General features: G+C 42.3%; 2 protein-coding genes across 5 annotated transcripts; both read right to left on the bottom strand.

Moving 5' to 3' along the window:
- Window positions 1–39,242: 39,242 nt before the first annotated feature.
- On the bottom strand, window positions 39,243–171,163 carry mdfi (MyoD family inhibitor). The gene is made up of 5 exons (XM_034166928.1): window positions 170,704–171,163; window positions 158,821–159,022; window positions 88,518–88,652; window positions 50,154–50,525; window positions 39,243–40,458 (listed from the first exon to the last, which is right to left on the bottom strand). The coding sequence occupies exons 2-5, from the start codon at window positions 158,969–158,971 to the stop codon at window positions 40,205–40,207; spliced, it is 912 nt and encodes a 303-aa protein (XP_034022819.1). The 5' UTR covers window positions 158,972–159,022; window positions 170,704–171,163; the 3' UTR covers window positions 39,243–40,204.
- Window positions 171,164–229,940: 58,777 nt separating this feature from the next.
- foxp4 (forkhead box P4) lies at window positions 229,941–501,291 on the bottom strand. 4 transcript variants are annotated; one of them, XM_034166924.1, is made up of 18 exons: window positions 500,647–501,291; window positions 429,282–429,461; window positions 372,502–372,591; window positions 337,933–338,055; window positions 326,289–326,426; window positions 315,477–315,615; window positions 295,568–295,769; window positions 294,332–294,430; window positions 292,991–293,089; window positions 272,628–272,715; window positions 267,692–267,775; window positions 257,877–258,189; window positions 254,392–254,468; window positions 254,173–254,274; window positions 244,634–244,755; window positions 243,982–244,048; window positions 238,345–238,517; window positions 229,941–235,036 (listed from the first exon to the last, which is right to left on the bottom strand). In XM_034166924.1, exons 2-18 carry the CDS (start codon window positions 429,450–429,452, stop codon window positions 234,889–234,891), a joined length of 2,235 nt encoding a protein of 744 aa, XP_034022815.1. In that variant the 5' UTR covers window positions 429,453–429,461; window positions 500,647–501,291; the 3' UTR covers window positions 229,941–234,888. The 4 variants fall into 4 exon arrangements, with proteins under 4 accessions (XP_034022815.1, XP_034022814.1, XP_034022817.1 ...); XM_034166923.1 differs by having other exon boundaries at window positions 229,941–235,039; window positions 500,647–501,290; XM_034166926.1 differs by having other exon boundaries at window positions 257,877–258,102; window positions 500,647–501,289.
- Window positions 501,292–576,716: the final 75,425 nt, after the last annotated feature.

Below are 576,716 nucleotides of genomic sequence, written 5' to 3'. Positions count from 1 at the left end.
CTTGGGGTGGTCTGGTTCACACTAACCTACTCCAAACACATATCAGATGGACAGAAAATCCCTCACATGCAGATGGCGATGTGTTCTCCACCCATTGTCAGTGCACACTGTGCACAGGTCCAATGCCCCGCTGCTGCTACTGCTGCTTCCGTGAGACCGAAGCAGAAACAAACATCTCAGTCCTGCCAACTGTGTGTGTGTGTGTGTGTGTGTGTGTGTGTGTGTGTGTGTGTGTGTGTGTGTGTGTGTGTGTGTGTGTGTGTGTGTGTGTGTGTGTGTGTGTGTGTGTGTGTGTGTGTGTATTCCATGGGAGCCCACGGGGCTGTGGTTCTCTCAGTCGTCCTGCAGCGGCAGTAATTCGATACAGTACACACCACATTTTTGCTGCTTATCCAGGCTTGTCCGCTTGCCACAACTTTGGTTCACTTCAACTTGTTCTAAAAGTGCACCATGCACCGTTAAAGACAGCATGTCTAATGAACACAGGGTGCCATATTATGAAAGATGGTTCTCTGCCTTTTAATATAGATGATTTGTTGCTGCAGTCTTGTTTTTGATTTGGTATTTTAATGGGTTCAAATTGCATTTTAATGCAGACAGCATGTTTTTCTTAGTGATTCAAATATGATCTGAACACCATAAATGTACTCTGCAACCTTTTCTCCAAAGGTGAGACTGTGTGTATACACCCGCCCCTCCCTCCCCCCCCCCCCCTCTCTCTCTCTCTCTCTCTCTCTCTCTCTCTCTCTCTCTCTCTCTCTCTCTCTCTCTCTCTCTCTCTCTCTCTCTCATGTAGGAAGAAAAGATGTTTCTTTGTACAGACTCACTGGCACAACTTCTTCTCTGACTCACACAGCTGCTCTAGTCGAGCCGTCCTCCCTCTGATTCACAGCCAGTACTGCTATTACACATTTATAGTTATTTACTGCCTCTTTCATTCCATCTGTCTGTGTTTCTCCAAGAATTGCAGCTATTTGTTGCTGTGTTGAGAACTGTTTTACTTCTGACTTTCAAGTACGAAAAAAAAAGTGAGACTGGGCTGTGTATTTTGCTCTTCATAATGCGCCACACATTTTCAATGGGCGACAGGTCTGGACTGCAGGCAGTCCAGTCTAGTACCCGCACTCTTTTACTATGAAGCCACGCTGTTGTAACATGTGCAGAATGTGGCTTGGCATTGTCTTGCTGAAATAAGCAGGGACGTCCCTGAAAAAGACGTTGCTTGAATGGCAGCACATGTTGCTCCAAAACCTGGATGTACCTTTCAGCATTGATGGTGCCATTACAGATGTGTAAGCTGCCCATGCCATGGGCACTGACCCACCCCCATACCATCACAGATGCTGGCTTTTGAACTTAGTGCTGGTAACAGTTTGGATGGTCTTTTTCCTCTTTTGTCTGGAGGACATGATGTCCATCCTTTACACAGTGATGTCGGTTTTTAATGCAGTGCCGCCTGAGGGACCGAACGTCACAGCCATTCAATGTTGGTTTTCGGCCTTGACGCTTACGTGTAAAAAGTTCTCCAGATTCTCTGAATCTTCTGATTATGGACTGTAGATGATGGAATCTGTAAATTCCTTGCAATTGAACATTGAGAAACATTGCTCTTAAACTGTTGGACTATTTTTTCATGCAGTTGTTCACAAAGTGGTGATCCTCACCCCATCTTTGCTTGTGAATAGCTGAGACTTTTGGGGATGCTCCTTTTTACCCAATCATGAGTGTCCTCAGTTCCCAAAAACTTATTGAGTGTTGTTAGAAGGAAAGGTGATGTAACACAGTGGTAAACATGTCACTGTCCCAGTTTTTTTTAAATGTATTGCAGGCATCATTTCAAAATGAGCAAGTATTTGGACAAAAACAATAAAGTTTATCAGTTTGAACATTAAATATCTTGTCTTTGTGGTGTATTCAATTAAATATAGGTTGAAGAGGATTTGCAAATCATTGTATTCTGATTTTATTTACATTTCACACAATGTCCCAACTTCATTGGAATTGGGGTTGTATATTTCCAGAGTAGAGGTCTTTGAACTGCACATACACTGACCGCTGCACTCACTTCACAAATAACACAATCTGTATTTTTTTAATATATATTTTTACTTTCCATTGTAGCGTGGAATCACCAAAATAACTTGCTGCCCAATTAACATTCGAGCGGACATTATTTATTGCAAGCGAAACTGTCAAAATAATAAAAAGCCATCTATAGCAACTCAATATGAACAATATGCAACAAATACTCCATGCAGACCATGCACAAACCTCTGTGGTGTTTTTTGCCTGCCCGATGAGCAGAGCTGTGTGCCTCAGCATGGAGTGTCCCTTTGAGCCATTCATCCGCTTGAATCGCAGTCTGTCCTGCGGAGGAGTCGTGCAGGCCTAGGTGTGCTAATCTCCCCCCACTGCACATCATTGCACACGATCAATGCCCACTCAGGTCAGTGAAATCGCTCTGCCACAAAACAGAAAACCTGCATTATATTTTTCCCAGGCTCACTGACCTTGCATGCATGTGCGTGTGCGCGCACATGCAGCGAAATTTAGCCTGCAGTAAAAATCAAAAGCACGTGCGCACACGTAGTGGCTTATTATGAAAACACACACACACTGAGCGGTCATTTTCTCGTGTTGGCACTTCTACTCACACACGCACGTGAAGTCAGTGACCCTGGGAAAAAGCGGCGACCACACGGATGGACACATATGGCGCGAGTCCGGTCCATATGTTGGTTGTTCTTTGATGTCCAGTACAGGTCCTGTGCAAAGGGAGGAACACAACGCTCCGGTCTGTGTTTGCCATCCAGACATTTGGAGATCGGGCAGTCTGCAGTGCCTTTTATGGCCATCTCACAGCAGTCTGTGTCATCTTCATATTCTTTGGATGTGATCTGGCAGGTGTGGAAGAGGCAGTCTGTCTGCGTTCTGACACGGCTGACCACACCTCTTTTCCTCCCAACTGCATCGGATTATGGTAATATTTGCCGTGTCGGGCATGGCTCCTCCACATTCTTGCTATGTGTGACGGGGGCTTAAGAGTTCCACAATAATGCCTTTTGAATGCCATATGTAAATAAATTTAGACTCACAGCAAAAATTCTACATGTCCACAATTCTATGAATGGCAACATTTAATAAATAGGAAATATATTCTTCAGCCTTTTTGGTGGCATTTAAAAAAATAGTGCTAAACCAAGACCTTTTAACCTGTGATCTTGAGGTCAAGGTCATCCATTTTCAAACTTTTCGGGCCTTGACCTGAAATACTTTTCCTGTAAGTTTCATAACCCTAGGCCAGTCCATTTCAGAATAATCACACCCACCTACACTGCTGGGGTGACAACAACACCGCTTCAGCCCACTATAGGCTGAGCTGTATACAGTACAGTCAAATTTTAATTTGCACAGTTAATTAATCAATTTATTTATTTTTACATTGACTGAAAATAAGAGTTTGGAATAGAAAATTTCAGTAGCACCTGCAAAAATCTTTCATCACAATAGTGTATATAAAAAGAGATCTTTCACACAGGTATGACACCGTGTCCCTGCACACTGGACATGCTTATATTATGACACAAAATAAATCCATTCACACAATTTCAGAACTAAAACTGAATGGTTTGAACTTTAAAGGGAAATATTTTGTATGGGCTATGTTTGTGTGCTGCTGAGTGAAAAAAGAACTTTTAATCTTGACTTCTGACTTCTTTTGTTTGTGCCTGCCATTGTCTAACCGTTACACCGTCAGCTACCAAACATTAGATTTGCAGTTACTCCCCCAAAAATATGTGGCCAAAACATTGATGAGAGATTTCAAAGGCTCCAACATGTGACATTGTAACAGTGGTGGCTTTAGAAGTATTTAACAATAAGCCCGATAGATGTACAGACACACCTGAAGGTGAGACGGTTGTCTTCTCATACAATAGTCACATCACCAACATATCAGGCATATTGTATGAGTCCTGTGTGTGTTGTGCCAATCCTTTGACCCAATATTAATAATAAATGGAGTATTTCCTTCTCTCTGTCTCTTTCTGCCTTCATTGGAGGAGGGGAGAGCTCTGTTTGGTGTGAACCAAGGGCGAGTGGCTTGTCATGTCAGGGGTATTAATTTATGATTTCTATCCCAGCTTCTGACCTCATCACCTCCATTAAGAATGCAGCCTTTGTAATTTCATGGTTAATATTCAATAGCACACATTCCCCCAGTGCCTGCTTTGTGCATGCAAAATTTCTGCAGGGGCTGTGCATCATTTTGAGTTTGTTGGATAGGTGTGTTTGTGTACGTGTGTGCGAGTTTGAGTGTGTACTTAAAAGGAAATGAGGGTCAACAACAGCACGGCTTTCTGCAAAATGGTTATAGATGTCCAGAGATGTTCTCTGTACTCCCACCGAGGAGCTTCAGTCGCCTGTGTGTATGACCTGAGATGTTTCGGCCATCCCCAGTCTCACACACACACACACATGCACACACGAACAAGCACACAAATGTCAAGACTGAGACGTACATATAAAGTAATACTAGGTGAACCCCCTCATGGCCAAATACTGAAACCTTTTATTGCTGGACTCTGCTAGCAGTGCAATAAAACAAAGACTGGTCAATGTCACACAGCAGACAGACAGCACACATAACTGCATACACACAGACACACAATAAACAGAATTACATTGTTGAAGATGCCAAGTTGTAATGTATAAAGACAAAGAAGATCCCTACAAACAGTAAAATCTGTGTATGGCTCCATGTTCCAACTTTGTCAAACTTAATAGCATCAATAAATAAATAAATAAACAACACATTATAACCTCTTCTGCATGACACTTTTCTCTGTTTTCCTTCTGTGCCTTTCTGTAAAAAGATACATAATCCAGTAGAGCTGTGGAGATGCTCCCAAATGTTACTGTTAACATTGTTAAATAATATAGTGCATCCACAAAGAGAGATAGGAGAGGGGAGAACCTTCCAAAAGGACAACTATCTCTGCAACAATCCACCAATCAGGCCTGTTATCGGGTGTGATAGTCAGAGATGGCTGGACACAAATGCAGGAGTCGAATAAGTAGCTCTGTGTAAAAAATTAGCTAACTGAAACAGCAAACAGGGTCCGGTACACAAGAAGGCAGTCCAACAAGAGCAAAAGTACAAAAGGCATCAGGCTTAGGCGTAGTCAGGTACACAAGCAGGTGGTCATAAACATGAGAGGCAACAGGTCGAGGAAATAAAAAACAGTGCTGGAGAGAAGGCACAAGGCGCATCAATCTGGCAAGGGAACAGAGCAAACTGTGAACCTTAAATGCACCCAGGTGATGAGCTGCAGATTGGGAACAGGTGTACGTGGAAAGCACCAGAATGAGGGTGTGGCCAGAGAGTGTGAAATGCCCACCACCAAGAACCAGGAGACAGACAAGAGAGAAAGGGACAGACAGACCCAAGCAGGAAAAAAAACAGCAAGAGAATAAACATACAGGAAAACAACTGAACAGAGAAAAATAACAAAGCATAGAATAAGATAAAAACAACATGACAAAAACTCGTATCCTGACACCTGTATGGGGGAGTGGCCAGATAGAAGCCACTCCTTAGTAAAAGACACATGGCAGCCCACCTGGAGTTGCCAAAAGGCACATGAAGGACTCTCAGACCACGAGAAACAAAAATTTTGTGGTTGGATGAGACAAAGATTGAACTCTTTGGTGTGAATGCCATGTGCCATGTTTGGTGGAAACCAAGCGCTGCACATCACTTAGCCAACACCATCCCTACAGTGAAGCATGGTGGTGGCAGCATCATGCTGCGGGGATGGTTTTCAGTGGCAGGAACATGGAGACTAGTCAGGGTTGAGGGAATGAACAAAGACATCTTGGATGAAAACCTGCTCTTGATCTCCCCATCCAACCTGATAGAGCTTGAGAGGTGCTGTAAAGAGGAATGGGCAAAACTGCCCAAAGATAGGTGTCCCAAGCTTGTGGTGTCATATTCGATAAGACTTGAGTTTGTAATTGCTGTCAAAGGTGCATCAACAAAGTATTGAGCAAAGGGCATTAATACTTATGTACACATGATTTTTTTTGTTTGTTTTTTATTTTAATTGGCACATTCTAAAGAAACAATAGGCTGCTTTTCTTTGCTGACAACCTGTGTCCAGGCCACATTCCTCTGTCATGTCAGATAGAGTCTGAGTGCTGGAGATCACTTCTCAGTTTGTCAACATTATTCATTTTGCAGTCAATTTCATTGAGGCATATCTTATTTCATGTACTAAGAGTAACCATTTTATATTTTATTTAGCCAACAAACAGTTTTACCCAGGTGATTTCACTGATAAACTCATTCCACCTGTTCAAAGGGATTTTAATCAGTGAAATCACCTGCTGAAGTCAGTGGCTGCAAGGAAAACCTGCACCTTCTCAGCCCTTTCTGGAATAGTTTGCACACCACTGGTTTAGGGAAAATCCACACTTTGTGTGCGCTGTGGTGTGTGATCACAGTGCAGTGTCGGAGGTTACAAATTGGCCGATTTTTAATTATGACTCAGGAATTCTTATGCTTGTCTTTACCAAGGGACTGGAAGTACAGAAGCACATTGTACGGAAGTGATTACACACACACACACACACACACACACACACACACACACACACACACACACACACACACACACACACACACACACACACACACACACACACACACACAAATTAAATAAATAAAAATAAATATAGCCTGATATCATAATTACGAGATCCTGATGTCGTAATTATGAAATCTTTTCTCATAATTACGAGATCAGCGGTCAAATTTTTTATCCAGTGAATGCAATAAGCTTCTGTAACGTTTTCTATTTGTCACTAAAAAAACACTCATTTTAATAATTGCCTGTCATTTTAAGAAGGGCAGAAGTATTTCTGATGAAAATCCTTCATGAATGGTCATTTGGTTGTAGGCTAAACACCAGTTACAATGACAATTTACTGTACTAAACTCACAATGTCCGCAATGTCACAGAACTGGGATTAGCACCCACCAACAACAACAACAACAAAAAAACATTTCATCTGGGAATAACAACAAACAGGGTATAACGTCAGGAAGAAAAAGAATTTATTTCTCCCAAAGAAAAGGCTTGTTGCTTTACAAAGACTATACAAAGCACATAAATGTAGCGTACAGTTGTCATAACTAGCAGTTTCCACATTCCCAAGGTGCGTCTGTTGGGTATTTTCTCCTCCAAACATTCTTAAAACCTTTGATAAGACAAACAGAGTCAAGAAACACCAGTGAGACAGAAAGTCAAATTAATCACGCGCGGAGTGCAGCCAGGCTGTACACCAAGGCTACACTAAAGTCTGGCCTGTTCTCCCGCTCTTTTTATTAGAGAGGCCCTCATTATATCATAAAACTTGTCCTAAGGGGGGGGGGGGGGGGGGGGGGGGACAACGAGAGACAAGTTTCTTCCCGTAACATAAACACATACGTCAATAAGTGCAGCTGTAAGGAAAAACAGTTTCTTTCTTTTACTCTTATCGTCGGAGGTCAGCACATCTCGTTCGTCTGTTGCAGTTATCAGCTGTTGTGCATCTGCCTGGAGTGTCCTGGTCTTCACACTAAGCATCACATCACAACAGTCAAAACAACCTTCAGGTCTATTACTCCCAGTTCATGACTGACCCCGTCATGCTTCACTCCCAGTCGTTAGCGGCTACAAAAACAAGTTGTATAATAATAATAAGTACATCCAGCTCTTCATTCCCAGTTCAGATTTACCCCAGCATGCTAAAACAAGGTTGAATAACACGTACATTCTCAGGGTTAGTGCAAACAGCACAACACCGTTCTCATGAGAAAGAAGACAAAGGTCCAAATGTTTAACAGTGATAACATATATATATATATATATATAAAATCCTTAACAGCGTCTTTCCTCCATTTGCCACAGGTGTATTTTCGGCAGTGTACACAACGTTCAGTGCTTCTGTTATTATTGCAGAGTATGTGCACCTGGCACTGTGTCTTTTTCTTCTGAGAAACTCATCTCACAACGCTGCTGTTTGCACTCACCCCCTAGTGTCTTTTCCTGTAAATGTCTGTTTTGGAGTTCCTCGGCGAGCTCCAGCATGAACATTTGCTGACTTTCTTTTGATCCTGTACATGCTGTGTATAAAACATGTGCATTTGTGGCAGCCATGTCCAACAAGTTGTAAAACACAGACATGGGCCATCTCCGCACGGAGTAGTTGCGTAATTTCTGGTCCATGATATCAACACCGCATTTGAAATGGTTGTAATCAACAACAGTGTTTAGTTTTTGTTTTTGGGTGTCCACAATTTCCACTTTCTGATGCATGGTTCTCAGAAGACAGACAGATTTTTTTTTTTTTTTTTGCGTACAATGTCAGCAAGGCACTTCCAGATGTGAATACCTGTGCTGAGTACAACTGGCGGTCTGAGCTTTCCTTTGCAGTTGCTGGTAGCTCCCAACGATTTTTGTTGATGGTGCCAAGCAGAGTTGTTTTTTTTTGTTGAAGAAGCCTGTTAGCCAGACAGAGAGGTGAAGAAATTGTCCATAGTTACAGTCATTCCCTGGTCCATAAATAGTTCCATCAACTTCAAAACAACATTCTCTGACAGCCTCTCTCCCGCCGGACAAGTGGGATGTTTTCCCAGTGATGGCATTACACATGTATTTCGTGTCCAGATCTGCTGCAATCCAAAACTTGATTCCAAAATTGTCAGACTTGGATGGAATGTACTGCAGAAAGGGACAACGAACCTTTGATGGAAATGACTGCTCATCCACGGTAACATGCTGCCCTGGACTGTAGGACGACACACATTTCTGAACAAGCCGCTGCCACATGTCAGAAATTGCTGCAAATTTGTCCATTTATAAGCGTTCCTTGTGGGTGTCCAAAGCGAAGGTACTGCTTTATTTCAAGAAAGCGGTTACAGGGCATTATGGCGTTGATATCTGGGCTGCCGGATCTATTGGGCCACATGAATCGCATGGCACCAACGTAGCCCTTGGCAGCCCTTCTGAAAAGGATTGCAAGGAATGCCATCAGCTCATAGATGCTCACCTGCCAGCTGGGGTTTGTTCTATGGCCCTCCTTGACTGTGCAGTCTCTGATGGTCAACAACATACTGATATCCACCAAACACAGGAAGCTTTAAAGGCAAGTCGTGATTTTGCATTTTGATTTTGTTGGCCCTCCAGATCCACTGAATGCTGTCCGAGCCAGCTGAGGTGGCTCGGGCATCTGTTTCAAATGCCCCCTGGACGCCTCGCTGGAGAGGTGTTCCGGGCACGTCCCATTGGCTTCGTGCCAGGGCCTCCCGGACGGTTCTCTCCACGTCCCAGGTGAGGGTGGCCACGATAGCGGACTCCGGGATGATGGGTTCCGGTGGATCCGACAACTCCGTTTTGACTTCGTCTTCATATACCCGGGACAAGGCATCCGATCTCTGATTTTTGGTCCCGGGACGGTAGGTGATCCGGAAGTCAAAACGGCCGAAGAACAGTGACCAGCGGGCTTGCCTGGGATTCAGCCGCTTGGCGGTCCTGATATACTCCAGGTTCCAGTGGTCAGTGAAAACCGTGAATGGCACGGTCGTTCCCTCCAACAGATGTCTCCACTCTTCAAGAGCCTCTTTCACCGCAAGGAGTTCTCGATTGCCGACGTCATAGTTCCGTTCGGCCGGGGTCAACCTGCGGGAAAAATAGGCACACGGGTGAAGGACCTTATCGGTCTTCCCGCTCTGGGAGAGCACAGCTCCTATCCCTGAGTCCGAGGCGTCCACTTCAACCACCAACTGGCGACTAGGATCGGGCTGCACAAGAACAGGTGCAGACGAGAAGCGCCGTTTCAACTCCTTGAACGCGGCATCGCAACGATCCGACCAGGTGAAGGGGACTTTTGGTGAGGTCAGGGCTGTCAGGGGGCTAGCTACCTGACTATAGCCCTTAATGAACCTCCTGTAGAAATTAGCAAAGCCGAGGAACTGTTGCAGCTTCCTACGGCTAGTGGGTTGGGGCCAGTCTCTCACCGCCGCAACCTTGGCCGGATCAGGAGCGACGGAGTTAGGGGAAATGATAAACCCCAGGAAGGTCAAAGAAGTGCGGTGAAACTCGCACTTCTCGCCCTTCACAAACAGCCGGTTCTCCAACAACCGCTGCAGGACCTGACGTACATGCCGGACATGAGTCTCAGGATCTGGAGAAAAGATGAGTATATCGTCCAGATATACGAAGACGAATCGGTGCAGGAAGTCCCGCAAGATGTCATTAACTAATGCTTGGAACGTCGCGGGAGCGTTTGTAAGACCGAACGGCATGACCAGGTACTCAAAGTGACCTAACGGGGTGTTAAATGCCGTCTTCCACTCGTCTCCCTTCCGGATCCGAACCAGGTGATACGCATTTCTAAGATCAAGCTTGGTGAATATCTTGGCTCCATGCAGGGGTGTGAACACAGAATCCAACAAGGGTAAGGGGTATCGGTTACGAACCGTGATTTCGTTCAGCCCCCTGTAATCAATGCATGGACGTAGTCCGCCATCTTTTTTCCCCACAAAAAAGAAACCCGCACCCATCGGGGAGGTGGAATTCCGGATCAACCCGGCAGCCAAAGAGTCCCGGATGTAGGTCTCCATTGATTCGCGCTCAGGTCGTGAGAGGTTGTACAGCCTGCTGGACGGAAACTCAACGCCTGGAACCAAATCAATGGCACAATCATACGGGCGGTGCGGGGGAAGGGTGAGCGCCAGATCCTTGCGAAACACCTCCGCAAGGTCATGGTACTGCACCGGCACCGTCCCTAGATTGGGCAGGGCTCTGACCTCCTCCCTGGCCTGGGAACCGGGAGGAACCGAGGAACCTAAACATACCTGATGGCAGGTCTCGCTCCACTGAACCACTACCCTGGACGGCCAATCGATCCAGGGATGGTGTTTCAACATCCAAGGGAACCCTAGAATCACACGGGAGGTGGTCGGAGTTACAAAAAACTCGATCTCCTCCCGGTGATTTCCCGACACCACCAGGGTTACTGGTGGTGTCTTGTGAGTGATTGGAGGGAGTAGGGAGCCATCTAGTGCCCGCACCTGCACAGGCGAGGTAAGCGCCACCAGAGGGAGCCCTATCTCCCTAGCCCATTTGCTGTCTAGCAAATTCCCTTCAGAGCCCGTGTCCACCAGTGCTGGGGCCTTCAGGGTTAAATCCTCATAAAGGATTGTAACTGGGAGTCGTGTGGCGATGTGGGTGTGTCCCACGTGAATGTCTTGGCCCACCCCTAGCCCAGTTTCTAGGGGCGGGCGTTGGTGTTTAACCGCTCGGGGCAGTCTCTTAGCTGATGCTCTATCGAGCCACAAACAAAACACGCTCCGCGGGCCAGCCTCCTCTGTCTATCTGATGCCCTAAATGTGGCCCTGCTCGTGTCCATAGCTTCGTCAGCAGGGGGAGCTGTGACCACACATGGCGCGGGGGCCGTGGAGCGTGGGGAGGGCGGAACGCGATCGGAACCGGAAGGGAGAGGGACGGCGCGTGCCCGGCCACGCCCTTCGTCTCGTTCCCGACGGCGTTCTTCTAACCGATTGTCTAATCGTATGACGAGATCGATAAGCCCGTCTAAATCCCGCGGTTCGTCCTTAGCCACCAGGTGCTCCTTTAGAACCAATGACAGTCCGTTTACAAAGGCGGCGCGGAGGGCAGTGCTATTCCAGCCGGACCTCGCAGCCGCGATGCGGAAGTCGACTGCATAGGCAGCTGCGCTCCGGCGCCCCTGTCTCATTGACAGCAGCACGGCTGAAGCGGTCTCTCCTCTATTTGGGTGATCGAACACTGTTCTGAACTCCCTCACAAACCCATCATATGTCTGAAGGAGCCGTGAATTTTGCTCCCAGAGCGCTGTAGCCCAAGCGCGTGCCTCACCACGAAGCAGATTTATCACATAAGCTACTTTGCTAGCATCAGTCGCGTACATGACGGGACTCATCCAAACTCACATGCCATCCTGGAATACAACGGACACTGGACATTGTTGAGATATTTTTGTTGGCCTTCTATGGCTGCAGACTTCAGAGCTTTGTTCCCAGACAGCAAATGGATCCGGGCTGGATGTAGTCCAACATGCTGTACAAATCTTGAAAACAGATCTGGTCCAGACAATTTTTGCACCCTGGCCCAGATCCGGCACAGCTCCACTTTACAGTTCTGGAACAGATCCGGACCAGATCTGAACCAGATCCACAAAAGTCCAACCGTTTACAGCCCATATCTGGCACTGACCTGGGACAGATGTGGTCCGCATCACGGCACCGTGGCAGGAACATGGGGTTAGGATAACGATAAGCAATTTTACCTGCACTCGAATAGAAACTATCCATTAGTAGTTATAAACTCAGGGCTGTGAAAACTCTGTGAATCCGCAGGATGCGCGGATTTCATCATGGGGAGGGGGAGTGTTAGTGTGTACTCTGTAATCGTGATCATCACTGACGTTTTTAAAATGTTTATTGCAAAGCGTTTTTTTTTTTTCTTTACGACAAGCAAGTTTTTTTTAAGTCCACGGACACTGATCTGTGTGTTACAGATACAAAATGGTTGGTCTTTTGCATATCTGGTTCAGATCTGGTTCGGATCTGTTCCAGAACTGTAAAGTGGAGCTGTGACGGATTGGGGCCAGGGTTCAAAAATTGTCTGGACCAGATCTGTTTTCAGGAATGCTACCAGATGTTGGACTACATCCGGCCTGGATCCATTTGCTGTCCAGGTTTTATATGTTTTGGTTTTGCCAGGAGTAAGTCAACTCATCAACACACCACTGATCTCCTCCATCCTCGTTACTGGTCTTCCACCTCCAATGGACACACCATGATTCTTACCATCACCAACCGATTCTCCAAGGCTGCACACTTTGTCCCCCTCTCCAAGCTCCCCACGGTCAGAGAGACTGCTGACCTCCTAGTCCACCATGTCTTTCATCTTCATGGCATCCCGCTGGACATTGTCTGAGACTGTGTCCCCCAGTTCACATCTCAGGTCTGGAATGTATTTTGTTTGGCCTTGGGGGCCATGGACAGCTTGTCTTCTGGATTCCACCCCAAGTCCAATGGCCAGGCATTACAGGTCAACCAGGAGCTGGAGTCTGTACTCCGCTGCACCACTGCCAGGTACCCTTTGGCTTGGAGTGACCATCTGCCCTGGGTAGAGTACACCCACAACTCCCAGGTGCGCATAGCCATGGGACTGACCCCCTTCGAGTGTTCCCTGGGCTACCAACCACCGTTATTCCCAGACCAAGAAGAGGAATTGGCTGTGCCACCTCTCAAAGTGCACCTCCAGCACTGCTGCAGGTTCTGGCCTGCCGTCGCCGGTTCTGGGTCCTGGGATCCCGGGACGGGGCTCGTCACCATGAAAACTTCCATCAGAGGTTGGCCCACTCCACTGCCCCAAGGAGTAGGTGTAGCTGTTGTCAGTCAACAATCCGCTGCAGGCAGAGTCCTGCAAGCTGGCTCTGTGGTTTCTGGGACCCATTGTGGTGGACCGGATCATGAATCCTGTGACGGTCCGCCTAAACGTCCAGAGGTCACTATGTAGCCATCCAGTATTCCATGTCTCACCTGTGGCTAGTCTTTTGTGACCTCTGGCCAAGCCCCTCCTCCCGCCTGGCTTGTGGATGGCCATCTAGCCTGGACTGTACGATGCCTCCTGGATGTGTGCCATCAGGGTTAGGGCTTCCAGTATTTGGTGGACTAGGAGGGTTTGAGATATACTTTATTGATCTCACAGTGGAGAAATTATGTTTACACTCCAGTGACCTCAGACAGCAGTTAGTCCACAATTATTACTTGTTTATCATAAGAATGGCACACATCAGAATTAAAGACAGCACATACACATTGTTTATGTGCACTAAATTTGAAGAAGTCCGTTATCCGAATTGAGGCAAGTGGGTGAAGGTCACGCAGCAACCCTGAGTCGCGCCACCGTCAGCTTGGGGGGAGAACGGGGACCTGCCGCAGCTAAAACTGCGCTGCTCCCACAGAAGGGAAGGGAAGATGTGAGCAGAAGCCGGAGTGGGGGAGTGTGTGTGATGGGGGTAGGGGGGGTGGGGAGAGGGAGTGGAGCATGCTTCAGTCCTGTGAAACAGTTTATTGTCTTTGTGAGTTGAGATAAGAAACAGGCAAATGTTCACCAAGGCCGAAGACATTCCTCTGGAGGAAAACAGCCGGGCAATTTGTCCTTCAGGCTGATAAGCCTACCGTGTTGTGGTTTGAGCAGTGAAAAACACTTTTTACAGCTTCACTTGAACAACCAAATCCCAATTATGAATTAAGAATATTCCCCGGCCTCCGAAATCTTCATCTTCATCTGCAAGGCGTGCATCTGCTCCAAGATGTCATCCAATTTGCATCTGAGTTCAAGAGTCATCACAGTCGGAGAATGCATTGCCTTGCCCAACTCGTTAATCATGACGGACAAGCAAGGGGCTGTGGTTCTTGATGCTGCCGTCTTGCCAATTTTCCAGTAGATCAGGGCAGCACATAAGCCAGAAAGTACCAGCCCTGCTACCATAAGACCAAATATGAATAAATCCTCGACGTCCTCCACAGAGAATGGTGCAAAGCATGCAAACATGCCTCCAGTGTCCCTGCCTCCTGGTCTCCACCTCATTCACATCATCAGCAACATTTCAATAAATTTACCTTTTTTCTCTTTAAACCTGCCTCATTGCATTTTAAGTCTGTTTTCAGTTCCAGGTGTGTCTTACAACACGTGTGCACATCAGCAGGTCCTGCATCTGCGAAGGCTTCGCTCGACATTCGTGAGAATGCCATTTGGCATTCGCAACCCAATCTCATCCCATCTTTGCCACAAGTCCATGTGAAATATGGCTCACATTCGGTCGACATATGCTGATCATTGTTTGTACTACTTCAGTGAGATAAGACACGTTAAAAAATAAAACGAGTCAACTTAAAAATGTATTGCAATGAGCTTTGAAAGTTTTTTATGATTTCTCAACTTCAGGCCTGACCCAGTGAACACAAGAAGTAATTTCCATGTTGATTTTTGGTTGAAAACTGGGTGATATATGCCTGAACGTCTTTTCACCCACTTTTAAACCAGCGAAAATACGACTATATTAACATGTCACAAAATGCAAATTTATTTCATTAAATGGGTGATTCATTCAGATGAAGCTTTAAACAGAGCTAATACAGATTATTGTGGTGAAATTTCTCTAGTTTGAAAGTTGTCTTTGATATAAAATGCCATAAATGTATAGCTGTGTCTGTATTTAGCTGTGTTTGTAACAGAAGCCTCCAGAACTCTCTAATATGAACAGATTTAGGAATTGTTTTCAAATAGGATGTTACATTTATTGTGATAATGCGCATGCGCGCACACTTCTGGAGTTTATATTTTTGTTCAGTGGTTGTAGGGTCCTAGCTATGAACATTGTAACAAAGACTGTTGGGGAAAGTGTAGGAGCACGGACCCACAATAGGGGGCGCAAACGAACGGACAATGGATAAAGCCAAATACAACACTTTACTGTTGTGAAAATGCACAACAACAACAACAGATTACAATAGTGAGTCAAATACAAGATGTCATGTGGGCAGGCTCGAAGATAGGAGACATCAGTCCGAAGTCGAACCGGAACCACACGATTTCCTCCGCCACCGAACCCCGGGAATACTGGAGCCGCCAAGTCCCGAACTCCCAGGTGGCCACTGCCTCCGCGTGTCGGATCTGGTACTGCTGGCGAGGAGCAAACACAGAAGTGGGTGCGTGTGCACCCAGCAATACGTACGGTGGAAAACCACCTCCTCCTCTCGTCGAATAAAGAGTTCACAAAAAACGCTCAAGCAACAAAGGGTTATTATCTCACAACGAGCTGAGGTACGTTACCTTCAAGGTAGAACGATATCTCGGCAAAGAGGTGGAGATGTCGTCTGGCTGATATACCAATGCTGATCCTGTTGAGTGGTGACAGCTGTCAAGGATGATGAGCGTCAGCTGTCACCCTGGCTGCTCCTGTTAGGCGGCAGCGCCCTCTGGTGCCTGGAGCCCGCACTCCAGGCAGGGCGCCCTCTGGTGGTGGTGGGCCAGCAGTACCTCTTCTTCAGTGGCCCACACAACAGGACCCCCCCCCTCAACGGGCGCCTCCTGGCGCCCGACCAGGCTTGTCCGGGTGGCGGCGGTAGAAGTCGGCCAGGAGGGCCGGGTCCAGGATGAAGCTCTTCTTCACCCAGGAGCGTTCTTCGGGGCCGTACCCCTCCCAGTCCACCAGATACTGGAAGCCCCGGCCCATCCGTCGGACATCCAAGAGCCGGTGCACAGTCCAAGCCGGCTCGCCATCGATGATCCGGGCAGGAGGTGGTGCCGGACCCGGAGTACAGAGGGGTGAGGTGTGATGTGGTTTGATTCGTGACACGTGAAAGACGGGATGGATCCGCAGCGAGGCCGGAAGCTGCAGCCTCACTGCGGCTGGACTGATGACCTTGAGAATTTTGAAGGGTCCTATGTATCGTTCCTGGAGTTTAGGGGAGTCCACTTGCAGGGGTATGTCCTTGGTAGACAACCACACTTCCTGCCCTGGACGATACGTAGGGGCCGGGGTCCGCCGTCGGTCTGCATGGGCCTTTGTCCTCCTCCGGGCCTTCAGCAAAGCAGAACGGGCGGCTCGCCACACCCGACGGCACTTCCGCAGGTGGGCCTGGACCGAGGGCACACCGACCTCTCCCTCAACCACCGGAAACAACGGGGGCTGATACCCTAGGCACACCTCAAAAGGGGAGAGGCCGGTGGCTGACGACACTTGGCTGTTGTGGGCATACTCGATCCAGGCCAGATGGGTACTCCAGGCCGCCGGGTGCGCGGCTGTCACGCATCTCTTGGTTGGCCCATTCTGCTTGCCCGTTGGTTTGGGGATGATACCCGGAAGAGAGACTGACCGTGGCCCCCAGTTCCCGGCAGAAGCTCCTCCAGCCATGCGAGGAGAACTGGGGGCCGCGATCGGAGATGATGTCTGTTGGAATCCCATGCAGCCGGACGACGTGGTGGACCAGGAGGTCCGCTGTCTCCTGGGCCGTTGGGAGTTTCGGGAGGGCCACGAAGTGGGCCGCCTTGGAGAATCGGTCCACTATCGTGAGGATGACGGTGTTGCCCTGGGACGGCGGGAGGCCCGTGACAAAATCCAGGTGAGGGTGGCCACGATAGCGGACTCCGGGATGATGGGTTCCGGTGGATCCGACAACTCCGTTTTGACTTCGTCTTCATATACCCGGGACAAGGCATCCGATCTCTGATTTTTGGTCCCGGGACGGTAGGTGATCCGGAAGTCAAAACGGCCAAAGAACAGTGACCAGCGGGCTTGCCTGGGATTCAGCCGCTTGGCGGTCCTGACATACTCCAGGTTCCGGTGGTCAGTGAAAACCGTGAATGGCACGGTCGTTCCCTCCAACAAATGTCTCCACTCTTCAAGAGCCTCTTTCACCGCAAGGAGTTCTCGATTGCCAACGTCATAGTTCCATTCGGCCGGGGTCAACCTGCGGGAAAAATAGGCACACGGGTGAAGGACCTTATCGGTCTTCCCGCTCTGGGAGAGCACAGCTCCTATCCCTGAGTCCGAGGCGTCCACTTCAACCACCAACTGGCGACTAGGATCGGGCTGCACAAGAACAGGTGCAGACGAGAAGCGCCGTTTCAACTCCTTGAACGCGGCATCGCAACGATCCGACCAGGTGAAGGGGACTTTTGGTGAGGTCAGGGCTGTCAGGGGGCTAGCTACCTGACTATAGCCCTTAATGAACCTCCTGTAGAAATTAGCAAAGCCGAGGAACTGTTGCAGCTTCCTACGGCTAGTGGGTTGGGGCCAGTCTCTCACCGCCGCAACCTTGGCCGGATCAGGAGCGACGGAGTTAGGGGAAATGATAAACCCCAGGAAGGACAAAGAAGTGCGGTGAAACTCGCACTTCTCGCCCTTCACAAACAGCCGGTTCTCCAACAACCGCTGCAGGACCTGACGTACATGCCGGACATGAGTCTCAGGATCTGGAGAAAAGATGAGTATATCGTCCAGATATACGAAGACGAATCGGTGCAGGAAGTCCCGCAAGATGTCATTAACTAATGCTTGGAACGTCGCGGGAGCGTTTGTAAGACCGAACGGCATGACCAGGTACTCAAAGTGACCTAACGGGGTGTTAAATGCCGTCTTCCACTCGTCTCCCTTCCGGATCCGAACCAGGTGATACGCATTTCTAAGATCAAGCTTGGTGAATATCTTGGCTCCATGCAGGGGTGTGAACACAGAATCCAACAAGGGTAAGGGGTATCGGTTACGAACCGTGATTTCGTTCAGCCCCCTGTAATCAATGCATGGACGTAGTCCGCCATCTCTTTTCCCCACAAAAAAGAAACCCGCACCCATCGGGGAGGTGGAATTCCAGATCAACCCGGCAGCCAAAGAGTCCCGGATGTAGGTCTCCATTGATTCGCGCTCAGGTCGTGAGAGGTTGTACAGCCTGCTGGACGGAAACTCAACGCCTGGAACCAAATCAATGGCACAATCATACGGGCGGTGCGGGGGAAGGGTGAGCGCCAGATCCTTGCGAAACACCTCCGCAAGGTCATGGTACTGCACCGGCACCGTCCCTAGATTGGGCGGGGCTCTGACCTCCTCCCTGGCCTGGGAACCGGGAGGAACCGAGGAACCTAAACATACCCAATGGCAGGTCTCGCTCCACTGAACCACTACCCCGGACGGCCAATCGATCCGGGGATTGTGTTTCAACATCCAAGGGAACCCTAGAATCACACGGGAGGTGGTCGGAGTTACAAAAAACTCGATCTCCTCCCGGTGATTTCCCGACACCACCAGGGTTACTGGTGGTGTCTTGTGAGTGATTGGAGGGAGTAGGGAGCCATCTAGTGCCCGCACCTGCACAGGCGAGGTAAGCGCCACCAGAGGGAGCCCTATCTCCCTAGCCCATTTGCTGTCTAGCAAATTCCCTTCAGAGCCCGTGTCCACCAGTGCTGGGGCCTTCAGGGTTAAATCCTCATAAAGGATTGTAACTGGGAGTCGTGTGGCGATGTGGGTGTGTCCCACGTGAATGTCTTGGCCCACCCCTAGCCCAGTTTCTAGGGGCGGGCGTTGGTGTTTAACCGCTCGGGGCAGTCTCTTAGCTGATGCTCTATCGAGCCACAAACAAAACACGCTCCGCGGGCCAGCCTCCTCTGTCTATCTGATGCCCTAAATGTGGCCCTGGTCGTGTCCATAGCTTCGTCAGCAGGGGGAGCTGTGACCACACATGGCGCGGGGGCCGTGGAGCGTGGGGAGGGCGGAACGCGATCGGAACCGGAAGGGAGAGGGACGGCGCGTGCCCGGCCACGCCCTTCGTCTCGTTCCCGACGGCGTTCTTCTAACCGATTGTCTAATCGTATGACGAGATCGATAAGCCCGTCTAAATCCCGCGGTTCGTCCTTAGCCACCAGGTGCTCCTTTAGAACCAATGACAGTCCGTTTACAAAGGCGGCGTGGAGGGCAGTGCTATTCCAGCCGGACCTCGCAGCCGCGATGCGGAAGTCGACTGCATAGGCAGCTGCGCTCCGGCGCCCCTGTCTCATTGACAGCAGCACGGCTGAAGCGGTCTCTCCTCTATTTGGGTGATCGAACACTGTTCTGAACTCCCTCACAAACCCATCATATGTCTGAAGGAGCCGTGAATTTTGCTCCCAGAGCGCTGTAGCCCAAGCGCGTGCCTCACCACGAAGCAGATTTATCACATAAGCTACTTTGCTAGCATCAGTCGCGTACATGACGGGACGCTGTGCGAAGATGAGCGAACACTGCATAAGGAAATCCGCGCACGTCTCCACACAGCCTCCGTACGGCTCTGGAGGGCTTATGTATGCTTCCGGGGAAGGTGGGAGGGGTCGTTGAACGACCAGTGGAACGTCACTGTTACGCACAGGGTCGACGGGAGGGAGAGCCGCAGCGGTGCCCGCGCTTCCACCTGCGCGGCGAGAGCCTCCACCCTGCGGTTCAGGAGGACGTTCTGCTCGGTCATCAAATCCAACCGAGTCGTGAAAGCGGTGAGGATCCGCTGCAACTCACCGATCACCCCTCCTGCGGACGCCTGCGCGCCCTGTTCTTCCATTGGCCGTTCAACAGCCGGTTGACGCCCCTCAGGATCCATGACGCTGGCCGAGATATCCTGTTGGGGAAAGTATAGGAGCACGGACCCACAACAGGGGGCGCAAACGAACGGACAATGGATAAAGCCAAATACAACACTTTACTGTTGTGAAAATGCACAACAACAACAACAGATTACAATAGTGAGTCAAATACAAGATGTCATGTGGGCAGGCTCGAAGATAGGAGACATCAGTCCGAAGTCGAACCGGAACCACACGATTTCCTCCGCCACCGAACCCCGGGAATACTGGAACCGCCAAGTCCCGAACTCCCAGGTGGCCACTGCCTCCGCGTGTCGGATCTGGTACTGCTGGCGAGGAGCAAACACAGTTAGAAGTGGGTGCGTGTGCACCCAGCAATACGTACGGTGGAAAAACCACCTCCTCCTCTCGTCGAATAAAGAGTTCACAAAAAACGCTCAAGCAACAAAGGGTTATTATCTCACAACCAGCTGAGGTACGTTACCTTCAAGGTAGAACGATATCTCGGCAAAGAGGTGGAGATGTCGTCTGGCTGATATACCAATGCTGATCCTGTTGAGTGGTGACAGCTGTCAAGGATGATGAGCGTCAGCTGTCACCCTGGCTGCTCCTGTTAGGCGGCAGCGCCCTCTGGTGCCTGGAGCCCGCACTCCAGGCAGGGCGCCCTCTGGTGGTGGTGGGCCAGCAGTACCTCCTCTTCAGCGGCCCACACAACAAAAGACAACTGCAACGTGAATGAGAAGAAGAAATGTGAGCCTTTATGATAATGATAATCGGTAAGTACTTCTACTCCTGTATTTCAATAAAACAAACCAGAAATGAGGCTTCTGGTCTGCCAAGCTAAAGCTTTCATGCTAAGGCTGACTAAGTGTAAATTAGTAATCAAAAATACCCACAAAACTATTTTCACCACACATTTGTGTGTGTTGTTTGATCATGAGTGAAACTGTCTTCATAACTGGCTGTTTGTGCAGCCTGTAATGTTTCATTTTTAGGTCATTTCACACTGTAAGTGCTGCACTGGAAGCTAACTGAGGTGCTAACATTGCCACAATGCAGAAAACTATAATTAAATGTGTGTTTTTTTACTTTATTAGTTTTTTTAACCTGTTGTATTTATTTCTGTTACTGAGAACCACAGTGCAAATAAGTCATTTGTTTCTGAGTTATCCTTTGTCAAATTGTATGTACATGTAATATTGCCAAATAAATACATGCAAATGTACAGTATTTACTTTACAAATGTTTGTACTTAATCTGTATGTTACATTATAATTAAAGACTGCAGTTATGTTGAAAACTCTCAATCTTTCATGCAAGTATAATTTTTTAGTTTTTGTTTTATTTACAGTGTCCAATACAGTGTAGTTTGTTCATATTAAAGGTGTTATGTCCAACATTCAGTCCCTCTAGATGTCAATATTTGCTTATAAATATATAAAGGAGTAATATTGTTTGGAGCACAGCATGAAGAGAAGTGTGTTTGTCTGATCCACACCAAGCAAACTCTGGCTTTTGGATGTTGTGATTTGTCTGCCGTATGTGCAGAAGCTGGCAAAATGTGTTATTTATAGTTATTTACTTCCCCAGAGGTGATTCTATGAAAATTTCTGGACATCAAAAGAATGGTAAAGCCAGCAGTTGTTCCAAAGAGAAAATTAAATACCATCGATGAACTAAAGACTGCAGGACAGAGGATCTCTTCCAATCATTTTCTAAACCCACGTATTCCAGTTCTGGGTTGTGAGGTGCTGGAGCCTATCCCAGTGGTTCACAGGATGCACATCCATTTTTATATAAAATAAATAGATAAATAATATACTGGGTAGGCCAAAAACAACACATCACTTTCATTTTGCTCTGGGATCGTTATTGGTAGGCCAAGAGAAATTTGTCACATACTATCCTAAAGCAGAGACCTGGAAGATTTTTTTGAGGTATTTTTCTTAATTTCAAAGTCTTATTTAATGAATTACCACCACTTTAGCCTACAAGACGTGCTCAATGTGGGCACCACAACTTAGGCCAACCAGATCTGCCTTTATTAATATAGACCGTTCTCTCAGTTCTGAACTTCTTCACAATTCTCCAAACAGTTGATCTGTCAGGGACCTTCCCTACATTGAAATGATTACAATATGTCCATCACGTTTTAAGGACTGACTTCGTCTCAAGGTAGAATTCCACCAGTTTCCCTCTTTGTTCTGCGGTAAGTGGCATAGTGGTTCAAACCACTTGTAACATGCATCAATCAAATTCCCTGGATCTCTTCTTTAATGCCTGAAAGAGAAGAAATGTTTCTTTTAAATATGAAATTTTAGGAATTATCCATATGTGTTGCATTTTTTTTTTTTTTTGGCCCTCCTTATACATAAACCACAAAATATACATCATATTTTAAATCAGTTCGTCTGGACTGTGCATGGTACAAGGTGTGCGGAAGTGGTGGTGTCATTCTTTTTTCTTTGGTTGCATATTGTTGTATGCATGTACAGTGCATCCAGAAAGTATTCACAGTGCTTCAGTTTTTCCACATTTTGTTATGTTACAGCCTTATTCCAAAAAGGGGTACTCACAACACCCCATAATGACAAGATGAAAAAAATATATTTTTTTTAATTTTTGAAAATTTATTAAAAGCATTAAAACTAAGAAATAACAGGCATGTAAGTATTCACATCCTTTGCTCAATATTTTATTGATGCACCTTTGGCATCAATTACAGCCTTAAGTCTTCTTGAATATGATGCCACAAGCTTGGTGCACCTATCTTTGGGCAGTTTTGCCCATTCCTCTTTGCAGCACCTCTCAAGCTCCATCAGGTTGGATGGGGAGTGTCAGTGCACAGCCATTTTCAGATCTCTCCAGGGATGTTTAATGGAATTCAGGTCTGGGCTCTGGCTGGGCCACTCAAGGACATTCACAGAGTTGTCCTGAAGTCACTCCTTTGATATCTTGGTTGTGTGCTTATGGTCATTGTCCTACTGAAAGATACTGTTATGTGTCGACGCGGGTTGAGGAGCGGACCTGCGTCAGACGGAACCCAGCGCTAAAAATAACCAGAAAGCGGTTCCAAATAACAAAAACAATTTATTTATTTCACCCGGTGGTGCACAACAAAGTGTAAAAACCAAAATAACGTCCTTCTGGTGGAGTGAAGGCTGGCACGCTCTCCAGCGCCCAAAAGGATCGAAGCCCGGCGCTCCTGGACCCGCTACCACCGCCAAACACCCCCCAGGTGGACACGACAAACCGACTCTCTGCGAAGCATAGAAGAGGTGAGGTAAGTCAGCAGTTACAACTAATATCCTTCAAAAGACACACACTATCAGCAACACATTCAGGTCTGTATTTTAAGCTTTATGCAAATGAGCAGCTTCTCACAACAGGTGGAGGATCACTTGTCCGCACGCCACAGCAGTGAGAAGCAAGCTGCACAATTCTCATCACAATTCAAGTATACTGCGTAACAAAATACCAAGTTACTATCAACAATTAGTCAAACACTTAATCACCTCTGATGTGTGCTGACAGCATGTGTCCCTCACCCTTCCTGCTTCACGGGCTCGATGTGTCAAACCCAGGCGTGGTCCTCAGCGTCTCACAAACGAACATCACAAGGTCGAGTTCCCGGCAGTTCTGCTTGAATCACACATGACTTAAATGCAGAACGCCATCCAATTGTCAGTCTTTAAGGCTGCACGTGAGCACCATTCACAGGTGCTGCACATGATGTTGATGAGGGTGAAGGACTCTTCAGCCAGCACCTTCTCCACAGACAAATCAGTTTTCATGCCACCTGGAGAGCAAAGAAAAGAAAAGAACACCAAAATGTCCAGCCACACCCCCCAACACACAACAGATGAACCATCGCCCCAGTCTGAGGTCAGTAGCGCTCTGGAGCAGGTTTTCATCCAGGATGTCTCTGTAAATAAATGGTAAATGGACTGCATTTATATAGTGCTTTTCCATCTGCATCAGATGCTCACTAATGCCTCACATTCACCCCGATGTGAGGGTGCTGTCATACAAGGCGCTTACTACACACCAGGAGCAATAGTGGATTAAAGACCTTGCCCAAGGGCCCTGAGTGATTTTCCAGTCAGGCTAGGATTTGAACTGAGGATCTTCTGGTCTCAAGCCCAACGCCGTAACCAGGCAATGTACATTGTACATTGCTGCATTCATCTTTAACTCAATCCTGACTAGTCTCCCAGTTCCTGCCACTGAAAAACATCCCACAGCATGATGCTGCCACCACCATGCTTCACTGTTTCCTCCAAACATGATGCCTGGCATTCACGCCAAAGAGTTCAATCTTTTTTCATCAGACCTTGACTTTGTTTCTCATGGTCTGAGAGTCCTTCAGGTGGCTTTTGGCAAACTCCAGGCTGGCTGCCATATGCCTTTTACAAATGAGTTCTAGAGGTCTGGAACAGAAATGACGTAGCTCCAAATTAGAGGTGTGGCACCTTGCGTGGCATGATGCTATCATGGAGTATAAGTATGCACTATTGACTACAAAGTGGGCCTACTATTCTGATTTGATCAATAAAAACAACCACAACTCAAAATTTTTGTTTGACACGGTAGCATTTCTTATTCATGGATGGCCACCTGTTAGTCATTCTCTGTTTGTAGCTCAGGACTTCTTGGATTTTTTTGAGAAGAAAATAGAACACATTAGATTGAGCATATCTCAGCATGCCTTGCCTCAGACACTGCACCCTGTTATGGAGGTGGGTGTTATCACTGAGGTGACACTTAGATTTACAGAATTTGATACTATTTCACTAGATGTGCTGGCGAAGCTCGTGACATCTACAAAAAGCACAAACTGCTTATTTGATCCAATACAAACAAAGCTGTTTTAAGGACCTATGGCCCGTTCTTGGGCCGACTGTGCTGGCAGTTGTTAATCTTTCATTAACCTCTGGTTTTGCTCCTAGGTGTTTTAAATCTGCAGTGATTAAACCATTGCTTAAGAAATCTAGTCTTGACCCTGGTGTATTGAATAATTATAGGCTGATATCAAATCTGTCATTCTGCTATAAAATTCTGGATAAAGTAGTTTCACAGCAGCTTGTGGAGAATTATCTTTTTGAGCTACTGCAGTCTGCTTTTAGAAAACATCACTCCACAGAGACAGCGCTTGCTAGAGTAATGAATGATTTTCTGTGCGCAATGGATTCGGACACCACTATGGTTTTGGTGCTTTTAGATATTAGTGCTGCGTTTGATACTGTGGATCATCATGTTTTATAACTACTTGATAGGCTGGAAAACTATTTTGGGATTACTGGAAGTGTCCTTGCTTGGTTGACGTCATACCTGTCCAGTCTTTCTCATTGTGTTGTGTATAATAACACTACCTCTGGCCTTGGTGACATGAAATTTGGGGTTCCACAGGGGTCTGTGTTAGGCCCCTTGCTTTTCTCCCTTTATATAGTGTCCCTTGGGCATATTCTGTGGCATTATGGGATTGCCTTTCATTGCTATGCTGATGATACTCAATTGTACATGCTGATAACTGTTGGTAATCTTACCCATATAAAATCCTTAGAAGATTGCCTTGTATCAGTGAGTATCATTTGTTGTCTAGTAACTTCCTACTCTTAAACTCTTGATAAGACTGAAATGATGGTTCTTGGTCCAGCCAGACATCGGCATCAATTTGACCAGCTGGTACTTAGTTTGGATTCGTGGGTTATACATCATATGGACAAAGTGAGGAATCTTGGGGTACACTTTGATCCGACATTGTCCTTTGAGCTCCACATTAGAGATATTATGAGGACTGCCTTCTTCCATCTGCGAAACATAGCGAAGATTCGTCCCATCCTGTCTATGGCTGATGCTGAGACTCTGATACATGTATTTATCTCTTCTAGATTGGATTATTGCAATGCTTTATTTTCTGGCCTGCCACAGTCTAGCATTCGGGGACTTCAATTGGTACAGAATGCTGCCAGACGTTTGACACAAAGTAGAAGGTTTGACCACATTACACCCATTCTGCCAGATCGGTTTTTAAAGTCCTGTTGCTGGTCAATTGTTCATGGACTTGCTCCTCCTGGCGGACTTGGTCAAGCCCTATGTATCAGCGCGGCCCTTGCATTCACAAGGCACAGGACTTCAGTGTGTTCCAAGGGTGAATAAAAAGTCTGTGGGGTTTAGAGCCTTCTCTTACCGTGGCCCTGCGCTCTGGAACGATCTACCTGCAGCTATAAGGCGGTCCGACACAGTGGAGACATTTAAATCAAGATTGAAGACCCACTTTTTTTTAGACTGTCTTATCATTAGTTTATTATATTTATGTTTGCTTTGTAATTTCTTTTTATTCTACTATGTTTTACCTTTTTACTGTGCCTTTTTTGATTTCAATTCACTTTGTGCTGCTATGAATTGTGTGTTGTGTGAAGCGCCTTGGGGTGACTCTGTCGTGAGATGGCGCTATATACATTAATGAAATTGAATTGAAATTGAATTGAATTGAAAATTGAATTGAGTTGTTTCCATCTGGCCACTCTACCATACATGCCTGATTGGTGGATTACTGCAGAGATGGTTGTCCTTGTAGAAGGTTGTCCTCTCTCCACAGAGGAATGCTGGAGCTCTGACAGAGTGATCATCAAGTTCTTGGTCACCTCTCTGACTCTTCTCTCCCGATCGCTCAGTTTAGTTGGGCGGACAGCTCTAGGAAGAGTTCTGGTTTAGCCGAACATCTTCCATTTATGGATGATGGAGGCCACTGTGCTCATTGGGACCTTCAAAGCAGTGAAAATGTTCCCGGACCCTTTCCTAGATTTGTGCCTCAAGAAGACAATTCTGTCTCAGAGGTCTACAGACAATTCCTTTGACTTTATGCTTGGTTTGTACTCTGACATGCACTGCCAACTGTGGGACCTTATATGTAGACAAGTGTGTGCCTTTCCAGATCATGTCCAATCAACTGAATTTCCCCCAGGTGGACTCCAATGAAGTTGTACAAGCACCTCAAGGATGATCCGTGGAAACAGGATGCACCTGAACTCAATTTTGAGCTTTATTGCAAAGAGTGTGAATACTTAGCTTTGTAAATTTAAATAAATTTGCAAAAAAAAAAACAACAAAAACAAAAAATCCAAAAACTTTTTTTCACATTGTCATTGTGGATTATTGTGTGTAGAATCTTGAGGAACAAATGAATTTCATCCATTCTGAAAGAGGGCTGTAACATAAAAAAAAATTAAAATGAAGAGCTGTGTATACTTTCTGGATGCACTTTAAGGCTTTCAAATAATGCATAATTTTCCAAAAATGGTTACAAATGAACCTCAATGTAAATGTATATTTTTCATCAACTGCTCACAGTTTTTGACAGACTGTGGTGAATATACACTCAATTTTAAAAAGCTTTACTCTTATATTGAAAAAAAAAATAAAATTTAAAAACCCCCAACATGCCCTCTTAATTAAAATCAATTCTTTGTCTTACATTGATGCTTTTATTGAACTTTTTTTAATTGGAAAAGCTTATTTCTCAACATTATTTTGATTGGCATGACAATCAATTTCATACCTGTTCTATAAATTACAGTAATTATAATATAATCAGAAATATTTATTTACAAATTACAATGTCACAATTAATGTGCACGCATACACATTTGAAATTCAAATGTATGTGGAGATGTTGTATTGATGTCATAATTATTTAGAGGTTTTGAAGAAAAGCAGTTGTCTTAAGAATTTGGTGTGTAGCTTTGCCAAAAACAAGTAGCACTGCTTATTTTTTTTTATATATTGCAACTGTTGTTGATCTCATTTCTCAGTATTTCAATGAAAAGATTTAAGATTCAAGAAAAGTCTTCCCAATTGGGGCAATTCAAAGACATTATTCATGTTGTATTTAAATTGTTGCTTAAATACATGTATTATATAGCCTGTATGGTCTTTTTTTTCTTTTTTTTGTCCTTTTGTAAACTATTATGATTATATATGTGATATTTGATGGTGGTGTAGTTGCCTCTCAATAACCATAATGATGTTTCAAAATCTATTTTGTTTTGTGTGTTGCTATTTTTTTTTAACAAAAAAAAATGTTATAGTCATTAAGTAAGACTTACAAATGGGAGGATTTTAATTTTGAACAGATGTTTCAAAATGGTTATGGTGAAAATACGTTGAAATACGTCGGTCGGCACCTGGGTAATAATATAGCACCTTCAACTGCACCACAGACTAAAACAGTTAAATGTGGTCTATTAAACATTAGATCTCTCTCTTCTAAGTCCCTGTTAGTAAATGATATAATAATGGATCAACATATTGATTTATTCTGCCTTACAGAAACCTGGTTACAGCAGGATGAATATGTTAGTTTAAATGAGTCAACACCCCCGAGTCACACTAACTGCCAGAATGCTCGTAGCACGGGCCGAGGTGGAGGATTAGCAGTAATCTTCCACTCCAGCTTATTAATTAATCAAAAACCCAGACAGAGCTTTAATTCATTTGAAAGCTTGTCTCTTAGTCTTGTCCATCCAAATTGGAAGTCCCAAAAAACAGTTTTATTTGTTGTTATCTATCGTCCTCCTGGTCATTACTGTGAGTTTCTCTGTGAATTTTCGGACCTTTTGTCTTAGTGCTTAGCTCAGATAAGATAATTATAGTGGGCGATTTTAACATCCACACAGATGCTGAGAATGACAGCCTCAACACTGCATTTAATCTACTGTTAGACTCGATTGGCTTTGCTCAAAATGTAAATGAGTCCACCCACCACTTTAATCATACCTTAGATCTTGTTCTGACTTATGGTATGGAAATTGAAGACTTAACAATATTCCCTGAAAACCCCCTTCTGTCTGATCATTTCTTAATAACATTTACATTTACTCTGATGGACTACCCAGTAGTGGGGAATAAGTTTCATTACAGTAGAAGTCTTTCAGAAAGTGCTGTAACTAGGTTTAAGGATATGATTCCTTCTTTATGTTCTCCAATGCCATATACCAACACAGGGCAGAGTAGCTACCTAAACTCTGTGAGTGAGATAGATTATCTCGTCAATAGTTTTATATCCTCATTGAAGACAACTTTGGATGCTGTAGCTCCTCTGAAAAAGAGAGCCTTAAATCAGTAATGCCTGACTCCATGGTATAACTCACAAACTCGCAGCTTAAAGCAGATAACCCGTAAGTTGGAGAGGAAATGGCGTCTCACTAATTTAGAAGATCTTCACTTAGCCTGGAAAAAGAGTCTGTTGCTCTATAAAAAAGCCCTCCGTAAAGCTAGGACATCTTACTACTCATCACTAATTGAAGAAAATAAGAACAACCCCAGGTTTCTTTTCAGCACTGTAGCCAGGCTGACAAAGAGTCAGAGCTCTATTGAGCCGAGTATTCCTTTAACTAGTAATGACTTCATGACTTTCTTTGCTAATAAAATTTTAACTATTAGAGAAAAAATTACTCATAACCATCCCAAAGACATATTGTTCTCTTTGGCTGCTTTCAGTGATGCCGGCATTTGGTTAGACTCTTTCTCTCCGATTGTTCCGTCTGAGTCATTTTCATTAGTTACTTCCTCCAAACCATCAACATGTCTATTAGACCCCATTCCTACCAGGCTGCTCAAGGAAGCCCTACCATTAATTAATGCTTCGATCTTAAATATGATCAATCTGTCTTTACTAGTTGGCTATGTACCACAGGCTTTTAAGGTGGCAGTAATTAAACCATTACCTAAAAAGCCATCACTTGACCCAGCTTTCTTAGCTAATTATAGGCCAATCTCCAACCTTCCTTTTCTCTCAAAAATTCTTGAAAGGGTAGTTGTAAAACAGCTAACTGATCATCTGCAGAGGAATGGTCTATTTGAAGAGTTTCAGTCAGGGTTTAGAATTCATCATAGTACAGAAACAGCATTAGTGAAGGTTACAAATGATCTTCTTATGGCCTCAGACAGTGGACTCATTTCTGTGCTTGTTCTGTTAGACCTCAGTGCTGCTTTTGATACTGTTGACCATAAAATTTTATTACAGAGATTAGAGCATGCCATAGGTATTAAAGGCACTGCGCTGCGGTGGTTTGAATCATATTTATCTAATAGATTACAATTTGTTCATGTAATGATTTGAATGTGAAGCGCCGTGGGGCAGCTGTTTGTTGTGATTTGGTGCTATATAAATGAAATTGATTTGATTTGGGTGCTTCTAGCGGACCATGAGGCATCTCAGCAGGGGAAAACAGGTAACCATCCAAATAAGGATGGGACTCTGCTGACCCCAACTGAGAATGTAATCTACCACTGGAAGGAACACTGTAAGGAACTCCTGCATCAGACTGAAGTGCCCTCTATAGTTGGGACAGAGCTGGAAGCTGATGGAGGATTATCATCAATTTTTCTGGTGAAAGTCACCGAGGTAGTCAAACACATCTGCAGTGGCAAGGCCCCAGGGGTTGATAAGATCCATCCAGAAATGCTGAAGGCTCTGGGTCTGGAGGGACTGTCTTGGCATGTATCGTCAACATTGCATTGAGGTCTGGGACAGTGCCTAAGGAGTGGCAAACTGGGGTTGTGGTACCCATTTTTAAAAAAGGGACCGAAGAGTGTGTGCCAATTACAGGGGCATCACACTACTCAACCTCTCTGGTAAAGTCTACTCCAGGGTGCTGGAAAGGAGGGTTTGGCCGAGGAAAGGAGGGTTCGGCCGATAGTCGAACCTCGGATGAAGAGGAACAATGTGGGTTCCATCCTGGTTGTAGAACAACCGACAAGCTCCTCATTTTCACAAGGACCTTGGAGGGTGCCTGGAAGTATGGCCATCCAGTCTACATGTTTTTTGTGGACTTGGAGAAGGCATATGATTGGGTACCCCGGGAGATACTGTGGGAGTATGTAGTGAGGGGGTCCCTTCTCAGGGCCATCCACAAAGCAAGAGCTGTGTTCAGGTTCTCGGCAGTAAGTCAGACTTGTTTATGGTGGGGGTTGGCCTCTGTCAGGGCTGTGCCTTGTCACCAATCCTGTTTTTGATATTCATGGACCCTGGGTGCCTCCCTAGGGAGGTGTTCCAGGCAAAAAAAAGCTTTTCAACCTACCATCCCTGGTTCTCAAGACCAGGCACCTAAGTGGCTCTACTCTACTCTTTTCTACTCTCCTATTTTACTCTTCCTTTTTAGATATACCTTTATATACTAGCATAGTTCCACCTTAGAATTGGAGTATAATATACAAGATATACCTTACTGAATTTTCATGTCCATCTGGGAGGAGACTCCAGAGAAGACCCAGGACTAGGTGGAGAGATTATATCTCCACACTGGCCTGGAAATGCCTCAGGATCCCACAGTCAGAGGTGGCCAATGTGGTCCAGGAAAAGGAAGTCTGGGGTCCCCTGCTGGAGCTGTTGCCCCCGCAACCCGATCCTGGATAAGCGGTTGAAGATGAGTGATTGATGTTAAAACTGGTTAAAAAATGAAGGTCTATTCAGCGTCTGTTTATACACATTAAATACAGATTCACATTTAAGATAAGACTTTATTGATCTCACAGTGGAGAAATTCCCTGTGAGATCAATAAAGTCTTATCTTATCTTAAATGCGAATGTGCATTTAGACCACTATTGAACCACTATTGAACAAACGAATGAACAAACAAACAAAAAACTGCAGTCGTACAACAAATGTGCACATCGGGGAGATGATGCTATCAGTTATAAAATCATATTGCAAATTTTATAGTTTTTCTTAATTTATTTAATTATTTATTTATTTATTCATTTATTTTAGTGTTAGTTTTTGCTGATAAGAACCACTGCACAACCTTGTTAACAGACTTGGTGACTGTACAGTTCAAATAATATTTGTACTGTTAAAATGTAATAAGCCATAAATAAGATAATCGTACATTCCTGGAGTTCACACTGTTTATTCAGTATGACAGAGGTTTTAATGTGACATCCAGGACATCAATGCAAAAAAAAAAAAGAAAAAAGAAAATACATCAAATGGGGTAGTGTAAACAAAATGACATTATAATGGATTACAGTCCAGGTAACAATTCAGTTGGGCTAGCATTACTTGGTCACTAGCAGAAATCACTTGTCCCGTATCAGTCAATATCAAAATTTCATCTGAAAATAAGGTTATAAAAGCTAGACAAGTCATCAATCTCTGTTATCACACATATAAAAAATACTGAGTATGGAAAACATCAAATTTTCAAATTATTTCCAAATCATAGAAATATCAAAGTGTAAGAGCAGTGTTCATGTGGGGATGCTCCACTTCCAGACACTTTGTGTTTTCTCTGCCTCCAGACTGACCAACTGCCTTCATTCCTCACATACTGCAATGGACATCTTAGTCCACAATATGTTACAGTATATGCATGTATTATGTAATTCATTAACAAATTTCTGTCAAATTAAATTTCCATAAAGAGGTAACTGCAGCTCAGCAGAGGTATTAACTCTACTGACGACACTTCTAAGCAAGGGTTTTGTGTTAGTAATACTTAGTATTTTCATCTTTTAAGTATTCTGAAGCACTTAAAATGTACATATGTTTAAGTGCATTCAAAATGCATTGTACAAATGAAGTTGCATTAGTGATGTCTTGTTGCTATTGTCCAAGATACTGTACTGTAAAGATAAAAACAAGCAGAAAAAAAAAATCTGTCAATCTGTTTTGATTTTTTTTCTAGAACTTTTTTAAGTTCAAGCTTGTTTGTCTTACTGGAGTGAATAATACCTTGTGATAAGCCACGCAATGCACCAAAACCACTTATTATTCACTTTACACTAGTGAGGAAATGAATGAACCAATTAAACCAATGACACAACTTATTTGTTGTTTGTTTACTTGTTGGCAACACTCTCACAATGTAGGAATTCACTGTAAAAAAAAGAATAGTTGAGAATACTTCAAATTTGCAGGCAACAGTCTGCACTAAGACTTTTATGTTGTGCTGATGATGAAATATATGTTATAGTATATAGTTCATTATCGGCACAACATAAAAGTCTTAGTGCAGACTGTTGCCTGCAAATTTGAAGTATTCTCAAGAATTCTTTTTACAGTGTTGTGGCAAAAGATGCTAAGGTGTTTTTACATGTCTATGGTGAGCACACATACTCGTACACTTACAATGCAACATGTTTGGATATATTCACTCTCCTGACTACATTTGGTAGAATGCTCTGGTTTTTGTTGTACAAAGTTCCATTTTCATCTGTTGAACTCATATAGCTCAGCCTGTATGTTTCTGATTTGCTTTAGATACTCTGTAGAAATCCATTAGAAGTTATTCCATTCTTTGTGCAATTTGATAAACAAAATGTTGGCTAGTTCTGCTTTTAACACATTGCTTCAGTCATCATATTACATACATAATCTAGGCTGGAGACAGAGAACACATCCCCGGATGAAGTTTCACCATCAGATTCTGTACTTGGAATATGATGTACATGAATCCAAATAAATGACACATTATCCCTTTCAAGTAAAGCCTTTCTGCATGGAGTCCAGTTCTCTCTTCATAAATCTTTCAGCACTTTAAAAATTACACAGTTTCCAGAGTGTTCCAGGATTTTTTTTTCATTGGAGTGTCAAAATTGTTGTCATCTAATATTAACAAACCTGAAGCATCATCATATGTTATAGTCAACAAAATTCTAAATGTAATACTTTTGTTTTCACTCCCATTTTTCAAGACTTGAAGGAATAGATATAACGTATAGTCTTATTGACGATATGTTCAATGGATGAATTCCAAATAATGTGCCTGTTCCTCTTTGGTCTCAACAGGTTGCTTACAGCCGTAGTGTATATTCATAATCAACAGTGTTACATTTTAGCCCTTAAAATAGGGTTTAATCAGCCACAGCCACATTAGCGCTGCAAAAACCCTTCCACGTACAAGTCAGTCTAAGTGTAGAATGTAACATTCAGTAAGCTCAAATGCTTTTGTAATTCAAAGAAAGAAAAAGTTAAAGGATTGCACAAACAATATTTGTTCAGAGAGTTGAAAGATTTGTATCAAGTTATTTTAAAATGCACAAAGATCTAGGTGACATCTCAAGAGGTATTGGGTTGAAAGAGAAATGCGTCTGAGCATATGAGAGAGCCTGTTATCAAAAGCGTACCATTCGTACTTGAAGCATATGGATCTAACTTAGCAGAATGTTGTGAGATTCCCACTCCAGGAATTAAATTATATGTTGAGCAATGCCTGCTTTACAGAGAGCCCGGCAAAACCTGATAACACAGAAATGTGATTTTCACATTAGAGGAGAAATGCAAATATCAGCTAAAATCTACAACACAAGGATTAATAGGGATTTGCTAAAAGTGAGGACTCTACTGGAAAATTCAGGCCTTGAACTAACCTAAGGCCGTTTGTTCACATAGCAAGAACAACAAAATAAAAAGTGTTCAACAAGAGATGATGCCTCCCAATGCTATATCAGTACTCTACCAGCTCAGAGTGATCAGAGAAGGAAGAATTCACTGAATTTAGCCAAAAGTCGTCATTTAAATGTTAAATTAAACAAAGTGGCTATCACTGAGCAAGAAGATACTTTTGATTCTCTCTCTTCACGTTACAGTTCAGAATGTGTCATCAAACATTTTCTCTCTTGTGTCCATCACCTATACCTCATTTTCACCAAGATAGATCCAACTCTGGTCTGGGTTCATAAACTAATTTCAGGGGCACTGAAGAGGGGAGAATAAGGAGAAGGATTCTAGGGGCCCATGATTGACAGGGGCCCAGAGAGGCCGCTAATACAATTATAATACTGACAAAATAATATGACACTCAGTAATAAACTTACAATAACACAAAAATTTTATTTACAATGTATTGCTAACACTAAGGTTATTTGTTTTGGAAATACTTCTCAAGGCCCACCCCTGTCTCTGTTTACGTAAAATGGTTCAGTCCACCTGCTCCATCAGACAGCTGCAGAGCCTAACTTTTCAGAGACAGTGAGTGGAGCAAGAGATGGCAGGATGCCTCAGAACTCAGGGAGCAAAAAAGAAAAGAAAAAAATCTCAGACAGGAGAAAGAAGTGACCATATGTCACCCAGTGACAAATGGTCACAGAGCCCATGGCACAGAGCCCAACTAAGCATGCAGTCACAAAGTTCTTCTGTTGTGGCTGTTGAGGAATAAACTGGAGCGATCTGAATTGTTCAGCAGTTGGATGAATATGGGTGTGTGTGGAGACAATTCACCTGATTCACAACGTGACAGAACTTAACAATGCGCTGTTATAAGTGATAGCACGCAACAACGCAGAACATTATTCTTGACCATGCGTAATGGTTCCTGATAATTCTCCAGCAACATGTGCCATTAATCGTAATGCGTGGTAACAGGTTGGAACAGTTCCTGAGGACACCTGACGCCTCTGCCCCGAATCATCACATTCGTGATCAGCGGCCAAGAATGTATACTTCATGGTATTTGTGATTTGTGACGTGCCGTTGTTATGTGTAAACGCAGCATAACTGCCGTGTTTTTCTTTTCAGAAATATGGGAACGATAATATCGCTAAAATGTAGTTTTATTTAAAACAGTACCAAATTTTTCCACCAACTCGGTGGCTGGCTATGGGAGAGGGCCCAGTAAGATTTCTTTTCATGGGGCCCAAAGTCCATGGCGGTACCCCTACCTAATTTTAATGAATTCTGCGGATTTTGACCAAAATAACAACTTGTGCATGATCCCAAAAGCTTTGATCTCCTCAGAAATCACTCATCACAAGAACTGAAATATGATGATGTCATAGAAATGTTGTAAAATGGGTATGTACTTTTTTCTAAGCCAGCATGAAAAAACAGAATGAGTCGACAGATTCTAGACAAACAGTGACAGAGAAGTCAAACTGCATTCAGGGGTCTGTAGAGGAGCCTTTCTTTGGACATTTGGACATTACCAGAGTGGTATTAGCATGAGAAAAAAAAAAAAACTAACAACACACGGAAATAGCAAACAAACCAATAAGGGTGTGATATATGAGAACCTTGACACAATAATAATAAACCTCCAAAAAGACCTTACTGTAGAGCGATGCCTTATCAAGCAGTGTGTGGGATGTTGACTGCCAAATTTACAAGCTGGGGTCATGTATTTTGCTTTCTGCAATATCAAACTCTACAGAAAGGCAGCAGATTCTCGGTCCATGTGTGTTATGGTTTGTTCGTAGCATTGTTCATGACTTCTAATCCCATGTTATCACATTTGTTAGTAACTTGTGCATGTAACTGTGCATGATTCTTTGTAGGGTGACTAACTGAGGGGTTGGTAGGTTCAATCCCTTAATGCGGTTTAGAGACAAAGTGTACTTGATGTTACCTGTCTGACTTGGTGATTAAATGGTTTTATAGTGGAAATGTGGGCTTGAACCTCAAGTGGCACTAGGGTTTCATGAACATTGAACCAGAATTGTTTTTTATAGTGGAAATGAGCTACAAGTGATGGCTACACCTTTAATTGGACCATCTCAAGGTTTAAGCTTTTACTTCTGCATTGCTGCACATGCTGAAGAGATTTATGGCAAATCAAATGACACACTTTTTGATATTTTGTCATGCACCCCTCCCAACTTTCAACAGTGGGTCATCTCAGCTACAAGTTTTAAAAAGCTGATTTATTACATTTATACATTTGAGCTGGAAAAAATAACGGAGCAGATGAGGAGCTTGATGTTTACATCAAACATTGAGAAATGCTTATGAATTTCAGTACAGAGAAAATGCAAGTAATTTCTTTGCTTTAAGGATATATCACCACCCTGGGAGAGTTAATGCTTTCCTATGGTGAGCTAATGAAGAGAAAATTATTTCCACTTAGGCTTCTCTGCTACTTTTTTGGGCACTATATATGTCACAATCCCCAGTAAGGACTCAGCTGAATGGTATGCTCCATGTGTCAACTCGTGCAAATATTCTTTCCACTGTACGAATGGAAAACATTCATTAATTGTTTTACATGACACATAAATAGATCTGCGTCATTTTATTTATTTCCTTGATATTTTACATTAAATTAGAGAAGCCTTTCTTCACGGAGCAGGAAAATGAAAGAAGTGGGTCCCAGCAGCTCACTCTGCTCAAGCAACTCGCTGACACACCGCTGAGCGAGAGCTGCTGATGAACTTTTAGTGGCGTGTGTGGAAATTCACATCTGCTTTCTTAAATCCAGTGAAAATGAACAACAACAACTTGTCCAATTCTTCACCTGACACTGCTAAAGATGTCCCCCTGAATACTGCAGCTTCTGGATTTAGCTTCCTTTTCCATTTGTACAAAAAGCGAACGGGTGTGAAATCGGGTCAAACGTATTGCAGATAAATGCACTGTAAACAGTACAAAAATGCACATTGGTGACATCATTCATACAGTGCGTCAAATAATGAGTGTCACGTGATATACAATTCACTAGCCAAATTCTGAGGATATATTTAGGTGTCATAGGATAAAAAAATAATCAACTATTTTAACAGTAGAATGTCTTTTGAACTCTTTCAGACAGCTGCATTTTGATCAGAGCCTGACCCAGTGTAAAGTACAGATACAGTGAAGAACCTGTTTATGTACGATGAAACTGTAAAGTCTGCTAATAATTTATCAAAATATAAAGGAATAAAGATGTATCTACAGTGGAGGATATGAACAAAAACACTGAAGCAAGTGATGCGTCGCTAAAGTTATGCTGGTTAGTTAGCTAGAATCAGGGTTAAAAATAGGCTTGTATTAGCAAAGTGTATTTTGTTATATTTTGACATGCAAAGATATCAATTTGTTAAAGCAAGTATCAATGTGTTCCACTTCACCCGTACGTTTTGCTTGAAAACTCCATCAGAGCTAATATCCTGGCAGTTAGCCTGAGGGTTATGCTCTGCACAGCAGTGAACATCATCTGAGATGCAGAAGATTCACAACTTCTGAGTCAGTCTTTTACCTCTCAGTTTATGAAAACCTTCACTGCTATCGTGAAGAAGACAAAACGCAACTGCAGACGGCTATGAGCTAGCTCACCGGCTGGCATCACCTGCCTGTGGGCATTCTTTCAGGGAAAATAAATGTTCAGACTTGAATAGAAACGTTTATGTATTTTTCAGTTTCTCTGAAATGCAGCTCAGTTAATTTATTTCAAATTAATTGCTTCACTGAGTTTATTTTATATAAATAAGAGGAAATATATATATATATATATATATATATATATATGTAAGGATTAAACAATGAGAAGCTTTGCGGAGTAACACCACTCCGCTTCGCATCGTGGTGTTTTAGACTCCGCGTCGTGCATTCAAACCATATAATGCACAGCTTCGAGTTGTTTAATCCGCTTATACCATGGTCCCACACAGTGAGCTAACACACAAATATTTATTTAAGTTAACAGAACTTGATAAAAATGTGAGTATTTGGGACTATTTTATGCCAGTCTCAAGATATTTTGTCTCCGATGCGCTTACCGTGTCTGCGGGCTCGTGCCGCAGCGGGCCACTCACATCGCCCCCCTCTCTGCTGTGTGGAGCTGTGACCAACTGGCAACAGGTCCAGAAACTACGCTCGCTGTTTTGATGCAGAGCGCTCCGACAGCCCGCAAGGATAGAACCGTTCTCTTCTTCTTTCCTGTCTTCAATTTTGTCCAGTTCGTCCGATGTTAAATCTTTAAGCTGTTACTTTTGCTGTTCTTCTCATCTGCTCTCCTCCTCTTTCCATTCCTCAAATGTTTTATTTTGGCCAAAAATATTAAAATTCACTTGGAAATCCATGTTTTATCGCGTTTCTCTCATTCACCTGTCAAAACACAGCTGATCTGCGCCAACTGATTTGCGCGTTGTTATGGTGATGACCAGAGCGGAGTGATTATAACAGTGACTTAACTCGCCGAACTATGTGTGCGTATACACGAAAATAATGCATGCCAGTTAGACATGGAATTCTCACTGACCATGGTATAAATACATATATATATATATATATATATATATATATATATTGTTAGCACAATCCTAAAACAGGGCAACAAGGACAAAGATTAGTATTTGATTGAGATTATCTGATTAATTGTTACACAACTACCTGATTAGCTGATGAACTGTCAGTTGTAACAAATGTTAGATTAAATGATTATCTAAATAATTAGATGCAGTAAGGGTTTCAGTACGCTGTCTGAATTGATGATGACGTGCAGCAGCACAGAAGTAAAAATCTAAGATGCATAATATCAAAGGAAGATATTGCCACAAGCCACCTTTGATGCTTTACATATTTATAACATTGTAGTACAATGAAATAAGGACAAAGACAGTGATGGATTAAACATCCATGTGTTAAGCAGAAGTGACCACATGTGATCAAACTGGAAGACTTTCACCTTGACAAGGACAGAAGGGCAGAGTACTGAGATCTGAGCACCCATTTTTCCATTACGCTGCTGCTCTTATCTATAGAAGCATTAAATCCAGTTAAATGGAGCCATTTTCTCATTTGCCTTTGGAGGTCACTTTTCATGCTTGGAGAACTCCAGTCATTCAGACGACACAAGGGGCTCCATTGTAATAATCAGCTCATTCAGTGAGTGTCCAGAGGCCCAACCGTCACAGCCTGGCAGACACCACCGAACCACAGCTGGAGCTCACTCTGCATCACACTCTGCATCACACTGCTTAGCTGCTTAACCATGCACCAACGGAACTGACAATGCAGGAGAGGCAACTGGCCCATCTTCTGAGCAAAAAAGGAATGAAGAATTCACCAGTGACTGCTCTCAGCAATAGGTTGCTATTTTTGATCGACAAACCCTGTTAAAAACATTGGAGATACTGACGAATCAACAAATAGGGCAGCCAGGAAATGGTGAATCACAGAGCCCAAGCGTGGGTAGGCTAGGCACAGTGCCTCGCAGCTTCAAGAGGACGCTAGCCAGACATGTTCCTATGGGAATGCGTAGCGAACATCTATTTCGCCGTCGTGGTGGTGGCTAAAGCCTTAGGAGGAGAAGCAAAGGCTGCAGCACTCCATACAGATCTCCAGGCAGTCTGCAGACTCGCAGCAGGCGTCGATGATGCCGCAGTCCATGTCACAGGGCAGGTCGCAGTCGCCGCACTCCTCCGACACACAGCAGCAACAGAAACATGAGTCGTCGCCCGCACAGGAGCCGCAGGTGGCACAATCCAGCACGATGTTACAGAGCGTTAAGAACTCACAGAAGAGGCAGGCCAGGATACAGTGAACGCAGCAGTCTAGAGAGGAAGAGGAGATCAATCTGTTAGAAGCAGCTTGTCAGCTAAAATGGGCTAGATAGCAGTCATGGGCTGTGTTTTAGAGGGATACTGGTTACTGCGCACATGAAAAAAAACATTTTTTTCACTGCAATACTTAACAACGTTTGGTTTTCTTTTTCATAACTTTTAAAGCAGGACTTACTGTGCCTGACTTGGTAAGATGCATGTTGTTTTTGGACTGCTGCACCCTGAGTATCACGCTTAATACTCCTTTCACACTAGTATGAGGTTGATTTCAATTATGTGAATGTCAGCGTGTCTGCAAAACATCGACTCCACTGCAAATTATCCTCATTTGTTCCATCCATTTGGGCAGTAGAGAAAAAGCCCTGTCAGCGTCACTGTGTTCACATTAGGTACATATTCACAGTGTATTCCTGACCTGGACATATTTTTTGGTGAGACAGCAGCATAAATGTAAAGGACCACAAACACAGTAGAGAGTACAGTCATCAAGCTGAAGAACAAGATGTATGATTTATTATATAACAGCTGAGTGGATCCTTGTCATTTGATTGGTGGCTTGTATGTCACGTGACATGGATTATTCGTAGCATTTGCCATTGTGTTTCATTGACCGTGCAATAGTTCTTTTTTAGCGTGCAATTTTGGTGCCATATGAAATGTGCTATTGCACACCCTGATCATGGTGCATGCTCACACTACAGGGCCCGGTGTTTAGCTAAACATAGCGGAGTTTGTTTTGCTGATGGACAACGATATGAAGGACTGACGCTGCTAATTCTTCTAACACACACACACACACACAAAAACAAATCCACCACGCCATAAGCCGTCCGGAGGCATGAAGAGCTGTTAGGATGAAGTTAGGATGAAAAGCTGGCCAAATTTCTGATGTGAATTTTCGCTGGAGTGAAGAAAGCAGACGGCAGTCTGTACACAAAGTCAGTGGACGGCGTCACGGACTAGTGAGAACAATTTGGGACTCATATTTAAAGTTAGTGTTAGACTGTTAAGCACCAGTGAGGAACACCAAAATGTAAGTCCCTTTTCTAATGTTTATAAATTAATAAAATATCAAATGACAAGGATCTATTTTCACCATTAGTGTAACTGTGGCTGCAGAAAACTTAACAGGTTTATATATACAGATATTAGATAAACTAATACTTTAATCTCATCAGTCTTATCTATTCATATTTGCTGTATTGGTTTGCATTTTTACCATAAATTCGAAGAGTTCTATCTGACAGAATGGTGTCTTCTTGTTCAGACTCTGTTAAAAGGGTTTCTGGATGTTAATCAATTTAAAATGCTCAAAGGTTCTACTGCAGTAAATCGTGTGGCACACAACCTGCAATGTCGCAAGCCGGTGTTCTGTCAAGATGAGGTGCGCCGACAGATAAGTCTGTCGAGCGGAGGTGCGCCGTCAAGATGAGGTGCCTCGCGTAACTGCACATGCATGCACTGAAAAAATTACTTGATGAAGTTCGCTTATTTTGATGGGCAAGTAAATGTATAAAGTAAATGTATAAAAGAAGACCGTAGAGCATGTCCATAACTAATGTAAGCGCTAATCAATGTAGCAGGCGATGCTACAAGTTTACAAAGCCACATGCTGAGTAAAATAAAGCCTTTTAAGAGAAAGGGTCTGTGCTGATCGTCTGAAACGGACTTGTGCATTTAAAGTGAAGTAGTGTGTTTCTATATATATTTTTTAAAAACGTCGTTTGCTCCACTGGCTGTTCACCTCCGCAGATGAAGCGCACTTCTTCGTGGTGGGTAGAGGAAAAAAAAAAAACAAAAAACAAAATGCGCATGCGCAGTTGCACATCGAGCGAGTTGCATCATCTCCACATGTGCAATTGCGCGACGCACCTCATCTCGACAGGTGACGTCTTCAAATCTGGGGTAGAGTGATGTGCGCATGCGCATGCATGCGCAGTAGCACGACGCACCTCATCTCGACGTTCACCTCATCTCGACGGGACACCGGCTCCCCAAGCAAATGTTTGGACTGGTTGTGTAGTCTTGATTTTGGTGTCAAACTATTCCCAACAACAATTATTCCGTCCTGCATTACATCACCATGATTTAAATTTTGTTAAGTTTATGTCTTAAATGGAAACCAGTTTGCTGACCGGTTACTGAAAAACTATCAATTGGCAAACATTGAAACTTGGGCTCCCGGAGTGATTTAAACATCAGTGGTTACCAGGGATGGGTATTGATAAGATTTTATCGATATCGATGCCATTATCGATTCTGCTTATCAGTCCGATTCCTTATCTATTCCCTTATCGATACCTTGTGAATTTTGTACTAAAAATAGGCTTTATAGGTTTTCTATGTATTTCATTGAGTCTTAAAGTAAATAAATATGAAATTGCTCACTGTATCCTTGATCTCTGGACATAAATAAAAATAAACAAAACTGTGTTTTGCTTTGAAGTTATTAATTCAGACTGGATTCTATCATTCTAACTTGACTCGGCAGAGAGCCGCGCACCGTTTGGAGCTGTGTGAACAGAACGGAGGACGATTCTCGTTTCTTTCTCACAACAAGACAGGAGTCCCAGTTAGTAACTTTAATCCGCACAAAAGTGACTCACGATTGACATTCAGGGATGAACGTGGTGAAAAACAAAAAAAAGCTGAAACCCAAAATTACCCCCCAACACCACCTGCACGAAAATGTTTCAATTCTAGAAGCTCTGAAATGCAATCTGGGACTATTCCAGACAATAAACTGCAGTGAGTGCAGCATCCGTTTAGTGAGAAAAAAACCCAACTTTCCTTATTCAAATTCATTCCAGTAGTATTCTGCTCTTACTAGGATGCAGCAGTTTTCTAGTTTGGCAGATAGTTCTGGAGGAAATCACTGAAGAAATTAACACATTGAAAATATGGTTTGACTGAAATAAACTGTCATTAAACTTAAATAAGACAGGGATGAAATGGAGGTGTAAGAGTCACTAGGTGTTCACAGGAAGCACTTATTTATTTCTGTATGTATTTATTTATTTATGTTCATTGTTAGTTGCTTTTATATTTTCTGTTGTGTTTCTGTTCAGGTTTTTGTCTCTTTCTCTAAAATTGTATATAATAAGTATATATTGTATATAATAATCATTAGATTATTAATATATAAACAATTTAAGAAATATTACAATTTGAAAACCAATGCACCCGAATGCGATGACAGCTGCAACTGCTTAATGCTAACTTTTAACATTGAAAATGCCAAAGACATGCTAACACATTAGCATTGCTCCCATTTTTAAGTTATAAAATACGAGGTCTATTAGAAAAGTGTCCGACCTTATTATTTTTTTCAAAAACTATATGGATTTGAATCACGTGTGATTGCATCAGACAAGCTTGAACCCTCATGCGCATGCGTGAGTTTTTTCACGCCTGTCGGTTGCGTCATTCGCCTGTGGGCAGGCTTTGAGTGAGCACTGGTCCACCCCTCCCATTGGAATTCCTTTGTCTGAGAACTTCCTGAGAGACTGGCGCATTGCTTGATCAAAATTTTTTCAGAAACTGTAAGGCACATCCAATGGACACCATTTGAGAAATTCAGATGGTTTTCGGTGAAAATTTTAACGGCTGATGAGAGATTAAGGAGTGTTACTATCGCTTTAAGGATAGCCCACGGCGCTGGATGGCGTGCCGCGCCCCGAGCCGCCGTCATCAGCCTGTTTCAAGCTGAGAACTTCCAAATTTAAGCCTCTGTTGACCCAGGATGTCGTGAGAGAGCAGAGACGTTTCAGAAGAGGTCGGGATCAGCAGTTTATCCGGACATTCCACTGTTAAAGGAGATTTTGTAATGAAAGACGTGCGGACGGATTCGCGCGTCGGCACCCAGCCGCTCATGGCACGGCGCCACAGCAAAACACCTCCGTTGGAAGTCTCACAGGACAAGTTTGAACATGCCCAGCTGTTAAACAATTTCTCGGATACTCACTCAACTGAAAGCCATCAAAAACCGCCTGAATCTTACGAATGGTTATCAACACGGAGGTGTTTTTCTGTTGATTACGGACCCGCTGCAGGGTCTGTAATCAGTGTAGAGAAATTATCATTTTCCTGACAAACACTCCCCAAAACAACGGCCACTCTGAAGGACCAATAACAGAATCGTTAAGCACAAAGCTTATTGATGTCGGTGGATCGAATCATTTCTTAACGATACCCGAAAGGAACCGGTTCTCGATACCCATCCGTAGTGGTTACTAAAATACAGTAAGGAAGGTTTGCATTGAGGTCAAAAGTTCAAAATTTGTATATTTTTCATGGAAAAGGTTTAATTGTTACAAACACAAACTCATGGTGTCTGATTAATGCAATGTACAAATCTACTGTCTATCTTCAGTGGTAAATGAAGTCTGAGTAGCCAGTGAATTTTGGAGTTTTTGTCCAGTACCATGGCAACACTTCTGTTTTTGACAGTGTCCCATTAGAGCCTACATATATACAGCAGGTAAAACAAGTATTGCACATGTCACCATTTTTCTTAGTAAATATATTTCTGAAGGTGCTATAGACATGAAATTTTCACTCGATGTCGGTAACAACCCAAGCAATCCACACATACAAAGAAATCAAACCATTGATGTCCACACATTAAGTTATGTGTTATAAAATGGAAGGATACAGGGAAAAAGTATTGAACATGCTTACTTTTATTTATTTACTACTTTGTACAAAAGTCTTTGTTGGCAATGACAGCTTCAGCCTGTATGGAGAAACGAGTAGAATGCATTGCTCAGATGTGATTTTGGCTCATTCTTTCACACAAATAGTCTTCACATCTTGTTCCTCTTGATTCTTGAAATCATGGACCTCTTCTATGAACTTTGCTCTTTAGTTCTTTCCATAGATTTGAATTGGATTGAAGTCAGCTTTATTTTCATGCTCTGAAACCTATTGAGAGTTTCCTTGGCTGTGTTTGGGATCACTGTCTTGCTGAAATGTCCATCCTCATTTCATCTTCACCATTCTGTTAGATAGCAGCAGATTTCTTTTTTTTTTTTTATCAAGAATGTCTTGATACATTTTTCCATTGATGAATAGAGAATGTTTGCCAGTGTCGTATGCTGAAAAACAGCCCCATACCATGATGTTCTCACCTCCAAACTTCACTGTTGGTATGGTGTTTTTGGGGTGATGTGCAGTGCCAAACATAGTGTGTATTATGGCATCCAAAGAGTTCAATTTTAGTCTCATCTGACCCAACTAGTATATTCTCCTACTATTTTACAGGCTTGTCTGAATGTTGCACAGCAAATTTAAATGAGCTTCAACATGTTTTTTCTTCAGCAGTAGAGTCTTGTGTGGTGAACATGCAACTAGGCAATGGCAGTTGAGTGCATTATGAGAGCTCTTTGCTTTTGCCCATCATGAGATGAGTTTCTTGTGTGACACCTTGGAAATGAGACACCTTTTTATCCATTAGTTCACATGGAACCAGCTGATATTAATTTGCACTGACAAGGGACAGGTTTGCTTTTTAATTACCGACAGATTTCAGCTGGTGTCTTTGCTTTCCATGCCCTTTTGCAGCCCACTTTCTTATTTTTCCCTGTGTTATTTCACATAATTACATGTACCTTAATTTATGAGCATCTATGGTTTGATTTCTTTGTATGTGTGGATTACTTTGGTTATTCCCAACATCTGGTGAAAATTTCACATCAATTGTACCTTTAGAAATACATTTACTGAGAAAATGTGTCCAATAGTTATTTTACAAACTGTATACAGTAGTGTTCAGAATAATAGTAGTGCTATGTGACTAAAAAGATTAATCCAGGTTTTGAGTATATTTCTTATTGTTACATGGGAAACAAGGTACCAGTAGATTCAGTAGATTCTCACAAATCCAACAAGACCAAGCATTCCTGATATGCACACTCTTAAGGCTATGAAATTGGGCTATTAGTAAAAAAAAAAGTAGAAAAGGGGTTGTTCACAATAATAGTAGTGTGGCATTCAGTCAGTGAGTTCATCAATTTTGTCTAACAAACAGGTGTGAATCACGTGTCCCCTATTTAAGGATGAAGCCAGCACCTGTTGAACATGCTTTTCTCTTGGAAAGCCTGAGGAAAATGGGACGTTCAAGACATTGTTCAGAAGAACAGCGTAGTTTGATTAAAAAGTTGATTGGAGAGGGGAAAACTTATACGCAGGTGCAAAAAATTATAGGCTGTTCATCTACAATGATCTCCAGTGCTTTACAATGGACAAAAAAAAACAGAGACGCGTGGAAGAAAATGGAAAACAACCATCAAAATGGATAAAAGAATAGCCAGAATGGCAAAGGCTCACCCATTGATCAGCTCTAGGATGATCAAAGACAGTCTAGAGTTAGCTGTAAGTGCTGTGACAGTTAGAAGACGCCTGTGCGAAGCTAATTTATTTGCAAGAATCCCCCGCAAAGTCCCTCTGTTAAATAAAAGACATGTGCAGAAGAGGTTACAATTTGCCAAAGAACACATCAACTGGCCTAAAGAGAAATGGAGGAAAATTGTTCTTTTTGGGTCCAAGGGCTGCAGACAGTTTGTGAGACGACCCCCAAACTCCGAATTCAAGCCACAGTTCACAGTGAAGACAGTGAAGCATCATGATATGGGCATGTTTCTCCTACTATGGTGTTGGGGCTATATATTGCATACCAGGTATCATGGATCAGTTTGGATATGTCAAAATACTTGAAGAGGTCATGTTGCCTTATGCTGAAGAGGACATGCCCTTGAAATGGGTGTTTCAACAAGATAATGACCCCAAGCACACTAGTAAACGAGCAAAATCTTGGTTCCAAACCAACAAAATGAATGCCTCGCAGATGTGAAGAAATCATGAAAAACTGATTATACAACTAAATACTAGTTTAGTGATTCACAGGATTACTAAAAAAGCAGTTTGAATATAATAGTTTTGAGTTTGTAGTGTCAACAGCAGATGCTACTATTATTGTGAACACCCTCTTTTCTACTTTCTTTTTTTTTTACTAATAGCCCAATTTCATAGCCTTAAGAGTGTGCATATAATGAATGCTTGGTCTTGTTGGATTTGTGAGAATCTACTGAATCTACTGGTATCTTGTTTCCCATGTAACAATAAGAAATATACTCAAAACCTGGATTAATCTTTTTAGTCAAATAGCACTACTATTATTGTGAACACTACCGTACCTTACAAATATCTCTGAATCTGAATCAAATGAAATAGCTACATGTATGAGCCTCACATAAAGCCACACAACGTACATATGTAAAGATATTTTGTTTGGTAGTAGATATGGCACTGAGTAGCACATTCCTCTAATGTGTTGTTTGCACACATACTGATTTTCTAAAGTGGCAGGGCTACACTACGCTGATCTGCAGTTAAAATCTGTATTTGTCATACCAGTGGTGCTGTGCTGTGAATCAACTAATATATAGAGAATATCAGCAATATCCTATTGCTGATATGCTATTTTATTATTATTATTATTATTATTATTATCATTAAATCCATAAAATCTGAATTCGATGGGATTAATCAGTTCATTCTCAGTTTAAGTGATAATTTGTAAATTAAATTTTGTATTTAATGATTTATAAATTCAGACAGTGGGTTGCCATTTATATTAATTTTGTTGTGGACATTACAAATAGTTAATGGTCTTTTATGAATGTATCTCACATGAATTTCACTTTCAATTTGTTTTCATTTATATAGCGCCAAATCAAAACAAAGTTGCCTCAAGGTGCTTCACACAAGTAAGGTCTAACCTTGTCAACCCCCAGAGCAAGAACACAGGCGACAGTGGCAAGGAAAAACTCCCTCTGAGGAACAAACGTCAAGCAGACCAGACTCACAGGGGTGACCCTCTGCTTGGGCCATGCTACAGACACAATTTACAAAACAATTCACATAACAAATGTACAGGGAATGTTGCCAATGCACAGGACAGGAGGGTTTCAGACACAAAAACCACACCCGCACTTCAAACAGAGAGAAAGAAACAGATTCAGGCCTCCGAAAGACAATGCAGTGTAATTTGTCAGCATTAAGCAACAAGGAAAACAAAAGAGATACTAAGGTGATCACTGATCACTAGCCCTAAGCTTCACTAAAAGACCCAGAATTTAGATAAAGTTGAGGCCGCGGCACACTCCGTTTCCTAATAAAATGAATTAAAAAACTAAAAAGCATAGTAGTATACTATGCCAGCATGCTAGCCATACGAAAAGGAAAACAATTGTGTCTTAAGTCTGGACTTGAAAGTCTCTACAGAATCTGACTGTTTTATTAATGCAGGGAGATCATTCCACAGAACAGGGGCACGATAAGAGAAAGCTCTGTGACCTGCAGACTTTTTATTCACCCTAGGGACAAAGTAGTCCGGCATCCTGAGAACGCAAAGCCTGGGAGGGTTTAATTAGGTCAGCTAGGTAGGGAGGTGCCAGTCCGTGAACAATTTTATAGGTTAGTAACAGAACCTTAAAATCTGATCTTACAGGGACAGGAAGCCAGTGAAGGGATGCTGAAATTGGTGTAATGTGGGCTAACTTTCTGCTTTGTGTTAAATGTCTGGCAGCAGCATTTTGAACCAATTGGAGACCCCTAATGCTGGACTGCAGTAAACCAGAAAATAGAACATTGTTGCAGTCCAGTCGAGAAGAAACATATGCATGAATCAGGGTCTCAGCATCAGCCATAGACAGGATGGGACGAATCTTTGCTGTATTTCATAGGTGAAAGAAAGCACTCCTCGTAATATCTCTAATGTGGAGGTCAAAGGACAATGTAGGATCAAAAATTACCCCAGGGTTCCTCACTTTGTCAGTGTGATGTATGACACACGAGCCTAGGCTAAGCATTAGCTGATCAAATTGACACCGATGTCTCACTAGACAAAGAACCATCATTTCAGTCTTATCAGAGTTTAAAAGTAGGAAGTTGCTAGACATCCAGCTTCTCATTGATGCAAGGCAATCTTCTAAGGATTTTCTGTGGATGAGATTACCAGCAGTTATCGGCATGTATAACTGAGTATCATCAGCATAGCAGTGAAAAGTAACCCCAAAACACTGCAAAATGTGCCCAAGGGGTCCTATATAAAGGGAGAAAAGCAGGGCGCCTAAGACAGACCCCTGTGGAACCCCAAATTTCATGTCACTAAGGTTAGAGGTAGTGTTATTGTACAAAACACAGAATGACTTGTGAGGTATGGCGTCAACCATGCAAGGGCACTCCCAGTAATCTCAAAATGATTCTCCAGCCTATCGAGTAGAATATGATGATCCATGGTATCAAACATAGCACTAGAACCACAGTGGTGTCTGAATTCATTGCAAGCAGAAGACCATTCACCACTTTAGCGAGAGCCATCTCTGTGGAATGATATTTTCTAAAAGCAGACTGCAGTGGCTTAAAAAGATTATTCTCAGTAAGGTGGTCAACAAGCTGCTGTGTAACCACTTTTTCCAGAATTTTAGTGCAAAATGATCGATTTGTCTACTGTGGGTTTTGGGAATCCGTGCCAAAGTTAAGCAGAACCTTTATTCTGAACAGTCAATCATAAGAAAGTTTTGATGCTGAACCTCGATATGGATCCAGTGTGTCCCATTGTCTCTGACCCTCTGTGAGTTTCTGTGTCTTATCATCCTGTGTCTCTGTGGGTTTTTGTATCTTACCATCCTGGGCCTCTGTAGGGATCTGGGAGCTGTTGCTCTTGGAGCTGCTTTTGCTCCTCTTGCTGCTTTGGGAATTAATGGAGGGGTTGGAATGCAGTTTCTTGGTGTGTTTGGGTCCTGCTGAAGAGGATGAAGATGTGGACGAGCCCCCTCTCGGGAGGGATCCCAGCTTAGGATGCTCACGAGGACCTCCATTCCTCACCCCGTTGGACTGGACTCCATGTGTGTGAGGTGTGTGCGTGTGATGCGGACAGTGTGTGTGAGTGCTGTGTGTGTGCGTATGATGCTTGGCTCCGTTGCGGTGTTGGTTGCTGGGCTGTGTCCGACATGGATGCGTGTGGTGGCTGGGCATGGATCTGGCTGATGGCTGAGCTGTGGGAGGACACAATTACACACATTTACAATCAGCTGAAAGCAATAAACATTTTTTTAAATTTATTTACTTTATTTTAGTAGTACATTAAATTTTGTTTATGGTTAGTCTGATTTTACAAACGGTTGTCCCTATCATTGTTTTTACATGATACAGATACATTACCACACAATCCTGGTTGCATATGGACACCTCTGATTTTGAAAAACAAACTTTGAAATATGTTTAGTAATAAATGCAAATGAACCATTTTTATAGACTCAGAATAACTGACAAAATGTCAAAATTGACAACAACAGAAATCCCTTCATATGACCCCAGTTTGGTCAAAAAGTAGGTATTTATTGGTACCCTTTAATCAGTTTACAGTAAATCATTACTTTTGCAGGTGTTTTCTTTAGATAAGACGGGGATAGAAACATGAACATTGTCAAGTCACTGTATACTTTGATGCTCAGTTACATTATCAAGATATTGAAAAATTTAAATTCTTATATTATAATGCTATCATCTGTCTAGTCTCCTGAAATCCAGAAATATAAAAGTGTTGCATCTGGCAGAATCTCTGCAAATTGTTGCTTTTTTGCATTAAATAATTGTCTTGGGTGAAAACAACATAAACTGTCAGAAACATTTTTTACATTTTCTATTTGTTTTATAGAATATCTGTTGCAGTGGACATTCCAAGCTAGTATAACTGAATAATGCTGTTGAAATAAAGCTGTGAAACTCTTGTCCTTTACAGAGGACAAAAATGCATTGCTGGGTCTCAAGAGGCCAGAGTAGGCAGTTCTCAAAAACAGCAAGTGTCCCAGAAGGTAAGGAGTGAGGGAATCTACCAAGATACCCATGTATTTTGCATGTTTGCATGTGGTGATGCTGTGGTTTGCACCGCATTATTATCTATTGTAATTTGTTTTGGAACCACCTGTCCTTCTACAGGCTGCACCTTTGAAACAGGGTCACGTGTTTTAGCTGACAATATAGTTTTGACAATTAAAACTACTCCAGGAACAAGCTGACCATCTGTCACTTCCGCCAACCCATCTTCACATGTCTCCCAGTGATTCTCAGGGTACAGTACCAACATCAATTACAATTAATCCACAATAGACCTTCAGAGAGCTGAGGCAGACATATTTGACCAAGACTGATATGCCTGCTGCCTTGTTAGGACAACAGTGCATTCTTCCTCCAAACTAAAAACTATACAATTTTTTAAAAAGCTGAACTGAAAATTACCCCCAAAATAGCCATTTATGTAAGACCATACAGTGTTGTACCATGTGTGATAAACTCCCAAACTATAATATGTAGCCCTAAAAACTATATATATTCTGAATCATGACATGGGGAACAAACTGGTACCATTTTTTAAAAAGTTGAACTGAAAATTACCCCCAAAATAGGCATTTATGTAAGACCATATAGTGTTGTACCATGTGCTTTTCATGCTGCCACTTCTGTCTGTCTTTCTGTCTGTCCGGGATAAACTCACAAACTATAATATGTAGCCCTAAAAACTAAACATATTCTGAATCGTCATGACATGGGGAACAAACTGGTACCATTTTTTAAAAAGTTGAACTGAAAATTACCCCCAAAATAGCTGGCTGTAGGTATGACCAGGCAGATTCAAATTTCCAGACCTGTATATGTGTTGGCCATCTCTGTTTATTTAATCCCTTTCTACAGCACACTCAGCACAGCACAGCCACAGCACACTCAGCAAAACAACACCATGCTTAGGCTGAGGCTATGGGTATGACCAGGCAGATTCAAATTTCCAGCCCTGTATATGTGTTAGCTACTTTATGTTCTCAACTGTTAAGCACCTGACTGTCCTGTACAACCCAGTTTGCCTTCCTGTCTGAATACATTCATTTTATGTCTGTAAAATTGCAATGTAAAAATAGCAAAATACACCATTACCTAAATTTTGATTCATTGATATTTACATTTACTGTTATCTACCCTTTGTGTGTAATTTTGTTATAAATCTGACTGCAAAACAAAGTCTGCATGAAGGACTTCAAATGTGTTTGACTTTTAACCAAGTATTTCCACTTAGTTTGGGGAGTCCACCTCTTATACAAGGTCTGTTAGAAAAGTATCGTACCTTTTTATTTTTTTCAAAAACTATATGGATTTGATTCATATGTTTTTACGTCAGCCAAGCTTGAACCTTCGTGCGCATGCGTGAGTTTTTCCATGCCTGTCGGTTGCGTCATTCGCCTGTGGGCAGGCTTTGAGTGAGCACTGCTCCACCCCTCTCGTCGTTGTTTCATTGCGAGGAAATGGCGGAATGATTTGGGCTTTTTTTCCATCAGAATTTTTTCTGAAACTGTTAGAGACAGGCAGCTGGAAACCATTTGAAAAATTTATCTGGCTTTCAGTGAAAATTTTACGGGCTTCACAGAGAATAAGGAGTGTTACTACAGCTTTAAGGACGGCCCACAATGGCGCACGGTGCGCCGCGCTCCGAGCTGCCATCGAGAGGCAGGAACCACCACATCATTTCTAAACGGATTGCTGTGTGGAGCCGGGACTGCCGTGTGCAATTTCTCTGGTTATCACAAGAGCTGGACATCAGCCATTTTCCGGCAGATTTCACTTTTAACAAGAGATTTTGTCATGGAAAGCCGTGCGGAGGCTTCGCGCGTCACGACCGATTCGCTGATGAAGCGAGACAAAGGAACACCTCCGTTTCGGAGTGTTAGAGGACAAGTTGGGACATGCCTATCTCGGCTTTCAGTGCTTACCAGTCGAGTGAGTATAAGAGAAATTGTGGAGAGCTGGGCTTGTCCTCTGGCACTCCGAAACAGAGGTGATCTATATGTTGACGTGACTGAGGTAATTTGGAGTGCAGGGGGTGTGCCTAAAAGCCTTTTAAGACTCTGTGGTGGCATCAACGATCTTTAGAGAAGTCTGCTGGGTCAGTGGTAGATCAACAGCAGACAAGAAGAGACTGGACAAAATGATATGAAAGTCAAGTTTGGTCCTGGGATGCCCTTTGCCCCAGTGCAGGTGGTGGGTGAGAGGAGAATGGTAGTCAACCTACACAGCAAAATTACCAGTGTTAAATTAACACTGACAGTGTACATATGGTCCCACACTGGGTCAGTCTGAATTTAACACTGGTGATTTTTGCAAAATTTACTGTGTACTATCTCTGTAGGAGAACCAGTCTTCCCAATGCAAGACACCATCACATCACTGGCGCTTTGGGATTCACCCAAAGCATCTGAAGGAGAGGTAATGCAGGTTCTTCCTTCTTGCCGCTGTTAGACTGTCCAGTCTACACTGGTCTAAGTGTATCTAATTAGTTATGTCTATTCCAGGTAAACAAACTGTGTTTTGTTGAATCTGCTTCAGTGTGTACACACTGGACTTGTTCTATCCACTGCATACATGGCATTTGTGTCCTGCTTCCAACATACACAGTATTTCTCTTGCCATATTTCTATTTACCATACTGAGGTATTTGTGTTTGCTTTCAATTTGTACATTTTACCTGGCCCTGCTGTTGCACAATTCTATTGCTACTGCTGTTGTGACACTGCAAATTCCTCTGTGTGGGACTAACAAAGGAACATCTTATCTCATCTTGTCTTTTTTTACTCACGGTGATCACAGCACCTCCGATATGGATCACTACGTTGATTTGCCACGTTTTATCAGTTCTTGAACCAGGAACTTTTGCTTGCACCAGCGTGCTTAACATTAATACAAAAACATGCTTTTGGAGGGCGGTATGCATTTTCAGAGGCCTGATGTTCATGCTCAGTTGCCCAAAATGACCGATATTCGCCCAAGGGGGAATATCGGTCATTTTGGGCGACTGGCTATGAATGCAGGCTATGAACAACAACAGCATGTTATTTGCATTATTACCACTTATTGAGATACACAACACATAATGCGTACATAAAAAGTTGGCTCACTTTAACTTTTGTCTTGTCGGCTGGCGTGCGCTGCTCTCTAAATTTGCTAGTGCGTCCTCGTCAAGCTGGCTGCTCTGGCTGCTATTCTTTGTAGGATTATCCATGAGAAAATCATCCATATTGGGACCAACATGTACTTCTCATCTTTTTATCTTTTCCTCTGCGGACAGTTCTTGGGCTGCGCGCTATGATGTAATTTGTTTACGCACAGCGGGCGGGTATGCCAATACTTGTTCGCTACTGCGGGCAGGTATAGCCAGGTATCGTCGATGTAAATCTACGCTACCGGCCTAGCAACACCTCGGTAAAGTGATAATAATAATAATACAATAACATACTTTTGGAGGGCGGTATGCATTTTCAGAGGCCCGACGTTCATGACCAGTCGCCCAAAATGACAGATATTTGCCCGAATTAGACAAGGGCGAATATCTGTCATTACCGGCGATGGCATGGATGGAGGGACTCAGAAAATGCATACCGCATGACAACAGCATGTTATTTGCATTATTATGACTTACTGAGATACATAACACGTAACGCGTACATAAAAAGTTGGCTCACTTTAACTTTTGTTGTGTCGGCTGGCGCGCGCTGTTCTCCAAATTCGGGAGTGCGTCCTCATCAAACTGGCTGCTTTAGCTGCTGTTCTTTGTCATACTATCCATGAGAAAATCATCCGGAATATCCATATTGGGACCAACACACACTTCTCACCTTTTTATCTTTTCCTCTGCGGACAGTTCTTGGGCTGCACTCTATGACGTCATTTGTTTACGCACAGCGGGCGGGTATAGCCAGGTAGCGTCGACGTAAATCTATGATACCAGCCTAGCAATCTCAGTTTGACTTTAGATCAGGTTATTGGTGGTTTGTGGTTAAAATGCTTTCTGCTGCCCTGTGATAGCATTGCTCAAGCATTGCAACCGACCACACCTCATTTTAAAATCTACCCACCCATGGGCAAACAGATAAGCACAAGTAGTTTTGCTACTTATACAGCATGGGTGCTGGGTGTGAACATGACAGCTGTGTCATTGCAAACTAACAATGCTGCTCTGCACAGGTATAAGATAGAAGAACCGTTATTGTCCTCTTTTAGATTACTCACTGTTCTGTGTGTTAACATATCACTTAATCAATGCATAGGTAGTACAAAGCTGGAGGTCAGGCAGCATTGTCCACTCACACATTAACACATGCATGCATGGAGAAGTATGCGCACATATTTGCACAAAGCTGCACAAAAAACTGTCTAAAACTGTGAAAATTACAGGGAATGCTGTGGTGAAAGAGAGAACAAAGTTGAATAAATGCTCCTTGTGTGTACTTGGCCCAGGAGGATGAAAGGGTGTGATTTCTAAACACGACTCAGCAGCGGCAGTTAAATATAACAACAAATAAAGACTGTGGGATTATCATGATGAGACTGGGAAACCACATTGTCTGCGTGCATGTTGAAACTCAGATTTGCCCACTGGGGGCGCTGCAGGCTTTTAGTGCAGCATGTGTATGCACGTGCATGACTGTGCACAATCATGTGGAGCTCTGTCTGGCTGTGGGTGAACGTGAGTCACCATCAGCTGAATTCGGCAGCACACTACACCTCCCCTTCCTCTCCAGGAGTCTCTGTGCTACCCTGTACTTACACACCTCCCTCTCAGACCAGAGAACTGCTGTTCATCTGTCTCTCTCTCTCCCTCTCCCTCTCTTCTTATCCTCTGCCTCGATGACTCATCAGGAGAGCTGTGAACTGCTGTGTTTGTCTCTGGTCCAGCTGGTTTATCCCACTCACTGTACACTCTTCTGTCAATACAGGTTAAAATGCTGAAAGTTGGACAGGACTCTCAACTTGAAGGTCTGGAAAAATCAACTTTTTAAAACAAATGTGGCTTGAAAATACAAAAGTCGTTCGATGAGATGGCAAATGCATCTGCCATCTTTTGGAAATGTACTGAGCTGCTTATGAATGTTCATGCTGTTTGAAATATTTGGCTCATTTCTTTTTGTTATCTACAATTCAACTATTGAAAGTGAGGAAAGTAAATGCTGACCTAACGTGGCATATTTATTTCTCCAGCAAGCTCATACAGATCACTGGGTGTCGTAAAACAGACATTCTACTCCAATTACATTTTTTCCACGAATCTGATTGGTTAATTGTGTGAGAGCGCAGACTGTATAATATCTTATATACGTATAATTTTTGCAACAACGCTGGCAAAAGTTGTATTACTCTGCGCCCTGAGCGGTGTTCTGACAAGATGTGATTACTGTTGAATGTCATTCCTGCCCTCCGCGCGCGTGTGCGTGCATGCGCAGTATTGTCAGACACGGAGTGATGCACAGTTCTTCAGAACACCAGATGTGCGCGAAGCTAGCTGTTAGCACTGTTAGCTCAGAGTGAGAAAAAGTAGCGTGCTGCCGCCGAAATGGGTAAATTTAAGCTACTGTACGAAAGTATTGATGTGGATTCTGATACAGAATTACTGTTTCACGTTTGATGGATTTTCACATTTGATGGATTACTCTGCCCCCTGGCTGTTTTTGGATTCAACTTACCGCTGCTTCACGGTAAGTCAAATTACCTACAGAAAATAAACTGTGCAAACGATGGAAATTGATTACAATGTGAATAACCCCCTTGTGTCTGATGATGTGTGGACGTTCATGCTGTTATACAGTCTAACATATCCATCCAAAACTACTTTTCTACCGTGTCGCCAGTAAACTTGGTAAAACAGTATGTTCAACCGTATAACCCAGCATGAACATCTGCCCATCATCAGACACAACAGGGTTATTCCCTAATTAACATTGAAACTGAGACTGAGGTGTCTATGAATAGAATAGAATAGAATAGAATAGAATAGGTCTTTATTGTCATTGTAATATATATAACGAAATTTTAAAATGCTCTCCGGTCGGTGCAACATCCCTATGTATATAAATATATAAAAACTATTTAAAAACTTAAATTACTAGTTAAAATACATACATACATACTACATACATACATACACACATACCAGTATGCAAAACAACAAAACAAACAATTTTGTCAGGCAGCAAAAAAACAACCTGTTTTAAAGTATGTTGCTTTAAATGGAAAGGAGCTGCAGCTCATCTTAACAGTTAATTAAGTGTTTATTAACGGTGTTCATGTTAATTAATGCAGCAATAAATATATTAACCTTCTGGGGTCCGAGGGCATTTTTGGACAGTTCACTCGCCTGGCATAAATGTTTTATTATTGCTGTTAACAGCTCTTCCTGCATCCCACAATCAAGTTTTACATCTCTTTTTTCAGGACAACCTGTACTTTCAGAAAATATATGCAATAGTTGTGTTTTATAAGTGTAATAAAGGTTTACGAGGTCTGTCCATAAAGTATCGTACCTTTTCTTTTTTTTTTAAACTATATGGATTTGATTCATGTGTTTTCACGTCAGACAAGCTTGAACCCTCATGCGCATGCGTGAGTTTTTCCACGCCTGTCGGTGACGTCATTCGCCTGTGAGCACGCCTTGTGGAAGGAGTGGCCCCGCCCCGTCGTCGGATTTTCATTGTCTGGAAATGGCGGAATGATTTGTGGGTTTTTTCCATCAGAATTTTTTCAGAAGCTGTTAGAGACTGGCACCTGGAAACCATTTGAAAAATTTATCTGGCTTTCGGTGAAAATTTTACGGGCTTCACAGAGAATAAGGACTATTACTACAGCTTTAAGGACGGCCCACAATGGCGCTCGGCGCTCCGAGCCGCGACAACAGGCACGAACCACCAGATTATTTCTAAATGGATGGCTGTGTGGAGCTGGGACCGTCGTGTGCACTTAATAAGACACGCCTAATCTGTCAGATTTCTTTATTCTTAAGATGTATTTCTTTATTTATTTTATTGTGACAAACGAATGGAGACGACAAAACCTGATTGAAGCACAGGTGAAGGGAATGACAACACTACAGTTGTACTTATCAATTTCATTGTCTAAAACGATCACACCACATAAAGTTAAGCTCAGCGCTGCTCTGGTTCCAGGCTCTGGAGAAAAAGGCGCGCAGCGCTTTCTTTGCAGTCAGCGCTGTGACCACGGATCGTGCTCGATAGACCAGCAATCCCGCAAAAGTGGGATTTGTATTGATTATTATGTAGTATAATCAGGAAAGTGTTATTTATGTAACATATGCATTGATTTGTATGATGGCACTGTTTGTCAGGCCGATCATTTTCATTTTTATGTGGATTCCAGTGCTGGTTCATTTTGGCGTATAATTTACACCACCTCTCGACCTGGTGTATATTTTCTGTGCAGCGTACGCCAACGACCACATTGATAAATGCCAAGTGGCGCAGCCGTTTTGGCGTACACCCCATATACGCTCAAATATCGCCGTACGCACGTTGATACATGAGCCCATTGTCCTGCTGACAGACAAACTAACTCACTCACTCACTCACTCACTCACTCACTCACTCACTCACTCACTCACTCACTCACTCACTCACTCACTCACTTTTCTCCAATTTTGCTGTCCAAGCCGTACACTGTTACCAGCTCAGGAAACAAATCTCAGTGTTATTCTCTAAGTAACAACCTACGATTGTCACTCTTTCCTCATAGCTGAAAAAGAGCGCAAGCAGCTAAACGTTTTTGAACATGCAGATCCTGCTGTGACATCACAGGCAGCAGGGGGTTCATTACATTACCGACAAGGACCATTCATATGGGCCAAATTAAAGCGCACACACTGCGTGTTCACAGCTCTCACTAGATATTGCTCTCCGGCTGCTTCATGCTTAGGTGCTAGACACATACTACAGAAATGATGTCATCACTGATGTCATCACTGCCAGACTGAACATATGGGCTGTGGACTTGTCTGATTCTGCTTCTGTTTCCTGACTCTCTCACACGCATACACACATAAAGGCACAGACACAGATGTCACACAGCCATGATCTCACCACAGAACTGACTCACTTTGAATTCATAATGTCTTCACTTTCAAGACAAAGTCGGAGAAACAGATGATTGATTCATCAGCTGAAGCTGACTCAGACCATCAACACTGTGCTTATGCTGATGGTAGCTGCGAATGACACCCAAAAATCAGCTGATGCAGACAACAAGGCAAAACACACAGGACAGAAGAACTCTGACATGCCTAATATCCTTCCAGTGGCTTACAGCCTATAATTATGATGTTGTTGTGTGGGCCGCCAGAAGAGGAGGTACTGCTGGCCCACCACCAGAGGGCGCCCTGCCTGAAGTGCGGGCTTCAGGAACTGACTTTCTTATGCAGTGTTCGCTCGTCTTTGCACAACGTCCCGTCATGTACGCGTCTGATGCTAGTAAAGTAGCTTATGTGGTTAATTTGCTTCGAGGAGAGGCACGCGCTTGGGCTACGGCGCTTTGGGAGCAAAGTTCACGGCTCCTTCATACGTACACTGGGTTTGTGAGGGAGTTCAGAACCGTGTTTGACCACCCTAACAAGGGAGAGACCGCTTCAACTGTGCTGCTGTCAATGAGACAGGGACGCCGGAGCACAGCCGCTTATGCAGTCGACTTCCGCATTGCGGCTGCGAGGTCCGGCTGGAATGACGCTGCGCTCCGTGCCGCCTTCGTAAACGGACTGTCGTCGGTCCTGAAGGAGCACCTGGTGGCTAAGGACGAACCGCGGGAATTAGATGGGCTTATCGACCTCGTTATACAGTTAGACAACCGGTTGGAGGAACGCCGTCGGGAGCGAGATGAAGGACGTGGCCGGGTACGCGCCATCCCTCTCCCTTCCGGGTTCGAAAAGGGTCCACCCTCCCCACGCTCCACAGCCGCAGCGCTCCGTGGGGCAACAGCTCCCCCTGCTGATGTTGCTAGGGAAACGCACAGGGCCAAAATGAGAACAGATGACAGAATGAGGAGGCTGGTCCGCGGGGAGTGTTTCATCTGCAGCTCAAAAGAGCACATACAGAAAAACTGCCCCAAACGGCCACAACGACAACACCCGCCCTTAGAAACTGGGCTAAGGGGGGGGTCATAACATTCACGTGGGACACACACATATTGCCACACGACTCCCAGTTACAATTCTGAGCGGGGATTTAACCCTTCAAGCCCCAGCACTGGTGGACACGGGGTCAGAAGGGAATCTGCTAGACAGCAGATGGGCAAGGGAGGTAGGGCTCCCTCTGGTGGTGCTTCCTTCGCCATTGCAGGTGCGGGCACTAGATGGCACCCTTCTCCCTTTAATCACGCACAAGACACAACCTGTAACTCTGGTGGTGTCTGGAAATCATCGGAAGGAGATCGAGTTTTTTGTGACTCCTTCTACCTCCCGCGTGATTTTGGGTTTCCCGTGGATGTTGAAACACAATCCCAGGATTGATTGGCCGTCTGGGGTAGTGGTTCAGTGGAGCAAAACCTGCCATCGGGTGTGTTTAGGATCCTCGGTTCCTCCTGGTTTACATGCTAAGGAGGAGGTCAAAGTCCCTCCCAATCTGACGGCGGTGCCAGTTGAGTACCACGATCTTGCTGACGTCTTCAGCAAGGATCTGGCACTCACCCTTCCTCTGCACCGTCCGTACGATTGTGCCATTGATTTGGTTCCAGGCGTTGAGTTCCCATCCAGCAGGCTGTACAACCTCTCACGACCTGAGCGCGAATCAATGGAGACCTACATCCGGGACTCATTAGCTGCCGGGCTGATCCGGAACTCCACCTCCCCGATGGGTGCAGGTTTCTTTTTTGTGGGCAAGAAAGATGGCGGACTCCGTCCATGCATTGATTACAGGGGGCTGAATGAGATCACGGTTCGCAACCGATACCCGTTGCCGTTGTTAGATTCCATGTTCACCCCCCTGCATGGAGCCAAAATCTTTACTAAGCTGGATCTTAGGAATACGTATCACCTGGTTCGGATCCGGAAGGGAGACGAATGGAAGACGGCATTCAACACCCCGTTAGGTCACTTTGAGTACCTGGTCATGCCGTTCGGCCTCACCAACGCCCCCGCGACGTTCCAAGCCTTGGTTAACGACGTCTTGCGGGACTTCCTGCACTGGTTCGTCTTCGTATATCTGGACGATATACTCATCTTTTCTCCGGATCCTGAGACCCATGTCCAGCATGTACGTCAGGTCCTGCAGCGGTTGTTGGAGAACCGGCTGTTTGTGAAGGGCGAGAAGTGTGAGTTTCACCGCACCTCTTTGTCCTTCCTGGGGTTTATCATCTCCTCCAACTCCGTCGCCCCGGATCCGGCCAAGGTCGCGGCGGTGAGAGACTGGCCCCAACCTACGAGCCGTAGGAAGCTGCAACAGTTCCTCGGTTTTGCAAATTTCTACAGGAGGTTCATTAAGGGCTATAGTCAGGTAGTTAGCCCCCTGACAGCCCTGACCTCACCAAAGATTCCCTTCACCTGGTCGGATCGGTGCAATGCCGCGTTCAGGGAGTTGAAATAGCGCTTCTCGTCTGCACCAGTTCTGGTGCAGCCCGATCCCAGTCGCCAGTTTGTGGTTGAAGTGGACGCCTCTGACTCAGGGATAGGAGCCGTGCTATCCCAGAGCGGAGAGAACGATAAGGTTCTTCACCCGTGTGCCTATTTTTCCCGCAGGTTGACCCCAGCAGAACGGAACTACGATGTGGGCAATTGAGAACTCCTAGCGGTGAAAAAGGCTCTTGAGGAGTGGAGACATCTGTTGGAGGGAGCGTCAGTGCCATTCACGGTTTTTACTGACCACCGGAACCTGGAGTATATCAGGACCGCCAGGCGGCTGAACCCCAGGCAAGCCCGCTAGTCACTGTTCTTCGGCCGTTTTGACTTCCGGATCACCTACCGCCCCGGGACCAAGAACCAGAGGTCGGATGCCTTGTCCCGGGTGCATGAAAATGAAGTCAAAACCGAGCTGTCGGATCCACCGGAACCCATCGTACCGGAGTCCGCTATCTTGGCCACCCTCACCTGGGACGTGGAGAAGACCGTCCGGGAGGCCCTGGCACGGAGCCCAGACCCCGGAACAGGGCCAAAGAACAAACTGTACATCCCACCAGAGGCCAGAGCTGCGGTCTTGGACTTCTGTCACGGGTCCAAGCTCTCCTGCCACCCAGGGGTGCGTAGGACCGTGGCAGTGGTCCGGCAGCGCTTCTGGTGGGCATCCCTGGAGGCTGACATCCGGGCATACATCCAGGCCTGCACCACCTGCGCCAGGGGCAAGGCGGACCACCAAAAGGCACAGGGACTCCTTCAGCCGCTTCCTGTGCCTCATCACCCCTGGTCCCACATTGGTCTGGATTTCGTCACGGGCCTCCCGCCGTCCCGGGGGCACACCACCATCCTCACGATAGTGGACCGGTTCTCCAAGGCGGCCCACTTCGTGGCCCTCCCGAAGCTCCCGTCGGCCCAGGAGACAGTGGATCTCCTGGTCCACCATGTCGCACGTCTGCATGGGATACCAACAGACATTGTCTCAGATCGTGGTCCCCAGTTTTCCTCACAGGTTTGAAGGAGTTTCTGCCGAGAGCTGGGGGCCACCGTGAGCCTCTCGTCTGGGTATCACCCACAGACCAACGGACAGGCTGAACGGGCTAACCAAGAGCTGGAGCAGGCCCTGCGCTGTACTACATCCGCACACCCGATGGCTTGGAGTGAACACCTGGCCTGGATCGAGTATGCGCATAACAGCCAAGTGTCCTCTGCCACCGGCCTCTCCCCATTCGAAGTGTGTCTGGGGTACCAGCCCCCTTTGTTTCCTGTGGTGGAGGGAGAGGTCGGTGTGCCCTCGGTCCAGACCCACCTGCGGAGATGCCGTCGGGTGTGGCGCACCGCCCGTTCGGCCTTGTTGAGGGCCCGGACGAGGGCGAAGACCCATGCAGACCGTCGACGGTCCCCGGCCCCCGCATATCAGCCCGGGCAGGAGGTGTGGCTATCTACGAGGGACATCCCCCTCCGGGTCGAGTCCCCCAAACTCCAGGACAGGTACATTGGGCCTTATAAAATCCTCAAGGTCCTCAGTCCCGCCGCAGTGAGGCTCCAACTCCCGGCCTCACTGCGGATCCATCCGGTGTTTCATGTGTCAAGACTGAAACCGCATCACACCTCACCCCTCTGTACACCTGGCCCGGCGCCGCCTCCTGCCTGTATCATCGACGGGGAGCTGGCTTGGACTGTGCGCCGGCTCCTGGACGTCTGTCGAATGGGCCGGGGTTTCCAGTATTTGGTGGACTGGGAGGGGTATGGACCCGAAGAACGCTCCTGGGTGAAGAGGAGCTTCATCCTGGACCCGGCCCTCCTGGCCGATTTTTACCGTCGCCACCCGGACAAGCCTGGTCGGGCGCCAGGAGGCACCCGTTGAGGGGGGGGTCCTGTTGTGTGGGCCGCCAGAAGAGGAGGTACTGCTGGCCCACCACCAGAGGGCGCCCTGCCTGAAGTGCGGGCTTCAGGTACGAGAGGGCGCTGCCGCCCCACAAGAGCGGCCGAGGTGACAGCTGTCACCCATCCGCTATGACAGCTGTCACCAATCATCTACGCCTCACCCCTGATAAAAGCAGGACGACACCTCCACCACGTCGCCGAGATATCGTCCTATCAAGGAGGTAATTTTCTCAGCTGTTTTGACTGTGCTGTACGCACAAGTTTTCTCTTTTTTGAGTGTTGTAGGAGTTCCTGTCTACTACTGCCAGCTGGGAGCTGAGTTTGTGGTTAATGGAGGAGTGACGTCTTCACCTCTCACTCCAAACCGGGTAAGTAGTACTTTTCAGGCTCTTCACGAACTGTGTTTTTCTGGTGTTAAGGTGGAGGTGTTTTCCCACCTGACGTGCTGACTGTTTTTGCTCTTCGCCAGCAGTACCAGATCCGACACGCGGAGACGGTGGCCACCTGGGGAAACGCGGGACTTGGCGGCTCCAGTATTCTCCTGGTTCGGTGGTGGAGGAAATTGTGTGGTTCCGGTTCTTCTCCAGACGGACGTCTCCTATCGTTGAGCCTGCCCACACGACACCTTGATTGATTGACTTTGTATTCATTCTGAAATCTGCTGTGTGTAGTTGTGGCATTCACAACAGTAAAGTGTTCATATTTGACTTCTTCCATTGTCCGTTCCTTTGCGCCCCCTGTTGTGGGTCCGTGTCACTACACTTTCACAACAGATGTCCCTCCATGACATCATACTTGTCTGGTCAACACCCACCATACTGTGCAAATGTAACACCATTTATTGATAAAACAATAAGTATACAATCCAAACCTAAAGTGTCTGTCATAATGCATCCTTACAATGATTTGATATGAGTTATTTCATTCAAGATCGCACTGGCATCATGTAAAAAATACTAATAATATAAAATGACATATAAATTACACATAAATTAGCATAAAATGCAAATCTACCATCTTGAATTATGGATAATACATGACAGCGCTTCTACTTGTTTCCAGTGTGGTCCATTGTTTCATGTTTTAAAAACAAAAACAAAATCCTCTTAGTTATTTCAGAAAGTAAAAATTTAATATCTTGATTCATTATACGAGGTCTGTCCAAAAAGTAACGGACCTTTTTATTTTTTCAAAAACTATATGGATTTGAATCACGTGTGCTTGCATCAGCCAAGCTTGAACCTTCGTGCGCATGTGTGAGTTTTTTCCACGCCTGTCGGTTGCGTCATTCGCCTGTGGGCAGGCTTTGAGTGAGCACTGGTCCACCCCCCTCGTCGGATTTCTTTTGTCAGGGAAATAAATGGCAGAACGACTGCCGCTTTGCTCCATGAAATTTTTTTCAGAAACTGTTAGAGACAGCCAGTTGGAAACCATTCGAAAGATTCAGATGAATTTCGGTGAAGATTCTGTCGGCGTCACGCAGATTAAGGACTGTTAAAACCTTTTTAAAGACGGCCCACAACAGCGGAGGGAGCGCGGTGCACCGAGCGGACATCGACAGGCTGGAACGACCAGATCATTTCTAAACTGAAAGCTGTGTTCATCCGGGACATCGTGTGACTACCACAGAAATGGCAAGAGAGCTGGACATAGCACTTTTGCGGCACATTCCACTGTTACAGGAGATTTTGTAATGAAAGACGTGCGGAGGATTTTGCGCGTCGGCACGGAGCCGCTCATGGCGCACAACAAAAAAACACCTCCGTGTTCAAATCCCCACCTGACTGGAAAATCACTAAGGGCCCTTGGGCAAGGCCTTTAATCCCCTATTGCTCCCGGGTGTAGTGAGCGCCTTGTATGGCAGCACCCTGACATCGGGGTGAATGTGAGGCATAATTGTAAAGTGCTTTGAGCGTCTGATGCAGATGGAAAAGCACTATATAAATGCAGTCCATTTACCATTTATCCACAGTCCATGATTGCTTTTCCTTAGCCCATTGTAACCTTGTTTTTTTCTGTTCTGTTTCTGAATGATCTTCTGGACTCAAGCCCAACACCTTAACCACTAGACCATCACCTTCCCTTACTAAAGTCGTATTCAGTGATAAATCTCGAATCTGCATTGGGCAAGGTGATGATGCTGGAACTTTTGTTTGGTGCCATTCCAATGAGATTTATAAAGATGACTGCCTGAAGAGAACATGTAAATTTCCACAGTCATTGATGATATGGGGCTGCATGTCAGGTAAAGGCACTGGGGAGATGGCTGTCATTACATCATCAATAAATGCACAAGTTTACGTTGATATTTTGGACACTTTTCTTATCCCATCAATTGAAAGGATGTTTGGGGATGATGAAATCATTTTTCAAGATGATAATGCATCTTGCCATAGAGCAAAAACTGTGAAAACATTCCTTGCAAAAAGACACATAGGGTCAATGTCATGGCCTGCAAATAGTCCGGATCTTAATCCAATTGAAAATCTTTGGTGGAAGTTGAAGAAAATGGTCCATGACAAGGCTCCAACCTGCAAAGCTGATCTGGCAACAGCAATCAGAGAAAGTTGGAGCCAGATTGATGAAGAGTACTGTTTGTCACTCATTAAGTCCATGCCTCAGAGACTGCAAGCTGTTATAAAAGCCAGAGGTGGTGCAACAAAATACTAGTGATGTGTTGGAGCCTTCTTTTGTTTTTCATGATTCCATAATTTTTTCCTCAGAATTGAGTGATTCCATATTTTTTTCCCTCTGCTTGGTCTAAAAAAGTAACTGTTGCTGACTGCCACAATTGTTTTCCTGATTTCTTATAGTGTTTCTTAAAGCCAGAAAGTAGTAGTTTTGTAGTAGTTTTGTGTCATGTCTGTGATCTGCTTTTTTTCTACAAAATTAAACAACTGAATGAACATCCTCCGAGGCCGGTGATTCCATAATTTTTGCCAGGGGTTGTACAGTGGTCCCTCGTTTATCGCGGGAGTTATGTTCTAAAAATAACCCGCGATAAGCGAAATCCGCGAAGTACTCAGCGCTACTTTTTGCAATTATTATAGATGTTTTAAGGCTGTAAAACCCCTCACTACACACTTTATACACTTTTCTCAAAAAGGCATTAACATTTTCTCACTTTTTTCTCCTGTGTAAACACTCTCTTTTTTCTTCTGAGTGAGAAGATTATAAACAGACACATGCAAAACACAATGCGCGTGCTCTCCCTTCGCTCACTGCCTCCGGAGGTACGGATGTGAGACCCGCAAAGAATCCAAATCCTCTCTCGGTAGCCACGGAGCTCTGCGGCTGCGGTCAACATCCGCATCAAAACAGCGAGCGTAGTCTCTGGACCTGTTGCCAGATTTGGCGCAGCTCAGCACAGCAGAGAGGAGGGCGGTGTGAGTGGCTCGCTGAGGCAGTGAGAGCAATCGTGGTGATGCTGACCGGTGTCACGACTGGCCCGCCTGATAAGGATGCAGAACAAAATGCGCTGTTAAAAAAAAAAAGCATGCAAAATTGCACAAAAAAAAATCCGCAAAACTGTAAGTCCGCAAAAGGTGAACCGCGTTATAGCGAGGGACCACTGTATTGCTATGTGCAATGTCTGTTGCATGCATTCATCTTGTGAACTAGATGTGAACATTGCACAATCAAACCGAAAGCACCGTGTGTCACTGCGACTCAATGCATCTCAGAGCTGCAGAGCAGCATGCACATCTGGACGGGGTGTTATATCCATAATTTCTTGTTTAACCTATATTTAACCAGGTTAGTCCCATTGAGGTCGAGACCTCTTCTGCAAGGGAGACCTGGACAATTATAAAGTTTGTAATTCACCTAACCTGCATGTCTTTCAATGTGGGAGGAAACCGGAGTACCCAGAGGAAACTCACGCAAACATGGGGAGAACATGCAAACTCCACACATAAAGGCCACAGGTGGGAATCAAACCCATGACCTTTTTGCTGTATGGCAACAAGGTCATGGATCAAGGTCAGCAACAACATTCATTAAGTCACCGTGCTGCCCAAACCTTATATTACAGATGCACTGTAATTCTTTCTCATGGGTTAGATAATGTATGTGAAATATTATGATCATCATAGCTGTAACACCATGAGCAGATGCACCATGCTGCTGCCCGACAGTGAGTCAATGCATTTCAGAGGCTTGGCGCGGCACAGTGCAGCTGAACGGCATGTCACAGCTGCAATACACATATTATGACATGTACACCATCAAACTCTTTAGAAGGAATGACGTTCGAACTGTACTACCAAGTCATTACAATATAAATAAAACAGAAAATCACCTGGAACAGCTCCAGATGCGCCTCACAGCGCAGGGAAACAACAGCCCGGCTGCAGCCTGTGATAAAATCCCTGTCATCCTGGGAGTGCCATGAGATGGTTACATCAGCCAAGTGCTGACAGCACATGCCTCATCCGCCATGAAATATATATCCCATATGATGCGCGCAATGTGCACCACCCAGCTGGGCAGCGGGACGCCCCACTGCATGTCAGGGCACGTAACACGCAGTCCAGACAGTACGTCATGTGAGGCATTAACTGATTGACCTAATAACCTGGAGAGAGGAAAGGCCCGAGGCTGACTCATCTGACTGCCCCACTGCACATGCGTGAGCTCATATCATCTGATTGCTGTGCTTACATGCACAACAGTACTGCAATGATCCGAGGTACCTGGTTTACATGACAAGAAGGGTACGTCTTGACAAACACAGCAGAAGACAGCACTTGGCCCCCCACTCCTCTCCGCTTGCTTGCCTTCCAACCAGACTTAAAGTAGCAATCAAACTGCACCCGTATGGCATTCAACGTGCATTCTTCTACTGGAATCTGACAGCATTTTAGGTTTTAGGTTTAGGCTAAATGGTCGTACATCATTTGTACACAGCTGTCCGAATGTCTGTCTCTCTGGACTGTGCCTCAAAGTTTGGCTTTTTTCACATTCCAGCTGATTCAGCTTGATTCCTGCTCATTCGTGCTAAGTGTGACAGGGCCCTTATCTTCTCCCTGGAGGTACCTATGATGTCAAGCATCTACTCTGTGTTGTTTGAATTTTGTTCACATGACCAATCACTGCATCCTCATTATTTTACTAATATCTGGAGAAAACAGTGCACAAATCAAATCAATTCATTTCATCCGCAGTATCTATGTTGTAAGTATCAAGTGTGTTCACTGAATGATCACAAGAATGTGTTGACCTCCAAGAAGCAAGCAGCACAACAGACACACATATGTGTATATACATCCACACAAAACTGTCACAATCCATCTACATACATACAAGAACTGGATAAGCGTTAGGTCCGAGCAGTTTAGCAAGTGGTTTAAACATATGTGATTGTGCAAGTTACAGACAGAGGAAGGTAGGCAGCACATGGAAAGAGAGGCAGTGAGAAATTGCGTGCACCGTAGCACATTTCACCCAATTCCTACCATAGTTGCATAACTCTTTGCACAGCATATGGTGCTGGTGTCGTTAATAGATTTTAATGGGGTATATATATAAAAAAAAGGTGTGTGCGCATGTGTGTGTTTGTGTATATGAGAGAGAGAGAGAGAGACTCTGTCTTCCAGCCTGGGCCTGAAAACAGCCATGCACGGTGGACAGGTAAAGTGACAAACAGACTGAGTCAGTAAACATTTCCACACCTTGGTGCGTATCCATTTCCTGATTGCAATGCTGCTTATTCAGTTACCACAAGTTGGATATTACCACGACGCAAGTTTGTGTGCTTGCACATGTGGAAGCACCGACTCGAGGAAGAACTCTTTCTTGTTTTCTAACACATGCTCACATATCACTCTTCTCCCTGCTTTTCGTCTTTTTTTCTCAAATGACAGGAAAGATATATGTATATAGTGCAGTTTAAAGGCTTGCTGTGACTTTATGTTCCTGGCCAAGTGTCCACATGACTTATTATCTCATGAGTTATTATGGAGAAGTTCTGTCCTCTGAGTGTGTGAATGACATTGTAGAACCTGTGGGAGAAATAAGTTGAGATTCTTACTTCTTTCAAAATGGAATAAAATCAAGAAAAATATATGTGGTGGCGTAATGACATGGCATACTTGTGTAACCTTTGGCTCAGATATAGACAGTTGGAGAAAGTCCTCGAATGCACATTAAAGAGACTGAGAGAGAGTGAAAGGCTCCACGAGAAAGCAATCTGTCTCTGAGATGTTGAGACCGTTGGCCTTTTGCTATATGGGAGGGAAATGGGCGGTGGCAGATGGTGATATGATCATGGGGGCTGCTATGAATGGACACCTGGAGATTTCAGGAAGTAGCTGTTGTAAATGAGACACTTTCAGCTCTGCTACTGTAATTGTCGTCCATTAGGCTGCTCCCGTTGGGCCTCATGTATCAAAGTTGCGCACTTGTGGTGTAAATTTACGGTGTAAATTTGAAGTACACCAAAGTTGCCGTGACATGTATCAAGCAGTGCGCACCTGCCCATTTCTGGCGTACGCCTGACGTGACCTTGATAAATGCGGCGGGTGAAAACAATCGTAATTATAATAAACACGCCCATAAATATTCAGACTCCGCTTCAGACACAGCCTCATTTTATGACATGGAAGCCAGGAAGATGGCAAAGTAAAAGAACTCCACCAATCACGACGCGTGCCAATAGAGCGTCAAAAGCGGCCGTCGTATCAATTGTTTTGTAGTATAATCAAAAAAGTGTTACAGTGGTCCCTCGTTTATCACGGGAGTTACGTTCTAAAAAATAGCCCGTAATACGCGAAACCGCGATGTAGTCAGCGTTATTTTTTACAATTATTATAGACGTTTTAAAGCTGTAAAACCCCTCACTACACACTTTATACACTTTCTCAGTCAGGCATGAACATTTTCTCACTTTTCTCTCGTGTGTAAACACTCTCAAAGTTCAAACCTGAGTAGAAAAATAAGACCAACCTGTTTTCATGCCCAAACATTTGTTTGAGAAATAAAAATAGAACGTTTTCCTATAAATAATTATGATGGCTTTTAGAACTAACAAATTTAATTTTAACGATCAATGTACGAGGTTGGACACATAAGAAATTATTAATAGTGACTGACCAGTATTTCACAGATCGCGCCTCTTCCTCCTGATGCCGTGCCTTTTTCCACTGAGTCACACCTCGCTGCAGGTGTCTTTGTCCGAGTGAAGGACACAGTTATGGGTAGTTGTTGGCGCTCTTTTTTCTTCTGGGCGAGAAGATTCTTATAAACAGACACGCAGAACACAGAACACTGTAAAAAAAAAGGTATGCAAAATTGGACTAAAGAATCCGCGAAACTGCGAGGCCGCAAAAGGTGAACCGCATTATAGCAAGGGACCACTGTATTCTCTTTTCACGTCAATAATTCTTGACATGTGGATATTTGCTCGCTCAATTAATAAGACACCTAATTTTTCAGATTTCTTTATTTTTAAAATGTATTTCTTTATTTATTTTATTGTGACAAACGAATGGAGACGACTAAACCTGACTGCAGCACGGGCGAAGGGAATGACAACACTGCAGTTGTAATTATCAATTTCATTGTCTAAAACGGTCACACCACATAAAGTTAAGCTCAGCGCTGCTCTGGCTCCAGGCTCGAAGTCTGGAGAAAAAGGCGAGCAGCGCTTTCTTTGCAGTCAGCGCTGTGGCCACGGATCATGCTCAAGACCAACAATCCCGCAAAAGCGGGATTTGTATTGATTATTATGTAGTATAATCAAGAAAGTATTATTTATTTAATATATGCATTGATTTGTATGATGGCACCGTTTATCATGTTGATCATTTTCATTTTTATGTGGATTCCAGCGCTGGTTCATTTTGGTGTATAATTTACACCACCTCTCGACCTGGTGTATATTTTCAGCGCAGCATACGCCAACGACCACATTGATAAATGCCAAGTAGCGCAGCCATTTTGTACACCCCATATACGCTCATATATCGCCATACGCAACGTTGATACATGAGGCCCATTTTGTGTTCAGGGTTGCCACAGCGGATACAGCCAGATCCACATTGGTAGTTGGCACAAGTTTTACGCCGGATGCCCTTCCTGACGCAACTCCAGTTTTACATGGAGAAACACACACAGCCACTGGTGTTCCAAAGAGGTCTCCCATCCAAGTATTAACCAGGTCCCGCACTGCTGATCTTCTGAGATCTGACGGGATCAGGCTGAGACAGAGCAGATCAGCTGCAGCAGTAGCTCTGCTACTGTAATTACCAGATATAAATTCCATTGCTGGGAAACTACGTGACACAACAACGCAAACTGTTGGGGGTAATCAAAATCTGCATCACAGATGGAATAAATAATGAAATTCAATTGATCAAATCAAACTATTTTATTTACAGTATGCGGATGGCCAAGATTCCCATAACAACTACAGATAAAGTGGAGGCTGATAAAAAAAAAAAAAAACAGAAAAAGAAAAAGCAGAACTCATAGAGCCACTTAAGAGAGTGCAACCACTCATGCGGACAACCAATCCATCTCCATCTGTGGAAAGTAAACATCTACATGCTGCAGCCAGGTGAGATATGTGTGTCCTTGGCCTGCTCCATGTGCTGAGGTCCTCTCAACACTGAGGCTCTCATGTGCTGGATCATGTCTAGAAAAATACGCCACATGGGTAAAATGTTGTAGCTGATGTTCCCTCACAATGCAGGTCATACTCCTCATCCTAGTGTCCCTACATAACCAGTCATTTGACACAAAGTCATTCCAGTGGTACCCAAGAACTCGTGACTCCATATGGTCTTCCCAAGCATTTCCTGATCTGGCCAAAAGACCAAGAGATATGAGTCACTGCCAAGATAGGTGACGTTCAACACTTCTGCTGCATGTAGATTAGGGATGGGTATTGTTAAGATTTTATTGATATCGATACGATTATTGATTTCGCTTATCGATCCGATTCCTTATTGATTCCCTTATCGATACGTCTTGTGAATTTTTTGTGTACTAAAAGTAGGCCTTACAGGTTTTCTGTGTCAGTGCGTCAAAGAGCGTTTTCTTATCATGCACCCACTCTGTGGAACGGTCTTCCTGTGACCGTGAGGCAGTCAGAGTCCGTGGACATTTTTAAGTCAAGACTTAAAACCTATTTTTATTCTCTTCCTTATGAATAGTTTTTTATTTTTATCTGTTTTTATTCTTTTACTTCTGTTTTTAATTATGTATTTGAATTTTTTAATTTTTATTAATTTATTTTAATTTTTTATGTTGAACTGTTCTGTGTAAGGCACCTTGAGATGGCTTTTGTTGTGATTTGGTGCTTTATAAGCTGATTAAATTGAAATTGAACAACATTTGATTGAGTCTTAAAGTAAATAAATATGGAATTGGTGACTGGATCCTTAAATTGTGGACATAATAAACTCTACATGGTGGATCCTTGATCTCTGAACAAAAACAGAAATTTAATCTGTAGTTTTTGTCAAAGGCATTTCCTTTCAGACCTGTGAGCTGAGCTCTTGCAGCCGGATGTGCTGCATGGTTACAGGATGTCTCATTTTGGGAGGAAAAAACGTTTTAGTCGATTGTAGTTTATTGTCTGTATTGCAATGTTTGTAAAGAGGTGTCTTTTTATTTAAAGCGGCGATTCGTTTAGAAGTTATTAATTCTGACTGGACTCTGTCTTGGCAGAAAACCGCGCAGCATTTGGATTTGTGCCAACAGAACGGAGGACGATTCTCGTTTCTTGACTGCAACAAGTCCTAGTTAGTGACTTTAATACACACAAAAGTGACGTGATATTTTAATGGCTTTGAGAGGGGTTAAGAAGCGAACTTACCGCTTCTGAAGAGCAGCGAATCAAAGAACCAACGATCCAGTCCAGTCGAAGATTCAAGCTTCTCTACTATGGAAACCACCTGGACAACTGAGAGCCTACACAGAATCATTCTTCTCTAGAAGAGTCAAGACAGAAGTCAGACTACCAGAGCAAGAAATTTAGATGAGGAAGCTTCTGCGATTAGAAGCGAAACGTCCTTGTGTCAAGCAACCCAGTCCAGTCGAAGATTCAAGCTTCTCTACTATGAGCCAGTGGATCGAAGTAGTGCTTCATTGATTCACGCTTCAAACTGGAGCCACTGCAAAGTCTGCAATCAACATAGAGGAATGATAATTTTCCCAACAAACACCCTCAAAAACAACGGCTGCGCTGAAGGACCAATAAGGGAATCGTTAAGCAAAAAGGCTATTGATATTGGTGGATCAATTCATTTCTTAACAATACTTGAAAGGAACTGGTTCCTGATACCCAACCCTAATGTAAATACACTTCTGATGGCCAATTCTACAAAGTCACTGAAAGCCTTTATCTTAGTCTTGATCCAGGATAATTGTAAGCCCAGACACTCAATTCCTCACTCAACTTCTAAAGTACTACACAGTTAGGGTACCACTGATTTCACAAAGGTCACAGCGTCAACTGTGAAGTCAAGGGTGTTGACCTCCAAAACATGAATCTGCTGCAAACTGTGAATTATCCGCAAACCATTAATGAAAATTTACATAAACCATGAATATCCATGAATAGTTAATAATTTTGCTGCAAACTGTGAATAAAATATCCCACAAAATGTGAACGCAAGTCTCACAAAACATAAGTTGCAAAACATGAATATCATGAATATATTTTCTTTCAGTTTACAGATTTCAGCTTATGGATCAGTTACTTGATCACTACACCCGGTGAGGTGGGGAGGTGAGAACTGAGCGGGCTCTCGCTTCTGGTGTCAAGCCCCGGCCCCTTTGGGGGTGACCCGCTCCAGGGACAGTGAAGGGTGGGGAGTTGACACGCACTGACAATGTCAGTGTTCTCAAATAGGTTGCACAATGTTCATGACTAGTTCACAAAATGAATGCATGCCAGAAGTTTTGAACATTTCAAAATTTGCACACTGGCACACAGCCACACACAGTTTATGACAAGTTTACTCATTGGCATGCCAGATTTTGTGCCTCTGTGTCAAGGTAAATGCGTGCGTGAGCCGAGAGGTGGCATGAAGCTCCGTGGTGCAATAAAAGTGAGAGGCGCACAGTCATAAGCCCACAAATGGTAGCTTTGCACCATTGGCTCCTCAGCCAAGCACATACACCAAATCTTGAAGAAATTCACATTCTGCAACATTATGTTTTACAAGACCTGCGTTCACGTGTCGGGAGATATTTTTTCAGTATTTACATTTTGCAATTCACGGATAATTCACAATTTGCAGTTGATTCACATTTTAGGGGTTAACAAGATCTGTAAACCTTTCCTAACCAACAAAGGCACCTAACCTCCTGGTTTCCACAACACTAAAGAGGTCGAGGCTTGATTTCAGGTTTTTCATCATCTGCATCTGAGGTCCCGTGACTGAAAGAATGAGGTAGTGGATACAAGTAATGGAAATGACATTCCTCCATCAGGTATCTGGGCTTACACTCAGACACATGGCGAAAAATTTAAAAATCCAGGAGGGCCTCAGAGTAGAGCCACTGCTTCTTTGCAACAAAAGTTGGCAGCTGAGGTGGTTCGGGAATCTGGTGAAGACGACCCGTAGTTGTCTCCCGAGGCAGGCCTTCTAGGCACATCCAACTGGGAGGAGGCTCTGGGAAGAGCCATGACATACTGGAGGAATGATGTTTCCCAGCTGGCTTCGAATGGCTTTGGATCCCCAATGTTTCAATTACAATCAGGTCTGTAAGTAGTTGGACAGTGATACGATATTTGGAATTTTACCTTTGTATACCACGACAGCAGAGCTCAAATAAAACAATCAAAATGTGCTTGCAGTGTATACTTTAAAGGATTTAACAAAAATATTGCATTAACCTCTAAGGAATTAGTCATTTCTATACACAGTTTGAACATTTTGAGAGGCCTGAAGTTCTAAACATAGGAAGAAGTAAGACCTATACAGGGCTTGAGGCACATCTGGGCAGTACTTACCCCAGATACCATAGTGTGAAGAAGATGTGAGTCTGTGACTGCAAGTACAAAACTCAGTTTCAATTCCACGTCTGTGCTTCACACTTATCTTTTTGCATCCTCGGACAAAACACTTTATCTGAATTGTCCCAGTATACCCAGCTGTAAATGTGGTACTGTCTGTCCCATGAAGGGCCCAGTCAGCATTTTTATATTGAAAATATTTTCAAATGAAATGATTTTTATTAGTCGATTAGTCGGGTATTAGTCATCTAAATGTGACACTGAATGAATTAAGCCAATTTTGAATCTTCATGGTGAAACTCAAATGTGACATTTATTTTAACAAATATAAGCACACATACAAAAAAAAAAAAAAACAGCATTAACATGAAGACAAAACATGCATTCATTTACTACAACCCCTGGCAAAAATTATGGAATCACCGGCCTCGGAGGATGTTCATTCAGTTGTTTAATTTTGTAGAAAAAAAGCAGATCACAGACATGACACAAAACTAAAGTTATTTCAAATGGCAACTTTCTGGCTTTAAGAAACACTATAAGAAATCAGGAAAAAAAATTGTGGCAGTCAGTAACGGTTACTTTTTTAGACCAAGCAGAGGGAAAAAAATATGGAATCACTCAATTCTGAGGAAAAAATTATGGAATCATGAAAAACAAAAGAACGCTCCAACACATCACTAGTATTTTGTTGCACCACCTCTGGCTTTTGTAACAGCTTGCAGTCTCTGAGGCATGGACTTAATGAGTGACAAACAGTACTCTTCATCAATCTGGCTCCAACTTTCTCTGATTGCTGTTGCCAGATCAGCTTTGCAGGTTGGAGCCTTGTCATGGACCATTTTCTTCAACTTCCACCAAAGATTTTCAGTTGGATTAAGATCTGAACTATTTGCAGGCCATGACATTGACCCTATGTGTCTTTTTGCAAGGAATGTTTTCACAGTTTTTGCTCTATGGCAAGATGCATTATCATCTTGAAAAATGATTTCATCATCCCCAAACATCCTTTCAATTGATGGGATAAGAAAAGTGTCCAAAATATCAAAGTAAACTTGTGCATTTATTGATGATGTAATGACAGCCATCTCCCCAGTGCCTTTACCTGACATGCAGCCCCATATCATCAATGACTGTGGAAATTTACATGTTCTCTTCAGGCAGTCATCTTTATAAATCTCATTGGAACGGCACCAAACAAAGGTTCCAGCATCATCACCTTGCCCAATGCAGATTCGAGATTCATCACTGAATATGACTTTCATCCAGTCATCCACAGTCCACGATTGCTTTTCCTTAGCCCATTGTAACCTTGTTTTTTTCTGTTTAGGTGTTAATGATGGCTTTCGTTTAGCTTTTCTGTATGTAAATCCCATTTCCTTTAGGCGGTTTCTTACAGTTCAGTCACAGACGTTGACTCCAGTTTCCTCCCATTCGTTCCTCATTTGTTTTGTTGTGCATTTTCAATTTTTGAGACATATTGCTTTAGGTTTTCTGTCTTGACGCTTTGATGTCTTCCTTGGTCTACCAGTATGTTTGCCTTTAACAACCTTCCCATGTTGTTTGTATTTGGTCCAGACTTTAGACACAGCTGACTGTGAACAACCAACATATTTTGCAACATTGCGTGATGATTTACCCTCTTTTAAGAGTTTGATAATCCTCTCCTTTGTTTCAATTGACATCTCTCGTGTTGGAGCCATGATTCATGTCAGTCCACTTGGTGCAACAGCTCTCCAAGGTGTGATCACTCCTTTTTAGATGCAGACTAACAAGCAGATCTGATTTGATGCAGGTGTTAGTTTTGGGGATGAAAATTTACAGGGTGATTCCATAATTTTTTCCTCAGAATTGAGTGAGTCCATATTTTTTTTCCCTCTGCTTGGTCTAAAAAAGTAACCGTTACTGACTGCTACAATTTTTTTCCTGATTTCTTATAGTGTTTCTTAAAGCCAGAAAGTTGCCATTTGAAATTACTTTAGTTTTGTGTCATGTCTGTGATCTGCTTTTTTTCTACAAAATTAAACAGCTGAATGAACATCCTCCGAGGCCGGTGATTCCATAATTATTGCCAGGGGTTGTAGGCATAGACTACTCATTTGAGCTGATTAATTCACACTTTCTTGACTGAGTGAAGGCAGCAGCTCCAGCAGGTCTATGCTTTTAAGGGTTATATTAACTTACTAAATGACTTTCAGCTAATAAAAATAAAAAATAAAAATAAAACTAGTCGACTAATAAAAAATAATTGACCAGTCAGATGTTAGCCAATCGTAGTTGGCAATTACGACTAGTTGTCACATTCCTAGTATTTTTCAACCAGTATAATGACTAAATTATAGCAAATCATTATTTTGAAGCCTAGCTAGCAAGGCATGTCCATATTTATCATTTAAAAGCTGGCAATGAAAACCTTGTTGAAAATAAGTCTATACATGAACATTTATTTAGACGTTGAATAAACTTTCACTTTTAAATCAGTTTTCAATGTATTTTCACCATAACCATTTTTTAAATGTCAAGTTCAAGTTTCTTTGTTTATCTGAATATGTGTATAGTACACAAGACAAGACAAAACAATATCATTACTACATAAAGAAAGTACATATTCAAAAAGGAATGGGAAGAAGTACGGACTTATTAGTCCCATCCCTTTGTCTATTCCATGTTAAAATACTCCCTTTTGGAAGGCTTAATTAATGACCCTAACAATATTTGTTAAAACCGCCAACGCATAAATTACACTTTGAAGGATTGTTCTGGCTGTTGAGAGACACCACCGTCAAATATATTTTATTTTTTTTTTAAACTATATGGATTTCATTCATATGTTTCTACGTCAGACATGCTTGAACTCTCATGCGCATGCGTGAGTTTTTTCACGCCTGTCGGTGACGTCATTCGCCTGTGAGCACGCCTTGTGGAAGGAGTGGTCCCGCCCCCTCGTCGGATTTTCATTGTCTGGAATTGGCGGAATGAAAAGGACTTTTTTTCCATCAGAATTTTTTCAGAAGCTGTTAGAGACTGGCACCTGGAAACCATTCGAAAAATTTATCTGGCTTTCGGTGAAAATTTTACGGGCTTCACAGAGAATAAGGACTTTAACTACAGCTTTAAGGACCCCTTTAAGGACGGTCGTTGTGCCGCGCTCCGAGCTGCGACGTCGCGGCACAAACCACTGGATCATTTCTAAGCTGATTGCTCTGTGGATACGAGACCGTCGTGTGCTCTTTCTCTGGTTATCACAAGAGCTGGACATCAGCCATTTTCCGGCAGATTTCACTTTTAACAAGAGATTTTGTCATGGAAAGCCGTGCGGAGGCTTCGCGCGTCACGACCGATTCGCTGATGAAGCGAGACAAAGGAACACCTCCATTTTGGAGTGTTAGAGGACAAGTTTGGACATGCCTATCTCGGCTTTCAGTGCTTACCAGTCGAGTGAGTATAAGAGAACTTGTGGAGAGCTGGACATGTCCCAACTTGTGCCGCGACGTCGCAGCTCGGAGCGCGGCGCACCGACCGTCCTTAAAGGGGTCCTTAAAGCTGTAGTTAAAGTCCTTATTCTCTGTGAAGCCCGTAAAATTTTCACCGAAAGCCAGATAAATTTTTCGAATGGTTTCCAGGTGCCAGTCTCTAACAGCTTCTGAAAAAATTCTGATGGAAAAAAGTCCTTTTCATTCCGCCATTTCCAGACAATGAAAATCTGACGAGGGGGCGGGACCACTCCTTCCACAAGGCGTGCTCACAGGCGAATGACGTCACCGACAGGCGTGGAAAAACTCACGCATGCGCACAAGGGTTCAAGCATGTCTGATGTAAAAACATATGAATGAAATCCATATAGTTTTTGAAAAAAATAAAAAGGACCATTACTTTATGGACAGACCTTGTGTGTATATATATATATATATATATATATATATATATATATATATATATATATATATATATATATATATATATCATAATAGGTTACAAAAAGACCAGATATAACACAACACACACAACATGCACACAACATGCATAAAAATGCATAAACATGTTCATTAGCAGGAATTAAGTAATTACTCTACTAAGTATAATTAAGTTGTATTGTAATTTGTAAATAAAGATTTCATTGATTATACCATAATTAGTGTAATTTATAGTGCAGGTTTTAAATAGACTGCCATGAACATCAGACAAAAAAATGTTGATAAATGGGCTTTTTCAACATATAGTCAGTTCAATTAAAGAATCAAGTTAGGACAAACAATTGATTTTAATTAACAGGGCATATTGTTTCTTTTACTGTTTTTTTTTTTTTTTTTTGCGATATAAAAGTAAAGCTTATCAATATTGAGCGTATACTGACCACACCATGGTTTGTCAAGAACTGTCAGCAGTAGAGGTACAATTAGGGAATAACCCTGTTGTGTCTGATGATTTGTGGATGTTCCTGCTGGAATTTATGGTCGCAAATTGAGTTTTAAAAAGTTTTAAAAAGAGTTTTGAGTAAAAAGGATATTTGTGACCGTAATCCAGCATGAACGTCCGCAAATCATCAGACACAACAGGGTTATTCCCATTCTAATCCAATTCCATCGTTTGCACGGTTGATTTTTCTGTAAGTAATTCGGTCGCGAATCGTTGTGAAAGGGTGTGGTTGGCTCATCAAAGACTGCCGTAGCAACAGCGTCTTCATGCCAAACTGGAAATTCTGTGAACAGACCCACAGATTTCTCCATCTCGTCAGCTGCATTGAGTTAAATCCACAGTAAATCCATCAATCAATCCAGTTAAATCCATTAAATCCACTTATCTCAGCGTCTTCGCTGCACCAGTTTCCATCGCTCTCAGCTGACAGCGCCATTACTGACACCTGCGCAGCAATGCTGTCGGGGTGCGGAGTTATACATCAAATGTGAAACGGTCAAATATTTTGTCACCGTCTACTGTATATTTTATTGTCTGAAATCTCACACGATTAACCAATCAGATTTGCGGAACAAATGTATTTGGATTAGAACAGAAAAATTACTCCAAGGTTCATTTGCAGCCATTTTGGGAAAAATTATACATGTTGTGATACAACCCCAATTCCAATGAAGTTGGGACGTTGTGTAAAATGTGAATAAAAAGAGAACACAATGATTTGCAAATCATCTTCAACCTATATTCAGTTGAATACACCACAAAGACAAGATATTTAATCTTCAAACTGATAAACTTTATTGTTTTTGTGCAAATATTTGCTCATTTTAAAATGGATACCTGCAACACGTTTCAAAAAAGCTGGGACAATGGTATATTTACGACGGTGTTACATCACCTTTCCTTCTAACAACACTCAATAAGCGTTTGGGAACTGAGGACACAAACTGTGAGTGTCATGATAGTGAGCATCCCCAAAAGGCTCAGCTGTTTACAGGCAAAGATGGGGTGAGGATCACCACTTTGTGAACAACTGCGTGAAAAAAAGTCTGACAGTTTCAGAACAATGTTTCTCCACGTTCAATCGCAAGGAATTTAGGGATTCCATCATCTACAGTCCATAATATAATCAGAAGATTCAGTGAATCTAGAGAACTTTCTCCATGTAAGTGCCAAGGCCAAAAGCCAACATTAAATGCCCGTGACCTTCGATCCCTCAGGCGGTACTGCACTAGAAACCGACATTATTGTGTAAAGGATCTTATCACGTAGGCTCTGGAACACTTCAGAAAACCATTGTCAGTTAACACAGTTTGTCGCTACATCTAAAAAGTGCAAGTTAAAACTCTACCATGCAAAGCGAAAGCCATACACAAACAACATCCAGAAACGCCGCCACCTTCTCTGGGTCTGAGCTCATTAGAAGTTGACAGATGCAAAGTGGAAACGTGTGCTGTGGTCTGATGAATCCACATTTCAAATTGTTTTTGGAAATCATGGATGTTGTGTCCTCCTGACAAAAGAGGAAAAAGACCATCCAGATTGTTACAAGTGCAAAGTTCAAAAGCCAGCATCTGTGATGGCACCATCAATGCTGAAAGGTACATCCAGGTTTTGGAACAACACATGCTGCCATCCAAGCAACGTCTTTTTCAGGGACGTCCCTGCTTATTTCAGCAAGACAATGCCAAGCCACATTCTGCACATGTTCCAACAGCATGGCTTCAGAGTAAAAAAGTGCGGGTACTAGACTGGCCTGACTGCAGTTCAGTCCTGTCGCCCATTGAATATGACAACGGAGACCCCGGACTGTTGAACAACGTACATCAAGCAAGAATGGGAAAGAATTCCACCTACAAAGCTTCATTAGTGTCCTCAGTTCCCAAACGCTTATTGAGTATTGTTAGAACGAAAAGTGATGTAACACAGTGGTAAACATACCACTGTCCCAGCTTTTTTGAAACGTGTTGCAGGCATCCATTTCAAAATGAGCAAATATTTGCACAAAAACAATAAAGTTTATCAGTTTGAACATTAAATATCTTGTCTTTGTGGTGTATTCAATTGAATATAGGTTGAAGACGATTTGCAAATCATTGTATTCTGTTTTTATTCACATTTTACACAACGTCCCAACTTCAATGGAATTGGGGTTGTACGATACATGGCCTGTACAGGACTTACTTACAAGAAGGCACATGAGAGACTCAAGTCACGGTTTGATGTGTTTTCTTGTATGAAAATCCTTGTCCATACCATCCTTTTTTACGCTGTATATTTGGTGATAAAAAAAATTGCAGAATGTGCAGTTTCTCCAGTAAGGGCCCCTTCACACATAGTGCAAAGTTTGGACAAAGTGCACACTTAATGCACATGACACAGGAATTGTGTGCAAACGGTGTAATGTCGTTCCTGCCTCCAACACCTCGTACACCTGTTGCTATAGCTATTTGCGCACATAAGCTCCTGAAAGACAGACTGTGTACTGTGCAATCCCATCACACTCTCGCGGCAGGGGTCGGGCAAATTCCAGGTGACAAACACGAACATCTAACACCGCTTGCATGGCACTTAGAAAATGTGTGGCCAGTCACACTCTTGGCACAACAACAGACTACAGACAATCCTTGTCATACTGCTGTGAAATTTGTCTTAGTTCCCCATGAGTGTGACTTTGCAAACGCACACATGTGGGTGTGTGTTCTCCACTCACGGGAGGAGTGGCTTCCGACAGAAGCAGCTGTGGTGATCTGTCATTCTGGACATTCCAGCTGGACAACACCTACTGTGTTTGGACAGTCATGGACTAAGAACTGTCCACTGTGAGGTGTGTGTGTCTGATTGCTGTATTTATATGGACATAAATAAAAACATATATCGCCGTGGTGGCGACAAGCTGCAGCAAGCCAGCGCACACATGGAGCAGACACTGACAGCCCCCGAGGTTGAAACGGATCAGAACACGCAGCGGGTGATCTGACTGTCACATCACCTGCGCCATCCACAAGACACGCATGTCAGGCAGAACAAACGTGCGGCCGACTGGAAATGACTAGTATGCTAGTATGCAAATCTGACGGGTACTGATCCAAAAAGTACAGTGTCCACATGAAATCATCAGCACTCCTTGATAAAGTTTATATCTTACATTATTACAGTGGGGTAAAAAAGTATTCAGTACAGGGGTCAAAATACATTTTTTAACCTACTTGCATTGGTGCTGGTAACAAAAAAAATTACTTGCACCAAAAAAAGGTTACTTGCACAACAAAAAGTCAGTCTTATATCAACCTTAAAACTCCTCCTCTGATGTGTCAGACTCTTCCTCTCTGGGGAGAGTTTGCTGCTGCTGCTGTTCTCCCCTCAATTTTTTTTTTCACGTGCGCATGCGAACGAAATGTCCGTGAAGATTATTTTATTTATTAACTACACAGATGTATAATAAAACAAATGGTTACTGGTTTATAAGACAATTATGACAGAGTTTCAGGGGAGAGAGAGCGACAACTACGGAGCCCTGGAAGTGTCATCACAAAATGTTTTGCATGTGGAGAGAATGTGCGCACGTTTTATGATATTGTGCGCACGTTTTAAGCATCGTTTGAGTAAAAAAAGGGCACGATCTACTTAAACGTGGCCACAATTTGTAAAATGTGCACTCAAAATTGTCTTGACACATAAATGTTGGCTATTAGCCAACAAACCAGGAGCCAGTTTATGATAGACAGACATGATACGTGGTGTGTCCATAAAGTAACGGTCCTTTTTATTTTTTTTTTTAAACTATATGGATTTCATTCATATGTTTTTACGTCAGACATGCTTGAACCCTCGTGCGCATGCGTGAGTTTTTCCACGCCTGTCGGTGACGTCATTCGCCTGTGAGCACGCCTTGTGGAAGGAGTGGTCCCGCCCCCTCGTCGGATTTTCATTGTCTGGAAATGGCAGAATGAAAAGGACTTTTTTTCCATCAGAATTTTTTCAGAAGCTGTTAGAGACTGGCACCTGGAAACCATTCGAAAAATTTATCTGGCTTTCTGTGAAAATTTTACGGGCCTCACAGAGAATAAGGACTTTAACTACAGCTTTAAGGACCCCTTTAAGGACGGTTGGTGCGCCGCGCTCCGAGCTGCGACGTCGCGGCACAAACCACTGGATCATTTCTAAGCCGATGGCTCTGTGGATACGAGACCGTCGTATGCTCTTTCTCTGGTTATCACAAGAGCTGGACATCAGCCATTTTCCGGCAGATTTCACTTTTAACGAGAGATTTTGTCATGGAAAGCCGTGCGGAGGCTTCGCGCGTCACGACCGATTCGCTGATGAAGCGAGACAAAGGAACACCTCCGTTTCGGAGTGTTAGAGGACAAGTTTGGACATGCCTATCTCGGCTTTCAGTGCTTACCAGTCGAGTGAGTATAATAGAACTTGTGGAGAGCTGGACATGTCCCAACTTGTCCTCTAACACTCCGAAACGGAGGTGTTCCTTTGTCTGGCTGATGTCCAGCTCTTGTGATAATCAGAGAAAGAGCACACGACGGTCTCGTATCCACAGAGCCATCAGCTTAGAAATGATCCAGTGGTTTGTGCCGCGACATCGCAGCTCGGAGCGCGGCGCACCGACCGTCCTTAAAGGGGTCCTTAAAGCTGTAGTTAAAGTCCTTATTCTCTATGAAGCCCGTAAAATTTTCACAGAAAGCCAGAGAAATTTTTCGAATGGTTTCCAGGTGCCTGTCTCTAACGGCTTCTGAAAAAATTCTGATGGAAAAAAGTCCTTTTCATTCCGCCATTTCCAGACAATGAAAATCCGACGAGGGGGCGGGACCACTCCTTCCACAAGGCGTGCTCACAGGCGAATGACGTCACCGACAGGCGTGGAAAAACTCACGCATGCGCACGAGGGTTCAAGCATGTCTGACGTGAAAACATATGAATGAAATCCATATAGTTTTAAAAAAAAATAAAAAGGACCGTTACTTTATGGACACACCACGTATACCCTGACCAGATCCATAAGAAAAGGATCTGGTCAGGGTACAGCATCATGGTTTGGGTGCACAAGGACATACAGAGAACTCCAGCTGCCCAGCATGGCATCATCTGGAGTTTAAGCACATTAAAAAGGATGCTGATGGCGAAGCGTCTCCCCGTCGTGAGGATGACAATTTAGGTCATATTATGGAGTTAATTTTGAACAAAAGGAAAACGTGCGCACGTTTTATTAAATTGAGGGCTCAATTAAAGGAAAATGTCCGCACGAATTATCACGGCCAGGAAAATGTGCGCACGTTTTATTAATCTGAGAGCACGTTTTATTAATTAGTGGGCTCAATTAAAGGAAAACGTGCGCACAAATTATCATGGCCAGAAAAAAATGTCACTTTAAGTGACCTTTCCCGGGTTCTGTAATGGAACCACAGCGGCAACCGTTTTTTTTTTCCATGTGCGTGCGCGAACTAATCGTCCGTGAAGATAATTTTATTAACTACACAGATGTATAATAAAACAAATGGTGACAGGTTTATAACACAATGATGACAGAGTTTGAGGGCAGAGACAGAGGAACAGCCAGCCAGTTGTTTTCTTTTCTTTGTTTACATGTGCGCTCGAACACAACACATAGAGCACAGCAACTCGCTCCATGTGTGAGTCATAAAATGCAGGGAAGACGAAGACAACACACTGGAAATTGTTTTTTTCCTTATTTATTCCTTTATTGGTTCATTTTACTGGTGCTTATAGTTGATAAAACTTGGATAAATTTACTTGCACCAGTGCAAGTGCAGTATAAAATTACGTGCACCGCTCGAATAATACGTGCACAAACTAGCACATGCACGTACTATTTCGAGCCCTGCAACAATTATGGTGGAAAATAAGCATTTGGTCAATAACAAAATTTCAACTCAATACTTTGTAACATAATCTTTGTTGGCAATGACAGAGGTCAAACGTTTCCTGTAAGTCACCAGGTTTGCACACACTGTAGCTGGTATTTTGGCCTATTCCTCCATGCAGATCTCCTCTAAAGCAGTGATGTTTTGGGGCTGTCACTGGGCAACATGGACTTTCAACTCCCTCCACAAATTTTCTATGGGGTTGAGGTCTGGAGACTGGCCTGGCCATTCCAGGACCTTGAAATGCTTTTTACGCAGCTACTCCTTCCTTGCCCGAGCGGTGTGTTTGGGATCATTGTCATGCTGGAAGACCCAGCCATGTTGCATCTTCAATGCTCTCACTGATGGAAGGACGCTTTGGCTTAAAATCTCACGATACATGGCCCCATTCATTCTTCCCTTAACATGGATCAGTCGTCCTGTCCCCTTTTCAGAAAAACAGCCCCAAAGCATGATGTTTCCACCGCCATGCTTCACAGTAGGTATGGTGTTCTTGGGATGCAACTCAGCAGTCTTCTTTCTCCTAACATGACTAGTTGAGTTTTTACTAAAAGGTTCTATTTTGGTTTCATCTGACCACATGATATTCTCCCAATCCTCTTCTGGATCATCCATATGCTCTCTGGCAAACTTCAGACGGGCCTGGACACGTACTGGCTTAAGCAGGGGGACACGCCTGTCACTGCAGGATTTGAGTCCCTCTCTGCATAGTGTGTAGCCTTTGTTACTTTGGTCCCAGCTCTCTACAGGTCATTCATCAGGTCCTCCATGTAGTTCTGGGATTTTTGTTCACCGTTCTCATGATCATTTTGACCCCACGGGATGATATCTTGGGTGGAGCCCCAGATCAAGGGAGATTATCAATGGTCTTGTATGTCTTCCATTTTCCTACAATTGCTCCCACAGTTGATTTATTCACACCAACCTGCTTGACTATTGTAGATTCACTCTTCCCAGCCTGGTGCAGGTCTACAATTTTCTTCCTGGTGTCCTTTGACAGCTCTTTGGTCTTGGCCATGGTTGAGTTTGTTGTCTGACTGTTTGAGGCTGTGGACAGGTGTTTTTTATACAGATAAGGAGTTCTAACAGGTGCCATTAATACAGGTAACAGGTGGAGGACAGAAGAGCTTTTTAAAGAAGAATTTACAGGTCTGTGAGAGCCAGAAATCTTGCTTGTTTGGGGGTGACCAAATACTTTCCACCACAATTTACAAATAAATTCTTTAAAAATCCTACAATGTGATTTTCTGGATTTTTTCCTCATTTTGTCTCTGGTAATTGAAGTGTACCTATGATGAAAATTACAGACCTCTCTCATCTTTCTAAGTACGAGAATTTGCACAATCAGTGACTGACTAAATACTTTTTTGCCCCACTGTATATATTAAAGGCAGCAGAGCAACAGAAACGTTTCAGCCCTCAGACGTCCCTCATCTAGATGAGTGGGGGTGACCCTGATAACGCACATGCCAGGTCACGTTCCAAGACTGACACACAGCTGTTACTCATCAAGTGAACAAGGGGGAGAAATAAAATAAATGCAATTGGAAAAAAAAAATCATTCTAAATATACCAGACACGGCCAAATGCCAAATGGAAAATTCAGGTGTGCGCATGTGTTATCACTTCATCACACTGTAAAACAGTTCATATAAACATTTGTCAAAACACTTTAAACACACAAATCACACCTTGAAAACCTTTTATTAAAATAAAAATAAATAGCAATAAATGCTCCTTATCACAGCTTAACACATCTAACAGATCACTGACCCATTACAACTCTGCTTTGCCAGAAGGCACATGGGAGATTCTGGCTGGGCTGTGTGACTGGGCAGACATCAAGCAAAAAGGAATTTAATACAGATCTTCAACTAAATTTAATTAATTTTTTCTCCTGTGAAAACACAATCTTTCATCCCAGTCCCAGTCAAAATTGTGAACAATCCATCTTAAACAAAAATGAAGATGTCTGAAAGCAGAACCTCCATGGAGGAGGAAAGAAAGCAGATAGAGAAAAACAACACAGTACGTATGATACAAAGAAGCAAAAGAACCAGGGAGGAAAAGTGTTTGATTTCAAGTGTGATGATTTGGACTTTATTGAGTTGAGAAATTAGAACTCACTGCAATTCACTGAAAATGTGTGTATTTGTTTTTCTGACAATCACCTGACCCCCTTAAAAAAAAGGGAGTGTAAGTGTGGTTGTTAAAGGTCAGGACAGTGTGACTCAGCAGTGATCGGTAATAAAACACTGCACTCTACGTGTGTGTGTGTGTGTGTGTGTGTGTGTGTGTGTGTGTGTGTGTGTGTGTGTGTGTGTGTGTGTGTGTGTGTGTGTGTGTGTGTGTGTGTGTGTGTGTGTGTATGTGAGAGAGAAAGAATGGGGTTCTGTTTACTCACATGTGATACTCTTGCTGGGCGATGCAATCCCCATGTGCTTGAGACTGCTCCTGGTGTTGTCCCCGTCATCCTCCACTGATCCTTCTGGGGTGCCTTTAATCCTCAATATGAGGGGTTCAGTATAGATGGTTACATCTAGAAACACACAGAGACACATTACAGCTGTGGAATTACACTGTTATACAGGCAAAACTTGAAAAGTCCTCATCAAGTTTTTTTGTCCCCAGCCCCAATATCGAATATGTGCTGATACAATGTCTCAATCAGACAGTTGTGTTTTCCTATATATTACACTTGCACAGCACTGCAAGCACATCAAAGCTACAGTGTGTAGGATTTAGTGTCATCTGGTATCAATTTTATTTACCTTCATGTTTTCGCTTTTGTAGAATTGTGAGCCTGCACTAGCAGCCAGCAGACAGTGTATAGAGAATCAATCATTTCTATTCCATTTATTTTTTCTTTTAGTCTTCTGCCTACATTGCTAAATGCAAACGATGGGAATAAGTACGAGGTCTCTTAGAAAACTATCCTACTTTTTTATTTCTTTAAAAAACTATATGGATTTGAATGACGTGCAATTACACAAATCATGCTTGAACCCTCGTGCTCATGCGTGAGTTTTTTCACGCGTGTCGGTGACGTCATTTCCCTGTGGGCAGGCCTTGAGTGAGATGTGGTCCCGCCCTCTCGGCTGAATTCCTTTGTTTCACACGCTGCTCGAGACGGCGCACGTTGCTTTATCAAAAATTTTTCTGGACCTGTGAGGAATATCCGAGTGGACACTATTGGAGAAATTAAGCTGGTTTTCAGTGAAAAGTTTAACGGCTGATGAGAGATTATGGGGTGTTTCTGTCGCTGTAAGGACTTCCCACGGAGCGGGACATCCTGCAGCGCTTCCAGGCGCCGTCGTCGGCCTGTTTCGACCTGAAAACATCCTAATTTAAGGCTTAATTCACCCAGGACGTCGTGAGAGAACAGAGAAGATTCAGAAGAGGCCGGCATGTGGACTTTATGCGGACATTCCACTGTTTAAGGACATTTTTTAATGAAAGACGTGCACGCAAATTCGTCACGGAAACGACTCGGCGAATGTGTGTGCGCCGCGACAGGAAAAACACCTCCGTGTTGAAAACCATTTGTAAAATTCAGGCGGCTTTTGATGGCTTTCAACAAGTGAGTAACTGAGAAATTGTTTAACAGCTTGGGCATGTTCCAACTTGCCCGTTAAGGTTTCCAACGGAGGTGTTTTTCCTGTCGCGACCCCCCGCGGTCAAGTCCGGCCCGACATGCAACTCTGCCCGCACATTCTTTCATTACAAATTGTCCGTTAACAATGGAATGTCTGAATAAACTCCTCATGCTGACTTCTTCTGAAAGTTCTCTGTTCTCTGACGACTTCCTGGGTCAACAGAGCCTGAAATGTGGAAGTTTTCAACTTGAAACGGTGAGACGCTGCCGCCTCGAAGCGCAGATCACCGTCAGGCACCGTGGGCCGTCCTTAAAGCGACACTACCAGACCAAAATCTCTCATCAGCCGTTAAAATTTTTACAGAAAACCAGCTGAATTTATCGAATGGTGTCCACTCAGTTGTGCCTTACAGTTTTGAAAAAATTTTGATCAAACAAAGCAGCAGTCTCTGAGCCATTCCTAAACAATGAAAAAATTGAGGAGAGGGTGGGCGACTCCTCACTCAAAGACTGCCCACAGGCGAATGATGTAACCGACAGGCGTGAAAAAACTCTTGCATGCCCACGAGGGTTTCAAGCATGTCTGATGTAAACACACGTGATTCAAATCCATATGGTTTTTGAAAAAAATAATAAGGTCGGATACTTTTCTAATAGACCTCGTATATCCCTTTTGGGTTACTGTACTGACATGGAGGTGCAACACAGCAGTCTTCATGAAGGGGTCTGCTCCCTAAAGGGCCCATTCCAAGTTCATGAAACCAAGTCCATTTGTTGCTGAAGTGAACTGTACTCTAATGAGCAAATGGTCATGAATGCTATATTCAGTTTCTGCAAATAAACACCTTCATATAATGGCTGAGTAGATCTCTGTCATTTGATTGGTAGGTTGTATGTCATGTGACATGGATTATTCATACCATTTGCCATTTTGTTCCATTTACCGTGCAATAGTGCTTTTTAGTGTGCAGTTTTGGTTCTATATGACATATGCTATTGCACAACCTGACCGCCGTATCCACTCACACTACCGCGGACGGCGTTTAGCTAAACATGGCGGAGCTTGTTTTACTGACAGACGATGATCTGAATGAGCTAAGTGCTAATTCTTCTAACACACACACACACACACAAAGCAAACACACACACACACACACACACAAAGCAAACACATCCATTACACTGTAAGCATATGGAGGCATGAAGAGCTGTTTGGATGAAGAGCTGTACAAATTTCTAACACAATTTTTCGCTGGACTGAGGAAAGCAGACAGCAGTCGATACACAAACAGACTACATCATCAGAATTGTTTTTAAAATATCTAACGGTGTTTGCAAGTTGACTGAGAAGAATTTTGGACTCTTAAAGTTCGTGTTAGACTATTGACATCAAAGCACCAGTGACACACACCAAAATGTAAGTCCCTTTTCTGTTGTTTATAATTTTTTTTTTTTTTTTACCCCGTCATATATAGTAATGGTAAGTGCCACACTGGCAGAACCATTTATGAACATTAATACGCATATATGCAATTTATTCTTGCAAGACAGAAGGTATGTAGTGCATAAGTGAATGTGGTGTGTGTGTGACCCCCATCTGCCCTTCCAGATCAGCCTACAACATCCTACTCAAAGCCAACCGACAACTTCTATCGGGAAGGGCCGACCACCAAAACGACACAATGACAGACAAGAACGAGAGACAAGTGGTGAAGACAATAACTGTGACGTGAGACACCGAGGAGACGGGGCCCCAACTATACAACATACCATGACAAACAACCACACATGAACAAACAGTGACAGCAACAGTCTGTTGTCTAATTAGTGAGCATCCATACCCTAATCCAGAACACCGTAGTGTTAATTATCTTAAGATCACCCAAAAACCGAATTGTGGTGACGGCCACAAACACGCAACCATCCACACAGAGACCCAGATCACAGCTAAATATCTGATCACTACTGTGGCTGGTGTGTTGGGCCAAGACAAGAGTACAGAACCTTACCATATAACACAAACCACTCCGGCATGTCAGAAGCCACGCAACCGGCCGCGGGCGACAACGGACGTGGGTCCAGGACGCAGGGCCCTGGGGGAGCCAGGAGAAAAGGGGCAGTGGAAGGGCACGGGGACCAGGAAAGGCAGCAACCGTAGCCACCAGGCAGCACAGCAAACCAACAGGGGAGCGGCCCGACGGCGCCGGAAGGCACCCCCGACAACACCACCCCCACCCCCCCACAGGGTCACAGGGAGCCGCCTCAAACCCTAGGGAAGCACACAGAGCGCTGGCATGGGGGGAGCGCTGGCACCAATAGGGGGAGCCTCAGAGCCATGCCACCTGGGCCACGGCCCCCAAGGGCGGGAGTAAGCCGCGGCAAAGATGGAGAGCAAAGGAGCCACCGTAACCAAATCCAAAGCACAAGGTAGGGACCACCGAGCCACACAAGGGCCGGGCCCAGCCCCCCGACAAGAGGCGAGGCCCGACCCTGGGGCAAGGAAGAGCACAATGGCCCCCGACAGCCAGGCCCCCCAGCACAGCGAGCAGTGCCCCCCAAGCCCCCCCACCAAAGCCCATGACCAGGAGACTGCCCGAGTGAGACCCATCCCGCGGAGACCATGACCCCCCATCCCCCCGGCAGCCGCCGGCCCCCCAGTGCCAGCACCCGCGCCCCATCGCCACCACCCTGCCCCACAGCAGGCCGCAGGACCCTGGGCCTCACAGGCCCAGAGCAGGGCCAGGGGACCACACCAGAACCGGTGAGGCAGACCCCCTACCCCAGAGCCCCAGACATCCACAGCCACCCGGGGCCAACACCACATGCCACACTCACCCTACCTACCAACCCCACCATAGGTGTTACAATTAATCTCCCTTGCTGTGTACGACCCCCACAGTGTGCAAAGATAAAGTGTTGCATTAAAAGCAGAGCGAGAGACGGCAGGTGGCAGACTGCTGTTGTTTATAAATTAATAAAATATCAAATCATAAGGTTCTGTTTTAGCCATTATATAAAACAAATAATGAAAGTTTTTTCATTCATTCAATGGAACGAGTATTTAATTAATGGAATGTCCCATCTTCACCTCATGAAATATTCATACCACTGAACCCATAAACATTCATTATTTGTATACTAAATCATACAGAATGTAGCTTTAAAGTCAATTCAATCTATGTGCTTGAAAACTGTATTGCAATGCCATGCATTAAGGAAAAAAACTGCCTTCAGTGAAAGCTGATCCTTAATGTTTTTGTTTATTTGATCATTTACATTTACAAAATAATAAAGTAAATGAACTGAATTTTTTATGGCTCTTACTGACTCCATCTAGTGTAACACTGTAATAGTAAAACCAGAACCCAGGGTAATATTGATCGAGTGACATTGATTAAAGACTGACAGCTGTGTTTTACTTGTCAGAATCCATTCATCCTCACAGTTACAATTACTATTATTATTATTTTTAATATTATTATTGTGTGCAGAAATGTCTTTAAAATATGTCTTTTAAAGTGGTCCTTTATCCCAAAAAGTGGGGAGAAGGGCCATATTTTAGCGATTGCCCTTCCCACTACAGGTTTGTACAGTACCTGTTCGTATGAGGAAAGCACAGATGAGAAAAACTCATGTATTCATGTGGAAACTACTACCTGACTGACTGGTAAAAAGGATATAATATGCACCATCTGTCAAAAACAGACTTGCATATTTGAAGTGAAGTAGAGTGTAAAAACCTTTGTCTATATGCATCCTGCGAGGTTGTGATTGCATTAGAAAAAACTACAAAACAGGAAACAGAATAATCACCAACCCTGCTGCAATCCGTTTTCAATTTCAATTTATTTTCATTTATATAGTGCCAAATCACAACAAGGTTGCCTCAAGGCTCTTCACACAAGTAAGGTCTAACCTTACCAATGCCCAGAGCAACAGTGGTGAGGAAAAACTCCCTCTGAGGAAGAAACCTCAAGCAGACCAGAGTCAAAGGGGTGACCCTCTGCTTGGGCCATGCTACAGACACAAATTACAAAATAATTCACAAAACAAACATACAGGAACTGTTGCAGGTGCACAGGACAGTTTCAGGAACAATCATTGATCCATCTGCAAGATCCATGGTCATCCTTGAGTGCACCACTCACCATCTGGGTCAACTGGATCGTCTGGGTCATCACAATAATTGGGAACAAAATTTTGGACTGTTCAAAATTCCGATTCAGATAGAAATCATCAAGCACCCAACCGGGTCACTGGCAAGCTTGTGGCAACTTAACCGGACCATCTACAACATCCTGGGAATGCTGTAACAAGCCAACAGCATTAGACTTGTACAAACACTGTTGCAGATCTGTACCCGATCTGTTATCCTAAAGCTCATTCCAGCAGTGCAGCAAGCAGGCGGTGAAATAGTCCATCCCGTGAATTAGTGTCACCAGTGGCAAGGTGACTGCCAACTTCAGCTTCTCCCCTTTCTGCAGCCGCTGGCTTCACGATTTCTATCTGGAGCTCACCTAGAAACTGTACATGTGAACACTCAGCTTAAGTATGCTTTTAAAACATGTACCATGGCACAGCTGCTAAGCGAGCAGAAAGCACTGGCACAGTGGCACGGTGCTTATGACGCGGAGAGATATGGAACGCATACTGACCTGTGTCTGTTGTTTAATGTATCTAATAAGAATGAATTAAAAAAATGCCGTGATCGAACCTGATTCCAATAGCCTCAGGAGAGCCATGACCACATTATTTTAGGTTTACATGAAAATCATTTAATATGCAGTTCTTGTTCACAAATGAGCAGCTGCCTTTTGTGATTTTCAGATATCATGAACAAGTCATTTTTACCACTTACAGTAAACATCCTCTTGTCATTTCTCATCCACCAGCACTTCATTAATTTAAATGGAGCAGTTCTGCTGACTTCAACAAAGCAGAAGATTTTGACTGTGTGTGTGTGTGTGTGTGTGTCGATGCTGCGTCCTGAACTTGCATCTGGAAGCAGTTAAATCCAACCCCTTGGGACTGTTTATGGGTCTATGTGCGCTCTTGTGAAACCTGAAATCTGTGTAGGATGAAGTGACTGTGGGGGTGTGTCTTTTTTCATGTGAGCAAGAGGATGCACACATACCAACATGGACAGTAAATTTATGTTGAGGTGTTTTATGTGTTCATAGGGTCCACGCAGTCTTCTAATGAAGCTGCTATTATGAGCACAAATATTCACACTGCACCAAGGTCTTCAAAGCAGGGCAGAATTGGGCCTCTGAGAGGTGCAGACTCATTCCTGGGCAAATGGGAGCCAGCTGGGTTTGATAAACACGCACACACAAACCAAACCACGTCCTGTGCGTGGACTCAACACTTCCCGGCTATGTTTATTTACTCTATCCACTTTCGCTCACTTCTCTATCTGTTCTCTCTTTCCTGTCCCCAGCCTCTCCCACTCTGCGTCTCTAGTTCACATTCCACCTCGACTCTTCCAAATAAATGCCTTCACGTATTTGGCATAACTCTGTGGATGAATTCTAGCTCATGCAGCTAAACATACAAATGCAAAGTTATCTGAGCTGCAAGGTGACGTTAAAAGACGGAGAAAGATTGATGACCTGGGATAAACAAAGAAGAAAGAAATGAAAGTCAAAAAGACAAGAAAAAAAAGATTTCTGTACAAATTAAACTGGTTTCAAAGGGGGCACAGGTTGAACCACATTGACCCTGTGGTCAGTGGATGACCCATACTACCAACTCAGCTATAGCTGTCCCTGTTAAAGACCATCAATATCAATGCATTCTCATGAAGCAGTTCGTATGACATCTAACGAAAAGTTATGCCATGCATAATTCCACAAATATGCATGTGCATAGTTCAGAAGCTAAGTTTAGGGTTTGAGTTTTGGTCACATAAATACAGCCTACAAGGCTAATGATTGAGTTATATTTGAATTACTGTGCATCACTTTTAATTATGAGCACTGGGTGAAAACAGCCTGGGAATATATATTGTGTTTTTCATAAGTAGCTTAGCCCTCTGGGGTCCACAGACATGCCACAAATTAACATGAATAAAGGTGGATTTTAACAAAATATAGGCTTGTTTTTCTGCTCTGTGTAAGCCTGATCCCGTCAGATCTCAGAAGCTAAGCAGAGCAGGATCTGCTTAGTACTTGGATGGGAGACCTCTTTGGAACACCAGCGGCTGTGTGTGTTTCTCCAGGTGAAACTGGAGTTGCGTCAGGAAGGGCATCCGGCGTAAAACTTGTGCCAGTTACCAATGCGGATCTGGCTGTGTCCGCTGTGGCAACCCCGAACAAAAAAACCGGGAGCAGCCGAATGAACAACAACATATGAAGAATGTCAAATCACACATTTCGCATTTTCAGCTACACAACCTTTTGCACAGTGTTCTAGACAGATGTATCTTTCACATTCAGAAAGCTGAGATTGTTTCAAACACTTTTGTAGATAACACATAAGCATTATACTATTCGTTTCCCATAATCTCCTTGGCAGCCTCCTGCTCTTCCCAGAATGCACCGCGGCGCCAGCAGAGTTCCAGCGTCTCACAGCGCATGTAAACAATGGCTAGCGAAGACGTGGATGGCATTGATCCAGCGAGTTCACGGACGATTATGATGATGACACATTCTCCCAAGTTGAGAGGGTTATTTGGAGGAGGTGTAGCACCTGTGATGAACTTCTGCTGTGCCCCAATGTTGTCTTGTTGTCCGTACTTAACAAGGTGTGTTTACTTTGTGCCCTGAACTGGAACTCTGCTGAAACTGACCTCTTGCATGAGTTGCACGGACCGCGAGACAGCACGACATGCACAACTGTAAAACAGCGAATATGCAAGTACTTTAAAAGGGGAATTACTGAAGGTATGGTAAAGTGACCAAGATGTACAGCATACCTCATCAGAAAAACTTTTACATGTTTATTCTTTCGCCTCCCCATGTAGGGGTGGGACGAAACATCCTGTCTTCATGGAAAGGGTGATATTCCATCAGGATAGTAGAGGACAAATCTATAATTTGTCCTCATTATTGTGATCCATTTGTCATTGTTTCTGGTGGCTAATCATAGGAGAAATAGTGTGACAAAAGGTAAACATGGGCCTGGAAAGGGGGCGTGGGTGGTGTGGGAATGTAACTGGGGTTCTGATGTTGCTGCACAGCTGGCCATTCAACAGGTGGAAGGCTGAAGTGTTGCAGTTGCAAAGTAACACTCTTTCCATTTTTATGTCTACCAAGGGAGATTAAATCTTTTTTTTTTTACAGTTCAAGAGTCTCACTGATTAAGTCTGCTCTGGTCTGGCAGTTGCAAATATATATAATGTTAAATAGCTTTCTGATTATACAGGCTTTTTGTTACAAGTAAAACTTTTATATCACTAGTTTATAGACATAAAAGTTTGTTATTTACCATATTTTAATAAGGTAATGTAAGGCAAGGAATGGAAGTATCTGGGTTGTTCTGGATCAAGACTAAGACCCCCATCACACATAGGCCGATTGAGGCTGAATGGCGTCAGATTGACACATCCACCCACAGTTGGGAAGTGTTGAGGTGTGGTCTGAAGACAGATGGACAGCAGTCTCAGAGTAGTCTGCAAAACACTCTTGGAGGCATTGAGATCGTACACCCATTTGATGGCGGTCGATGTGCAGTTTGTGCGCCATCTGATCGCAATCTACATATTCTGACGGCGTCATAACAGCATTTGAAACGATCTGATCGTGCTTGATTGAACTCTGAGATGGATCGGTCACGGCAAAGCCTGCTAGCATGTCCTGCTTGTACTACGTATGTCCACCTCCACTGGACCCTGGCCACGGAGGACAAAGGAAATATTGATATGTAGTAACATGTATGTGGCACACATTCATCATGTGCAGTGCATGTGAACAGCGTGCATTGAAACCAAAAGCACCGTGTGCCACTACAGGTCAATGCGTCGCACAGCGCATGGATTGCTTTCTACCTGGATAGTGTTTTGACCTGTTTTTCAAATCCAGCTCATCCTCATTGTTCATTGTTGGAACCGCTTTCTGGTTATTTTTAGCGCTGGGTTCTGTCTGACGCAGGTCCGCTCCTCAACTCGCGTCGACACATAACAGTAGTTCCCGGCCATTCCATAATGGACCCAGCGGCAGAGGCGGTTCCTTTTGCCGAAAAAGTTCAAGAACACTTGGAGAAAATATGGGAGCAATTACAGCATCTCGCAAACCAAATTAAACAAAAGACGCCCGTGTTACGGAGCTTGCAGTGCAAGCCATTCCGCTTCCTGCTGCTCCAGCTGCGGCATCATCGATACTAGTGCAGATAACTCCGTCACCCAGAGATTCGGCGTCCGAACCGATTGTTTGTCGTCCGGAGCCTTGTGTGGTGATGCAATGTTTTCTGGTTTCTGCTCAGTCAGGTTGGAGCGCCGCAGCTTTACGAGGAATGTTTGTAGATGGGTTAAATGAGTCATTAAAAGACGGGCTGGCGGTCCGTGACGAGCCAAACGATTTAGATGAGCTAATATCGTTGGTGATTCGTCTAGATGATCGGATGAAGGAGCGTGGACGCGAGAGAGGACGCCCATTAGAGCGGGTTTTTTCGTCTCAGGGCTTTCCCCGACACAGATCTGGGCCGCCTCTTCTTCGCCCCACTGACGCTCCTCCGACGGGACCTCTGGCTCCTCCTGTTGACGAGCCCATGCAGCTCGGACGAGCAGAGATTACTGTATTGCCCCGACATATAAACGTCAAGAAAAATAATGGTGACGTATCTCCAGGTGTTCTGGGACAGGCAAAATAACACACATAAAAAAAAAAAAAAAAAGCACGAGTAAATGTTTTGTTTTCTTTAAATAGGGGTTATAATTGTATGGGGAGTCAGAGGCGTATCTGGTGGAGTGATTGTTAGGCGGTTAGAAGTCCGCCTGGGCTCACTTAATTGTTAATTTTTTATGTGTTTTTAGGTATTTTCTGTTTGGGTTGTTGGGTCGTTTTATTTTGTTGTTTTTTATTTCTCTACATCCCTAACCCCAACCTCACTTGCCCCAAGACCGTTTGTCTTGTGGGTTGTGGGGTGGTGCAAGTTGGTCACGCTGAGCATTCTCAGAAGACCTCTGCACCTGGGGGGGGGGGGGGGGGGGGGGGGTGTTAGAGGCGTTTTTCTTGGTTTGGTTAGGGCCCGGTTCCACTCCAGCCTCGGTGAGCCTATGTACCGTTCGTCATTGGTGTTGCCGGGGTGTGGTGCAGCGGAGACTTACCTCAGTCGGAGGGGTGGGCCGATCTGTTGCCGTTCGCCATTTCGGTAGTTCCACCCCTCCCAAGAGGCTGGGGTATGGTCGAGTTGGGGCACCGGACGTATTTCCGGTTCTCTGCTGCGCCTTGGGGTTGGAGCTGGGTTAGTTTTTTCCTGTTCCCTTCCCCGGCTTAATGTTTTGAGCCGTTCGCCAAAATTGAGCCGCCGAGGGGCTCTGGGAGGGACCTGGGGTCTTTCGGGGTGCCGGGGAGGGTAACAGGGTTTACGGTCGTTTTATATCCCCCCGGGGTTGTTTTTGTAGTCCTCCGGGGGTTGATTTATGATTTTTGTTCTGTTTCCTTCCGGGTTCCACCTCCAGGGTTGATGGGACGGTCCTCTGGGGGGGAATTGGCTTGGGGCCAACTAGCCAAGTGTGACCGGGTCTGGGGTTCCGGGGTTGTGGGGAGGGTTCCTCCTGGGGTTGATGGTACGGTCCTCTGGGGGGCGCCGTTTGCTCCATATACACCTGGGGACCTTTGTGGGATTATGGTTCTGGCTGTTCCTCCTGGAACTGGCGATGAAGGCCTTCTGGGGGGGGGGGGGGGGGTTGGGCTCTGCAGGTCATTCTGGGGGGTTGTTTGTTATTTTTCTTTTATGCATTTACGTTTGTATTGTGTTTGTGGGGCTGTGTTGGGTTTTGGGAGTTTGGGAGTTTTTCTTTTCTTCCCGGGGTTTGATGGGACGGTCCCCTGAGGTTTTGGGTGGGTTTTATGTTTTTTTCTGTGTTGAATTATACTGGGGAATGTTTTGGGGCTTTTGTTGATGCCAGCCGGCCTTCCAGATGCGGTGCCTGTCCTGCTGTCTGTGGTGGACCTTGGGAGCGTGGTGCTGTCTGCTTCCTGACGTGGACCCCGGAGGGAGGTGCTGTTCTCGGGCCTGGTCTGTTCGGTCGCCGGGAGGCTTCCCGTTGATGGGGGGGTACTGTTGTGTGTTGGGGGGTGTGGCTGGATATTTTGGTGTTCTTTTCTTTTCTTTGCTCTTCAGGTGGCATGGAAACTGATTTGTTTGTGGAGAAGGTGCTGGCTGAAGAGTCCTCACCCTCATCAACATCATGTGTAGCACCTGTGACTGGTGCTCACATGCAACCTTAAAGACTTTCAGCTGAAGCAGATAATTGGATGGCGTTCTGCATTTAAGTCATGTGTGATTCAAGCAGAACTGCCGGGAACTCGACCTTGTGATGTTTGTTTGTGAGACGCTGAGGACCGCGCCTGGGTTTGACACATCGAGCCCGTGAAGCAAGGAAGGGTGAGGACACTTGCTGTCAGCACACATTAAAGGTGATTAAGTGTTCGACTAATTGTTGATAGTAACTTGGTGTTTTGTTACGCAGTATACTGGAATTGTGATGAGAATTGTGCAGTTTGCTTCTCACTGCTGTGGCGTGCAGGATAAGTGATCCTCCACTTGTTGTGAGAAGCTGCTCATTTGCATAAAGTTAAAAAATACAGACCTGAATGTGTTGCTGATAGCGTGTGTCTTTTGAAAGATATTGTTGTAACTGCTGACTTACCTCACCTCTTCTTTGCTTCACAGAGAGTCAGTTTGTCGTGTCCACCTGGGGGGTGTTTGTCTGGTGGTAGTGGGTCCAGGAACGCCGGGCGTCTATCCTTTTGGGCGCTGAAGAGCGTGCCAACAGTCACTCCACCAGAAGGACGTTGTTTTAGTTTTGTACACATTATTATGCACAGGTGAAAAATAAATAGTTTCTGTTGTTGGAACCGCTTTCTGGTTATTTTTAGCGCTGGGTTCTGTCTGACGCAGGTCCGCTCCTCAACTCGCGTTGACACATAACACTACACACTCGTCCAAACTCAATCTGGGCTTGACTTGACTTAATAAGGTAATATACAAACACATACAATTTGGGAAAATTTTATTCTAACAAAACCATCTTGATAATGTTGTGATAACTGCTTTCACAGATTAAAACTGCAAACATCGAATGGCTGAAGAAGTACCGTTGTGGCCAGATATTTCATCTTGGGCATGAATGTCATGATAATTTTGGGTTTTTAATGATGTCCTTGAACTGTTCTTTTACCGGAGTGGAGTAATTGTCTAAAGTGTACGTAAACCTCTGACCACAACTGTACCTTTGGCCTAACCTTGATAAAGAGGAACAGTGTCCATAATGTCCAAAATGTGTGGCTATTCGCACTCTTGGCACGACAACAGTCTGCTGGCAGTGAAAATTGTCTAAATTCCTCACGAGTGTGGATTTGGTGTGCGCGCTGAACTGACAGGAGGTGTGTCGTCCCACTGAGGCAGCTGTGGAGAAATGTCAATGTGGCTATCCCAGCTGAACAACATGTACTGTGTTTGGACAGACATGGACCAACAACTGCCCACTGTGATGCATGTGTGTTTGTTTGCTGTCATCACATGGACTTAAATAAAAACATATATCGCTGTGGCGATATATGCTGTGGGCTACAGCATGCACGCGCTCCCTTGCTGCAGCCCATTGATAGGCTACCCCCAGGCTGAAACGGACCGTCAGATCAGAACACGCAGCAGGTGATTTGATTTTCACGTCACCGACGTGAACTCTGTTCCATATGACGTGGTATCAGTTCTGGCACGCCGTCCACAAGACGCGTGTTTGGCAGGACACGTGCACAGGCTGGCTGGACACGCGTTAGCTGATGTAGACATGAGAAGAGCGACCTGCTTCTCATTCATGTCATTTCATGACTGCATGTCTGTGACCATGGGTCATCTGCAGAGGAACACATGGATCATACTTGTATTGCCCGCTTGATAAGAGGGATTCAATATAAAATGCTGTGTTTTTTATGGTGTATGGTTTCATTTTTTTTTTCAAATACATCCATCTCTTTGTTGATTTCAGGCATTTTCCCCACACTGTTTACAGGCCAGTGACGGTAGCTCAGTGGTAACGTTTCGGGCTGGCAATCAGTAATGTGCAGGTACGAATCCCGTGGGTGGTATGTATTTATTTATTTATTTATTCCACATCAGCGGCACGATGTGGTTCCACAGGTACCAGCTGGTTTTTATTTTTTATTTATCCCACATCAGCGGCGTGATGTGGTGCACCTCACATTGTGTTCCTGCTAAAAAGACACTGTCGCATGCATGAACACTCACACCAGGATCGTGCACGCTGTTAGAGAAACGATTGCCCGTCGGCATGATGTTCTGTGGTGTGCTATTCGAGCTGTTTCGTGCTGTTTTGCAGTATTCGACCAAACTTCGCACTATGTGTGAAGGGGCCTTTAGTACCGTAGCACGTTAAAGTTGGAAGAGATGTAAACAAGATCTTAAGGGATGGGAATAAGTCAAGTGCACATCTTGGGCCGTGTGGTGCATTATGGGTACGCTAAATTTTTCGGTTACCAATCCACATTCAAAGATGGCGGAAAGCAGCGAGGAGTGCTTTGATTTGGACCATTTCATCCGCTGGAAAGTTTACAATTTAAAGCATTTTTGTAAGCACCGCGGATTGCCTGTTAAAACCAGGTCTGCATACGGCAGTAGACTGAAATGGAAAGAAGAGCTGGCTGCCCTTGCATATGCTGCAATCGTGTTTTCAGCCACCTTTCAAGCCTATAAATTCAGTTTGAGCATTTGAAAACAGCACAATGCGCACCTGTCATTATTGTATGTGTTGCTTAATGCTTAAAGCCTTTGAAACAATCACTGTAAGCCTTAACTTTCACAGTCCGCTAACGCTACCGTACACGAAATTCAGTGGTGGCGGTGTGTGTTTGGGAGCTGGCATTTTTGGCCCGTTTGACCCACGCATGCGCAGATGCATTGCGCACTTCGCTTATTGTTTCCTGCTCTTCCACTGTATTAAACATTGGCACATACATACAAACCACATACACACACCTGTATCAACACACAAAATCCATGCACTCATACACTAGTGCTAACTCTATATATGCAGCATCAGCTCTGTAGTATGGTGGCTTAGTTAGCACTGTTGCCTCATAGTAAGAAGATCCTGGGACTGCATGTTCTCCCCATGTCTATATGGGTTTCCTCCCACTATAAAAAACATACATGTTTATGGTCTGCTCCTTTCTTTTCCCCTGATCAAGGCAGCATCTTTACATTTGGAGTTGGTCCCCGGGTGCTGGACTGTGGCTGCCCACTACTCCTACTGGTTGGATTGTGTCTAACTGCAATTAGGATGGGGTTAAATGCAGAAGACAAATTCTGTTGTATGTATTCATTCATGTATAATAACAATAAAGACCTTTCTCTACTCCTCTCTGCAACTCTGCATTTGTCTCTTGCATTTTTATGGGCCAAGCTGTCATGTTGGATCCATTAGTCTCAATCAGCTTCAGATATGAAAGCCACGTTAAGAACTGTTGCCATCCACACTGCCAAATGTCTACTTTGTATAACCATCTAAAAAAGTATGTCATTGACATGCAGTTATGTGTTTACAACCCCTGGCAAAAATTATGTAATAACCACAAGTAGAGGACATTCACCCAGATCTCTTGCTTTCCAGCACATAAACAAATCACAGAAATAACACAAAACATTTCTGGTTCAAAAGCTGAACATTCTGGTTTCATGAAACATACAGTACCTCAAGCAAATTACATTTAATTATTTTAATTAATGGCATATTGTTTTCCAGATCAAGTAGAGAGAGTGAGAGACAGAGACAGAGGGAGAAATATGAAATCATGTTGAGGAAAAAAATTACAGGATCATCGACAAAAGATAAAACTCACAATTAGTACATGTTGCTTCTCCTCAGGCTTTTATGAAGGCCTGAAATCTTTGAGGCATGGACTTCACTAATGAAAAGCAATAATGAAAAACATGTACAGTAAATTTCTCCAAGATGGTTCTGGGAATATTTGCTGGCAGACCACCCAGACAGACAACTGGTCCATCCTCAGCTCCTGACAGTAGTCATGTACCTCCAGCAACCAAATATAAAGTGTGCATTCCCTTGGTCTTCTCCAGTTGCTGGGGCCTTCAACACTGATGCAATACCAGTGATACCCTCATAATCAGCTCCATAAACAAAGGTTCATTTGAGACAAAGTTTAACAGTACCCAATGATCCTCTGAAGAGACCTAGTTCCAAAGACATATAGTCATTGCCTTAGGCCACTAGTTAGTCTGCAAGTCTCACAACCACACATCAATACAAAAAGCCCCAAGCTGTTACAGACCTTTGTTCTCCTGCAAAGGTATTAGCATTGCCACACCCTCTGTTCAGGGGCCTCAGGACTCCAAAAGCTCTTCCCAGGCATATCTCTTGAATGCCACTGTCAAGATGACAGGTTCTCCATGACTTCAAAATTTTCACTCCATACTGATGCATTTCAGATGCTTGAGTCCAACAAGTCAATGGAATCTTGGATCTAAGTCTTGATTCATGATAATCACACTTTGGTGAAACTGTGACTCCTCACTCAGCTTCTCAAGTGCTGCAATCAGGGAATTTACTGATTCTACAAAGCTCACAGCATAGTCCATGAAGTCCAGCATTGTCCATGGAGTTAAGGTCAGTAAACCTTTCCTCACAAACTGTGCAGGAACCAGAACACATCTCAAACAAAGGCCAGAATTCACTAAGGACAGGTCAGTGACTCTGCTCCAACTCCACACTCATTCCCACCATATATTGGATTGGGAACTGAACTGTTTAATGGCCTTCAGCTGATAATTCTTTCTAAAAGAAAGGTTTAATACAACAAGATAACTCCTCCCAGATGGACGTGCCTGGAACACCTCCCTAGGAAGGCACCCAGTGGTCATCCTTACCAGATGTCAGAACCACCTCAGCTCCCTCCTTCCAACGTGAAGGAGCAGTGGCTCTACTCCGAACTTCTCACGGATGACTGAGCTTCTTACCTTATCTCTAAGGGAAACACCAGTCACCCTCCTGAGGAAGGCCATTTCAGTTGCTTGTACCGACGGCCTAGTTCTTTCGTTCATGACCCAACCATCATGACCATAGCTGAGAGTAGGAATGAAGACTGACCAGTAGATCAAGAGCTTCACCTTTTGGCTCAGCTCCCTTTTCGTCACAACAGTACGGTAGAGCGAATGCAATATGGTCCCTGCTGCACCGATTCTCCGGCCAATCTCACTCTCCATTCTCCACTCATTCATGAAGATGTCCCTGAGGTACTTGAACTTCTTCACTTGGGGCAAGACCGCATTCCCTACCCGGAATAGGCAATCCATTGGTTTCCTGCTGAGAACCATGGCCTCAGATTTAGAGGTGCTAATACTCATCCCTTACTGCCGATCACCCGAACACAGCTCTCACTTTGTGAGTACAGAGATTGGATGACCCTAAGAAAGGACCCCCTCACTCCATACTCCCGCAGCACCTCCCACAGTATCTCCTGGGGTACCCAATCATACACCTTCTCCAAGTCCACAAAACACATGTAGACTGGATGGGCATATTCCCAGGCACCCTTCAGGATCTTTGTGAGAGTGAAGACCTGGTTGGTTGTTCTATGGTCAGGACGGAACCCGCATTCTTCCTCTTTAATCAGAGGTTCGAAAATCAGCCACACCCTCCTTTCCAGCACCCTGGAGCAGACTTTGTCAGGGAGGCTGAGTAGTGTGGTGCTCCTGTAATTGGCACACTCTCTCTGGTCCCCTTTTTCTAAATATGGGGACCACCACCCCAGTTTGACACTCCTTAGGTACTATCCAAGACCTACACGCAATGCTTTGTATTTTTATCTGACCCAAATCTGAGTTGCCAGTTGTAATGCAGGTTAAGCTGAGTCAACTTAAAGTAGACCTGCATTGAAATAAATGTGGTCAGATTTCAGAAAGAAATAGCTGATATGTATTTATAAGACCCTTGTGAATGCAGTAAAGTAAATCTTTAAGCCCAAATTTGTAATTCAGCGGAGAAATCTTTGTTTAAAAATGACAAATTTGCAGCTAAAATTTAGCCCTCTGTGAAAACAGTTTGTACAACCGTATCATTTCCATGACGTCAGGGACAAGACGACGCGCTTGCGCCTTCAGTCCGATCCCGCATTGAAATTGATTTTATCTGTTAGTAATGTTACTTATACACGTCCTGGTTTCAACATCCAAAAGTAAGCTGCAATGAATGTGAGATACAGATCTGTGTGCTCAGATCAGCAACGACATCGACAGCGGGCGCCGTTCTTCCTCTCCCGCTCTCTGACTCCGCTATTAAGTCTGCGGGCTCGTTAATGAGCTCGTTAACCGCCGACGCTGGCCACTCACACCGCCCGTGTCTGCTTTGCAGCTTGTGCCAGATTCAGCGCACAACACCGGCATCACCTCTCTGTCTACTGAATGGAGCTGCAGCACACTTGGCACAAGTCCTGAGATTACGCTCGCTGTTTTAATGCGAAGCGGCCGGTACACCTGTTGCTGCAAGGACAGACTTCTTGCGGCAAAATCCACAGCACCGCACGTCTCGGCAATCAGAGCCCCAGAGTGACTGGGATTCTTTGCGGGTCTCGCCTCCATATCCCGCGATGGTACCGGAGGGGAAAGACAGTAGATTTTCATTGCGACACCACTCAATCAAACGGGTGTATGAAAAAGTCCCCCAAAATAATTTTCAAGCACAAATAAAAGAAATGTGTACTCACCAAACGTGCCGCAAGACAATATGAAGTTTTAAAAAAAGTAGATCCTTCCGTATAAGACAAGAAAAAGGTGCAGATGCAAACTGATGTAAATCCACAAATTAGAATTGGCGCAATGCATGCTGGGAGAGGGTCTTGTCCGTGACGTCTCGGCAGCGTCCATGATGAGAGGGACAATTTGCGGAGGGCTAAATGTTAGCTGTAAATTTGTCATTTTCAAATGAAGATTTCTCCGTTGAATGACAGATCTGGGCTTGCAGATTTACTTTACTACATTCAGAAGGATTTCATGTGTAAATGCAAGTCATTTTTTGTTCAAAAAATCTGATGGCATTTTTTTCAATGCAGGTCTACTTTAACCTCTTCTGTGTAAACTCAAAGGCTTACTGAGAACAAGTCAGCACACTATCAGGCCTGAAGTTGAGATAACTTAAAAACCTTTCACAGCTCATTACATTACATTTTTAAGTTGACTCAACTATTTATTTTTAGTGTTTGACGTTTTTCCCTTACCTTTTTTTTCTGAAACGTCTAAAAATAGTCACAGTTACTCTGTCTAATATAGCACTTGACAGCATGTAAACCAACCACAAGAATGTTTAGAATTTTGTAGGAATCTTATTATTTGTCGCAGTGCAGCCACCACAAATAGGGTGCATTCACATAGCGCACATTTAAGTCATGTCAATCATCTCCTGGCAGAAAATATCTGAGCTGTGTTTGGTGATGGTGAAATAAAAGTACACAATACTGTGAAAAAGCCACACATTTTATTTGTAAAGATGTTTGACACCAAATGTCCTCCTGCCAAAGTCTAAAGGTGCACTGACATAAGCATGCCTGTGGCTCACGCAATAGCACGAACTGTGTCGTGACGATCCCACCTGCTGTGTTCACAGCTGGATGCCGGCTGACACGTGCTCTATACTGGACGCTGTGTATATAAAGTTATTATTTTGTGGCAGATTAATCAGTTTTTTCTGCAAATTGGCCATTGAAAATGGCTCTAATCACTTCCTGAATCACAGAGGAGGCTGCAGCTGGAGCCGTTCATCTGCGCGTGCATGCGCGCACCTAAGAAGCTGCAGAAAGCATTTTAAGGTCATCATTTGTCATGTTTACCTTGTCATTGCTTGGTAAAACAGTTGCGTGCACTTTCCTTCTTGTGTGCAGCTCTTAAACTATGTTTATAACAGATTTAACTTCTTGTTATAATTCTTCAGACAAGCTGCACTCTGAGGCGATCCGCTGACGTCGCTCTGTTCCCTTCTTGTTTACTCCACTTGACGAGCTGCACGTCGTGTTGGAGATTAGATTGCACCATATAGCATGACATTTGTGCGTGAAAGAGTTCTTGAACATTTCAAAATTCTCTGTGTACAATAGCACGCACCAGCGCCCCTCTGGTGTCCTGTCTGCACCAGTTAAAGATGAGTTTACTCTCCAGCACGACACATCATGACCTGTGTGAAGCAAAGGCATGCTCATGTCAGTGCACCTTAACAGTGACCATGAATAACAGTCAGGTGTTAACATTCAACACGTACCAATCAAAATCACTGCACGGACACTTCAGTGGGATTTCAGGACGGCTTACAAACGTTCGATGAGGAGAATAATGTGTGTTTCAGTTGACTTATTGATAGTAGATGTGTTTATGTTGAAACTGCTGTCCTGATTGGTTTTGGATGTGGGTTTTTGGCAGACAGCAGCCCTCTGTTCTTACAACTACATACAGTTTCTCAATCTTTTACTGGTAAGTAGTTCCAGACCGCACAGGCTTAATTTCACCCCTGGGCCCAGTTTCATAAAGCAGGCTAATGTTTTAGTGTATTAAACTTACTTAGTTGACTACGGTTAGTCACCCAACATTATCGGTCTAATCACTGTTTCAAATCAATGGCTAAACATGTAGATTAGCCGTCTTACATTAGTTGATGATTTTCATAGGTACAGCGGCCTCCAATGCGCGAGAGTTTTGTTTACTTCCGGGTTGGTGGTTGTCGTAAACTATCCAGCCTTTGTTTCTTAAATGGCTTTATTAACATTTACCAACACATATGAACTGTCAAACGACATGCTTAGTTCTTAGGCTAGCAGTTCTTCTTCTACAATTGTCAAACCTTTTTGTGCACACAATGCTGCTCAGTATAACAGCGACACCCAGTGACTAATGTGAGAACTGTCACAAACACATGACAGTCATCTGCTGCAACCACAGCCAAAAGCAGAGGAAGCGCTCCATTTGAAGGAATACGAGTGACATGGGGTGCTCTTGAGTGTTACATCAAGTGGTGGTATATGATAGCAGTCATTTTAAGAGGTAAGACACTCAAGTTTTGTCGACTAAAATAAGATTAGCCTTCTCTGTACCAGACTAAAAACTTTAGTTGGGTAACGCAAAAGTTTAGCCGATGAAGCACTTTGTGCAGCGACTAATGTCAAAGGATTAAATGGACTGCATTTATATAGCGCTTTTCCATCTGCATCAGATGCTCAAAGTGCTTTACAATTATGTTTCACATTCACCCATTCACACTCACACACAAGGTGCTGCCATGCAAGGTACTCACTACACACCAGGAGCAACTGGGGGATTAAGGACCTTGCCCAAGGGCCCTTAATGATTTTCCAGTCAGGCTGAAAAGCCCAACACTTAACCACTAGACCATCACCTCCCCTAATTAGTCGATTAAGTGAGTTTAGTTGGCTAAACAAGATTTAGACTGCTTTATGAAACCAGGCCTTGAACATCATGCAGATAGCTTGCTGCTGTCTATGTTTTCAGTAATTGATTGAATATTTCATTACCTTGAAGCAGGTTAATTTGAAAATCCTACATAAATGACATGTCATAATTCAATGATTACAATGATCTTGTTTCACGCTACAGTTTCAACTGTTATATGATAACATCTTGATGATGATGATAACATATTCTGTAATTAATCCAAGTAGTGAAGAGGCCGCAGTCTGATCCATTCTGTGCGAAAGAGAAAGGCTCTGAATAAGCGCCAATGGGTGACACCTTTAGTGTGGCAGAAAGCGATAGGTTAGAAGTATTGGGGACTTCTTTACTCGTATGTCAGGCTGTTACTTTGTTTTCAGTGGAGTCCAATCCCAATCCAATTTGATATACAGAGAGAATCTAAAAAACCCCAAACCAAAACAAAACAAAAAAAAAAAAACTAGAAAATCACACTGTATGATTTGAAGCTGTTGCCCCCGCGACCCGAATCCAGAAAAGCGGTTGAAGATAAGTGAGTGAGTAATTTTTAAACAATTAATTTGCATTTTATTGCATGAAATAAGTGTGTGTGTGTTGTAATTTCGGCTACTCCTGTTGTGGGTAAGGGTCACTACAGCGGATACAGCCAGATCCGCATTGGTATTTGGCACAAGTTTTATATATATACGAGGTCTGTCCATAAAGTATAGGTCCTTTTTATTTTTTTCAAAAACTATATGGATTTCATTCATATGTTTTTACGTCAGACATGCTTGAACCCTCGTGCGCATGCGTGAGTTTTTCCACGCCTGTCGGTGACGTCATTCGCCTGTGAGCACTCCTTGTGGGAGGAGTCATCCAGCCCCTCGTCAGAATTCCTTTGTCTGAGAAGTTGCTGAGAGACTGGCGCTTTGTTTGATCAAAATTTTTTCTAAACCTGTGAGACACATCGAAGTGGACACGGTTCGAAAAATTAAGCTGGTTTTCAGTGAAAATTTTAACGGCTGATGAGAGATTTTGAGGTGATACTGTCGCTTTAAGGACTTCCCACGGTGCGAGACATCGTGCAGCGCTCTCAGGCGCCGTTATCAGCCTGTTAAAAGCTGAAAACCTCCACATTTCAGGCTCTATTGATCCAGGACGTCGTGAGAGAACAGAGAAGTTTCAGAAGAAGTCGGTTTCAGCATTTTATCCGGATATTCCACTGTTAAAGGAGATTTTTTTTAATGAAAGACGTGCGGACGGGTCCGCGCGTCGGGAAAAACACCTCCGTGTTGATAACCATTTGTAAAATCCAGGCAGCTTTTGATGGCTTTCAGTGGAGTGAGTATATGAGAAATTGTTTAACAGCTGGACATGTTCCAACTTGTCCTTAAGGCTTCCAACAGAGGTGTTTTTCCTGTGCCGCCGCACCGCGTCGGTTGCGTCCTGACGCGCGGACCCGTCCGCACGTCTTTCATTAAAAAAATCTCCTTTAACAGTGGAATATCCGGATAAAATGCTGAAACCGACTTCTTCTGAAACTTCTCTGTTCTCTCACGACGTCCTGGATCAATAGAGCCTGAAATGTGGAGGTTTTCAGCTTTTAACAGGCTGACGACGGCGCCTGGGAGCGCTGCACGACGTCTCGCTCCGTGGGAAGTCCTTAAAGCGACAGTATCACCTCAAAATCTCTCATCAGCCGTTAAAATTTTCACTGAAAACCAGCTTAATTTTTCGAACCGTGTCCACTTCGATGTGTCTCACAGGTTTAGAAAAAAGTTTGATCAAACAAAGCGCCAGTCTCTCAGCAACTTCTCAGACAAAGGAATTCCGACGAGGGGCTGGACGACTCCTCCCACAAGGAGTGCTCACAGGCGAATGACGTCACCGACAGGCGTGGAAAAACTCACGCATGCGCACGAGGGTTCAAGCATGTCTGACGTAAAAACATATGAATGAAATCCGTATAGTTTTTGAAAAAAATAAAAAGGACCTATACTTTATGGACAGCCCTCGTATATATATCTGCATGTTGAACTGGCACAAATCAAATTTTACGCTGGATGCCCTTCCTGACGCAACTCCACATTACATGGAGAAATGTGGTATATATATATATATATATATATATATATATATATATATATATATATATATATATATATATATATATATATATATTCAATGTCCAGCAGAGGACATGGTGCCAAATCATCACCAACTGTGGAAACTTCACATTGAACTCCAAGCAGCTTGGATTTTGTGTCTTTCCACTCATCCTCCAGACTCTGGCACTTTGATTTCCAAATGAAATGATAAGTTTACTTTCATCTAAAAAGAGGATTTTGGATTACGGAGCAGTGGTCCAGTTTTTCTCCTTAGCCTAGGTCAGACATTTCTGACATTGTCTCTGGTTCAGGAGTAGTTTGGCACCACAAATACAACACTTGTAGCCCATTTCTTGGACACATCTGTGCATGTTGCATCTTGATACACTGACTCCAGCCTCACTCCACTCCTTCTGAAGCTCCTCCAAGTTCTGGAATCAGCTTTGCTTGACAATCTTCTCAAGGCTGTGGTCATCCCTGCTGCTTGTGCATATTTTTCGACCACAATTTTATTATCCAGTCAACTCCATGACTATGTTTTAATCTAGAATTCTGTGAACAGCCAGAGAATTCAGCAATGGCTGCCTGTGGTTTAACCTCCTTGTGGATGGTGTCCGTGAGTGTCTTCTGGACAACTGTCAGTTCAACAGTCTTCCCCATGCTTGTGGATGTGTGTATTGAAGCAAGTCTGAGAAATGCCTGGCATTCATATTGCATAAATAGTGAATTGAAATAATCAAATATTTTATATAATATAGTTTAATAGTTGAGTTGATATGTATCTTCTATTTTTTTTTTTTTTTTTTTTTTGAGCTGGAGACTGTAATTATCAAAATTAAATAAATCACTTTGGCAGTATGACTGGTAAAGGGAGACAGTTGGCTGACACAATGGAGATGAAAAAGGTAGACATACTGTGTGTTCAAGAGACCAAGTGGCATGAAAGTAAGATCAGGAGCATAGGTGGTAGGTTCAAGTTGTTGTTTCATGGTGTGGATGGGAAGAGAAATGGTGTTGGGTCATTTTAAAGGAAGAGTGTGTTAAAAGTGTGTTGGAGGTTAAGTAAGTGCCTGACAGGGTGATGTGTGAATTTAGAAACTGAAGGGCTGATGATGAATGTCATCAGTGCATATGCTCTACAGGTAGCTTGTAAGATGAAGGAGAAAGAAGATTTCTGAAGTGAGTTAAATGAGGTGGTGGAGAGTGTATCCAAACATGAAAGAGTGGTGATTACAGCAGACTTCAATGGGCATGCTGATGAAGGGAACAGGTGATGAGGACAAAATGGGAAGACATGGTATCAAGGACAGGAATGTGGAGAAGGCAGTTGGTCCAGATGGCATCCCAGTGGAGGCATAGAAATGTTTGGGAGAGATGGTAGTGAAGTTTCTAACCAGACTGTTTAATAAAATCTTACAAAATGAGAGGACGCCTGAGGAGTGGAGAAGAAATGTGCTGCTTCCAATTTTTAAAAACAAGGGTGATGTGCAGAACTGCAGTAACTGTAGTGTCATGATCCAGCCCTGTTGGGCCCAGCTGTTATTTTGAAGTCTTTTTTTCACGTTTGTACTCTGAGCCTTTTGTATTTTTTTTAATCATGCCATGTATCATAGTCATGCTTCAGCTGGTCTTGTTTCTTGTTCTTGTCAGGTTTTCATGTTATCATTGGTTTTGTTTTTGTCAATTAACCTTGTATTTGTTCACTCTTGGTCACTTAGTTCCTCCAGTCTTAGTTTGATTCTGTTTACTTCATTTCTTGTATTATGCTTTGGTCACCAGTTCAGTTTTCTTTTGAGCATCTTGTATTCATAGCTTAGTTCTGTTTATCACATTTTTGTATTATGCTTTAGTCACAGGTTTTGGTTATTGTTTATCTTCTAGTGTTTCTTCTGATTATGTTCTGTTTGTCACTTATTGCTCATCTGTTAGTTCTTTTTATTTATTGCACTATTCTGTAGTCACCAGTTTTATCTGCAGTTCTCATGTAGTTTTTCTTTTGTACTTATTATATCTTGGTTTGCTTTTAGTTCCAATGATGCTTGCTCTGTCCTGGTCCCCTAGTACCATATTCTGTTAAAGCTCTGTTCTCACGTCGTCCTCATTTGTGTTCACTCATTACACCAACCATTGTGTCTTTGTCTCACACTTTTTCTGTCTGCTTTGTATTTAGTTCACTCCCACTCTTGCACTTGCTAACGTGTCTTTGTCTCTTTCATCACTTCACTCTGTGTCTTCCTGCCTTCACTCTCTTGCACTTGCCTTTGTCCTCCCTGGTCACGCCCCCTTCCAGAACCTTCACCGACACCTGTGTCTTGTTGCACTAATTACATCACCAGTTATATAAGCCCTCACAGTCTCACAGTCCCTCACTCGATTGTCGAATGTATTTCACTTTCCAGCTCTCACGTCCTGCCTTGTTTTGCTTGTTGATCTGCCTGCCGGTATTTGACCTTGTTTTGCCTTTGACCACGTTTTTTGTCTCTGCCAACATGATTGCCAACATGCCGTGTATTTTGACCTCAGCCTGTTTATTTGACCAAGCCTCAGCCTTACGTCTGTCTGTACCTTTGCTTCACTGCTGGACCATCTGTGTACCGAATCTCTGCCTGTTACTATCATTAAACCTTATTCTAACTGCATCTGCTGTGAGAGTTCGCATTTGTGTCCACTCGATTTGTGCCACGCCCTGACATGTAGAGCAGAGGTCTCAAGCCGATTCCAGAAAGAGCCAAGAGGGTGCAGGGTTTCTTTGCAACCACCCACTCCACCAGGTGATTTCACTGATGAACTGATTCCACCTGCTCAAAGTGATGTTAATCAGTGAAATCACCTGATGGAGTGGGTGGTTGTGTCATGATCCAGCCCTGTAGGGCCATCTATCATAGGTATGGTCTCGTATCCATGTTTGTATTCTGAGCCTTCTGTATTTTATCCATGTCTTGTCATGCTCATGTTATCATTGGTTTTGTTTCTATTCATCCTTGTATTTCACTCTTGGTCACTTAGTCACTCCAGTCTTAGTTTAGTTCTCTTTATTCCATTTTTGTATTATGCTTTAGTCACAGGTTTTTGTTATTATTTACCGTCAATTATCTCTTTTTATTTATTGCACTATTCTGTAGGCACTGGATGTGTTTATTCACTGTTCTATCTTGCTTTGTCACTTTGATTCTTTGTTACTTTTCATACTGTAGCCATTGTTCAGTTCTGTTCTAGCTTTGTTCAGTGTCCACATTTCATTGCGTTTGCATTCATTTGCGTTTGTACTTATTATATTTTGGTCCGTTTTTAGTTCTCATGTTCATGCTCTGTCCTGGTCCAGTTCATAGTTGCTTTGGATTCTGTTTTTGGGTTTTGAATCATGTGTTCCCACTCCACATCACTGCACCTGCCATTGTCTGTTTGTGTCTCACTTTGTTTCTGTCTGCTGTGTGTTTTCAGCCACTCCCGCTTTTGCACCTGCTCACGTGTCTTTGTCTTTCTTCACTCCAATCTGTGTTTCCCTTCCTTCGCTATCTTGCACAGTGCTTAATCTTTATCTTCCCCGGTCACGCCCCCTTCCAGAGCATTCTGCACACTTGTTCCTTATTCCATGCCCTAATTAGTCAGCCACTATTTAAACCCTCACAGTCTCACCAGATTGTTGAATGTATTTCACTTTCCAGCCCTCACGTCCTGTCTTGTTTTGCCTTTTGATCAGCCTACCGGTATCTGACCTTGTTTTATCCTCGACCACGTCTTTGTCTCTGTCTCTGATTACCACCACGCCGTGTATTTTGACCTTAGCCTGTCTGTTTGACCAAGCCTCAGTCTTACGCCTGTCTGTACTTTGCCTTTGCTGCTGGACCACCTGTGTACTGAATCCCTGACTGTTTCTACAGTTAAACCTAATTCTAACTGCGCCTGCTGTGAGAGTTTTGCATTTGTGTCCACCCGGTTCGCGCCACGCCCTGATAGGTTGCAAAGAAATCCTGCACCATCTTGCCCCTTTCTGGTATCAGTTTGAGACCTCTGCTATAGAGGCATAAAGTTGATCAGTCACAGCATGAATTTATAGGAAGGAGTAGTTGAAGCTAGGCTGCACAGTTTAATTTATAAGCTTCCCATGTTGTTTGCACATTTTAGTAACAGCTGACTTGGAACTTCCAGCATCTTTTGCCACACTCAGTGCTGGATGGGGGACTTTTATAATCCTTTCCGTTGTTTCAATTGACAATTCTCATATTGGAATCATGTTTCCTTTTAATTAGCTGAGCCCAGCAGCTTTTTAAGGCCTATCAGCACTTTCATTTAACTGCAGACTAATTTGTATCTTCACACTTTAATTGATTCCATATTTTTCCTTTACTTGATCTGGAAAATAATATTCATCTGTTTCATCACGTATTATGCACTGTAAAGCATTTACTGTACTTTGCAAAAAATCTTAAACAAACAGCTACTTCCTTATACGTACCAGTGGTTTTGGGGATTTTTTTTTCTTCAGTGATAATGTCAACAGTTAAACATTTTTTACATGAGAAAACATACCAGATGTAGGCTCTGCTGTACCTTGTGGGAAACTGTAGTTGAAATTTACTGACTTCTTTTTGAGAAAATCATTCTTTGTGTCATTCCACTATGAAGCTATTTTACCACTGATCTAACAGAGGTGTTTTATCATGCACAGTTTCTCCAATCACTGGCTCCAAAAGCCGACAACTCTGAAGGAGTTCTCATAGGTGTCTTGGTGGCTTCCCTCACTTGTCTCCTTGCAAGGTCACTCTGTTTGAGAGCTGTCTACTCCTGACAGATTTACCATACACTACCATGCTGTTTGCATTTCTTCATGATTGATGTAAATACAGTCCATCCAAAACATATTCTGTGACTTGAAAGTGTTTATGTATCTATCCCCGACTTATTTAAAGAAAACTGGCTGCAAAAGTGATGATTTGTATTAACAATAATCCTTAAATTTAATCCCCCTTTACGGGATGCCAGTCCATTGCACACTACTTTCCCAGCCAAAGACAGTATCCATTTTCAACTGGGGTGAATTGGGACAAATCAGATGAAGTGTTTTACCCAAGGACACTTCTGCAGACCTGGAATGAAATCCCGCTCTACAGGTCTATAGTGCAGGGGAAGTTGTAAACTCATTCACTTCAAACTATGGTATTCGAGGATACACAGTGGCTTGATGGACCTTGAGGTATGTACAGGTCTCTTCTTCTTTTTCTTCTTCTTTTTCATATCATAATCACTCCTTGTCCTTCATCTTCTCCGTCATCATCCTCTTCTCCTTTTATTTAATTTGCTAATTTGCTTTAAGACCTCTGAAAAAGGAGGATCAGTGTTATTTGGTCTCGATGTCTACATGGCACTTCTTCATCTTCTTTGAATTAAAGTCTCCACTTAAATCACAGCTTGATTGTTGCTTTTCATTTCTGCTGTGGTGGGATACCAAAGGAAAATTACTAAAATTGTCTTGCTGTCCAAATACTTATGGACCTGACCTTGTGTTGCGATCTGTTTACATGCTTGACAAAAGGCAAAAAAGAGTGTCTATACTCTAGGAAAGAGTGCTGGAGATGTGCACTCCAGGTGTCCAATAAATATCTGCACAACAACTGCACATTCCTGCAAAGCCTATGTTCAAACATGTGGTCAGCTGAATCCGTCCAACGCTGCAGGACAATTCTTATGTGGAGTCCTGCTGCCAATGGACAACCATGGGTTAAACGTCTTGTGACTCAGTCAAAGCTTTTCCTCTGTAAACGTCCTCAACCACGATTGTTGGAGCTAAACACATCCTCGCCAAACCCGTAGTGCCATCCAAGCAGGCCTTCAACCAATTTTGTGCTGGCACAGGCATCAAACCACCAAACCGCCTGACCTCAGACCCGTTTCTGTGATCTGAGAACGATGAGCCTCTAATTCAAATCAGACCAGAGCAATCAAGAGCCACTGAGGAGATCTGGCTGTGTGTTTACACGTGTGGGTGAGGATGTGCATTTATTTGCGCGTGCTTCACCATAGATGTGTGGGTGAGTGTTTTCATGTGTGTGTGTGTGTTTGTAGTTTGTAGTTTTGTATATGTACACGTGTCAGTAGCCCACGAGGACCAATCCTGAGGAATTTCTGTCATCTAGTAAACACAACAAACCAAAAACACATGGATCACATGGTGTCATGATTAGCACGAAAACCATGTAAATACACACACACACAAAGAGGTTATATGAGCAGGTAAATGATGTGACATCCTGAGCCACCTGAGGGACGTGCAGCCTGCGACTTCCTCTGAGGAGGAGTGATCTTTCCCACAGACCAGAGTGTTGATCGGACTTTCTTACCTTCTGACATTCAAAATGACTTCAACTTCAACAGCTAGTGTTCCGTCACTAGCACATGGTTGTACTCTGCATACAAGAGGAAGTCTCTGAAGCTGCTTTTACATATTAGTGGTTAACTGGTGCTGAAAAGCAGGAGTTCCTTTAATGGAACGTAGAAAGCTGCTGGTGGCAAATCGGCAGCTTCTAGGAGACAGAGGTCAGTGATCAACACTGGAAGTTGCTCGGACTCGGCGCCACGAGGGGGCGTTTGGGGGCGACACCCCCTCATGTCATCAATCCCGCCCCCTCGGATGTGAGAGTTATCAAAAAAAATAAATAAATAAAAAAGAAAGAAAAAGAAATACTGGAAAATATAGCAAAATATTAGTTATTCAATATTATTATCACTTTACCGGGGCGATGCTGGGCCGGTATCGTAGATTTACATCGATGGTACCTGGCTATACCCACCCGCTATGTGTAAACAAATGACATCATAGCGCTTGCAGCCCAAGAACTGTCCACGGGGGGGGGAACTGTCCGCAGAGGAAAAGATGAAAATGCGAGAAGGTGTGTTTTGGTCCAATATGGATATTACGGATGATTTTCTCATGGATAGTACGACAATGAACAGCAGCTAAAGCAGCCAGCTTGATGAGGACGCACTGGCTAAATTGGAGAGCAGCGTGCGCCAGCTAGCCAAGAGCCGACATGACAAAAGTTAAGTGAGCCAACTATTTATGTACGCGTTACGGGTTGTGTTTCTCAGAAAAAAGTGATAATAATGCAAATAAATACGAGGTCTATTAGATAATAAACCGACACTTTTATTTTTTTTTAACTATATGATTTTGACTGACGTGCGATTACACCAATCATGCTTGAACCCTCGTGCGCATGCGTGAGTTTTTTCACGCGTGTCGGTGACGTAATTTCCCTGTGGGCAGGCCTTGAGTGAGATGTGGTCCCACCCTCTCGGCTGAATTCCTTTGTTTCACACGCTGCTCGAGATGGCGCGCATTGCTTTATCAAAATTTTTTCTGGACCTGTGAGGAATATCCGAGTGGACACTATTCGAGAAATTAAGCTGGTTTTCGGTGAAAAGTTTAACGGCTGATGAGAGATTATGGGGTGTTTCTGTCGGTGTAAGGACTTCCCACGGAGCGGGACGTCGTGCAGCGCTTCCAGGCGCCGTTGTCGGCCTGTTTCGACCTGAAAACATCCTAATTTAAGGCTTAATTCACCCAGGACGTCGTGAGAGAACAGAGAAGATTCGGAAGAGGCCGGCATGAGGATTTTATGCGGACATTCCACTGTTTAAGGACATTTTTTAATGAAAGACGTGTGCACAAATTCGCCGAGTCGTTTCCATGACGATTTGGCAAATCTGTGTGCGCCGCGACAGGAAAAACACCTCCGTGTTGAAAACCATTTGTAAAATTCAGGCGGATTTTGATGGCTTTCAACAAGTGAGTAACTGAGAAATTGTTTAACAGCTTGGGCATGTTCCAACTTGCCCGTTAAGGTTTCCAACGGAGGTGTTTTTCCTGTTGCGACCCCCCGCGGTCGGGTCCGGCCCGACATGCGACTCTGCCTGCACGTTCTTTCATTACAAAATGTCCGTTAACAATGGAATGTCCGATTAAACTCCTCATGCCGACTTCTTCTGAAAGTTCTCTGTTCTCTGACGACTTACTGGGTCAACAGAGCCTGAAATGTGGAAGTTTTCAACTTGAAACGGCGAGACGCTGCCGCCTCGAAGTGCAGATCGCCGTCAGGCGCCGTGGGCCGTCCTTAAAGCGACACTACCAGACCAAAATCTCTCATCAGCCGTTAAAATTTTTACCGAAAACCAGCTGAATTTATCGAATGGTGTCCACTCAGTTGTGCCTTACAGTTTTGAAAAAATTTTGATCAAACAAAGCAGCAGTCTCTGAGCCATTCCTAAACAATGAAAAAATCGACGAGAGGATGGTCGACTCCTCACTCAAAGACTGCCCACAGGCGAATGACGTAACCGACAGGCGTGAAAAAACTCTCGCATGCCCACGAGGGTTCAAGCATGTCTGATGTAATCACACGTGATTCAAATCCATATGGTTTTTGAAAAAAAATAATAAGGTCGGATACTTTTCTAATAGACCTCGTACATGATGTTGTCGTGCTGTATGCATTTTCTTAGTCCCTCCGTTCACGGCCAGTCGCACGCAATGACAGATATTAAAGTTATGTATTGTTGTAAATATATGTACATGAAAGGTTTATCTTTGACCCGTTGTGTGACTGTCGTGCCCAGTTGCGCTGTGTTTGCGCTTGTGATGGAGGGCTGTATGTGGGGTTAATCTACTGTCTCGTGTTGTTTCTCAGATCAATTGTTGGTTTGGTTTTGTGGTATGCAGGAGATCACTTGACCGAGGGTCTATACGTTCAAATAATAATTAAAAAAATACTGTCAACACTCTTTACTCTTAGTCAGTCAGTCTCTTACAACGGTGTAGCCTAAATACACAAGCTTTCTAGGAGCGCACCCAATTCATTACGCATGCTAAGAGGCAGGAACCCTCCGGTGCGCGCTTTTTTTTGGGGGGGGGCGACCCCGCCCCCTGTGATCAACTCATCGCCCCCTTAATATTTTTTTTCTGGCGCCGGGCCTGAAATTGCTGCATTCTTCTTCTTCTTCAGTTCGTTAAATACTGGAAACACACATTTCCTTTAAATATTTCTTGGCTGACAAAGGTGACATATCCTAACCCCTAAACAAGAAGTCTTTGGGGGCCTTTTGCACCGCTGATGACTAAAGGAGTGTATATATCCTGTTTTACATCCGAAAACAGAAAATAATTCCAAGATAACAAAAACACACACACACAGTGAGTGAGAGAGAGAGATGCTTGGAGTGAAGTTTGTGCAAAACTAAACGTTACGTTATGCATTTTCTGAGATGGGATAGTGACCACTCAAGTCCATAAGTATTTGGATAATGATGGTGGTTGTTTTTTTTATAGAATTACAGTGAACAAAAATATAAATGCAGCACTTTTGTTTTTGCTCCAATTTTTCATGATCTGAACTTGAAGATCTAAAATATTTTCTACACACACAAATACTGTTCACCAATCTGTCTAAATCTGTGTTAAGCCTGGATCACATGGCAGGATTTTAAAATTATCTTTAGGTTTCCAAAACCTGAGAGGCCACACACGTGAAGATAAAAAATCATGGATCTAACATGTTTGGTCGTACAGTGTGTGGTGTTCAGCCACACGGTAAGGACAACAACACCACACACAAACAGATTTCACACACGAACATTCCCAGCTCAGACAGGAAATCTCGCAAAATCTCTCAAGATTAAACTTCAGAGTAAACAAACATACTATGTGGACTATTTAAAACAGAGGGGAAAAAAACAATACAAAAAGAAAAAGAAAAGGTATTCTTTAAAGGAGTGGAGACAGCACGACCACCGGACTTTCTGGTAAGTCAGAACAGCTGTTTTGATTTTATTTTCCACACCTTACGTCCGTCACCTCTCTTTCTGATTGGCTGCAAGTCACATTCAGCAGGCTGTGTGCTTGTTTGTGGTCTGAGGACACAACACACGCTGCAATATTGAGCCAAAATAATCCAACATATTGAATATCCCCGATTTGGATGGATGAATGGATGGATGAGATTTATTGTCAATTGTCATTACGAGTGCAACAACGAGATTACGTCCACACTCAAATTCCACAGACAAGATACAGCAATTAATCCACAATTATTACTTGTTTACTGTAATAATGGCACACATCAGAATTAAAGACAACACATATACATTTGACATTGTTTATGTGCATTAAACTTGAAACAGTCCGTTTTCCAAATTGAGGCGATGTGAGTGTGTGGTTGTTGCGCCGGCGCTAGCTTGGGGGGAACGGGGGCCTAACGCAGTTAAAACTGCACATCCCCCGGAGGGGGAATGGAGTGGTGTGAGCGGGGGCCGGGATGGGGTGGTGGATGGGGACAGGAGGGGGGTAGGGACGATGTGGAGCATGCTTCAGTCTCTTGTTCTCGTGTGAGTCAGTTGTTTTTCTGTCCGTGTGAGAGTTCGAGAAGATAACGGGCAGCCGAATGTTCACCAAAGCCGTAGACATTCTTCTGGAGGAAAACAATGGGGCATTTTATCCTTCAGAGGCTGATAAGTCTGCCATGTTTGTGGTTGAGCAGTGAAAACACATTTACAGCTTCACATGAACAAACCAGATCCCAAATTATGAATATTCCCCGGTCTCTGAAATCTTCATCTTCAACTGCAAGGTGCGCATTTGCTCCGAGATGTTATCCAGTTTGTGTCTGAGTTCAAGGGTGAACGCAGTCTGAGAATGCATCACCTTGCCCAACTCATTAATCATGATGGACAGGTGAGGGGTCGTGGTTCTGCTGGCAGCCATCTTGCCAATTTTCCGGTAGGTTAGGGCAGCACATAAGCCAATGAGTACCAGCCCTCCTACTATGAAACCAAATATAAATACAGTGAGGAAAATAAGTATTTGAACATCCTGCGATTTTGCAAGTTCTCCCACTTAGAAATCATGGAGGGGTCTGAAATTGTCATCTTAGGTGCATGTCCACTGCAGGAGACATAATCTAAAAAAAAAAATCCGGAAATCACAATGTATGATTTTTAATCATTTATTTGTATGTTACTGCTGCAAATAAGTATTTGAACACCTGTGAAAATCAATGTTAATATTTGGTACAGTAGCCTTTGTTTGACATTACAGAGGTCAAACGTTTCCCTTTTTCACCAGGTATGCACACACTGCAGCAGGGATTTTGATCCACTCCTCAATACAGATCTTCTCTAGATCTTTCAGGTTTTGAATTTCAGCTCCCTCCAAAGATTTTCTATTGAGTTCAGGTCTGCAGACTGGCCAGGCTACTCCAGGACCTTGAAATGCTTCTTACGGAGCCCCTCCTTAGTTGCCCTGGCTGTGTGTTTGGGGTCATTGTCATGCTGGAAGACCCAGCCATGACCCATCTTCAATGCTCTTACTTTGGGAAGGAGGTTGTTTGCCAAAAATACATGACCCCATCCATCTTCCCTTCAATATGGTGTAGCCATCCTGTCCCCTTTGCAGACGAGCACCCCCAGAGTATGATGTTTCCACCCCCATGCTTCACGTTTGGGATGGTTTTCTTGGGGTTGTTCTCATCCTCTAAACATGGTAAGTGTAGTTGATTCCAAAAAGCTCTATTCTGGTCTCATCTGACCACATGACCTTCTCCCATACCTCCTCTGGATCATCCAGATGGTCACTGGTGAACTTCAGATGGGCCTGGACATGTGCTGGCTTGAGCAAGGGGACCTTGCTGCCCTGCAGGATTTTAAACCATGACAGCATCATGTGTTACTAATGTAATCTTTGTGACTGTGGTCCCAGCTCTCTTCAGGTCATTGACCAGGTCCTCCTCTGTAGTTGTGAGCTTTCTCAGAAGCATCCTTACCCCACAAAGTGAGCTCTTGCATGGAATCCCAGACCGAGGGAGATTGACAGTCATCTTGTGTTTCTTCCACTTTCTAATAAATAATCATAACATCTTCATCATCTTCTACCAAGTTGCTTGCCTGTTGTCCTGTAATCCATCCCAGCCTTGTGCAGGTCTACAGTTTTGTCCCTGGTGTCCTTAGACAGCTCTTTGGTCTTGGCTATGGTGGACAGGTTGGAGTGTGATTGATTGAGTGTGTGAACAGGTGTCTTTTATACAGGTAACAAGTTCAAACAGGTGCAATTAATACAGGTAAAGAGTACATTGTGATTTCCGGATTTGTTTTTTTTTAGATTATGTCTCTCACAGTGGACATGCACCTAAGATGAAAATTTCAGACCCCTCCATGATTTCTAAGTGGGAGAACTTCACTGTAAATCCTCAACGTCCTCCACAGAGAATGAAGCAAAGCATGCAACTCACCACGTCTCCCAGGCGTCGAGGACATAGCCCGCAGGGTAAGTTCCATCAGGGCACGCAGGGTCCCCCGGCCCTGATCTTCTGTAGAAAAAATGGTGTCTATAGCATTCAGAGACCAGTTGATCAATTCCATGGTTAATCCAATATAGTTTGAAAAATTCACAGTCTGGTGAAGTAGGAACTTTGAAGGTTGGAGCAGAGATAAGGGAGAGAGAAGGAGATGCGTCCGCCCTCGCCGGAGTCCCAAGCTGTATCAGAAACTGCATGCTCGTTGTCCTCATCGGGGTCTCGACCTGAAGTTCGTTGTCGTAACTGACTTGAGTGGGCAAATGCTCACATTCGGTGGCTTCTGGCTGCTGATCAATATGCGAAGATGTCTTTCAATTTCAATTTATTTTCATTTTTATAGCACCAAATCACAACAAAGTTGCCTCAAGGCGCTTCACACAAGTAAGGTCTAACCTTACCAAGACCCAGAGCAACAGTGGTAAGGAAAAACTCCTTCTGAGGAAGAAACCTCAAGAAGACCAGACTCATTGGGGTGACCCTCTGCTTGGGCCATGCTACCGACACAAATTCCAAAACAATTCACAAAAATGAATATATAGGAAATGTTGCTGGTGCACAGGACAGGAGGGTTTCAGAAACAGACACCACACCCATCTCTCGATGGAGCCACACCTCAAACACAGAGAAAAAAATTTTATTATCACACATCAAAAGACAATAAATACAGGATAATTTGTCAGCATTAAGCAAAAAGAAGAACAAAAGAAATACTAAGGTTGTCGCTGGCCACGAGCCCTAAGCTTCACTAAAAGACACAGAATTTAGATAAAGTTGAGGCCGTGGCCCGCTCTGTTTCCTAATAAAATGAATTTAAAAGAGTAAAAAGCATAGTAACATACTATGCCAGTATGCTAGCCATACCAAAGAGAAAATAAGTGCGTCGTAAGTCTGGACTTGAAAGTCTCTATAGAATCTGACTCATGGAGTTGGTTTCCAGGAGCCAGACTGTGGTTGCCCACTGCTCCTGTGTTGCTCTGCATGAGGCAAATGGTGCCCCCCCCCCCCCCCCCCCCCCAAGACCCCACAATAAAGCAAAACTGCACATTTCAGAGTGGCCTTTCATTGTGGCCAGCCTAAGGCACAGCTGTGCAACAATCATGCTGTTGTAAACAATATTTGAGAGAAATAGTTTTTTTGTATATAGAGAAAAGGTTTCTTTGAGTTCAGCTCATGAAAAATGGGTGTGAAAACTAACGTGTTGCATTTATATTTTTGTTCAGTATAGGTTTGTGTACATCATTACAATGGAGTTGAAATGAAAGTGTTCAAAGGGTTTAACTGAAATTTGTATGAACCATTTAGGAATTACCTCCATTTGCAGGAGTTCATAGTCAAGGGATTGTCGCGGTGGACTTATGACTAGATCCTCACTTCACATCCCCATCAGGGTTGGAAATCACTAAGGGCCTTTGGGCAAGGTCCTTAATCTGTAGGTTGCTCCCAGTGTGCAGTTGAGTGCCTTGCATGTCAGCACCCTGACATCGATGTGTTTGTGAATGTGAGGCATCACTGTAAAGTGCCTTGACTGTGAAAGCACTTTATAAATGCTGTCCATTTACTATTTGTAGACAGTGCCTCAACATCCGAGGCTATAAGTAACTGGACAAACTAAATATACAGTTTATTAAATACAAATCATCACTTTATAGTTTTTTTTCTGTTGATAAGTCATGAGTCGGATATATCATTTTCCAAGTCACTGAATATTTTCTCAACTTTATTTACATCAATCATTAAGAAATACAAACAGTATGGTACTGCATCATAAATCAGTCTGGAGTAGTTAGTTCTCCAAAACTGAGTGATCATGCAAGAAAGAGACTGAGGGAAGCCACCCAGATATCAATGACAACTCTGAAACAGATTGGTTTCTGTGGGTGGTGACTGGAGAAGATTTCAATTGTCTTAAAAAAAACACTGAAATTTGTCAGAAGTCACATGAGAGACTCAAGCCTGTATTTGATTTGATCTCTTGTTTTAAAATCTTTCTATAACTGTAATACTTAGTATATTTCATGAAATTGGGGAAGTGTGTAGTTGTATAATAATTATTATAATTCCTAAATGGTTCATGTGATATTTTTGTTAAACCCCTTGAATAAATGCTAACAATCTCCACTACAAACATATCTTGACTGTTTCAAATGAGCTCCATTGTGATGGTATACAAAAGCAAAACTACAAAAATTGTGTCACTGTCTAACTACTTAGGGCCTTGACCACAGCTGTGTCCCAATTCACCGTCTGAATACTTCTAAGGGCTGAGTTTCACAAAACACTTCTGCTTTCAGCCCATCATAGACACTGAAGGCCAAACAAACCTTTATGAAATGAGACTGTGAGGCCCATGGAACATTTTGTTATTGTGTCATTAGTTTTCCTGCCCCCCACCCACCCCCAGCCTATCAACCTTGAGAGCTGCACAAGCCAAGATTGTAGTGGGACTATCCTGTACGTACTTTAGTAATCATTTTCAGTACTTATTTATACTTTACTTATTTGCTCTTGTACATACGGAGCATAAAACTGTCCATTTTCCTTTTTAAAATTTAACAACCATTTCATCTTGAAAAATATGAAAATAACTAAATAAACTAGACCACCGCACTTGTAGAGCCACAAACCTCTAGTTTGTATTGACATGGAGGAGCAGCCTGGCACTGGATCAAATCCAGATCAAATATCTTTCGATGGGATTGCTCGTCTGCACCTCACTATCAAACATGAGTGACAGAAGCACTGTTATTGAGATATAATAAAAAAATATAGATCAAAAGGGCTTCTCAATGTTAAAATCAAGTATCTGCTAATTCTGCAATACGGCTCAGATGTGGATCAAACTTAGTCTATTCACTGAGAGTGCCAGTTTGCATCTCTTTGTCACAAATCAGAGTTATTGAAGCATTTTTGATTGATATAATGCAAAATGTACACCAAAAAGGTTTTTCAATATTAAATTCAAATGTCCACAAAATCCACAGTCCAGATTAGATCCGGATCAAACTTTGCCAGGCAATAGTGAGTGCCAGTCTACACCTTATTTTCAAATATGAGAGTGATTGGGGCCACATTTGATTAAGATATAATGTAAAATATCACACTAAATGGGGGTTGTTCAATGTTAAATTTAAATGGCCACACAATCTATATCCAGATCAAACTTTGGTCAGTCAATAAAGGATAGCATCCTAGATAACATTCTCAAATATGAAAGAAATTCAGTCTTTTTGACAGAGTTATGAATTTTGGAAAATTTGTTCAAAGTTAAAGGATAGGGATTTGTCCAGTTTTCCAAGATTTTTCCTGACTTTTTACCTATGATCTTGAAAACTGAATCAGTTCTTGCCTATCAGGATATGAATCCTCTGTAAAGAAAAAAAAAATTAATCATTATATATGAAAAATTATGGGTTACACGTTGTTCACAAACAAACAAACAAACAGGGGTGAAAACATAACCTACACCCAACTTCATTGGTGGAGGTAAAAAATAATATTGCACAATGACTCATGGGATTGTTTGGGCTGCAAAGGATAACCCTGTTGTATTCTTCATTTTCAGGGTAAAGAAGGCTGCACATGTTGGCTGTTTTACAAGAAGCCTTTGAAATGGGACAGCCTAGTCACGCCACTATGACGTAAGCATCCAACGACTGCAGCCACTGAATCATGCAGCCTTTAAGTTACCATCTCTTGTAGCTTAATATGCTTGGCTAGTGTTGTGTACTGTTACTACAGAAACATCCAGTCATGGCTGCTGACACACTGCTGTCAGTTCCATGGTTAGACATTGATAAGGACTCCTTAACACATACAAATTTGGGCAAAAGAAGCAGAAACCAGCCAAAAAAAGAGCAAAAAGCAAAAAAAAAACGTATTGGCATATTGGCGAACAGCAACAAATTCCACCTGCTGTCGGGAGGGACACACAACTTGCTAAAACAATTATAACAAAAAATCCGTGTCTGCTACGTTTCATCTGTGTGGAATTTAATAAACGCAAACCGAATTTCATACATATTATACATATTACTCTGGAACAAAGAGGACAAACTGTTGTAAAGAACAATAATCAAGACGTTAAAGAGCAAACTTCACTTTCCCCCCGAACGACATGAAGGAAGCGAGCGTAGCTCACAGCAGCTCCCACTGAAAATAACGGACAGACAGCCTGTGATTCTCGCATGTTTACATAAAACAAACGCAGTAACAACGTCTATAAACCCAGAGAATATATTCACAAGAGTTTTAGGCACAATATAAAAATAGTTTTATGTTGCGATGTTAATTGTGTTGTCCGTGTGCAGCGGTTAAAGTGAAGCGTGATCAGAGCGTATCAATGCAGTTCTCAATGTTACTGAGATCTCGCAGCGCAGCGACCTCTCCGAAGTTCTGCAGGATTTGAAACCTGAAAAGCCTCAATGGGAACTCTCCCTACCCACCCAAGTGGCTCAAGAATATGGACAGCATGTATATAAGTGACATTTACACAATCAGGGGTAGTAAACAACATATACAAGAAATATAATTACTACATACTATTATAGGAGTTAGCTCCTGAAACCTAAGTGTTCATACAGGATATAGATTGTAGTATACATCTACCTAGTCTGTAGACTTGTAAAACTAAATTATAGCTAGTAGGCTAAGCTATAAATTTGGTTATGTTATAGAAACAGGAGCTATGATGTAATATTTTTTAGGTTTCTGTTCAAAGTTCACCCTGCTAGCTAGGTTATGGATTGCTACTATCCGCCCTTTCCATGTTTCAAATCCCGCAAAACTTCAGAGAGGTCGCTGCGCTGCGAGATCTCAGTAACATTGAGAACTGCATTGAGACCCTCTGATCGGGCTGCACTTTAACCGCTGCACACAGAGAACACCATTAACATCGCAACATAAAACTATTTTTATATTGTGCCTAAAACTCTCATGAATATATTCTCTAGGCTTATAAACGTTGTTATTGCATTTGTTTTATGTAAACATGCGAGAATCACAGGCTGTCTCTCCGTTATTTTCAGTGGGAGCTGCTGTGAGCTACGCTCGCTTCCTGTTCATGTCATTCTGGGGGAAAGTGAAGTTTGCTCTTTAACGTCTTGATTATTGTCTTTACACACTGTTTGTCCTCTTTGTTCCAGACTAATATATATAATATGTTTGAAATTCGGTTTGCATTTATTAATTCCACACAGATTAAACGTAGCAGACACGGATTATTTGTTATAATTGTTTTAGCAAGTTTTCAGGGTATCATGCAGCAGTCTCTTATTAACGTGATGAAAAGCATAAAAAATACATTTTTGTAGTATAATATTCATTTACAATTGTCATCATGTGGATTCTCTATGTTGTTTTGACTGCAACTACTCTCTGGCGTGCAAGGGATTATGGGATACATGAAAACCCTGGATAGGAAGATAAATTCAATACTCTACATGCTTTCTAATAGAAACCCCAAACTTAGATACTATCTGATGATATCCATTAAAAAACCCTTTAAACTGAAGAACCATTAAAAATCTACATCATGTAAAATAAAAGTGTGTATCTCGAAAGTAGGCTAACTATAGCCAGATGAGCTACCATTAATTTAGCCGTCATTAATTTATTAATTAGCCTGGCGTACCTTGCTAGCCAACAAAGCTAAACATAACATATAACAACATATAACGCATATAACGCACGATTGACATGTGACACACCCACCTTCCTATTGCACCAACGCACACACATAGATGTGCTCACGGCTCCAGTCTGTGATGCAACTGAGCTGGCCACGCAGATTTTTCTGTGAGGCTGTCAGTCAGGTTGTGACATGACGGACAGACCGTGGACGTTGTGATTATGTGTCACGTGACGTGCCTGACCAATTAGCTGTCGCTCTGGTGCAGTGACACGTAGCCGGGCTGGGATCTTATTTTCATCTCTGTTGTGGTGGTGCAGGTTTGCAATATGCCATGGTGTTCCACAGCTGTCAGCTGTGCAATTATGGACATGACAGCCATCCAGCTGTGCACGCTTTGCTGACCGCAATCACACTGCACTGTAGCCACTGTCTGCAACCTCAGCCGTACCTCAACTATAGGCTCCTGGGGTGGGTGATGACACAAGCCATCTGTGTTGCAGGGAGGGGGGACACACCACACACTCACATACCATTTTTTGGGGTGGTGGGGCACATGCACACTTGCATGCCATTTGTGAATGTGTGTGGAGGGGGCAACGGCACACTCACAATTGTGTTGCTTGGTAACACACTCTTAGGGCACTTAGAAACTGTGGCTGTTCGCACAGCCAGCTCAAAAGTGGTTGCCTGCTCTCTGTTTTCGTGCTGGCAGTGCGAATGGCCCCACCTTTTCCCAGTGCCCTACGAGTGGTGTTAGATGTTCGTGGTTGGCACCTGGACTCCAGCCAACTCCGGCCGAGAGTGAGTCGAATGGGCATTTGTCCGGCATTTAATGGCATTCGGCTGCTGGTGTGAAGGCTCCCTCGATGGCGTCGTTCGGCCACAGTTCGACATGGCTAATGATTTTGTACAGCTGCTCGGCCGCGGCATGATATGTCAAACCTGTGTATGACATGCCGTTCAAATGCTGTGAACATGATCAGATGGCACTGCAACCTCACCGCAGTTCGAATGGGTTTCCAGTGCTAGCGGCAGACAAATATAGAGTATATATGAATGCGGCGACTGCTGTACGAGGAGTTCATGTGCAGCTCCGATTTCCCACGAGTGCCATTTGACTCCTCCTTTGTGCACCATTCTGCCTCAATTGTGTTATGTGTGAAGGGGCCTTAACAGCTGTTTTCTTAAGTACAAATATGAAAAATGCAGCTTTAGGTGTAAATAACCCTATGGGAGAGGTAGACATCCCTTTCTCCAGAAAAAGTCAGAACTAAACTTAAAATGACTGCATACCAAAAATGATCCTAAACTGTGTGTATGTGGTTTCCACAGGCAGTTCAAATGTTAATGTTATATTGTTCTTCAAATAATGTAAAGCTACAGTTGTCAGGGTGGGGTTGTACCCTATTATCATCCGCCTCCCTGGATTTGATCCTTTTGTCTGAAGTTGCAGATTGCAGCTTTTGTGTTGTATAGATGACTCGTCTACCTCCAGGCTACTTGAACCTGCATCTTGTTTGAGCTTGATTTTCTCTCAGTGGAACCTCTGTAATCTTATTTTCAGCTCATATAAAACGCTAAAAACAGACGTGTTTTGAGGCGTGCTCCTCCGTTTAATTTTTTTACACTGATTTTTAGACAGTTGTAGATATACACCTAGGGTTAGGGTTAGAGTTATATCTTATCAACAGGTTCCACCCAGTCGTGCCATTTAGACAGCAACATCGTACCCCTGTCTCCATGACCATGACAAAACATGGGTCATGAACTATAGTTCAGTCAGAGACACTTGGATGAACTTACTGAGCATTAACGTTTAAATTAGAAATTTTCAAGGAAATGGCTCTGCTCTGTGATGGATCTATTCCAAGAGTCTCCTAAGAGACCCAAAAACTGTATTTGCCCGAGGTGAACAACCTATCATGCAAACTGCCCTGCTAAAGCTTAAATTACACATGGAGGAAGTTTTTTAGAGGTGGAGCTTCAGTGGATACCACTGCAGTGTTTGAAACCAGAACGGAATGTATACACACAATAAATACAATACTAAAACAATCATAATAATAATAATCATAATAATAATGAGTAGTAGTAGTAGCACAAGGGTGGCCTTCCATTGCCAGATTTTATGGCCTTGCTTGCTGTCCACATTCCAAAAAGGAGATAATCGAGCCTGCTACACTAAAAAAAATACTCATTGGATGAACTCAATTCTGTTATGTGCAGGATTTCTATCTAATGAATATATGTAGCCTCAACTAAAAAAAAAAGCACATCCATAGAAAATAATTTTATTCAATTTAGTTGGGACTACATATATTTATTAGATGGAAATCCAATCCAATGAGTCAGTTTTTTGAGTGACACTAAAACTCTGTTGTATCTTTCATTTAAGTAAATTTTTGTCAGTAGCATTTATTTTAAATAATGGCACAAATGACATTCTAATGTCCATTCTGCGACTTCAGTCCTCTCCTGAATTAACAAGACTTGATTTCAGAAAAGCCTTTCCTAGTTCTTTGGTTACAATAACAGAAAATTTCATACACTGCAGTTCACTGCAGTGTATGAAAAAGATGGAGCAAACATATATTTATCAAATAAGTCAATAAAGTGAAATATGTAACAGTGAAAACAGTATCATGTATTGGCAATCTACTGGATACCATGAAGAAATAATCTCTGCATGCTGCGTAAAAAATAAAGGTGCATGCACATTCAATCTTTAACTACAGAGATATGAACTGAGAAAACTGGAAAAAAAGAGATGAAAAACTGAGACAATACAGCAGAAAGTCTCTCGGCAGAAATAATGACTGGAACTTATTGTAACCTCACACCAATACTGGGCTTCTGTCCAGGATGTCAGATACCCAAACTATACAGCACACAATAACAGTATTGTGCCTTTTACACACTTCACTCAAACACACACAACCATACATGCACACACATGCCAACCTTTAACAGGAAACAAGAATGACGATCAATGCTCACACACACACACACACACACACACACACACACACACACACACACACACACACGCTCGAAGACACACAGTCCACATTGCGGCTGTGAGAATGTAGTGCTGGAATATGTCCAAAATAAGAGATTATAGCATTTCAGAGAATGAAGCAATGAAAGCTCATTAAAGACAAAAGCTGTCTGCTGTTAACAGGCTTAAGGGGAGTTTAATTGTGATAATTTGTCTCAGTGATTCCTCTGGCTGCTGGGAAAATTGTTTCTTTGCTATAATAAAGCATGGAGCACAGAAAGCCTGAACCTACTAGATTCTGTTAACAGTGAGACCAGAACCACAATTCCACAGAAAGAAATACACACAGATGATATGGGAGGTCACAAACATTTATAGGTGGTCAGGGATAGATCAGAGTGGATGAATGTCACAAACAGCAGAGACATATCTCAATATAATGTAATGTTACAGCTATAAATGTGCAGACATCTCAAAGGTGCTGGGTACTAGGGGTGTCACAGATCACAAAAGCCACAAATCTGATAACTTTTCCATCAGCAAATACATAAATACTCATTATTTTCCAGAGCTGTGGAGTGTCAGCCACCTCATCTGCACACTTGTTTTGAGTAGCTCACTCGGTTCAGTGAGCTCAAGACTGTACAGGAAAGAGACGACCGATACTTCGTCCTCAACTCCTTTCATTTTTGAATGATTCTTTCTCTGTATGGATCTAGCCTGCTGTGTGACATGTTGACATGCCCAGCTCTCCACAATTTCTCAGATACTCACTCAAATAAAAAGACACCGAAAGCCATCTGAATCTTCTGAATGGTGGAAGACATGTCCCATGAGACTTCCAACACGGACTTGCTTTTGTTCTCCGCCATTGCGGCTTCGTCCCGACATGCAAATTTCGCTGCACGTCTTTCATTACAAAATCTCCTTTAACAGTGGAATGTGCCTAAAAATGGCTATGCCCACCTCTTCCGCAATTTCTCTGGGTCACACGACGTCCCGGATCAACACAGCCTTCACTTTGGAAATGATCTGGTCATTTCAGCCTGTCGATGGCCGCTCAGAGCGCGGCGCGCCCTCAGCCGCTGTGGGCTGTCTTTAATCCGGTTGTAATGCTCCTTAATCCTTGTGACACCCATAGAATCTTCACCGAAAGCCATCTGAATTTTCCGAATGGTTTCCACTTGGCTGTCTCTCACAGTTTCTGAAAAAATTTGATGCAGCGCTGCTGCAATCGTTCAGACATTTTCCTGACAATGAAAATCCGACGAGGGGGGAGGACCAGTGCTCACTCAAAGCCTGCCCACAGGTGAATGACGCAACCGACAGGCGTGAAAAAACTCACGCATGCGTACGAAGGTTCAAGCTTGGCTGATGCAAGCGCACATGATTCAAATCCATATAGTTTTTGCAAAAAATAAAAAGGTCCATTACTTTTCTAACAGACCTCGTATATACATCATTCTGGGTAGTACTGTAGCGCTTAAAGTTTCATAAATAAAATATAAACAGGTCCAAACAATATGTATGACATGCATGACAGAACAGTCAGCTGTGCTTCAGACCGTTCTTACTGTCACGTCATACTGACACCAGCTGTCAATACAGTGCCTGAGACAGTGCCAGTCAGGATGTGGACCGAATGCAAGTCAAGCTGAGAGAGCGAGAGAGAGAGAGAGAGAGAGAGAGAGAGAGAGAGATATCACCAGAATCAACAGTTTCTCAAATGTTTGCGAGGTGGTGAAGGAAAAAAAAGAAAAAACGTTCATTTTTGCAGTTTAAATATGCTGTAAAAATGCCTCAAATTGCTCCGGGTTTATTTTGGTCTGTGAGAAACTAAATTAGACACAAGCCTCGAGGCCTAAAAAGAGACAAGTGGGCAAATGACTACAATCTATGCACTGGAATGAAAAGAGAGACAGAGAGAGAGAGACAAAGAGAGAGACAGAGAGAGAGAGATGCAGAGTTCAGAGACAAAGGCAGAGAGGTGTGCCAAAAACACACACACACACGAAAGATGAGAGAAGTTAGCATGCGGTGGTGAGCGACTCCAAGATAAATAGACTGTCTCACTGCATCTTCATGCCTCACTGAAGGCAACACACTAACAGTGGCACACGCACCGTTCTGTCAACGTGAACGGCTAATTGATGGTCTTGTAATGACTGAGCAGAGGTTCAAAGACTTCCACCCAGTTGACAGACTGCTGTCCCACTTTGAACTGACTGAAGGGGTCAGCGTGCCAAAACCTTCTCTGGAGTCATCTCCTATATTGTGATTGGCTCGTCTCTGGAGTCACAGGGTCCATTCTTACACACTGCACAAAAGAGCGTACAGTACAGCTCATTTTTCATTCCTAGTTCCAACTGCCACGTCATTTTGACACTCATCATCCATGTTAATAATAATAATAATAAATTTTATTCATAAAGTGCCTTACATTTGACAAATCTCAAGGCGCTACCATAAAAATACAACAAAATAAAACACAGCAGAAGGGGGAAAAACAATTAAGAAAAAGCTTTTAAGAACAGGCAAGTCTTTAAGTGTTTTTTAAAAGTTTCAGCTGACTGTGGCAGTCTTAGATGGTAGGGAAGATCATTCCACAGTCGGGGCGCAGCCGTCTGGAAGGCCCTATCCCCCATAGTGCGAAGTTTGGCCTTTGAAAGCTGGAGTTGGTGTTATGTGTCGGACGCAGCTCGGAGAACCGACCAGCGTTTGAAGGACCCAGTATGAAATAAGCAGAGCACGGTACAAAGGCTAACTGAATTTAATACATAACAGTGAAAATGTAATAACAGAAAGGTGCGGCCTGGCGTGGTGCGCTCCCAGCAGCGCTAACGGTCCGGAGCCAGAAGCTGTTTCGGACCCAAGGACCCCGCCGACACCCCCCAGGTGGCCGCAACAACCGAGTCTGTGAAAGAAGGAACCATTATGTGAGTCCACACTCTACACACAGAACACTTAAAGGTGTACAAACAGCAAACACTTCCTGGCTTGATTACTGATCAGCTTCCCAACCTGCAGGCATGGAACATCCCGTTCACAAAACTCCACCGCAGTGGAAGCTGATACATGACTAACATACAGCTCAATACAATAAGGTGTGAGGGACACCACATTTACTGACTGTATAACTGTTAGTCACAAAATCCAACGTACCTCAGGAAGTGTGCTGACGAGCGTGAGACCTCACCCCCTCCTCTTTCACAGACCGTGCATCAAACCTGGACATTCTCAGCGTCCGCTGCTGATGAGATGGCTCCCAAGACGACGATCTCACCCGTCTGGTCACAAGGTCGAGTCTCTGGCAAATACACACTGTGCACTCCAGTCTTAAATGCCAACATGCTCCAATCCATCCAGATGCACCTCAGCTGTGAGTCCTGACGAGTCGCAGGTGATCAGGGTGAGGTCCTGACAGCCTCAGCAACACAGCCACTCAGTCCCAAATGCACGCCACCTGGGAGGAAAACAAAAAGACAAACAAAACCGGCAGCCAGGCCCCCCCAGCCATATAACAGTTGGTGACTGTCAGCAGAGCGAAGATGATGCGATGGATTGTAGGGACTGATCAGATCTTTGAGGTACATCGGTGCGCTGCCATAGACACACTGATAGGTCAGGAGACAGATCTTATATTCAATCCTGAACCTAACAGGGAACCAGTGGAGGTTTTTAAGGATGGGTGTGATGTAGGTGGACTTCCGCACCCCCATCAGTATCCTAGCAGCGCAGTTCTGAATATACTACAGTCTCTGCAGGCTGCTGCCAAGTATCCTGATGAGGAGTGCATTGCAATAGTCCAGCCTGGAGGAGACAAAAGCATGGACCAATTTCTCAGCATCGGGTGGGGAAAGGGAGGGACAGAGCGTGGCAATCTTCCGGAGATGACAGAATGCAGTTTTGCAGAGGTGCTGGATGTGGATGTCAAATGATAGGCGGGGATCAAACTGTACCGCAAGGTTAGTGACAGAGGAATTGAGGGGAATGTTGTGGCCGGCAAATGAAAAACAGTCAGAGGAAAAGACTGAAGTTGGTGAGGGGTCCCAATGAGCAGACCTTCGGTTTTGTTCCTGTTAAGCTGAAGAAAATTGTCATTCATCCATGCCCCCCTCTCCTCCAGGCAGGCCATAAGAGCAGTTATTGAAAGTGAGGGTGATGTAGGGTCCAACCTGACATAGAGCTGAGTATCATCAGCATAGCAATGAAAGGCAACTCCATGCCTGCTGATGATGTGGCCCAGGGGGAGCATGTAGATGGAGAATTGTGTCTGACCGAGGACTGACCCTTGAGGTACTCCACAGGTGACAGCGTGGGCCCTCCCCCAGAGCCACATACTCAGCTCGATCAGTCGGACCGAAACCACTGGAGTGCTGTGTGGGAGATGCCAATGAAATATTGCAAACGGTGGAGGAGAATGGAATGGTCCACAGTGTCGAAGGCGGCTGAGAGGTCCAAGAGTAATAAGAGAGATGGAGAGCCCTGGTCAGAGGCCATCCGCAAATCATTGGTGACCCTGACCAGGGCTGCCTCTGTGCAGTGCGAAACCCTGACTGGAATATTTCATAAACACTGTGAGAGTGTAGGTGATTGTGAATTTGGGTGGCAACAGTTTTTTCTATGATTTTTTAAAGAAATGGGAGATTGGAAATGGGCCGGTAACTAAATAGAATATCAGTGTATATGTTAGTTAAATACTGATGCTGATCTGTGCATCCATGGGTGCGTCGGTTCAAAGTGAGGTGTGTGGTGTCGGTGCATTACTGTCATGAGGCAGAACTAAGCAGTTGCCCCATAAACCATTAACGGCCTGGTCTAAAGTTGAGCGTAGAGCTTTTATGCTATGTATATTATGCATTATATAACAGCTGAGTGGATTCTTGTCATTTGATTGGTGCTTTGTATGTCACATGAAATGGATTAATTCATCCCATTTGTGTTGCATTGCATTTAGACTGCAGCTTGGTTCCATTTAGAGTGCAAATTTGGTTCCATATGTTTGGTACCATTGCACTCTGCACACACACGCACGTGTGCACACACACGTTCTCGTGCACGCGCGCACACGTGCTCGTGCACGCACATGTATGCGCACGGAATCATGCACGCGCGCATGTCCTCGTACACACGCATGTACGCCTGCCCACATGTGCTCGTGCACGCACATGCACGCGCACCCACGCATGTGCGTCCGTGCACACGCACACACAAAACAAATCCACTGTGTTTTCTTGAGGCTGTTGGCAGGAAGTTGGAATGAAAAGCTGGACTAATTTCTGATGTGATTTTTTTTCACTGCACTGAGGATATGCACAGTATTTTTTTGGTAGTACATGCACGCACAAGCGCGGACCAGGTTGCGTGTGTGTGCAGGGGACAACGACTCTACCGAGACATAATTTGATTGAGCTAACTGACGCTGCTAATTCTTGTAAGACACACACACACACACACAGATACACACACACAAAACAAATCCACTTTGTTGTCTGGAGGCTGTTAGCAGGAAGAAAGAAGAAAAGCTGGACTCATTTCTGATGTGATTTTTTTTTTTCGCTGCACTTAGGACATACACAGTCGAACAACCCGGTTGCGTGTGTGCGCGCGCACGCGGGGGAATATGACACGATAATTTGATTGAGCTAACTGACACTGCTAATTCTTGTAACATACACACATAAAATCCACTCCGCTGTAAGTCGTCTGGATGCAAGAAGACCTGTTCACATGAAACGCTGACGTGATTTTTGGCTGGACTGAGGAACTACACAAAGTCTTTTTTATGGAAGTCCGAAGTCAGTGCACAGCATCACTGGACTACACGTCACAATTTGGACTTTAGCAGCAGTGGAACACCAAAATGTAAGTCCCTTTTCTGTTGTTTATAAATTAATAAAATATCAAATGACAAGGATCTATTTTAGCCATTATGTAATACAAATAATGAATGTTTTTTACATTCTTTCAATGGAACAAATATTTAATTCAGTGAAAGCTGAAACATACCATTCAACTCGGCTTCATCTCGTTGAATGGTATGTTCCAGCTTTCACCTCATGAAATATTCATACCATTAAACTCATAAACATTCATTATTTCTATAATATTCAGCTATGTCATACATAGACATGTTCATGCATGTACAATGTATACACAGCACATTAAATTGCAATAAACTGATTTGCACATTAAAATTAAACATGAAGTAAAAATAAAAACTAATGTAAATTACAAAAAACTCACTCATCTTCAACCACTTATGCGGGATCGGGTCATGGGGTCAACAGCTCCAGCAGGGGAACCAAAACTTCCCTCTCCCGTGACACATTGACCATCTCTGACTGGGGGATCCCGTGGCATTCCCAGGCCAGTGTGGAAATATAATCTCTTCACCTAGTCCTGGGTCTTCCCCGGGGTCTCCTCCCAGATGGATGTGCCTGGAACACCTCCCTAGGGAGGCACCAAAGGGGCATCCTTTCCAGATGTCCGAACCACCTCAGCTGGTTCCTTTCAATGTGAAGGAGCGGTGGCTCTACTTAGAGATCCTCATTCATGGATGACCGAAATTCTCACCCCATCTCTGAGGGAGACACCAGCCACCCTCCTTAGGAAACCCATTATGGCCACTTGAACCACGATCTAGTTCTTTTGGCCATGATCCAACCCTTATGACCATAGGTGAGAGTAGAAACGAAGACTGACTAGGAAATCGAGAGCTTTGCCTTTTGGCTCAGCTCCCTTTTCATCACAAAAGTAAGGTAGAGTGAGTGCAACACCATCCCTGCTGCACCAATTCTCCAGCCAATCTCGCGCTCCATTGTCCCCTCACTTGTGAACAAGACCCCAAGGTACTTGAACTCCTTCACTTGGGGCAAGACCTCATTCCCTACCCGGAGTAGGCAATCCATCGGTTTCCTGTTGAGAACCATGGCCTCAGATTTAGACGTACTGATCCTCATCCCAGCTGCTTCACACTCACCTGCAAAACGATCCAGTGAGTATTGGAGATCACAGGCTGACAAAGCCAACAGGACCACATCATCTGCAAAAAGCAGCGATGAGACCCTGAGCCCACCAAAGTGGAAACCCTCTACCCCCCAACTACGCCTCCATATCCTATCCACGAATATCACAAACACGATTGGTGACAAGGCGCAGCCGTGCCTGAGGCCCACCTCCACCGGAAACAAGTCCGACTTACTGCCGAGCACCGGAATACAGCTTTCGCTTTGTGCATACAGAGATTGGATGACCCTGAGAAGGGACCCCCTCACACCATACTCCCACAGCACCTCCCACAATATCTCCCGGGGTACTGTATCATACACCTTCACCCAATTCCCCTCCAGGATACTTGTGAGAGTGAAGAGCTGGTCAGTTGTTCCATAGCCAGGACGGAAACCACTTTGTTCTTCTTCAATCCAAGGTTCGACCAAATTACAAAACATTAGTAGGCTAACTCTGGTTTGTATCATATTTTTGTGCTGCTTTTTATCCTCCTCAACTAGAGAAAATCAAGTGATACGTGTTTTACAGATGGCTACCCATTTTGTTGAGGTATCGTGCAAATAGTCTCTAGTTTGTCCAAAAAGGAGACTAGGAAGTTGCACATGGTGAATACTGATTTTTACCCAAGGCCAAAATATGGCCGTCAGGTATTGCAAAGACCTTGCATCCGTCCGTCTGTCTGTACTCAGCTTAAGTCCAGTTCTATTACTTCCAGGGTCTTCAAATTCACAGGGAACATTCTTAGAACACAAACCTTGGGTAAGTTCAAAAGATGGGTAACCTTGACCCATTTTAAGAGGTCAAAAGGTTACATGCTGTTTCCTATTGTTATGCACATATGGCCGACAGCATGACTTATGTAAATCTGCTTGGTTTTTTGTGTGTGTGGGGGGGGGGGGGGGTATTGGTAACATAGCCAATCAAGGTAGAGAGGCACACACAGTCGTCCATGCATGATCCCACACAACCCAGAGTTCAGGGTTTATTTCTGTGATACATTAGGATACATCAAAAACTGCAATTATCAAGAGTTGCACAAAGACATTTACTCTGAAAGAAACAAACATTATGTTAACTATTTAAACATGGCCAACTTTTACAATTAATAATATACAGTAAAATTTGTATATTATGGATTCAGGTGGACCAGCAAATTTTGTCTGTTTTAATCAAAATCTACTTTATGTATAAAATGGACAATATCCGTTATATGTAAAAAACGGACAGGAGGTGCCTAACGATCTACAGTATGGGGAATCCCCAGCTCCAATTAGGCTTATGTATTTCCTTAATTAAATGCCTGTGTCAGGGTCTGGATTTTTGCTTTATGTTTATTCTGTTATTTTGCTTGGTTAGTTTTTTCTGCATGTTAGTTATCTTGCTGGTCTCTTTCCTGCTTGGGTTTTCTTTGTCCCTATCTCTGTTGTCTTCCTCTTGGTGCTTGGTGGTGGGTGTTTCACTCTGTCTGGCCACACCCTTGTTCTGGTGCTTTCCTCCCACACCTGTTCCTAATTTACAGCTCAACACCTAGGGGTATTTAAGGTTCACAGGTTCCACTAGTCCTTCGCCAGATCGATGTGCCTTGTGTCTCTTTCCAGCTCTGTTCGCGTGTTTTCTAGTCCTGCTTACCTTGTCGTTTTTGATCACCTGCCTGTGTACCTGACTCTGCCTCTGCCTGATGATTTTGATACTGCTGCTTGTTTTGGACTGCCTCAACGTATACCAACTTCTACTTGATAACTCACTAAACCTTTCTGAAGTACAGAGCTGTTTGTCTGAGTCTTGCATTTGTGTCCATACAACCATTCCTGACCATCGAACCTGATAGATTGATATGGCCAGCCATGGACGCAACAGACTCAGACGCATTTCGGCAAGCGGTACACCACCACAGTTGGCAGGTAGTGCTTCAAGAGGATCACCTTACCACGCTTAGCTCCAGAGTTAGCGAGCTGGCTAAATGGCAGGACCTTTGTTCATGTCCTCTGTAAGCACTTAAATGCAGCAACTCTTGTCCAAGTGGGATCATCAAGCCAGCCCGGCTACGGCTACCTGCACCTCTCTTCTGGGTTCATCAGCGGCCACACTGACTTCCGTACCCATACCTGGGTTTTGCAATCAGCTGTTTTGACCTGAATGATTCTCTGGAGAAATGGGTGACGTCAGACCCTTCATCACGCAGTGTGAGTTACACTTTGAACTTTTGTCATCATTGTTTCTGTCCAAAAAGATGAAGATATAACATTCATGATAACTCACCTGACTGGTCAAGGAGCAACATGGACCACGATGGAGTGGAGTCTTCAGTCTGCTTCCTACATGTCCCTTAGTGCCTTCACAACAGCTCTGCAGCAGTGTTCCAGCATACATCCCCAGGGTGCAAAGCTGCGCACTCATTGAGGAGGCTGAAGCAGGGCAGCCGCCACATCGAAGACTATGCTATAGATTTCCGGATTTTGGCAGTGAAGAGTGAGTGGAACCAAGCAGTGCTCCTCGATGTGTTCTTCTAGGGGTTAGCTGAGAACATCCAGGATCAACCCATCGCTGTAGAACTCCCCTAAGATATAGACCATTGACTGGCGGAGCGTCCTCGTCATGAAATTCATCATCCCACTTGCCGATCTGCCAAGCCGCCGACCCGCTCTTCAGCCTCCAGCCACTCCCTCTCCCACTCTTCCCCTCACAACATGAAGGAGCCGATGCAGTTGGCAGAACATGCCTCTCGGCGGAGGAGTGACAGCGGCTCCGAGAGGAAGGATTGTGTTTTTACTGTGGACAGTTGGGTCACATGATCTCCGGTTGTCCGGTCAGGGGCATCATCGCGTGGCACAGGAGTGAATTGCGGGTGATTCAAAATTCTATTTCTCCCTCTTCAACTCAAAATACAATTCCTGCTAATTTAATATCCAACCATTCATCCATTTCAGTATCTGCATTTGTCAACTCAAGCTCAGACGCTAATTTATTGTTGTCTTCTCTCACCAGGACCCTCCTGCTTAAACTGTTTCAGCTCTCGCACCCTCTGTTCTGCATGCAGATGGTCATGAACTAGGATAAATAACCCACCGCACTTAGTCTGTTCGCATGATTATAGCTGGTAACAATTCTGAGTCCATTAGCTTTCATGTCTTTAATAGGTCAGATAATTCACGGGGACCAGAGTGTAAAAATAACTATCTTCTAAAACCAGAACCTTCTCCACCAAGTTCTAACCCAGACTTAGCTGGGGTACCTCCTTGTTACTATGATCTGGCTCCCCTCCATCCATCCATCCATGCATCCATTTTCTTCCGCTTTATCCGGAGTCGGGTCGTGGGGGCAGCAGCTCAAGCAAAGCCACCCAGACCTCCCAATCCACACACACCTCCCCCAGCTCCTCCGTAGGACCCCCAAGGCGTTCCCAACCCAGCCGAGAGATGTAGTCCCTCCAGCGTGTCCTGGGTCTTCCCCGGGGCCTCCTCCCAATGGGACGTGCCCGGAACACCTCTCCAGCGAGGCGTCCAGGGGGCATCCGGAAAAGATGCCCCCTGGATGCCGCCACACTGTGACTACGATTGTGCCATCGAGCTTCTCTCAGGGCCTAGTCCCCCTCGGGGGAAGCTGTTTTCTCTATTAGCACCTGAATGCACAGCAATGCACGAGTATATTCAGGAGTCTCTCACTGCCGGTTTAATTCATCCATCCTCCTCACCCGCACGGGTGGGGTTCTTCTTTGTCGAAAAGAAAGATTAGTCACTGTGTCTGTGTATCGACTTGAGGTCTTAATGACATTACCATTAAGTACCATTATTCCCTGTCCCTCTTATCCTCAGCATTCAAGTTACTCCAGGATGCCAATGTTTTTATGAAACTCGACTTGCACAATGCCATTTAGTTAGGATAAAACAAGGGGATGAGTGGAAAACTGCTTTCAACACACTGACCAGGCACTATGAATATCTAATCATGGCATTTGGTCTCACAAACGCACCGGCCGTTTTCCAGAATTTAGTTAATGATTTACTACGCAGATTCTTGAATGAGTGTGTTTTCATCTACCTGGATGATATACTGTTTTTTCTCCCAATCTTACATCTGACATGTCTGTGCTGTTTTGCAGACATTATTACATAATGATCTGTATGTAAAAGCTGAAAAATGGGAGTTCCATCAATCCACCATATCATTTTTGGGGTTTGTCCTCTGTGAAATAAAAATGGACCCTGTCAAGACAGCGGCCGTGTGTGAATGGGCAGTTCCTGGCAAGTGCAAGGAGATCCAGAGGTTTTTGGGATTTGCCAGTTTCTACCGCAAATTTATTTGCAACTTTAGTACCATTGCAGCTCTGCAACATTTGCTTACATCATAACTTCAGCCATTCAAATGGACCCCGGAGTGTGATGAAGCCTTCCAGGTCCTCAAGCATCACTTTACTACAGCCCCCGTGTTGTTCCTCCCTGACCCAGCTCAGCAGTTTGTGGTGGAAGTTGATGCATCTGTTGTGGTGGTCGGCGCCTTCTTGTCTCAAATCAATCCCTCGGACAAGCGGCTGCATCATGTACGTTCCTGTCCAGAAAACTTACCGCAGCCGAACAAAATTATAGCACTGGTGACCGCGAACTGCTGGCTATTAAGGTGGCCTTGGAGGAGTGGTGCCACTGGTTGGAGGAGGCACAAATACCCTTCCTGGTTTGTACTGACCATAAGAATTTTGCGTATCTGCAAACTGCTAAACGTTTAAATGCCAGACAAGCCAGGTGGGTTATTTTCTTTAGCCATTTTGATTTTGTTCTTTCATACCGACCCAGGTTGAAGAACGGTAAATCAGACACGTTATCATGACAAGGGGATCCGGGAGATGTGCCCTCCGACCCCGGTATGATTCTACCAGATTCCTGTTTTGTGTCAGCTATAACCTGGGAGATAGAATCTAGAATTAGGTCCACTTTGGGTAACGAGCCCCCTCCTCCCGGGATGCATACTCTGCGAACCATCTCCTAGAGTGCATTGGTGACATTAAGGCATGGTTGTCCATAAATTTTCTACACCTGAATGATAAAAAGACTGAGGTGTTGCTGTTTGGACCTAGTGACACTTCCAAAATCAATGTTGATCTGAGTCCCATGAGTCAGTATTTGACACAGACAGCAATAAACCTTTGTGTAAAACTCGACAGTGATCTTAAATTCAATGCTCAGATTAGGTCAGTAGTCAAGTCTAGTTTCTATCAACTTAGACAACTGGCCAAGGTGAAGCGATTTCTTTCACGGCATCATTTTGAGATTTTAATCCATGCTTTTATCACTAATCGCCTGGACTATTGCAATGCACTTTATATTGGGCTGAATCAGACACTGCTTACTCGCCTACAGATGGTGCAAAATGCTGCTGCTCGACTTTTGGCTGGTGTTAGAAGGTGCGAGCACATTACACCGGTTTTGGCCTCACTTCATTGGCTCCCAGTTCATTTTAGAATTGATTTTAAAATTCTTTTATTTGTTTTTAAATGTCTTCATAGCTTTGCCCCGCTACACCCCTAGCAAAAATTATGGAATCACCGGCCTCGGAGGATGTTCATTCAGTTGTTTAATTTTGTAGAAAAAAGCAGATCACAGACATGACACAAAACTAAAGTAATTTCAAATGGCAACTTTCTGGCTTTAAGAAACACTATAAGAAATCAAGAAAAAAAAATTGTGGCAGTCAGTCATGGTTACTTTTTTAGACCAAGCAGAGGGAAAAAAATATGGACTCACTCAATTCTGAGGAATAAATTATGGAATCACCCTGTAAATTTTCATCCCGAAAACTAACACCTGCATCAAATCAGATCTGCTCGTTAGTCTGCATCTAAAAAGGAGTGATCACACCTTGGAGAGCTGTTGCACCAAGTGGACTGACATGAATCATGGCTCCAACACGAGAGATGTCAACTGAAACAAAGGAGAGGATTATCAAACTCTTAAAAGAGGGTAAATCATCACGCAGTGTTGCAAAAGATGTTGGTTGTTCACAGTCAGCTGTGTCTAAACTCTGGACCAAATACAAACAACATGGGAAGGTTGTTAAAGGCAAACATACTGGTAGACCAAGGAAGACATCAAAGCATCAAGACAGAAAACTTAAAGCAATATGTCTCAAAAATCGAAAATGCACAACAAAACAAATGAGGAACGAATGGGAGGAAACTGGAGTCAACGTCTGTGACCGAACTGTAAGAAACCGCCTAAAGGAAATGGGATTTACATACAGAAAAGCTAAACGAAAGCCATCATTAACACCTAAACAGAAAAAAAACAAGGTTACAATGGGCTAAGGAAAAGCAATCGTGGACTGTGGATGACTGGATGAAAGTCATATTCAGTGATGAATCTCGAATCTGCATTGGGCAAGGTGATGATGCTGGAACTTTTGTTTGGTGCCATTCCAATAAGATTTATAAAGATGAATGCCTGAAGAGAACATGTAAATTTCCACAGTCATTGATGAGATGGGGCTGCATGTCAGGTAAAGGCACTGGGGAGATGGCTGTCATTACATCATCAATAAATGCACAAGTTTACGTTGATATTTTGGACACTTTTCTTATCCCATCAATTGAAAAGATGTTTAGGGATGATGAAATCATTTTTCAAGATGATAATGCATCTTGCCATAAAGCAAAAACTGTGAAAACATTCCTTGCAAAAAGACACAAAGGGTCAATGTCATGGCCTGCAAATAGTCCGGATCTTAATCCAGTTGAAAATCTTTGGTGGAAGTTGAAGAAAATGGTCCATGACAAGGCTCCAACCTGCAAAGTTGATCTGGCAACAGCAATCAGAGAAAGTTGGAGCCAGATTGATGAAGAGTACTGTTTGTCAGTCATTAAGTCCATGCCTCAGAGACTGCAAGCTGTTATAAAAGCCAGAGGTGGTGCAACAAAATACTAGTGATGTGTTGGAGCGTTCTTTTGTTTTTCATGATTCCATAATTTTTTCCTCAGAATCGAGTGATTCCATATTTTTTCCCCTCTGATGGTCTAAAAAAGTAACCGTTACTGACTGTCACAATTTTTTTTTCCTGATTTCTTATAGTGTTTCTTAAAGCCAGAAAGTTGCCATTTGAAATGACTTTAGTTTTGTGTCATGTCTGTGATCTGCTTTTTTTCTACAAAATTAAACAACTGAATGAACATCCTCCGAGGCCGGTGATTCCATAATTTTTGCCAGGGGTTGTATATCTGTCTGACCTGCTCCATTTATATGTCCCTTCATGCTCACTCAGGTCAGCTGATTTGTCACTGCTGATTATCCCAAGGTCAAAGAGGAAGCGTAGAGGTGACCAAGCTTTTTCAGTCGTTGCCCCATGACTGTGGAATGATCTTCCTTTGCACATTAGGCAGGCTGATTCTCTCTCTGCTTTTAAATCTTCTCTTAAAACACATTTCTTCTCTTTGGCTTTTAACACAGTTTGACACGGTTTTTTTAGTGTTTCTGCTTTTAACTGTGGTTTATTTATTTATTTATTTTTAACTTGCCTGTTCTTGTTGTGTACAGCGCTTTGGTTGTTGGTATTCATTTTAAAGTGCTTTATAAATAAATTGAGATTGAGACTGAGATGCCCCTGTGAGTGGGAAAGTCATTAAGTGGGGTCACAACAGTCGTTTTGCTTGTCACCCGGGAATAAAAAAAACAATCTACGTGCTTCAACAAAGGTTTTGGTGGCCTGTGCCATGCACAAATCCGCCAATCGGGCTCCAGTTGGTCTTCTGTAACCTTTACCTGTCCCTACACACCTATGGTCGCACTTATCAATTGACTTTGTAATCGGTCTGTCGCCCTCTAAGGGCAACACTGTTATTTTGACTATTGTGGATAGGCTGTTGAAGATGGTTCATTCTGTTGCTGTAACGAAGCTCCCCTCTGCCAAAGAAGTAATGTTGAAGTAATGTTGTCTCATGTTTTAGGCTGCACGGGTTTCCCCAAGATATCGTGTCAGATTTGGGACCTCAATTTGTTTCAAATTTTTGGAGGGAATTCTGCCACTTTCTCAGGGTCACCTACAGTCTCACCTCCGGCTATCAACCTCAAGCTAACGGTCAAACTGAACGATTAAACAAAGAGCTGGAAAATGGTCTCTGGATCCTGGCTTTGTAGCAACCCGCTTCCTTGTCAACTCAGTTATCTTGGATTGAACTTAACAGCATAACAATTTACCTACCTCTTCGACGGGGTACTCTCCATTCCACGTGGTATATGGTCACCAACCATCCCTGTTTTTTTCTGCCATCTCACACTCTTCTGTCCCCGCAGCTCTTGGTCTCATGATCCGGTGCGGACGAACCTGGGAGCGGGCTAGAAGAGCTCTGCTTCGTTCCCCCACAACTTATAAAGCTGCAGCCAATCTGAAACAATCCACGGCACCTCCCTGTGTCATTGGACAGATGTTGTGGCTCTCCACATGCCACCTGCCATTGCAAGGAATGCCCAGGAAACTTGCTCCCAGGTTTGTTGGCCCATTTTCATTAATCCTGTTTCTCTCTGTCTCCGTCTTCCGAGGTCTATGTGTATCCACCCCACATTCCTCATCAGTCATGTGAAACCTGTCCATTCCAGCCCTTTGTGTCCGGCTGTTAACCCCACCATCCGCCCGGTGTGTGGATGGTGGGCTGGTCTTTACGGTGCGGTGTCTACTGGACTCTCTCTGGCGGGGTTGTGGTGTGCAGTATCTGGTGGACTGGGAGGGTTATGGGCCCAAGGAGCGATCATGGATTCCCTCCCGCTTTACTCTGGATCCATCCCTCATCCAGGACTTTCATTCGTCTCATCAACGAGGCAATAATCTGTGATGCTTTGAAATGACTGATGCGCAGTGAACGCATCAGCTAGCAGCTCCTGTAGCCACAGCGCTCTGATCACTTCCTCTGTCTTTTATGATGAAATAATGCTGAATTTATGTGGAAATGATTGTTGTACCAAAGCTTTAGATATCTACCGCTGAGACAGATGATGACTGGAGTGCAGTTTTAATCAGAAACAAGGTGTTAATCCATGAACTGTGACTAATGACGCATGCGTAGTGAAGGCAGGGTGGACTGATTTTTACTGGAGACTGTTCGGTCGGCAACACTGGTAAATATGGTGTTTATTACATGGAAAACCATACAAAAGCATTGGGACTTTGCTTTGGTCCAGTGAATGCGAATATCTGGTTTATGATGGCGGTTTAGGCGAGCTTTACTGTATGTATTTGTATATTCAATACTGTGTACAAGGATGCAGCGGCCAATCAAGTCCTCCTGTCAAGTCCAATATATTAACGCCAAGGTTTCAAACTCACAAAATACAGACGCTATCATCACCCAATAAATTTTCTTTTCACCTTGATAAATCGTGTTGCATGTGCAATCTTTACCGATTTGCATGTTTCCTCCCACAATTTTGCGCACTGGGCCAAACAAACCCCAAACTGCATATTCCTGAAGGCAAATGTGCTTAATGGACAATTTAGGCTACTTTACACATGTGCCACATGCTATCATTGTTGTGCACTGTTAGTAACTCAGCATACAGATGTATTTACAAGTGTAATGGTGTTTGCACACATTTTTCCACCCGGAAACCTTTTGTAAATCAGGCCCCCATTCTGTGAAGACAGTAACAGAAGATGGACACACACAAAATACTTCTGCTAGACACTGCAACCAGTCAACTGTCTATTCCTTTGTTCAGTCTTGGATGAACAAGTTCTTTTAGTAGTTGGTCACAGTCTTACATGTGTGTTCTGCGACATGGTACTGTTTTGATTTTAAATTGCATCAAGTTGTGTGGTACAGTACCATATGCATTGTGATGATCAAGCCATGATTTGCTGACCGTTATGATCTATGTAGTTGGAACATTCCAGACAGTGATTCATTGTGCTCAGTAGTTATTTTCATGGCAATACATTATATGTCACTGAGCAATGCTCAGTGATATTGCTGATAGTGTTCTTCACACTTATTTTTTTTTCTTCTTTAACAGATGAGAATTATTGCTCCTATCCTCCAGCTCAAGGATAAGACAGCTGATCTCCAACTGTGGTTTTTGAACATTTTTTTGTTAACCAAATATAATTTGTTGGTTCCAGGAGAACTTATGCTGCATCTTTTTGCAAGATAAGTATCAAATTCTTTAAGTGTGGATGATTTACTATTGAATGCTTTGGTTGGTTTCGGTGTCTCCTTCACTGGGTGGTAATTATGGTCATTTACTGTTATTCAAATTTTCCTTGAAGTCATTTTCAGGTGATGACATTCTGAATGAATGGTTGACGGTTCCTACTGTTGTCAAAATGTTTCTGGGCAAACTAAGACAATTTTTTTAGATTTTTTGTTCTTTCAGCCTCAGTTTGCAGATCTTGTTATCAAATACAGACCTTACAACCATACAGTAAAACCAAAACTATCATGTCTCTAAAGATTCTGAGCTTTTCCTTCAAAGCTTTTCCCAGTCATCTCTTTATCTCAAAGCTCGAAATCCCAAATCAATGAATGAAGGTAAATGAACCTCTACAAGTTTGACTCTCGCCACATGCAGACAAACTGCTGATGACTGAGTCCAGCAATGGATCTTAGCTTTGATTCAGGACTGCTTCAACCCCAGGCACTGATCCCTCACTCAGCTTCTCTAGTACTGCAACCCAGACATCTTTTGAGATGCACACAAATCAATGCAGAGGTGCCAGTCTAAAGTTTAAAGCAGTGGGCTCCTCATTTCAAATCCCTGTCAACTTGGAAAATCTTTAAGGTCCCTTGGTCGGTGTGAATGTGAGGCATCATTATAAAGCAGTTTGTGCTTCTGCTTCAGAAGGAACAGCACTACAGAAATGCAGTTCATTTATCACAGCACTATTTGCAAAGTTTGAATGGGAACATTTGAATGAAACATATCTTTAGCTGACTTTAAGTAACATTACCACAATGTTCTGGGAACCAAAAAGAAACTTTCCTTAAAAATGTTCCCAGTTAGGCCTAACATTCTCAAAACGTTTGCACTAAAGTTACTATCAAACATTCTGGAAACCAAAAAAAAAAACCTTTCCTCTGAAACATTCCGAGAAATTTGCAGCTAACTTTCTTTTGGGAACTTTATTTTGTTAGCTGGTTAGGGACCCTATTTTTTACCTCCGCCAAGGAGGTTATGTTTTCGGTCGAGTTTGTTTGTTTGTTTGTTTGTCTGTCTGTCTGTTTGTCAGCAGGATAACTCAAAACGTTTTGAACGGATTTTGATGAAATTTTGTGGAGTGGTTGGAAATGACAAGAGGAACAAGTGATTAAATTTTAGTGGTGATCCGGATCACGATCAGGATCCAGGAATTTTTTAAAGGATTCTTCACCATTTCGGGATAGGGGGAATTTTGACATTCTAGTTTCTAACTCCACAAAAACAAGGCAGAAAGGCTTTAAAAAAATTAGGGTGTAACATAGTCAAATGTTCTATCAAACAACAAAGCTTGGTGATGATCAGATCCGGATTCCGGATCTGGTGATCCAGAATATGCAAAAATATAGGGAAAATAGAAAATGTGTCAGTGTGAGGTGACAAATGAAGCTAGAGATGCACAACTAACACCAAATTGTAGCTGAATCTGTACTGATTCAGTAAGGTGTCATCAGATTTGCTTCAAATGTTATGGAGCTAGATCCAGAAGAAAACCACCATTACCGCAAAATCATTTTTATACAATAACTTTTGAACTAATAAAGACATAAAAGTGATTCCAAGTTCTAGTGGTATGTTTTGTTTTCATGGTCAAGGATGTCAAATATAAAGGCAAGAAAAGTGTATGTATCATAGTTTTAGTTGTAACACTGAATTGTTGAATAGATCACTGTGCCAAGGAGGGAATCTCTTTAGGGTCAGTGACCCTATGGCCTTGTTAGTAAACAATGTCAAATACAACACACTGCAAAGAGGAAATCCCTCATGACAAACTATACAGGGCTGGGGAGCACAATGAATTTATTAGATGAAGGTGTTATATGGCTGGGGGGGGCCTGGCTGCCGGTTTGTTTCTGTTTTTTGGTTTTCCTCACAGGTGGCGTGCATTTGGGACTGAGTGGCTGTGTTGCTGAGGCTGTCAGGACCTCACCCTGATCACCTGCGACTCGTCAGGACTCACAGCTGTGGTGCATCTGGATGGAGTGGAACATGTTGGCATTTAAGACTGGAGTGCACAGTGTGTATTTGCCAGAGACTCGACCTTGTGACCAGACGGGTGAGATCGTCGTCTCGGGAGCCATCTCATCGACAGCGGATGCTGAGAACGTCCAGGTTTGATGCACAGTCTGTGAAAGAGGAGGGGGTGAGGTCTCACGCTCGTCAGCACACTTCCTGAGGTACGTTAGATTTTGTGACTAACAGTTATACAGTCAGTAAATGTGGTGTCCCTCACACCTTATTGTATTGAGCTGTTTGTTAGTCATGTATCAGCTTCCACTGCAGTGGAGTTTTGTGAACTGGATGTTCCATGCCTGCAGGTTGGGAAGCTGATCAGTAATCAAGCCAGGAAGTGTTTGCTGTTTGTACACCTTTAAGTGTTCTGTGTGTAGAGTGTGGACTCACATAATGGTTCCTTCTTTCACAGACTCGGTTGTTGCGGCCACCTGGGGGGTGTCGGCGGGGTCCTTGGGTCCGAAACAGCTTCTGGCTCCGGACCGTTAGCGCTGCTGGGAGCGCACCACGCCAGGCCGCACCTTTTTGTTATTATCACTGTTATGTATTAAATTCAGTTAGCCTTTGTACCGTGCTCTGCTTATTTCATACTGGGTCCTTCAAACGCTGGTCGGTTCTCCGAGCTGCGTCCGACACATAACAGTAGTCTCTGGCCAAACATCACGGACCCAGCGGTAGCAGAGACGGTAACGCGCCGGGAAGGCGGCAGCAGACGTTCAGTGGTTATCCGGATCAGTTGCGGGGCTCTCCGCCCGGAAGGTGCGTGTTTGAGACCCATTACTGGATACTGATTTGTGCTCTCTTGCAGCCGTGTTCCTGTGTTGTGCCTTATCCGTGGGTCGTGGTGGAGTGTGACTGGCGACAGCTTCGCGTCACACTCCGACCGGATAAGAGGTGTAAACGGGAGCTGCAAGAGTGCGTTTGTAATGGGTTCACGCGCACGGCGGAGCTCTGTTAGCACGGGTCGCTGGGCTTCCTGTGTTACAGTCGTAGCCCCGTTTCCCCGGACAAAGGTAACTACTGCGTCTGTTGTATCAGCTCCGGCGTTATTTAGTTGAGCACATTTTGGTTGTGTGTTGCACACAGCTGCGCACATAAGAGCAGCTCGTTTGTTTTTTCTGTCGCCAAAGGGGTTTTTTCATTTTTTGCACTCTGGCTCCCCCTTGTGGTGACTGAATCACGTTACCGTCAAGCTCTTGAGTAGGAACAGGTGTGTTCCATTTGGTTGAGCTTGACGGTATAACTCACTGATTTGTTTTGCGTTAGTTCATTTTGTGTGGGTGTTTTTTGAGTTGGTTTTTGTGTGGGATTTTATTTTTTGTTGTCCACTATTTGTCTGGGGTTGTGACCCTGCAGCCTGTTTGACAAAGAACAAAAAAAAAAAAGAACAAAAAAAAAAAGGACCCAAACGACTGTGTGTTGGTCTGTTTGTTTTTTCTTTTATTTCTTTTTGTTTCACATCCCCAGGGTTAGATGGAACGGTCCCCTGGGGGTGATGGGGTGGTACTTGGGTTGTTTTTTCTCTTTGTTTTTTGTTATGCCCTCTCTTCTCCTCTGACTCCAGCCGGGTGTGCCGTAGTGTCGGCATTGCTGGAGGGGTGCAGTTAGGTTGTGCTGTGCGTTTCCCAGGTAGCCTCTGCACCCGGGAGGGGAGGGGGGGGTTTGGGGTGTCTTTTTGTTTCCCCCCCCCAGTTTCCGCCCTCAGGGTTTGACTGTGGTGTCCTCTGGGGGGGAAAGGGCGTTGGGTCCATCTAGCCGTGGACGGCCGAGGCTGGGTCCATTGGTCATGAGGGGAGGCGTCTCCTGGGGTTGACGAGTGGTCCTCTGGGAGGCGCTGGTAGTCCCCGTGGGTGACGTTGGATCCCAGAGGGACCTCGGCCATGGTTATTACTCCTGGAGCTGGCGGGTGGCCCTCTGGGGGGTGTTGGTCCCTACGTGTTGTTTGGGGGGAGGAGGGGGGGTATTTTGGCATTTTTGTTTGTGAGCTCGAGTTTGGGTTTTTCTTTTCTCCCCTTCCCTGGGGTTTGATGGAACGGTCCTCTGGGGGGGGGGGAGGGGGGGTATTTTGGCATTTGTGTTTGTGAGCTCAAGTTTGGGTTTTTCTTTTCTCCCCTTCCCTAGGGTTTGATGGAACGGTCCTCTGGGGGGGGGGGGTTTAGTATTTTTGTTTGTAGGCTTGGGTTTGGGTTGTTTTTCCTTTCTCCCCTTCCCTGGGGTTTGATGGGACGGTCCCCTGGGGAGGGGGGGGTGTTTTGCTTTATGACTAATCACACGTTTGGATAAAGGCTGACCGCACAGGTGTAAGATCTCCTGGCCACACCTGTGCTAAGAGACTGTCGGAGACAGGGGCAAAGATGCAGCCAGTTCAACCAGTCTGTTGGAGGATGAACGCAGACGCGGTTTCCAGCCATGGTCCCTGGAGGGGGGTGTTTCTCCTGGGCCAGGTGTGTGTGGTCGCCGGGAGGCTTCCCGTGAGGGTGGGGTACTGTTATATGGCTGGGGGGGGCCTGGCTGCCGGTTTGTTTCTGTTTTTTGGTTTTCCTCACAGGTGGCGTGCATTTGGGACTGAGTGGCTGTGTTGCTGAGGCTGTCAGGACCTCACCCTGATCACCTGCGACTCGTCAGGACTCACAGCTGTGGTGCATCTGGATGGAGTGGAACATGTTGGCATTTAAGACTGGAGTGCACAGTGTGTATTTGCCAGAGACTCGACCTTGTGACCAGACGGGTGAGATCGTCGTCTCGGGAGCCATCTCATCGACAGCGGATGCTGAGAACATCCAGGTTTGATGCACAGTCTGTGAAAGAGGAGGGGGTGAGGTCTCACGCTCGTCAGCACACTTCCTGAGGTACGTTAGATTTTGTGACTAACAGTTATACAGTCAGTAAATGTGGTGTCCCTCACACCTTATTGTATTGAGCTGTTTGTTAGTCATGTATCAGCTTCCACTGCAGTGGAGTTTTGTGAACTGGATGTTCCATGCCTGCAGGTTGGGAAGCTGATCAGTAATCAAGCCAGGAAGTGTTTGCTGTTTGTACACCTTTAAGTGTTCTGTGTGTAGAGTGTGGACTCACATAATGGTTCCTTCTTTCACAGACTCGGTTGTTGCGGCCACCTGGGGGGTGTCGGCGGGGTCCTTGGGTCCGAAACAGCTTCTGGCTCCGGACCGTTAGCGCTGCTGGGAGCGCACCACGCCAGGCCGCACCTTTTTGTTATTATCACTGTTATGTATTAAATTCAGTTAGCCTTTGTACCGTGCTCTGCTTATTTCATACTGGGTCCTTCAAACGCTGGTCGGTTCTCCGAGCTGCGTCCGACACATAACAGAAGGACTATCATTTGGCATTATTATATTTTAGTTATATTTAGTAATGGGGGGCGGCGGCGATGATGACACACTCCACAAGCCATTTGTGTGTGTGTGTGTGTGTGTGTGTGTGTGTGTGTGTGGGGTGGGGTTCGGCACAGTCACACCCATGTGTGTTGCTTGGTAACTCACACTCATGTTGCATTTAGACAATTTTCACAGACAGCTCATATGTGGTCATCTGCACTCCACTATTGTGCTGGGAGTGTGAATAGCCCCGCCTTTTCTAAGTGTCCAGCGAGTGGTGTTGGATATTCATGTGTGGCACCTGGAATTTGGCCGACACCTGCTGAGAGGGGGTTGAATGGGCACACGCAGGACATTCACTGTCTTTCGGCCGCTGGTGTGCACGAATGGCTGTGGCGACAGCTGTATGAGGCGTTTGAGGTGGCTCTGATTTTTCATGAGTGGCATGCAATTCCTCCTTCGTGTGCCAGTCTTCTTCAATCGTGTTATGTGTGAAGGGGCCTTTAAAAATGTTCCAAGAACTTTACAGCTAATGTTCTGATAACATTTGACAAACATTCTTCTAATGTTTTGGGAACTTTATTTTGTTAGCTGGGAAGGTCAGTGAATGTTTCCTCAATAAAAAGTGCATCCAGGTCACTCCATGACCTTATGTCAGTCTAAGTACAAAAAAATGTAGATGTCCATAGTGTGTGCTTTCATATTATGTTGCTCAAGATTACCGTTGGCCTGTAGCTATCTTCACTGTGTGGAGAGACATGCCAAAGCATTCTACAATTTTTGTATGTGTAACCACTGAGTTAATAACTTTCAGAGGTATCATCTTAGAACATTGTCTTGGAACAATCAGCTCTCATAAGATATCCATATGCATTTATAGTGCAGTTAAAGCTAAACTTGATCTATACATTTTGTTGTGTTTGATCTACGCATTTTGTGATGTGCTGTGCATGAGTTCTTGACTATGTGTTTGACCATTTATGCCTGTTGTGTTGTCCTAAGGCTGTGGACTCTGCAGGCAGAGATGGGGGGGTTGAAGTGCTGAAAGCAGAGCCTTGTTGCCCTCAGTAGTGGTAGCCTAAACAAACCTCACCTCCCCACCCAGGCTCACCTACCTATGGTCTACACACACCCACACATTAGACGAGTCTGCCAGACAAGCAGTCTAACTTTAGTGGGAGAAGCCACAGTTGTACTTTTGGTTGGCTCCCTAAAGAAGCAAGCAAAGGTAAAGTCAGCACAGCTATGAGGACATGTTCAGACGCATACCTCCTGTTAATAATCCTAAAACTCATCACTGTGGTATTATCATTAAAGTGGATGCTGTACTGGCACTTGTCAATGAAAACCACAATGTACCAGAGAACAGAGATGAATCTCTGGAGATTCTCTGTTGTATCAAATTTAATACATTGCTCATGATAGACTAAGTTGAGACTTGCAAACGTCAAGCAACAAAGATTTTTGTGGCAGGTTATCATGGCAACAAGTCAGTTAAATCACTGCACACTTCCCCAACAGTGAACCACACCTATCTTAATTACCCCAAAGGACCCACACTTTGATTTGCAGTGTTTTTTGGGGGAAACATGTTCAGCTGATCCTGGATGACTCATTCAGGAACACTACTGCTCTGATCTGTCCATGTCCTCGGTGAACCTTACCATGACCAATCACACACGGAAATGAATCAAGGGTTCTTTCTCAAATTCCCAGGAGCCACATCTCTGACTATTAGTTTCCCACAGCACTGCACGGACACAGACCCCTCACAGCACACACAGATCAATTCACAGCCTTCTCAACGTGCATCTGTTGTCTCGGTCAGTGCACTTCTACGATGACTAACTATAACTCATGTCAGAGGCAAAATGTAACAATGCAGCCATCCTCTTGCTACTGAAAAAAATGCATTTTAACATCTCCTTTATAACAACGTTTCTTCATACCTATGTTCAAACATGACAAGACTTTCAAAAAATATTTTCAATGATCATCAAAGTAGGCAACAGGCTGGAATTTATATATAATGTTCAAGATGACTTGGAAATGGACACCAGTTCTCTTGTATCGTCAGAGGATATAGTTAACTATTTTATTAAAAGGGAGCAGGTCAGATCATATCTGGAATCAAATGCATCCACCGTGCCATAGAATCACCTTGAGTCCTGGATGGCAACCACCCTGGCACAAAAAAAATAAAAACAATCGTTCACTCCCACCTCTCAAGAGTAACCATCTATCTTCTGCAGCCAGCCTTCTCCATCTTCTGGGGTCCTCAAAGCTGAGGCACCTATGTGCTGGATCATGCACAGAGAAAATCACCACATGGCCAAAATGTCATAACTCATGTTCTCTCATAAATGCTAGTGCCACTCCGCATCTTAGTCTCTCTAAGTAACCGTTTGTTTGACACAATATTATTCCAGTGGTACCCAAGGAACCCCTGAAGACACCTAGAAAAAAAGCCATCTAGTCATCACCTTAGTCACTGTTCGTTATGTATTCATCCTGCAGAAGGGGGACGAATTATACAGTCTGATTGCCACAGGTAGGAAAGACCTCCTGTGGGATTCTGTGGTGCACCTCGGTGGTCTCAGTCTACAGCTGAAGGTGCTCTGACAGGGCGTCAGTGTGGCATGCAGGGGGTGGGAGGTGTTGTCCAGGATGCTGAGCAGTTTCCTCAGCATCCTCCTCTCTGACACCTCCACCACAAACTGCAGTTCAACCCCCAGGACAGAAAAGATAATCTTAACACATTGTTGAATGATGTAAGTTCACAGTTTTTGCAAAATCTCACAGACTTAACTGTGACTGATTGATGACATAAAATCAGCGGGCGGCACGGGCCCCTCCTGCTGCAGCCCTCACCCACTTTGCCTCAATTTGAATGACGGACTGCTTCAAGTTTAGAGCACATAAATAATGTCAGATGTATATGTGTTGTCTTTAATTTTGATGTGTGCCATTATTACGGTAAACAAGTAATAATTGTGGATTAATTGCTGTATTTTGTCTGAGGTAATTGGAGTGTAAATGTAATTACCCTTTTAGGGATCAATAAAGTCTGAAATTTGAAATAAAATCGTCTGAGTCACCACATACATTAAACACAATCATTTTGCTTTGATTTACAATACACCTTCTAAACCCACCTAGACTGACTGCAAATTACTAAGACTAAAACTTGAAACACAACAGCAACTTGAGAATATTTTCAAATCGGGCATCAACCAAAGTAAACTTTCACAATAGTGAACAAAAGTGTTTCATCCTTGTCTTTTTCCTTGAAATGAAAATCCGCCGAGCGCACAACACACGTCCCACACAAAGGCTGCTTACCTGGAAATGATGCAATCGACATGCGTGAAAAGGTTCACACATACGCACGAAGGTTCAAGGTTTTCTCATGCAAGCACACGTGATTCAAATCCATCAGGTTTTTGCAAAAAATAAAAAGGTCCAATACTTTTCTAACAGACCTCATAGATTAATCTCGACAACTGCTTTCTTTCTCACTGTTCTTGCACTCATATCCAAAGTTGGGTAGGATTACTTTGAAAGAATACATGTGGATTACATGTATGTATGTACATAGATTTGGATTACTTGTAATCTGATTACTTTTGGATTACATTTCAAAGTAATCCTACCCAACCCTGCTCATATCCATGATAACACACACACACAAAAACCAACAACAACACTAAAAGAGGTTTAACAGAATTCAGTGTTATTAACTGAACCATGACATGTTCAAACCCATTACATCAATACACTCAGACTGTCCTGTTCTTTTTGACTTGTTGGCACATAGAGAAACACAAAGTGGAGTTTGGAGAACAGTTTGTGCAGGCGTGATTTTTTCTTTTTTTTTTTTTGCTTCCACCTTTATCTTACCTGGATTGAGACAGGAATTTGGGTTGGAGGAGCTGTTCGGCCTCTCTGTGTTGGATGGTGTGTGAGGGCTGGTTTGTAGAGCTGAGAGAACTGGGTCCCCTTCATCAGGTGGCTCTGGGGAGCTGGCAACGGCACTCCTCTCCTCATCCATGGGAGTAAGCTCGACTCTTGTGGGAAAAGGTCGAGGGCTCGAAAGGTGAGCCTGAAGCAAGGAGAAGAAGAACAAAATGATTGAAAGATGGAAAATTTCTCTTGGTTTTACAAATGGAGGAATAATACAGAGTGTAGTCAGGCCCAATGTGAACCAGCTAAAACTATTCAGCTTGAAACTTAGTAAAGCATGAGGCAACAGTGAGCACAACAACAAAATATGTTTCACAGACACCATTTAAAAGTATGTATGGAAGAAGAACAATGAACTAAAATTCATTAAGTGGGTTCATTTTTTTGCAGCACACTTTGAACAAAAATTTACCCATGTCCTTGTTTTAGCAGTAACCACAAGGGGGTGACAGTGATATCACTCATCTTCACCCGCTTACTTCATTTAAGGGTCACGGGGTGGGGGTGGGGGGCTATCACAGCAGTCAAAGGGCGTGAGGCAGGGTACACCCTGGACAGGACGCCCGTCTGTCACAGGGCCACATATAGACAAACAAACACATTCACACCTGCACGCACACCTACGGACAATTTAAAGTTTATAATCCACCTAATCTGCATGTCTTTGGATGTGGGAGGAAGCCGGAGGAAACTCACGCAAACACAGGGAGAACATGCAAACTCCACATAGAAAGGCCCCAGGTGGGGATCAAACCTTCTAGCTGTAAGGCAACAGTGCTAACCACTAATCCACTGTTCTGCCTGTGACAGTGATATCCTCCTTGGAAATGACTGTTTTCATTCAAATAAAAAAGAACAAAAATAGCATTTTTGTGTTTTAATCTGCTGAATAATGTATACTTGATAGAAAAATCACTACCTTTCGTAATAATTTTAAAATTGTTCAGTCCTGCTTTCTGCATCATTTCCTTACTTTCTGGTGACATTTTTGTGAATGAGTAGCTGATAAAAAAAAATACAGACTCATTCATTCACTTTTTGTAATCAATTATTCCAAAAAGTATTTATAGTGTTTTCCTGGAGCAGACTCGTGGATAGCTGCATTGGACTGATTAGACCTTTGAGAGAATTCAGAATTTTCAGCTTTATAGTATGAAAGTCATGATAATGCATTTTTTTTTTTTTTTAGCAGACTTTGTTAAATTCTTCCAGCACAGGGACTGATAAAGATTTTTACAGATTACTACACACTTGTGGATTTACCTACTTCTGTGTCATTAGTCTATCTATCTATCTATCTATCTATCTATCTATCTATCTATCTATCTATCTATCTATCTATCTATCTATCTATCTATCTATCTATCTATCTATCTATCTATCTATCTATCTATCTATCTATCTATCTATCTATCTATCTATCTATCTATCTATCTATCTATCTATCTATCTCTCTCTCTCTCTCTCTCTCTCTATATATATATATATATATATATACATACTCCAATAACAGTTGAATTTACACTATGTTGAGTTGATTTAGCCCTGTGGTAGAGTATATTTAACTCTGTTTAAACTGGAACTAAATGTTTTCCCAGCAGAGTAAATTTTACTCAGCAGAATTTCCTCTGCACCTGGGATAAATTCAGTTGATTGGACATGATTTGGAAAGGCACACACCTGTCTACATACAAAGTCCCACATTTGATAGTGCATGTCAGAGCACAAACCAAGTATGTTCTATTGTGTTTTCTCAATGGCCCTCAAAATTTCACACCGACCGTAGCAAGGTATCTTACCTTACCAGTTTTCTCCGGAGGGAGATGCTATCTTGGATTACTGCTGTGTGGAAGTGCTAGTCCCCAATCCCCACATCATATGTGGGGATCAATGTTTGTAGGGACCTATGTAAGGTCTCTAACCACCCTATCAGGGGTCACATTCACCAGGGAGCCTGAGGTGTCGCGGAGTACTCGGTCAACTTCAGCATTCAAGCTGTGGAGGCCAGCTGGGATTATCCATGAGGATCCAGGACAAGCTGGCAGCTATGGAGGATGCACAGTTGCTGGACAAATTAATCATGCTGTGCATCTGTCTTGATAATCAGTTGCAGGAGCAGAGCAGACAACAAGCCCAGAGGAGTCAGCCATGTTGGTCCTCCCTCTCATTGGTCATGTAGGTCGCCTCTCCCTCCACCGGACGGGCACACTCCTTCATCCTCTCCCGGTCCTTCATCACCCCTGGTCGCACATCAGTATGGATTTCATCACTGAACTTCCACCTTCACAAGTGCACATGGTTATCCTCACTATCATCGACCGGTCCTCCAAGATGGCACACTTCATCCCCCTCATCAAGCTTTCCATGGCCCGGGAAACAGCAGACCTCCTAGTTCACCAAGTCTTCTGTCTGCATGGCACTGCTGGACATAGTGTTGGATTGTGGTCCCCAGTACACATCCCACATATGGAAAGCCTTCTGCTCAGCATTGGGGGCCACGGTCAGCATGTCATCTGGATTCCACCTCCAATCAAACAGCCAGGCCAATCAAGAACTGGAATCGGCACTTCACTGTACCACCACTTGGGACCATACGGCCTGGTATGAACACGTGCCATGGACTGAGTATGCCCATAACTCACAGATATGCATGGCCATGAGGCTTATCCCATTTGAAAGTTCCCTTGGGTATCAGCCACCACTTTTCCCAGAGCAGGAAGAGCAACTGGCCATGCTATCTGTTCAGGCGCACCTCAGGCACTGCTTCAGGGTCTGGAAGGCTGCCCTGTCGGTATCCAGGGATTGGGCTTGTCACTATGTAGACTGTCATTGGGTCCCAGCCCACTCTAGCATCCCGGGGAGGAGGTGTGGTCATCAGGTGTAAGATTCTGTTGCAGGCGGTGTCTCAAAAACTGGCTCCTTGATTCCTATGCCCCTTCATGATCAACGTGGATGGCCAAGCCTGTGGCTGCCCACCTTTGACTTCCGAGGTCCCTTTGGATCCATCCGGTCTTCCACATCCCCTGCCTGCAGCCGGTCCAGACCAGTCCTCTCTGCCCTCCGGCTGAGCGTCCTCCTCCCGTCCGGGTTGTGGATGGCCATCCGGCCTGGACTGTGCGGCACCTCCTGAACATGCGCCATCAGGGTCAGGGCTTCCAGTATCTGGTGGAATGGGAGGGTTATGGGCCACTACCTCATTTTAGATCCTGTACTTGTCCTGGATTTCCATTGGGCCCATTCTGACAGGATGAATGGGTTGCCCGGGGCTCCCATTGAGGAGGAGGTCCTGTTGTGATCTGGGGAAACAGTCTGGGGTCATTGGATATTCTCCCCCTCCCTTCTGTGTCTTCCTGCCAGCGGAGCAGATTGACTACACCTGCAGCTGCAACACACCTGTGGCAATTAATGTCATCCTATTTAAGTCTGGGCTGAACTACAGGATGCCACCAGATCTTTCTGTCCCTAGAAATGGTAACCTGGCCTCCTCATGCTTTATTCAAATCCCCAGTGTTTCCAAGTAACTACCTGGTGTATTTGCAGAACCACTCACTTTGTATTTTTTCTTCTCTTTCGCAGTCCGCAGCCACCACCCTGCTCCGCTGGCCCACCTGGCTGTCTACACCTAGAACCTGTCCACCAGTGATGCCGATACTCTAATCTGACCACTTTTTTCAGTAATGAGTAATCTAACGCGTTAATCTTTCCAAATCAGTACTCAGATTAAAGTTACTTCTCCAAGTCACTGTGCATTACTATTATTTTTGCATTGCAGGTCGATCGCAGCATTAACAACTTGGCACGTGGGCAGGGGGTCGGGGTTCAACTGAACTGCCCACTTTCAGGGAGCTGCAAGCTTTTCACCCGCGGTTTTGCGTTGCAACTTCGAGTTAAAAAAACAGTCGTCATGTCTCAAAGCGCGGTGATGACAGCGCACCTGCACTGAGCTTTACAAAGACATTTTTATGCTGTTTTTCCCCTTTATTTTAAACTCTGATGGGCTCTGTGTGTCCCCGCAAAAAACTGCTGATCTGCAACACTTTTTTCCACTCAAATGCACCTCAACTCTCTTTCTGAGGATGACATTACATAAAAAAACGTTGATAAAACTTTCTTACCTGTCAATCTGGTCGTATTTTCTGTATGAGTAAACGTTATCCATTCTTTGTGTTCAAGCGCCAAAGCAGGGGTGAATCAAAAATGGAAAGGGAGCGTGAGGCGGGGCAGGGACGCGGCTCCCCACAACACCCCTAGATTAAAGGTTCACTTTTAAAGCCTTTTTTTACTACTACTACTAATACTACTTATAATAATAATAATTTCAACAACTAAAATGTTTAGAGAGAATTTAAATGTTAGAAAAATGTTTGGAAAGAATGTAATAGTTACATTTATAAACAATGTAGGTTAGAAATTGCAAGTTTTACCGTTGCAGTACTGTCAACAGTTAAATGTGAGGTCAAGAAAGAGGTCTTTATTTTATTTTTTAGAAAACAAATATTTCTATTCATTGAAGTTAAGAAAGGCTGACTATAAAGTGAGTATTGGCAAAACAGGTTATTTTCATGTGGAGCTGGCGGGGGGGGGGGGGGGTTGTCAGCAGCTGCTGAAAGTAACTAATAAAGTAACTAGTAATCTAACTTATTTACTTGTAAAATGGAGTAATCAGTAAAGTAACTAAGTTACTTTTTCAAGGAGTAATCAGTAATTGGGTTACTTTTTCAAAGTAACTGTGGCAACACTGCCGTCCACCTGTGGCTCCACCTTTCTGTTCTACACTCTGTCTGCACCATTTGCACATTTGTTCAATAAATTGTTTCCGTTGGTGTTTTCCACTTTAACCTGCTTCACTGCATTTGAGTCTGTCTCCAGTTCCTGGTTGCCACAACACTTCTACTTTGAAGGTGCCAATGAGCAGAGTGACCTCCATCATCCATAAATAGAAGAGTAAGTAAGTAAGTTAGATTTATTTATATAGCACCTTTCAAGATAGAAATCACAAAGTGCTTCACATAAGAACAAAGAAATTAAAAGCAGCAGAAACATAGAATCATAAAACTAGGTAAAAGCCAGCCTATACAAAAGGGTCTTTAGCTTCACTTTAAATGTTTCAACAGAGTCCACGAAGCGTAGGTCCAAAGGCAGTGCATTCCACATTTTAGGTGCCACCACCTCGAAAGCACAGTCTCCCCTGGTCTTCAGTCTTGTCCAAGGCACAACCAATAGGCCCAGGTCCGAAGACCTCAGAGACCTGCTTGTCACATATGGATGTAATAGCTCGGTGATATAAGATGGCATTTGACCACGCAGAGCTCTAAAAGTCAGTACTAGAATTTTAAAGAAGACATTCGGTTCTACCACGACTCTTCCTAGAGCTGGCCGCATGTCTAAACTAAGCGATCGGGGGAGAAGGGCCTTAGTCAGGGAGGTGATCAAGAACCCGATGGTCTCTCTGTCAGAGCTCCAGCATTCCTCTGTACCCTATATGCTTGATTTCCACATCATCATAGAACATTCATCTGTGTTTAGGTTATGGTAAAGGTTAATATTAAGGCTGTGGTTAGGGTCAAACTTAGTTCGGTCAAGAAAATAAAAGGGGGAGGGGGAGCTGGAGCAGAGGTGGATTAGCCATTAAGAGTACCGGGATTTTTCCTAGTGGGCCGATCAATCAATCAATCAATCAATTTTTTTTTATATAGCGCCAAATCACAACAAACAGTTGCCCCAAGGCGCTTTATATTGTAAGGCAAGGCCATACAATAATTATGTAAAACCCCAACGGTCAAAACGACCCCCTGTGAGCAAGCACTTGGCTACAGTGGGAAGGAAAAACTCCCTTTTAACAGGAAGAAACCTCCAGCAGAACCAGGCTCAGGGAGGGGCAGTCTTCTGCTGGGACTGGTTGGGGCTGAGGGAGAGAACCGGGAAAAAGACATGCTGTGGAGGGGAGCAGAGATCGATCACTAATGATTAAATGCAGAGTGGTGCATACAGAGCAAAAAGAGAAAGAAACAGTGCATCATGGGAACCCCCCAGCAGTCTACGTCTATAGCAGCATAACTAAGGGATGGTTCGGGGTCACCTGATCCAGCCCTAACTATAAGCTTTAGCAAAAAGGAAAGTTTTAAGCCTAATCTTAAAAGTAGAGAGGGTGTCTGTCTCCCTGATCTGAATTGGGAGCTGGTTCCACAGGAGAGGAGCCTGAAAGCTGAAGGCTCTGCCTCCCATTCTACTCTTACAAACCCTAGGAACTACAAGTAAGCCTGCAGTCTGAGAGCGAAGCGCTCTATTGGGGTGATATGGTACTACGAGGTCCCTAAGATAAGATGGGACCTGATTATTCAAAACCTTATAAGTAAGAAGAAGAATTTTAAATTATATTCTAGAATTAACAGGAAGCCAATGAAGAGAGGCCAATAAATGGGACAATGGCTGCCTGGTTTATTGTTATTATTTTTTTTATGTTAACTGTTCCGGCCCAAGGAGAGACATGCACGGCCCACAGAGCTCAACTACAGCCTTCAGATACATCATAGGCCCAGTGGCTTCTCTGTCAAAAAAAAAAAACTGACCCAAATATAGCCCTGATGGGCTACAGAAGGCCAGAGTCCCACTCACGCATGTTCTAGACTCCACCCCCTCATCCAACCATGGTGACAGCAAGAGAAAAAAAAACAACACAACCGAACACGGAAAGCAAAGTGAGTCACAAAATGGAGAAGAAACGTAAATACACCACAAAGACAAGATATATAATGTTCAAACTGATACACTTGATTGTTTTTGTGCAAATATTTGCTTATTTTGAAATGGATGCCTGCAACACATTTCAAAAAAGCTGGGACAGTGGTGTGTTTACCGCTGTGTTACATCACCTTTCCTTCTAACACTCAATAACTGTTTAGGAACTGAGGACGCTAACTGTGAGTGTCATGATTGGATATAAAAGGAGCATCCCCAAAAAGCTCAGCCATTCACAAGCAAAGATGGGGCGAGGATCATCACTTTGAACAATTGCATGAAAAAAATAGTCCAACGGTTTAAGAACAATGTTTCTCAACCTTCAACTGCAAGGAATTTAGGGTTTCCATCATCTACAGTCCATAATATAATCAAAAGGTTATAAAACATGAATGAGTGAAGCTCGTCAGCATCTTACCATGTCATTTAGGTCCTTCAGATTTAGATTAGAGTAAATGCTTCAGGGGAGCATGAGCATGGTAAAAACCTTTCAGTTTCTGGAGGAGCTCCCCCCCAGATCCCCCACCTTTTTAAGCATTTTTCTTTTTTTGCCTTTCAGCTGACCCCTCCCCCCCAATTACAGCCCTCTCAACTCCCTGCCACTTTAAGCATTTTTTTTAATGTAGATGTAAATTAACATTCAAAGTTTTCAGCTAGTTGACAGTAGGGCTGTACAAAGTGGCCAAATTATTGTATCTCAATATTATCATATCAATATGATATATGATATGACTATGATATGACACAAACTGCAGCAACAGTGAAAATTAAACAATAATACCACACTCATTTTACACTCATCATAAGGTTAGGATAAAATAATAAAGTAAATAATAATCGGTTTTATTGCCAGTTTTCTTCAGACAAGTCAGGGGATGGAAACATGAACATTTCCAAGTCACTGAATATGTCTTGGACTTTATTTACATCGATTATGAAGAAATACAAAAGTTTCTTTCACCAAAACATCAAATCTAGGCTTTCATCTCAAATGTTCTTTCTGTGAAATTGTATCTGAACTTTCAGGTCTTCTTTTTAAGAAAATCCTCCTCTACACCACTTCATCAGGAAGCTGGATTTTATATTTTTAATTAATTTATATCCATTTGTACAGGTTTGCTTTCAGTTTGAGTTAAGAATTGTATTTGAATGTATTTGAAATGGAATAAACAAATTTATTATATAGCATGGGATTTTGTCAACTTCTGATTGGCTCATTCACCACTTTCTGAGCTGTACCACATGCCGAGTTGACCGCTGGTGGAGCCGAGTACACCTCACGTGCAGCGTAGCGCAAGGCAATCGAGCGACGCCTTCTATCGATAACGACCAATCAGATAACGCGATACAACGCCTACTTTGGCTATCAGTTTGTTGAAAAGATTCTACATGATGTCTGTGCATTATTTCACAAAGACTATTAATTATTAAGCCCCTTTCACACGAGCCCGCTTCAAGTTGCATCGTGCGTTGTCATGCTGCACGGTTTGGACACCTCATCAAAAGTCTATAATTGTATATAAAATGTGTGAAATACCAAGTGTTCCAATACTTTAAGGGCAAATGATAAACAGTGAGGAGCAGCATCTTACATCTCATATGTAGTGCAGCAGATAAGAGAATATTTAGAGTGCAATCCTGCAAATGGTGATACAAGCATCAAATTATGCACAAATAATACACAGACATGAACTCTAAAAAAAACTGATTGAATTTTCAATAGGCAGCCAGGTAGGGGTCAATTGAAGAATTACACAGGGGTCAAAATTAAAAGATGCTCCAATCATATAGCAAACTACACCACATTATCTGCCTGATCATAAACATCCCAAAAAGGTATAGTTTGGACAATCTGTGACTGAATGTAATGGAGTTATGAGGGAAAAGCAGCAAGAATGGTGACAAAGGTCAGTTTCAGTTTGTACAGGGGTCAAAGGTTAAAGTTGCTCCAATTTTGGTAAAAAATTATGCAAGTTATCGGTTGAGGTCATCAGGTTTTAAAAAGTAACAGTTTGCATCATGTGTCATGCTTAGTTCATGTTACAGGGTAACATATGTCACATGTCACAGAATCCAATGGACACTGACCTTGTTTGACCTTTACTTTGGAAACCAAGCATTCAGCACTGTCAAAACTATTCCATTTATTAATCCTATCAACCAATAATGTGCATCACTTTTTACCAAAATTAGAGCAACTCTTTTGACACCTGTGCAAACTGAAAGTAACCTTTGTCACCATTCTTGCCGTTTTTACTCCAAAACTCCATAACATTCAGTCATAGATAGCCCAAACTATACCTTTTTAGAATCTTTATAATCCGACAAGTAACGTGATGTAGTTTTCAACTTGACTGGAGCATTTTTAAATTTTGACCGCTGTGTAATTCTTCAATTGACACCTGAACACCTGTTTGGAACATTCCACAGGTGAACTGGTTAATTGGAAACAGCTGAGTGTCATGATTGGGTATAAAAGGAGCATCCCCAAAAGGCTCAGCCATTCACAAGCAAAGATGGGGTGAGGATCACCACTTTATTAACAACTGTGTGAAAAAATAGTCCTACAGTTTAAGAACAATGTTTCTCAATGTTCAATTGCAAGGAGTTTATGGATTCCATCATCTACAGTCCATAATATAATCAGAAGATTCAGAGAATCTGGAGAACTTTCTACACGTAAGCGGCAAGTCCAAAAACCAACACTGAATGCCCGTGACTTTCGATCCCTCTGGTGGCACCGCATTAAACTCTGACATCATTGTATAAAGGATCTTACTGCATGGGCTCAGGAACACTTCAGGAAACCATTGTCAATTAACACAGTTCGTCGCTACGTCTACAAGTGCAAGTTAAAACTCTACCATGCAAAGCGAAAGCCATACATCAACAACATCCAGAAACGCTGCCACCTTCTCTGGGCCGGAGCTCATTTGAAATGGACAGACGCAAAGTGGAAAAGTGTGCTGTGGTCTGATGAGTCCACATTTGAAATTGTTTTTGGAAATCATGGATGTTGTGTCGTCTGGACAAAAGAGGAAAAAGACCATGCAGATTGTTACCAGTGCAAAGCTCAAAAGCCAGCATCTGTGATGGTATGGGGGTGTGTTAGTGACCATGGCATGGGCAACTTGCACATCTGTGATGGCACCATCAATACTGAAAGGTACATCCAGGTTTTGGAGCAACACATGCTGCCAACAGCGTGGCTTCGTTAGTAAAAGAGTGCAGGTACTAGACTGGCCTGCCTGCAGTCCAGACCTGTTGCCCATTGAAAATGTGTGGCACAGAGGTGGGACGAAATCACCAGCAAATCACTCTCAAGTTATGAATCAGCAAGTCACAAGTCTCAAGTAAAGTCTCAAGTCAAGTCTCAAGTCACCAATTGGTGCAAGCTGACTTGAGACTTGAGTTGAGACTTTTTCAAACTTTGAAAAAAGTTATAGTCACTCATGTCCATTAATTAAACTAATTCAAAAATGAATTGTTGTCATAACCACTCATTTCCTTTAAATGCATTTAAAGTTTGGGGGCATTTAAGTATTGGTGATGTATTTCCAGTGCATTACATTCACTCATTTTAATTGAGTTTATGTAACGGAGGCCAGCAGGTGTCGCTGTGCATATGTAGTTAGTAAATCTCACTCCCAACAGCTCAAAAGAATTCTCTGGTCACAAGGCAAGAGTCCTGGGTTTTAGCTTTCTGGTTAGAGAGTCCAACTTCCATACCGGAGATCGTATGGGCAGAGTCATAACAACACAATGCAGAGTCAACAAGTAAACCAAAGAACGCATCAAAAAAATCTAATCCAAAATGTAAAATAAATTTTTCAGGCAGAAATTTATTTGTCACTTTTTTTTTATTGAAAAACATAAACTAGATTTACATAAGTTTAATTAACTATAAATTGTTAAGTAACTAAAACTTTAACAATTACATTTTTCAAAATGATTTCATTTAAGTTGGCAAACTCAAATGGTTTAAGGCAATCGGTTTCCTCAAATGGTTTGAGTTCAACTAACTCATTGAGTTTTACAGTGCACCAAAACTGGATGGAGGTTCCAATTTTACACCTGTTTGTCTATCTTCCAGTTATCAGTCGGATACCAAGTGCCAAAAAACAATGACAAATTGTGCATAACAGAAATAACCAATGTTTTTTGAAAATTATCTGAAAAAGAATTCAGAAATCAAACAAAAAAAATCCAAAACACACACACACAAAAAAGATTCAAGTGCATGAACTAAATGTATACTCTTGACATTTGATCACATCTAATTTAGCTTATGAAAAGCCACTTCTAATTTTTCCAAGGTACAATTTTGTGAAAATTAAAAACAGTGTTGGCGGAGGTTTGCACCCTATGAGAGCAGTGCTGCTTTTTACTTGAGTAAAAAAAAGTCATAATTTTGAGTTAATAAAAATTGCTTATATCTTACATTATTGATATTTTTCTGAACCAATCAGAAACAGCGACCAATTAGAATGTTTCATTATTTCATTCGTTCTTCAATGTGGAACAAAACAACAGAAAACAACTATATTTTTGTTTCAATATTTGTTTCCACACCGACTGATTCGCATTAGTTAGTAATTAATCAGGCGTTTGAACGTGTGTCACGCGCCCGCGTGTGTCTGGCGCGCGCTCTCTTCCAAAGCAAACAGCTGGACAGCTGTTCGCGCGCTCCCGCGAGCTGCTTCCAGATAGTTATGACAACGTTTAGGTTGATTGTTAAAAAAACAAAACAAAAACAAATCTTCTGTTCAACCATGGTTGTCGCGTTCGTTTATTTATTTGTTTTTACTCAAAAGTGCACGTCGTTGACAAAGGCGTGTCCTTTTGAAATGGTGAAAACTTTGAGGATGTGAAGAAGAAAATAAAAGTGCCAAACGTCGAACTGAAACAAAGTTGTCACACTTGCATGTTTTTAATCGATGTCGATTAATCGAAAGAGAACTTTCGATCAGACCGAAAATGAGGAGAGCGTGCTGTGTTTACCTTCCTGGCGTGTCCGTGCATGTTCACGCGGAGCTGGATTTCCACGGCACTATAATAAGAAGAGAAATAATAAACTCTCACCTTGTCTGTGGCAGAGACACGGCGCTGCACACTTTCGGCTAATTCATTATTTGAGCGCTCCAGGTGGACTTCTCTCCCCGAGGACCTTCCACGTCCTCTCGATCCGGATCCCGAATCTTAAAAACTCCAGCTCTCCCTGTGGCTCATCGAAGTGCTCCAAACTCTCGATTTAAAGCATTGTTTTCCATCAGAGATGTTTCTCTCCGCCTCCTAAAAGCTGCTTTCTCCGGCTGGACCCGTCCTCCAGCGGCAGACCAGATGTGGAGAAGTTTGTCTGTGCAGCTGCTCGCTGCGAACCTCAGCTGCAGCGCCGCAACTTTGTTCGGAAAAGTCCAAGAACGAACGGACAGCACCTTCCCAGACTTGTAAGTGTTGAGAAAGTTCGCTGCGGACCTGTGCACTCGGTCTGTCCTCCCACGGCGCCGGAGTCAGGCTGGTGTTGGACAGGAAACCAGAGTCAGCAGTGATTGTGCTTCCTCCAGGACAGACACGGAGCAGGGCTGAACTACTGTCATATAATCAGTCCTTAACCCGAAGCAGACACAGACACAGAGACACAAACAGACACAGCACATAGAGACAGACACAGAAACAGAGACACAAACAGACACAGAGAGACAGAGACAGCACACAGAGACAGAGCAAAGACACAGAGCAGAGACACAGAGACAGACACAGCACATAGAGACAGAAACAGACACAGAGACAGATACAGCACATAGAGACAGAAACAGAGCACAGAAACAGACACAGAGACAGACACAGCACATAGAGACAGAAACAGAGCACAGACACAGAAACAGACACAGCACATAGAGACAGCACACAGAGACAGACACAGAAACAGAGACACATACAGAGCACAGACACAGAAACAGACACACATACAGACACAGAGACAGAAAGAGACACAGAAACAGAGCACAGATGCAGAGACAGCACACAGACACAGCACATAGAGACAGACACAGCCAACAGATAGACACAGCACACAGACAGACACAGCACATAGAGACAGCACAGAGAGATAGACACAGCACACAGAGACAGACACAGCACACGGAGACAGACACAGCACATAGAGATAGACACAGCACACAGAGACAGACACAGCACATAGAGAGACACAGCGCATAGAGACAGACAAAGCACACAGAGACAGACACAGCACATAGAGACAGCACACAGAGATAGACACAGCACACAGAGACAGACACAGCGCATAGAGACAGACAAAGCACACAGGGACAGACAGCACATAGAGACAGACACAGCATACAGAGACAGACACAGCACATAGAGACAGCACACAGAGACAGACACAGCACACAGACAGAGACAGCACACAGACACAGCACATAGAGACAGACACAGCACACAGACAGACACAGAGACAGACACAGCACACAGAGACAGACACAGCACATAGAGACAGACACAGCACATAGAGACAACACACAGAGACAGACACAGCACACAGAGACAGACACAGCACATAGACACAGAGACAGCACACAGAGACAGACACAGCACATAGAGACAGACACAGCACACAGACAGACACAGCACAGAGACAGACACAGCACATAGAGACAGACACAGCACACAGACACAGCACAGAGACAGACACAGCACACAGAGACAGACACAGAAACAGACACAAACAGACACAGAGAGACAGAGACAGCACACAGAGACAGAGCAAAGACACAGAGCAGAGACACAGAGACAGACACAGCACATAGAGACAGAAACAGAGCACAGACACAGAAACAGACACAGAGACAGATACAGCACATAGAGACAGCACACAGAGACAGACACAGAAACAGAGACAGACACAGAGACAGACACAGAAACACATACAGAGCATAGACACAGAAACAGGCACACATACAGACACAGAGACAGAAAGAGACACAGAAACAGAGCACAGATGCAGAGACAGCACACAGACACAGCACATAGAGACAGACACAGCCAACAGACAGACACAGAGACAGACACAGCACACAGACAGACACAGCACATAGAGACAGCACAGAGAGATAGACACAGCACACAGAGACAGCACACGGAGACAGACACAGCACATAGAGATAGACACAGCACACGGAGACAGACACAGCACATAGAGACAGACACAGCGCATAGAGACAGACAAAGCACACAGAGACAGACACAGCACATAGAGACAGCACACAGAGATAGACACAGCACACAGAGCCAGACACAGCGCATAGAGACAGACAAAGCACACAGGGACAGACACAGCACATAGAGACAGACACAGCATACAGAGACAGACACAGCACACAGAGACAGACACAGCACACAGACACAGAGACAGCACACAGAGACAGACACAGCACATAGAGACAGACACAGCACACAGACAGACACAGAGACAGACACAGCACAGAGACAGACACAGCACATAGAGACAGACACAGCACACAGACAGACACAGCACATAGAGACAGACACAGCACACAGAGACAGCACACACAGACAGACACAGCACACAGAGACAGACACAGCACATAGACACAGAGACAGCACACAGAGACAGACACAGCACATAGAGACAGACACAGCACACAGACAGACACAGCACACAGAGACAGCACACAGACACAGCACATAGAGACAGACACAGCACACAGAGACAGACACAGCACAGAGACAGCACACAGAGACAGACACAGCACACAGAGACAGACACAGCACATAGACACAGAGACAGCACACAGAGACAGACACAGCACATAGAGACAGACACAGCACACAGACAGACACAGCACAGAGACAGACAGCACACAGACAGAGACAGCACACAGACACAGCACATAGAGACACACAGCACAGAGACAGACACAGCAAATAGACACAGAGACAGCACACAGAGACAGACACAGCACACAGAGACAGACACAGCACATAGACACAGAGACAGCACACAGAGACCGACACAGCACATAGACACAGACACAGCACACAGAGACAGCACACAGAGACAGACACAGCACATAGATCGAGAGCACAGACACAGAAAGAGACACAGAAACAGAGCACAGATGCAGAGACAGCACACAGACACAGCACATAGAGACAGACACTGCACACAGAGACAGACACAGCACATAGACACAGAAACAGCACACAGAGACAGACACAGCACACAGAGACAGACACAGCACACAGACAGACACAGCACATAGAGACAGACACAGCACATAGACACAGCACAGAGAGACAGCACAGAGAGATAGACACAGCACACAGAGACAGACACAGCACACAGCACATAGAGACAGCACACAGAGACAGACACAGCACATAGAGACAGACACAGCACACAGAGACAGACACAGCACACGGAGACAGACACAGCACATAGAGATAGACACAGCACACGGAGACAGACACAGCACATAGAGACAGCACACAGAGACAGACACAGCACACAGACACAGAGACAGACACAGCACATAGAGACAGACACAGCGCATAGAGACAGACAAAGCACACAGAGACAGACACAGCACATAGAGACAGCACACAGAGATAGACACAGCACATAGAGACAGCACACAGAGATAGACACAGCGCATAGAGACAGTACACAGAGACAGACACAGCACATAGACACAGCACACGGAGACAGACACCGATTGGAATTGAAATGCATCCAAAGTCAAACTTGTCTGAGATCCTAGTGGGGGAGCATATTCACCAAGTTTTTGTAAAGCTAACACCATTAAAACTGACCCGCGCTCACACTGAGTCCAGCAGGTCCTCGACTTGTTCTATCGTCAGCGTCGCAGATTTTAAATAAAGGCAGCGAGTGCACAGTGCACCACTGTTACTGTGAGAGTTATTATTAAAGATGATCCAAAATGCTTCATCCTGATGTGTAAAAGAAAATCAATTTGCATTGAGGTCAGCTGTCCTCATTTCATCAAAAGGTTTCATAAAAACGTGAACAAACCAAACTGATAGAGCTAAAGAAGAAAGAACATGAGGAGGTAGCACACGGAGACAGACACAGCACACGGAGACAGACACAGCACATAGAGATAGACACAGCACACGGAGACAGACACAGCACATAGAGATAGACACAGCACACGGAGACAGACACAGCACATAGAGATAGACACAGCACACGGAGACAGACACAGCACATAGAGATAGACACAGCACACGGAGACAGACACAGCACATAGAGATAGACACAGCACACAGAGACAGACACAGCACACAGAGACAGACACAGCACACAGACACAGAGACAGCACACAGAGACAGACACAGCACATAGAGACAGACACAGCGCATAGAGACAGACAAAGCACACAGAGACAGACACAGCACATAGAGACAGCACACAGAGATAGACACAGCACATAGAGACAGCACACAGAGATAGACACAGCGCATAGAGACAGTACACAGAGACAGACACAGCACATAGAGACAGACACAGCACATAGACACAGCACACGGAGACAGACACCGATTGGAATTGAAATGCATCCAAAGTCAAACTTGTCTGAGATCCTAGTGGGGGAGCATATTCACCAAGTTTTTGTAAAGCTAACACCATTAAAACTGACCCGCGCTCACACTGAGTCCAGCAGGTCCTCGACTTGTTCTATCGTCAGCGTCGCAGATTTTAAATAAAGGCAGCGAGTGCACAGTGCACCACTGTTACTGTGAGAGTTATTATTAAAGATGATCCAAAATGCTTCATCCTGATGTGTAAAAGAAAATCAATTTGCATTGAGGTCAGCTGTCCTCATTTCATCAAAAGGTTTCATAAAAACGTGAACAAACCAAACTGATAGAGCTAAAGAAGAAAGAACATGAGGAGGTAGCACACGGAGACAGACACAGCACACGGAGACAGACACAGCACATAGAGATAGACACAGCACACAGAGACAGACACAGCACATAGAGACAGACACAGCGCATAGAGACAGACAAAGCACACAGAGACAGACACAGCACATAGAGACAGTACACAGAGATAGACACAGCACATAGAGACAGCACACAGAGATAGACACAGCACATAGAGACAGACACAGCACATAGACACAGACACAGCACACAGAGACAGACACAGCACACGGAGACAGACACAGCACACAGAGATAGACACAGCAAACAGAGACAGACACAGCACATAGAGACAGACACAGCACATAGAGACAGACAAAGCACACAGAGACAGACACAGCACATAGAGACAGCACACAGAGATAGACACAGCACATAGAGACAGCACACAGAGATAGACACAGCACACAGAGACAGCACACAGACACAGCACACAGACAGACACAGCACACAGAGACAGCACAGACAGACCGCATAGACAGACACAGAGACAGACACGGCACAGACACAGAGCCAGTACAGACAGACACAACACACAGACAGACGCAGCACAGAGCACAGCACTAACACAGAAACACCACAGACAGACACAGCACAGACACAGACAGACACAGAACTGACACAGCACAGGCAGACAGCACTGACACAGAAACACCACAGACAGACACAGCACAGGCACAGAACTGACACAGCACAGACACAGCCCTCAGCACAAACTAAAAGTGCAACTAACACATGTCGTGTCACGGTCAAGCTGTTTACAGTCAGAGCCCAGCAGTACGTGAGGACACAATAATCATTTATGTGTCATAACTTTGGGGAGAAAAAAAAATCCCTGAAAGTGACAAAGTGACAAGTGACAAAGTTTTTTTTAATTCGGCACACAAAATATTCAAATAGAAAAAAATGAACAATTCCACAAACAAACACAGACAAAACTAGTGAGTCCGAAAGGGTGTGGGCTGAAGCAAAGCTTATTAGCGCCCACCCCTGCTAGTACAAGTCCAACAATTCTAATCAGTCATATTTACATAAATATAAATTCACTACTACATGTTGACACACAGACATACACATCAATATACTATTCACTTATAATTATATTTATATAGTACCAGATCATAAGAAAGTCGAATCAAGGCACTTTACGCCAGTAAGGGTCACATTCACATATTAGTGCTTTAAATGATATACAATACCTATCAGCCTGTTATTATTATTGTTGTTACTGCAATCAGTAATTCATATTGCACTTCTTTTTTAATACCTTTTCCTGCTTATATTTCCTGAACGTTTTCATTCCAAGTCACTTTGTCCTCCACCTCTGTCCTGTCACACCCAACACCTTCTCAGCTGTATCCTTCACCACATCCGCAGCAGTTTTCCAGCTGTCCAAAATCACAAATCTGCTCCAAACTACCTTTATGTTCAGTTCAAATAACCATGTACAGCATGAACACTAGGTCTATTGCCCTCCTTGATTATCCCCTCGGTCAGGTCCTTTGGGGCAAATTCTTTCTCTGGTTCATGATAAATGTTTATGCAAGTTTGCAATGAATGAATTACATGAATCTGAACAAATAAAGTTGATCTAATATTTTTCATATAAGAAATACCATATTGATTCCATCCTGTTGTTTTTATTGTTAATCTTAATACCTTTTTACTTTATCTGTGATTTATATTGGGCCACAATGGAAACAAGTCACCTTTTTGTGTTACCCTGTATATTAATGTATTTTTTTACATTTTTATACAAATCAAATCAAAAGTTAACCTCAAGACAATAATAATAATAATAATAATAATAATAATAATAATAATAATAATAATAATAATAATCCAAAAAGGATTATTATTCAGATTTATTATTATTAAGATTTTGAATGTGACTCTGTTATTGAAAGTTCCCAGAGGTTGCAGCTGCTGCAATGCACTGCACATTTTTACACTCTTAGAAATGAAACATACCCTCTTAGGCATAAAATGTTGAATTTAACTGATAAAGTTAAGGTAACTTTTCCCCATAACATTGTTAGTTAAGTGCAAAACAACATTGTCATTGACATTAATTAAATGAAATGAAACATTATTACTTACATCCCAATATTGTGTTGCACTTAATTGACAAAGTTATGTGGAAAAAGTTACCTTAACTTTATCAATTAAATTCAACATTTTATTTCTTAGAGTGTAATAATTTATTTATGCTTTGTTTTTGAATCTTTTTCATATATTACACTACTTTTCTTTTACTTAAAGACTTTGATAAACTCATTTGTAGAGCCAAAACAGTTGTATTTTCAGAAAAGAGTTGAAGAATTTTCTAAAAATGCTTTTCATTTTTTCAGGTTTAAAAACAAATCATGCCCATAGACAGTGGTGTAGACAAATATGTGTCACATATGCTGAAAGCTGTGATTTTTCTGAACATTTTGATATCCCACACATGGGTTTTATACTTAAAACAAAAGTGCCTCTAAAGGGGAACTATTTAGTGTATGGTAACATTGAGAAAATACCCCTGGACCCCAGAGTGTTAATATACTGTACTAACCCACCATATACTAGAACAATTTCTCCTCCCATCTACACCATGATACAACAGTCTGAACCCACCTTCAATGATTCTGGCCTGACTTCCTTTCCACTCAGTCTCTTGAACACACAGTACTATGTCTACCATTCTCATCTCCATCACATCAGCCAACTCTTTCCCTTTACCAATCAACTTGCCAATATTCAAAGTCTTTGCTCTCACTTCTACACTTAGAACTTTCCTCCTCACCTGCTGCCTTTAGAGACTTGTAGACCATAGACGTGAAAAAAAGATGAGAGGAGAGATTGACTTATTTTGTGCAACATTCTTTGTGCGCTGTGGTGTGTTTGAGGAATTGTAAATAGAATCCCTTTGTCTTCTCTTTAAATAAGTTCACACCAGGGCGTTGCTTGTGGGGATCCACGGGTTCTAGATTGGGTAGTGTTAATAAAATAGGTCGGTGACATTTTTCAAGGAACTCAGCCACATGGGGTGTGCAGCCAGTATGCTCTGAGTGCCGGTCCCAAGCCCAGATAAATGAGTAGCGTTGCGTCAGGAAGGGCATCTGGGGTAAAACAAGCCAACCCAACCATGCAGACTAAAAATCAAATTTCCATGCCAGATCGGTCGAGGCCCGGGTTAACAACGACCTCCACCGGTGCTATTGCCAAACAGGGTGTTGGCGGAAATTGGGCTACTGCTGGGTGAAGAAGAAGATTAAAATGTGTCCAAAGACACTGGGAGAAGAGGAAAACCACAAGGGTGGAAGTGGGAGTCAGAATTTGAATGTTGGCAGTATGACTGGTAAAGGGAGAGAGCTGGCTGATATGATGGAGAAGAGAATGGCAGACATACTGTGTGTGCAAGAGACCAAGTGGAAGGGACGTAAGAGCAGGAGCATCAGCATACTGTATGTGCAAAATTTTGCACTTTTTTGGACTGTCAGTCATGGGGTATGCAAAATTTACAGGTTTATTCAAGACCAGTCCATTTGTGAAAAGGTAAACAAACCTGAGATTTCACATTCACAACACAATTGACACCAAATTAATGGGTTGCTCATTCCATGATTTTTGCATGTTTTTTGAGTCATCCTGCTAACAGACCAATACACAAACATCTGTGATCACATAACTAACAACACAGGTAATTATTTTTTATCATAAGCTATAAATAAAACAAACCAGTGCATGTACATGATGAGTTGTTTTGTTGCTTTTGTTCTTATACTGTGCTGTTGCTGTTTATATGTTCTTGTGACTCACTGTGGGAATTTTCTCCATTCATTCTTGCTGATGTGCACCAGGGTATTAAACTTCCAATTGCTGGTACAAGACCAAGCTGGAAAGTCTTTTTGCTACTGATGATTCATGATTCACTGCAGTGCACTCGCAACCAATTACAAGAAACCCTGTGAAACACACCTGCTCATGACCCCCACAAACCCCCTTTAATGTACAATGCCAGTAACCACTGCTGGTCATTACCCAAGGCAATCAAATATGGCCATCAGATGTTGCAAAGGCTTTCCATCCATCCATCCATCTGTCTGTCTGTCTGTCTGTCCTCAGCATAAGTCCAGTCCTATTACTGCCAGAGTCTTCAAATTCACAGAGAACATTCTTGGGACACAGACCTTGGACAAGTTCAAACATAGCTAACCTTGACATATTCTAAGAGGTATTTTAAGAGGTTTAAAACTCACATTCAGTTTCATATTTTTATGGCATGAATGAATCATCCAAATCTGTTGTGTTTTGTTTTTATGGGTGGGGGTGACAGCCAATCAGAGTAGAGCAGCACGTGATGTCACTGGCTGGTCTCTCTCTGGTGTTTCAAAGCTGCTTTGTTTATGTGTAAATATAACATGTTTCTCATAGACATCTCGCGGACGTCAGGGACACTCGCCGTGAACGATCCCGCTGCGACGGTTTCGTGCACGCTCGTGCACGAAACCGTTGCAGCGGGAACACTGTGAGCAGCTAGTTCATGTGTAACCACATCGCCCAGCTGCTGTGAAAAAAAAAATACATGCCACCCACTGGATTCGAACTTGCAATTTACAAAAGCTCTGATTGCCAGCCAGAAACTTTATCACTGAGCTACCATCACATTTTTCCACTATAAAAAGGTGCGGAAAAATGCCTGAAATCAACAAGGAGATGTATGTTTTAAAAAAAAAAATAAGACCACAAACCACAATAAACACCACATTTTATTGAATCCCTCTTACAAAACAAGTCTGTTCCTCTCTAGATGACCCATGGTCACAGACATACAGTCATGAAATGACATGAATGGAGCAGTGTGCTTTTATCATGTTCACATCTACTGGCCTGGTGTGTCCAGCCGGCCCCACGTGCATGTCCAGCCCGACATGCATGCCCTATTGACGGCGCGCTGCAGGACAGACACCACATCATGTGGAACAGAGCTAATGTGGGTGATGTGACTTTCAGATGCGTGTTATGATCTGATGGTCCATTCCACCTGGGGCAGCCTGTCAATGTGCGAGCCCTGCGCTCACTGCAGCCCATCGCAACAGCGATGGGACCACAGTCACAAAGATTACATTAGTAACACATGATGCTGTCATGGTTTAAAATCCTGCAGGGCAGCAAGGTCCCCCTGCTCAAGCCAGCATATGTCCAGGCTCATTTAAAGTTCACCAGTGACCATCTGGATGATCCAGAGGAGGCATGGGAGAAGGTCATGTGGTCAGATGAGACCAGAATAGAGCTTTTTGGAATCAACTCCACTTACCATGTTTAGAGGATGAGAACAACCCCAAGAAAACCATCCCAACCATGAAGCATGGGGGTGGAAACATCATACTCTGGGGGTGCTCTTCTGCAAAGGGGACAGGACGACTGTACCGTATTAAAGGGAGGATGGATGGGGTCATGTATTGCAAGACTTTGGCAAACAACCTCCTTCCCTCAGTAAGAGCATTGAAGATGGGGCATGGCTGGGTCTTCCAGCATGACAATGACCCCAAACACACAGCCAGGGCAACTAAGGAGGGGCTCCAGACCAGTCTCCAGACCTGAACTCAATAGAAAATCTTTGGAGGGAGCTGAAACTCCAAACCTGAAAGAGCTAGAGAAGATCTGTATGGAGGAGTGGACCAAAATCCCTGCTGCAGTGTGTGAAAACCTGGTGAAAAACTACAGGAAACGTTTGACCTCTGTAATTGTAAACAAAGGCTACTGTACCAAATATTAACATTGATTTTCACAGGTGTTCAAATACTTATTTGCAGCAGTAACACATAAATAAATTATAAAAAAAAAAATCATACATTATGATTTACGTATTTTTTTTTTTGTTTTTTTTTAGAATATTTCTCTCACAGTAATCTCTCATAGTAATTTAAATAAGTGCCTATGTGGCCTCAGTTTTCTTCAGTGCTGATGTACGTTTGTGCATGTTTGTCTGTGCATGATCCGGCACATACGTGCCTGAGTGTTGAGGACCCCAGTGGCTGCAGAGGTTTCTTCCTCAATATCATCAGAGGAAGTTTTTCCTTACCGCTGTCACCTGTGTGCTTGCTCTAGGGGTTAAGGTTAGACCTTACTTGTGTGAAGCACCTTGAGGCAGCTTTGTTGTGATTTGGTGCTACATAAATAAAATAAAATAAATTGAATTGAAGGTCAAGGGTACGCCTCCTTTCAAGAGATGGGAATGGGCCGGTTGTCTGCCTGGGTGGTTCCCACCCAGGACCCAAAGTGGTTCCATGGTATCATGAATGCAGCAAAGCATGGCACCCGCGCATGCTCTGCACTTGATTTGTTTTCTGTGACAGCAACGATAAGCATCAGAAAATTGTTGGACCACACACTTTATGTTTGGGCTACATTCAGGCTTTACTGGCTCAGTGTCCATTGGGATTGACTCTAGCTCCCGATATGACTCAGGAAAGATCGCAGCTGACTGTTCGAGGCATTCACATGACCAGAAACTAGATTCATGTCAGATCTCAGACCACATATTGAAGGTTACGTTCACATTCACACATTCAGCTAAACTTACTTAACTTTTTTTGTGTGTCTTGGTTTTTAACAAGCACATGACAGATTTTTATTCATGAATTTTTTTGTAATATGAACATGCCAAAAAGAGCTTTTCCCCTCCCAGACCATTGCTACATTCACATTACTGACTGAAATAACCTAAAACTGTCTTTTTGTTTGTTTGTTTTTTGTCAGATTTGATTCTTTGTTTCTGGACATTTCACATGCATGTTTATAACTACAGCCTTGTTTACATTACTACTCAAAAGCCAATTATTAGCATAATCAGATTGGATCTAATTTGACTTTTTTTGTCAGTCTGGACAGCAAAATACCACATGAGATCTGATTTTTCTAAAGAGGATTCAAACCACATGTGGTTTGAAATGTAATTCCAGTTACACTTTTGCAAATCTGTTTCAATCTGAATGTCTAGGTTGCTCAAATTGGATTTCAAAGTGCCCTCTGAGTCACGCATAGCACTACACAAACAACAATGATGTAGTTCTTGAGAGATGGAAGTTTGTTCGAGACACCTTAATCTGTGAAGTCTGAGTAAATGGAAAAAAGTGGAAGAAAACAGTCAAAATGTCAAAATCTCGATCTCTCTCTCTCTCTCTCTCTCTCTCTCTCCCTCTCTCTCTCTCTCTCTCTCTCTCTCTATATATATATATATGTGTGTGTGTGTGTGTGTGTGTGTGTGTGTGTGTGTGTGTGTGTGTGTGTGTGTGTGTGTGTGTGTGTGTGTGTGTGTGTGTACTAGCGCTGGGCTCTTTTCTTCTTCACTTGGGTTTGTTTTTAATAGAATGCAGTGGGCCTCAGACCTGGGGTCTATAGTTGCACCCTATGCATTGCTGGCATTGTATCTGAGGGCTTTCTTCAAGATGGTGACCGTTCCCTTAATTGCTGAGAACTGCACCAAGGAAGACCTGGCCAAGCGGGCAGCAGCATGGTTACTTTAAAAAAATAATAAACAGCAAACAGCAGAATAAAAAATATTAAAACTTGGTCGCATAAATCACTTGCACACAGATGAGGCAGACGGCAATGAGCACGGGGCAGCACGGCGGCTTAGTGGTTAGCAGTGGTGCCTCACAGCAAGAAGGTGGTGGGATTGCTTCCCTCTGTCTGTGTGGGTTTCTTCCCACAATCAATAAACATGCTTAGTAGGGTCTTCTCATTTGTCTGCCCCTGACCAAGGCAGACTCTCTGGAGTTGATCTCCGGGCGCTGGGTTGTGGCTGCTCACTGCTCCTAGTGGTTGGATGTAATTACTATGGGTTAAATGCAGAGTACCAATTTTGTTGTATGTATGTATATAACACTCACTCATATTCAACCGCTTCTCCGGGATCAGGTCACGGGGGTAACATCTCCAGCAGGGGACCCCAGACTTCCCTCTCCCGTGCCACGTTAACCATCGCTGACTGTGGGATCCTGAGGCGTTCCCAGGCCAGTGTGGAGATATAATCTGGCCACCTAGTCCTGGGTCTTCCCTGGGGTCTCCTCCCAGATGGACATGCCTGGAACACCTCCCTAGGGAGGCACCCAGGGGGCATCCTTACCAGATGCCCGAACCACCTCAGCTGGCTACTTTCAAGGTGAAGAAGCAGTGGCTCTACTCCAAGCTCCCCATGTATGACCGAACTTCTCACCCTATCTCTAAGGGAGACACCAGCCACCCTCCTAAGGAAGCCCATTTCAGCTGCTTGTACCCGCAATCTAGTTCTTTTGGTCATGACCCAACCCTTATGACCATAGGTGAGAGTAGGAACGAAGATTGACCAGTAGATTGAGAGCTTCGCCTTTTGGGTCAGCTCCCTTTTCGTCACAACAGTACGGTAGAGCGAATGCAATACCGCCCCTGCTGCGCCAATTCTCCGGCCAATCTCACGCTCCATTGTCCCCCCACTTGTGAACAAGACCCCGAGGTACTTGAACTCCTTCACTTGGGGCAAGACCACATTCCATACCCGGAGTAGGCAATCCATCGGTTTCCTGCTGAGAACCATGGCCTCAGATTTAGAGGTGCTGATCCTCATCCCAGCCGCTTCACACTTGGCTGTGAACTGATCCAGTGAGTGTTGGAGGTCACCGGCCGATGAAGCCAATAGGACCACAACATCTGCAAAAAGCAGTGATAAGATCCTGAGCCCACCAAACCGGAAACCCTCCTCCCCCGACTGCGCCTCAATATCCTGTCCATGAATATCACAAACAGGATTGGTGACAAGCTCTGGCTCCTTCCCCCACAGTGAGGTAATGTTCCATACCTCCAGAGTTAGCCCTTGCTGCTCGGGTCTGGTCCACCAAGGCCTTCGACTTTCATTGCCACCCATGGGACAGCACACCCGGCATCAGCGGTTCATCCTGTGGGTGGTTAGCACATAGGGTGGAGATGGAAGGTCCATGTTGCCTTTTTGGGCTGTGCCCGACTGTGCACACAAACCTCTCCATCATGATACGGTGATGGTTCCCGAAGAGGTATGCATATATGCACAATGACAATAAAGGCTCTATTCTATTCTTCTACTTTTGCCTTTTCACCAAGCCAAAACAACATGTGAGCTTCTTCCACGAAGGGATGCTGAAGCTTAGAATATTAGCGGACCAAGCGCATTGAAATTAAGGGAGACTGTGTTGAAAAATATTGCAAGAACAAGCTTTCTCCTGTTCCGAGGAGGCAAAGAACTTTTTGAAGTACCCTTATAAGTTATGTTAAATTAAAATTCTGGGCTTCTTTCAGCTAATCCACATAATTTACTAAATGTATTTTACTTAATATCCTCACATCAGCTGAACATGATACTGCACAATTATAGTGCATAATCAACAATGGAAAAACCTGCATGAATAAACAAATATAAGTGTCAAAAGACCCTGAAGATTGTTGACTTTACACACTGTATGATAGTGCTGCAGTTACACTAAAGTGAGTTTGGACAAGATTCAGTTCCTCTGTGTAATTTAATGCTGAACAATGGGAGTGAAGAAATTTTCTTGTCATCAGTTTCCTGAAAATCTTGTGATCTCTATCCTTCAACTTCTGTGCATGCCTACTGTCACGATCCTCCGCTGTTTATGTTATTCAGTGTTTTGCACGCAGGGTCGTGTAGCACCAGGAGCGTTCCAGTTTCTGCAGGCTGCTTGCTGTCAAGGTCAGCAGGGTTATTTTTGGACTGATATAATGCACTGAGCAGATGAATATGACAGCGTCCTTCCACATTCCACACATGATTATCAGAGTCCAATTCTGAAGCACACATACTCTGTAAACGATGAGCGTAAATTAAATCTGAAAGTGCATTGTAAAGTTTTCTCTGATATTCAACTGTAAATTGTCAGTTTCTGTGTGGTGCAGATGCACAGAAAGGTCAGCTGCCATTTTTATTAATACTGCTGTGTCTGTGTCTGCTTTATATCCAGTTAGTTTTACCTTCAGGTTGTTTTTTTTTAATCTTATTAATCTTTTCGGTTTGCTTTATAGTTAGTTTTTATGTTCAGTTGGCTTTAAATGATGTTGCCTTTAAATTCAAATTTTTTTGCATTTTGTTTTCTTCTGTTTAACAACTATATTCTGCAAGTTTTACCTTCTGTTAGCTGTTCATGATCATTTAGATTACATTTGCTTCTGTTCAGGTTTCCAATTAACTTGATGCTCAGCTTCATATTCAGTTAGTTTTTTTTTTTATGTTCTTTCAGCTTTTCAATCACTGTACAGTAAGAATATTGTGGGTTTTACTTCATTCAGTTACATCTTAGGTTTTAATTCTAATTAAGTCTAGGAGAATGCACTGCTGCTGTGCTTCACTAAAGCCACACCACCACCAACCGCTCAGGGTCCTGGTTGACAACCACCCAGGCAGACAACCAGTCTATCCCAACATTTCTAAAATAACCATCTATCTGTCACAGCCAGGTGACACGCAGGTGCCCCCTTGGTGTTCTCCAGTTACTGTGTCCTCAACATTTAGGCACATTTTGACATAATCTAAATGTCAACGTTGACACTCCCTCAGAGTGCAAGTGATACTCCTCATCTTAGTCTCCGTTGGTTTGCGCTCCATTAATACAAAGTCATTCCAGTGGTACACAAGGATCCAACAAAAGGACCTGGTACCAAAGACATCCAGTCGCCCCTTAGGTCACTGGTTAATGTCCAAGTCTCACAACCATACAGTAAGACAGGCAGCACCAGAATCCCAAAAACATGGACCTTTGCTGTCCTACGAACATACCAACATCACCACACACCTCTGTCCAGTGACTCTGGGTGTGGTTCTTGCATCCAGAACTGCAGGTGGTCCTTCAGCCCACAGATAATCCTATTTTCAGTGTTGTCGGCTGGATTAGTACTTCAACCACCATAAAATCACATTGCAAAACCAACATCGGAAAAAGGAAGCTTCTTGCTTTCACTCTACTTGACAACACTGTTGCTGCCTTCCATCAGAGGGTAGCGCACTATGAAGGGGATGGGGTAAAGCTGTTTGGAGCCTTATCTCCTGACAAACCGCAGGAGAGCACCAAGGGTCTTGTCTTTGGAGGATGGGGGTTGGTGCGGTGCTGAGGGGTTGTCAGTGGCACAGTGACACCTATGACAAAACCTGAGGCAGTTCATGCAGATGTGCACCTGGAACAATATTTCACACTTTTGGATGACACCTTTATTCATGCCATGAATGAAAGGTGGTGGTGGGGTTTGTTTCTTTGTTTGTTTTAGATGTATACACACAGTGATTCAATTTCTGTATATGTTATATTTTTAAAAAGTACTCCAATTCCTCCTTACACTAGTCAGTGTTGCACATAATCACAGTAAAAACAACATACATGAGTGAGAGAATAACAAACAGAAAATTGAGTTACTGCAGCTTTCAACAAAAAGTATGTTAAGAAATAAACTGTCAAGGTTTTTGGAATTAAATCTGTGCACACACAAAACCTTTTCTGTACAATTAACATGAACAATTGAACAGTGTGACTGGTGTACATGCGACAGTTACTGCTGCTTTATACAAATACTATAAGCTTGACACATAGGTTACATATCCTATGCTCACGAAAATCACTGAACCAAGGTGAATTTGGGTGTCATGAAAAGGAGTTTCCAACTAAAAATTGGGGAAGTCACTGTGGTGGTGGCAGCATCATGCTGTGGGGATGTTTTTTTCAACAGCAGGAACTGGGAGACTAGTCAGGATTGAGGGAAAGATGAATGCAGCAATGTACAGAGACATCCTGGATGAGCGGACTTGACCTCAGACTGGGGCAACGGTTCATCTTTCATCAGGACAATGACCCTAAACACACAGCCAAGATATATATAGTGGCTTCAGTCAGAACAACTCTGTGAATGTCCTTGAGTTACTCAGCCAGAGCCAAGACTGGAATCTGATTGAACATCTCTGGAGAGATCTGAAAATGGCTGTGCACCGACACGCCACATCCAACCTGATGGAACGTGAGAGGTGCTGCAAAGAGGAATGAACAAAACTGCCCAAAGATAGGTGCAACTAGCTTTTGGCATCATATTCAAGAAGAGTTGAGGCTGTAACTGCTGCCAAAGGTGACAAATGACGTCATAGCATGCACAGCCCAAGAACTGTCCGCAGAGGAAAAGATGAAAAGGCGAGAACTGAGCGTCTGGGCACCAGTAGATGGCAGTGTTCTATTTATTTTGACACTAGTTATATCAAACGGTTGTCTAATTACAACTTGGCTTTGTTTTGCAAGTGCCTTTTTTTTTACAAATAAAAATTTCATATTTTACAACAGCACATTTATATGTAAACACCAACACACACCTCACATTAACGTGTTGGTTTTTACATAGAATGAATGAGTCAACCAATCAGTGTTAGCGGCGGCACATTTTACCCATAATCCCTTTGGCATCTGTCTGTGTTTGTTACAAAACTTCAGAATTAGTGCATTATTTAAAATGAAAAGATATATGTTATATTTTTAATAAGAAAAATAACTGGTGCAACACAGAAATAGGTGCTGAAAATTTTAATAAGGTGCTGAAAACAGAAAAATGTACAGAGGGACTAACGTTTCGACGTGAAAATCACATCTTCCTCAGAGTCCTGAGGAAGATGTGATTTACTTAGTGCTTTACAGAAGCACGGAGAGCTCTTTCTTGTTCAACAATGTTACATTTTAACTTTATACAAATGACAGAAATGATATATATATATATATATATATATATATATATATATATATATATATATATAGGCAGCATGGTGGCTTAGTGGTTAGCAGTGTTGCCTCACAGCGAGAAGGTCATGGGTTCAATTCCCACCTGCAGCCTTTCTGTGTGGAGTTTGCATGTTCTCCCTGTGTTTGCGTGGGTTTCCTCCGGGTGCTCCAGGTTCCTCCCACATCCAAAGACATGCGGGTTAGGTGGATTGGAATCTTTAAAATTGTCCATAGGTATGCGAGTGGGTGTGAATGTGTTTGTTTGTCTGTTTGTGGCCCTGTGACAGCCTGACGTCCTGTCCTGGGTGTACCCTGCCTCATGCTCTATGACTGCTGGGATAGGCTCCAGTCCTTAATTGGACTAAGCAGTTGAAGATATGTGTGTGTGTGTATATATATATATATATATATATATATATATATATATATTATATATATACGAGGTCTATTAGAAAAGTATCCGACCTTATTATTTTTTTCAAAAACCATATGGATTTGAATCACGTGTGATTACATCAGACATGCTTGAACCCTCGTGGGCATGCAAGAGTTTTTTTCACGCCTGTCGGTTACGTCATTCGCCTGTGGGCAGCCTTTGAGTGAGGAGTGGCCCACCCTCTCGTCGAGTTTTTCATTGTTTAGGAATGGCTCAGAGACTGCTGCTTTGTTTGATAAAAATTTTTTCAAAACTGTAAGGCACAACTGAGTGGACACCATTCGATAAATTCAGCTGGTTTTCAGTAAAAATTTTAACGGCTGATGAGAGATTTTGGTCTGGTAGTGTCACTTTAAGGACGGCCCACGGTGCCTGATGGCGATCTGCGCTTCGAGGCGGCAGCGTCTCGCCGTTTCAAGTTGAAAACTTCCACATTTCAGGCTCTGTTGACCCAGGAAGTCGTCAGAGAACAGAGAACTTTCAGAAGAAGTCTGCATGAGGAGTTTATTCGGACATTCCATTGTTAACGGACATTTTGTAATGAAAGAACATGCAGGCAGAGTCGCATGTCGGGCCGGACCCGACCGCGGGGGGTCGTGACAGGAAAAACACCTCCGTTGGAAACCTTAAAGGGCAAGTTGGAACATGCCCAAGCTGTTAAACAATTTCTCAGTTACTCACTTGTTGAAAGCCATCAAAAGCCACCTGAATTTTACAAATGGTTTTCAACACGGAGGTGTTTTTCCTGTCGCGGCGCACGCACGTCTTTCATTAAAAAATGTCCTTAAACAGTGGAATGTCCACATAAAGTCCTCATGCCGGCCTCTTCTGAATCTTCTCTGTTCTCTCACGACGTCCTGGGTGAATTCAAATCCATATAGTTTTTTAAAAAATAAAAAGGTAGGATACTTTTCTGATAGACCTCATATATACGAGGTCTGTTAGCAAACTATCCGACCTTTTTATTTTTTTAAAAAAGTATATGGATTTGAATCGTGCGCTTGCATCAGCCAAGCTTGGTTGCGTCATTCGCCTGTGGGCAGGCTTTGAGTGAGCACTGGTCCACCCCCCTCGTCGGATTTTCCGCCCCTGTGGGCCGTCTTTAATCCGGTTGTAATGATCCTTAATCTGTGTGACGTCCAGAGTATCCTCACCGAAAGCCGTCTGAATCTTCCGAATGGTTTCCACCTGGCTGTCTCTCACAGTTTCTGGAAAAATTTGATTCAGCGCTGCTCCAATCGCTCAGCCATTTCCCTGACAAGGAAGGCATGTGTATATATATATATATATATATATATATATATATATATATATATATATATATATATATATATATATATATATATATATATACGAGGTCTATTAGATAAGAAACCGACACTTTTATTTTTTTTAACTATATGGATTTGAATGACGTGCGATTACACCAATCATGCTTGAACCCTCGTGCGCATGTGTGAGTTTTTTCACGCGTGTCGGTGACGTCATTTCCCTGTGGGCAGGCCTTGAGTGAGATGTGGTTCAGCCCTCTCGGCTGAATTCCTTTGTTTCACACGCTGCTCGAGACGGCGAGCGTTGCTTTATCAAAATTTTTTCTGGACCTGTGAGGAATATCCGAGTGGACACTATTCGAGAAATTAAGCTGGTTTTTGGTGAAAAGTTTAACGGCTGATGAGAGATTATGGGGTGTTTCTGTTGGTGTAAGGACTTCCCACGGAGCGGGACATCGCACAGCGCTTCCAGGCGCCGTCGTCGGCCTGTTTCGACCTGAAAACATCCTAATTTAAGGCTTAATTCACCCAGGACGTCGTGAGAGAACAGAGAAGATTCAGAAGAGGCCGGCATAAGGACTTTATGTGGACATTCCACTGTTTAAGGACATTTTTTAATGAAAGACGTGCGCGCAAATTCGCCGAGTCGTCACGGAAACGACTCGGCGAATCTGTGTGCGCCGCGACAGGAAAAACACCTCCGTGTTGAAAACCATTTGTAAAATTCAGGCGGCTTTTGATGGCTTTCAACAAGTGAGTAACTGAGAAATTGTTTAACAGCTTGGGCATGTTCCAACTTGTCCGCTAAGGTTTCCAACGGAGGTGTTTTTCCTGTCGCGACGCCCCGCGGTCGGGTCCGGCCTGACATGCGACTCTGCCCGCACGTTCTTTCATTACAAAATGTCCGTTAACAATGGAATGTCCGAATAAACTCCTCATGCCGACTTTTTCTCGAAGCACAGATCGCCGTCAGGCGCCGTGGGCCGTCCTTACAGTGACACTACCAGACCAAAATCTCTCATCAGCCGTTAAAATTTTTACCGAAAACCAGCTGAATTTATCGAATGGTGTCCACTCAGTTGTGCCTTACAGTTTTGAAAAAAGTTTGATCAAACAAAGCAGCAGTCTCTTGTTGGGAAGGTGTCGTAGCACGGACCCACAACAGGGGGCGCAAATGAACGGACAATGAATAAGCCAAAAAGGTAACAATTTAATGTTGTGATAATACACAACGAAACGTACTGTAATCTGCACAGTCAATTTAACACCAGGTGACGTGTGGGCAGGCTCAAAGATAGAAGACCCCCGACGAGAGAGAAGCCGCGTCCCACACGGCTTCCACCACCAACGGTCTGAAGAACACCGGAGCCGACCAAGTCCCGAGTCCCCAGGTGGCCTCTGTCTTCGGCTGTCGACCCTGGTACTGCTGGCAGAAAGCAGAAATATGATGAGTGAGTGTGAGTCCGCACACTCAGTAAATCCACAGTCAGAGAGGGAGGAAGCACCTCCACCTCCAATCACACACTCGTGCAGCTCCTGTTTGAGCACTTATCTGGGTGGGAGGTGTTGCGAAGCCGTCGCTGAACACCTCAAACGCCACCTCCACAGACGAGTCTCACCGACAGGAAAACGGCTGCAAAGAAGAGTTTAGTCAGATACACAGTCTTAAGTTCACAGAGAAATTACCTTGGTAATGGTAGTCGATTTCTCGGCGGGGAGGTGGAGTTGCAGTCCAGCTTTTATGGTGGTGATGATGAACGAGTGACAGCTGGTGCAGAGGATGAGTGACAGCTGTCACTTCTTCTGGGTCTGGCGCCCTCTCATGCTTGGAGCCCGCACTCCAAGCAGGGCGCCCTCTGGTGGTGGTGGGCCAGCAGTACCTCCTCTTCAGCGGCCCACACAACAGGACCCCCCCCTCAACAGGCGCCTCCTGGCGCCCGACCAGGCTTGTCCGGGTGTCTTGAGTAGAACTCGGCCAGGAGGGCCGGGTCCAGGATGAAGCTCCTCTTCACCCAGGAGCGTTCTTCAGGTCCATACCCCTCCCAGTCCACCAGGTATTGGAACCCCCGGCCCTTACGACGGATGTCCAGGAGCCTGCGGACCGTCCAAGCAGGCTCCCCGTCGATGAGCCGGGCAGGAGGCGGCGTAGGTCCAGGTGCACAGAGGGGCGAGGTGCGGTATGGCTTGACGCGGGACACGTGGAATACAGGGTGGATCCGCAGTGAAGCCGGGAGTCGGAGCTTCACTGCGGCCGGGTTGATGATCTTGAGGATTTGAAATGGTCCAATGTATCTGTCCTTTAACTTAGGGGAGTCCACACAAAGGGGAATGTCCTTTGTTGAAAGCCACACCTCCTGCCCGGGCCGGTACGTGGGGGCCGGGGAACGCCGGCGGTCCGCATGGGTCTTAGCCCTCGTCCGGGCCTGTAATAGGGCAGAGCGGGCGGTCCGCCACACCCGGCCGGTAGCAGACGAAACTTGGCTGTTGTGGGCATACTCGATCCAGGCCAGATGGTGTCTCCAGGCCGCCGGATGCGCGGAGGTGACACACCGAAGGGCCTGCTCCAACTCCTGGTTGGCCCGCTCTGCCTGGCCGTTGGTCTGGGGGTGGTACCCGGACGAGAGACTCACGGTGGCCCCCAGCTCCTTGCAGAAACTCTTCCACACCTGTGAAGAGAACTGGGGACCACGATCTGATACAACGTCCGATGGTATCCCATGCAGCCGCATGACGTGGTGGACCAGGAGGTCTGCCGTCTCCTGGGCCGTCGGGAGCTTCGGGAGGGCCACGAAGTGGGCCGCCTTGGAGAACCGGTCCACTATCGTGAGAATCACGGTGTTGCCCTGGGACGGCGGGAGGCCTGTGATGAAATCCAGGCCGATGTGAGACCAGGGGCAATGAGGCACTGGCAGGGGTTGGAGGAGGCCCGTCGTCCTCCGATGGTCTGCCTTGCCCCTGGCGCAGATGGTACAGGCCTGGACGTAGTCCCAGACGTCGGTTTCCAGGGACGCCCACCAGAAGCGCTGCTGGACTACTGCCACGGTCCTACGCACTCCGGGATGACAGGACAGCTTGGACCCGTGACAGAAGTCCAATACGGCAGCTCTAGCCTCTGGTGGGACGTACAGTCTGTTCTTGGGGCCAGTCCCCGGGTCCGGGCTCTCCACGTCCCAGGTGAGGGTGGCCACGACAGTGGACTTGGGGATGATGGTCTCGGTGGGGTTCGACAGCCCCGCTTTGGCTTCTTCTTCGTGCACCCGGGACAATGCATCTGGTTTTTGGTTCTTGGTCCCGGGGCGATACGTGATCTGGAAGTCAAAGCGCCCGAAGAACAGAGACCAGCGGGCTTGCCTGGGGTTCAGCCGCTTGGCGGTCCGGATGTACTCCAGGTTCCGATGGTCCGTGAAAACCGTGAAGGGCAACGATGCCCCCTCCAGCAGGTGTCTCCACTCTTCAAGAGCCTCCTTCACCGCAAGAAGTTCCCGATTGCCGACGTCATAGTTCCGTTCTGCGGGGGTCAACCTCCGGGAATAAAAGGCACAAGGATGGAGAACTTTATCAGCCTCCACGTTCTGGGACAGCACGGCTCCTATCCCTGAGTCAGAGGTGTCCACTTCTACTATGTACTGGCGATCAGGATCAGGCTGCACCAGAACTGGTGCAGTCGAGAACCGGCGTTTCAACTCCTGGAACACGGCTTTGCACCGATCCGACCAGGCGAAGGGGACCTTGGTGGAGGTCAGGGCAGTCAGGGGGCTAACTACCTGACTGTAACCTTTAATGAACCTCCTGTAGAAATTTGCAAAGCCTAGGAACTGCTGTAGTTTCCTGCGGCTTGTTGGTTGGGGCCAATCTCTCACCGCTGCAACCTTAGCCGGATCAGGGGCGACGGAGTTGGAGGAGATGATGAACCCCAGGAAGGACAAAGAAGTGCGGTGGAACTCACACTTCTCGCCCTTCACAAACAGCCGGTTCTCCAACAACCGCTGTAGGACCTGACGTACATGCTGGACATGGGTCTCAAGGTCCGGGGAAAAGATGAGTATATCGTCCAGATATACGAAGACGAACCGATGCAGGAAGTCCCGCAAGACGTCATTTACCAAAGCTTGGAACGTCGCGGGGGTGTTAGTGAGGCCGAACGGCATGACCAGGTACTCAAAATGACCTAACGGGGTGTTGAATGCCGTCTTCCATTCGTCTCCCTTCCGGATCCGAACCAGGTGGTACGCATTTCTAAGATCCAATTTAGTGAAAATTTGGGCTCCATGCAGGGGCGTGAACACTGAATCCAACAGAGGTAATGGGTATCGGTTGCGAACCGTGATCTTGTTCAGCCCTCTGTAATCAATGCATGGACGGAGTCCGCCGTCTTTTTTACCCACAAAAAAGAAACCAGCACCCATCGGGGAGGTGGAGTTCCGGATCAGCCCGGCAGCTAAGGAGTCCCGGATGTAGGTCTCCATTGATTCGCGTTCCGGACGTGAGAGGTTGTACAACCTACTGGACGGGTACTCAGCGCCCGGGACCAAATCGATGGCACAATCATACGGTCGGTGCGGGGGAAGAGTGAGCGCCAGATCTTTGCTGAAAACGTCCGCAAGATCATGGTACTCCTTTGGCACCGCCGATAGATTGGGGGGGACTTTGACCTCCTCATTAGCCGTAGTGCCGGGAGGGACCGAGGATCCTAAACACTCCCGGTGGCAGGTTTCGCTCCACTGCGTGACAACCCCGGACGGCCAATCTATCCGGGGATTGTGCTTCACCATCCATGGAAAGCCCAAAATCACTCAGGAGGTAGATGGTGTTACATGGAACACCATCTCCTCCCTGTGATTCCCAGACACAACCAAAGTCACTGGTTGTGTCTGATGTGTGATTAATGGAAGCAGGGTGCCATCTAGTGCTCGCACCTGCAATGGTGCCGGCAGAGCCACCAGAGGGAGCCCTACTTCCTTTACCCATCTGCTGTCCAGCAGATTCCCTTCAGACCCCGTGTCTACCAGTGCTGGGGCGTGAAGGGTTAAATCCCCACAAAGGATTGTTACTGGGATTCGTGCAGATTTGCGGGGTTTTCCCGCGTGCGTGTTATGGCCCACCCTTAGCCCAGTTTCTAAGGACGGGCGTTGTAGTTTGACCGTTTTAGGGCAGTCCTTCTGCATGTGCTCGCAAGAGCCGCAGACAAAACACTCCCCGCGGGCCAGCCTCCTTTGTCTGATATTTGATTTTAATTTGGCCCTGCTCGTGTCCATAGCCTCCTCAGCAGGGGAAGCTGTAGCCACACGGAGCTCTCTGGCAGTGAAGCGTGGGGACGACGTCACCTTGTCGGAACCGGAAGGGGGAGGGTCGGCTCGTGCCCGGTCACGCCCCCCGGCCTGCTCCCGACGATGCTTGTTTAAATGGTTGTCTAAGCGTATAACTAAATCGACAAGCCCGTCAAAATCCCACGGTTCCTCCTTAGCCAGTAGGTGCTCCTTAAGGACCGGGGACAGTCCATTTACAAAGGCGGCGCGGAGCGCAACGTTATTCCAGCCGGACCTCGCTGCCGCGATGCGGAAGTCGACTGCATACTCGGCTGCGCTACGGTGCCCCTGTCTCATCGACAGCAGCACATTCGAAGCGGTCTCGCCTCTGTTGGGATGATCAAACACTTGTTTGAACTCCCGTACAAAACCCAGTATAAGACGTTAGGAGCCGTGAATTCTGCTCCCAAAGCGCTGTAGCCCATGCGTGTGCCTCTCCTCGAAGCAAATTAATAACATAAGCCACCCGGCTAGCGTCTGATGCGTACATGACAGGGCGCTGTGAAAAGACGAGCGAACACTGCATGAGGAAGTCCGCGCACGTCTCGACACAGCCCCCGTACGGTTCCGGAGGGCTTATGTATGCTTCAGGGGACGGTGGGGGGGTTCGTTGAACGACCAGTGGAACGTCTGATACAGGCCCAGGACCAGCCAGAGGAGTGGCTGCAGCAGTGCCCTGATCGCGCGCTTCCACCCTGGCGGTGAGAGCCTCCACCCTCCGATTAAGGAGGACACTCTGCTCGGTCACTAAATCTAACCGAGCCGTGAAGGCGGTTAAGATCTGCTGCAGCTCACTCAACACGCCTCCCGCTGACGCCTGCGCTCCTGGCTCTTCCATTGGCCGTTCAAGCTCGGGTTGACGCCCCTCGGAATCCATGACGATGGCCGAGAAATCCTGTTGGGAAGGTGTCGTAGCACGGACCCACAACAGGGGGCGCAAATGAACGGACAATGAATAAGCCAAAAAGGTAACAATTTAATGTTGTGATGATACACAATGAAACGTACTGTAATCTGCACAGTCAATTTAACACCAGGTGACGTGTGGGCAGGCTCAAAGATAGAAGACCCCTGACGAGAGAGAAGCCGCGTCCCACACGGCTTCCACCACCAACGGTCTGAAGAACACCGGAGCCGCCAAGTCCCGAGTCCCCAGGTGGCCTCTGTCTTCGGCTGTCGACCCTGGTACTGCTGGCAGAAAGCAGAAATATGATGAGTGAGTGTGAGTCCGCACACTCAGTAAATCCACAGTCAGAGAGGGAGGAAGCACCTCCACCTCCAATCACACACTCGTGCAGCTCCTGTTTGAGCACTTATCTGGGTGGGAGGTGTTGCGAAGCCGTCGCTGAACACCTCAAACGCCACCTCCACAGACGAGTCTCACCGACAGGAAAACGGCTGCAAAGAAGAGTTTAGTCAGATACACAGTCTTAAGTTCACAGAGAAATTACCTTGGTAATGGTAGTCGATTTCTCGGCGGGGAGGTGGAGTTGCAGTCCGGCTTTTATGGTGGTGATGATGAACGAGTGACAGCTGGTGCAGAGGATGAGTGACAGCTGTCACTTCTTCTGGGTCTGGCGCTCTTTCGTGCTTGGAGCCCGCACTCCAAACAGGGCGCCCTCTGGTGGTGGTGGGCCAGCAGTACCTCCTCTTCAGCGGCCCACACAACAGTCTCTGAGCCAATCCTAAACAATGAAAAAATCGATGAGAGGGTGGGCCACTCCTCACTCAAAGACTGCCCACAGGCGAATGACGTAACCGACAGGTGTGAAAAAACTCTTGCATGCCCACGAGGGTTCAAGCAGGTCTGATGTAATCACACGTGATTCAAATCCATATGGTTTTTGAAAAAAATAATAAGGTCGGATACTTTTCTAATAACTTTTCTTTTGTGCTTAGCTCAGATAAGATAATTATAGTGGGCGATTTTAACATCCACACAGATGCTGAGAATGACAGCCTCAACACTGCATTTAATCTATTATTAGACTCTATTGGCTTTGCTCAAAAAGTAAATGAGTCCACCCACCACTTTAATCATATCTTAGATCTTGTTCTGACTTATGGTATGGAAATAGAAGACTTAACAGTATTCCCTGATAACTCCCTTCTGTCTGATCATTTCTTAATAACATTTACATTTACTCTGATGGACTACCCAGCAGTGGGGAATAAGTTTCATTACACTAGAAGTCTTTCAGAAAGCGCTGTAACTAGGTTTAAGGATATGATTCCTTCTTTATGTTCTCTAATGCCATATACCAACACAGTGCAGAGTAGCTACCTAAACTCTGTAAGGGAGATAGAGTATCTCGTCAATAGTTTTACATCCTCATTGAAGACAACTTTGGATGCTGTAGCTCCTCTGAAAAAGAGAGCTTTAAATCAGAAGTGTCTGACTCCGTGGTATAACTCACAAACTCGTAGCTTAAAGCAGATAACCCGTAAGTTGGAGAGGAAATGGCGTCTCACTAATTTAGAAGATCTTCACTTAGCCTGGAAAAAGAGTCTGTTGCTCTATAAAAAAGCCCTTCGTAAAGCTAGGACATCTTTCTACTCATCACTAATTGAAGAAAATAAGAACAACCCCAGGTTTCTTTTCAGCACTGTAGCCAGGCTGACAAAGAGTCAGAGCTCTATTGAGCTGAGTATTCCATTAACTTTAACTAGTAATGACTTCATGACTTTCTTTGCTAACAAAATTTTAACTATTAGAGAAAAAATTACTCATAACCATCCCAAAGACGTATCGTTATCTTTGGCTGCTTTCAGTGATGCCGGTATTTGGTTAGACTCTTTCTCTCCGATTGTTCTGTCTGAGTTATTCTCATTAGTTACTTCATCCAAACCATCAACATGTTTATTAGACCCCATTCCTACCAGGCTGCTCAAGGAAGCCCTACCATTATTTAATGCTTCGATCTTAAATATGATCAATCTATCTTTGTTAGTTGGCTATGTACCACAGGCTTTTAAGGTGGCAGTAATTAAACCATTACTTAAAAAGCCATCACTTGACCCAGCTATCTTAGCTAATTATAGGCCAATCTCCAACCTTCCTTTTCTCTCAAAATTCTTGAAAGGGTAGTTGTAAAACAGCTAACTGATCATCTGCAGAGGAATGGTCTATTTGAAGAGTTTCAGTCAGGTTTTAGAATTCATCATAGTACAGAAACAGCATTAGTGAAGGTTACAAATGATCTTCTTATGGCCTCGGACAGTGGACTCATCTCTGTGCTTGTTCTGTTAGATCTCAGTGCTGCTTTTGATACTGTTGACCATAAAATTTTATTACAGAGATTAGAGCATGCCATAGGTATTAAAGGCACTCCCTGCGGTGGTTTGAATCATATTTGTCTAATAGATTACAATTTGTTCATGTAAATGGGGAATCTTCTTCACAGACTAAAGTTAATTATGGAGTTCCACAAGGTTCTGTGCTAGGACCAATTTTATTCACTTTATACATGCTTCCCTTAGGCAGTATTATTAGACGGTATTGCTTAAATTTCATTGTTACGCAGATGATACCCAGCTTTATCTATCCATGAAGCCAGAGGACACACACCAATTAGCTAAACTGCAGGATTGTCTTACAGACATAAAGACATGGATGACCTCTAATTTCCTGCTTTTAAACTCAGATAAAACTGAAGTTATTGTACTTGGCCCCACAAATCTTAGAAACATGGTGTCTAACCAGATCCTTACTCTGGATGGCATTACCCTGACCTCTAGTAATACTGTGAGAAATCTTGGAGTCATTTTTGATCAGGATATGTCATTCAAAGTGCATATTAAACAAATATGTAGGACTGCTTTTTTGCATTTACGCAATATCTCTAAAATCAGAAAGGTCTTGTCTCAGAGTGATGCTGAAAAACTAATTCATGCATTTATTTCCTCTAGGCTGGACTATTGTAATTCATTATTATCAGGTTGTCCTAAAAGTTCCCTAAAAAGCCTTCAGTTAATTCAAAATGCTGCAGCTAGAGTACTGACGGGGACTAGAAGGAGAGAGCATATCTCACCCATATTGGCCTCTCTTCATTGGCTTCCTGTTAATTCTAGAATAGAATTTAAAATTCTTCTTCTTACTTATAAGGTTTTGAATAATCAGGTCCCATCTTATCTTAGGGACCTCGTAGTACCATATTACCCCAATAGAGCGCTTCGCTCTCAGACTGCAGGCTTACTTGTAGTTCCTAGGGTTTGTAAGAGTAGAATGGGAGGCAGAGCCTTCAGCTTTCAGGCTCCTCTCCTGTGGAACCAGCTCCCAATTCAGATCAGGGAGACAGACACCCTCTCTACTTTTAAGATTAGGCTTAAAACTTTCCTTTTTGCTAAAGCTTATAGTTAGGGCTGGATCAGGTGACCCTGAACCATCCCTTAGTTATGCTGCTATAGACGTAGACTGCTGGGGGGTTCCCATGATGCACTGTTTCTTTTTCTTTTTGCTCTGTATGCACCACTCTGCATTTAATCATTAGTGATCGATCTCTGCTCCCCTCCACAGCATGTCTTTTTCCTGGTTCTCTCCCTCAGCCCCAACCAGTCCCAGCAGAAGACTGCCCCTCCCTGAGCCTGGTTCTGCTGGAGGTTTCTTCCTGTTAAAAGGGAGTTTTTCCTTCCCACTGTAGCCAAGTGCTTGCTCACAGGGGGTCGTTTTGACCGTTGGGGTTTTACATAATTATTGTATGGCCTTGCCTTACAATATAAAGCGCCTTGGGGCAACTGTTTGTTGTGATTTGGCGCTATATAAAAAAAAATTGATTGATTGATTGATTAATAGACCTCATATATATATATATATATATATATATATATATATATATATATATACACGAGGTCTGTTAGAAAACTATCCCACCTTTTTATTTTTTTTAAAAACCTGATGGATTTGAATCACGTGTGCTTGCATGAGCCAACCTTGAACCTTCGTGCGCATGCGTGATTTTTTTTCACGCCTGTCGGTTGCGTCATTTGCTTGTAAGCAGCCTTTGTGTGAGGATGGGTGGAGTCGCTTGTCGTTTTTTCTTTGCAAGAAAATGGCGGAACGACTGGAGCAGCGCGACTTCATCAAATTTTGCCACAAACTGGGCGACAGCCAGGTGGAAACCATTCGGATTATTCAGACGGCTTTCGGTGACGATCCTCTGGGCATCACACAGATTAAGGAGCGGTACAACCGGTTTAAAGACGTCTGCACAATGGTGGAGGGCGCGCCGTGCTCCGATCGACATCAACACGCTGAAACGACCGGATCATTTCCAAAGTGAACGCTGTGGTGATGCGGGACCGTCGTGTGACTATCCAAGAAATTGCGGAAAGAGGTGGACATCAGCACTTTTTCGGCACATTCCACTGTGAAAGAAGATTTTGCCATGAAAAGAGTGGCGGTGAAATTCTTCAGCACGAAGCTGACGGCGCAGCAACAGTGCCTCCGTGGTGAAGCCTCACAGGACATGCCCTGTCATGTCCAGCGGATAGTCACACGACTGAAAAGCCACCGAAAGCCGTCTGAATCTTCCGAATGGTTGACGAGCTGGGCATGTTACAATGTACTATTCTTACTTTTCTAACAGACCTCGTATTTATATATAGCCACCACAGTATAGTACAACATAGTATAACCTGGTCACAGTTGTTGCTGAGAGTTGTATTGCAATATGACACTCTGCATATGAGATATTTCTGCTTCATTCTCAGTACAAGTTTTTTCATCTGGCCAGTCATGCCAAGCATAAAACAATGGCACCATTCTCACAGCATCCAGACCTGTTCTTTGTTTGGCTTAGGCCTCTGAAGCTTTAGAGGCTTTTCACTCCTCTAAGAGCCAGCGGAGAAAGAGCAGGTTGTCTTTTCTCGCTGTGTCTGAGACTTTGAGGAGTTTTAAGGTGCAGATCAGCTCTACTGCTCCAGGATTTCTGACCAGATTGCATGAGATGCCACATCCAGGCCTGAGCCGGCATCAAATCAGCAGACGGCCATGTGGGAGGAGCGGACGGAGGGATCGAGAGACTGAGAGAGTCCAGACAGATGCACTGAGAGCGTACGCAAGCTTAACGTGTGCTTGTGTGGAGCTGTTCACAGGGAAGTGAGACTTGAGCCACATGCACAGAGGACATCTGCCGAGAACGTCTTAAAGTATTATTCTGAACTTTAGATGTTGATTGTTTCAGTAGTTTTGAAAAGTCTGTTGTGACTGGCAGTGAGAGAGAGAAGGAGACACAGAAAAGAGAGGAGGGAGAAAATGTGGTTCCAATCACTCACAAAGATGCTTTTGTTCTGTAACTGGGGCCTTCTCTCTCTCTCTCTCTCTCTCTCTCTCTCTCTCTCTCTCTCTCTCTCTCTCTCTCTCTCTCTCTCTCTCTCTCTCTCTCTCTCTCTCTCCCTGCCTTGAGGTGATTGCCACACATGGAGTGCTCAAGCTTCATCCACTTTCTCAATGTGAAGAGATTTTAGAGGAAATATATGATTTATCTCAGGATAGTTCTGCATAAACAGATCTGCAGCAGAAAAACACGAGGAGCCCTGAGCCCGGAGACACAGTGTACCTCTGCTCAGACCCACAGTGCCTAAAAGCAAACAAACAAACAAACAAAAACACAGCCTATTGATCTGCTATTTCAGATCATTTTCACGGGTGTTTGTAAAATTTTGTTCATTACAAATGTACTTTCTTGCAAATGTTATACATACACAGTGTTGCCATAGTTACTTTGAAAAGTTACTTTATTAGTTACTTTTTACAGTTACTTCATTAGCAGCCTACAGACAACTTGTCGGGATCTGCTGAATGTAACTAGCAATCTAACTTGGTTATTTTTAAGATTGAGTTCTCAGAAAAGTAACTATTAGTTGCTTTGCTGATTACTTAATGTTAAGAGTAATCAAGTTACCTTACTAATTTGTAGTAATGTAATTGGTTACTTATTTGTAACATTACTTACTTATTGTCGGCAGCTGCTAATGAAGTAACTAAAGCTGCCAATGAAGTAACTGTATAAAGTAACTAAAAAAGTAACTAATATGAGTGAATCATCATGCAGCGGCGCAAAGCTCACTCATGGTACAAGGCATCCTAAACAGCAAGTGGCAAAATTCAAATCCACAGTAAAACAGGAAATGTTCAAATGTCAAACACTTCGTGGATTGTCAGATGAGATCCCATGGGATCTCGCGGGAACTCAGTGGCAAGCTCACACTCACACAGGTAGTGGCAAATTCTTAGTCACAGTGAAACAGGAAATGTCCAATGTTGAACACTTCTTGGCATGGGTGGAGCTAGAGTGGAGGCCAGGGTTTCACGGGACTCCCCTGAAATCTGACTGGACACAAATGATTGACATGTCACGGCACCACACGTCTGGTTGAAAAAGCTGCATTTTGAAGTCAGTGAGTCACATCGACTGCTAGGTTCCTCTTGTCCAGTAGTTTGTGCTGTGTACCACAAAAAGTTCTAATCCATCTTAGTAGAAGAAGAAAAATGTTTGCTTCAGATTTGAACTGAACACGTAGTTTGAACTATGGACTTCTAATCACACCAAACTAATATTGGTGAGTAAATGACCATATTTTATGCCAGAAATGAGGTCCAGGTTGTTAAAAGCAGCATTTCTCCTTTAATTCATGTTGCCAGGGGGTCTGGGGGGTCAGAGTCCCCAGAAGCTGAAAGGTTTTTTCTGTGCTAATGCTCCCCTGAAGCATTTACTCAAAATAAAGTCTGAAGAACCTAAATGACATGGTGAGATGCTAACGAACTTCACTCATTCATGTCCGCGACATATGCATATTACAGTCACTTTTCAAAATAACTGTGGCAACACTGCAAACAAATATATCACTAATTAACACTAAATAAATAAACAAATAAGTAAATTATTGTTTTTTTAACACCGGTAAGAGAAATGATTACAGAAAGGGCAGTTTTGTGAATTTCTAATTTTACAACCTCAGAGCAGACAAAACCTCACAGTAATAAGCATTAACTAACATTTTCTTTAAGAGTTAGCTCGTGGTAATCATCTGCTATTGCTTGTTTTGGCAATGCTGATCTGGCAACTTGCTCCCAGCAGACTGCTGGATTGAATGACGCTCTTCTAATTAATACAAGGTCGTAATTATTCCTCTTATTTCTTTTTAACACTTCTTTTAGTTTTTAAGTGCAACTGCTGTGAATTTTATTTAACTATTTTTCTCCTGTGTGAATCTTAGGAATGATTAGCGTTCCCGTTAGTGGTTAGTTTGTGCTAGCTTGGCTACATGCTTTGATTTTCTGGTGCACAAATCGCTTTACCCTTTGCATTATAATCTTGTGAGATGTTGGCAGAGAGAGTGGCTCTTTTAGAGAGCCATGTCTGTAAGCTAGAGCAGCTTCTTAGTTCTGTGGAGTTTGATATTATGGGCATTCCACATAAGATTAGCACTCGAAAACCCAGCCTTTTCTCCCACCTCCTATTCTGACTGGAGGGTGCCAAATGGCACTGCTGGGGTAATTTACAACTCATTAGGCCACCTTTTCTTATGTACCTTTCATATGTAAGTGTAGCTATTCGATCGGAATGTGGCAGTACCAGAGTGACTGGCAGTTTGAGCTTTCTGCTCAAGCTTGCATTCTGACTTTGAGAAAGTCAGAAAAGTCCCTGTTATGCATGCATACAAATGAAAAAAAAAAGACCAAAAAATTGAACATTGAATTGAAATTGAATTGAAGCTTCTGCACCACTTTTTAAAACCCTTGTATTATGTTGCGGGTCAATTTGACCCATTTCAATTTTTGTGTTGGCCAAATTGCAGGTTATCATCACTTTTTTTTCCAATGAAATTGTATTACTTTTCCTCATCTAGGGTCGTGAACTGCTGTGTAAAATCTGAACACTTTGATGTGTTGTGGAGTATCTGCACAGAGTTTGTATACAAAGATGATGTTGCAGGTCATTTTGACCCAGACACAAAGTGGCTGTTCAAATCCAAAATAAACACGTCTCTTTGATCTACTTTATGTTGATTGCCTCTGAATAGCCATTCAGAACCAGGTGTGGTGGAAGAGGGACTTTCTCTCCCCTGTTCTTGTCAATGTTTCCATGCCCTTTCTTTGAGAAATACACCAAAAATGAGCTCCAGACAATTTACATCTGAAGAAGTTTTGTCACAGCTTATGAACTGGGATAGTGATGCAGAGGAAGAGATTTCAGAGACGGAGGATCCTTCAGAGCCAGAGGACAATGCTATTGATGATCTAGATTGTCAATTTTCCCACGATGAGGAGGATTCAGAGGATGAGTCTGCCAGTGTCCCTTCACCAGATGAAAACCAAGAAATGCAACAATCGTCATCCACACAGGGGACATGGACATCTAAAGACGGTGAAATAAAATGGTCAACGTCACCACACCAAAGTCAAAGTAGATTGTCATCTTCTAATGTCATCAAAATGACTCCTGGTCCGACAAGATTTGCTGTAACAAGAATTGATGATATTGAATCAGCATTTCAGCTCTTCATTTTTTTTTCTTTTTATATAGCGCCAAATCACAACAAACAGTTGCCCCAAGGCGCTTTATATTGTAAGGCAAGGCCATACAATAATTATGTAAAACCCCAACGGTCAAAAACGACCCCCTGTGAGCAAGCACTTGGCTACAGTGGGAAGGAAAAACTCCCTTTTAACAGGAAGAAACCTCCAGCAGAACCAGGCTCAGGGAGGGGCAGTCTTCTGCTGGGACTGGTTGGGGCTGAGGGAGAGAACCAGGAAAAAGACATGCTGTGGAGGGGAGCAGAGATCGATCACTAATGATTAAATGCAGAGTGGTGCATACAGAGCAAAAAGAGAAAGAAACAGTGCATCATGGGAACCCCCCAGCAGTCTATGTCTATAGCAGCATAACTAAGGGATGGTTCAGGGTCACCTGATCCAGCCCTAACTATAAGCTTTAGCAAAAAGGAAAGTTTTAAGCCTAATCTTAAAAGTAGAGAGGGTGTCTGTCTCCCTGATCTGAATTGGGAGCTGGTTCCACAGGAGAGGAGCCTGAAAGCTGAAGGCTCTGCCTCCCATTCTACTCTTACAAACCCTAGGAACTACAAGTAAGCCTGCAGTCTGAGAGTGAAGCGCTCTATTGGGGTGATATGGTACTACGAGGTCCCTAAGATAAGATGGGACCTGATTATTCAAAACCTTATAAGTAAGAAGAAGAATTTTAAATTCTATTCTAGAATTAACAGGAAGCCAATGAAGAGAGGCCAATATGGGTGAGATATGCTCTCTCCTTCTAGTCCCCGTCAGTACTCTAGCTGCAGCATTTTGAATTAACTGAAGGCTTTTTAGGGAACTTTTAGGACAACCTGATAATAATGAATTACAATAGTCCAGCCTAGAGGAAATAAATGCATGAATTAGTTTTTCAGCATCACTCTGAGACAAGACCTTTCTGATTTTAGAGATATTGCGTAAATGCAAAAAAGCAGTCCTACATATTTGTTTAATATGCGCTTTGAATGACATATCCTGATCAAAAATGACTCCAAGATTTCTCACAGTATTACTAGAGGTCAGGGTAATGCCATCCACAGTAAGGATCTGGTTAGACACCATGTTTCTAAGATTTGTGGGGCCAAGTACAATAACTTCAGTTTTATCTGAGTTTAAAAGCAGGAAATTAGAGGTCATCCATGTCTTTATGTCTGTAAGACAATCCTGCAGTTTAGCTAATTGGTGTGTGTCCTCTGGCTTCATGGATAGATAAAGCTGGGTATCATCTGCGTAACAATGAAAATTTAAGCAATGCCGTCTAATAATACTGCCTAAGGGAAGCATGTATAAAGTGAATAAAATTGGTCCTAGCACAGAACCTTGTGGAACTCCATAATTAACTTTAGTCTGTGAAGAAGATTCCCCATTTACATGAACAAATTGTAATCTATTAGACAAATATGATTCAAACCACCGCAGCGCAGTGCCTTTAATACCTATGGCATGCTCTAATCTCTGTAATAAAATTTTATGGTCAACAGTATCAAAAGCAGCACTGAGGTCTAACAGAACAAGCACAGAGATGAGTCCACTGTCCGAGGCCATAAGAAGATCATTTGTAACCTTCACTAATGCTGTTTCTGTACTATGATGAATTCTAAAACCTGACTGAAACTCTTCAAATAGACCTCTTCATATCCCCACCCATAGAGAAGATAATCCTCAACATGACGAACTTGGAGGGGAGGCATGTTTTTCAAGAGAAATGGAAGCCACTGGATCCTGGAGAGCTTTGTCTGCTGCAGTGTCCCATTTGAATATTTCCCTAGGAACCGGTTTTTCCTGTTTCAGTCTCTGTCTGTAGGCAGGAAGGAGGAGGACCATGTTGTGGTCCGACTTGCCTAGAGCGGGGCATAGGAGGGGTTTGTAGCTGTCCTTAAAGGGTGTATAGAAGTGGTCTAGGGTCTGATCTCCCCTGGTGGCCATAGTAATATGCTGATAGTATTTGGGCAATACTTTTTTCATGTTTGTTTGATTAAAGTCTCCCAAAACAATGAAAGCAGCATCGGGGTGTATGTTTTCAAGTTCATTTATAATCCCATACAGCTCGTCCAGGGCTTGGGTTTTAATAGACTCGGATGTAGTAGGTGGAATATACACAACACTTAGTATCACTGAGCTGAATTCTCTGGGCAGATAAAAGGGCCTTACTTTAATGGTGAGTAACTCTAGGACTGGTATACAATGAGACGCTAGGATATGAACGTCTGTGGCCCACGAGGAGTTAATCATAAAGCACACACCCCCTCCGCCCAGCTTGCCTGAGTTTTTGGTCCAGTCCAGCCGATGAATGGTGAGGTTATCTGGTGTTAACAAGCCGTCAGGCACGTCCGGCTCCAGCCAGGTCTCGTTAAAGGCGTAAACACAACAGCTTCTAATGTCCCATTTACAGCTAATCCGTGCACGTAAATCGTCCATTTTATTCCTGAAAGACTGCACGTTGGCGAGGAGGATAGAGGGAAGCGGAGGTTTATTAAGTCTCTGTCGAGTTCTGCACAGAATACCGGCTCTTTTTCCTCTCCGTGTCTTTTTCTTTGTGCCGCAGCGTCATGAAGAACAAAGAAACACGAGCATGTTTAGGACCAGGGGCAGCACGTCTGCTGTGCCGTCCTTGAAGAACGGCTCCTCTCCCGCTGAGGAACGTAAATCCAAAAGTGTTGTATGGTCATACTCGAAGCGGAGTGTCTCATGCGGTAAATTGCAAGTGCAAAAGGTAAAATAAGACAAAAAAATGAACAAAAAGAGTGCGAATTGAACGGAGCTCCCCATTAGTGCTGCTGTCTTTCGGCGCAGCTTGAAGTCTGCGTACAATGCCTATGTGCTGTGGATTGAGATCATCCAGCAGTGGAATGCCGGCAAACTGTACAGATGTTGACTTTTCCTGGAAGAATTAGGCAAAGCACTCGTCACTCCCAAGATCCAGAACTGGGCCAGGCCAGCTCTATTCCCAGCAGCTGCAGCTTTTATTGTAAAGGTCCAGGGAAGGGTGATGTTAAATGTATTCCTGGGGCCAGGGCGCCCGACATTGCCGCTCACCTTAGGGTGCTGATGGTGCAAAGGGGCAGACAGCCAAAGGAACATATAAACACATAGTTATTCACGTCGGCACCAATGATTTTAAGATGAAGCACTTGAGGTCACAAAAATGGACATAGAGAGGACTTGTGACCTCACCAGAAAGATGTGTCTGCATTAATTAATAGTCTCTGTTCCCCTCTCCTCCCAGAGTAATGATGAGGCATTTAGCAGGCTGACATCGTTAAATGGCTGGTGCAGTTTTGTAGGCAGCAAGACTTTAGTTTTATTGATAATTGACCTTCTTTTTGGGGTCGCCATGGCTTGCTGATGCTGGACGGCCTTCACCCTACCGGGAAAGGCGTCGCCATCTTGTCTGCGAACATAGACAGAGCTCTACAGACAGGGTAACATTATGGCTTTACAGCAGGCCATGGAGCAGGTGATTAGAGACCCTGCAAGGCTTACGAGTAATGTGGACATGGAATCCATTAGCTTTGTGGGAAAATTAGCAGAGAAACTCCATTATGGTGATAGTGTAGTTTATGTTGCATGGAGGGAAATTCATCAAGTTGAGGCTGTGGCCTGTTTCCACGGACATGTCACACAAGGAGCATAGAGGGAGATGTTTTGGGAACCTGATACCATTACTATATTGGATAACCTTAAAATTGAGGATGCGCCACTGGCTATTCCTGTTACGTCAAATATTTTGTGTCTGCTACCTGCAACCCGCATGGAACATCTTCAACATAAACTTGATTTTAGGCATCTTATATATGCTACTCTAGAACCACCCCCAAATCCAAACAGTCTTATCGTCAACCCCACTGAGGCCATTAGTTTGCGTCTCATTAGCATAAGATCACTGTCCTAAAAACCACTGTTGATAAACAATTTAATTATGGAACACCACTTAGATATGATTGGTTTATGTGAAACCTGGCTTAAACCTATTGCTGTCCTCCCCTTAAATGAGGCCTGCCCACCGGCGTACACATTTAGTCATGTTCCTTGTGATGTGAAGCAAGGTGGGGGTGTTACTCTAATTTATAAATCTGGGTTTAGTTTACTTGCTGTTGAGGGTCTAAAATATAATTCCTTTGAACATCTGACTCTCTGCTCTATATATATGTATATGTATATGTGTGTGTATATATATAGCCAGGGTCAGAAGGATAAGAAAAGAAATCGATCGTGCTATTTTGCCCACAGGCCCATACAATGAATTCTTAGATGAATTTGGTGAGTTTCTCTCTAACCTGGCTACCTGTGTGGAGCCTTCTGATACCCTCTGCAAATCATTTATGGACATTGTGGATACATCAGGATTCCAGCAATGCATTCATGGTTTGACACACATTAATGGAAATACCCTGGATTTGGTCCCCGTGCCTCTTGTGTCGGTGGTCTCCGATCACTCACTTACTCACTTATAGTCTCATTTCCATGTTTACTGGAACAAGAACCTTATTTATCATTGTGGCAACACACCAACTCTTCAATTACAACTGAACTTGGACCCAGACTGCCTGACATCTTCGGAAAATGACATTTCAGTGGATAGTCCTGTGGACAGTTTAAACTCAGTGCTCAAAACCGCGCTCGACATGATCTCTCCACCTATATTAAAACCATACCCCCCAAAACACAGTCACCTTGGTTCAGTGATTACGTACATGGCCTCAAGCATAAGGATAGAGGTCTTGAATGAAAATGGCGTTGTTCAAAACTGGAAGTATTCCACCTCGTGTGGAGCGATGCTATTCTAGACTATAAGCATGCACTACTGGCTAGAAAGTGGGCCTATTACTCTGATTTGATCAACAAAACAAGCATAATTCAAAGTTACTGTTTGACATGGACAGTGATGGGCACAGCTAACCAAAAAGTAAACTTTGATAACAGCTAATCAGCTAACTGAAAAGTTATCTTTTATAAAGCTAATCTGATAAACCACCCAAAAAATTATCGGAAGCTACAGCTAACCGATAATTTTCAGTATCGCTTCTACACTTACAACTACTAACAAACTGATTTTGAGTTTTAACACCACAGTCGCTTCTGGTGCCATCAAAGGCAACCACAGACCCAAACAATGAGTAAGCTGTTCTGTCTTTAAGCACCCTGCCCACTGCTGGGAGCTCCTGTTTATTACATAACTTGCAACAGTGAAGCTCAACTCTCTACTCAGTAGGAGTGTGGCTGTGAGGCGGAGGTCTTAGAAAATAAAGCAGTGCTGACTTATGGTTTTGATTAATAAATAAAATGAATACCAATAGAATAACTCCATTAATGTCATTTCTGTCATTTGTACAAAGTTAAAATAAAACATATATCTTTTAATTTTAAATAATGCAAACATTTTTTTTTTTTTTTTTTTTAAAAAGGTGCTGCTTGGGACTCCGACGAGGGCGGTCGCACGTCCTCCACTCTCCCTTATCTCTGTTCTCTGCCTTTAACCCTCAAGTCCCTACTTCAACAGACTGTGAATTTCTCAAATTATATTGGATTCTGGATCTATTGGACTACTATTGGGTTAACCATGGAATTGATCAGCTGGTCTCTGAACGCTATTGACACCATTTTTTCTACAAGAAGGTCAGGACCGGGGGATCCTACCTGACCAGATGGAACATATCCTGCGGGCTTTGTCCTCGACTCCTGGGGGTCTTAGCGTGTTGCATTCTTGGCGCCTTTCTCCGTTGAGGACATCGAGGATTTATTCATTTTTGGTCTCATGGTAGCAGGGCTGGTACTTTTTGGCTTTTGTGCTGCCCTGATCTACCGGAAAATTGGCAAGACGGCGGCATCAAGGACCACGGCCCCTCGCTTGTCTGTCATGATTAACGAGGTTGGCAAGGCAGTGCATTCTCAGACTGCATTGACTCTTGAACTCAGATGCAAATTGGATGACACCTTGGAGCTGATGCGTGCCTTGCAGTTGAAGCTGAAGGTTTATTAGGCCGGTGAATATTCTTAATTCATAATTGGGATTTGGTTGTTCAAGTGGAACTGTTAAAAGTGTTTTTCACTGCTCAGCCACAACACTCCAGGCTTATCTAGCCTCAAGGACAAATTGCCCAATGTTTACCTCCAGAGGAAATGTTCTCAGGCTCTGGTGAGATTATTCGGCTCCTTCTTATCTTAACCCACAAAGACAATACACTGACAGACTTACACATGGACAAGACTGAAGCATGCTCCATATTTTTTTCCCTTTACCTCCCTTCCTGCTCCCCCATCACTTTACCCCATCCCGGCCACCGCTCACGCCACCTCTCCCCCCTCCGGGGGCTGCGTGGTTTTTAAGCTGCAGCAGGTCCCCGTTCCCCCCAGTTGCAGCGGCCTTCACCCACTTTACCTCAATTTGGATGATGGACTGCTTCACGTTTAGTACACATAAACAATGTCAAATGTATATGTGTTGTCTTTAATTTTGATGTGTGCCATTATTATGGTAAACAAGTAATAATTGTGGATTAATTGCTGTATCTTGTCTGAGGTCATTGGAGTGTAAACGTAATTGCCCTTTTTTGGGATCAATAAAGTTGTCTGAAGTCTGCACTGATTCTGAAGTTTTGTAACAAACACAGACAGATGCCAAAGGGATTATCGGTAAATGAGCCTCCGCTAACACTGATTGGTTGACTCATTCATTCTATGTAAAAACCAACAAATTAATGTGAGGTGTGTGTATTGGTGTTTACATATAAATGTGCTTTTGTAATATATGCCTTTTTTTATTTGTAAAAAAAAAGCCATTTGCAAAAAGCCAAAAAGACAAGTTGTTATTTGACAACCGTCTGATATAACCCGGGTCAGAATAAATAGAACATTGCCATCTACTGGCATCCAGACTCTCATACTGCCATGAACACTACAGGCCAGTAGATGGCAGTAGAGACCGTGAAAACTTGCCAAAACAAAATTACAGATCATCTGTGTCTGCTACATTTAAGATGCGTGGAATTTAATAAACGCAAACTGAATTTCAGACATCTTATATATATTACTCTGGAACAAAGACGACAGACAGTGTTCGACATAAGCAAGATGTTAAAGAGCAAAAAGGAATTGATTGCAATGATTCCAACTGAAAATAATGGAGAAGCAACCAAGGCTGCTTCTGGCATTTTTACATAAAACAAACACAATATCTATGAACCCAGAGAATATATTCACAAGAGTTCTAGGCACAATATACAAAGTGTTTAATGCTGTTGTCCGTGTGGAGCCTGATCAAAGCGTCTGAAATGCATTTCTTCTGTCCTGAATGTACTGAGATTACCCATAATGCACCTGGACACAGCATGTCCACACTAAAACCTTCAAAATTAGTGCATTACTTTAAGCATATATCTGATATTTTCACTTTATAAAACTACAGACGTGACGTTAATTTAAATAACTTGTCTGGAATTAGTTTGGTTAAAATTTTAACCATAAGTTAAAACTTTATGCCTCTGGATGACTTGGGTGATATTGCCAGAATATCAGTATGGGGTCAAAAGAAATGAGCTTTATATATATATATATATATATATATATATATATATATATATATATATATATATATATATATATATATATATATATATATATATATATATATATATATATATATGCACCTAAGATGAAAATTTCAGACCCCTCCATGATTTCTAAGTGGGAGAACTTGCAAAATCGTTGGATGTTCAAATACTTATTTTCCTCACTGTGTGTGTGTGTATATATATATATATATATATATATATATATATATATATATGAACAGTTCTCTTTTGCCTGCAGAGGATAGAGCGGTTTCTTCTGGAACCTGCTCTCCTCTGTTTGCAGAGAATAGCACTGCAGATCTACTACAGAACATTTAACAGGTAGGTGCTCAACTGATTTTAGATTTAATAAGTGTTTGTAACTGTTAAGCTTTGTTCACCACACCTGCAATATTATGTTAACATTCTAAAAATTATCGGACCAAACTTACCTGAAGATAATTGGTACGATGACGGTTTTCAAAGTTGTCTGAAAAGCTAATCTGGTAATGAAAACATAAGCTTTGATAAATAACGGTTAGCAGATTAGCTCAACTGTGCCCACCACTGGACATGGACAACCACCTGTGAGTCACTCTCTTTTTACAGCCCAAGATTTCTTAGATTACTTTGAGAAGAAAATAGATATTAGGTTAATTATATCCCAGCATGCCTTAATCCAGCCACTATACCCTTTTATCAAGGTGGGTGCCATCACTGATATCTATATTGCCTAGATTTAACAAATTTGATAGTATGTCACTGGGCATGCTGACAAAACTTGTAACTTCTGCTAAACGTACGATCTGCGTATTTGATCCTATACCAACAAAAACTGTTTTCGGACCTGTGTCCTACTATTGGGCCTACTATGTCATTAACCTCTGGATCTGCTCCTAATTGGTACAAAATCTGCGGTGATTAAACCATTACTTAATGAATCTAATGGTGACCCAACCCTAGGGTGTTGAAAAATTATAGGCCGATATCAAATCTATCAGTTTGTTCTGAAATTCTAGATCAAGTGGTTTCACAGCAGCTTGTGGACCACCTTACTGAGAATAATCTCTTTGAGCCACTGCCGTCTGCATTTAGAACATGTCATTCCACAGAGACAGCTCTCACTGAATTGGTAAATGACATTCTGCTTGCAATGAATTCTGACACCTCAACGGCTTTGGTGCTGTTAGATCTTAGTGCTACGTTTGATATGGTGGATCATCCTATTCTACTTGATAGGTTGGAGAATCTTTTTGGGATTACTAGGAAAGTCCTTACATGGTTGATATACCTAACCAGTCGTTCTTCACTGTGTCTTGTATAACAACACTACCTCTACCCTTGGTGACATGATATATGGGGTCCCACAGGGGTCTGTGTTAGGCCCCCTGCTTTTCTCCCTTTATATAGCACCCCTTGGGCACATATTGTGGTGTTTTGGGATTACATTTCATTGCTGTGCTGATGATACTCAGTTGTACATGCTGATAACTGCTGTAATCTCATACATATAAAATCCTGAGAGGATTGCCTTGCGTCAGTCTTGTCACTCGGATAAGACCGAAATCATGGTTCTTGGTCCAGAGTGGTTCTGCTCTTTTTCTCTTTGTCCGAGGTACAAATGACCTGAGGTGGGTACTTCATGCTTCAGTCTTCATGTGAAAGGCATCGGTGACTACTGACTGTGGTGCTGACACCTGTGCGGCTACACCCATGAGTGCAAATGAAGGCCAACTATGGCAGTTGCAAATCGGACTATGCTCGAAGACTGGATATGAGTAAGGACTGCAAGGAGTGAGTAAGGAGTCTGGACTGCTTAAGGTTTCTTCCTCAAAATGATCAGAGTGAGTTTTTCCTTATCACTGTCACCTGTGCACGTGCTCTATTGGTAAGGTTAGATCTTACTCGTGTGAAGCACCTTGAGGCAGCTTTGTTGTGATTTGGCGCTATATCCTCCTGACTACCAGGACACCCCCCCCCCCCCCCCCCCCCCACACACACACACACACACACACACATACATATACATATATATATATTGTTAGCAGAGGGTAGTTATGGCGCAGCGTTCAACGGAAAAAACATGAAACACAGCATTCACTTTCTCTTTGTGTCGCACCCTGAGAAGTGGCACGTCCACACTTTATTAGATTCACGTGTGTCAAATTAGACATGTCACATGAACAGCAAGCCGTGTGATTGGCTGCACAACAAGCCAACAGAAAACTGGATTACAATGATAAATGTGAGCACCAAAATACAAATGTCAACACCCCCACTTGCTCACATTTGAATGAATCTCTTTTCATGGATTTGACATAAACAGTTCATACACCAAACATAAACATTTCATATTTTTTCAACTTCAGCTTCGTTGCTGGTTTGGTCAGTATATCTGCAACCATATCGTTAGTCGAACAATATTCCAGGCTAATTCTGCCTTCATTTACCACAGATCTCACAAAATGATATTTAATGTCTACATGTTTACACATTTGTCTATACACAGGATTTTTGGCTAAGGCTATGGCACTCTGATTGTCTTCATAGACCTTAGATACATATTTGACACCATCAGTGTTAAATAACAACTGTTCCAAATGCAAGCATTCCTGTATAGTAGCAGCTAAAGCCATGTATTCTGCTTCACACGTGGATAATGCTACAGTAGGCTGTCTTTTTGTCTTCCATGCGACTAAAGGACCATTTTCATTCAAGCTAATGCAGTATCCTGTAGTACCTCGCCGATCTGTTACATCAGCAGCCCAATTTGCATCGCTATATGCATGTATCATATTCTCTTTAGCACATTTCTTAAAGCATAGTGTTTTGTTTTGTGTTCCTTTCAAATACCTGAAAACATGCTTTACTGTATTCCACTGTTGTACAGTTGGAGTGGAAAAATACTGTGCTAGCTTACTCACAACAAAGCTTAAATCTGGCCTTGTACATGTTGCCAAGTAGATTAAACTACCTACTGCCGCTCTGTACATTGTAACATCACTCATAACCTCAGCATTGTCAGTGTAGTTAAGTTTTTGCTCACAAGGAGTAGCTCTTGGCTTACAATTTTGCATACCAAACCTGTCTAATATTTTTTCAACATATTTGCATTGTGACATTTTAATACAGTCAACGTCTTGTTCAAAATCAATACCAAGAAAATGTGTTAGTTGTCCTAAATCTTTCATCTTAAATTTTAACGTGAGCATCTCTTTCACATCTTTGAGAGTATTCTCATCACTGGCAGCAATAATCAGATCATCAACCCATATGATTATAAACACCTTTTTAGTGTCAGTAACATTTGTGTATACACAATGATCTGCAGGGTTTTGAACAAACTTGTTTTCACATAGATATTCATGTAACATTTTGTTCCAGTTTCTGCCAGACTGTTTAAGTCCGTATAAAGATTTTTCCAGTCTATACACAAGTCTTTCATCTTTCTGAGATTTCACCTCATAACCTTCTGGTTGTTCCATAGAGAGTTCACACTCTATTGGCGCATATAAATATGTGGTTTTTACATCCATCTGGTGAACAATCAAATTTTCTTGTGCCACTTTTTGCAATAACACTCTTATGCTTGTCATGTTAGCAGTTGGTGAAAAGGTTTCATCATAGTTCACACCTTTCTTTTGACTGTAACCTTTGGCAACATATCTCACCTTATATTTGTCTGATCCATCATTATTCTTTTTCATCGCATAGACCCATCGCATAACCTGTTAGCAGAGGGTAGGTTTGTCAGGGTAAAGGTCATATTTTCTTTTAATGAATGCATTTCCTCATCCATTGCTGCAATCCATTCTTTTGCGTTCACTGATGTTACAGCTTCTTCATAAGTTTGGGGCACATTACTCATCAGTCTATAACAACAGTCAATGTTAGTTAAGTCCTCATCAATCCCACAAACATAGTCATCTAGATAAGCTGGTCTTTTTCTCTCTCTGACAGGATATCGCCCCTGTTCAGGTTCATCTTTTTGTGTGGCTAATACACACCACTGGGTCATCTCCTGTGGGCAGGAGTGCTTTCTGAATTCACATCTGGCACATTGTTTGCTCTGGGCTTAGTTCCAACTACAAAATCATCATCATCATCATCCAGAGTCACATTTGTCTCAGTTTTCATTTGAGATACAAATTCCACTAGTCTGTGTTTCTGTATTTTCTTGCTGCTAGGATAGTATACCATGTAGGCTGGACTGTTCTTATCATATCCAACGAAAAATACCTTTCTCACACCTTAAGTCCAATTTTCCTTTATCCTGTTTGTAAGTGTAACACACACTTCCAAACTTCTGCATTCTTGACACGTTTGGCTGTCTACCCGTTAACATGAAGTAGGGTGTCTGCTTAGTGCGGTTGTTGAAATACCTATTTCGCACTACAGTGGCTGTCTGGACTGTCCACAACATCTTTGGTAGTCCACTTTCTATTAACATACACCTAGCCATGCCAAATAGAGTCCTCCAATTTCGTTCGGCAGTGCCATTCTGGTGTGGAGAGTATGGAGCAGAGGTTTCATGTCTGATGCGATTTTTACTCAGTAATGCTTGGTACTCTCTTCCTGTAAACTCTGTACCATTGTCTGACCAGATACATTTAATCTTCCCATATGGAGCCATGTCAGCAATGAACTTTTCGGTAGCTTGTGGTGTGTCACTTTTGTTTCTCAAGAATACATAAAGACAGCACTAGAATAATCGTCTGTAAAAGATAATGCATATTATGACCATCTCTGGACATTGGGTCTATAGGTCCTGCTAAGTCTGTATGGACCATTACCAGAGGTGCTTTTGCTCTTGCATCTGGCCCTCTGTTCCTAGTTTGAACAAACGTCCCCTGTATGCAGACTTCACATAGTGGCATAGGTTCATCTCTTCTCTTAATTTTCATGCCACAAACCACATTTTCCAATTTCAGTATATCTCCATAATTGCAATGGCCTAAGATCTCGTGCCAACTCTGCAAGTCATAGCTTTTCTTACACCTGTCATCACACTCATTGTCTATTGTGTGTAAGTAATATAGTTTATCATGTACGTGTATGGGGAATCTCGTACCATCTCTGTGTAGAAGAACATTCTTCCCCTCTCTGACGATCACAGTGGCTCCGCTTGAGGTAGCTGCTTTCACAGAGAAAATGTCCTGCGGATATGTGGGGATAAACAGTGCGTTCTTCAGCACTGCCTGAAGATGTTGCCCTCTGCTGTCGACCAAACACACCTCTGCATCCCCTCGCTGTTTAGCGACCCTGGTGCACCTGGAACCATCTGCCAATTCCATGCAATGCGTCCCGGCCTGGAAACCTCCGAAACTTCCCGATGTCTGTGATGATGTGCGACGTTGCACCAGCATCCACCATCAGGCCTTTCCATTTGACGTTGTCCTCCCGCGTCTCAGCGTCGCTCACTCGAAAAGCGTATTCTTTGTCATCACCCGTCTCCTTGGCCACTTTCCGTACGTTGTCCTGCTGCTTTCTCTGCCTGCAGGCCCTGCTGCTGTGTGTGGTACTCTTACAGTAACTGCACCACTCCTTTCTCTGACATGTTTTTGCTATGTGACCTCGCGTCCCACACATGTAACACACCATGTCAGTACTCGCCCCAGAATCGTTTGCACTTCTAGGTGCGTATTTTGTACCGAATTGCGCTTTTACTTTCATTACATTGTCCTCAGATACACTCGACCACATATTTTCACTGTCCTCATAACTTCTAAGTTTGGTTTTGAACTCTGCAAAAGTCAGTTTATCAGCATCATTGCTCTGAGTAATATGTATAGCAAACAGTTTGAATGTCTCTGGTAGCCCTTTTAGAACCATTGCTATCAATAGTCCATCACTCAGAACCTCACCTGCACCTCTTAGAGCGGTTATTGCAGTTTCAGCTCTTATGACATATTCAGTGACTGACTCACTTGATGACTTTTGCAGTGAAGTCAGCTCAGTATACAGGCTGATTATTCTGGGCTTTCCTTTGCCGACGTAATATGTACGCAGGATCTTCATCGCTGCTCGTCTGTCGTCCGCTGCCTCCCGCATAATGAGCAACAAACTCTTATCGTCCAGGAACTGTATGAGCTCCGCATAGGCCTCGGCATTTTTCGCCTCGTCCTCATCCACCACATCGTCGGAGGGCTCCGATAAAATAGTCTTTTTCAAGCCTTGCAAACAAAGGTGGCCCAAAAACTGTCTCCCATAATTCATAATTTTTCTCATCTCCATAAAAAAGAAGTCGTGACCAGCGGCTGCTTGTTGCTGCTTCCTTCTCTCTTCTGCTCATGTTAGCAGGCCTACTTACTGAAGCTCGGGTGCACGCAGTAATCGTCGTGACATTCACCTGTCCGCTTTCCATCAAAACTGCGTCATGATTCTGATTCTGGGCCCATAACCTGTTAGCAGAGGGTAGTTATGGTGCAGCGTTCAACAGAAAAACATGAAACACAGCATTCACTTTCTCTTCGTGTCGCGCCCTGAGAAGTGGCACGTCCATACTTTATTAGATTCACGTGTGTCAAATTAGACACGTCACATGAACAGCAAGCCGTGTGATTGGCTGCACAACAAGCCAACAGAAAACTGGATTACAATGATAAATGTGAGCACCAAAATACAAACGTCAACACACACATATATATATATATATGTTCTGATAGTCAGGAGGATATAAATGAAGTGAAATAAATAAATAAAATCATATATTGCTGGTGTTTCGTTTCTTTATAAATGAATAAATTTAGAAATTTACATGAACACCATTCATAAATGTTCACGACAGTGAATTCTTCATACGATGTTAGTTCGTCCTTATTACTATGTTTAGTCATGTACTGTACTCTTATTTTAAAGTACTACCTTTTAGTTTTATGAGCAATCATTCCAATAATTATTTTTGTCTATGCACAAAAATAAATATACGAGTAATTCTATCTGTTATGTTTTATATATGGAGAAAATGAATGCAAAATGGTATACACAAACACTTCACGCTCTCTCTGTTATTACAAGACCACTGAGGGGACATGAGGTGGCACATAAATGGGCAAGTAATTGAGGGGGCACATAATTCTTTTGGAGTTATTGACTACAGTGAAAAAAATTGCTCAGTTTGCAATGTTAAACAAACACAAACAGTAATTTAATGGAGAAAAATTTGTAGCTGGATCATCAAAAATGTTTTAATTTTTCATCTTATCTTTATTTCTTACATAAATAAAATAATTTCTTTAATTCGGTATAATGCTGCTAACAAAAGGACAAATAATAAACTGAGAGAACTGTCCTCAGTGGACTTGTGCGCTTGTTTTCTGATGCATTGTCACGCCATTTCAGTAGGCACTCAAAGCAGCACCTACACCGTACACACTTGGAGTCATGCAAATTCATTCTTTGTCATTTGGCTTCAGTGACATTTAATCAATTTTGTCCTTTCAAGGTCATCCAAAGTCAAAGGTGACATATGACTTCATATTAGGGTTTAATAGTAGTCATAGGTGTGTTTTCCTGGAAATAGCCAATTTAAAGATCCCCCATAGATAAGCGTTTGGCCAAAAACTGGCCTTGACTTTTAACAGATTTTCCTCAAGATCAATTACTTTGTCCTTTTTTGGTGTTATGCCATCAAAAGCCCAGTTTGCTTGACTAGTGTGAGCACTCTGGGAGGTGGCCTCTTTGTGTGTGCCTGGCCTGCCTTGAGAAGGTGGTCTGGTGTGCGGTGCAGCTGGCCTTGGCCATGGATGCATGTTGTTGGATCATGAACAACGCCGGAGCACAGATCTCAGACATCACTAATATGACTGTTTAATTTAAGGATTACTAATGATATCATTATTACTACTATACAGTCTTCATTCGACAACGTTTGGTTAAAAATGGGTCTGGTTTCTTATTGATGAAGGTGAATCTTGGTTAGCAAGCTGCAAGATATTTTTTTATTAATCTCAACAAGCAAGAAGCCTAGATGGATCACCAGAGGGAGTTTTTCCTTACCACTGTCACCTATGTGCTTACTCAGGGGGTTGGTAAGGTTAGGCCTTACCCATGAAGTGCCCTGAGTGACTTTGTTGTGATTTGGCACTATATTGTTGTGTGCTGGGGTGTTTGGCTGGCTTGGTTTTTGTTTTCTGTTTCTCCCACCAGGTGGTATGCATTCAGGACTGAGTGGCTGAGCATTAGGACCTCACCCTGAACACCTGAGGCTTGTTTTCACGTGCAGGTCATCAGGACTCACAGCTGTGGTGTATTTTGTCTTGATCAGAGATTGCTGCATTTAAACCTTGAATGCACAGTGTGTGATTGCCAGAGACTCGACCTTCTGAGCAGACGTGTGAGATCGACGTCAGGAGAACAATCTCACCATCACGGACGCAGAGACCGCTCCAGGTTTGACGCCACAGTCTGTGAAGGAGGATTGGGTGAGGTCTCACACTCTTCAGCACACTTCCTGAGGTAATTTGGTTTTGGTGACTTTTATGAAGTAATGACAGTGGATTTGGTGTCCCTCACACCTTGTGTTAGTGAGCTGTCACGTTATGCTAATTGTCTAATCAGCTTCTGCTGCAGTGGAGATTTCAACTGAGTTGTTCCGTGCCTGCAGGGTGAGAAGCTGATGTATAGATTTAAGCCAGGAAGTGTTTGCTGATTGCGTGCACCTTTGAGTTGTGTCTCTCTGTGTGGAGTTGGACTCACCTCCATGTTTTCTTTCTTCACAGACTTGGTTTGTCGCGGCCACCTGGGGGGTGTCGGCGGGGTCCCTGGGTCCGAACTGCTGTGGCTCTGGACCATTTGCGCTGTTGAGAGCGCGCCGTGTTTCCACCTCACCAGACCGCGGACGTTTTAGTTGTTTAGCACTTCACCCACTGTTATGTTTATTAAATTCTGTTACCTTTTGAACCGTGCTCTGCTTATTTTATGCTGGGTCCTTTCAAACGCTGGGTCGGTGCTCCGACCGCGTCCGAAACATAACATATATAAATAAATTGAATTGAATTTGACTTTGGAGGCGATTTGACAAAGGTCAAGGAAAACATGGTCCGGTTTTATTTATTTATTTATTTATTGTAAATCTCACAAGCAAGAAGCTTAGAGGAATCAAACTTGGTGGGAATATTACTTGGATTAATATCTAAGGGCCTTTACATTTTGGTGTTGTTTGGTCAAAGTCAATGAAAACATTTTTATTGTATGTCTCAACAACCAGGAAGTCTAGTTGGATGATCCACAGGATTTATTTTGGTTTTGGGATGGTTTGGTCAAAGGTCGAGGTCAGGGAAAAAATTGTCTGAAAACTCTGATCCGACCTGAACGCCCCAGGGTCCTGGAGATGTACAGGTCCTGAAGAGATGGAAGGTTGCAGCCAGTCATCTTCTCAGCAGAGCGTACAATGCGCTGTAGTCTCTGTATGTCCCTGGTGGTGGCTCCAGCATACCAAGTTGTTTTAGTGTATCTCAACAAACAAGAAGCCTAGGTGGAACTAATGTAGTGGGAATATTAATTGGGTCAACATGTAGAGATGATTAGATCTTGGAGTAGTTTGGTAAAGGTCAAAGTCTATGGTAACATGATCTGTTTTTTTTTTTGTTTTTGTTTTTTTTTACATTTTTGCAAATTTATTTATAAAAAACAAAACAAAACAAAAAAACAAACAAACTAAGAAACCACATAAGTACATAAGTATTCACAGCCTTTCCCATGAAGCTCAAAATTGAGCTCAGGTGCATCCTGTTTCCACTGATTATCTTTGAGATGTTTCTACAGCTTAATTGGAGTCAACCTGGGGTAAATTCAGTTGATTGGACATGATTTGGAAAGACACACACCTGTCTACATACCTATCCCACAGTTGACAGTGCATGTCAGTGCACAAACCAACCATGAAGTCAAAGGAATTGTCTGTAGACCTCCGAGACAGGATTGTCTTGAGGCATAAGTCTGGGGAAGGGTACAGAAACATTTCTGCTGCTTTGAAGGTCCCAGTGAGCACAGTGGCCTCCATCATCTGTAAATGGAAGAAGTTCAGATCCACCAGGACTCTTCCAAGAGCTGGATGCCCAACTAAACTGAGCAGTCAGGGGAGAAGAACCTTAGTCAGGGAGGTGACCAAGAACCTGATGGTCACTCTGTCAGAGCTCCATCATTCCTCTGTAGAGAGAGGAGAACCATCCAGAAGAACAACCATATCTGCAGCAATCCATCAGTCAGGACTGTACAGTAGAATGGCCAGATGAGAGCCACTCCTTAGTAAAAGGCAAATGGAAACCCACCTGGAGTTGGCACCTGAAAAGACTCTCAGACCATGAAAAACAAAATTCTTTGATCTGATGAGAGAAAGATTGAACTCTGGCATGAATGCCAGGCATCATGTTTGGAGGAAACCAGGCACTATCCCAACAGTGAAGCATGGTGCTGGCAGCATTATGCTGTGGGGATGTTTTTCAGCAGCAGGAACTGGGAGACTAGTCAGGATTGAGGGAAAGATGAATGCAGTAATGTACAGAGACATCCTGGATGAAAACCTACTCCAGAGCACTCTTGACTTCAGACTGGGGTGACGGTTGATCTTTCTTTCTTAGGACAATGACCCTAAGCACACAGCCAAGATATCAAAGGAGTGGCTTCAGGACAACTCTGTGAATGTCCTTGAGTGGCCCAGCCAGAGTCCAGACTTGAATCTGATTGAACATCTCTGGAGAGATCTGAAAATGACTGTGTATCTCTCAAGCTCCCCATCCAACCTGGTGGAGCTTGAGAGATGCTGCAAAGAAGAATGGACAAAACTGCCCAAAGATAGGTGGCATCATATTCAAGAAACCTAAGGCTGTAATTGCTGCCAATGGTGCATCAACAAAGTATTGAGCAAAGGGTGTGAATACTTATGTACACGCAATTTATTTTTTTATTTTGAATAAATTTGCAAAAAATTCAAAAAACGTTTTTTCATGTTGTCATTATTGTTGGGAAAGTGTAAGTACACGGACCCACAACAGGGGGCGCAAATGAACGGACAATAGAATAGGTCAAATAACAACACTTTACTGTTGCGAACGTGCACAACAAACACAACAGATTCCACAATAGATCAAAGGTCAAATTACAAGGTGTCGTGTGGGCAGGCTCGAAGATAGGAGACGCCTGTCCAAAGCAGAACCGGAACCACACGATTTCCTCCGCCACCAGACCCCGGGAATACTGGAGCCGCCAAGTCCCGAACTCCCAGGTGGCCACTGCCTCCGCGTGTCGGACCTGGTACTGCTGGCGAGGAACAAAAACACAATTAAACGTGGGTGCGTCTGCACCCAGCAATCTGCACGGCAGGGAAGCTACCTCCACCTCTCGTTGGAGAAAAAGTCTGTTATCACTCACAAAAATCACAACAAAAAGGCTTTCTATCAAGCAGTCAGGCTGAGGATATTACCTTTCAGGTAGAACGATATCTCGGCAAAGAGGTGGAGATGACGTCTTGCTGATATACCGATGCAGATCAGATGAGTGGTGACAGCTGTCACAGGTGATGAGTGTCAGCTGTCACCCCGGCTGCTCCTGTGAGGCGGCAGCGCCCTCTGGTGCCTGGAGCCCGCACTCCAGGCAGGGTGCCCTCTGGTGGTGGTGGGCCAGCAGTACCTCCTCTTCAGCAGCCCACACAACAATTATGGGGTGTTGTGAGCAGAATTTTGAGAGGGGAAAATTAATTTACTCCATTTTGGAATAAGGCTGTAACTTAACAAAATATGGAAAAGTTAAGTGCTATGAATACTTTCCAGATGCGCCGTATATAGTGGTTATCCAGTAACTGTCCCACAGAACCAGCTCCCTGCACACACTCCACAGAGTCACAGCATGAAAATTGATAAGCAATGTATATCTAAACCAGTCTGAACCGATTTGGTTGGAGATAATGTGAAGGTGTGCAGCAGCAGACACACTGCACATTATGTCGTCTTGAGCAACTCCATGTAGACTTTGGATGGTGGCCCATTCTCGTTTAGCCGCAGCGATGGAGGATGACAGAGAGTGAAAGGGGAGGAGATGTAGTGAGATGTCAGTGCATTTACTTACTGACTCATAGGGTCTGCCTGGACCTCAGTGTTCTCTACAACCACACAAACACATACACGACAAGGACTGATGTTCACACTGCTCACGCTGCACGTGCATGCACTGAACAAATCAAAAGTCCCACGAGCATGGTGCGAGAGTCAAGTGCAGGATTTCCAAGACACTGCAGTGAGGCCAACAATAACATCTTTGTGTGCAATTCTGCACCCTGGCTCACCTTGCAGTGTCAACTTTAAAATTTAATATTCATTATGGGTGCACATTTGTGCATGTGTGTATGTGTGCATGCCGTGTGTGCTCTCTGCTTATGGCAGCTTCACTCCCAAAACCAAATATCACAGAGATTTAAGCGCAGAGAGTGAGTTTCCTCCCTGCTGACTCACTGAGAAGTTCACTAAAAAGCACAAGATTTAACAAAGTCTCAACTTTCCAAAAGCATGCTGCCATTTTCCATCTTTTGTCCCAGTGGCAACACATCCGCCTTGCAGAGTTCAGCTTTAAAGATAAGCTGTAGGGCAAATCTATGAGGGGAAAACATGACAGGAAAAGCAGACGTGGGTGAAGAATAAGAAGAAGAGGAATGAGGAGGAGATGATTTTTTTTTTTTTAAGTGACTGCAGGCACCTGCACCACATGCTGCACTCAGGTTTGTTTTGCTCTCTCTGGCCCACCCTGTTGGCCGGATCACGTCAGTGGTGTAAAGATATTTGTGACATGCTGCTTGTGTTGTCTGGTTTGTTTACTCCTCCTGGTGGCCACTCTCTGTATAGCAGCACATGTTGACCCCTGAAGGCCAGAGGTCGACAAAGTGAACTCCTAAAGCTGACAAAACTTAAACTTTGCCCTGTCTAACTGGGTTCACATGTCAGAGATCATTTATGAGCACCCGCTGCCCGGATAACAACAGTAATACTTTAAATTTAATATTTAGTGGATGGCAGATATTGTTCTATGTGAAGATTTATAAAACAAAAGCCAGAACAAAAAAGATAAATAAATAAATAAAAGTCTTGGCAAAGGTCTTTAGAAGACAACAGCCTAATAAACAAATACTCACTGCAATTTATTGGGGAATACGTGTATATCAGCAATATAAATAACTGCCTATTAATAACTGTCCTCAGAAAGTTAACATATAAAAATGTGACAGTAACTCAGTTAGCATGAGGAATAACTATTAAAACTATACAAAAGGCCATGAAAAATATGGATTTTGTGTTTGGATAAAACTTTTCCTGCAAATTTCTTATTGAAAAATAATTCTGAGCAGAGATAAATGCTTGTTCACTGACTTGAAGCTGACAGCATGTTTTTTATTCAACTATACAAAAGACCATGAAAAATATGGATTTTGTGTTTGGATAAAACTTTTCCTGCAAATTTCTTATTGAAAAAGAATTTTGAGCAGAGATAAATGCTTGTTCACTGACTTGAAGTTGACAGCATTTTTTTTTAATTCATTTATTAGTTTTAATGTTTGTTTTCTCCCTGTTAATTTAGATTTAGATTGGTGGATTATTTTGCCTGTCACCTTGATAAGACAAGACACGACACAACATGACACGAAAAGACAAGATACGATAAGACAAGATAAGATACGATATTTCTTTATTAGTTTTGCATGAGAAACTTTGCATCCACATGCCGATAACTGCTGGTAGTCTCATCCACGTAAAATCCTTAGAAGATTGCCTTGCATCAGTGAAAAGCTGGATGTCTTTTAGACTACTGCAATGTTCTATTTTCTGGTTTACCGCAGTCCAGCATTAGGGGTCTCCAATTGGTTCAAAATGCTGCTGCCCAACTTTTGACATGAAGCAGAAAGTTTGACCACATTACATCCATTTTAACATCTCTTCACTGGCTTCCTGTCCCAGTGAGATCAGATTTTAAGGTTCTGCTACTAGCCTATAAAATTGTTCTCGGACTGGCACCTCCCTACCTAGCTGATCTAATTAAACCCTACGTACCAGCCCAGGCTTTGCGTTCTCAGGGTGCAGGACTACTTTGTACACCTAGGGTGAATAAAAAGTATGCGGGTCATAGAGCTTTCTCTTATCGTGCCCCTGTTCTGTGTAATGATCTCCCTGCGTCAATAAAAGTCCGATTCTGTAGAGACTTTCAAGTCCAGACTTAAAACACACTTATTTTCCCTTTCGTATGGCTAGCATACTGGCATAGTATAGTACTATGCTTTTTACTCTTTTGAATTCATTTTATTAGGAAACAGAGCGGGCCGCAGCCTCAACTTTATCTAAATTCTGGGTCTTTTAGTGAAGCTTAGGGTTCGTGGCCGGCGATCACCTTGGTATTTCTTTTGTTTTTCTTGTTGGTTAATGCTGACAGATTACACTGTATTTGTTGTCTTTCTGATGCCTGATTCTGTTTTTTTTCTTTTCTCTCTGTTTGAGGTGCAGCTCCATCCAGAGATGGGTGTGGCATCTGTTCCGGAAACCCTCCTGTCCTGTGCACCGACATTTCCTGTGTGTTTGTTTTGTAAATTGTTTTGTAAATTGTGTCTGTAGCATGGCCCAAGCAGAGGGTCACCCCTTTGAATCTGGTCTGCTTGAGGTTTCTTCCTCAGAGGGAGTTTTTCCTTACCACTGTTGCTCTGGGGGTTACTAAGGTTAGACCTTTCTTGTGTGAAGCGCCTTGAGGCAACTTTGTTGTGATTTGGCGCTATATAAATGAAAATAAATTGAAAATTGAAATTGGAAACAAGGTGATAGAAGCATTCCTCAGAGATTTTACATCACCACACAGTTGTTACATGACCATCAGCCTGAATTATTGATCCAAGACATGTTTCATGTTGATTACACCAGATTCTGACACATCATTTTTCCAGTATTCCACTGGACACATTTGGTGAGCCCATGCCCACTGTAGCCTCAGCTTCCTCTTCTTAGCTAACAGGAGTGGCACCTGGTGTAGTTTTCTGCCGTGGTTTGTTTTCAGTGATACTCTTCTGTAGACCTTGGTGATAAGCAGAGGTTAGTTACCTTTGCCTTTCATTCAGCTCAAACCAGCCTGGCTAAATTTCTCTGACGTCTGCCATCAACACAGATGACGGGGGGCAGGTAATTCAGTGGCACTTCATCCACATTGCCTTGGTCCACCCATAAATGAGTACTAGCATGGGGAATAACCCACAGTGTACTGGAGACCTGTCCAGGAGGAACTGGGCAGCATAGTCTCGTTTGACGGTGGGAGATAAAGGGGTTAAATGAAAGAGCACATGATGCAATAACCCTACTTCCGGGGACAGCTCCATTATCATTATTCACATTAAATCTCATTAAAACGTACCGACACAACCTTTCCCATTTGCCTTGTCTTCCCTTCTCCACTGGGAACTGAAAAAACTGCAGTACACCATTTTTCTGTGTGAAGTGATGCTGTGTTTGTGTTGCGCAATGGCAGGCTGTCCCCAGGAAGTGGTCAAATCTCGCAATAACACACGAGGGTTCAAGTCTCACAAGGGTAACCAATTGTAGACTCTCCTCTATTTCACACAATGAAATATTTTGATGCTCAGGTTAAATATCAGCAGATCCTCTTGAGGATTCTGTGTGAGTCATTCAAGTCCAGATTAAAAACTCATGTTTTTCCTTTCATGTGGTTAGTGTTGAATCATTGTTCCTCTCCTCTTCAATTGTTTTATTAAAAATGGAGCAGGTCTCAGTCTCATTATATCAAAAATTTAGTGCTTGTTATTGAAGCAAAGGATTAGCTGCCAGCGACCACATTACAACTCTCTCTGCTGCTCTGTTGATTTATTGCTAGTGAAGCGAATGCCCTAGGTGCTGAAAGTTCAGCCAGATTGATTCTGCTGTTTTTCCTCTCTGACTGTCTGGTTGAGGTGTGACCTGCACCATATGATGGATGGTTGATTCAACCCACTGCGTTCCACAACAACAACCAGATTTGGCACTTCCAGTGGCAAGGATAGATATGGGACTGACCTTGGAGTTGCACCATTATGCACTTTTTTGTAACTGCTTGCAACTTTGTAACGGTTAGAGTGGCCTAAGCAGTGGGTCAGTCCTCTGAGTCTGGTCTGCTTGAGGTTTCATCTTCAAAAACACAAGAGGGTGTTCTTCCTTATCACTGTCACCTGTGTGCTTGCTCAGGGAGGTGGGTAAGGTTAGACTTTACCCGTGTGAAGTGCCTTGGGGCTGTTTTGTTGTGATTTGGTTGTATATAAATAAAATGAATAGGGCAGTGCAGTCTCATTTGAACCCCTACGTGATATCATGGGATTTGGCCACTTCTGGGGACAGCCGACACGAACACGGCAGAGAATCCTCAGGCGGAGTGTGGGAGTTTCAGCACAAACCATTCAGCCCAGCTCGGTAAACTTTAAAGCATACTCGCTGTCACCTAGCGGATATGCCGGTTTAAAAATGTTTCCACTGAAACCCCCATCCTCCAAATGTTTGTGCTGACAATCCCACACTCCTCATAAACAGTATCAATTCTAACAAGAAAATGGTGTACTGTTTTTGTTTTCGGCTGCAATCACCGAGGCAGTTGTGAAAAGTGCAGTTTTTCGATTCCCAGTGGAGAGGGGAAGACGAGGCAAATGTGAGAGGTCGTGTTGGTAAGTGTTAGCCAACACAGCTAACCAGAGTAGCCATGCTCTCTCGCCTGCACAATTGCTTTGACACATTTGAGCTCCAGATCATAACGTCATATGTCCACTTTCCACCGCATCGTCATTTTTTCTTTGCATTTTTCACTGTTTTCTTGTAATTTGCTCAAAATCTCAGAAAGTGTCGTGTTTCTGTCTGCGGAAGTAGATAAATTATGTCATACGCGTCATATTTAGCCCCGCCCTCAAACGAGACTGCGCTGCCCAATTTGAGAATGCCTTGACTTTCTGCCACAATAACTGATTAGATATTTGCTTTAATGAGTAGCTGAATGAGTGTACCTAATGAAATAGCCAATGACGGTTCATAAAAGATGTCTTAAAACATTACAGTCAGAAATGCAACATAGACACTAAGTTGAAGCATCCTGAAAAAAACATTCATGTCTCTAAGAAATGGTCTGTTTTTGTGTCTGTTGCACAAACTAACCCTCAGAGGGCATGTCACATAGAACAAGTTGGGGTCAGGTTCAAATATGGATTTCTGTAACATAGCAAGTCCTGTTGGCTGCTCCTTTGTTTTGGGGTTGTCATTTCACAGAAATATCTGAATTTTGCTTCAAGCAGGGTAGTTTTTAGGTGCAGTCACAGAACTGTGCCTTTGAAGGTGTATAATACCAGTGTAACTGTTGAACTTTGAAACACAAAGATTTTGAAAATTATATTCCCTTTCAAGGAATGTTTAAACTATTATGAGCTCAAGAACAGATTTAAAATTTATAAATTTATAAATCAAGAACAAACAAGCTCACAACATGAGACAGTGTAATAAGTATTTTATTGCATTTTATAATGCCATTGTCAATAATTAGTACAGATTACATGCAACTAGACCTACTGTACAGTTTTTTTTATTGTCTGCGTGGACAGACACAAGATTTAGGTTACAAATACACAGATATATGTGTGTGTTTTATACAGCATGAAGGAAAGGGCAGTGACTGGCATTACATGGCTACCTGGGGAGGAGGGGCAGAGGGCGGGGCTTCGCTGTCCATCTAAAGCCGCCGCCTGGTCCCTGTCCCTCTGTCTCAGGTTACAAATTCAAATAAAACAGAACAAAACCAAAAGATAAAGAGAGGTAAACAGGTAAACTGAAATGAAGAAACAATTATGGAGTCACTGCTGAAAATGTACACACATTCCTAAGGTTTAACCAGAGGAGAGCTGAAGTGGTCGATCTGTCGGATTCTGGCTGTCTACGTGATAATACCGTCAGGCACTGCTCCACTTTGAGACTACCTCCCCGCCTTCACATGACACCTCAGAACTGTCCAACCACCAATCAGGATTTTGGGGGCCCTGTGTCCACTGAGTCAAACACCAGATATGAGGACATAATCTGCTTGAGATCAAACAGCTAAAGGTGATCAGTGAAGTCGATAAAGAGTTTTGGAGTTAGCTTGCTTTTTGTTTGGTTATGATTGTGGCATGGTTTGGTTACAATTTGGTTAAAGTTCAGAGGGCTTGGGCTAAGCAATGGCTGCTTGCAACGCCTTTGGTAGTCAGTGGATGAGCTGTATCTCAGAGACACATTCCACATTTTGGTGCAAGACAAGGATGATCAAAAATGCATCCATGATGATCTGTGATGTTCCTCTGTGGGACTGGGAGACGGGGTTTGTGACTGGTCACTAAATGTCAGGTGTGTGACTCAGTAACAGGCCCTACAGTGCCCGTGGGTGATTGACAGCTTGGCAGGTTGGAGTTCAGCACAGGATGACAGGGTTAGGGGTCACAGAGGGCTAGAACACAGATTGGCACCTGAAAGGACCAACTACTAATACCTTTCTAGAGTGTTTTTTAAAGCAAGAGATGGGCTACATATTCTTATTCCTCATTTTCTTTTTTGGATATTTTGGTCCTGTCTTTGAGAAAAGTCCTTCTGAGGTATCAATACATAATGAAATAACATTTTAGTTTGTTTTCTTCTTTCCTTAAAAATGCATAAATGCAGTACAGAGACAAATAGGTATCAAAATAGACCTAGCTAAGATAAATATACAAACAGGTGTTACCTAAACCACAGATCTAACGTATATCTTTTAGATTTTTTTGAAATAATACACTTAAAAAAAAATCAGCGTCCCAGACGTTTTGTGACGAAAACTAGAAAGAAATTGGAAACCAATAAACAAAATGGTTAAACCAAGATACCTGCAGTACTTAATATGATAAATACATATATTTCAGCATTAGCAGTACAGTATAGGAATCAGAGCAGAAAGCTTTACAATAGCTAAACAGGTGTGGAAAAAAGTGGGGGAAAAAAATGAAAAACAATGCCCTGGGTGATAAGTCTAGCATTAATATACAAGAATACATCATGTTATGGCAAGCTGGAGAAAGAACACACGTGTTACTCTGTGACCTGTGAACAATCTATGTCTTTATAAAACAGCTTTGTTTACAGATGTACCTTAAAGCACAAGTCAGAGATCAACTATGCAGCAGTTCCTCTTGGTTACGAGCAGTAGTGATGGACGGCCTGTTAGTAGAAGGGGCCGTCGCTCTGTGTGGGTCTTTGGATATCTGAGTTGTAAGCTGTGGCCCTGCTTCTACTATTCCACAAGGCCATTTACATAGCTCAGTGTTAACCGGGATCAGGACTTACACGGCTGATAGGAAACGTTTTTCTCGATGTGGTTTGAGGAGAGGTAGACTTATTTCATTCCAGGAAAAGTGAAACGCCTCTATGATTTTTGGCCTCGAGCAGGTGTGTTAGGGTATCCAGATCACCAAATATCTTCCTTTAAAAATTTTTTTTTAAATTTATTTATTTTTTGTCAGTCATACAGTAAGTGTAAGAAGAATTTTGGCATTGTTATTAGGGAATGGAAAAAAGTAAAAATGTTATGGAGAGGTCATTCTCCTGTTGGCTATGCTTTGAACCATTTTGAAAAGGAGGTAGTGTTATTTTTGGTTTATATCTCATTTCAAGGCTTCTGCCTGCCACTTTGTATTAGAAATGTCACAGGAAACACAGTAAAATGTTCCTGTCCTTAAATAAGAAAATCATCTGACGTGCAAGAGAGAGTTTGACAAAAATGTGAAAATATGAATCCAACTTTAATTACATGATGTCCCTTGTTTGTTTTCCTTTTCCAAGTGATATATAATCTGCATATACCTATATATAGACATATATCTAAATATATGTATATATGTGTGTGTGTGTGAGACCTGTTTCCATTTTGTTGTAATCATTCAATATTTGGAATAAGTCAGCCCCCTGTCTAAAAATGTTACTTCTTTTCATTTCCTCTACTTGCAAATACAACACACAGATCAAGAAGGCATGTTTGTGTTAAAGCGCCTTTTCTTGTTTTTTTCAAGTGACTTAAAATGTATTATGACAGCACCAGAAAAAGTAGAGAGCCAAAACCTTCCTTGTCATTCAGCCCCCCTCTCTCTCTCTCTCGCTCCGTTTTTTTCTGCTGGCGTCTCAGGTAGCAAAAGTACATTTTGTGTTGAAATGCCTGGTTTTAGGCCTGCTTATATTCGGGCCAGTCCTTAGGTTGTGTTTGGAACACAGTTTAGCCTGAGTGTGGGAGACACGGTTCCACCTCTAAGTGCTTTTTCTTTTTCTCGCTAACTCTCTTTTTGTTTTCAGGGGAACTGTGCGAGCTTTTTAAGTACTATTTTTTATTTATTTATTTACTTTTTTGGCCTCATACCTAAGGTGAGTCATTCAGAACCGCTTGTCACATAAAAGCTTTGCCGTCTCCAAATTTGAGTTTGCTTGACAAACTTTGGTTTTCGGAATGGTCAGCACTGTTACATATCATTCCAACACAATACATATATGAATACAATAATAAGAATTCAAACTCCTGGTTTGTTGTCTTTTGGCCATTTCTTTAAGAAAAGAAAAAAAAAACAATAAAGGGAAGGGGACAAAATAAAGTACAGGGTTTTTGGTTTTCTACATACTTCTTTGGTTACCTGTAACAAAAATAAAAATGGGAATAAGATAATAGATTAACATAAGTGTTAAATTTGGTATGGCACTGTTGAGAGAAATCATGCTTATGATCACAGAAAAAAAAAAAACCAATAAATCTCACATGCTTTTCATTGAACATAAACTCACACAGTGAATTGCAGATCGCTTTGACACAGTAACTATTACACCCATAGAGCTTTGAACCCACGCCGAGCAGAGTTGCCACTTTTGGTGTCCCACAGAAAGAATTCCTGCTTTTTCTTCTTTAACAATTTGGACACAGTTCCAGGTGGAACTTATGTGGGATGAGGTATTCTCTGACTGCAGTAATAATAATATATATATTTTTAAAGCATTACTGGTATTTCTCAACTAAAAACACAACCAAAGTAAATGAAACGGAACTTTAAAAAAGTTAAATAATCTTGTCTGGATACCGGCAAATCTAAGTGCTATTTCCAATTTCTTCTTGTTTTTTTTTTTTGCCTGCTACACTTGGGAGAAAAAGGGTAAGGAATGGGAGTCGGGATGGTTACACTTCGGGACAATACTGCGCTTTCTTTTTGCCAATACTCATTTGGAATGGTGTGAACAAACAGAGTAAAATCAAATTACAATACAAAACAATACAGCATTCTTAGAAAAGGTACTTTGAAACTGAACGCCACCATAGAAATATTGATCATCAAAAATGAACAAAGATAATAACAAATTAAAAAAAAAGAAATGACAAAGCTACCACACTTTTTTCTTGTGATATATTTCATAATAATCAACAGTTTTCTTTTTAATTTTTTAAAATCACAATATTTCTCTTGGTGCTCCCTCCCTCATTTTTCTCTATGGTTCTTCTCTTTCCTTAACGTTTTCCGAGCTTGTCGCTCCATCCGCAGGTGGAACAGAGAAGAGCAGCACCGAAATGGTCCTGCAGTCTTGTTGTCTTCGGAGGTGGGAAGAAACAGACTCCTGTTTTTTCTTTCTTTGTCGCAAAAAGTTTTAAAGATGTCCAACACTAAGTGTCTTGTGGTGGTGGTGGTGGGCTGCAGAAGTATGGGCAGGGCCACGTCCGCTCTGCAGGGGGGGGGGGGCGCACTGCTGGAGGTGAAAGCACTCTTCCTTCGTTCCTTCCTCCATCTTTAGTTCCACAGCAAAGCGAAGAAGTTTCTTTCCAAATGAAAGAAAATGAAAAAAGCAAGTGACTGACTTAAAGGGTGGAGTCCTGACGACTGCTCCAAATCTATATACACGGACTGTGCGTTTCGTGCACCTGTGTGGCTGCAGAGTGTCGGGTGAGGAAGGGGAGGGGACAGTGTCTAAGCCTCGACGGGCTGTTTCTAGCACGGCTTAGGAGGACGACATGTGTGTGTGCACATATCTGTTTGTGTGTATATGTGTGTAGGTGCATGCGTGCACGTATGCAATGAGTGGTATTACACCTTTGAGCCACATGTTTGAAATGAAACACATGGGAGTAAAGCAGTGCTCCACAGTCTCAATTTTGCATCTGGAAAAAAGAAAAAAAAAGAAAGAAAAAAGAAAAAAAAAGGAGGTCATATAACCCTGTTTGGAATTTGTCTATGCCGTCCTTGGTTTGTTGCATTTTTGTAAAAACTATAAAAAAAGAAAAGAAAAAACAAACATTCTCTTTTCCTCGTCTCTTTCTTTTTGCTTTTGCAGCTATCTTTTCCTCTTCGCGCTGACGACAGGGCTTGGGATTGATTTTTGCTAAGTCCCGCCCCTCTGACCCAACCTGGGTGTGTCCTACTCCAGCTCCTCTGTGGGAAGCTCCTCCTCCAGGTCACGTTCGTCGCTCGGTAACGGCAGGCTGTGTGTGACACCGGTCAGGAGGGATATGGGCAGGCTCTCCTCCTCCACCTCAGTGGGCTCCTCCTTCACGTGCACCGGGTGGCTGCTGCAGACAGCAGACTGTCGTTAGTCACACCTACTCATCTCTACACCGCAATATTCGCATCAAACTATCGATTTTCCTAACTTGATTATCTGGATCCATCTGAAGTCAGATAATTCACAGGAAATTATACAAGATTTTTTGTGCTGCATTTTAATTGCGATTGCTTCATTATTTGCTAAAGTTTTAAAGATTCATCTACTACTCCACTACAGTGATACTCACTGGCATATGGTGTATAAAAATCTGTGCAACAGCTGTATGTAAGTAATGGTAATAATGTAGGATTGCAGAAATCATGAAATGGTAATAATCGGCTGCACTTACTGAAAGTCGTTACCTTTATAGCAGTGGATTATCCGAGTAAATGCATCATTTATTCTGCAAAAAGCCATTACTGAGGGTTTAAATATGTCTTTGCAATTAACGTAACAGCCAATGAAATAGTTTTCAGTTTTAATGGTGTTATATTGTGCAAAATCAGTTTTTCCTCTGCATTTTACAGTTAAATATGAACAAAATCATGAAATTCCCACAATTAATATTACTGTGCATGTAGAAACTATAAGCAAAAATTCTCTTCCATGATGTCCTGCAAAGTATTAAGCATCTTAAAATGGTGATAACAATATAGTTTTTTACATTTATGTATGTATTAGTGGATAAAAAGAAAATCTGAATTGCGCAAACATTCCTTTTCCAATAAAAATTACGTGATTTTTTTTCCCGTTTTGTTGTGAAATTTAACTATTATAAAAATAAAAGTAACACCAACAAAAAAGTGGAGGTATACTGCCTGGTACAGAGCATCACAAATTTAATGACAATTACTTAAACAAATACTATGATTGGAGACATCTGGTTAAATACAGCCCAGTATTCTTTCAAATTGCTCACTGCTAATAACAGTTTAAATTGCTCCTCCTCCACAAAAAAGATTCATGTGTTTTGTACATTTTCTTTTTCTTAAATAAATATTAGTCAGTTAACAGGTTTTCATCATTTGCTGAAGTTTTAGCCAGGGTACATGCGCTGAAAACGTTTGCATACAGCTCACGGAAAAGAAAACTAAACAACAAAAACAAAACCTTTAATATAACTGGATGATTTCATCCAGTCGTTGAAACATTTGCATTTTTGGAAAAAACTTTGTAATTATTCTCATGTGTACATTAAATATTTCAGTTCTAGGACTTACACATATCATTATGGTAGTGACACTGTCCACTGAATCCTGTCCTAAAATTATTATGGGTACTCCTGATTTTTATCCTGCATGCTGGCTGTGCAAGGTATTGTAATCAGTCTTGTGTGTGTGTGTGTGTGTGTGTGAACAAAATAGCTTTTGTATCAAGAGTGTATTTAAACAAAATGAATAACAAAAAATGAAAACAAACCAAAAAAAAAAACAAACAAAACAAAACACAACTTTCACAGGAAGAAACAAACAAAAAAAATTCTTACAAAAGAAAGAAAGACAGAAAGATAAAAGATTAAATTTCAGCTACAGTTTCTAGAAGGGACATGTGAGACTGGAGGCTAGATTTGATGTGTTTTCTTCTATTTTAAAATGTCTACTATAAAGCTCTGACTGGTGATACAACAGACAAACACTACACTATGCTCTGACCAAGTACGAAGCCACTGCTGTAAAACTGACATTTAAAAGCTGGACCAAAGTTTGGATGTGATCGCCAGAACAAAGGCGAGGCATTTTTTAAAATGTTAGTTTTAGATTAATGGCCTCCTCCGTGGTGGACAGATTTTTGGGTCTTGTGATGGAGTACTCATTTAAAGGTAGATTTCTTCCTGATGCATCCAACTTCATCAATTTCTTAGGCTGGAGGACCTTTTGAACATAGGTTTGTTCATTTTCGGGGGTTAATTTGACCCTCATTCCTCAATGATGTGAAGTTTGTTTGGTCAGAAGCTTCATATATTTTTTTTTTTATTATAGTCTGTGCAGTTTTTTTGTGGTACCAGAAATCTGTTGATGTCTCCTCAGGAGTACACTTAAGGATAGCTAAAATTTTGCTCTGGAAGCCTCGGTTTAATTCTTTAGCTTTATTTTACTGCTCCTGAATTTAAGAAAGCACTGGTTCTATTTAAATACAGCAAGATATGCAGGATTAATCCTGAATTATCCCAATTAGTCATTCAGAAGCTTTTAAAAGTAATTCCACCAATTTCTGTTTTCATCATGCTATTTTGTTTGTAAAGAAAACTGGCTGTAAAAGTAATGATTTACAGCATATTAATCAAAGTGTCTCAATATTATGAAAGTATAATGCCAAATTTATGCTAGTTTTTGTCTGATACTTTTTTCTTTGATAATACTGGTCTGCATATTTTAGATGTTGTCTGCTTTAGATATAAAATGTGCTAATTATTATGGATTTTGGTGAGCTGAATTCAAATATGACAATAAAAATAGGTAATTGGCTACTTTTTCCAAGATATTTAAGTTTTTACATTTGATGTCTACATAATTATATTGTGTTGATATTAGAGGTTTCATGATAAATAATAAACATGGACATTTTCATGTTTCTCGAATTGTTTTGATAACATTTCACCTATTTTCATTCTGTAACACTTTAAAAATAAAAAAAAGGGTAACCCATAGTAGCATAGTAATAACATATTTTAAAAACTAGAGCCAAACATTAGTAAATTTTGACTATTTTTATTTTTTGGCTGTTGACCAGTGAAACTTAACTATTTATTGATTTCCAAAATTGATTAATTTGCATTTGTTTCTAAACATATTTTAAAACCTGTCTTTAAAACTTAAATCACGTTGAACAGGAGTACTGTTCGAAGTTCTACATCAGTAAAATAAAGTAGATTGAATTCTCTGGTGTGTCTTGTTCTACACATGCTGTATATTAATGACAGCATCTCCTTCATCACTTGAATGCAGAAATAGTAAGACCCTTCGGCTGCTCTCTTGGTTTAACTTGGGGTCGCCACAGCAGATCAACGGTGGATCTCCATGTTGATCTGGCGCACGTTTTACACCGGATGTCCTTCCTAACGCAACTCCACTTTACATGAAGAGACGTGGCAGTGTTGAGGTTTGAACTGGCAACCTTCTGCAATGAACCCAAGCGCACTAACCACTTGGCCAAAACACTTGAATGCAGAGATTTATAATCTAATCAATACATTATATAATACTGTGGTGTTGGTATAATGTAGTCACACTATGATGACAGCAGATGTGATGGGATACAGTTACAGCCTATTCACTCATCTTCACAAGGACGTGCACACATCTTTGAGAGTGTGCTTATGTGCATGTGTACCTGTATTGTTGGGGGCTGAGCGTGGGGCTGCAGCTGCCGTTGCTGTTGACCTGCTCCACGGTGGAACTGACATCATCGTGGCCCACATGTAGCATGTTGAGGCTGGCCGCAGAGGGAGGGGTCACCAGGGGAGGGCTGTTCAGGAGGGACAGACTGCTCTCTGCCAGTGCCGCCTACACACACACACACACACACACACACACACACACACACACACACACACACACACACACACACACACACACACACACACACATGTTCATTAGGAAGCTTCTTGCTGCCTTAATTTCACCCACACACAAGCTTGCACAGTAAGCAGCCGTCACTGTTCCTATAAATATGATGCATCAAATGAGAAGCACGTGGTGAGAGTTAATTGCACAACCTTCAAAAGTGGTGTAAGAAAATCTGAAATACCAAACACCACCTGAACAAAGGTATCTGCAGTCAAACAGACACGCTATCACTGCGGGATAGTGACACAAATTATATATTATTACTATATAAGAATTTAGATTTTGAGAATCATCACAGAGCATGTTTGGATCCCAGTAAGCATGAGAAACCACTAGGGGGCACTTATACACAGCTCTATTTCCATCATAGTGAATGTGCCAGCACCAACGTCTAAACAGGAACGCTCAGAGACCGAAGCACAAATCAGCTTAAACACAAACACATTGAAACATCAATGACTGCTGAACAGAAAACAAGCAAACCAACAGGGGCAGCTTGTGTCACGGCTGCGAGCGCTCAACTCAAGGTGTTTGTACACGAGACAGGTTGGACGCTGCTGAACCAACAGAGGCTCACCCCCACCTCTCCTCTCACAAAGGGGTGAGGAAAAAGTATAAAGAGGGGATTTCTGATTGGCTCAGAGACGGATTTTCTAGGACAGGCGATAATTTTATGCGGTAACCTTAATTGACAACTACTTGACGCTATAAATCATCTCAGTCACCCATTTGGGTGAGTGGAAGTGGGTATGTGTGCGAGTGTGTGTGTCTGTGTGCATAGTTGGGGTGGGACGTGTGTGAACGTGAGGTGGGAGGTGAGAGTGTGGGAGGAGGGTGTCGTTAGGGAATCTGCTAATTATAAAAGGGAATTGATATTAGTGCCCTTGATTGCGATTGGCTGCCGTGTGTGAGTGTGTTTGTGCATATGAGAGAGAGAAGCGAGAAGCCGCTTTCATATGTGCACTCTCGTCAGGGAATATTCCTGCTCTTGAGGGGATGGATGTGTCAGTGTAGGAGGGGGCCCTATCTTGACAATGGATGGTGGTGTACAGTCTATGGCATACAGAGTGAGTCCATTTGGGATGACTCCACCCACACATTACTATTTACACAGCATGAGATCTCAGCACATTCTGAGTTGTTGGGTGCAAAGAGGTGAAAGTCACTTAATTATTCATGGGCTTGTGGGCACAAAATAAAATCAACCAATCAGAGTGGCATCTAACACTTACTATAAGACACAAGTGTGTCAAGTGTTTGCATGTTGCAGTTAAGAGGGCGCACGGAGGACTGAGAGGTTTTCTGGTGAGGGCATGAATTTATGCACTCAACATACTCTTGCAGAATTAGCAAGCAAAAGAGACAATAATAGTGTCAGTCCATTTGGGGTGAGCCAAAAGGCAAGGCTTTCAATTTATCAGTTGATTTATGCTTCTATCCTCACCCGTGGTCATGAATAGTGGCCAATGCTTGAAAGAAAAAAGGCCTGAGGTACAAGCAGCAGAAATGAGGGTCCTCTATAGGGTATCTGACCTTACACTCAGGGTAAAAAGCTTGAATATCCAGGAAGGACTTGGAGTCGACCCACAAATCTTTTGTATCTAAATGAGCCAACTGACGTGGTTTGGACATCTGATGAAGATGCCCCATAGTCATCTCCCTAGAGAGGTCTTCCAGGCACATCCATCTGAGAGGAGGCCCTGGTGAAGATTCAGGACATGCCAGAAGGATTATATTTCTCAGCTGCCTTGGAAACATCTCAGGATCCCCAGAAAGTGTTAGAGGACTTGGCCAAGGAAGGGGAAGTGTGGGATGAGTTGTTGGTCTGCTGCCACTGTGACCCAGACACTGATAAGCAGCAGATAATCAATAAAAAAATGAAGAGATATAATGTGAAAAGATGCTATGATGGTTGGATTAAAATGTACCAGACAACTGTGTCCTTTAACAACATTTACATCTGCTATGTGTGAAGTGTATTCACTGACCATGTGCATGTCTGTGCATGTAAGGTGCTCTTTCAACCTTTGAAATTCAGCTCAGCAGCTCAGGTTAGTGAGTGTTCAGTCTGTCTTTAACAGGATACTTTTTGCCATGCAAGCTCTACAATTGCACTTTGGTATATTTAGTGAACTTTCTTTTTCTTTTAAAGTGTGTGTGATGAGTGTTTGTAAAGTTTTTTTACCTCCACCAACAAATTTGGAGGAGGTTATGTTTTCGCCCGTTTGTCTGTTTGTTTGTGAACAGCCTGAAGCCCACAATTTTTCATATATCATTATGACATTTTTACCGAAGGTTCATATCCTGATAGGCAAGAACTGATTCAATTTTCAAAATCATAGGTCAAAGGGCAAAGTCAGGAAATTTCTTTGAAAAGTGGAAAAAAATCCCTATTTTTAACATTGAACAAATATTAAACAATTCATAACTCTGTCAAAAAAGATAATTTTCTTTCATATTTGAGAGTGTTCTCTAGGATGGTATCCGTTATCGACTGACAAAGTTTGATCCAGATCGGATCCAGATTACAGATTTTGTGGCCATTTAAATTTAAAATTGAAAACCCAATTTAAAGTACACTCAACAAAAATATAAATGCAACACTTTTGGTTTTGCTCCCATTTTGTATGAGATGAACTCAAAGATCTAAAACTTTTTCCACATACACAATATCACCATTTCCCTCAAATATTGTTCACAAACCAGTCTAAATCTGTGATAGTGAGCACTTCTCCTTTGCTGAGATAATCCATCCCACCTCACAGGTGTGCCATATCAAGATGCTGATTAGACACCATGATTAGTGCACAGGTGTGCCTTAGACTGCCCACAATAAAAGGCCACTCTGAAAGGTGCAGTTTTATCACACAGCACAATGCCACAGATGTCGCAAGATTTGAGGGAGCGTGCAATTGGCATGCTGACAGCAGGAATGTCAACCAGAGCTGTTGCTTGTGTATTGAATGTTCATTTCTCTACCATAAGCCGTCTCCAAAGGCGTTTCAGAGAATTTGGCAGTACATCCAACCAGCCTCACAACCACAGACCACGTGTAACCACACCAGCCCAGGACCTCCACATCCAGCATGTTCACCTCCAAGATCGTCTGAGACCAGTCACTTGGACAGCTGCTGAAACAATCGGTTTGCATAACCAAAGAATTTCTGCACAAACTGTCAGAAACCGTCTCAGGGAAGCTCATCTGCATGCTCGTCATCCTCATCGGGGTCTCGACCTGACGCCAGTTCGTTGTCGTAACCGACTTGAGTGGGCAAATGCTCACATTCGCTGGCGTTTGGCACGTTGGAGAGGTGTTCTCTTCACGGATGAATCCCGGTTCACACTGTCCAGGGCAGATGGCAGGCAGCGTGTGTGGCGTCGTGTGGGTGAGCGGTTTTCTGATGTCAATGTTGTGGATCGAGTGGCCCATGGTGGCGGTGGGGTTATGGTATGGGCAGGCGTCTGTTATGGACGAAGAACACAGGTGCATTTTATTGATGGCATTTTGAATGCACAGAGATACCGTGACGAGATCCTGAGGCCCGTTGTTGTGCCATACATCCAAGAACATCACCTCATGTTGCAGCAGGATAATGCACGGCCCCATGTTGCAAGGATCTGTACACAATTCTTGGAAGCTGAAAATGTCCCAGTTCTTGCATGGCCGGCATACTCACCGGACATGTCACCCATTGAGCATGTTTGGGATGCTCTGGACCGGCGTATACGACAGCGTGTACCAGTTCCTGCCAATATCCAGCAACTTTGCACAGCCATTGAAGAGGAGTGGACCAACATTCCACAGGCCACAATTGACAACCTGATCAACACTATGCGAAGGAGATGTGTTGCACTGCATGAGGCAAATGGTGGTCACACCAGATACTGACTGGTATCCCCCCCCAATAAAACAAAACTGCACCTTTCAGAGTGGCCTTTTATTGTGGACAGTCTAAGGCACACCTGTGCACTAATCATGATGTCTAATCAGCATCTTGATATGGCACACCTGTGAGGTGGGATGGATTATCTCAGCAAAGGAGAAGTGCTCACTATCACAGATTTAGACTGGTTTGTGAACAATATTTGAGGGAAATGGTGATATTGTGTATGTGGAAAAAGTTTTAGATCTTTGAGTTCATCTCATACAAAATGGGAGCAAAACCAAAAGTGTTGCGTTTATATTTTTGTTGAGTGTATATTTTACATTATATCTTAATCAAACATGCCCTAATCACTCTCATATTTGAAAGTGAGAGGCAGACTGGCCCTCACTATCACCTGAAAAAATTTTGTCTGGATGTGATGCCAGATTGTGTATTTTGTGGACATTTGAATTTAATATTGAAAAGCCCATTTGGTGTCCATTTTCCATTATATCTCAGTTAAAAGTGCCTCAATCACTCTGATTTTTCTGTTATGAAGTTACCTACACTGCCAAAATTGGATGGGATGTTCCAATTTTATGCCTGTTTGTCTTCCAGTTATCAGTCAGAAACCAAGTGAGAAAAAGCAGTGACAAATTGTGCTTAGCAGAGATAACCAATGTTCTGTGAAATTATCTGAAAAAGAATTCAGAAACTGAAGAAGTTGAACCCCCCCCCCCAAAAAAAAACCCTGAAAATGCCACAAAAAATCTTTGATTCAAGTGCATGAACTAAATACATTCTCCTGGCATTTGATCACATCTAATTTTGCTTATGAAAAGTCACTTCTAACAAGACTTTGACTTAAACACTTTTTCCAAGGTGAAAATTTTGTGAAATTGTCAACTAATGTTGGCGGACGTTTGTGCTCTATGAGTGCGTTGCTCTAGTTTTTTTTTTTTTTTTTTATGAAAGCATGGGACCTGAGACCCACTGTTGCTGGATTCCATAGGGTGAAGGGATGAGAGCCTACAACACCCCTTGGATAGGACGTTGGTTACTTTTAATGCCAAGGCTGGTCCCCATTTACAGATGGGGGATTGAGTCAATATGATGATGATATGTCTCGTACCAGTACACAGACAGTGACTCAGAGGTGAAGCCAGGTCTTCATGTTAGTAGCCCAACTTATCCCACTTACCATTTTCATTTGAGATTATATTTAAAGGTCCAAGCCTCATGTGAAAACTGAATTTGCAATAATTAAATTAAAGCGACAAAAAACAACAGCAACAACATAAAGATTAGAGCTTGAAAGCACTTTAATGTGTGCTGAAAGTTACTATATTTTTCTGATGTAATTTACATTGATTTATGTAGTTGTAACAGATCCCATGTGCTGTTGAAATTGGGTTTATTTCATTTTGGAGAAGAAGTTGTATAATCCAAAACAGAGCATGCATGAGCAAACTCCCACACAGTCCATGGACCTAATACGTTGTGCTTGTCACAAAATATACCCCAAAAAGGCTTACCTGGTAGCTGGCATTTAGGGATCCAAAGCCCAGGCCTGAAATCATGTTTTTCACCAGAGTGGGACTTCTGCACCGCGAGAGAGAGAGAGAGAGAGAGAGAGAGAGAGAGAGAGAGAGAGAGAGAGAGAGAGAGAGAGAGAGAGAGAGAGAGAGAGAAAATCCCATTAAGCACTCACTGTGACAAATCACAAATCAGTTTGTTACAAGCAGACACACACACAGAGACTGTAAACAGGTGCTAAAACACACACACATGTACAGTACGTGTGTAATATCCGTGCGTGCAAGTGTTTGTGTAATTACTGCTGCTTTCTCTGGCGGTTGCAGAGAACATCTGTTTGCACATGCTAACGAGGCTTTTTGCTCTCCTGCAACGCACACAGCTGCTTACTAATGGTGTCAACAAACAGGGAAACACCTACACAACAGACACCACAAGCTCACAGTCACTCTTTCTTTTGTTTATTTGATGGCTGCATATTGAAATAATAGAGGTTCAGTTTCAGCGATCACAGTTCCAGCAGCCATAAAACCCACACTCATATTCAGATGAAAAAAATAGCAAAAAACAAAAAACATGTAAAATGTATGTATGTGCCTGTGGATGTGTGTGTGTGTGTGTGTGTGTGTGTGTGCGTGCGTGCGGACTTACCCGGTCATCTTTGGTGGTCTCCGCTTTTGGTATTCAATTTCGTCCACAGTCCACACGGCCCCCTTCACGTTCTCAACGCGAACAAAACACTTATGTAGACTTAAGTTGTGGCGCACAGCATTCTGGGAAAAGCAGAGCGAGCAGTGCTTTAATGCGACTGAAACCCTATAAACCATGTCCTCTACCTTTGAATAATTTTGATTATTTCCATTCAGCAAACTGAGTTTTGTCAGATCACTCTTTTGCCTTCCGTAAAGCAATCATTACAAGAATTGTCAAAAAGCATAAGAGTTTCCTGAAACGTGATTCCAAAATGTACCAGTTCCTAAGTTCTTATAATATTTCACGCATTCCATGAAATCCAACAAGAGAGGAACATGAACAAAAAATGGACAGCTTCTTATTTTGTGCCCACCACTAGGGCTGCAACTAATGATTTTGTAATCAATAAATCTATGGATTATTTTGTTGATTGACCAATTAATCTAAGGATTATTTTTTTATTAGTCTGTTAATTATTTTCTGATTATTCAATTATCCTTTGGTTAATTTACCAGTAAATTATAACCATAAATTTTTGCCAACAACTTTCAAGCTTGAATTCACGTATTCTAGCTTAAATAGTATGCACATTTTTTTTATTCTCAGTATATACAAGATTTAGCAAAATGCCACAAAATGAAAAAGACGGTCATTGGAAAAATATGGAAGAAAATCTTGCACGAGCTTTGCATCATCCTGAGACACAAAAAGACAGACACTGTTATTTTATTTAGTGGTTTCTGACACACACACACACACACACACACATTTTTTTCCTTACAAATTTTAATGTCAACTTCCATTAATTTTCATCATCCTAAAAGTATTCAAATATTTTTAGACTCATACTGCATATGAAGGCTAATGTATGAATCCTTCCAAATCAGATTTACAGAAAAGCTACAAAGGCTGTAAGATAGCACTGACAACACCTTTCTGTGTCTCTTCCTGTGTCGACTCACATAACTGACTTGCATATTTTACATAAGGAAACATTTGTTCCACAAGTTCCATAGTAATTCAAATTTTGTGATATGACAAAACAGGGAAGTGGTCAAAGAGACAGCAAGGGCACAAAATCTCTGGATGCTCTTGCTTCAGTTTTGCCCCATCTTAAAAGGTGTAATCCTTCAGTTTTTAAAGAGGTACAATTGGTAGATTTTTGTTTTAAATCTTCCTTTTACAGTTGAATATAATAATATTGCTTTTAAAGTGGTACAATTCCATGAATGTGCGAAAACTGGGTCTGAAACAACTTATATTATACTTCTGTGACATGCCATGCATCAAGAAAGTATTCACGGCGCATCACTTTTTCCACTTGTTGCTATGTTACAGCCTTATTCCAAAATGGAGTAAATTAATTTTTTCCCTCAACATTCTACTCACAACACTCCATAATGACAACATGATTTTTTTTTTTTTTTTTGCAAATTTCTTAAAAATAAAAAACTAAGGGCCCCTTCACACATAACACGATTGAGGCAGAATGGTGCACAAAGGAGGAGTCAAATGGCACTCATGGGAAATCGCAGCTGCACTCAAACGCCTCGTACAGCAGTCGCCACATTCATTTGGGCACAGCACATGCACTTTATGTTCACATGCCGTTCGTGCTAGAAACCCATTTGAATGGCGGGCAAGATGATGTCGCACTTCCATCTGATCGTATTTGCAGCATTTGAACGGCATGTCTTACACAGGTTGGACATATCGTGCTGCAGCCGAGCAGCTGCACGAAATCATCGGCCATGTCGAACTGTGGATGAGTGATGTGATCGGGGCAGCCTTCACACCAGCGGCCAAAAGTCGTCTGATGCCGTGCAAATGGCCATTTGATCGATTCTCGGCTGGAGTCCAGGTCCCACCCACAAGCATCCAACACTGTTCACGGGGCACTTAGAAAACGCGGGGCCATTCGCGCTGCCAGCACGAGAGTAGAGTGCAGGTGACCGCTTTCAACCTGGCTGTGTGAATGGCCCCACATGTTCTAAGTGCCCCACAAGTGTGCCGTTACCAAGAAACACACGTCATGCAAGCCCCCCCGCAACATGTGGTGTGTGAGTATGCCCCCCCACGCCATGCTCCAATATTGTCAGGTGCGGCTGAGGTGGCTGGAGTTCGATCGCTGTCCAGAGCAGCGTGCATCTGGACGGGTATAATATTCAGCTGGAACAGCTGAACACTGTGTACTTGCAACTCAGCTGGAGGACAATCCTGACTAGTCTCCCAGTTCCTGCAGCTGAAAAACTTCCCCACAGCATGATGCTGCCACCACCGTGCTTCACTGTAGGGATGGTTTCTGGTTTCCTCCAAACACGGCGCCTTACATTCACTCCACAGAAGTACACAGAAGTCACGGTTCGGTACAAGTTCAGGTTTTACATAGCTTTAAACAGTGGGCAGCATGAGAGCTGCCTATTGACACCAACACTAAAATAAAGTGTAAATGTAAACTTTATTTTTTCATTAAACATTTAGAAATTAGATTCCATCCCTTATCATTTACGTTGGAATGAATTTACTGTGCATCGCACGGTTTTGTTTTTGATTTTTGTGTCTCGCAACGTGTGGAGCCAGACTGCCTTCAAAAGCTGACTGAGCTCATACGGTGACAGTGACCCAACACAAACGCGTATCAGTACGCTTTCACTTTTACTTTGAAGTTTCTGAAGAAAAGGGGAAATTAACCAATTTCTTTAATTCTTCAAAAGTTTCTGGATTAAACAATCCCATCACTGGCTGCAACTGGCTGGTTTCCTCTGTTCGACTTCGACACAGCAGGCTTTGGAGGGAAAGTCTGGTGACATGAGATGAAATGTGATTTATGGAAACAAATACACACGTGTCTATAATCATACTGTGCAGCGTTGTACCATGCATTCTGCATGCAGTTCTGCACGCTGAACCATCAAGGTGCGAACCACACGGTTCAATACAAATAAATGTATTGTGACACTCCTAGTTGTGGCTATCTGCAATATGTCTGTGTTGATGCTTGCATTACGTGACTGTGTAGCAGACACATAATCAAATCAAATTCTTCCACATTATGTTTTTGTTCTCTGTGTTTGATTTCTCAATTGACAAGACTTATTTAGATGCAACCGCCTGTTGTAGTTGTTAGTGTTGCCTTAAAATGGAAGTGTTGTGTCCTCACTTGTCCACTGTATCAAACGCTTGATTGCTAATAATGTATTGTGACTAAAGTTGTTAAAAGTGAATTTATCATGGTTGTAAGACTGACAGATGCTATTTTTGCTGACTTAGCTATCTTGATGTATACTGTAAGTGTACTCAAGATGTGTTCAGTACAAACAACGCTTTGTTTTGTTTTTTGGTGTTTTGTATATTTACTCCTGACCCGAGTAAAATCTTAAAATAGCGCAGTTTTTTTTTAACCCATGAGTTCTTAAATGAAAACTATGGCTCCGTGCACACCGTGCTAATATGCAGCAGCAGTTCTCCAGTCGTATTATTTTATCTGAGAATTATCAGTCATCATCAGCACTCACACATCCACAAGCACTCAGACAGGCACACCGCTATCACTCTACCTCCCCCCCTCACCCCCACCAACTCACCCACCCCCACCTCCGGGACAGGCCTCCCTTTTCATCTGCTATTTGTAGTTTGTTCATGCCCAATTTCATTACCAATTTTAATTCGTCTATAATTAAATCCTGCATATTCTCTCTGACACGCTGTTCTAAGCCGTGAGGGAGGGATAGGCCAGGCGTGCATCACTCTTCGCCCAAATTGCACAGGCAGATACACACGCACATATAAACACACACGTAATTACACAAACCATAATCAGCGCAGGAACCCTTTCTCCCCCGCATCCCCTCAACCCCCGAGCTGTGATGCTAAGTTTTGTAAATGAGTCTGACCCCAATCTCCGCCTGCCACCCTGACAGTGGAAACACACATACGCAACCGCACAAAGACACACAGCAGACACACGCGCTACAGCGGCACTATTTGCATTCGTCTCCGTGATGAAAGCCTAATTCTCCCAGTTAAAACATTAGCAGTCATTTACAGTGGGTCACAGCACATGTGTCACTCATCTCCACTCCCCCAGGCTGAAAGGGGCAAAAAAAAAAAAGAAAGCATGCTGTATATTGTCTCCTCCTGAAAAATACAAATCAAAGCTCAACAATTGGTTTCTCTCAGGTATTTCTGGAAGCATTTTTAAAACAGATATTTTCTTTTTCACCCACCTTTTTTTTTAACTTAGCTGATAGAGTGAGCTGATCAATAACTAAAGGTTTGGTGGGTTTGATTGACACTGACAATGAACTTGGAATGTGGCAAATATAGATGCAAAGAATGGCAATGTAAGTGTATGATTTTTTTCAGTTAATGCTATTCTGGAAGTCTCAATCATCCAGCCCTCCTTTCAAACCACATTCGATCAAAAGAGGTCAAACATGTTTTTGGAGTTTGAGGAAGTGGTGGCAGAGCCTTTAATTTCTTAATCTGAACACCAGGCACTGAGAGATCCCACATTATCTTTGCAACATGGCAAACCTGGAAAAGAAGGTTATTTTAGCCATAGAAGAAGCAAGAATTCTTCATTATATATATATATCTATCTATGTGTGTATGTGGTTCGCATAGACTGTCTTCAGTTTTTGGATATGGCTTGTGCATAGCACGACGATGTGCATCCTTTATTATGAAATTTTTTGGAATTAATTTTCAAAACCTTTATTTTGATATTAAACCTTTATTTTGACGTTGTAACATTAGTACTTCTAAGATGGCGCTCTCTGTCCTGCAAAACCAACGTTTGTATATGGATTTCTGTCAAAATTAGTTTCCATGTTCCGTTTATTTCGTCATATAAAACCGCTAATGTAAAAAAATATAAATATGTATTTTATGACTTTATTTTGACATGAAATGCACTCATAAAATGTGACCTTGTGGTTAAAAACAAGTGCACCCTTTCTTCTTCTGTGGCGTTTAACGGCAGCCGGCATCCGTATTGTTACATTGCTGCCACCTGCTGCATCAGTCTGTTATAGCAGTACTAAATCCTCTCGATGAGTCCAGTGTCTTTCAAGTATTTAAAAAGCCAAAACTTCCCCCTCTCACTTCACATTATGGCTAAAATACTTCCCATAGAAACTTCTTTCAGGCCTTACAACTAATTTCCTTCAGTTTTTACTCTTTAATGAATAAACCGTTCAAAAATGATGAGATGTAGTTTGTAAAATAAAATATTTTAATGGAAAATTAAAGCACTGTGCTAAATACTGTACAGGTATATTCAGTGGTTATGATTTTTATTATTTATACTGCAACTGGTGGCATTTGAAAGTGCTGCATTCTGGTGATGGCATTTAACAATATTTTATTTCGAATTCAATCTGGTGGTGGTATTTGGCATTATTATGCAGTATTGATCTGGTGATGGTCTTTTTTAATTACATTTTTTAGCTCCCAATTTTCTATAGAAATGCTATCTTCACACAAGGACTGCACTAGTCATTTAAAAAGAAAACACCTTATATGCCTACAGTTATTACTGAAGAAGACAAATGTCACACAACTGGGTCACAGTGGGCTCTGGTGGCCACAATCAAAAGGTGTATAATCAGTTTGCTGCAATAATTCTTTCTTATTTGAGTCTTGATTGTGCAATCAAACAGTAATTTTTTATTCTAGTTTTTTATCGTTTATGTTTTGCCCTACAAAACACACACACACACACACACACACACACACACACACACACACACACACACACACACACACACACACACACACACACACACACACACACACACACGCACACACTCGCACACACACACACTCACACACACTTAAACCTAAACAAAAACAAGTAAACACTATAACTGAAGGGATGAATGGAGAAATGTGATTTTATAATCTTGTAATTGGTGTGGAAAGCTCCCTGACACCAGAGTGAAGCAGAATCACACATCAACACTTTATCAGCTTTTAAAAAAGTGTCTTTTTGATTCTTGGTGACATTTAACCAACAAAGTGATTTGCACGAGCTGTTGGCAAGAACACCAAGTTCAATGAATGCATTAAAAAAACAGACATCTTTCTTTTAGCACTTCAATCAATCAGTGCAGCCCTTTGAGCCAACACACAGCGCTCATTTCCCCGCTGATCTCAATCATCTATTTCTCCTCTCATCCCTTCCTGATTCCCTCTCTCTCCGTTTGTCTGATCAATGACTCCCTCCCTCTGACACTGCTGCTCTCCTCATGAAATATAACAGTGCATTAAAGGACATACATCTCTCTGGCCTGATTTGACTCACTGATCGGTTATATAAATACATGCGGCCGCGCCCAAGATGTATTTAGAGGTCTGAGCGGCACAGGAAGCAGACACCAGACATTAATAGTTAAAATTCATAAAAGTCAGATGAGGAGGTAAAGATATCCCTGCCTGCCCCATCTCTTAACGCCTCTCTCCTTCCTCCATCCTTCCATCATTCCTTCATGTTTCAGGGCTATTAGAAGGAGGTGGAGGGGTTTGTCTGCACCCGTCCTCTCCCTGCCGCGCACCTTCTCTCACTTCCACTTTCTCTGGAGGAACTGACACTCAAATTAGTGCCACGTTTCTGCAGAAATGGGTCAGCACCTACAACGGCAGGCTCAGGCCAGATGTGCGTTTTTGTGAGTTTGTGCATGTGTGTGATAGCGAGCAGTGTGCGTTGATGTCTCTGTAATGAGGCTGTGTGACGGCTATAATGTGGGTAAAGTGACGGAGACTCACCGAGTGTGGTGCCGGAGGTAAGAGAATCGTTTGGGGCTGACAGGGAGAGCAACTGACCGACCCAATGGTGGCGAGTGAGAGAGCGAGAACGGGAGAGAGCAGCGGAAAAGTGTCTCACAGAGGACAGAAACAACTATTAGCTGTCAAATCAGTCATATCTTTAAGGGCGCTGCAAAGTCAGCTTCTAAAAGTGTCTGCCGGTGACGTGCGAGCGTATGTATCATTTGGAGTGTTAATGGGAAATTAAGTCCTTCAAAGTCTGTCCCTTTAGTTGGTGTGGTCCAGTGCTCAGTGCTTCAGGTGATCGTGCAAAAATGAGCTGCTGCTCTTCTCATTTATTAGCGTGCACACAGCTCTTTTACATCGCAATACTTTTTATTATTTTATGTTTTTTTTATTTTATTTTAATTTGTGGTTAAACCCATCAATACCCAGAGACAGGGTTTAAGATTTTAAATGTGTTTAAAAAAGAACCCCATTAATATATTTATTTAAACAGTTTGATGCAACACTTGAAAATCAATAAAATGTTATTAGTCTACATCTTGTAATGGGTTTAACATGTAAAACAACACCCAAAATCAAGTGGAAATGTGTAAAAATCAATCAAAATACAAAGAAAGAACATGTCATTTGAGAATTTAGATCCTCTTTTGGTCATCATATTCTTATCAGTGCCTACACGTTGTTGATGAGTCACACTGAATGTTGAGTTTGTTTGGATGCTCCAAGTCAATTCTAAGATGTGTCGGCACAATAAGTTTCATTTTTAGGACTGTAAATTTGAACTAATGCCACTTTAATATCGCTGCTAATGATGGTGTTCTCTTTTAAAACATCTTTATTCTTTTATTTAAATGTCGCAACTCTTTTATTAAGTAAGTCTTTAATCTGTGATTGCCTGAGAGAAAGACAAATGAAGTTTCATTGGACTTTGGTACAATGCCAATAAAGATTTCAATTCAATCATCAGATGGCACCTTTTAATCCATTCCAGTTCATCCTGTTCAATTCGGGATAATTAAGTCTCATTTTGTTCAACAAATTTAATGCGGGTGGTTTGACTGATTGAAATAAATGTTCTAATCATAATCATTGTCATTATTTAAAGGCACAGGTCTTTGTCATGTTGACAATCTGTATCACAGAAAAAGAAACTCTTTGAATTGAAGGAATTTCTGCATGTGTATTTTATTGAGAAGCTCCATCAGCCCATTTTGCTACAAAACTAATACCAGTGGATGCGGTTGATCTTTGTTTGTTTCATCTTGTGATTTTTGCCTGAATATAATTCAGTCTGTCAGCTTTGACCTCATAGTTTAGCTAATTATCTGATAAAAACAGTCAAATCACAATACCCTAGGCATGTGGAGATTAATCGATACGAATCGGTATCTAGATACAAACGTGTGTGATGCGAGTGTATCGGTTCATTCAGTGTGCATCGATTCAATTGATGGGCAAAATCGTGACGCATCGCTCGCTGCATGCTTGCATCAATTTTTTCCGAGGCATATTGAACGCACCATCACTGCTTCGTGTTGTCTTTTGAACACGGGGGTGACAGTTCAACTTTTATGCATTTGTATAAAATCCTGTTTAATGTTGCCATTCTGAGGCATCACATGTTGCTTGATGAAAGAAAGAATAAATGTAAAGGGCTTTTTTCCGCATGAGGCTGCAAAATAAAATACGAACAAAGGGGAAAAAAGGTTCTGAATTCACTGTAAAAATGTAATTTTCATGCAGGTAGTTAGAACATGTTTCCAGGCAGACTAAGATATCAAGCTGTCAAAATGTTCTGTGAATTTATCTGTTTTTATATTACACCATCATAATCCATTCTTCTCAACATGGAGTGCAGCTCATTGTCATTGGAGACTTGAAACAATGATGGGTGTAAAAAACAAAACAATTAATAAAGCGTGCTGCTTTGTAAAATCTGATGATGATTATTCTGAAATTGTGGGAAAACATGGAAAAGGACCGGAGATGTATTGCTTCATGTTTCTGAGCAGTTGAATTTTAAATTTAACTTATCAAAAATAAATAAATAATAAATAAGTGAGTAAGTAAGTAAATAAAAGTCTCTTAAAACTGGATCAAAAGTGCGCAGAGAGCACAGCACTACCACAACTGCATGTCAAAGTATGTAGGGAAAATATTAGATCAGCTTTTTAATTTAATTTAACCATGTTACAGCCATTGAGATTGAGATCTCCTTTACAAAGGAGACCTGGACAGTTGTCTAGTTTCCAATACACCTAACCTGCATGTCTTTAAATGTGAGAGGAAACCAGACTAGCCAGAGGAAACCCACGCAAACACGGGGAGAAAATGCAAAGAAACACAGAAAGGCCACAGGTGGGAATCGACCCCATGACCTTTTTGCCTTGAGGCAACAGTGCTAACCACAAATCCGCGATGCTGCCCTCATTTTTAAATAGGCAAGTTCACTAAAAGTAAAATATCTGAGTCCAATTCCATAACATTAGTCACTTTCTTATGTATGAGCATGGGGCCGGAAATTTGACCTTGACCGTTGACCCATCATAACCAAAGTCAAATCACTTCTTCCCATCCATAGGTCCAATGTACGTGCCAAGTTAGAGTAAAAGTGGGTTAGGCATGATTGAGATCAAGGCATTCACAAGAGTGTATGCCTCTGACAGCGTCAATAATTATTCATGTTTTTTTAGTTCACGTTTATGTGTGTGACGTTCCCTTACCTTCCATGTGGCTGTGTTTCTCCTGAAGTAGGCAAACTTTCTTGTAAACCAGTTGTAGATCTCATTGAGTGTCAGCTGTCTGTCTGGAGATTCCAGAATAGCCTGAGGGCAAGGAGAGAGAGAGAGAGAAAATCCCATTAAGAGAGAACCAAATTCAGACAGCAAAAGAGATGGAGAGAAGAAAAGGACAAACATGATGATGTCACAGGAAAGACTTACGTGACGTATAAGAGAGGCATAGGTGAAAGGAGGCCTGACATCAGCGTTCTTGTAGAACTCACAGTTCTGAGCCAGTTCTGTAAAATAAAAAGTACACAACAATGCAATGAATAATGTGAAACAAATACAAAAAATTCCCAATTTAGCTGTTCGTTAAACAACAATACAAACTCAATTTTTCTACCACAATGCCACATCTACAATGAGAAAGAACATAAAAATCTATGAGAGATTTGCCTCCTGTGCATTACTAAACTGCATTTGTTCCTTAGGGCCTTATTTTGACTGTGGGTACAGAAGGAGCAAATACGTTTCCAAGGTCTAACTGCTATCAAGAGGGCGAGAGTGTAAACAAGGGTGCAGGGTGTACATGGAACAGAGAAAGTCACCTAAATAATCACAGATGAGCTGTGTGCTGCCATAAAATTAGCCAGTCAGAGTGTCACATGTCATTCCCTTTGTCAGGCTCATAGTGCTGTGGTATTAAACAGACACAGTTCAGAAACTTTCTGGTGATAAAGTGGATCTGCAAAGTGCGCACACATGGAGCAAGTACAACCCCTGGCAAAAATTATGGAATCACCGGCCTCGGAGGATGTTCATTCAGTTGTTTAATTTTGTAGAAAAAAAGCATATCACAGACATGACACAAAACTAAAGTCATTTCAAATGGCAACTTTCTGGCTTTAAGAAACACTATAAGAAATCAGGAAAAAAAATTGTGGCAGTCAGTAACGGTTACTTTTTTAGACCAAGCAGAGGGGAAAAAAATATGGAATCACTAAATTCTGAGGAAAAAATTATGGAATCATGAAAAACAAAAGAACGCTCCAACACATCACTAGTATTTTGTTGCACCACCTCTGGCTTTTATAACAGCTTGCAGTCTCTGAGGCATGGACTTAATGAGTGACAAACAGTACTCTTCATCAATCTGGCTCCAACTTTCTCTGATTGCTGTTGCCAGATCAGCTTTGCAGGTTGGAGCCTTGTCATGGACCATTTTCTTCAACTTCCACCAAAGATTTTCAATTGGATTAAGATCCGGACTATTTGCAGGCCATGACATTGACCCTATGTGTCTTTTTGCAAGGAATGTTTTCACAGTTTTTGCTCTATGGCAAGATGCATTATCATCTTGAAAAATGATTTCATCATCCCCACACATCCTTTCAATTGATGGGATAAGAAAAGTGTCCAAAATATCAACGTAAACTTGTGCATTTATTGATGATGTAATGACAGCCATCTCCCCAGTGCCTTTACCTTACATGCAGCCCCATATCATCAATGACTGTGGAAATTTACATGTTCTCTTCAGGCAGTCATCTTTATAAATCTCATTGGAACGGCACCAAACAAAAGTTCCAGCATCATCACCTTGCCCAATGCAGATTCGAGATTCATCACTGAATATGACTTTCATCCAGTCATCCACAGTCCACGATTGGTTTTCCTTAGCCCATTGTAACCTTGTTTTTTTCTGTTTAGGTGTTAATGATGGCTTTTGTTTAGCTTTTCTGTATGTAAATCCCATTTCCTTTAGGCGGTTTCTTACAGTTCGGTCACAGATGTTGACTCCAGTTTCCTCCCATTTGTTCCTCATTTGTTTTGTTGTGCAGTTTTGATTTTTCAGACATATTACTTTAAGTTTTCTGTCTTGACGCTTTGATGTCTTCCTTGGTCTACCAGTATGTTTGCCTTTAACAACCTTCCCATGTTGTTTGTATTTGGTCCAGAGTTTAGACACAGCTGACTGTGAACAACCAACATCTTTTGCAACATTGCATGATGATTTAGCCTCTTTTAAGAGTTTGATAATCCTCTCCTTTGTGTCAATTGACATCTCTCGTGTTGGAGCCATGATTCATGTCAGTCCACTTGGTGCAACAGCTCTCCAAGGTGTGATCACTCCTTTTTAGATGCAGACTAACGAGCAGATCTGATTTGATGCAGGTGTTAGTTTTGGGGATGAAAATTTACAGGGTGATTCCATAATTTATTCCTCAGAATTGAGTGAGTCTATATTTTTTTCCCTCTGCTTGGTCTAAAAAAGTAACCATTACTGCCACAATTTTTTTTCTTGATTTCTTATAGTGTTTCTTAAAGCCACAAAATTGCCATTTGAAAATTACTTTAGTTTTGTGTCATGTCTGTAATCTGCTTTTTTCCTACAAAATAAAACAACTGAATGAACATCCTCCGAGGCCGGTGATTCAATAATTTTTGCCAGGGGTTGTAGAAGTTCCACAAAATAATGGGAGTTCATTGCTCACCAACATTCCTCTTTTACATTGTGTTGTGCTCTTACACACATGAACAGAGTGCATTGTTCTTTTTCTAAGACTGAAGTGAGTGATTATTGTTTGTAACATGCTTTGTATCAAAGCCCAGGTTGTTGCTACATTTTCATTTCAAACCATGTTAAATCTGAACTAAGCAGACACAAGTGTTCCAGTGAGGAAACAGACCTGCTAATAAGTGCACACACAGCATGCAAAATTCCACACAACAATGAAAGTGCATTGCCTCACTGAGCTAAGTCACAGTGCTCACTTGCAGCACTGCTTAATGTAAGGTAAAAACTGTTCTCTTTTATACTATGTTAAACTACACTCTTGCTGTGCACAGTGTGCACACATTGTGGGCCTGCCATGTGATGCTTTTTGACCTCTGTGTTCTTTAAATAGCAGAAACAGACTGCACGGGACTTTAGACCAGGAAAAGCCTGGTCTAAAGTCAAACGCTTTTCTGATGTCTGATGTATCATCTGATGTGAACTCTATGCCTGACTGCACCTCAGTGTTAGACTAACATGCCCACATGAGCACAAGTGGATTTGTGATATTAAAGACATGAGTGCCAAGCGTAAAAAACATAAACACATTGGGAGAAATTAGCAAAAATGTTTATGTTGCGTTGTGTGCAGCTTTGTCGGGTGGAAGATAGGGTCCTTAATGACTGATGTAAATTAATTCAAAGACATATTCAATGATATGGAAATGTTCATGTATCTTTCCACTGACTTGTCTGAAGAAATTTGACTGTAAACTTAAGGACTGAGTTATTTTATACTAAAGAGAGCACATATTTACACATTCATTCCATTATATTGGGTTTGGTATTTTGATTTAATTTACATCATGTTGTAGAGATTTGTTTAACTGCAAATTTAAAGTGCACAATTTTAGAATTTATAACACAGAGAAGCCTCAATTGTTTCTAAAAAAATTATGTCATAAGAAATTTAAAATGTGTAATATCTCATTGGTGCACAAAATCCTTAATGCCACTGTTTTAAAAACTGCTCAAACTGTGTTGTTCCAGTTTATGAATTTTATCTGCACAGTGGGTACAGACCTGAAAGAGATATGTGAAGCATTCTATGTCACCAGATACTAAATTCTACACAATTAATTGAAATACTTTGATGTGAGGAGTTGTAAGGAGTGGAGGTAACTAATGGTGTGTGTTGTAACTGTTACCTGAGGCGATGGGGGTGCAGTACTTGTCAGAGTTGCGTCTTCGTATGGGCCCAACTGCATGCGTGTGGGAGTGGGAGTGTGGGTGCAGGCTAGAGGAGCTGATAACTGAGGGTCCCTGGCGCAACGGTGTGATGGGGGTGGCAGCCGAGGTGGGTGGGTGGGGAAGACCCTCTGGGTAGGCGTCACTGTCCCGCTTTAACAGAGAGCCACTGGAAGCCAGGTTTAGCTGTAGAGAGAAGCCAGGCTGAGCAGGGTGGTTCCCTGAATTAAAGTATAATCCTTCTCTGTTCCACTCCATCATGAAGCTGTGTAACTGGTGAGGCAATAGACAAAAGTTGTACTGTGGACAATTTCTCCAATCACAGCCACAGAAGCCTATAATTCCTTCAGAGTTGTCATGGGTGTTTTGGTGGCATCCCTCACTATTCTCCTTCTTGCACAGTCACTGTTTTTGAGAACTGTCTATTCCAGAAAGATTTACCAGAGTACCATACCGTACAATACTGTTTGACTGATGTAAATGAAATCCAAGACATCCAAGTAGGTCGAGTCAGGTCAACTGGATTTGTTGTTTCTTGAAGATATAATACTCTTCATCCAACAAAGTTGCATTAGTTCAAAAAAGTAAACAAGTCCTGTTGACACTACTCAACCTACATACTTAGATACTATGACCTGGATGACTGAGAATCTCCACAGTCAAGTCCAAGACATAGTCATTGGCTTGTAAATGTTCATGTGTCCATTCCCTGAATTGTTTGTCCAGTTACAGCTTCTGAAAATTGGAGCACCATACGTATCTATGTCAGGATTTGGTTTATGTTTGTGTCTGATTTTAGCTGTGGTTAGCACTGTTGCCTCACAGCGAGGAGGTCATGGGTTCGATTCCCACCTGCAGCCTTTCTGTGTGGCGTTTGCGTGTTCTCCCCGTGTTTGCTTGGGTTCTCACCGGGTGCTCCAGCTTCCTCCCACATCCAAAGACACGCAGGTTAGGTGGACTGGATACTTTAAATTGCCCATAGGTGTGCGTGCGGGTGTGGCTGTGTTTGTCTGTTTATATGCGGCCCTGCAACAGACTGGGGTCCTGTCCAGGGTGTATCCCGCCTCATGCTCTATGACTGCTAGGATAGGGTCCAGCACCCTGCAACCCTGAATTGGAATAAGTGGTTGAAGATGAGTGAGTGAGTGTTCTGTGGGTGTTTATTCTCTTGTTGGTCTCTATCCTACTTGGGTTTTCTCTGTCCCTATCTCTATTTTCTGTCTCTTGGTGCTTGGTGGTGCATGTGTCACTCTGTCTGGTCACACCCTTGTTCTGGTGCTTTCCTCACACCTGTTCCTAATCTGCAGCTCATCACCTGAGTGTATATAAGCTCCACTGGATGCACTTGCCTATCGCCAGAGTGATGCACCTTGTGCCTTCTCTCCAGCTCTGTTTCATGTTTTCTCATCCTGCCAGTCTCATCATGTTTTTGGATCACCTGCCTGTTTGTTTGACCACGCCCTTGCCTGATGATTTTTGTACTGTTGCTTCTCTTGGACTGCCTTACTGTGTACAGACCCAAGTTAAGTTCTTTATTAAACTATTTTACTCTACAGAGCTGTGTTTTTGAGTCGTGCAGTTGTGTCCAGCCATTCTGTCCACCATGCTTGATACTCTAATTCCGAAATGGTTAATTAGATATTTTTGTTCAACCTCTCAAAATAATTAAATAAAATGGATGGATGGATGAAGTTCCCAGCGCTCTTAATTATGAACACTTTTTTTTCTCCACAGCTGAATATTATAATACAAAGTGGCTGTTCACACATAGCTGTAATAATAATTCCAAATTCTATTTGTATGCAGCACAAAAATGTTAGCGGTTATACTAAGGGTTAGGGGTTATGGTTAAGGTTAGGAGTTACAACCCCAATTCCAATGAAGTTGGGACGTTGTGTAAAATGTAACTAATAACACGATACATTGATTTACAAATCATCTTCAACCTATATTCAACTGAATACACCACAAAGACGAGATATTTAATGTTCAAACTGATACATTTTATTGTTTTTGTGCAAATATTTGCTCATTTTGAAATGGATGCCTGCAACATGTTTCAAAAAAGCTGGGACAGTGGTATGTTTACCACTGTGTTACATCACCTTTCCTTCTAACAACACTCAAGCATTTGGGAACTGAGGACGCTAATTGTGAGTGTCATGACTGGGTATAAAAGGAGCATCCCAAAAGTCTCAGCCATTCACAAGCAAAGATTGGGCGAGATCACCACTTTGTGAACAACTGCGTGAAAAAATAGTCCAACAGTTTAAGAACAATGTTTTAGGGATTCCATCATCTACAGTCCATAATATAATAAGTCTTTTTCAAGAACGTCCCTGCTTATTTCAGCAAGCCAATGCCAAGCCACATTCTGCACGTTACAACAGCATGGCTTCGTAGTAAAAGAGTGCGGGTACTAGACTGGCCTACCTGCAGTCCAGACCTGTCACCCACTGAAAATGTGTGGCGCATTATGAAGAGCAAAATACAACAACGGACACTGGACTGTTGAACAACTGAAGTCGTACATCAAGCAAGAATGGGAAAGAATTCCACCTACAAAGCTTCAACAATTAGTGTCCTCAGTTCCCAAACGCTTATTGAGTGTTGTTAGAAGGAAAGGAAAGGTTCCAGAAATTGGACTCTCTACTGAACTGCCTTGAGAAAATAAAACAATGGCTCGGTGCAAATTCGCTCCAGTTAAATTCGGATAAAACCGAGGTGCTGGTGACTGCCCCCGATGATGTCATTCCAGGGATTAAACCGGATTTAGGTCTTTTGAGCTCATCTGCAAAATCTAGCCTGAGAAACCTAGGTGTTATCTTTGATAAAGAAATGTCATTTGAGCATCATTCCAAGCAGCTAACCAAAAACTGTTTCTACCAGCTGAGGAAGATTTCCAAACTCAGATCAGTTGTTTCAAATCTTGAGTTGATTATTCATACCTTTGTATCTTCTCATTTGGACTACTGCAACAGTTTGTTTTCCTGTCTGAACAAAAAGGAGCTGTCCCGTCTGCAGCAGGTCCAAAATTCTGCAGCAAGGCTGCTGTCTCCCTCAAGCACAAGGACTCATATCTCTCCTATTTTAAAGTCTCTTCATTGGCTCCCAGTGTCGTTGTGTTTCCATTTTAAGATCCTAGTGTTGACTTTTAGAGCTTTGCATGGCCAAGCTCCCTCCTACATTAGAGACCTGTTATGTCCCTACACTCCCGCTCGGAGCCTGAGGTCAGTGGATCAGAACCTTCTGAGGGTCCATCGTACCCACTTTAAGACCCGAGGAGATCGCTCTTTCCAGGCCGTTGCACCAAGGCTCTGGAATGATCTCCCTTTGTCTCTTCGTTCGCTGGACTCTGTCGATGTTTTTAAGAGCAAACTTAAAACCCTTCTGTTTCTCCAGGCATTCAATCCTTAGTAGTGAGAGGGCTGTTTTATGACCACTGTGTGTGTCTTAGAGTTATTTTATTGTGATGTACATTGTCTTTTATTCTCAGAATTTTTGATCTATGTGTGTCTTTTGTGAAGCACCTTGTGACTTTCCTTGTCTGTGAAAGGTGCTATATAAATAAACATTACTTACTTACTTACTTCTGTTTTTATTTACATTTTACACAACGTCCCGACTTCATTGGAATTGGGGTTGTAAACTTAGGGTTCAGGTTCTCCACTGGTACTACATTGTTTGGAGTATCGGTTGCATCGCACCTGTCCAACAACACCTCTTTCAGAGAAAAACTATATAAATCACACCAGTGTAGAAGCTGCACCAGAGTACAAGTCACATTTATCACTTCACAAGAAGTAAAATGAATTTAATGGGCACATTATTGAATAGACAATCATGCTATTGTGTGGGACAACTCTGTTTCATGATCAGATGAAAGACTGGATATTATTTGCATTTATGTACAGTGTGGAGTCTGCTGTTCGGGAGTATTCCGGTTCTTCTTTCAATTATTGACAATGGATTATCGCACGTGGATTGTACGATTTGATCACATTAACACAGTGCTGTTTGGGAAAACTCTACCTCGGTTGTGGAGTTCATTGTATGTGAAACATTTCCAAAAGTGGATGACTGACATCCAACAGCTCACCGTGGCATTTAGCTGTTACTGTTTAAGTTCTGTTTCTCCGCTGTGCATGGCACCACCGTGCAGGGACAGATGTCCATTTACTCAGTCATTTGTGTCATTTGGCAGGATGTTTTGCTGCTTCCTGTTTCATATTTGCTTGAAGTGAGCAAGACTGTTCATTGTATTTTATCTCTGGAGTCCGATGATCTCCAAAGACATGAGGAAAAGGTCAAAGTAATGACAATATCATGATCACTCATATAACCAAGGCTTTAGGTATGTACCAACTCTGTTTGAAATGCATGCTGAATGTAACTGAGCCCTCTAATGAAGTTTCTCTCTCTCTCTCTCTCTCTCTCGCTTCTTTAAAAAAAGGTAGTTTAATCATGGAGGAAAAAGATGGAAAAATGGAGGGAATTGTGATTTTTCAGAATCTAAATCACACCAGATTATAAATTGTAGGACCTCTTGAATTTGTAAAAAAACAGTGACTTATGGTGAAGTTGAAATACAAACTCTGGGGTGATTGTGATTGCGTTAGCTGGCCCCAGACTGTGGAACAAGTTACTTCCTGATTTATGCACTATTCCTGACCTGGCACTTTTTAAATCAAATCTAAAGACTTATTTATTTAAACTGGCTTTTAATACCTGGTGGTGCTTTGACATGTTTTGTTTTTATGTGCCGTTTTAAAGTTATTGTATGTTTGTTTTATTTTTGTGAATCTGATTTTACTGTAAAATACTTTGGACACTGTCTGGCTGCTGTAATGGACTTCATAAATAAAAGTTGATTGATTGATATGCTCCAGAAAATATGGAATGTATGATGCTATGCCTCACTGCACAGTGTGAGATGTTAGGGACAACAGATGGAAATTAGCCGATGGCTATAATTTGGCTTGTTTACTTTCACTGTATGGCGATGTACATGAGTGTGCACTGTTCCTTCTCAAATAAATAAATAATAATAATTATTATTATGTTGTGATAGCGCGTTGGATTTTCGAGGCAAGGGCATGGGTTTGAATCCTGATCATGTGAAAGATTTTTTGTTTTTTCCTACTTCAGTTGTTAAATGACTGCAGTAAAGTAAGAAAGATTTCAGACGCAACATTTCAAACAGTATTACGGCTTGAAAACAAGTAAAGTTGCACACTGTTGGCTACATACAGATAGCCACTCCCATCATAATAAAATCAGCGCCTCCTCATTTAGTGCGTGAGTAGAAATGAAAAGAAACCGTGCTGCTGGATCATTTTCCAGACAAATACAAATGCTAAAACATCGGAGTACACAAACTTTATAATACAACACAGAATATGTTTTCTTTTATTGCTTTGTGGTTATCAGTGGAGGCAAAACACAGAAAGTATCTCAAGCTGAGAGGAAGAAATATGAATGCTGGAAGTTATTTGACTCCAGTCCCGGAACAATGTGTGCATGTGCAAGATTAACACATTCAATCACGACAAAACATCTTTAACAGAGCTGTTGATGCTTCTGTTGAGTGTAACCCAGGAATTCCTGTGAATTTGTGAATTATCTGAATGCAACCTCCTCTTTCCTCGTGCAGAACCGCACACGCTCGCGGAGTCTCAACATATATTTATACACACACACACACACATACACACACACACACACACACACACACACACACACACACACACACACACACACACACACACACACACACACACACACACACACACACACACACACCACTGGCTGCAATTAGCCTTGGGCTTACAAAAACAAAACCACACGACAGCACATTTGTAAGAAAAGGAGCACACACACGCGCGTGCGCGCTCTGCGGTGGCAAAGTCTTCACGGACCAATACGGCCCAATTAGGCAGAGCCATGTGCATCCACGTACGTATGCACACACACACATGCACATGCACACACACAGCGAACAGAACCAACACTTCCAGTCTCTCTGGGACAGTCGTTGTAAGGTTGCTAGTTGGTAGTTTAGGACTAATTAAAATAGTGTGAGAGTGTGTGTGTGTGTATATATAAAATATGTGACTTTGCCCCCTCTCTGTACCATTTAAGTTGACTGTAGGGGGCGGGGCTGTTTAACAGGTACTTCATTAACGCTGCAACCCTGCCACATCACCACGGCAACAGTCTAACCCTGTTAATTGAGGACAAGCTTTGTTTCCATTCCTGACGCTCCTCCTTTGCCCCTCCTCCTCCAATCCCTGACCCCGAGGCTCATCTCCAGTGGCGACAGAACCCGCCTCATTCTGATTTCCCATTACATGTTAATGGCAGCTGATCCCCCAGTGAACAACACATCATCCACGCACACAACGGCACACACTGACACGCCGTTGTACCCATTTATATCCCTTCAAATTAAGACACTCCACCTCTAATTGACAATTAATTTCAACATCTTCATATTTTAATAAGACTGCTCGTCAATCAGAATAATGAAATATTCATTAGATACCTAATAACAACCTCACCAACACATGCCCACATTCTCACACACACACACACACACACACACACACACACACACACACACACACACACACACACACACACACACACACACACACACACACACACACACACACACACACACACACACACACCCCAAGATCAAGTTTCCCTTCATTTTGTTCATCACCCACTAAAAACAGTGAGCGTGAGGAGAAGCTTCTTTTCTTCTCTCGTTATAAAAAGCTGAGATATTGTTTTCAAATTGAGCATCGAAGACGTGTGAAACAGTGAAAATATGTGTCTAAAACTGTATTAATGACACACTAGCTCTTGGTGGTCAACAGAGGGCGCAGAAAGCCAAAGAACTAAAGAAACTAAAGAAACTGTAATGGTTGTTGATGAATGATGGTGAAAAGCTGAAGCTGATGGTCTTGTTAACAAATTTTAGCTGCCATTGTGTACTCAGTGGCAACTGCACTTGTTTGTTTTAGGTGGGTTTTTTTTTTTTGGTTGTTCTTTTTGGTTGTTTTTTTTTTAATTGATGGGACTGCCGGTAAAGTGTAAAGTTTGAAGTGTAAATATATACTTCAAAGTCAATTTTAAGTGCAAAACTACTGTTAATTCAAAAATCAAAAGACAGAACCAGCACTGGCAATTGTTGGTTTAATTACCCTTCTGACATGACACAAATGGCAATTTGGAAAATTTGAGGAAAAACAAATAAAACTATAACACAAAACAACACAAGGAACACAGAGCAGAGATTTGTCTTATTTCGGTGCCACTATTCTGTCAATTTATTTAAAGTGTTGAATGTTTGAATTCTTCCATTTCTCAAGTTCATCAGGTTCCTGAAGATGTTTGACAAGGAAACAAACCAATTAAATGATGTTAGCATAACAAAACAAAGTACTGTAATGGCAAAAATAAATATATCTTGTTATGTTAGTGGTGTGAACTTGTTTAATTAGTGGCATGAGCTTGTGGAACTACGATTCTGCCATACTGGTGCAGTTGAGGAGTTTCAGCAAACAGGACTTAATAATGTCAACTACTGACAATGGTTTAAAACGAACACATTTATATATGGTAACTGAAATTCCTAAGTGGCTTGTCCTAAACAAACAACTTTTACTTGGATTAATGTTTGCTGGCATTTTTTTTAAATTTACCTTTATTTAACCAGGTTCGTCCCATTGAGATCGAGACCTCTTTTGCAAGGGAGACCTGGACAATTAGAAAGTTTCCAATTCACCTAACCTGTATATCTTCATATGTGGGAGGAAACCAGAGCACGCAGAGGAAACCTACGCAAACACAGGGAGAACATGCAAACTCCACACAGAAAGGCCACAGGTGGGACTCGATCCCATGATCTTCTTGCTGTGAGGCAACAGTGCTAACCACTAATCCACCATGCTCCCCAATATGGCTGATTTAAAAGTTAATTTTGAGATTAAAACATAATCAAATATAACACAAAGCTAAAATACCCTCCGTCGTATGAGCATTGTGTTCTTTATAATTTGCTGTTGTTTAATTATTAAGATCCTATTGTCTTCGTACAATTTGTACATGTTCAATAAATCCCCTCTATCAATCAATTAATTAAAAACAATATTTACGTTTTAACGGCATCTGCGTGAGCTTTTGACAAGAGTGGAAGTTGTGAAAATCAAGGAATATTTGTAGATCACCCTCTGCGCATTTGCAGGTATTAATGAGACAAATTCAACTCCAGCGAAAGTTAGCTTTGAGTTAGCGGAAGTTAGCGTGCATGCTGATCTCCACAAAATGTCTTATAAATCTTCACAGAGGGTTTATTAGGTTCCAAAAGCAGAATTTTCAGTTTTAGAAGTGTTTATTTCTCACTAGCATTTACATAACATATGAGAAAGGTGTTATTTCTCACCAAAAAATGAAGTGAAGTTAGCAGCTAGTGACAAAAGAAAGTGATGTCACCACACTAACATCTGCAAAATATTTTGTAAATCCTTCCAGAGGTGTTATCATGTTAGAAAACAGTGTTTTCCATTGTAGAAGTGTTTATTTCTCACTAGCGTTTACATAATATATGAGAAAGGTGTTACATTTAATAAAAAACGTAGCAAATTTAGCAGGAAGGGACATCACTATGCTAACATCCGCGACATCGTACCATAAAAATAGGAACAGAATGTGGCTTTTTAACCTCTTAAAATAGGTCAAGGTTAGCCATTGTTGAACTTGTCCAAGGTCTGTGTCCCAAGAATGTTTCCTGTGATTTTGAAGACTCTGACAGTGATAGAACTGGACTTATGCTTAGCAAAGACAGATGGACAAAAAGCCTTCACAATACCTGATGGCCATATTTGATGGCCTTGGGTAAAAATCTCAATTAATATGTCCTTGTGAGGCATAAAACTGTTTTAGCATGCCTTTCACAAAATACTCTTACCTTACTTCATGTAGTAGCCACAATGGGACAGTACTATGTTTGGCATTATGCACAATGAACAGAGAACTACTTCCAGTCACCATTCCAGTTGCAATGAAAGGTTGAAAGTCTTGATTTACAAGTAAGACATTTCAATTGGAAAGCCCCTGAAGTCAAAATTCCAACTTGTCATCTTGTTCAAACAGCACATACCCCAACTTCACAATCCAAGATGGCTGCTCTGAGCATCAACTCTTAGGGAAAGCTGTGTGTGTGTTTTCTTTTTTTCTTAACCATTTTCTTAACCACTTCTGTCTTTTTTATGTCCAATTTGAAAAATTATACAGGCAGGACTGTCCTACTGCTGTTTTTGGACATGTTGCGATGGTGTTTTTAGGCATGAAATACGTCACAATATGCTATTTATCAAATGATGTTGCTAACAACTGGATACACCACGCTACAAACCAAGCAGTAAATTAAAATGCCAATCTACCTTTCTGTGCCATCTGTTCTCTTCCATGAGGTCTCTTTAGCAGACAACATATTTGTTTCGTAGCCCTCTAAAAAGCAACCACAACAAGGCTTTCTTGACAGAGCATGGCTTATAGTGTTGTGTAGAAACTGGAACACATTTGGTGTGACGTGATTCTCAGTCTCAACTTACATCTTCAAAATCAACTGGAACTTGGCATGAAAACCGTCACTGCTTAAATACCCAGAACGAACAGTGAATGTACAAATAAAATTTTGAAAAGTAAGTGCCAATTTGCTGCTGGGGTTATGGTGACACCGGGTGGTGGTTATGGGTGTACTTACAGGTTGGTTAAAAGGTTTTGGCTCTGAAGGGCGCATGTGCAGGTGGGCCATCATGGCCTGAAGTCGTTCACTCTCTTTTGCCAGCTAAAAAAAACAGATGGACATCACCAAGAAGTCTAACATATTTGATTCATGCATGGACATAATGAGATATTGACACAAAATTACAGTTACACCTCAAGCAGAGAGATAAACAGACAAGTCATCCATACCTCCACCTGAAGAATCCCACTATGCTGCAGACACATTGGTCTCTATTTGGCACGATTTACAGTATTTGAAATTTTGCTGCTTGTGTGCGTGCATGTGCATGCCTGCGTAGCCTGCAGAAACCATGCATGATTACTACCGCCCATAAACATACTCTCACAAGACAGCAAAGTGTGCAAACGTGAGGCATTTAAAGACAGTGCTGGAGTTTGTGTCTGCGGACTGCTGAGGGATGAAGTGACACGTCAGGGAGGCAGAGTGACGCCCGTCCTGATGTGATGTGACATCAGCTGCCTCTCCGTCACTTTGTGTTCCCTGGTGGTGGCTTCAGGAGCTCCGCTAAACGCTGTTTACCACCACCACAAAACACAACGTTAACCCTAATGTCAAGCAGCACACGCACACACAAATGTGCTGATTTGACTGGATTAGTCAGGAAAGTGTGTCAACATGTGTGTGCAGAGCCAGGCTTTTTGTTTTCCCTGTGTTCAGAACTTTTTTTATATGCAGTTTGGGGACAACTGCTTCCCTTTGTCCACAATGTGTTGGTATTTGCCTGCGTTGGAGCATTCAGATGTTTCAAGAGTGTCACTCCTCACAGTCACCGACTGGGTGACTGTGAGGAGGAAGCGTAGTCCTAAACAGAAGCCCCGTGTACACCGCCAACCCGTTCACATTTCTAACCGTTTTTCCCCACTTGACGACACACCTGCCGAGGATCAAACTCTGGTTATTGGCGACTCTGTTTTGAGAAATGTGAAGTTAGCGACACCAGCAACCATAGTCAATTGTCTTCCGGGGGCCAGAGCAGGCGACATTGAAGGAAATTTGAAACTGCTGGCTAAGGCTAAGCGTAAATTTGGTAAGATTGTAATTCACGTCGGCAGTAATGACACCCGGTTACGCCAATCGGAGGTCACTAAAATTAACATTGAATCGGTGTGTAACTTTGCAAAAACAATGTCGGACTCTGTAGTTTTCTCTGGGCCCCTCCCCAATCGGACCGGGAGTGACATGTTTAGCCGCATGTTCTCCTTGAATTGCTGGCTGTCTGAGTGGTGTCCAAAAAATGAGGTGGGCTTCATAGATAATTGGCAAAGCTTCTGGGGAAAACCTGGTCTTGTTAGGAGAGACGGCATCCATCCCACTTTGGATGGAGCAGCTCTCATTTCTAGAAATCTGGCCAATTTTCTTAAATCCTCCAAACCGTGACTACCCAGGGTTGGGACCAGGAAGCAGAGCTGTAGTCTTACACACCTCTCTGCAGCTTCTCTCCCCCTGCCATCCCCTCATTACCCCATCCCCGTAGAGACGGTGCCTGCTCCCAGACCACCAATAACCAGCAAAAATCTATTTAAGCATAAAAATTAAAAAAGAAAAAAATATATAGCACCTTCAACTGCACCACAGACTAAAACAGTTAAATGTGGTCTATTAAACATTAGGTCTCTCTCTTCTAAGTCCCTGTTGGTAAATGATATAATAATTGATCAACATATTGATTTATTCTGCCTTACAGAAACCTGGTTACAGCAGGATGAATATGTTAGTTTAAATGAGTCAACACCCCCGAGTCACACTAACTGCCAGAATGCTTGTAGCACGGGCCGAGGCGGAGGATTAGCAGCAATCTTCCATTCCAGCTTATTAATTAATCAAAAACCCAGACAGAGCTTTAATTCATTTGAAAGCTTGACTCTTAGTCTTGTCCATCCAAATTGGAAGTCCCAAAAAGCAGTTTTATTTGTTATTATCTATCGTCCACCTGGTCGTTACTGTGAGTTTCTCTGTGAATTTTCAGACCTTTTGTCTGACTTAGTGCTTAGCTCAGATAAGATAATTATAGTGGGCGATTTTAACATCCACACAGATGCTGAGAATGACAGCCTCAACACTGCATTTAATCTATTATTAGACTCAATTGGCTTTGCTCAAAATGTAAATGAGTCCACCCACCACTTTAATCATATCTTAGATCTTGTTCTGACTTATGGTATGGAAATTGAAGACTTAACAGTATTCCCTGAAAACTCCCTTCTGTCTGATCATTTCTTAATAACATTTACATTTACTCTGATGGACTACCCAGCAGTGGGGAATAAATTTCATTGCACTAGAAGTCTTTCAGAAAGCACTGTAACTAGGTTTAAGGATATGATTTCTTCTTTATGTTCTCTAATGCCATATACCAACACAGTGCACAGTAGCTACCTAAACTCTGTAAGTGAGATAGAGTATCTCGTCAATAGTTTTACATCCTCATTGAAGACAACTTTGGATGCTGTAGCTCCTCTGAAAAAGAGAGCTTTAAATCAGAAGTGCCTGACTCCGTGGTATAACTCACAAACTTGCAGCTTAAAGCAGATAACCCGTAAGTTGGAGAGGAAATGGCGTCTCACTAATTTAGAAGATCTTCACTTAGCCTGGAAAAAGAGTCTGTTGCTCTATAAAAAAGCCCTCCGTAAAGCTAGGACATCTTACTACTCATCACTAATTGAGTAAAATAAGAACAACCCCAGGTTTCTTTTCAGCACTGTAGCCAGGCTGACAAAGAGTCAGAGCTCTATTGAGCCGAGTATTCCTTTAACTTTAACTAGTAATGACTTCATGAATTTCTTTGCTAATACAATTTTAACTATTAGAGAAAAAATTACTCATAACCATCCCAAAGATGTATCGTTGTCTTTGGCTGCTTTCAGTGATGCCGGTATTTGGTTAGACTCTTTCTCTCCGATTGTTCTGTCTGAGTTATTTTCATTAGTTACTTCATCCAAACCATCAACATGTCTATTAGACCCCATTCCTACCAGGCTGCTCAAGGAAGCCCTACCATTATTTAATGCTTCGATCTTAAATATGATCAATCTATCTTTATTAGTTGGCTATGTACCACAGGCTTTTAAGGTGGCAGTAATTAAACCATTACTTAAAAAGCCATCACTTGACCCAGCTATCTTAGCTAATTATAGGCCAAACTCCAACCTTCCTTTTCTCTCAAAAATTCTTGAAAGGGTAGTTGTAAAACAGCTAACTGATCATCTGCAGAGGAATGGTCTATTTGATTAGTTTCAGTCAGGTTTTAGAATTCATCATAGTGCAGAAACAGCATTAGTGAAGGTTACAAATGATCTTCTTATGGCCTCAGACAGTGGACTCATCTCTGTGCTTGTTCTGTTAGACCTCAGTGCTGCTTTTGATACTGTTGACCATAAAATTTTATTACAGAGATTAGAGCATGCCATAGGTATTAAAGGCACTGCGCTGCAGTGGTTTGAATCATATTTATCTAATAAATTACAATTTGTTCATGTAAATGGGGAATCTTCTTCACAGACTAAGGTTAATTATGGAGTTCCACAAGGTTCTGTGCTAGGACCAATTTTATTCACTTTATGCATTTTTGATCAGGATATGTCATTCAATGCGCATATTAAACAAATACGTAGGACTGCTTTTTGCATTTGTGCAATATCTCTAAAATTAGAAAGGTCTTGTCTCAGAGTGATGCTGAAAAACTAATCCATGCATTTATTTCCTCTAGGCTGGACTACTGTAATTCATTATTATCAGGTTGTCCTAAAAGTTCCCTGAAAAGCCTTCAGTTAATTCAAAATGCTGCAGCTAGAGTACTAACGGGGACTAGAAGGAGAGAGCATATCTCACCCATATTGGCCTCTCTTCATTGGCTTCCTGTTAATTCTAGAATAGAATTTAAAATTCTTCTTCTTACTTATAAGGTTTTGAATAATCAGGTCCCATCTTATCTTAGGGACCTCTTAGTACCATATCACCCCAATAGAGCGCTTCGCTCTCAGACTGCAGGCTTACTTGTAGTTCCTAGGGTTTGTAAGAGTAGAATGGGAGGCAGAGCCTTCAGCTTTCAGGCTCCTCTCCTGTGGAACCAACTCCCAATTCAGATCAGGGAGACAGACACCCTCTCTACTTTTAAGATTAGGCTTAAAACTTTCCTTTTTGCTAAAGCTTATAGTTAGGGCTGGATCAGGTGACCCTGAACCATCCCTTAGTTATGCTGCTATAGACTTAGACTGCTGGGGGGTTCCCATGATGCACTGAGTGTTTCTTTCTCTTTTTGCTCTGTATGCACCACTCTGCATTTAATCATTAGTGATTGATCTCTGCTCCCCTCCACAGCATGTCTTTTTCCTGGTTCTCTCCCTCAGCCCCAACCAGTCCTAGCAGAAGACTGCCCCTCCCTGAGCCTGGTTCTGCTGGAGGTTTCTTCCTGTTAAAAGGGAGTTTTTCCTTCCCACTGTCGCCAAGTGCTTGCTCACAGGGGGTCGTTTTGACCGTTGGGGTTTTTACGTAATTATTGTATGGCCTTGCCTTACAATATAAAGCACCTTGGGGCAACTGTTTGTTGTGATTTGGCGCTATATAAATAAAATTGATTGATTTTGTGCAGAAACCTCTTTCAGAAGAAGAGCGCCAATGCTGCTCGTCCCCCCACTTCCTAGCCTGTGTGTCTCTCTTTCCTTTTCTCTCTCTCCTCCCCTCTTTCTCTTACTAGTGACCAGAGCAGCATTATAATTGGAGCTGTGATGGCAGCTTCCCTGCCGACTTCTCCTTTTAAATTACAAGCTCCACTGCTCTCCATAAACTCTGCCCTGCCTCAGACAAGTTACTGCTATTGACAGGCTGAAGAAGTCTCCATGACTTTCTTTGTGAGAGACTGAAAGTTAAGCATGTGTGAGTGTCTCTGACCCACCTGTATCTCCAGCTGCTGAACGACCTGCATCTGGACTCTGCACTGAGCGGTGCTGCGGTCGTCTAGCGCGTGTTCATTGTTCAAGTGCCTGGATGGAGGAGAGGCAACACACAGTCAGAAATGAACTATTTCTTGTTACATGAAAACTCATCAGCCTCAGTTTATTCCACTTTCAGGGTCTCCCATTGGTCCATATTTAGACTTGTTTTCTTTTCTTTTTTTTACGTTACCATTGGTGACTATTTTACCAATGACCAGGTTGACTTTCACATATACGCTGGTGACACACAACATTCGATTTCATTTGTACCAGTGGATGATGTTGGTCCTACTGCAACACATTCTCACTCTCAACTCATCACATTTTTATGATTGTTCAGTTCCCTTTTCCATCACTATCTGACGTGTTAGGTAGCCCCATTGCGTCATTTAATGAAAGGCAGGGAGCCTTCTTTGGCAGCAGCGTAATTTGTCTCTGGCAGTGCGAATTACTATCTGCTTCACTTCTGCATCATCATGTAATATTCATCTACAGTGCATCCAGAAAATATTCACAGCACTTCAATTTTTCCTTAATTTATGTTACAGCCTTATTGCAAAATAGGGGACAGGATCTCATGGGGACAGGAAGCCAGTGAAGAGATGCCAAAATGGGTGTAATGTGGTCAAAGTTTCTGCTTCCTGTCTGGCAGCAGGATTTTGAACCAATTGGAGACCCCCAATGCTGGACTGCGGTAAACCAGAAAATAGGACATTGCAGTTTTCCAATCGTGAAGAGACAAACGCATGACTCAGGGCCTCAATATCAGCCATAGACAGGATGGGACAAATCTTTGCTATACAGTGGTCCCTCGTTTATCGCGGGAGTTACGTTCTAAAAATAATCCGCGATAAGCGAAATCTGCGAAGTAGTCAGCGCTATTTTTTGCAATTATTATAGATGTTTTAAGGCTGTAAAACCCCTCACTACACACATTATACACTTTTCTCAAACAGGCATTAACATTTTCTCACTTTTCTCTCCTGTGTAAACACTCTCTTTTTTCTTCAGGGCGAGATTATAAAAAGACACACGCAGAACTCTCCCTTTGCTCACTGCCTCCGGAGGTACGGATGCGGGACCCACAAAGAATCCAAATCCTCTCTCGGTGGCCACAGAGCTCTGCGGCTGCGGTCAACATCCGCATCAAAACAGCGAGCGTAGTCTCTGGACCTGTTGCCAGATTTGGTCAGGGGGGCAGTGTGAGTGGCCAGCTGCTGCATTTACCGAGCCCGCAGACACAGTAAGCGCATCGGAGGCAGTGAGAGCAATCGCGGTGATGTCGACCGGTGCTGCGACCGGCCCGCCTGATAAGGACGCAGAACACAATGCGCTGTTAAAAAAAAAAAGCATGCAAAATTGCACTAAAAAAAATCTGCGAAACTGCGAGGCCGCGAAAGGTGAACCGCGTTATAGCGAGGGACCACTGTATTTCGCAGGTGGAAGAAAGCAGTCCTCATAATATTTCTAATGTGGAGGTCAAAGGACAACGTAGGATCAAAAATTACCCAAAGGTTCCTCACTTTGTCAGTGTGATGTATGACACACGAGCCTAGACTAAGTGTGAGCTGGTCAAATTGATGCCGATGTCTCACTGGACCAAGAGTTAATTTTTTTCCCTCAAATTTCTACTCACAACACCCCATAATGGCAACATGAATTTTTTTTGCAAATTTATTAACAACAACAACAAAAAAAACCCCCTTAAGAAATCACATGTACATAAGTATTCACACCCTTTGTTCAATACTTTGTTGACGCACCTTTGGCAGCAATTACAACCTCTAGTCTTGTTGAATATGATGCCACAAGCTTGGTGCACCTATCTTTGGGCAGTTTTGCCCATACTCTTTGCAGCACCTCTCAAGCTCCATCATGTTGTAGATGGTGAGCACTGGTGCACCGCCATTTTCAGATTTCTCCAGAAATGTTCAGTCAGATTCAGGTCTGAGCTCTGGCTGGGCCACTTAAGGACATTCCTTGTCCTGAAGCCACTTTTTTGATATCTTGGCTGTGTGCTTAGGGTCACTGTCCTGCTGAAAGATGAACTGTCGTCCCAGTCTGAGGTCAAGAGTGCTCTGGAGCAGGTTTTCATCCAGAATGTCTCTATACATTGCTGCGTTCATCTTTCCCTCAATCCTGACTAGTCTTACAATTCCTGCCGCTGAAAAACATCCCCACAGCATGATGCTGCCACCACCATGCTTCACTGTAGGGATGGTGCCTGGTTTCCTCTGAACATGACACCTGGCATTCACACCAAAGAGTTCAATCTTTGTCTCATCAGACCAGAGAATTTTGTTTTTCATGGTCTGAGAGTCCTTCACGTGCCTTTTGGCAAACTCCAGGCAGGCTGTCATGTGTCTTTTACTTCCATCTGGCCACTCTACCATATAGGCCTGATTGGTGGATTGCTGCAGAGATGGTTGTCCTTCTGGAAGGTTCTCCTCTCTCCAGAGGAATGCTGGAGCTCTGACAGAGTGACCATTGGGTTCTTGGTCACCTCCCTGACTAAGGCCCTTCTCCCCTGATCGCTCAGTTTAGATGGACGGCCAGCTCTAGGAAGAGTCCTTGCGGATCTGAACTTCTTCCAATTATGGATGATGGAGGCCACTGTGCTCATTGGGTCCTTCAAAGCAGCAGAAATGTTTTTGTACCCTTCCCCAGATTTGGGCCTAGAGACAATCCTGTCTCAGAGGTCTACAGACAATTCCTTTGACTTCATGCTTAGTTTGTGATCTGACATGCCCTGTCAACTGTGAGTGGGACCTTATACAACCTCTGTCAAAAATTATGGAATCACCGGCCTCGGAGGATGTTTATTCAGTTGTTTAATTTTGTAGAAAAAAAGCAGATCACAGACATGACACAAAACTAAAGTCATTTCAAATGGCAACTTTCTGGCTTTAAGAAACACTATAAGAAATCAAGAAAAAAAATTGTGGCAGTCAGTAACGGTTACTTTTTTAGACCACGCAAAGGGAAAAAAATATGGAATCACTCAATTCTGAGGAAAAAATTATGGAATCACCCTGTAAATTTTCATCCCCAAAACTAACACCTGCATCAAATCAGATCTGCTCGTTAGTCTGCATCTAAAAAGGAGTGATCACACCTTGGAGAGCTGTTGCACCAAGTGGACTGACATGAATCATGGCTCCAACACGAGAGATGTCAATTGAAACAAAGGAGAGGATTATCAAACTCTTAAAAGAGGGTAAATCATCACGCAATGTTGCAAAAGATGTTGGTTTTTCACAGTCAGCTGTGTCTAAACTCTGGACCAAATACAAACAACATGGGAAGGTTGTTAAAGGCAAACATACTGGTAGACCAAGGAACACATCAAAGCGTCAAGACAGAAAACTTAAAGCAATATGTCTCAAAAATTGAAAATGCACAACAAAACAAATGAGGAACGAATGGGAGGAAACTGGAGTCAACGTCTGTGACCGAACTGTAAGAAACCACCTAAAGGAAATGGGATTTACATACAGAAAAACTAAACGAAAGCCATCATTAACACCTAAACAGAAAAAAACAAGGTTACAATGGGCTAAGGAAAAGCTATCGTGGACTGTGGATGACTGGATGAAAGTCATATTCAGTGATGAATCTCGAATCTGCATTGGGCAAGGTGATGATGCTGGAACTTTTGTTTGGTGCCGTTCCAATGAGATTTATAAAGATGACTGCCTGAAGAGAACATGTAAATTTCCACAGTCATTGATGATATGGGGCTGCATGTCAGGTAAAGGCACTGGGGAGATGGCTGTCATTACATCATCAATAAATGCACAAGTTTACATTGATATTTTGGACACTTTTCTTATCCCATCAATTAAAAGGATGTTAGATGATAATGCATCTTGCCATAGAGCAAAAACTGTGAAAACATTCCTTGCAAAAAGACACATAGGGTCAATGTCATGGCCTGCAAATAGTCCGGATCTTAATCCAATTGAAAATCTTTGGTGGAAGTTGAAGGAAATGGTCGATGACAAGGCTCCAACCTGCAAAGCTGATCTGGCAACAGCAATCAGAGAAAGTTGGAGCCACATTCAATCAATCAATCAATCAATTTTTTTTATATAGCACCAAATCACAACAAACAGTTGCCCCAAGGCGCTTTATATTGTAAGGCAAGGCCATACAATAATTATGTAAAACCCCAACGGTCAAAACGACCCCCTGTGAGCAAGCACTTGGCTACAGTGGGAAGGAAAAACTCCCTTTTAACAGGAAGAAACCTCCAGCAGAACCAGGCTCAGGGAGGGGCAGTCTTCTGCTGGGACTGGTTGGGGCTGAGGGAGAGAACCAGGAAAAAGACATGCTGTGGAGGGGAGCAGAGATCGATCACTAATGATTAAATGCAGAGTGGTGCATACAGAGCAAAAAGAGAAAGAAACAGTGCATCATGGGAAAGAAGAGTAGTGTTTGTCACTCATTAAGTCCATGCCCCAGAGACTGTAAGCTGTTATAAAAGCCAGAGGTGGTGCAACAAAATACTAGTGATGTGTTGGAGCGTTCTTTTGTTTTTCATGATTCCATAATTTTTTCCTCAGAATTGAGTGATTCCATATTTTTTCCCTCTGCTTGGTCTAAAAAAGTAACCGTTACTGACTGCCACAATTTTTTTTCCTGATTTCTTATAATGTTTCTTAAAGCCAGAAAGTTGCCATTTGAAATGACTTTAGTTTTGTGTCATGTCTGTGATCTGCTTTTTTTCTACAAAATGAAACAACTGAATGAACATCCTCCGAGGCCGGTGATTCCATAAGTTTTGCCAGGGGTTGTATGTAGACAGGTGTGTGCCTTTCCAAATCATGTTCAATCAACTGAATATAACCTAGGTGGACTCCAATTAAGTTGTACAAACATCTCAAGGATGATCAGTTTTGAGCTTCATGTCAAAAGCCAGGAATACGTATGCACATGTGATTTCTTACATTTTATTTTTAATAAATTTACAAAAATCTAAAAAAAAAAATTCACAGTCCTTATGGGGTATTGTGTGTAGAATTTTGAGACAAAATTTTTTTTTTTTTCCTGTTTTGGAGTAAGGCTGTAATATAACAAAATGTGGAAAAAAATATATTTTAATACTTTCTGGATGCACTGTATGTTTTGGTTTTGGTTATGGTCACAGTTAAGGTTAGGCTTAGCATTTCCCTGCACATCACGTAGTGATGCAACGGTACTGAACTTGTTACATATTTGTGATGAGTTGATCACATTAATGTCTGACAAAACCGGAATACTGTCTGTTCGACCAAAGAAATAACATTTCCTTGGTTTGCTCTTTGACTCTTGTCACATTTGTCTCATATCTTGAATGACAGCAGACCAGCTTAATGTTATCATCTCAGAAACTTTGCCTGTGCACAGCTACTCGCCACCTGTTTTAGAGGCCCTTCACTTGTTTTAAAGGCCCTTCACTTGTTTTAAAGGCCCTTCTCCGGCTCTCTGAACATTTCTGAATCAGTTTTAAAAACTGCACCTTGCTTACAACTCTCCCAATTAATTAGCACCACATTTCTTATTTTCTGGTCCTACATTTAGGTCACTCAGATCTGTCTACTAATTATTAACTTATGGCACTGTTGGCTTCTGTCTCTGGAACATCCTTTCAATGGAAATCAGGGCATCTGAATCACTTGATACCGTCAAATGTACTTTTAAAGAGATACTTTTTCAGCTTTTTCTTTGGGGGTTCTGGCTTGCTGCTTTATACATTTGTTGTTGTTTTTTTTACTTGTTGCTTTTAATTTTTACAGTTGATCTTGTTCCCATGACTATTCGACAGGAATTTCAGCTCATTACTTCAGCTTAAGTCTTGAAATGATTGTGGGGTATTTTATTTTTTGTTTAATGTAAATGTCGTGATACATGTCATTTATGTCATTGTAAATTTGTCATGGGCTTTTTTTTACTCATGTGAAGTACTTTAAGTCACACTCACGTGAATTGTGCCATACAAATAGTTGTTTATTCTTTTTCTTCTTCTTCTTTTAATTATTATATTTAAAAATAGTCATTAATCTGCAATAATAGCAAATGGTAAATAAGCAATAAAATCAATAAGATAAAAAGATATGCAGACAGGTGCATCCTTCCTGTCCAGGAAAGAATGACCTGCTTTTGTACCACTGTGTGTGTAAAATCTGATTCCGACCACTTTAAATAACTTTGTTGGCTAATTTATGTTTCTGTTCGAAGTACATTCCATACATATGCTGCCGTTATCTATGTCTGACATAAAAATATCAATCATATTATTCCTGAGAAAATGAGTTTGCATGTCAGCACTGCGATAAACTGCCAATCTGTCCAGGGCTGTACCCTGCCTCTTACCCAGTGGCTGCTGGGATAGGTTCCAGCCCCACCATTGACCCTTAATTTGACAAACGGTTACAGAAAATGAATGAAGGAATGAATCAATGAATTATCCTGGAGAAGCCAGGTACAGAGTTAAAAATGTGTTGATGCATGCCACCTCACATCTACACTCCACAGAAAGATGTTACTGAATTCATAGCGAGAGACATTTCTAAATATTCACACAGGAGTCAGCAAACACATACTGAAACTTAAACTACCGGCTGGACAAGTTTGTACACATTAAATAGACGCCACGCAAATAATGAAATGGGAGGAGATGCAAAAATTAAAACAACGATAAACCTGTGGTACGTTCTGGCTCAGACTGAGGTGTAGCTGGGTGCCAAATATAGAGGAGGTCTGTCCAAGAGAGAAAAATAGGGTTTGACCCTCAACAACTTCAAAGTTTTTGGTAGAATAGTGCTGACAATTAAATACAGACTGAGCAATAATGAGGAAAAGTTTTGCTGCAAATTTGGCAGAGATGCCTGAATTTAGAGCTAAGTGGGATTCCAGAAACCTTTGCGAGACACACACACACACGCACACGCATGAGCGCGCGCACACACACACACACACACACGCACGCACACACACACACACACACACACACACACACACACACACACACACACACACACACACACACACACACACACCATCTGCTATAGAGATGTGTCAATATCCATATTAAATTAATGAAAGCATCTATCTCGAAAGAATCTATCTATTTAGCTAGACAGATTTCATTTTCATATCCACTTATTCCAATTAAGGGTCACGGTGGAGCTGGATCCTATCCTTGCAGTCATTGGCTGAGAGGTAAGGTATACCCAGGCTGCCAGTCTATCGCAGAGTCATCAAAAATTGATTATTGTAATACATTGTTTTCTAAACTGCCACATACCACTACCAAAAGTCTTTAATGGTTTTGAATCCTGTTGCGAGAGTTCTGACCGGGAAGAGAAAATTTGATCATATTTCCTTGATACAGCATCACTTTATTCACTTATTCACAAGTTTTATTGTTAACATATACAATTTTAAACAGACTAGCACCATCCAACCTGGCAGATCTTGTACGACCTTATGTATCGGGCCATGCTCAGTGTGTTCAGAATGCAGGACTGTTATGTGTTCCAAAGGTAACGAAAAAGTCAGCAGGCCAACACATTTCTCATATTTTGCACGTTTTATGGAACAGGCTCCCGGCACAGATGAGAAAGTCTGATTCAAACCTTTTATGACAAGACTGAAAACGTCTGTTCTTGAGTTCTTAACCTATAGATAATAATATATAAATGTCAGCAAGTTGGATCGGGTAGTCAAATAAGGAAGATTCTGTTCAATGAAATTTCTGGGTTTGGCCATTTTAAACAGAGTGGTTGAGGTTACGATAATTATATATACAAGGTCTATTAGAAAAGTATCCGACCTTATTATTTTTTTCAAAAACCATAAAAATAAAAAATAATAGACCTCTAATAGACCTCGAACTTTTAGTTTTGGTTTAAATATTTCTGGTTAGCCTATTATTTCTGAAAATTCCGTAGGTATATCTTATATATTATATTCCAATTCTAAGGTGGAACTATGCTAGTATACTAAGGTATATCTAAATATCTAAAAAGGAAGAGTAAAATAGAAGAGTAGAAAAGAGTAGAGTAGAGCCACTAAGGTGCCTGGTCTTGAGAACCAGGGATGGTAGGTTGAAAAGCTTTTTTATCGCATGGGAACTCTCCCTACCCACCCAAGTGGCTCAAGAAAAAAGGATATATATATATATATATATATATATATATATATATATATATATATATATATATATATATATATAAAATAAATAATAAGACATAAGATGCATGTGATTTGATACGGATCACAGATTTTGTGGCCATTTAAGTTTATTACTGAAAACCCCTTTTAATGTATATTTTACATTATATCTTAATTAAACATGCCCAAATCAATCTCATATTTGAAAAGTGAGGTGCAGATTGGCACTCACTATCACCTAACAAAGTTTGAGCTGGATATATCTCAATCAAAAGTGCCTCAATCACTCTCATTTGTGACAATGAGGTGCAAACTGGCACTCTCAATGAAGAGACTAAGTTTGATCCACATCTGATCCGTATTGGGGATTTAGCGAATATTTGAGTTTAACACTGAAAAGCCCTTTTGATCTATATTTTGTATATTTTACCTTATGAAAAGCAGAACTAACAGGACTCTGACCTAGAATTTTTTTCCAAGGTAAAAATTTGTGGAATTGGAAAATGGTGTTGGCGGAGGTCTGTGCTCATAGAGCGCAGACCGGTGCTCTAGTTATTATTACAAAGCAGATACTTCATCCTTGTCTATCTGTCGATCTCAACGTGTGTGTGTTTTTTTTTAAGTGTGTCTTGAAATGATGTTGTTTGTCAGGTGTTTTTTCTCTTTCTTTTTCATTTCCAAAGTCTAGTTCTGGTGGCCACCAAGGCCACCGCTGCTTGTCTTCAAACTACAGAATCACTGTTCAGACATTATAAAATCAGTCAGTCTGACTGAGAAAGAACAAACCCTCAGCACTGTGACTTTCATTTAAAGTGAGTTTGGGATTGTTGCAGCTGTGTAAAAGTAAATCATAATCTTGGAAGTTTATTTTGTCTAGTGAAGGACACCGCAGCTGTGTCTTGTGTGTGTATACTTCATTTGTGCTCAGTGAGCCATGATCCAAGAAAACCACCTGGTTATGAGCTCATGTGTTATCACACAAAGCCTTATCATAAGACGCTCTTCAGGCTAAACTACACTCCACTTATTAATGCCCGCGTGCACGTGAATGTGTGAATGGTAGCGCTGTTTGTTTGCTCCGATGAGGGCGGACCCGAGACCTTCTGATCTCTCCTGCTGCACCCCTCCCTGTCTCCCTTCCGCCGTCCTTTTCTTGCCACTCTGTCATCACCAAGGTTATTCACAGGTTGCCCCCCCCCCCCCCCTCGCTTGGCTAACCGTACAGGTACACCAGTGTGATTTTCTGTGGCATAAACTTCTTTAAAGTCTTCATGAAGCTGCTTTCTCTGAGATGTTTATTGTGAAACCTGTGTGCATCTGGTGAAAGCACAAAGTTGGGCAATCTCAGAGTACAAATGAAACAATAACAATGATGTCATGGCATGGCTAATCCCGCCAGATAGACGGCTCAGCACAAGTGCATGATAATAATAACAAAAAACATGATCTCACTCCTCTCTCTCGTTTCTCAGCTCTAGCCACTCTCCCATTCCCACTCGTTCTACCCCTACAACTCCCCAAATGCCGATGATTCGCACTCATTCCAACCAAATCTGACCCCCCACCGCCGCATAGCTGGGCCATAAACAGTAGCTGTTTTTTTTCCCGATGTGTCCCGACAATGAGGCTCTGTTTATTCCTCTGAGTGCTGGCAGACAAGGCTTTAACCCACATTACACCCAGCTCCGCCGACCACAGCCAGAGTATTATACCCGGACGGGGAGGAGGAGGGCGGTGAAGAAGAAAGACTGAAAAAGTGGAGTGTCTCCCTCCTCTGTTCTTCTCCTCCAGCCTTTTCCCTCCTGGGGCGATGACTAAGGCTGGCTGGAAGGCAGCGCTCTGTCGGACTGATGCTCCTATCTGTCACTGGCTCTTTTTTCATCTCATTCTCTCTCTCTCTCTCTCTCTCCTTCCGTCTGCCCTGGAGCTATGTGAAACCAGACACCAAACAACAGCTTTCCTTTCCAAACTTTCCCAGCGTTCCCGCGGCTTTGATCCCACTGTCCGATGCCATCACGTTCACGGCGTACACTTCTGTGATTATGTGTGCAAGGACGCATTTCATCACTGCGGCTTATTAACATGTCTGTGTTCAAATAAGAGATGGTCGCAGTTTGTTAATGAGTTTGTTTAGGTGATCGTGAGCAGCTTCAGCAGCCTTCGGTAGCAGCTATGGTGGGGTGGAAAAGTACACTTCAGTGCACGTAACAGTGTAGGAGACAGCTGAGTGTGAAGGCCAACTGCTGCACTTTATCCTCCAGTGATTCCAAACTTTTGCAAAATTGCAGCAAAGCACATGAAGTGGAAAGAGAGGAAGAAAGTAGGAAGATCAGACTTTTTGATGTTATTATTCAACCGAAAGCTTTGATCACAGCTCCAGTAAGTCCCTTCGGCTGCTTCCTTGTTTGCACTCGGGGTCACAGCAAATCCGAGGTGGATCTGCATGTTGATTTTGATATATTGATTTTGAATTTGTGGTATTCAGAAACAATAAATACCATCGTTACCTTTTCCAATGAAGTATAAACCTTAAAAAATGTGTCAAATGACAATGTTTCTGTGTAGGCTCTCAGTTGTCCAGGTGGTTTCTATAGTAGAGAAGCTTGAATCTTCGACTGGACTGGGTTGCTTGACGCGAGGACGTTTCGCTTCAAATCGCAGAAGCTTCCTCAGCTAAAATTCTTGCTCTGGAAGTCTGACTTCTGTCTGACTCTTGTAGAGAAGAATAAAACAGAAGCCAACAAAAGCTGGAGTTTTAAACCTAACCAGACCCCTCCTACTGAGAGGCAGACTGCTAGGTGTTAAGTGTGCTAACTAGAGCACAATAGTTGCTAATTAGAGCTATTGTTTAGTCACTAGCCTAGAGAAGAATAAAACAGAAGCCAACAAAAGCTGGAGTTTTAAACCTAACCAGACCCCGCCTACTAAGAGGCAGACTGCTAGGTGTTAGGTGTGCTAACTAGAGCACAATAGTTGCTAATTAGAGCTATTGTTTAGTCACTAGCCTATAGCAGTCTGCCTCTCAGTAGGAGGGGTCTGGTTAGGTTTAAAACTCCAGCTTTTGTTGGCTTCTGTTTTATTCTTCTCTACAAGAGTCAGACAGAAGTCAGACTTCCAGAGCAAGAATTTTAGCTGAGGAAGCTTCTGCGATTTGAAGCGAAACGTCCTTGCGTCAAGCAACCCAGTCCAGTCGATTCAAGCTTCTCTACTATCAAATGACACTGCTGTGAAACATTTAAAATAAAATTACTTTATTAATTAAATAAGGATTAATTTATGACAAAATACTATTAGATAAACACAAATGTCAACTGTCACATCTGTAATATTTATACTTTATAGGTGATACACACACACAGAGCCAGTGAGCTTGTGAGTGAGTGAGGGATAATACAACCCCAATTCCAATGAAGTTGGGACATTGTGTAAAATGTAAATAAAAACAGAATACAATGATCCTCTTCAACCTATATTAAATTGAACACACCACAAAGACAAGATATTTAATGTTCAAACTGATAAACTTTATTGTTGTGCAAATATTTGCTCATTTTGAAATGGATGCTGCAACACATTTCAAAAAAAGATGGGACAGTGGTATGTTTACCACTGTGTTACATCACCTTTCCTTCTAACAACACTCAATAAGCGTTTGGGAACTGAGGACACTAACTGTTGGAGCTTTGTAGGTGGAATTCTTTCCCATTCTTGCTTGATGTACGACTTCAGTTGTTGAACAGTCCAGGGTCTTCGTTGTATTTTGCGTTTCATAATGCGCCACACATTTTCAATGGGCGACAGGTCTGGACTGCAGGCAGGCCAGTCTAGTACCCGCACTGTTTTACTACGAAGCCACGCTGTTGTAACACGTGCAGAATGTGGCTTGGCATTGTCTTGCTGAAATAAGGAGGGACGTCCCTGAACAAGATGTTGCTTGGATGGCAGCATGTGTTGCTCCAAAACCTGGATGTACCTTTCAGCATTGATGGTGCCATCACAGATGTGTAAGTTGCCCATGCCATGGACACTAACACACCCCCATACCATCACAGATGCTGGCTTTTGAACTTTGCACTGGTAACAATCTGGATGGTCTTTTTCCTCTTTTGTCCAGAGGATACGACGTCCATGATTTCCAAAAACAATTTGAAATGTGGACTCATCAGACCACAGCACACTTTTCCACTTTGCGTCTGTCCATTTCAAATGAGCTCGGGCCCAGCATCGGCAACATTTCTGGATGTTGTTGATGTATGGTTTGTGCTTTGCATGGTAGAGTTTTAACTTGCACTTGTAAATGTAGCGACAAACTGTGTTAACTGACAATGGTTTTCCGAAGTGTTTCTGAACCCATGCAGTAAGATCCTTTACACAGTGATGTCAGTTTTTAATGATCTGAGGGATCAAAGGTCATGGGCATTCAATGTTAATTTTTGGCCTTGCTGCTTACATGTAGAAAGTTTTTGAGATTCTCTGAATCGTCTGATTATATTATGGACTGTAGATGATGGAATCCCTATATTCCTTGCAACTGAACATTGAGAAACACTGTTCTTCAACTGTTGGACTATTTTTTCATGCAGTTGTTCACAAAGTGGTGATCCTTACCCCATCTTTGCTTGTGAACGGCTGAGCCTTTTGGGGATGCTCCTTTTATACCCAATCATGATACTCACCTGTTTCCAATTAACCTGTTCACCTGTGGAATGTTCCAAACAGGTGTTCTTTGAGGATTCATCAACTTTCCCAGTCTTTTGTTGCCCCGTCCCAGCTTTTTTGAAATGTGTTGCAGGGATCCATTTCAAAATGAGAAAATATTTGCACAAAAACAAAAAATTGGGGTTGTAAAAAAGAAAAAGCTGATTGAGGGAAAGTCACTGAATTCTTTGGAAAGTGGAGCAATAACACAGAAAATGAGTGTGGGGGTGGAACATGTACTAATGCGCGTGCGTGTGTGTGTGTGTGTGTGTGTGTGTGTGTAATCATACTCATGTCTCAAAGGGAGTGTGATGTAACTGACTGTAAATGATGAATTGGTTAAGTAATGGATAACACCTGTGATCTAATGACAGTCCACATTTAGAAGACTCACTGAAGCTTCCTTTCTCCCTTCTTATTTCCTTCTGAGTCAGAGAATATTCTAAACGTGTTGGCCGGAAAAAAAACCCTAGAAATAAAAAAATGATTTTTACTTTTGTCTTTCTTGGAGTTTCAAATCTGACTTAAGACAAAACTGGAAGCAATGCTGATGACCCCACAGTTCTGCAGCCATACTGTATACCTATGGTTTTGTGATATTTTTAAAAGAGGCCATATTAGACAAAACCTGATTTTATCGGGTTTTTTATCTGGTTGGCCTCTACTGGTGGTTGGCTCTCACTGCGGTATTGTGTCACTTCCTGTTCCGGAGCACAGCGGTGTTTTGCTGTATCTGTTAGCTGTTTAATCTGCGCAGTTAGATTGATCTAGTTAACTAGATAACGATTTGTTTCACAGTGTAATCTTTACGTGCCTTAACTAAAGCACTCCCTCTGCTGAATCACCTCTAAATTATTTACACATTATTCACTTTGTGTGTTTTTAGGAATCCGCTAGCTTAGCGCAGCTACTAGCTCTTAGCCGATTTAGCATGGCGGCTTCTCCTGTCTCTCCTGCACTTTTCTGCTCTGGGTGTGAAATGTTTAGTTATTCCTCGGCCTCCTTTAGCAGAAATGGTACTTGTAATAAGTGTAGCTTATTCGTAGCTTTGGAGGCCAGGCTGGGTGAATTGGAGACTCGGCTCCACACCGTGGAAAATTCTACAGCTAGCCAGGCCCCTGTAGTCGGTGCGGACCAAGGTAGCTTAGCTGCCGTTAGTTCCCTTCCAGCAGATCCTGAGCAGCTGGGAAAGCAGGCCGACTGGGTGACTGTGAGGAGGAAGCGTAGCCCTAAACAGAAGCCCTGTGTACACCGCCAACCCGTTCACATTTCTAACCGTTTTTCCCCACTCGGCGACACACCCGCCGAGGATCAAACTCTGGTTATTGGCGACTCTGTTTTGAGAAATGTGAAGTTAGCGACACCGGCAACCATAGTCAATTGTCTTCCGGGGGCCAGAGCAGGCGACACTGAAGGAAATTTTAAACTGCTGGCTAAGGCTAAGCGTAAATTTGGTAAGATTGTAATTCACGTCAGCAGTAATGACACCCGGTTACGCCAATCGGAGGTCACTAAAATTAACATTGAATCGGTGTGTAACTTTGCAAAAACAATGTCGGACTATGTAGTTTTCTCTGGGCCCCTCCCCAATCGGACCGGGAGTGACATGTTTAGCCGCATGTTCTCCTTGAATTGCTGGCTGTCTGAGTGGTGTCCAAAACATGAGGTGGGCTTCATAGACAATTGGCAAAGCTTCTGGGGAAAACCTGGTCTTGTTAGGAGAGACGACATCCATCCTACTTTGGATGGAGCAGCTCTCATTTCTAGAAATCTGGCCAATTTTCTTAAATCCTCCAAACCGTGACTATCCAGGGTTGGGACCAGCAAGCAGAGTTGTAGTCTTACACACCTCTCTGCAGCTTCTCTCCCCCTGCCATCCCCTCATTACCCCATCCCCGTAGAGACGGTGACTGCTCCCAGACCACCAATAACCAGTAAAAATCTATTTAAGCATAAAAATTCAAAAAGAAAAAAATAATATAGCACCTTCAACTGCACCACAGACTAAAACAGTTAAATGTGATCTATTAAACATTAGGTCTCTCTCTTCTAAGTCCCTGTTAGTAAATGATATAATAATTGATCAACATACTGATTTATTCTGCCTTACAGAAACCTGGTTACAGCAGGATGAATATGTTAGTTTAAATGAGTCAACACCCCCGAGTCACACTAACTGCCAGAATGCTCGTAGCACGGGCCGAGGCGGAGGATTAGCAGCAATCTTCCATTCCATCTTATTAATTAATCAAAAACCCAGACAGAGCTTTAATTCATTTGAAAGCTTGACTCTTAGTCTTGTCCATCCAAATTGGAAGTCCCAAAAACCAGTTTTATTTGTTATTATCTATCGTCCACCTGGTCGTTACTGTGAGTTTCTCTGTGAATATTCAGACCTTTTGTCTGACTTAGTGCTTAGCTCAGATAAGATAATTATAGTGGGTGATTTTAACATCCACACAGATGCTGAGAATGACAGCCTCAACACTGCATTTAATCTATTATTAGACTCAACTGGCTTTGCTCAAAATGTAAATGAGTCCACCCACCACTTTAATCATATCTTAGATCTTGTTCTGACTTATGGTATGGAAATTGAAGACTTAACAGTATTCCCTGAAAACTCCCTTCTGTCTGATCATTTCTTAATAACATTTACATTTACTCTGATGGACTACCCAGCAGTGGGGAATAAGTTTCATTACACTAGAAGTCTTTCAGAAAGCGCTGTAACTAGGTTTAAGGATATGATTCCTTCTTTATGTTCTCTAATGCCATATACCAACACAGTGCAGAGTAGCTACCTAAACTCTGTAAGTGAGATAGAGTATCTCGTCAATAGTTTTACATCCTCATTGAAGACAACTTTGGATGCTGTAGCTCCTCTGAAAAAGAGAGCTTTAAATCAGAAGTGCCCGACTCCATGGTATAACTCACAAACTCGCAGCTTAAAGCAGATAACCCGTAAGTTGGAGAGGAAATGGCGTCTCACTAATTTAGAAGATCTTCACTTAGCCTGGAAAAAGAGTCTGTTGCTCTATAAAAAAGCCTTCCGTAAAGCTAGGACATCTTACTACTCATCACTAATTGAAGAAAATAAGAACAACCCCAGGTTTCTTTTCAGCACTGTAGCCAGGCTGACAAAGAGTCAGAGCTCTATTGAGCCGAGTATTCCTTTAACTTTAACTAGTAATGACTTCATGACTTTCTTTGCTAATAAAATTTTAACTATTAGAGAAAAAATTACTCATAACCATCCCAAAGACGTATCGTTATCTTTGGCTGCTTTCAGTGATGCTGGTATTTGGTTAGACTCTTTCTCTCCGATTGTTCTGTCTGAGTTATTTTCATTAGTTACTTCCTCCAAACCATCAACATGTCTATTAGACCCCATTCCTACCAGGCTGCTCAAGGAAGCCCTACCATTAATTAATGCTTCGATCTTAAATATGATCAATCTATCTTTATTAGTTGGCTATGTACCACAGGCTTTTAAGGTGGTAGTAATTAAACCATTACTTAAAAAGCCATCACTTGACCCAGCTATCTTAGCTAATTATAGGCCAATCTCCAACCTTCCTTTTCTCTCAAAAATTCTTGAAAGGGTAGTTGTAAAACAGCTAACTGATCATCTGCAGAGGAATGGTCTATTTGAAGAGTTTCAGTCAGGTTTTAGAATTCATCATAGTACAGAAACAGCATTAGTGAAGGTTACAAATGTTTCCCTTAGGCAGTATTATTAGATGGCATTGCTTAAATTTTCATTGTTACGCAGATGATACCCAGCTTTATCTATCCATGAAGCCAGAGGACACACACCAATTAGCTAAACTGCAGGATTGTCTTACAGACATAAAGACATGGATGACCTCTAATTTACTGCTTTTAAACTCAGATAAAACTGAAGTTATTGTACTTGGCCCCACAAATCTTAGAAACATGGTGTCTAACCAGATCCTTACTCTGGATGGCATTACCCTGACCTCTAGTAATACTGTGAGAAATCTTGGAGTCATTTTTGATCAGGATATGTCATTCAATGCGTATATTAAACAAATACGTAGGACTGCTTTTTGCATTTGTGTAATATCTCTAAAATTAGAAAGGTCTTGTCTCAGAGTGATGCTGAAAAACTAATCCATGCATTTATTTCCTCTAGGCTGGACTACTGTAATTCATTATTATCAGGTTGTCCTAAAAGTTCCCTGAAAAGCCTGCAGTTAATTCAAAATGCTGCAGCTAGAGTGCTAACAGGGACTAGAAGGAGAGAGCATACGAGGGCTGTCAATAAAGTAACGGTCCTTTTTATTTTTTTCAAAAACTATATGGATTTCATCCATATGTTTTTACGTCAGACATGCTTGAACCCTCGTGCACATGCGTGAGTTTTTCCACGCCTGTCGGTGACGTCATTCGCCTGTGAGCACTCCTTGTGGGAGGAGTCGTCCAGCCCCTCGTCGGAATTCCTTTATCTGAGAAGTTGCTGAGAGACTGGCGCGTTGTTTGATCAAAATTTTTTCTAAACCTGTGAGACACATCGAAGTGGACACGGTTCGAAAAATTAAGCTGGTTTTCAGTGAAAATTTTAACGGCTGATGAGAGATTTTGAGGTGATTCTGTCGCTTTAAGGACTTCCCACGGTGCGAGACGTCGCTCAGCGCTCTCAGCCGCCGTCGTCAGCCTGTTCAAGCTGAAAACCTCCACATTTCAGGTTCTATTGATCCAGGACGTCGTGAGAGAACAGAGAAGTTTCAGAAGAAGTCGGTTTCAGCATTTTATCCGGATATTCCACTGTTAAAGGAGATTTTTTTAATGAAAGACGTGCGGACGGGTCCGCGCGTCGGGACGCAGCCGCCGCGACGCTCCGCCACAGGAAAAACACCTCTGTTGAAAGCCTTAAGGACAACTTGGAACATGTCCTGCCTGTTAAACAATTTCTCATATACTCACTCCACTGAAAGCCATCAAAAGCCGCCTGGATTTTACAAATGGTTATCAACACGGAGGTGTTTTTCCTGTGCCGCCGCACCGCGTCGGCTGCGTCCCGACGCGCGGATCCGTCCGCACGTCTTTCATTAAAAAAATCTCCTTTAACAGTGGAATATCCGGATAAAATGCTGAAACCGACTTCTTCTGAAACTTCTCTGTTCTCTCACGACGTCCTGGATCAATAGAGCCTGAAATGTGGAGGTTTTCAGCTTGAACAGGCTGACAACGCCGCCTGAGAGCGCTGAGCGACGTCTCGCACCGTGGGAAGTCCTTAAAGCGACAGAATCACCTCAAAATCTCTCATCAGCCGTTAAAATTTTCACTGAAAACCAGCTTAATTTTTCAAACCGTGTCCACTTCGATGTGTCTCAGAGGTTTAGAAAAAATTTTGATCAAACAACGCGCCGGTCTCTCAGCAACTTCTCAGACAAAGGAATTCCGACGAGGGGCTGGACGACTCCTCCCACAAGGAGTGCTCACAGGCGAATGACGTCACCGACAGGCGTGGAAAAACTCACGCATGCGCACGAGGGTTCAAGCATGTCTGACGTAAAAACATATGAATGAAATCCATATAGTTTTTGAAAAAAATAAAAAGGGCCCTTACTTTATTGACAGCCCTCGTATCTCACCCATATTGGCCTCTCTTCATTGGCTTCCTGTTAATTCTAGAATAGAATTTAAAATTCTTCTTCTTACTTATAAGGTTTTGAATAATCAGGTCCCATCTTATCTTAGGGACCTCATAGTACCATATCACCCCAATAGAGCGCTTCGCTCTCAGACTGCAGACTTACTTGTAGTTCCTAGGGTTTGTAAGAGTAGAATGGGAGGCAGAGCCTTCAGCTTTCAGGCTCCTCTCCTGTGGAACCAGCTCCCAATTCAGATCAGGGAGACAGACACCCTCTCTACTTTTAAGATTAGGCTTAAAACTTTCCTTTTTGCTAAAGCTTATAGTTAGGGCTGGATCAGGTGACCCTGAACCATCCCTTAGTTATGCTGCTAGACTTAGACTGCTGGGGGGTTCCCATGATGCACTGAGTGTTTCTTTCTCTTTTTGCTCTGTATGCACCACTCTGCATTTAATCATTAGTGATTGATCTCTGCTCCCCTCCACAGCATGTCTTTTTCCTGGTTCTCTCCCTCAGCCCCAACCAGTCCTAGCAGAAGACTGCCCCTCCCTGAGCCTGGTTCTGCTGGAGGTTTCTTCCTGTTAAAAGGGAGTTTTTCCTTCCCACTGTTGCCAAGTGCTTGCTCACAGGGGGTCGTTTTGACCGTTGGGGTTTTTCCGTAATTATTGTATGGCCTTGCCTTACAATATAAGGCGCCTTGGGGCAACTGTTTGTTGTGATTTGGCGCTATAGAAATAAAATTGATTTGATTTGAATTGATTTGATCTGCTCCACTTTGTAGTTAAATATACGTAGCTCTTGGACATCCAAAAACATCCACAATTCTGCTTCTGTGACTGTATAGGCACTTATTCGATGAAGGTCCGTATCTAAATTCATGTTTGCTCTGTAAGACATGCCTCCTGAGTCAACATACCCACATGGTCTGTTGGAGAGAAACACAAAAATATGCCATTTCTGTGAAAGTATCTGAGGGCTACTTTTAGCAGCAAACTAATATAACTTCTACAGACAAATGGTGGCTAAAATGGTTTACAGTATGACCCATTTATATAAAGAATCTGGATCTAGGTAACAGAATTGTTTGTGCGTCCCCTTACAATCAAGAAGGTTTTGGGTTTGAATCAGCTATCTGAATGCATTGTGCATGTTACTTGTTGTTGTGTGGATTTCCTCTGCCCACAGTCCAAAGATTAAAGATAGGACTTCACACTATGTGGGAATAGTTGAGTGTCTGCAACTGACTAACATATTGTCCATATTTAAACCAATAATCTTCCAATGTGCACTGCAATAAACTGCAACTCCCACTAGTCATAAGCACAATAAGTGGATACAGAGGATGGAGGGATGGACGGGCGGCAGATGATGAGAGCAGATATCAGGCTTAAATTTATTAGATACACAACTTTCACCTAAAAATGATCAGATATTTGTTTTTTGACCTTTGAAATTTGCTGAATTGGCTTCTTGTTATATTTCAGTGACTGGTCAGCAAACTGTTCCATTGGAAGATAAATGGAACACAATATCATAATTCAGAAGGGACTTTTTTAAATGCTGGGAATAATTTGATGTAAAAATCAAGACTATACAAAAATCTACTTGGGGATTGGCTTACAACCTAGTGGGCCGCAGAATTTACAGGAAAAAAAACTGCTTGGTTAATTTGATCTGTCATTTACATTATTAAATATGTGCACACCTTGTCATGTGCATCCAACTAAACTACTTCAATTTCATCATCACTATCCTGCACTAATCTGATCACAGATCTGACTGAGGTTTTGCAACAGTTGCACCCAACCTACATGTCATGCATGATGTTTGTGTTGCATTTGACTCACTTGATGAACTGTCCCATATCCTCACACAGTGCTTCACAGCCGGGCCACTTACACTCTCCATGCCCGTAGAGAGGATGGGAGCCAGCATGCTCTTCATGACTGTGGGAAGAGAAAGAACAGGGGAAAAACAATGGGGAAAGAATGAAACACACAAGCAATCTGGCAAATACCTTCTCTGAATAATAAAAAGCAAAATCATCACATGCCACACGCTGATGTCTGCGCAAACAAGCTGTAGCACCAACAGCATCGATGCAGCCATCTGAGTTTAGTTAGCAAGCATTAGTGGGCACCGTTCTCAAAGCCAAGTGCAGAGAAAAGAGGATAGATCAGAGTGGGGTCAGTTACAGAAGCCAGTCAAATAGCAGAATTGGTCCAACAACCTCAGAGGCACATGGTTAAGTCCATGCACTGTCTACGTGTCATTTGTGTGTGTGTGTGTATGTGTTTGCGTGTATGTGTGTGCATGCAGCATTAGTATAGATGTTCTTATGTTTCAGAAGCTGACACACAGTCGGCACAAGATCAACCAGCCATGAATGATTGGAGGCGGCTTCAGTCATGTGCTGGTTGTTCTTTTGCGGTGAGAGAAAACGTTCATATGTGCATGCACGTGTATGTTTCCGTGTATATCTGTGCATGTTTATTAGCGTGCATACATAACAGTGTGTGTGTATTTGAGGAGGACTAGCCCAGTTCTGGTTTGGGCCCAGAGTAAAATAACTGTAGTGCATGTGTGTGGGGCAGGTCCAGTAGCAGATGTGGTTCAGACCTGGACCTTCGCCGACGAGTGCTGTCTCCACATATATTTACACGGCTGTGTATGTGTGTTTAGAAGTGTGCACATATGTGTGCGTGTGTATGTCAACTGGAATGGGAATTCTCTCAAATCAACATCAGAAGGTTGTTTAACCAAAACCATTTGTCTCACAGATGGAACCATGTCTCTTCCCCTGTTTCTGCCTTTGCTCATCCAGATCACATGTGCAGGCTGAGAGTGAAGCAGTGCATGCCTGTCTGCTTGTGTGCACTGTGTGTCACGTGCATGTGAGTGCTGGCTGTGGTTAAGTCAACTCAGAAGCAGCTCAGACAGCAGACTTGACAAACTGCTGGCAACCACATTTTCCTCCACATCAACCATGTGTTAGTTTAACAGGCTAAAAAACTAATGTCGCCCCCTCCCTAAGCTGCTAATAGCTAACTGCTAACTCTCCTCAATAAATGGAAGTGTAAATTCAGTGACGCACCACGAAAGGACACCTCAAACACTTTGGACTGAGTCTGTTGATTTTAGGTTGATTATTCAGGTTGAATATGTAAATGTGTGTATGTGTTACTCACTGGCTGCTGGGGGGTTGGTTGCCTTTGGGGTAAAGGGAGACTTGGTCATCTCCGCTGTCTGCCTTGGTGAAGGAGGATATCCACTCAAACAGTCTGGCTCTTAAAGATGGAGACAAGCCCATGAACAGGAGAAATAGCTATGGGACAACACAGTCTTGCTATGTGAACCCAAGTACATGCAATCCCTTTACTTTATTATGATGGCAAAGCCACACATTTCAAAATGTCCCAGGATTCAAACCGTGAGCTTCAAGGAAGAATGGTGCTTAACTGATTGCTAATGGTGATGGAATCTCCCATAACAGAGTTGAGGACATTTCTATAATGGTTCTGTTCTCTCATTAAAAAATATACCAGAATCTTCATGTCATTGGGGGGGAAAAAAAAACAAAACAAAAATACAAAAATCAGCAATATGAAGTTAATTTCATTGAACATTTTCTGTCTGGGTCGATCTACATCTTACTGACCCCTTCAAAGAATGTCTGGACTATTTGGTCTGTATGGAAGTTGACTGCCTCAGTTTTCTGGGATGCAAGGGGCATTACACCTGCAAGCGAGATTACTACAGCAGCGTACTGAGTCAGCGACAGTGCATGTGGCTATCAAGAACAATCAGCCAGGAAAGCTGATGAAGGGGTCATTTTCATCAGGGTACTGCCCCAGCTCACAAGTCACAGGTTGCCAAGTCATGTGTTGCTGTGATTTCCAGTTAGCTGACCAGCCACTATTCTCTTCTGAATTATCCCTTTCTGTCTTCCATGTGTTTCCAAATAGGACTTTGTTGTGAAGAGGTTCAAGAATGATAATGGCATCATATCTACTGCTGAAGACTTGTCTGATGTTCTGGTTAATACTGGTTAAAACATGTATCACAAGACAAACCTGACATTGCAGTGCCACTGGAAGACATTTGTAAACCTCAAATGGGACTATTTTTGCAAAATACATCACACTCATCTGACAAGGGCATCATGGCTTGCCTATACAGTTTCCAGACAACCCTCATGAATGTGCAGAGAAAGAGGTAGTCTTAAAATCTAAAATACTTTATAGGAAGAGCATGTAGAGTAATTGAAAATGACACCAAGGACAGATACACTGTCACATTATTGCTATGATAGATGTGATAATTCATGCAAAGGAAGATATACATGCATGTTTGGCAATGTCTCCATCTGATAAATGTATTACAGGATTTGCATGTTCCAAAAGACATTCTAAGAAGTACCATACCTGTCTCTCTTTGGGGTGTGGCTCTGTCCATTGGGCAAGCTGTGCATGGGGATGTGAGCGCTAGCAGCTTTGGGGAAGGATGAGGTAGAGTTGGAGCTGTTGGTGCTCAAGTCCAGGCCCTCGGCCTGTTTCAGGGCCTCCTCACTGTTTGGCACGCCTGACACCTCCTTCCACAGTTGCTGGAGGTCTGACGGACACATTGCTACAGAAAAGACAATATATCTTACCTCATATAGCTAGTAGTAATTCCATGACAGGATGCAAATGTAGAATATTTCAGTTAAAGAAACAGAGTTGCACTTTTTTTCTGAAATATGTTTTTGTTATCTTGACAGCTGAAAAGATCAATTTCCTTTTTGTGTCTGCAGCAGTGTTTGACTGAAAGCACAGCGAGGCATTAGCTTGTGGTATAACAGGAAATGTCTCCAAAATGACTTTATTTTCCACACTAGATCTTATTAAATAATCTTCAAATACACCTAACCAACCACACACAACATGACCACATTATAGGCAAGATGGGGTATGAGAGGAGATTAAAAAAAATTAATGAATACCAGAAAAAATGTCCGAAAGTGAAGTTATATTTTTAAATTAAGATAACTAATATTGCTTGTGTTCACAGATTGCAATGCAACTGTCAATCTCAGTATTTGAAAAAGATGGCGCCACATTTTTATGTTCTCTTTAGCTCTGTTTTCTTATTTCTGTCTTAAATCCAAAATGAGCAAGAGATGCCTAATAAATGTGCCATGCATGCATGTGCACGGTACACACACAAACATACACACATACAAAGAACCCTCGAGGCAATCCAAATATTATGTCTGCTTTGTCTGCATTCTTCCATGATCCCGCCAAAACAAAAGTTCTCACTCTGGAGGAATGAGGTTACGTGTGTGTGTGCGCGCGCGTGTGTGTGCTTCTCAAGAAATAAGACCAATCTGTGGACATGCCCAGATACAACAGGTTAAATTAAAATTTAAATGGGTCAAACTGTTGTGTGGGCCGCTGAAGAGGAGGTACTGCTGGCCCACCACCACCAGAGGGCGCCCTGTCTGGAGTGCGGGCTCCAGGCACCAGAGGGCGCTGCTGCCTCACAGGAGCAGCCAGGGTGACAGCTGTCACCCATCACCTGAGACGAGACAGCTGATATCCATCAACAGGGAGGTATATCAGCAGGACGGCATCTCTACCTCATTGCCGAGATATCGCTCTACCAAGGAGGTAACGAACTCAGCCAGTTACTCTATTCTAAGAGTTAATACTTTTTGCTTGTGCTTAAGGTCAGCTGAAGACAGTGTTGGACGTGACTAGATAAGTACTCACCTTCCAATCCTTCAGTGTTGTTTTTGAGAAGAGGTAGAGGTGGTGTTTCCACCCTGTGTGTTGCTGGGTGCAGCCGCACACACACCTGACTGTTTCTGTTCCTTGCCAGCAGTACCGGATCCGACGAGCGGAGGCAGTGGCCACCTGGGGTTCGGGACTTGGCGGCTCCAGTATCCCCAGGGTTCGGTGGCAGAGGAAATCGGGTGGTTCCGGTTCGACTCGGACAGACGTCTCCTATCGTCGAGCCTGCCCACACGACACCTTTGGAATTCGGTTACTGCTGTATTTGTAATCTGTTGTGTTTGTTGTGTGAGTTCACAACAGTAAAACTTTGTGATTTGACTTTCTCCATTGTCCGTTCATTTGCGCCCCCTGTTGTGGGTCCGTGTTCCTACACTTTCCCAACAGGATATCTCGGCCAACGTCATGGATCCCGAGGGGCGTCAACCGGCTGTTGAACGGCCAATGGAAGAACAGGACGCGCAGGCGTCCGCAGGAGGGGTAATCGGTGAGTTGCAGCGGATCCTCACCGCTTTCACGACTCGGTTAGATTTAATGACCGAGCAGAATGTCCTCCTGAACCGCAGGGTGGAGGCTCTCGCCGCGCAGGTGGAAGCACGCCCTCCGGGCGCCGCTGCGGCTCTCCCTCCCGTAGACCCTGTGCGTAACATTGACGTTCCACTGGTCGTTCAACGACCCCTCCGACCTTCCCCGGAAGCATACATAAGCCCCCCAGAGCCGTACGGAGCCTGTGTGGAGACGTGCGCGGATTTCCTTATGCAGTGTTCGCTCGTCTTCGCACAGCGTCCAGTTATGTACGTGACTGATGCTAGCAAGGTAGCTTATGTAATAAACCTGCTTCGCAGCGAGGTACGCACTTGGGCTACAGCGCTCTGGGAGCAAAGGTCACGGCTCCTTCAGACATATGATGGGTTTGTGAGGGAGTTCAGAACCGTGTTCGATCACCCCAATAGAGGAGAAACCGCTTCAACTGTGCTACTGTCGATGAGACAGGGGCGTCGGAGCGCAGCTGCCTATGCAGTCGACTTCCGCATCGCGGCTGCGAGGTCCGGCTGGAATAGCGCTGCCCTCCGCGCCGCCTTTGTAAACGGACTGTCATTGGTTCTTAAGGAGCACCTGGTGGCTAAGGACGAACCGCGGGATTTAGATGGGCTCATCGATCTTGTCATACGGTTAGACAACCGGTTAGAAGAACGTTGGCGGGAACGAGACGAAGGGCGTGGCCGGGCACGCGCCGTCCCTCTCCCTTCCGGTTCCGACCGCGCTCCGCCTTCCCCACGCTCCACGGCCCCTGCGCTCCGTGGGGCCACAGCTCCCCCTACTGACGAAGCTATGGACACGAGTAGGGCAACATTTAGGGCACCAGACGCACAGAGGAGACGGGCCCACGGAGCCTGTTTTGTTTGTGGTGCGATAGAGCACCATATGAGGGACTGCCCCGAGCGGTTCAACTCCAACGCCCCGCCCCTAGAGACTGGGCTAGGGGTGGGCCGAGACATTCACGTGGGACACACCCACATTGCCACACGACTCCCAGTCACGATCCTTTATGAGGACTCAACCCTGAAGGCCCCAGCACTGGTGGACACGGGCTCTGAGGGGAATCTGTTGGACAGCAGATGGGCCAGGGAGATAGGGCTCCCTCTGGTGGCGCTTACCTCGCCTGTACAGGTTCGGGCACTAGATGGCTCCCTACTCCCTCCGATCACGCATAAGACACCACCTGTAACTCTGGTGGTGTCAGGAAATCACCGGGAGGTGATCGAGTTTTTTGTGACTCAGGCCACCTCCCGTGTGGTTTTAGGATTTCCCTGGATGTTGAAGCACAATCCCCGGATTGATTGGCCGTCTGGGGTAGTGGTTCAGTGGAGCGAGACCTGCCATCGGGTGTGTCTAGGTTCCTCGGTTCCTCCCGGCTCCCGAGCTAAGGAGGAGGTCAGAGTCCCGCCCAATCTGGGGACGGTGCCGGTGGAGTACCACGACCTTGTCGACGTGTTCAGCAAGGATCTGGCTCTCACTCTTCCCCCCCACCATCCGTATGATTGTGCCATTGATTTGGTTCCGGGCAGTGAGTTCCCGTCCAGTAGGCTGTACAACCTCTCACGGCCTGAGCGCGAATCAATGGAGACCTACATCCGGGACTCGTTAGCTGCCGGGTTGATCCGGAATTCCACCTCCCCGATGGGCGCAGGTTTCTTTTTTGTGGGCAAAAAAGATGGCGGACTTCGTCCATGCATTGATTATAGGGGGTTGAACGAGATCACGGTTCGCAACCGATACCCGTTGCCCCTGTTGGATTCAGTGTTCACACCCCTGCATGGAGCCCAGATTTTCACCAAGCTCGACCTTAGAAATGCGTACCACCTGGTTCGGATCCGGAAGGGAGACGAGTGGAAGACGGCATTTAACACCCCCTTAGGTCACTTTGAGTACCTGGTCATGCCGTTCCGTCTCACAAACGCTCCCGCGACTTTCCAAGCGTTGGTTAACGATGTCTTGCGGGATTTCCTGCACCGGTTCGTCTTCGTATACCTAGACGATATACTCATCTTTTCTCCGGACCCTGAGACTCATGTCCAGCATGTACGTCAGGTCCTGCAGCGGTTGTTGGAGAACCGGCTGTTTGTGAAGGGCGAGAAGTGTGAGTTCCACCGCACGTCTTTGTCCTTCTTGGGGTTCATCATCTCCTCCAACTCCGTCGCTCCTGATCCGGCCAAGGTTGCGGCGGTGAGAGACTGGCCCCAACCCACAAGCCGTAGGAAGTTGCAACAGTTCCTAGGCTTTGCTAATTTCTACAGGAGGTTCATTAAGGGCTACAGTCAGGTAGTTAGCCCCCTGACAGCCCTGACCTCACCAAAAGTCCCCTTCACCTGGTCGGATCGTTGCGAAGCCGCGTTCAAGGAGTTGAAACGGCGCTTCTCGTCTGCACCTGTTCTGGTGCAGCCCGATCCTAGTCGCCAGTTAGTGGTTGAAGTGGACGCCTCGGACTCAGGGATAGGAGCCGTGCTGTCCCAGAGCGGGAAGACCGATAAGGTCCTTCACCCGTGTGCCTATTTTTCCCGCAGGTTGACCCCAGCCGAACGGAACTATGACGTCGGCAATCGAGAGCTCCTTGCGGTGAAAGAGGCCCTTGAGGAGTGGAGACATCTGTTGGAGGGAACGTCCGTGCCATTCACGGTTTTCACTGACCACCGGAACCTGGAGTATATCAGGACCACCAAGCGGCTGAATCCCAGGCAAGCCCGCTGGTCACTGTTCTTCGGCCGTTTTGACTTCCGGATCACCTACCGTCCCGGGACCAAAAACCAGAGATCGGATGCCTTGTCCCGGGTACATGAAGATGAGGTCAAAACGGAGTCGTCGGATCCCCCGGATCCCATCATCCCGGAGTCCGCTATCGTGGCCGCCCTCACCTGGGACGTGGAGAAGACCGTCCGGGAGGCCCTGACACGAGACCCAGACCCCGGAACCGGACCGAAGAACAAACTCTACGTCCCACCAGAAGCCAGGGCTGCAGTTCTGGACTTCTGTCACGGTTCTAAGCTCTCCTGTCATCCTGGGGTGCGAAGAACCGTGGCAGTCGTCCGGCAGCGCTTCTGGTGGGCGTCCCTGGAGGCCGACGTCCGGGGTTACATCCAGGCCTGTACCACCTGCGCCAGGGGCAAGGCCGACCACCGCAAGACATCGGGATTGCTACAGCCGCTGCCCGTGCCTCATCGCCCCTGGTCTCACATCGGCCTGGATTTTGTCACGGGCCTCCCGCCGTCCCAGGGAAACACCGTCGTCCTCACGATAGTGGACCGATTCTCCAAGGCGGCCCATTTCGTGGCCCTCCCGAAGCTACCAACGGCCCAGGAGACAGCAGACCTCCTGGTCCACCACGTCGTCCATCTGCATGGGATACCATCAGACATCGTCTCCGATCGCGGTCCCCAGTTCTCCTCGCACGTCTGGAGGAGCTTCTGCAGGGAACTGGGGGCCACGGTCAGTCTCTCGTCCGGGTATCACCCCCAGACCAACGGGCAAGCAGAACGGGCCAACCAAGAGATGGAGCAGACCCTACGTTGTGTGACAGCCGCGCACCCGACGGCCTGGAGTACCCACCTGGCCTGGATCGAGTACGCCCACAACAGTCAAGTATCATCAGCCACCGGCCTCTCCCCTTTTGAGGTGTGTTTGGGGTATCAGCCCCCGTTATTCCCGGTGGTCGAGGGAGAGGTCGGTGTGCCCTCGGTCCAGGCCCACCTACGGAAGTGCCGTCGGGTGTGGCGTGCCACCTGTTCTGCTTTGTTAAAGGCCCGGACAAGGGCGAAGAACCATGCAGACCGGCGGCGGACCCCGGCTCCTACGTATCGTCCTGGGCAGGAAGTGTGGTTGTCCACCAAGGACATTCCCCTACAAGTGGACTCCCCAAAACTACAGGAACGATACATTGGTCCGTTTAAAATTCTCAAGGTCATCAATCCCGCCGCAGTGAGGTTTCAGCTTCCGGCCTCACTGCGGATTCATCCAGTGTTCCATGTTTCCAGAATCAAACCTCATCACACCTCACCCCTCTGCACTCCGGGTCCGGCACCGCCTCCTGCCCGGATCATCGACGGCGAGCCGGCTTGGACTGTACGCCGGCCCCTGGACGTCCCTCGGATGGGCAGGGGTTTGCAGTATCTGGTGGACTGGGAAGGGTACGGCCACGAAGAGCGCTCCTGGGTGAAGAGGAGCTTCATCCTGGACCCGGCCCTCCTGGCCGACTTCTACCGTCGCCACCCGGACAAGCCTGGTCGTGCGCCAGGAGGCGCCCGTTGAGGGGGGGGTCCTGTTGTGTGGGCCGCTGAAGAGGAGGTACTGCTGGCCCACCACCACCAGAGGGCGCCCTGTCTGGAGTGCGGGCTCCAGGCACCAGAGGGCGCTGCCGCCTCACAGGAGCAGCCAGGGTGACAGCTGTCACCCATCACCTGAGACGAGACAGCTGATATCCATCAACAGGGAGGTATATCAGCAGGACGGCATCTCTACCTCATTGCCGAGATATCGCTCTACCAAGGAGGTAACGAACTCAGCCAGTTACTCTATTCTAAGAGTTAATACTTTTTGCTTGTGCTTAAGGTCAGCTGAAGACAGTGTTGGACGTGACTAGATAAGTACTCACCTTCCAATCCTTCAGTGTTGTTTTTGAGAAGAGGTAGAGGTGGTGTTTCCACCCTGTGTGTTGCTGGGTGCAGCCGCACCCACACCTGACTGTTTCTGTTCCTTGCCAGCAGTACCGGATCCGACGAGCGGAGGCAGTGGCCACCTGGGGTTCGGGACTTGGCGGCTCCAGTATCCCCGGGGTTCGGTGGCAGAGGAAATCGGGTGGTTCCGGTTCGACTCGGACAGACGTCTCCTATCGTCGAGCCTGCCCACACGACACCTTTGGAATTCGGTTACTGCTGTATTTGTAATCTGTTGTGTTTGTTGTGTGAGTTCACAACAGTAAAACTTTGTGATTTGACTTTCTCCATTGTCCGTTCATTTGCGCCCCCTGTTGTGGGTCCGTGTTCCTACACTTTTCCAACACAAACATTGAGAAAAGCTTTCTCAATGATCTTCTTATGGTCTCAGACAGTGGACTCATCTCTGTGCTTGTCCTGTTAGATCTCAGTGCTGCTTTTGATACTATTGACCATAAAATTTTATTACAGAGATTAGAGCATGCCATAGGTATTAAAGGCACTGCGCTGCGGTGGTTTGAATCATATTTATCTAATAGATTACAATTTGTTCATGTAAATGGGGAGTCTTCTTCACAGACTAAAGTTAATTATGGAGTTCCACAAGGTTCTGTGCTAGGACCAATTTTATTCACTTTATACATGCTTCCCTTAGGCAGTATTATTAGACGGTATTGCTTAAATTTTCATTGTTACACAGATGATACCCAGCTTTATCTATCCATGAAGCCAGAGGACACACACCAATTAGCTAAACTGCAGGATTGTCTTACAGACAAAAAGACATGGATGACCTCTAATTTCCTGCTTTTAAACTCAGATAAAACTGAAGTTATTGTACTTGGCCCCACAACCAGATCCTTACTCTGGATGGCATTACCCTGACCTCTAGTAATACTGTGAGAAATCTTGGAGTCATTTTTGATCAGGATATGTCATTCAAAGCGCATATTAAACAAATATGTAGGACTGCTTTTTTTGCATTTACGCAATATCTCTAAAATCAGAAAGGTCTTGTCTCAGAGTGATGCTGAAAAACTAATTCATGCATTTATTTCCTCTAGGCTGGACTATTGTAATTCATTATTATCAGGTTTTCCTAAAAGTTCCCTGAAAAGCCTTCAGTTAATTCAAAATGCTGCAGCTAGAGTACTGACATGGACTAGAAGGAGAGAGCATATTTCACCCATATTGGCCTCTCTTCATTGGCTTCCTGTTAATTCTAGAATAGAATTTAAAATTCTTCTTCTTACTTATAAGGTTTTGAATAATCAGGTCCCATCTTATCTTAGGGACCTCATAGTAAATATCGCTCTCAGACTGCAGGCTTACTTGTAGTTCCTAGGGTTTGTAAGAGTAGAATGGGAGGCAGAGCCTTCAGCTTTCAGGCTCCTCTCCTGTGGAACCAGCTCCCAATTCAGATCAGGGAGACAGACACCCTCTCTACTTTTAAGATTAGGCTTAAAACTTTCCTTTTTGCTAAAGCTTATAGTTAGGGCTGGATCAGGTGACCCTGAACCATCCCTTAGTTATGCTGCTATAGACGTAGACTGCTGGGGGGTTCCCATGATGCACTGTTTCTTTCTCTTTTTGCTCTGTATGCACCACTCTGCATTTAATCATTAGTGATCGATCTCTGCTCCCCTCCACAGCATGTCTTTTTCCTGGTTCTCTCCCTCAGCCCCAACCAGTCCCAGCAGAAGACTGCCCCTCCCTGAGCCTGGTTCTGCTGGAGGTTTCTTCCTGTTAAAAGGGAGTTTTTCCTTCCCACTGTAGCCAAGTGCTTGCTCACAGGGGGTCGTTTTGACCGTTGGGGTTTTACATAATTATTGTATGGCCTTGCCTTACAATATAAAGCGCCTTGGGGCAACTGTTTGTTGTGATTTGGCGCTATATAAAAAAATTGATTGATTGAATTGATTGAATGTTTCACAAGTATCACAAGACAATGTTTTTCTCATACAGCTTTACTCTCAATTTACCGATTGATCTACGTTCCGACCCTCACCTATGGTCATGAGATTTGGCTCATGACCAAAAGAACAAAATCGCGAGTACAAGCGGCTGAGATGAGTTTCCTCCACAGGGTGGCTGGGCGCTCCCTTAGAGATAGGGTGAGGAGCTCGGTCACTCGGGAGGAGCTCGGAGTTGAGCCGCTGCTCCTCCACGTCGAAAGGAGCCAGCTGAGGTGGCTTGGGCATTTTTTCCGGATGCCTCCTGGACGCCTCACTGGAGAGGTGTTCCGGGGAAGACCCAGGACACGCTGGAGGGACTATGTCTCGCAGCTGGCTTGGGAATGCCTTGGGGTTCCCCCGGAGAAGCTGGGGGAGGTGTGTGTGGATCGAGAGGTCTGAGCGGCTTTGCTTGAGCTGCTGCCCCCGCGACCCGACCTCGGATGAAGCGGAAGAAAATGGATGGATGGACATTGAGAAAAAAACAAAATCAAATGAGAAATGTTAAATAATTTGTCCAGGTATAGCTGTTAACACCAACAACAAAACTTTGGGGAGAACTCACCACACTTTATCAGGCTGCAGTCTTAAAAAAATTGATGCCAGGACTGATCCCTCAATGAAAAAATTCTGACTTTACACACAATCAGGTCAAATATGTGAATTGCACCATTCTGAGCTTTTCAACACAAGAACTGCAGGCACAGTTCATAAGGTCACCCTGTACCTGCTCCTGTTCTCATGTACTTTGACATTTCTGTAAAATTTTCAGGACAAATGATAATCCAATTAGAACTGGGTAGAAAGTAGACTGAAGCATTTTTTGTCAACATGGAAAAGAATTGTTCACTTCAGGCATCCGTTCCACTTCTAACTGTGTCTCAACCTTTTTGTCTCTTTGATTTGTCATTGATACACACATGCAGGGAAAAAAAATGAGAAAAAGACTAAATGAATAAGAGATGGAGAGGAAAAGAAAAAGAAATAAATTTTAAAAACCCATAGCGTGTCGCCTCCTACCACCCACCGGACACAACGGTCCTGTGAGGCGAAGCAGCAGTGTGTGTGTGTGTGTGTGTGTGTGTGTGTGTGTGTGTGTGTGTGTGTGTGTGTGTGTGTGTGTGTGTGTGTGGCATGGGTGGTCAGAGGAATGCTCTGGCTCACGCCTGGGTGAGCCGTCACAATGGACCACCTCTTTCAAACTGCAGGGAAATTCCACTCAGAGAGAGAGAGAGAGAGAGAGAGGGAGAGGGAGAGAGAGAGAGAGAGAGAGAGAGAGAGAGAGAGAGAGAGAGAGAGAGAGAGAGAGAGAGAGAGAGAGAGAGAGAAAAGAAAGCAAGAGCAAGTGTTTGAAACTGAAAAAATTTCTCTATCAAAACTTTTTTCATTTGTTACCACTGGGAAGAAGGACATGTTTTTGAAGCGTTTGAAGGTTTGTTACCGCTGCCAAAAGAAAAGGTTTTCACCACTGTTTGTCCCTCTCCTCATTAGTTTCATTAGTAGAATATCTCAACAATGCACAGACAGTGATTTCCTGGTGAGGTGAGTTCTGGGTTACTATGGAGTTCAACAGATTTTGAGCAAGCTGCTCCGCCACGAAGTTGGGAGGAGGTTATTTTTTTACCTGTTTGTTTGTTTGTTTGCCTGTTCACAATTTTTCATATATGATTATGACATTTTTACAGAGGATTCATATCCTGATAGGCAAGAACTGATTCAATTTTCAAGGTCATAGGTCAAAAGTCAAAGTCAGGAAAAGTCTTAGAAAATTTGAAATATCCCAATCCTTTCACACTGATCAAATTTTCAAAAATTCACAACTCTGTCAAAAAGATAAAATTTCTTGCATATTTGAGAGTGTTATGTTATGTAGGGGCAGCACGGTGGCTTAGTGGTTAGCGCTGTTGCCTCACAGCAAGAAGGTCGTGGGTTCAATTCCCGTGGCCTTTCTGTGTGGAGTTTGCATGTTCTCCAAGTGTTTGCGTGGGTTTCCTCCGGGCACTACGGTTTCCTCCCACATCCAAAGACATGTGGGTTAGGTGGATTGGAATCTTTAAAAATTGTCCGTAGGTGTGTGTGTGTGTGTGTGTGTGTGTGTGTGTGTGTGTGTGTTTGTTTGTCTATTTGTGGCCCTGCAACAGACTGGCGTCCTGTCCTGGGTGTACCCCGCCTCGCGCTCTATGACTGCTGGGATAGGCTCCAGCCCCCCGACGACCCTTAATTGGACTAAGTGGTAGAAGATGAATGAATGAATGAATGAATGTTATGTAGGATTGTATGACTAAAGCAAGATGGCGGCATGCATGGATGCAGCGGCCCTGTGCTCCTCATTTCAGTGCTTTGTATGAAAGTGTATGTTAATATTGTTTGTTGTGACATCTATATTCTGTCGGGCGATCAATATCTACAGCCGGCACCAACGTCTTAAGATTGGTTTTAGTAACGAAAAGAAGCCTTACAACAGTGTTTTCTCCATTTCCATGACATCCTGGCAGACATAGCGAGGAGTCCCAGCTCCCCATGGATCGCCATCCCCAAAAGCAGGCGACAGAGACGGCGAAGGGAGAGGAAGCAAAAGCGAGGATGCAGGGCCGGCGTGCTAGAGAGACTACGAAGGCAGCCGGCTGAACCACCGGTTCCAAGTGCTTTCCTCACCAATGCCAGATCCTTAGTCAAATAAATTAATGAACTGAGGCTACAGGTGGCGACTAACAACATCGTCAAGAACAGCTGCATTCTCATGATTCTCAGAATCCTGGCTCCACTCATCGATTCCAGATTCCATCATCAAGCTAACAAGCTATATGGTACAGTGCCAGGATAGGACCAACGACTCCGGGAAGAGCAGAGGTGGGGAGCTGTGTCTGTACGTAAACATCAACATGTGTACAATCACAGTGAGTGTGGATAGTCACTGCTCCCTGCACTGGAGTATGTGAGTATGTGACTGTTAAATGCAGACCCATATACGTATCTTCCCAGATAGTTTGTCATGGTCCTGATTACTGTTGTTTATATAGCACCAGATGCTAATGCTAGCACAGTTAAAGGACTTCTACACCGTAGCATTAGTACTCAGCTAGCCAAGCACCCTGATACCGTGCATATTGTCGCAAGGGACTTTAACTATGCGGATAGTACAACACTGCTCCCAAAATTCCACCATGACATGAAGTGTGCTAGCAGAGGAGCCAACACATTGGATAAAGTGTTTACAAACATCAAGCAGGGCTACAGGGCTAAACCATTACTGGTCCTATGGTTGGTGATGTATCACTGGCAGAGGAGCTTAACCACTACTTTGCTCGGTTCAAGGTAGAAATGCAGGACCCACTCCAGAAAGCGACATGAGGTGCATGAGGTGAGGGGCACACTGTGATCTGCCAACTCATGGAAGGCAGCTGGACCCGAAGGCATCTCAAGATGTGTGTTGAAGGACTGCACAGAACAACTGGCTGGGGTCCTCACTAGGATATTTAACCAGTCTCTATGCCAATCTATTGTCCCGCCCTGTCTGAAATCCTCCATCATAGTCCCTCTCCCCAAAAAACAGACCATCGACAGTCTCAATGACTACAGACCAGTAGCATTGACCTCTGTGGTGATGATGTGTTTCAAGAAGCTCATGAGGAACCACATCATGACATTTATTCCCCCCCATTTGACCCAAACCAGTTTGCCTACAGAGCTAATAGGTCTACAGAGGATGCTGTGATAGCTGCCCTCCACATTGTCTTGTCCAATCTGGAGCAGTGGTGGAGCTATGTACAGATGCTCTTCATAGACTTTAGCTCTGCTGTTAACACCATCCTCCCCCACAGACTGGTGTCCAAGCTGTCAGACATTGGACTCCCACACTCTATTTGCATCTGGATTAAGGACTTTCTCACAGAGTGCAGAGTAAGACCCACCTCTCCACAGCCATCAGCCTCAGCACCACCTCACCACAGGGCTGTGTGCTGAGCTCCCTCCTCTACACCCTGTACACCCATGACTGCACCCCTGTCCACCACAGCAACACCATCATCTGGTCTGCTGATGACACCACAGTAGTGGGGCTCATTTCTGGGGAGGAAGAGTCCGCATACAAGGATGAGGTGGAGTGAGTGGCAGTGTGGTGTTGAAACAACAACCTGTTCCTGAACACATCGAAGGCTAAGGAGCTCGTTATAGACTTCAGGAAAAAGGAACACAAAATCCGGTGATTACACATCAATGAGGCTTGTGTGGAGAAGGTCTCTGACTTCCTATTTCTGGGTTAAACATCAGCGATGATCTGACCTGGGGACTGTACACTGCAGTGCTGGTGAAGAAGGCCCAGAAAAGCCTCTACTTGCTGAGGGTTCTCAGGAAGAACAAGATCTCAGAGAAACTTCTGGTGTCCTTCTATCACTGCATAGTAGACAGAGTCCTAACCTACTGTCTCTGTGCATGGTTCTCTAGCTGCCCAACTGCACAGAGGAAAGAGCTCCAGAGGTCATACGTGCTGGCCAGAGGCCATCTCCTCTGACTTGAAGAGCTGCACAGCTCCCATCATCTCAAAAGTGCTGTGAGGATCCTTCAGGACCCCTCATACCCCGGACATGGACTGTTTGAACATCTGCCTCTCGGCAGAGGCTACAGATCCATAAAGTCAAGGACAAACAGAAATAGAAACAGATCAGCCACTACATCACAAAATGCTGCTAGGTAATGTACCACGTGCAATAAATCATTACCATGTGCAACATATGCAATATTTTCTGTTGTTGTTGTCCTTTCAGCTGTTTTTTTTTTGGGGGGGGGGGGGGTTTCACCACAGTGGAGCCATACAGATCTACATTGGTAATTGGCACAAGTTTATCCTAGATGCCCTTCCTGACGCAACTGCAGGTTGATCTGGTGAAACACACACAGCCAGTTGTGTTCCAAAGAGGTCTCCCATCCAAGTACTAACCAGATGTTGCACTGCTTAGCTTCTGAGATCTTAAGGGATCAGGCTAACACAGAGCAGACCGGCAGCTATGTGCAATATTTTCTGTAACGTGCAATATTTTCTGACAAATATTCAACTGAATGATTGCATGACTGTATGACTGATGGTAGTCTAGGTTTTCATTCCCCCTTTTTATATAGGCCCTTTACCTACCTATTTATATTTTTTACATACTTGCACTGTAAAGACAGCACCCTAATTTTGTTGTACAATGTAACATTGTTACAATGACAAAAAATATTTTTTGATATCTGATTTTCTTATTTCTGATTCTTATTTCTGTTAGACCTCAGTGTAGCTTTTGATACTGTTGACCATAAAATTTTATTACAGAGATTAGAGCATGCCATAGGTATTAAAGGCACTGCGCTGCAGTGGTTTGAATCATATTTATCTAATAGATTACAATTTGTTCATGTAAATGGGGAGTCTTCTTCACAGACTAAGGTTAATTATGGAGTTCCACAAGGTTCTGTGCTAGAACCAATTTTATTCACTTTATACATGCTTCCATTAGGCAGTGTTATTAGAAAGCATTGCTTAAATTTTCATTGTTATGCAGATGATACCCAGCCTTATCTATCCATGAAGCCAGAGGACACACACCAATTTGTTAAACTGCAGGAATGTCTTTCAGACATAAAGACATGGATGACCTCTAATTTCCTGCTTTTAAATTCAGATAAAACTGAAGTTATTGTACTTGGCCCCACAAATCTTAGAAACATGGCGTCTAACCAGATCCTTACTCTGGATGGCATTACCCTGACCTCCAGTAATACTGTGAGAAATCTTGGAGTCATTTTTGATCAGGATATGTCCTTCAATGCGCATATTAAGCAAATATGTAGGACTGCTTTTTTGCATTTGCGCAATATCTCTAAAATTAGAAACGTCTTGTCTCAGAGTGATGCTGAAAAGCTAATTCATGCATTTATTTCCTCTAGGATGGACTACTGTAATTCATTGTTATCAGGTTGTCCTAAAAGTTCCCTGAAAAGCCTTCAGTTAATTCAAAATGCTGCAGCTAGAGTACTGACAGGGACTAGAAGGAGAGAGCATATTTCACCCATATTGGCTTCTCTTCATTGGCTCCCTGTTAATTCCAGAATAGAATTTAAAATTCTTCTTCTTACTTATAAGGTTTTGAATAATCAGGTCCCATCTTATCTTAGGGACCTCTTAGTACCATAACACCCCAATAGAGCGCTTCGCTCTCAGACTGCAGGCTTACTTGTACTTCCTAGGGTTTGTAAGAGTAGAATGGGAGGCAGAGCCTTCAGCTTTCAGGCTCTTCTCCTGTGGAACCAGCTCCCAATTCGGATTAGGGAGACAGACACCCTCTCTACTTTTAAGATTAAGCTTAAAACTTTCCTTTTTGAAAAAGCTTATAGTTAGGGCTGGATCAGGTGACCCTGAACCATCCCTTAGTTATGCTGCTATAGACTTAGACTGCTGGGAGGTTTCCCATGATGCACCCAGTGTTTCTTTTTATTCACCTCTTTTTGCTCTGTATGCACCACTCTGCATTTAATCATTAGTGATTGATCTCTGCTCTCTTCCACAGCATGTCTTTTTCCTGATTCTCTCCCCTCAGCCCCAACCAGTCCCAGCAGAAGACTGCCCCTCCCTGAGCATGGTTCTACTGGAGGTTTCTTCCTGTTAAAAGGGAGTTTTTCCTTCCTACTGTCGCCAAGTGCTTGCTCATAGGGGGTCATTTTGACCGTTGGGGTTTTACTGTAATTAATGTATGGCTTTTGCCTTACAATATAAAGCACCTTGGGGCAACTGTTTGTTGTGATTTGGTGCTATATAAATAAAATTGATTTGATTTGATTATTGACTAACAAAGTTTGCTCTGGATCCGATCCATATGACAGATTTTGTGGCCAACTGCATTTCATGTATAATTTACATTATATCTTAATCAAATGTGCCCTAATCATTCTCATATTTGAAAGTGAGGTGCAGACTGGCACTCACTAGGTGACATTTGCTGTTTCGTATGCCTATGTATTTTGGGTCAAGGATGAACGTATGATGAACATATATATATATATATATATATAGTTAGTGTTATTTACATTCATTATTAAGCTCCTATTGTCTTACTTCCAATTTGTAAATGTTCAATAAAGCCCCTCTATCAATCAATAATAAACAATATTTACGTTAATGAGCTTTTGACAAGAGCAGAAGTTAGCTTTGAGTTAGCGGACGTTAGTGTTCGTGCTGACGTCTACAATATGTCTAGAGGTGTTATCAGGTTACAAAAACAGCGTTTTCAGTTTTAGAAGTGTATATGTCTTGCTAGCTTTTACAGAATATATGAGAAGTATGTTATATAAACATAAATTAAGCACTTTTAGAGAGATCAGCCACTGACATCACAGTGCCGCTCTACTCTGAGTGACTGTCACTTCTGCCACCACTTAAAAAAAAGGAACAGACTGAAACAGAATGTGACGTTTTAACCTCTTAAAATAACAGGTTAGCCATCTTTGAACTTGTCCAAGGTCTGTGTCCCAAGAAGGTTCAGTGTAATTTGAAGACTCTGCCAGCAACAGGACTGGATTTATGCTGAGCACGGACAAACGGACGGACAGACAGACAGACACAAAGTCTTTGCAAGTCTTTGCCATATTTGATGGCCTCGGGTAAAATGCAAAGTGGATGTCCACATGTCATCTGGCTATGGCAAATAAATGGGTAATTTCAGGCAGTGGGGTTGAACCGATTGTCTGCCTGGGTGGTTGCCAACCAGGACCCAAGTCAGTCTCGCAATGTGTTTAATGTGGGAACACACATCAGCATGCTCCCAGACCTGACCTGATCTGAAACACTGACTTAGACAATATGTGTTTCCATGGATTCCACCTGGAAACAATACAAGTACAACAAATCATATTGCATGTTTGACAGAAAGATAAAGGAAAATCACTCTGGAATATATATACACTCAACAAAAATATAAACGCAACACTTTTGGTTTTGCTCCCATTTTGTATGAGATGAACTCAAAGATCTAAAACTTTTTCCACATACACAATTTCACCACTTCCCTCAAATATTGTTCACAAACCAGTCTAAATTTGTGATAGTGAGCACTTCTCCTTTGCTGAGATAATCCATCCCACCTCACAGGTGTGCCATATCAAGATGCTGATTAGACACCATGATTAGTGCACAGGTGTGCCTTAGACTGTCCACAATAAAAGGCCACTCTGAAAGGTGCAGTTTTGTTTTATTGGGGGGGGGATACCAGTCAGTATCTGGTGTGACCACCATTTGCCTCATGCAGTGCAACACATCTCCTTCGCATAGAGTTGATCAGGTTGTCAATTGTGGCCTGTGGAATGTTGGTCCACTCCTCTTCAATGGCTGTGCGAAGTTGCTGGATATTGGCAGGAACTGGTACACGCTGTCGTATACGCCGGTCCAGAGCATCCCAAACATGCTCAATGGGTGACATGTCCGGTGAGTATGCCGGCCATGCAAGAACTGGGACATTTTCAGCTTCCAAGAATTGTGTACAGATCCTTGCAACATGGGGCTGTGCATTATCCTGCTGCAACATGAGGTGATGTTCTTGGATGTATGGCACAACAATGGGCCTCAGGATCTCGTCACGGTATATCTGTGCATTTAAAATGCCATCAATAAAATGCACCTGTGTTCTTCGTCCATAACAGACGCCTGCCCATACCATAACCCCACCGCCACCATGGGCCGGCCACTCGATCCACAACATTGACATCAGAAAACCGCTCACCCACACGACGCCGTCTGCCATCTGCCCTGAACGGTGTGAACCGGGATTCATCCGTGAAGAGAACACCTCTCCAACATGCCAAACGCCAGCGAATGTGAGCATTTGCCCACTCAAGTCGGTTACGACGACGAACTGGAGTCAGGTCGAGACCCCGATGAGGACGACGAGCATGCAGATGAGCTTCCCTGAGACGGTTTCTGACAGTTTGTGCAGAAATTCTTTGGTTATGCAAACCAATTGTTTCAGCAGCTGTCCGAGTGGCTGGTCTCAGACGATCTTGGAGGTGAACATGCTGGATGTGGAGATCCTGGGCCGGTGTGGTTACACGTGGTCTGTGGTTGTGAGGTTGGTTGGATGTACTGCCATATTCTCTGAAAAGCCTTTGGAGACGGCTTATGGTAGAGAAATGAACATTCAATACATGAGCAACAGCTCTGGTTGACATTCCTGCTGTCAGCATGCCAATTGCACGCTCCCTCAAATCTTGCGACATCTGTGGCATTGTGCTGTTTGATAAAACTGCACCTTTCAGAGTGGCCTTTTATTGTGGGCAGTCTAAGGCACACCTGTGCACTAATCATGGTGTCTAATCAGCATCTTGATATGGCACACCTGTGAGGTGGGATGGATTATCTCAGCAAAGGAGAAGTGCTCACTATCACAGATTTAGACTGGTTTGTGAACAATATTTGAGGGAAATGGTGATATTGTGTATGTGGAAAAAGTTTTAGATCTTTGAGTTCATCTCATACAAAATGGGAGCAAAACCAAAAGTGTTGCGTTTATATTTTTGTTGAGTATATATATAAGTCATCTTTTCATTGTTGGCCATTTAATGTAAGAATAATCCTCAGCAGAGATATACGATACCTCTCATTGAGTGTACTTCTTTTTAATACTTGTACTTTTTGCATTTTTAATACTTACATACTTAACACTCTGTTTTAACTAAGCTGATAATTTCATATCAACCCTTACACTATCTAGCAGGGAATGAGGGTCCCTTCAAGTTAGAAGAAGGGCTTTTATTGTCAACAAGCACAAAATTTATAACTGATGTCTATTTGTGTAATTACAATAGATGACTTCAATGTGTTCATTTTCTCTTCTTAATCATTGATGGTTAGCAAGGTAACATTTAATACATTACACCACCACCTGGACTAAGGTGGTGTTGTATTCTTGGTTTGGAGACTCATCCCCTCCACCCATCAGAAGGTAGAAAAATCAAGTATTTAAAGTACAATAAACGCCTGAGCTTCTTTGTGGACAACTGTTTTAATACTAGTAAGGTAGAGCAAATGCTTATATATTTGAATTGCATATACTCCACTGACCTTACCTTTCCAACTACAAAAAGACAGTCCCACTTGACAACCAGTTAAACCTGCCTTCAAAACATCAAACTAATTTACTGTATTTTTTGGAGTATAAATTGTAGTTTTTTTACGAGCTTGGGAGACCCTTGGAACTTATATCCCAAGTACTTACTTCTTCTTTCTGATGCTTCATTCTGTTTTTTCTCTCTGTTTAAGGTGCAGCTCCATCCAGAGATGGGTGTGGTATTTGTTCTGGAGACCCTCCTGTCCTGTGCAACAAAAGCTTGTCCTGTATATTCGTTTTGTGAACTGTTCTGTAATTTATGTCTGTATCATGGCCCAAGCAGAGGGTCACCCCTTTGAGTCTGGTCTGCTTGAGGTTTCTTCCTCAGAGGGAGTTTTTCCTTACCACTGCTGCTCTGGGGGTTAGTAAGGTTAGACCTTACTTTTGTGAAGCACCTTGAGGCAACTCTGTTGTGATTTGGTGCTATATAAATGAAAATATATTGAAACTGAAAAACTGAAATTGAAAATTATATTTCGGTGTGACTTATACTCTGGAAAATGGTACTTAATTAGAGAACAAGCATGGAATATGTATGTGTGAATAGATGTGAATATGCAAGAATGCGAGAAAGCGAGTAACAGACAGAGAGAGAGAAGGAAACTGGTCTGTTTGGTCAACACAGTCAGCTCTTTGGCGATTTATATCGCTACAACCAGGATCCCAAAGCATGTCTTGTGTGTGAGTGACTAGTGCACGCATGTATGTTAGACATTGCTGTGCACACTGAGGGCGGGTCAGTCAACAGTCAACATCTATTGTTCATAAACCCTACTGACAAAATGAAGGAGCTGTGGAAGTTAAAAAAGGAAAGAGAAAAAAAAAACAACTCAGTGTGCACAGTAATAGTGAAACACTGATGTCTTCTTAGGTCTGGCTAATGTCAAGCAGACACACACACACACACACACACACACACACACACACACACACACACACACACACACACACACACACACACACACACACACACACACACACACACACTGGTGCAGGCGTACATACACTTCCAAGTAGGGGGCTTAGTGGCATATTTTACCTATTATCCAAATGAGTACCTTCCACAAACCCACCAATCAGGCTTCCTTTTATCTTTTATAGGCTGATTAACTTAACAGGCTTCACATGCAGCATTGAGCACTGGCCTGGTAATGCATGTGCACTTTTGACCATGTGTTGCCAGCATGTGTCTGTGTGAGTGGCTGAAAACCACTATGCACTTGCTTAATTTCTGTGCAGCACTGAACGTGTGTATGGTGCACGCTGGTACCTTGCTGTAGAGACTGCATGGCGGCGGTGGGCTGCAGAGGCACCAGGCCTTGTCTCTGAAGGTTGAGGATGTGCTGCTGCTGAAGTTGCTGCATCTGGATCAGCTGTTGCTGGAAGGCCAGCTGCTTACTGCCTAACTGCTATTAGCCAGAAAACAGACCATAGGAAACGTTAGTGAGTTGCATAAATGTTACTTCCCTTCCATGCAGTGCTCTCTGCTGCACGGTTTCGTCACCTTCTTATCAAATATTTTTTTCATTTTTTAAGAATGCAATTCAGAAAATTCTGTCTTTTATGGAAGAAAGCCCCGTTGACAAAAGAATACACTTTTGAAATAGAAGATAATTTGTCCAAGTTCATGGTATAATGAAGGTATGTCTGAAAATGTATTTAAATTTGCAAGGAGTCTAATGGAACACTTGTAGTGCAGTTTTTAAAGAGTTTTGCACAAATAAATATAGTACTATGCAGTAAGTTGCAGCAATTAAAAACAGTGCTTTCCCCCACTTTGGAAGCTACATCTAAAGATGCATTAAAGGCACTGAAGAAGCAGTATGGCTGCATAGATGCAAGAATGATGTTTGTACAATTTTAGAAAAGTCAATGGTTTTGTGTATTTTTGAAATGTCACAAAAATAGTACATAATATAAGCATGTCCACTGAAATGCTGTCTGGGCCACACAGATGAGGAAGGAGTTTTGTAATGCCAAAATGAAGCTGCAGTTCTGTATTTTAATTTGTTGACTGTTACAGGTTTGCCTGTTAACCTTGAAGTTAGAGAAGAGACACAGGCAGGCAAAAGTCAGATTTCATCTCAAAAAAACCTTTGCAACCACAAGATATTTAATCTCAAATGCACCAACACCAGGATTGTATAATCCACTCTGTTGCAATGAATTCTGCAGGTCTGATCATTGTACTGTATAAACGTACCACCATTTAACTTAGTGGTTGTACAGGTTTTGAGTTATGTCGGAGTCTGATTAATTGGAAAACAGGCACACATTTTCCATATCAAAGACACCCAAAGTAAATAATTTCTCTTGGCTTGCCCCTTTTTTCTCGGGGTTCCCTGATAAAATTGATGTGAGAACACAGATATGTCAAATTAAATGTCCCTCTTAAGTTAACCCTGTCTGTCCAAAAACAGATTTTGCATGTTGCCAGGAAATAAATGATTTCTTGCTGAGTACATTGTGCAACCTTGAATAACTACTACTTAAATTGGATATGGCAACACGGTGGCTTAGTGGCTATCGCTGTTGCCTCACAGCAAGAAGGTCATAGGATCAATTCCCCCCTGTGACTTTTCTGTGTGGAGTTTGTGTGTTCGCCCCGTGGTTGTCTCCGGGTGCTCCGGCTTCCTCCCGCATCCAAAAGACATGCAGGTTAGGTTGATTGGAAACTTTAAATTGTCCATAGATGGTTGTGAATGTTTGTTTGTTTATGTCTATATATGTCCCTGTGACAGACTGGCATCCTGTCCAGGGTGTACACCACCTCACGCCATATGACTGCTGGGGTGGGCTCCAGCCCCCCCGTGACCCTTAATTGAAGTAAGCGGTTGAAGATGAGTGTGTGAATGAATTAGATATAATAAAAGGATGATGCAAAGTTTGACTATATAAGCATTACTGGAAAAACAAACAAACAAAAACACAGGGAGGAATACACTATGAGACCTGAACAGAGAAAATTAAGAGCTGCACTGAAATGGGAAGAGCCCAAGACCCCGAGGATGATGAGAAGGAGGTTAAGGGGAAAGCGTGAGAGACTTCTTGGCACGTGGCGATAATGCTGGTCTGTGTTACCGTGATAAATGTCTCTTTTCCTGCTCTCCCGGTCTGGATCAGACCTGGCATGAGCCGCACTGTTTGAAGTCCCCCCTGAGCAGCCCTCCTGAGAGATGGACTTTATCTCTCACAGATAACTCACGGTGAGGAAAAATAAATAAATACAACTTGAACTGTTCATTGTGTGTGTGTGTGTGTGTGTGTGGCATCTTGGAACCCTTTGAACAGAGAAGAACTCACAGGAAGGGCAGCTGGGTCACTTCCTTTCAGTCTGGGGACAATGAGTGTGATGGCAGTTTGTATGTTGTAGCAACGGAGGCATGACAACAATTGTTTTTAAAAAGGGAAAATAACAACAACAACAAAAAAGCATTTTACATGTTGTGGTTTAGTGGGACTCTGCATATTGTGCAGAAATTGTGAGAAAACAGAATTACAATAGACATAGAACCATCTAAAGTAAAACACACATGGAAGTTTTGTGACAGATTATAGAGATGACTATTGAAGAGATTAAGAAAAATATATATATTTTTAGTTTATTATTATTATTATTATTATTATTATGTAATCAAAGAAGCACTTTTTAAATCCATACTAGGGCTGCATCTACAGAATATTTTTGAAATGGAGTATTCTAGCTATTATTTAATCGATTAGTTGAGTAATCGGATCAAAAGCGCGAAAGTTTGAAATTAACACACGAAACATCGCGCCAATGGGCAGGCGTGCACAAACCCGGTGCAAGAGTTCATGCACATGCCGTTGTCTTTTGAGCAGGAACAGTGCCAAGTGCAGCACATGGCACCGCATTTGTGGAAGAAATAAAAACCAGCTGGTACATGTGGAACCACATCGCGCCGCTTATGTGGAATAAATAACTAAATAAAAATCAGCCGGTACCCGTGAAACCACATCGCGCCACTTATGTGGTATAAATAAAAAATAACAACCAGCTGGTACCTGTGGATCCACACTACCCTGCTTATGTGGTATAAATAAAATAATAAATACCAGCCAGTACCTGTGGAACCACATCGCGCCACTTATGTGGTATAAATAAAAAATAACAACCAGCTGGTACCTGTGGAACCACATTGCCCTGCTTATGTGGTATAAATAAAATAATAAATACCAGCCGGTACCTGTGGAACCACATCGCGCCGCTTATGTGGTTTAAATAAAAAATAAAAACCAGGCGGTACCTGTGAAACCACATCGCCGCACTTATGTCATATAAATAAAAAAATAACAAGCAGCCGGTACCTGTGGAACCACATTGCCCCGCTTATGTGGTATAAATAACAAAATAAAAACCAGCCGGTACCTGTGGAACCACATTGCGCTGCTTATGTGGTATAAATATAAAATAAAAAACAGCCGGTACCTGTGGAACCACATCGCGCTGCTTATGTGGTATAAATATAAAACAACAACCAGCTGGTAAAACCAGCCGGTACCTGTGGAACCACATCGCGGCACCTACGTCCTATAAATAAAAAAATAACAAGCAGCCAGTACCTGTGGAACCACATTGCCCTGCTTATGTGGTATAAATAACAAAATAAAAACCAGCCGGTACCTGTGGAACCACATCGCTCTGCTTATGTGGTATAAATATAAAATAAAAACCAGGCGGTACCTGTGAAACCACATTGCGGCACTTATGTCGTATAAATAAAAAAATAACAACCAGCTGGTACCTGTGGAACCACATCATGCTGCTTATGTGGTATAAATATAAAATAAAAACCAGCCGGTACCTGTGGAACCACATCGCGCTGCTTATGTGGTATAAATATAAAACAACAACCAGCTGGTAAAACCAGCCGGTACCTGTGGAACCACATCGCGGCACCTACGTCCTATAAATAAAAAAATAACAAGCAGCCAGTACCTGTGGAACCACATTGCCCTGCTTATGTGGTATAAATAACAAAATAAAAACCAGCCGGTACCTGTGGAACCACATCGCGGCACCTACGTCCTATAAATAAAAAAATAACAAGCAGCCAGTACCTGTGGAACCACATTGCCCTGCTTATGTGGTATAAATAACAAAATAAAAACCAGCCGGTACCTGTGGAACCACATCGCTCTGCTTATGTGGTATAAATATAAAATAAAAACCAGGCGGTACCTGTGAAACCACATTGCGGTACTTATGTCGTATAAATAAAAAAATAACAACCAGCTGGTACCTGTGGAACCACATCATGCTGCTTATGTGGTATAAATATAAAATAACAACCAGCTGGTACCTGTGGAACCACATCGCGGCACTTACGTCGTATAAATAAAAAATAACAACCAGTCGGTACCTGTGGAACCACATTGCCCCGCTTATGTGGTATAAATAACAAAATAACAACCAGCTGGTACTTGTAGAACCACATCGCGCCACTTATGTGGAATAATTACAAAAAAAAGAGAGGAAAAACAGACCACCCACTGGATGCAAACTCGCATCTTTCAAGAACTCTGGATTACCAGTCAGAGACTTTACCACTGAGCTATGGAGCTGTTCTGTGACAGCTGCAGTAAGCTGCCTCATATCAGGAAGGACATGGAAGTATTAAAAAAAAAAAAAGAAAATCACACACCATATAAAAGCACCGCATTTATCAAGCGAGCAATACAAATATGATCCATCTGTTCCTCTGGTGATGACCCATGGTCACAAACATACAGTCATGAAATGACATGAGAAGCAGTGTGCTCTGATCATGTCCACATCTACTGGTCAGGTGCGTCCAGTCGGCTGCACGTGTTCTGCCTGACACGCGTGTCTTGCGGACGGCGTGCCACAGCACAGACACCGCGTCATGTGGAACAGACCTCACATGGATGACGTGACGGTCAAATCGCTCGCTGCGTGTTCTGATCTGACGGTCCGTTTCAACCTCGGGGGCTGTCAGTGTCCACTCCATGCACGCGTTCGCTTGCTGCAGCTTGTCGCCACCACGGCAATATATGTTTTTATTTATGTCCATGTAAATGCAGCAAACAGACACACGCTCCTCACAGTGGACAGTTGTTAGTCTATAACTGTCCAAACACAGTAAGTGTTGTGTAGCTGGAATGTCCAGAATGACAGATCACCACAGCTGCTTCTGTCGGAAACCATGCCTCCCATGAGTGGAGCACACACACCCACGTGTCAGTGTGTGTGTGTTTGCAAAGTCACACTCGTGGGGAATTTCACAGCAGTATGACAGTGATTGTCTGCAGTCTCTTGTCGTGCCAAGAGTGCGACTGGCCACACAATTTTCTAAGTGCAATGCGAGCGGTGTTAGGTGTTCGTGCCTGTCACCTGGAATTTGGCTGGCACTTGCTGCGAGAGAGTGCGATAGGTTCACACAGCGCACACTCTGTCTTTCAGGTGCTTGTGTGCGTAAATAGTTGTAGCAATAGGTGTACGAGGCGCCGGCGACAGGGATGACATTACAAGGTTTGCACATGATTCCTGCATCATGCACAATAAGTGTGCACTTCATCCAAACTTTGCATGATGTGTGAAGGGGCCCCAAGCAATGGCACAATGTCGCCGCGCCATCATGCAGATTGCCAATTGTAGTATGTCCCTTTCTGTTTCCTGGGTAATTTTTTTTTTTTTTTACATCTTTACAGGTTTTTGATCTTTTCCAGTGTCAGGAGCTCAGCATTCCCCTGACACCGGGCCATAAGCGCAGGTGGGTCGGTGTAATCCTCAGTCAGTCAAGCTGCACGTGAACATGAGCACAGCCTGTGAAAAACTGGACTCTGGAGTGCAGCCTTTCCACAAAAGCAACATTGATGAATCTGCTTTGCATCCTGTCGATGAAAACTCTGATCAAATTTGAATAAAGGCAGTTTTTCAATAAACTTGATTCACTTAAAGTATAAGTAGTGGAGAGCAGCCACTGGACCAAACCATGCATTTTTAAAAATAGACAACCACACTGCTTTGCTTTAAATGTGCAGTCAGTCTATTTCAGATGATCAGCGTGACCCTCTTTCTCTTAAAAGGCTTTGTTTTACTCTGTGTGTCCCACTGGAAAGTTGTTTCTGAAAGCTTTTTCTGTAATTAGTGTCTGTAGCATGGCCCAAGCAGAGGGTCACCCCTTTGAGTCTGGTTTGCTTGAGGTTTCTTCCTCTGAGGGAGTTTTTCCTTACTACTGCTGCTCTGGGGGTTAGTAAGGCTCTATATAAATGAAAATAAATTGAAATTGAACTGAAATTGTGCTAAATTGATTCGATGTTACACGGCTCATGTGCATGCTCTAGTTTTTTCTGTTTTTTTCTGGGGACGTTACAGAGCTTGGCATATGTACTACAATGTTAATCGGAGCTTCGATGCACAGAATTTGCCTCGAACATTTTTTGGAATAGAATTACTCCCGTTACTCGACTAATCGTTTCAGCCCTAATCCATATGATGTTAGTCCAATTTTTTTTAACTGCAAAACAAACAAACAACAACAAAAATTCCATTAAAATTCACCAAGACATCCAATTACTTTATTTTATTTTTTGTTCTCTTTTTGGAAAACAGTTCATCATAAAAACAAGATAAGGATTCAACATTCTATTAGCTTCTTCTTGTTTTCCTTCTTCTTCTTTGTTTAAATAAACTCCATATTAGAATTTAAAGAAACACAAGGTAGGATGTAAATTAGTACAACAGAATTTGCTAAAAAAAAAAAAAAAAAAAAAAAGGTTTTGTTGGTTGCTCTGGAAAAACACTACAAATCTGTGGACACATTTCGTGATCTACAGTCTCACCTGATTCTGTGTTTATAAACTGTAAAATGGTGGAATACCTAGGTTTTTAATAATGCAAACAAATTTTTAAGTGGAAAGCATTTTGGAGAAGATGTGCTGACATGTTTGTTACTGTTTTACTTCTTCTTAGCCAAAACTGCTTTGGTGTGGGATGTGGGGTTGGAGAAATGTAGAAATCATGAAGAATTTTGTAATGTTTGCGAATGTACTTGAAAATTAAAAAAGAGAAAGCCTGAACAATCGATAAAACAAACCTGAAGAGCATTTATATATTGTTTCAATTGTACACATTTTCATGTTATGTACTGTTATGTTGTTGTAACAATTGTCTGCAACATTCTATACAAATTACCATTATTATTATTATTATTATTATTATTATTTGGGATGTGAGCATGCAGTAATCACATGTCACCACAGCTGCTGTGCAGTCATAGTGTCTGGTACCGACTCACACTGCACAATGTGTTGTTATTAAGTAAACTCCATCACAGGAATGTGTGTCATTAAACAGATGGACCCTTTGAACTCAAACACATGGTCACATTGTCATTCGTTGCAATGAATGATCCGGCATGATGAAAGAGTCCTGACTGTATTTTATATCTCCTCTCCCATCTCTGTCCTGCCCTCCTGTTGTCCGGTCCTCCTCTTCCACTTGTCTGCCCATTTCATTTCTTCGTCTGCTCAACCCCCCGTGTCTCATTCTCCCCTGAGATATGACCACAGTTCCTTCATAGACACAGTGCGAGCGTGCCTGTGTTCTGTTTACATTAGCTGTGGCTGAGTGGCCAAAGCTAGCGCAGTAACAGGCTGTCAATGTGATTTATGAGCACATCACACACTGTCTGAGCCTGCCAGTCACACAGACACACACACACATACAGGCGTCTCTTCTGATGGTCAGAGTCACTTCATTAAGCCGACTCCTGACCGATCCCAAATGCACCAGAGACACTCGCATACATGCTTTTTCCCCCCTTCAATGCATCACTTTCACTCAGACAAAAAAGTGTAGTAGAACTGCAGAAAAGAGAGATGAGAGCTAAAAGTCACAGTAAGTCACACAAACAAAAAGTAAATGTGACTTTGCTACGGAATGCAAGGATAAGCATCGGCACTGCTGGGCTCAGGACCTATGTAGGACTTAATTATTATCCGAACCTGAACAGTTATTTTGTTTAAAAGAAAATCCCACATTTCCCTGAGCCATAAATGAAAACAATCACCTGGGTGTCTTACTACATGCTCAAATTTGTCTGTTTCTCAACATTTGATATAAACACTGAGCGCCTCCATATGCTGCATTATTTTGTAATTGTTCATCGTGTCCCCAAACCACAGTACTATATTCCACCAGTTGGCTTGATGGTGCTAAAAGATGGCGGGGACGCATATCAGCACATCAAAAAAACCTTAATTACCTCCGCCAAGGAGGTAATGTTTTCGGTCAAGTTTGTTTGTTTGTCTGTCTGTTTGTCAGCAGGATAACTCAAAAGGTTTTGAACGGATTTTGATGAAATTTTGTGGAGTGGTTGGAAATGACAAGAGGAATAAGTGATTAAATTTTAGTGGTGATCCGGATAACAATCCGGATCCAGGAATTTTTTAAATGATTCTTAACCATTGTGGGATAGGGGGAATTTTGACATTCTAGTTTCTAACTCCACAAAAACAAGGCAGAAAGGCTTGAAAAAAATTAGGGTGTAACATAGTCAAATGTTCTATCAAACAACAAAGTTTGATGATGATCGGATCCGGATTCCGGATCTGGTGATCCAGAATATGCAAAAATATAGGGAAAATAGAAAATGTGTCAGTGTGAGGTGGCAAATGAAGCTAGAGATGCACAACTAACACCAAACTGTAGCTGAATCTGTACTGATTCAGTAAGGTGTCATCAGATTTGATGTAGCTTCAAATGTTATGGAGCTAGATCCAGAAGAAAACCGCCATTACCGAAAAATCGTTTTTATACAATAACTTTTGAACTAATAAAGACATAAAAGTGATTCCAAGTTCTAGTGTTATGTTTTCATGGTCAAGGATGTCAAATATAAAGGAAAGAAAAGTTTATGTATCATAGTTTTGGTTGTAACACTGAATTGTTGAATAGATCACTGTGCCAAGGAGGGAATCTCTTTAGGGTCGGTCTTGTGTAGCACATGCAACACTTAAAAAAATAGTTCTATTTCAGAATTTACTGTTATTTATTTAGAGAAGTGTTTCATAAATGTTAAAAAATTCATATATTTGCAGTTTAGTTGAATAATAAATAGAATTTTGTTCCATCTTATTTGTTTTTGTCTATAAGCACATGCAATATCAATATCAGTGCTCAGATGACAGTAGCTTCTGGGAAAGGTGCAAGTTGCAATAAACTGCTATGCTAAGCGTGAAGGATACATGCTATCCAGTCACAGCTGATGAAACTTTTTTACTAGCAAACATCATTGTTAGACATTTTTAATAATTCCACGGCGTGTAGATGTTATGGCGTCAGTGACCCCATGGCCTTGGCGGAGGTTTGCACTCTCCGAGTGCTTTTAGTTAACCATAATTCTATCCTCCGACTTTGCTGTAAGTGAACAAGCAGAAGTATAGAAGGAAAAACAAACAACCTTCATGACCGCTGAGGTGTTTGCAGAAGGCAGGGAAGGAACAACTTGAATAAGAAGGAACAGCTGATAGAGATTACATGACAAGGGGTGTGTTTGATATATGTGTGGGGTGTGACATACACTGAAAAAAGCTGGTTTAATTTACTTGATTTAAATGCGTACATAGCTGTTCAGAATGTGTCCAAATAAGAGTTTTCTTCTGTATCCCAAATATATACAGAGAAAAAGTATGTCAGTTGGACACATTCTGATCAACCATACACACAAGTTAAAACAAGTTCATTCAAAAAACTTTTTAATTCATTTTTTTTTTCAGTGTATGATTATGTTGGCTGCCTGAATCAGTGTTTGCTTGCAGCCTCTCAGATGTATGAAACTGCTACATTTGTTGGCGTGGATCATTGAGCTCAATGCATCACAACACAGAAACATGGAGGCTTGCAAACACGAGAAGGATGAAAACCATCATCTGTTTCAGGATCTGACAGCACCTGCTTGACCAGGAGACACTGGGGAGTTGAATAAAGAAGAGTTTTTGGTTGTGACTGAAGGCTCGCAGCGAGTGAAAAACACTGACTGTTTGAAAACAGTCTTTGTCATATCAGCTGTATACAACTCCGTAGGGAGGCATATTTCCGCAAGTGTATGTGTTTGTGCAGTGAACCATCACATATCAGCCCTCTCCCTCTCTGCATGTATGTGTAGATGTGTGACCAGCGTTTGCACTTGTCTCGTTGTTGCAAGACAACAAACCTGAAAAGTGGGACAACGGCTGCGAGAAGGGAGAAAGGGAAAGCGATTCAGACACCCTCTCAACATGCGAGTCAACCACAACTGGTTTGCTTTGGTCATGGTTGAGTTGCTTGACCGCTGTCGTGAGGAGTGGGCTGTTGGGGTGGGGGGTTGGGTGCCACTGCTGGGGATTGAGGGAGAGGAAGGGGGAGAAATCTAGGATGTGTCTCTTCATGCGTTTATCAGAAAAGTCTTGTGAGACCCGTGTACTGAAGTGTCTCTGCAGCGTGGCCCTCTCCGTATTCAGTTGGTGAATGAGCATTCCTGCTACTGATACAAAAACATCTCCCTCACACGCACACACAAAAAGTCACACAGACACCCTCTCGTATACACGCGCAGGCAAGTTATGAGAGTAATCTTGTCTGATCGATCGGAATCCTCTTTGTTGTGCCTCGGCGTGATCCGGGTTCATCCTCCGTTATCCCTCTGTATACCACAGGTGTAGTTAAAGCTGGAACACGGTGCATCTGTGCGAGTGTGTTCATGTATGTTACCGCCAGCGAGAAAGAGAAAGTGAGAGCCAGGGAGGCTCGTGGCGCCGGCGGGGTTAATTGACAATTAATAGAGTGGCAGACCGCCTCCTACAGAGAGATTTCACCTCAGGCTTAAAGCCAGAGGCATGCAAATGAATACTTCAGGATGATGTTTGATTTAGTCCAGAACTGCATCACATGGCAGTGTGCTGAAAAAATGGAAATCGAAATTTATAACTCCCTTTAGTGAGACATGCCTGTATATATATATAGTCTGGTAAATGTGAGGATGAGAGCAAAGAAAACCTGTGTTTATAGATGTGTTGTAATTGTACTTGAGCTACGTGAGCGCATACAGACGTTCACCTCTTTCGCTGCTTGCTTGCCAGCCTGCTGCTGCTGCTGCTGCTGCTGCTGTTGCTGTTGCTGTTGCTGCTGCTGCTGCTGCTGAGTAAGAAGCTGGAGATGCAACTGCTCCTGTTGCTTCTTGTAATACTCCTGTAACTAGAGACGGGCACAGAAAAGAGGAGGTGGAAGGGAGCAATAAGAGGTGAGTTAACACAACACTTCTGGAATTGAACTCAACAATACGACAATGAAGTAACGAGTAAAGAGTGTGATTTCAGTTCATGGCTGGGTGCGCATGCTGCAGATTTATCAACAAGCAAAGGCAAATGTTGCAGAGTACAGTTGCATTCTCACTTTCATGGATATACATTCCAGTAGGTCACAGCCTATAACTGAGACAAACAGGCGTGCAAAGAGCGCAGTCTGATCTAGTGTGCTGTTTACTCGCCCAATGCACCTAACGTGCACCATGTGATTTGTGCAAAAGCAGCCATATTACGCCTGTAGTATAATGTGGGTGCTTTGGGAAAACCTCTCAGTGATGTCACAGTGTGCACAACAATGTTACAGGTTGGACAGAAATGCAAAGGATAATAAAATTATTTCAAAGCTTGAGAACATGAAAATCCTGCTACAGTTAAAACTTGGAAAATCCTGGTTCATTACGTTCATACACCATTGCTGACCCTCTAAGGTTTTCCGAGGTATAGGCAAGGTTTCAAACTGTCGTCTTCTGTGATGCATATCTGTGAATGAGGCTTGATTATGTTGTGACAAGCTCGTTCTTGCGCTCGGTATGCTGCACTACAGATCTGAACCACCGCAGAACTATCACTGCCACTGTACATTTCTTCTGCTTTAGGCTCATTGATAACATGAGCCACGTCATTCACTTGACCATATTAATGACTGATTTGGGATTTAAAATTATTTTCACATCAAACCAGACAGTTGCAGTTGAAAGCTGACATTTCCCCATACAGGTTTGTTTACATGAGTCTCACCATTTGTCATGGATTTGTTGTTGCACAATTTGAGAAATTCTGACATGTATGCTATAATCATGAGCTTCGCCTTCATTGTGACCACAGTCACTGTCCTACTTAATACTGATTTTCTGCAATCAAAAAATAGAACTTTGAATGCTGTGCATTTTTGCAGTGGGACTTTCCTCCACTTTCCTCCACACGATTCTCCTGCACAAAAAATTGAAGACCCTGCAAAATGTGTTTTATCGTGGTAATGTCAGCACAGCTTCACAAGGTAACTGTGTGAGCTGTGGACGCTACTTATATAATACAAACATAATTCACACACAGTATAAAATCCCACTATAACACTTCATTGGCAGGTATAAAGCAAAAAAATATTATTACAGCTGCACAGACAAACTGTATCATGGCAATTTAAAGTAGAGGTTCAGGAAAAATAGCAGAGAATGGAATGCACAAATCAGCAGTGACAAACTCAATACAGTGTAAGCAAACCTCAAATGTCAAATGATGTCTTTTTTGACATAACTAAACATTGCCATGTGTTAACTTTCACTGCCAAAGCAACCTCCTCAGGTTTGGCTTGCTTATTTTGTTGTGTGGAGTTTATCAAGCTCGGGAGAAGCAAAAGAGCGCAAAGTATTTAAAATGTTCCCCACTGCAACATTCTGAACAGCAGGTGGCAGTCGAGAGAAAATATTGCATCAAAAAGCCTAATGTCCACTTGCACATAAAGGGTTGCTCTTGCACTTATATGGTTACTCCCACTTTAAGCGTGGTATCATCCTAGACTTGATTGTCCAGTCCCTCATTTCTAACTTCACTCTCTATTATATAATTATGAAGCGACGATGGAGTCACTGAATCTAGAAACTGAACAACAGGTGGTGATTGGCTGAGAATGCCCAAGTTATCATCATGGCCTAGTTGTCACACAAGTAGGGCAACAACACAGGAGAAAAAAGCAAGACTTTTTCAAACACCCAGCCTAGTCTCAAGAAAAATTAATACGTACGAAAACATAATGCACAAAAATGAATGTTTTTGTGCATTATGTTTTCGTACGTATTAATTTATTTATTTTCATTCATATAGCACCAAATCACAACAAGGTTGCCTCAAGGTGCTTCACACAAGTAAGGTCTAATCTTTCCAACCGCCAGAGCAACAATGGTAAGGAAAAACTCCCTCTGAGGAAGAAACCTCAAGCAGACCAGACTCAAAGGAGTTTTACAATAGAATTCATACATATCCTGCATTTTTTTTTTTTTTTTTTTGCCAGGAGGCGGTGGTGATGGCACCAACAAAAACACAGCTGATGATCAGAACAAAAATAAAATCCAGTAAGTCATCATTCCCACCCCATTTACACCGAGTGCACAACAAGAGTTGCAATCAAAAAAAACATTAGCTGCAATCGAAGAACAGCCCCTGCTCGCTGTCACTCTCAGACTCCCACTGGGGTTGCAGGCTGGTCACAATGGGGTCACCATGGTCAGAAAAAAGATCCCTCTTGGTCGCTATCACTCTCCATCGCTCCCCCTCGGTCTCCAACAGGTGTGCGAGTGTACTGAACTGTTTAAAACACTCGCACAAGTTGTGCGACCAGTTAACAGACACATGGGTCTCATAATAGGTCTTGATAAACTTTCACATCTCAACTCACTCTCAACCTGATCCTATGGGTCATAACAGATACTCAATTAACTCTGCATGGGGTTGCATCAATGATTGCAGATATTAACATATTGTTTACTCGCACAATTCAGTCGCAATGCAAGCTTGGTGTAAACGCAAATGACAGATCCCAACAGAGACCAGTTGAGACTTGTGAGAGCTGACAAAATATCACAATCTATATATGTATGGTATATGTGTCAGTTGTCTGTCTGACTTCTGTATTGGAGGTCTCATTACCTGGGGACAGGACTAGTATCATATGTATCATACAGCACTTGATATGTTCTTCCACAGTGAAAATGGATGGGTGGAAGCAGATGATACATCCTATAGTGTATGACGACGCTATGTAATGATGTAACAACATAGGAACTGACATCACAGTGCCGTCCTGTTCACTGATCAAAACATAATGTAAATTAACATTAAGTAATTAATTAATTAATGCTAATTACCTAACGAATTAATTAATTAATTAGGTAATTAATTAATTAACCCTATAGATTATTTTATAATTCTCTGCTGTCCCAACATGTTAGTCTGTTTGACCATTTGATAGAAAGGCAAAAGTGAGCCCAGAGCCACCATCATGACATGAACATGAAAATGATCACACAACACAAAAAACCTGCATTAATCTCTTATGTTCAATCCTGTCCATTTTCTGGTTTACTGTATATTTGGGATTGAATCTATCAGGGAGTCTGTGTTACATTTAAGCAGTGGTGTAGTCTACGTGGAACGCAGGTAGACGCCGTCTACTCACCTAAAATGACCGGGAATTTCCGTCTACCAACTTCAAATTGCCCCGGGGAACGTGACGGTGTAAATACAATAAGCGCTTATTGACTGTAATTTTATTTTCTCCCTTTAAAAGACAGCCATCAGGCGTCCATCACTGCAGAGTGCATCGTATGTCCCACCCCCGCTCGCTCTGCTAGATAAGAGTTTTAATTGGCTCATAGACAGATGGGGGCGGGGCTACCAGCTAATCAGCGCGAAAGCCGCACACAAACAAGAAGAATGCTGGAGAAAGTATCGATGGTGATTATTACCCGAAAAAAATGAAAAGAAAACAGACCTCGGTTTTAGATTTTTTTTTTTTCCGAAAACGTTCACCTGCTGCTTCAGGGCCGATTGATGAAGTCTGCACCCTGAGTGGAGGAGATAAACCTGGTGCTGTCTGCATTGCTGGTAAGTGGGCTAGCCTACGACAGCTAGTTTTTTATTTGTTCACTAAGCTAATGGGCCTTTCACACTGAATACATCAGATGCGTCAAAAAACGGTCTAAAAAGCATTATTTTCAATGAGACGCGTTGCTTTTTAGATGCTGACGGGAGCGCGCATTACCACTTGTCGGCAGGCTGACGTGGACAAAGTTCAAGCCAATCCAACTTTCTGAGCTGTGACGTACCTTTGCGTTGTCCAATAGGAACGACGCATCGGGCCAAAACACGGAAGACTAGTGGCAGAAACCACTGATCTGTAAAAAATGGATCGGTGTAGAAATAAACCACTGATCTGTACAAAACAAACGTGTCACAGGACTGCTCATTTATGGAGCAGTTTTCTGAAGAAAAATCCTTGGAAATGTTTTTTGTTGTTGTTTGTTACCTCAGAATTTCTGATTACTGTTAAAAAAAGTTTAGAACACTTGTAATTAAAATAGCTAAATAAATCAATAAATGGTTCTTTAGAAACCTTTCATCTGTAAATTAAAACCACCTGTTTTTTCAGATTACATAATTTCTTGTTTAACATAAGGAACCTCGGACATTTATTTTTAGACAAAATAACATGGAAATTTGTACATTTTTATAAAGTCTGGCAAATTATTTATATCTCATTTCAACCAGAAAAACAGACACTGTAAATAAATACAAATGTTTATTATAACTGCAACAGGAAATAATTTAACAATGACTGCTGTGATTGTAAAGTAGGAATTCTGTGACATAAACCTCTTGATGAATTTTTTTAATGGTCATTTCAACTTGTAATTTTGACAAAATATGTAATTGCCTTTTAATGTTGTTATCAGGACAGAGTCATTTCTAAAATATGAATTTGAGCACAATAAGTGGAGAGCTTCTACTTGAGCAAATGTCTTTTGACTTTGATTCGTGGACATTTTTAATGATCCGTTCATTTATTGTTAAAATATAAAATGAAACAGCTTTTTAAAAAATAATAGAGTTTTGCCGGTAATCTACAGATGTCTCTTGAGCTTGAGTCCCGTTGGCTGTTGGATAGTGTAGTTTTAAAATGACTGGAACTGGTAAGTCGCATACTCTCAGTAGTTGCATGGTTGTCTTAGTTAGTTAGTTGGTTGTCTTCATACTATACTTTTGTGCCACTGATTTGGCCTACAATGTTTTTGTCATGGGTTGAAAAGGTTTCTGCAAAGTCAAGCATCTACCATATTTTCATTGTTGTATGTGAATTTTCTGGGAGCTAGCTTCTGTCCCGGCTTCTGTCCTTCAGCCTAGCTGCTGTTTTAATGGAACTTAACGTATACTAATACTAGCTTGTTTATACTGGGTAGGTTTCCTTATGGACCACAAAGCCTACAGGTTCCAGTCCCCCGTCTGGACCTGATGATGGACTGTCAACTTTAACAGAGATTGTGGTAGGAGGCGTGAGGCTCTGCAGCCAGTGCATGCTCATGTAGACCGGTGTGTTCTGTTTTGTTTTTGTTTATGCATCTAAACTGTCCACAAACAACGTGGGGCCATGCGGATTATATGAAGGGTGAATCTTGCAGCTGCTGAATTTGACAGTACAGGCTCATATCCAATACTAAATAGAGGGAGGAAAAGTGAACTCTTGCAATATACTTAGTTGGGAGGCAATAATCTGCTCCTTATTATTGTTAAGAGAACTTTTCTTTCTTAATAACAAGGAGTCACAGTCACTTTTTTTTTTTGAGTGACTGTGACTTAAAGTTGTCTTATTTACTGTTAAACAATACACAGTAGCTTGCATATGATACTTTTGGCTGGATTTAAACATTGTTTATTCCTAGTTTATGACCTAATTAAATTTCTTTGTTAAATTAGGTTTTCAGATGCCAAAAAATAAATGTATTTGATCTTTGTATTTTTTAATCACTCTTTTAGATTTACTGTTGTATACTGTATTTTGCAATTGGTGCAAATTACTTACTTACATTCTGACACATTTCTCACATTTATAGTGGCAAATATATAATATAAATGATCAGATGGAAAGTATAGATCTATTTGTTGTTATGGTGTTAAAAATGTTAATAACCAGGGGCGCAATGCACGAGGTTGATGAGGGACAAAAAACACAGTCTACCCACTTCAAAAATGTAGACTACACCACTGCATTTAAGGTCAGGTTCGGGCAGGATTTTTACCATTCCAATGATTTCTCATTCACAACTTTACATAGCTTTATATGTCTTGCATGATTACAAAGACTATATTCAAAACACGTAGGAACAGATTAATACAGAAATCCTTCTGGAAAAGGTAAATAAAAGAGAAAATCACGTCTTCGACAATGTCCTCATTTGCTGAATTGATTTTTTATATATAAATTAAAGCAGACTAGAGTGGTGCCTGTGGGGATCCACGGGCTCTAGATTGGGTATTGTTTATAAAATAGGTAGCTGACATTTTTCAAGAGTGGTAATAAATTGTACAAAGTTTCTATAATGAGTTGGAATGGTTTCTGAGTCCAGAATGTTTTTAGAATGTTAGACCTCAACAGTTTTTCAAGAAGAACTCAACCCTTATACAACCCCTGACAATAATTATGGAATCATCGGCCTCGGAGGATGTTCATTCAGTTGTTTAATTTTGTAGAAAAAAGCAGATCACAGACATGACACAAAACTAAAGTCATTTCAAATGGCAACTTTCTGGCTTTAAGAAACACTATAAGAAATTAAGAAAAAAAAATTGTGGCAGTCAGTAACGGTTACTTTTTTAGACCATGCAGAGGAAAAAAAAATATGGACTCACTCAATTCTGAGGAATAAATTATGGAATCACCCTGTAAATTTTCATCCCGAAAACTAACACCTGCATCAAATCAGATCTGCTCGTTAGTCTGCATCTAAAAAGGAGTGATCACACCTTGGAGAGGTGTTGCACCAAGTGGACTGACATGATTCATGGCTCCAACACAAGAGATGTCAATTGAAAAAAGGAGAGGATTATCAAACTCTTAAAAGAGGGTAAATCATCACGCAATGTTGCAAAAGATGTTGGTTGTTCACAGTCAGCTGTGTCTAAACTCTGGACCAAATACAAACAACATGGGAAGGTTGTTAAAGGCAAACATACTGGTAGACCAAGGAAGACATCAAAGCGTCAAGACAGAAAACTTAAAGCAATATGTCTCAAAAATCGAAAATGCACAACAAAACAAATGAGGAACGAATGGGAGGAAACTGGAGTCAACGTCTGTGACCGAACTGTAAGAAACCGCCTAAAGGAAATGGGATTTACATACAGAAAAGCTAAACGAAAGCCATCATTAACACTTAAACAGAAAAAAACAAGGCTACAATGGGCACAATGGGTTACAATGGAAAAGCAATCGTGGACTGTGGATGACTGGATGAAAGTCATATTCAGTGATGAATCTCGAATCTGCATTGGGCAAGGTGATGATGCTGGAACATTTGTTTGCTGCCGTTCCAATGAGATTTATGAAGATGACTGCATGAAGAGAACATGTAAATTTCCACAGTCATTGATGATATGGGGCTGCATGTCAGGTAAAGGCACTGGGGAGATGGCTGTCATTACATCATCAATAAATGCACAAGTTTACGTTGATATTTTGGACACTTTTCTTAGCCCATCAACTGAAAGGATGTTTGGGGATGATGAAATCATTTTTCAAGATGATAATGCATCTTGCCATAGAGCAAAAACTGTGAAAACATTCCTTGCAAAAAGACACATAGGGTCAATGAGACTGCAAGCTGTTATAAAAGCCAGAGGTGGTGCAACAAAATACTAGTGATGTTTTGGAGCGCTCTTTTGTTTTTCATGATTCCATAATTTTTTCCTCAGAATTGAGTGATTCCATATTTTTTTCCCTCTGCTTGGTCTAAAAAAGTAACCGTTACTGACTGCCACAATTTTTTTTTCCTGATTTCTTATAGTGTTTCTTAAAGCCAGAAAGTTGCCATTTGAAATGACTTTAGTTTTGTGTCATGTCTGTGATCTGCTTTTTTTCTACAAAATTAAATAACTGAATGAGCATCCTCCAAGGCCGGTGATTCCATAATTTTTGCCAGGGGTTGTATTTCCGGTTAATGATGTACAACCCCAATTCCAACTGGGACTGCAAGCAGTCATATATGGGCCCTCGTGTCTGTGCCACCTCCTCCCCGGGCCAGTGCGATTTCTGTTCAGGGGCCGACCCTCTTCACACAGTTCAAGCTTCAAGCAAATCAGTCAATGCATGAAGGAGTTATGACATGTTGATGGATCTTCCACTGGGGGCGCTCAGAGCACAAACAGAGGGGTCAGGTGTGTTCACAGGCTGACCCTCATCACACAGTTGAAGTTTCAAGTAAATCAGTCAAGGCATGATGGAGTTATGCCAAATTGATGGTTCATCCTCTAGGGGGCACTCAGAACACAAACAGAGGGGTCAGGTGTGTTCAGAGGCCAACCCTCATCACACATGTAAAGTTTCAAGTCAATTAGGCAAAGGAAGGAAGTACTTATCATGACTGGATGTTCCATGGTAAAGGTTCAAAATGGCGGCGCCATAGCGGCCACACCCTTCAACATAGAGAAAAGCTTTTGATAACTTTTGATCAGTATCGTCTCTGCATGATCTGAAAGAAATTTGAAGTGCTTTGGACAAAATCCCTAGGAGGAGTTCATTCAAATACAATGTGTGGAAATCACGCCAAACTAACATGAGCCACAATAACATGTAAAACCCCAAAACCCTGAACTACCACAGTGCATTGCAGCACAATATCCATTGTTTACTGGTTAGCTAAAATTCCTAATTTCTCCAAAAATGTTTGTTCTATCAACTTTCTGTTTTCACAGCGTTCACCCTTGACCAAAATACATAAGCATACCAAATGGAAAATATCAGCTCTCCGCAGTTTCTCCATGATCAAAGCCAAACACACATATGTACACATGCACGCAGAGGCCACTTGGCTATTATAACATAGATACTTTTTGGAATGAGGTTAAATGACTCCTTAAAAACCCATTTCACAATTCAACTATTATTTTACAGTAAAATACCAGTGTGAGTAATCGCATGAATCTTCTATAAAATGTCAGAAAACAGTGCACATGCAGTTTTAGTAAATACAGTGTGCACTACCTTAGGGACCTGTGTAAAGGGGGTGAGCACAGATGTAAATGATTAATTTTGGGATACTTTAGTGTCACATAATAATGCTTCCTCAGAGCTCTTCAGTATGACTAAATGCCTCAAAAGGTGACCTTCAGTGTCCATATAGTGACACTTTGGGGCAAACACTTTCTGCACTGCCACAAGTGCTTGCCAAGCATTTGTGAATGTTGCTAAAGATGTTATTATACCTGGCTAGGCTTGGCTAGGCTATTTGTGCCACCCAACAACTCAGCACACTTTAGCAACAAATCCTCCCAAGCGGGCACACCATTCGGGAAAAGTAGAAAAATGTCTTTTTTTTTTATCCTGGCAAAAAGTCCACGCTGAACTCAGCTAGGTATAAGAGCTGCTTAAAACTATCCAAAGCCTTCAGCTTCATCTGACCCAAACAGCAGTGAAAGAAGTGTTAATACTTCCTATTTTTCAAAGAAAGTAAAATACAACTATAAGAATGTTGAAAACCACCTTTGCATACATTTGCACACTGACACCAAGCAGCTCTGACAAATTGCTGATGCATCTGTTATTATTTTCACACTTGCTCTGAGTATTGTGGCTGTGTCTTGCATAACCCGAGCTCTGTAATCACTCTTGATACTCTGCAGAATAAATTTGACTGTAGCTGTTATGTTTATCACTGAAGCCTGGCTAATTTATGGAAACACACAAACTTACAGAAACACACAGTTTCCTCTGACCGATCGCAGCTCGTCTTATTTGTTTGAATTACTAATCATTAATTTACTAAAGGAAGCTCCATTAAGATCACAATCTTGTTGAGAGAAACACATGTTGAACAGGAAGCGTCACACTGACCACAGATCCTCTCTGGAGAATGGAGCCTACGTGTGTCCGTCTGCAGTTTGTCTTTGTTTCATGCTGCATCAAATGTTCAAAGAGGCTTTTCAGGACAGAATGACTTCACACTGAAGCAGTTGCTACAGTCTCTCATCTGTCTGACCCCACAACGAGCAGACTGCGCACCGCTGCCCGCGCAAAGTAATGGCCTCACTCGTTTTTTGCAAAAGCGTTTTGCATTTCCACTTTCAATCTTATCACAGCCGTAGGTTTTGCATAATTCACTGCGGTTTTTTTTTGTATGACGTTGTTCCTCCTTGTCCTTAATTTATTTTAAACACGAGATTCATTCCTTTTTGCTACTTTTTTGTCCCGTCTGGTTTTTTCTCTGTTTTATCACTCCTTAGGCGGAGTTAATCTCTCTTTTCCACGTCGCTAGACCTGATCGCCTCCTCATCAAGCAGACAAATGCATATGCAAGTACATACACACACACACACACACACACACACACACACACACACACACACACACACACACACACACACACACACACACACACACACACACACACACACACACTCGGCTGCAAAGCAGCGAGTTGGGGAAATAATTAAGAGATAATTAAGGTCTTTTTAATGATTTGATTCAGTGGCTCTGTGCATTAAGAGCATGTGTAAGTGAGGCGCTCACCTCTCCAGCCTATTACCGTGACCTTGACTTTAGTGAACACAGAAGGAAAGAAAGGCAGAGCAGCTGTAGCATTAAGTAAAAGGTTAGAAGATACTTAAAGGTTAGTGTGCGCGCACGCATGCAAACAAACCCACACACGCAAATGTGTGTCCATGCTGCGCTGCAGTGGGCCGTAAACCTTACTTTCACAATGCTGTATTGCCATGGGGATATGAAATTTAATGCTTCAGTGAGTGATATGTGAGTGTTTGCGTAAAAGTGCCTGATTTGCAGATATTCACACTGTGGTTAATTAAGTGGGAGAGCAATGTTAAACTCAGTGGTTTTAATAGCTGGAGTAAAAGCTGGGTGTGCGTCTTATCAACCCCCTTTTCTCCTTGTCTCAATTTTCCTCGTTAGAGAGAGAGAGAGAGAGAGAGAGAGAGAGAGAGAGAGAGAGAGAGAGAGAGAGAGAGAGAGAGAGACGGGGGGGGGGGGGGACGAGCTGGTGAAGAGGTTCTTAGACGTCTGTTTCCAGAAAGCCAACACATTTCACATTTCCATTACGATACATGTTGTCAGATCTTCCAACTGCAATTTTTACATGCCTAAAGCTACCGTTTCCTTATTAAATCTAGCGTCTGCTCTGTGTGTTTTCTAGCTGTCCCCGATGCTGCAATTACTCGTCTATCTCTGCGTGGTTAATAGCCCTCTTCACAGCATTTACAAGGTTAGGTGTGTGTTTTGCATGTGTAGGTAGGAGGTCACTGAGTGGCGTGGCCCAATATTTGACAGATCTGCTGCAGCTCGAGAGTGTTTATTGTTTTGTGTCGACATGGCAACCGCTCTATCACCTGCCTGGCATCATCGTGGTCCTGAATCACTATGATTCACCGGGTGATTCTAAAATGCTTACAAATGTGTGTGTTTGCCTGCAAGCAGGAGCATGCACGCTCTCCGAGCAACGAGGAGGCACTCCAAATGACAATGTGCATACAAGTGGATTTGTGGACGTGTTTATCTTCAAAGATCTCCGAGCATTCAATAAAACATAATCACGCCCAGTGTGTGTCAGCACCTACTAAAACAGACGCATTCAAACACGCCAGCCTGAGACTGCCTTGGAGCAGTGTGTGTTTGTTACCTGCTGTAGCATCAGCGCCTGCTGTTGCTGCAGAAGGGCCTGGAGCTGAGGGGGAGACAGGATCTGCTGCATCTGCTGAGGAGTGATCATCTGTGGGTTCATCATAGCCATGGACACAGGCACCTGGAGACACAGTAGACACAGACACACATAAACTTTACATTCTGACAACACTTAAATAGTACAACTGTAACTTGCAGATTTAAAAAGTTTGTTTTGTTTATAATTTGCTTGAAAAGGCTTCAAAGCATGACTGTAGCTGCAGCTGAAGGCTCAGTTCTAAGCAAATTATAAGGGTCACTCAGAGTGCACCGTATGCAAATTCACACTCACTCACTCATCTTCAACCACTTACTCCAATAAAGGGTCACCGGGGGGCTGGAGCCTATCCTAGCAGTCATAGGGCGTGAGGCGGGATATAGCCTGAACAGGACGCCAGTCTGTTACAGGGCCACATATTGACAAAAAACACATTCGCACCTATGGTCAATTTAAAGTTTCCAATCCACCTAACCTGCATAACGTTGGATGTGGATGTGAAAAAAGAACCGATTTAAAAAAAAAAGCATTACAATTGGTCAAACCTGAATTAATTAAGTTGTATGAACTTAAGTTTGTAAGTTAGATCAAAATCTATTGAATGAATTAAATTGTATGAACTTAAGTTTGTCTTAAGTTCAGTGCGGGAGGAAGCCGGAGCACCCGGAGGGAACCCACGTAAACACGGGGAGAACTCCACATAGAAAAGTCACAGATGGGAATCAACCCCATGACCTTCTTGATGTGAGGCAACAATACTAACCACTAAGCCACCGTGCTATTTTGCAAATTAATTTGTTGTGATTAATATATACTACAATATATAGTTTAATAGATGTTATAAGTTTAATGCATGCTGGCTCAAAATAGATTGAGTAAAACAAGGTCAAACCCAAGGTCACTGTTCATGTGACAAATATAAAGGTGATGTATGACTTCATATAAGTGATTAATGGGAATCACAGGAGTGTCTTTAAATAATTCCTCAAAATATCAACACTAAATTTTTCCCATGTACAAGCAGTGAGACAAAACTTTGACCTCGACCTTCAATTGATTTTTTTTTTTTCCTAAATCAAATCACTTTGCTCTTGGTGGACTGTCAGTTGTTTCACCAACTTTGGTCCAAATCAGATCAAAACTGTTTTCACTTAAAGTACTTTGTTCTCACTCACACACAGTGTACATGTGAACACACACACACACACACACACACACACACACACACACACACACACACACACACACACACACGCACACACACATATACACACACACGCACACACACACAAACACACAACAGAAACCCTGCCCTGTGTGGGTGTACATAACCTGAATGCAGACACAGAAGGTGTAATGTTCAGTTGTAGTGGCACACAGGTTCGGGGGAAGACACGGATCAGAGTTACATAATCAAAAAAAAAAATGCAACTCATCAAAAAATAAAAGTGCATTACACATACATTCAGTGAAAGTTGGGAATACGATGAGGATTTTCCCACAGTGGAGTTCTGTTGGGCTCTTTTCTTTTCTGGGGTCTTGCTTTAGCTTGTTGACAGCTTGATGAATTGCTCATTCCATCTTCATTAATCGTTTAATCTTTGGTACGTAGTGCTTGTAAACAGATAAAACCACATACACTTCTCCACTTTCAGAAAAGGAAAAATTCTGATCTAAAGCTGAGCTGTCAACTTCTAAGAGCTGTGTGGACCTCCAATGGGAAAACACACCATGTTCCACCCTCCATCCTAAGTGAAAGGCATGGTGGAGGCAGCACTGTGGTGTGGGGAAGCATCTCAGACAGCTTACCAGCACAGAGGGCCACATAAATGCAGTGAATTATGCTGTTGTGGCACAAAACCAGAAGATGCACAAACAAAATACTGTGTGAATAATTTTGTTTTTTATATTTTAAAATAGATTATTAGATTCAGTAGATACTAAAATAGATTGTTTTGTCGACATCTGTTTTCACATTGAAAGTATAGGTCTTGAGTAAGTGTCTGCACCATGTACCAACCAGCTGAATGTACAGTAGAACAAGAGGAAGATCTTTTGTTTGCATGGCGCCTTTTCACATGTGAAGTCGCAGAGTGCTTTACAGAGTTAAGTATGTATAAATGTAACCTCCTCCCATCCTCCAGATTGGTTTTGTGTATTGTTTATAAATCTTTAAAAACTTGCAATAAAAATAAAGTAATAATAATAAAAAAGAAATTACAGGTGTTAAATTTTTAAATTGTAAAAAATAAAACCCAATAATAATAATAATTATAATACAAATCTGGAATTTTTAACTTATAAAACAATAAAAAAAGAACTAAATGCCCAACAGGTGAAAATTATTTATAGGCCGTGTAGTAGTTTTATTACTTCTTTTCCCTCTGTTTAGATGCAAATGGCACTGAAATTCTAACATATGGAACATAATCAGATTGTTAAATTGCAATACTTGGATGAGGCTACAAATCCCAGTTTTTATCAGGTGATTACCAAGTATATCAGAACATTTGTTGGTGCAACATGTGTAAAATGTGGAATTGTCAATTAGGGCTAGGTGAAAAAAAGATTAAACACCAGACAAACGCACCAATGCAACATCGCGTGCACATGGGAATATGATGCACTTATTGTAATGACAATAAATCATCATCATCATCATCTTGTTGACACTTTGTGCAACTAGAATGGTGCTGTTTAAAATAAAATAAAAAGCTATTTTCTGTGACAACAGGCAGAGATAAAGGGCCAGATATGTAATCTCCGTATGAAATTATATATATATATATATATATATATATATATATATATATATATATATATATAAAACATTCTTATCTGCTAACTATAAACACATGATTAAGATGGCTGTGATTCTCTTTCCACACAGTCAAGCCTGGCTAAGAAGAAAGGAACAACAAAGTGGCTATCTGATGTGATGTCTATCGCCACAGATAGCGCTGCAGGCAGACAGACAGAGAGACTTGATGTTGGGTGCAGATGCGTCGTGCAAGCACTCATAAACACACATGAACATGCACACTTTGTACACAGAGATGGGTACAGATGCTAATCTGATAATAAACAGACAGCCAAAGTGAAGACGTAATAATATCTGCGTAAATAAAAATTCGATGCATGCATAAATGTAGACGTGTACAGAAAAAGTCACAATGCAGGACAAATGCTTTTGAAATAATATTATGGTTGAGAAATCAATAAGAAAAGGGAGTCTGGGAGGTGAAGTGTTTACAGCCTTTGCTACACATCATTAAAACATGCTGTCTACTCAATAGACAGATTCCTGTGTGTTAAAAGTGACGGCTGTTTTACAGAGACATACGTGGGTGAGTTATTGTCCCTGAAACTGACCATTTATCTGTATTCCCTGCACTGTGAAACAACAATCTCTCCCAGTTAAATCCTATGACTCTGTGCATGAGGAGTGCCAGAAAGTGCAGTCTGTCTCCTCAGCTCCTGAGGGGATTAAATGTAGTGAGTGTGACGGGAAAATATCATGAAGGAGATCCGGTAAAGCAAGAAGGTGGAGCAGAGCAGCCAGAGGTCTGGCAGACGAAAGCAGAAAAGCAGCACCTTGTGTGTGCTGTAGGTGCAGAATCCTGTGCTACTGTACCAGTGGTTATTGTGTGTCTGAAGCAGCTCACACCTGCCTGAGTATACACCTTGGGTGAGTTCCCCAAGCAGCTCTCATCTGGCTACGTTTGGTGCAGAGGTTTGCAAAAGAAGCACATCGGTTGGAAACAGTCAGGAGAAAGTTTTTTTTTTTTTTTTTTTTTTTTTTTTTTAACTAAATCTTGGTCATACTTCCAGCCACCTTAGTTGACTTGTGCTCAGCTCGAGAGAGCTCAACAGAAGGCTCGACGTGGTTCAGCTTAACTCTGGGGTATATCTCATACTCAGCTTGGGTGAGCAGAAGGTATCTCTATCCATGCAGAGCATGAAAGCTGGATGCTGAGTTGTGTTGTGCTCATACCAATCCACCCAAGCAGAGCGGGAGTTAAGCCAAAGCAGCTGGGAGTATGACCAAGCTCCTGAAAATCGGGACATGTTCAAGTCCCACACATATTTCACCAACTTTTTCCAACTTGTGATGAGCATTTGGCTTTTGTGTGTACACACCATTTAAAAATGAGGCCTCCAATCAGGTTGATGAATTTTTAAGTAAAATACAGAAACCTTAATTGCCTCAGCCTACCCCTTTACTGCTCCAAAGCCCAGATAAATTAGGATGGTTTAACATCAAAATGAGTATCTGGCTGTCACAACAACCCCAGCACAACAATCTCACAAAGAAATGGTAAAAACTGACCAGTAAATGCAAAGAAACATGACTTCCCAGCTTGTGCAAATGGATTCACACCATCTGAACCCTCAAAGTGCTGCCCTGCATCAGTTCTTTATAATCTAAAAAGTAGGAAAGCAGGTGCTTTTGAATGCAGAATGCATGCAGTTTCTGACTCAAAGTCACCTGCACCAGTTAGCATCAGCTAATTAGTCAAGTCTGGGAGCATGTGCTGGTGCCTCCCTTGCAACATCCACAACACCTCCTGGATGACAACCACTCAGGCAACTTGTCCATCCCCATATCTCTAAAACAGTCATCTTTCTGTCACAGCCAGGTGAAATATGGGCATCTCCTTGGCCTTCTCCAGCCGCTGGGGTCCTCAATACTCAGGCATCTATGTGCTGCATCATGCAGAGAAACACACCACATGGCCAAAATTTATAAGCTGGTACTTCCTCATAATGCAAGTGATACTCCTCATCTTAGTGTCCTCATATAACCATTTGCTTGATACAAAGTGATTCCAACAGTACCCAAGGATCCTCCAAGAGACCTGATACCAAAGACATCTGATCTCCAGCTTAGGTCACTGGTTAGCATCTAAGTCTCACAATCATGCAGTCAAAGAGGATGCACAAGGACCCTAAAGATTTGGACATTCGTTCTGCTGTAACGATATATTTTGCTAATTAGCATCAACATGAAATCCGAATGAAGTAAATCAATGCTGTTGTTGTTTTTGGTTGGTAAGGATCACAGCTCAGCAACTCAAATAGCAGAAATAGCAGAACTGTGATTTTTTTTTCTCCCTCGTGCAATATAATATTCCTCTCCTACGGAACTTTCTTTATATTTGCAGTTAGTGTCGTACATCTTTGCACATTCCTCTTATTTCGTATTTTGTATATTGTGTACAGTTTTTTGCTTTCCTTCATTCTCATTATTCTATTCTGTTTTATTTCAACTCTATCATTTATTTATCATAAACCACTGCACTGAAAAGAGAGCTGCTACTTTTTTAATCTCGTTATACTTTGTACTGCGTACACTGTAAAATGACAGTAAAAGGATTCTGATTCTGATTCAAATCATCTGAGCTGTAAGTGTGCAAATAAATGTACGTGTGTGCATGTGTGTTAGCTGAGAGAAGACAGAGTCACAGCGGGGTGAGTTGGGCACAGGGTGGCATTGTGGCAGAGGAGGCAGCAGGGTAGCTAGTAAGGTGTGGGTGGAGATGGCTGCCGCTTGGCGTCATGCCAGCTTGCCCCCGCCGTGGGGCTTTGTCACGCTAAGCTTCCAAATGAAAAGCTGTAATTAATTGCTCTTGTGCATCCTATTCTTCCTGCCTGACAACTCATACATTCTATTTTATACACACCGCCACTGACATTTTTAAGTCACAGGCATAATAATTACTGGAGTTATAGCACCTTTCTGCGTGTTGGCTGACGCGCTGACGAGAGAGCCAAACGTGTGTGCAAGTGCATGTGCCGCACTGTATGTGTGCGCATGTGGGGGTGTTGCCTTCGTGCGTGCACACGCATGCGTACGTGCGCACACATATGCACGTGTTTGAGGCTGAATGTTGAGTAGTTAAGGTTTGACGCTATTAATTGCCCCTATAATCTAATATCACAAAGCGTGGTGATTATGGAGCATGCGTTGCCACCGCCATACAACACCGCCAGCCTGAGAGAGTGCCGGCGCAAAACAAAAGCCTCACCATTAGCGATTTGACGGGCCAGGACAAAAGCGCCTCACAATGCGGAATTATATTTTCATTCGGCTTTGTCTCTGCCGGTGAATGATTTCTCCCCTTTCATTGGACTGTGAATAGGGAGAGTCTGAAAGGCCGGGCAATTTGAAGTCAGCCATTTATTAAATGCATTTAATTTTTTTCCCCCTGCTGTCGTCCTTTCTTTTTCATGTTGCATGTTAATTTAAAAGAGAGATGTGGTAGATTAGTGAGAGAGAGGTGAAGCTGGGGTGGGGGGTAGCTGGAAAAGGAGAGAGGAGGGATAATATTTAAATGGAAGATAGGAAGGGAGGGATGGAGGAATGAAGGAAATTGTGGTTAAAAAGTGAATCAGAAAACAACCCTGCCCAGCCTTTGAAGAAAACGTTGGCTCCGGCCTGTGGCGAAAACTGCAACGTCAACATCATCATTCAATGAGAGTCTGATGACCGCTAATGAAGATTTCAAAACCTACGCTGCTCCCCTCATCATTAACGAAGGGAGAAACGTGAAAGAATCTGTTGCAAGGGGGCGCGCATTTATGTACAGGGAGACACGCAAACTGCTGAAGTGTCGCCAGTTGACAGAGGTCAACTCCATCCGTGAAAAAGAGGGAGCTGGGGGAGGTGAGGAGAAGCTGGAGACAGCTCTGTCGTTTACAGAGTGTGGAGGAGTAATTAGAGGGGTTGTTTGAAGAGGGAGTTTAACTGATTAACAAAGGAAGAGAAGGAGCGAGGGAGTGCCAGAAAGATGGGAAGGAGAAGGAGGAGAAAGGCATGGAGTCCCAGAAGGGTGAGGAGAAAGGAAGAGGGGTATGTAACTTGCATTTCAATGAGGCTACATCCCGCTCTCCTCTCCTCCCTTGATGACTTTTCATTCTAACAAGGAGGGAAGCCCCACTTTCCATTTCAGATGAAACCTCGGGAACAGAAGGAGGAAGTGAACTGAAATTAAACTGTGTTTATATCGAGACCAGTTGGTTACATGCTGCAACGTCAACAGGACTTCACACCTGCTGCGTGGTGTTTTTGTTTTTTTTTGTACATGAACCCACAGAATTCCATTTACAATAAGGTAAATTTGGGTGACAAATTAACAAACATGGAAATTAAAAGAATAAGAGTCAGATGAGCCCTCTAGCACGTTTGATGCAGATAAAACTACTTATTCAGTCATTTTACCCCATACTGGCTCAAAATCTGCAGCACTTGTCTGTGTGTATGTGTTTGATGGTGGTGAGTGGTGAGAAGAAAGGAGGCCATAATCAGAATCTAAACAGGCTCTCAGTCTAAATGATGCAGGCTCTGCCTCTGGGTCTGTGGGGACATGGAGGAGAGAGGGATAATTGAAAAAATGACAAGGAGAAACCAGAGAAAGCCTGACACAGACCTCCTCCCCTCCTCCTAAGCCCCCCTCTCCTGGTAGGAGCAAACCCCAGTGCTGTTTATCCTTGTCACAAAGCATTACCACCTCACCCTGGAAGAAGTGCCGGCCGCTCTGCTTTGCTCGCTTGTCTCACGGATACTAATGGCCAGGTGTCTACACATACACTGACACTGTCTTATTACTTACCCAAATTCCTACAATCATGCTTATAGTTGACATCTTCAGAATGTGTTATCAATAATATAACAATCATAAAGCTATATATATATATATATATATATATATATATATATATATATATATATATATATATATATATATATATATACAACCTCTGGCAAAAATTATGGAATCACCGGCCTTCAGTTGTTTAATTTTGTAGAAAAAAGCAGATCACAGACATGACACAAAACTAAAGTCATTTCAAATGGCAACTTTCTGGCTTTAAGAAACACTATAAGAAATCAAGAAAAAAAGATTGTGGCAGTCAGTAACGGTTATTTTTTTAGACCAAGCAGAGGAAAAAAATATGGAATCACTCAATTCTGAGGAAAAAATTATAGAATCACCCTGTAAATTTTCATCCCCCAAATTAACACCTGCATCAAATCAGCTCTGCTCATTGACATTGACCCTATGCCATGACATTGACCCTATGTGTCTTTTTGCAAGGAATGTTTTTGCAGTTTTTGCTCTATGGCAAGATGCATTATCATCTTGAAAAATGATTTCATCATCCCCAAACATCCTTTAAATTGTCCAAAATATCAACGTAAACTTGTGCATTTATTGATAATGTAATGACAGCCATCTCCCCAGTGCCTTTACCTGACATGCAGCCCCATATCATCAATGACTGTGGAAATTTACATGTTCTCTTCAGGCAGTCATCTTTATAAATCTCATTGGAAAGGCACCAAACAAAAGTTCCAGCATCATCACCTTGCCCAATGCAGATTCGAGATTCATCACTGAATATGACTTTCATCCAGTCATCCACAGTGCACAATTGCTTTTCCTTAGCCCATTGTAACCTTGTTTTTTTCTGTTTAGGTGTTAATGATGCCTTTCGTTTAGCTTTTCTGTATGTAAATCCCATTTCCTTTAGGCGGTTTCTTACAGTTCGGTCACAGACGTTGACTCTAGTTTCCTCCCATTCGTTCCTCATTTGTTTTGTTGTACATTTTTCGATTTTTGAGACATATTGCTTTAAGTTTTCTGTCTTGATGCTTTGATGTCTTCCTTGGTCTACCAGTATGTTTGCCTTTAACGACCTTCCCATGTTGTTTGTATTTGGTCCAGAGTTTAGACACAGCTGACTGTGAACAACCAACATCTTTTGCAACATTGCGTGATGATTTACTCTCTTTTAAGAGTTTGATAATCCTCTCCTTTGTTTCAATTGACATCTCTCGCGTTGGAGCCATGATTCATGTCAGTCCACTTGGTGCAACAGCTCTCCAAGGTGTGTTCACTCCTTTTTAGATGCAGACTAACGAGCAGATCTGATATGATGCAGGTGTTAGTTTTGGGGATGAAAATTTACAGGGTGATTCCATAATTTTTTCCTCAGAATTGAGTGATTCCATATTTTTTTCCTCTGCTTGGTCTAAAAAAGTAACCATTACTGACTGCCACAATCTTTTTTTCTTGATTTCTTATAGTGTTTCTTAAAGCCAGAAAGTTGCCATTTGAAATGACTTTAGTTTTGTGTCACGTCTGTGATGCTTTTTTTCTACAAAATTAAACAACTGAATGAACATCCTCCGAGGCCGGTGATTCTATAATTTTTGCCAGGAGTTGTATATACACAGTGGTGGGCACAGATAACCAAAAAATTAACTTCGATAACAGATAATCAGATAACTGAAAAGTTATCTTTGATAAAGATAAACCGATAAACCACCCAAAAATGTATTGGAAGTTACAGATAATCGATAACCGATAAATTCCAGTATTGGCTCTGGTACATTTGCAATTACTAAGAAGCTGAAATTGACTTTTAACACGATCGCTTTTGAAAGCATCAAAAGCGAAAAAAGACCCAAAGAATGAGACAGTATTTCCATATTTGACCATGCTGCCCCCTATAGGAAGCTGCACAGAAGAATCCTGAGAGCACCCACAAAATGAGCTCTCTACTAATCATAATGCTCCGGTCAGGCAGAGGTCTTGAAAAATAAAGTCATACTAACTTATGGTTTTGTGAAAATACTGATAGAATAACTCCATTAATGTCAATTCTGTCATTTGTACAAAGTTAAAATATAACATATATCTTTTAATCAGGGCCGGCCCAAGCCTTTATTGGGCCTTAAGCAGAATTTCATTTGGGGGCCCCCCTACCATCACCTCAGCACCAGATGCCTCATTATTCCATAGGCTACACTGTTATGTGTGTAACGTACCCACAATCATTAGCATTATTTGTAATTATCTTACATCATACAGGTGTCATTCTTGTTTTTAACCTTAAAGGGGTAGCAAACTCATAAATATGTTTTAATTAACTTCTACATACAGCGTGATGTATAAGTATGGCTCATTAATTTAACTATTTGAAAGTAACATCAGCAGGCAGGAGACTGCATTTATAGTAAACACGTTAAATAGTTTAATTTCTTTCAGATGTGCAATGGTGTGCAAAATGTTCAATATCCAAATACAAAATAGAATCAAATGACATTCACATTATCTTACAGAAAAATAAAGTTGTAATCAAAATTAAATACTTAAATAATAAATACAATACTTAAATAATCTCCAAAATGAACATAGAAATCCACAACATAACAGCAATGTGTGTGCATAGCAATGTACAAACATTGCACTGGGGGCTATTGCTTTAACTTTGGCCTGCAAACCATTGAGAGCTGAGCTACTTTTCCACACCTTTTGCACCAAATTAACCTGAGGAGTTGATCTGCCCTGCTGTTTAACTCTTTTTCTTCGTAAGGAAGACTATCAAATGGCTTCGCCAAAATCCGGTCCACAACATTCAAATTGTCTGCCATTATGTGCAGCTTGCTACCTAGCTAGCTCGCTAGCTGGGACTGGCGCGAGGCTAGTAGTGAAGTGTGTCCACCTGTGAGTGCTTTGTAGTGATGTTAAGCTCGAGTCAGTCTGCTCGACACAGCATCGAGCTTTTTGAACCAGAAGTGTCAGTGAACAGCGTTTCGAGCACGCCCCCATCACGTGACCACTGCAAGCGAGGCCTCGTTACGTCACACAAAGTCTCCGGTTCAACTCAAAACAGAATGAAAATGCTCCCACAGATGTTTACACCAAAAGATCGCTGATTCGCTCATTTCACTGTCAATCAAAAAGGGATTCAGCCTCAGACAGATCATCCAATCATCATGCAGAAGCTGAGCGTCCGGGCCAGCCGAGGCCAGCCCACTGCCCCATAGACCCCCAGACACGCTGAGCATCCGATGGGCGGGACAAAGCCCAGCATTTATCCAATGACTCATCTCGTTTCGCTGCACTCTTTGTGTCGCTATTGAACTCTGTCTGTGGACGCTCAGCGTCCACACTGTTTAAAGCACTGTGAAGCTGCAGTCTTAGAGCAATCGCCTCTGACTTTAAGACACCTAAAGCACTTTACACTAAACGAACGGAGCATTTCGCAAATAATGACAACAAAAATTGTAATATTGAACATGCAAACCTACCTTTGTCTTGTTTTTTCTCGTCTTCCAACTTCTTCTTTTTTCTTTTCTCCGCTCCAGAGGGATAATTTCTTTTCTGAGACATGACTTGCACTCACTTCATTCCTCACGATTAGTCATCGACCACCTGACCCAAGCGGTGCATCTAAATTTGCCCAACGGTGGCAGCAGCCAACAGGAGGCATCAATTAACCTAGTATTGGTATTTTGTCAAAATGAATTTATTTTTTTCGGGTGTAAAACAATTTTGTTTAAATGATTCAATATTATTTTATTTTCATGTATATATTTACTTTTTTATCACAACGTCTCGGTGCTCTCGGGGCCCCCTGGTGGCGTGGAGGCCCTAAGCGACCGCGTAGTTGGCGTATGCCTTGGGCCGGCTCTGCTTTTAATGTTGAATAATGCACTAATTCTGAGGTTTTGTAACAAACACAGACTGCAAAGCATTCTGGGTAAAAGTGCCTCTGCTAAACACTGATTGGTTCAGTCATTCATGTAAACCAACATGTTAATGTGACGTGTGTCGTGTGTTGGTTTAAAGATAAATGTGCTTTTGTAAAATATTCCATTTTTATTTGTAAAAACAGGCATTTTTACGGAGCCCTGGAAGTGTCATCGCAAAATGTTTTGCATGTGGAGACAATGTGTGCGCATGTGTTTTATGATGTTGTAAAATGTGCACTCAATATTAGTAAGTAAGTAAGTAAATTTATTTATATAGTGCCTTTCACAGACATAAGTCACAAAGCACTTCACAGGTTAAAATGCAATAATAAAAACATAGATAAAACAAAGGACAAGGTTAACAACTGGTCAGTTCTGAAAAGCCTTATCTTGACACATAAATGTTGGCTTTACACTGTGCATGTTTTGGCCATTTTTCAGATGATTTTTCATTCGTGCGAGAATTTTTTGGACGGAGTTTCAGGTTAATCGCGCGTCCTGCATCGTGTAGTGGAGTAACAAGCTTTAACATCTCACGACCACCTCCTGCTGCTGGAGAGCTACAAAGCATCCAACCGCAGAGCTGTCTTGTAATGTTTTTTTGTTGTTGTTTTGTTTTTAAACTTAATTTGTAAAAAAAAAGAAAAAAAAAAAGCCATTTGCAAAGCCAAAAAGTTGATTTGACCACCATCTGATATACCGGGTCAAAATAAATAGAACACTGCCATCTACTGGTGCCCAGACGCTTAGTACTTAGGGTGAATACTGTCATGAACACTACTGGCCAGTACATGGCAGTAGCGGCCTTGAAAACTTGCCAAACAAAATTCCAGATAATCCGTCTGCTACATTTAAGATGTGTGGAATTTAAACGCAAATACAATAACGTCTATAAACCCAGAGAATATATTCAGGAGAGTTTTAGGCACTAGAGTTTAATGCTGTTGTCCGTGGAGCCTGAACAGAGTGTCTGAAATGCATTTGTCCTGTCGTGAACGTCTGAGATTACCCTATGCTACCCATAATGCATTGCTGCCAGGCACAGCATGTGCTCACAAAACCTTAAGAATTAGCACATTACTTTAAAACGAAAACATATATCTGATATTTTCACTTTATAAAACTTCAGACACGACTATTTTAAATAACTTGTCCAAAATGAGCAGGTTAAAATTTGAACCATAAGTTAAAAATGTATGCCTCTGGATGACTTGGGTGATATTGCGGTTATATCAGTATGGTGTTAAAGGAAATTTTTTTTTTTTTTTGGGTCACCAGTTCTCCTTTGCCTACAGAGGATAGAGTAGTTTTTTCTGAAAACAGCTCTCTTCTGTTTGCAGAGGGTAGAACAATATACTTATTAGGAAACTTTTAACAGGTAGGTCTCAACTGCTTTTAACTTTTAAAAATGCTTTTCACTGTTCAGCTTGGTTTACTAAGTTATCGGTCTAAAAGTTATCGGTCGGCAATTCATCGGAAGATAATTAGTCCGATGATGGTTTTTAAAGTTATCTAAAAAGATAATCCGATAATGAAAACATTATCTTCGATAATTATCTGTTATCGGATTATCGGAAGTGTGCCCACCACTGTGTGTGTGTGTGTATATATATATATATATATATATATACAGTGAGGAAAATAAGTATTTGAACACCCTGTGGTTTTGCAAGTTCTCCCACTTAGAAATCATGGAGGGGTCTGAAATTTTCATCTTGGGTGCATGTCCATTGTGAGAGACATAATCTAAAAAAAAAAAATCCGGAAATCACAATGTATAATTTTTTTTATAATTTATTTGTATGTTACTGCTGCAAATAAGTATTTGATCACCTATCAACCAGCAAGAATTCTGGCTCTTAGAGACCTGTTAATTTTTCTTAAAGAAGCCCTCTTATTCTGCACTCTTTACCTGTATTAATTGCACCTGTTTGAACTTGTTACCTGTATAAAAGGCATCTGTTCACACACTCAATCAATCACACTCCAACCTGCCCACCATAGCCAAGACCAAAGAGCTGTCTAAGGACACCAGGGACAAAACTGTAGACCTGCACAAGGCTGGAATGGACTACAGGACAACAGGCAAGCAGCTTGGTAGAAGACAACAACTGTTATGATTATTTATTAGAAAGTGGAAGAAAGACAAGATGACTGTCAATCTCCCTCAGTCTGGGATTCCATGCAAGATCTCACTTTGTGGGGTAAGGATCATTCTGAGAAAGCTCAGAACTACACAGGAGGACCTGGTCAATGACCTGAAGAGAGCTGGGACCACAGTCACAAAGACTACATTAGTAACACATGATGCTGTCATGGTTTAAAATCCTGCAGGGCAGCAAGGTCCCCCTGCTCAAGCCAGCACATGTCCAGGCCACATATGAAGTTCACCAGTGACCATCTGGATGATCCAGAGGAGGCAAGGGAGAAGGTCATGTGGTCAGATGAGACCAGAATAAAGCTTTTTGGAATCAACTCCACTTACCATGTTTAGAGGATGAGAAAAACCCCAAGAAAACCATCCCAACCGTGAAGCATGGGGGTGGAAACATCATACTCTGGGGGTGCTCTTCTGCAAAGGGGACAGGACAATTGCACCGTATTGAAGAGAGGATGGATGGGGTCATGTATTGCGAGATTTTGACAAACAATCTCCTTCCCTCAGTAACAGCATTGAAGATGGGTCATGGCTGGGTCTTCCAGCATGACAATACTTATTTTAATACTTATTTTCCTCAGGGAAAAAAAAAAAAAAAAAAAAAAAATATATATATATATATATATATATATATACTCAACAAAAATATAAACGCAACACTTTTGGTTTTGCTCCCATTTTGTATGAGATGAACTCAAAGATCTAAATCTTTTTCCACATACACAATATCACCATTTCCCTCAAATATTGTTCACAAACCAGTCTAAATCTGTGATAGAGAGCACTTCTCCTTTGCTGAGATAATCCATCCCACCTCACAGGTGTGCCATACCAAGATGCTGATTAGACACCATGATTAGTGCACAGGTGTGCCTTAGACTGTCCACAATAAAAGGCCACTAAAAGGTGCACTTTTATCACACAGCACAATGCCACAGATGTCGCAAGATTTGAGGGAGCGTGCAATTGGCATGCTGACAGCAGGAATGTCAACCAGAGCTGTTGCTCGTGTATTGAATGTTCATTTCTCTACCATAAGCCGTCTCCAAAGGCATTTCAGAGAATTTGGCAGTACATCCAACCAGCCTCACAACCGCAGACCACACCAGCCCAGGACCTTCACATCCAGCATGTTCACCTCCAAGATCGTCTGAGACCAGCCACTCGGACAGCTGCTGAAACAATCGGTTTGCATAACCAAAGAATTTCTGCACAAACTGTCAGAAACCGTCTCAGGGAAGCTCATCTGCATGCTCGTCGTCCTCATCGGGGTCTCGACCTGACGCCAGTTCGTCGTTGTAACCGACTTGAGTGGGCAAATGCTCACATTCGCTGGCGTTTGGCACGTTGGAGAGGTGTTCTCTTCACAGATGAATCCCGGTTCACACTGTCCAGGGCAGATGGCAGACAGCGTGTGTGCCGTCGTGTGGGTGAGCGGTTTTCTGATGTCAGTGTTGTGGATCGAGTGGCCCATGGTGGCGGTGGGGTTATGGTATGGGCAGGCATCTGTTATGGATGAAGAACACAGGTGCATTTTATTGATGCCATTTTGAATGCACAGAGATACCGTGACGAGATCCTGAGGCCCATTGTTGTGCCATACATCCAAGAACATCACCTCATGTTGCAGCAGGATAATGCACGGCCCCATGTTGCAAGGATCTGTACGCAATTCTTGGAAGCTGAAAATGTCCCAGTTCTTGCATGGCCGGCATACTCACTGGACATGTAACCCACTGAGCATGTTTGGGATGCTCTGGACCGGCGTATACGACAGCGTGTACCAGTTCCTGCCAATATCCAGCAACTTCGCACAGCCATTGAAGACGAGTGGACCAACATTCGACAGGCCACAACTGACAACCTGATCAACTCTATGCAAAGGAGATGTGTTGCACTGCATGAGGCAAATGGTGGTCACACCAGATACTGACTGGTATCCCCCCCCAATAAAACAAAACTGCACCTTTCAGAGTGGCCTTTTATTGTGGACAGTCTAAGGCACACCTGTGCACTAATCATGATGTCTAATCAGCATCTTGATATGGCACACCTGTGAGGTGGGATGGATTATCTCAGCAAAGGAGAAGTGCTCACTATCACAGATTAAGACAGATCTGTCAACAGTATTCGAAAGAAATAGGTCTTTTGTGCATATAGAAAATGTTTTAGATCTTTGAGTTCATCTCATACAAAATGGGAGCAAAACCAAAAGTGTTGCGTTTATATTTTTGTTGAGTGTATATATATATATATATATATATTGTTCATTTATTGTTATTTACATTAATTATTAAGATACTATTATCTTACGTACAATTTGTACATGGTCAATACAGCACCTCTATCAATCAATCAATCATAAACAATATTTATGTTTTAACTGGCTGCATGTGCATGTGCACATACATGAGCTTCGATTACGTCAGCAAGATTACGTCAAAACTACTGCACGGAATTTGATAAAATTTTCACCACAGACAGATATTAGGCCATGGAAGACTCCATTAAATGTTGGAGGAGATCTGATCCAGATTCTGGATCAAGTTTCACTTTATATAGGCTTTGAAAGATTACATGAAAACTACTTCACGGATTCTCACCAAATTTGCACTACAGATCCATATTAGGCCATGCAAGATGCCACTGAATTTTGGAGGTGATCCGGATCTGGATTGCCGGACATCAGAAGTCTCTGTTTGCTCTTGTTTATACTTATAAATATTATGTCTATACATGGAGGTTAAAACTGTCATTTTGTTTATTTTTTAAAATTTACCAACCACTGTGGGGGAAAAAAAAATGCACATTGACTCTTGGGACTGTTTGGGCCATGAAAGATACACCTGTTTTATTGTCTGTTTTTTTTTGTAGAAGTAAATCAGGTTCCACGGAGTCTTCTGGTCACGGCACTATGATGTACGCAGTCGATGAATGCAGCACTTGAACAATACATCCTCTGAATGTTAGCTTTGTCTTCAATTAGGTTTGTGTTCTACTTGTTTCATATTGAGACAAATTTAGACTCAGCTATCCATCAGTTAGCTTTATATTATGTTGGCTTCATCCTCAGTTAGTTTTACATTCTGTTTGCTGTATATAAAGTCAGATTTGAAATCAGGTAGCTTTTTAGTTAGCTTCACTGTATAAGCATTTAATCCAGTTTGAAACCATGAGTGATGGCGACTCGTGTGATGCAAAATGTATTATTCATATTTGTTTGCAGCAAGATGAAGAGAAGTCAGTGCTCCTCAATCTGATATAACTGTCTTGAATTTAACATACAGATGTTTGGACCAACAGCACTCTTGGTACAAATCATCCATTTCAAAAGTTAAAACGAAGGGTGGTTGAGAGCACAGAGAAACCAGCCCACTGGGCTTGTACATATAGGAACCTGTAGCATGAAAAAGAATTAGAATTCACAGCTTTCCTCTGACGGGAAGGCACTCCATCACAGGTCACTCCCCAGCTGAGGCCCATACCCATTTACTGCTGGGTGGACTGGGACAAAGCAAATGAAATGTCTTCTCCAAGAACACAGAGGTACTTAAAAAAAGGGTTCAATGCAGGAATTCCTTGGCTCATTTGAAAAGTAAAATGTGATTCTCATCATGAAATCCAATGTCAAGTAGCATACACACAAAAACCCCAAAACAAGACTTTTGTTTCTGGTCAGTGTACAGTGTCCATGTGGCTGTCTTAGGTCAGAACAATGTCAACAGAGGGCCCCAAATGCGAGTTTGAGACCTCTGCTCTAACTGCAGCATGTGAGCCTGTGGGAAAGAAAATGTATCCGTACTTATATTCACGGTTTTCTTTGATCTGTCTGCCTGTGTTTTCTGGTGTTGCCATTGGTACACGCTGATGGCTTTCTCTTCATTCAGCCTGGCCAATGACCAGTGTTCAGAGGAACATTTCTCACATGTTTCACACAAAAGGCACTGATAGGAAAAATACGTTTATCCATATGTATGATCCTGCTCTGCAGCTGTATAGAATGCAGCGACGAGCGAGATATAAACAACTTTCAGACTGATATGGTGATTGTGTCTGCAGCTGCTCTGACAACATCATCACGGGTCAGTCAACCTATGTTGATCCTATCAACAAATGGTTCACTGGGAATTGATTCAGGGAAGTAGCCCTGAGAACGTTCTCTTTTTCAGGTAGGTCCGGTTCACAATCACATATTCATATATCGAAGCTTCCAAGCACAACCATAGTGTGATATGTTGGCCAGTGAGTAGCGCCACTGGAACCACTGAGGATTAAAGGCCTTGCTCCACCTTAGTCATAGCAGTGAAGGAACCTGAGACACAGTGGTTTAGCGGAACTACAGTAGAGGTGAGTTTGAGTGCACTTCCATTTTCCTAACTCATCCCCTAATTGTACATTCAGTACACATTGTAATTATATAGATGTCATAGCAGAGTACAAATGTCCTTTCTTCACATACAAACACCTGTTCCGCTCTTTGGTGGTTGTTAGTATTTTACAGCACTGCAAAAATAATATATTATTATTCCCTGTGATTAGTAGGGCATGCACAAAATTACTGGAGTCACTAAGTCCCTGATTGAGTGGATCCACAAAACATCTGTAAAAAATAATATACATTGCTACATAGTTCAGGCTGAAATCTGCATTCCAACAGATACAGCTGAGGACCAGTGAACCTTATCTTTTGGGGCCATGTTGGCATCTCTCAACAAATTTGAAGTTATTATTTTACAGTGCATCCAGAAAGTATTCACAGTGCTGCACTTTTTCTTGAAATGCTGTGTGTACTTTCTGGATGCACCATAGGTATTTGTGGCAGGTATTTATGACAGGCAGGTATTTGTGACAGGCAATTTGTGGAGTCAGGACAAGCTGATGTGAAAGGAAACATGGGTTTTATCATCATTGACCACTCTGATCTGACTACGTCCAACACGTGTTCAAAGCAGACAAATGCATATTAACTGCACCGTGCTCCTTCTTGGTGCATTTGATCCAGGAAGAATTCACCTTATTCATGTTAATTTATTTATTCCTCGCCTATCACCACTATCAAAACTTTCTTCTTTTGGTCCCTGCAGGTAAACCGCTTGCCTTTGTCAATGAAAAAGAAGAGAACACTGGTCAGATACATGGAGAGAGACAGAAGGGAAGAAAGAAGAGAAGCAGAAGAGCTAAGGAGAAAAAAGTTTCCCTGAAAGAAAAAGAGGGGATGCCTACTGTGCTGTGAGCATTGTTTAGAAATCAAGCCCAGGCCTCCATTGATAGTAAAAAAGGGCCCCATTGCACATGGTAAGCACCTCTCCTCTAACTAATCTGCAGCAGAGCCAGGGGCCACATTACTCTGGGGAGCCAATGATGAGTGAAACCAGGTGGGTTTGAAGATGTTTATACCCTCACCTGCATTCAAACAGAAAAGAATGACTAACTGCTGAGTGATGTTTGTGCCTTTAATAAACATAATTTAAAAATGTCCCAGAAAAGATGCACGTGTCAGGGCGAGATCTAAATTTTATTGCAACATTTCAGCTATGTCTTATTAGCTTTTCCATCACAATTATTTTAAAATTAAAGCCCCTTCACACCGGGCCAACGCAGAGTTGCGTAATATGGCGTACCGATTACACCGAGCTTATGCAGGCCAATGTGACAATAAGCTGAGGGACACAAAGGGGTCTGCGAAATGGACGCAAAGAATTAAACACATTTCATTTTTTTCATGGACATTAGTTGTAGAGCACTGGACGCAGTGCTCTATGCAAGTATATGCAACACTCTGTTAGTAAGTCCCTTCGGCTGCTCCCTTGTTTGCACTCGGAGTCGCCACAGCAAATCCAAGGTGGATCTGCATGTTGAATTGGCACAGGTTTTACACCGGATGCCCTTCCTAACGCAACTCCACATTACATGGAGAAATGTGGCAGGGGTGGGATTTGAACCCGGAGCCTTCTGAACTGAAACCAAGCGCATTAACCACTTGGCCACCACCCCTGCTATATGCAACACTCTGTTACTGTATGTAAATCTACGCAATACTGCGCTACTGTACACCATGCCTCCGCAATTGTACGCTACCCTGCGCCAGTCCGGCAACAAATCCTTTTAGGGTTTTTATCAGTACATACCTGCATTGCTAGATTTTATTCATCCCGCTGGACTCTGCTGAACTTTGCTGGCAGTGACGCTTAAAAACCACAGAAGAAGAAGGGGTGGGCCAAAGCTTCCCCCCTGAGTGCAACATAAGCAGTCATTCCTGTGTAATAGATACGTAGCACAACGCAACTCTATGCAGGCCCGGTCTGAAAGGGGCTTAAATTGAAAGTGTGCAGCCTAAGCATGCTAGTCCATCGCAAGTTACTTCCCCCCACTTAAAGCAGGTACCCATTTACAGCTCGATGGACTGAGAGAATGCAGATGAAGTGTCTTGTCCAAGGACACAGACAGGGGGCTTGAGGCACAAACTGTAGTCACACCATAGTATGTAGTATATTGGTAGTCCAACTCCTATCCACCAAACCCACCTGCTCTGAATATCTCATGTCATGTACTGAAAGAACAGATCCACGTCTTGTATGTACATTAGATTACATATCTTGATATAAATTATGATACAGGCTGATTCTGCAAAGAGGAATTGCTCAATATGATGCTAAAAACACTAAATCGCTATGTTACATACGTATTAAAAGCAACTGAATAACCAGATCAGAACACTCCCTAAAATGAGTCAACTTTTCCTTGAAATAAAATCTATATGTAATTTTTTCAATTATCTTTTTCACAATCCGATTAAGAAATGTCAGTGACAAAATAACATCTGTCCTTTACTAAGCGTAATACGAGCGAAGCAACGGGCAGCAACGAAGATCGCTCATGGTCCAGGAAGTCCCAAACAGGAAGTGCCAAATTTAGAGTCCACAGTGAGACAGGAAATGTCAAATGTTGATCACTTCCTAGATCGACACTTCCTGGATTGACAGATGAGATCTTGTGGAATCTCGCAGGAACTCAGTGGCAAGTTCACTATGAAACAGAAAATGTCAAATTTTGAGTCCACAGTGAAACAGGAAATGCCAAATGTTGAACACTTGGGTGTAGCTGGGTTGCACTTCCCTGAACTCTAACTGGACACCCCAGGTGCCACCTGGATGATTGACAGGTCACGGCACCACAGATCTGGTTGAAAAGACCCATTTTGAAATTGGTGACATATATTGACTGCTAGGCCCCTCCTGTACAGTAGTTGGTGTTGTGTTCCACAAAAAGTTCTAATCCCCCATAGTAGAAGAAAAATGTTTGAGCCAGTTTTGAATCTGAACACATCGTCTGAACCACAGATTCCTAGTTATATTGGTGAGTAAACAGCCATTTTCTAATGTCTAAAATTATCTTCCTAAAAACTCAAAATAATAGCAAATCTCTACAACTTGGTATAAATTTAATTAAAAATATAAAATACAGCTTCCTGGTGGAGTGGTGTAGAGGAGGTTTTTCTTAAAAAGAACACCTGAAAGTTCAGCTAATTTGGCCATATTGTGCAGCCCTACTGTAAAGTAGCTTGAAAAGTTTACATCAACATAAAAAAGTGGCAGGGGGTTAAGAGAGGTGTAGTTGGGGGGATTAGGGTTAGATTTTTAGCCATGCATGTGCTCCTCAGAAGTATTTACTGAAAATAAAGTGTGATGGACTTACTTGGTGAGGACTCTTTTTCAGGCATGTAAGATGCAAATAAAGGAAATGTTTAAAATGTTGGCAAGTAAGAGAGCTGTAGTTGGGATAGATTTTTGCCATGCTTAAGGTGCCCTGACACTTGCACGACTTTGATCTGCGCACTTGCACGCACTTCGTCCGATCCCACCCGCTGTGTTCCCAGCTGGATGCCGTGCTTTGTTCCACTCTATGCCCCGCATTGTGCGCTGGATGCTGCGTATATGAAATAAATAATGAATTTTTAGCGGCTTAATCATTTTTTCACAGAGTTGGCTGTTAAAAACGCCTTTAATCACTTCCAGAATCACAGAGGACCGCTCCAGCAGCAACTTTTTTTCTTTCCTCTCTCGTGCGCTGAATGAGGTGGAGAAAGCTTTTGAAACCATCTAAAAAGGTAATTATTTGTCATGTTTGTATTGTAATAGCTTGGTAAAACAGTTGCATGCTAATCCCTTCGTGTGAGCAGATGTAAAACTATGTTTATGATTTTAATAATTTTTAATAATTAATTAATAATAATTAATTTTAACATCTCTGTATAATTATTCAGATGAGCTGTGCTCTAATGCAGTGCGCTGACGCGATCACTCGCACTCATACGCAGTGTTTTTGAATTGTTTGCGTAATGTTCACGTGAAGTTCATGTAATTAATGGGTGATGGAGATTTTGAACATTTCAAAATTTTCGGTTTACAATGAGTTTGAGACGACTTTACTCTCGTGCATGGCAGAGTGCGTGCAAGTGTGTGGATCAAAGTCGTGCAAGTGTCAGGGCACCTTAAGCATGGCAAAAATCTACCCCAACTACAGCCTTTATGCTCCCAGCATATTTACTGAAAATAAAGTGTAACGGACCTAAATGAGATACTTTTTCCAGGCATGTGCGAATGCAAGTAAAGAAAATGCTTAAAGTGGCAGGGGGTTAAGAGGGCCGCAGTGGAGGAGTCTGGGGGGCAAAACCCCCAGACGCATAAGATTTTTGCCATGCTTATGCTCCCAGCATATTTACTGAAAATAAAGTGTGATGGACGTAAATGAGATGGTGAAGACTTTTTCCAGGCATGTGAGAATGCAATAATGAAAATGCTTAAAGTGGCAGGGGGGTAAGAGGACCATAGTTGGGAGCTCTGGGGGCGAAGATTTTTAGTCATGCTAATGCTCTCCAGAAGCATTTGCTGAAAAAAAGTAAATGACATGGTGAGATGCTGAAGAGCATGTCCGTGACATATACATATTAGATGATACCAGATAGTATATTTGTTGTAGAACTGGAGGGGAGCATGGTGATGGAAGTGGTTAGTACAGTTTTGTCTCTTTGACAATGCCCCCAGTTTAAGGCCATCTGTGCCCCATTGACTTTGAACGTGTTGAGTTGTGTCAGGGAGAGCATCCGGTGTATAAGTTCTGCCAAATGAAAATGTGGCTCTATGCCAGTGTCGCAGACTGAAAAGTCAACCCCTAAATATTGGTGTGCCCTGCCTCCACTGCGTATGTGTCATTTCGGAGCTCAGCCGCTCGTCTAAGAGAGTCTCTTCACCCAAAGCGATCAAAGGGAATAATGTGATTTTTAACCATCAGATGACAAAATAAAACCTCTTAAATCATTCTAAAGTCAGTTTTAAGCAGAAACAAGGTCGTTTTAAGCAAATGAAACAAAACAAAACTGACAATTTCATCATGTTGTGTAATTTCAAGTTGAATTTACTTGATGCATTGTACGTATTATACACAGGTGTGAGTTTAGTTGTTAAATGTGAAGGATGGTGGTTGTCACTGGATAATGCATGAATGTAAGGACAGCTGAATGAAGGCGTATTGAAAAGAGAAGTGTGCAGCTAAGAACAGGGCTTTGGGCTCTCAGGCCTTTTGATGGTGAGCTGGGACTTGTTCTGCACTCTGCAGGGACCTCTCTGACAGACGCCATGGACACACGGACACACACACACACACAATAATAGTATACACATGCGGATGCACATAATGCACATAGCTCTCCCTGACAAGGTTCAGACAAATGAAAAAAAAAACTTCAGAAAGGACAGTGAAAGACCAGCAAGTTCAAGTGGAAAATCCCCCCCACTCCTCTTTCACCTTCCCCTCCACTCCTCCCTCCCTTCTCGTTCCCTCAGCCATCTAACGCCCCAGTGCTTCAGAATAAAAATGACAACACGTTTCCAGAAACACACACACAGACATGCACACTCTCCGAGCACTTCATTGGGAAGTGTGAGAGGCCGTTATCGACCATATTTCATTACTGATTTCACTCATGTTTCAAATCACAAAATAAGAGTTTCACAGTTCAGTGGCTAGACCCAAACCCTCCTCTCCACCCCGCTGTCCACCCTTCTGCCCAGAGCCAAAGCCATTTCACTAGCTGCCCAAACTCCTCCTGTTCACCCTTCACAAACTGTCAGGACTCCGTGCACCCCCAGCATCCCCCAATTCCCTCGGCATCAAATAAGAGAAACTGCCAACTAAGGACTTTCATTGAGTGGACAAAAGGAGAGCTTTGGAAAAACACTTGGAAATAAAAGAGAATGAGAGAAACGCCGACTCTGGGGGGGCAAACTCTCATCTTCAGACATACTTTTCTTGATTAGTTAAAAGACTTCAAGCAGCACAATCTTTTCTATTTAGTAGTTAATGTGACAGTTTGTGCCAGTGGAAAACAATCTACAAATATAAAGAAAAATATAAAACTAATGAAACCACAATGATATGAGTGGGTTTCTTTCTTTCGACTCTCCTCTCTCCTTCCATCCCACTGTGCTGGTGCCAGCCCTCCTCAGACAGCCAAAATCAGCTAATTAACATACCTCTAATGAGTCTTTTCATTTTTTCCTAATTAAACAAGCTTCTCAATAATACATGAAAACAGGGCGATGCGCTATTCAATTACATACATATGGGCCAAAGCCAAGCATGTGTGCTAATCTGTGTGTGTGCATGCCAAGTGGCACTGTGTTAAGTGTGCCAACCGTGCATATGCCAAGTGGGTGTATATACGTCTGCTTGTGCCCAGCAAGCACATGGGCGCGTGCCAAATGTGTTCATTGTAGAGAACGTGTGGCAGGTCATGAACGCGTGCTATGTATCATGCTTGGTAATCCGCCAATTGCCACTTTGTCTGCCAACTGGGTGCCCCCACATTCTCTCAGTCACACTCATGGCACTACCAATTATGGTAACTGTGGCACTTGTGTTCAATACCCACACAGAGACATTATGTGCTAGAAAGGACACATTGAAGGCAAAATCACTGAGACAGAGACAACATGTGTCATTACTATATATCCAGGAAAGACTGACTAAGCATGCTCTACTACACTTTCTGATTTCAGTGGCAAGTTACACCTGTTTCATTCAACCACCTGCCTTGTTTAAAGGACAAGCAAAAGTATGTTTCTGGCTTCCAGGATTTTTTTTTAAATAGCTCAATTAGAGGCAGATGGCGTCAAGACTGAAGTCTGGAGGCATACGTTGGTGTTGCGTGTCAACCATGACACAAGCTCTGGTTCCTGAATGGCAATCACCCAGGCATGAAACTGTTGCATTCCCACCTCTCAAAAGTAACCCTCTATCTGCCACAGCCAGGTGAAGCGTGGGTGTCCCCATGGGCTTCTCCAGCCGCTGCTTTCCTTAAGAGACAAGCCACGTGGCTGAAATGTCAAAGCAGACACTAACTCACAATGCAAGGCTTGTATTTTTGGTATTATTTAACATGAATTCTGTTTACCTATTTTCGCTGTGCCTCAGATCCTCCATGCCTGAGCCACTGGATTCCTAGTTGCCATCAGCCTTGCTTCAGACTTCAGCTGCCTGTTTGATTCACTCATATTTTACTCCTCTGCCTGCCCTGCGCAGCTGTTCTTGTCCTCCACTGCTGGACCATTCCAGCCGAGCCTGTCTACATCTCACCTAAATAAACTGTAAAAATAGTTCTGTCTTCAGGTTGTGTCTGCATTCTGCACCCTATCTGTCAAGTCCAGGGTCAACCATAACATACAGATCTTAAAGGCTAAGGACCCAGAACAATGAATGCCATTGTGAAGATGTGTGAATGCCTCAACACTTTTGTTGCACACAGATACACCTCTGACGGCAATGTCCAAGGAGACACTAAAAGGCAGGCGTAAAAATGATATCATGGTACATCTAATGCACAAATGGTAATGGTATATATCATGATATATTCATTTTTTCTAGAAAATTTTAAACACAACCCCATACCTGTTGCTTGTTGCTTGACTTGTTGCTGATTATCGTCTGGAAAGGCTTTTTCATGTTTGGTCCAGAGTGCACAGCATCCATTCCTTCCCAAAAAGATCTGGAATACTGATTCATCTGGAAACAATACACACTGCCACTGTGTGATGGTCCAATCCAGATATCCCAAGAAGCCACTGCAGCTTCTGGACAAGGTTAACATAATGCTTTTTTGGACAGAAAATGTTCAAGTTTCATTTGTGAATGCAACTCCATATTGTAGTGATTGACAAATATTGCCCAAAGTAATCCCTTGGCCCAGTGGTTATATCAACTACTAATGTAATTATTATTTCACGGGTGTGTTTTGGACATAACATGAAATAAACTAGTTCATTATATGGCTACATGCGCCCTGATTGGCTGATTTCCGGACTGATATTTTTCCATATCAGACCATTACCATGAAAATTGGTCCGGATTGGGTATCAGATTTGCGAATTTGTTTACAATTTTCACCGGGTAAAATAAAACAAAACTAAACACAGCAAAATGGAGGAATTAACAGCAAACAAGCTTGAAGTGGGTGTGCAAAATGAAATGCAACAAGATGAAAACAGAGCTCCGAACAGTCAAGAACAGATTGAAAACTTTCTTACAAACGAGAAAGCTTAAAACACGATTAAAAAACCAAGTCGGACATAAACATATTCCATAAATATCTAAACAGCATCAGAAAAAACACAGAGATTGAAAGCTTGCCAGCTAGTGACCTTGACCACCTGTTAAGCAAGTTCTTCATGGAGGTGAAGAAAGTGAACAGGTCTACAGGACTACGAGCCCAACACCATCAGCAGCTTTCATATTTGGGTGATACCGTACGTTTGTGTGTTTATATGTATAATAGCCATATAATAAACAAATTATTAACCTCGCTTGCTCGGTCTGTACGGAAATATCAGACCTCTGTGTTTTTTGCATACTGTCAACACCTCGGTCTGATAATCCTTTAGTATCATCTATGATCACCATTAAGACACATGGTGTGCTGGCAACTCACACAGTGCTATTTAGACAGCAGACCAAAATAAGATTTTCTGGTACGTTTACGGGTCTGTGCCAACATGTCAAAGTATACCAGCAGAGGGCAGCCACCAAAGCTCCCTGGGATGAAGCAGTGATGCAGTAAGGATTTGAATTTTTTCATTCGTGTTGACCTTTATTTTGCTGAAGCCTTATTTTCAACACCAATTAATTGTGTTTACAAGCAGAGAGTTGTGATCCTGGCTATGTAAAATGTATCTGAATATTATGCCATAAAAATAATAGACCCATTTTTTTTTGGTCTACAATCATTTTCTGCTGCCAAAACATAGGGATGCACCAATACTGTGTATGACAACACATCATTTTCAGACAATACAACCACGGCTGCATAGACAAAAGTAAGTAAATGAGATATGTAAAGAATGTAGGCACTGTGCTGGGTTTAGAGTTTGCATTAGTTTTGAAACAAGCAATAAGACTTGTACTATTCTACGCTACTTTCCGAGAAGGCCCCATTGATATTTGAATGTAAAAGGAAGATAAAAATTTTTTCTAGCAACTTTCTGGCAACTTTAAATATAGTGTGTGCGTGTGTGTGTCACGCATTAATTTCTAGTGTCATATTAAAACGTGTTTTCATCAACTGTATCGTCAGTTTTGCTGCACAGTCAAGTTCTCCTGCAATTACTCATCTGTGTATTTGAGCTTTAGTCAAGTTTTCCTTGAATGTGAACATCTGACAGTGCAACACACGCATGCACGTACGCATGCATGCACATGCACTCTCTCTCTCTCTCTCTCACACACACACACACGCACACAGATTGGACTGATATCATTTCATGCAGCCAGCTAAATACAGAGACCATCTCAGAACAACCAATCAAAAAGCAGATACAATCTCTGAATTTCTTTTGCTCTCAGCTCAGATCCTCCCCTCTATTATAAATAAAGAAAGTGAATGAAGAGGAAAAAATGATGAGGAAAGGGTGTGTTGGAGGCAGTGGGGGGGGGGGGGGTCTGCCTAGACCAAGGTTTCTCCAGAAAAGTCGACATAAAAAAAAGTCTTGGTGCAATCCCTGTCTGGCTATGTCATTCTCCCTCAGAGGGAAGGGGGAAAAAAAAAATCAAATTATCAAGCTCCTAAAGATGTCATTATTGACTGGGGCTCATTTGCATGTGTGAGAGCGCCCTGCAGGAAACAACCTGAGGACGGCCATTTTGTGCCTGATGTCAGCCTCGATGGCGTTCCACAGTTGCTCACCAGTACCTTGAGAAACGCCCACATTAAATGTTTTCACTCAGTTACTTGTTGATTCAAAAAATGGTCCTAAATGTGGACATGCATACACATATAACAGGTGGCATAGATATTACTATGAATGGTGTCTGTTTTTTTCTGGTGTTGTGTGTGTGTGTGTGGGGGGGGGGGGGGGGGGGTCGTTGCATGTGAGCTGACATCCTAGACAACAGAGATGTAGTCTGAATGCCCTGGAGACAACAGAGTTGCTCGTCAGGCCAAGCACCGACAAACAAGACAGAGATGGAGTGAGTGTGTGGATGTGAGAGAGAAAGTGGGACGATAGTGGAAGGCAGTATACGACACACATGACGTTTGGCAACATTTACATGCAGCTGACTTCATACACTACTCTGCCATTAATGTCATTGATGAGACGAGAATCCCATCTGTCCCGACACATCAGCACCAAACTCTCACATTAAATGGCATCAGGAAATTTCAGTTCCCTCCACATGCTCTCCCGCTCTCCCAAGACCACTCAGCCTTTTCCATGATTCTAAATGTTAGACTTGGAATAATTCAATTTCATTCAATTTGCCAAGTCTCACTCATTCGTTAAGAAATAGATGTAGACCTGAATCTTCCATGCATTTACAAATTCCAGATACCATCCATTCATTCATTTTGAAAACCTGCTTATTCCAGTTAAGGGTCAAGAGAGGGGGCTGGAGGCAGGGTACACCCTGGACAGGCCGCTAAATTCCACATACATTACATCAAATTAATAAAGTGTGGACGTAAACTGTTATATGCAGGTGGATTGATTGATAGTGTTGACTTAACTAAAGGAGTCATATTGTGTGAAATTATTTCATTACCTTTTACAGCTTCATGTTAGGGTTGGATCCACCCAGTCTCACAATTGTTTTTGGGGTTTTTTTGTGCTCCTGGCACAAAATGAGTCACATTTTCATGACAGGGTATTTTTTTATCTCACTTTTACTAACCAAACCCCCCCCCCAACCCTAACCAAATGTGTGTGGCTTTGCAAAAAGCCACACACATTGGGCCTCATGCATCAATGTTGCGCACTTAAGGCGTAAATTTATGGCGTAAACTTGAAATACACCAAAGTCACCGTGACATGTATCAAGCAGTGCGCACCTGCCCATTTCTGGCGTACGCCTGACGTGATCTTGATAAATGCGGCGGGTGTAAACGATCGTAATTATAATAAACACGCCCATAAATATTCAGACTCCGCTTCAGACACACCCTCATTTTACGACATGGAAGTCGGGAAGACGGCAATGAAAAAGAACTCCACCAATCACAACGCGTGCCAATAGAGCGTCAAAAGCGGCTGTCGTATCAATTGTTTTGTAGTATACAATCAATAAAGTGTTACAGTGGTCCCTCATTAATCGCTGGAGTTACGTTCTAAAAAATAGCCCGAAATACGCAAAACCGCGACGTAGTCAGCGTTATTTTTTACAATTATTATAGACGTTTTAAGGCTGTAAAACCCCTCACTACACAGTTTATACACTTTCTCAATCAGGCATGAACATTTTCTCACTTTTCTCTCGTCTGTAAACACTCTCAAAGTTCAAACCTTAGTAGGAAAATAATACCAAACTGTTTTCAGGCCCAAACATTTGTTTGAGAAATAAAAATAGAACGTTTTCCTATAAATAATTATGATGGCATTTAGAACTAACGAATTAATTTTAACGATCAACGAAGGAGGTCGGACACATAAGAAATTATTAATAGTGACTGACCAGTATTTCACAGATCGCTCCTCTGCGTCCTGGCGCTGCGCCTTTTCCCACTCACACCTGGCTGCAGCAGGTGTGTGTGTCCGTGTGACAAACACAGTTATGAGTAGTTGTTGGTGCCCTTTTCTCTTCTGGGCAACAAGATTCTTATAAACAGATACGCAGAACACAGAACACTGTAAAAAAAAGAAAGCATGCAAAATTGGACTAAATACTCCGCGAGACTCCGAGGCCACGACAGGTGAACGGCGTTATAGCGAGGGACCACTGTATTCTCTTTTCACATGTCAATAATTCTTGACATGTGGATATTTGCTCGCTCAATTAATAAGACACGCCTAATCTGTCAGATTTCTTTATTTTTTAAGTGTATTTCTGTATTTATTTTATTGTGACAACCGAATGGAGACGACAAAACCTGGCTGCAGTACGGGCGAATTAAGGGAATGACGAAACTACAGTTGTTATTATCAATTTCACTGTCTAAAACGATCACACCACATGAAGTTAAGCTCAGCGCTGCTCTGGCTCCAGGCTCGAAGTCTGGAGAAAAAGGCGAGCAGCGCTTTCCTTCCTGTCAGTGCTGTGACCACGGATCATGCTCCATAACACTCCCGCAAAGGCGGGATTTGTATTGATTATTATATAGTATAATCAGGAAAGTGTTATTTATGTAACATATGCATTGATTTGTATAATGGCACAATGGGCCTCATGTATCAACGTTGCGTACGACGATATTTGAGCGTATATGGGGTGTACGCCAAAACGGCTGCGCTACTTGGCATTTATCAATGTGGTCGTTGGCGTACGCTGCGCTGAAAATATACACCAAGTCGAGAGGTGGTGTAAATTATACACCAAAATGAACCAGCGCTGGAATCCACATAAAAATGAAGATGATCAACATGATAAACAGTGCCATCATACAAATCAATGCATATGTTACATAAATAACACTTTCTTGATTATACTACATAATAATCAATACAAATCCCGCTGTTGCAGGATTGTTATGGAGCACGATCTGTGGTCACAGCGCTGACAGGAAGGAAAGCGCTGCTCGCCTTTTTCTCCAGACTTCGAGCCTGGAGCCAGAGCAGCGCTGAGCTTAACTTCATGTGGTGTGATCGTTTTAGACAATGGAATTGATAATAACAACTGTAGTTCCGTAATTCCCTTAATTCGCCCGTGCTGCAACCAGGTTTTGTCATCTCCATTCGGTTGTCACAATAAAATAAATACAGAAATACATTTAAAAAATAAAGAAATCTGACAGATTAGGCGTGTCTTATTAATTGAGCAAGCAAATATCCACGTCAAGAATTACTGACGTGAAAAGAGAATACAGTGGTCCCTCGCTATAACGCCGTTCACCTGTCGTGGCCTTGGAGTCTCGCGGAGTATTTAGTCCAATTTTGCATGCCTTTTTTTTTTTACAGTGTTCTGTGTTCTGCGTATCTGTTTATAAGAATCTTGTTGCCCAGAAGAAAAAAGAGCGCCAACAACTACTCATAACTGTGTTTGTCACACGGAAACAAGCACCTGCTGCAGCCAGGTGTGAGTGGAAAAAGGCGCAGCGCCAGGACGCAGAGGCCCGATCTGTGACATACTGGTCAGTCACTATTAATAATTTCTTATGTGTCCGACCTCGTTCGTTGATCGTTAAAATTAATTCGTTAGTTCTAAATGCCATCATAATTATTTATAGGAAAACGTTCTATTTTTATTTCTCAAACAAATGTTTGGGCCTGAAAACAGTTTGGTATTATTTTCCTACTAAGGTTTGAACTTTGAGAGTGTTTACACATGAGAGAAAAGTGAGAAAATGTTCATGCCTGATTGAGAAAGTGTATAAACTGTGTAGTGAGGGGTTTTACAGCTTTAAAACGTCTATAATAATTGTAAAAAATAACGCTGACTAACGTCGCGGTTCCGCGTATTACGGGCTATTTTTTAGAACGTAACTCCAGCGATTAATGAGGGACCACTGTAACACTTTATTGATTATATATTACAAAACAATTGATACGACGGCTGCTTTTGACGCTCTATTGGCACGCGTCGTGATTGGTGGAGTTCTTTTTCATTGCTGTCTTTCCGGCTTCTATGTCGTAAAATGAGGGTGTGTCTGAAGCGGAGTCTGAATATTTATGGGCGTGTTTATTATAATTACGATCGTTTCCACCCACCGCATTTATCAAGATCACGTCAGGCGTATGCCAGAAATGGGCAGGTGCGCACTGCTTGATACATGTCAAGGCGATTTTGGTGTATTTCAAGTTTACGCCGTAAATTTACGCCACAAGTGCGCAACATTGATACATGAGGCCCATTTGGTGTATGTGTCTTGAACGTGTGTGCATGTGTCGCATCTCCCCACTTCCATAAAATGCTTATATGTATGTACAGATCTGATCACATGGGGGCTGGACAGCGAGGTCTGACTGCACACAGCATGGGGAGGGGCCTGTCAGCTGATCACAGCACACTGACAGTTGGATGACGGCTCAGTGTACACATTACAAACACAGAAACCACTGCCAGGACAGGTATATAAATAATTACGGCAATACCTACATACTCAATTACATAACAAGTAACGAAAATGAATGACCACATAACACAAAGTGTCACGTTGGTCTGGGCGCTGAACAACGGGGGGTTCTCTCACAGCCGCGGCTGTAAAGATCTCTGCTCCTGGATGTCCCAGCTTGAGACCAAGTTCTGAGTTTGGAAGGACATGAAGTTACAACATTCCTCCATGAGGCACGTCTCTGACTGCTGTCCTCACGTGGAAATATATAAAACATCTTTCACCTTTGTGCTGGACTGCAGTGGCCGGACACAGCGCACCTCATCCATGTCCTTGTTGATTTCAGGCATTTGTCTGCACCGATTACAGGCCAGAGATGGTAGCTCAGTGGTAAAGTTTCTGGCTGGCGATCAGAGCTTTTGGAAAGTGGAAGTTCGACTCCCATGGGTGGCATGTATTTTTTTTATTTTTTTTTGGCCAACTGGTTAATGCCCTTGGTTTCAGTTCAGAAGGCTCCAGGTTCAAATCCCACCTCTGCCACATTTCTCCATGTAATGTGGAGTTGCGTCAGGGCATCCGGGGTAAAACCTGTGCCAATTCAACGTGCAGATCCACCTTGGATTTGCTGTGGCGACCCCGAGTGCAAACAAGGGAGCAGCCGAAGGGACTTACTTATTTTCACAGCAGCTGCATGATGTGTAACCACATCGCGCAGCTGATCGCACTATGTTCCTGCATGCACGAACTGTCACAGCGGCATCATGCAGGCCTGCCTGTCGCCACGATGTTTTCGTGATTCGCTCATACAAGGTGTTCTGCTGAGTTGCCGAGTTGTACTTTTTCCTACTATGTGTGAAGAGGCCCAAAGGCACACCAGTCAGCAAAATTCAGGACAAGTCATTGTTTCAGAGTTGGAACTTAGTCAGACTACCGACTAGCCTCTGCTCAACCCATGCTGAGCTCCTGCTCAGCTCAGGACCACACGAGGCAAACCTGGTCATACCCTGGCACATCTCTGTGCCAGGGCATGACACAATCTTTTTCGATATCTTGAATGATTTTTTTTTTCCCTGCTCACTGTGAAAAACTGACTAATTTGGCAAATAGTGAATAGTGTCATGACAAGAAGGAATCAACTAAAACAATGAAATTGCTGATTTGGCACATAAAATGAGTGAGACCATGAAGGACAAAAAAAGAGACCATTTTGTTAATAAAATTTCTTCTTGTCCCATTAGTTACTTTGCAGTTACATCATGTGACACTGTGACACCAGCAAATTTTTTCTTGAAATATTAAAATAAATAACAATAGAACACCAATATTTCTAACACTACATTTTGTAACAGCAACTAAAACATTAACCTTGAATTTTGTTTTGTGTCTTTCTCCAACAGATTAAGTGGCCAAGTAGGTAGTGTGCTTGGTTTCAGTGCAGAAGGTTGCTGGTTCAAATCCCACCCCTGCCACATTTCTCCATGTAATGTGGAGTTGCATCAGGAAAGGCATCGGGTGTAAAAGTTGTGCCAATTAAACATGCAGATCCACCTCGGATTTGCTGTGGCAACCCCAAGTGCAAAAAAAGGGAGCAGCCGAAGGGACTTACTAACAGTGGCAGCTCATTACATAAAAGCCAAAACTACAAATCGTTGTCTGTTATGTGGATAGCCTGCATCCACTGCATGAGTGGCTTTAAAAATCAATCATAGAACAAACGAAATTCAAGCCCATCTTCCCATCTGAGTCACACTGTACATCTGTCTCTTTCTCTTGCATCTTTTTCTGGCTCAGCTGTTTGTCATGTGGCATGTTAATGAGAAGAGCAGCTCACTTCCCTGCATGCTCACTGCTGCTCTAGTGGACCCATGACACCTCTTTAACCGTATGAAACACAGCTACAAATCACACATCTGAATACAAAGAGCAGGTCACATAATGGTAAAGAAGTAAAAAAAAAAAGTTATCAGCACATGTTGATGGTCGAGTGTGTGCATTTCCGCCCCCCAGTTTTCGGCTATCCTACACTTCAGGTAACCCCTAGTATTCCTACGGTGGAATTTAACTCTGAAAAGAGCGGGATACTCAATCACTACAAAGACCTCATTCACACACAGACACACACTCACACATGCTAGAGCGAGAGAGACACAGAAAGAAAAAAATGGCCTTTATCATACTGCGCAGTTGACGTGGCAGGTTGATGAAGGCAGAGCTGCAGCTGCCAGATGCTTAATAATATACAGATTGTGACGAAGCAATGCTTAGTTTGTATGTGTGTGTGTTGGTGTGCGCTCTGACCTGCACGGGGCTCTGTTTGACCTCGTTGCTGCTGGGAGAATTGAGTCCAGAGGCCTGCTGGAGGAGGAACTGTCGAGCTGCTTGAAGTGCCTACAAGACAGACGTAAAGCTTCAGATGCTCATAGAGCACAAAAACACAACCACAAACAAAAAACACTTCATTCACATCTAAGTTTAAAGAATAAATGCTTGCTTAATTTAAGAAACACAGGTGCAGAATCCTGTCCTTTTCAAGGAACAATCCTGCATTCATGGCTGCATCTTCTTTAATTACAGAGTGTAAAGTATCATTCACCTGTTTTGTAGGATTGATTTTTTGTTATGATGCAACATGCATTATGAGGATATACAGACAAAACACTGATGTGCATATTTAAATTTCGCCTGAAGAAGGGGTGGGCGATGCACAAGCATGGCCAATGTCATGTACATCGGAATGCCAATTTCAATAAAATGTCTATTTTCATCACAATTAAAAAACATATCATACATAACTGACCTAATTGTGTCCATTTTTTTGTCCTTTTCTCATTCATTAAATTTGTTCTTTGCAATTTAATATAATTTCAGGTGGGCGTTTAACCAACTTTCTTCAAACGTCTTCAACTTTCTTGGGCTGATGCTTGGCCCTGTGCTGCCTGGCCACCAAGATACATATGACAACTCTGAAGGCAACTTATTCTCACAAGAAACTCACAGTAAAATGTATAGGAAACTGGACACAAATTTAGACAAATTCATAAGTACTGTTGTGGAAATTTATACACATCTCACACATATTTTCTACTCAAGGCGGTGATGACATCAACAAGAAGATGGTGATCATCTGAGTAACAATACGCCATCCTTTTACTTACATCTTTTTATTTTAACCCTAACCCAAACCCTAATCTTACCCAAAACTGAAATGGTCATTTCTGAAAGTTAAATGCAAAACATGTATTGCGTATGAACATGGCAATTCAGTTTAACATCCATCCATTTCCTGTACCCGCTTACTCCAATTGGGGGTCCCGGGGGGGGGGGGGCCTAGAGCCTATTCCAGCAGTTACAGGGCTTGAGGCAGGGTTCACCCTGGACAGAACATCAGTCTGTCACAGGGCCACATATAAACAAACAAACACAGTCACATCTACAGACTATTTAAAGTTTCCAATTCACACAACTAGCATGTCTTTGGATGTGGGAGCAAGCCGGAGCACCTGGAGGGAGCTCACACAAACACAGTGTGAACATGCAAACTCCACACAGAAAATCCACAGGTGAGCATCGATCCCATGACCTTCTTGCTGTGAGGCAACAGTGCTAACCACTAAGTCCCCGCACTGCCAAAGTCATATTAACATGCACTATATACGAAGCTTGATTAACTTATCATATCATACAAAACAAATCATGAGAATAGGTATGTGAGGTTGATTTAGACTTCTGCTGATGAGACTAGATTCTGATTGGAGCTTAAATTTGACATCTTCATTTGAAGAAAGTGTTTCTCTGCTCCATTCCACCATGTTTAAAGTGTAGGTGACACGATATGTAATGTTTTTTGAGTATTTAAGACTAAGATTAAACAACAGTTTGAAATTTAGCCTTTCCTGGTGTGCAGTTAGTGAAGAGAAAAATATTCAGATTTTGAACTGCGCACCACTAAAAGCATGGCAAGCTTCCTGGCAAGTCTCGACATGGGTGAAGAAGGCGGAAGTGATATCAGCGCCAGTGTCGCAGACCAAACGGTCCGCCCCTAATAACTGGTCCACCGTGCCTCCACTGCGCATGCATCATTTCGGAGCTGACCCCTCGTCTAAGTCAGAGTCTCTTCACCCAAGGTGATCAAATGGATTAATGGGATTATTAACCATCAGAAGACAAGGTAAAACCTCTTAAATCATTCTAAAGTCAGTTTTAAGCAGAAACGAGGCGATATTCGGTGATGCTTTGAAATGACCGACGTGCAGTGAATGCATCAGCTAGCAGCTCATGTAAACACGGCACTCTGATCGCTTCCTCCATCTTTTATGATGAAATAATGCTGAATTTATGTGGAAATGATTGTTGTACAAAAGCTTCACATATCTGAGATAGATGATGAATGGAGGGCAGTTTTAAGCAGAAACAAGGTGACAATCCATGAACTGCGGCTAATGACGCATGCGCAGCGAAGGGGTCAGAATGGTTAATTCTCGCTGGCAGAATCCTTTTAATTGGCAGGTGGAACACTTATATTGACAAGCGGGCACACACGGTGTCTGCAGCTTCTTCACTCGACACAGAGGCAAAACTGAGTATTTACACATTATTTTTTGCATAATTTCATAGCGTGCAGACTGAGACATTATGATCATATGAGGGACTTGGAGTCTTTTAACTTGCAACGGTGGAACAAGAGGATCCATTCGTAGCAGAGACTCGACCCATCAGCCGCAGACGCAATTAACTGATTACACCTGTAGTTGACCGTGCCGCTCCTGGATCGGTACAGCAGAGACTTGACCCATCATGGACTTTTCTTCAGCCAGGACAATGAATTTTATTATTTTCAGACATTTCCATCAGACTAAAGATGATGTCACTGAAACAGACAGGTAAGACTATATTATTTACTCCTTGTGTGAATGTTTTTAATATTTAATAATAACGTGTTACGCTGCTAATGGCCCAGTCACAAGGCATACGATGATTCCTGAACAAAGGGAAAAAGTAAAAAAGTCACAATTCGTTGAGAAAAGGTGGATGAAAGAGCTTTATCACCAAATAGCCTACGAAGCAAGAGCGCAAAAGAGATGAAAGAGGAACTAAATGAAACCGAAGCTAACACTGATCTCAACGCTTTAAATGAAACGCGCCTGGAGCCACAACTGGACCATGGTGTGTCTACATCTCTGAGTTCCAGGACTCTGCGCTGGGATGGAGCTCATAGCGCCTGAGTCCTGGAGAAACTGCAAACAGAAGCTGTGGAGATCTGTGTGCACGTCGGTGGACCTACCTGCTCTGGTTCCTCTTCCAGAACAAAAGAGGGATCATCTCCATCATCAGAATCCTCACTGTTTAACGACACACTGTGCGCATCATCTTGCTCCAATAAAAAAAAAAAACCTCTGATGTGCTATGGTCACTGCTGTATCACTGTATTACGTTACTAAGCTCTCTCTCTCTCTCTCTCTCTATATATATATATATATATATATATTTATAACAGAAAACTGTCAAAAGGGGGAATAAATATAAGTGTAAAGAGGACTGAATATATCAGAGCAGTAAATTGATCAGTCCGTGTAAACGCGCATTGACTCCCCATGTGCGGTTATTCCACCAGCTACAGCTGATCCACAACGTGAATTCTGCCTTCCAGAACAGCTGTGTATATAATCATTTGAATCATCTACCTGTTGCCACATGTACATAAGGGCTGGATTGTCATTCCTACAATCATATTGTTATATTTAATAAAAAATAATAAGCGCACGCAGGAACTGCTGCTGTCGCTGGTGCTGTGTTCAAGTACCGTCAGAAATTACACAACCTTTTTGTTGTTTCAAATTCAGCAGTTGCTTGTGGCAAAATAATTAATTGTATCCACACAAAAGATTAATTCTGGTCTATATAAGGTGGCTGAGCCCAGTGAAGCTGACCACCCCCCCCCCCCCACCCAGATTAAAAAAATCCAAGTAAACAGGTTGAGTTTGCCCTTTAATTTCTGATGGTACATGAACACAGTGTCAGCAGATACAAAAACGTTACAAAAATTATGCAAACGATAAAAAACTTCAAGAACAACAGCAAAACAAAATACTGAGGAACTGAGGTTTTCGTTGCCCTTCGTCAAATTTTTGAACAGTTTAAAAATCCTGATGAAGCGCCAGCTGCAGGAACGAAGATGCACGACGGTTAAACGATGCCAACGAAAGTCCAGATTTCTTGTTTCATTTGGGCTTCGTTGCCCTTCGTTAAGTGCCGTGTGACTGGGCCATAACATACAGTACACTAACTGTATTCAAGAAGGAAACAATATTTATTTATAAAAGCTTATATTTTCAATCCCTTGTAACATTTTTTGTACCTGTGTCTCAGAAAAAAATCATAAATAAAAAATCCACACTTCCTCATCACTTTTTTCTGATGTCACAGATAGTAAAATTATTTTTTTAATCAGTTGATTACGACCAAAGAGCTGGCAAAAAAAGGTTGTAAGATCACTGTCCTCAAAATCATTGTTGATTAATGACTTAATTATTGATCTTCACTTAGATATGATTGGGTTATGTGAAACCTGGCTTAAACCTACAGCTGTCCTCCCCTTAAATGAGGCCTGCCCACCAGCATATACATTTAGTCACGTCCCTCGTGATGCGAAGCAAGGCGGGGGTGTTGCTCTTATTTATAAATCTAGGTTTAGCTTATTAGCGGTTGGGGGTCACAAATATAACTCATTTGAGCATCTGATTCTCCGCTCCGCTCAGGATATTACGCATTGCCAAGGTCAGAAGAATAAAAATCAGCCGTATTACTTTGTCACTGTATATAGGCCTCCTGGCCCATATTCTGAATTCTTAGATGAATTTGGTGCGTTCATTTCTAACTTGTCAACGAGAGCAGATAACATTCTGATCATTGGTGACTTTAACGTTCATATAAATAAGCCTTCTTATCCCCTCAGCAAATCATTTATGGAAATTGTGGATGCATTAGGATTTCGGCAATGCATTCAGGATTCGACGCACATTAGTGGAAATACCCTGGATCTGGTTCTCGCACGTGGTATTGCTGTCACGAATATTGACATCATGCCTCTTACATCAGTGGTCTCTGATCACTCACTTATTAAGTTTACAGTTTCACTGCCATGTTTAGTGGAATAACAACCTTATTTATCATTACGGCGATCAACTCCTCAGCTAAGACTGAACTAGAAGCTAGATTGCCTGATGTCTTAGCCTCACTTTTGACAAATACCCAGTCAGTAGACAGACTTGTGGATAGTTTAAACTCAGTGCTCAAAACGACACTCGACATGATTGCACCACCTGTGTTGAAACCGCGCTCCCCCAAATCGCAGTCACCTTGGTTCAATGATTACCTGCGTGACCTCAGGCATAAAGCAAGAGGTCTAGAACGGAAACGGCGTCGTTCAAAATTAGAAGTATTCCACCTTGCATGGCGTGATGCTATTTTACGAGGTCTGTCCAAAAAGTAACGGACCTTTTTATTTTTTTCAAAAACTATATGGATTTGAATCACGTGTGATTGCATCAGCCAAGCTTGAACCTTTGTGCGCATGCGTGACTTTTTTCACACCTGTCGGTTGCGTCATTTGCTTGTGGGCAGGCTTTGAGTGAGCACTGGTCCACCCCCCTCGTCGGATTTCTTTTGTCTGGGAACTGGCTGAGAAACTGCTGCTTTGCTCCATGAAATTTTTTTCAGAAACTGTTAGAGACAGCCAGTTGGAAACCATTTGAAAGATTCAGATGGATTTCGGTGAACACAGGACATGTTGTGGCATGTCCAGCTGTTACACAATTTCTCGGATACTCACTCGACTGAAAGCCATTGAAAGCCGTCTGAATCTTCTGAATGGTTTCCAACACGGAGGAGTTTTTTTTGTTGCGCGCCATGAACAGTTCCGTGCCGACGCGCGAAATCCTCCACACGTCTTTCATTACAAAATCTCCTGTAACAGTGGAATGTGCCGCAAAAGTGCTATGTCCAGCTCTCTTGCCATTTCTGTGGTAGTCACACGATGTCCCGTCTTTAAAAAGGTTTTAACAGTCCTTAATCCGTGTGACGCCGACAGAATCTTCACCGATATCCATCTGAATCTTTCAAATGGTTTCCAACTGGCTGTCTCTAACAGTTTCTGAAAAAAATTTCATGGAGCAAAGCGGCAGTCGCTCAGCCAGTTCCCACACAAAAGAAAGCTGACAAGGGGGGTGGACCAGTGCTCACTCAAAGCCTGCCCACAGGCGAATGACGCCACCGACAGGCGTGAAAAAACTCACGCATGCGCATGAAGGTTCAAGCTTGGCTGATGCAATCACACGTGATTCAAATCCATATAGTTGTTGAAAAAAATAAAAAGGTCCGTTACTTTTTGGACAGACCTCGTAGACTATAAGCATGCATTACTGGCTACAAAGCAGACCTATTACTCTGATTTGATCAACAAAAACAAGCATAACAAAGTTCTTGTTCAACACGGTGGCAACACTTATTCATGGACAACCACCTGCAGTTCGCTCTCCTTTTACAGCACATGATTTCCTGGATTACTTTGAGAAGAAAATAGATGACATTAGGTTGAACATATAACAGCATGCCTTAACACAGCCACTACACCCTGCTATTGAGGTGGGCGCCACTACTGAGGTATTACCTAGATTTACAGAATTTGATGGTATCTCTCTAGACATGCTGACGAAACTCGTAACGTCAACAAAAAGCACAACCTGTTTATTTGATCCTATACCAACAAAACTGTTTAAGGACCTGTGGCCCACTCTTGGGCTGATTGTGCTGGAAATTATTAATCTTTCTTTAACTTCTGGATTTGTTCCTAAACGTTTCAAATATGCAGTGATTAAACCATTACTTAAGAAACCTAATCTTGACCCTAGTGTATTGAAAAACTATCGGCCGATATCAAATCTATCATTTTGCTCTAAAATTCTGGAAAAAGTGGTGTCACAGCAGCTTGTAGACTATTTTACTGAGAATAATCTCTTTGAGCCGCTGCAGTCTGCTTTTAGAAAATATCATTCCACAGAAACGGCTCTCACTAAAGTGGTGAATGATCTTCTGCTTACAATGGATTCAAGCATCACTACGGTTCCGTTGCTGTTAGATCTCAGTGCTGCATTTGATACAGTGGATCATCATATTCTACTAGATAGGCTGGAAAATCATTTTGGGATTACTGGGAGTGCCCTTGCATGGCTGACATCATACTTGACCAGTAGTTCGCACTGTGTTTTGTACAGTAACACTACCTCTAACCTTAGTGACATGACATTTGGGGCTCCTCAGTGGTCTGTCTTAGGCCACCTGCTTTTCTCCCTTTATATAGCACCCCTTGGGCACATATTGCGGCATTTTGGGATTACCTTTCAATGCTATGCAGATGATACTCAGTTATATATGCCGATAACTGCTGGTAATCTCGTTCACATAAAATCCTTAGAAGATTGCCTTGCATCAGTGAGAAGTTGGATGTCTAGAAACTTCCTACTTTTAAACTCTGAAAAGACTGAAATGATGGTTCTTGGTCCAGTGAGACATCGGCATCAATTTGACCAGTTAACACTCAGCCTAGGCTCGTGTGTCATACATCACACTGACAAAGTGAGGAACCTTGGGGTAATTTTTGATCCTTCGTTGTCCTTTGGTCTCCATATTAGAATTATTACTAGGACTGCTTTCTTCCACCTGCGAAATATAGCGAAGATTCGTCCCATCCTGTCTGTGGCTGATGCTGAGACCCTGATCCATGCGTTCATCTCTTCTAGATTGGACTACTGCAATGTTCTATTTTCTGGTTTACCGCAGTCTAGAATTAGGGGTCTCCAATTGGTTCAGAATGCTGCAACCAGACTTTTGACACGAAGCAGAAAGTTTGACCACATTACACCCATTTTGGCGTCTCCTCACTGGCTTCCTGTCCCAGTGAGATCAGATTTTAAGGTTCTGCTACTAACCTATAAAATTATTCATGGACTGGCACCTCCCTACCTAGCTGACCTAATTAAATCTTATGTACCGGCCTGGGCTTTACGTTCTCTGGGTGCTGGATTACTTTGTGTCCATAGGGTGAATAAGAAGTCTGCGGGTCACAGAGCTTTCTCTTATCGTGCCCCTGTTCTGTGGAATGATCTCCCTGCGTCAATAAAACAATCAGATTCTGTGGAGACTTTCAAGTCCAGACTTAAGACGCACTTCTTTTCCCTTTCATGTGGCTAGCATATTGGTACAGTTTTGTTTTACGCTTGTCAGGGCTTGAGTTTTGTTCTTTTGTGTTATCAGGTTTTTGGTTTATTTATTCTTTTGTTGGGATTTTTCTGCTTGGGTCTGTCTGTCTCTGTTTCTCTTACTGGTTCTTGGTAATGGGTGTTTCTCTTTCTCTCTCTGGCCACACCCTGCTTCTGGTGCTTTCCATGTGCACCTGTTCCTGATTTGCTGATTGCCACCTGGGGTTTTATAAGCTCACTGGGTGGTATTGTTCTCCGCCAGTTTGTCGTGCCTTGTGCCTGCATTCCAGCTCTGTACCTGTGTTCTTGTTCCTGCCTGCTTCATAGTGTGTACCTGACCTCCTGCCTGTTGTTTTGACCACGCCATTTTGCCTGATGATTTCTGTACTGCTGCTTTTGTTGGACTGCCTGCTCGTGTACCGACCTCTGCATTTTCCTTTAGTAAAGACCACTAACAAACAGAGCTGTCTGCAGGAGCTGTGCATTTGTGTCCTACCATCCCCGTGCATCCCGCCTGTCAATGCTTTTTACTCTTTTAATTAAAGTTATTAGTAATTGGAGCGGGCCGCGGCCTCAACTTTACCTAAATTCTGGGTCTTTTAGTGAAGCTTAGGGCTAGTGGCCGGCGATCACCTTAGTATTTCTTCTGTTTTTCTTGTTGATTAATGCTGGCAAATTATACAGTATTTTTTTGTCTTTCTGATGCCTGATTCTGTTTTTTCTCTGTTTAAGGTGCAACTCCATCCAAAGATGGGAGTTGTGTTTGTGTTAGCGACCCTCCTGTCCTGTGCACCAACAGCAATTCTTGTATATTCTTCCGTGAATTGTTCTGTGAATTATTTCTGTAATTATGTTTGTAGCATGGCCCAAGCAGAGGGTCACCCCTTTGAATCTGGTCTGCTTGAGGTTTCTTCCTCAGAGGGAGTTTTTCCTTACCACTGTTGCTCTGGGGGTTGGTAAGGTTAGACCTTACCTGTGTGAAGCGCCTTGAGGCAACTCTGTTGTGATTTGGTGCTATATAAAGGAAATAAATTGAAATTGAAATTGAAATCTACATGCTGAAATCGCTTGCATTATTTATTTATTTTATAATCACCATTCTGTGTTCTGAACTCTGCCAATATCATCACTGTTGTCAGACTGAAGGCTTTCCTCCAAGGTTTTTGGTCTAAATAAGGCTCAAAACCATAAGGCTGTGTCCCCTACAGCTTCTTCAAAAACACAGACTGGACTTTAAAAAAAAAGCTCCACACTAGAAAAAAATCGTCCGAAAATAGCTCAACCTCTGCTGTGTTTACAACTGATTTGCGCTTGAATCAGCAGGTCCCATTCTCGTGATGACGTAGCAACAATATGTCTGCGGCTGAGGGCTGAAATATAGGGCAGGCTTCAAACAGCTGTTCTTTATCCTTCACATGTTTATATATGCATATATACTATATATATATATATATATATATATATATATATATATATATATATATATATATATATATATATATTTTTTTTTTTTTTTCAATTTCTACCTCATTTTCTTATTTTATTGTATTGTTACAAGTATTATTATTGCTTATCCTTGTACACGCTGTTTGATGCACATCTTCCTCCACTCGCACCCATCTTGTGTGTCTTTTTAAGAGCTGACGTAACATGTGAATTTCTCCACTGTGAGATCAGTAAAGTCTTATACAAAATTGATTCATCTGTACTTATTTATCAACATACAGTATTTTGCATCTTGTAAGCACTTAAAATTTAGGAGTGCCAATACCTCTGACCAGAATTTTAAACACAGGTTTTTACACCATAAAGTGCGTATCACGAGCAAATAAAATGTTAAATGAACCTGGTGAAACGTAGGCGTTCCCTTGGTCTTCTCCTGCTACTGGGATCCTCAACACTCAGGGACCTGCATGCTGGATCATGCACAGAGAAACGGGCCACATGGCCAAAATGTCAGAGCTGATGCTCCCTCACACTGCAAGTGATGCGTGCCATCTTTGTCTCTCTTATGCCCCTTTTTCCAAAGAGTAAATCAGGGCGCGCTTTGAGGCATCATAGTTAATTCTTGATCCATCTTTTGTCAATCTTGAACAAACATGGTATACACCACGTAATGCCATCATAGGCACCAGTACTGAAATCGGGGTGAAATTTTTGAGCTGTTCAAAAATTTCATCCTGATTCGCCAAATCAGCATCATTATGTGGTCACTTACGGGGTGTTCCTAGTCTTAACAGTTTCAATCATGTTCAAACATCTTTTAGCAGTAGTGCTAGTGAGCACAGCTTGAAACCTGTTACGTCCGCCAAGGACATAGTAAAATCATCAGCGTGTATTTATTTATTTATTTATGTTTCTGTCTGTTAGCAGGATTACGTCAAAGCTGCTGCACAGATTTTGAAGAAATTTTTATAACAGATATATATTAGGCCATGAAAGAGTCCATTAAATTTTGGAGGTGATCCGGATCTGGATTCTGGATCAAGATTACCCGTTATATAGGCTTTGAAGGATTACATCAAAAGTACTTCAAGGATTTTCACCAAATTTGCACCACAGATTGATATTAGGGCATGGAAGTAGGGCTGAAACGATTAGTCGAGTAACTCAAATAATTCGATTACAAAAAATGTTGGAGTCAAATTCTGTGCCTCGAAGCTCCATTTAATGTTGTAGTACATATGCCAGGCCTGTGTTTGACGCTGTAATGTCCCCGGAAAAAACAGAAGAAGACTACAGCATGTGCATAAGCCGTGTAAGAGCTAATCAATGTAGCACCAAAAGCTACAGCTTTCCAATGCAACACACAGAGTAAAAATAAAGCCTTTTAAGAGAAAGAGGGTCATGCTGATCATGTGAAATAGACTGACTGTGGTTTGCTTTAAATACACAGTGCGCATTTAAAGTGAACAGCAGTCAGTTGTTTAAACGGCACTCGCCTTTGCAGACGTACAGCTGGACGCACTGCTGCCTCGTCAGGGCTCGTAACATCAGATCTTAAAGTTCAGAGTCTGCTGTATGCCCCCCCCAGCCAAAAAATGGCAGTACTCACAAATGCACTTAAACATCCCTTGTTTATTGTTTCAGTATTCTAAAGAGGCAGCGAGACAAAGGGAAAGAGAGCGCTTCATGTACCGTTTGGAGAACGAAGCGCATTTCTGAAAATAAATAAAAAGTACTTCATTTAGTCATATGTGGAGTCAGTTTAGTTAAATTGTTGGAATCGGTTTGGGTCAGTTTGGATAAATCGTTGCACCGCTGTGCTCACGTTCAGGTGCAGCCTGAATGACTGAGAATTACACCGGCCGCGTGTGCTTATGGTCCGGTGTCAGGGGAGTGCTGAATAATTACTATGGGTGTCGGAAAAAATTGATTCACGTCCAAATCGCGATTCTTATTTATTACAATTCTGAATCGATCCAAAATGTCCAAGAATCGATTTTTAAAAAGCATTTTTAAAACATTTTCTTGCTTCATCGCTGCGTGTACTGTTTGTCAGGCAACGGCTTCCATACTACAGCGTCCCCGCGAGGGAGGGGGGTACGGCGTGCTTCAAACACTCGTGAGCTTCAGAATTCAGTGGCTGTAGCTTAGCATGGCAGACGAAAAGCTAATTCAGCCAGCACCATCTCTGCTGAAGGCAAATGTTTGGGCGCATTTTGGATTTTATTATTTGCTGCGTAAGAAGGAGCTTGACATGACTTATGCAGTGTGCAAAATCTGCAAAATGAAATTCAAGTACTTTGGAAACACTTCAAATCCGCAAGCCCACATGCTACGCTATCACCTGGAGCTAAAAGAGGGGAGCAGCGGTATCTGCCGACGACTGACCAGCGCTTCGCTAAACTGCCAGCCAACTCTGAAAAAAGCAAAGCAGATAAGTAAATTTACATCTAGAATCACTTGATTCACCTTGTAAAGCTGCATTTTCTTAAACATAAACATTTTAAGTAATATAACTATTTCTCAGAGCTCTTTGAATCAAAAATCAATTCTGAATCAAATCGTCACCCCAAGAATCGGAATCAAATTGAATCGTGAGTTGTTGAACGATTCACATCCCTAATAATTACCTAGTAAAACAGAAAGGGATACACTAAATGTGACAATCTGCGTGATGGCAAAGCGACATTGTGTCATTGCTTAGGGAGAGCCCTTGACTATTGACGTTTAAAAATGCAAAAGTACTTTTTATTTGATTACTCGATTAATCCCCAGAATAATCAATAAAATACTCGATTACTAAAATAATCAATAGCTGCAGCCCTACATGGAAGACTCCACAAAATTTTGGATGTGATCCGGATCCTGGCTCAGGATTTCACTTTATAGGCTTTTAAGGATTATGTCAAAACTACTGCACGGATTTAGATGAAATTTTCACCACAGATAGATATTAGACAAGGGAAGACTCCATTAAATTTTGGAGTGGATCAGGATCAATATGCAGGTTCTGCAGCAAAAACATATAATATCACAATGTAAAACCAAGATCAGGAAGACACAATTTTGTTTTAGCTTGTGAATTACATATCAGATTGCAACATATTGATCAGTTGGACCATTCTGGATCAATATGCAGTTATTGCATTGTGTCGTGGAATCCAGATCCAGATGAAGTCCAGGTCATGATATAAATCACATATCCTTTATTTTGAGTCTTCATCAACCCTTACCGGATGTCAGAAATCTGTAAGTGCTCTTGTTTGATTGTGCTTCATCAGGGTGGAAATTTGAAGCAAAAGCAGCATTTGTTGCAGGCAGGTGCAACTTTACTGTTGTTTTCGAGCAGGTTGCCAGGTCTGCACTTTATAAGCCAGCCTGATAGGAAGCATGCTGAAGTAAGCCGTTTCATCCAGGTTTTGCATTTTTTCTGGATCGTGGGGGACCATAATAGTTTGGTGCCCTGTGGAACAGGGGTGTTAGTAACCGCTCATTTGATACAAAGTCATTTCAGTGGTACCGAAGGATCCTTCAGGGACACCTAGTACCAAAGACATCCAGTTGTTGCCTTAGGTCACTGGCTAGCATCCAATGACCCTAAGGACATTGACCTTGGTTCACCTGCAAAGATACTGGTATTGCCAAACACCTCTGTCCATTGACCTCATGGCTCCATAAATTATTTCCAATTGCCTCTTAATCTCAAAGGCCAAGGACCCAGTGACATGTATGAAGTCATGATATGAAATAATCTAAAGTCAAAAAACAAAAAATTCCTCAGCTATGTGAAGTTCCTGGAAGCTCATTGAAAATAACAACTCATCATTCATACATAATATAAACTATAAACTGTCTCATGCCTGTCATTATTTATTGGACTGAGTACAATTTATAAAAGTGGATTATATCTACAATACAAGAAACATATTTGATCTGATCATACTCATCAAAAAACATGTAGCAGTCTGCAAAAGCAGTCTGCAAAAAGCCACTTCTGTCTGTATTGTGAACGTAGCCTTTATCTTTCATTTATTCTGTGCTACTGTCTCTCTGAGGAAGGTGAGAAGTGGGTTTTCTACATCCTGAGAGGCAGAAGTGTGTCAGCAGATATACATGTGTGTCAGTTGGGCTGTGTTTGTGTGTCAGAGTGATGTAAGAGCCATTTGCCCTGATGCGCCCTGAAAAACTGTGACTAACCACCACCCACACGCATTCCTCTGCCTCCCATTTCTCCCACTCCTGCCCTCCAGTGCTGTCCACTCAAACCAGTGACATGTCTCTCGCCATCTCCATTTCTTCACTTTGCCCTTGAGTATTTCCAATCATCATTCTGAATATTCTACCTCAGCCAGCCCTCCCACTCCTCCTCCACAGATCTCCTTTGATTTCAACACATTTTCATCCTCAGAGGTCCACATAGCAACATGTCTGACATCACAGTTAGGCTTCTGTGTCTGCTTAGCGCCGCTGGGACCTCCATCTCCATGAAGACATGAAGGGGATTTCCTTGTCTGTGAATGGTTCAGCTGGCCCAAAAGAGTCAAAACTCTGAATTTCAATAATGGAAAGAGAGCGCGGAACAACCAACATGTCTAATAATGTTCCAGCTCCAACAGTTTGACAGCTGTGTTGTGTACTGACTGTCTAGGTCCATTGGGAACATGATTCATTTTGTTTCATTATGATCCCACATGAGTCAATAACAATGAAATAAAAGATCATAAGTATGCCAAATTTTCCAAGTGTATCTGCCTGTGTCCTCCTTTAATATGACCCTTTTCACTTAGTTTGGCCCTACCCCTCAAACACATGGGGGATTTTCTGATGTCACTTGATAATGCTTGTAAAAAGGTACTTAAATGAAATGTGCTGGCAACTTAAAGATTTCTGTTTTGCTTCAGGAACATCTGAATGAAAAATGTTCTTGTTCTTTTGTAATGTTTAGTGCAGTGACAATCAAAACATTTTTTTATTTTTGCCCCTTTTCAAGGTCAGAAATTAGTAATACCTCCTTTCCCAAAATAATATAATATTTATTCAACATTAGTACTATTATGGGGACAAAATCAATAGACAATAACCTATTTTAATTTTTAAATCATAAAACTATTCTCAAATTCTCCAAAAAAAAAACATTCAGACCAATAATCTGTGAAGCACATTAGATGATGTCTTAGTTGTATAAATTTTACTGATTTTAGCTTTGACTAGCTTCAACAATCAGATTAAGATGGATTCAGCAATTAGCTGTTTTTGACAATATTCCCCCCAATATTCTGTGCTAATGTTGCAACAGCTGTGCATTTGGGCATGTCTGAGAAGTGCAAAGGGAAATGTTCTCCTGCATCTCTGCAAACCAGTGACATACAAGTATAACGTGACGATTGGATGCCACTGGTACAACGTCTCTTCAGAGGAAACCTGGTATAGCTGGAAGGACTTTGTCTAAAACAAACAGCTGCTTTGGAAAACTCAGAGGAGGTGTATCATTTTCAAAGTAAGAAAATGTCAGCTACTACATTTTGGGGGTGTGGTCTTTTTCTGTGATTTCACCTGGTTACAGCAGACTCATGTCTACGCTGAAAAGATGGGGATGGACCGCTTTTATGACTGAGTGGTTACCATCCAGGACACACATATTTGACCTGTCTGTACAAATGCAGAAAAATTCTTTTTTTGTCACTATGTTGATGTTTTGGGGTGGCTGTGAGGTGTTACCATCATCCCCTTTCATTTCTGCCCCTCTGTACTCCTCAAAACAGTGGATTTTTTCTCTGTGAAATGTTCCCCATTGCAGTTGTTCCTGCGTTGTTTTGCTGAGACGCAAAAGACTCCAACTTTCTATGATGAAGACAAATCAGTCCCTGAGGGATGGGCAATTTTTGTTGGAACATCTGAACTGTTCGGAAAACAAAACAAGAAAACACCCATCTGAAAACATGAGCCGCCCTGCACTTACTGTAAGCGTGCAAGTCACACAACATGCACACAAACACAAGCACACTCATGACAGCAGGTCACAGAGGGGAGACAGCAGGATGCACATTTGCTTCCTCTGACTCAAAGGGGAAAGGTTCCTTAGTAAATATTGATTTATGAAAGTCTTTGTCTATGTGTGTGCGTGTGTGTGCGTGTGTGTGTGTGTGTGTGTGGACACACCACAAATTAACGGCCAAAATGTGGGATGTTATTTGTTGTGGAAGTTCTTGCTCAACCAGAAATCTGCACCATTTCACAACTACGGAGCCCCACAGCACACACTGACTGTACGCTGTCTATATATTTAACAGACTGTCAAATTAGAAGCTTTTCTACATTAAGAAATGTTTAATCACACAAGCAGAGAGGGAGATTAGAGCGAGTCAGAGAGGTTCTGTGTGCAGTTGCAGTGATGAAAACCATCTGGATCAAGCACACTTGCTACTTTTGCTGAGACCGCAATTAAAACACACATGCACACACACACACACACACACACACACACACATGTATTTTTAACACTTGAAGAAAAATCCTGGAAACCCCCTCCCATCTACTGGTTTGACCCCAGCATTAGAACCCGCACGCGCATGCACGCACACACACACACACACACACACACACACACACACACACACACACACACACACACACACACACACACACACACACACACACACACACAGAGAGAGAGTCAAAAAGAAAAAGCACAACCACCCAGTTTGTTGGCATGTGGTGTGAATTACTCGTTGAACACCCTGTCGGCGCACGTTTGTGTGTGTTTGTGACTGTGCGTGCATGTGTGTTGGCAGGAGTTGGAGAAGCATGTCTGGCAACAATAAGGGACAATTCCACCCAAATTACCACCCTGATTACCACTATATTAAAGAGCCATTTATGGCTTTCATAAACGCTACAACCAAGCAGAGGTGATGCCTGTCTCCTCTGCTCAGCTTGCATTCATGGACATGTGTGTGTGTGTTTTACAAAGCATGTGATTTTTCTAGATATTAAACCATTGTGTGTATTGTGTATTTAAATATCAGTGTTTATTTAAACATGCCACACCTTCAAATTAGCTGCTATGTGGCATTTTACTGTGTGCCTTTTATACCACATTTATGCAAAATACAGTACACAACAAAAGTGAGTATGCCCCTGGGCAAAATCCCCAAAATTGACAAGCAGAACATTTCCACTTGTGAAAAATCTAAACCAAATACTTCAGAAAGATTGTATTGAAAATACAGGCTCCAAAGTAGAAACTCAATGCCACAAAAGTCTGTATAACACATTAAAATCATTACTTTTACAGCCTGGTTTGTAGACAATTTGTTATACATTGAACAGTAATAAACAGAAACAATATGGCTATGTATGTAATTTTGTTTAGAGCAGGGTAATGTTAGGAAAAAAGTTCATCAATGTCAATGTCTCCAAGACTATTATTAGTTGAACAACAGCAACAACAACAATGAGGCAACAACAACCGTCCCTTGTCTTGCTGGTATACCAGAGAGACAAGGGAAGGGAGATATGTTTTTCAGATTCCAAAGAGGGTGTTGCAGATAAGTTTAGAAAACAAGATTGAACTGACTGTAAGGAGACCATTAAAAAATATGACGATTTAAATACAGACTCTGCTTCCTTTGGAAAACACTATGGCATAATTGATGGTTCTCTGAGGTATTTCCATTTGGGCATTTTTGTCATTTATTATGTCAGTGTGCAAAAATGCTGAAACTGTGTGTCACCACATGCACTACATTATGAAACTACCTTGAGTCCTGGATCACAACCACCCAGGCAGACAACTGGTCCATCCCCCCATATGTAGCCATCAATTTTTCACAGCCAAGTGATAGATATGTGACATGTCCTCACAATGCAAGTGATGCTCCTCATCTGAGGCTCCCTAAATAACTGACATCTGACATAAAGCCATTTTACGTGTACCCAAGGATCCTCTTAAAAGACCTCGCAGTGCCAAAGTAAACAAATCATTGCCTTAGGTCAGTGATTTCCTTCCAGATCTCACAACCATAGAGTAAGACAGGAAGAAGACCTTCATTTTACCGGTCAGGTATTGGCATCACCAACTACCTCAGTCTGGGGATCTCATGATAACATAAGCTATTCCCAGCCATCTCTCAAACTCAAAGGTAGAGGACCCAATGACATACAGTTTTCCTTTATTTTCCTGAAATATTTTACAGTTTGTGACTCTGTGTGCTGGTACCACATGTTGCCGCATTACTGAGGCACCTGCGTGCTGGAGCAGCTATTCTTTCAACATTGGTTAAATTGTATTTATCGTTACTAACAACTACTACCTTACCTAAGAACATCACAAAGGATATTTCCTCAGTGCACTTCATAGATGGCAATGCTAGGCCTGACTGGGACCACAACTGTTACCTCACCCCGACCACAAAAATCTGTGATGACCTTCAGCATCTTTGGTGGTGAAAAGACTTTCTCCCCTACATGCAGTTTATTTCCTGCTGCCATGTTTCTTGTGTCTGTCTTATGAAACTGAAAGGGCATTTTTACTTCCTCCAAGAAGGCAATGTTTTCATCAACATTTGCCTGTTAATCAGGATAACTCAAAAACTAATGAAAGAATTTCAATGAAAATTAGTGAGGAGATAGATAACATTCCAGGAAATAAGTGATTCCATTTTAGTTAGGGTTAGTGATCAGGATTGTGATCTGGGATATATTCTGGATCCAGAAGAATGATTGGCACAGAGCAACATTTACCTCAAAAGGATGTGGGAGCATGTTGATGAAATTTGGTGAGAGATAGATAATGTCCTAGAAAATCAGGGATTTTATTTTGAATTAGAACTGGATCTCTAAGTACCTTCTAGACTAAAGTGTGATACCTTTATTTAAGAAGAAAGGCTGCATTTGTTATTTCCTGGGAAAATGTGATGTGTAGGTTCTAGATTAAATCAGACACTGAGGGATTAAATTCAAGTTTAACTGATGTTTAAATTCAGGTCCATGGAGTCCACAAGGGAGGAAAACTGAGACATGAAACTCATGTGCATTCTCAGTTCCAATAGTGCAGCAGATAAGAAAATATTTAGAGCAGAATCCTGCAAATGGTGATACAAGCATCAAATTCGGCACAAATACTCCTTAGACATTTACTGTTTTGAAATACCTGAATTTTCAATAGGCAGCCAGCTAGGTGTCAACTGAAGAATTACACAGGGGTCAAACTTTTAAAATGCTCCAATCATGTTGAAAACTATACCACATTATTTGTCTGATTCATAACGATTCCAAATATTTGCACAAAAACAAAAAAGTCTATCAGTTTCAATATTAAATATCTTGTCTTTGTGGTGTATTCAATTGAATATAGGTTGAAGAGGATTCGCAAATTATTGTATTCTGTTTTTATTTTCATTTCACACAACGTCCCAACTTCAATGGAATTGGGGTTGTAGAATCCAATGGACGTTGAGCTTGTTTGACCTTTACTTTGAGACCAAGTATTCAACACTGTCAAAACTATTTCATTTATTCATCCTATCAGCTCAACCAATAATTTGCATCACTTTTTACCAAAATTGGGTAAACTTTAACTTTTGACCCCTGTACAAAGTCAAACTGACCTTTGTCACCATTCTTGCTGTTTTACCCCATAACTCCATAATATTCAGTCATAGATAGTCCAAACTATACCTTTTTGGAATCGTTATGATCAAGCAAATAATGTGGTATAGTTTTCAATATGATTAGAGCATCTTTTAATTTTGATCCCTATGCAATTCTTCAGTTGACCCCTACCTGCCTGGCGAATGAAAATTCACGTGGCTAATCGGTTATTTCAAAAGAGTAATGTCTAAGGTGTATTTGTGCCAAATTTGATGCTTGTATCACCATTTGCAGGATTGTTTCAGTTATCTGCTACACTACAAGCCTTATTTTGCGTAAACCACGTGGGCCCGTATTCACAAAGCATCCAAAGGCCAAAAGTAGCTCTTAGTGATGCCATTCTAAGAAAAATCATAGAATTCCTCAAAATCTAAGACATTTCATAGAATTTTCCCTTGGTAAGATAAAAGTTATACACAAAGCATCTTAGGGCTTAAGAGAGCTCCTAAGGTGCAAAACTGTTAAGAGGAGGGAGGAGAACTTTTAAGAAGCCTAAGAGTGTCTTAAAGAGACAAGATGGCGGAAAGCCACAGAAGATGGAGAGATATTCTCCGTATGTTGAATGACAGTGATTTAGTAACACGCTACCGACTTGATCGCACAGAGATAATGCTTGTGGTTGTCCTCATCAGGAATGAGCTTACATTTCTCACCCAGCGTAGTAACGTAGTAATGGCTGAGATGAAGGTCATCACAACACTGTGATACCTGGCTACAGGAAAAATGTAATTTGCATGTAAATTCTATAACATTCATACAATTATTAATTCAAAGTAAGCGATGTCAGCAGCCACAGCCTAAACTCACCTGTTTGAGAAGAACTTGGCTTGTGTGCTGCAATCTCTGCTCTCTCTTTGGACTGCAGCACGTACCAGCACTTGTCACACTCATCACTTGTGTGCAATTACCATCATGGAAAGTAAACTTAAAAATAAGATAATCAATATAATATTCGGCATGTGAATGAGGTACGTTCAAACATTTTGAAACTGTGTAATAATTTATTTAATTTTGCTGAGTTTCATCATCATGATATTAAATTATTTTCATGATTTCACATTTCTTAACACAGTCCAGGTTAAATCATCAGTTGATTTTACTGTCCATTCATAACAGAGCGCAGAGCGCATTTGTTTTTTTCTCTTTCCTTTTTTATGACAACCAATCACAGCTCTTAGAAGACTGCGTCATACCCAGCAATGGGGTCAACCAAACCAGTCCCGTCGCCAGATCTCAGTCTTAAGGGGGGCTTGTGAAATCCACCAGGTGGGCACCACTATTAACAGCTTATTTTTACTATTCATGCAGCCCTAATCCCTCACAATAATCATCACATTAACCATGACCGGACCAGCGCTCTCTCTCTCATTCACTCACTCACTCACACACACACACACACACACACACACACACACACACACACACACACACACACAAACAAACGCGCGCGCATGTTCGCGCACACACACACACACACACACACACACACACAAACAAACACGCGCGCATGTTCGCACGCACACACATACACACACACAAGTACAAATAACGTATTAGATCACACGCAGCATCTCGAACTAAACAAACAAAAAAACACCACGGCAGGTGCATTTCAAAGCAACCAACAGAGGGGTACCTACCAACTGCCAACACACACACACACACACCGCCACCACCACCACCAACTGAGTGTGCACATGATGTATTAGATGACAACCAGCATCTCAAACTAAAAAAAAAAAAAAAAACACCACGGCGGGTGCATTTCAAAGCAACCAACAGAGGGGTAGCAGTAGCAATAGTACCCACACACACACACACACACACACCAGTGGTGGGTGCTGGTCTTTCAAGGAGGGGAAGCTCAATTTCGGCCTACATCATAAAATGTGTCGGTTTATTTATACGTAAATTCTACCCTCCGTTCCTTTTCAAGAAACAGTACATTTTATTTCTTACAGCACTTCCAGTCAGCCAGCTCACTTTGTCATACCAGGACAGCTGAAAAGACCTGTTACTTTTCCCCACCTTTTGCACCCAAATTAATCTGAGGAGTTGAACAGCCCTGCTGTTTAACTCTAAGTTTTTCTTCGTAAGGAAGACTATCAAATGGCTTCGCCAAAATCCGGTCCACAACATTCAAATTGTCTGCCATTATATGCAGCTTGCTACCTAGCTAGCTCGCTAGCTGGGACTGGCGCGAGGCTAGTGTGACGTTTGTCCGCCTGTGAGTGCTTTGTGACGGTGGAGGAGCTCAGCAGCACCCGCTGCTCGGTAGGGACAGAAACTGCGATACAAGTCAGAAAGAGTGATAGAAGTCAGTCTCCAAACACAAGCAGCTACAAAAAAAACCCCACCAGAAACAGAAGCTCGATTTGTCGCTAGTCATTTTTAACAAAGAAAATGCCACTAAGAGGATTAGGAAAGTCTCCGGTTCAACTCAGAACAGAATGAAAATCAAAAAATGCTCCCACAGATGTTTACACCAAAAGATCGCTGATTCGCTCATTTCACTGTCAATCAAAAAGGGATTCAGCCTCAGACAGATCATCCAATCATCATGCAGAAGCTGAGCGTCCGGGCCAGCCCACTGGCCCGCAGACCCCCAGAGACGCTGAGCGTCCGATGGGCTGGACAAAGCCCAGCATTTATCCAATGACTCGTCTCGTTTCACTGCACTCTTTGCTTCGCTATTGAAATCTGTGGATGCTCAGCGTCCACACTGTTTAAAGCACTGTGAAGCTGCGGGTTTGAGTGAGAGAAAAGCCGCGTTGTTACCAGTGATAAGAAGCTGATTCGGAAAACAAAAGTTGAGCGCGTTGTAGCGCATATTTAGTCAATGACGTACACACAACAGTATATATTTGATCACTAATTTTAAGACATTTTAGGGGAAGCTGAGCTTCCCCTGCAGTCTTAGCAATCGCCTCTGACACACACACACACACACAAACACACACACACAATAAAAATTTGGACCTACTTTGAGTAGAGTGCCAGCGCTGTCCTCTCTTTCGTCCACCCTGTGTCCGTACAGGATCCACGGAGGTAGAAATGGGTCTAGGGTTTTCTTTGTCAACGACATCATGTGTTGGTTTATCCGAAGTTACCGATGTTGGGGTTTTAAACCAGTTACGTATACCCATATTTAGGAAAGCACAAAAACTAGCTGCTGTCTGCTGGCAAAAACTCACACTTCATTTCCCCCCATAAACACAGTAACTGACTGTTGCTGGGCAACACTGACGTGATTACATACGTAGACAAACTTTCCAACAAACTCACACGGTTTTAATATATTTAATGTCTTAGTGATTATGCAACACTGGCCGTTTTAACCCAAAGCAAGTACAATAAAATGGAATTAGGATTTTATTTATCTATTTATTTATTTGAGATCTGTGACTGTGATCTGGCTTGGGTGAGCAGGCCCAAGCATATCAGTGGGCGGGCACTGCCCCCTAGGGCCCGCCCATAGCGACGGGTGTGAACCAAACCTCCTCACAAAGATAAACATTTCTGTCCCCTCCTTGCTCAGAGTTGCTCTCAGACACTTCCTGTATCACTCTTAGCATAAAGATTCCTAGCAAGGAATCTTTATGCTAAGTCTGGAGGTCTCTGAGAGGACTCCGACACGCTTTGTGAATACGGGCCCTGGAATGTAACCTCTATTCAGCTACATTGTAAATTCTCTATCAGCACAATGCATGAGTGATGTTCTAATTACTAGTTTCCAGCCATTTTGAATAGTTATATACTGTGTGATTATCTTCAAGTAAGTAAGTCCCTTCGGCTGCTCCCTTGTTTGCACTCGGGGTCGCCACAGCAAATCCAAGGTGGATCTGCATGTTGAATTGGCACAGGTTTTACGCCGGATGCCCTTCCTGACGCAACTCCACATTACATGGAGAAATGTGGCAGGGGTGGGATTTGAACCCAGAACATTCCGAATTGAAACCAAGCGCATTAACCACTTGGCCACCACCCCTGCAGTGTGATTATCTTCAAGTGATGGTTCTAAATGAATATTCATGATAAATGCTAGAAAGCATTGCGTTCATAGATTTCATCGATTCATGGGTCATCATATCAAGAAACAAACAGGTCAGAAATGTTGTAAGGTCCTACTTGTCAGCACCACATTTACAGAAAAGCTTAATTTCGTCTTTTCAAACATTACACCATGGAGTCAAAGTGAGGCCATGAAGTGGATGTATGAAAGGAAGCTGAACCCTCAGAGCACACAAAGCAATGAGAGACAAACTCATATCTACTTTGTCAATAGGCACTCCTTGTCTTTGACCCATCTCTTTCATTTCTCCTCTCCACACTCACTCTCTGCCCTTTTCTCTCTGTGACCTGGGTGAGCTGGACCATTGTAAAGCATACACCCTCTCCACTCACTGCCACCTCCTTGCAGACTCTCCAAACCCCAGCTCCCCGCTCCCCCTGTGGCATTCTTCAGGGCGCACTGCACTTTTAAAGAAAATATGAGGGAGGCCTGAGAGGGAGGCCCAACAACAGAGCCTTTGTGCTACCGCAGAGCGTGCACGCATAAACACACACACACACACACACACACACACACACACACACACACACACACACACAAACACACACACACGTATACACACATCAGTGTCGTCAGACAGGTTTCATTAGAGCGAGCGAGGGAGGGAGGAGGAGGAGAAAGGGGAAGGAGGGGTGAGGAGGTCATTGCTCAGCTTGGAGGCCCAAGAGCACAGCATATGTGTGTGCTTGCGTGCGTGTGTGTGCGTGTCTAAACTCAGTGTGTGAATTCTTCTGACTTGTCATTGCTCCCCCTTTGTAAATCATCGCCTCTGACACAGCCTTTAATAACAGTGCATTTTTTAATTCAGCGGGGTCACGCTCTCGGAGTAAAGGCTAGTTTCTCTCCTTAACTGGATTTTGTAAAAAACAAAGCTGAAAAATATTTCCTTGAAACACGGAGGGATGGCGGGTCAGTCACAGGAACAAGTCAAAGAATATCAATACAATATATGTACGGTAGTGTTAACAGGATTGAGCAATTAAATAACTCAAACAATAAAAATCCGTCTAACTTATTGTTTTATATTAATTTATATATATTGGCAGCACGCTGGCTTAGTGGTTATCACTGTTGCCTCAGAGAAAGAAGGTCATGGGGTCGATTCACACCTGTGGCATTTCTATGTGGAGCTTGCATGTTTTCCCCGTGTTTGTGTGGCTTTCCTCGGGGTGCATCGGTTTCCTCCCACATTTCAAGACATGCAGGTTAGGTGAAATGGAAACTTCATAATTGCCCAGGTCTCCCTTGCAAAAGAGATCTTGATCTCAATAGGACTAATGTGATTAAATTAAAATAAATGTTTTTGACCACACTGAACAATATAGGAAAAGAGACCAGATCACCTATAAAAACTTTTTAAACTGCTTATACAGTTTTAATCCTCTGATCTTCTGTCTGTCTCACTGCTTTGTATGTTAACAATAATCTTACTTTATGTAAAAAAAGATTAAATACACTGTACCCATAACTCAGAGCTAACATTAACAGTATTAGCAATTAGCTAGCTAAAAATGGTGTCAGTGTCTGCATTTTAAATTTTAAGTAAATACAACTTTTTGAACATAGTGGATTTGAATGGTCCTTAGATACAAGGATTATATTGCCAGTTTGTTCTGTTCATGTTTTGATACTTATGTTGCTGCATAAAAATGAACTTAAGTCTGACCTGACTTCAGGCTAACCACTGAAAGAACGAACATATCTAATTTAACACCAAGTTTCTGTACTTCAATCTGACTCGATTAAGTAAGCCTCTGAGCCCTAATGAGGCACCTCCGCGTCATGACCAAGTTTTCCTCATGTTTATATTAACTCTTTGAGTGCCAGCCATTTTCAAAGGTCAGAACATCCCAGTGCCAGGATTTCTTCAGCATTTGAGTGTTTTTTCAAGACCCATAGAAAATTGAGTTCTATGTCCATGTCAACAACAACATACCACAAGAAAAGAAAAGAGAAGAAAAGAAATTGGCTCGATGACGCGTCTTTGGCGCGGGGCGTTACTATCGGAAAAGACATGTTTTAGAGTCAATGGCATCAAGTGAGTTAATAAATGAGCAAAGGAATGTCACAGAGATCTCATTTAACCACTTCTTGAAAGTACATTTTCATCCAAGAGGGTGCAGCTTGTTTGGAGACATTCCCTCAAACTCACCCAATCCTAGAGGCTGGAGAAGGTCACATGACCAAAGTTTCTCTGCCCGCGTGAAGTGCTGCGTGACGCAGTGTGTTAGTCCGACTTACTCCGTGACACAATACAGAAAAACACCCACAGTAACTCAAAAAAATATATATATTTTTGAACATTCCAAGCTAGATTGTTTTTTTCAGGACAACCTGTACTTTCAAAATATATATGCTATAGTTGTGTTTTATAAGTGTAACAAAGGTTTACAATCAGAAATAAGAAAGGAAAAAGTAAAGCATAAATAATTTTCCACACACATTTATTGAAAACACACAGCAAACTATAATAAACTAGTAACACATCACTCCTAAAACAATCTTTGGTGTGTCATGAGAGGTGAATCTGCCCTATGATTGAATTTTGGAAAACCATGTGACAGTGAACCAATTCCGACTGGACACTCACATTGCTCACGTCATCATACAGCTTCTATGAGGAGTACAAAGATGGTGGACAGTGGCTCGAAGGTCCGCGGAGTTAACTTTTCAGCAAAAAAGTACATTTCTATCTCATATCATTAAAAAGTCATTTATAATTTGGTAAAGCTTGGTCTCAGCCGTCGTATACAACGGCGTCGGCCCCAGATGCTTAAACCCTTAGATCTTCAGCAAATGTATTTATAAAGAGAAACTGCATGAATTGCACAAGTTTTTTTTTATTTTCTAATAAGTTTATTCAATGAGGAGAAACAAATGCTAAATTATTGTTGTGTCGTAACTTCATTTTTGTTCAGCCTTTGTGACCCGTCTTCATGAAGTCAGATGCAAAAATGCTGAAATTAGCCCTATCCTGCAATGATAAAGAATCCTTAAAAAATTACTGGATTCGGATCGTGTTCCGGATCATTACCAAAATTTAATGACTTCTAAGTTAGGCCAACATACACCCCTGGTAAAAATTTCATTGAAATCCTTTGAGGATTTTTTGAGTAATCTTGCTAACAAACCAACCAACCAACCAACCAACCAACCAACAAACAAACAAACGGACGCGACCAAAAACAACCTCCTTGGCAGAGGTAAAAATTTGCAGCCTTATCTGGAAGTGCTTATCAAGTGTGTGGCAGAGAGAGAGAGAGAGAGAAAAAAAAAGCTACTCTGCACTTTTTGGGGACACAAAATTGTTAACATGTCTTGAGGAAGGACTCCCTTCTTCTGTGAGAACATAAACTGAGTCTTCAAGTACATTTTGACATTAGGTTCTGAGGTTAAGATTATGTTTTGGTTGGGTCAAGTGTTGGAGTACAGCTGAAGTTAGTGTAAGGGTTTACAAAGGTTATAGCTAGAGTAAAAAGTTAGAGAGTCAGTGTAGCTCAGTGTAAGGTCCCCTGAAACATATGAAAAATCTATGTGTGTGCGTGCATGTGTGTGTGTGTGTGTGTGTGCACAAGTGCCTGGCTCAGGTTGCTAAAGCAAACAGGTCTGTGTGTGTGTGATGAATCTCTAATCCACCCAGTGTGTTTGGGTGAAACTGAGAGAGAACGCTGGTACACGCAAAGAAATCTAAACACAGAGATGTAGAGAGAGAGAGAGAGAGAGAGAGAGAGAGAGAGAGAGAGAGAGACAGGTGGGTACCATATGTTGGAGTAATCCGTCAGCACTGACTGACTGAGCTCCATTGTTGACGGCCGAAACGAAACAAACCCGTCCCCCTCTCCTCTCACCTCCTCATCCCCCCCGTAGATAAACAGTCCCCGGGGCAGACAGTGGGCTGTCCTTGAGGGAGAAGGAGGAGGAGGAGGGAAAGCAGGAAGGGCAAGAGGAGGCAGGTGGTATCAGATTTCTTTGCTTTTAGACCAAGAAGTCATGTCGTGTGTGTGTGTGTGCGCGCGCACACACACACACACACACACACAAATGACACTGAGAATGGGGCTCACTGTTTCATCAGGCCAGACTAAGCAAGTGATTTAGATTTTTCAGCAGCGACGGTAACAGCATCGCTCTACGGTGCCAAACAAGTATCCCGTCTGTCTCGCTCCATTCTTTGATCCTATATTCTTTCCCAAGAGAACTATGGAGTGAGGGATGGATAGAGCCGCAGTGAAGATGTAGAAAAGATCTCGTCACACTCAGCTGCTTCTCTGCAGGCTTGTACGCTTTCTGATTTTGGATCAGTGGAGACTGGCTGCAGTACAGGATCTTTTTTTTGAACACTTGCTACTCTCACCCTCTTTTTCTCTCTCCCCTCTCTGGAGTGCTGTCATTGAAGCTGAAAGCCAAACTAAAGCTGTGTGGATGTTTTCGTCCTCATGGGTTGACCCCGTTATCCCTCGTATCCTTGTGAATTTCACCTCTTCACTTTGGCAGCAGTAACACCTCCGCTCGGTCGACCTCCCCCACTCTCACAGACTTTAACTCACTCTCTCAGTCTGGCTCGGTCTTTGCTGCTACTTTAGTTTTCTGACTCTGACTCTTCTTTGTGCGCTGGGAGGAAGTAATATGAAATGAAACAAGACCGACCAGATGTAATGCCACCTACAAAGTACTTAAATTTGTCCAAAACGGCTTTTATACCATGATCCCACCTGTGTTTGGTGGACTGGATGCTATTTACTCTCACACGCTACGCGACATTTGCTTACTGAAAAGGTGACAGTTAGAGGGATTGCTGTATGGCTCAGGGGCATATGTGAGTGAAGGCTCGGTTACAGCCGCAATGGAATCTCACATATAACATGAATCACTGTCAGTCACCACAAAAACCAGATCGCTTTCCCAGATCACTCATACTTTCTTTCTCTCTGTTGCTATCACTCGATCTGGCTCTCTCTCCCTCTCTGTATAAAGCATAATTTAGAAAACTTTTGCTGGCAGCCCTCCAAGTATTCTGTCTTTCGTGTGCCCCCCCGACACAAATCTGTTGCCCATACTGCTATTCACCACAATAAATTCTGAGGGCAGATACGGGCCAGACAAAGGCCTAAAATAGATTCAGGCCTACTCTTGAAAAGCAAGTCTCATGAATCCAGCTGCTGGCCTTATGAGGAGACCCTCACCAAACCTGGACTTCAGACAAAGGTCTATTTGGAGTTCGTTCGTTTGGTTGCCAACCGGGGAATATCTGAAACAACACAGGAGTGATGCAAAACAATCACTAACTCTTGTTCAAAGAATGAGACAGACATAAGACAAGCAGATTAAAAACCTTCAATTAATTTGTTTATTTCAAGGAGTTTGTGAATGAGTTTGTTCAACAAAGATGGACAAAAACCAAAAATTACAAGCCACTTTGATGATTGACTGGCAAAAGAGTTAAGTTTTGTACCTTGTTCTTCTTCCATTGTCCAACATGAATACTGAGTCAACTAATTCCACTTAAATAATGATCTGCAAGATCCAACTTTCTAAAAGGTGCCAGAAACAGAAGCGTTGTCAGCTATGGTAATAGCTGACAAGGACAAAATTCTGCCACAATTCAGATCTCAGTAACCAGAGGTCAAACAGAGATGATGTGGGGTTTAAATTACTAGGACCTGGGTGCTTCTGTCAGTGAGGAATAGCATACTGATCCTAACTTCACAGATGAACCAATGGATGCCTGATTGTAGCACTTGAGAAAAAGAGTGAGGAGTCAGAGTGTCTTGGTTTGCATTTGTTCTGGATCAAGACTAAGATCCAGGCTTTCAAAGAGTTCTGGGACTTGGTCATCAGATGTGTGAACGTACTGAACTTTCTAAGAGACTAAGTTATCTTGTCAGAGGCATTATTAATAGTAACTCTGGGTCCTCATTTTTTGTGATTAATATGACACACAGGAAGCGCTTATGGAGATATGAGGTCACTGGAGACAGGTGTTTTCTAACTACAAGGTTGTGAGATTTCAGTGTTGACCAGCCACTAAAGCTGATGACTGAATGCCTTTGGTACTACATATCTTCAGAGAATCCTTGGATACCATTGGAGTGACTGTGTCAAACAAAGGATTACTTTTACATAGATGAGTATTGTTTGCATTGTGAGGGAACATCAGCTACCACATTTTGACCATGTGATGTGTTTCCCTGGGCATGATCCAGCATGCAGGTGCTTCAGTGCTGAGAACCTTAACTGAAAAAAGCCAAGGGGATGCCTGTGTTTCACATGGCTGTGGCATATAGACAGTCCCTTTGGCGTAGTGCATAGCTGAGTGCTTTGAATTTCACCTGCACAATGATTTGAAAACTTTCTGTCAACCCAAACAGCAAATGGGGACCTGGCTTTCTTTAGAGTTGGGGAAGATGAAGGAAGCAAAGGGAGAGGAAAGAGGCACCACCCTTCATATGTCGTGCCCTAAAAACGGTGGGACTCTAACATCGACCACCCCTGCAGCCATCAGGCTAAGGGATCACCTGATGTTACCCTTTAAAGCAATGGAGATGGACTGGTTGTCTGACTGGGTGTTTGCCATCTAGGCCATAAGGCAGTTCTGAAATGTGATGCTGTGTGTCACCATCATATGCTGTTAGACCTAAGTGATGCAGACTTTTTTCTTTCTTGCTTGGATCAAGGCCAGTTCTGGAAGGTTAGGTCTGTTTACATTTTCAACTAGATTAATGATCAAGTTAAACATTTTTGTCTGGAAAATGACTCGAAATTCTGCTTTCAACCTTGACATCAAATCACTACTACTAATAACTACTAAGCCTGAAAAGCATATTTAGTAGTAGTAGTAGTAGTAGTGGTAGTCAGTAACCTCAAGACTATCTGACACACAAAGCAAATTCCTGAAAAGGACAAATGATTTCTGTTTTCATCTTTGGTCATAATGAAAAAGAACTGTTACTTTATTTCAGAAATAGTTCAGGAAAATTGCTCCACTGACAAGACAAACTTAACAGAATATAAAGAATATAGTGCAGTAATGCAGAAGGAAAATAGTTTTAAATGTTTGGAATAATCCCTGTGACCCTAAATTGTAGTAAGCAGGTATACAAAATGGATACATGGATGGTGCTCGGAATAATTTGATATCAAAATCATAACATGCTCAAAAAGCTGATTGGGTTTAGAAGACTGGGCACCATAGGTAAACTCAGACTTATTTGGGTTGAGTTTCAGAACAGGTTTGCAGTCCAGCACCTTTCAAAATCCCAGCATTAAAGTGCAGACGCTGTATGTGGTCATCATGAAAAAACACATGAACTATGAATTCCAAGGCACACAAATGAGCTGTCACAGACACAGCCAAATCCTTGTCAACATAAACACAGGCCAAAAAGAGTCTGCAACCAAATATTACATCAGCTGATTTCAGAGAACAACTGATTTTCCACAAATTCTAATTGAAATTTGAACACAAACATGAAATTGTTTTCCAGCACAAAGAGACCACCAACAGCTTCTTTGTTGCAGAAAGAAATGATGGAATCTGAACACTGCAAACAACATAATGAAAAACAATGAATGAGCACATCAACCATGGCCTAATTTGTTGATGCAATTGTCAGTAATGAGTTGACTTCAGACACTACTATACATTTTGAATCTTCAAAGGCAAATGCTGTTTTAGTTTAATTTTGCTGTGGAAAACAGCAGTACAAAACGAAATGGAAGACATATTTCAGGCAGATCGGGAGTTTTTAATGGGTAAACATATAGGGGTAAGGGGCCGCCTGACCCAAAGCCTGCTAAAGCCGCTCAATTTCATGGTGGGTTACAAATAAACTCTGCTTTGCCAAACCTTCACCCCTTCCCTCTGAGTCTTCCTCACGTACGCCTTCTCTTTTTCTGGTTTTAATCAGGCCTTTCCTGCTTCACTCACCAGCTTTCCTGCCATTTGTTTTCGCTCATGGCAACGTCCACTTCAAACCATTTGTCCACTAATATAACCGAGGTTGAACAGCATTGAATACCTCAGTGTGTTTTGACCACTGCTGAATGGGAATTATCTGGGACACCTTTAGAAACACCAGCCAGCCGCAATTCCGTCGAGCTATTTAATGTAATGTTTCCGCAATATAAAGGCACCGTTAAAGGGCTGAGGTTTTAAAACGGCTGAAGCAAGCTACTCTGGGCCCAGACTGACCATTAAAGAGAGGAAAGACCGTGTTCAAGAGCCAACACAATAAAACCTCACAAACTCCAAAAGAACTTCAAAATATGTTGTAATGTTTGAAAACCCTGGGTGATTTTAGATTTTTTTTTAATATCCTAATTTTCCTATTTTTCATAAAAGAGACCTGTTCTAAACTCTGGGGACCCTGCTGTTTTCCAGATGGTTCTCTTCACTTCTAAACTGTTTTGCGAAATGAGACTCTGTCCCGGCTTCTATTGATTCAAACGCGAAAAAGCGTGGTCATAAAGACGAGTTGACGGAATACCCAGGACTGCTTTAGATCATGAGACAACTCACCATCTTATGCACACATCTCAGACAGACACACACACGCGCACACACACACACACACACACACACACACACACACACACACACACACACACACACACACACACACACACACACACACACACACACACACACACACACAAAGAGTGTAGCACTTCTTGAGGAGATGCTCAGTTAAGTGAAGGGAAAGGGGCATCGAGAGATCAAGAGGTATGCAATTAAAGCAGATGATGAGGTGAGCAGAGAGAGACAGCCACATTTTATTTCAGGCAGCTAATTGATGGCAAATAGCTCTACAGCAGTTTCCTTTAAACACACACAAATGCACGTCATGCATTATATACACACATGCAGTTTCCCTGTGGTTTTCAACACAGCTTTTTTGGCAAGAGAGGAAGGTCTCATTCCAGACAGACCCAGCCCACAGCGGAAAACACACCCACGAATACACACACACACACACACACACACACACACACACACACACACACACACACACACACACACACACACACACACACACACACACACACACACACACACACACACACACAGACCATACCTTGTCTAGTTCTCATCTTGTTTAAAGTAGGCCAGATAAGAGGTTTGGTCATGCTCCCACAGCGACAAAGCCACTTAGATATTATGTCTTGGGATATTTCCAGAATTTCTGCTTCTTCCCCACAAGTACCACTCCTGAGAGGGGAGACTGTGCACGGCCAATCCATAATGAGGACAGCACTAGCCTGGCAACCAGGCCTCACATATGGAAAGTGTTTAAATGTTTTTATTAATAACCCCCCAAAAATTAAACTAATAACAGATGCAAAACACAGCCAAGAGTGAGTAGACAGTGAAAATATATACGTACACAAACAGACGCCGTCTACCATATGCACACACACACACACACACACACACACACACACACACACACACACACACACACACACACACACACACACACCAAATGTACACACTCAGACACTTATTGGTTAAATAGAAAAACACACTATGAGTAAGTGGCCTGTAAAAGTATTAGCCTGCCTGCCTGCTTCAGTGGAAATAAAATGCTTTCATGTTTTTGGTTCAGAGGGTTTTTACACCTGGCTGCGGCTGGAGAGATTTAGATGGACACGCCCTCACACCCACCCTTGCCACACACACACAAAGACGTACATGCAAACACCGGATGTAGGCGGAGCCAACAAAGGCTGGCACAAGAAGTTAAACTTCTGAACATGCACAAAATCTTTAACTTCCCCAAATGAGAAGCAGAGGTGGGGTGTGTCCCAAAAGAGGAAATGGGAAAGTGTGTGTGTGTGTGTAAGTGTGCACATACTGGACTGTACATGATTTAGTGCACAGCAATCCAATCCTGATATGAAAAGCCATATAAAAAAAGAACTTTAGGCTGTGTAGAAATGTGAAATTCAATGCCAAGAAATTCAATATGAGTTTGGCACTTTCACTTAATATAGATGCACTTCTGACTGCTGAGTCCAGAAAGTCATTGAAAGCTTGGATGTTTGCTTCATTCAGCTTCCCTAGTTTTGCATTCAGGACATACACTGATTCCTCAAAGATCACAGTATCATCGATAAAGTTGAGATCAGTAAACCTTTCCCTCCCAACAAAGGTAACTTAGCTGCAGGGCTCCACAACCCTACCCAATACCCACTCTTTGCAAGCACTGGATGGAGTAGGTGCCCTGGCGAACACTGGTATTTACTGGGTAGAAGAGGTCAGAGAAAACTCCTGTGACAGACCAAATGGTAATATCAGGGAAAAAGATGTCTGTGAAGAATCATGTCTTGCAGAAATTAAACATGAGAAGTGACCCTACATCATGAAAGGAATTTCCTTGAGAAGCACTGTGGATGGCAAAAATGTAACCAAACCATTGCCTAAACTGTAACCACAATAGGTGCAGTCTGTGGTATCGTTGATGGTCAAGAGCCTTTCTCCTGCACAGGTTGCTTCCTTGCTGTTTTGGTTCTTATGTACATCTTGTTAAAATAAAGGACTTTTTGTACAGTGTGGCAGGTATGCATTTCAGAACATAAGTCACATTTGTCATCTACAGGCAAAAATCAGGTGAGCATTCTCTAACAAGTCAAAGGCCATAAGACATTGTCAGAAAACCTTTGTCAATAAAAAAAGACTGGTTCAACAGAGATTTGAACTTGGGTTACTGGATTCCTGAGCTTTAACAACTACACCACAGAAATGCTGTCTCAGAAGAAGACATTCAAGCCTGAAGCAGGCATAAGATGTGACGAAGGAAATATGAATGTGTTCTGTACCAGTTCTCAGGCTTAGTGTCCATAATCCGTAGGATTACTCACAGCAAAAACAATCACAAACCTGTCTAATAAGATTTTCAGTGTCATGTCTGAATGTCACTGTCATTTGTTTCCATGTTGATTGCGATACTCAGAGCAGTGGTTATTCAAGAGCTATTGTTTCAGTGGACAAGTCATAAATGGGGTGATGCCCATTTCCTAACATTCACCAAATTCACCAAATCCCCATTTACTGCAGAGAAGGAATCAAGAGTTTTCTAGTGAGGCTGTAGGTTCAAGTCAGAAGCAGTGTGCTCTGATTATGTCCACATCTATTGATCAGGTGCGTTCAGTTGGCCGCGCACGTGTTCTGCCCGACCGTCTTGTGGACGGCGCACCACAGCACAAACACTGTGTCATGTGGAACAGAGCTCACGTGGGTGACATGACGGTCAGATTGCCCGCTGCGTGTTCTAATTTGACGGTCTGTTTCAACCTGGGGGGCTGTCAGTGGCCGCTCTGTGCACACGCTCACTTGCTGCAGCTTGTTTCCACCACAGTGATATATGTTTTTATTTATGTCCACTTAAATACAGCAATCAGACACACGCGCCTCACAGTGGACAATTGTTAATCCATAACTGTCCAAACACAGTAGGTGTTGTCCAGCTGGAATGTCCAGAATGACAGATCACCCCAGCTGGTTCTGTCAGAAGCCACACCTCCCGCGAGTGCAGTGCACACACCCAGGTGTTAGTTTGTGTGTTTGCAAAGTCACACTAGTGGGGAACTTAGACAAAATTTCACAGCAGTACGACAGTGGTCGTCTGCAGTCTCTTGTCGTGCCAAGAGTGTGACTTGTCCACACATTTTCTAAGTGCCATGCGAGCGGTGTTTGGTGTTCATGCGTGTCACCTGGAATTTGGCCGGCACCTGCCACGAGAGGGTGCGATGGGTTCACACAGTGCACACTCTGTCTTTCAGGCACTTGTGTGCGCAAATAGTTGTAGCAACAGGTGTACGAGGCGTTGGCAACAGGGACGACATTACACGGTTTGCACATGATTCCACCATCATGCGCACTAAGTGTGCACTTTCTCTAAACTTTGCACTATGTGTGAAGGGGCCCTTAACACTGTTGCCTGTGTGCTTGCCCTGGGAGTTGGTAAGGTTAGACCTTACTTGTGTGAAGCGCCTTGAGGCAACTTTGTTGCGATTTGGCGCTATATAAATGAAATAAATTATTGACTGGACACAGTACACTGTGAAGACAGTGAAGCAAGGTGGAGCAAGCATCATGATATGAGGAAATTTCTCATACTATGGTGTCTGGCCTGTTTATTACATACGGGATCATGGATCAGTTTGAACACATCAAAGTATTTGAAAAGGTCGTGTCGCCTTATGCTGAAGAAGAAATGCCCTTGAAAAGGGTGTTTCAACTACCCCAAAGACACCAGCAAGTGAGCAGCATCTTGGTTCCAGACCAACAAGATTAATATTATGGCGTGGCCAGCCCAATCCCGGGGCCTTACTCCAACAGAAAACTTGTGAGGTGACATGAAAAATGCTGTGCAAAACCAAGAAATATAGAGGAATTGTGGAATGTAGTCCAATCATCCTGGGCTGGAATACCTGTTCACAGGTGCCAGAAGATGGCATTGGCGTGTATGAAAATAAAAGTTATTATAAAGATTTTCAGCTTTACTCAGTGCAATTATTTTGAAAACAACTGTAAATTCAGGAATAATGTCAATTTTAATGCTGTGTGAGATGAATCAACACAGAATTGTGTTGTGTATTTTATGCTTGAATAGATTTGGTTGTTTGTTGTCTTGCTCATGGATACTCTGGCACTCAGAAACAACTAAGAATTAACCTGAAAGCTTTGGAGATTAGATATTTCTTGTCAACTGCATTGATCAATTCTGTGTTCAATTGCTTCAAAACAAAATATCATTGTAATAGTCGCTATAATTATTTTATAAAAACACAAATGTCACATCAAATCAAAATTATCACAAATCACTAATTATTATTAAAGTAAAATGTCTGTTGTATTTGAGCTATCATACATTGGGCTGCAAACCCCCAAAGCAAGCAGGTTTTTGTTTATCTGCCTGGTCTGGTCTACAAATTTCAAATGTGGTATTTTACTTACATGGTATTAAACAAACATCATAAAACATTTATACAGAAATATGTGAATACTTAAGACTTTTGTATTGTATGTGCTTTACTAAACATCCCCAGTTATTTAGAAAAATCTAGTTGTTGTTAGCTGACAATAGATGAATGTCTTCACCACTTCCACCACAACGAACCTCCAAGAAGAATTTTAGTTTGAAGAGTGTCTAGTTTTCTCATGACACTCTCTGTGATTTGTGAGTTTAAACATTCAAAATGTTACAATTCAAGGCCTTTTGATGGTGCTTTCATTTAAAATCTCAACAGACCATTGAAATATTTCCTGAGCTATGTACAACTTCAGACAACAAATGCATTCTGTCTGTCACCTGGAGAAACGCTAATCCCGGACTGTCCCAGAGTGAGAAGAAGAAAGCGAGAGCGAGGAGCTACATTCCTCTCCTCCTCCCTGTTGACTCTAATCTCTCCCTTAAAATCGTTCAGACAAAGAACCAGTGCGGACTAGCTAATTAGCAACACTTTAGGCCTGTGTGGCCATTGTGTGTGTAGTGTGTACATGTGCGTGTTCAATGTATGCATCCCCGGCTCTGGACTGTTTCCAGGGTAACTACTTGCTTAGCAGCATTACACATTTGGTATTTATTCCTCACTTTCTCTCATTCTCCTCTCAATGTCCATCTTTTCCTATGTCCCCCTCTGAGTCAGGAGTGGAAAAATGAGTGAAGAGGACATGATGAAAAGACAAGGAAAAAGAAATGAAGACTCTGTATGGGGGGTGCATATGAAAACTATCTTCTTTGAGTGACACACAGCCCTTATAAACTCTGAAACAAGGCATCCAAAGACACAACAATCAAGACCAATTATGACCTCTGTTAGCTTTGTTGTTTTCGTTTTTTGTTTTAATTGGATCAGATTGTGATTCCTTCAGCCTCTAAACTGAAGGAATGGGAAAAAATAAATAAAAATAGGCAGAGACATTTTGTGTAAGTCCAAATGGATTTGTTTCCAAACCGCACTCCACTGCTCCAGAATGGGAACATTTGGGTTCTATTAATATCACTTTGAGCAGGTGGAATTGGAGTTAATCAGTGAAATCACCTGGTGGAGTCAGTGGCTGCTAACAAAAACCTGCACCCACCTGGCCCTTTCTGGAACAAGTTGCCCACCACTGTGGTAGATATTAAAGTGAAGTTGGGCACACCCCAAATGCATTTGCGCTACGTACTTTAGACCATGTAATATAGATAATCAAGAAAGGGCCCTAAGGTATTTCACTTTCCACATATCTGAAACTGTCACGAATATCACTACAACTCCACAACTAACCATTACCCTATTCTAAACTGTAACCAGTAGCAACAAAATATAAAAAAAATATTCACTATGTTGATGAATGAGAACTTGCTGGACATATGCAGTGTAAATGCTTCCAAACACTTCCATAGCAACCAAACCCAACCTAAACCCTTCAGGTGCTCAGGGATGCATGTACGTATACCTCAGTCTCCACAACAGAAAGAGGACACACACACACACACACACACACATTTATCCTTTTTCCTCTGTTGGCGTCTTTCTGTTTTTGTCTTTGAGACTCTTGTTTGGTAGTGTCAACCAACCGTGACTGTCCCCACACTGGCTGACATGGTCTGATGGACTATGGCTACTGTGTATTTATTCTTTATCCACAAGGCTTGTAGCATTCATCTGCAGAGCACCAAAACAAATTCCTATTATCAATGAGTATATTTTACAGTTGTGAGATAAGTTTGTTAAATTGAGCGGCAAATGCTGACCAGCTCATCCTTGTTTGTACAGTAGTGTTCAGAATAATAGTAGTGCTATGTGACTAAAAAGATTAATCCAGGTTTTGAGTATATTTCTTATTGTTACATGGGAAACAAGGTACCAGTAGATTCAGTAGATTCTCACAAATGCAACAAGACCAAGCATTCATGATATGCACACTCTTAAGACTATGAAATTGGGCTATTAGTAAAAAAGTAGAAAAGGGGGTGTTCACAATAGTACTAGCATCTGCTGCTTTTTTAGCAATCCTGTGAATCACTACACTAGTATTTAGTTGTATAACCACAGTTTTTCATGATTTCTTCACATCTGCGAGGCATTCATTTTGTTGGTTTGGAACCAAGATTTTGCCAGTTTACTAGTGTGCTTGGGGTCATTGTCTTGTTGAAACACCCATTTCAAGGGCATGTCCTCTTCAGCATAAGGCAACATTACCTCTTCAAGTATTATGACATATCCAAACTGATCCATGATACCTGGTATGCGATATATAGGCGCAACACCATAGTAGGAGAAACATGCCATTATCATGATGCTTGCACCACCATGCTTCACTGTCTTCACTGTGAACTGTGGCTTGAATTCAGAGTTTGGGGTCGTCTCACAAACTGTTTGCGGCCCTTGGACCCAAAAAGAACAATTTTACTCTCATCAGTCCACAAAATATTCCTCCATTTCTCTTTAGGCCAGTTGATGTGTTCTTTGGCAAATTGTAACCTCTTCTGCACATGTCTTTTATTTAACAGAGGGACTTTGCGGGGGATTCTTGTAGTGCTGGGCGGTATACCGGTTCATACCGAATACCGGTGTTTTTTTTTTTCTATGATATGAATTTTAGAAATACCTCTATACCGGTGAGTGCGTTGCACAAAGCGGTGGAACGTCGTGACCGCAGGGCATTGTTTGAGTGGGGACAGTTTAGCGGTTGCACCAAACAAGCAGCATGAGTACAGCCCGTGTAGAGTGAACAGATGTTTAGTGGTGAGCATAATGGCAAAACAGGGGGAAAGTTCTGAAACTGAACAACCAGAACGAAAAACTGAAACGGAAGAACTTGTACTGAAACGAGGAGCTGTGTCCATTGTTTGGAAGTACTTTGGGTTTAAAAAGTCCGACGTCGACCAAACTACAATACTATGCAAATACTGTTGCGCTAAAGTTGTAGCAGCAGGAGGAAACATGAGCAGTTTACTCCACCACCTCAGCCGCAAACATGTCCTGGAATATCAGGAATGTAAACTAGGAGCTTCGTCCTCCTCGTCTGCAGGTAAAGTTAAAGCAAGCTGCACACCTTTTCTGTTTATGTTATTTATTTATTTATGGATGATTCCTTACTGAATGTTCAGGGAATAAAGAAGTTTTACTTCAGTTACTTTGGAGTTACTAAGTTTACTTTGGAGTTACATGAGTCATATAGTTTACATAGTTTACATTGTTTTCAAAAGATGTTTAAGTTGGGAAAACTTGCATAATGAAAAGGTCTGTATTTTGACTACAACAATCAAGCATTCTGATTCCTCTTCATTAATACTAGTGTGAACATTCATTTTTCTACAATATTCATGTTGTGTGTTGGGGGGTGTGGCTGGACATTTTGGTGTTCTTTTCTTTTCTTTGCTCTCCAGGTGGCATGAGAACTGATTTGTCTGTGGAGAAGGTGCTGGCTGAAGAGTCCTTCACCCTCATCAACATCATGTGCAGCACCTGTGAATGGTGCTCACGTGCAGCCTTAAAGACTTTCAGCTGAAGCAGATAATTGGATGGCGTTCTGCATTTAAGTCATGTGTGATTCAAGCAGAACTGCCGGGAACTCAACCTTGTGATGTTCGTTTGTGAGACGCTGAGGACCGTGCCTGGGTTTGACACATCGAGCCCGTGAAGCAAGGAAGGGTGAGGGACACATGCTGTCAGCACACATCAAAGGTGATTAAGTGTTTGACTAATTGTTGATAGTAACTTGGTATTTTGTTACGCAGTATACTTGAATTGTGATGAGGATTGTGCAGCTTGCTTCTCACTGCTGTGGCATGCGGACAAGTGGTCCTCCACCTGTTGTGAGAAGCTGCTCATTTGCATAAAGCTTAAAATTCAGACCTGCATGTGTTGCTGATAGTGTGTGTCTTTTGAAGGATATTAGTTGTAACTGCTGACTTACCTCACCTCTTCTATGCTTCGCAGAGAGTCGGTTTGTCGTGTCCACCTGGGGGGTGTTTGGCGGTGGTAGTGGGTCCAGGAGCGCCGGGCTTCGATCCTTTTGGGCGCTGGAGAGTGTGCCAGCCTTCACTCCACCAGAAGGACGCTATTTCTGTTTTTACACTTTTTATGCACCAGCGGGTGAAATAAATATATTGTTTTTGGAACCGCTTTTCTGGTTATTTGTAGCGCTGGGTTCCGTCTGACGCAGGTCCGCTCCTCAACCCGCGTCGACACATAACAATTCACTCCTCATAACAGTAGAATACGCCATTCCAAGCCATTTTATTGCAGTAATTATTCTCTAAATCATTAGAAAATAAGGCAAACACCCAGTTGTGCTTGAAAAGAAAAAATACTGTCAAATACAGTGAAACCGATATAATTTAGAAAAATACTGTGATATACATTTTTGGTCATACCGCTCAGCACTAGATTCTTGCAAATAAATTAGCTTCACACAGGCGTCTTCTAACTGTCACAGCACTTACAGGTAACTCCAGACTGTCTTTGATCATCCCGGAGCTGATCAATGGGTGAGCCTTTGCCATTCTGGTTATTCTTCTATCCATTTTGATGGTTGTTTTCCATTTTCTTCGACGCATCTCTGGTTTTTTTTGTCCATTTTAAAGCATTAGAGATCATTGTAGATGAATAGCCTATAATTTTTTGTTTTCCCCTCTCCAATCAACTTTTTAATCAAACTACGCTGTTCTTCTGAACAATGTCTTGAACGCCCCATTTTCCCCAGTCTTTCAAAGAGAAAAGCATGTTCAACAGGTGCTGGCTTCATCCTTAAATAGGGGACACCTGATTCACACCTGTTTGTTCCACAAAATTGGCGAACTCACTGACTGAATGCCACACTACTATTATTGTGAACACCCCCTTTTCTACTTTTTTTACTTTTTACTAATAGCCCAATTTCATAGCCTTAAGAGTGTGCATATCATGAATGCTTGGTCTTGTTGGATTTGTGAGAATCTACTGAATCTACTGGTACCTTGTTTCCCATATAACAATAAGAAATATACTCAAAACCTGGATTAATCTTTTTGGTCACATAGCACTACTATTATTCTGAACACTACTGTATATGTGTCTTGTTTACACTGTTATGTCAATTTACTGACAACAGTGTCCAGTTTTAAAAGACCATGGGCAACGTTTCCAAAGAGTTATGGCAACAATTTTATTGTGTAAGCTAAAGCAACATTTTAATTAAGTTCAGCATAAATAAGGCCAGACAAAATGACAAATAGCAACATTTTATGAGAGCCTTTGGTGACAGTCAAAGGGTGTTCCCAGTAAGAACAGACATGATTCAAATTAATTTAATTTCTTATGACTTTTATGAATTTCAATGAAAGACACCCAAACTTTAATCCTCACCCTTATCCTGACATTAATCATCACGCTAACCTCAACCCTCACCTTAAAAATTTTGTAATCAAAACAGTACATATAGTGAATCAGATTTTCACAGAAAGCCCATTCTGCCTGCAAATACTACAGCAAAGAGGCTCGGCCAAAGCATCAATGACACATCCAAATGCAGGATTACAAAAAACGCAAATAAGACATTTATGATGTTCAGACTCATCTGGACTAGAAGGCAACTCTTTTGACTTTGAGGACTCTATCTTAAAGGCAAGCGCAGAATGAATTGACACAGTGGCGCAGTTGGTTTTGGTACATGTTCAAGTTGTATTTGCTATGGAGAGGCCACATAAACTGAGCTCAAAGATGGACAAAGGGGTTAGTTTTACTGTTGTACGCTATGCCTGGCATGCCAAATGTGCAGGTTACTGATGTGGAACAAGCTTTGAACATGGCAAAATATGAATAAAGTCATATTATTTATTATATGTGATACCAGAATGTTTGGTGTGGGTGTGTGTGAGTGAGTGAGTGAGTGAGTGAGTGAGAGAGAGAGAGAGAGAGAGAGAGAGAGAGAGAGGTCCAAACAGGCCGTCATACTAAAACACTATCATAAGTGACTGGTAGAAATATGTGCCGGGTGTAAGTGGTTATGAACCCACTTAAGTGAGGTGCGTCTGAGAGTTACACTCTTTAACCCTCTGTGGTCCATGGATGCGTCCGCACATCCAGATCAACTTTTCATCATATTTCTATTAATAAGTCAGCCATGGAATGTTACACATACTTTGTTCGACCATTTCCTGAAACTACATCTTAGCAGCTGTAGTTTCTATGTTCATTCAAGATGATCTACTGCTCACAGCCAACTCTAGGAGCTGGAGAATATCACATGGTTCAGTAATGTCAGTGCCTCTCTGTGCTTACAAGTGGCTGCAGTGTGCGTGAGTTTGGGATTCTCACTGAATCGCACCAATAAACACTCAGAAAATTAAACAAACCTTCCCACTAATCTGAAAACACTTTAATTTTTATTTAGTCTTACAGGCAAATAAAACTGTTGAAGAACAACACAGTTGAGGGATTATTTTTTCAGGATCGGTGCACAGCAATTATGTATGTTGTCAAGGCAGCAATGATGGCCATTTGACTGATGTGGATGTTGCTGATTCCATCACTGAAGGATTTTATGTATATGATAAGGATTTATTTGAAAAGAGAAGACATCCAGCTGACACTGGTAAGTGGTATAATTTGACAAATATGTTCTTTTGCACTGTACTAGTTCCCAGCAGTGCAACTCTCAGTGGGCAATGCTGATGTGCTGAATGGCGCACATTTTAATTTTATACATTAATTATATATTGAACATAAATGTTTTTCATATATTAGACTACTTTTGTAACCCCCAAATTTGGCAAACCTATTTCTATCACCCAAAACAGTTAATCTAGACGAATAAAGATGTTTTTTCATAAAAGATATGAAGAATGCCTAAAAACACATTTCATATTTTCAGCATTACAGCCAAATTGTATGCTATGCACAGTTTTCTAGACAAATATGTCTCACATTCAAAATGCTGAGATTATTCTGCACATTTTGATATGCAACAAATGGACATTATATTACATGCAAGTACTTTAAAAAGGGGAATTTGTTAAGGTATGAAATGACCTGAACATGCCAACTAGTCTGTCGGCTCATCCATCCATTCTTTTTCTATACCTGATGAATCCAATTTAGGGTCACGGGGACTGGAGTCTATCCCAGCTGTCATACAGCATGAGGCAGGGTACACCCTGGACAGGATGCCAGTCAGTCGCAGGGCCACATACAGACAAAACACATTCACACCCACACGTACACCTACAGACAAATTCAAGTTTCCAATTCATCTAAACTGCATGTCTTTGTATGTGTGAGGAAGCCAGAGCGCCTGGAGAGAATCCACGCAAACATGGGGAGAACATGCAAACTCCACACAAAGGCCTACAGGTGGGAATCGATCGCATGACCATCTTGCTGTGAGGTAGCAGTGCTAACCACTAAACCACTGTGCTGCATCTGTTGACCCCAGAGGTTTAAATCGTGAAACACATCGTACCTGACTTTGAACCAGGTTTTTGGTGGTCTCAGGTGCAAATGCTTTCTTGTGATGGACAGTATCAATGCACCAGCTCTGCACCTGACCAAACCCCATTTTTAGGCCAACGCATCCATCCGAACGAAAGTGGGATGCTGATCAAGAGGACATGGGCACTGGGCATAAAAATGACTTCTGTGCCCACCAGAAACTAGCAATGACACTTTGCCCCAGTTGAAAGATATAGCCTAGTGTTGATGAAAGAGTTTCCTCAAGAATTTGTTAAAAGAAGAATGTAAAGTCTTTTTCTGAGATATCCAAAATTGGCAAACAGCTCTCCGTCAATGCTGAGTATGAGATACTCAGGCAGATATAACCGTCAGAAAAGGCCTTGATTAAAGTGCAAAAACAATGACAACTGAAATATTCCACAGAAAGTTTGCAGTAAAAGGATCCATATTTGAAACTCAAAATGTCATCCATTTAACAACAACTTGATGCCTCTGATATTGTGTTTACACACTGTGCCAAGGCACAAATTTGCATAGCAAGCACTGAGTATCACATGAAACCTGAATCTATATCAGTCAACATGAGCAGATTTGCATAAGGAGATGGATATAGCAAAGAAAAAAAGGAAGCAAAAGAGAGCTGCTGGTGCATCTAAGGCTCCTAGAGGAAACTGGTGCTCTATAGGTCTCTTTGTATCCCTGAGGTAAGAGCAGTGGGTGTTCTGTAATGCTAGGCAACCCAACTTGCCCCTCCTCTGTCTCTGCGTGACCTCTGGTGACCGGTGAACTATTCTGACCTGGAACATAAAGAGGAAGGCCTGGCCCAGACCAAGGGAAAGCTTTTAGGAGGTGACAGCACTCAAAGAGCAGCCTGGGACTGATTTACTGGCCCGCACACACGAAGGACGGACACATGCACGCACACACTCACACAGAGGCTATGCATGCAAACAGAAATGCAAACAGGCAGACTGCACACATGTGCACACATTAGCATCTTCAAAAGCATCATGCAGACACAGAAAAACCAAACAAAATGTAATTCAATGAAACCTAAAATGCACATACGTCTCCTTTTTCACCACCTCCCCCTCTTCAACCAATCCTCCACCTCTCTCAATAGTGATCCTGACCCAAAAGTGAACTCTAGAGGAGAGCTAGAGGTCAAACAGGACATTACTGTCCCAGTGACCGACATTCACCTCCACCACCTCCCATAATTCAATGAGGCCTACCAGCAACGCGGCACAATCGGCTCTCACAATCGCCCATTCTTCCTTCATATAGGCCCAGCGTGGCCATAATTACTGAGTGCAGCCTATCTAACAGGAAATCGTACGTTACCCTAATCATCCAACATCTTTCATCATCATCATCATCACTCTCACGCGTGTGCATGCACAGAGAAGTGCTATCTTTCATCAGCATTTGTGTATATCTAAGATCTGTATCAGCTCACACTGATCTCTGGTCATCAGTGTGGCTCTTTAATTACACCCTTCATTAACTCACATCAGCTGTATGCGTGTGTGCGCGCATGTGAGACAGGAAAAAGGAGGAAGAAGTGAGGAAAATCAGAACGTGACAAATGGGTGTGTGGACTCAAACTCCAAACCAATTTTAAAAAACTGTTCTTGTTAAAACTTTGAGGAAGACGGCCCACCACTATGACCCGCCTCTCACGTTCTGTGCAAACCTGAGTGTAAGTGAAACACAAGTGAGAGAGGAAGACAATAAAAGCCTCCCTCACCACTGTGGCTTCCACCCATTATTGGCACTCCTCAGAGGAAACAGTACCTTTCTGTCACCAGCTCTCCCTCGCTCCTCTCCTCCCCATTTCCCATCATCACCATCTGCTAACTACTGTAGCCGCAGGAACACCAGAAACGATTAATCGGATTCAAGGAGGGAAAAGAGGAGGAGACAAGCAGACTGAGAGCATGAAAAAAGTGTGGACTCACGTCTACAAAAAAAAAAGGTCGGTGGGGGTGGGTGAAAGAGGTAAAGAAAAGCAAAGAAGTGAAGACACCTGGTTCTCGTCAGGACACACAACCTCCTCCGCCCATCCACCCACACACAAACACACACTTTGGGGTTTGTTAGGATTTATCCTGCTTACATTTCTCCTCTGCTATGCATCATTTCATGTCTACACCCATGTCCGGCACCTCAACAGAGTGCCACACACTCTCACTTTCCCACCTCTCCTTCACCTCACCCTAACTCCTTGTCTTCCCTCCTCCCTCCTCTCACCCATTGATGATGGGGCAGAACTGGACATAGCCCCCTCATCCCTTTTGGCCCTCTCTCTTGCTTCTGTTCTTTCTGGGGAGGCAGACAGTCCACATTCCACTGGGAGGCCCAGGCGCCCTTTTCTGACACGTCTCAGCATTACACCCCTCCCTCATCCCCGCTATTCCTCTTCTCCAACCCAGCAACACCCCCCACCCCCCCAAACCCAATCCGGGAATGCGTTGCCTCTCTGCCACTCCTTTTACCTACGCTCTCTGTTTCGTCCTCACTCTCCTCCTCTTAGCTCACCCACTTCCACAGTTGACCACCTATACTTTCTACCTGCGGCCTTCTTTATTCCAATCTCTCATTCACTCTCTCCGATTGATTCTACCGTCTTTTTTTATCCCCGACAAGTCTTTTAATTACATGCTTGTTATTATCTTTCACAGTTGTGAAAGAGAAAATCCTAAAAGAGAGACAGCCGGAGAGAAGCAGGGGGACAGGCACAGAGAAAAAGAGAGATACAAAGAGAGAGAGAGAGAGAGAGAGAGAGAGAGAGAGAGAGAGAGAGAGAGAGAGAGAGAGGCCAGTGGAGGGGTTTGACGGCTGAAGATGGCTGTGATTTCTCTCAGGTTCCCAAGGGGCCCAAGGAAAGACGGCTTTGTGTTCTGACAACGCTGCGCTGTCAGTTGTATGTGTGCACGGTTGTGTCTTTGTGTGAGTGAGTGTGTCAGTGTGTCTTTTCTGCTCCAGTGCACCCCAGCATGGTGTTTAAGCACCAACACTAGTCTGCACTACACCTTCAGGTGAGAGACTGAAGCGTGGATAAGAAAGGAACAAGAGGAGGAGGGACAGCATATCCAAGACTTTCATGCTGAAGCATCAAAGGGCGACAAGCAGGTTTTTATACAATATTCTCAGGTGATCAGCATCAGCACGATGACTGTCTGCAGCAGACAACTGGTTTCATGAGTGGTGGTCTCCACAAAGCACATGAACTGTCCTCCTCCACAGCCTCTCAACACTACTAAAACCCCATCCAAGCCAAAACAAGAACACCTTTACAAGCCTTTGTTGATAACTGAAATTAGTTCACTCTAATTTTGGGGAAATTTTGAAATGAAATATGAAGAAACGAGACACAGGTTTACTTTATCTCTGAATGAACAAGACTACAGAAATGTTTTTGCACTCACTCTCTATACACAAGCATATTTATGTTTTCCTGCGCGGCATGCACATGTGACATCACATTTGTTTTGCAGTGGACTGATGTGTTCTTTGTATGCATCTTCCAAAATTATTGAGCTGCAACCAAAACTGGTAATCCTCTTCAACAATAATCCATCTATTTAGTTTATCCAATTACTTTGAATGAATGAATGAATTTATTTATTTATTTATTCAGCACACGCAGTCCAAAACAACAAAAAATACTTACAACAAAGAAGATAATGGATTAACAATGCATCTGTGTACCTGAAAGGCTGTAGGCAGAAGCAAAGCTTATTAACGCCTACCTCTTTCACCAAAAATAAAATTATCTAGTCCAAAAGGAGTGCGGGGAAGTTAAAAAAAAACCCCCATCTATTCCCACTCCCATTTTCAACCACTTCAATCTCTACAGCTCAAAGGACACAATCCGAATGCTACCGAACAAATTTACATTTACAAATTTACATTTACAACTGGCAACACACAAAACTCAACCTTCTTCAGCAGATACATATTTTGAAAACATCATGTCTTTATACTGATTTTTAAAATGGTAAATGGACTGCATTTATATAGCGCTTTTCCATCTGCATCAGACGCTCAAAGCGCTTTACAGTTATGCCTCATATTCACCCCGATGTCAGGGTGCTGCCATACAAGGCGCTCACTACACACCTTGCCCAGGCCTTGCCCAAGGGCCCTTAGTGATTTTCCAGTCAGGCGGGGATTTGAACCCATGATCTTCTGGACTCAAGCCCAACACCTTAACGACTAGACCAAAATGATTGATATTTGGACATGGTTTGAGTTCCTCCATCAGGTAATTCCATATTCTAGGGACACACATGGAGACATAGAAACCTTTCCTGGTTGTCGAAGCGCTAGCAATTTTAAAATGATACAAGCCCCGTAAATTACATTTTCCCTCTCTCTCTGTAAAAAATTCTTGAATTCTAAAGGGCACTTGTTTATTTTTCACTTTGTACATTAATGGAACAGTCTTGAACAAAATCATATTGTGAAGTTTTAATATTTGAGATTTAATGAGCAATGGGTTGGTGTGGTCATGATAACTTGCATTATGAATTGTTCTTAATGCTCTTTTTTGAAGAATGAAAAATGGTTGCAATGTAGTTTTATAATTGTTGCCCCAAACGTCAGCACAGTAAGTCAGGTAGGGTGCAACAAATGAACAATACAAAGTATGCAGTGGTCTGCACTTTAGGCCTCTAAAAATGGAGACACTAAGTATAAAAATAGCAGTTATTCCTAAATGTTTAATGAGCTATTATTGTTAAATTCCTTGAATTGGATGTAAAAGCTGCACCACAACCACATCTTGGTTCTTTCATTTCAACTCCACTGTGGTGGTACTGAGAGGCAACGTCATAAAAATTATGTCACTCTCCAATAATACACCTGACAAAATGGGCTTTATTTCTGCAGTGCTTTTCCTGGTGTCACGAGCTGCCAGGCACACAGCTCAATTCCACATTTATACATCTAGTCAGAGGATCAAATCTATAATGATAGGGTTACAAAGATCCTATCCAAACCTTTATCCTGCCACTTTTCTACTGTGCAATACTACTGAAAATTTTAAGGCATGTTTAATATATAAATATCTAAAACTAACTGCATATAAATTGTAGCTGTACTGTAAATTACAGGAGCAGAGATAAAGTAAATGCATAAAAGTGACAAAAAGGGACAAATAAAATGGGTCCGACTGTGATACCACAGCCCCATCTCAGCCCTTTTCACCGGTATACACAAAGACAAATTAATTCAAGTATAATGAAAGTAAAACATACGTATATCAACTCATGACCTGGTTTGACATTACAAACTCATTTCATCTCCATCCATTTCTTTATATTAGTAAGAGAGGAAATCACACTTTTAACATAGTTAGAGACATATACATTATCTGTATCACTGAAATGTGTCTATTAAATTACAAGCATGAATTAATCACATAATTTATAAAAAAAAAAAAAAGGGCAAAAGAGTTGACATTATTTAACATATGTATTAAAACTGAGTACAACACCAGCACTCAAACAAATGCAAAAGGTTGAAAAGGTACAAAGCGCAACAATTACAGGCAATGTTCACTGTTCAGGAATGATGCACTTCAGCCTCACAATAATGCAAATTTCATCTTTTGCAAAATGTTTTTTTAAACAGAACTAAGAATAGTGAATGACGATGACAAATTAGTGCATGTGAGCTCTGCGAGATGAGGCCAGGATCTAGAGGAAAGGTTGTGCTTGTATTTCGTGGTCCACAGCGGCCCAGGGGAAAAAGAAGGGCAGTTGGATGGAGGAAGAGAAAAAGGTGGAAACAGAGAGGGAGGTATGTTTGTGGTTGGTAACCCTGCTGAAGAGAGGAAATACCAGCGTGCGCACACACATACACACACGCACACAGGTGCAAAAACATAGCAAAGACACAACTGAGAGAATAAAGAGCAGCTTTGTATGAGCTACAGGTTTAGTGTGCGTGTGTGTGTGTGTGTGTGCTGAAGGTTGCTGAGGAAGCAGGGTGAGGATGCAGTCAGTACGACGTGGAGGTGGAGGAGGTGGTGGAAGGGAGTAAAGGGCCTTGAGTGTTCTTCATTCACCAAGGGCTCCATCATTATAATTACAGGGAATAATTTTAGCAGGAGAGGAAACCCTGATTTTGTCAAGCTGGGTTTCCTCAACTAGGATCCCCATTGGTTTTGTATTCCTCAGGACCAACATGGTCTCATTGCCACATACAGAGAGACTTTCTCAAACCCTGCCACTCACTGGATTGAAAAGTTGGTAGAAGAACTTATTAGAACTCTATTTCTAACCACAGTCAAAACAGTCATAAACCTGGACAGCGCTCAAAAAGCACATACATCTGCCAATGCCCAATTTGATCTCTCCTTAACAAAGTTTAAATGCAGGGCGCTACTTCAAAAAAGAACTTGTGAAAAAATATGAATTTAAAATGATTTTTGATCTACAACTTCCTCACTGATCCAAGCATTCCCCTCCACAGAATTCCAGTGAAATCTTTTCAATACTTTCTCAGCTATCTTGTTAAATTCCCATTCCCACTTTAACAGTTTTGAATCCTGGAAGGTCAAGGTTTGAATCCTTCTCCTTACCTTGCAAAACATTATGCCTGGAGAACACAACTATGGCACTTTCACGGAACATGGGACACAACAAACCATTTGTGTTTGATAATAAAGGATTATTAACCAAGCGCAAGGTCTGTACAGGAAAATATCAGGCCGAGGTGTTGATAGTATGGACCTCCTAGCTTAAAAGGTGGTCAGGTTAGCTGGTAAGCTTTCAATCTGTGTGTTTTTTCCAATGCTGTTTAGATATTTATGGTGTATGTTCATGTCCAACTTGGTTTTTCTAATCATGTTTTTAGCTTCCTGGTTTTCAGTCTGTTCTTGACTGTTCAGAGCTGTGTATTCATCTTGTTGGTCTTCAGTTTGCACATCCACTTCAAGCTTGTTTGCTGTTAATTCCTCCATTTTCTTTGTTCGCTTTTATTATTATTATTTTTATATTTATTACTATTATTTATATACATTATTATGTGCTGTGAAAAAATCTCAAATCTGATACACGATCCGGACCGATTGTCATAGTAACAGCCTGATATGGGAAAATATCAGACCATTACTGTAAAAATAGGCCAATATAATCATAGCCATATAGTAATAAATTTTATTCCAGACTCTCTATCTCGTTTGACCATCTGACAGTGCACATTCAGTTGTGCTTTCCATGTGTGTGCTTATGTGTGTGTGTGTGTGTGTGTGTGTGTGTGTGTGTGTGTGTGTGTGTGTGTGTGTGTGTGTGTGTGTGTGTGTGTGTGTGTGTGTGTGTGTGCGGTTGGGTGGGTGAGTGTATGGGTGCATGCGTGTGTGCGCACATGCGGCCAATTTTTATTTTTATTTGTTAGATAAAGCAGTGCATGAAAGTATCTTGTGTCGACAATTTTAATACATATACTTATAAATATAAATATGTATATGAAGACTCAACAGATTCAGATTATGATCCATATCATTTCTATATACAGTGATCTAGAAAAAATATGTAACACATTCTGAAAGTTGAGATTATTGTGAACATTTTGTTGTTGTTTGGCACCAATCTCACAACATACACAGCCAATTTCAGATCTCCCCAGAAATGTTCAATCTGATTCAGGTCTGGGCTCTGGCTGGGCTACTCAAGGACATTCCCAGAGTTCTCCTGAAGCCACTCCTTTGATATCTTGGCTGTGTATTTAGGGTCACTGTCCTGCTGAAAGATGAACCATCACCCCAGTCTGAGGTCAAGAGCACTCTGGAGCAGGTTTTCATCCAGGATGTCTCCGTACATTGCTGCATTAATCTTTCCCTCAATCCTGACTACAACCCCTGGCAAAAATTATGGAATCACCGGCCTCGGAGGATGTTCATTCAGTTGTTTAATTTTGTAGAAAAAAAGCAGATCACAGACATGACACAAAACTAAAGTCATTTCAAATGGCAACTTTCTGGCTTTAAGAAACACTATAAGAAATCAAGAAAAAAGATTGTGGCAGTCAGTAACGGTTACTTTTTTAGACCAAGCAGAGGAAAAAAATATGGACTCACTCAATTCTGAGGAATAAATTATGGAATCACCCTGTAAAGTTTCATCCCCAAAACTAACAGCTGCATCAAATCACATCTGCTCGTTAGTCTGCATCTAAAAAGGAGTGATCACACCTTGGAGAGCTGTTGCACCAAGTGGACTGACATGAATCATGGCTCCAACACGAGAGATGTCAGTTGAAACAAAGGAGGGGATTATCAAACTCTTAAAAGAGGGTAAATCATCACGCAATGTTGCAAAAGATGTTGGTTGTTCACAGTCAGCTGTGTCTAAACTCTGGACCAAATACAAACAACATGGGAAGGTTGTTAAAGGCAAACATACTGGTAGACCAAGGAAGACATCAAAGCGTCAAGACAGAAAACTTAAAGCAATATGTCTCAAAAATCGAAAATGCACAACAAAACAAATGAGGAACGAATGGGAAGAAACTGGAGTCAATGTCTGTGACCGAACTGTAAGAAACCGCCTAAAGGAAATGGGATTTACATACAGAAAAGCTAAACGAAAGCCATCATTAACACCTAAACAGAAAAAAACAAGGTTACAATGGGCTAAGGAAAAGCAATCGTGGACTGTGGATGACTGGATGAAAGTCATATTCAGTGATGAATCTCGAATCTGCATTGGGCAAGGTGATGATGCTGGAACTTTTGTTTGGTGCCGTTCCAATGAGATTTATAAAGATGACTGCCTGAAGAGAACATGTAAATTTCCACAGTCATTGATGATATGGGGCTGCATGTCATGTAAAGGCACTGGGGAGATGGCTGTCATTACATCATCAATAAATGCACAAGTTTACGTTGATATTTTGGACACTTTTCTGATGTTTAAGGATGATGAAATCATTTTTCAAGAAAATAATGCATCTTGCCATAGAGCAAAAACTGTGAAAACAATTCCTTGCAAAAAGACACATAGGGTCATTTTCATAGGGTTAATGTCAACGAGCAGATGTGATTTGATGCAGGTGTTAGTTTGGGGGATGGAAATTTACAGGGTGATTCCATAATTTATTCCTCAGAATTGAGTGAGTCCATATTTTTTTCCTCTGCTTGGTCTAAAAAAATAACCGTTACTGACTGCCACAATCTTTTTTGTCTTGATTTCTTATAGTGTTTCTTAAAGCCAGAAAGTTGCCATTTGAAATAACTTTAGTTTTGTGTCATGTCTGTGATCTGCTTTTTTTCTACAAAATTAAACAACAGAATGAACATCCTCCGAGGCCGGTGATTCCATAATTTTTGCCAGGGGTTGTAGTCTCCCGGTTCCTGAAAAACATCCCCACAGCATGATACTGCCACTACCATGCTTCACTGTAGGGATGGTGCTTGGTTTCCTCCAAACATGATGCCTGGACACCAAAGAGTTCAATCTTGTTTTCCATGGTCTGAGAGCCCTTCAGGTGCCTTTTGGCAAACTCCAAATGTGCCTTTTACTAAGAAATCCTGGTGGTTGATCCGAACGTCTTCTAATTACAGATGATGGAGGTAACTGTGCTCACTGGGACCTTCAGAGCAGCAGAAATGTTTCTGTACCCTTCCCCAGATTTGTGCCTTGAGACAATCCTGTCTCAGAGGTCTACAGACAATTCCTTTGACTTCATGCTTAGTTTGTGCTCTGACATGCACTGTCAACTGTGGGACCTTATATGTAGACAGGTGTGTGCCTTTATAAATCATGTCTAATCAACTGAATTTACCCCAGGTGGACTCCAGTTAAGCTGTAGAAACATCTCAAGGATGATCTGTGGAAACAAGGATGCACCTGAGTTCAATTTTGAGCTTCATGGCAAAGGCTGTAAATACTTATGTACATGTGATTTCTTAGTTTGCTATTATTGTTGTTTACAACAACAACAACAACAATAATAATAATAATAATAAATATTCCAAAATCTCCCAAAAATGTGTTTTTTCATGTTGTCATTATGGAGTATTGTCTGTAGAATTTTGAGGGGGAAAATGAATTTCAGCCATTTTTGAATAAGGCTGTACCTAACAATATATGGAAAAAGTCAAGTGCTGTGAATACTTTCTGGATACACTGTGTCTTTGAAACTGAGAATGGGTTTTACAAACAGATAGCCTACCAAACCCTCATGATCAGATAGCTTTCTTGGCAGAGGTAACAACACAGCATCACTTCATTTTCAGAGAAAGCTCATTTCTGAGCATATCATGACACTGACACAGACGCATATCATCTGCATGATGCCGATGGGCTCTAATAAATTGTGACTGTTTGACAACTCTGAATGACAGTGTGTTGTCAGAATTCCCACTGACCCTCAGTGATGGGCGGACACGACGTGCAGACACAAATACAGACAGATATTTACATACTCGTAGTGTCACTACAAAAAATAGGGGGATAAAGGAGAAGGAATTGTTTTTAATATGTCTTGATCGTTTCATAAAATGCAGTGAATGCCACATCAGTCAAGGACAAGAATCTGTGAATTTCCATCATTAGATGAAAAAACAGCAGACATACTTTTGTGGTTATGGACAAATGACTAATGGAGAGACCTTAGGACAAAAACAGATTTTAAAATGCTTGTGTGTGTGTGTGTGTGTGTGTGTGTGTGTGTGTGTGTGTGTGTGTGTGTGTGTGTGTGTGTGTGTGTGTGTGTGTGCGAGAGAGAGAGAGAGAGAGAGAGAGAGAGAGAGAGAGAGAGAGAGAGAGAGAGAGAGAGAGAGAGAGAGAGAGAGAGAGAGAAAAGGCTGGTCTTTTGGAGACCAGTCACAAAAGAACTATGTGGATTTTGGGGGGAATGAGAAATAAAATGCAGAATTTCATCCAAGAAGTTCCAGGAAGTTTGGAATTTCCATTTGACACTGTTGCGATTATGTGTGTATGTGTGTGTAACGTAGGGATGGAGGTGCATGTGTATGTGTGTGTGTGTGTGTGTGTGTGTGTGTGTGTGTGTGTGTGTGTGTGTGTGTGTGTGTGTGTGTGTGTGTGTGTGTGTGTGTGTGTGTGTGTGTTGGGTGTTGCAGAGGAGGCAAGACAAACAGTGTGTCACTGGAGACGCTACACGCTGACGTGTCAAGACACACAAACAGTGCTTTCAGGATCAGTGAAAAAATACAACAATGACTCAAACACACACATCTGAGTCCTATATGGACTGTGTGTTAACACTGTGTGAGCACACACGTGTGAAAAGCATGGGTGGTGTCTCTATGGTTTCACTCTGCTGTGTAGAATGTAAAGCTAAAAGCACTTCTCATGTCAGTTTTCTGCCCAATAATCAAATTTACAGATTTCATTTGGCGCTCAACTTCTATTATCTTAATGCACACACAAAAATGTGACACACAGTGAGCCAAAGCTGATTCAGTACGCTTCAATTTAGATGTGACACAATATTGATTCAAATCCAAATTTTATTAAGTTAATTAGTTTTTTGTTGTTGTTGTTTTTTTATTAACAAAAGGGAGCTTTGACTCACAGGCAAGTATGTAAACTTAAAATAAAACAGAACCTGAATCATTATTGTGTTTGGTCCTGAAAAAAGAGTGTCTGATACAGACACTGAGGCCCATCACCACCCAGCTGGTGCTTATGACAAGAGTCTGTAACATGACACAGATGAGACTCCACACCTCCACCAGGATGAAATGCCAGTCTGTCACAGTTTAGGCCTATAGCTAATCAAATACACACTTACACATTAACAGCTGGGTAGAGTGGGACCAAATGTCTTGTCCAAGGATACAAACAGGTAACCTGAAGCAAAGACCTGGAGTTGAACCCCAGTCTGTAGGTCGGTAGTCCAACTGCTATTAGTACCACTTGGATTGTAGTACTAAAATATCATCTTTCTCTTGCAAAATTCGCAGTAAAACCATGCAATGGTGTTGCTGGTAAAAAATATACTGACTGCCTAATTTAAATGCTTAAACTCTGTACCAAAGACAGTGTTTTTCATCTAAAGGTGGTCATTTTAACAGTAGAGTATAAAGGCCTAAACGGTCAACAATAATGTTTAGGGTGACAGTTTTTGCTTTCCACTGGAAAAAGTTCAATTTGGCATTTACTCGCAAGTGGCATGAAATTTATGCGTACCTCCTTTGCGCACTGGCATGCAGCCGCGCACAGTTCACATACAGTTCACAATAGTTTGCAATGAGTTTACTCACTGGCACACTAAATTACATGCCAGTGTGGGGATCAAATTCGTGCAAGTGTCAAGGCACCTTTAGACTGTTTCCCTTGTTGCCAGATGCAGATTTAGGCATCATGAGACACAGAGTAACAAAATGTGGAAAAAGTGCAGTGCTGTGAATACTTTCTGGCTGCACCATATGCTTTGGGTCAGAATAACATGCCGGCATTGATAAAAAGGAAGCCACAATGTCTGAAACATACAGTTCTGAGGTATAGAAAATTTTGGAAGCTGTTCTCAAATAAAACTGGTTCTCAATTACTATCACTAATGGGAAGCAGCACTGGATGTTCAGTGCTAAACACCAACTTTACTCACCTTAAACTGGCTGTTCCAACCTGCAATTTCTACCAGCTACATCCTTTATGAAAAATGCAATAATGCTCAGTGATACATTAGAGTATTTTCAAATTTAGACAGCTGGATCACCTTACTTGCTGAATATCTCAAATAAGTTGGTGGGTGTGTAGTTGTGACTCTCAATGTTTATCCCCCTGTTACAAATGCACATTTTGTAGTATATGCTCAGGTACATCCTGTCGATCTAACAAACGTTCTTCATCTAGTAACAAGTAGTAAAATACTAACAATGGGTAACTCATGTATTTATCATTATGGTGACCTTTCCCCCACTAAAATTGATCAGCAGAATAATTAAAGCACATACAAGCCAGCAGGTCACAGCTTTTCACTGTACACACATGCAGAAATGACAATTACAGAGTCTGGCCAACAATGAATCGTCATATATTTACATTAATGTAAACATCTGGTGTGCACGTGGTGTCCACAACAAAGTGCTTCTCATATGATTCTAAGTTATGTTAATGGCTGCTGTTACAAAACAAGTCCAAAAGACATGTATACCCAGCTAGATATGTTGACATACTGCCATAAGCATGTGTGACAGTCATACACAAGCACACAGAGTCCACAACACATGCACGCATGAGTGCAGGCACCTGCTGCTGTTGCAGGTGAAGTAAGTCGACTGGGCTGATCTCTCCATTGGTGTCGCCGTTAGATCCGCCCTCTCTACCACCCCCTCCATCCGACTGGCTGCTGAGGCTGCTGACTCCGTTCTGGCTGGACGGTGTCGTTCGAATGGTCTCAGAGGCTGATTCCACCATCATCACTGGCACCTGAGAGCAGAGAGAAGGGACAGGGCGGAGGGGCAGGACAAGGCACAGATTGAACCAGTGACCTGGGCAGTGTGAGCAGATCACCTGCTCCCATCTGAGTGAACAAACAAGGAAGGAAGCTAAAGCAAACACTCCAAGATACAGAAAAGAATAGCGCATGCTTCTGTGCATATGTATTTTCTGAAAAGGGTTTGGGTCATGAACCTCCCAAATAAAAGTATGCTCTCGTGGGTATAAAGCAAAACCTGAGCCAGACACTTTTTGTCTGCATGTAAACATGTGTCTCAGAGCGTATGCGCAGCGTTGGATCAGATGTGCGGTAAATCTAAACTGACAAGCCTGTTAATATGCCGCTGTATAGTTAAATAACACACATTTCTCCAATAATCAGAGGTGGCATGTGTGCGCCGTGTGCGAGCCCAAAGCAGGTTGCTCTTTGAGAAACATCTGTTTGATGCACCGTCATAGGGCCTCTCTAATTAGAGCGTGTTCCTTCCACAAAACCCAACAAAACGAGCTGTTCCTGGATGTGTTGTTGTTTGGTGAGAAACAACGCCTGCGAATACACAGTCACATTTGCCATCGTTAGGAGCGCAAGCGTGGGAGAGAAGCAACACAGAGACGCTTAGAACATACATACACACGGCGGCTAATACAAAACAAAACAAACCTTCATACAAGCACACGGGCTGTGAACTCCTAATGACAAGCTCAATCTCGTCTTTCTGCCTCATCCAGTTTTAGAAATTAACACAAGCGCATAGTTTTAGAGGGAAAGTTCTTGTGCTTTTATTTCAGTAACCCGGAGTGGGTACACAAAACGCCATCGAGGCATTCTACCTGTCTTCTGTGTGTGACTTTGGGTGTTTCAGAAGCGTACAAACCATGCCTTCTGGGGAAACAATAAAAGCCATTTCATGAGAGAATCTTACTTTTCCTGTGAAGCAACAGTGGGTGAACACATATTTGAATGTGTCTGTGTATGTCTCTCTCTCTCTCTCTCTCTCTCTCTCTCTCTCTCTCTCTCTCTCTCTCTCTCTCTGAATTTGACAGCAGGAAAGGTTGTGAAACTGCTGGTGGGTTTTTTTTTAATAGATTGCTGCAAGATACGGATATAAGGACCTGTGAGTTTTTGCCTGAATGTGCAGTAGTGTGTGTACTAGCGTCTGCAGGTGGACAGGTCAGTGAAAACAGTTCACCTTTTAATAAAGCAATATATTTTATAGTATCGTAGCCATGTAGTATTCTGATCAACCATTTCTTATTGATAATCATGCATTTTCCAATAAATAAGTATTCCAGTAACTTAATGAAGAAAAATGAATGAATAAAAGTTTCAAACTGGTGTTTGAAACTTCTGAACCCAAAGTTTCATTTTCAAATTACTTGGGAGGGTCAAAAACCCAGAGACAAACTGCAATTTAAACCGAGTCTCGTTGTCCTCAGAAAATAATTTGCAGGAGTTACTTCACTCAATTCTAACCATTTTGTTCAAATACCTGGCTTATATTCCCTAATAAATAAGATTATATTTGTATCTGACTGAAGAATGTTATTTAAAGAGAACATAATGCAGCTTTGTGACTATCTATGACCCAAGATGGTTTAGTGGTGTAAATGCATCTTTTAAAGGTGTTCTATTTTGCAAAAGCAGTTTTATGTACTTTTTAAAGTTAAATATGTTTGGAGCTTCATGTTACACATACATTGTGGTCTTGGTGGCCACTAGGCCAAGGCTTTAGCAATGAGTGACAATCACAAACTCACTGTAACCTAAACGCAGAATAAAAACCCATATACATGATGACAATAAGAAAAAGGTAGTGCCTGCTTCTAATTTACCATCACGCATGTGATCATAAGATCATTCCCCACAAGTAACCCAGACATGTCTAGGTGGCAGACAAGTATTTAGTGTATTAAATAAGCAAAACAAATTTGGTTTTGGATTGATGTGGTTCATCAAAATTAATCAAAACTTTGGAAAGTTTTTTTTGGATGCAGCACCTCAGGGTGTAACGGGCCTGTCACACTGGACATGACAAATGCAATAGTTTGCCATCTCTGAAAGACCAAAGGTAGCTTTTTCTGTATCTCCATGTTTCTGTTCTGGATGCTGAAAAAGTCAGAAAATCGCCATTTTTGTGGAGACGCATGTGCTCCAGAAAAAAGAGGGAGAGGGAAAAAAAATGAATACTCACATTTATAGGTTCATGTCAGGCTGTGTTAACTTATGCTGGCTGAATGGTAATTACTATAAACTCACTTATTTCTTGTAAATTGTTCCATATTTATAAAAAGTGAAATTCATATTTGTAATTACTCTGTAGTGATGACATTAATAGCAATAACACAGTAAACGAGGACGCTAATTAAATCATGAATTTACTAAATTAAAAAAACAATTTCTTCATAGAGTTTATATCACATGACTGCATATGTGCTGATAAATAACCATCAAGAGTAGACATAGTTGAATCATTAACAAACACAATGCATTAATTGTCACTTTATTAAACTGTCATTAATAAATACTTATATTTATTTTCAGTGTCTTTTTCCTGGTTGAAATGCAGATATATGTGAATAAATCTACCAGACAAAAATGTACACATTACTTTTCATGTTATTGTATTTATAAAAGAAATGTCCAAGGTATATTATTTTGTCAATCATGGAATCATAGTCTCATCTGAAACAACAACAGACAAGTTGCAGTATTAATTTAGGAGGAACATCAAAGTTTTCAATTTTTTTCAAATGTTAAGTACTACAGAGGAACATCAATGTTTTCTGATGTAAGAAATGTTTTATTTTGTTTTTAACTTCAATAAGGAAAATAACAATCAGAAATTAAACTTGAGGTTTAAAAAAGCATGGATGTATATTTGTAAGAATTTTTCTTTGGAAAACTGCTGTGTGTAAAGTAGCAGGAGCTCTCTGACCATTCTGACCAGTGTTGCCACAATTACTTTGAAAAAGTAATCCAATTACTGATTACTCCTTGAAAAAGTAACTTACGAGGTCTGTGAGAAAACTATCCGACCTTTTTATTTTTTTCAAAAACTATATGGATTTGAATCATGTGCGCTTGCATCAGACAAGCTTGAACCTTCGTGCGCATGCGTGAGTTTTTTCACGCCTGTTGGTTGCGTCATTCGCCTGTGGGCAGGCTTTGAGTGAACACTGGTCCACCCCCCTTGTCGGATTTTTATTGTCAGGGAAATGGCTGAGAGGCTGCCGCTTTGCTCCATGAAATTTTTTTCAGAAACTGTTAGAGACAGGCAGTTGGAAACCATTCGAAAAATTCAGATGGATTTCGGTGAAGATTCTGTCGGCGTCACATGGATTAAGGAGTGTTAAAATCTTTTTAAAGACGTCCCACAGCGGCGGAGGGCACGCGGCGCACCGAGCGGCCATCGACAGGCTGGAACGACCAGATCATTTCTAAACTGAACGCTGTGTTGATCCAGGACATCGTGTGACTACCACAGAAATGGCAAGAGAGCTGGACATAGCACTTTTGCGGCACATTCCACTGTTACAGGAGATTTTGTAATGAAAGACGTGTGGAGGATTTCGCGCGTCGGCACGGAGCCGAACAAAAAAAAAAAACGCTCAGCAAAAAAACACCTCAGTGTTGGAAACCATTCGTAAGATTCAGACGGCTTTCAGTGTCTTTTCAGTCGATTGAGTATCCGAGAAATTGTTTAACAGCTGGGCATGTTCCAACTTGTCCTGTGAGACTTCCAACACGGAGGTGTTGTTTGTCCCGCGTCATGAGCGGCTGTGTCGCGACACACGAATCAGTCCGCACGAATCCGTCCGCCCGTCTTTCATTACAAAATCTCCTTTAACAGTGGAATGTGCCGATAAAGTGCTGATCCCGACCTCTTCTGAAACTTCTCTGCTAGTCACACGATGTCCTGCATCAACAGAGCCTTAAATTTGGAAGTGATCTGCTCGTTCCAGCCTGTTGATGGCTGCTCGGGGCGCGGTGCGCCCTCCGCCGTTTTTAATCCAGTTTTAATGGTCCTTAATCCGTGTGATACCGATACAATCTTCACCGAAAGCCATCTGAATTTTCCAAATGGTTTCCATCTGGCTGTCTGGCAGAGCGTCTGAAAAAATTTTCATGAAACAAAGCGGCAGTCGCGCCGCCATTCCTAAACAATAAAAATCCGATGAGGGGGGTGGACCAGTGCTCACTCAAAGCCTGCCCACAGGCGAATGACGCAACCGACAGGCGTGAAAAAACTCACGCATGCGCACGAAGGTTCAAGCTTGTCTGATGCAAGCGCACATGATTCAAATCCATATAGTTTTTGAAAAAAATAAAAAGGTCGGATACTTTTCTCACAGACCTCATAGTTATTTTACTGATTACTCAATTTTAAAAGTGCAGCCGATCTGCTCTGTGTAAGCCTGATCCCGTCAGATCTCAGAAGCTAAGCAGTGCAGGATCTGGTTCGTACTTAGATGGGAGACCCCTTTGGAACACCGGTGGCTGTGTGTGTTTCGCCAGGTAAAACTAGAGTTGTGTCAGGAAGGGCATCCGGAGTAAAACTTGTGCCAAATACTAATGCAGATCTGGCTGTATCCGCTGTGGCAACCCCAGACAAAAACGGGAGCAGCCGAATAGATGACAACTCAATTTTAAAAGTAACTAAGTTACTGGTTACTAGTTACTTTATTAGTTCGTTTCAGCAGCAGTCAACAACACCCCTCTGCCACCTTTATTGGAAGTGCTTTTTTTACACTAATGTAAACAGTGCATGTCCTGACATTTTAAGTTGAACTTAAATACTGTTTCTTGAAACAAAAAGTTTTTGTAAAACATGAAATAAAGTCAGTCTTTCTTGACTTCAATGAACATAAATACTTGTTTTATAAAAAATAATAAAATACAGTCTTTCTTCTCCTTATATTTAACTGTTGACAGCACTGTAACGGTAAAACTTACAATTTATAATTTACATTGTTTATAAATGTAACAATTAAATTCTTTCTACGATTTTTTATAAACATTTTACTTGTTGAAATTATTATTATTATTATTATTATTATTATTATTTAAATAGTAGTAGAAAAAATGTCTTCAAGATTGGACCTTTAATCTAGGGGTGTTGTGGGGAGCCATGTCCCTCCCCCACGCCCCCTTTCTGTCTGGGTTTGCCCCTGGTTTGCTGTCTGAGTAGGAAGAATGGATAATGTGTATTTATGCAGAAAGCACAACCAGACGGACAGGTAAGAAAGTTTTATCTGTGTTTTTTACATCATGTCGTCCTCAGAAAGAGACTTTAGGCGCATTTGGGTGGTGTTACTATTTGTTGTAAACACGTCGTAGATCTTCAGCTGTTTTTAGCGAGGACACTCACAGAGTGGCACAGAGTTCTAAAGAAAAAAAGGCATAAAAATGCTCAATGCAGGTGTGCTGCCATCACTCTGCTTTGAGAGACGACAACTGTTTTTTCAACTCTGACCGGTTTTAATGCTGCTATCGACCCACAATGTCTCTGCGACCGACCAGTCGGGCACCCCAATTTATAATGTATAAAAATGCAAAAACAATAGTAACGCACAGTGAATTGGAAAAGTAACTGAAAAAAGATGCCAGATTACAATAACGCATAAGAGACAGCTTTTGCCGCTTTTTCAGCACTGCATGGGACTTAGTTTTGAAAACAATGGGTTTTAGAACAATGTGCACAGCTTTGCGCATTTGGTATGAAAGGCCCTGAAGTCATAATTTGGCTCCAAACTGTAATATGTGCTTTTAGACACCTGGTGAGCTGTATATTATCTTGCTGAAAAAAAATGTGCAATATGAGCACTTAAAGTGCACAGTATGCTCTGGTTCGCCTGCTCCGCCTCCATAAAGCACCATCTGAAATGGTATTTCTCCTCATTGCTGACTTTCCCTGCAGGTCCCCTTTCTACTGTAAAGTTAAGCCTGAGAAGAGAGTTATTGTGACATTTAAAGATAGACACTTAATCTCCCAGCGCTTTCTCTTGCTCCTCATGCCCTTCTCCTCCCTTCATTCTCCCATAGTCGCCTAGTCCCCCGCTGGGTCAAACTGCTCCCCGGGGTGACGTTATGAAGCAAAGCGTAGTGCTGAGTGATCAACAGATCCCACAGCACACTCCACTGACTGTGCACTGCAGTAGAAACTCTTCACATCATCACACGTCTCACTAAGCATGAATCATCATCCGGCTATCGTCCTCACACTCTACTGCTGTAATGTACTGTACGCCCATCTGCTTCTTACTCTTCCTCATTGACCTCATTAGCAATGAGGAGAAGAGAGATAAAGACCGACAGAGTGAGAGTTTGCAGGTGGACAAGGACCTAATGGGAAAACTGGGAGAATGTGCAAAGGCATGTGCATATAACGCCCCCATCTAAAGGGTGTGTGCTCTGTCATATCCTGTAATGGGTGTATATAAGCTGGTGTAATGGAGGTCGGGAAAAAGGCAGGGGCATAAATTTATCCTGAAGTCTCTGATTAGGGTTATGATACACACACACTGTTTTAAGTTTAAGTGTTTCTGGCAGCGACGAGGAGCTGCCCGTGCACAGGCCTGTCTCAACCCGCTATCGCTCTTTCAGCGCCTCTTTTTCCTCGTGCTCCGTGCAGAGACCCCCTCCGGCTGAACCCCTGACCTGAGACTGCGAGGGGGGGAGGCATTCCCACTACCCCAAGGGGACCGAGCGAGGGAGGGAGGAGCGCAGATCAGAGAGCTAAAGAATGCGTTTGGAGGAGAGGGAAATAAAAGGCCTCCTTTCCTTTTTAATTGGGATGGAGACAAGAAGAAGGGAAATGAGACTGAACATGTTGGTACTGTAATGGATTAGCTCACAGCAAACGATAGGTGCATGTGTTTACGCGTGTGTCTGCCGTGATTGATGAGTGGAGACGAGCGGGGATGAGTCCTGTTTCAACACGCAGCTTACTCAGATGTTCTCAAAAATACACCGCTAATAATAATCACAAGTGCTCCTTCCCACTGATGTGGACTGCACACGGCAAGCAGTTCAAACAAGTTCGGACCGGCGCCCTATGAGCAGGCTCCCTGTAGTTCAGGCTTTGTCAGAGGGATTGGCTCTGTCAGATTCCTCTTGGTCACTGCTTATCAGAACCGTAACGCTGGACTCGGATTCGCCTCCCATGCGTATGCATGACGGTGAGTTGTGTACAGTGTGTAGCGCCATATTTATGCACGCATCTGTGTTTACAGCAGCTTAGTGTGATAATAAGTCTTTATCATGTTATTCCTCATGTGGGAATATTTCCAGTAGTCCCCAAACGCCTGTTCTGTTTCCTCCGCCTTGCATCAGCTTGCAGGAACGCTGCTTATTAGGCAAAGAACTGAGGGAATAAGTATGGGAGGGTGAGCAGTGGGAGGGAGGGGGAAGAGAGAGGGATGAGGGGAAAAAATGTCTGTATCAGTACCTACACTCCATCATCTACATACTTTCATCTGACTCTTGAATCATCCATCTGTCTCCTGCTCTCTGCATCTCCTCTGGTTATGCCTGGTAACTAGTTGCGGGTTCAACCCCGAAAAACATTAAAGTTTCCCTCACCTGAAGTAGAATCCACGTAGGTTATTTATATGATCTTTTATAGTTCAATCAATATTTGTGAGCAAGAGAGAGACACTCTTCCAGAGAGAAATCTAAAGCATTGGGGCTCTAACCACTGTTGTTATCACGAAACACAATTTAGAGATTCTCTGCTGAATGGTTGTGTTTCATAAAATACTTGCTTCAGGGTTTTATTTCATTATTACTGACGGCCATGAGCTAAAACCCACATATGGAATATCACACTGCCTACTTTATTGTGTCCACAAAATGTTCTATTTGCTGTCAGTAGAGCAGCTCCAGGATTTATTATATAAAAACATTACAGAGTGTCAACTCAACATGAATGTGAATGCTGATACACAAACAAAATCACAACATGGGAAAGACCCGTATAAACCCCCAAATTCTCACATTCTCACCCTGCAAGCTGTCAAAGTACCCTGCAGTGAATAATCCGTAATACTGGCCTCTAGAGAATCTGTTTTAACGCCAAACCTTGTATCAAACCAAACTCCCAAGTCTGGGCACTTACTGCAACAAGAATCATTTCAATGATCACATATGGTAGATGTACCCAGAAAACAAGAGAATGCAATGCCTGTACGTCTCTCACAATAACGCAGCTTTTTGTTACCTCAGTGACAGTCTATGCATGCACATAACAATAAATAAACACAGGCTGTATCATCACACTTTCACATTCCCATGGAAGCTCCTCCCCTCACTAACAGTTTGCATAGACAGACATTAATTAAGTACTGAAGTCACCCTGGACTTGTGGAGACGTAGCAAAGTGCTGACTAGCTTCTTCTGAACCTTTGTGATATCATCAAAAGTTAAGTATTAAGATAAATGGATGGGCGAGAAAAACTAATCCAAGGTTACTGGTAAAATGGTCCATATGCTGTATGCTCATGGGTAGGCATCAACACTGGACCAATAGTCTGTTGGGATTCAAACCTTTTTTGGACTAACAGATTAGAGGTGTATTACGGGGGATCCACATGCCGTGTCCCACTTGTTCTAGGTTGCTGGGGTCTTTTTTGGCTGGCTATTTGATGCCAATTTAAGAGCAAAAAATGTGCCTTTGTGAAGATTCCACTGTATCAACAGCAGCATAGGAGGACGTCTTTTTTCTGTTTTTGTAATTTTGCAATAAAATTAAAGGTTTTATTGTTTTTGTCTGATGGACCAATAAGTTACTGCCCACTTTCAGATGCAGTGGCCTTTCTGTATATATCAGCATCTTTTAAAATGTTTTCCCCTCAAAATTCTACTCACAACACCCTACAATGAAGACGTTAAAAAAGTTTCTTTTATTAATTTTTTGTAAATTTATTCAAAATAAAAAACTAAGAAATCACATGTACATAAATATTCACACCCTTTGCTCAATACTTTGTTTATGTACCTTTGGCAGCAATTCCAGCCTCGAGTCTTCTTGAATATGACGCCACAAGCTTGGTGCACCTATCTTTGGGCAGTTTTGTCCATTCCTCTTCGTAGCACCTCTCAAGCTCCATCAGGCTGGATGTGGAGCGTCGGTACACAGCCATTTTCAGATCTCTCCAGAGATGTTCAATCAGATTCAGGTCTGGGCTCTGGCTGGGCCACTCAAGGTCATTCACAGAATTGTCCTAGATCCACTCCTTTGATATCTTGGCTGTGTGCTTAGGGTCAATGTCCTGCTGAAAGATGAACCCCGCTCCCCAGTTTGAGGTCAAGAGCGCTCTGGAGCAGATTTTCATCCAGGATGTCACATTCATCTTTCCCCATCCTGATGAGTCTCCCTGTTCCTGCCACTGAAAAACATCCCCACAAGCATGATGGTGACACCACCATGCTTCACTGTAGGGATGGTGTCTGGTTTCCTCCAAACAAGACGTCTGACATTCACGCAGTACAATCTTTTTCTCATCAGACTACAGAATTTTGTTTCTTGTGGTCTGAGAGTCCTCCAGGTGCCTTTTGGCAAACTCCAAGCAGGCTGCCATGTGCCTTTAACTGAGGAGTGGCTTCTAGCTGGCCACTATGCCGTGCAGGCCTGATTGGTGGATTGCTGCAGAGATGGTTGTCCTTCTGGAAGGTTCTTCTCTCTCCACAAGGGAATGCTGGAGTTCTGACAGAGTGACCATCACATTGTTGGTTGTCTGAGGCCCTTCTCCCCAATCGCTCAGTTTTGTTGTGTGTTGGGGGGGCGTGGCTGGATGTTTTGGTGTTCTTTTCTTTTCTTTGCTCTCCAGGTGGCATGAGGGCTGATTTGTCTGTGAAGAAGGTGCTGGCTGAAGAGTCTTCACCCTCATCAACATCATGGAAAGCACCTGTGATTGGTGCTCACGTGCAACCTGGACGACTTGCAGCTGAAGCAGATAATTGGATGGCGTTCTGCACTTAAGTCATGTGTGATTTGAGCAGAACTGCAGGGAACTCGACCTTGTGACGTTCGTTTGTGAGACGCTGAGGACCGTGCCTGGGTTTTGACACATCGAGCCCGTGAAGCAGGGAGGGGTGAGGACACATGCTGTCAGCACACACTAAAGGTAATTAAGTGTTTAAGTAATTGTTGATAGTAACTTGGTGTTTTGTTACACAGTATACTGGAATTGTGAAGAGAATTGTGCAGTTTGCTTCTCACTGCTGTGGCGTGAAGGATAAGTGATCCTCCACTTGTTGTGAGAAGCTGCTCATTTGCATAAAGTAAAAAAAGGACACTGACTTGAGTGTGTTGCTGATAGCGTGTGTTTATTGGAAGATATAGTTGTATCTGTTGACTTACCTCACCTTCTCTTTGCTTCACAGAGAATCAGTTTGTCGTGTCCACCTGGGGGGTGTTTGGCGGTGGTAGGAAGTCCAGGAGCGCCGGCTTTAATCCTTGCGGGCGCTGGAGAGCGAGCCACGAATCACTCCACCAGAGGGACGTTGTTTTTATGTTTTTACACTTTTAAGCACAGGTGAATAATAAATAGTTTCTGTTTGGAACCGCTTTCTGGTTATTTTTAGCGCTGGGTCCTGTCTGACGCAGGTCCGCTCCTCAACCCGCGTCGACACATAAGTTTAGAAGGATGGCCACATCCGCACATCTTTCATTTACAGATGATGGAGGCCAATGTACTCATTTGGACCTTAAAAGCAGCAGAAATGTTTCTGTCACCTTACCCAGATTTGTGCCTCGAGACAATCCTGTCTCGGAGGTCTACAGACAAATCCTTTGACTTCATGCTTGGTTTGTGCTCTGATATGCACTGTCAACTGTGGGACCTTATATGTAGACAAGCGTGTGCCTTTCTAAATCATGTCCAATCAACTGAATTTACCCCAGTTGGACTCCAATTAAGCTGTAGAAACATCTCAAGGATGATCAGCGGAAACAGGATGCATCTGAGCTCAATTTTGAGCTTCATGGCAAAGGCTGTGAATACTTACGTACACGTGATTTCTTAGATTTTTTTTTTTAATTATTATTAATAAATTTGTAAAGATCTAAAAAGCTTACCATTGTCATTATGGGGTATTTTGTGTAGAATTTTGAGGCAAAAATAATAATTTCATCCATTTTGGAATGAGACTGCAACATAAAATGTCAAAAAAAGAAGCGCTGTGAATACTTTCTGGATGCATGGTACGTATATAGTTACATACGTAAAGATATGATTCATGGACATAATTTTTAATAGGGAATGATTTGATTCATTGCGACGGAATACAATCAGGTAAATTCTGTGTTTCATGGAGACATTCATTTTCCATAATAAATTAGAATAAACCAGAAAGGGGAACTGCTTACCTTCAATAACATATTTTATGAAAGACCAGCAACTGACTGTGCTGCACTGGAACTGCTTCTGCTCACTTTTTGTCCACCACTAGGTGCAGCATCATACAGTGTCGCAGAAAGGACAACATAGAAGGATCCCAGATGAAGATGTTAAACTGAGTTTATTGTTAAACTGAGCAAACTCAGGTTTGGAGTATTGAAACTCCAAACCTGAAAGATTTGGAGAAGATCTGTATGGAGAAAAAAAAAATCCGGAAATCTCAATGTATGATTTTTTAATAATTTATTTGTATGTTACTGCTGCAAATAAGTATTTGATCACCTACCAACCAGCAAGAATTCTGGATCACACAGACCTGATAATTTTTCTTTAAGTAACCCTCTTATTCTGCACTCTTAAGTTGTATTAATTGCACCTGTTTGAACTTGTTACCTGTATAAAAGACACCTGTTCACACACCCAATCAATCACACTCCAACCTATCCACCATAAGCAAGACCAAAGAGCTGTCTAAGGACACCAGGGACAAAACTACAGACCTGCACAAGGCTGGGATGGGCTACAAGACAACAGGCAAGCAGCTTGGTAGAAGACAACAACTGCTATGATTATTTATTAGAAAGTGGAAGAAACACAATGACTGTCAATCTCCCTCGGTCTGGGATTCCATGCAAGATCTCACTTTGTGGGGTAAGGATGATTCTGAGAAAGCTCAGAACTACACAGGACAAACAGGTCAATGATCTGAAGAGAGCTGGGACCACAGTCACAAGGATTACATTAGTAACACATTATGCTGTCATGGTTTAAAATCCTGCTGGGCAGCAAGGTCCCCCTGCTCAAGCCAGCACATGTCCAGGCCACATTTGAAGTTCACCAGTGAACATCTGGATGATCCAGAGGAGGCACGGGAGAAGGTCATGTGGTCAGATGAGACCAGAATAGAGCTTTTTGGAATCAACTCCACTTACCATGTTTAGAGGATGAGAACAACCCCAAGAAAACCATCCCAACCGTGAAGCATGGGGGTGGAAACATCATACTCTGCGGGTGCTCTTCTGCAAAGGGGACAGGACAACTGCACCGTATTGAAGGGAGGATGGACGGGGTCATGTATTGCAAGATTTTGGCAAACAACCTCCTTCCCTCAGTAAGAGTATTGAAGATGGGTCATGGCTGGGTCTTCCAGCATGACAATGACCCCAAACACACAGCCAGGGCAACTAAGGAGGGGCTCTGTAAGAAGTATTTCGAGGTCCTGGAGAGGCCTGGCCAGTCTCCAGACCTGGACTCAATAGAAAATCTTTGGAGGGAGCTGAAACTCCAAACCTGAAAGATTTGGAGAAGATCTGTATGGAGAAGTGGACCAAAATCACTGCTGCAGTGTGTGAAAACCTGGTAAAAAACTACAGGAAACGTGGTGGGCACAGATAACCAAAAAATTAACTTCAATAACAGATAATCAGATAACTGAAAAGTTATCTTCGATAAAGATAAAACAATAAACCACCCAAAAATGTATCAGAAGTTACAGATAACTGAAATTCCAATATTATCTCTGGCACATTTACAACTACTAGTAAAACAAATTTAATAGCTGCTAGTAATATTAAAAATAACAACAGACCCAAACAATGAGACCACACTTTTTTCTTTCAACATTCTGCCCCTGCTGGAAGCTCTTGTTTACTACAGCACTCCCAGCACAGAGACACCCTGAGAGGAGCCATAAAGCCAGCTCTCTATCAATTACAACGCTCCAGTCAGGCGGAGGTCTTGAAAAATAAAGTCATGCTGAGTTATGGTTTTGATTTAAAATTACATTAATACCGATAGAATAACTCCATTAATGTCAATTCTGTCATTTGTACAAAGTTAAAATATAACATATATCTTTTAATGTTGAATACTGCACTAATTCTGAGGTTTTGTAACAAACAGACAGATCGCAAAGGATTCTGGGTAAAAGTGCCTCTGCTAAACACTGATTGGTTCAGTTATTCATTATGTAAACCAACATGTTAATGTGATGTCTGTCGTGTCTTGGTGCTTAAAGATAAATGTGCTTTTGTAAAATATTCCATTTTTTTATTTGTAAAAACAGGCATTTTTACGGAGCCCTGGAAGTGTCATCGCAAAATGTTTTGCATGTGGGGAGAATGTGCGCACGTTTTATGATGTTGTAAAACGTGCTTTACACTGTGCGAGATGATTTTTCATGCAGGACGTTTTTGGACCGAGTTTCAGGTTAATCGTGCTTCCTGCATCGTGTAGTGTACATGGAGTATCAAGCTGCGGTCAACATCTGATGACCACCTCCTGATCGCTGATCGTATGGTCGAATGAGAATCAAACCTGTTTGATATATTATTGTGGTCGGCGGCCATCGTGAGGGTATCCTGCTGCTGAAAAGCTACAAGCATCCAAACGCTTGCACTGTGCCTGTGCAAACACTGCAGAGCTGGCTTGTAATGTTATTATTATTATTATTATTATTATTATTATTTTGCTGTTGTTTTGTTTTGTTTTTAAACTTCATTTGTAAAAAAAAAAAGAAAAAAAAAGCCATTTGCAAAGCCAAAAAGTTGATTTGACAATCATCTGATATAACCGGGGTCAAAATAAATAATCAATCAATCAATTCAATCAATTTTATTTATATAGCGCCAAATCACAACAAACAGTTGCCCCAAGGCACTTTATATTGTAAGGCAAGGCCATACAATAATTACATAAAAACCCCAACGGTCAAAACGACCCCCTGTGAGCAAGCACTTGGCAACAGTGGGAAGGAAAAACTCCCTTTTAACAGGAAGAAACCTCCAGCAGAACCAGGCTCAGGGAGGGGCAGTCTTCTGCTGGGACTGGTTGGGGCTGAGGGAGAGAACCAGGAAAAAGACATGCTGTGGAGGGGAGCAGAGATCAATCACTAATGATTAAATGCAGAGTGGTGCATACAGAGCAAAAAGAGAAAGAAACACTCAGTGCATCATGGGAACCCCCCAGCAGTCTAAGTCTATAGCAGCATAACTAAGGGATGATTCAGGGTCACCTGATCCAGCCCTAACTATAAGCTTTAGCAAAAAGGAAAGTTTTAAGCCTAATCTTAAAAGTAGAGAGGGTGTCTGTCTCCCTGATCTGAATTGGGAGCTGGTTCCAGAGGAGAGGAGCCTGAAAGCTGAAGGCTCTGCCTCCCATTCTACTCTTACAAACCCTAGGAACTACAAGTAAGCCTGCAGTCTGAGAGCGAAGCGCTCTATTGGGGTGATATGGTACTATGAGGTCCCTAAGATAAGATGGGACCTGATTATTCAAAACCTTATAAGTAAGAAGAAGAATTTTAAATTCTATTCTAGAATTAACAGGAAGCCAATGAAGAGAGGCCAATATGGGTGAGATATGCTCTCTCCTTCTAGTCCCCGTTAGTACTCTAGCTGCAGCATTTTGAATTAACTGAAGGCTTTTCAGGGAACTTTTAGGACAACCTGATAATAATGAATTACAATAGTCCAGCCTAGAGGAAATAAATGCATGAATTAGTTTTTCAGTATCACTCTGAGACAAGACCTTTCTAATTTTAGAGATATTGCGCAAATGCAAAAAAGCAGTCCTACATATTTGTTTAATATGCGCATTGAATGACATATCCTTATCAAAAATGACTCCAAGATTTCTCACAGTATTACTAGAGGTCAGGGTAATGCCATCCAGAGTAAGGATCTGGTTAGACACCATGTTTATAAGATTTGTGGGGCCAAGTACAATAACTTCAGTTTTATCTGTGTCTGTAAGACAATCCTGCAGTTTAGCTAATTGGTGTGTGTCCTCTGGCTTCATGGATAGATAAAGCTGGGTATCATCTGCGTAACAATGAAAATTTAAGCAATGCCGTCTAATAATACTGCCTAAGGGAAGCATGTATAAAGTGAATAAAATTGGTCCTAGCACAGAACCTTGTGGAACTCCATAATTAACCTTAGTCTGTGAAGAAGATTCCCCATTTACATGAACAAATTGTAATCTATTAGATAAATATGATTCAAACCACTGCAGCGCAGTGCCTTTAATACCTATGGCATGCTCTAATCTCTGTAATAAAATTTTATGGTCAACAGTATCAAAAGCAGCACTGAGGTCTAACAGAACAAGCACAGAGATGAGTCCACTGTCTGAGGCCATAAGAAGATCATTTGTAACCTTCACTAATGCTGTTTCTGTACTATGATAAATTCTAAAACCTGACTGAAACTCTTCAAATAGACCATTCCTCTGCAAATGATCAGTTAGCTGTTTTACAACTACCCTTTCAAGAATTTTTGAGAGAAAAGGAAGGTTGGAGATTGGCCTATAATTAGCTAAGACAGCTGGGTCAAGTGATGGCTTTTTAAGTAATGGTTTAATTACTGCCACCTTAAAAGCCTGTGGTACATAGCCAACTAATAAAGATAGATTGATCATATTTAACATCGAAGCATTAAATAATGGTAGGGCTTCCTTGAGCAGCCTGGTAGGAATGGGGTCTAATAGACATGTTGATGGTTTGGATGACGTAACTAATGAAAATAACTCAGACAGAACAATGGGAGAGAAAGAGTCTAACCAAATACCGGCATCACTGAAAGCAGCCAAAGATAACGATACGTCTTTGGGATGGTTATGAGTAATTTTTTCTCTAATAGTTAAAATTTTATTAGCAAAGAAAGTCATGAAGTCATTACTAGTTAAAGTTAAAGGAATACTTGGCTCAATAGAGCTCTGACTCTGTCAGCCTGGCTACAGTGCTGAAAAGAAACCTGGGGTTGTTCTTATTTTCTTCAATTAGTGATGAGTAGTAAGATGTCCTAGCTTTACAGAAGGCTTTTTTATAGAGCAACAGACTCTTTTTCCAGGCTAAGTGAAGATCTTCTAAATTAGTGAGACGCCATTTCCTCTCCAACTTACAGGTTATCTGCTTTAAGCTGCGAGTTTGTGAGTTATCAATCAATCAATCAATTTTTTTTTTATATAGCGCCAAATCACAACAAACAGTTGCCCCAAGGCGCTTTATATTGTAAGGCAAGGCCATACAATAATTATGTAAAACCCCAACGGTCAAAACGACCCCCTGTGAGTAAGCACTTGGCTACAGTGGGAAGGAAAAACTCCCTTTTAACAGGAAGAAACCTCCAGCAGAACCAGGCTCAGGGAGGGGCAGTCTTCTGCTGGGACTGGTTGGGGCTGAGGGAGAGAACCAGGAAAAAGACATGCTGTGGAGGGGAGCAGAGATCGATCACTAATGATTAAACGCAGAGTGGTGCATACAGAGCAAAAAGAGAAAGAAACAGTGCATCATGGGAACCCCCCAGCAGTCTACGTCTATAGCAGCATAACTAAGGGATGGTTCAGGGTCACCTGATCCAGCCCTAACTATAAGCTTTAGCAAAAAGGAAAGTTTTAAGCCTAATCTTAAAAGTAGAGAGGGTGTCTGTCTCCCTGATCTGAATTGGGAGCTGGTTCCACAGGAGAGGAGCCTGAAAGCTGAAGGCTCTGCCTCCCATTCTACTCTTACAAACCCTAGGAACTACAAGTAAGCCTGCAGTCTGAGAGCGAAGCGCTCTATTGGGGTGATATGGTACTACGAGGTCCCTAAGATAAGATGGGACCTGATTATTCAAAACCTTATAAGTAAGAAGAAGAATTTTAAATTCTATTCTAGAATTAACAGGAAGCCAATGAAGAGAGGCCAATATGGGTGAGATATGCTCTCTCCTTCTAGTCCCCGTCAGTACTCTAGCTGCAGCATTTTGAATTAACTGAAGGCTTTTTAGGGAACTTTTAGGACAACCTGATAATAATGAATTACAATAGTCCAGCCTAGAGGAAATAAATGCATGAATTAGTTTTTCAGCATCACTCTGAGACAAGACCTTTCTGATTTTAGAGATATTGCGTAAATGCAAAAAAGCAGTCCTACATATTGTTTAATATGCGCTTTGAATGACATATCCTGATCAAAAATGACTCCAAGATTTCTCACAGTATTACTAGAGGTCAGGGTAATGCCATCCAGAGTAAGGATCTGGTTAGACACCATGTTTCTAAGATTTGTGAGGCCAAGTACAATAACTTCAGTTTTATCTGTGTCTGTAAGACAATCCTGCAGTTTAGCTAATTGGTGTGTGTCCTCTGGCTTCATGGATAGATAAAGCTGGGTATCATCTGCGTAACAATGAAAATTTAAGCAATGCCGTCTAATAATACTGCCTAAGGGAAGCATGTATAAAGTGAATAAAATTGGTCCTAGCACAGAACCTTGTGGAACTCCATAATTAACCTTAGTCTGTGAAGAAGATTCCCCATTTACATGAACAAATTGTAATCTATTAGATAAATATGATTCAAACCACTGCAGCGCAGTGCCTTTAATACCTATGGCATGCTCTAATCTCTGTAATAAAATTTTATGGTCAACAGTATCAAAAGCAGCACTGAGGTCTAACAGAACAAGCACAGAGATGAGTCCACTGTCTGAGGCCATAAGAAGATCATTTGTAACCTTCACTAATGCTGTTTCTGTACTATGATAAATTCTAAAACCTGACTGAAACTCTTCAAATAGACCATTCCTCTGCAAATGATCAGTTAGCTGTTTTACAACTACCCTTTCAAGAATTTTTGAGAGAAAAGGAAGGTTGGAGATTGGCCTATAATTAGCTAAGACAGCTGGGTCAAGTGATGGCTTTTTAAGTAATGGTTTAATTACTGCCACCTTAAAAGCCTGTGGTACATAGCCAACTAATAAAGATAGATTGATCATATTTAACATCGAAGCATTAAATAATGGTAGGGCTTCCTTGAGCAGCCTGGTAGGAATGGGGTCTAATAGACATGTTGATGGTTTGGATGACGTAACTAATGAAAATAACTCAGACAGAACAATGGGAGAGAAAGAGTCTAACCAAATACCGGCATCACTGAAAGCAGCCAAAGATAACGATACGTCTTTGGGATGGTTATGAGTAATTTTTTCTCTAATAGTTAAAATTTTATTAGCAAAGAAAGTCATGAAGTCATTACTAGTTAAAGTTAAAGGAATACTTGGCTCAATAGAGCTCTGACTCTGTCAGCCTGGCTACAGTGCTGAAAAGAAACCTGGGGTTGTTCTTATTTTCTTCAATTAGTGATGAGTAGTAAGATGTCCTAGCTTTACAGAAGGCTTTTTTATAGAGCAACAGACTCTTTTTCCAGGCTAAGTGAAGATCTTCTAAATTAGTGAGACGCCATTTCCTCTCCAACTTACAGGTTATCTGCTTTAAGCTGCGAGTTTGTGAGTTATCAATCAATCAATCAATTTTTTTTTATATAGCGCCAAATCACAACAAACAGTTGCCCCAAGGCGCTTTATATTGTAAGGCAAGGCCATACAATAATTATGTAAAACCCCAACGGTCAAAACGACCCCCTGTGAGTAAGCACTTGGCTACAGTGGGAAGGAAAAACTCCCTTTTAACAGGAAAAAACCTCCAGCAGAACCAGGCTCAGGGAGGGGCAGTCTTCTGCTGGGACTGGTTGGGGCTGAGGGAGAGAACCAGGAAAAAGACATGCTGTGGAGGGGAGCAGAGATCGATCACTAATGATTAAACGCAGAGTGGTGCATACAGAGCAAAAAGAGAAAGAAACAGTGCATCATGGGAACCCCCCAGCAGTCTACGTCTATAGCAGCATAACTAAGGGATGGTTCAGGGTCACCTGATCCAGCCCTAACTATAAGCTTTAGCAAAAAGGAAAGTTTTAAGCCTAATCTTAAAAGTAGAGAGGGTGTCTGTCTCCCTGATCTGAATTGGGAGCTGGTTCCACAGGAGAGGAGCCTGAAAGCTGAAGGCTCTGCCTCCCATTCTACTCTTACAAACCCTAGGAACTACAAGTAAGCCTGCAGTCTGAGAGCGAAGCGCTCTATTGGGGTGATATGGTACTACGAGGTCCCTAAGATAAGATGGGACCTGATTATTCAAAACCTTATAAGTAAGAAGAAGAATTTTAAATTCTATTCTAGAATTAACAGGAAGCCAATGAAGAGAGGCCAATATGGGTGAGATATGCTCTCTCCTTCTAGTCCCCGTCAGTACTCTAGCTGCAGCATTTTGAATTAACTGAAGGCTTTTTAGGGAACTTTTAGGACAACCTGATAATAATGAATTACAATAGTCCAGCCTAGAGGAAATAAATGCATGAATTAGTTTTTCAGCATCACTCTGAGACAAGACCTTTCTGATTTTAGAGATATTGCGTAAATGCAAAAAAGCAGTCCTACATATTTGTTTAATATGCGCTTTGAATGACATATCCTGATCAAAAATGACTCCAAGATTTCTCACAGTATTACTACAGGTCAGGGTAATGCCATCCAGAGTAAGGATCTGGTTAGACACCATGTTTCTAAGATTTGTGAGGCCAAGTACAATAACTTCAGTTTTATCTGAGTTTAAAAGCAGGAAATTAGAGGTCATCCATGTCTTTATGTCTGTAAGACAATCCTGCAGTTTAGCTAATTGGTGTGTGTCCTCTGGCTTCATGGATAGATAAAGCTGGGTATCATCTGCGTAACAATGAAAATTTAAGCAATACCGTCTAATAATACTGCCTAAGGGAAGCATGTATAAAGTGAATAAAATTGGTCCTAGCACAGAACCTTGTGGAACTCCATAATTAACTTTAGTCTGTGAAGAAGATTTACATGAACAAATTGTAATCTATTAGACAAATATGATTCAAACCACCGCAGCGCAGTGCCTTTAATACCTATGGCATGCTCTAATCTCTGTAATAAAATTTTATGGTCAACAGTATCAAAAGCAGCACTGAGGTCTAACAGAACAAGCACAGAGATGAGTCCACTGTCCGAGGCCATAAGAAGATCATTTGTAACCTTCACTAATGCTGTTTCTGTACTATAATGAATTCTAAAACCTGACTGAAACTCTTCAAATAGACCATTCCTCTGCAGATGATCAGTTAGCTGTTTTACAACTACCCTTTCAAGAATTTTTGAGAGAAAAGGAAGGTTGGAGATTGGCCTATATTTAGCTAAGATAGCTGGGTCAAGTGATGGCTTTTTAAGTAATGGTTTAATTACTGCCACCTTAAAAGCCTGTGGTACATAGCCAACTAACAAAGATAGATTGATCATATTTAAGATCGAAGCATTAAATAATGGTAGGGCTTCCTTGAGCAGCCTGGTAGGAATGGGGTCTAATAGACATGTTGATGGTTTGGATGACGTAACTAATGAAAATAACTCAGACAGAACAATGGGAGAGAAAGAGTCTAACCAAATACCGGCATCACTGAAAGCAGCCAAAGATAACGATACGTCTTTGGGATGGTTATGAGTAATTTTTTCTCTAATAGTTAAAATTTTGTTAGCAAAGAAAGTCATGAAGTCATTACTAGTTAAAGTTAATGGAATACTCAGCTCAATAGAGCTCTGACTCTTTGTCAGCCTGGCTACAGTGCTGAAAAGAAACCTGGGGTTGTTCTTATTTTCTTCAATTAGTGATGAGTAGAAAGATGTCCTAGCTTTACGGAGGGCTTTTTTTTATAGAGCAACAGACTCTTTTTCCAGGCTAAGTGAAGATCTTCTAAATTAGTGAGACGCCATTTCCTCTCCAACGTACGGGTTATCTGCTTTAAGCTACGAGTTTGTGAGTTATACCACGGAGTCAGGCACTTCTGATTTAAAGCTCTCTTTTTTAGAGGAGCTACAGCATCCAAAATTGTCTTCAATGAGGATGTAAAACTATTGACGAGATACTCTATCTCACTTACAGAGTTTAGGTAGCTACTCTGCACTGTGTTGGTATATGGCATTAGAGAACATAAAGAAGGAATCATATCCTTAAACCTAGTTACAGTGCTTTCTGAAAGACTTCTAGTGTAATGAAACTTATTCCCCACTGCTGGGTAGTCCATCAGAGTAAATGTAAATGTTATTAAGAAATGATCAGACAGAAGGGAGTTTTCAGGGAATACTGTTAAGTCTTCTATTTCCATACCATAAGTCAGAACAAGATCTAAGATATGATTAAAGTGGTGGGTGGACTCATTTACTTTTTGAGCAAAGCCAATAGAGTCTAATAATAGATTAAATGCAGTGTTAAGGCTGTCATTCTCAGCATCTGTGTGGATGTTAAAATCGCCCACTATAATTATCTTATCTGAGCTAAGCACTAAGTCAGACAAAAGGTCTGAAAATTCACAGAGAAACTCACAGTAACGACCAGGTGGACGATAGATAATAACAAATAAAACTGGTTTTTGGGACTTCCAATTTGGATGGACAAGACTAAGAGTCAAGCTTTCAAATGAATTAAAGCTCTGTCTGGGTTTTTGATTAATTAATAAGCTGGAATGGAAGATTGCTGCTAATCCTCCGCCCCGGCCCGTGCTATGAGCATTCTGACAGTTAGTGTGACTCGGGGGTGTTGACTCATTTAAACTAACATATTCATCCTGCTGTAACCAGGTTTCTGTTAGGCAGAATAAATCAATATGTTGATCAATTATTATATCATTTACCAACAGGGACTTAGAAGAGAGAGACCTAATGTTTAATAGACCACATTTAACTGTTTTAGTCTGTGGTGCAGTTGAAGGTGCTATATTATTTTTTCTTTTTGAATTTTTATGCTTAAATAGATTTTTGCTGGTTATTGGTAGTCTGGGAGCAGGCACCGTCTCTACGGGGATGGGGTAATGAGGGGATGGCAGGGGGAGAGAAGCTGCAGAGAGGTGTGTAAGACTAAAACTCTGCTTCCTGGTCCCAACCCTGGATAGTCACGGTTTGGAGGATTTAAGAAAATTGGCCAGATTTCTAGAAATGAGAGCTGCTCCATCCAAAGTGGGATGGATGCCGTCTCTCCTAACAAGACCAGGTTTTCCCCAGAAGCTTTGCCAATTATCTATGAAGCCCACCTCATTTTTTGGACACCACTCACTCAGACAGCCAGCAATTCAAGGAGAACATGCGGCTAAACATGTTCTCCTTGAATTGCTCCAATGATCCTTCCGCAGGTTCACCTACGGAAACCTTGTTACGACTTTTACTTCCTCTAGATAGTCAAGTTTGATCGTCTTCTGCATCTACTGTGTGCAGCACACAGGCACTGCACACAGTAGATGGCAGTAGAACACTGCCATCTATTGGTTCCCAGACGCTTAGTACTTAGGGCGAATACTGCCATGAACACTACTGGCCAGTAGATGGCAGTAGAGGCCTTGAAAACAAAATTCCAGATAATCCCTGTCTGCTACATTTAAAATGCGTGAAATTTAACAAATGCAAATACAAAACCAACGTCTATAAACGCAGAGAATATATTCAAGACAGTTTTAGGCACTAGAGTTTAATGCTGTTGTCCGTGGAGCCTGAACAGAGTGTCTGAAATGCATTTGTCCTGTCGTGACGTACTGAGATTACATCATCGTACCCATAATGCACTGCGGGGCACAGCATGTGCTCACAAAACCTTAAAAATTAGGACATTACTTTAAAACTAAAACATATATCTGATATTTTCACTTTATAAAACTTCAGACATGACAGTAATTTTAAATAACTTGTCCAAAATGAGTTTGGTTAAAATTTGAACCATAAGTTAAAAATGTAGCCTCTGGATGACTTCGGTGATATTGCCAGCATATCGGTATGGTGTTCAAGGAAATGTTTGGGTTTTTTTTTTGGCAGTTTCTCCTTTTTCTGCAGAGGATTGAGACGCTTTTCATACAAGCAGTTCTCTTCTGTTTGCAGAGGTTATAACTGTGCGTCTGTTACAAACCTTTTAACAGGTGGGTGCTGAACTGATTTTAAATTTTAAAAATGCTTGTCGCTGTTCAGCTTTGTTTACTTTGTTTATTGGTTTAAAAGTTATCGGATAAATAGCGGAAGATAATTGGTCCGATAATGGTTTTTAAAGTTATCTAAAACGATAATCCGATAATGAAAACATTATCTTCGATAATGATCTGTTATCGGATTATCGGACGTGTGCCCACCACTGACTGTACCAAATATTAACATTGATTTTCACAGGTGTTCAAATACTTATTTGCAGCAGTAACATACAAATAAATTATTAAAAAATCATATATTGTGATTTTCAGATTTTTTGTTTTAGATTATGTCACAATGGACATGCACCTAAGATGAAAATTTCAGACCTCTCCATGATTTCTAAGTGGGAGAACTTCCAAAATCACAGGGTGTTCAAATACTTATTTTACATATACGAGGGCTGTCAATAAAGTAACGGTCCTTTTTATTTTTTTTCAAAAACTATATGGATTTCATTCATATGTTTTTACGTCAGACATGCTTGAACCCTCGTGCGCATGCGTGAGTTTTTCCACGCCTGTCGGTGACGTCATTCGCCTGTGAGCACTCCTTGTGGGAGGAGTCGTCCAGCCCCTCGTCGGAATTCCTTTGTCTGAGAAGTTGCTGAGAGACTGGCGCGTTGTTTGATCAAAATTTTTTCTAAACCTGTGAGACACATCGAAGTGGACACGGTTCGAAAAATTAAGCTGGTTTTCAGTGAAAATTTTAACAGCTGATGAGAGATTTTGAGGTGATTCTGTCGCTTTAAGGACTTTTCACGGTGCGAGACGTCGCGCTGCGCTCTCAGGCAGCGTCATCAGCCTGTTCAAGCTGAAAACCTCCACATTTCAGGCTCTATTGATCCAGGACGTCGTGAGAGAACAGAGAAGTTTCAGAAGAAGTCGGTTTCAGCATTTTATCCGGATATTCCACTGTTAAAGGAGATTTTTTTAATGAAAGACGTGCGGACGGATCCGCGCGTCGGGACGCAGCCGACGCGGTGCGGCGGCACAGGAAAAACACCTCCGTGTTGATAACCATTTGTAAAATCCAGGCGGCTTTTGATGGCTTTCAGTGGAGTGAGTATATGAGAAATTGTTTAACAGGCAGGACATGTTCCAACTTGTCCTTAAGGCTTTCAACAGAGGTGTTTTTCCTGTGGTGGAGCGTCGCGGCGGCTGCGTCCCGACGCGCGGACCCGTCCGCACGTCTTTCATTAAAAAAATCTCCTTTAACAGTGGAATATCCGGATAAAATGCTGAAACCGACTTCTTCTGAAACTTCTCTGTTCTCTCACGACGTCCTGGATCAATAGAGCCTGAAATGTGGAGGTTTTCAGCTTGAACAGGCTGATGACGCTGCCTGAGAGCGCTGAGCGACGTCTCGCACCGTGAAAAGTCCTTAAAGCGACAGAATCACCTCAAAATCTGTTAAAATTTTCACTGAAAACCAGCTTAATTTTTCGAACCGTGTCCACTTCGATGCGTCTCACAGGTTTAGAAAACATTCTGATCAAACAACGCGCCAGTCTCTCAGCAACTTCTCAGACAAAGGAATTCCGACGAGGGGCTGGACGACTCCTCCCACAAGGAGTGCTCACAGGCGAATGACGTCACCGACAGGCGTGGAAAAACTCACGCATGCGCACGAGGGTTCAAGCATGTCTGACGTAAAAACATATGAATGAAATCCATATAGTTTTTGAAAAAAATAAAAAGGACCGTAACTTTATTGACAGCCCTCGTATACGAGGTCTATTAGAAAAGTATCCGACCTTATTATTTTTTCAAAAACCATATGGATTTGAATCACGTGTGATTACATCAGACATGCTTGAACCCTCGTGGGCATGCAAGAGTTTTTTCACGCCTGTCGGTTACGTCATTCACCTGTGGGCAGTCTTTGAGTGAGGAGTCGCCCACCCGCTCGTCGATTTTTTTCATTGTTTAGGAATGGCTCAGAGACTGTTGCTTTGTTTGATAAAAAATTTTTCAAAACTGTAAGGCACAACTGAGTGGACACCATTCAATAAATTCAGCTGGTTTTCGGTAAAAATTTTAACGGCTGATGAGAGATTTTGGTCTGGTAGTGTCGCTTTAAGGACGGTCCACGGCACCTGACGGCGATCTGCGCTTCGAGGCGGCAGCGTCTCGCCGTTTCAAGTTGAAAACTTCCACATTTCAGGCTCTGTTGACGCAGTAAGTCGTCAGAGAACAGAGAACTTTCAGAAGAAGTCGGCATGAGGAGTTTATTCGGACATTCCATTGTTAACGGTCATTTTGTAATGAAAGAACGTGCGGGCAGAGTCGCATGTCGGGCCGGACCCGACCGCGGGGGGTCGCGACAGGAAAAACACCTCCGTTGGAAACCTTAACGGGCAAGTTGGAACATGCCCAAGCTGTTAAACAATTTCTCGGTTACTCACTTGTTGAAAGCCATTAAAAGCCGCCTGAATTCTACAAATGGTTTTCAACACGGAGGTGTTTTTCCTGTCGCGGCGCACACAGATTTGCCGAGTCGTCACGGAAACGACTCTGCGAATTTGCGCGCACGTTCTTTCATTAAAAAAATGTCCTTAAACAGTGGAATGTCCACATAAATTCCTCATGCCGGCCACGATGTCCTGGGTGAATTAAGCCTTAAATTAGGATGTTTTAAGCTCGAAACAGGCCGACGACAGCGCCTGGAAGCGCTGCAGGACGTCCCGCTCCGTGGGAAGTCCTTACACCGACAGAAACACCCCATAATCTCTCATCAGCCGTTAAACTTTTCACAGAAAACCATCTTAATTTCTCGAATAGTGTCCACTCGGATATTCCTCACAGGTCCAGAAAAAATTTTGATAAAGCAACGCGCGCCGTCTCGAGCAGCGTGTGAAACAAAGGAATTCAGCCGAGAGGGCGGGACCACATCTCACTCAAGGCCTGCCCACAGGGAAATGACGTCACCGACACGCGTGAAAAAACTCACGCATGCGCACGAGGGTTCAAGCATGATTGGTGTAATCGCATGTCATTCAAATCCATATAGTTAAAAAAAAAACTAAAAGGGTCGGTTTATTATCTAAGAGACCTCGTATATATATATATATATATATATATATATATATATATTAGGGGTGGGCAAACATAAAAAATCTTAATCGCATTAACTCAATGACTTGCTGTGATTAATCATGATTAATCGCATGGTATATGTGAAACCCAAAAATGAATTCCAAAGCCACTTAAAAGCAAAGTTTTATTTGAAAATGTAAATGAACATTGCATAAATTTGAAAATGTACATTTCAACTGAAACACACTAATGAAATCAAATATAAAACCACTGGCAGGTAATTTGTTATCCTGTTTCATATCAAAATAACAATATTCATGTCCATGAATAAATATACTAAAACAAATATGTCACAATTGTACACATACCACAATGTGATATGTGTACAATTGTGATGTATTTGTTTTAGTATATTTAGATTTTGTTGTGATTTGGCACTTTATAAGCCGATTAAATTGAACTGAAATTGAACATTTTATTGAGTCTTAAAGTAAATAAATATGAATTTGGTCACTGGATCCTTAAACTTTGTACATAATGAACTCTACATGGTGAATCCTTGATCTCTGGACATAAATAGGAATAAACAAAATCTGTAGTTTTTGTCAAAAGCATTTCCTTTCAGACATTATTGGCATGAATGTGTTTCCATATATCTGAGCTGAGCTTACAGCTGCTGTGCTTCACTTCAGGATGTAATTTGAAAAGAAAATACAGCACGTTTCATTTTGGGAGGAAAAAAAAACGTTTTAGTCGATTGTAGTTTCTTGTCTGTATTACATTTGGAAAGAGGTGTCATTTTATTCATTTTGAAGTTATTAATTCCGACCGGACTCTCGTTTCAAGACAGCAACAAGACAAGAGTCCCAGTTAGTGACTTTAATCCACACAAAAGTGACTGACGATATTTTAATGGCTTTGCGAGGGGTTAAGAAGCGGCTTGCCGTTTCTGAAGAGCAGTGAATCAAAGAACCAACAAGCTACTGGATCGAAGCATTGCTTCAATGGTTCATGGTTTCAAAGTGGAGCCGCGCTGCAGAAGTGGTTTATTACAGACCAAACCCTGAATATCCGACTTTATTTGTACGTCCGTATGACTCTGAAACTCGGAAAACATACGTATAATTTTCAGACTATAGGTTGACATGAAAACCACCGAAAAGCTGTGTTCACCGCGGGGACACGTTCGGCTAATCGAGATTATTCAAGATTTTTTTTTTTACCGATGACGAACGATGCGTAAAAAAAAATTGCATCGGTCCAAACCGGGCCTGATCCTGTAGAACTTTGTACCGAAAATGTCCATTCAAAAGTTCGGCGTCTTTCTTTGTGCGTTGCATAGCCTGTACTTTTCTCGATCCTCGTGTCATTTTCTGTGTGAACTCAGCTATCAGCAGGAAGCAGCAGCATAAGCTCGCCCCCGACTGACGCTTTCAAAATAAAAGGCAACGAGCAACAGTCATAAAAGGCTAAAAAATAAATAAATAAATAAAAAAACGCAGCGTTAAGGGGAGGAACAAAATTGTCGGTGATAATGACCTCAATAATTAACGCAACGTTAGCGTTTTTATTTTTTTCAAAAACTATATGGATTTCATTCACATGTTTTTACGTGAGACATGCTTGAACCCTCGTGCGCATGCGTGAGTTTTTCCACGCCTCTCGGTGACGTCATCCGCCTGTGAGCACTCCTTGTGGGAGGAGTCGTCCAGCCCCTCGTCGGAATTCCTTTGTCTGAGAATTTGCTGAGAGACTGGCGCTTTGTTCGATCAAAATTTTTTTCTAAACCTGTGAGGCACATTGAAGTGGACACGGTTCGAAAAATTAAGCTGGTTTTCGGTGAAAATTTTAATGGCTGATGAGAGATTTTGAGGTGATACTGTCGCTTTAAGACGTCACGCAGCGCTCCCAGGCGCCGTCGTCAGCCTGTTTCAAGCTGAAAACCTCCACATTTCAGGCTCTATTGATCCAGGACGTTGTGAGAGAACAGAGAAGTTTCAGAAGAAGTCGGTTTCAGCATTTTATCCGGATATTCCACTGTTAAAGAAAATTTTTTTAATGAAAGACGTGCGGACGGGTCCGCGCGTCGGGACGCAGCCGGCGCGGTGCGGCGGCACAGGAAAAATACCTCCGTGTTGATAACCATTTGTAAAATCCAGGCGGCTTTTGATGGCTTTCAGTGGAGTGAGTATCTGAGAAATTGTTTAACAGCTGGACATGTTCCAAGTTGTCCTTAAGGCTTCCAACAGAGGTGTTGTCTTCCTGTGTCGGAGCGTCGCGGCGGCTGCGAGCCGACGCTGCAATCGTCCGCACGTCTTTCATTAAAAAAATCTCTTTTAACAGTGGAATATCCGGATAAAATGCTGAAACCGACTTCTTCTGAAACTTCTCTGTTCTCTCACGACGTCCTGGATCAATAGAGCCTGAAATGTGGAGGTTTTCAGCTTGAAACAGGCTGACGATGGCGCCTGGGAGCGCTGCGCGACATCCCACTGCGTGGGAAGTCCTTAAAGCGACAGTATCACCTCAAAATCTCCCATCAGCTGTTAAAATTTTCACTGAAAACCAGCTTAATTTTTCGAACCGTGTCCACTTCGATGTGCCTCACAGGTTTAGAAAACATTTTGATCAAACAAAGCGCCAGTCTCTCAGCAACTTCTCAGACAAAGGAATTCCGACGAGGGGCTGGACGACTCCTCCCACAAGGAGTGCTCACAGGCGAATGACGTCACCGACAGGCGTGGAAAAACTCACGCATGCGCACGAGGGTTCAAGCATGTCTGACGTAAAAACATATGAATGAAATCCATATAGGTTTTGAAAAAAATAAAAAGGACCTATACTTTTTGACAGCCCTCGTATATATATGAAACTGAACTGAAAATGGGCAGTAACTTATTGGTCAATCAGAACATCAGCCTTAATGCTTACCCCTGATATATACATATAGCCTCACTTGGTAAGTCTATATTTTTTCAAATGGCGTCTAATACTACCTCATATTCGCAGATGTCTCTTTCCTTCCTCTGGATGAATGACAGAAAGGAGAAGGAAAGGAAGAGGGATAAGAGGGATATCTGTGTGGCATTTCTGAGCTGATGTGTATTAGCTTCAATAAAAGAGAATGAGGTCAGAGGAAAGCAATAATCCACACATCCACACACACACACACAAGTGTAAATACACAGAGATCCTACTGCACAAAGTCCTTTTCCATGACTTCTCTGTCCAATTTTGGTTATTTCCTCAGCAGCTGACCACTCAAAAGCAGTTTGTTATTGCGATTCTTTAACATAGTGCTGAAATGGTCGCAGCTAACCCTACTGGTATAGGCTACTCTGGAAAGCACACTTGTCAGAAATCCCGGATGGGTTCAAGGTTAGGTTTACGGGCTAGGGGTTTGGGTTTAGGATCTGATTTTCTAACTTTCAGATTATAATCATGATTGTGATTATGATTAACGGGTCTTCTGAAAATAAGTGTGCCACCGCCACACTGGCTGCCAGCCAGCACTAGCAGGTTGGCTAACCACAAAGAGCTAATACTACATATCTATCTACATGCTACCCTGGACCTCTTCCAGTACTAACAGGTGAAGTTCATTATCTCACAGACAGTCAGATATGTACTGATGGCTGGCTGGATAGTTGCTGGCTTTAAAAAGCATAATCAAGCTAGCAGCACTCGTTGATATTTTGACCTCTAACAACCTTTGCAGCTGGCTAACGAACGAGCCAGTAATGTTGTATGGGAGTATAGAGTCTCCCAGTGCAGATGATAAAAAAAAATCTCTTTCACTATATAAACATATACTTTGCCAGTACTGTCTGCCATATGGCATTCAGCTTGTCTGAGCATTTAGCACGCGTGCATGTGTGCTTTATCAAGTATTTGCCGCATGTAGCCAATTGTAAGCACTCCCGCTTCACCTCTCTTGTGATTGTGTGTCTGCAGTTCTCTGAAGACAAAGTCCCTGTTTACAGAGCCCATAAAGATTAGCCTCCCTCAGTCAGGTGGGCTCTGGAGCCATAGGTAAACACACAGCACATTCCACACCGATGAGTTCGCCCCGTATGTGTGTATGACCGGGGCAAACATACACTCCTGCCTTCACCTCGACCCTTCCTTTAGAGTGCAGTAAGTGATTTACCAGTTTGCCGACTGCTGTCTGTTCAAAATACTGGAGACAGACACAAAGATACACACACAAATATTTGCAGAAGGAGCGGACCTCATGCACACCTCATTTATCAGAGCCTAAAATCAGGGGTTGCACATTCCAAAAGAGGTAAAGCTTGTGTGTGTGCATGTTCACGTGTGCCAGTTGGAAATCAACCTGGGATCATGAGGATGAAAAATCCCTTCGTTCCTCTTCATCTCTGTCCTGAGAGGTAATTAAAACTGAGGTCAGAATGCGACCAGCCACATGGCTAATCCTGCACTTCTAGTTATCATGGCAGAAGAGAGGAGGAGAAGGGAGCTGGAGGAATGAAGGGATGAGGGAGAGGAGCTTGAAAAAAGCCAACGTGCCTTTATTTGGATCTGAAACTGGCGTGCGCGCTGCAGAGCAATTAGCAGCTTTGTGCTATGAGAGCTCTTTACTAGATTGACCTTCACTGCGCGGTGGAGCGCGCGCACGCGAGAGCGAGAGAGAAACAGCGAGAGAGATACAAAAATATGAGAGAGAGAAAGACAGAGAGATGAAAAGGTTTCAGAAGGGAAATGGGGAAATTACTTAAAGGTGAAAGAGATGAGTAAACTGAAATTTAAGCACTCTGAGATTCAATTTTCATGTCTGTGCCATAAATCTGACATGCTGAGCACGTGGGGTGAATGTGAAGAACGCCCAGACTGACTTACGTATTTACGTGTGCATGACGTGTGGCAGTACATGTGATCTGTCAAACAAATCAAAGAATGGTCACGCCACTTAATCACAAAAAGTAGGCAGCCCATCAGCAGCTCCACTCATGTTTCAAGGAACCTGCCATTCCAGTGTAAAAGTGTTCCATTCCTGACAAATAACAATCTGCATCTTCACAAAAAAAAAAAAAAAAAAAAAATCTGTCAATATCCTAACTTAAATTAAAATGGGTAATTTTTATTTACTACATGACATGAAAAAGAAATAAATTCACAAGAAATAAAAAGAGAAAATGTAGTTTCTCAAAAAGGAAAATGTGTTTTGGGTGCTATTAGGTGAGAAATATTCAAATTCATGGTCAGAATTTGCCTTACAAGGAAGATAAGCGCAACAGATTTCCGTAATAATACCTGAGAATGGGCAACAGCGGCATACAGTAAGACAGGGTTTGAATGGGTTTTAAAACAGTGATATAAAAATATAAATAAATAAATATAAAAGCGGAAATTATATAATTTTATACATTGGCTTTCAAACTGGGCACTTTGCATTTCCTAGTTAATTAATAGATTGGATCAGAGCAAGTTTAATCAAATATAATTGAATAAGTCCACAGTAAAAACAGGCCAGACTTTAAAGGAGACGTGCGGGGAAAATGATAGCATGTCCACTTTTCAAATTAATTGAATTTTAGTACTTTTGAACTTGGTCCAGGCTGTTACAGAGGTAATTAATTCACATCCTATCCAAAAGTGAAACTAAAACAAGATGATACGCCAGAACACTTGGTACGCCAAGCGCACATCCACATACACACATTCACAGCTTTCCAAAAAAATAAAAATAAATGAATAAAATAAAATAAATGAAAATTAAACTCATCACTGTTTTTTCACAACAGCAACTATTGGCCTATCATATATTCCATGTAATTGTTAGTTTTCTGTTCTTCTTGCTCACGTCTCCATACTTTTGTCTTACAGGCCACATCTAAAATATTCATCATTTCTCATGCAGTTCTCATTGTATTAAAAAATGTCTCCTTTATAATTTATCAGAGAAAGAAAAATCTTTGTTATAGTGACAAGCATGCTAATTAATAGAAGAAGACGAAACATTGAGAGAAGTTATACTAATTTGGAACATGCTAATATTAATAGAATAATTTATGGAACAGTATAAATAAATTAATAGAGTAATTCATTCAAAAAAGGAATGCCTTCAATTCAATTTAGGAGGAAAAAGAGCGAAGGAAAAAAGTCTGCCTCTTGGACAAGGACATTAATAACTGTACTCCATCGCCTGAACAAAAAAGGAAGAGACAAACTAAACATGCACTACTCACTTTTAAAAGGCATCAATATTTCACCCAGCTAATGAAAATTAGATGAGCAACACTATTTTCTGCCTTCTTATTTTCTGTTGCTGTTAAAGGACTCTTTTTTGGGGGGGTCGGGTAAATTAGTGCAGAATCTGCAAAAGACAATTGCATTACTTTTTTTGACAAAGAGGATACTTTTACTCTTTCCAACGGCTTCATGCAAACTAACATTTGTGTAGAAGGGAATGGGCAAGGCAGGCACAGAAAAAGAAGGAAAAAGGGAACAAGTCACAAAAATCAAGAGTGAAAGAAAGAGAGGGAAGTGGACTGGGTCATTACCATCCTTATTACTGCTCATTAAAATACACAAAGACATTTGGCTGCAGCATGCGCGTGTGTCGCTGCATGCAAATGTGTGTGTGTGACCAAGCATGTGTATGCGCACGTTCCCGGTGTTCCTGGCGTGCACATGTGTGCGTCCGCATGCAAAAAGTGACAAAAAAGAGAACAATATAATTGGAGAAATGTACGCAGTAATAATAGGTATTCAGAAAATGATAATTCATATTAAACAGGGTGCACAAAGTCAGCCTCATTTGCATGTTTTAGATTATATGCATTTCAAAAGTAATTTCCGCAGGGCATATGAATGACATTAATTCCCGGGCGGGTTCTGCTATAGACCTCAAACTATCAAACACTCAAACATTTAACAGATGAAAAAAAAAAAGAGGGAGCTACTGCCTTGGCAAGGGGAGATTTCAAGGTTAAAGTATTTGAATATGAATTTTTAAACTTCTGTCTTGGTTTGTTTAAAGTTACGGCATGGCTAGACGAACACTTCCAATAATTTGGAGACTCGGCAAATCGCATGTGCATTTTTTCTTGCTCGACTGTACATATGTGCATCCGTGCTTGTTTTCCCGTACCAGACGGAGAGAGACAGCTCTCTCCTGCTAATCCACCTCTGCCTCAGCGAAAGGTCTGAAACAATCTGAATCACTTTGAGTCATGTGCTTTAGTCGCACCAGAAAGGGAAATGATAAAACTACAATAATGCACATGAACTGACCCAAAGTGGAAGAGAAAAGAAGTGATGAAAAAAGGATGAAAAGGGCAATGGAAAGGGGGAAAGAGAAAGAGATTCGGAGAGAGAGAGAGAGAGAGAGAGAGAGAGAGAGAGGGCTCCCTCTTTTCATCTGTTCGTGCCGAGAGGAAGGGCAGGAAACAGGCCGCAGGGATGTGTGATTCCAGTGGAAAACTGTGGATGCCATGGACAACATTCTTCTCTTATTAGGGAATCTGATCTGCAGTCACATTATACCGCCTGACTTATTACCGCATATGCATGCGTGTCCATCACACAGACGAAAACGCCATCAAGATGTTCTCCACCTGTTATTGTGGCTACGCTTTGGCACAAAGTCACAGCTACAGACGGCGGATAAATACCAAGAAGAAAGCATTAAAAAAAAGAAAGAAGGAAAGCTCAGGCACTCGGCATGTCTGTGTCTTGTTTGTGGTTTGTCTTCATCTGTAAACAGAGCTGCTGCTGCTGCGAGTATGTTAGCATGTCATTATCTCATTAAGAATTGATGGCTTCTGCACAGAGGGTTCAAACTGTTTTGTTTGCAAGCGCTCAACGACTGATGTTGTACAAACACAACAACCACAAAACACACACACTGCAGTGCTGACACACATGGATGCAAGGAGACGGTAGCTAAACACGTGGTGCTTCGCACAGTTGAAGAGCGAAACTCCCTTAAAGGGGTTATGTTGTGCAAAATGTTTGGCATGACATAACAACATAACAAAATCTTTTTATCCTGTTTTTGGGTCCATATGGTTGGACGTTTGTGAGTATGACTGCAGAGTTTGTGAGTATGCCTGTAAGTCAAATTTACTCAAGAAACAACTTGTTTTAGAATTCTGTGACATACGTCACAAAAGTCTGTATCTAAACTTGTGCATACTCTGAGTGACTAACTCCCGCCAGCCCACACTTCCCCATCTTCAGCCCAGTGACAAGAACCACAGAGACGATGTGTCCAAAAATAACTGTATTTACAGGACTGTAAGTGGTTTTTGTTCCTCCCCTGGTTGGCCCATTTCAACTGGACTGTGGTGCTTTTAATCAGACAGCTGGGTTCATTTGGAGAGGTGTGAACATGCTTTCAAACTTTGGTGTGGGCCAAACAAGTGAATAATGATCTGACTGAAAAGTCAGTTTCCAAGTGAATCATGGTAGAAAAGTTAATTTAAAGTGAGTACAGAATCAGAACCAACTCGCCATATGTGGTTATGTGGCCCACACATGAATTCTGTACATTGTGGAGTATAAACATGTCATTTAAAAAGGGCCAAATGCCAAATTTGGGACAAATAAATTGTTAAATTGGGGGGGTGCTGAAACAGAAAGTTAAAATTTTATGTGTTCAGAAAAAAAAGTAATGTAGACAAAGTTTTTATTTATTTTATTTTATTTTTAAATATAATTTTGTTTCAATTCTGGATTTTTTGGGGGATCAAAATTTTATTTTTTTATTTTAAGTGAAACTCCTTTTCAAACATGGAATTTGTAATACTAATTTGCTATTTTCGGTATTATCATTTCTATTGTGCCTATTTGCATTCATTTTGCTTCATTTGCTGTCATTTCTCATGTACATAGCTTCTGTTTTTACATGTTCAAAATAAAGAAACTTCATTTACTCAGTTTTCCTCTTTTTCACTTCCAGATCTTTTTTCATATTCAGATTGCATTTTTATAGTTTTATTCTTTTAGCTGAGATGTGGCATGGGAGTGAGGTTTCAACTGAGATGGGCGTGGAAAAAGGAGTGAGTAGTATTAGTAGAGAAACAGCAATTAAAATAAGACACCCCATGCCAACAGAAGGTAAAATCAGAGGGAACACAACTGCATGATCACTCACAGAGGGTAGAAATAAAAAAGACAATATTTTAAAAATGATATAAGGAATTGTTTTTATCAGTGGTTGAGCTCTGCTGAGATGTGAGGAGTGGTGAACCTTTGCTCTGTGTGTTTGGTGTTTCTCCCGGTGAAGATTCGCTGCTCCTCAGACCTCTACATGACTCAGCATCCACAAAACAGGCAAAAATAACTCAATAATTCTTTTAGAACTAATCTTTCTTATTATAAATTATTATTATTATTCTATATTATAATAGTCAAGTGGCCTCTGTGTACGTGTATGTGTACGTGTGTGTGTGTACGGCTTGAATCACGGAGAAACTGTGGAGAGCTGACATGCTTATGTCTTTTGGGTCAAGGATGAACGCTGTGAAAATGGAAAGTTGATAGTACAAATATTTTTGGAGAAATTAGCGATATTAACAGCAGTGAACAATGGACGTTGTGCTGCAATGCACCATGGGAGTTCTGTGTTTGTGGTTTTAAATGTTGTTATTATGGCTCATGTTAAACGGTGTTGTTAGTGTTATTGATTTATTGTTTTATCAACTGGTTTAGTAAATTTATTTTAGTTTCATGTTGCCGTTACCATGAGTGAGGACTGTAGTGGATTTGATGCCTTCTGCCACCGTCCCTGTATGTGGGTGTGTAAAGATAAAAGCAGCCACTTGCAGCAGAATGCAAAAAAAAAAGACAAGAAGCTCTGCGTGTGCATAACTTCAAATACTGACATTTGCCGTTTAGGAATTTTGGGTCAAGGATAAATGTCGCCAAAATGGAATGTTGACAGGACAAATGTTTTTGGAAAAAACTAGGGATATTAGCTAACAACATTGAACAATAGACGTTAATAACTACATTCTGCACTCACATGCCATTCCAGCAGGGGGTGGTAAATCATCTATATATTAAAAGTGTGCGTGTGTGATTCTATTTAGCAAGTTGAATGTATGTACATAATATAATTGTAAATATGTTGAAAATACATGGATGACACAAGAAAGTGAAAACACTTATTTCCACTGTGGTCCATTTAAAAATGAAATGACAAAATAGAATAATAAATAATATAATAATAATAATGATAATAAATAATAATAATGTGTCTATAACCTAAACATTTTATAAATACATTAAAACAGTAAACTAACATTTAGAAATCATGTAATTAACAGGAAATAAAAGGGTTGAGTTCTTCTAAAAGCTGTTGAGGTCTAAGGTTCAAAAAACAATCATACGCCTTTCCAACTCACTATAGCAACTTTGCATAATTTATTTCCACCCTTGAAAAATGTCAGCTACCTATTTCATAAACACTACCCAATCTAAAGTCCATGGATCCCCACGGACAACACGCTAGTTATTATTATTATTATTATTATTAATAATAATAATAATAATAATAATAATAATAATAATATAAAATAAACAATACAGATCACATATACACTTTTGTCGGAACAGATTTTGTGTTGACATGCCAATAAAGAAGGGGGTGAGGGGCATTAAATGCTACTTTTATTCTAACTCTGGAATGCACAGTACTGTACATATGAATTTTACTGACATATTTTGGTCTGTTTAGAAATACAGCCATTAAACAGCAAATATTTTGACCCCTGGACCAGGACCAAACAAACTAAGGAGCAAACTCTTTCTGTCACTGGGATGCTCACAGAGAAAGGAGTCCACTGCTGTGACACGTAGCAGAAGTTGGGGAAAAAAGAAAGCTGTTTTGTTGCAACATTTCAATTATAGTAATGCATTGAGGGACTTTGAAGCTGTTTAGGATGAAGCCCAAAGTGTATTTAAGTAAAATAAATAAATAAAAGCAGTGTATAAAAAGAGTTTTGTACAATATGACTCTTTTAACAGAGCCAATGTGAAATGATATAAAAATATGAGATTTAGGAATGTTGATGGCCTGAAAACTGTCTCCCTCTGCTGTCACCGCACTTGTTTTTCTCTCAGTAAAAGTTAAATGCTCTTAGTAACGTGCCGTATTCTTTATGATAAGCCTGCAGGGGGAGAAGGGGTGAGGAAAGATGTTGGGAGAACATATTACGGAGGAGCAATAAAAAAAGGGCTAATTGGGGCCTGGAAATCATGGTTGTTTTCTCACTTCTTCCCTTAGTCCTTTCATTTTTTCCCAGCTAGTCACAGCAGATCTGTTCATCTCAGAAGCACAATTCGAAAGCAAAGAGGATTAAACTGAAATTATTATGCGCACATTCGCACACATTAAGAAGCAGCTGTAGTGTGTGTGTGTGTGTGTGTCTGTGTGTGTGTCTGCATTGAACCAGATCTGTCTGTCTTAACCAAACGGTCAACAGGGTGCGGGACTCGCTGCTGGTCCACTTTGCTTTATCAATACGCCACTGTTCGGCCTATTCAACTGCAAAGAGCTTTCCAGCAGCTGCAGCTCAACGCCAGATCAATGTTATGAGCAATGCGGACAAACTGCTGTTAAACAGACTGGCCCCTGCCTCGAGGCCCCCACACACTTTCGGCACCCCTTGAGCTTGGATCGTTCCACTAATGGAGGTCTCCGTCAGAGCTCCTGAGGGCCCCTAACCACTAAACAGGCCACCTAGGATTGACCATCACCTTCTTCTCAGCCTCTCTCTGTGTCAGCCTCATTCCTTTCAATCATTTGTTCCAGTCTACATCATCACATTGACCTCTGCTCTTTTCATCTCGGTTGCTGAGTTGCCGTTGTGCCCATTCCTATATGCAAAATTTCTGACCACAGCCCTACCATGACAATCAAACCATGGCACGTTATGGAGATAGTCTAGGTCAGTGGTGTCCAAAAAGATGCCAGAAAGGGACAAGAAGTTGCAAGTTTTCTTTGCAACCACTGACTCCATCAGGTGTTTTTATTGATTTACATCACTTTGAGCAGGTGGAATGAGCAGGTTAGTGGTGGAATCAGGATCCAGTAACAACCAGAGGACATAGCAATGATTGCGCTGACATAACAACAACATAATTAAACATAGTCGGGACTTCACTGATGTACGACACGTGTGGCACAGACAGTGGCCTTCCCAGCAGCAGTCTGTGGACTGCTTTGTGAATGAAATGTGCCAGTCACTGTCCATGGTGCTGAAACACAACCAAAAAAAAAAACTCCCCCACCCCCACCTTTGCATGCAACTGCACGTGTGTGTTTTATAGTCGCCATTTCTCTGACTAGTTTATTGTTGAACCTACACATGGAGACAAGAAGGCTTGCAAACTTATGAAAAACTAATGAAAAAGCACTGCGCAGTAAGGAAAGGATGCACACAGTTGTGGTCAATGTGGTATACAATCAATCAATTGGAGACATGTGGTATACATGTGTCCAATGTGATTGTTTGCCATATGAACATTTTTATAAGCAATTGCACACGATCATTGATGATACCTTTATAAAGTCTAACAAGAATCTTTATTGAGTCTTGGTGGTTTCTCATGCAAGCTTGCTACAGTCTTGATGAAGTCTAGGTGGCGTCCTGTGATGTCATACTAGCATTTTGCTAGATTCTTTGTGGTATTGTATGAGGTCTTACTGGAGTCTTGATAAAGTCTTTTTGGTGTCTTACACCCCTATTCCAGAGGGCAGCGTTCTATTACGATTACTCACGATCTAAAAAAGTGCAAAAACGAGATGAAATCGCTTACTCCAGCTTGCCTCCTAGCAGTCTGGCTTATAAAGTGCCGACCTAGCAACTGGCTGGCTTATAAAGTGCAGACCTGGCAACTGGTTGGCTTATAAAATGCAGACCTAGCAACCTGCTCAAAAACAAAAGTAAGGAGCTGCGCCCAGCTGCACCCTCAGCCAGAACAGCAACAAAAGCTGCTTCAGTTTCAAACTTTTACCCTAATGGAGCACGATCAAACATGTTTCAAGGTGTACTCACTAGGACTACCCCAATTAAAGAGGTTGAACATGATTAAAGCTGTTAAGACTATGAACACCCAGGCGTTACCATGTACTAGAGACAATCTGGTGATTTTAACACTGGTACACTGGCTGTAACCACTACGTATGTCACGTTTGTTCAAGATTGACAAAGATGTATCAAGATGTTACTATGATGCTTCAGAACATGCCCTGAGTTACTATTCAGGATGAAACGGGAAGGAATGGCGCTCTGGAATGAAGTCTTGAAAGCGTTGCACTATATCACAGTGACTCTTGGTTCAATCATGGCAAATCATCTTGTACATTACAATATGGTCATGCTAAGTCATCAGGCTGATGACTATAAAAAGCTGGAGTGTGTTTGTTTTACATGGTGAGCAAGAAAAATTGAGGGGGGAAATTCTTTTTTTCCTTCCTCTCCCCTGGATGTGGCTATGGTCCCTCACCACATGACTCTGACTGCTCATTCGCTTCACCTCCGCATTTGTCTTTTTTAATAACAGTGAAACTAGCAAGAGATGAAAAAAAAATCAGCAGTGGAAAGAACCTGCATATTTGTCATTTCTGATTGTTTACCTTTTTCACGGCAAATTGATTTTTACATCTCCTGTTACTGGAAGCTCTCTGTGCGCGGCTGCCAGGCCTGTCTGGTCCTGGGCTTGGTTGCCAAGCCTGTGTGTAGACTTTATGACCCAGCTCCTGGGACAACGTTTAAGGCTTTTAACTCACAAGTCATTCCAATCACACAATACGGCCTTTGTTCTGACACCTTAGTTGTTCACTTTCTGACCCTCTGTCCCCTGTCATCCTGTCTTTTTCTCTCTTTTCATCTCCCCTTCATTTCTTGCCCTTTGCATAAGTGTCATAAAAAATAGTTCTCTTGTCCGTACCCGTTAGTGAGCAGAGAAAACGTGGACTCAGTGGGCTGACTATCAAACAGAGACACGCGCTAAAACCCTGCAGTTGAAGTTTAAGGCTCATTGTGGGGTAAGCCTGGATGAAGCAAGCTAGAGTTTCAATGTGGTGGCTGGGCGGTGCACTGTGGTTCAGATCATCCTGGGTTCTGGTAGGACTGAGGTTTGACTGCATGGACCTCCAGTGAGCCAGGCAGCAGGCCTGAGCTAAACTAAGGCTTGTGCCAGGAATAGAGCTGAGAGCAAAGGACGGACCTAATAGTGTGTTTGTAAGAGCGAACCCAAACAAACAAGCTGCAGTTTGGATTGAAGGACCGAGAGAGGCTCAGGCCAGATGCTGTCGAATGTTAGAAACACACACAAACACAATGCGTATGTATACAGAGGCTGAAATAGACTTGCGTCAAATGAACTGCACACATACCACCAGAACAAAAGTTGTGGCATCAACCTCAGTGCTGTGCACGCCTTGACGCTTGTCCTATCCACGGCCCATATGTGGGTTTTGTGTACGTGTGTGTATACTCATGCTAACCAAGGCCCTACCATTTTTCTCCATCTTCACACTAATGAGAGAAAATGGCCAGAAAACCTCTTCTGTAATTACTCCCCAAGGAATGAGATTTCAACATGGGCATTGTGCATAAACAAATAGGCACACATATATACATGTGCATGCTGATATTCTGAAGCACCACAAAGCTGGCATTTAAGTATGCTCACCTGTTGAAAAGTGTATAGATGCGAGCATGTGTGAGAGTGAAAGAGAGAATATTATCGGTAATAAGATCACATCATGAAGTGAAGGCAAGGACATCTGCTAATTAGCACTCAGTTAAACAGGCAGTTGTGTGCAGGTGCGTGTCTCTGTGTGTGTATGGAAAAGTGCAAAAGAAACTTAACACCAGTCACCTCACATTTAAACTTTTCCAACTTTTCCCATAGCATTATTAAATACTATATACTCTTTAGTGATGCAAATGTATCTGTACTGATATGGATGTTGTAATCCAGATGGCACTGAGATACATGGAAAATCCACATCATCTGCTAGCACACCAACAAGTTGATTTTCAGCTCTGTACTGCATCCGAGACAAGGTTTAGTGAGCTGTGTCCCACAACAGACATATAAATGCTCTGTTGATATTAGCCTGAAAATGCTTTGAAATTACACCAGTAAATAGCAGAACTTTACTGCAAAACTGTAAAGCCAGATGTGGGGATGCTTTGTTGTATGGTTAAGAAGGAAACACTGTATTATTCTAATGCAAAGAGCAAAGGTTTTTTTCATAAACAGAGAGTTAAATTTTATCAGCACACTTTGCATGTGTGTTAAAGTAGGTTACTGCTCCAAGTGGAGGAGGTCAAGAATCTTGTGGTGGTGTTCAGGAGTGGGGGTAAGAAGAAACATGAGACTGATAGACACATTGGGGCTACATCTGAAGTTCTGCAGATGCTGTACCAAATCACTGTAGTGAAGAGACAGCTAAGCCAGAAGGCAAGACTCTTGATTTACCAGGTGATTTATGGTACTGTCCTCACCTATGGTCATGAACGTTGGGTAATGACAGAACGAACAAGGTTACGGATACAAGACAGTATGAAGATGAGATTCCTTCCAAAATGAGATTCCTCCGTCAGATATCTGGGCTTACACACAGGGACGGGCTGAGAAGTTCGAATATCCAGAAGAGGCTTGAAGTAGAACCTCTACTTCTTGGCAACAAAAGGAGCCAGCAGAGGTGATTCGGATATCTGGTGAGGATGCCCCATGATTGCCTCACTAGGGAGGTCTTCAAGACACGTCCAACTAGCATGAGACCCCCTGGGAAGACCAAGGACATGCTGGAGCGATTATGGTTCCAACCTGGCTTGGGAAATGCATAACCCCCCTGGAAGAGTGAGAGGATGTGGCCAAAAATAGGGAAGTGTGGGATGAGCATCTTAGTAACTGCAACATTAATGGTAACACACCATTAAACTGGATGTCAACCACTGTAAAATATAAAAATAAAATAGATTAAGATAAGATAAAATCAATGAGCCTCTGTGCAATTGCACATAAACTTTGTAGTCAGCATAGTTTGGTTACATTCTTCAAATGTTGATGAGTTTGATCTTACTTCCATTTAGGATTCTGTGATTTACCACAAGTAATAATCACAAACTGGACATCTTCACTGCCACATTGCACAGCGCTTCATATACCTCACACCGAGTTACAGGAGGTTTGCATCCTCGCTGTTGCCCAACAAAAATTCCCTCATTTGTCACATATGCGCCACAGATCCTCTCTGTAACAGCATGCCAGCTTGATTGCTAACACTTAGAGTTAGCAGCTGGAATTTTTTAAAAACTGCAATGCTGACGAATTCAGCAAGTTTGTTTTCACTAGTAGCATAAAAGAAAGCAGTGCCGGGCAGAAGACATCTGGGTTAGGTCGCCTTTTGAAGAAGACAGCAGACTTTTAGTTCGAGTTGAAGCTGAGCGATGCTTTTTTTTTTTTTGCTTCTCTGCGTCCACATACAGAGGATGTGACTAATGTGTGACTCAGCAGCTCGGTTGGTGGAGAACAGATTTCTGTATACACTAGAAATTCATGCATCACGTGTATTGACAAACAGCCATTATCTATCCATTAAATTGAACTGAAATTTAGTGCAATGTCATAACGAAGAAAGTGGCTTTATTGGCCAACACGCGTCATTATTGGACTGTGTGTGGGGTTTTGGTCGGAGTTTGGTTGTGGGATTTTTTTTTTTTTTTGCTGTCTTTTTATCCATGATTGGGTTTATTGTGTGGGATTTCTCTTGTCGTGTGCCTGGGTGCTTGGTGTTAGGCTCCTCCCTCCTGTTTCCACACCCCATTCTAGATCCTTCCACTACACCTGTCCTGCCTTTCCTCCTAATCACTTCCCTTTTATAAGCTGCACCTGTCTCCTCACTTCCTTGTGAGATTGTCGTGCCTTGTGCCATCATTTCAGTGTTTCTTCTGTGAGTTTTGTCGCATATCTGCCTTGCCGTGTTTTTGACGTACTTGCCTGTGTTTTGGACCCTGTTTTTACCTCATGCTGTTTCTTTTTACTGCCAGCCTTGTTGTGCACCAAACCCTGCCTGAACATTGATTAAACCCTGTTGAACTTACAGCTCCTACATTTAAATCCTGCAGTTATGTCCAACCACCTCCCATCACTGAGTCTGACAACAGGACCCTGCAGTTAACAACAAGATTTCATAATTTACATGCAAACAAAAGGCCTACTTTACTGTACCTGTGCACATCTGAACAAGTTCACACATGTCCCCCTGCATCAACATTCTAATTTAAACTATCTAGAAGAATATCTGCTAATTATGATGTCAATAAAGCCTGAAATAGGAGGTTTACTGGTCCATACCTGTATGTATCAGAATTCAAAATTTCAGAGCTGAATATGCAGTAGTTTTAGAGTTACTAACAAGTTATGTGGACCCACTCACTCACTGATGCACAGATTCTATTATACCTATGCTTCCCAGATAATTGCAGCGAAAAGGTCTTGAAGTAACATTTGCACAGGTCTAAAAATAATTTCAGTTCTGCTCATGAACACATTTTAACCAGATTAAAAAAAAACACAGGAGCATCTCACTGGGACCTTATAAAGACCCTTCACACGTAACGCGATTGAAGCTGGCTAGCGCACAAAAGAGGAATTGCATGCCATTCGGGAAAAATCAGAGCTGCCTCCAATGCCTTGTACACGTCACCAGTGGTGGGCACAGATAACCAAAAAAATAACAGATAATCAGATAACTGAAAAGTTATCTTCGATAAAGATAAAACAATAAACCACCCAAAAATGTATCGGACGTTACAGATAACCGATAACAGATAAATTCCAATATTACCTCTGACACATCTACAACTACTAGTAAAACAAATTTAATAGCTTAGAATAATATTAAAAATAACAACAGACTCCAACAATGAGACCACACTTTTCTTTCAAGAGTCTGCCCCTGCTGGAAGCTCTTGTTTGCAAAAGCAGCAAAAGCAGCAAAAGCAGCAAAAGCAGCAAAAGCAGCAAAAGCAGCAAAAGCAGCAAAAGCAGCAAAAGCAGCAAAAGCAGCAAAAGCAGCAAAAGCAGCAAAAGCAGCAAAAGCAGCAAAAGCAGCAAAAGCAGCAAAAGCAGCAAAAGCAGCAAAAGCAGCAAAAGCAGCCAACTCTCTATCCACTGCAACACTCCGGTCAGGCGGAGGTCTTGAAAAATAAAGTCATGCTGACTTATGGTTTTGATTATAAATAACATTAATACCAATACAATAACTCCATTAATGTCAATTATGTCATTTGTACAAAGTTAAAATATAACATATATCTTTTAATGTTGAATAATGCACTAATTCTGAGGTTTTGTAACAAACAGACAGATCGCAAAGGATTCTGGGTAAAAGTGCCTCTGCTAAACACTGGCTGAGTCTCTCTTTTTGGAGCGAGTCGGAGGGGAAGGCGAAGGGCTACAAATCCCTCCGTTTGGAGGGGTAGGAGGAGTTTACTGCTGTCTCTGAAAAAACAAACATGGTGCCGAAAGAGCTGCACAAATGAAGCGGCTTTCATTACGCTGTTTAGAAAGTTCTAACTTGCCAAAAAACTTTACAGGTAGTTGTCTATGACAGCAACGTGTATGCTGCTGGATGCATGTTGCGTATGTTGTCGTTCTGAAGAATATTGTAATGTCGCTCGTGCGCTGCGTTATAATGCATATACACACAAACGATACGATAAGACACTTTTATATATCATAACGGAGAAAATCATGAGAAAGTGTAAGCACATTAATTTGTATGTTCATAAATCTTTGGATAATATCAATCCCTGCTGTTGGATTTCAAGGTCTGTAACGTGTGTGTATTTTGTAAACAAATGGAGCCCTGAACACACTCATCTAATAAGCTTTCAGGCAGAAAATGAAAAGTTTCATCAATGGGAATAAGTTGGAAAATATATACATACACATGTATATGTGTAACACATAACCTGACGTCCTAATAGACTGATATTATTTGTCACGGAAATTTCTAAAGGAAATAAGGCTGGACGCAAAAAATGGGAGAATTTGAAAAAGAAATAAGGTTGTAATTCCATTAAAAAAGTGAAACTTGTATAATGTATACATTTATTGCACACAAAAAAAGCCATTTGCAAAGCCAAAAAGTTGATTTGACAATCATCTGACATAACCGGGGTCAAAATAAAAAGAACACTGCTATCTACTGGTTCCCACACGCTTAGTGAACACTACTGACCAGTAGATGGCAGTAGAGGCCTTGAAAACAAAATTCCAGATACAGTAATCCCTGTCTGCTACATTTAAAATGCGTGGAATTTAACAAACGCAAATAAAACCAACATCTATAAACGCAGAGAATATATTCAAGAGAGTTTTAGGCACTAGAGTTTAATGCTGTTGTCCGTGGAGCCTAACAGAGTGTCTGAAATGCATTTGTCCTGTCGTGATGTACTGAGATTACATCATCCTACCCAAAATGCATTGTGGGTCACAGGATGTGCTCACAAAACCTTAAAAATTAGCACATTACTCTAAAACTAAAACATATATCTGATATTTTCACTTAATAAAACTAACTTGTCCAAAATTAGTTTGGTTAAAATTTGAACCATAAGTTAAAAATGTATGCCTCTGGATGACTTAGGTGATATTGCCAGCATATCGGTATGGTGTTAAAGGAAATGTTTTTTTTTCTTTTGGGCTGTTTCTCCTTTGTCTGCAGAGGATTGAGATGCTTTTTATACAATTGGCTCTCTTCTGTTTGCAAAGGTTATAGCTGTGCATCTGTTACAAAACTTTAACAGGTGAGTGCTAAACTAATTTTAAAAATGCTTGTCACTGCTAAGCTTTGTTTGTTTATCGGTTTAAAAGTTATCGGACAAAGATTAATCAGAAGATAATTGGTCCGATAATGGTTTTTAAAGTTATCTAAAAAGATAATCCAATAAAGAAAACATTATCTTCAATAATTATCTATTATCGGAAGTGTGCCCACCACTGCATGTCACTACAATTATTCGTGCACACCACCGGCTGAAAGACTGAGTATGCCCTGTGAGAGCCCGTTCGATCCCTCTCGCGGCAGTTGCCGGCCAAATTCCAGGTGACACACACGAACATCCAACACCACTCGCTTGACACTTCGCGCTATCAGCATGAAAACAGTGAGCAGAGGATCACTTTCGAGCTGGATGTGAAATCTGTCTAAGTGCCCCCACGAGTGTGGCGGTGCAAAAAGCAACACGTGTATCACACGTATGTACATGTGTCACCACCACCCCCGCTCCTTTCCCCGAAACACATGTGGCATATGTGTGTTTACTGCCCCCCACTCCCCCCCTGCACATGTGGCATGCGGGGGGAGAGGGCACACTTGCATAAAATGCTGATATGTACAGTATGTACAGACATGATCATATGGGGGCCGGACAGCCATGTCTGAGCACACACAGCCTGTCAGCTGATCACAGCACACAGACAGCTTGAAATGACGTGTCACATTACAAGCACAGAGACCACCACCAGGACAGGCATATAAATAATTACTACAATGATTACATACGCAATTACATAACATATAACTAAAATGAATGGCCACATAACACAGAAATAGAGTGAGACGTTGGTCTGAGCACTGAACGGACAGGGGGGTATGGCTGGCTGCCAACAGCAGCTGTTGAGATCTCTGCTCCTAGACGTCCCAGCTGGGGAACACGTACTGTGTTTTGACAGACATGAACTTACAACTGTCCTCTGTGAGGCGTGTGTCTCTGCCTGCTGTCCTCACGTGGAAATACATAAAACATATGTCACCTTTGCGCCAGGCTGCAGCAGCCGCACACAGTGCACCTTGCCAGGTTGCGGGCCGGCCCAACACGCATGTTCAGACATTGTGTAATTTCTCTTTTTAAAAAAAATACATTTATCTCCTTGTTGATTTTAGGCTTTTTATGCTCCTGTTGTGAGACAGCGATTGTTGCGCAGTGGTAAAGTTTTCATGTGTTAAATCACAGCTTTTGTAAATTGCAGGTTTGAATCCCACAAGTGGCATTTAATTTTTTTTATTTAACCAGGGTTATTTAACCACAGGGTTCTGTATTGGGTCCCCTTTTATTTTTTTATATCAACCCAGTGATTTTCACTAAATATGCACCAATATCTCATCTATCAGTGCCCGGTGATTGTATTAATTATTTATATAGCTGGCTGGACGTAATAAGACATAATGAGAGTGCACTGCTTCATTCATGTCATTTCATCACTGTACGTCTATGACCATGGGTCATCTACAGAGGAGCAGATGGTTCAAATTGTATTGTTTGCTAGAGGCATGATGTGGTGCAACACATTCCAGCTGCTCACACTGGGCCTTATGTATCAACGTGCGTATGGCGATATTTGAGCGTATATGGGGTGTACACCAAAACGGCTGCACTACTTGGCATTTATCAATGTGGCCGTTGGCGTACGCTGCGCTGAAAATATACACCAGGTCGAGAGGTGGTGTAAATTATACACCAAAATGAACCAGCGCTGGAATCCACATACAAATGTAAACGATCAACATGATAAACAGTGCCATTATACAAATCAATGCATATGTTACATAAATAAAACTTTTCTGATTATACTACATAATAATCAATACAAATCCCGCTTTTGGTCTCGAGCACGATCCGTGGCCACAGCGCTGACTGCAAAGAAAGCGCAGCTCGCCTTTTTTTCCAGACTTCGAGCCTGGAGCCAGAGCAGCGCTGAGCTTAACTTTACGTGGTGTGATCGTTTTAGACAATGAAATGGATAATTACAACTGTAGTGTTGTCATTCCCTTCGCCCGTGCTGCAATCAGGTTTTGTCGTCTCCATTCGTTTGTCACAATAAAATAAATAAAGAAATACATTTTAAGAATAAAGAAATCCGAAAAATTAGGCGTGTCTTATTAATTGAGCGAGCAAATATCCACATGTCAAGAATTATTGACATGTGAAAAGAGAATACAGTGGTCCCTTGCTATAACGCGGTTCACCTTTCGCGGCCTCGCCGTTTCGCGGATTTCTTTAGTCCAATTTTGCATGCCATTTTTTTTTACAGTGCATTGTGGTCTGCGTGTCTGTTTATAAGAATCTTCTCGCCCAGAAGAAAAAAGAGCGCCAACAACTACTCATAACTGTGTTTGTCACTCGGAAACAGACACCTGCAGCGAGGTTTGAGTGGAAAAAGGCGCGGCGCCAGGACGAAGAGGCGCGATCAGAGGATCTGTGAAATACTGGTCAGTCACTATTAATAATTTCTTATGTGTCCAACCTCGTACGTTGATCGTTAAAATTAAATTCGTTAGTTCTAAAAGCCATCATAATTATTTATAGGAAAACGTTCTATTTTTATTTCTCAAACAAATGTTTGGGCCTGAAAACAGTTTGGTCTTATTTTTGTAATAAGGTTTGAACTTTGAGAGTGAGAAAATGTTCATGCCTGATTGAGAAAGTGTATAAAGTGGTTTTACAGCTTTGAAACATCTATAATAATTGTAAAAAATAACGCTGTCTACTTCGTGGACTTCGCTTATTGCGGGCTATTTTTAGAACATAACTCCCACGATAAACGAGGGACCACTGTAACACTTTTTTGATTATACTACAAAACAATTGATACGACGGCCGCTTTTGACGCTCTATTGGCACGCATCGTGATTGGTGGAGTTCTTTTTCTTTGGCGTCTTCCTGGCTTCCATGTCGTAAAATGAGGGTGTGTCTGAAGCGGAGTCTGAATATTTATGGGCATGTTTATTATAATTACGCTTGTTTTCACCCGCCGCATTTATCAAGGTCACGTCAGGTGTATGCTGGAAATGGGCAGGTGCGCACTGCTTGATACATGTTACGGCAACTTTGGTGTACTTCAAATTTACACCGTAAATTTACGCCACAAGTGCGCAACTTTGATACATGAGGCCCACTGTGTTCATGCACGCTCGTGCGAGTGCACAAAACTGTCGCCGGTGTGTCATGCACGCCTGTGTGAATGTGCATCCCTCATGACAGCAGGTGGACTGTTTTGTGGTCCCCCATTTCATGTTTGGTTTGAGGATTTTCTTCCGGTTTCTGCGTCTTTCATGTTATGTGTGAAGGGGCCCTAATGTATGTTTCAGAACTGGTATCAGGAGAGAAGAATATGGACCAGCAAGTGCGTGTGTGTGTTTTACTGTTTCAGAGTGATGATGTGACACATGTAAGGTAAATGTTTTTACAAAATTACTGTCTTTGTCATACTGCATCAGCTCTGACATTTTTAATTTAATGGCCCTCCTAATTCAGCTAGTGTGAGCCTGGAGCAGCTTTTATGAACTACAATAGTCTTATTCAGGACACGCTTGCATACATGCTATATAAAAAAAAAAGCCCTGCACAGCGCATTCAGACAAAGAAGCAGAGATATATGACAAAAATCAAGCAATCATTTTGTCTGTCTTTGAATGAATAGCTGGAAACGGAGTCTTTTGAGGCGCATGCATGTGCTTTCTGCCTCGCGTTTGTGGTGGTGGAGCACAGCTGGTAACATCTGGATGTATTTTAGTAGTGTTTACATTTCCAAAATGCTGAAAAACTACACAGAAAGAGACAGACTGAATTCTGAAAAACACTGCAGGTGCCAGAAGAGTAATAAAGAAAAGAGCGAGTCCTAAAAGAATATTGTTTAAAATCTAACAAAGTGGAGGTTGTTCACTGACACATGCGCACACACACACACACTGTGCAGAACAGTTGGCCAGCAGCAGTTATTGTCATATTATGAGTCCAACAATAACCAACATCTGCTGCACTAATTGGCAGACTTCAATGTCTGATTTTTGTCCCAACAGTCTTCCCTTAGCAGGTATGTGCTGGAAAGTGAGACTTTGTGCATCAGTTTCGGTGCTCGCGGTAACCAGCTGACAACCCTCTCTTACGCACTCACCACCGCCACCACATACAAAACAGCTGCGTTTCCATTTTACTTCCCCTAAATGATGAAAATACAAAAACAGTTGGACTTCATTCAGACAAATCAGATCTGACATGGAGTAGAGCTCTGCACGATGACGTCAGCGCAACAGAGAAGCGCACACACACACACACACACACACACACACACACACACACACACGATCTGTAGGACGTAATTTCAGTGACTGTGTGTAATTTACCAGCGTAAGCTGAAACCAGACAGGGTAAGAGGACCGATTCCTTCTTGATCAAAAACAAACTTGAGGTGCTGGTGGCACACAGGCGCAGACACACACACACACACACACACACACACACAGAGTGCTGCATCAACATCAGCTGGTTTCTTTTTGTGACAGACATGTTGCATGAGGTGTTTGCAATTGTTTGAATTAGAGTGGGGTAGTTGAATCACTCTATCATCCATCGTTGATGCATGACCACCATAACGACGTGCAGCCATCATCATAATGCTACCCCCCCCCCCCCCAATCCTGACATAGAGACAAGCACAATGCTCTTTTCTGATGTAAAAAATATATTTATTTGTTTATACCCAGGATTTTCCCAGAAATCAAATCAGGCACTGATGAATGTGTATTTTAAGGCGTATCAACCACTGAGTACAAAAATGAAGGATGAGGTGTTAGTCTTTATTCGTATGTAAAAAAAACAAACAAAAAAACAACAACAAAAAACAAAACAAGATGCAGTAGGGCTGTGCCTGGTTATCGAGAGCCAAGCATGGCCAGGGCTGAGGCAGAGAGCCCAAGTGGCATAGTGTCCTGGAGTGGGGGGAAGGGCAGGAGGAACTATTCCATTTTTCACTCAGAGCATTAAAAAAGTTGAACTGAGATATCAAGAAGAGTTTCGCTGCCTGGAGTTAGATGACGATGCACAGTGGCTTCAGCAGGCAATCGCAATCCGAGTACAGGCTGAATCAATTCGTGAAGTTCGAGTGAGCTCCAGCTTGGTGTCCTGGGAAAGGAGCTATGACATTTGGCTCAAGGGCAGGCTTGCAATGATTTGCAATTCCGCATTAATTTTTCACACCAAGCATAAAAAAGTTAATTTGAGATATCAAGATGAGTTCACCTGCCTGGAGTTACACTGACATGCTGTACTTGCAGCAAGTGGTCACGGTTTGGGCGTGAGCTGGGCCAAATCGAGTTGTCCAAGCAAGCTCTGAGTGAAAAATCTATTTTTTTCTTACTTTTTCTGAATGGTGTACCTCTGTTTGAGCAAATCACCTGGGGTGTGCTATCATGAATTCCTTGTCCGTTGCTATGATACCCTGTACACAATGTGATATGCCAGTTAAGAAGATATCATCCAATTTGAACTGACTATGAATGTTCACTTTAATGTTTGGTCCTTGATATCAGTCTAATCTGCTCAGGTATGCCACTTTCCCATGGTCCACCCTAACCTCACTGCACACACAGGGAGATTATTAAATCCACCTCGTGGCACATCAAGGTTTCTGATGGATTTAACATCAGGAATGATTTTAGACTTAAAACACTTGGAGTGACTCCTGAGAAAACCACATGGATCACATGACATCTGGGCTGCACAGGCAGGGGCTCATGGGAAAATGTCACAGTGTAATCTCTCAGGTCAGACAAACTCCAAAACCAGGGAGTAACGAACGTCTGCAGATATGTTATATTTAGGTACCTTTCACACATGCAATAGGATGAAGTGAATTTTACTGCAAATATGTGTATTGCACTTGAGTTTGAAAAAAAAAGATAATCACCGTGAAATAAATTAAACCTATTAAGAGAAACGTATGCTCAAGGTGACAGAAGAAATTAATTTGGCTCAACTATTGAGACCCATACCTCCACCCCACTATAGGATTTCTACCAAACTAATTATCACGCTCCACTTTCAGAAATAATAAGGAAGGTACTTAATAGGTTCGGATTCACCCCTGCATTCATGTGTCCATTTAATGTCCCTGCTTTCATGCCCGCACATTCTTGCCTTGATGCAATTTCACATCTGTGATTTAAAATTGGGGAAGAAATTATATTTCCAGTGATGTTAGAATTAGAATGTACGAGCAGCGATATTAAACGACTGCTCGGTCTTTTGTGTGTGCGCCAGGCCCTTTCTGAATGGCTGAATATGTTCAATAATGTTTTTGTCACACTTTAGGACGACAATGAAACTACAGATCTCTGATTATGCTTCTCTTGCTGTATATTAATTTTGCTCACTCTCTGCTTAACGCTGGTGAGAAGTTTAATTTTTAAACAGCACAGATATGAAAAGACCCCCAAGTGTGCACTCCTGAGCCGGCTACAGAAGTCTGTTTATCTAGTCAGCCATTCTCTCCAATTATAACAACATCCAAATGCAACTATTGTTTCATTTCCAACAGTCTTTAAAAGTAAAATCTCTTCTTTTTTTTGCTTTTACTTTCTGCACCACTGAATTAGCATTTCAGTGCTGCTGGCTGTGAAGAAAGTGTGAAGTCAGAATGCAGGTTAGGCCTGTTCTCTTCATTAGCAGCATGGCAAAAGCTAAAATAAATAAATAAAAAGGGGGAAAAAGAGGGTGATTTTTGTCAAGATTCTGTTTTTCACTCCTCATTTTTCAAAGAATTTAAATGCACTGACCATGATTCATATATTCTTGAAGACCGTTAATTTCTCATTAAATACATCCTGCAGTTCTTTTGATTATTTATCCCTCTGCAGTATGCTCTCTCTCTCTCTCTCTCTCTCTCTCCCTCTCTTTGTGTGTGTTTCTTTCTCACTCGCTCTCATTCATTTTGGAGAAAGAAAACAGAGAGAAAAAGAAAAGCTAGAGAAAAGAAATCAGAATCACGAAGAAGTGCGAGAGGATGGCTGTAAGTCGCTCCATGTGAACGCAGCACACAGACGTCTCCAGAGAAATCAACTTGTCAAAAATGTCCAAATTAAAAAACAGTGAGTTGAAGCATTTGTTACGACCTGTGGTTTTCTATTCTATAATGGAGGTGAAGCAGAAAAGGGGAAGAGGAGTTCATATTATCTAAGAGAATTCCAATTAACACTACTCCCCCTCAGTAATTAGGTACTAAAATAGCGATTGAACAATGCGAAATCCCAACCTTGACGCCACTGCAGTGCCTAATTAATTCTCAAATCAAGAGTGTCTGATGCGGAAGAAGAAGCCGATTGTGCTGATGGCAGACAGGCTGGTCCGAATAAACCACCAAGAGTGAGTGCCCATTTTATTTTTAATCTTCTTCTCTTTTTTTTTCCTTTTTGTTCTTAATTTCATTTCAGTTTTGTTTTCAACTGGTGAAAAGATTTTAAAATAATGTGGATGATACAGAAACACAGATTATTCTCATTTCCCTGAATGAGCAAATACTGAAAAATAGAGTCATTGCATTTAATTAAAAAAGACAGAAATTCCAAAAAAGAAAAAAAAATAGAGACAAAGCGAGAGAAGCAGATATCATTTAGCCGTCTGTGGCTCATTTGCTCCTTCACTGGTCAGTTATTCCACTGGTTAATGCAAACAGATGAGGCCTTTTCTTGCTCTTTTTCCAGATCCTTTCTTTTTTAACGGTGGCTTCTTGGCCTGTGCATTAACGTCAGCACAGCGTTGATTAAAACAACATGTGTCCTAGAATGCCACACACACACACACACACACACACACACACACACACACACTGTACTCTGTCACTTTTTTACTAACTTTTAACATCTTTCCACACGGTGACATCACGGGACGGAGGTTCTAACTGTCTGTGCCGACAGTTCATACATACACTGATGTGGATGTCCGTAATAAATCAATTTCTAAATAACAGATGAACTGTAGATATGCGAAGCCTTAACTAAGTAACATTAGCGAGTACAATTAGAGTCCAGGTGTAACGGTAACAGGGACCACACACGTTATCCTAATAACTGTTCCAAATATAGAAAAGAATTGAAAGGTTTTCAAGAAGGTAGAGCATCTGAGAAAAACTATCTAACCTCAACTCTGACTCTTCAGTAGTCTGGCGCATTGGTTGGTTATGTTGGTTAGGCCTGTTGTGAACCAACTACTTCATCTCCAGCAAACTTTGTTTGCTTGTAATAACAGAATATTTAAAAAATGCAACAACTTTTTATTTACATTTCGTGGAGAGGTAGGCCATGAGCCAATGAAGAGTTCATGTCAGTTTGAGTCATCTGTGGATCTTATACCATTTTTTATTAATATTTTTATTATTTCTACCATGCTTGCTCCCCAATAAAAATGGCCCCCAGTTCTAGTCCACACACTCTTCTTGTAAGGAAGGAAGTACAAATACACCAGGAGTTGCATCAAAAAGGGCACCTGGCATAAAACTTGTACCAAATAATAATATGGGAAGTACTTCTGTTTCCTTCAGAAAATCTGCCCACTCAGAAGACACTCAAGGGAGAACCAATTGCAACAGCAACACATGACGCACATGCAGACCATCATTCTCTTTGGAAAAGTTTTTGTGGTACGTGTGGTCTAGCAGTGGAGTTCAGATCTCATGTTCTAAAGAGTACGATTATGCCTATCCGCCAACATGTAGAAATAGATCAGGACAATTGGGACTAATGTACACCATAAAATAAAGTATATTCAAAGGGCTTTTGTTCAGTGTATTTATTCTACAACAGCAAAAAACTGATGAGAGCGATGAGAAATATGCCCAGTTTGCCAGTTTCCTCATGTAATAAAACTCTTTCTGTGATGACAGGTTGTTTCAACTCGCCTCAGCGGGCTACCATTCAATAGAAGTGTGGATGTGGATGCCTTGGTGAACTTGTCAGATAGCACCAATATAGGATTTATGGTCGGATGAGATATTTGGCCATCTTCAGTCCTCTACTTGGACATCATCTATCTGCAGTGTCTATCCCATCCTGACAATTCTAATCTAATTTGTCTGATTTTCAACATACATATGGCAGCTGCAGGTTCAATTAGAACCCAAACACATGCTGATTCACAAAGCCGAGCAGCACTGTAGAAGCTTCTTAATGTGAAGTGAGATATCCATCAGGAAAATTCTGCACAGATTTTAGCAGCTGGAACACAAACAGACACATTCACACATTTTAAGGAGAAAAAAACATGCCGTCACGCACTGATCTGTTATGTGGACAAGTCAAACGGCGATAAAGTCACTCTACAACTACAGCAATCGATGGAAGTAATTTATTTACCTCACCAGGCAATTTCTGTTCTGTCTTCAGGGCGAGAAAGTACAACAGAGCGAGATTTGGCAAGCATGTGTGAGCGGTGTGTAAATTAATCTAGCAGCGGTGCAATCTGCAGCTGTGCATAAGTCCATAAAACAAGAGGAGGTTAAAGCGGCACCTAATGCACACACACATCATGCAAAGGTCCAACGCCAAAACCACTTCTTCCACAGACAGAGGAGATGTGAAACGTCATATCAGTTCCATTAATGTGATGAGCGATCCCTGGATGCCACTAAAAATAAGGAAAAAAGAGTTCTTTCTCCTGCTTTTTCTTTCTCTCAGGCCATTCAAAAGGAGCGCACATTACTGAGAGGCCCGTCGGCCGCGCTTAACTTTAACTCAGTGAAATAAAAGGCACTTAACTGAGCCTCAGTGATCGATGCAAACACTGTTGCCACCGGTGCTCACAGACACACAAACACAGGCCCGCACGCTCATGCATATCCATGTCCTGCGTGATTTATGCATCCTGGTGGGGGGTGCAAGCCTATCGGAGAGCAAGGCCAACACGCAGGTCAGCTCATTTGTAAATCAGCCTATGGATAGATGTGAATGTCTGTTCGTGTGCATATCTATGCCTGTTTATATCTATAAATCTGTATGCCTGTGTGTTGCCGGGGGGGGGGGGGGGTTGCGCAAAATGGCTCATAATTACTTCATTTATTATATTTACAACCCAATCTCATGCCATTTTGTGATGGCATCATGAAAAGTAAATTAATCTATGGTTCGTGATACAGTCACCACATTTTCGTGACAGGCGCACGAAATGCAAGTTACGGCGGCGGGGGTGGGGTGGGGGGGCTCAGTGGGGGTTAGGGGAAGGGTTAGGAGAAGGGGCAGGATTACAAACGTAAAATAAAAATTTTAAAAATGCGTCATGACGGGAGCACGAAATAATGAGCGTGAGACTGTATATTTATTGAATTCTGTCCAGCTCTGGTGCTTGTAAATCAAAGTTCAGCGCAGTTCAGCTATGTCTGCTAAACACTGACTACTTCTACCAACTGCTGCTCTGACCTCACTGCACCAGGAAGTCACCCAGCTTTCTGACCTCTCTGATTGCTCCCGAGGACGGTGGAGGAAGAGTCTTGGAAAAGGCCTTCAGTTAAACAGTGTCTGTATGATCGCTTATGTCCTTTGCACTGGATTGTGGGTTAAAAAACTTACAAGTAATTCATGCACAGGGGTGTTAGGGGTTAAATGTATGTTAATTTGTGCCATAATCTTAAAAAGTTGCCTTCTTTGCCAACAAAGCGAGTGGAAAAGTGTCTCTCCTTTGTGGAAGTTCAGTGGTGTTGCTCCACCCTCCTCCCAACTCCTCTGAACAACAGATTTGGGCTAATAGGGCAGCTGCTGCCCTATTAGCCCCCTCCCCTAAACTCCCCTCCCCTAAACCCTGCGATGTTGCTCCCACCCAAAAAAGCTCAGGAGGAAGCCTGTTGTTTTCAACTTGTTTTTGACCTCACTGCAAATGGACAGGTTCCATCTGCTGAAACAATCACCTATGAGAAAGCTGCACTTAATATGTCTGTTCTTGGGTGTATCATAACATATATTTGTGATTTTTTAAAGGCTACGTGAGTGAATTCTAGGCTTTAAGTGCATCCAGAAAGTATTCACAGCGCTTCAATTTTTCCACATTTTGTTATGTTACAGCCTTATTCCAAAATGTAGTAAATTCATTTTTTCCCTCAAAATTCTACTCACAATACCCCATAATGACAACATGAAAAAAGTTTTAGTGTTTTAGTTTATTTTTGCAAATGTATTAAAAATAAAAAACTAAGAATTCACACATACATACGTATTCACATCCTTTGCTCAATACTTTGTTGATGCACCTTTGGCAGCATTTACAGCCTCAAGTCTTCTTGAATATGATGCCACAAGCTTGGTGCACCTATCTTTGGGCAGTTTTGCCCATTCCTCTTTGCAGCACCTCTCAAGCTCCATCAGGTTGGATGGGGAGCATCAGTGCACAGCCAATTTCAGATCTCTCCAGAGATGTTCAATCAGCTGCAGCTCTGGACTCTGGCTGAGCCACTCAAGGACATTCACAGAGTTGTCCTGAAGCCACTCCTTTGATATCTTAGCTGTGTACTTAGGGTCACTGTCCTGCTGAAAGATGAACCATCACCCCAGTCTGAGGTCAAGAGTGCTCTAGATCAGGATTTCATCCAGGATGTCTCTGTACATTGCTGCATTCATCTTTCCCTCAATCCTGACGAGTCTCTCAGTTCACTGAAAAACATCCCCACAGCATGATGTGGCCACCACCATGCTTCACTGTAGGGATGGTGCCTGGTTTCCTGCAAACATGATGCCTGGCATTCACGCTAAAGAGTTCAGTCTTGTTTCCCATGCTCCGAGAGTCCTTCAGGTGCCTTTTGGCAAACTCCAACTATGCCTTTTCTTAGTAAAAGACATAGTTGGCTTCCGTCTGGCCACTCTACCATACAGGCCTGATTGGTGGATTGCTTCAAAGATGGTTGTCCTTCTCAAAGGTTTTCCTCTCTTCACAGAGGAATGCTGGAGCTCTGACAGAGTGACCACTGGGTTCTTGGTCATCTTCCTGACTAAGGTCCTTCTCCCCAATAGCTCGTTTTAGACGGGCGGCCAGCTCTTGGAATAATCCTGACGGAGATGAACTTCTATTTGCGCATGATAGGGGTAACTGTACTCATTGGGCCCTTCAAAGCAGCAGAAATGTTTCTGTACTCTTCCCCAGATTTGTTCCTTGAGACAATCCTGCCTCAGAGGTCTACAGACAATTTCTTTGACTTCATGCTTGGTTTGTGCTCTGACATGCACTGTCAACTGTGCAATCTTATATATAGGCAGGTCTGTGTCTTTCCAAATCATCTCCAATCAACTGAATTTACCCCAGGTGGACTCCAATTTAGCTGTAGAAACATCTCAAGGATGATCAGTGGGAACAGGATGCACCTGAGCTCAGTTTTGAGCTTCATGGCAAAGGCTGTGAATACTTACGTACGTGGGATTTTTTTGTTGTTTTATTTTTAATAAATTTGCAAAACTCTAAAAAAACACTTTTTCACATTGTCATTATAGGGTATTATGTGTAGAATTTTGAGGAAAAATGGAATAAGACTGTAACATAACAAAATGTGGAAAAAGTGAAGCGCTGTGAATACTTTCTGGATCCACAATATTTACATAAAGACATAAAATATATTAGAGTAGGGCTGACAGTTTTTTGGACTATTCAATAACGTGTCTACAACACAGGCCACTGACACCAACATTAAACTTGTAATCCCTCTGAACTTTTTACAATTTAAGTCACAAAAATATGTTTCTTTTTCACCACTGAAATTTTGTTCCTTGGAATTAAATGAAAGGATTTGAAATTGCATATCACCAATATTATCAAAATCCATGACTTCTGGGAAAAAAGTGCATTTTAGCCATGCAGCAAGAAGCCATGACACACTGGGAAACTCATGATGCCATTTGAGAGTCAAAGGGCAGTGCTAGCTATATATGCTAATGCTAGTTTCATAAAAGAGTTGTACGTCAGAAAATATCCTAAGAGTTCCCTATTTCCACTGAACGTAGCATGAGCTTTGAAACTTTGCACATGTGCATTCTCTGTCATGTCATCTCAAAATCTCCCTATATTTGCCATGAAATCCCCCCAAAATAAATACCTTGGCAACAAGAAAATTGGCTGTGTTTTTGTGATAGATACAAAGGTAGTTTACAATAACTCGATTTCAACAAAAAGTGATTTTTGTCAATTTTGTGAAAAATTAAATGGTATGCAACTTTTAAAATGCTTTTCACCATATCATAAAGCAAAATCACCTAGAAACATTAAAAACAAGGAAGTGGGTTGACATAGAAAACAAGAAAAACGGGAATGTTGCATATTATTGCAAAACCATATAATGCCAGCGGAAACACTATGCAGATACAAATCCTTAAAATACACAATCCCTGGCAGCGTGTGTAAGCGAGCTCACAGAGGTGTTTCTGTGCATTTGTAACCAATGTACATGCACGCTCAGAAATACAAGTCAGCAGTCTGACCTCTACGTGTTCATGTGTGTGTGCATGTGCATGCACACTCTGCAAAAAAAAAAAGCCCCTCCACTTCATTAGGAAAGTAAACACAAGTGCTGTCTGAAGTGGCTAATTAGAGACTAATTACTCCCTGCTCGTTACTAATGCAAATTAGATTACGCTGCTTAACTTCCTCGTGTCCACAACACTGCTGTTAATTGAGGCCTTTTGAAATTAAATTACCCGCTAATTAGCATATCAAAACCATTAATTCAGAGCAAGGATGGGAGGGAAAAAAACAACAACAAATGCCAAGTTTTGCTAATGAGTTTTGCTAATTGAATACGTACGCCTAATACGGGGCGTTTGTTGCCAGAAATACCATTCATCTGCTCGGTGTGTGCACGCACGCAGACGGCTTGCATGAGTAAAGCAGCGAGGCGGAAACACAGCGCATCATAAGAGCAGCACATAATTAAAGGAACCATTTCATCTCTCCAAATGCTTTGTCAAATATTTCCCTCTGAGCACGTGACTCCACTGATGTTGGGCGCGCGGGCAGGAGAGGGGAAGGATATTCATCTCACAAGAGGCTTGCAGCACATGCATGTGCGGGTGTGTGCTGTTGCTTTGGTATGTGAGAGGGGTTAGCGTTGTGTCCAGACGCTTTGATGTAAAGAACTCTGCTGCTTTGCTAAAGCCAACCAGCTTTTCTTTTTCTTGGGGGGGGCATCCTGTCTTTAGCCAGCCCTTCTTCACCGCTACGACAATACCTGTCCAATTAGGGAACCGCACACACACTCACATTTTTTGGCGGTCTAATTTTTCCTTCAATCAAAAGCCTGAGCTGGTTTTTTCCTCAGAATGAATAAATGATTTCAAACTTTGGACTGGAAATGGCGAATGTGCTCAGTCGGGCCAACCTGAACGCCACACACACCCGAAGCTATTAACTACTTTAATCTGCTGACAAAATAAAAGAATCACACATCTAAAGATCCATCTCGGCTTTGGTTGTAAAACCAGCAGAAATAATGTCATTCTCAACTACACCACCTCTTCTCCTAAATATCTCTCCAATCAGGGTGCGTGACAAACTCTCATTCAGGTTGGCTGTTATAAAAGTTTCATCTTATTACACTTTCCAACTTCTCCTTTCATTATCCCTGTAATGGCAGATGAGGGAAAAAAGGATGGCAAAATTGAGAGGTAGCCACACAAAAAAAATTAAATAACCATGATAATTAGATGTAAAGATATTATAATTCCTTTAACAGGATGCATAGAAACTGCTGCTCAACAATATTTGCCCTAATTGCTAGAATTATCATATTAACCAGTTACCATTTGAGTAAGTTGATTAAAAAATTGATTATTCGTCTATTTCTTTTAGGAGTTTCTTAATCAAAATCTAACATCCTTGAAAAATTAATTTGAAGTCATTTCTTATCAGTTAATTAAATCGGGTTGGAAGTAATTTTTTCCGCGCGGCATGATTAGAACGGTTCTGTTCTCTTCTGTTCAGACACCATGACGTTAGAGGGGAACTTTTCACTGTCTCATCAAACATTCACAACCACAAGAATAGGACTTCTTTGAAGGGCCCGTCGCCTTTTTTTTTTCACCCCCTTCCAAACCTCTGCCTTTCTGATAAATGGCGCGATGCTCAATAGATCTTTCTTTCTCGTTAACACATTCTCATTAACGGACAGAGAAAAGAGAGGGGAGGAGCAGAAAGAGGAACAGTGAGGGGAGGCACAGGGAAAAGGGAGAGCCAAAGGGGGGAAACAGGAGGTGGGAAAAAAACAGGCAATGATAAGCCAAAGAAACAAATCAATAAGATGACTTAAAAAAAAAAACAATGAGGAAAATTAAACATTTACACACAGCATTACAACCTTGAGATGGTCTGAGACTAAACAACACCAAAAGTTAAAACAAGAACTGTTGGTTTAAAAAAAAAAAAAAAAAGCTTTTTTCTACCTGCTTTATTGCAAAATTGCAAAAGGTTTTTTTTTAACTTCTGTTAGAAGTTTTTTAAACGCTCTAGTTTATTTCACAGTAGGTTTGATTCCATGTCAATTCAAATTTTCAGCCATAAAAATATCAGAGGGTGACTTCACCTCAGAAAACTAGTTTTCTATTTCTGGAAGAAGACTAATTATGAAGCTCTGCCTCTGGGAGAGAAAAGCCTCTCTTGAAGGAGAGAGGGAGGCAGAGTCCATTCGGTGCCAGCGTCAGACGTATAGAAGTTCGTCTCTCTCTACTTCAGCAGGCAGCGGAGCAGAACCGAACAGATACAGAGCGCTCCGCTCGTCTGTCCATCCCAAATTCCTCGGGGGAGTGTAGGAGAGGGTGAGGAGGGGAGGTTAAATGAAAAGCTGAATCAGGGAGGATGCTGAGCAGTGTGGAGAACTGCTCTGATTGGACAATGAATTGATGATGATTCCTGCCAAACTTGTACAGTTACGAGTAAATCTTCATCATCGGCCAATCAGCACACTCCCTCATCAGCCAATCAGTGTGTGGAAGTTGTTCTGGTTGCTCATCTCTCCCAATAGCTCTACAATGCATCGTTCACGGTCTCTGGTGCAGCCAAACTTGTCTTTCTCTGTGGGAGAGGCAGAATTCTCACATTGCCGTGCACAACGATCAATTTCCTCTTCAATTAACCCTGTAGGAAGAGAAGGGACAGCGGCGAGAAGGGGGCGAGAGAGCTACCTCGGTCCTCCTCCAACCTTCTCCCTTCACTTCTTCCTCCGGGGTACAGTCATGAGAATTCCACCTCCTCAGGATGAATTTGACCCCCCGGCAAGGGGCCAAACAAGTTCCAACACAGCACAGGCCCCTGTCCTCATTACCAGCAAATAGGCTGAGCCGCCGTTCCACTAATTCAGGCTATATGTTAATAGTCATGGCTCAAACCACAGTGCCAAGCTGTCGACAGCTACACACTGCAAGGGAGAGACCGACAGAAGGAGCAAGAGGAAGGCGGAGGATAGAGGGAAAGAGAGAAGGACAGAGAGGAGAAGCGGGGGGTAAGCCAGGAGTGGTGTTTCTGCAAAAAGCAACTAAAGACCTGCACCCACTCACGAGTGTGACGGCATGCATGCTCTGCTCTCCTCCTCCTCTTCTTCTACTTCACTTTTTCTATTTCCCTTCCCACCTTCTTCTCCCTCCGCTGTGAGTGAGCCCCTGGGGGAGCTGCACAGCCCCAACCCAGCCTTCAGCCAAGTTTTGCAGGCAAACTTTGCACAAAGCCTTCCTGACATCATGAAGCATGCAAGGGTTTCTTTGCCACTCACCCTCCCTCCTGTCCTCTTTTTTTGTACTTTAGTCCTTTGTTCCTCCCTAAGTCCCCTCCCTCGTTTATGCTGACTGCTTTCCGAAGCTAATGCACTGTTCCTGACTGACCTTTAGACAATGGAAACCTTCCACAGTAGAAGCAGCAGATTAGGGCTACATGTTGCATACAGCAAAGCTGACCTTCACTGGGCAAATGAGCATTATTGTGTCTGTTAATCCAACGCCCAGTAGCTGCCTTTAACCTGCTAATAAATGTTCTTAGTCCTTGAAGAAAATATTGCTCTGTTTGGTCAACTACATGGTTATTCTTAATACTTCAATAGAAAAGTCATAGAGGAAAAACAAGCAAAATAGGCAAAGGCGGGCAAAGTAAAAAAATAAATCTATAAAAAATTCTTCTTGTTCTGTGTAATTTTTGTTTTATCAACTAAAGTTTCTGCATGGTGAAACAAATTAATTTAACTCGGACAAGTCAGTGTGGTTATAAAACACTGAGTTCCCATTTAACTGCAATCACAAGATCACTTAGGAAAGGTACAGAGGTTACAACACAAAGCAATAAATTTGACCTCGTAAGACAAAAATTGTTTATATATATAAAGTAAAAGTAATTATATGTGATATTCAGAGGTTTTGCAAATAACTGATTTGAAATTTTTGCAAGGTTTGGTTTGATCCATCACAAGTGCTTCACATTGTTGTCTGCAGGCAACAAATATTTTATTTAAAAAAAAATCTAACAAACTGAGCTTTTTGAATCTTTCACAGTTAATTGCAAACAATCTGTTTTAGTTTTATTTTTTTTTAAGGGTTATTGATTGATTCTGAGTCTTATCATTTCTGTAACACAGAAAAAATTAATTCAATTCATTTGTGAAGAGGCCCGAGGAGAGGAGTGCTCGGAGGTAATGAAGAGCCGTGACAATCAAAGACATCAGGCGAAGAGAGGAGGAGACGACAAAAAGGAGGGAAAGGCAACAGATGGGAGAAAGTACAGCAGAGTGAGAGCGGAGGAGGAGGAGACGAGAGGTGAGTGAGTGCTGCCGACTTCTTCACAGCGAGCTGCTAACTGAGCTCTGACAGAAAAAGAACACTTTCCTACTGACCATGGGCCAGAAAAAAAAAGCACGCAAGAAGATGTGTGCATGCATATGTCTATGCATGCATGTGCATGTGCGTGAGACTTCATAATTTCTCCATACATCCATACTACAACTGAATAAAAACTATAAATATATACACACAAGAACAGGCTACAAGGAACTGGATGTTTCTTAAAAATAAATTTTAAGATGACTTTAAATCACTAAATCTCTTTATAACTTTGCAGGTAAATTCTCGGTGGAAAGAGGAAAATTATGTGGATTTAAAAACTCCATTATGTCTTTGTAGATACAGAACAGTAAAAATGCAACAGAGGAATATCTGAAAGCTGATTTTTACTTTTGGACCAAAAATAATTTTTTTAAATAATTTTTTTAAGAAGTAGGTGTTTTGTAGCATTTAAAAAAACAGATACTTTGAAGTAGACAACATAAAACAACGTTAGATGTAAGGAAAAAAAAATATATATGGAGTTAGGACATCAAGCCCAGAGCTTAAACACCTTTTGGAATCAAAGTTTGTATTGATTTTCCAAACACCACTTTCCTACTTTCTGTCTGGTCTTTTCTTCTTGTTTTTCTGCGATCTTTACTTTCCTTTCACCCCTGACCAACATTCTCTGCTTCAAAGGCCAGCGGCCTGCAACACACACTCGCTGTGTGCATCCTCCTGAGCAGCAGAGCTGGCTCTAATTCACAGGCTGGTAAAGCAGTGGTGGACTGCAGTCTTAATCTGGCAGGAATAGGCTCCTTTTATATCCCCAAGAGCCACGGGAAGGAGGAGAGGAGAGGAGAGGAGGGTGGCGCGGGGGGCAGATTGGGAGCTCAAATCCTACTACAAATGTCACACAACAACCGGTGACTAGGTGCTACAAACGCAAACCCACACCATCACACCGGAACAATAAAAAAAAACAAATAACCAGCACATGTGCGCAAAAGACGCAACCCTCCAAACTTTGATGAAGGATGCATGACAGATAAGAGTAAGAAGGGAGCACAAACAGGAGGAGGAAGGAGTGAGGAAAGGAAGGAGGGAGCAAAAGAAGGAAAGGAGGGAGGGGATTACACAATTATTCAGATAACAGCTGGGAATAATCTAGTGGCAGATGTCTCTCGGACAACAATGCCCACCACACACAGGCGTGTGTGTGTGCACATGCACATACATGGTTTCAATGAAAAAAAAAAAAAAATGGGTGGCCGGTGCATCAGCTAATCACCAATGCCAACACAGCTCTCGAATGCAAAATCCTTTTTTTTCTTAATAAGCTCACTGATGTCAATAATATAATGTGTGAAAATGATGATGAAATGCCAGAAAAATAGAAACAAGTTTGGAAAGTGCTAAAATGTTTGCTCTTCATCTCTGAGACATTTGAAAAACATAAAACCTGAGGATTTCTGCCTACAGACAGGGGCAGAGTGTCACCCTGTTGATTGACAATTCTAGTTGAATGTACATGTGCACACAAACACACACACATAAAAAATATGCATGTAGAGCAAAGTATGCAAAGTACAGCAGCATCTTTCTGGCTTGTCAACAAGCTCGAAAGCCCCATTTACACTACGGGAATTTATCCAAGCTCGGCTCCCACTGTGCAAGCAAGCGCAATCTGTTACAAAAACGAACCACGATGAGCACTAACAAATTGACCCTAATGTTCATGCATATGTGTTGTGCTGCAAGCACACATCAAATTATTAGTTTGCTTAGTTGCACAAGTTCACATAAATGCAGCAAACACCATTAAGTGTGTGCACCGTAGCTACTAGGATGCTCGACTCGGTTTGTCTGCTTTGTCTCACCCTAACCTGAAATCCACTTATGACACTAGAATTCAAAGACAAATGATTCCATGTTCAGCTCGGCACACTTAAACCAAGCCAGTGTAAATAATGTTGATGGGTCCTGATAGTTGCTCCTGCACTTCCCATTCCCTCTGCCCCAACCTTCACTAGAAGGACACTAAAGTCCACAGTCCCCTGCTGGCAGAGGCTGTACAGCATCTTCACCTTGCACATATGAGGAAAGCCAGAAAACAGAAGTTGCAAAAGGAGCTGAGAGAGACATCAAATTGATTCAGAAAGACACTTTCCCCCTTTCTAACATGAGCAAATCTTCATGTGAGGATGCATGAAGGGCAGCCCTAGCAAGGGGAGAGGCAAGCTCTGTCAATCCATCAGCCCAGGCACTCTATTGTGATTTGGGTTAACACTGGTTAACAGCTCGTCCTGTCAGGAGCTGGATCATCCCGATGCGCCTCAGATGCTAATAGCTTAAGTAGGCTACCCGTGTCCCCTGGAACTAATACCACAAATACTAATATTATAAAAGAGCAGCAAATGCTCCAGCCTCACTTTCGCCTGCATCCAATACTTTACAGATTTGAAATTTAAATGCATTTAAATAGCTATTACCTCCAGGTCCAGGAAAAGAAGAGGGGTGTGGGGAAGCGATGCACTGTTATCATCGTATCTTAATGTATAAACAATTCAGATTTTCAGATGAAAATCCTAAAAAAAAAAAACTAATCTGATAACTGAAGTCAACACCAAGAATCAATTGAAATCAGTGGACCAAAGGAGGGGAAAAAAAGAATGTGAAAAAATAACCAACTCAATTAAACTGGTCATAATTTTCATGAGGAACACCAAACATTTAAAATGCTGTAAAATTATGAAGAAAAAAAAAATTTAAATCAGCTTTAAGGTGCATTTCGGTCCTTAATGTGCATCTGCCAAATGAGTGCCAGAGATCTTTGCAGCACTTCCCTGCTGTCAGATGATTTATGAAATGTGCAAAATGTGCGCGTATGTGTAACATCCTTGTGCTTCGCAGCTGTCACCGAGCCTTCACAGCCGTCCTTTCTCTGCACATTAAAGCGGGGCTGCAAAAAAGTTTACTCGCACTGTTGTTGTGAGCGAAGCTTTCCATAGCTCCCTCGGTTCCTCACTCGATTGACGGCTGCCCTGTCAGTTTGTCGCAGCGCTTTAGAAAACACCAGCGGCTCTCTGATGAAGTGCTTACAAAAGGTCATATAGGGTGGCGGCAGCGGCAGCAGAGAGGAGGGGAGCCGGCTATTGGGGAAAGGAACGGGAGACGGGACAAAGTGAAGGAAAATCCATAACACAAATACAGCTGTCAGAAGAAGCAGAACAAGTGCGGAGTTAGCGGGGGACATAGCGACCGATGAGAGCATCTTTGAGAGGATGCTCTGTTTGAACACAACAGGCGTCCTCGCTTTTATTCTAACCCCGCCGATCCTCCCGGTTCATCTATTTCTCTACCTCCACTGACCATCACGACTGCTCTGGCCCCATCTCTCAAAATCAAAATTAAGACTTCCAACAGTTTTACTTCACAATCTCATCTGCCCCTGACCAGACTCTTCCTCAGCTCTCCGCTCATTGTGGAGACGATCATCTAACGTGTCCATGGCTATAATAAGTGATGCCTAAAAGTCGCTGACTGTCACTTCCCTCACTTTCACCAGTCATTCACTCACATGTTGATCTCTCACTGTACCTTTTGCTTCCTTTCCTACACCCCCACCTCCCCAATCTGCCCTCACACCCAGAGGAAACGGGCCTTTCCGCTCCGAGCTGCTGGGTCTCTCCCTCCCACATCCATCAGCTGTTAATGGGCCGCTACTCTCTGGAGCTGTGGAAACATCTCTGCCTACAGCCACCACACCAAAAAAAAAAAAAAAAAGACTGCAACATGTGAAACACACGGGCACACTAATGACCAAAAAAGCTACAATAAAATGCACAACTGTCATTCCGCAACTTTTCTGCACAGCACTACTGTCAGAGCCGCCATAAAAACACTTCACATCTGAATAACGTACGGGATTTATTATCTCCACACAGATAAATATTTGACCATCAACTTCTCCTAATTAGTGTCCAATTTGGACCACATCAAACCTCAGGTTGAAGCAAAAGGACAAATGATGCAGACACTGAGCTGCCTGCACCTGATGCCTTCATCTATGCACTGATTTGTCAATTAGAATTCATTAATACTTTGAAAAAAGGTAACACACATTTATCACTTGATGAATTGGATTTTTTTCCAAATAAAAAAGACAAAATGTTGTGTAATGTGCAATGTTTAAAAAAATGTCTTATATATATATAAACTGTCTTAAATGTTGATGTATTTGGGGGTGTTTTCAGCCAATAGTGTGTTATGTGGTTATGTTAGAGTGTACGCAGTGTTCCACAGCATGTTCAAGCACGCAGCACTCTGCAGCACCAGCAGCAGGACCACCACTTGAAGTCATTTATTTTCTAAAATCCTGTTGGAAATTTATATTTTCCTCACATTTCTTCCAAAGAATATTAGATATGTAACCATTTTATCATTTAACAGGTGGTCTCTAGAAGTAAATATCTACCACAGGTCAAACCCGACGCTGGCACGCTTGAACATCACTTTGGAGCCAAAAGCCCACTCAGACTGGTGGGTTTGGGATAACGTGGGGGGGGGGTTAAAGTGAGAAATGGAGACATGGATAGGTAAGCCATCAACACTACAGACACACAGGACATTTAAAACTTCAAACTCTGCCCATTTTCACTCGAGCAGGACAAGTGAATTGAGGGAAAAAAGCCCTCTACATGTGTGCACACATTCATCACGGAGCAGGTAAGGACTCTCTGAGTGAGTCTACGGACTAACACAATCATGTTGGTGGCTTTTAATCCTGCTGAAGGGGTTTGAAAGCACATGAGCTTCACAGCCATTATCACTTGTCTCTAGACGCTCTCATACAGGGTTCCAGTTGCACTCACACTCAACTATTAAAAAAAAAAAATCACCATTTAAGTAATGTGTCAGTGAGCAGTAACAGTGCGCTGACACTGATCACAAGCATTCGCCGCAGGATGACTTTTCCAAACAATGAAACAAAACAGGACGTGGAAAAGACAGCTGCCGCCAGAGAAAAGGCAAAGGAGAAAAAAGTGCTGAAGCAACCAGGATGAAGAAAAAGTGGCGAACACACACAACCACAATGGTCGACAGAAAGTCAGTGTGTGTGAGTGACACCTCTGGCTTCCTGCACATGTACAAAAAACTACTCAGTCTTTTGTTTCACTCTCTCCTGCTGTATTTGAATGAAAAGCCTGTCAGCGATGTGATGGCTGTCAGCGAACAATGAAAACTTCACAGTGTATTTAAAAATATGCATTATTTAAATATGCACAGAAATAGAGTGATTTCCACCTCTATCCTTCTACATCCTTTCAATCTCTGTAGGTTTTTATAAATCAAGTCTGAAAGTAAAAATAAAAAAAAAATAAAAAAATTAAAGTCAGTTTAAATGACCTTAAATTATTTGGTAGTCTGCATGTTTTATTTATTTAGTCATTTATTTGTTTGTTTGTTTTTGGAAAACTGTGCTGAAAACTCTAAAGGGCCACATCTTTTTTTTCCTGGTATGAAATAATGAGTCATCACCAGAAAAAAAATAAAAGACGGAACTTATTATTTTGAAATATTTCTGGGAACCCCTTAAGAAAATTTGGATTTCTCTCATAAATGATATTAACATAAAATATTTTTACCCTATAAAAGTGGCAGATTTGCATTTAAAAACACATTAGTTTTATGTCTGGACAACTTAAATTTTATTGAAATAATAAGATGAATTTATATGGTGTGGCTGTTGCAAAAGATTTTAAAAATATAGATATATGTTTTCCATTTGCATTAATTCCTCCCACACTTTGCACCAGGGTTGAATCCACCACCAAATAGCTGCTTTCCTTCCTGACACAAGAGAAATGACACGGTCATAAAATGTGATGAAGAGCTTTTTCATTCCCTCTGAATCTTCTATTAAAGAGCAATTAAAAAGTGTGTCATGGCGTCTCGGAAATGCCAGCACAGAGGACACAACAGGAGAGAGAGGACACAGTAAATAAAATTAATTATGCCAAATGCCCCAACGTGCATCAATCAAGGTGCAATAAAGCCATTGTCAGGTTGTGCAGCCCAGTGACAGACAACTGACAGCAATTAATTGTCATTTCATCTTTTTTTCCCCCCCTGCAGCTCTGCATCTAACATGTTGGAATGGTGTTTTAATCCAGAAGCAACTTGATTTTTCTAAACGAAGCTACATTGTTTTAAATAAACTGAACACATTAAAACCTGACGTTATCAGCAGAAACATGGAATTTTGTGGATAAATCAGTGCAGTGCACAGGCCCAATTTAGGCACTTTTGGCTGCAAAAAGAAGGACCAAAAATATGTATCATACATAAGAATAAAATGTGTATTTCAATTTTATCATAAAAATATGTAAATATGTATCCCCCCCCCCCCCAACCTCCCGCGCAGTAATGGGTGACATTTTTTTTATTTAATAGATCGGATGTAAGAACGTTATTACGCATTTATAAACAAAACTTCACTCATAATCAACTAGATCCGCGATGTATTGACAACACATCCGAAAAACAACTTAAAACATTTTTAAAACTTATAATTCAGCAGTAAAACGGGCCAGATGTAAGATCAGCTTTGGTTTAAGCCTTTTTTTTGTAAAAACGTTTGCTTGTTCACCAGATGAAAAAGTCAAACATTCAATAAATAAAGCGGCAAAAAATAAAGTTCAACAACATGTCGTTGCCTAAAAATGATCAACAAACAATCAGTGCTTGTGTTTATTGTCCGTTCAGTTATTATTTTATCACTATTATTAGTTTTGTTTTGTTTTTTTTTACTTTATTCAAATTCACTCCGGCTTCAGTTTTTAATTTCAACTTGAGGAAAAAAGTTTTTCTTGTTTCGTGAGCAGAGTTTTTGTACACTTTGTGAACTCTCAGTCCACTCATAATATTCATTCAAACACGAGAAAAAAAAATAAAAATTTCCACAGCTTGTTAGTGTTGACAAAATAAAAAACGCTAAAATAAAAGCGCGTGTGAAAGTGGAGAACTTGAGACAAAAATCAGAACAGCAAAAAAAAAAAAAAGAAAGAAAGAATGAAAGAAAGAAAGAAAAGCCCTGACGATTTGCCCAACAATCTTTTCTCCTACAGTCTCTAAGTTTAGCAGAGTTTGTGTGTTTTATTTGGAGCAGTTTCACAAACTTGTGTGAAAGTTAAGCGCGTATTTTCTCTCTCTTTTTTGAAAGTTTTCAAGTCGCGCGTGTGTGTGAGAGAGAGAGTTTTGTGGGCTTTTCGGTGGACAGACAGACAGAGAAACAGAAGTGTGCAGTGCATCAACCTGTTCTCTCGTTTTCTGAAGAAGTCAACTTTCACGCCAGCGGTTGGACCATGTGGACAGCTGCTGCTCCTCGGTGCCGCGGCGCGTCCACTCTCTCACGGCGACAAAAGTGTGTGTGAGGGGGGTGTGCGTATGTAGGGAGGGGGGGACACAAACCGACGGGACTAAAAAAAAAAAACATACAATAAAATAAAATGGGAAAGAAGAGAGAGAGAGAGAGAGAGAGAGAGAGAGAGAGGAGAAATGTCGGCTGTACTTTAAGGGGCGAAGCGTGCTGGTTTAGTCCTTTCTTTGCCCTCTTTTGTGTGCGTCCTCTCTCCTCGGAGCGGCCCCTCTGGAGTGAAATCGGAACAATGCTGCCGCTAAAAAACTCTGCGCGCAACTTGCCGGGGAGAAAGCACGCGCGAGCAAGCTTCCTTTCTCTTTTCCTCCCAGCTCCGTCTCTTCTGGAGCTTTGTTCAGCAACAACGCCGACCAGAAGAAGAAGAAACAGAAGAAGAAGAAACAGAAGAAGAAGCCGCTTTTCCGCCGGTCATCACTTTTTTTGGCATCCCGTCTGCTCGCTCGCTCGCTCGGAAATCGCAACCGGATCACTTTGTTGTGTGTCAGCGCGCGCGCGAGTACGGAGCGTGTGTGTTGCACGAGGAGGGGAGGAGGAGGTGAGGTGGGTAGGGGGAGGGGGGGTTAGTTTGCTGCGCTACCGTAATGTCTCTAAAGCAGGTGCGCCGTTTTCATCTCTCTCTCTCTCTCTCTCTCTCTCTCTCTCTCTCTCTCCCCCCCCCCCCCCCGAGGCGCTGATCTCTTGACCTCTCATTGCATCCCGGCTGAGTTTTGCTATTGTGGAGGCCGAGAGGAACAGATGTTGGAGCCTGCACTCAGTCTGAGCGCAGAAGCCGTCCATAACAAAGCAAACTCACACTAACCATTACTGCACGTCACTTTCAAATTAAAACGATCCCAATATTTATAGCTCAGTCTTCAAATGTTAAAAAGTTCACCCAGTTTTATATGAAGTTAAATCCACACTTCCAACATGACCCGCTGAAATTAATATTCTGCAGATCTTTTATTTTTTTTTTTTTAAATTAAATTATTCTTGATGGTTCACATCCATGGTTGGAGGTGACATCAGCACCACACTGCAGTCACACTGAGATCAGATACAGATCTCAGAACATGCTTTCAGCTTGTTTTTATTTGAAATGACTTGAATCATATTTTTGCTAGATCCATTTTTTTTTCTCCATCTGCATGCATTCATATTTGTAACATGTTATCTCTGTTTTGGTTTCATGCAACTTTCCTATCATTTTTAGTCTGTGTAGTTTATGTCATAAAGATGGGGCTTATCCTAAAATGTAAACGTTAGCCCACATAATAATAATAATAATAATAAAATCACACAGTGGTTAGGGCCCCTTCACGCATAGTGCAAATTTGGTCGAATTGCGCATAAAGTGCGCATGAAGCAGGAATAGTATGCAATACGTGTGAATTCGTAGCTGCCACTAATGCCTCGTACACCTGTTGCTAGCAGCAATGGGCACAGTTCAGCTAATCCGATAACAGATAATTATCAAAGCTAATGTTGTTGCTAGCGGATTAGCGTTTCAGATAATTATCTTCCAATAAATTGAGTTCTGATAACTTTCAGTCTGAAAACTTTTTTTTTTTTTTTTTTTTTTTTGCTGGTAAAGTGAGCAAAGTTGAACAGTCAAAAACATTTGTAAACCCTAAAATCAAAATTTTAGTCCATCTGTTGTGTGTTCGTGGCAGACATAGAAATACAGACCTGGAATGGATGTGCGCGCCTCAATCTATTAGCGTCGCTCAAGACAGGGCGACGCCATTGCTAAGGGTGGAAATGTGCAGATCATAAATAATAAACTGACCGCTTTTTTTGCACTAGCATTGCTATTAACAGATTTTAATAAATGTAGGCTTGTTTTAAAGCCCTTTGAAAGCTTGTTCCTATGCATGTGTGGGTAAAAAAACTTTTATGTAAAATGCAGAAATGTGGGGAAATTATGACAAACTGTGCTGCTTTTCTCTCTCTATTGTCACTATTTGTTAACAGATTTTAACAAAAGTAGGCTTGTTTTAAAGCCCTTTAATTGCTCTTTATAATGAACCCATACATGCCTGGGTAGAAAAAAAATGTTTTATGGAAAGTGTGGAAATTTGGGGAAAAATATGCCATTCTGTTCATTTACTGTGATGTTTTTTCTGTCATAATTCTCGATGGATTTTTATAAATGAAGCCTTGTAAGTTGTATTCAAGCTGATTACATGCTCAAATGAACCCATACATGCCTGGATAAAAAATCCTTATGTATTAACATAGAAATCTGAAGTATGCCTTGCCATTGTGGTCATTTACCTTGCTGCGTTTTCCACTGTAATATTATTGCTCGCCTTTTAATGACAACATATATATTTGAACTTGAACTTATTTATTTTGGCACATAAACTCGACAATAACAAAAACTGATACACAAGACAATTCCACAGTGACATGTGTGACCAAAAAGGGGGTGAGCAGAAGCAAAGCTTATAAACGTCCACCCCATATATACATACATACATATATACACATTACCAACCCCCAGAGCAAGCACACAGGTGACAGTGGTAAGGAAAAACTCCCTCTGATGTATTGAGGAAGAAACCTCAAGCAGACCAGACTCTAAGGGGTGACACTTTGCTTGGGCCATGCTACAAACACATTTAACAACACAAACTCAAATCCCATTATCATAAACATATCTAGTGAACACTGTGTCTTCGTCTACATACATATTTACATACATATATACATATATACACACACCAACATACACCTACACATACATACATAATTACACACACACACACACACACATATATGTATATATATATATATATATACATACATACATATACATATACATAACTATATGATTTTTACTAAAATTTTATTACAAGTAGATATAAAGCCATTCAGAATTTATGACTTTTGACCCTCAGTCAGGGTAAAAAATACCACCCCCATCCCCCCAACCACACTGTTAAAATTTAAATGCCGCTTGTGGCCACCATGTACATATCATATTAAACAACAACTGCAAATATATATATATATATATATATATATATATATATATATATATATATATATATATATATATATATATATACACGTATATAAAGCATTTTTGTTTCCATATTTGTATGCATGTGAACGCAGCTTAATGAAAAGAACTTATGGCATTGAGTTATAGTCTCAGTATATCGATATTAATTTGCGACATAATGACTTTAAAATAGACATTTGTTTGACATAATTACTCTACATTAGGGTTATTGTACAGTTCATTTTAGTGCAGTTGATGGCGAAGCACTGGCTGCCTTTTTTCCCTCTCATTTCGCTTCTGTTTAACAAGTGCCATAACTGGCTCAAGGCGCTCTCTCCACCCTTAGTAATGGCCACCGTGCGGCACACCGCTAGTCACATGACGTCCATTCCAGGTCTATATTTCCATGGTGGCAGGCTGGCTGCCTGTCACTTGCTGATGATGTCATCATTAAGCGCAAAACATGATTGGCCGGTCGATGCGGGGAGCATTGTGGGTAGTGTATTTCAGGTTCACTTTGGACGTTACAGTGAATATTATCGTCCACTCAACACAAAAAACAAAATGGACTCATTTTAATATTATTTTATTTTATTTCTTTGTGGCTCACAGTATAATTTAATTGCCAAGACTCGGTGGGGGAGATGAGCTCTCACGGCACAGGTGTGTGCAGAGGGACTTTTCTTCACCATTTAGACAGGGTTTTGGATTTAAAAAAAGGACGCTTTATGTGGATTATTTATTCAGATGAATCCCACTGAAACAAACAGATAAGAATTTATATTTACTATGTGTCTTTTACTCTGCCAGTCAATGCATTAATGGATGTATTTCGGTTGTGTAAGCCGCAGTGATCAAAGCGTGCGAAAAAAGCAGCAGCTTTTTAGTTTGTACTTCTAATACTGTGTTTTACTGCTTTTGAAAGATGGTGACAGTGTTTGGTGTTTTAATTTTTTATTCATTCATTTTTGTGATTGTGTTTGTGATCCTTGAATTTACCCAGCAGCGAAAAGTGAAAGTGAAACTGGTTTATCAGAAGCCGACAGTGTAATCTGATGTGGCCATGTCTGAATCAATACTAAAAGTTATCGGTTATCAGTTATCTGTAATAAAGATACATTTTTTAGCAGTTTATCGGTTTAGCGTCATGAAAGATAAATTTTCAGTTATCGGATTAATGGTTATGACAGCTAACTTTTTGGTTAGCTCTGCCCACCACTGGTTGCTACAACTATTTACACACACCAGTGGCTGAAAGACAGAGTGTGCCCTGTGCGAGCCCATCGAACCATCCTGTGGCAGGTGTCGGCAAAATTCCAGCTGACACACACGAACATCTAACACTGCTCGCTTGGCACTTAGAAAATGTGTGGCCATTCGCACTATCATCAAGAAAACAGTCAGCAGACAGTCTTGAGCTGGATGTGAAATTTGTGTAAATGCCACGACTGTGGAGTTGCCGAGTGCACGTGATGTGCCAGAGTGCTCCCCCCATAACACGTGTGGGTTAGCGCCCCCCCACTGCTCGCTCGCCCCCCCCAGCAAAGCGCCTCTCATCTGACCACAGAGTGACACCTTGGTCTGTGTGCTGAACGGACGGGGCTGTGGCAGCTGTTGACAACTCTGGTCCTGGACATCAGAGCTGCAGAACACCGTGCTGTCCTCACATCGAAATACAACCCCAATTCCAATGAAGTTGGAACGTTGTGTGAAATGTAAATAAAAACAGAATCCAACAATTGTTTTTGTGCAAATATTTGCACAAAAACAATAGTGTGATCAGGGTGATCAGTTTATCAGTTTGAACATTAAATATTTTGTCTTTGTGGTGTATTCGATTTAATATAGGTTGAAGAGGATTTGCAAATCATTGTATTCTGATTTTATTTACATTTTATACAACGTCCCAACTTCATTGGAATTGGGATTGTACATAAAAACATATATCGCTTTTGCGATGGGTTGGAGAGCGTGCACTTTGGCAGGCTGTTCAGCTGGAACGGACCATCAGTTCATGTTGACACACAGCAGACGATCTGAACGTCACATCTGTCTGACAGGACAGTAAGCGCCGCGCCGCAGGACTATATGACAGGCCAACAGTACAACAAATACACCACTTTTAGTCACATATCAGCAGAAATATGCCGTACCAAGCGCCGTTTGGTCAGTTATCACAGCGCTTTTTTTCTTTTTTTAGAAAATACGTTTATCTGCTTGTTGATTTTACCCATTACAAGCTCCTGTTGTAAGACAGTGATTGTAGTGCAGTGGTAATGTACACAGATGAAATAAGACAAAAGTAGGTGGAAGGTAAACTTGGAACACAAATGCTGTGGCAGTCCTTAGTGTACCAATAATTTTTTTGACCAGAGTGTCGATGGGTGAAGGAAATTCCTGCACTTGGTGTAAGTGATTCATCCATTGTCCAATAAAATTAAATTAAAAAATAATAATTAAAACTATACCAATGGGTCATAGAGCCGCATCCCAGAGGGAATGTTTGTGTTGTGGGCTGGGGTGTTTGGCTGGCTTTGTTTTTGTTTTCTGTTTCTCCCACCAGGTGGTATGCATTCAGGATTGAGTGGCTGAGCATTAGGACCTCACCCTGAACACCTGAGGCTTGTTTTCACGTGCAGGTCATCAGGACTCACAGCTGTGGTGTATTCTGTCTTGATCAGAGATTGCTGCATTTAAACCTTGAATGCACAGTGTGTGATTGCCAGAGACTCGACCTTGTGAGCAGACGTGTGAGATTGACGTCAGGAGAACAATCTCACCATTACGGACGCAGAGACCGCTCCAGGTTTGACGCCACAGTCTGTGGGGGAGGATTGGGTGAGGTCTCACGCTCTTCAGCACACTTCCTGAGGTGGTTTGGTTTTGGTGACTTTTATGAAGTGATGGCAGTGGATTTGGTGTCCCTCATACCTTGTTGTATTGAGCTGTCGTGTTGTGCTGGTTGTCTGGTCAGCTTCTGCTGCAGTGGAGAGTTGAACTGGGTTGTTCCGTGCCTGCAGGGTGAGAGGCTGATATATATTTAGGCCGGGAGGTGTTTGCTGGTTGTGTGCACCTTTTGAGCTGTGTCTCTCTGGGTGGAGAGTGTTGGACTCACCTCATGTTTTCTTTCTTCACAGACTCGGTTTGTCGCGGCCACCTGGGGGGTGTCGGCGGGGTCCCTGGGTCCGAACTGCTGTGGCTCCGGACCGTTTGCGCTGCTGAGAGCGCGCCATGTTTTCACCTCACCAGACCGCGGACATTTTTGGTTGTTTATCACTGCACTCATTGTGATTGTTGAATTCTGTTATCTTTTGAACCGTGCTCTGCTTGTTTCGTGCTGGGTCCTGTCAAACGCTGGGTCAGTGCTCCGACCGCGTCCGACACATAACAGTTTGATGCTCAACTTAAAATTCAGCCTTATGTCACATAATTGTGAGTTTCTGATCTTTCGTAGACTTTCATATGACCGGCAACCCAACCAGGAATTGGGCTTTTACTCTTACTAACCGAAATTAAATTTAAACACTGAAGTTAAGTGTTGGAGCACATTCAAAACCATACTGACACTGTCAGGCATTTGCATGCTCGGCTCTGAGCAAACCATACTTACGAGGTCTATTAGAAAAGTATCCAACCTTATTATTTTTTTTTAAAAACCATATGGATTTGAATCACGTGTGATTACATCAGCCAAGCTTGAACCCTCGTGGGCCTGCGAGAGTTTATTCACGCCTGTCGCTGACGTCATTCGCCTGTGAGCACGCCTTGTGGGAGGAGTGGTCCAGCCCCCTCGTCGGAATTCCTTTGTCTGAGAAGTTGCTGAGAGACTGGCGCTGTGCTTCATCAAAATTTTTTCAAAAACTGTGAGACACATCCGAGTGGACACCATTCGACAAATTAAGCTGGTTTTCAGTGAAAATTTTAACGGCTGATGAGAGATTTTGGATTGTTTCTATCACTGTAAGGACTTCCCACGGAGCGGGACGTCGTGCAGCGCTCCGAGGCGACATCGTCATCCTGTTTCAAGCTGAAAACCTCCAAATTTAAGCCTCTGTTGACCCAGGACGTCGTGAGAGAACAGAGAACTTGCAGAAGAGGTCGGAATCAGCAGTTTATCTGGACGTTCCACTGTTAAAGGAGATTTTTTTAACGAAAGACGTGCGGACGGATTGGCGCGTCGGCTTGCACCCGCCACAGGAAAAACACCTCCGTTGGAAGCCTTAAGGACAAGTTGGAACATGCCCTGCTGTTAAACAATTTCTCAGATACTCACTCAACTGAAAGCCACCAAAAGCCGCCTGGATTTTACAAATGGTTATCAACACGGAGGTGTTTTTCCTGTGGCAGGCGCGCCGCGCCGGCTGCGAGCTGACGCGCCAATCCATCCGCACGTCTGTCATTAAAAAAATCTCCTTTAACAGTGGAATATCCGGATAAACTGCTGATTCCGACCTCTTCTGAAAGTTCTCTGTTCTCTCACGACGTCCTGGGTCAACAGAGGCTTAAATTTGGAGGTTTTCAGCTTGAAACAGGATGACGACGTCGCCTTGGAGCGCTGCGCGATGTCCCGCTCCGTGGGAAGTCCTTACAGCGATAGAAACAATTCAAAATCTCTCATCAGCCGTTAAATTTTCACCGAAAACCAGCTTAATTTCTCGAATGGTATCCACTCGGATGTGCCTCACAGTTTCTGAAAAAATTTTGATGAAGCACAGCGCCAGTCTCTCAGCAACTTCTCAGACAATGAAACTCCGACGAGGGGGCTGGACCACTCCTCCCACAAGGCGTGCTCACAGGAGAATGACGTCACCGACAGGCGTGGAAAAACTCACGCATGCGCACGAAAGTTCAAGCTTGGCTGACGTAAAAACATATGAATCAAACCCATATAGTTTTTTTAAAAAGTAAAACGGTTGGTTTCTTTTCTAATAGACCTCGTATTTCATATTAATGAAATATGTTGTTGTATGTTTTCCTTTCTCAGTATTTCGAGGAAGCACCCTAGTGTCCTCTAGTGACCAGCTGCCCTTACAGTGTACTCTGTCTTGCTCCTATTGACTTTCATTCCCCTTCTGTTCAGAGCCTACCTCACCTCTTTCAGACTGGCCTCAACCTACTCTTTACTCTCACGACAGATCACAGTGTCATGTGCAAACATTATAGTCCAATGAGACTCCTGTCTGATGTTCTCTGTCACCTTGTCTATAATCATTGTAAACAAGAAAGGGCTTAGAGACAATAATTGATGTAATCCTAACTCCAACTTGGATTTTGCTGTGTGCCTCACCATTGTCAGACTGTCCTCATACATATCCTGCACCACTCTCACATACCACTCCAGACATCCTCATACAATACCACAGCTTTTCTCTGGACACCCTGTCATACAGGCTTTCTGTAAATCCATAGCCACAAACTAATGCAGTGTCTTCTGACTTTGTCTGTGCTTCTCCATCAGCAATGGCAAAGCACATATTGCACCTGTGGTGCTCTTTCTCAGCATGAAATCATATTGCTGTGGACACATTTTCACCTCTTCTCTCAGCCTAACTTCCACTACTCATTCCAATAACTTCATGTTGTAGCTGATGAACTTTATGCCTCTGTAGTTTCTACAGCTTTGCACGTCACCCTTATTCTTAAAAATTAGTATCAGTACACTTTTCCTCCACTCCCCAGGCTTCCCCTCACTTTACTCCCATTCTACTTGGTCTCTTGAGCATGTCATCCTTTTTCCTCCCCATCATATCATCTCTCTCCTTTTACCAGTCAGTCATCGTCAGTCAAAGTTGCAGCTCTCTCTTCCAAGCTTCTACAATGTAAAAACAAAAAAGTTGACAAAACTCAAAATTTCAAGGCAACTTAATGCAACAGATTTTTGTGGTTTGGGACCAATTCAAATGCTTATTAAGTTTGGTAAAACGTTTTGCCAGTTAATAACATTTGTTCAAAGGACTTACCTACTTTTCTTCTTGAGACAAAGCTAAAAAAAAAAAACCTACACTAACTAAGAATTCTACATTTCCAAAATTGTTGAATAAACTCCTACAAGTAAGTTAAGGTTTTGATTTTAATACTATTTCTTTCTGCTGTCCCCAGCCACTCTGTGTTGCTACACCAGATCCAGTTTGGAACTGGGCACAAGTTTTATATCAAATGCCCTTCCTACCACAATTCCAATTCTACATAGAGAAACATGCTCACAGCTTGTGGTGACCTACTCTGCTTAATTTCTGAGCTCTGACAGGATCAGATGCACTCAGAGCAGCACTACCGGAAAACAGTTCCATTTTAAAATTCAAAAAGGCCAGGCACAGCAACACAACATGCATACTGTATGTACAACTACACCAGCAGAAAGGAACAGCTGTTTGAAGACATCAGATTACAAAAGAACCTCAATTCAAGTGCACAATGTGTAGTCTGTCTCCACAACAATAACAACTGCTGCTATTCAAGAAAAAAAAAAAACAGTAAATGACTGTATTTCTGTAGTGCTTTTACAGCTAATACAGACACTCAAAGTAAGTTATAACAACACCTGACATTCACCTATTCACACGCATGCATCCACACACACGCACACACAAAAGGTGGGAGGTGATGGTCAATCCTTATCCGGGTTTAAGATTGTTGCACTGGTTTGTGCAACCCCAATGGCTGGGTGAAATAATAATAGTAGTAATATTTTTTAAAAATAGTACTAATCAAGTGTAAAATAGGTTTAAGTGTGTTCCTTAACTTACTTTCATGCATATAGATTGTTACATTGTGAGTGGAGACGTTTTACTCACTGTCCTTTATGTATTTTGGAAGCCTGACAAATCCTTTTGAGTTATTACAGCCCTTTTTTCCCCCTCACCACCACATTCATTTACTAATTGACAGCTTAATCAGTGCTGAGGTTACTATCTCTGATAAAATTTGGAAATTACATCATACCTGCCACTGCAAATAAAAAAGTGAGTGGGGGGGAAACGAGTGTCATAATTCACAAGAAGATCTTGGAATAATTTTGCGTTGGCCATTAAAATGGATTCAGCCCCCCTGTCTTTTCTCTATCTAAGCTTTTACCATGGGAAAATGATGGCAGTCCATCACAGCACCACCCAACAATGGGCCACGGCTGCAGTAAATCACAACACATTCATTAGCACGATCAATACCACTAAAAATATGTGTGCGTGTGTATGAGTGTGTGCTAATATTTGCACGCGAGCGATGTTATATATGTTTTACTTTCTGGCAAATTTTGCAGAGAACACTGTGTTATATATCTCCTCTAAATCTCCTGCGGACTGACGTGTGATAATGTGAACCACCAAATGGTGATGACTGATGCTGTTCTAAGTGCCTGTTTTCATGAAGGTGCTCTCTGAAGTCTGATCTGCAAAATGAGATTAAAATAACTTTCAAACTGTAGCACCAAAAGCATCCATACAGCTGTTTGCGTCTTTCTTTTATGGCAATAAATAATTGGCATGTTGTAACTTAAAATGTGAAAACAGAGAGCACATCAGCATGGGTGGTACCAATGTGGGGTTAATGGGGCTATAGCCCCCAGCCCGAAGAATTTCAACCCCAGGCTTGGGGAGCAACGGAATTACAGTTACGTAATTAGGATACAAAAAAAGGTAACTGTATTCCGCTACAGTTACAGAAAAAAAGACGTATTCAGATTACAGGTATATTTAGTAAAAATGGGGATTCGCAGGATTACAATTTTAATGCATTTTATGATATTTATCTGTATTTTTTTTTTTCTTTGAAACGAAAACGTGGACAGCATGACGTCTCCTAACCGGGCAAAATATTGATGAAGTACCCGGATGTTAATGCATTTTCAATGGAGATTCGCGACTGAACACACTCAGAAAAATGCTCGCAAAATACATGTTAAAATGCTATTTTGACCTGGATATCGAGCCAGTAAAATTAAATGACATTAAATTATGTCAGGAAAGTATTAAACTTACTCTGACACACACACACACATTCTCAAATATTAGTGTTGAAAGTTACACGGATCTGCGCTGTTCCAGCTGCTTAGTTGAGGCGTCTTGCTGCAGCTGCTGTGTTAAACGCAGCGCGGCTCCTAAAACCATTACAATACATTTATATACATATTATATTTTTACACAATTATCCTTTATTGACCGAGTTTCATTCATGAAGTCAGTGGTGTGGGTACAAATCTCTATGTGTGGGTGTGACTGTGAGCGGCACAGCGCGGGTCATTATAATCTCATTATTTTAAGGTGCAAATAAAAAAAAAAAATCCCCAGTCTTGTCGAACAATTTTAATCACTAACGACAAGTATTTTTAACTAGACATTGGTCTAACAGTGGAAAATATCAATTAGACATAAGTGAAGAGTTAATGGTCCGTGTCATCGGGCGAAACAGGTACGGCAGGAGACATAAAGCTGTTTATCATCCAAATATCAAGGATTCAAAAGAATTTTATTGTCATATGCACAGAAGAACATGTTCCCTGCACAATGAAATGTGTCTACTGCATTTAACCCATCCTAATTGCCAGTAGGAGCAGAAGTCGCCATTAGGCGCCCGGGGAATATCACGGACAAAGTGACAAGAAGAACCAAAACCACTTACTTATGGGAGGAAATATTGTCTCCCTTGTTCCTCCATTTCTGGCTTTGCCAACATGCACAGCTTTCCGGCATATTCCACCTGTTTCTTGAACTTCTATGTGCGCAAATCACTAACTTGCCCGGAATTAAAATGGCGATCACGCCTCCTTACTGACAGTATTTACTTAATGGTTTTCATTATGCTTTTGTTCTTATTTTGAAAGTTCAATAAGTGGACTGATATGTTAAAGATGGTGCGAATGCCACGTGAAAGACTAAAGTAAGATCATTTTTTGTTTACTGAACAAGTAGCAGAATTTTTTTTTTGTTTTGTTTTGTATATTGTTCTGCAAGCCACTTTTAATTACAAATTCATCCGCACACACCTGAATTTTCATTATCCTTCATTTGTTTGGCATTTTTTGTTGAAAATTTAGCAGGTGAACACTGGGTGTGTTTAAAACAATATTGTGGCTCTCTTAATTCATAATGTGAAGTAAAACAGAGCATGCCATTTATTTTTGCTTAATAAACTGTACTATGTGGTCAAGACTATTTCTATTTAGTTTCTTTTGTCTGTATTAGCATGTTTGATATTGGAGTAATCCAGAAGTAATTGAAAGTAATCAAATTACATTACTTTAATATTATGGTACTTGGATTATGTTACTGACTACATTTTTCAACAGGTAACTAGTAACTGTATCGGAATACATTTTTAAAGTAACCCTCCCAACCGTGAACAACCCTACCATAACCCCAGCAGAAAAATGACCTTTACCTTTAAAAATTGCATGTTTGCAGCTTACACTTCTTTGCATCCTCTGACTGGCCTGATCTGACTGTGCACCTAGTTTCAATATGACCTATGCCACATTGTCTATGTGCTGCATAGAAAACATTAGTTATGTCTGTACCATAGCCAGGGGGAAAAGAAAGAAAGAAAAAAGAGGAAAAGAAAAATTGAGGAAGGAATGGGAAAATCAGGGATGTACAGCTTTATAACTCCTGGAAAAAATGGTGAGAAAAAGGGTAAGCTCATGAAATGTATAGCATGGTTACACCACAAAACAGGGCTTGAAACAGAAAGTAGACTGCTGTGACTGAAGAGTAAAATGATGGAACATTCAACACATCGGCCAAGACTAAGGGCCCCTTCACACATAGTATGAATATGGTCGAATTGCACATGAAGCAAGAATCGTATGCAATGCATGTAAAATTGTAGCTGCCTCCAATGCCTCCTACACCTGTTGCTTCAATTATTTGCGCACACCAGCGGCTGAAAGACAGAGTGTGCGCTGTGAGAGCCCATCGAACCCTCTCGCGGCAGGTGTCGGCCACATTCCAGGTGACACACATGAACATCTAACACCGCTCGCTTGGCACTTAGACAATGTGTGGCCATTCACACTATTAGCACAAATACAGTCACTTGATCACTTTCAAGCTGGCAGTGAAATTTGTCTAAGTGCCCCCTGACTGTGGAGCTGCTGAGTGTACATGTGGCATGCCAGAGTGTTGGTTCCCCCCACAACACGTGTGCGTGTGTTTTGCGCATTCCCCTCGCTCCCCCAACACATGGCGTGTGTGTGGTTCACATGCCTCTCATCTGATCACAGAGTGACACCTTGGTCTGTGCGCTGAATGGATAGGGGGTGTGGCTGGTTGCCATCAGCAGCAACTGTTGACAGCTCTGGTCCAGAATGTCACAGCTGCAGAACACGTACTATGTTTTGACGGACACGCACGTGTGTGTGCTTGCTGTCCTCACATGGAAATACATAAAAACATATATCGCTTTTACGAAGGGCTGGAGAGAGTGCACATTGACAGGCTGTTCCAGCTGAAATGGACCATCAGTTCATGTGGACACACAGCAGGCGATCTGAACGTCACGTCTGTCTGACAGGACATGCATGTCCTGTGAGTGGCGCAGCCCAACCCGACAGTGCGACAAATATGCCACTCTCAGTCACGTATCAGCAGAAATACGCCGTGACAAACACTGTTTTGTCAGTTATCACTACGCTTTTTTCTCTTTTAAAAAAAAATACGTTTATGTCCTTCGTAATTTCAGGCATTTTTCTGCACCTTTTACAGGACAGCAATGATAGTGCAGTGGTAAAGTTTCTGGCTGGCAATCAGAGCTTTTGTAAATAGCAAGTTTAAATCCTGTGGGTGGCGTGTTTTGTTTTCCACAGCAGCTGCCTGATGCTCCAGCTGTTCAAATTCAATTTATTTTCATTTATATAGCCCCAAATCACAACAAAATTGCCTCAAGGTGCTTCACACAAGTAGGGTCTAACCTTACCAACCCCTTGCACTGTGTTCCCGGTTTCATGCATGCTCATGCACAACACCATCGCGTGCACGAAACCGTCGCTTCAGGATTGCTCACACCTGTCCATCGGCTCAATGTTTTTGTGGTTCGTTCATATGAGCTGTTCCGTTGTGATTCGCCATGATTTGAACTTATTCATACTCTGTGTGATGGAGGCCTAAGGGAGCTGCTTCATGTAACACATCCCAGTAACTTCAGGTACTCTACCTACAATGCTCCTTTCATTTTCTGAATCCGGTGATATTCAAGTCTGCTGAGATCTCCAGTGTACATAACATGATGAGTGTCTGGAGTGAGCTTCAAATAAGTTATGTACCTTCTTACAAATACCAGCTGAAAGTTGATGAAGCCACTGAAGGAACACAGCCAGAATGCAACATCATAATGGTTGTACCAGATGGGTGCAGTGTCTGGATACCTCAGAAACAATGTCTTCACTACACCCATCTATCACCACATGTATGGAGACTGTGCAAAGAGAAACATGGCAAATTTTCTTCAGCTGATTCTTTGGCTGATGCTCGGGCCCTCCTTCTAGCTGTGACAACTGCTCGAAGGAGAACATAGACCTTACTTGTGTGAAGCGCCTTGAGGCAACTCTGTTGTGATTTGGCGCTATATAAATGAAAATAAATTGAAAAATTGAAAATTGAAAAAACTGCTGACTTCATTAGTGCTGTGGTGACTGCCCAATGTGTCCTCAGTTATCTCAAGTGTATCATCTGTAGTCTTCAGGCAGAGTCCACCGACCTCCTAAAAGTTATGGGTGAGATAGACTTTTTGACTGAATCCATTCAGGATCTAAGCAACAATGTAGATTTAAACCATGAAGCTTGGTTCAGAGAAGTTGAACAGATGTGTGCAGAAGTGTGTACTGTATGATCAGTACCCAAGAGATGTGGGTGTCAAAGGCAGCAGAAAATCCAGGGGATTTCTGCGAGAGAGTAGCAACAATCTCTCTACTGGACCATCTTCTGGTAGAAATGAAGGGGTGTGGGTTAGGGGAGTGGGTAACTGATCTATGTTTGTGGGAGGGGGTCAAGTCTCAAAGCTGAAAACTTAGTTTTATTTTATGGGCTTTCTGTTGTGTAAAAGCCCTCTCACATGTGCAACAGAAAGCCTGTTTATTTGGGATAAACATACCATAATTAATTACAGGTTGCTTGTTGCAGGTAATCGTTGGCTTCATAATGACACAGAATTTTGGAAATGCTTAAAAAGTGTTTGTTAACTGGAAAATATTTACACATTAACAGCAAGACTGTCTCCAGCTGCTGTGCTGCACACTGTTGGCACTTATGGGTAGTAAAGATAGACAAGAAACACAAAAGACGTCCCAAACCAATAGGTAGACAGCATTTTTTTTCCGAGTAAAATGCACTCTACAGGGACAACAATGGATCCCACTTCAGCAAGAGTTAAATAAACTCTATTATGTGAAATCAACTGTATTGTCAAATCAAGTTTCTCAGCTGTAAGAAGTCATTCACAGCATGATAGAATTGATTTAACACTGTGATAGAGTTTATTTCACTCTATTTGGAGTGGGATCAAATGTAGTTCTGGCAGAATTTATTTTGCTTTGCTAAATTTACTGTGTATGATATGAGGGGCGACTGAGAAGTTTTGAGCCTGACCCCAAAAAAGTAGGGTGTCGTTCTCCATCTTTTGCATTCTGAGAAACCAACATTTGTCAGCATTGCATCCAGTCAGACAAAACATCATTTATTCTCAAGAAATGAAGCGCAGTCAATTCTAGCAAAGGACTCACTATTCAGCATTTCTCATAATTAATTGTCTACAGCAAATGATCACAAACAGATGCCACCGCTAATCATCACCAGAAATCAATAACATGCAGGTATATCCTTTTAAAGCTTCCTTGTCTGCCTTACCTCTTGCTGTATTTCAGTTATCTGCTTGACGCTCCCTCCACCACCCTGCTGGTAATCTGTGTCTGTCAGAGGGGGGTGGGCCCCGCCCCCTGCCTTTCCTATCGGCAGGATTCAAGATCATCTCAGCTCATCCCAGTGCCGAAACTGGGACCAAAGCCAAATCAAACTTAAAATTCTGTATCTACCTCTGTAAGAATTTTTTTCCTTTAGCCCGTTGACTCTTTTGGCAGAAGTGATGGTACTACATCAACAACCATCGCATCATTCTGTGACATGAGAAGAGAAGAATAAGACACAGTCAACATGCTAACCTCACTTTTCAAACTGGGACTAAGAGACTGAAAATGTCCTGTCACTCAAAGCAAAGAGGGTGGGGCCAAAACCAGGCTCTTTCCATTTAAAGCAGAACACATGAAAATGTTGTTCTTTTCTTTTCTTTTCTTTTGCTTAGGATGCTTCACATCAGTGTCTACATACTATTTTTAGCTATAAATTATAATTATGTTTTATGCTACAATTTTCCTCAAAAGTGATGAGGATGGCCATGATTAGGAATGAGCCTATTAGTGGAACAGCAGAGGTGGAGCAGTTTGGAGACAAAGTCAGAGAAGCAAGAATGAGATGGTTTTGGATTGTGCAGAGGAGGGTTGCGGGCAATTCAGAGAGAAGGATGCTGAGGATGGAGCCTCCAGGAAGAAGGAGAAGAAGAAGCAGGCAGCATTCTGAAGACCAAATCAGAACTGGAGAACACCTTGAACCTGACACATCTAAAGTCAACACCCTCTTTATTTTTCTTGGTAAGATGAGAAATGTAGTTTGGCCCTTTCACCCATCTCACATTCTCATTTTGGAGCCCTTCTCTCCTGTTAATCAGGGGAAATAATTATCAAAGTAGACAGGTAATTAAATTAAAACATAAGTGGCTACACGAGCTGGATTGGCTGTACTACAAGGTTTTCTCTGGCTTAATTAAAGAGAAATATGAGAGCACTCACCAGTGTCACAGAGCTGGTAAAAATGAAAGAAAAAAAGCTGCTGCCACCAACTGGAATAACTCAATCTGATTCGCGCCACACAGGATTGTGGATTGACAGAAGGAGGTGCTCGTTCCTAGAGCGGATCATTTCCACACACTGTGTTGTTTGTGTACGTGAGTAAAAGCATATGCAGAATGCATGCTAGATGCATTAAAGGCAGTGTACTTGAGCAGCCATCTGGGAGCAATGTCATAAAATAAAGCTACAATAAAACCTACTGCTGTTTGTATTTACAAACAGCCGCCACGAATCCCCACAATGCTTTGAAAAGCAAATCCGACGAGAGGGCCATAGACAAATAAACAGACCCAGAGTGGGAACGTATCACTCAGATGCATTACACAAACATTCACAAACACACTCCTGCGTGCCCACGCATGCTTGTGCACACATATGAGTGTGCAGGTTAACAAGTCATTACAGAAATGCAAAATGCACACAAGCAGGAAACCCAGTAACCAGGGGTGTATTCAGAATTTTAACAGGTGGGGGGGTAACTGCATTCAGTGGGCCCTAGTTTATCAGCCTGCATTCACACAAAATTATGATTATTTAAGTGGTATTATAGTTAGAATAATATACTTTAATCCTTTGTGAGCTATCAGCAAATCTGCCAAAATAACATACTGAAGAACAATAGATTATTACTCTAACATATGATAAAGGAGTCATTTACTTTACACTAATTGACAGAATTATTTTTTGCTTTAATTTTAGTAAAATTAGTTATCTAATTTAGATATTCTCAGATCCAAAAATTGATGACAAAAATACAAAACTAGAGCACCATGCTCATAGAGTGCAAACCTCCACCAACACTAGTTTCCAATTCCACAAATGTTTACATTGAAAAAAATTTTCAGGGTCAAAGTCCTTTTAGAAGTGGCTTTTCATAACCTGAAATATAATACAAAATATAGATCAAAACGGGTTTTCAAATATCCGCTAAATCCGCAATATGGATCAGATGCGGATCAAACTTCATTGAGAATGCCAGTTTGCACCTCATTGTCACAAATGACAGTGATTGAAGCACTTTTGATTGAGATATAATGCAAAATGTACACCAAAAGCACTTTTCAATATTAAATTCAAATGTTCAAAAATCCACAACCCGGATCAGATCCAGATCAAACTTTGTCAGGTGATGGGGAGTGTGAGTCTGCACCTCACTTTAAAATATGAGTGTGATTTGGGCACGTTTGATTAAGATATAATGTAAAATATACATTAAATGGGGTTTTCGATGATAAATTTAAATGTCCACAAAATCCATAATCTGGATTAGATGCATATCAAACTTTGTCAGATGATAGTGAGTGCCAGACAGCACCTCACTTTCAAATATGACAGTGATCGGGGCATGTTTGATTAAGACATAAGACATCTGGATCAGATACAGACGTCAGTCGATAAAGGACGCCATTGTACATAAAGCTGTCAATTATCTTCATTGACAGAGTTATGAATTTTTGAAAATTTGTTCATTGTTAAAAGGATAGGCATTTTTTTCCCAGTATTTTTCCTGACTTTGACCTATGACCTTGAAAAAGAGAAGATGGAAGAAAAAAAGACAAAGCGCATGTACTCAAAACGTCTTCTGAACTTGCCGGCATGTTTGTGCGTGCACGTGTGTGCCTGCAGGCGCAGCACAGACAGTGGCATATTCTGTGAGTAACACTGATTGCTGGGAGGATCACAGTCAATCTGCACCTGCTTTCTGTTAACTGCTCGTAAACATGTTTACTGTCCCAGCTGCTTCACATCACACTGCCGTGCACACTGCAGTGAAGAGAGAAAGACGCTCGGAAAATCTGTTTATCTCTCCACACTTTCTTTTCTCTTCTTGTCTTGGCCTTTAGTTAGAAGGGAATAATTAGTCCCAGCCATGGCGGTGGTGTGCGTTAACAAGCGCTTTTAGCTGTATGAACAGACCTCCTGTCCCTCCTAAGATTAGGAGAGAGAGTCAGTGAAAGAGAAAAAAGTTACACAGCTGAGGCACTCGCGTCATTGTGCTGTAATTTGACCATTTTTCTGTCTGTTTATTTTCCTGCTCATAACTCTTATAAGTGGATGACTGTCGATCTTAAAGGGTTTGTTTTGAGTCTGGTCTGCTTGAGGTTTCTTCTTCACAAAACACCCACGGAAGTTCTTCCTTATTACTTTTGCTTACGTGATTGCTCTGGGGGTGGCTAAAATTCGACTTTACTTATGTGAAGCGCCTTGGGGTGAATTACGTTGTGATTTGGCATGATAAAAATAAATTTAATTGAATGGACAAATGTCAAGGTCACTGGGGTCAAAGGTTCAAATTCAGATTTTTCACTCAAATGTCCATCAGACGTGGCACACATATGTATGTGTTTTGGAATTGTCCAGACAGAATCAAATTTACCGTTCACTCCAGTTTGCACCAGACATGGTACAGATATCTAGGTAGCTTCTGGAATTTCCCAGGTGACATCAAATTGACCAAAGGTCACTTATTGGTGACAAGGTCATTTGGTCAAATCTTATCTGGCCTTGCATCAGAAAAGGCAGCCATTGTAAAACTTTTGCCAAATCAATATGTGGATCCATACCAGATTTTCTGTGACAAAACTGAGTGAATGGGCTGAAAGAAAAAATATACATTGACCTCTGAAAGTATTGAAAGGACTAAGTCACTTCATTCCACCTGTATGCGGGCTATTGTATTCACTGTGTATATGAGAGATAACAGCATAACTCAAGAGTTTTGATCTGATTTGAACCAAACATGGTGGAATAATTAAGGGTCAGCCAAGGACAACTTATTGAGGTTTTGAGAAAAACTGGTTAACAGTCAAAATGTTGGCCCAATGCTAATACATTCATTGTCTGTAGGGGAAACCAGCGCAGAGTGAATCATGAGGCACAGTGAATCAGTGGCTATATCTGCAAAACTACATATATATTTGCAGCAGTTATGTCATACTTTTATGCATAAAGACATCCCCCTTATAAATTAGTGTTTTGTTTTTGGATACATTAAGGGTAAAACTAAGTGGCAAGTGAAGTCAGTTTTTTCCTAAATTTTGTGGATGTCAGTGTCTTTGTATTTAATTCTCACAACAGAGGAAAGGAGGCCCAAAAAATTGTGATTAGTTACAAGACTACCCCGTCCAAATGATGAGCATGTGTTATGTCTTCTCCAGACTATCAGCTATTTGATAACATGACTCGTGTGTGTCACATGCACCCGGGACACAGTGAATCAGTCTAGAAAGTGATTTACTAAGCCCCAGTATCAAGTGGATGACAAATATTACTTGTTGAAGCTTATACATTTATTTTTCCATGAATCATTTTTATAATTTGTGTATATAAACAACTGTTTTCACATTTGAACAGAAATTATGAGAGTTGTATTTACAATAGATTGTAAAGGACTTATGTCACTATATAAGATACTCACACATTACATAGCTGACAGGTCTGGGTGTGACATGACGCAGGTTGTAATAGGACACACTATGCAGACTCGCAGGCAGAGGTAAGGATGTAAAAGGCTTTATCAAAAATCACAAGCAATGGTACGGTACACAGACAGCACTCAGCGGGGCAGCGGTACAGATAGTCGAGAGGCAGGCTCGTAGTTGAACAAACAAGCATGGGTCAGGTACACGGCATGACGGAGATAGAGAAAATAAGCGAGGTCAAAAAACGTGAGGCAAAGTGGACAGAAAACAAGGATGCGAGGATGTGAAACAAGTTCACCAAACTGGCAGGGGACAGAGAGAAAGTGAGGGCTTAAATACCAGGAGAGTAATCAAGTGTGATGTGGTGTGAGGAACACTGTAGAAGAGGCATGGCCAGACAAGACAGGGAAGACAGGTGGGTGTGACAGACGAAACAGCTGAGTGCATGTGACCTCACCCACAACCAAACAGAGACAAAAGGAACTGAATACCACAGAAAATAAAAGGTATAAACTTAACTAACACAGAACTCACCACGTGGCCAAAGAATAAGGGAAAAACACCTAATAACTACAGTGAAAGGCTGAGTACAAACACAATGAGAAAATAAAAAGCCAAGACTAAACTAGAACTCTGGTGGCAACAATGGAATACAACATATGAAAAACAAACAGATAATTGATACACAAATGATACAATAAATTATAAAGTGGAAAACAGGCAAACGACTAACTAGAAAATAAATGATAAGCAAACAAAACCAGAGGTTATATAATAGCACAATAAATAACAAACACAACTTAATCTGATAAGTAAATAAATACGTACAAATATGTAATATACGTAAATATGCACATCTTTTGTCCATTATTTGGACAAATTCTGCTGATGTACATATTCTAATCATACAAATCCAAGCCTTTTTTCAGTGTATGTACTCCATCACACAAAAAGCAGCACACTAAAAATGCAGGCAAATTTGCAAAGAATGATCCAAAAGGGGGCAGCACAGTGGATTAGTGGTTAGCACTGTTGCCTCACAGCGAGAAGGTCGTGGGTTCAATTCCCGTGGCCTTTCTGTGTGGAGTTTGCATGTTCTCCCCGTGTTTGCATGGGTTTCCTGCGGGTGCTCCGGTTTCCTCCCACATCCAAAGACATGCAGGTTAGATGGACTGGACTCTTTAAAATTGTCCATAGGTGTGTGTGTATGGGTGTGTCTGTGTTTGTTTGTCTATTTGTGGCCCTGCGACAGACTGGTGTCCTGTCCTGGGTGTACCCCGCCTCGCGCTCTATGACTGCTGGGATAGGCTCCAGCCCTCCGCGACCCTTGATTAAACTAAGCGGTGGAAGATGAATAAATGAATGAATGATCCAAAAGGAAGGAAACTGTGGACTGAGCTGCAACTGATGATTTTTTTCATTACAAATTAATCTGTTAAATATTTTCTAAAATTAATTGAACAGTTGTGCGCCATAAAATGTGCTTCCCAAAGCACAAGATGACATTCTCAAGTGTTTTGTTTTGAACACAACCCAAACATGTTCAATTTACTAGTTTTACTAAACAAACAGAAAATATTCAGACATTAAAAAAAATACTCAAAATGATTAATTGATCATCAAAATAAGTGGTGATTAATTTAATAATCTATTAACTAGAAGCACTCAGAGAGTGCAAACCTCCGCCAAGGCCATGGGGTCACTGACGCCATAACATCTCCACGCCGTGGAATCATTGAACCTAAAAAAGTATAACAATGATGTTTACTCAGTAGTAAAAAAGTTTCATCTGCTGTGACTGGATAGCATGTATCCTTAGCGCTTGGCATCACAGTTTATTGCAACTTGCACCTTTCCCAGAAGCTACTGTCATCTGAGCACTGATATTGATATTGCATGTGCTTATAGACAAAAACAAATAAGAGACAAAATTAAATTTATTATTCAACTAAACTGCAAATATATGAATTTTTTTTAACATTTATGAAACACTTCCCTAAACAAGGCCATAGGGTCACTGACCCTAAAGAGATTCCCTCCTTGGCACAGTGATCTATCAATCAATCAATCAATCAATCAATCAATCAATCAATCAATCAATCAATCAATCAATCAATCAATCAATCAATCAATCAATCAATCAATCAATCAATCAATCAATTATTTTTTATATAGCGCCAAATCACAACAAACAGTTGCCCCAAGGCGCTTTATATTGTAAGGCAAGGCCATACAATAATTATGTAAAACTCCAACGGTCAAAATGACCCCCTGTGAGCAAGCACTTGGCTACAGTGGGAAGGAAAAACTCCCTTTTAACAGGAAGAAACCTCCAGCAGAACCAGGCTCAGGGAGGGGCAGTCTTCTGCTGGGACTGGTTGGGGCTGAGGGAGAGAATCAGGAAAAAGACATGCTGTGGAGGGGAGCAGAGATCGATCACTAATGATTAAATGCAGAGTGGTGCATACAGAGCAAAAAGAGAAAGAAACAGTGCATCATGGGAACCCCCCAGCAGTCTACGTCTATAGCAGCATAACTAAGGGATGGTTCAGGGTCACCTGATCCAGCCCTAACTATAAGCTTTAGCAAAAAGGAAAGTTTTAAGCCTAAACAATTCAACAATTCAGTGTTACAACCAAAACTATGATACATACACTTTTCTTTCCTTTATATTTAACATCCTTGACCATGAAAACATACCACTAGAACTTGGAATCACTTTTATGTCTTTATTAGTTCAAACGTTATTGTATAAAAATGATTTTTTGGTAATGGCGGTTTTCTTCTGGATCTAGCGCCATAACATTTGAAGCTACATCAAATCTGATGACAGCTTACTGAATCAGTACAAATTCAGCTACGGTTTGGTGTTAGTTGTGCATCTCTAGCTTCATTTGTCACCTCACACTGACACATTTTCTATTTTCCCTATATTCTTTAAAAAATTCCTGGATCCGGATCGTGATCTGGATCACCACTAAAATTGAATCACTTGTTCCTCTTCTCATTTCCAACCACTTCACAAAATTTCATCAAAATCCGTTGAAAACTTTTTGAGTTATCCTGCTGACAAACAGACAAACAGACAGACAGACAAACAAACAAACACGACCGAAAACATAACCTCCTTGGCGGAGGTAATAATTGATGAATTATACAATCATGGCTCCACTGTGGATGTTATTGATAACTGACTTGTCCTATAAAAGTCCTGAGGCCCATTGGAGCCAGGGCTTATCTCCAGACTCCATAGCGTCAAGTTGATGAGAGTCCATGACTCCCACCAGACAGGACGCCAGTCCAACACAGGTTATTTCCCCAGCTGAGGCCAATACCCTGGGTGGGCTGAGACAATGTAATTCAAGTGTCTTTTTAAAGGACACAGACAGGTAGCATGAATGGGATTCAAACCAAGGTCTACATATTGGCAGGGCAGCTATTTATCCACTCAGCATGCTGCTCTACAATTGCTATTGGTACTCAATAAAACCAAAAACACATTTGTTTTCACTCCCATTTTTCATAAATTGAATTAAAAGACTTATTCCATGCACACAAAAGGTTTATTTCATGAGCACTTTACCTTTGATGAAGGCTGCTGCATGCAGAATCAGTTGATGCATTGAACAGCTCAGTTCATTTGATTGAAGTCCTTGTCCTCAGAAAATTTCCAGTGTTTTAAATGAAAATTGTGTCTTAAAAATGATGACTAAAGAGTCTGTATTTATCTTCCAAAACTGCCTTAAAATGAGGGGAAAAGGCATAGATATTCAAAATTTGCCAGGGGAGTATGCCCCCAGATCCCCTTAGTAACCAAATCACAGAGCCCCCCCCATACCAACCCTCACCTGAAGGTAGATCCGCCTCTGAAAAATGGAAACAAAGATACACAGTGTTCCATTTCTATTTTTGTAGGGTATAGTGCATCCGGAAAGTATTCACAGCAGTTCACTTTTACCACATTTTGTTGTGTTACAGCCTATTTCCAAGATGGAGTAAATTAATTTTTCCCCTCAAAATTCTACTCACAACACCCCTTAAAGACCACATGAAAAAAGTATTTTTTATTTTTTTTTTCAAATTCATTAAAATTAAAAAAATGACACCCTTTGCTCTTTACTTTGTTGATGCACCTTTGGCAGCAATTACAGCCTCAGGTCTTCTTGAATATGATGCCATAAGCTTGGTGCACCTGTCTTTGGGCAGTTTTGTCCATTCCTCTTTGCAGCACCTCTCAAGCTCCATCAGGTTGGATGGGGAGCGTCGGTGCACAGCCATTTTCAGATGTTCAATCAGATTCAGGTCTGGGCTCTGGCTGGGCCACTCAAAGACATTCACAGAGTTGTTCTGAAGCCATTCCTTTGATATCTTGGCTGTGTTTAGGGTCATTGCGCTGCTGAAAGATGAACCATCAAAGCAGCCTGAGGTCAAGAGCACTCTGGAGCAGGTTTTCATCCAGGATGTCTCTGTACATTGCTGCATTCATCTTTCCCTCAATCCAGACTAGTCTCCCAGTTCCTGTTGCTGAAGAACATTCCCACAGCATGATGCTGCCACCATCATGCTTCACTGTAGGGATGGTGCCTGGTTTCCTCCAAACATGATGCCTGGCATTCACGCCAAAGAGTTCCATCTTTGTCTCATCAGACCAGAGAATTTTGTTTCTTGTGGTCTGAGAGTCCTTTAGGTGCTTTTGGCAAACTCCAGGTGGGCTGCCATTGTGTGTGCCAGGAGTGGCTTCTGTCTGGCCACTCTACTATACAGGCCTGACTGGTGGATTGCTGCAGAGATGGTTGTCCGTTTCAAAAGTTCTCCTCTCTCCACAGAGGAATGCTGGAGCTCTGACAGAGTGACCATCGGTTCTTGGTCACCTCCCTGACTAAAACCCTCAATTTAGACGGGCAGCCACCTCTAGGAAGAGTCCTGGTGGATCCGAACTTCTTCCATTTACAGATGATGGAGGCCACTGTGCTCATTGGAACCTTCAAAGCAGCAGAAATGTTTCTGTACACCTTCCCCAAATTTGTGCCTCAAGACAATCCTGTCTCAGAGGTCTACAGACAATTCCTTTGACTTCATACTCAGTTTGTGCTCTGACATGGACTGTCAACTGTGGGACCTTATATGTAGACAGATGTGTGCCTTTATAAATCATGTTCAATCAACTGAATTTACCTCATGTGGACTCCAATTAAGCTGTAGAAACATCTGAAGAATGATCAGTGGAAGCAGGATGCACCTGAGCTCAATTTTGAGCTTCATGGCAAAGGCTATGAATACCTATGTGCATGAGATTTCTTAGTTTATTTTATTTTATTTTTAATATATTTGCAAAAATCTAAAAAAAAAGTTTTTCACATTTTCATTATGGGGTATTGTGTGTTTCAGGAAAACAAAATGAATTTCATCCATTTTGGAATAAGGCTGTAACATAACAAAATGTGGAAAAATAAAGCGCTGTGAATATTTTCTGGATGCACCATTGATTTAGTCTTTTATAATCATGATAAATGCAAAATCAAAGCATTTCTAAAAAAACTTATTAATTTATTTTTGTCGCAGAGGAAACATAAGTCTGAGGTTAACTGAGTGGGAGCAGATGTGACTATCGGGGGCCCCCACGGTTGGTAAATTCAACACCCAAAACTGTTAGTACTGAAAAGGAAAACCTAAGAAATGTCCATATTAAAATAAATAAATCTCTTCATTGCCTCATGCATGTGACACACTAGCATGCTGTCAGAAAGAGGCACACAGAGATTTGTGGAGCCTTCCAGTGGCTCCCTCAGTGTGATCTTGTATCAAAGCAAACAAATGACACGCTGTCTTCTCCACTTTTCCCCCCACCACTGTCTTTTTTGATGCGCGGTTGTGTAAAATGACATGCCGTATCTCTCCAGCTGACATTATCACTCGCCGGTGCGCTCACATCTTCGGGCCGCACGCCTTTCCCACAGGGCTCCCCACAGCAGAGGTCTTTGTCTCCGAAAGCATCACACACGCAGACACATGCACACGCGCAGACTTTGGACAGCCGTTGTGAGTGCACCTCTGTGTCTTGTGCTGTTGCAGAGGAATCACAAGTAATGGCCTAATGACAGTGAGCACAAACTGTTCAGAAATGTGCTGAATTTGTTGTAGATTTTGTCATTTCAGAGATGATATGGAGTGTGAGCTCTTTACTTAAGTCACTCAGGCAGGCATCAGGGTGAAACTGACAGAATAATCTCAGTACTCGTCACAGCGCTCTGCAAGGGGTTTAGGTAGAAAAGCAATGTTACCTAATATCACATAAACATAACACATAAATATAAATAAGTCAAATGTGTGACTACTTTACAACTTTAAAAACACATCATTTCTTTTCAGTGTTATTACTACAGCATTTCTTTAAAGTGGTTGACAGTTTACTAGAAACCATGCACTGAAGTTGGTTTTATAGCTTTTATATTTTTATTCTATTATCTGCAACTTTGTTTTGTATATCAAGCCTTACACCAGTGGTCTTAGGTAATTCAATTCAATTCAATTCAATTTGTTTTTTATATAGCGCCAAATCACAACAAACAGTTGCCCCAAGGCGCTTTATATTGTAAGGCAAGGCCATACAATAATTATGTAAAACCCCAACGGTCAAAACGACCCCCTGTGAGCAAGCACTTGGCTACAGTGGGAAGGAAAAACTCCCTTTTAACAGGAAGAAACCTCCAGCAGAACCAGGCTCAGGGAGGGGCAGTCTTCTGCTGGGACTGGTTGGGGCTGAGGGAGAGAACCAGGAAAAAGACATGCTGTGGAGGGGAGCAGAGATCGATCACTAATGATTAAATGCAGAGTGGTGCATACAGAGCAAAAATAGAAAGAAACAGTGCATCATGGGAACCCTCCAGCAGTCTACGTCTATAGCAGCATAACTAAGGGATGGTTCAGGGTCACCCGATCCAGCCCTAACTATAAGCTTTAGCAAAAAGGAAAGTTTTAAGCCTAATCTTAAAAGTAGAGAGGGTGTCTGTCTCCCTGATCTGAATTGGGAGCTGGTTCCACAGGAGAGGAGCCTGAAAGCTGAAGGCTCTGCCTCCCATTCTACTCTTACAAACCCTAGGAACTACAAGTAAGCCTGCAGTCTGAGAGCGAAGCGCTCTATTGGGGTAATATGGTACTACGAGGTCCCTAAGATAAGATGGGACCTGATTATTCAAAACCTTATAAGTAAGAAGAAGAATTTTAAATTCTATTCTAGAATTAACAGGAAGCCAATGAAGAGAGGCCAATATGGGTGAGATATGCTCTCTCCTTCTAGTCCCCATCAGTACTCTAGCTGCAGCATTTTGAATTAACTGAAGGCTTTTTAGGGAACTTTTAAGACAACCTGATAATAATGAATTACAATAGTCCAGCCTAGAGGAAATAAATGCATGAATTAGTTTTTCAGCATCACTCTGAGACAAGACCTTTCTGATTTTAGAGAAATTGCGTAAATGCAAAAAAGCAGTCCTACATATTTGTTTAATATGCGCTTTGAATGACATATCCTGATCAAAAATGACTCCAAGATTTCTCACAGTATTACTAGAGGCCAGGGCAATGCCATCCAGAGTAAGGATCTGGTTAGACACCATGTTTCTAAGATTTGTGGGGCCAAGTACAATAACTTCAGTTTTATCTGAGTTTAAAAGCAGGAAATTAGAGGTCATCCATGTCTTTATGTCTGTAAGACAATCCTGCAGTTTAGCTAATTGGTGTGTGTCCTCTGGCTTCATGGATAGATAAAGCTGGGTATCATCTGCGTAACAATGAAAATTTAAGCAATACCGTCTAATAATACTACCTAAGGGAAGCATGTATAAAGTGAATAAAATTGGTCCTAGCACAGAACCTTGTGGAACTCCATAATTAACCCTAGTCTGTGAAGAAGATTCCCCATGTACATGAACAAATTGTAATCTATTAGACAAATATGATTCAAACCACCGCAGCGCAGTGCCTTTAATACCTATGGCATTAAAGGCACTGCGCTGCGGTGTACATTTACTCACGTTCATTAATTTAGTAGAAGGTGAAAATCCCTGAACTTTTCAGAAAGATGCTGTGACATCACTGCTAAGCCTTTTCAGGCAACTTAGAGAAGTTTGTTTTGCTAATTTCTCACTCAAAATCTATCACAATACAGTAGAAAAAAACAAAAAACAAACAAACAAACAACAAATCATCTGTGATAGCAGATTGGACAGACACTTGGTTCTTGCTGAGGGTGAGTACTTTTTATCGCTGTACATTATAAGCTAGTCATTAGTTGTTTATTGTTGTCATATAAACAATTCCCACACACAGACTTTTTTTTGCCATGGAAACTGCTGAAACAACTGGGATAAAGGACACCATCTCTGTGCTTTTCTGCCAGAAAAAAGAAAACACACACACACACACACACACACACACACACACACACACACACACACACACACACACACACACACACACACACACACACACACACACACACACACACACACACACACACACACACACACACACACACACAAAATTCCTGCAACTGTATATGGATTTCAACTTCTACTTCACTTTATTCTTTTGTACTCCTTATTCACTGTAGCGACCCCTCTCTTTATTCTATGAAAGTACATAGAATAAAATAAAACATAAGCTTCGCAAAGCAAAATGGAACTACAAAATTCAAAATAATATTTACAAAATATACATCAAATAAGAAATGACATGAAATAAGAATTACATCTGAGATGGAAACATTGTACTTTTTAATTCCACTATGTTTTATCTGACATCTTTAATTATTCATTACTTTGTGGCATCAGATTAACAATACATATATTATAACCTCAAAAAAACTTTATTGATCCACAAAAGGAGCTTCACAAACTAGCCACCAGTATGTAAAGGTTAGGTCAGGTTGTGGAGCATGTGCTGCTGCCGCATGTCCCCTTATCTGCCCCACTACAGAACCAAGTTGGGTCCTGGATAGCTGCCATCCAGGCAGACAACTGGTCCATCCCCGTCTCCTAGTAGTAGTCAAAGTAACCATCTATATACCACAGCCAGGTGAATTGAGGGGATTTGCTTGACCTTTACCAGTTGATGGCATCCTCAATACTGAGACAACTGCATGCTGAATCATGCACACCACAAGGCTAAAATGGTGTAGCTGGTTGTTCTTAACAGTGCATGTGACACTTATTATCTTAGTCTCCCTAAGCAATTTTCATTTGGCACATAATTCCACCTGTAACCAAGGATCCTCTGAAGAGACCTGGGACAATTCTGGTAAAGACTCTAGCCATCGCCTTAGGTCACTGGTTAATGTCCAAGTCTCACAACCCACAACAGTAAAATGGGAAGCACCAGGACCATAAAGACTTAAGATCTTTATTTTTCTGTAAAGGTATAGGCATCACCAAACAAGTCTGTCCAGTGAGCACATGGACATTATGCAGTATGTAAAGTAATATATAAAATACATGATATTATTAGCTAATAATTACACATCTTCCTAATATTTTTAGTGTTAATATTAATTCTACATTTACCATCTAAACATTTAAGCATTGAACACATTAATACAGCAATGATTTTAATAAAATCCTGAAATATATATTACTATGAATGGGCCTTTCTGCATGAGTGCTTTTTGCACAGTGCTTTAAGCATATTTTGATGCTTTAGGTACTTGGATGAGTATTTCTGTGAAGTGGCATTACTAATTTTACATAAACCAAATATCTTCTTCTACCACTGAAGCATACCAACAAAGAAGTTCATTCATTCATTTTCTATACCCGCTTATTACGATTATCCCAGCAGTCATTGGGTGAGAAGCAGGGTACATCCTGGACAGGCTGCCAGTCCATAACAGGACCACATATTGACAGACAAACACACTTACACCAACGGTCAGTGTAAAATTTCCAATTCACAGACCCTGTATGTCTTTGGAAGTGGAAGGCAGCCAGAGCACCCACAGGGAACCCATGCAAACAGGGGCAGAACATGCAAACTCCACACAGAAAGAACCAGGTTGGAAGCAATCACATGACCTTCTTGCTGAGAGGCAACAAGGCTGAACACTAAGCCACCATGCTGCCCTAACAAAAAAGTTATTAATTATGTATTATTATATGTTATAATTAATGTTCTTCATTATAAACATATGTATATTGTAATTAATTTTATTTGGAATGGTGATTTGTAATTTGACAATAGTTTAGCTTCTTTAACCAAACTGCAAAAAGATTTCACCTTTGTTTTTTCTTGGAATTGAAATTAGATTTTCTGTTGACTCAATGATGACCTGTGGAAAAGTATAAAAAAAAAAAAAAAAAAAGATTTTTTTTTTTTTTTAATAATCAAAATCCTATGATTGGAAAATGCTTTTGCTCAGTACCATATGTGACCATTGGACTGGGGATGGAAACCAGCTGTTTTACAGCAACATATCTGTATTAGCAGCAGGATGATAGTGTTAGTAATAATAATACTCATAATAATGATAATAACTAGGACTGCAAGCAGTCATGGACGGGCCCTCGTGTCCGCGCCACTGTCTCCCAGGGCCAGCATGATTTCTGTTCAGGGGCCATCCCTCATCACACATGTGAAGTTTCAAGTCATTCAGACAAAGCATGAAGGAGTTATCAAGACTTGATGTTACATGGCAAAGGGTCAAAATGGCAGTGCCAAGTGGCCACACCCTTCGACATAGAAAAAAAGCTTTTGGTAACTTTCTGCGAGCAATGGACTCAGACACCACTACGGTTTTGGTGTTGTTAGATCTCAGTGATGCATTTGATACCGTGGATCATAATATTTTGCTCGATAGGTTGGAGAATCTTTTTGGGATTAATGGAAGTGCCCTTGCCTGGTTGACGTCATATCTGTCCAGTCGTTCTCAATGTGTTTTATATAATAACACTACCTCTAACCTTAGTGACATGAGATTTGGGGTTCCACAGGGATCCGTTTTAGGCTCCTTGCTTTTCTCCCTGTATGTAGCACCCCTTGGGCGTATACTGCGGAGTTTTGGGATTGCCTTTCATTGTTACGCTGATTATACTCAGTTGTACACGCCGATAACTGCGGGAAATCTCACTCCCATAAAATCCCTGGAGGACTGTCTTCTATCAGCGAGAAGTTTGATGTCTAGTAACTTCCTACATTTAAACTGTTAAGAGTGAAATGATGGTTCTTGGTCCAGCGAGACATCGGCATCAGTTTGACAGCTGGCACTCGGCCCGGGTTTGTGTGTCATACATCATACGGACAAAATGAGGAACCTTGGGGTAATTTTTGATCCCACGCTGTCTTTTGACCTCCACATCAGGGATGTTACTAGGACTGCTTTTTTCCATCTGCGAAATATAGCGAGGATCTGCCCCATCCTGTCTATGGCTGATGCTGAGACGCTGATTCATGCTTTTGTTTCTTCTAGACCATGATTATTGTAATGTTCTATTTTCAGGTTTACTGCAGTCCAGCATTAGGGGTCTTCAGTTGGTTCAGAACGCTGCCGCCAGATTGTTGACACATAGCAGAAGGTCTGAACATATCACACCCATTTTGGCATCCTTGCACTGGCTCCCTGTCTCTGTGAGAGCAGATTTTAAGGTGTTATTGACTTATAAAGTTGTTCATGGACTGGTGCCATCTTATCTGGCTGATCTGGTAGAACTTTACGTCCCGGCCCAGGCTTTGCGGTCGCAGGATGCAGGATTTCTCTGTGTTCCCAGGGTAAAGAAGAAGTCAGCAGGTCAAAGAGCATTTTCTCATCATGCACCCACCCTGTGGAACAGTGTTCCTGCAACCGTGAGGCAGTCAGAGTCTGTGGACATTTTTAAGTCAAGACTGAAAACCCATTTTTATTCTCTTTCTAATGAATAGTTTTTATTGTTTATCTGTTTTATTCTTTTACTTCTGCTTTTAATTATGTTTTAGAATTTTTTTTATTCATTTTTAATTGTTTATTTAAATTTTATTTTGTATTGTTTCATGTAACGCGCCTTGAGACGGCTTTTGCTGTGATTTGGTGCATTCTAAGCTAATTAAATTAATTAAATTAAATTAAGTTTTGATCAGTATAATCTCTGGATGATCTGAAAGAAATTTGAAGTGCAGTGGACACAATCCCTAGGAGGAGTTCATTCAAATACATCAAAATGACACGAAAATTCAAAACGGCCGACTTCCTGTTTGGAGTCGACCAATTTTGGACGTCTATGCAAGTCACACCTGTACCAATTTTCATCTCCCTACTGCAAAGAAACCCCTATGGGGAGCGGTTTTTGAAAATTGCAAGGGGCGCTATAGAGGCATTTTGCGCCGCCCATGGGCGACACACCTGTCACATGTAAGAGGTTGTCATTCTTGACCTGTGTATCAATTTTCATGATGATATGACAACATTAAAGCCATCAAAAGGAAGAATGTAATTTCATAGCGAAGGATCGATATTGAGCACATCGCCACACGGATGCCATTACTCGTAGCTTCACGGCGATCATCGTGTACGTTCACCAACTTGTTCTGCATGTTTTAGAAGTGGAATGAAGTTGATGGGGTTAACTATACGACATCAGTACCTGTTAAAGTATAATGTTCCATGGCAAAGGATCAGAATGGCGGCGCTATAGCGGCCACACCCTTCGACATAGAAAAAAAGCTTTTCATAACTTTTGATCAGTATAGTCTCTGGATGATCTGAAACAAATTTGAAGTGCAATGGACAAAATCCCTAGGAGGAGTTCATTCAAATACAACATGTGGAAATCATGCCAAAATGACATGAAAATTCAAAATGGCTGACTTCCTATTTGGAGTAGACCAATGGTGCAAGAGACTTTATGTATGTCTGTGCAAGTCACACATGTGTACCAATTTTCATCTCCCTCCTGCAAAAAAAAAAAAAAACATATGGGAAGGGGTTTTTGAAAGTTGCAGGGGGTGCTGTAGAGGCATTTTGCCCTGCCAATGGTCGTCGCCACTATCACCTGTAAGTGGTTGTCATGCTTGACCTGTGTAGCAATTTTCATGATGATATGACAAAATTAAAGCCATCAAAAGGAAGAATGTAATTTCATGGCGAAGGGTCGATATTCGGCACGCCGCCACACAGATGCCATTACTCATAGCATCACACAGATCATCATGTACATTCACCAACTTGTCCTGCTTGTTTTAGAAGTGGAATGAAGTTGATGGGGTTAACTATGTGACATCAGTACCTGTTAAAGTATAAACAGGACATTTCCTGTTACCACCAGGGGGCGTTATGGGTTAAATGGGAAGTTAATACATGGGGATGTTCAGGGCGGGGCCCTCATCATGTCCAGCAAGTTTGAAGGATCTATGATTAAGTATGCGGGCCCACGTGACAGCCGTTCGAAGTGAAACGGTGTGCTCCGAAACGCTCGCCAAAGTTTGACGACTAGCAAACCTAGCAGCCATGCCTTTTGACCTACAGAAATTCTTTTGATAACTTTTGATCAGCATGGGGTCATGATGATGTGTACCAAATTTGAAGACAATTGGATGAAATCCCTAGGACGGGTTTGTTCAAATGTAAGTAGTGGAAGTGGCCAAATGGCAAAAATTACCTCAAAATCGAAACTTCAAATCATGACATTTCACCACGATGTTAAGAGACTTTTTTGTGCGTCCTAGCATGGTAAATATTAAGGGTGTAACGGTGCATGTATTTGTATTGAACTGTTTCGGAACAGGACCTTCAGTTCAGTACAGGACTGTACACACAGGTGTGTGCACAAGTGAATTCGCGTTGCGTGTTTTTACATTCAGTGTTGCCAACTTAGCGAGTTTCTCACTAAATCTGGTGACTTTCCAAACCCTCTTGATTACTTATTTTCTCAAAAGCGACTAGCGACAAATCTAACTACTTTTCCTGGAGTTACTGGAGACTTTTGTGATGTTTCGTGACTGAAAGTGAAAGTCTCTGTTGTCACCGAGCGACCGTGGGTCTCCCCCTCCTCCGCTGCCTGCAGCCAGTAGTGGGCACAGTTCAGATAATCCGATAATTATCGAAGATAATGTTTTCATTATCGGATTATCTTTTCAGATAACTTTGAAAAACATTATTGGACTAATTATTTTCCGATAAATTATTGTCTGATAATTTTTAGACTGTTAACATGGTAAACAAAGCTGAACAGCTATAAATATTTACAAAACTTAAAATCAGTTGAGAACCTACCTGTTAAATGTTTTGTAGCAGATGTGTAGTTCTACCCTCTGCAAACAGAAAAAAGCTGCTTCTAGAAGAAACCGCTCTATTCTCTGCAGGCAGAGAAGAACTGATCATAATAAAAAAAAGAAAGGAGAAAAAAAAAACCCATTTCTTTTAATCCCATACTGATATACGGCAATATCATCCAAGTCATCCAAAGGTATACATTTTTAACTTATGGTTCAAATTTTAACCAAACTAATTTCGGGCAAGTTATTTAAATTAATGTCACGTCTGAAGTTTTATAAAGTGAAAATATCAGATATAGTTTGAAAGTAATGTGCTAATTTTTAAGGTTTTAGTGTGGACATGCTGTGCCCAGTCCAGTGCATTATGGGTAGGATAGGGTAATCTCAGTACGTTCACACAGGAGAAATACATTTGAGACACTCTGATCAGGCTCCACGGACAACAGCATTGAACTCTAGTGCCTAAAACTCTCGTGGATATATTCTCTGGGTTTATAGACGTTATTGTGTTTGCGTGTATTAAATTCTATGCATCTTAAACGTAGCAGACATGGATTATCTGTAATTTTGTTTTGGCAAGTTTTCACAGTCTCTACTGCCATCTACTGGCCAGTAGTGTTCATGGCAGTATTTGCCCTGAAGCTGGGCAGACACTGTATGATATTTTCAATCACTGTACTCGGTTCCAGCTCAAACTGTATGACAGAACTGCACGGTGTAAAAGTTCAGAGCGCCCAATTTATGTTCTCACACACATTGTATGTCCAAAAACCACACATCAGACTCGTGTTTCCAGAAGCAAAACATAAACAGAAGCTTTTTTTCAAACTTAATTTACATTTCTTATTTTTTACAAAAACTCTCAATGGGAGACATCAAAGTTTAAAAAACAAAACAAAACATTACAAGACAGGTCTGCGGTGTGTGCACAGGCACAATGCGAGAGGTTGGACGCTTGCAGCGCTTCAGCAGCGGGATACCCTCACGACAGCCGACCAGAATATCAAACAGGTTTGATTTTCATCTGACCATACGATTGCGGATCAGGAGGTGGTTGTGAGAGGTTAAACGCAGCTCGTTACTCCATGTATACTAAATGATGCAGGATGTGCAATTAACCTGAAACTCGGTGTGATCCAAAAAAATTCTCGCACAAATGAAAAATCAGCTGAAAAAGGGCCAAAACTCGCACTGGCACCAGTAGATCATAGCTGTGTTCTATTTATTTTGACACCGGTTATATCAGACAGTTATCTAATTACAGCTTTTTTTTTTGAAAATGCCTTTTTTTACAAATAAAAAAATGGAAAGCACATTTATCTGTAAACACCAATACACGACACACCTCACATTAACGTGTTGGTTTACATAATGAATGAGTCAACCAATCAGTGTTAGCGGAGGCACATTTTACCCAGAATCCTTTGCCATCTGTCTGTGTTTGCTACAAACCTCAGAATTAGTGCATTATTCAACATTAAAAGATATATGTTATATTTTAACTTTGTACAAATGACAGAATTGACATTAATGGAGTTATTCTATCAGTACTCATTTTAATTATACGCCAAACCATAAGTCAGTACTGCTTTATTTTCCAAGACCTCTGCCTGATGGTGCTGTCATTATATAGAGAGTTGAGCTTTGTGGTTCCTTTCAGCTGCTTCTGTGTTGGAAGCCATATGGTAAACAGGAGCTTCCAGCAGGGTGCACAAAGACAGAAGTGCTGACTCATTGTTTGGGTCTGTCGTTGCCTAAGATGCTTCCAGAAGCGATCGTGGTGTTAAAACTCAAAATCAGCTTTTTAGCAGTTGCAAGTATACCGGAAACAATACTGGAATTTATCAGTTATCTGCAAATTCCGAGACATTTTTGGGTGGTTTAGCTTTATAAAAGATAACTTTTCAGTTATCTGATTATCTGTTATCGAAGTTAATTTTTTGGTTATCTGTGCCCACCACTGCCTGCAGCAGCCATAAAGCATTGAGCAGAGGGATATCTACAAACCTCCTCACTCGGACTCGCTCAGCATACTGACCTCGTTTGCTGCACTGTGATTAAATACTCCCCATACTTTGAGAAGCCCTGGCCTTGAGAAGTTATTTTATTTTAATAAGTGATGGCCAATTTTAATGGCAAAACCAAGAATCAAGTTTATTTGTGGTTCTAAATATTTTTAAGGTGGTTTTACTCACTTTTTTGCCTCTCCCACAATGTTTTTGTTTTCAAAACCTTATTTAAAAAGATATATTAACAAACATTAAACAAACAGTTAATAGAAAGAGATAGAAAATAAAATAAATTGTACAAAAGTAAAGGGATTCTTTAACATTAATTCTCTTTAAAAATTCCTTATAGAGTGTGACAATTTTGGACAAAGTTCATTTTTCTGGCAAAAATATGAAGGTTGAATAAAATTGAACACTGCTTCATGTTGGAACAGTTGCTCTTTACTTGTGGAAAGGTTTTGTTGAAAGCTGTTTACTAGGAATTCATTTTTATAATATTTCATACATTTGTAGTTTATTTGAGAACATTTTATTTAATTTATTACCAGGCAGCACTTTGCAATTATTTTATTTTCCTGTTTGTATAATGTTACAATAAGTTGTTGGTTTAAACAACAAGCAAATTTAGGTTTTGCATTTTGTTCCCATACTGTACCGAAAATGAACCAAACCGTGACCTCAGAACCGAGGTACATACCGAACCATGATTTTTGTGTATCGTTACACCCCTAGTAAATATTGTGTATCAAAATTCATGAGGCTATGACATGGCATGGGAAAGGGCCAAAATTGGGGCTTGAAAAGTCAGAAGAATAATAAATAAATAAATAATAATAATAATAATAATAATAATAATAATAATAATAATAATAATAATAATAATAATAATAATAATAGCGCAATTACAATAGGGTCCTTGTAGGACAACTTCCTGGTCACTCGGGCACTAATAATGTAAGGAAACTAAAATGGTAGAAATTAACAACAGCAGGATGTAAATGCAGACACTTTAATTTAAATGTTTTTGTGCAATATTGCTCTGAAATAGTTAGATTTTAAAAACTGCTGCAATATACTTGAAGGTAAAAGGCATGAATAAATAAATAAATAAATAAATGTGCATAACATTAAATAAACCCTAATAAATTTCATCAGGTTAATTACTCTCCATCAGTAACATTGACTGTCTCACTGCTTGTAAAACTCTTTACTCTTTGACACCTTTACTGTGCTTCAAAGGAGCGACAATTGAAGATCAAAACATTTAATTACCGAGTGTTTTCTTTTAATCTGAACATACATAGTTCTATATAAATATATTTTTCGTACATTTTTCACACATGTAATTTATTTTCTTTCACACTAGTGACCTTTCCCCTCTGAGTGATGGAGAACACATTTGTCCACTTGTACTATCAAAGACTCTCTTCAGTAAATGCTGGGTTTAGTCGAGACAAATAAAATGAAAACCTTTGTGTCTTGTAGTTTTCACAGCATTGGGATGAATGGAAGATGTCATTTTTTTCATGTGAGCTTCATATTAACTGGTTATCAACATAACCAATTGTGTGTGAGTCACAGCTTGTGAAAGGCTGAGTGACTTCATTTGACCTGCAGCTTTTGTCTGCAGATTAATCACTTCATTCTTTCCTAACACACTGAAATACTACATAATGACTGTTGCACTAACAAACAGACAGCTCAGGCTGGTTATCAATGTCCTTCACAGCCGAACATCCTTCTAGTTTCCTGTAAAAATACAGGACACAAAGAAAAAACCATGCTGCAGACTGACTCACAATGTTTTCAGCCTTTAAATCACTTATGTTATATTCCTGAAAGAATAAGATCCGGTCTGGATCTGGCATAAATTTAATATTTGTAACTGGACCTGAAATCTGTACTGCAATAAAATGAAAAGGATCTTAAAGCTACACTGTGTAGGATTTAGGGGTGCGTATTAGCAGAAATGCAATATAGCATTCATAGCCATCTCTTTATTGAATGAATGAATGAATTTAATTATCCGGCACACAGATGAGCAACAATAATGACAATAACAAAACATAAAAGGAACAATGTATAGAGAACCTGTGTGGCCGAATGGGTGAAGGCAGAAGCAAGGCTTATAAGCACCCTCCCCTTATACCATTAAAAATAAAGAATGTATACATATATAAATATATATCATAACTATACAAAAAAAAAAAAGAAATAGAAAGTGCATGAACAATTTAACTTAATCAATCACTGAAATTTCAAAAAACAAAAAAACAAAAAAACAAAACAAAAAACAAACAAGTAATAGTGAACAATGACAAAAATTATAAACCTAATCCTTCAAACTATAATGGGTAAATATGTTCTTTTTGTAAAGCCTTTTAAAACCAACCAATGTACCAAGTATTTTAATATTATCAGGACAATCATTCCAAATATTAACACCCCTGACGGAAACACCATAACTTTTAACAGTAGTACGGATCTTCAGTTTCTCAAATAATAATGTTCCTCTCAAACTGGAGCTGGAATCCCTCATTTTAAACAGATCCTGGACACGTAGTTGCAAAAGCTTATTTTTGACTTTACACATAATCTGTATTGTAATATAATCAACCAAGTTCCAGAATTTTAAAATTTGCAGACAAGCAAATAACGGATTTGTTGGCTCTTGATATGGTTTATTACTGATCATTCTTATAGCTTTATTTTGCAACAGAAATACTGGTTTAGTATTAGTTCTATATGTATTTCCCCAAACCTTGACACAATATGTCATATATGGAACAAGCAATGCATAACATAAAGTGGTTAATGCAGAATTGCAATGGCTTTTGTCATTTTAGATTCAACATAGTTAATATGTGTTTTCCAGCTTAATCTATCGTCAGTATCAACACCAAGAAATTTTGTATCTGTTGCAATCTCAGTTTCAATATCATGTAATAATAGATTTTTGCTTAAGTTCCTGGACTTATTCCCAACTTAAAATTAGTGTATAACAACTAATAACAAGTTTGACAATGCCAATTTTTGTGAAACGGAGCATCAAACATATTACTTACCACAAAAGATGGCAAGTGAGCATGAATCCCCTTAGCCAAATAAGTGCATGAAAACATGAAGGGAAACAAAATTGTGACTGGCGACGGAATTCTGCAATTTGAAAACTCGCCAGTAGATGACACTAAATCTTAGACAATGTAGCTTTAAATTGCAAACAAACACAGAAAAAAAAGGAAAAAAGCTCAGAATAACATGTTGAACTTTAAATGACTCCACATTTTGGGAACATGGTTAAAATGTAATTAAAATGTAATTCTCCACAAGAGCAATATATTAGAAATTACCTTTATGTGCCTTGCACTATGTAAAAAATAAAAAATAAATACATAAACACATTTTAACCATTAGACTTTCACAATTACAGTTTGCTCTATGTATGCATGCATGTGTGTGTGTGCATCATTGAAGGGCAGTGGAGGTCATCAAATGTCCACGGTGCTTGTTCTCCTGCCAGGCACTTCCCATGAGCAAAGTCTTGAGTGAATTTCAATAATCATCCTGAAGGACTTTCTTTTGGGGCCACATTCTGCGAAATGTATCTCTCTCCTTCTAATTCCCCTTCACAATATGTCTGGCTCAGGCGACTCATCATGTCATTGGTCTCTTTTCTATTCCCCTGTGTTTGATTCTGACAAATTCACGGATTATCGGCCAGGGGGATTTTTAAATATATGGCTAATGTGAGCTTTCATGCCTGTGCTTTAATCTGCTGAGTATTTAAAGCCAATCTTAAGGACGGGTTGGGGGGTGAAACGCAGAGGTCAGCCTTTTTCTGCAACCGCAATGAGAGAGAGAGAGAGAGAGAGAGAGAGAGAGAGAGAGAGAGAGAGAGAGAGAGAGAGAGAGAGAGAAAGTCGACTGGAAGAGGGAGAAGGTGCTGGACTGAAAATGGAAAGTAAGGAAAGAAAGTCAGGTGAAGACAATAATTTCTCCTCTATTTAAATTCTAACCGGGATTAAGAATGAAATCAAGAATCAAACCTCATCTGGAGGCACAGCCACAGAGAGACCATCAAAGAAAGAATAGAATAAGAAAGAATAAGTCAGTTTCCTCAGAGTAGGTTTGTGTGCGAGTGTGCGTGCATGCATGTGTGTTAGGGTGTGTGTGCATGTGTGTGGTGGTGGTGGTGGGGGTGCATGTGAGGGAAGGAGACATTATGGAGTATTTCCCTTTACTTTTTCCATTATCGCATTTCCTCCTTTCTCAAGAAAATTGGACCTGGAAAGATTTTTTTTCTCTCCTTGCGTCTTTGACAGCTATTTCTATTTCTGACTATCATCTAAATTTTAACCCTATTCAGGACTGCAGTGCAACAAAGAAGTTCTGTTGGATGGACCCTCCATAGAAGTAGTTATATGCATGATAGCCACATGCACACATGCACCACATGTCCACATGTGGCGCATGTGGACTTCTGAGTTAGTCACTTGGTGTAAAAAGGATCATTATTTCAGGTGGAAACTTGCAGTGATATGAGTGCTGCACTATGTGAAGCTTTGCACTATGTGAAAGACAGAGCCCCTTGTCTTGGGTTATCTATGAGTGATATCTCAAATATTCAGAGTTGGTTTCTTAGTATGAAAAGGGTAATTTTAGATTGCATTTCAGACTCTAAATATGGTGCATCTGGAAAGTATTTACAGCGTTTCACATTTTCCACATTTTATGTTACAGTCTTATTCCAAAATGGATTTAATTCATTTTTCCTCAAACATCTACACACAATACCCCATAATGATAACATGTATTTTTTTTATTTTTGCAAATTTATTAAAATTAAAAAAAAAAAAAATCACCTGTACATAAGTATTCACAGCCTTTGCCATGAAAATCAAAATTGATCTCAGGTGCATCGTGTTTCCACCGACCATCCTTGAGATATCGCTTCAGCTTAATTAGAGTCCACCTGGGGTAAATTCAGTTGATTGGACATGACTTGGAAAGCCACACCTCTGTCTACATATAAGGTCTCACAGTTGACAGTGCATGTCAGAGCACAAACCAAGCATGAAGTCAAAGGAACTGCTTGTAGACCTCTGAGACAGGATTGTCTTGGTGCACAAATCTGCGGAAGGCGACAGAAACATTTCTGCTGCTTTGAAGGTCCCAATGAGCACAATGGCCTCAATCATCCATAAATGGAAGACGTTTGAATCCACCAGAACTCTTTCTAGAACTTGACACCTGTCTAAACTGGTCAGGGGAGAGAAACCTTAGTCAGGGAGGTGACCAAGAATTTGATGGTCACTGTGTCAGAGTTCCAGCATTTCTCTTGGGAGAGAGCAGAACCTTCCAGAAGGATAGCCATGTCTGCAGCAATCCACCAATCAGGCTTGTATGGTAGAGTGGCCAGATGGAAGCCACTCCTTAGTAAAAGGCACACGGCAGCCCAACTGGAGTTTGCCAAAAAACAAGGACTCTCAGACCATGAGAAACAAAATTCTCCGTTCTGATGAGACAAAGATTGAACTCTTTGGTGTGAATGCCAGGCACCGTGTTTGGAGGAAATCAGGCACCATCCCGACAGTGAAACATGGTGATGGCAGGATCACGTGGAGATGTTTATCAGTGGCAGGAACTGGGAGACTAGTCGGGATTGAGGGAAAGATGAATGCAGCAATGTACAGAGACATCCTGGATGAAAACCTGCTCCAGAGCACTCTTGACCTCAAACTGGGGCAACAGTTCATCTTTCAGCAGGACAGTGACCCTAAGCACCCAGCCAAGATATCAAAGGAGTGGCTTCAGGACAACTCTGTGAATGTCCTTGAGTGGCCCAGTCAGAGCCCAGACCTGAATCTGATTGAACATCTCTGGAGAGATCTGAAAATGGCTGTGCACTGACGCTCCCCATCCAACCTGATAGAGCTTGAGAGGTGCTGCAAAGAGGAATGGACAAAACTGCCCAAAGACAGGTGCACCAAGCTTGTGGAATCATATTCAAGAAGATTTGATTTCTTAGATTTTTATTTTTGACAAATTTGCAAAAAAAAAAAACTTTTTTCATGATGTCATTATGGGGTGTTGTGATTAGAATTTTGAGGGAAAAATGAATTTACTCCATTTTGAAATAAGGATGTAACATAACAAAATGTGGAAAAGGTGAAGCGCTGTGAATACTTTCCGAATGCACCATACATAGGTGTGCAATGTAACCATTAATTTCAAAATTTTACTTAAGTTACAGTTTAATTATGGGTACATGATTAAAAGTAAATTCATAGAGCAAATGTGAGAAAATAAATGTTGCAGTCTAGTCTAAATATTTCAACGGAATGTCTAATCTCAGCAGGCATTCCATAAAAAATTCGCTTGATAAGAGAAGTTGTCTGTACTATACGCTCCTTGACCATCTGAATTTCCCTTCTGGGATAATAAAGTTAACTTTGACTTTGACTTTGAATTCCCAATAGCCTGCTGAGTTCATCATCATCTGTGGAATATAGGGTAGGTTTGCGGCCTGAGAATGCAAAGGATGAGAAGATACATAAGTTCTGTGAGATATTAGAATACTGTTCAGTAATTAGTATATTAGTAACTAAACTTTGAAGTCAGATCACATGATTCATTCTGTTTGTCTTCTGTTACAGTATATCTTGCCATTGCATCCAAGGTTAGACAAAGGCTTTAGTCAGCTGCTAAGGGCCCTGTCCACTGGCATTTAGGAGGATTTGCGTATGGATGCGCACAAAATTGGCCCATATTCGCCAAACATCCGCAATATCCGTGTAACGTGCCTGTATGAGTCGGCCGTCATCCGAACACGCCCGTGATCATCTGCAGAGGCACGCATGCCCGCAGCCAGGATTTTTGAGTAGCTCAAAAATCTGGATGTGGATAACATCCGCCTTACATACTCCATATATACTCAATTCATTCACAATACATAGTCACTCTATGCGCTGTATATCTGCCGTTAACCGCTGATATCCGCAACTGACGGGGATTTGCGGCCTGGCAGCGGACTGGGACAGTGTGTAAAACAGATATATTGCGTGCCCATCATGTCCACATCACAAACTAAAATATGTTGTAGTGAATGCATACAAATTGGCCACGAATAAAGCGTTTTTATTACATCTGCTTTGCAGCTGATTTGCGGACAATCTGTGAATGCATAACAGACACGTCACGTAAACCCAAAGTACTATATGTGTCAGAAAGCGACATACCTGCCAGTCAGTGCCGGTCTGGCTGTGTAGATCCACAAAGACGTAGCTGCTGCAATCCAGGACTTTTATTTAACACCAACAAAAGGAAGAGTTGCTGTTTAGCCACAACTCACGCTGAAGTCTGTTTTCTGTGACACTCTCAAAAAAACAAAACAAAACAAAAAAACAACACTGTCTCACACCCCGAGCGGCTTCCCCCCTCCCGCTCCCCAAACTCATGAACAGTTAACCCTCGCAAGACAAAATGAATATTAACTCTGTGATCAACTTGTCCAAGTCCAGCAAATGCTCCAAAGACTGTATTGGTGGTGTGAATAGTGATGCCGACGGCCCGAGTGAGCTTCTTTTATGACCGCAATGCAGATGCAGTGAATGCGCAACACGTGCGCAATGCATTCATAATACACCCATAATACTGCCGTGATAATAATGTGTCGGATCAGTTTCCTCACTACATGAGTTATATAACCGTGATTGTTCATCATATATTCGCTATATATTATTAATATATCTGCAATTCATACGGGACATTTGTCATTTTTGGCCAATTCTGTTGCGGATGACAACGAACGCCCGCAATTTGTATACTCAATTCATGTGCAATTAATCCTCTCCCCAGTGGGACAGGGCCCTAAAACTGGATCCGGTATGTGCCTGTATTTATGCATGTCAAGCAAAACAGCAATCCATGATAGGTGGTTTTACCTCTGCAACTTAAAAGACATTAAACAACTTACAGACCTTTTTTCATGGCTCCACATGCACAGGGACTGCAGGGGCATGCACAGACATACAAAGTGCACTGCTAACAGGAGTCTGGTGGTGGAGACACACACACACAAAGATATATATATATATATATATATATATATATATATATATATATATATATATATATATATATATATATATATATATATATGATGAACAAACTTTTAATGGTGCATCTCATCCAGGATTGTAAAGTAGGCCACTGCTGATACCATCTGATGCACTTGTTTGCTCACCATGCATACAGTCACAGTTCTTCACTGCTGAGGAAGCATTCAAACTGCTGTCTGAACATCAATGCAGCATGCAAATAACATTCACCAACACTTTTCACATCAGATAAGATAATCCACAATGCTTCATCTGGCAGCACAGAAATGTGTTTTGCTTCCTAAGGCTATGATGCTGTTACCAAACATCATAAAAGCGCCTTCTCAGCAACTTCTTTTAGAAAAAAGATGAAGACAAAGAAACTATGGCATGCATGTGTGTGTGTGTGTGTGTGTGTGTGTGCGTGCGTGCGTGAAGCCAGAAACTGCATTTACAACATGGATGACTGAAACAGCTGTTTGCTAAAATGAAGCCAAGTGCATGGATTGTCCTTATTCGAATGTCCTGCAGTACTGAAAATAAACTGGATCACCACCATTTAAATGAATGGAACACAGACAAACATGCAAATTTTGCAAAAGGTCTATATATACAGTAGCACGATAAATTCCCATTTACTTTTTTTTAGATAATTTTAATACAAACCTACCAAATAAACCTTACATGATGCATATTCTTCACTGTAATACATCTTATTTATTTGAAATGCATAATCCTCAGCTTTATGTATTTAGTATTAATAAAATATAATTACTCTAAATCAATAATAATGACAGTATTTATTTAAAATACATAAAGTATATTGTTTGAATTGCATAATAATTATGTTACCTATACAAGATAAATGGCATAGGTAACATAATTATTATGCAGTCTGACTTTGCAAGAGTGTGACCATGAAGGCTTGGAGAGGAAGCAACATTATGTTATCGGGCTCATCGGGCTCTCAACAGGACAGTTGTGGTGTAGACATGGACCTTGGCACTGTTAGATGTTAGCAACGTCTATGCTGTCCAGCAAAACAAATAAACAAAAACAAAAAACACACACAAAAACACCCCTAATATGTCCATGACAGCTAAATGGGGGATAGGGGTAGCTATAAAACTCATCAGTTTGAACTATTTTAAGCCATAAATTCATGCATAATTAGCGGTCTAGATGTGAATGTGTGTCCTGGATCCAGGTGAGGGAAAGGCTGCTAGCATGACGTTAGCAGGCTGCTACCTGTGGAAAAGTCTGCAGGTCACAGACCTTTCTCTTATTGTGCCCCTGTTCTGTGGAATGATCTCCCTGCATCCATAAAAAAAATCAGATTTTGTAGAGACTTTCAAGTCCAGACTGAAGGTGCACTTATGTTCCCTTTGGTACGGCTAGCATGGTGGCCAAGCGGTTAATGCGCTTGATTTCAGTGCAAAAGGATCCGGGTTCAAATCCCACCCCTGCCACATTTCTCCATGTAATGTGGAGTTGCGTCAGGAAGGGCATCCGGCGTAAAACCTGTGCCAATTCAAGATGCAGATCCACCTTGGATTTGCTGTGGCGACCCCGAGTGCAAAAACAAGGGAGCAGCCGAAGGGACTTATTTACGAGGGCTGTCCGTAAAGTTACGGTCCTTTTTATTTTTTTCAAAAACTATATGGATTTCATTCATATGTTTTTACGTCAGACATGCCTGAACCCTCGTGCGCATGCGTGAGTTTTTCCACGCCTGTCTGTGACGTCATTCGCCTGTGAGCACTCCTTGTGGGAGGAGTCGTCCAGCCCCTCGTCGGAATTCCTTTGTCTGAGAAGTTGCTGAGAGACTGGCGCTTTGTTTGATCAAAATTTTTTCTAAACCTGTGAGACACATCGAAGTGGACATGGTTCGAAAAATTAAGCTGGTTTTCAGTGAAAATTTTAACAGCTGATGAGAGATTTTGAGGTGATTCTGTCGCTTTAAGGACTTTTCACGGTGCGAGACGTCGCGCAGCGCTCTCAGGCGGCGTCATCAGCCTGTTTCAAGCTTAAAACCTCCACATTTCAGGCTCTATTGATCCAGGACGTCGTGAGAGAACAGAGAAGTTTCAGAAGAAGTCGGTTTCAGCATTTTATCCAGATATTCCACTGTTAAAGGAGATTTTTTTTAATGAAAGACGTGCGGGCGGATTGCAGCGTCGGCTCGCAGCCGCCGCGACGCTCCGCCACAGGAAAAACACCTCTGTTGGAAGCCTTGAGGACAAGTTGGAACATCTCCAGCTGATAAACAATTTCTCATATACTCACTCCACTGAAAGCCATCAAAAGCCGCCTGGATTTTACAAATGGTTATCAACACGGAGGTGTTTTTCCTGTGCCGCCGCGCCGCGTCGGCTGCGTCCCGACGCGCGGACCCGTCCGCACGTCTTTCATTAAAAAAAATCTCCTTTAACAGTGAAATATCCGGATAAAATGCTGAAACCGACTTCTTCTGAAACTTCTCTGTTCTCTCACGACGTCCTGGATCAATAGAGCCTGAAATGTGGAGGTTTTAAGCTTGAAACAGGCTGATGACGCTGCCTGAGAGCGCTGAGCGACGTCTCACACCGTGAAAAGTCCTTAAAGTGACAGAATCACCTCAAAATCTCTCATCAGCTGTTAAAATTTTCACTGAAAACCAGCTTAATTTTTCGAACCATGTCCACTTCGATGTGTCTCACAGGTTTAGAAAAAATTTTGATCAAACAAAGCACCAGTCTCTCAGCAACTTCTCAGACAAAGGAATTCCGACGAGGGGCTGGACGACTCCTCCCACAAGGAGTGCTCACAGGCGAATGACGTCACCGACAGGCGTGGAAAAACTCACGCATGCGCACGAGGGTTCAAGCATGTCTGACGTAAAAACATATGAATGAAATCCACATAGTTTTTGAAAAAATAAAAAGGACCTATACTTTACGGACAGCCCTCGTATATTAATTTATTGGTAAAGACAGCAGGCCGTGGCTTCAACTTTATCTAAAGTCTAGGGCTAGTGGCTGGTAGAGGTGGGCGGGTCGATTCTAATATCGATAATATTGATACCAACGCTGGTATTGATATTGAACGATCCTCGTGTAAAAAGATCGATACTCAAGCTTTTTTCTCTCCCGCACACACTGACTGCTGTGCACGCAGATTCATCAAAGTCTCTGTCTGTAAGAGCAGCGCTGTGCTGTGTCACACAACACGGAGCAGCGCACCCTCCCCCCTCTGGTCTTTTGTTTTTGCGCCGTCACGTGGCTCAGCGGCGCCAGCCAACAGCCATGCAGGTAGTCTCAGCCTGGCCCGCTCACCCAGCGCTCCTCAAGTCAGCCCTCTACCTCAGGAGATTTTGTTTTAAGTTGTGTTGAGTGATATTTTTTTAAACAAAAATGTTGATTGTGATAATAAAGTATTTTGTTGTCATGTACAATGTTTGGTGAAATTCTATTCTAGGTCTTTTGGATCCTTTGGAACTATGAAGCTTAAATAAGAAAAAGTATCGGTATCAGTATCAATATCGGCGATACTGGGCCTGTATTTATTTGGTATCGGATCAATACCAAAATTCCCGGTATCGCCCACCTCTAGTGGCTGGCACTCAACTTAGTATTTCTTCTGTTTTTTTTTTTGTTTTTTTTTTGGTTAATGATGAAAAATTATACTGTATTGTTGTCTTTCTGATGCCTGATTCAGTTTTTTCTCTGTTTGAGGTGCGGCTCCATCCAGAAATGGGAGTGATGTCTTCTTCTGCAAGCCTCCCGTCCTGTGCACTGGCATGGACACCCAAAATTTCCTGTATATTCATTCTGTCACTTGTGTCGGTAGCATGGCCCAAGCAGAGGGTCACCCCTTTGAGTCTTGTCTGCTTGAGGTTTCTTCCTCAAATAATCACAGGGAGTTTTTCCTTACCACTGTCACCTGTGTGCTTGCTCTAGGGGTTGGTAAGGTTAGACCTTACTTGTGTGGAGCACCATGAGGCAACTTTGTTGTGATTTGGTGCTATATAAATGAAATGAAATGACTTGACTGTGTGGTTTTTTCTGAGGATTTTATTACAAATATATGAGATAATGCGGCACCAGTGTTTTCAGTGAGTAAAATTTTGGTATTATATGTATGTTAGCACCGATAGCACAGGTAGTGATAGCTAGGTAATCTCAACTACACTGATAGTATAATAAATGGATGGCGGTGTGCATGGACGCAGCGGCTCGTAGCTCGCATGGAAAACTGCGGTTTAGTGTTTTTGTTCGTGTGTCTGTGTCTGTTTTCGAACTGCCGTGCGCTGACCACCTACAGCCGACAGGATCTTTTCCGCATCGGATTACGGAGCGAACAGTGCGTATCCGAGGATTTTATTAACACACACAATATACCGCCGGAGATAGCCCAGACATCGGGCTCCCCGTGGATACTTATCCCTGTGGGCAGGATTAGGAGGTGGCGTAAGGAGAGGAAACAAAAGCGAGGATGCCGGGCCGGGGTCTTCGTCCAGCTGTGGAAGCGACCACACAAACCACCGCTGCCCAGCGTTTTCCTCTCAAACGCCAGATTCCTCACCAACAAGATGTATGAGCTGAAGCTCCAGCTGGACACAAACAGACTAGTTCGGGACTGCTACATTCTGCTGACCACAGAGACGTGGCTCCACCCATCCGTCCCGGACTCAGCCATTGAGCTGGCAGGCCGCACAATACACCGACACTACAGGAACCATGACTCCGGTAAGAGAAGGGGAGGAGGGCTGTGCATCTATGGTAACAACAGTTGGTGCACAAATGCTACAACTATTGACAGGCACTGCTCTGCTGACCTGGAGTTCATCACGGTTAGATGCAGGCCTATTCACCTTTCCCGTGAATTTACCATTGTCTTGGTAACTGCTGTGTGTATTCCACTGGATGCTAACGCTAGCACGGCTCTTAGAACAACTACCCAGAAGTAGTGCATGTGATCGAGGGGGATTTTAACCATGCTGAACTGAAAATAGTGCTCCCAAAATTCCATCAGCACATTAAATGTGCTATGAGTCCAGCACCTCACCAACTTCAAGTCCAGCAACACCACTACAACCTCTGGAGATGCCTCACTGGCGGAGGAGCTTAACCTCTTCTTTGCCCGCTTTGAGGTTGAACTATCAGCGGGGCCCACACTGCAGTCTGCATCCCTCGACGACCAGACCTTCACGGTGCAGACACAGGAAGTGAGGAGAGTCCTGAGGGCAGTGAACCCCCGAAAAGCTGCTGGACCTGACAGTGTGACTGGAAGGATGCTGAGGGACTGTGCAGACCAACTGGTGGGGATCTTCACCATCATCTTCAACCAGTCCCTCTCCCAGTGCTCCATCCCACCCTGTTTGAAGTCCTCCACCATTGTCCCTCTGCCTAAACATCACCAGCCTCAATGACTACCGGCCAGTAGCACTCACCCCCATCATCATGAAGTGCTTCGAGAAACTGGTACAGAGTCATATCATTTCACGTCTGCCCCCCACACTCGACCCCCACCAGTTTGCCTACAGAGCCAACCGGTCCACAGAGGATGCCACTGCCACTGCTCTGCATATCACTCTGACCCATGTGGAGCAGCGGGGGAGCTATGCCAGGCTGCTCTTCCTGGACTTCAGCTCAGCCTTTAACACCATCATCCCGAGCAGGCTGGTGAGCAAACTGAGGGACTTGGGTCTCCCCGACAGCACCTGTTTTTGGATTTGGACTTTCTGACGGACCGCTCCCAGAGGGTGAGAGTAGGCCACCACCTGTCCTCATCACTGAGGACCAGCACCGGACTCTCAGGAAGAATAATTTGAGACCTGAGCTCCTACTGTCCTTCTACCGCTGCTCTGTGGAGTCTGTGCTGAGCTGCGGCATCTCGCTGTGGTTCTCCAGCTGCACTGCAGTAGAGAGGAAGCAGCTTCAGCGGGTCATTAACACCACCCAGAGACTGATTGGCTGCACTCTCCCATCTTTGGAGGAGATTCACCACATCTGCTGCCTCAGGAGAGCCCGCAGCATCGTCAGGGACTCCTCACACCCCGGTCACCACCTATTTGAACTCTTACCTTCTGGGAGGCACTTTAGAACAATAAGGAGTAAAACAGACTGAAAAACAGCTTCTTTCCAAGAGCTGTTGTTGCCCTGAACGCCTCAACCCCACTGTAACAGTTTTTTTATAACTTCATATTTTTATGTCTTTTTATAACTTTTATATGCGTTATGCATTATTTGTTTTTTTTTGCACTGCTTTTTCTTTTTAGAGCTGTTTTTTTTAATTTCGTTGAGCCCCTGAGGAACAATGACAAATAAAGAATTTTGATTCTGATTCTGATAGTGCCATGGTTATTGAGACTATATAAAGTTTTTCATTCCTGTATCTGTATTTAATATCTATAACAAACAGAACCACTTGAACCTCAAACCTGCCCTTCAAAAAAGCTATGGGTGATGTTATGAAGGGTTTGTCCATTATACTATGGTTCAATTGACATGTATTTTCAGGATGTATTCTTCCATTGCTCATTGCATTTTAGCATCATTTTTCATCACATGACGGTGAATAAAGTTGCATTCATCTTTATTTATGATCACAGTAAAAGGCACACATAGACTATTTGATAAGTGAGAAGAAGATGGACAGAGGATTGCTGAGAGGAGTGTAGGGGTGGCCCTTTAATTTGGAAAATTTGCTGGGAGCAATGCACATGTGGCTCTAAGAGGTGATGGTTTCTGCCATGCATGCAGTATGGGAAAGTGTCTTTTGTCCCCAACTTTACTGTAAGTATTCTGTTATTTTCGTTTCTTCTCTCTCACACTACATTCCTGAATCCTGTAGAAAATCATACGTATGTATTGCCATTTGACATCTATTAATATATTCAATCAAGATATAATCCTCAGAGAAAGAGCATCCATGTGGTGTCATCTTTATCTTTTCATAACTTGAACTATATTGTGGAACTAACACAGCACATACCTACTTCAGTTCTGAGCAATCCTTGGCTGTGATCTGGTTCAGCTGGTAGCATCACATTTTTCCTCCTACTGATACACTCAGTTGGCTCAAATCGTCAGTTAGTCTATAACTTGTGGCACAATTTAGGGCATATCTGACCAAATAATGGTTTTTAAAAATCCATAGTATAAACTAGGATGCTGGGTGCAAACAGGTTGGATAAAGTCACCTAATTAGTCATGTATGTTTTTTAGACATAACATAAACATATTGACCTCCAGTACTCACTGGGTCAGTTCACAGTCGAGTGTGAAGCGGCTGAGATGAGGATCAGCACCTCTAAATCTGAGGCCATGGTTCTCAGCAGGAACCAACGGATTGCCAACTCTGAGGAGGAAATGAGGTCTTGCCCCAGGTGAAGGAGTTCAAGTACCTCTGTGTCTTGTTCACAAGTGAGGGGACAATGGCGTGAGATTGGCTAGAGAATCAGCACAGCAGGGACGGTGTTGCACTCACTCTGCCACACTGACTATGTTTACATGCAGCCAATAACCCTTTCATAACCCTTTCATAACCGGAATATTAGCAATAATCTGGTTGCGCACGGCCATGTAAACACCCGCAAAAACCCGAATAGGCTCATATTCCGGTTTTTAAAAACCGGAATATGACCCCTGGGTTACTCTTTTTCTAACACAAATATCAGATCATATAAACGCGCATTGGGATATCCCCATAGAAAGGAACATTATTTTGTGTTCTGCGCATGTCCTATCTGCAAGGAATCTTAATAATAATAATAATAATAATAATAAATTTTATTTGTAATGCACTTTACATTTGACACCAAATCCCAAAGTGCTACAGTATAAAACAGAAGAACAAAGAAAACTATAAATCAATATAAAAGCAATAAAACAGTAACAATAAAATCAAAATAAGAACGATAAAACAGCAGCAGTTATTTAGCTAAAGGCCAGAGTAAAAAGGTAGGTTTTGAGTCCTTTTTTAAAAGCATCCACGGTCTGTGGAGCCCTGAGGTGGTCTGTGAGGGCGTTCCATAGACGGGAAGCAGCCACTGAGAAGGCCCTGTCACCCATAGTCTTGAGCTGTGTCCTGGGCACGGCTAGACAGTGCTGTTGGCCTGACCAGGTCCTAGTGGAAGTGTGTGGTGTGAGCAGTTCAGTGAGGTAAGTGGGGGCCACACCGTGAAGACAGTGGTGAGTGTGCAGGAGGACTTTGTATTGAATACGGCAGTGAATGGGGAGCCAGTGGAGGGAGTGAAGAATGGGGGTGATGTGCTCGTGCCTGCGCATCCTCATCAGGACCCTGGCAGCGCTGTTTTGGACATACTGGAGCTTTTGAATGCTCCTGCCAGAGATCCCGATGAGAATCGCATTACAGTAGTCCAGCCTGGAGGAGACAAAGGCATGGACGAGCTTCTCTGCAGCAGAGAGGGAAAGAGAAGAATGAAGTTTGGTGATATTACAGAGGTGAAAGAAGGCAATTTTACAGATGGAGGTGACGTGATTGTCAAAGCAGAGGTGGGGGTCAAATTTGACCCCCAGGTTTATCACAGAGGGGAATAGGGGAATGTTGTGTCCAAAAAATGAAACAGAGGTGATTGGGGAGGAGCGGAGTTGATGGGGGGTACCAGTTTGGATGGCTTCTGTTTTGGAGCCATTTAGCAGTCTTGGTCTTTTGAGTACAGCAACTACTTGTATGCAGTGCGCGCAACCCACCGGACACCACAGAAGCAGAGATAAACAGCGCATTGTGTTCTGCGTCCTTATCAGGCGGTCTGGTCGCGGCACCAGTCGGCATCACCGTGATTGCTCTCACTGCCTCCAATGCGCTTACTGAGTCTGCGGGCTTGGTAAATGCTGCAACGGGCCACTCACACCGCCTCCCTCTCTGCTGTGCGGAACTGCGCCAACTCTGGCAACAAGTCCAAAGGCTATGCTCAATGTTTTGATGCGGAGCGCTCCGGCAGCCCACAAGGATAGATTTCTTGCGGAAAAATCCACAGCGCTGCAGGGTGGCTTGTGTCTTCTTTAGAGATAAGGTGAGAAGCCCGGTCATTTGTAAGTACAGCCACTGCTCCTTTGTGTTGAAAGGAGCCCAGGATGTCCCCTGGGCACCTCCCAAGGGAGGTGTTCCAAGGACGTCCAGCTGGGAGGAAACCCCGGGGAAGAACCAGGACTAAGTGGAGAGATTATGTCTCCACACTGGCCTGGGAACGCCTCGGTATCTCCCAGTCAATGGTGCAACACCAGTTCCAATGAAGTTGGGACGTTGTGTCAAATGTAAATAAAAACAGTATGCAATGATTTACAAATCCTCTTCGACTTATATTCAATTGAATACACCACAAAGACAAGATATTTAATGTTCAAACTGATAAACCTTATTGTTTTTGTGCAAATATTTGCTCATTTTGAAATGGATGCCTGCAACACATTTCAAAAAGCTGGGACAGTGGTATGTTTACCACTGTGTTACACCACCTTTCCTTCTAACAACACTCAATAAGCATTTGGGAACTGAGGACACTAATTGTGAGTGTCATGATTGGGTATAAAAGGAGCATCCCCAAAAGTGTCAGCCATTCACAAGCAAAGATGGGGCGAGGATCACTACTTTGTGAACAACTGCGTGAAAAAAATAGTCCAACAGTTTAAGAACAATGTTTCTGAATATTCAATTGCAAGGAGTTTAGGGAATCCATCACCTACAGTCCATAATATAATCAGAAGCTTTAGAGAATCTGGAGAACTTTCTACATGTAAGCGGCAAGGCCGAAAACCAACAATGAATGCCTGTGACCTTCGATCCCTCAGGTGGCACTGCATTAAAAACCAACATCATTGTGTGAAGGATCTTACCGCATGGGCTCAGAACACTTCAGAAAACCACTGTCAGTTAACACAGTTCGTCGCTAGATCTACAAGTGCAAGTTAAAATCCTATCATGCAAAGCGAAAGCCATACATCAACGACATCCAGAAACACCGCTGCCTTCTCTGGGCTCAAGCTCATTTGAAATGGACAGAGGCAAAGTGGAAAAGTGTGCTGTGGTCCAATGAGTCCACATTTCAAATTGTTTTGGAAATCATGAATGTTGTGTCCTCCAGACAAAAGAGGAAAAAGACTATCCAGATTGTTACCAGTGTAAAGTTCAAAAGCTAGTATCTGTGATGGTATGGGGGTGTGTTAGTGCCCATGGCATGGGCAACTTACACATCTGTGATGGCACCATCAATGCTGAAAGGTACATTCAAGCTTTGGAGCAACACATGCTGCCATCCAAGCAACGTCTTTTTAGGGACGTCCCTGCTTATTTCAGTAAGACAATGCCAAGCCACATTCTGCACATGTTACTGGACCAAGGTGAACATGCATGGCTTTGTAGTAAAAGAGTGCAGGTACTAGACTGGCCTGCCTGCAGTCCAGACCTGTCGCCCATTGAAAATGTGTGGCACATTATGAAGCGCAAAATACAACAATGGAGACCATCGTACATCAAGCAAGAATGGCAAAGAATTCCACCTACAAAGCTTCAACAATTAGTGCCCTCAGTCCCAAATGCTTATTGAGTGTTGTTGGAAGGAAAGGTGATGTAACACAGTGGTAAACATACCATTGTCCCAGCTTTTTTGAAATGTGTTGCAGGCATCCATTTCAAAATGAACAAATATTTGCACAAAAACAATAAAGTTTATCAGTTTGAACATTAAATATCTGGTCTTTGTGGTGTATTCAATTGAATATAGGTTGAAGAGGATTTGTAAATCATTGTATTCTGTTTTTATTTACATTTTACACAATGTCCCAACTTCATTGGAATTGGGGTTGTAATTAATATGGCCTGGGAAAGGGAAGTTTGGGCTCCCCTGCTGGAGCTGTTGCCCCGAAAGCTGATCCCACATAAGCGGTTGAAGATGTATGTATGTACTTAAAATCAATCAGTCAGTGTGTCATCTTTCACTGACTTTACGACACAAGTGTTCCAAGTGATTGCTAATTTCTATTGAGATGGTGAGAAGTGAGAGTTTTTTTGTGAGGGCACAAATCAACTCAAAGGCTATGTGCATGGAAGCAGCAGGAGGGGGTGTTGGCCAAGTGGTTAATGAGATTGGTTTCACTTCAGAAGGTTCCGGGTTCAAATCCCACCCCTGCCACATTTCTCCATGTAATGTGGCGTTGCGTCAGGAAGGGCATCCGGCGTAAAACCTGTGCCAATTCAACATGCAGATCCACCTCGCATTTGCTGTGGCGACCCCGAGTGCAAACAAGGGAGCAGCCGAAGGGACTTTACTTTTTACAAATCAACTCAAAGGCCATGTGCATGGAAGCAGCAGGCAAAAGAGGCATAACACTGGAACTGTAGTGGCTGCTATGACAGCTGGACTAGTTTTTCAGAAGAACTTTGTGACTGCATGCGTAGCTGGGCTCTGTGCCATGGAGTGGCGCAGAGAGGAGGAGGAGGACAGAGCCAGATATGTGGCTTCATGTAGCTCTCGTCTTGCGCATTTTTCCCAAACATCAGGCACATGCAGCAGGTGGAACACCTGCAGGAACGCGCTGAAGAGCACTGAAATTAGACTTTTAGCCGACTTGGTGTCAGCAATCAAACTGAATGCGGTGCAGCAGGGTTTAATTGTGCACGCGCTTCTTCCTCCGCCGGACTGGAGGAGGTGCAGAGATGTCTGGCTGCACATGAGTCTCCTCTCGCTCCTCTGGTTCCTCGGGCTCAGACTCGCTCATCGGTTACAACAGCAGGTGGAACACCTGTAGGAGCGTCCTGAGGAGCTTCAGCAGGAACTGTGGAACGACATTTGGAGCCGAGTTTAATTGTGCGCACGTGACAGAAAACTGATTCGTCGTGGCACGCAGTGAAATGTGACGCCACGTTACAAGTTGTGTTAAAACTTACAGTTTCCGTGTCACTTCGTAATAACGCATGACAGTTTGGGCTCCAAGAACCATCACAGGAACCACTACGAACGTTGTCACGTTCTATTAAGGATCACTACTCATCGCGACGGATCAATATGCTCAGTTGCGACCTCCACGACGTGAGATGAAATGAGGGTGGTGTGTGACATTCGTGGAAGATTTTTTGACAGGCAAAAACATGCTCCACGAATATCAAGAATATCATGCAGCAACACGCACTATTAAGAAACCTATTCAGATAACTTAAGTCACATTAAGAATGTCAGGAATGTGTCACGAATGACAGAAAAATGACATTCGTAACGCGTCTTGGTTATGTGTAAACGCACCTTAAGATGCAGGAGTTTAGAAACAGTTAAGCACTTAATCCACAGAGACAGTGAAAAATATTAGGACAATCTTTGGGCTGGTCCCAGTCTTCACTGGATAGGGACATGTTGATCTCAAATATGGTAGAAGGCAGGGGCAACGCCTACCCGGGCATCAAACAGTTATCAACTGGTGATGGTGGGGTGGAGGAGGTCGCCTTTCTGGCCAGGAATTTCAAACAAGAGAAAGGTCAGTTAGGACTGACATTTTTAAATAATGTGTACATTTCCTATTGTTTGTGAGTTGATGACTAAAATGTGAACCAGCTGCTTCCTATTAGAGATATGGTAAATGATAATTAGAGACATGGCTGTTACTGATTTGGCAAATCTGAATGAAAGCTTGAAAACAGAGTTTTCTTGGTAGAACTTATCCAACATTATATATCCTGCGGTTTTGCCTGTTATCTTGATTTTGTTCACAAGCTGTGATAATTGTCTGTATATTGAACCAACTGCCTGTATTTTGGATAACCCTCTGCAGCACTCACAGAAAGTCTGTTGGACCGATCACTCATGTGCCTGAACTCAACCTGTTAATGACCAAACTTGTTCCAATTAACTCAGTAAACCTGCTTTTGCCTACCTTGCATTGCGATTCTCTGCATTTGTGTGTGTGTGCCTGCCTCATTTCAAATTTGAAAATGACATTTAAAACTTGAAAATTGATTTTTTTTCTTTACCAACAACAAATCAACTTTTTTGGGAAATAAAAATGTTTATATGGAAATGTAAATATGTATATTTTCATATACTCAACAAAAATATAAACGCAACACTTTTGGTTTTGCTCCCATTTTGTATGAGATGAACTCAAAGATCTAAAACTTTTTCCACATACACAATATCACCATTTCCCTCAAATATTGTTCACAAACCAGTCTAAATCTGTGATAGTGAGCACTTCTCCTTTGCTGAGATAATCCATCCCACCTCACAGGTGTGCCATATCAAGATGCTGATTAGACACCATGATTAGTGCACAGGTGTGCCTTAGACTGCCCACAATAAAAGGCCACTCTGAAAGGTGCAGTTTTGTTTTATTGGGGGGGATACCAGTCAGTATCTGGTGTGACCACCATTTGCCTCATGCAGTGCAACACATCTCCTTTGCATAGAGTTGATCAGGTTGTCAATTGTGGCCTGTGGAATGTTGGTCCACTCCTCTTCAATGGCTGTGCGAAGTTGCTGGATATTGGCAGGAACTGGTACACGCTGTCGTATACGCCGGTCCAGAGCATCCCAAACATGCTCAATGGGTGACATGTCCGGTGAGTATTCCAGCCATGCAAGAACTGGGACATTTTCAGCTTCCAAGAATTGTGTACAGATCCTTGCAACATGGAGCCGTGCATTATCCTGCTGCAACATGAGGTGATGTTCTTGGATGTATGGCACAACAATGGGCCTCAGGATCTTGTCACGGTATCTCTGTGCATTCAAAATGCCATCAATAAAATGCACCTGTGTTCTTCGTCCAGAACAGATGCCTGCCCATACCATAACCCCACCGCCACCATGGGCCACTCGATCCACAACATTAACATCATAAAACCGCTCACCCACACGATGCCACACACGCAGTCTGCCATCTGCCCTGAACAGTGTGAACCGGGATTCATCTGTGAAGAGAACACCTCTCCAACGTGCCAAACGCCAGCGAATGTGAGCATTTGCCCACTCAAGTCGGTTACGACGACGAACTGGAGTCAGGTCGAGACCCCGATGAGGACGACGAGCATGCAGGATTATCTCAGCAAAGGAGAAGTGCTCACTATCACAGATTTAGACTGGTTTGTGAACAATATTTGAGGGAAATGGTGATATTGTGTATGTGGAAAAAGATTTAGATCTTTGAGTTCATCTCATACAAAATGGGAGCAAAACCAAAAGTTTTTGCGTTTATATTTTTGTTGAGTGTATATGTACATCTCTCCCTTTTAAAATGGTATGATACATATCTCTATACATGGCCTCTGCTTATCCAAGATCGGGTCACAGGAGACTGGAGCCTAACCCAGCAGGCATAGGGTGTGAGGCAGGGTACATCTTGGACATGATGGCAGTTTGTCACAGGGCCACCTATAGACAAACAAACACATTCACACCTGCACACACTCCCAAGGTTTCTAATTCACACCCGGAGGGAATCCACGCAAACACAGGGAGAACATGCAAACTCCACACAGAAAGGCCACAGGTGGGAATCAATCCTATGACTTTCTCGCTGTGAGGCAACAGTGCTAACCACTAATCCACTGTGCTTCCCTGATATAATGCAATCCAGTGCAATTCTTTGTTTCATCTGGACTTCCATGTTCCATGATAAATCACAATAAGGCAAAAGTGGCATTGCTTCAAATACACATTTCATGATAAATGAGTGACCTTCTTCAGGTTTTTACAAGCATGAACATTGGTTTTGGCACTGCTCACCCTATGCTCACCACTGGGGTCAGCACCAAATACACTAGCAGAAAGCACAGCATAGCAGAAATCCAGAAAAAGCAGCCAGTCATTGTTACCATAGCATAGATAGCATAGTATAGTGTTGCCACTGTGAACCACCATAACAGTATTTCCCAATTCTGAATCGAACATAAAGATTAAATGGGTTATACGGCCTACCAATATTGGACATGTTGATTTTGTTTTTAATGAATTTAAATAATTTAATTTATTTCATTTTTATAGCACCAAATCACAACACAGTTGCCTCAAGGCGCTTGACACAAGTAATGTCTAACCTTACCAACCCCAGAGCAAGACAGTGGTAAGGAAATCTCCCTCTGAAGAAGAAACCTCAAGCAGACCAGACTCAAAGGGGTGACCCTCTGCTTGGGCCATGCTACTGACACAAATAAATCAATTCACCGAACGAATATACAGGAAATGTTACTGGCGCACAGGACAGGAGGGTTTCAGAAACAGACACCACACCCCTCTCTGGATGGAGCCGCACCTCAAACAGAGAGAGAGAGAGAAAAAAAAAACATAATCACAATCATAAAAAGCATAGTAACATACTATGCCAGTATGCTAGCCATGTGAAAGGGAAAATAAGTGCGTCTTAAGTCTGGACTTGAAAGTCTACAGAATCTGACCTTTTTATTGATGCAGGGAGATCATTCCACAGAACAGGGGCATGACAAGAGAAAGCTCTGTGACCACAGAATTTTTATTCACCTTAGGGACACAAAGTAGTCCTGCACCCTGAGAACGCAAAGCCTGGGTCGGTACGTAGGGTTTAATTAGGTCAGCTAAGTAGGGAGGTGCCAGTCCATGAACAGTTTTATCGGCTAGTAGCAGAACCATAAAATCTGATCTCACTGGGACAGGAAGCCAGTGAAGAGATGTCAAAATGGGTGTAATGTGGTCAAACTTTCTGCTTCCTCTCAAAAGTCTGGAAGCAGCATTTTGAACCATATGGAGACCCCTAATGCTGGACTGCAGTAAACCAGAAAATAGAGCATTGCAGTAGTCCAACCTAGAAGAGACAAACGCATGAATCAGGGTCTCAGCATCAGTCATAGACAGGATAGGACAAATCTTCGCTATATTTCGCAGGTGGAAGAAAGCAGTCCTCGTAATATCTCTAATGTGGAGGCCAAAGGACAACGTAGGATCAAAAATTGCCCCAAGGTTCCTCACTTTGTACATGTGATGTATGACACATGAGCCTACGTTTAGCGTTAGCTGGTCAAATTGATGCCGACATCTCACTGGACAAACAACCATCATTTCAGTCTTATCAAAGTGTAACAAATAGCCAATTTGTTACTAAGTGACTTCATACTTGCACATTTACTCTGTTCACTAAGCATTTTGATGGACATTTGCACAATGGACTGCACTCAGCACTTTAACAACTTTTTGCACATTTGAATAATTTGCACACGATTGGTTTTAAAGAAATATAAATTTGATTGAATAAAGTCTTTCTTTCACCCATTGTTTGGATTTGGAGGCAGTGGACCCTGGAGGAGCGAGGGAGACATTAGGTCACCAATCAATTGCAATTGGGAAGTGCAAAAATGTTGTGCAATATGTTTTAGGTTGTTTTAGTGTTTGGTGTATGTGTTGATGTGTATTGTGGATAGTGAATAGTTGTAATCTGTTTCCCTTACCTTCTGTCTTCTGTCCGGGTGGCAGGGAGGTCCCACCGGGGACGTGTCCCCATAGTGGAGGTTCCGGGCCAGACCAGGGCAGGAGAATGTGAGGGGGGAGACAGGTTAAGGGGTTTATTGGTGTATGGATTTTAGTTAGCAGGGGTGTTTGGTTTCAGGGTTTTATGGACAGAGATTGTGGGCTTTTAAATGGGTTTGGCTTAGTTAAAGTTATGGAGGTTTTTCAAACAGGTTTTGTGAATTAGTTTTTTCAGCTCTTACCTTTTTAGATTCTAATGGTTCAACCCAATCAGCCAGACCAGATCATGAGACCAGACCAGACCACGTCATCTTGCCTCTGCCTCTGTCTCACCTATATTCGATTGCTAACGGCCAGACGACTTCACACAGAGTTTAAAAGTAGGAAGTTTCTAGACTTCCAGCATTTCACTGATGCAAGGCAATCTTCTAAGGATTTTATGTGGATGACATTACCAGCAGTTATTGGCATGTATAATTGAGTATCATCAGCATAGCAGTGAAAGGTAATTTTAAAATGCTGCAATATGTGCCCAAGGGGTGCTATATTAAGGGAGAAAAGCAGGGGGCCTAAGGCTGGGCTTACACTGTGCGACTTCTGGCCCTTTTTCAGCCGATTTTTCACTTGTGCGAGAATTTTTTGGATCGCGCCGAGTTTCAGCTTAATCGTGCGTCCTGCATCGTACAGTCTACATGGAGTAACGAGCTGCGTTTAACATCTCACGACCACCTCCCGATTGGCAATCGTATGGTTGGATGAAAATCAAACCTGTTTGATATTTTGGTCGGCCGTCGTGACTCGTGAGGGTTCCGTGCTGTTGAAGCAACGCTACAACTGTCTACCCGCTGATTACCTCGCGCACTGTGCATGTGCAAACACCAGAGAGAGCAAACAGTGATCTCGTGTGAAGTCTTGTGTTTTTTTTTATTGCGTTCCCTTGCAATAACCTAATATCATATTAAAGGTCATGCCTATCAGCGTGCACAGTGAGTGGAATCAGGTGGTGGGAGACTGAACGTATATGCGCGCACGTGCACACACACAGCAGACAACAACAGGATTTACAACAGATGAGGGAGTAAGTTGCTACACCTTGCACAGCTGTAAGACACCCATATGAAATATAGTTTATTTATACAACAGTGTAAGTAGCAACACCTGTTATGAATGTTTATGTTTTCTTTTCTTTTTCCTCTCGTGAATCCTGTTGCTGAAATGCTTGCAATGCTTCTTCAAAGTATTTTTTTTCTTTTACTATGAATTAGATGCTGGTTACAGCTGTTCTGCCTTTGATTGTTTTGTGCTGGGTGGCATATGTGAAAGAACATGGTGTAAAAATGGTTGAAAGCCCTTCTGGAGAATTTTGCTAAAGAAGTAAATGTTTTGTGACTTGTCAAAATCAACGTAGGGCAGCATTTTGCACAGAATAAACAATGAGAATTGAAAAGTGTGCAACCTTCACAAACTGTGTGCATAAGAAAGTTTCAATCAATAGATGTACCGTGACCCTCCAGGAATTCAATTTTGGTCACAATGGCAGACAACACACACACACACACACACACACACACACACACACACACACACACACACACACACACACACACACACACACACACACACACACACACACAAGCCCAAGCTTTGTGACACAAAATGTCCTTTTGGAGCTCAGTATAAAGTCTGTACAAGAAACAGTTTAGTCATTAAATGCGATGGCACATAATATTATGACTACCTATAAATCACGAGAATAAAAATACCACACAGGTGAGCGAGGTGGCTTTAAGTGTAAAATGCATATATTATACATACACTTGTATTACAGAAAATTATTGTATGAAGGATATTTGCAAAAAATGTTTCAGTCCAATTCAAAAGAAAAAACACTCCTGGTATCAACTGTAAAGGTCACAACACGCTTTGCATCTCAAATTCAGTGTTTCTTTATTTTATTGAAGCACGTTTGCAGTGTATCACATAAATGACATCACAAAGCATGTTGGCAGACAAGAAGTGAAACAAGTATACATAGGTGGCAGTCCAGGATGTCCAGGAGACCAATGCCAGAAAAGAGCAGCAATACCACTCACTCACTGATCTTCAACTCCAATAGGGCAGTGCAGTCTCATTTGAACCCCTGTGTGATATCGCGGAAATTGACCATATCCGGGGTTAGCCTGCCAAACATGGAAGAGACTAATACCCGGGTGGAGTGTGAGAGTTTCGGTACAAACATTCGGCTCTGTAAACTTTAAAGCATACTCACTGCCAACTAGTGGACATGATGGTTGAAGACGTGCCGGTTTAAAATGGTTTCCGCTGAAACCCCCATCCTCCGAATGGATTGTACTGACATTCCCACACTCCACCCGGAGATTAGTCTCGCCCCACAAACAGCATCACTTCTGATGGAAACATGGTGTACTGTTTTGTTTTCGGCTGCAATCACTGAAGCAGTCGCGAAAAGTGCAGTTTCTTTTTGGTTCCCAGTGGCGAAGGGAAGACGAGGTAAAGAGGAGAGAATGTGTCGGTAAGTGTTAATCGGCGTTCTATGGACTGCATTTATATAGCACTTTTCCATCTGCATCAGACAATTAATGCCTCACATTCACCCCGATGTGAGGGTGCTGCCATACAAGGCTCTCACTACACACCGGGAGCAACTACCTTGATTAAAGACCTTGGGATTAAAGGGGGATTAAAGACCTTGCCCAAGGGCCCTTAGTGATTTTCCAGTCAGGCTGGAATTTGAACCGAGAATCCTTTGGTCTCACGTCCAATGCTTTAACCACTAGACTGGTTGTGCAGTTCTCTCGCCTGCACAACCGGCTCATCACATTTGAGCTCCGGGTCACAAACAAACTGCAACACATGTCCACTTTCCACCACATCATCACTTTTTCTTTGCATTCTCACTTTGTTTGTCGTGTAATTTGCTCAAAAACTCAGGGAAAGTGCCATGTTTCTGATGGGGACAGACAAGAACTGTCCCCAAGCTGGAGCCTATCCAAGCAGTCATACCAAGAACACCGATTCCACGAACAGCTGGATGCTCAGGAGGCCAGCATTCGAAAAGAGAAGGCATCCAAGTCCTGCTTTTATGTTTTTGGTGGAATTTGTGTTGTTGGATTTTTGTCAGCAAAGTGTCTAACCGCGGAACAAACACATCTGCCTGAAGACATTTGAAATAAAAAAAAGTCAAAACTGGTTCCTGTAATGTTTACAAATGAATATAAACATAGACAATGTGCACCTGTTTTTTTGTCTTAACAAATGCTTTGTTTATTTTTGTGATTAAAAACCCCATCATTTATTTTAATGGTTCTGAAATTTATAAGAAATCACAGTTGTTTTCATCAGGGTTTTAGATTAATTTTACTGTGTATCTGATTATCTGCAGCTGTTTTAGGTTGTTACTTAAGCAGCAGTAAACCTTAAATGGCATCAGTTTAAAAAAAAAAATGGAAATAGGGTTTGCAACTTGATAAGTAATAACAACTTAGTAACTGATTAATAACATCTTCAAATGTGGTGTCCTATTATCCTATTTTCTGTGTAGATGGAGATGCATTGTGCATGTACTAAGTTTCATACAAACACAGCTCTTCACAAAGTGCAGTCAGGCTGGTGTTCACACGGGAGCTTTCATTAAAAAACATTTTTAATCCACATAAGCTTTGTGTGCAAACACGTACAATAAGTGCTGGAAAATTGTTATGAGTGCTTCTCCTAAACAGTGTGACTTTAAATATTTTAAAGTCAGTATATGCAACTGAACATAAACATCACCACCAAAGATACTCAAGTTGTCACATACAGAGTGAGTATCCTTTTTATTTAATTTTATTATTTTTGAAAACTGTTATTCAGATTAAGTTTTGAACAGGATTGTGAACATTTTCTGAGCAGGTCTCTATGATGAAAAAGACATTTCTCTCTGTATCAGTCCATTTAGTACTGAGTATTAATCAATCAATCAAAGTTTATTTATATAGCCATTTCCACAGCCTGGAGGGTGACCAAAGTGCTTTAAAGTCAGATAAACACATAGAGAATAACTTAAGACAATAAGCAAATTTGAAACACACATCAATAAAATATACATCCAAAATCTTAAAGCGTTAAAGCTTTTTAGACTGCTCGTGTGAATTTTAGGAAAATATATAGAACTATGTAGAACCTAAGACTGGCGAGCACATCAAAAGAATTTTTTTAAATAAACAAATGACCACTCTATAAACACTTGCATGCTTTGTCTCAATCTCACTTTGCAAGATATAGTTAATTAATTTTCACAGTGAGGTTAAATTTTTAACCTCAGTGTGGTTAAGACTCATGATGCTTTTTTATGTAAGTAAAATCAGTCGGGTGTTTAAAACATTCCTACATACCCACATTCTTACAACCCCAATTCCAATGAAGTTGGGACTTTGTGTAAAATGTAAATAAAAGCAGAATACGATTTGCAAATCCTCTTCAACGTATTCAGTTGAATACACCACAAAGACAAGATATTTAATGTTCAAACTGATAAACTTTATTGTTTTTGTGGAACTGCGGACACTCATGATTGGGTATAAAAGGAGCATTCCCCAAAGTCTCAGCCATTCACAAGCAAAGATGGGGCGAGAATCACCGCTTTGTGAACAACTGCATGAAAAAATAGTCCACCAGTTTAAGAACAATGTTTCTCAACATTCAGTTACAAGGAATTTAGGTATTCCATCATCTACAGTCCATAATATAATCAGAAAATTCAGAGAATCTAGAGAACTTTCTACATGTAAGCGTCAAGGCCAAAAACCAACATTGAATGCCTGTGACCTTTGATCCCTCAGGCAGCACTGCATTAAAAACCGACATCATTGTGTAAAGGATCTTACCGTGTGGGCTCAGGAACACTTCACAAAACCCCATCCATCCATCCATTTTCTTCCGCTTTATGCAGAGTCGGGTCGCGGGGGCAGCAGCTCAAGCAAAGCCGCCCAGACCTCCCGATCCACACACACCTCCCCCAGCTCCTCCGGGGGAACCCCAAGGTGTTCCCAAGCCAGCTGAGAGATGTAGTCCCTCCAGCTTTTCCTGGGTCTTCCCCGGGGCCTCCTCCCAATGGGACGTGCCTGGAACACCTCTCCAGCGAGGCATCCAAGGGGCATCTGGAAAAGATGCCCGAGCCATCTCAACTGACTCCTTTCGACGTGGAGGAGCAGTGGCTCGACTCCGAGTTCCTCCCGAGTGACCGAGCTCCTCACCATATCTCTAAGGGAGCGCCCAGCCACCCTGCGGAGGAAACTCATCTCGGCCGCTTGTACTCGCAATCTCGTTCTTTCGGTCATGAGCCAAATCTCATGACCATAGGTGAGGAATGGAACTTAGATCGATCGGTAAATCAAATCAAAATCAAATCAAATCAGCGACAAATCACAACAAACAGTTGCCCCAAGGCGCTTTATATTGTAAGGCAAGGCCATACAATAATTACGGAAAAACTCCAACGGTCAAAACGACCCCCTGTGAGCAAGCACTTGGCAACAGTGGGAAGGAAAAACTCCCTTTTAATAGGAAGAAACCTCCAGCAGAACCAGGCTCAGGGAGGGGCAGTCTTCTGCTGGGACTGGTTGGGGCTGAGGGAGAGAACCAGGAAAAAGACATGCTGTGGAGGGGAGCAGAGATCAATCACTAATGATTAAATGCAGAGTGGTGCATACAGAGCAAAAAGAGAAAGAAACACTCAGTGCATCATGGGAACCCCCCCAGCAGTCTAAGTCTATAGCAGCATAACTAAGGGATGGTTCAGGGTCACCTGATCCAGCCCTAACTATAAGCTTTAGCAAAAAGGAAAGTTTTAAGCCTAATCTTAAAAGTAGAGAGGGTGTCTGTCTCCCTGATCTGAATTGGGAGCTGGTTCCACAGGAGAGGAGCCTGAAAGCTGGAGGCTCTGCCTCCCATTCTACTCTTACAAACCCTAGGAACTACAAGTAAGTCTGCAGTCTGAGAGTGAAGCGCTCTATTGGGGTGATATGGTACTATGAGGTCCCTAAGATAAGATGGGACCTGATTATTCAAAACCTTATAAGTAAGAAGAAGAATTTTAAATTCTATTCTAGAATTAACTTCAGTTTTATCTGAGTTTAAAAGCAAGAAATTAGAGGTCATCCATGTCTTTATGTCTGTAAGACAATCCTGCAGTTTAGCTAATTGGTGTGTGTCCTCTGGCTTCATGGATAGATAAAGCTGGGTATCATCTGCGTAACAATGAAAATTTAAGCAATGCTGTCTAATAATACTGCCTAAGGGAAACATGTTGTTGTGGGCTGGGGTGTTTGGCAGGCTTTGTTTTTGTTTTCTGTTTCTCCCACCAGGTGGTATGCATTCAGGACTGAGTGGCTGAGCATTAGGACCTCACCCTGAACACCTGAGGCTTGTTTTCACGTGCAGGTCAGCAGGACTCACAGCTGTGGCATATTCTGTCTTGATCAGAGATTGCTGCATTTAAACCTTGAATGCACAGTGTGTGATTGCCAGAGACTCGACCTTGTGAGCAGACGTGTGAGATCAGCGTTGGGAGAACAATCTCACCATTACGGATGCAGAGACCGCTCCAGGTTGGACGCCACAGTCTGTGAAGGAGGATTGGGTGAGGTCTCACGCTCTTCAGCACACTTCCTGAGATAATTTGGTTTTGGTGACGTTTATGAAGTAATGACAGTGGATTTGGTGTCCCTCACACCATGTTGTATTGAGCTGTCATGTTATGCTAATTGTCTAATCAGCTTCTGCTGCAGTGGAGATTTGAACTGAGTTGTTCCGTGCCTGCAGGGTGAGAAGCTTATATATATTTAAGCCAGGAAGTGTTTGCTGATTGTGTGCACCTTTGAGCTGTGTCTCTCTGGGTGAGTGTTGGACTCACCTCATATTTTTTTGCTTCACAGACTCGGTTTGTCGCGGCCACCTAGGGGGTGTCGGCGGGGTGCCTGGGTCCGAACTGCTGTGGCTCCGGGCCGTTTGCGCTGCTGAGAGCGCGCCGTGTTTCCACCTCACCAGGCCGCGGACTTTTTAGTTGTTTATCACTTCATTCACTTTCATTAAAATGTGTTATCCTTTGAACCGTGCTCTGCTTATTTATGCTGGGTCCTGTCAAATGCTGGGTCGGTGCTCCGACCGCGTCCGACACATAACACATGTATAAAGTGAATAAAATTGGTCCTAGCACAGAACCTTGTGGAACTCCATAATTAACCTTAGTCTGTGAAGAAGATTCCCCTTTTTACATGAACAAATTGTAATCTATTAGATAAATATGATTCAAACCACCGCAGCGCAGTGCCTTTAATACCTATGGCATGCTCTAATCTCTGTAATAAAATTTTATGGTCAACAGTATCAAAAGCAGCACTGAGGTCTAACAGAACAAGCACAGAGATGAGTCCACTGTCTGAAGCCATAAGAAGATCATTTGTAACCTTCACTAATGCTGTTTCTGTACTATGATGAATTCTGAAACCCGACTGAAACTCTTCAAATAGACCATTCCTCTGCAGATGATCAGTTAGCTGTTTTACAACTACCCTTTCAAGAATTTTTGAGAGAAAAGGAAGGTTGGAGATTGGCCTATAATTAGCTAAGATAGCTGGGTCAAGTGATGGCTTTTTAAGTAATGGTTTAATTACTGCCATCTTAAAAGCCTGTGGTACATAGCTAACTAATAAAGATAGATTGATCATATTTAAGATTGAAGCATTAATTAATGGTAGGGCTTCCTTGAGCAGCCTGGTAGGAATGGGGTCTAATAGACATGTTGATGGTTTGGAGGAAGTAACTAATGAAAATAACTCAGACAGAACAATCGGAGAGAAAGAGTCTAACCAAATACCGGCATCACTGAAAGCAGCCAAAGATAACGATATATCTTTGGGATGGTTATGAGTAATTTTTTCTCTAATAGTTAAAATTTTATTAGCAAAGAAAGTCATGAAGTCATTACTAGTTAAAGTTAAAGGACTACTCGGCTCAATAGAACTCTGACTCTTTGTCAGCCTGGCTACAGTGCTGAAATGAAACCTGGGGTTGTTCTTATTTTCTTCAATTAGTGATGAATAGTAAGATGTCCTAGCTTTACGGAGGGCTTTTTTTTATAGAGCAACAGACTCTTTTTCCAGGCTAAGTGAAGATCTTCTAAATTAGTGAGATGCCATTTCCTCTCCAACTTACGGGTTATCTGCTTTAAGCTGCGAGTTTGTGAGTTATACCACGGAGTCAGGCACTTCTGATTTAAAGCTCTCTTTTTCAGAGGAGCTACAGCATCCAAAGTTGTCTTCAATGTGGATGTAAAACTAATGACGAGATACTCTATCTCACTTACAGAGTTTAGGTAGCTACTCTGCACTATGTTGGTATATGGCATTAGAGAACATAAAGAAGGAATCATAACCTTAAACCTAGTTACAGTGCTTTCTGAAAGACTTCTAGTGTAATGAAACTTATTCCCCACTGCTGGGTAGTCCATCAGAGTAAATGTAAATGTTATTAAGAAATGATCAGACAGAAGGGAGTTTTCAGGGAATACTGTTAAGTCTTCAATTTCCATACCATAAGTCAGAACAAAATCTAAGATATGATTAAAGTGGTGGGTGGACTCATTTACATTTTGAGCAAAGACAATTGAGCCTAATAATAGATTAAATGCAGTGTTGAGGCTGTCATTCTCAGCATCTATGTGGATGTTAAAATTGCCCACTATAATTATCTTATCTGAGCTAAGCACTAAGTCAGACAAAAGGTCTGAAAATTCACAGAGAAACTCACAGTAACGACCAGGTGGACGATAGATAATAACAAATAAAACTGGTTTTTGGGACTTCCAATTTGGATGGACAAGACTAAGAGTCAAGCTTTCAAATGAATTAAAGCTCTGTCTGGGTTTTAGATTAATTAATAAGCTGGAGTGGAAGATTGCTGCTAATCCTCCGCATCGGCCCGTGCTATGAGCGTTCTGACAGTTAGTGTGACTCGGGGGTGTTGACTCATTTAAACTAACATATTCATCCTGCTGTAACCAGGTTTCTGTAAGGCAGAATAAATCAATATGTTGATCAATTATTATATCATTACTAACAGGGACTTAGAAGAGAGAGACCTAATGTTTAACAGACCACATTTAACTGTTTTAGTCTGTGGTGCAGTTGAAGGTGCTATATTATTTTTTCTTTTTGAATTTTTATGCTTAAATAGATTTTTACTGGTTATTGGTGGTCTGGGAGCAGGCACCGTCTGTACGGGGATGGGGTAATGAGGGGATGGCAGGGGGAGAGAAGGTGCAGAGAGGTGTGTAATACTACAACTCTGCTTCCTGGTCCCAACCCTGGATAGTCACCGTTTGGAGGATTTCGAGGAAATCGAGAGTTTTGCCCCCCTACTCAGCCCTCTCTTCACCATGACGATCCGATACAGCGACCGCATCACTGCAGATGCTGCACCGATCCGTCTATCGATCTCATGCTCCATCCGTCCCTCACTCGTGAACAAGACCCCGAGATACTTAAACTCCTCCACTTGAGGCAAGGACACTCCACCGACCTGAAGACGGCAAAGCACCTTTTTCCGGTCGAGAACCATAGCCTCAGATTTGGAGATGCTGATCTTCATCCCAGATGCTTCCCGGCTGCAAACCGCCCCAGTGCACGCTGAAGGTCCTGATTTCACGAAGCCACATCGTCCGCAAACAGCAGAGACGAGATTCTGTAGTTCCCAAACCAGACCCCCTCTACACCCTGGCTGTGCCTAGAAATTCTGTCAATAAAAATAATGAACAGAAACGGTGACAAAGGGCAGCCCTGGCAGAGGCCAACGTGCACTGGAAATAGGTTTGACTTACTACCGGCAATGTGAACCAAGCTCCTGCTGCAGTCGTACAGGGACCGGATAGCCCTTAGCAAAGGACTCCGGACCCCGTACTCCCGGAGCACTCCCCACAGGGTGCTCCAAGGGACACGGTCGAATGCCTTCTCCAGATCCACAAAACACATGTGGACTGGTTGGGCGAACTCCCATGAACCCTCGAGCACCCGATGGAGCGTGTAGAGCTGGTCCAGTGTGCCGCGACCAGGACGAAAACCACACTGCTCCTCCTGAATCCGAGGTTAGACCATCGGTCGAATTCTCCTCTCAATAGAGCTCTGACTCTTTGTCAGCCTGGCTACAGTGCTGAAAAGAAACCTGGGGTTGTTCTTATTTTCTTCAATTAGTGATGAATAGTAAGATGTCCTAGCTTCGGTCGAATTCTCCTCTCCAGTACTCTGGAATAGACCTTTCCGGTGAGGCTGAGGAGTGTGATCCCCCTATAGTTGGAACACACCCTCCGGTCCCACTTCTTAAACAGAGGGACCACCACCCCGGTCTGCCAATCTAAAGGCACTGTCCCCCATTGCCACGCGATGTTGCAGATGCATGTCAGCCAAGACAGTCCCACAACATCCAGAGACTTAAGGTACTCAGGACAGATTTCATCCACCCCAGCAGCCTTGCCACCGAGGAGCTTTTTAACCACCTCGGTGACTTCAGCCTGGGTAATGGATGAGTCCGCCTCTGAGTCCCCAGTCTCTGCTTCCTCTTTGGAAGACGTGACAATGGGATTGAGGAGATCCTTGAAGTATTCCTTCCACCGTCCGACAACATCCCCAGTCAGGGTCAACAGCTCCCCACCCGCACCGTAAACAGTGCTGGTAGAGAGCTGCTTCCACCTCCTGAGGCGTTGGACGATTTGCCAGAATCTCTTCGAGGCCAACCAATAGTCCTCCTCCATAGCCTCCCCGAACTCCTCCCAGATCCGAGTTTTTGCCTCTGCGACCGCACGGGCTGCGGCACGCTTGGCCTGCCGGTACCTGTCAGCTGCCTCTGGGGTCCCACCTACCAACAAAGAGAAGTAGGACTCCTTCTTCAGCTTGACGGCATCCCTTACTTCCGGTGTCCACCACCAGGTTCGGGGATTGCCGCCACGACAGGCACCAGAGACCTTGTGACCACAGCTACGAGCGGCCGCATCAACAATGGAGGTGGAGAACATGGTCCACTCGGACTCCATGTCTCCAACCTCCCCTGGGATCTGGGAGAAGCTCTCCCGGAGGTGGGAGTTGAAGACCTCGCTGACAGAGGGTTCCGCCAGTCTTTCCCAGCAGACCCTCACGATACGTTTGGGCCTGCCAGGTCTGATCGGCTTCCTCCCCTCCCAGCGGATCCAACTCACCACCAGATGGTGATTGGTCAACAGCTCTGCCCCTCTCTTCACTCGAGTGTCCAAGACACATGGCCGAAGGTCAGATGATATGATTACAAAGTCGATCATCGACCTCTGGCTCAGGGTGTCCTGGTGCCACGTGCACTTATGGACACCCTTGTGCTCGAACATGGTGTTTGTGATGGACAAAATGTGACTAGCACAGAAGTCCAACAACTGAACACCACTCAGGTTCAGATCGGGGAGGCCGTGCTTCCCGATCACCACCCTCCAGGTCTCACTGTCGCTGCCCACGTGGGCATTGAAATCCCCAGGAGAACAATGGAGTCCCCAGTTGGAGCGCTATCTAGTACCCCTCCCAGGGACTCCAGGAAGGTCGGGTACTCTGTACTGCTGCTCAGCCCGTAGGCCGAGACAATGGTGAGAGACCTGTCCCCGACCCGAAGGCGTAGGGACACGACCCTCTCGTTCACCGGCGTGAACTCCAACACATGGCGACTGAGCTGGGGAGCAATAAGCAATGCAACCCCAGCTCTCTGCCTCTCCCCGTGGGCAACGCCAGAAAAATGAAGCGTCCAGCCCCTCTCCAGGAGTTGGGTACCAGAGCCCAAGCTGTGCGTGGAGGTGAGCCCGACTATCTCTAGTCGGTATCTCTCAACCTCCTGCACCTCCTTCCCCCCCAGCGAGCTGACATTCCACGTCCCAACAGCCAGGGGCTTGAGCATGGACCGGGCTGCCGAGCCACCCGCCCTCGACCGCCACCCAATCCTCTCTGCACCCAACCCCCATGGCCCCCTCTGTAGGTGGTGAACCCACAGGAGGGTGAGCCCACATCGCTCTTTCGGGCTGAGCCCGGCCGGGTCCATGGGCTAAGGCCCGACCACCAGGCACTCGCGCGCGAGCCCCAACCCCAGGCCTGGCTCCAGGGTGGGGCCCTGGCTCCGCCATACCGGGCGACATCTTGGTCCTTGATTTTTTACTGGTCATGGAGACTTCAGAAAACCATTGTCAGTTAACACAGTTCGTCGCTAGAGCTACAAGTGCAAGTTAAAAATCTACCATGCAAAGCGAAAGCCATACATCAGCGACATCCAGAAATGCTGCCGCCTTCTCTGGGCTCAAGCTCATTTGAAATGTACAGAGGCAAAGTGGAAAAGTGTGCTGTGGTCTGATGAGTCCACATTTCAAATTGTTTTTGGAAATCATGGACGTCGTGTCCTCTGGACAAAAGAGGAAAAAGACCATACAGATTGTTACCAGCGCAAAGTTCAAAAGCCAGCATCTGTGATGGTATGGGGGTGTGTTAGTGCCCATGGCATGGGCAACTTACACATCTGTGATGGCACCATCAATGCTGAAAGTTACATCCAGGTTTTGGAGCAACACATACTGCCATTCAAGCAACATCTTTTTCAGGGATGTCCCTGCTTATTTCAGCAGGACAATGCCAAGCCACATTCTGCACGTGTTACAACAGCGTGGCTTTGTAGTAAAAGAGTGCAGGTACTAGACTGGCCTGCCTGCAGTCCAGACCTGTCGCCCATTGAAAATGTGTGGTGCATTATGAGCGCAAAATACAACAACGGAGACCCCGGACTGTTGAACAACTAAAGTCGTACATCAAGCAAGAATGGGAAAGAATTCCACCTACAAAGCTTCAACAATTACTGTCCTCAGTTCCCAAACACTGTGGTAAGCATACCACTGTCCCAACTTTTTTGAAACGTGTTGCAGGCATCCATTTCAAAATAAGCAAATATTTTCACAAAAACAGTAAAGTTTATCAGTTTGAACATTAAATATCTTGTCTTTGTGGTGTATTCAATTGAATATAGGTTGAAGAGCATTTGCAAATCATTGTATTATGCTTTTATTTACATTTTACACAATGTCCCAACTTCATTGGAATTGGGGTTGTACATACATCTTAAATTTGCATGGATGTTAATAGAAATATGACAAAAAAACAGACTTGAACGCTATGACACCATGGACAATCATACAATTTTATATATCCTTCTGACAGCCACCAATTTCAAATTATTCTTCAGTTTATTTTCATTTATGTAGCACCAAATCACAGCAGAGTTGCCTCAAGGTGCTTCACACAAGTAAGGTTTAACCTTACCAACCCCCAGAGCAGCAGTGGTAAGGAAAAACTCCCTCTGAGGAAGAAACCTCAAGCAGACCAGACTCAAAGGGGTGACCCTCTGCTTGGGCCATGCTACAAACATAAATTACAGAACAATTCACAAAACAAATATACAGGAAATGCTGTTGGTGTACAGAGCAGGGGGTTCTCCAGCACAAATACCACACCCATCTCTGGATGGAGCTGCACCTTAAACAGAGAGAAAAAACACAATCAGGCATCAGAAAGACAAGAAATACAGTATAATTTGTCAGCATTAACCAACAAGAAAAACAGGAAATACTAAGGTGATCGCTGGCCATGAGCCCTACGTTTCACTAAAAGATCCAGAATTTAGGTAAAGTTGAGGCCGTGGCACGCTTCGTTTCCTAATAAAATGAATTAAAAGAGTAAAAAGCATAGAACTATACTACGCCAGTATGTTAGCCATACGAAAGGGAATATAAGTGCGTCTTAAGTCTGGACTTGAAAGTCTCCACAGAATCTGACTATTTTATTGATGCAGGGAGATCATTCTGCAGAACAGGGGCACGATAAGAGAAAGCTCTGTGACCCACAGACTACTTATTCACCCTAGGGACACAAAGTAGTCCTGCACCGTGAGAACGTAAAGCCTGGGCCGGTATGTAAGGTTTAATTAGGTCAGTTAGGTAGGGAGGTGCCAGTCCATGAACAATTTTATACAGTGGTACTAGAACCTTAAACTCTGGTCTCACTGGGACAGGAAGCCAGTGAAGGGATGCCAAATAGGTGTATTGTGGTTGAACGTTTCTGCTTCGTGTCAAAAGTCTGACTAAAGCATTTTGAACCAGTTGGAGAGCCCTTATGCTAGACTGTGGTAAACCAGAAAATAAATTTTATATATATATATGTGTGTACACACACACACACACACACACACACACACACACACACACACACACACACACACACACACACACACACACACACACACACACACACACACACACACACACACACACACACACACACAGAGAGACTATAGCTCTTGGTCAGCTACATAAACACTTTGAGTGTTTCCCATGTTTATTTCATTTTACTTGCTAAATTACTTTTTATATGTCTCTGATGACGACTTCTGCAGCAGTTCCTCATCTTGGCCTCGTGAGTCTGCTGCTCTTTTTGGCCCATCTTTCTGTTTATTGTGTTGTCTGTGGTGTCTGTCTAACATTCTATAGATGTTTGGCCTTAAAGCCACCGTCCATTTGGACCACACTGATGGATTTATAAATAATACAGCACCAGTATGTCCGTGAACACCTGTACACACACGTTGCTCTTTCACACTCATTCCCAGTCTTGTGTCCAGGTGATTATGGGACTGTGAGGTGCCCTCTGACTCCATCAGCACAAAGGTAATCCTGTCGCTCCAAAGAAGAATCACTGAGGCTTTCTGCTTTCATACTCAAACATAATTCTCTCCATTTGGCATTTTGACATTATATCTTCAGCCTCCATTCCAATCATTC

This window comes from Thalassophryne amazonica, chromosome 3, assembly GCF_902500255.1.
Source record: "Thalassophryne amazonica chromosome 3, fThaAma1.1, whole genome shotgun sequence".
Lineage (NCBI taxonomy): Eukaryota > Metazoa > Chordata > Actinopteri > Batrachoidiformes > Batrachoididae > Thalassophryne > Thalassophryne amazonica.
Note: the sequence above shows the minus strand (reverse complement) of the source record. Positions and strands in the feature narration are given on the sequence as shown.

Coding starts and splice junctions, on each gene's coding strand:
- foxp4 (XM_034166923.1), bottom strand. CDS start 429,452: ATGATGGTGGAATCAGCCTCTGAGACCATTCGAACGACACCGTCCAGC. Junction 254,469..257,876: donor CTGCACCCCCATCGCCTCAG/GTAACAGTTACA, acceptor TTTATTTTACAG/AACTGGCTCAGAACTGTGAG. Junction 254,275..254,391: donor ATGCCTCTCTTATACGTCAC/GTAAGTCTTTCC, acceptor CCTTGCCCTCAG/GCTATTCTGGAATCTCCAGA.
- mdfi (XM_034166928.1), bottom strand. CDS start 158,971: ATGGATGAGGAGAGGAGTGCCGTTGCCAGCTCCCCAGAGCCACCTGAT. Junction 50,526..88,517: donor GCCCAGCAAGAGTATCACAT/GTGAGTAAACAG, acceptor GTCCTCCCACAG/CTCAGCCATCAGCCAGATCC. Junction 40,459..50,153: donor CCCTACAGAGGCCCAGGATG/GTAAGATACAAA, acceptor CTTCCTCTCTAG/ACTGCTGCGTTCACTGTATC.